The sequence below is a fragment of the Indicator indicator genome, chromosome 30 (genome assembly GCF_027791375.1).
Source record: "Indicator indicator isolate 239-I01 chromosome 30, UM_Iind_1.1, whole genome shotgun sequence".
NCBI lineage: Eukaryota > Metazoa > Chordata > Aves > Piciformes > Indicatoridae > Indicator > Indicator indicator.
In genome coordinates, this window is record NC_072039.1 from 6,350,921 (window position 1) to 6,906,799 (window position 555,879).

A 555,879-nucleotide genomic window follows, 5' to 3' on the forward strand; every position below is an offset into this window, starting at 1 on the left:
GACCTGGCTGTATGATAACATCCATGCTAGACTGGAACATAAACCTGAAGAGATGCTATTAGAAAAGTACAAGCAGATGAAATCCCTTAGTCAGTGTGGAGCCAGCCCATGTTCAGCCATACATTCACTGGATAGAAGATGCAGGATTCAGGACTGTGCTGGGATCTGCCACATGGCCAGCTTTAGGGCAGCACATGGCTTCCTGCTCACACTATGCTTTCTGCCTTTCAGACTTACGTCCTGTCATGGCAGAGGTTCAGAATCTTTGGGCTTCTCATGCTAGGAGTGCCTTCGATGAAAGCTGCCTCAACCTGCCACAGTTTGTACAGCTCATGGAGACATTTGTTGGTGAAAACATTTCTCTGCCTACTTTGAAGAGGCTTATTGCATTTATCAGAGAAGAATACAAACAGACAGAAGAGGAAAAAACAGAACAACTAGAAAAAGTAAGTATTGCTAAGTTTTGCTGATCCCATGTCCAAACAAAAAACAAGCAGATGCCTGCAGACACTGACAAAGTCAACTCTTAATCTCCTGCTGGCAGCACTATTCACTTGCAGCCTTGCATTCTCTGTTTCAAGAGACCTTTTACCCTGTTGTTTTCATATGGATCCTCCCTCCTTAGCCTGTAGCTCTAGAAGTGATGACAGACTCATCCTGTAAGAGGTTGTCTGTTCCAGAGCCAGACTCAGGGAGACAGCATGTTGATAGTTAATTGTGAAAGAGTTCAAAACATTCCATTCTGCTTATTCACCTTTATAATAGCCAAAACCTGATCTATGACCTACTGCACTGGCATGCACATATCAGGTTGTGGATGTTTTGAGGAGGATTTTTGAACAAGTGTTCTTGGATTTGCTGTGTGCATTGCTGCATGTCAATATGCACATGCTTCTTTGTGTTTTAAGTCACAAGATGCTCACGCCATGTGTTGAAAAAGTGTATTCCCCTTCAGCAAAACCCTTGTGCACAGCATCAGGGTGTCCCTTACCACTTCAGAGTACAAATATACTTTGTGGTGGGTCTGTAGCCTCTCTAGCTGCATTTTCCTCAGACCTCTTTTTAGTTTCCCTCTGTGCTGCTGACCTAATTTGGATGAGATATTGGATCTGACGGCTCCACTGTCCTCACACTGAACACAACTCCCACTGCCAGTGTTCTGGCCTTTGAGAGAATTCCACTCCAGCCATCTATCACTGCACGCTGTGCAAGGCCTGGCTTTTAAGGACAAATTGTAGCTGCTTTTGCTTGGAGCCCACACACTTCAGGGCAGCACCCACAAAACAATAATGTATGGAAATACAAACTGTCACATCTTTGTTACTAACAAGGTCATGGTTAGCTCTTGCTGAGAAGACATTTGCATTCTGGGAAACTTGCACTTACCTGAGCTGATCTCACCTCATATCCAGCACAGGCTTTATTTGTTCACTAGGCAATAACCCTCTGCAGTACTGATTCTGCCTAGCAAAACTCAACTGCTGGCTGTGTTTAGTGTTTCGAGCTATCTCCCAGGTTTAATGATTTATGTCCAGGTCTGAGGTGTGTATGTACAGATTTGGCCTGAGCCACAGCAAGTCCTGTACCTTCCATATTTGTGTAGACACTGAGTGTCAGTGTCCAGGAGTTATCAGTGACCAGCTCTTCCTCTGTTGTAGGTTCACCGCATCTCTCACTTGGCCCAACGGCAACTGCTTCTGGAGGCACTTTTTGAGAAGTGGGACAACAATGCATCTGGGTTTCTGGACCTAGAAGAGGTGGATGCTGTCCTAAACACATTCAAGGAAGGGACGGAAAAAGAGGCTTTGAGGAAGGGTAAGGAAACAGCCCTGCTCTGAGAGAACAATGTCAACAACAGTGCTAATGAAGTTGTTGGCAAGCACCAGTCATCTTTTGTTTTTGCAAGCAATCATAAGCATACATGGTATGAGGTATAAAATGGAAAGGAACAGTTACCCAGACCTAGTTGCTAATGCATAGCTTCATCCCCTCCTCATGTGACAGACTCCTTTGCAACTGTTTCCCAGTCAGAGAGATAGCCCAATGCTTTTATGACACTGTGATGTGTAGAAAAGTAACTTCAGATGCAATATGCAGTGTAGACTTGTGATATGGCAGTGAGAAACACACATAAAGCTTGAGGACATGTTTGCACTTTTAGTCTCAACTGTCTGGGTCATCCAGCTATTTTTAATAGATATATTTTACTGTGCTGCCTCCAGGAACACAACTCATGTGAGGGAACATCACCTTTCCTTATGGGTCTCAAAGAGCATTTAGTAACCCACACTGTTTCACACCTCTCATGAATTAGATTGCATCTTTGAGCCTCACTTCTTTGTTGGTTCATTTCTCTGAACTTAGCAAATTTGATCCTTGACAGAGTAGATTTGGGTCAGACAGAAGTGCTGCAGGTTCACCTGGACCTGTCTGGCAGCCTCATACATATTATTAACATGTGGGCATTGGGTGCTCTGAAATACTGTATTAGTAATTAAGAACATGCTGCATGTGTGCTGGGGTGGAGAGTACTGATTTATTCATCTCCATGCATATCTTCATGTTGAGTGTTCTGCTACATGTACTGAAAATGGCTTGTTTTGGCCACAGTCAAAGCCACTTTATTCTTTAGCACGAGGAAGCTGAAGGTAGTAGCTACTCAAAACATGTCAGAACACTACAGAAATATGGAAGGACATAGTCTCTTCATGAAGGGCTCATAAACTAAAAGACAAATAAATAGAAAGATAGCACAGCAAAATCAATGCCACCTACAAGCAACATAAAACTATTTCTAGCAGCTTCAGCCTCAGGTCTCTCAAAGATATCGTGGTGTGAGCAGGCTTGGGGGAAGGGTTCACAAGCATTGCACTCCTCCTTGGTGAAAACACAGAGTGAAAAGTGGGTAGAATTACTTGATTTTCCTTGTAAGTGAAAAGTGTAACATTACAGATAGAATGGGGAAAAGAATTCATTACTGTGGCTCAGTAATGAAGGCATTCATCATGCCATGTTCACCTTCATGTGTATTTCTTCTTCTTTCTTCAAAGAGAGGAAAAAATAGAGGCGAAAGTCCATTTTTATATCACCAAAATATTCTCCATCTTACTTCTGTCAGAAAAACAGAAATTAAATTGAAAAAATACTGAGTGTTCTTTGGAAGATGGGCAGGATAAGACAGCATTAACAGTCAGTTCTGCCACGGCTGGGGCCACTTTGTATTTGCTGCTTCTACAGCCAAAATCAGTGATAAAAGGCCCCCTGAGTTCTGTGGAGAAGGGAGCAGGCTCTCAGCTTCCATAAACACCCCGTGTCTTGGGTGCACTGGGCAGCTCCTGCCTATTCCTGTCATCATTAATCGAAGTATTTTCTATTGCACTGTTCCTTATAGCCCACTGTATGTATTGATCACAAAATTCTCCCTGCTTAACAGCAAAGTCACACTTCTCCCTGTGCATCTCTGCTTGCTTAGTTTGCTATTCAGAAGCAACTTGACAAATTACTTTCTTACCTTTTCTTCTTCGAGTCCAACAGATTTGAAATCAGGCTGCAGAAAAAATGATGAAAGTATTAGTTATGGCAGAGAGACACTGCTGGGAGCATGATCAGGCAAGCCCAGGCTGGGCACAGCACCCAGTGAATCCCGGTTTTCCCAAGCCAGGAAGCTGCTGCGACTTCGAAAGGCTGTGCAAGAGCACCCCCGTGAGCCCAGAGCTGGGGGTGGGGGAGAGCAGCGGCAGTCGGGCTTGGAAGAAACCGACGGGGTAAATTTACATTTTCATGCACAGCCTGTTAGGATTACAAGGCTGAGATAAGTGCTGTTTCTCTGGGCAAGAAAAGCAGGACGTTTTTGTCAAACAGACTGTCCCTGTCTTATTTTCTGTTTCTTCTACTAGCAAAGAACCAGCTTTGCACCCGTTACCCACAGCTCAGCAGAGTGGGGAAGCTATCCCCAAAGACATTCCAGGCTTTCCTTGAGTTAGTTGCTTCTGAGTTCACTGGTGATGAAGATGAAGCTATTGATGACTTGGTAGAATTTCTGACCACAAGTGTGGAACGAAGTGACATGGAGAGCTTGCAGAGCTTAGAGAGGAGGAAATGGCTGTACAATATCCAGCAGGCAGCTGAGACCAGTGGAGCAAGCATGGAACCAGTTTACAAAGCAGTGTTCAAGGCCCTTTCCCAGGTATGCATCCTAGGGAGCACAGGGGTCGTTTATGTAGGGACTGTGGCACTGACTTCAGCCCCTGGTGTTCTGAGTGGAGGAAGCTGAGACTGCTTTCCTTGGGCTTTTCTGCACTTTGCTGACATTCAGGAGAGCCCAGGATTATGCACAGAGAGAATCCCAGCCCAGAGCCACAATTCCAGAATTATCATCCCTGCTCTGCCAGTAAGAAAGCATCTCAGGATACTTAAGTCTCGCTTTTTGAAGAGCTGATTCAGATCAAATTTGGAAAGCCACAGTTCTAGTTTTAGAGATTCTCTAAGGAAACACATCAGACTCAGTTTGGAACAAGGATGGTTAATTTGCAGTGGAGATATAATTCAATTTTCAGCTTGGAGCTGCAGCTTCAGATGTTTGTCCTCACCATTAAAGCTTTCCTCAAAGCAAACCTCTCATAGTAGCTAAAGTGTTAATACAACATTTAAGTTTATAAATGCAGCACCTCTGGCAGTGGTTTATTTTTTTTTCAAGGAAATCTCTTGTTTAAGAAATCCATAGGAGTTTTGCTTAGGCACAGCTTATACTTAAGGATTTTTTTTTTAATTTTTTATGAACTGCTCTCCATTAGCAGCAGGAAAAAAAAGAAATCCATTTCCCTTGCCAATCAAAATATAAAGTGTTTTTGCCTGTAACAGGGTGTACTGGTCAGACGTGACCACAGCACATGTGTGCAGTTGGTGCATGACATACAAAATCAGTGACCCAGAACAGCATCTCAGCAAAAACTGAGACAAGTGCTAAGTATATGAAATAAGTGTAATGGCCAGTGGCTAATGTACATCATGTAATGAGAAACATTTGGTTGCTAGGATGCAGAAGCCCATGGGGATAAGAAGAAGATCAGTTCATATATTGCCCTTTTGGAAGAGAACCAGCTCTCACCAGAGCGGGGACAGATTCTCCTACACTATGTGGCATGTACAGCAGATGATGCTCCATATGTTCTAAACCAGATACTGTACAAAGACATGAAAGGAGTAAGGTATGAAAAACTGCAAATAACTCTTTGTTTTTCTTAAAAATATTGGACTATAGGGGTACCAGGCAGTGTTTGGGGTGCACAGGAAACAGGCCGATAGGGTACTCCAGAGGGGAGTCTCCTCAGGGACAGCTGTGTAATGATTCATGATCATATACACATCCTTACATTCTGCATGGTCTACTTAGAACTGCTCTGCTTGGGATTTCTCTCCTTTCCTTGGGGAGATTAGCTCACAGTCTAATAAATCTCATCCTTTAGCAAATGACTATTACATTGGACCTACATTTTCCTCTTTAAAAATTAATTCCCTTACACAAGTTTACCTCCGTGAGATATCTTTTGAGGACAATGCCTTCCCTTCCCTAGTGCTTACACTATAAACAGCTTTCATGCTTTTTGACTTCTCCAAAAGCTTGTCTCTTTCTTTAAATACTGCTTTTTTAACCTATTAAATGTAACTGCTGCTTGTTTCTGTATTCCTCTGCATTGCATTCATTAGCTGATGTTTTTAACATGCCCTAAGGATGAAAAGTGCCATATTTATTACCACTGTCTCTGGGATGCAAGTGGTAAATGTGGTATTTCTGAGTGTGGTCTTTCTTCTCTGATGCCAAAAAGCAGAGAGATCCAAGCTGCAGTAGTTGCTGCTTTGCTAAAGCTTTTCTGCTACTCTTAACAAGCCTCCTAATAAGTTTAATTTGCAGCTTTGCAGCTGTTGAAGAAGGAAAGCCAATCCATGTTCCAAGTGTTCAGCTCCACGGAAATATCCACTTCTGGAACTATGACCGCCCTGTGGAGGAGAGAAAAGGTTCATTCCTGGTGCTGCCACTGCAAGATGCTCATTGGAGAGCCTTTGGCATTCTAGGAATTGACACTCTTTGGGACCAGCATGAGAAATCTGTCTTCATGTCCCATGAGATCAGTTTTTATCAGGTGGGCACCATCAGAAAGCACTTTGTTAGATCACTATGTAAGGGCTATGTGAACTTCTCATGTTTGTTCTGGGTAAATGTAAGATGTACAACCAAGAAAAGAACTGTAGGCTCCTTTTTACTGTGTATGGTCAAAGTGGTGTGAGCAGAACACCTTATCAGCATCTTACTGATTAGCATCTTATCTGTAACTGATTATCAGATACCACTTCAACAATAATTAAGCTTCTCCTGCCAAGTTAATTCCCCTTTTGTGCAAAGCCCCTAAATAATAGCTTTTCTTTCCTGCAGATTTGAAGATCTGAAGCTCGTATTTGCATTTGTTTCCATAAAGTGCCATGAAACCTTACTTTTTACCTGCTAGAATAATTCTAAGCCACAGCAGCCTGGATTTCCTCGGGATGCTCTTTAGAATCAGCCTCCCTGTGGAGGCCTCATCTGAGCAGCAGGGAGCGCAGCAAGCCAGCATTGCCAGTCACTTTGGCTACGCTGCTGAAAACCAGCTTTGTCTAGTTTTGGACTTGGCTGTGACCTAGCTGCTCTGGAGCTCTAGAGCATTATTTGATAAGAGACATTTTGCAGTCACTTTTCATCCTTACAAGTTCTGATTAAAGTAACCTGCTACAACCATTTTGCTTCATTTTGCTGTCTTTCCCCCTGCCAAATTGTATAGAATTTTCTGGCTCATTTGGAGGCTTCTGCTTTCACAGGGAGTTTCTCATGCATTCAGCAAAGCCTACCTCCACATCTGCACACTGGAAAACGTTCTACAAATGGCTCTTACTGCTCTGGAATGGTTGTATCCCAGGGCACCCAGCATCCATACTGTTACTATGTACTTGGTGGAGCCTGGCAAAGACAAGGTATGCAGATTAAAGGTCTGTAATAGTCAGAAGCTGAAAGGCTGCTTTAGTAAGGACTTGTCATTTCTAGGTACCTATGATTTCCCTGTGGTTTTGTTATAAAAAACAAAGACTGCCTGAAATTCTTGCATCTGCCTGTACAACAAAAGGGCTACAAAGGTAGAGAGGGAAGTTTCCTTCTGTGAAGAAAGCCACCTTTCTTTCTTTTCATCCTCCCATGTAAAACAATTCATGAACACTGCTAGTATGGCTCCTTCTCCATAGGAAAAAGGAATATCCTCCTACTTCAATGCTCACAGCTGTGTAACAACCAATAAAGCAAAACCCCACAGCCAGACAGCCATCTAGCCATCTATAGATAAGCCAATATTGCAAGTCCCAGCTAAAGCTTTGCTGTCTGGGACAGAAGCTCTCCTCTGGAGATTCTGTGCATGTCAAAACTGTGGCTATTTAACAGGAAAAAATGTCTTAGCTAATGTATTAGCTCTTCATGCTGAACAATGTCAGCAGCCAAGATGTAAATCCAAGTCAAGAAGTGTCTGTTTCCCAGTTAGCCCCCTCCCTGCAGGTCATGTCCCAGTTGTTCAGCAGGCATTTGGGCTCTGGGAAGCTTGTCACTTCACATACAAATGAGTTAAGAAGATGAAAAGGGTATGCAATATTTAGGACTGATCCTGTGTCATCACAAAGTCTGTATGACATCTGCTGTAGCCATAATTCAGCTGCTTCCTCTGATAAGCATGGTTTATGTTGGCAGCTTTCTGTTGTCATTCCAGGCTCTGCACTGTTCCCTTGTTAGTTGCTTGATAGCCAGGTCATTTGCTCCCCTCTGTGCTTTTCATGTGTCAAGGCACAGTGACACAAACGTGACACAAGAAAGAGGACTGGGAAAAAGAAGGAAAACCTCTGCTTGGCCTGTGGGTGTTCCTCAGTGGGAGTCTGGGGGTGGATTAAATAATCTGGCTGAGGGAGGCCCAGGGCACATTCTTAATGCATCTTGAGCAATACATTCTGGAACAAACCCAAGCATTGTTGGGAGATGCCTTTAAACCATCACATTGCACTTGAACATACATAGGAGTTTCCTTTAAGAGATAAACAATTTCCTCCCTCTCCAAGCTTCAAAATGGTTGCTCCTTTCTTGGAAGTAAACTTCCCTTTTCTCTCTAACAGACTTGGGACTACACTCTGCGCAAGATGGTCACTACACATAATACAGGAAAAAAAGAAATTCATAGCAGTCCTGCTCTTCTCAGAAAAGAGAACCTCTTAAGGTAGGCTGCAGCACCTATAATAGAACTATTCACCTCTGGTCCTAGGCACCAGCCCGCATCAGGCTGATCCATGTTACATAAAGCCCATGATAAAGCAGCCCTGCAGGGATATCTGGCTGTAGCGCTCTCGCCTTCAAGGCTTCTGGTGCATATGCAGGTGACACTGAAACAAGAAGAGGTGAGGAGTATTTCCTCTTTAGAGTTTTGGCCTGCAAAAACTTAACGCTAACCAGCTGAGCTGCCAAGCAAGGTCTACATCTGCTGTGAAAGGTTTTCAGGATTGGAACCTACGCTGAATCATTTTGCTCTGTAGAATAATCTGGTTTTGCCTGGCCATATTAGTCTTATTTTCTTCAACTGTCCATTTCCATCCACTGCCAAGATCCTCACAGACTTGTCTTTTAAGCACATCAACCTTATTGTCAGAGTTGGTTGAACAGCCATTTGATTTTTCAGCAGATGCTTTCACTTTTTATAAAGCTCTGTAGAACCAGTGTTGACACTGTTACAAACAGGGAGCTGGTTTAAAGCAAGGTGTGTTAAATTCTTGTGATTTTCAGCAATTGCTTGGCTAAGCAATATTGTGTTCCACAGTGCTGTTGTATCCTGTCTGTCTATGGCTTAAGCTGTGCACATTTCAGTTCAAGGAAGCCAACAATGCTTTTGTAATATAGTATCTTTGTTTTAACAAGAGATGAATGTCATCTTACTAAAATATGTTAAATAAATAACCAGAAGATACCAGAATGATAAAGTCTGGTGCACTTTCCTCTCATTTCAGAAATTACCTATTTAAGTGCACAGACAGTTCAGAGGTCACTTGCACTCCTCTCTGTGGTGAACACCACATTGCAGTACCTCTCCGTGACCTGTCAGGACAAGCTCTTGGCATATTTGATATCAGCATTGGACAACACCAGAAATTACCACCTCATGAACAAAAAGACCTGCAGAAAATGCTAAAGATGGCCCAAGCTTCCTGCTGGGAGTTACTGAAGATGTCTACAGAGGAAACAGAACCAGCCTATGTACTGGGTACTGTTGCATACAGAGCCAAGATAATTTTTTTTAAGGATGAAATTTGTAATCTCCGTGAAACCACATCTAAAGTGTCATTCCTATAAGTATGGAAAGACAAATACAAACCTTTGGTACATGTAAACCATGCCTGAGGAAGCTTAAGTGCTTAGCAGAGTTCAGTTAAACAGAATGTATGGATTTTGACTGTGGTTCATGAGGTATTTTGTACCCAAGTCCCACTGAAATCAAAGGCTTGAAGTAAGGTGCTTTGTTGCCTTCAGGGATCTAGCAGGTCCTCCTCAAAACTGCCCCAAATAAGGTCAAAAGAATTTTAATGCCACAGTCACAGAATTACCTGTGTGCCTGAACCATTCATGGCCTGAGGACCTTGCCCCTGAGGCAAGTTTTGTCTCCTTCTCAAGCACCTACCCAGTTTGCAAAGTGTCAGGGGATACTAGGGCTGTATGGAAATCAATTGGTCAAGGAGACAAAGACTTATACAGAGGGCAGAGACTTTCAATCAGTGACATAAGTCTTGACTAGAAGATATTTCTGAGCAACTTTTTGAAAGATTTGCTTTTGATTCCAGAGGCAGAAGGCTTGGCACATTTGAAGAATGCAGGGATTCTGTTCCACCGCTTCATGCTGCAGGACCTGCGTGAATGCATCCGGAAACTGCATGCTGAGAGCTTTGCTGAGATAAAGAGCCATGCAGAACCACCAGCTCTGGTACATAACATAGTCAAAGCTGTGCTGTTGTTTTTCCATCCAGACTGGAAGGACTCAGAGGAGACTGAGAACTGGAGTCAGTGTAAACTGGTGAGACTTCAAAACGTTGAGGCTCTTTTCTGTTCTTCCTGCCCCATGACAAAACAATAGAATTTGCCAAGGCTGCATTATCAGTGAAATAATCTATTCCCTACAAATTTCCTATATGCTTGACCTAGCCATCTTTAATCCTGTAACCCTTCTTCAGTTTTTCACCATCATCCCACTCTTTTTGTTCTTTGCACTGCAGAAACTTGATGACAATTTGATTCAGGAGATTTATAGCTTTGATCCAACTGCTGCATCTGTGCACATTCAAGTTGAGCTGCTGCTGAACTGCATCACTGGTAAATATCATCAACTAATTGTGAGAATATGAGACATGGCTCAGCAATGGAGCAGTGTCAATGGCTACCCTTAGCTTGAGTGCTTTTAAGGCCCTTACTTCAGAAATTAACTTTGATTTCACAACCGATTAAACAACAGATAAAGGGTCCTAAATATCTGCAGTCTTTTTTGGTCAATAAAAGTCAGGCTGCCAACTTTAAATCAAAATTCACTGCCTTAAGGAAAGGGAAGCTGATCAGCTTTGAAACCTACCAGAACAAGTGATCTCATTGTAAACCTCCAGATAAACATATTAGGAATGATGGTTCTTTTGGCAAGTAATACATAAAGACATATTAAGAATGATGATTCTTTTGGCAAGCAAATCTACTTCAGACCTTCATGCCCTGCCTGAGGGACTGACCCAGATCCAAACAGCAACATGATTGTGGGAGGACAGTGTCAGTTCTCCTTTGTAAACACCATCTGCCAGGTACTTAATACACTCACTGGCCATATACAGGAGCTGCTTTTCAGTCTGTCTTTCTCTCCTTTAATGAATGTGAGCTATTTTGGTCCCAGAGCAGTCAAGAATCTATTATTATTTGCAGTATCTCTGCACAAAAAATGACTGCTGTTGAGATCTCTCCCCTGATGGTCTAATGCAAGCCTGAGTGCCCTGTGAAAAATCAAATGTGGATAAGACTTATTAATTTAGCCGGGGATATTTATCAACACTTCCCTGCCTACTGATGAACAGTGAACACTTGATGCAGTCTGAGCTCCATTTCATGTGTTCTCACATGTATTAAACTAATTCACTGGGAAAATGAAAGAGGCCTAGAGCATCCAGTTTTACTCCAGCTAGGGACACAGATGTAACTAGAAAGAATATCGCTTTGGCAAACTGCTGCTGAGTTATGGAAGGTTGGGTTTCCAGGATGGAATCTATTCTGAGAGCAGTGTCAGATGAGGTGTAATTCAGAATTGTTGGAATTCCTTTAAGGTGAATGTCTATATACTCCATATACATGTGCTCTAATATAGAACAATTTAAAACTGTATCAACAGAGCAACCTTTAATGGCATGATTCTGTGGTGAGCTTTAATAAAACTTATGAAAAGAGCTTTGCAGGATAATTACTCAAGTCTGGGTTTTGGAGGTTTTTTTTCATTACATTTTAAATTATCAAATATTTAGCATTAAAACATAGCAGAACATTTTGTACAGTGGGGAGCTACCACAACACAACATAAATCCTCATGAAAAGCCAGCATTCCTGTGCTTGACCAGTCACAGTCACAACAGAGCTGTGTCCGCCTCCAAACATCACCATTTTCCAGGGTGGAATTACTTGGACTGGGGGAGAGCTCTATTGCTAGGATGATCTGTTCAGTCTTGCAGCCATTCTGACATGGCTTTTGGAGCTAACCTCCCTGCTTTATTTCAGGTGTACCTATAGCAGCAGTGCAGCAGCATAGCTCCGTTCCAGCCCAGCACCTGTACCACTGGCTACACACCTGCCTGTCGCTAGTGCAGATCACAAGGAGCCTTCGCAGTAAAAACCCCTTTCCTTAACCCCTTTTGACATCCAGTTCTAGCGTGCTTCCAATTAAATCTCTTAATTCCTCATCTAACCTCAGTGATTTTGGCATTTGACGTATTTTATTGACTTAATTGGTTTTGGTAGGGTTTTTTAGGCATAGCCACTAATTATTTGTTATTATAGTAGGCCATCTGCTAGGGATTATTGAGAAAAAGCAATACAGACATTAAAAGGAAACAATTTACTGGTATAGCTACTAAAGTCTCGATTAAACGTTTTTGGATGTGGGGGTTTTTTAATTAATTCTGAAGGGAAAAAAGAGAGACACAGGGACAAGTTTATGACTAACAAGCTACAAGGCTCATGATACAGCAAAAATTTTCAAGATTCAGTCTCCTTAAATTACTTTTTAGGAATAATTTTAAGTAAAGGTTGTTAATCAGCATTTTGTCAAGTTCTTCTGGACGTGTCGCACTTCTTCTGAAACGCCTTACACTTTCAATTTAGCAAAACCCCCTTTTCTTATTGGGATAAAGCTTGAGATTGTGGCCGACGGCACTGTCGGCAGCAAGATTTCATCTTTGCAATAATGCTTCTTCTGGCGGTCACTTTTTTTAAATAAAATGTTGGGAAATTAAAATCCTCTCTCTTGCTTTAATCGGCACCAAACGTCGTTTCTAGGCAGGTGATGCCGAATGAGGGCAGGAGGGCTTTTCAGCACCCCTGGGGCAGCAGCGGCCACTGGTAGGCACCTCACGGGCCTTTCGCTATCCCACGCAGGACCTCCTGAGGAACTGCCAACGCCTTCGGTTCGCCTCGGCCTCGTCCGTTTTGGCTAGTCCCGGCCCGGCTTGTCTCGGCCTTTTTCGGCTCGTCCCGGCCCTACTCCACTCCACACAGGCGACGCGGGACGCCCTCAACAAGCCCTTCCCTTATCGGCACTTTCGCCACTCGCCAAAACGAGTTAAAAAACTCGTCCCCCACCTTCGGTCCTCTCCGCTCGCTGACCGTTTCCCTTCTAGAGCGGGATCGTGGTGCGGTGCGTCAGGAGCCTACGAAGCGACTGTCTCGGCCGTGAGGAATCTGCGATCACGGAACGTCAGGTGACCTCTACTTGACGACGGCAGCGGCCGGGACAACATGGCGACGTTGAGCAAGCAGTGAGTGACGGGCGAGCCGGGGCTGCGGGGCCCTGCTGCGCCACCGCCGGGCTCCTGGGGGCTGGGATGCTACCGAACTCTGCTCCGCGGGGCAGCAACTTGGGGGAGGCCTTGGGGCCGCACTGAGGGCAGGCGCGGCTCTTGCCTCAGGCCGCGGCCGTCTCTGACAGAACCCCCGGCGCGGGCCGTAGGAGTGGGGCTCCCCCGGCCCGGCTGGCCTATGTCTGCCCTGCAGCCCGGTAGTGTTGGCCTAAATTTAAAACTATGTTTATTAAAAAAAAAAAAAAAGGGAAAGGTATCGAAGGCTACTGCGGTGTGGCAAGGGGGGTAGTTTTTACTCTTAGGAGCTGAATCCCCTCAGAATTCCCCCACAAACAGCAGTTCAGCTGCCGCCTCCTACCCCCCGAGCGCCGGCCTTACGTGGCCGAGCTGCGGCGGTGGTTTGTAGCTGTCGGCTTCTCGCAGTCGGGTCAGGGGGAGGGGCTGGGAGGCGGGCTCACAGCCCCTCGCTCGTCACAGTGGTGATGTCCTTACGCACCGCGGAGCCCTGCGCTCAGCGCTGTGCGCTCTGGCGAGCTGTCTGCTTAGTGATGGGCTGAGAGAAAGGCAGGTGGGCGAGAAATTCCTGATGTAGGGATTGCGCAGTACCGAAAGCATAGGAAGTGCTTCTGAGCAGAGTCTGGCCGTGTCAGCAGAAAAGTTCCCTGTGTAGTTAGTTGATGTTCATATGACATAAGCTGACTGTAAATCTTTTGCCAATAGCTCTGTCTGTGGGTTGGTGGTTTATATTGCCATGCAAAATAGGTGAACTTCTTGCTCCCCCGGCAAAAGTGTTCCTTCCTTGAGCACTGTTTTGTCCTGCATATTTTGTCTCTATTAACATCCATCTTGGAGAACAGTCACTTTGTCAATGTTATATGACCAAGTGCAGTTCACATTGGTTTTACTCTCAGACTGGCCAGTTTTGTGCCGATATTTAAGGAGGTTGAGGGGAGACCTTCTCGCTCTCTACAGCCCCGAGAAAGAGAGTTGGAGCCAGGTGGGGGCATTGGTCTCTTCTCCCAGGTGATAGGGCAAGAGGAAATGGCATCAAATTGCACCAATGGAAATTTAGGTTGGACATTAGGAAAAATTTCTTCACTGAAAGGGTTGTCCAGCACTAGAAGAAGCTGCCCAGGGTAGTGGTGAAGTCACCATCCCTGGAGATATTTAAAAGACAAGTAGACATGGTTAACAACAGACTTGGGAGTGTTAGGTTAATGGTTGGACTTAATGATCTTAATGGTCTTTTTCAGGCTAAACGATACCATGAAATAAGGAGTGGCTAGTATAGACTTAAGACTAAATCTCTGCAGGTTAAACAGTAGCAATTTCTTAGTTCTCCAAGGGAGCACTTGGAGAACTATGGACAAGAGAGATTTGTGACCTAATTTAGGAAGCTTATTGCATCCCAGAACCTTTGCATGGATAAAGACAGCAATAGCCATGGGAGGAGCTGACAGGCATGTGGCAAAGCTTGAGTGCACTGCTGCAGATGCTGCTCAGAGCTATATTGACTGATATCAACTATTATGTTGATGGTGATCTTTTGTTTTTGAGGTTGAAAATGGTAGCTTTTCTGTTTGGAACATGCTGTGTCTTTTGTTCTGAGTAATGTTAAAAGTAATTTTTTTTTTCCCTAGATATGGGCTCATTATGCCCAAAAAGTTGCCACAGAAAAATCTCGTCTCAGAGAAACTCTCAGTGTTTGCAGATGACTCTGATGAAGAGGTCAGTTCACCATTTTTCTACCGAAATTTTACCCATATTTTGTAATTTATTTATTTCCAACCTTTAATGCTTGCAGCATCTTATGGCAGTGTCAGTAAGGTAAGTGTCATTCTGCATTTGGGTGTGAAATACGATCTGTGTTTTCTTCAGTGCAAGTTACATGGCAGTGATGAGTGGAGTGTTAAGTAACTTTCCACTCTCCCAGAAGTTCATCACTTGTGGCAGCCTGTTTGCAAGAGTTAACAGTATCCAGCTTGGAAAGAAATTTGTTGGCTACTGCTGCTAAATGTGTCTGCAAATAGACCAGTAGTAATCAGCACTTGTTTCTCAGATACCAACTTTAAAGTATAGTTGGTAAGCATGTTTTATTCTTTAGCTCATTCTACTCAAATTTGCTATAACTGATTTCCGATGTTCAGACTGACTGTCAACAAAAGCAAAGCTGTACAACCCTAAAGTTCTGCAACACAAACCCCAGAAGGTAAGTAACAAGAATTGCCTGTTGTTCTGGAAGTACTCCCAACACTTGTGGTGCTAAATTGAACAATGCACAGTTTTTCTGTGGTCACAGAGTTGATACACTGTGATGTGCAAGTCAATACTCTCCTTTCTTCTTGTTATTTTATTATTTTTTAAAGTATTTACCTTCCAAACCTTCTCTTCTCCCTGCCCCAGTAGAGGGTGCTGTACACTATACAAATCACACTGCTATCCAGTGTCAGGTCTGCCCTGAGTATGGTGAGCATCCAAGAACTGGTGTGGTATAAGGTTGGTGTGGCTCCCTTATAGAAACTCAACTTCTAAAGGAGAAATTTGGAAGGATTTAAAGCCAGGAGCCTCGCAGTTTACAGATAAAAAATCAGAATTTCAGGGTTGTGGAGATGAATTCTTCATGTGGATGTTGCTTTCTGGACATAATGTTACAATGCAGGGGGGGTTTAGTGATCTGGAATTACTTGTGATAATGACATGATGTGCATGTTTAATTTTTTTCCACAAATCCCAGAAAAGAATATTTTCGTATGCCCACAGTTTAGTATATTAACATTGAAGGACTTGAAATTTAGAAACAGAACATGTGTCAGAAAAATCTTCTTCCTGCTCTAGAGCTTCATTCAGTGCTCTTTTGTGTGGTTGAAAAAAACAATGCTACTAAAGCATCAAATAATCTTAGTCATTTTCTCACTCCTTTTATCCAAACATTATTTTTTAAATGTTTTTTAATGAAGTCACAGTTGTTACTTGGATGTCACAGACTGACTGGCATTCCTGTGTGCCTGGCTTCATTACAGAATCCAGAATGCTGCTGCTGAAGGTGTCTGAGCTCCCTTAGGAGTGCCTAAGAAGGCTGAGGGCTTCCCTAGTGATACCCTGTCATGAAAATGCCTTAGGGAAGCTTTTAGGGCTTAAAAGAAGTAGAAGGAAGATGTCTTAAATCCCATCCCTTTCCTCACTTAGCTGCTCTCCACAGTGCTCTCAGGAGGTACTTCTCTCCTCTTGAGCTTATAGCTGGGACTGTGGCTCTAGGGAGTGGCTTTCTTTGCATACAGCTAATGGAGATGGCAGTGGATCCACTGTCCTCAATGTCAGGAGCACTTTCTCTGGCAGTTTGGGATTTTGTGTCTTTCTCTGTGTTAAGAAACTAACTCCATGTTTTCCACATCCCAAGAGTGAGCTGGATTTAATCCGTGTCATTGAGTAGTGTGTGTAGGATTGGAAACCTTCCTGAGCATGGGGCTATCTTGCATTTTTTTGACTTCTCCATTTTCTCTTAATGTCTAAATATTAAAGCAAAATAAAAAATGCCAATAATTCTCATAATAATAGTGTATGATGCTGTCTACTAACTTACAGCTTAACAGATCAAGTACCCTCCCTTTCAGAAAGGTTGACAGATTGACTGCCAGTCTGCAGTAGAGACTTAGAAGTTGTCATGTTCTTCACTATGGTACATACCCAGCAAAAAGTAATAATCTCATAACTGCCTTTATCAAAGAAGATAATTTTTTTAAAAAACAAAATTACTTTATTAGTTCAGTAATAATTTCAGAGCTTTTCAAGATAAGGAGCAGCATTTGGGAGGGGTTTCATTTCCTGTCTGCTACCTTATCAGTCAGAACTACATCTCAAATGTCTGGAGATTATGTATTTTTAACTGAACTCTAATAAAGTTTGTGCTGGGTAATCTGCACACCTGACTTGGTCTGTGATTACACATTAGATACCAAACTTCTGCTCTTTTTTTTTTTTTTAGATGTTACTATGCACATTTCAGTAAGATTTTGCCTATACCCTTGCTGGGAGGGTTTGAAAGGTTTGGGTTTTTTTCCGTGGCTAAGTACACTAATGGATGTTAGATGCTGATGAGGATCATCCTTGAGTTAGTTCACAAGAAACAGAACATCTGGGATGGAAATCTTCTTGAAATACAGTGTTAATGGGGAAAGAGTAAACCAGGTGATTATAGTTCCTTCTGGCCAATACAGTTCTTAATTATTTGCCTTTATAATGAGTTGTTGCTGTATTTAAAACTGGGGGGAAGGTTGTTACTGCTAAGAAAGCCTGTTACAGAGACTGGATGTTGCAGCAACAAACTGTTAGAAATAAGGTTAGAAATAAGGTTAGAAATAAGTTTCCATTCTGGATTAGTGTTATTTGTGATATAGTAATTTTCTCCAAAAATATTATTCTTTTATTCATGTATTGCATTTTCAGAGGTGACCTGGTGGTGGTATTCACAGGGCACTGTTCCATGTTTTATTTTCTCTTTGAAATTTAGTTGAAAATATCTCTATAGTACAGCAGATACAAATTCTGTTTCTTGATTGTATCAGAATTACCCAACATGCATTCCTGTACCTTATCTGCCTTTCATAAACTCATTTATTGCTACAAGATGTAAAGTGTAGCTGAAAAAATGAATGTAGAGAGACCACATTAGGAATTAAATTCAGAAAACTCTGCCTAGTTGTAGACTCAGATTTTGGGTTTGCTTTCACCTTCCCACCCCCTTTGCAACTTTGCGAAGGATACTAGAAAAAGGATTGGTGAAGTGTTGAGTATGGATGGTGACCAGAGTTTATCCAACAGTTTTCACACAAAATAAGACTGAATTGGCTAAAGGAGCTCTTAGAAAAGAGGAGAAGGAAGTGGAGAGGAGTAGTTCCAGAGGATGCTTGTAAAATCAAGAATTAATTCAGAGAAAGTGTAATGATGTTGCCAAATGACACTGCCATTTCTCATAATGTGAACAGTAGGGTATGTTATGGGATTACCAAATAACTGGTTTAATCTAAGCAAAAGGAAGCTGAGTTTTTTTTTCTCCACTCCAACAATGTATAATTAAGTTGTGGAACTCATTGCCACAGGATGTTGTCACATGGTCAAAAATATAAATGGATTCAGAAGTGGATTAGTCAAATTAAAGGATGCTCTTGGTGTCAAACAATGGTCCAGATGCATCCTCCAGTTCAGGAAGTCCCTAACCTCCAGGTTTCTGGAAGCTGTAAGGGACTGCCAAGGAAAGCTAATTCTGCAGAAGACTTGTTCCTTTACAGGATAGGGTTAAAACATTTTCTCCTTCCAGAAAATATTAAACTACAAGCTGTGTGCTTCAGAAGAGTAGGTTGACTGGAGGGAAAGAGAAGGTGTGAGACAGATGGAGTTTCTAGGGCCTTTAATAACTGGGCAGTTGATAAACCAATACAAGGGAACAGGAAGTTCTCATCTGTCAGAGCTCACAGCACAACAGGAAATTGTCCGCCATAAACCATTAGGGGGAAGTATTTGTTTTTTGTAAAGCTACTGCCACTCTAGACAAACAAATCACAGGTGGACTTGTTGCCAGTGATATGGACAGTGATCAGGATCATCTATTACAGTTGTGTTTGTGTAATCTGTGTTGATCAACACCTTCATTTCATGTAGGCAGACAAGGCGAACACTCTAGGCAATGTTTCAGGTATTTCGGTGGAATAAAGCTTGTTCTGTGAATATACCTGCAGAATCTGTTTTGTTTTCTGCTGAGCCCATGCCTTCTGGCAATAGTGCAGGGCAGATTCTTCAGGTACCTTTCTATAAAACCAGTGTAAGAGTGGCTGGTTGTGATGGTTTGAAACTGTCTTTTTAATTTTTCCTTGCAAAGTTCAGAACAGAGAAAGTGAAAGAGTGTAAATAAGTCACTACTGGGTGTAAGAAAGCAAAATACTGATTGTTCTAAGCACTTCCATTGGATAGATAGAAATGTTTAAGAACTATTACCCAAAACAAAGTAGGCACTCTGCACATTCTGCGTTCGGCAGTGGGGGCAGTTGCTGGGCTGTCTGGCTGCTGTTTCTTCTTCTTCTCTTCTGGCTGAAGATAACACACTGACCTTGGCAGCTAAGTTAACAACTTTCTGCTTAACTAACTCTGCTTCTCTGTCCAGGGGAGTCTGGGGGGGAAGCTCCTGGGAGAGGGAGGCCCCTTTGGGGAGGGTCCCCTTTGGGGGGAAGCAAAGGGAGCTTGGTTGTGCTTTTCTGTTGTTTATATATATATTGGTAAATGTTGTGAATTTTGTATATTTGTACGTATTCATTGCATTTCATCATAGATTGTAGATTCTGCTTTGTAAATACAGCTTTCATTTGCTTCCAGACTGGGCTAGCCTGGTTATTGTTGGTGGGGGGGGAATTTCAGCTCACACTGACACACTGGTAGAGGAATCCTTCAGTGATGACCCTTAATATGGCAAGCAGAGAACTGTCATCCTCCGCAGCCACCAGGGGAAAGTCTAGGTCTGATGTGTGTTACCGTGTCAATTTAAAATACTTGCTTATATTAAAGAATTTTTTAGAAGAAACCATTGGATGTAAAAATCAAGTACAGTATTTTAAATAATTGTCAACATCAGCTCCTCAATCCTGAAAGCCAGAGGTAAATGCAAGATGAATGAAGCCAGGATTCTTGGAGGTTGTTTTAAACTGAATATTCTACTGTCTATTTCCCCTGGTTAACCAGCTACATAAATAAATAAGAGACTAAATCCAAGTCTAGTCCAAATAATCATCAAGCTGCAGAATCCAGGTTGTAGTTCCAGATACCACAGTGGGCTCTGTGTGTTGCCAATGCCTGCCAAGCTCGGATCCTGAAGCATGGTCTGCTTCCTTACCTCCTTATCTGCAGCTGGGGAAGAGAGCGAGCTGCTTTCTAGTGCTGGTTTTTGTATTCCATGGACATGCACATCACACTTCCTCTCTAGTGCTGTAGTTTAACCACAAATTTTAAGATTTTGAAAGCAGAGATTAATTTTATCTAGGTATGCATGTAGCAGTTAGAGCACCAAAAAGAGCTGCAATGTGTAACCTCTCAAGTTCCCACCTTCACTTGTCTGGAGTAGGTGCATCAGAAAAATCTTGAATATTCTGTGAATTGAATAATCTGTGTATCAAGAAAAATCTTGAATATTCTGTGAATTGAATAATCTGCTCTGATTACAGTATTAGGAGAGTAAGTCCCAGAATATTTGTGAGGGATGAGCAAAGGTTCCAGTGTCTAGAGTTGACTGGGTGACACATTTGGTCCTTCTCTAAATATTGATGCTGTTGTCTTAGTACCTTTTCTAGATGAGTGTAGAGTCACCTTGGCACTCCTCTCAGATACTACCTCTTTTTGTTACTTACAGTTTGCACAGCAGAAAAAGCTCCCTTAGAAGTGATCGCTGCGTGTGCTCCTTAGTCAGTCCCATGACAAGTCCGTATGACTTGTGAACTCACCAACAGCCTTAGCCATCCTTGGGGGAGTCACAGGGGACCCAAAGATATTGCATCCCCATGGTCATCATGGCAATGGGCAGCTGAGGAAGGGCACAGCCCTAGATGAGAATTTGTGGGTTTAATCTTCCTCAGCGTTGACTGACACAGCACAGGGCTGGCTTTTGCTCATACGCAACATTGCTCACCTGCTGAATCAAGCAGGCAGAGTGACTGAGGAGATGACAGGGGGAATAAAGAAGCAGAGGGCACAGTCAGGTGTAATGAAACTCCTTTAATTCAGCTGCTCAGGGCACAACTTGTTCCCTGTTTCTGAAATTAACCAGTGAAAAAATATTTGGACTGTTTACAGTCTGTCATGTAGAAAATTATGGAAAAGCACTTTGCATGCTTCCTTGTTGGCACATCTGTTAAAATTTTAATAGCATAAGAAAGAGGGGTCACAACACATTATTATTTTAAACATCAAATGAATTCAAAAGCCTTGTTCAGGGGATCTGTTTGAGTTTACATGGTGCTAATTCTGTTTGATTTCAGAAAATCCTAGTCCCTGCTGCCAAGCTCCCTTTCCATTTTTTAATTTTATTAAGAGCTGGTTACAGATCTCTTTTGCCTTTTTTTAAAATGTGATATAGAGCACATTGCAGCATTTGGGAAGCTGCCAAAACGCAGGAAGATTTTTTTCCTTACTATTTCTGCTTTTTAAGATCAAGAGATATTTAATTATATAAACAAGGATACGAGTCCTGTTACTTAGAGTGAATCTGTTTAATAAACAGCATTATGTGTTGGTTGAGAAAAGGTAGTTAAGACAATTTAGTTCAACACTAATTGTGTGACCTGTACTATTCTGTGGTCCTGCTCTGGCAGGGGGGGTTGGGCTCGATGGTCCCTTCCAACCCCTAACATCCTGTGATCCTGTAATTCACAGACAAAACTAAATCAAATGCAAAGCTTTTTTGTTTGTTTGTTTTTTAAAGCCAGTATGATTAGAAAGCATGTTTCCAGTAGTTGTTGTGTTCTTCCTTAGGGAAGATTAGCACCGCTCTTCTCTAGCCTATGCATCTTGAGAAATTAAATATTAACGTTTGAAGTACGTGCTGTTCAAATCAGTATTCTTACTTCTAAAAATAGGGAACTAATGATAGAGATCAAACCTGGAACAAGTGACAAATCCTTTTGGAGATTTGGATTTTGCTATGAATGCATTTGTTTTTTCTTTTTTTTCATGGGATTTTCAGTAAGAATGTCTCTCTGTGTGACTGCTGCATCTCTGATGGCATTTATGTGCTGTAAGAAGCACCTGCCTGTGTCCCTGGCTATTAGAAACAGCCACTGAAAACAGGTATCCTTGAATAAAGTAGTCTCAAACATGTAATTCCAAATAACATGAAGATGTCTTTGATATATAAATTGCTAGGAGGGTATAATTCCAATTTCTGTTGATTTGGGTGTTTGTTTTCTGTTTTCGTTTTTCCTTCCCTATTTTTAAATGGCAAAACCTGAAGGACTTGTAGTGTTTGGGAGTGAGCAGGTGCATTACAAGCATCCTTCTCTTAGGAATTTGTTTTAGTACTGGCCTTAGCTGTCCTTTGCTAGATGTTCTGTCTGCTGATGTACTACTTTCTTGCACCAACAGATTGACCCTTGCTGTCCTGGAGACCAGGCTGGCTGAGGCCTTGAGCAATCTGTTCTAGTGGAGGGTGTCCCTGCCCACAGCAGGAGAGTTGGAGCTAAATGATCTTTAAGGTCCCTCCCAACCCAAATCATTCTATGAATGTATGAACCTTTCTACCAGGTTTTTGGAGGAAGGCACTGCAGCTAAACAGTTTTCTCAGACCTTCTATGTCTCTGAGCATTTCTTGGACAGAGATTACTTCTTGAGTAAAACAGCATGAAATTTTATGCAGCTTTTTGAGGCACATGTGTCATTGAAGCAGTGTTCTTAAACTCATCTCTGTTTTCATTAAAAATAGTTAAATATGTTGAGATGCTGCAACATTGCTTGTGGAAAAGGCTGGTTCATTGCATGCTTGTGAATAAACTCAGGTTTTCTTGCTTACAGAAAAATACTCTTGAAGTGAGAGACTGACTGATGTGACTTACAGTTGTTTGCTAGAATGGTAGAAAAAGAATATGACCTGTGTCAAGGTAATTAATTTTATTTCTGCAATGTTTCCTTCTTACAGCCTTCTGTTGGTGAAAGTCTTCAGAGAGAAGCATTGAGAAAACAAGCAATGAAACAGGTAAGATGTGGTGGCAGATGAAGAAATTATTGCAGCTATTCCCTTTTATTAAATTATTGGAGAAACTTGTTTGTGCATCTCCAGAGTTAGAGTTGCCCTTAAAAAAATGAATGTTTTCACAGTTCTTAGTTCCACCTAGAAAAATAGAATTGTGTGCTGAGTTATATTGGTATCTATTTGGAGCTGTAGGGATAAACTACAGATGCAAACAGTCAAATTTACTGAAATGTTGTTTACTGTTTATTTAAAAAATTAATTAATTACATTGTTTGATGAAACAGTTGCTCATTAAACCATTTCCAGTATGGCTTTTGACTGTGGTGCTTTGCTTCCTATAGTTCCTGTAACTGCAGATACTAATGATGATTTGATTATTCATCTTGTCAGTCTTGGTTAATGGTTCAAGAACATTGTAGATGAGCCTGATTTAATGTACACTCAGTGTTCTAATGGATGGGTTTATATTGTATGTCTGTGTCAATTACAATATAGGAATAAACCACTGGAAAACGGTTAAAATTTCCTGTTTAATTTTTTTGTCTCTTCACCCTTTTTTTCTTTTAGACTAAATTAGAGATTCAGAAGGCTTTGGAGGAAGATGCCACAGTGTATGAATATGACAGCATTTATGATGAAATGCAGCAGAAGAAGAAAGAAAGTAATGCCAGAGTGCTCTCTGGAGGGGATGACACAAAGGTGGGTACCTGGAAATGCATACTGTCTGTCTAATATCTGTATGTCTGGAATAACTGTGACTGATTAACTTTTAAGCTTTGCCAAATGCATTTTCTCATGGGACATCATGTTCCAATCCTGTTACATAAGGTAGTAATTTGCAAGAATTATGGCACAACTGCTGGTTCATCAGAGACTTCAGTCCTGATCCAGTGGTATTCTGGAGGGTGGCAGACTACAAGTTTCCCACCCAGTTTATGATGTACATGTGCATTTCTGAAGAGAAAGTTACAATGGGACGGTAGGATTAGAGGCTATGGGCCCTGCAGCAACATGACTTGTGATAACAATGACTTTGGTTACTAAGCCAGCGAGCATAAATTGTGCCTCCTCACTCACTACTCTGCTTACTGGAGGACTGTCAGAAGACTAATTAACTTTCCTTGGTGAAATGTGAGCCAATTTCCACAGCCCAGTGCCTTGTTTCAAAGCATTGCTGTGTTACTCTGACAAGTGATGTTTTCATTGTTACTTACTCTGTTCATTTGAAGGTGCTTGTCAGGTGAGGTGGGTATAAAAGGAAGCTTCCCACTCTTTACAGCAGTAGAAAGGCAAGACTATTGCAAAGCAGAAGACAGAGGGGTGAGAAATCAAAAAACTTTTGATTTCATTCAGAACAAAAATCATCCTAGTGAAAGGTGAGCTGAATGTTTTGATTGACTACAACAACCTCCTTTGTTTCTGGGAAGCACACCATGTTAGTCACCTGAAGGGGGGTGACACTTCACTTCAGGCAGCTGTCAAACACTGAGAGTAGCTTAGAATAGCTTCTGCCATTTTCTTCTATTGCCTGCTTTCTTCACATCTCCATCAATCTCAGTTTGTGTTTTTTCTGTTCTCTGCCACCTCAGTTACCTCTCAGCATGATACCTTTTTTCTCTCCTATTTTAGCCCAGATACATCCACAATATCATCAAAGCAGCTGAGATTAGAAAGAAGGAGCAAGAAAGGAGAATGGAAAGAAAAATTCAGAAAGAGCGAGAAATGGAAGGAGGAGAGTTTGCTCATAAAGAGTCTTTTGTGACTTCAGCCTATAAGAAGAAACTGCAAGAAAGGGCTGAGGAGGAGGAGAGAGAGAGAAGAGAAGCAGCTCTTGAAGGTGAGATTCAGACTGAAGTAATTCCCCTTCAAAAATTCATGTGCAAGTGTGGCCTTCTACATGGCTTACAACATTGGCAACTGGTCTCTCTGTGGGGCTTGTGATAGAGCAAACCAAAAAGGGCCAGACAGCAGATACTGAATCAGATCCTGTTTTGTTGGTTACTTTCCTTTGTTCACGTTGCTAAAGGAACAGAAGCAGCTCCTCTGTTTGTGTGTCAGTACAATTTGGGTTGCTACTTTAAATTTTTGAGGAGGGATCAGTCATTGAAAGAAGACTTCAAAGCCTGGTGTGCAATGATACTTGCACTCCTTACTCCAGACATTCTGTACAGTGTCTTTGGGAACAGGGATAAAGAAGAGGGTATAGGATCATAAATTAAATCAGGTTGCAATGGACCTCTGAAAGTCATCTCTTCCAGCCTCTTGCTCAAAGTGTGATCTGCTGTGAAGTCAAATAAGGTTGCTCTTGATTTTTTTCCACTCTGAGCTTCAAAACCTCTAGGATGGAGATGGCAGTCTTGGTGGCACTTACCTGTTGTGAGTTGTGTCTAAGGAGTACAATGAATCCAACCTTTCATTTTTTCAGCATACATGGATGTGACCAAACAGAGGGATCTCAGTGGATTTTACAGACATCTTTTAAACCAGACAGTAGGAGAAGAAGAGATGCCTAAATGCAGCTTCCGTGAAGCCAGGTAGGATGTGATTCCAGATCATTTAGCATACAAACCACCTTCTGGCAGTTTGAGATTCCAGGTTCACTGAAACACCATAAAAATTGGAGAGTACTGAAACAGTGGTAGAGTAATTGCTTTATACAGCTGATTAACTGACAGAAACAGGAGAGGGATGTATTTTGAAAAGTATCAAGAGGTGTTATTCTACTTCTTTTACGTTGGTTTGCATAATATTTGGCAATCTGCATGAAGCTGGTATTTTGAATCATGAAGGTAAAATAATGAGCGCAGAGAGAAGTCATAGGAGGAGGTTTCATAAAAGAATGTTTCTCTAGTTTTGTGCTTACTCCACATTTTACAGCTTCATAAAAAAATAATTATTGAGAATCGATGCTGTGGTAAAAGGACATTAATCAAATATACAGGAAATCCATTGGGAATGTTTTAAAATCTTAATATATGCACATTCCAAAGCAAAGTAATGAGATGAGGCTGAATTATTTATGTGGCTGAGGTGATGAAATTCTGCCTTGTGGATAAATATGGTGAAGGTGGTATGTTTCCTGGAAGCTGAGCCACGGGTAGATTTGCTTCCTTGGACTTTACAGCAGAATCTTAATTCACAGAATCATAGAATGGTTTGAGTTAGAAGGGACCTCCAAGGGTCATCTAGTCCAGACCCACTGCAGTGAGCAGGGACATCCTTCATTAGATCAAATTGCGCAGAGCCCTGTTGACCCTGACCTTGACTATCTCCAAGGATGGGGCTTCAACCACCTCCCTGGGCAACCTGTTCCAGTGTTCCACCACCCTCCTGATAAAGAACTTGTTCATAAGGTCCAATGTAAACCTCCTCTTCTTCAATTTCAAACCATTGCTCCTTGTCTTATCACTGCAGGCCTTTGCAAAAAGTCCCTCTCCAGCCTTCTTATAGGCCCCCTTCAGGTACTGGAAGGCTGCTAATAGGTTTCCCTGGAGCCTCTTCTTCTCCAGGCTGAACAACTCCAGCTCCCTCAGCTTGTCCTTGTAGCAGAGGTGTTCCTGCCTCCTGATCATTTTCATGGCCCTCTTCTGGACCCACTCCATGAGGTCCATGTCCTTGTGTTGAGGGCACCAGAACTGGATGCAGTACTCCAGTTGAGGTCTCCCCACAGCAGATCAAGTTGCTTAAGTCCTGACCAAACCCCAAGTTTGCAGTAAAGTCTGAGATTTCAGGCTGTGTAATGTTTTGTCTTTTTTTAACAAAAAAAATGTAGGATAAAGGAAGAAAAACCTGACAATAGTGATGAATCCAACCAAAGGAACAAAGGTCCATATGAAAAACAAAAACTGAAGCCTACTGCTAAGAAGGAGAATAATCCAGATGCTGATACCGACCTAGGAACTGATAGTAGTGATGATGATAAGAGACAGAAAACTAATAAGGCAAATCTGAAAAAGAAGAAAAGGCGAGCAAGCTCTGTGAGCAGTGAAGAGGAGGGTAAACGTCACAAGAACCAGAGGCATTCCAGATCTCCAAGCTCGTCCAGTGTGGAGGAAGAGCTGCACACAAAAGCTCAAACAAACCATCATGCAAAGAGAGGAGAGAGCAGGCCAAGCAGAAGGGGAAATGATGAACAGTACAGGGACAAAGACTATGAGAGAAGCAGGACCCACGAAAAGGATCACCAAAGGGAAAGGGAAGAGCGACACAGACATGGGGATCACAGTAACAAAGATAGCTACAGAAGGAGGGAAGAGCAAGATGACAAACAAAGGGGGAAGGAAAGAAAAGAGAGGGAGGGACATGGCAGAGAATATAAGAAGGCAAAGGAGAGAGAAGAGAAGGGCTCAGAAAAGGAACGAGAGAAAGAAAGAACAAGAAATGGTAAAGATAGATATGACAGAGAGAAGGAGAGAGGAGAGAAGTACAGAGAAAAGGAAGATCATGTGAAGGAGAGGAGGGAGAAATATGGTAGTGATGAAAAGAAATACAGAGAGAGGAGGGAAAGTACTCCTGCCTCTTCAGAGAAAGATGGAGAGACTGATCTGGAAAAAGAGAGAAAGGGGAGAGAGAGAGAAGTGGATGAGAAGGGAAGATCCAGCTCTGGAAGTTCGTCTGCACAAAAACGTAATGCTGGAGAAGAAGGGGAGAAAGAGGAGAAGGAGCAGGCACAGAAACCTGAGAGCAGGAGCAAATTTGCCAAACGGAGCAATGAGGAGACCGTCATGTCAGCGAGGGACCGCTACCTGCAAAGGCAGATGGCACGGGTCAGTGCCAAGCCTTACATTGAGAAGGAGGAGGATTAATGTCCCTGTGGTGGACAAAACCACTTGACATATTGACCAGGAGGAAAAGCCACTGCTGCATGGACTCCTGTACAGAAGGATAGGTGTATCCCAGTTATTTATTCTTGGCTTTCATTTAAGAAACTGTGTGTACCAGAATAGAACAACTTTGGAAATGGATTCATGGATCACCTGATACACACCCTTTGTTTAAACAGTTGAAATATTAAATTTGGCTCTTTCTGTCTACCCTGACCTTCGGTGCCCTAGCCTTGGTACTTCAGATTTTCAGGCAGACCTAAGAGTGTTAAACAGTATCAGGTGAGAATTCCTTCCCCTGCCAGTCCCTCCTCCTTTACCAGCTGGAACAGTCATCCCTGCTGAAGCACAGGTGTTTCAGGAGTTCCTGTTGCCCAGTGATGCTCTCAAAAACAAGAGAGAGACCTGTGAAAGTGGGGGGAAAAAAAGGCAAAAAACCCAACCTGAAGAATAACCTAGGAGATCTCTGTATGTAGAATGGCATTTTCTAACCTAAGTGCATATTGCCATGAATTTTTTATTTATGTGTGGGTTTTGGGGACTTGATGTACAGAAACAAATAAAGTGTAAGATACAGACTGGATCTAATGTGTGGATCTTTTTTAATGCTTACGGTATTTTACTGCATCTTTTTTTGTGTGTGAAATAAGGTATATGGTCTTTGTTTTTTTTTTCCTTCATGTATTAGCCTGCTTCTGCTGGAGGTAATATTTTAGATTAGCCAATCTGCTTAAAGGTTCATAATCAGAAGTGAAGTTATCTCCAAACTATAACTTGGTGAGCAGGATAGCTGACAGTGGCTGTAGGTTTTAGAATACACTCAGCATTTTTCACAATGGCTTCTTTGTTTTGTAGTATCTATCCTTCAGTAGGTGAAAACTACTATAAAAAAAAGCTTGTGGAATTGGTGTTGCTCTAATATTTTGTTCAGACTTAGTAATGAGACAGAATGTTTAGAAAGACTTGAAATGGAGTGAGTTTTATATGTAAACTAGTCAAGTAGCTAAGCACTTAATTCCAAGTGTGGATCAGTTGGTTTGTGCTGCTCTGTCTAAACAAATGTAATGTGCACTGCTTCTGCTGGGGGAATAGAATGAAAGAGGATTTAGCAGTGGGATGAAGTTCGAACACTGAAGGAAATCCTCTGCTTTTTGTCAGCAGGGTCTTGTTGATATTGTAACCCAGATACTCTGCTTTTTCTTGGAACTGAGCTTTATTTTTGTTCTTCCCAATAAGAGAAAGGCACAAGAGATGTCTACAGATGGATTATGAATATTAAATTTATTACAATAACAGTTTACAGTACAAGGCACATACTGATGACTTACAATCAGCTTGCAACACTTGTAACTAAAGAGCTGCATAAATTAATACAGGTGCATGATGTACAACTTGGAGGGAATATGTTCTGTACAGCTAAAACTCTGCTTAGAAGGCAAACATAGTCCTGATTCACCAGTTTCCTAATTTCCTTTTCACTGTGCAGAATGGAGGGCAGGATATGCTCGTGTGATAGAGAGGTTGAAGGTGAGATGAAGAGAGGGAATTTTTCTTTACCTCAAACCACTTCTAATTGCAGTGCAGCCTATTTGGTATCAATAGAGATAGTTTTTGTAGAAAACCAATGTTCGATGTGTGGTTACTATTGAGCTACCTGATAAATATTGGTTACTCTAAATGTTTTCTGATGGATATGTAAAAGGAAGGAAAAAAGTAATTAGTTACCAAAATAAATCATTTTCTCAACATTTCAATCACCCAGCTAAAGATACTAAAGATAATGAGAAAAATTCAAACCTGTGTGCCATGTAACAAAGACCCACTGAGGACTAACCTGCCTTGCAACTTAAGCTTTTATAGAATGAGAACATGGATATATTTTATCTTTATATTATTCAGGAAAAGGAAAGCCTTTTAATGCATTTCTGGAGGTCTTCCTTGCCCCCTGTTCCCCTAAAGTCCTCAGACTGGAAGTGAAAAGAGCTAAGGTCCTAATACCACAAATGATCTTCTGGCCTATCTCCTGTGACTTTGCGTAGCTACATTCCTTCTTATATCTTCAAATATGTTTACAAACTTCATCCTCTGTCAAGTATACCTACTCTGAGTCCCAAGTTCTCATTTTGCAGCTGAGAAATTGAAGCTGAGAGACCTTGTCCTATTTTACTTTGACTGTTGCGGAGCTTCTATCAATGTCAGGGCTTCTCAGCTGACTTCTCACGAACTAGCAAAACACTTCTTGGGAAGTTACTCAGCTTCCCATGCTCAAACCACTCAGAGAAGCAATGCCTTTGTCCATTAGTGTCTCAAAAAAAATACAAATGAAAGATGCATCTTCTGCCATTTCAAATGCTGTGATGAAAGATGAACATCAGTGGTGTTGCACACTAAATAGCAGTGATTCCTGCAATTCTTACCCTGAAAATTATTCCAGTAGAAGTAATGGTCCCAGTTTGTTTGCAGAGGCTGAAAGAGAAACTTTTGGGTTGATGTGGATAAAGTTTGTCTTTAACTCAACCATTTCTGTCCCCTCCTTTTGCCCTTCCTAATAAAAGGCAGCAGACTGACTGTTAAGAGGCTTTCACAAGTGAGTATATGGTAAATGACCAAAAAGTTGTTAAGTTTTGGGTTGTTTGGGGCGGTCAGAGTTGGGGTTTTTGGTTTTGTTGTTTTGGTTTTTGCCTTTGAATAGGCCTAGCATGAAACTATCAAATCTGGCAAGAAATTCCATTTGTAAGTTGTATCTATTTAAAGTACTCATCCCTTTAGGAGGGAAAATACCTAGCATTAGTTGAGCACCAGTCTGAAGAATGGAGAAGCTGGGTGGGGTTTCTCCCACACTTGATACTGGATCCATATGAGCATCTCCTTCACCTTACATTGATGGTTCATACCTATTTTTTCAATTAATGAATTTCCTTAAAAATCAGTAATTTTCAGATTGGTAACTTAACTAAATGGCTTTCCAGCATTAAAAGTATTCCCAGCCTGTTCCTCTTTTCCTCACAGTGAAGTGGAATTAGTTTTCAAATATACTCAAGGGCTAAGCTACAAAACTACTTCTTAGGAGTAACTGCCCAGTAAAACAGATTTATTGTGCGTTTTTCTGGTGGCAATGAAAGAACAGATTCCCTTTTAAAAAGCAGCTTAGCAGTCTGTTGTCTGTAGTTCCACAACAGTCCTTTTCCCTTTCTGTTATGTCCCCGTTGGAAAATGGGCTTGAGACCTAAAGTGAAGTGAGGTCAGGTCAGTAGCTACATCTAAGAGCTTAACTAGCTACAACCTTTCTCCAGGAGGTGTCTGCTCACCTTAGGGAGAAAAACCCTGGTGGAAGTGACGAAAATGTTTTCCAAAGGCAAACACCATCCCTGCTTCTGGTACCACCATCTGATACCACAAGTTCTTTGTACCTGTGTAAACTCTTCCAGCAGGTTTCTTCATGCCTGCTGCTCTGAATGAACATAACCTTGTTAATGTTAGCAGTACATTACCTAAGTAGACCATGAGATACAAAAGAGACTTTTATCCTCTATTTTATTTTAGTTTTCTTATCGTCTGTTGGGGTTTTCTTATTTTTTGCATAAGTGATGCCTGCTTAGGTTTATCTGAACTTGTGTCCTCCAACTGACTTGGCAGCTGCAGTCAGTCTGAGGGGCAGTTACACTAGGAGAGCAGGTGTATGCATATAATATAAAGAGGTTAGCATGTGCATGGAGGTTAATTTGCATATCATGTAATATAAATAGTTCTGATGAGAATCCTGCTGAACACTATTCCTTTAAAAAAAAAATTCTCATCTTCTTCAAGGTGAAAAACAAACGCATTCACTTCAGAATACAAGCTAATAAAGCTTCAAAGCAGGTTTGTGGTAGTTTGTTATCTATACCTTTTCCAGCCAGCCAAAAGGATTATTCCTAAACTTAGTTCTGTGCTAGGAAAGGATAGAAAAAAACACAGGGTCCAGCAAATTTTAGGTGTGAAATTATTTACAAACAAATCAAACCAAACAAAACCCAACCAGCCAGTCAACCAAAAAATCCCACAAAAACCCAAACCCAACCAAACAAAAAATCAAAGCAGAGAAGCAGATCTTTAAAATTCCACTTTCTGGCCTCTTGGTCTGTAGTTTCTTTGGATGCTTTAGGTCTGTCAGGACAATGATTTTGTGACTATCTGGTTATGAAAACAGTACAGTAAGTGCCAGCAACTTGGGTACTTGCCAAGTAAGCCATGATGAGGTTTTGTGGTGTGGGTGGGTCTAAAGAAAAGTGAAGCCTACAACATTACAAAAACTGCTTTGGTAGTATTTGTTGGGCAAGAAACAACTAATAGAAACCTTTACCATCTACAAAATGCAGGAAGTGAAGAGGAGGAGGATGCTACCAAATGTGTGTGCTAATGTCTGAAGAGCTGTGTATAGTGCTGCTCAGGATGGATTCCTCTTCCTCTGTCTACTCCTCTACAAACCTAGGGAATTGACTGTTTGTATTTCTAGTGTATAAAACCCTTTATGGCTATCAGAAATACTCTTGGGGTTTTTCCATGTACTTGAAGCAGTTAGAACCTTAGAAGCAAATACGACATGGCCCAGTACGAACAATCACATTGAGGGAGATACAGGAGCACTGCCACAGGGCACCCTACAGCCAGCCTCACCCAGCCCTGCTTGTCCTACACGCATGGCCCTGTGCCTACACGTAGGGTAGTGCTGTTCTCATGCACACAGACATCCTCATGGTTCCAGAAGGATTTAGCTCTTGGTCAGTCCAGTCTGCTTAGAAGTGCACAGCAGATTTCATTGAGTTGCTTGGATAAGCGTACTGGAGGCACTGTGTTTCCAAATGTCTGTTGTCAGTGACGCAGCCTCCACAGAAAACTCCTGTTTGTTGTCTGCACTGGAAATGTAATTCTGTGGAGAGGGGAGAGGGTGGGGAAAGGTGCTTGTTATGCTCCCCCCTCCTTCCCCCAGAAACCAGGTTAGCTTATACTGCATTCATGCGGATGTCTCCAAAAGGAATTTCTGTAGCTGTTTCTGGAGTAATGCTCTTCAGGATACGCTGTTGGAAAGAAATCAGTATTAGAAATCGATTAATTTTAGAAGTAGTACATAACCATTTGGAAAGAGATTTATAACAAAAATGTGACCTCAGTTTGAGTTACACCCCTTGAACTAATACACAGGAGTGTTTCAGGCCTCTGTTACCATAGAATCATAGAATTGTTTTGGTTGGAAAAGACCTGTAAGATCAAGTCCAACCACTGACCTAACACCACTATGGCAGTTAAACCATCTTGCCAAGTGCCATGTCCACACATTTTTGAACACCTCCAGGGATGGTGACTCCACCATCTCCTTGGACAGCCTGTTCCAATGCCTGACCATTCCTTCTGTGAAGAAATTTTTCCCAACATCCAACCTAAACCTAGCACAATTTCAGGCTGTTTCCTCTCATCCCATCACCTGATACCAGAGAGACATGCTGATATTTCAGCATTATGAAGATTTAAGATGGTACAGAAGTACACAGCATTGTGACTTATAATTTGAATCAAAATTTGCCAGACGTCATATTAATGCTTTAGGACTTTGCAGTTTACTTGGATGCCCTGAGCCAGCTGAGTATATTCTTTCTGAGCTGGTATTTATGTGAACTTAGAAGAAATCCCAAGAATATCGTCACAAGCTGCCACAGATTTATGGCAGGGAAATCTTATTAAGTGTGGGAGAGCAAAAGAAACTTCTTCTTACAGATATCCCCAGGGGAATCAATCTTTCACTGCCTTATTCACATGGTACTGTGTCTTGTGTGGTTTCTAGGAAAAGCCTGCAGTTCACCAGAGCTTAAAAATAGTTCCTTGATTTAATATTTTATATGACTATGTCAGCAATAAGAGCTGGAGAGATTTGTGAATCACTCAGAATGGGTAGAAGACAGTTAGGTATCAGTTGGCTGGGAAGAGACTGGGAAGATGCTCAACTCCTTGAGCATCAGACCTTAGAAAAATATACACATTTCTAGGAATCACCTCCTTCCTAACAGTCAGATAGAAGCAACAGAGCCTTGTGGATACCTCCTTAAGTGTTCCTGGAGTGGTGATCAGCCGATAAACCATGTAGATGGGAATGCAGATGATAGAAGAGGTTCCTATGCAATAACCTACTACTGTGGTCCAGTAGGGATAGCTGTAATCAAAAAGCCGTAGCTCAGGAGGGTTGGAGAGGAAGCTGCAAGTGACAAACTGAAAGAGAAGATAGCAGAGTATGAATACACACGTGCCTTGATGACTCATACTTACTTGAGGGAAATTTGTGCCCCTGCACAGTGTTCAGCTAAAAAACAAATGAGTAGGACTAAAGAAAGATTAAAGATAGGTCAATGCTGGAAAAATCCTAAGTGACAATTAATATGGATTTTAAATACCCAAATCATTAAAAAAACCCCAACTAACAAACCCCAAACCATTCAACCAACAAAGCCCAAATCAAACAACAAGATCCAATCCAACCAACCAACAAATCCCAAACCAAACAACCAATAAACCCTGAACCAACCAACCAACAAACCCCAAACCAATGAAAGAACAAACCCCAAACCACTTTTGGATATCCAGACTTTTCAGGAAGTTTAAAAGAGCTCAGGAGCTTTAGAGTACAGCCCAACCAGTAAATGAAAAGAACTGGGTAAAAAGTCTCCCATGGGCTGCTTATTCCACATGGTGATGTTTCTGACTTAAGGAGCATTAGAGAGAAAATTCAGGAGCACACTTGTATATTTCAAGGATAAAAAGTTGTTAGATGGACAAAATCAGATTGATTGGTACCAGTGTGCAGAGTTTCATCCAGTTACACTTGTATTGAATCTCATAACTGGATTGCAGCTAAATCATCCCTTCAAGAAAGGCATCATCTTCATTTTAAGTCACCCAAAATGGGAAGTGGACAGTTTCCTTTAGCTACTTGTCCCATATTTAATCATGATCAGTGTCAGTTCTGCTTTGTCTGCATTTAACTTGCAGCCTCTGTGGTGTGTTTTGTGCTGTTCTTTATTGCTCTTTCAAATACTGTTAAAATACTTACCTGTGGTAATCACATCAGCTTTTAGCTTTCTCTGTGCTAAGCTGTACAGATTCTATTTCCTTTCCCCACTGTTATTTGCTATTTTCTGTGATATTTTTCCATAGCATTTCAGTTCTTTGGTAGCTTTTACAAACATTAACGCTAGTTTGGCCGTGATACTCTGGCAGTAGTTTGATTCATGCTGTTAGATCATTTTCCTGTGCGTATCTTTTTTGACTGAAAAATCCCTTGGGAAACAACAAATACTTCTGGTTGCGTGTTACAGGAATAATATCTGTGATTGCCCTCTGAAGGATCTCTGACTCCATTTTTTTCCAGAGTATCACCAGGAGATCAAGCTTTCCATGCAGAAATAATATACTACCTTCTGGGCTTTCCTCAGCTGAGTTTCCACAGACAACACAAATAGTTCTGCTCAGTAACCACCTCACTAGAGCTGTATTCCCTCTCTCTTTAGGTTCACAAAGAGAACAGCAGTATAAAAATTATTTGTATTGTCACATTTTTATTTATAGCCTTTTATTCTTTTTTTTTTTTTTTACTAGGGATAATAAAATGAAAATCTGTTACTTTTGCACTGATCATTACAAGTGTTTTGATTTCACCCCATAGGTGTTAAATCTGCATTCTGTGCTTCACAAACTCAATCTTCATCTGCTCTGCTCATGCTGAGGCTACTAACAGGAGCTAATTTTGGATCAGAAAATGAAGACTTATGTTAAAGTGTTATCAATAATACTGCCAAGGCAAACACCAGGACAGTATTTACAGTTCTGAATTACAGATTTATAAAGGTTGCAATTAACTGCTGTGTATTTGAAGTGGAATACTCTAAAGCTGTCTGTCAGCAGCTGCTCTGACAGCATATTTACTTATCTTGGTTTTCCTCCACAGACTCTGTGTTTCATCAACAGCATCTTCTATTGCTTCATTTTGCTGAAGTAAATACAAAGCAACAAAATAAAGTAGCTTTGTTCAGCAGAGGGAAGGAAAGGAGTTACTCAGAACCCAGCCTTACTTAGCCTGCTCATGTACAAAAATCCTTAAAAGAGTGATTTAGGTAACAAGACCTTGCATCATTGAATTGGATTTTTGGTTTACCAAAAATTGTTACTAATTAAGCTTCTGGAAGTCCAAGTAGCTGCATTGTTCAGTTGTGCTTTTTTGTGTGTGTGCTGGAAAGAAAAATCTAGAAATGCAAACTCACCAGAAGGAAGATGGGACTGATTGCTACCCAGCAAACTCGCCAGTACCAGCCTGGGGTAAAGCCCAGCATCTCCTTCACATCGTTGCAAAACTGGGTGATGCCTGTGGAGACAAGTGGGAGGAGACTGGTGACAGCAGATAAAAGGTTTTCATAGATTCATAGAATAGTTTGGGTTGGAAAGGACCTTAAAGATCATCTAGTTCCAGTCCCCTGCCATGAGCAGGGACACCTTCCACTAGACCAGGTTGCTCAAAGCCTCATCCGACTTGGTCTTGAACACCTACAAGGAGTTGGCATCCATGACCTCTCTGAGCAACCTGTTCCACTGTTTTGTCACTCTCTCTGTAAAGAATTTCATCCTAATCTCCAGTCTAAATCTGCCCTCCTCAAGCTTCTATCCATTCCCTCTTGTCCTATCACTACAAGCTCTTGTAAAAGTGCCTTCCTGGCTTTCTTGTAGCCCCCTTCATGTACTGGAAGGCTGCTCTAATGCCCCCAACTAAGAATCATCATGAAAGACTGTTCCAGGACTGTTGTTCCTGTAACTCTTAACCATATTATTCTGAATTCTAGCTCTTGCTAATTCAAGATGTCACTGTGCTTGTGGCAGGGAGCAATTACTGACAATTCTCACAGATTTGGTAATCAGATTTGTAAAAAGGGTTGGTGAACTTTTTGTGAAGACATCAGTAATCTTGTCTGCAGAAAGAGAGGAAATCCTACACTGCAGAAGCTCAGCCTGGGCTAGCATTGTTTGTCACTGTGGCAGTGGACCTACCGTAGAACCAGGCCACAGCCACCGCTTCCAGAAACACGACGGTTAGGACTGCCGGACCCGTGGCGTACTCTTCAAACAGCTTCACCACGTATGCACCTCCCTAGAAATGACATTCATAGATTCATTAAATGGTTTGGGTTGGAAAAGACCATCTAGATCTAATCCACTCTGCCATGGGCAAGGGACACCTTCCACTAGACCAGATTGCTCAACACCTCATCCAACCTGGCCTTGAAGCTCCAGGGAGGGAGCATCTGCAACCTCCCTGGGCAACCTGTTCCAGTGTCTCACTACCCTCACTGTAAAGAATTTCTTCCTAATCTTCAGTCTAAACCTGCTCTCCTCAACTTCAATCCATTGCCTCTCATTCTATGACTACAAGCCCTTGTAAAAAGTCCCTCCCCAGCTTTCCTGTAGGCCCCTTTCAGGTACTGGAGATCATCGTATCAGTGAACCAAAGTTCTCCTGATGGAAATCCTGTGGTACTGCTGTTCATTGTTGCCTTTGTCTGGAGCAGAGCACACACAGATGGGCAATTTAGACACTTCTGTTGCTCCGTGACTGTTCCTGCCACAAATCCTTCAGTGTGCTGCTGATCAGCTCTCTCCCTGTGGACACCAGTGGGGCTGCCATGCAGAAAAGCTAACACTGAACCTGCTGGCAGGTCTTAACTGGATTTTAATGTCAAAAGAATTTTGGTGGGGGGTTGATGGAATGGCTTTTTGCATAACTTTTGTGGTGGCATCTTCTTACTTCAACCTGAGTCATAGTTACTGAACAGGAAATAAACAAGGTGTGACCTTGCTCTCTTTCTATTTGGGATCTAGAGTCATGGAGGAGGAGAGCATTGTGTCTTGGAGAGGACCTGTGTCTCCTTTTACAGCAAATGCTTTGAATGAGAAGGAAGTTGCACATAAGTGAGGAAATGAAGTGAAAAGTCAAAGGAAAGCCATGTGTTATTCTTTCCTTGTCTCTTTTGATCATTATACTCATTATTCCAAGTGTTGCTTGCTATGAAAATGAAAACCCACAAGCCCCACAAAATCTTTTTGGTGGGACTGCTCCTGATTTCTGGCCTGATTTGATGAGGAAGATCCAGGAAATTAATTGCTTGAAATTTCTGGGGAACAGCAACAGTCAATCACAGCATTTTCTAGCAGATTTTTTTTTTTTTAATTAATTCAGAGTACATTTCAAATATTATAAAAACTAAATGCGTGATTCTTAAGAATTTAAGCATGGAGCTTTTGAGAACCAGAAGGAAACCACATACAATATGTGGAAGGTTGTTTGCACACTGATGCAGCAGCTGGAGCAGTGGCTGTGTCATTTTTGAGGTGTAGCACATTTGAGTGTTGCTGGATTGCAATGGGATCCTTTCACAACATATTTCCTAGTGAGAGATTCTGTTCACGTCTGCTCCAAATATAGATTTCTAATGCATAAAGACATCAGGCTGAGGATTTAATCTGATTTCTTGACGCTCTCTTCAGAAGAGGCTACCCTCTCCAAGATGTCATTTGCAGGAAACTGTCATTAGGGAAGGCTGAGGTGTGGGTAAAATACTTACAAATGTCAAAGTTGCTAACGACCCCAAAAAGCAAACGATGATCAGACCAAGGACAAACAATTCCCTGCGTTTGCTCCAGACATGTGGGAATTCATCCAGTACTCCAGTAATCACTCCCTCTAGTCCTGCAAACTGAAAAGCATGGAAAAATCAGTAGAAAATAGAGGACAGCTTTAGGTCCTTTAAAGTATGTTTCAGTGCCTAAAGGAGCTTTAAAGCCTCGAACCACTGATGCTTTATTTTGCCTGGGGAGTTGGTGTTACTGTTGTTTACAGTCTTTGGAACTTTTAAACTCTTTTAAGGTGGAGATTTGGGCTTCCCGTATCTGAAGGAAGCCCCTCTCACCCTGAGGAAGTGCTGCATTACAAGCAATGGGATGCCAGGAAGTGGTAGGTGGCTCAGTAGAACCAAAATTGTGAAATCAGATGAGTTTAGCTTTCCTGGAAGGAGCTGGTTCTTAATCTGTAGAAGCAGGGTCACATGGCAAGTTTTTAGAACATCACCCTTTTTGCAGTGCTGTTGAGGAGGTCACCTCCAGTTCCCACCTTTTAAAATCCAATTAGTGTGAGGAAAAAAATATCCAGATTTTAATAATTGCTTTGTAAGTTTAGAAGTACAAGAGAGGAGGAGCCTGGAAGGCTTCATTCAACCAGAAATTTATGAATCAAATGTTTTTGGTTGAATTTCCAACTCTGTTACCAATTGTCACAGTATGACACTGATCAATTATTTACTTTTATTTAGGTCTTTTTAGGGCAAAACTAGAATCATAGTTGCTGTCTTCCAGAAGGCACATGGAGATGCCAATCCTGCTTTAAACCCTTTAGTGACAGTGCAGTATCTGTAATTGTGTTTCCACTGATGTGTGCAGGGGTGAGGTCATACACCACGTATCTGAGAGGGCCACTGTCTCCCATACTGTCTACTCACCGTGCTGTCTAATCCCAGCGTGAGTAACATCAGGAAAAAGATGATGGCAAAGAAAGTGGAAGCAGGCATGTTTGCAATGGCCTCAGCATAAGTAATGAAGAGAAGGCTGGGTCCTGATACCAGAACAGAGAATTGGGGATAACTGTTAGGGCAGTACTGCTGTGAGGAGGTTTCCATGCACCATGCTGTCTTCCAGAGGGAAGCTTCTCCCCCCAGGCTGTTTGTCTGTGAAGCTGCATGCAGTGTGGCTTCTAGGTACTGTCTGTATGGAATAATTCTTTAGCTGTACTGTATAACAGTGCCCTTATCATAAAGCAAGTCAAGACCCTGGCTTATAAACTACATGGCTTGCACAGTTTGGGCTGTTCTCAACCCAGAAGCTAACCAACCAATGTATTCTGTCTTAGAAGCAGTTTGAGAGCTGTGTACAAAAAGGAAAGCCTACCAGTGTCTTTGGCAACCTCGGAGACATCTTCATTCCTCATCTCAGCCATGTATCCCAGCACAGTGAAAATGACAAATCCAGACACAAAACTAGTCATGCAGTTCACAGTACTGGTGACCAGAGCATCTCTGCAACAGAAGACTTAACTCATATCAGGGAATAAGCATCTGCTACAAAGGGAAGTTTCCTGCCAGATGGGGGTGAGTTAATGATCTGGATGGATTCTAGAAAAACTAGGGGAATGCAGTTAAAAAAGCAACCACAAAACACAGCAAAAAAAAAAAAAAACCCAAGCAGTGGATTTGCAAGAAAGAAACAAAACCAAACCATGACTCCGTGACTACTTTTATCTTCAGAGGGATGCTGTAACAATAGTCTGACACTGGATTGAATGCTGGATGTACAGTGGTGTTTTTAAAAAGGGGGATTACTATGGAAATATTAAAGAATTGAGAATTTATTTGACAAGTTATAAATAGTTTGTTTTTTTTTTTTAAGGTAACAAGGAAACAACTATAAATTGCCTTTCAGCTCAAGACTCTGAAGTCATTGCCTAATTGACTCTTTAGGTGAAATCATTGTATGTGATTGTTTGGCAGGGGTTTAGTCTGGTTTGTTGTGGCAGCTTTCTACATCTTAGACTCCTTGCTGTAACTGGTAGAAATGATCTCCTTTTAGGGTGAGCACACAGTGGAGAAATGTTTTAGGTTGCAGATTCTTTCAATAAGGGCTTTTGTTTGATTTGTTTGTACCTGGGTCTGACAATTCGGTGCCTTTCACCAGCACTGTGTTTCTTTTTTTGTAAACACCCACAGGCAGATTTTATTAACTCAATTTTACTTATAGAATAAGGAAGAACTCACTGGTAGCAGTTGTTACGGAATTTGTTGTAGCTGGCATAAGCCAGTAAGACCCCAAAACCTGGTCCAAGAGAGAAAAAAATCTGAGCTGCTGCAGCCACCCAAACCTGAAAAATATTGAAGATGAAGAAAAAATGACATGAAACAGATTGAATGAGTTTGGCACCTTCAGAATATCCCTTAGGCCTACAAAACATGTTCCAGTGTCTGCCTACACCCTAGTTCTGCTGCAACAAATATTTTCTTAGGAAAGCTTGTTGAAATACAAATATTTATTGTAGATCTGTGAGAGTTGTAAACATCCAGGATAATGTTAGTGCCTGTGCAGTGCTTATTGTATCTCTATACACTGTTGGAAGTTTCACTTGTGACAGTATCTTAAGGTAAATTCACAATGAGCTGCCTGTAATCAGTTTAACACAGTTTTTGCAATATATAGAGAACTTTCTGTCCATGGTTTTGCAATGGTTTTGGCTTATCTTCCTCCAGACTCTGCACTGTGGAATAGCCCTGTGTCTGGATGTGTCCCCTCCAGGCTAAGCAGCAGGCGATCACTCTCCAGATTTTTCCTAGATTTACAGAAATACATTTGGCAGTGTGGATGCAGGTCTAGTCCTTAGCACTCAATTCAGCTTTGACAGATGCAAGTGTGATGATCTCATCATGAAAAGCCTGCTGTACTTGAAAAGTGACCACAGCCTTAATGAGTTGTGTTCCTAAGTGCAATACCAGTTCTCATTCTGAAGGGGAAAGTCCTCACTCATTTTTCCTCCTTTGACTGAAACACGGAGTTCATTACAACTCATTTCTAATATTCTCTTCCATCATGTGAAGCCATCCTGCATCATCCACAGACAGAGCTCTGCCATCGTCCAGCACACAGATCACAATCTGCTGTCCTCACTTCAGGTACACCCTATGCAATGTCAGTGCCCTTTATTGCTTTTGCAGAAGATGTGGTCCCTTATTGGAGATGCTGCTTTATCAGAGGCTGGTGTCTTTTCATTTCCTCTTCATTCAGACCTCTCTATATCAGCTGGGCAGCAGCAGACTTGCAAACATTAGAATTTTTTATCTTGGTATTTGTAGTATTTATTGCTTTGGGGTTCTTCCATCACCTTCCTCATCAGACACTTTCATAGGTAGTGAAGCAAGTGCAGCCTTGAGCCTGCTGGACTACTTATCATCCACAGAGCTCAGAGCTGAACAGACATTGGAATGCCTGAGCTTTGCTGGTTAGCTCAGTCTTGTCCTCATTCCTCCTTCCTTTTCAAATCAAGGTGGTGTGTGCAGGCCTGACTGATTTATTCCTTCTCCATATGCACTTACATGCATTACTGAGCCATGTTTGAGTTGGTGGCTACAGAGAATCTCCTTGGGCTTCTCTGCCAATGCTTGTCACAGGACAAAGATCTGAAGTTTCAACTCTGGTGACCTGCACTATTTAAACTCAGGCAACTGTGGACACCTGGCCTGTAACAAGCCTGTAACAATCTCATCACAGCCAATAAAACTGCAGCTGCACCAGTTGTTAGGGCTTAGTAAATTTAGTTTGCTCAGTGTGCCTGTCAAAGGTAAAAGGTTTTGTTGCAGTGCAGCAGCAACCAGAGCTTCTTGCTCAATGTCAGGCTGGTCACTATTTCACTAGTGAAAGCTTCTTTGGCCACTTGTTTTCTTTCTAATCACATCACTAATTCTGTGCAAGCACTGCATGGGAACCCTGCTATTAATTCAAGCTAAACTGATAGTGAACTCTAAGAAAATTCCTCATAGTTCTGGAAAGAACAGCATGGCTGTTTAAACAAGAGCATAGAGTCAGGCTTTCAAGTCCATGCTAAGACATCAGATTAATCATGCTCTCTGCTGAAAATTGATGTTGAAGTATACACATGCTGAGAGGCTAAATGCAAATCTCTACCCTTTTCAAATGTTTTTTTTTTACCTCAGTGGCCAGGAGTTTCTGCCAGTCAGGTTTCAGGTAGTAGAGGACACCCCTCCAAGCTCCAGGCAAAGTTGCACCTCTCACTAGGAGGATAAGTAGTATGATGTAAGGGAATGTGGCAGTCACCCATACCACCTGTGAGGGAAAACAGGGTAGAAAGTTAACAGCTGATACTGAGTTATTCTCATTATAATTCTTAGCATTTCTAATATCTTCCTGGGAGCGTCTCAGAAGATCTGGAGACAGGCAGCTTGCACACTTTCTCTTGGCAGGGTTGTTCTTGTCCAGAGAACAGTGGCATAGCTGACTGCATTGGAGATCAGTAGCAGCCACTCTGCAGTAAGTGCTCCCCAAAGACACCAGCCTGTAATCCCTGTCATGAGGACCATCAAAGATAATTCTGTATAAGTTAATTGGTTCATTTAGAACTGATCCTAGACTATAGTGTACCAAGTTGATTTGCCTTGCTTTTTTTCATTCACCTTGCCAGATGTTTTGACCCCTTTCCAGATGCTGAAGTATACAATGGTGAAGATTAACAAGAGGCAGAGAGTCAGTTGCCAGCTAATTCCCCCCAGGTCATCCAGCCCGTTGGACCTGTGCACTTGTAGCACTTGGCGGCTGAAAGAGGAAAGCAGAACACAGTGCAGATATACTTTTAACAACTGCTGATGCTAAGCATGCTTTGAACAGTCCCACACTGTGGTCTGAGCAGTACAAACAGTCCTGAGGCTTTCCCTTATAGGCACAGGCTGAGAGGGTTGGGGTTGTTCAGCCTGGAGAAGAGAAGGCTCTAGGGAGACCAAATAGCAGCATTCCAGTACCTGAAGGGCCTACAGGAGAGCTGGGGAGGGACTTTTTACAAGGGCTTGTAGTAATAGGATGAGGAGCAAAGGAGTGAAGCTTGAGGAGGGCAGATTTAGACTGGAGATTATAAAGAAATTCTTTACAGTGAGGGTAGTTAGACACTGCAACTGGTTGCCCAGGGAGGTTGTAGATGCTCCCTCCCTGGCGGTGTTCAGCACTAGGCTGGATGAGGCCTTGAGCAACCTGTTCTAGTGGAAGGTGTCTCTGCCCATGACAGAGGGGTTGGAACTGGATGATCTTGAAAGTCCCTTCCAACCCAAACCATTCAGAGTCATGACATTTTGGATTTATGTGTTGTTTTTTTTTTTAATAAATGTTTGATATGAATGTTACACCACCGATGATAAACGATGGCAGCTCACAGTGGTTGGGAACCTCTGATGCAAGCCACCATGTACCCTGCCACACACCCTAAGCTGACTTACACCTACAAGTATTCAGTTATTGAACCACTCAGGAAAGGGCACCAGGACTGCACAGCCCAGCTCCCCCTCCAAAGCCAAGGTTGCTCCGTGTTGCACCGTTCTGTCTGCTTTTACTGTCCTCACTTACATGCACTTACGTATAAAATTCTTCTGCAGGAGAGATGGAGTGCAGGGACCAGCTGACATTGTCCTTGCTGAAGTAGTTAGTGCAGTTGCCTGTGTTCCAAGAGTTTGTGCAGCTAGTCCATGGCAGCTCCGCCGTGAAGGAGGATACGAGGTAGTAAAAGGCCCAAGCCATAATGGTGTTGTAGTAGGAAGCTACATAAAGATCTATTATACAGATGGCAAAGCCAATTCCTAGTAAGGCAGGAAATAGTTGCATTAAGTGAGCGTAAGTTTTAGGCCAATTAAAAAAAAAAAAAAAAAGAGGAAGGAATTGATTATCACATCAACCACAGTTAGCCTAAGGCAGCTCTGCAAGAGGTCTGTGTACCCCCTCAGGTGTTTACAACACTGGAATTTCTTACAGCTTTAGAAACACTCAGGCTGAGATTCCAACAAAGCATCTTTCATCAAGACAGAGCATGCTTATAAAGGTTTTTTTAAATATGTATATATATCTGTTCTTAATTTCCTGAAATTTGGAAGTCAGTCAATAAAAAAGACAAGACCAGAGCTCCAACCCTGGGAGCAAGACTGAAGGAGCACAGAGAAACAGCAAATTTTACTCTAGAAAACTCTGTGGTAGGGTAGCAACTGGCAGCCCAAGCTGAGGATGAGCAATCATTTCTTTGTAATAGAAAGAGCAGCTCTTTATTCTTTCCTGGGTTTAATTTTACCTTGGATTCAGGAATGTTGCACTTTATTAATTACATATTTTGCTTCTTTTTTTTTTTTTTAATATATATATTTTTGGAGCTTGGCTCAGAGAAAGTGGTCTGGCCTCTCTCTAATCAATTTGGGAGTTGCATGGCATGCATGTGTATGAGTGTACACACACACCTCTGCAGGTGCACATGGTTTTGTGAAAGCTTTCTTTGTGCAGAACAAGCCTGACTTTGTTTGAAGAGATTTTCTTTTTTTTTTTTTTTTCAGAAATTTCACCTTTATAGAAAAAAAAATGCTCCAGTTATTCAGAAAGTTCCTAGTAGTTCTCCATCTCCCCTCTTTACCTTTGAATATAGGACATATTTTCCTCCAAATTGAAATACAGCCATTCCTGTGGTACTGTCCTAGTGCTAGCTCCATATAGAAGAGAGGAATCCCTCCAAAGATGGCCATAATTGTGTAAGGAATGAGGAATGCTCCTGCAAGAGAGAAAGCAGACGGTTGTAACACTTCACAGGGCTTCTAACAGCAGCACTCATAAACAACAGTTCCTTTTGTACCACAGGCAGAAGCATATCCCCTCCCAGGCCCATGTGCCACACTGAATTACCATGGGGTTGTTCCTAAGTAACTACTTAGCAGTGTGACTAAGAAGCAGCACTCAGGCCAAACTTGTCACATATCTGTACAGGTATGCCTAGGATTCACCCAGGCTGTACTGGCTCCAGCTGTGAGATGGGCTGCAGAGAAAAGAATTTCTTCAGTAAAATGCCTTCGTTACATCAGGGAGACAAAAGTCCTTCCCTACCTGAGAGGAGGATGGAGTGAGGCTGGTGGTGGTCTCTTCTCCCAAGTCATTAGCAGTAGGATGAGAGAAAATGGGTTTAAGTTGTACCAGGGGAAGTTTAGACTGGATGCTAGGGAAAATTTCTTTACTGGAAGAGTGGTCAGGCATTGGAAGAGGCTGCCCAGGGAGGTAATGGAGTTGCCAGCCCTGGAGGTATTTGAGAATTGTGTAAATGTGGCACTTCAGGATATAGTGTAATGGTCGTGGTAGTTGGGTTACAGTTGGACTTGATGATCTTAAAGGTCTTTTCTAACCTTAATGATTCCATGTTTCTAACATCTCTTTGAAATGATTACTATTTTGGCTGGTAAGTCAGTGAGTCTAGGACCCAGCATTCCTGATGAGTTCATAGAATCATGGAATGGTTTAGGCTGGAAAGAACCTTAGAGATCATCTAGTTCCAAATCCCTTGCTGTGAACAGGGACACCTTCCACTAGGCCAGGTTGCTCAAGGCCTCATCCAACCTGTCCTTGAACACATGTTGGTCTCTACATGTTGGCTCATCTGATTTTTAAATACTCCTTGGGACACAGATTGAGTTTTTTTCTCTTGGGAGATAGTTCTGCACTGAACTGGAGTTCAGCTATTAGTTGTACTACTATTTTACATCTTGCTAAATAGGTTTTTTTTTTTTTCCATTTTAATGTGTCTACTTATCCTATCCCAGTATTTAGGGTTTCCAGTCTACTTGGAAAGTCATTTTCCCTTGGTTCTTATGATATTGAAATAAGGCACTAAGTCACATTTCTAAGCAAGGAATTTCACCACTGGGGGACAGAAATAGTCACTGACCTCCTCCATTTTGATAGCAGATATAAGGAAATCTCCAGACATTTCCCAGATCCACTGCATAGCCAATGACAGAGAGCAGAAAGTCAATTTTTTTGCTCCAGGTCTCTCTGTCTTCTAGCTCCATCAGCTGCTGCTGGCCTTCTGCTCCACAGGTGGTGGAAGTGGTGGTTGTAGTGGTGGTTGTGGCTGCTGGGGCAGTGCACTGGGCATCTTCCACCTCTCCCATTCCATTGCAGGGAACAGAGCTCTGCCCCCCTGAATAACCATTTGAGATCTGAGCTGCCTCCCCTTTATCTCCCTGGCTGGGATGGACTTTATTGCCATCCTCCACTAGCCGCAGGGCAGACTTAGGGTTCCTGGCCAGAAGTCTGTTCTCTTTACAGTCTTCTTCATTACAGTCTGAGACATCTCTCTTGGAAGTCAGTGGCTCAGTCTCATTGCTAGTTGCCTTTTTTTCCATTTTTTTGCCAAAATGTGTTCTGATCACTTGCAGATGGACAGCAGCACAGACTTCCCTTCTGGCTTGTCTTCCCACACTCTTATTCCCAGTGTATTCCCAACACTTTTAGAATTCTTCTTCCACATTTGAAGCCATCAGAGTGAAGGTACAAACACCATCTAAAAAATGACAAATAGTTAAAAAACCCGTTACAGGGCTTACTGATGCTGGTAACTTTAAGTTACACCTGGCAGATTCTGTGATTAAAATACTTTGGGAAGTAATTAACCAATTAACCATCTCAGCGTGCAGTGTGAACCATTTAGCAGATGATCCGTTTGGAATTGGGTTTAGGGAAAGGAAAAGGAAAGGGAAAAGGAAAAGGAGAAGGAAAAAGGAAAAGGAGAAGAAAAAAGGAAAAGGAAAGTAAGGAATCATCTTCTACAGCAGAAGTCAGTGCACCTGGATGACCTCTCAGGGAGATTTACTGGGCTATGCATTGTTGGACAACTCACAGTCAGAGTCCTGCTGGACCTTCTGGTCCCATGTTCTCCCCCTGAATACTGGTTTTACACTCACGGAGGTTGTGGAGCTCCCACTTTGCAAAAATGAGGACAGAGTTTAGTGAGGCTGGTGATTTCTTAAGTTCATTCTGTGATTTCTACTGGCAATTTCTAGATTCACCCAGTATGAAGGTAAAAGAATGAATTTAAGCACGTATGGGATAACAGTGGATATACAAATTACATTTCATGATCACCTTTCTTCAGAAATCCCACAGTAGCTGCTGTGGTTGCCTGCAGGCCTAGAAAGCTTGAAAAAAAAAGAGTTTAGAAAACTATTTAAATCTCAGTGGTTTTGCATCAACTGACTTTTGAGGCTCAGTCAACACCACCAACAAGAAAAAAAAAAACAACAAACAGATCAGGAAACTCCAATTTGATTGTTTTGAGTAATAATCAACATAGAATCATAGAATTACTTAGGCTGGAAAATACCTTTACCATGGGTTTAAAGGACAAAGATTGTCCCCAGTTTCATTTACCTCCTTGGGGAAATAAAGGCACCTTTCATTCTGTTTGCATCTGCTAGTGCTGTGGTTTCAGTTGGTGGCCACTGCTCCAGTGCTGCTGTCCTCTGCCAACAAAAACACAGGCAATGGGGAATCCCTGGCTTTACCTGCCCTCCCTGTATGTGCTAGAGCTGTAATCCAGGGAAAAGAAACCATCCCCAAATAAAAAGAAACTATAAAACACTTAACTTTTCCTTCAGAACAAAAAGAACAGAAAAAGAACTCAGATTCAGTGGCACAGGGTTTATTTGCAGCCCATTTGTTCAGGTAATGTCAATGCTCAGCTGCTTTTACTCAAGAAAATCTCCAAAGAGGAGCTGATTCTCTGTGCTGTAAATTCCCTGGGGCCATAACCTTGCTTTATTAGCTAGAAAAATGTTACACAATCTACATGATGCTACCACAGATGATATTACTATAATTACCTCGAATTTTTTTTCCTTTCCAAAGCGTTTTACCACAGTAAACATCCCTGTCACATCCTAGCAGAAGAACAAAGCATTATTTCACCTTTAACTGGTGGGAAAAACTAAAACAGAGAGGGGATGTTATTAGCTCATTGCTAGGAACTGCTCATTGATAGAAATTGCTCATTGCCAGAAATTGCTCGTTGCCAGAACTATTAAAACCCAAGGTTTATTTTTCCCCCCAGCTTTCAGCCTTGTGCAAAGACAGTTTGTTAAATCCTCCCCTAAACATTTATGTTAAGTCCTTTCCTAAGCATTTGTCAGCACATGCAGAAAGAGAAGGAAAGTTATCAAGCTGCAGAGCAAACAGGAGGATGTTCTGGAGATAAAAGTCACTGAAAGGTGTTGTTTATAACTTTCAGAAATCTCTAGTTCTTGAGGCTTACATTCTGGCTTTTCCCAGGCAATGTCTTTTTCATCATATAGCAAGCAATGCATCAGTAATGCTGAATTCTTACAAGAGCAGTACTTTGCTACCAGTAGTTAATCATCCACAAAGACTGCAACATCTTCAGAGTTCCAGAGAAAAAGGCTATGATAAAGAACAGCAGTTTCTGCTTTACCTGCAGGACTATAAAACCTGAATGTCTTTGGAGTCCGAAACCTTCCAAATGTCCCAAAAGAGTTTATGTAGGTGGAAACAGCCCTGCCAGCAGTGCTGGCAACACAAAGATCCTAGGAAAGGCCACAGCCAATCCTCCCTTTGCATTGAGTATGTTAAATATAAGGTAGCAATATAGAAAAGTAACCTGAGCCCTTCTGGACTTTACACCTCTTACTCACACATGGGAAAGCAGTAAAGGATGTTGATTTAGCTGCATTATCTCATGAGAATGATTTTTCCATGTCTGAGACAAGCTCTCACTCTAGCTTCGTTTCTGCACATGGAGGCTTCTTGGCACTTTCTTTACTGAGAGGAGGTTGTTGAATGCTTGGTTGATTTCCTGGGTCTGTAATGATCAGGGTAGTTGTTTTACCTAGATCTAAGCTGCTCCTGGTCTTCTGCAGACCACAGGAAAGAAGTATCACATTATTTGAAATGTTTTTTGTAGAATTATCAGTAGTCTGAGCCTTGGATCTGGAAAATGGTGTGTGAACTTTCAGGGGCTTCAGCTGGAATTTGAACTATTCCTCTCTGAAAGAGAATTACAGCTTGTCAGCTTCCCTGGGAAATCTCTGGTGTGAGGGACTCTCCAGCTAGCAGTGGTGTTAACAGTGGCATAGTTGGCACATGAAAACAGAACAGTTACAGAACGCTATAGAAAACTGTGGGAGAATGTACCTTCCCCCCTTCTTCCAACAGTTCAACAACAAAAAATATCTGAAGGACTTGTAACTGCTACAAAGAGTCTAAACAGCTGCAGAACTAGAGCTCTGGGCGTTGAGAAGTATGCTTGGAGCACTGGGGAAGTATCCAGGGGACAATTACACTAGTGAAGGGTTTTGCTCACCTCAGGCTCCACTTCACCTCTGTGCACTGATCTCTCAGTAGCTGCAGGTGCTAGAATGGTGATAGTGATAGAGAATGATGTAAAGAATGGCAGTTCAATAGCTATTTTCAATTGGAGGTGTTGCAAAGGTTGCTTTTCCGTAAATACACATCAGCTTCTTATCACCAACATAATCAGCTACAGAAGAAAAAGGGGGGAAAAAAGAAAGAGAACTGCTTTCATTCAGTTTTGGTCTCTGCTTCAGAGATGTGACTTGGCTCCTTGAGAGTCTGTAAGCATCTGTGCCTTATTCATAGATTCACAGAACGGTTTGGGTTGAAAGGGATCTTAAAGAGCATCTAGTTCCAACCTCCCTGCCATGGGCAGGGACACCCTCCTCTAGACCTGGTTGCTCAAGGCCTCATCCATGTGCTGGTCTTTCAGCTCAGCTGTGGAAATTGGATGGCAATACTTTAGAAGTTAAAGAAATACTTTTATTAAAGTAAAAATTGTTATGTGCAAGGAAAAAAAAAACTTAGCACACAAAACAGGGAGTTTTCAGCTACCCACAAAAGGAATTTAAAATGCCTTCCTCTCTTTGGTGTATACCTGAACAGAGATTACCCTAGAGGGCAGTTTTCATCCTGGTAGTTCTTGTGCTGTCCAGGAGCACAGGAAAGGTGCCACGCTGCCAGCCCTGTAAATGGCATGTAAATGGCACTCCTTAGGCAAAGAGTGGCAAAAGAGGAGCAAGCCCCAGCTCTGCTCCAGAGAAGTGCCCTGTAACAGCAGTGTGTCCTCCACAGTTATTCCCTGCTTTGCTTGTTTGCAGAAAACACCAGGATGGATAATTGAAGGCATGTTGTTTCCACAAGCTTGGCTGAAGCAGTTCACATCAGCCAAATATTAATTAAATTGTCATTTTTTGGTTACTTCCACACAGAGCTAAACCTGAACCAGCGCTGCAGAGGTAAAAGCCCTTTATGTCCCTTGATGCAGAAAAGCAACCCCTTTGTCTCTATCACAGCCCTCAAGGAGCATCCCTGTCCTGGGGTCTGGTTCCTTCTCCCTTGTTTATTTCTTGAGGCACGCAGTGACCTCTCGTGGCACTGTGGGAATCCCTTTCCTGTCATGCTCTGCCATGGAGCAACGCAAATCTTTCCAGCACTTTGAAACAAAATTATTTTCCTGATCTCTGTATTATTTTAAAGGAGAAAATTGACTTTTAATGTATGTAGGAGATTAAAACAATTTGGTCGAGGTGCAGCAAATTCCAGATGCTTCAAGGGAAGCAAATCTTAGTGCCTGGAGTCACCTGGAGAAGACTTTATCTGAGGTGGGGCAGCACTGACTTCCTGAATTCCTCAGCACAGGGCTGGTTCAGCCTCACTGTGCACGACTACAGAAGTCATTACTCATCTCCAAGTGATCAAACACATTTGAACTTGCACAGTTGCAGAAAGTGCATATTTTGCATGTATTTCACTTCATACAAATTATGTTATTTTTTTTTCTTGTGCTAATTTCATAACCCAGTGCTTGCTGAATACCAGCCACTCACTGGGCTACAGCTGCACCCCTGGAGCAAAACTCACATTACCACTGTCACACTGCTCCCCCAGCTGCCTTACTCCTGCCCATTTACATGCCAGCACTTGCAAGGAAATCTTGAACTCTAAGCCAAAAGGTAAGCTTACAGTGTTGGCAAGTAGAATCAAGCATGAAGATTCTGTTAACTTGACCCGAATCTCACTTTTGTCATGAAGGGTTGAAGACTGTTTAAGTTATGCAGCTGCTTCACTGTGTGTTGCACCTTGCAATAAGGATGGAGCTCACCCTGGCAGTTGCATGTAAATGGCAAATTACTTCTAACTAGAGAATCAAGCAAGAAGTTTGTATGACCAGATAGAAATCACATATCCCACACAGAAAAGGCTGTGGTGTTGTCTGAAGGTTCTGTTCTTGCCTCAGAGTCACAACATCAACCATGACCCTCTGACAGACACATACCTGCGTGTTCCCAGGTACTGGACTGGCAAATACAGCAGTAAACATTTCTGCTTTTCACTCCTAACTCCTCACACAGTCATAGTCTGTCTTTTTGCACAGGAGAGCAGGTATGTGACCTGGATGACAGCAAGAACCTCATGAAGATTAGGTTGTGGAGCCTTCTTCTCTAGAGATTTTCAAAACCCACCTGGACACATTCCTGTGTGACCTGCCCTAAGTGGTCCTGACTGCAGGGTACTTGGACTTGATGGTCTCCAAAAGTCCCTTCCAGCCCCTAGCATTCTATGATTCTGTGATTCTGTTATTCCTCTTGACCACTACTACTAGAAAAGGCAAGCTGAGAGCAACAGGCATTTGCTCCTGTACCTTCATAGGTGTGGAGATGACAGAAAACCTTCTGACATAAGCCCAGGACAACATGAGCTGGATTTTGCCCAAAGGGCAGTCTTTGGGCTATTGCTGTATGTGTGAGGTGAAGGAGTACAGAGCTTTGTGATTTTTCCTCTGATTCTGCACAGGCCAGGAGTGACCCTTTAATCAAAGTTCTTATGGGGTAGCTCAGATGCTGCCATACTGTGAGGAGCTACTAGAAAATGAAACTTCCAGACAACTGCAAGTAGACTGCACAAGATTACGAGAGGTTGTAGCTGCTGTTTGTCATACACAAGTCAAGAAATCCATGCCTTTTGCTTTTGACTGTGCTCACACATAGTGAATATAATGAGAAAAAAAAAAAAAAGAGTACCTAGAATATCCTCTTCTGTTAGCTGGAGCACCTCTCCTTATGGTGACAGGCTGAGAGAGTTGGGTCTACTCAATCTGGAGAGGCAAAGGCTTGGCTGAGACCTTATTGTGGCCTTCCAGTATCTGAAGGGGGCTTACAAGAAAGCTGGAGGGACTTTTTAGGCTGTCAGGTAGTGATAGGACTGGGGGCAATGGAACAAAACTAGAAGTGGGTAGATTGGATGTTAGGAAGAAGTTCTTCACCATGAGGGTGGTGAGACACTGGAACTGAATGCCCAGAGAGATGGTAGAAGCCTCATCCCTGGAGGTTTTTATGGCCAGGCTGGATGTGGCTCTGGGCAACCTGATCTAGTGTGAGGTGTCCCTTTCCCATGGTAGGGAGGCTGGAACTAGATGGTCCTTGAGGTCCCTTCCAACCCTGACAATTCTATGATTCTTTTATTTTTGTTTTAGCTGAACTTCTCTAGTCTAATTTAAGAGAATTAAAATTGACTTTTGATAAAGAGTGATCAAAACCTACTGAAATGAATAGGTCCAGTGAATTATTTTCATACACAGCAGGTCTGATCCCAGTGACAGTGATTTTAAATGCAACTGGACTGGGTGCTTCTGCACATTGCTGTCATATGTGAGTATTCTGTAAGAAATTTGCAGTATGTAGATGAAAAAATGGATCCTGTAGATGAATATTTGCATTTTTCCAAGGGCTCCCTGGCATTCTTACTAAAACAAAGTAGAACTGTACTCAACAAGTAGTCCCACTGAGACAATGGCCCTCCTGGGAGAATAAAAGGCTACTTAATAGAGAATGGCTTAAGGAGTGAGCTCTCTCCAGTTAACTCCTGTATTCCCAGATAAAGCTAAATATAGGTTAGATGTGAAAACAGTGCTTCTGAAAGTAATAGGGAAGAAATATAAACCTGTTCTGTGAGTTTTATGTCATAATCTTGTCCATGTTTCGGTCTGAAATTAAAAAGTCAGCAGGCAAGAGAGATTTTACCCTTAAAAAGTGGTTTAGAAGACAAACACTGAGTTGTAGTGGGAATGCTGCCCAACCCATGACAGTCATTTTAAGAACAGGGAGGGGGGAAGGAAATGCATTTTGTCTCCAGAGTGTTCATAAGTAGTGCAAGGAAACAGATAAGGTTAGAAGGAATGATACATTTTTGTAGTCTTCCTCACATTCTTTATATAAACTTGAGGGGAGAGTCATTACACAGCAAACATCTCCAAATAAACAGAGCTCTGCTCCTTAAGGTGCCTCTGCACAGGCAAATGGGCAGGCACGGGTGGGGTTTGGAGTAAAAGACCTGTTGGCAGTCAAAGACTGGCTCCCCATCCGTGCCAGCATGCATGGACTTGTGTGTGTCTGTCATGTTTTTACCTAAAGAAAGCAAAGAAATGGTCAACATCATTTCCAGATGATGTTTCTTTGAAGGAGACTTGTTAATAGCTGTCTCCAAATTGCAGCCTCTTTATTCAGGCTCCAAGTTCTACTTAAGTTCTTTATTGAAACACTTATCCCATAGATGGACTTCATTAGGTTGTGTAAATTCTCTAAGGTACAGATGGCCAGATCACCAGAGCTGCCAACATACAGTTTTGGAAGAGGATTAAACCATCAGTGTCAGAAAAGAGCAGGCTCCAGAGGGAACATTTCTTTCGGCTCTGTACACTGTTCTTAAGGAAAACCCAAGGTTTAGATTTCCGTGGAGGACAGCAAAAAAGAGCTTAAATGCACTGCCCATTTCCAGGGGTGGGAGTAATTTAGGGGGGTTATTAAATTCTGCTTTGGGGGTAGTTTTTCTTAACCTGCATAACCATTTGAAATTCATCACACTGTTCAACTGGAAAATGGCCCCACAGCAGTCTTTTTCTATATGCCAAGTTTACAAAGCACTCTCCAAGAAAATGATGGTAAATTCACTTCTCAAAAGCACCAGAAGATGAAGGCTAAGCATAGGAGACCTTCCCTGGTAAAAAGCCTGGCAGCTAACAACCACACTTAAAAAATTCCACAACCTTTCCAAGAACCCAAATCCATTGGGTGCAGGATCCTCTTCTCCCCAGGCTTTCTTAACACATCCAAACACATTTTCCATGACTTATTATATTCAGTTTCTTGCCCTCAATTCTCACTTAAGCTTCCACAGTACACAGCAAACTAACCCAGCAAGCCAGCTGGGTTTCAGCTTTAAACATGATTGACTTTAGCTGTAACATACAACATACTCATTTATTACCTATAATAAATCTGACCCTTTGAGTCAGATAATTTACTGTGCTGGAACAGTTCACCTCTTAAAATACAACTTAATATGGTTAATAAAGCTGACTTTACCCTTTTAGAATAAATAATAGTTTGCACTGATTTTAATTTGTATTTCCTTCAGATTCTGCCTTTATTTTTCCTTATGGTTTAATGCTTTCTCTTTTTTGGAGGGGGTAAATTTCCAATAAATTTTACCTCATAATGCAATTATGTGGACTGCCAAAAGTCTAATTTCAGATTGTCACAACATGTTCTGCTACAGGCATTTGATTCCCAACACTTGTAATTGCTGGACAAGTGCCTGAACAAGTCAGAGGAGAGAGTGGAACATCAGAAAAACAAGAAAAAAACGTTAAAAGTTTACAAAATCAAATCAAACTTTCAGCAAAAATCAATGCATCTTTCCCCCCCCCCGCCTCCCCCAAAGCTCTGGTAGCTGTCCATTTTCCCAGTGGTTTAGAAATTACTGCAAGAGCTTAAAAGTTAATTTAAAATGCAATAAAACATATGATATATACTTTAGGCTGGCATTAGTGGTTCAGATTTTATAACTGAAGTTGAAGAAGGCAACAAAGAGTGAAAGCTAAGAAAGCTCCAGTGTCTGCTGGCTTCAGCAGGTAGGCTCTGCAGACAGCTGTCTAGGAGCCTGCCTAAATTTCACCAAGGACTTTAGACAGCAGCCTGTGAAAAACAAGATTATAAAGTACCTGTCCTTCGGGTGGCTTTGAAGAGCTTTCCTTGGAGTTATCCAAGCTGGAGAAACCTTCACCCACATTTACTTCAGAGTCTCGGGAACTCAGCCTGTGGGCAACTCAGCATCTTGGAGAGGTTTTTGTACACCAGTCCCCCTCACATGGTCTGATTTCCAGATAACCTGCTGCCAAAGAGCTCTTTAAGAATTTTTTGCGTCACTTTAGTCAAATAAACTTTATGTTTCACCAGGGCTGCAGCTCAGTTTTCCTCCTAGAGGTGGGTGGCTACATTTGTCTGTTCTGATCAGTTCAAAAGCACAGGATCCAATGGAGGCAGAGTGAGAAGGATCCCAGCTTTCTACTAAGGGACAGTTTTGCTAGCCATTATTAGAGCTATAAATAACAGGGTGATGGTGATGATGATGATGGAGACAACAGATGGGACAAGTTATGAGGGAGTCAGTAAATTACAAGTTTGCAGGGGGATCTGGAGAAAGATAGGAAGGACTGGGATACTGTCATAGTAAAAGGGCTTGGAAAGAATAATTTCTCTGGCTTTATATTTCCATTACTTTTAAAAAGAACCAAAGTTTCATTTTGCTTTGAAGTATTAAGCACAGATTCTTTTAGCATTTTGCTGCTTCAGTAAGCTCAACGAGTAAAATCTTCTTACTACTGCTCAAAATATCTCTCACTCAACCTCTGACATGTTTTTTTTTCTTCAGCTTTTTTCATCTAGAATTTTTTCATTCCCAGACTTTACAATTTGTTTATGAAAAGTCATAAATCACAAGTCACCAAAACAGTGCCAAAGTTTAGGTGGTGGATTTGGGGAAAAAAAAGAGAAGTGGAAAACCAGAGTGGGGACAAATCTGAATAGGTAATTGTTAAAGCAGCAGCAGGTTTGCTGTAAGTGGCTGCCAGCTTTCAGAGACTCGTTCCAAACAATTGAAAAGAAAACAAAGTCTGTAAACTCAAAAACACAGAGACATAATTAGCCCTTTCCTTTTTTTGTCTCCTGGTCCCTTCAGCAGTCAGCCAGCAGCGTGCTGTTTGCACCATCTCAAGGGGGGCTCAGGTATTGCAGTTGCAATGAAGAAAAAGATTTTTTGCTTTCCCATTAATTCTTGCAGGCAACATATTTAAAATCTTTTCTCACAGTGAGCCTGTTGCCTTCAGTTGTGTTGGAGATTCAGTTCTCTTTTTGTGAAGATAGCAACAGCTAACTCAGCCTCTCTCTGCCGTGCAGAGGAGGGCAATGAAGCTGGGGAAGAGCCTGCAGAATAAATCTGATGAAGAGTGACTGAAGTAGCTCCGGCTGTTCAGTTTGAAAAAGAGGAGGCTGAGGGGAGACCTCATTGCTCCCTACAACCACCTGAAAAGACATCGTAGAGAGGTTGGTGCTGGTCTCTTCTCACAGGTAATTAGTGACAGAACAAGAGGGAATGGCCTCAAGCTGCGACTGGCTAGGTTTAGACTGGACACTAGGAAACATTTTTTTTCATGGAAAGAATGGCCAGGCATTGGAAGAGGCTGCCCAGGGAGGTGGTTGAGTCACCAACCCTGGATGTGTTTAAAGGTCATTTGGATGTGGTGCTTGGGGATATGGTTTAGAGGTGACCCTTACAGAGGAGAGGTAACGGTTGGGCTTGGTGATCCTGAGGGTCTTTTCTAAAGTGAATGTTTCTGGGATTCTCTGCTGGATTCCCCTCCTGTACTCTTTGTTCCAAAATAAATAGTTTTGGTTTTGTTAATTTCTGCTTAGCTGTGGACAGGGAGAAAAAAAAAACAAAACCCACAAGTTGGTGGCCTTCCCAGTGTCGTCCTATTGCTAAGGGTTTGCAAAGGCAGACACTATCCTGCCTCACTCACCAAGCCTCTACAAAGGCTGAAGTGAAATGTTATCAGGCATGAGTATCCATCAAGGATGAGCCCTGTGCTCTGGACAGCAGGCTGCTTCTTTCTTGGGAGAACTTTGTGTCTTCCCTCTCATGCACATCTCCAGCTCACCACTGCTGGGAGACCGGAAAAGATTTTCCAACTCCCTTTTCCTACCCTCTTACAAGAAATCAGTTCTCTCAGTTTTGGGTCCCTTAGCTCTTTTACATGGGGTTTATTTTAAAGTTGTAGAGGCATCATGAGTTTGTCTGAGGTTTTTCTCCCTCTTAGTCTCTGCTTAGAGTAGGTTCTTTGAACAAGTTCTGAAACACTGCTGCACACCATTCACCTTGGGCAACAGGGTTAAACTGCTTTCATCTGCTCCCCTCAGTGGAACCCAGTGTCAGTAATTAGTTATTTTTGTAGGGCATACAAAGCTGCAATTTGAAAACCATCCCATCAAGAAACACAAAACTACCTTTCATGACTTATCCTTGGCCTTTTTCTCCAGTTGATTTTGTTATTTTTTAAATTAATGTCTTCTGCAGAACCATTCAGCTTTTTTTTTTTTCTTCTCATTTCTTGCCAAACAGTCTGGAGCCTTTAGGGCATGATATAAATAACAGACTTGAGATTTCAGGCAGACCTCTCAACTTTGTGACACTTATTTACCCCAGATGTGAAAACTTTTCAGGTCCTGTACTGAGTCAGTTCCAGAGTTTCATGAAATCTGTGCAGTGTTGGACAAAATGCTGATCATTCAGGGAAGGGATGAAAAAAATAAGATGAAGAAAATGGACTCAAGCAGAAGGACTTAGGGGTGTCAGTTGTTGAAAAACTCATGAGTTGGCAATGGTTGCTTGCAGTCCAGAAGGCAGCCACATGCTGGGCTGTACCCAAAGCAGTGAGAGCACCAGGATGGGTGAGGTGATTCTGCCCCAGAATGTGTGTCCAGTTCTGGTGCCCCCAGCACAAGAGCAATAACAAACTACTGGCCCCCCCAGAGGAGGGCCATGAAGATGATTAGAGGGCTGGAGCACAGGTTGAGAGAGCTGGGGCTGTTCAGCCTGGAGAAAAGGCAGCTCTGGAGAGACCTTAGAGCAGCCTTCCAGTGCCTGAAGGGGGCTACAAGAAAGCCCAGAAGGGACTTTTTACAGGGACTTGCAGTGATGGGATGAGAGGGAATGAATTGAAGCTTGAGGAGGGCAGATTTAGACTGGAGATTAGGAAGAAATTCTTCAGTGAGGGTGGTGACACACTGGAACAGGTTGCCAAGAGACATTGTGGATGCTTCCTCCCTGTAAATGTTCAAGGCCAGGTTAGATGAGGCTTTGAGCTCCCTGGTCTAGTGGAAGGTGTCCCTGCCCATGGCAGGGGAGTTGGAATTAGATGATCTTCAAGGTCCCTTCCAACCCAAACCATTCTATGAATCTATGTAACTTATGCAAACATCAGATGTAACAGTGCCACAGCTCTGCAAGACAAAACAGCTGCAGCTTCCAGTTACCAGCACAAAAATGGGAAGCATCAGTCAAATCACCTGGTCAGAGTAGGACCAGCTCTGCTAAGAAGAGATTAATAATAATTCTGCAAGCACATCTCTGATTCACTGTCAGTAAGAGGATAGGAGCAATCTTCCAAACAACACAAACCAAACAAATCCCAAAATATTTGTTCCCAGCTTTTGTTTGGTTAGGAACCAAACTACATTTAGAAGCTATTAAGATTGGCTTTGGGATAAAAGAGATCCTGATTGTCCTCCCCTGCTATTTTCTAAGTTGACTGTGCTGGAATATACACATGTGGGATTAGATGTGCTTTGGAGAGGTTTTGCTCTTTCCACTACAACTGTTTGGAGCATTTGGATGGGGGAAAAAAAAAATCTAATTCTGAGAAGATACAAACCACCACTGCACATAACCTCCTGCCTCTTCCATTTTTTCCTTAGCAGGAGTTATTATTTTCTGACTTCTGATTGAATCTGGGATAGTTGACTTTTGTAACATTATCTGTCAATATTTTACACCTCTCAGAGGAACTGTCCTTGAATTACCATATGAAAACAATGTGGTTTTGCTGGCAAACTGGGAAAGGAAACTATCTGCTGCTTGGCTGGTTCCTCAACCATCCAAAGGTCTTCATAAGGATTTACAAAGGACAAAACTAAAGGAACCAGCAGCACAAGTCAGTGTGAACTGGTTTGTTTTTTTTATTCTAGCCTAAGATCTTTGTTATCAGTTGAATGTTAATTTTGTCACCTGGCTTTACTCTTCACAAGGCAGAGAGCTTTCTTTGCTGGGAGGCTAAACCTGTAGCGAGCTGAGCTCCTTCCCACATTATTCCCATTTTGTCAGTTGGAAAGAGTTGAATTTTCTATAATCCCTGAACCATTTCCTGCAAACTGACAGGAGTCAAGTAGCTCATTCTTCATTTACATGCTCCTGCACTGCCCTGCCAGAAAGGTGCTGGGCCAAGCCTGCTGATCCATTCTGTCATCTCTGGGCTGTACGTTGCCATGCACCCAAGAAACAGATCCTTCTGGATCCAGCCATGCCTCATGCTGCTCAGGACACAGAACTTCCATAGGGAGCATATGGCCTCCCAGTCATCTGCTCAAGGGGCTGTTTGTAAGCCCCCAGCTGAAGGCTGCTGATCACATCAGTGTTTTTTCCTTCAGGACAAAAGGGCAGAGTGACCCAGGGAACATTGCATCAACAGGACAAGAGCTGTTAATAGGAAATCATTTTGTGTGTCCTGATTTTATTCACATTTCAGGCTGCCGTTTCAAACCAAACCCACTTGCCTGGGTAACAAGGATGGCTGCTTGGCAAGAGCACAGAACTGGTTTTCATAGCTTATTTCCACACAGAACAGAGAATATCCTACCTGATACCATGGCCAGCCTTGAATCACAGAGTTTCATTAGTATGAACCTTAGAACACTTTAACTTCCCTTAGAGTCCTCAAAGGAGCAGCAGTACAGCTCTCACTTTGACATATGTACTTCTCTTTCCCCACTCCTCCTTACAAAAAACTTTATAAAACTGCTGGGCATAAAATCCAAACCTGTTTCTGTCAGATTGGCTTAATTCCCTAGAACCTGTTTTAACCATGTGAATTTTCTGTGTTGCTTTGAAGGAAAGGAAAAAAAAACCTCACACCACCCATACTATTGTATAAACTGTACAGGGAAATATCTGGGCAAGAGCTGCAGAGATAAGCTCATGCTGGACAATACTTTAAATACTCAAATTAACAAAAACTGGCTGGGAAACCAGTTTTAATTTGTCAAACTCAATCCTCATCAGTGCTGCCACAGGCAACAAATGTTAGTTAAACTCCAGAGAAAAAGTTAACTCTCTTTGGCTGCTATTCCCATCTCATAGAGAGCATGGAGAAAAATAGAAGAGCTGCTGCAATGTCAGAAGCAGAAAGATTTTGAACGACTGAAATACTGACCTTTTGGAAGAAAAAAAAGCCCCCAAAACAACACATTAGTCATAATCCAAATATTGTGCAGAATACAGCTTCCCATGAGGCTTGGCTTTGTTTCAGAGCCACCAGGGTTCAGCACCAAGTACAAGACTGTTTAGTTGCCTTGATGCAAGTTAACAGCTTGAGGTAGGGACAGTGCATGATAGACAAAATCAAAAGGGACCTCAAAAGATCACCTGGGCCATCCCTTTGCCAAAAGGAAGGATCACCTCTAACAATGCCATTTCTGACCTCCTCTTCTGGAAGCTCTTCTTGAAGATCTCTAACAATGGAGGCACTGCACATCTTCAGGCAATCTAATCCAGTTCTTCACTAGAAAATGTCTTCTGGTCTCACTACATCTTGCTGCAGTTAGAGACCAGGACTTTTCAGTCAATTTACTGTGAGCAATGGAAACAAAACTCCCTTTAAAACACCCATTTATGAGTTCAAAGAAAGTGAAGCCTCCCCCCTTCCAATCAAGCTAGACTATGCTCTTTGTTCAGAGAGGGGAGCATCTTTGACTACTGAGAACATCAAGCCACACATTTTCATGCTATGCTCGTATTATGGCTCACTCAATTCATAGGTCCCAAATTATCTTCCCATTTCTTGAGTTATACGAGGCTCATTTAAAACAAAAAAAACCCAAAACAGTCAAAAAACCCCAAACCTAAAAACCCCAAACCCACCAAAACCCCAAAAAACCCCAACCCAAAAAACCAGCTCTATACCAGTCACTTTAGAAAGTGTTTATTCAAAAGCTTCATAGCACCATCTTGTTGGTTTTTTTTTTAAAACACCCAAATAAAATGCAGCAATTAAAATGTTGGGATTTTTTTTTTGAGCATGACACTAACTCCACCTGTGAGGATATTTATGGTTGTTCTTGCTAATAAAACTGAAAAATAGCGCTCCTGTGCACAGAGGCACAGCACTGGGCCTAGAAATGGGCTCTCCAGTCCTAGCTTAATGGAAGAATAAACCCAAGTCACACTGGAAAGCCTCAAGAAAATGGTTTTGGAAATGTTTTTTTTTTTTTCCTCCCTGCAGTTCTGCTGGAAGAGAAAATTTTTCTAGAAGTCATTTTTTTAGCTGTTTCAATTCTTATATTCCCTACTTCAGCAAAACTAAAAATGTAAAGAGATAAAATATTTGAGGGGGTTCTTTTATGGTACCAGTCAGACCATGGGACAGTTGAATTCTAAGTATCTTCATGTATTTGTTCTAATCAATCACTTAGCTGTTAATTCTAAAGGACCTTTTATGGCCATCTTTTTCTAGGGAAAACACAAGGTCAAAATAATTCCAAAACTAAGTTACTAAGCTGATTTGCATTAAAATGGAAGGTAAAATCAAACTGTCGTGGACAGCACTTGTAAGACTTTTTCGTGGTGAGTTTTCACACCCCCCTGACCCCGCCTCGGTTCCCTTTTTAGTTTTGCAGAGCCAGATTTCTTCAGGCAGGTCAGTGCAGCGCTATTTCCCAAAGATCCTTAGCTTACATTTCAAGAATTTGGACCATGCTGAGTGCTTGGTCACAATTATCATTTGGCTATGGCTTCCAACCACTGGAATTCTCTATTGCATCTACTTCTGGTTGACCGTTAAGAGGCAAAAATTCTGGAGTTCACTTGGCTAAAGCCCCCATAGGGTCCCAAGCTGGCAAAACAATTGGTTCCTGCTGCATCACTGCCAAGATGTCATCTGGTACATGCTTCTTGTCCACCACCACTTCATACACGTACTCAGAAAACCAGTCATCAGTCATGATCAGGTAACCTGGAGATGGAAACAGTTGGTTACAACACAGAACCATTACCAACCCAGTGAAGCAGCCACAGATATAAATTTCACCTATGAATGATGCATCACTACCAAGACATAGCCAAAATTCACATAGCTCAAAGCAATTAGTATCTAGGCTAACTGGGTGTCCTTCACAGGCACTGAAAGACCAAACTAGAAGCCTGCTAGGAAAAATGAGACCTAAAATACTATTTATAGTTCCTCTGTTAAAATAGGCATTGAGAGTACTCAAGTGAATTAATGTCTTATAAAAAAAAGGCATTTAAGGCAGAATGTAAAATTCTGAGTCTCTGACTTCAGAAGTTTTCAGGATTTTGTTAAGAAAGAAAATTCTCCAAGTGAACATCCAAACCATCACTGGCTTGAGAAAACTTTGCTGCTCTGGTTGTTGCAGTAAGGAGGCCAAATGTAAAATCTAAATCACACTTTAGCTCAACTAAACCATAATATTCCTCCCTGAGAATTTCAGTGAACAGCCTCTGAACTGAGGAAGGGGGTGGGGGGGAAGTCACATTTACAGTATCACAGATACTAGCAGTGAGCTACCAATGGGAAGAAGCTATCCAAGGTGAACTGACAGTGAGAGTGGCTGAGAGAAAGCAAGCATTTAGAAGACAGATGAGAAGGCTTTGTGCAATAAAGTTCCTCATGTCCTTATACAGTATCACAGCACAATCAAATGAAACAAGAAAATGGCCAAAGAATATGGACAATAAATGCATCTATCTACACCATCTTGTTTCTAAAGCAAGAGATCAGATAATTCCCATAAATTAAAAACCCTATCAATTGTAATCCGAGCTAGAAACCATTTTGGAAACACTGCCAGAGGGAGCTGCCTTGATTATTCTCTCTTCAGGATATGAGTTCTTGGGACACACAAAAACCTCTCACTCCCAAGAGCCAACAAGTAATTGCACCCTGAGAGGATAATGAACTCTGCTTCTGACATCCTGTATCTCAAAGCTTGACAGTGCTGATTAGGATCACAGTGTCTGAACAAGAAGGAAACGTCAAGCAGAACTTCAGGACATGCAAATAAACAAGGTGGCTCTTTGAGAAGGCCTCTGCCTGGTGTCACAATGAAAGCCATTATCAATTCCTTCATTAAAAGGAGACACATACTTTATACTCAGCAATATATACAGCCAAGAGCCTGCCTGAGGCAACCCTGAGCTCTGCATTGCATCCAGGCAGAAGTGGAAAAGAAACAAAACTTGATGGGTTTTCTGAGCAGGGTTTTACCTCAGGTCATTATTGATTGCTTCTACTCAAACCATTTGTATGCTAAGGCCAGAAGATGGAGAACAACCTAGAACAGCATCATCTTGTAAGAGAACACAGCACCTGAAGGTGTACAGATGAGGCTGGTCCACATTTATCTAACCTACCCAAAGGAAAACCTGAATATGCAGCACTTCAGAGCTGACAAGCTGCTGGCCAGAGAGGTCAACAGAGAATGAATGGCTTCCAAGTTACTCCATAATTTAGGATTTGGGCACCTGAGAATAAAGCCCAAGGGGTCTTGTACAAGCCACACTTCACTTAAGCTGCAACTCCTCCACAGGGAGAATAAATAACAAAGCTTTTCTGTCACAGTGTATTTATGGGATGATTTATACACAGCAGACAATGTCCACAGTTAAAGCCTTAAAATGCCTTCATGCACAAAACCCTGTATGTGACAGCCAGAAAAAGAGATTAGAAGTCAAAAGGAAGATGACTTCTAGCTGGGCATGCATCTCAAAAAAGTTCTTTTCATGCCAAAAGAAGCAGATGGACCCCTCAGATGGATGTGATAATGTGACTTAGTGTTCCCCTCTAGGGATGCACCGGGTTCAAACTCGGGTAACAACAAACTGTCTGCAGAACAAAGGAGGAAGCAGAGCAAGTGAACTTGCCTTTGTGGCTGACAAAGTGCCAGCAAAACACAGAAAGGAAATATTTGACTTGGAAGTGGCTTTTTTACCTCAAAAAACAAGCAATGTTTGTCAGCAGCTGAGGAAAACCAGATGGGATTCCAAGAAACCCTGTTAGAACAGCTATGAAATTACTAAATCCTTAGGAGAGGCAAGGCTAGGCTCTTCCCTGGGCTTCCCTGGGACAAGTGCTGCCACAAGAATTCAGTTCTGCCCACTCCACAGGGTGCGAGTGTGTAACTAACTCCATCCCATCACATCCAAACCAGGAGTCAGAGTCTTTCCAGTCCTGCACCAAGTCTGGGGAAACAGTTGTCTGGCAAGCAGGAGAGACCCCATGTCAAAACCCACCTCTACTTCCCACCACCAAGCTATCTGGCTTTTTTAATGTCTCAAGGTTAGTCTCTGGTGTTTTGTTGCAGGCTGTACCCTTCACCATCCTGTACAAGAAATAATGGAGTTGGAGCTTACTTGTATCCCCTACACCCAACTGGGCCTCAGCTGGGATGTGCCAAGTTTAACATCACTCTTGGCTGCCTCTTTACTGATGTGGATTCTGGTCCTCTGCACTGGACTTATCCAAGCACAGCTTCCCCATTCCTTAACAAGGCAGATAAGATAAAGAAGACTGCCAGCAAGAGAGCTAAGAGACTGCAAATCCTCACCCTCCTACACCAGCTAGTATTGCACACTGAAGAGTAAAAAGGCAGGGCAGGAGGATGGGGATGAAACCCTGTCATTACCTCTTCTGTTTGAGAGTGAGCTCTAAAGGCAATGTCCCACTGCCTTCAGCTCAACAGTGGGTGGCTTGGTCATAGCTAAGAAAGTCATTAAGGGATTCACCTCCCTGAGGCCTGAGAATAGGGTCAAGCTTCCTTCTGATGGGATTTTCTGCCAAGACATTTTTTCCAGGCAACTCCCTAACCAAAACAGTGAGCAAAACTTTCCAGAGACCCTGGTCTCCACCATTACAAACCAGATAAATGACAGTGACTCACCCAGAGAAGTTCACATGGATGGCATGCACACAGCACATGCCTACAAGGTATGGGCAGGGCTTATGCAAGTCACTCTAGGGTCCTACTCTAAGCAACCACCAGCTCCCCTGCAATAGCTCTAGAACTCATTGGTGAAAAGTGAATCCACAGTTGGAAAAGAGATGTCTAAAGAGAATAAGCTGCAAACCAAGCAGCAAGTTAGACCTACAAACCTGGGTTAATTTAGTGTCATTTCCACCCTGAAGCTTGAGGCACTACACTTTTCATTTCTAGTTGCTGTAGGCTTTGGATTACATGCTCAGCTCTCCACACATCAATCACAGCCCCTGCAGCTGTCAGAGCATTCACTGATGCTCCAAGCTCATTAACACCAGCACAGAACTGCAACTGTTCAGTCACAGCTCAGCAGGTACAGCTGCTACAAGCAGTGTCAGCTTTCAGTGCACTGCACTGTGCTCTGGGAGTGACAGCCAATCTCTCAGCCTTTCTCCAGTTCTATTAAATAACAACTCTGAGCCTTGGCCAAGGAGCATGGATGGCTGGGACAGTCAAAGCTGCTGACAGACACCTATTAGCTTCAGAATGTTTGGAGTAGCAACCAAAGTCCATGCTGAGTGTTGCAAAGCAAGCAGAGTAAGGGACTTCCTTCCTGGAAGCATTCCTCCAACTCTAGTAGCATACAACATCAGAGACCAAGTATCTGGAGTGTCTCAAAACAAAGTGTTCTGACACTAAAAGCACAGCCAGCCAGGCTTTTGTCCATTTTATAGTCCATTATTCATAAGGGTACTTAAAGTAATTATTAGTTTGTATTTGGAGACAAGTTTTGATGTTACTTTTAGTACTGACTTGGCTTCTTGACTTGACCCAACATTCCAAATTACATTTTACTACTGTCACATTTATGAGCCTGGAAGGCAGATCATCCACAGCTTCAGTGTTCTGTCAAGACTAAAGATTTTTATTGGAATACTTTGCTGTAAGTGTGTGCAGCTAACTCAGAACAGACAACTGAGAGACCGAGGCACCAGAACATAAATTGAGACACTGCTCCAAGGATATTCCATGGTTTGGTTAGCTGCTCATGTAGGAGATACCAAAAGCTTTTATAAGTAAGACCACATCCTAAAACTATTTCCAGAAATAGTCCGTTCCCAAAAGACAACCCAGCCATCCTGGGAAACTTCTGTCACAAACACAACATTTGGGATTAATGTGCAACAGAAGAATGTGGTCAGCAGTTGACTACTGGGCTGTGCCCTGGGACATGCTGAAGCCTGGCTTGGCACACTCATGAGCAAGCTGATGCCACAGCTGAGCCCACGTCCGGCCTGATGACAAAAACCATGGAGTTTCCCCTCCACTCCCCTCAGGAAAAGCTGACTGGTTGTAGGCCTTGGCAGAGCAAAGTGAAAATAATCTCACACCAGCAGCCCCATTGAGCCAGGGTAGTGGAGGCAGAGCTGCACCCCCAGACCAGACACGGCTCAGCTGTGGCTCACCCTCTGCCTCTGTCCACACTGCCTGCCCATGTGCCATGGCAGGCTGGCACATCCACTCTGCTACAGCCCTGCAGTGCTCACAATCCTTATGAAAGGAACAATAAATAGTGCAAGGCTGAGAGTCATCAACAGGAAAGCAAGTTCATGCAGAAAGCCTGGCATGAGTGGAACTGCACATTAGCTGTGGATTTTGTTGCTGGTGCTTCTCAAGCCAGAGAGGAATGCTGCAAGGATGTCACAGGTTTTCAGCCTGGCTTCAAAGACAACCAGAATTATTTCTTCTATTTTTTAATTTAGAGACAGGTACTGGAGCTACAACAGTTTACATGTAGCTGTTCACAGCTGGAACCAGCCATATCCTCTTCTCCTTATCTACAAAACCAGTGAGTAAAGGCTTGCAGTGGTTGACAAGCAGTGCTTTAAAGGAAAATAAACCACCTATGTTTCACACATGACTTGGGAAGTAGTATCAGCCAGAGGCCCCAAAGATGAGGCAGCTGTAGTGTACAGTCACTTTTCTCTGTTGCCAAAGAACTTTAGCACATTTTAAGCTTTTGCAGGGAAGTCTTTATTTCTCCTTTCATACTAGGAGAAAGCATTTCTGTCCAGAGCAACTCTTGAAAGTGATGCTACCTTGCTTGACACTGAAGCATTCCTTATCTTTCTCCCTTTATTAAAAGATCAGTTTACATGTCCCACTGGAATTCTTGGCATCTCAGAAGTGCTGCCATATTTCCAGATCAATACTGCCAGATACTTCAGAGTTTTGCCTCTACATTTGAACTTGGAACCACCACATCAAGTTTATCCAGTGGCATTTCCTGCTTCTCCACTCAATGCTTACATGCAATTTACTTGGATGTAAATCACATTGAAGTGAAGAATGTTTGCCTTCCAGGAACACAGTGCCACAACTCAGTGACCCACATGCTGCTTGCAGCCTTGTTCCATGCATGTCCTGGTAAAGGACAGCACATCCCCTTCCACCTCCTTACACTAACCCCAGCTGTGTTCCCATGACTATAAATCACTTTACCTTTATTACCACGGTCTTCACCCCAGGAGTTTTCCACTCTCCATTTTTCAAATGCATCTTTTTGCCCATCCTGTGACAAAACAAGCTGATGGTTATTCACTAGTAAAGGACCATTCCAGTTTATAGCACAACCCTTAATCCAGCACCAGCAAACCACAGAGCTCCACTCCCAAAAGCCTACAGGAAATGCTGAGTTTCAGACACTGGTTTCTTACTAACAGTTGGAGAAATGCAATGTTCTCAAATACCTTCCTTGCCTAAAATATGAGGAAATGTGTTTGAGAAGAGAGCCTTTAATATAAATTTAAGTTTTCTGGTGAAAATAAAAGTAAATCTGAGTTTGGACTTAACTGACTGGCAGAATTCAAGCAGCCTTCCCTGTCACCTATCAGTGACTTCATACTCAGAAGCAAGCAGTGTTCTGACTTGCACTGCCTGGAGTCTGCTCAAATCTACCAAGTATATAAAAGCACTGAAAACAGCTTCAGAGGCTGTGCCATAAAAGGAACTGTTGATTCTTTCAAACAGCCTTTCATGAGGAAACAGCAGGTCCCTTGAGGAACCAAAGTTATTCTTAAACTACTAAAATTGTTTTTCTTAATACAAAACCCAAAACCACAAACTGGAAAACACCCCACAGATCCCATGTTAATATCCAGTGGAATATTGCTGCATTGCTCCTATTCTGCCTTAAAAATAGGCCAGTCCCTAAACTGTGGCAAAGGAGGCAATTCTTGATGCTGTCAGCACCTGGGATAAGCACATTTATGTACATTAAGTTTTAAATCAAAAGTTGCTACATTTTACAACTCAGTTTATCAAAGCTCCTCTAGATTGAGTTAAGGTTTCATGTAAGACATGTTCCAACAAAGGAGAAACAACTTAGTCCATTTGGAATGTGGAAAAGCCTCTAAATGCAGAACTTGTTGCAGGATAATCTCTTTCAAGCTGTCTCTTGATTTTAGAGATCCCACCCATCAGATACTGACCTTTCACAGATCCTTCTCTTAATGAACTCTGCTCACATTTGATCAGTTCATGCAACTATACATTCAGGCAGGCAAAAGTGAGTTTGAAAATAAGGACCATAGACTGCAGCTGTCACTGAAGTGCAACCAGTGACTGGGCACAATCAACACAAACATACAGACTTCAGTCCTGACTAGACAAGGAAGTTCTGAACACTAAAACCCCATAATTTTTAGTGCCTAACTGAAAAACAATGAACAATTTCAAGGATGTGTTCATGCAACCTGATACACAAGAGAGCTCAGCATGCAGAACACAATAGGAAAGATTCTGTTGAGCTGTAAAAAAGTAACTCCAAAACTTTCTTATGACTAAGCAGTCCCAGCTCAAGTCCTCAAGCTTCAGAGCTCAAGCAAACTCAGTTATGTGCAAGCTGTTATTTTGCAAGCCAAGGTCACTTTGGACAGGAAGAGATCACTTCAAAGAGACTTTAAATAATGACTCCTCCTGGAAATAAATGGGAAACATCAACATTACAGATAACCCAGAGCTGTAAATTTTCACATGGTTCTTTTTAACTTCAGATGTGCTTTGTTATACTGCCAGGAGCAGATTCAGTTGTGGATCTACCTCAGCCTACTGTCTGCCACAGAGCTAATTTGGACACCAGTTTCCTAATTATGAGTAGGTCAGAGGGGTCACATGCCAGTGAGTTGCAGGAGGTTAAGGCTGTTGCAAAGTGCCTCCTATTGGCATTTTAACAGAAAGAGCTCCATGCTGTAAACCAACTGGACTAACCCAGGGAATTGGACAGGGTAGGAAGCACTGACAAGAGACTTCTTGCTCAGCAAGATACATCAGAAACTGCATTTAAACATGACTGTAGGTTTTCTGGTACCTTAAAAGTAGAGGCTCGCTTCCTTCTCCCTTTCTCCAATAAAGGTTTGTGGGCAGAAGGAAAGAAGTCCTTGACTAAAAGTTCTTGTAGAATTTTAGAAGCCTAAAATTCTTCCTTCCTTGTTAAATATTTATAGTTCTGAAGACTCAGACACAGAGGGAGAACAGACAACCTACAACAGACAACTTCATGTGCCAGGGTGTTATGGCACATGCTGAGCTCTACCAGAGCAGCTTACACACTGTGCATGAGCCCAGAACACACAAGCAAGCTGCCAGAATATTCAAACCCATCTGTGCAAGTATGAGAACTGGAGAAGAGACTCTACCTTCTCAGTGACAGCTGTCAGGACCATGGCATGGGTCATCAGCGAGTCTCCGAAGATTAATCGCTCTGCTTTGTTCATGTTCTTGACAGAGACACCAAACACCAGCTCATGATTAAATCTATTAAAGACACAGCAGCAACATTAAAAACGATGGATGGAGAATTCTTAGAGTGCCTCAGGGGGTCAGACTGCACTGTCCCAGGAGCCACTGCCCAGGCATACAAGTTCAACTATTTTTAGTGTCAAAAAAATTGGAAAAATGGAGCACAGGGGTTGGACCAAATGACCTTTGGAGGTCCTTCCAACCCAAACCATTCTATGATTCATTCCCTGATAAAAATTAATCCCTTTAGGAGTTGCTCTCAGCAGATGCTAGACAGTTCTAATGAATAACAACATTTAACCACTACTTGAATTGCATCTTTAAAGGATTCAGATTTTAGCTAATAAGCAGAAGCAAATTTCTGTTGCTGTTTGCATTACTTTTGGGGTTTGCAATCCAAAGTATGTACAAATTAGTTTCTTACACAGCCAAAGGCCTGTTTATGTCCTAGCCAAGTATCCCACATGGTTTTCTGTTTTCATCTTCTACTTACATATTCAGGTCATTGATTCCCAGCTTGCCATAGAAGTGCTTTGCAACATCACAGCCAAACCACACAGCCTGCAAACAGAAGGCAGAGTCATGTCTAGGCCATATCCCAGCGAGTTTCCCATTACAAGAGCTGCACCACACCAAACATGAAGGCAAACCAACCAACCTCGCCATCCTTAATAGATGTTGCAGCTAATCTCTTCAAGACATCCACAGGCTGGTTGTTGTAGAGTGTTTTCCTCCCTCCTGCCATGTTGCCCAGGTACTCCACTGTGTACAGCCTGTTGTATGGGTTCTGAGGCCGAGGATCATTCACTAGACAGATCTGACAGAAAACCAGGATGTCATAAATCAAGATGCAACTCCTAGGTGGATTTCAGAGAACTGCTTTTGTCCCAGCTGCCTGTTCCAAGCAAGTCACTCAGCTGAAATACCAGGTTTAAGGTTTTGCTTGGGTTTTGGTTTATAAAGTTCACCCCACAGCAGCTCTGGATATTATTCCTGCTCTCTGATGGCTCTCTTAGGGCATTTTACACCTGATTGGATCATTACACACTTTAACACTGCAGAATCTTCATGGAAGTGCAATATGAGCACAGCAACTGAAGGGGAGAGCACAGACAGAAAATGGGGAGAACAAACACAGGGCTACCTGTGACCCATGGGAGCAGTACTCATCCCACACAGTGCAGCTGCACTTGCAGCAGTGACTGGGCAGCAAAAAAGTCCTAGGAAGCAGCTGTCTTTCACACCTTGTCCTCCATGTTGAAGTAAGGCTTCACGTGCTCCTTGTAGAACTGGACCGGTGTCACAGGGCCATACTTGTGGTAGTTCTTGTCCTTATCCCGGAACTCCCAGCAGAAGGTCTCTGGAGGGTTGCCCAGGCAAGTACTCACTACTCTGAATACCTGCCCCAAGAAGCAAACAGCAGTGAACTTGCTGAAACATGCAGACCTACCTCTCCTACCACTGCAATGACACTGATGAATGGATTTCTCCACGTAAGAACCAACTGGTGAAATGGGATCTTAAAGGCCATCTTGAGAACATCAATAAAAGCACACAAAGGAATTATTTGCATCCAGCTCTGGAAATCTAGGTGTTTCAACAGTTTTGGGCTCCCCAGTTCAAGAGAGACAAGAGATCTGCTGGAAAGAGTTCAACAGAGAGCTACAAGGCCATGCTTTGAGGTCCCTTCCAACCTCTAACATTCTGTGATTCTGAATACAGCTGCCAAAAGCAAAAGCCAACACACTGTCCTGCCTCCCTCCAACATTTCATGAGTAATGCTGAAGCTCCTCCAACAAGAGACTTTCCCAGTGCAAGAGCAGCTTTATCAAACTGATTTTAGAAAGGCTTAAGCATTCACCATCACCTGTTCCACCAGGTAGTTTGCCCCATGCAGAGGCAAACTGGACCTTCTAACATGCATACAACAAAGCATCTAATCCCAATGTTCCCCTCTCCAAATCCCTTTTGTCCTGTAATGTTCATCTGAAATTTAAAGATGGGCCTTTGCTTCTTTTCCAGATTCTAGAGTATATCTTCTTCTCTTTTAATATATTTGACAATGTCTCAGCTCAGGGTTGAGCTGGCAGGTTATGTAATTTAAGATCCCTGCCTGCTGACTGTGACATCCTTTACATCTGGCAGCCTTCTACTGATTTTCAGCACAAAAAAAAGTTTGAGCAGATTTCAAGCCATCAGCCTCCCTGTAAGCCAGAATGTGAAACTGCACTTAATCATGACTGTACCTTCTCACAGGGCTTATCATAGGATGTGCTAACTCATAGCCTAAATAGATGACTGTCTTCAGAGATATTTAGCAGGGTCTGCCACAGGTACTCTGGGGATTCAATCACATTTAAACATTTAAAGTTTGAATCTGTTTTACTTCAGCTGACAGTGAAGCTGAAGCTTTGAGTATGAGAAGTCTTTTCCTTGCAAGGAACAGGTTACTAAGGGGAAGTCAAATCTCAGCTGCACCTTCTTCACTAGGACTCAACACCCCTGTGGTTTGTGCCAGCTTTTCTTAGCTGTCAGTCTTCACACTTTCCTCTCACTGACTTTTCACAGCAGAGAGACAGAAAACCTTTCCCAAAGCTGACTTACACCTGGAGCCAGTTTAGCTGATCTGTATGGATCCTAAGGCTCCATAAAAACTCACTTTGTGCTGACAATAAAAGGAGTGCAACATTCATGCTAAGTAACACTATTCGTGCTCAAAATACAAATAAAGGTGTTCTTGCTCCAAGCAATTTCAGAAAACAAGTGAAGAGTTTAATTATGGAGCTGAAGGGTGTGGGCTGGAGCTCTTACTGGAGGAACTCATACATTTATTTCTCAGCAAATATGTTAAAGAGCAAACAGAAATCCCTAAGCTACTATAAATATTTAATTTTGTGCAAACTGCACAAAAGGTAACATTTGCTGTGGATACACCCACATTACCTCAGATATCCCCAAGTGGTGAGAGATGAGGCCATGAAAATGAAATAAGCACAAAAGCCTAAAAGGAGAGCAGTGAGCAAGTGGGCTCCAGCCAGAGGAAAGAACATGGAGACAGAAGTCTCAAGTTAACAGAGGCAGTGGACCTTGGGAATGGCCTCCCTTAATTGTTTTGCCACCACACCCACCACAGGCCATCTTTTAGTATCTCACAAGCTTCCTCTATCAATAAATAAGCAGACATTGAATCTGAAAGGTGACTTACACAGCAACAACTAGAACCAAGATAAGGCAAAGAAATAGTGACTGGTGCTAAAACCCAAAGGGAATGAGGAGGGGTGCTGCTGATAAGGAAGAGTCTACAAAGGAGTACAGTAAAGGCAGAAAAATTCAATCACATGCACTGCACTGATTCCAACTTCTGACCTGCTGTGCACTGGTTTGATAAGAAGAATGTTTATACAGTTCTGGAGTGAATATTTAATCTTGTGCTGCAGTACATCTGCCCCATTTTTGGCTAAAGCACTGCCTCCCAGCGTGACAGAACCAAGATTCCTTATGCAAATCAAACTGCACCACAGAAACCCAAATTCTGCTTTGCCATGTACAGAAAGAGAGGCAAGGCTACATATGACCACATGGAATGAGGGGTCTCAAGCTTTTAAACCTGGTGGGCTTAATGTACACAGGACAGGTGCAACAATGGTGTTTATGGAAAGGAAATCCACTTAAGCTGCAAACAGTCATTACCACTGCAAGAGGAAACACTTAGCTCCAGAAAACTAAGCACAACCCTTTTACTGCCAGCACTTAATCAGCCTTAATGTTGGTCCCAGGATCTTTTATCAGGGGGCAAGAGGCTCTAAACAAACGAAGAGACATTTTGCAGTGAACTGTGTGTCATTGCCCTACAAATGACCATCTCTAGGAAGCTTTTGATGTCTGCTGTAAAATCCTCCAAGGGTTTTTGGGTGCACACACACTGTTTGTAAACTGCATTAATTAACTTTTGAACTAAGTTGCTGATTAGCAATATACTGGGGTAGGCTCAGAAAACAGAATTACTGCTGATCTTAAAGCAAACACTTCCTAAGAGTTTGTTTCAGTAACATAACCCAAGCAACACAACCCATTTTCTTCTTTAACCTTAAAATTAGATAAAGAGAAGCTACAGGATTTAAACATGAAGCTCAAAGATGAATTTCCAATAACCAAACCAATACATGAACCAATACCTGCATGTCAGTGCAACTGCCTGAAGCTTTACAGGAATTCCCCAATGTAGGCTCTGCCTAACACTGATCTTTGTTGGATGGCAGAAAAACTACCACAGAAACAAATCCTTTTGGCTTCTGGAGTCATCTAGTGACAGCCACTAAAAATCATTGGGTCGCTTTGCTTTTTATGTTTGAAAAAAAAAAATGAATCATTTAGGTTGGGAAAGACCTTTAAGATGAAGTCCAACCATTAATCCAGCCCTGAGGTCACCATTAAACCATGCCCCTCAGAACCACAGCTACATAAATTCACATATTTTTTTTTCTTTTTAATCCATGTATTTAAATTAAAACAGCCTGAACTTTAAAGAGTCCTTTTGGCTACTTAAGAATCAAGTATGAGGACCGCTGAATGAGAAAGATGGGTTCAGCTCACATGGTGTTCATCATGCAGAGCTCCCTTTTGTTGTTCTTTTCTGCTCTCTCGTGGGCAGTTCCTGCAACACCACTTTGTGCTGCAAGGTTTTGCACTCAAAGCTACCAGAAAAGCAATTTTTAACCTGCCTTTTTCCTGCCATGTGGCAAAGGCTGACAGACCACTACTTTGATACCTCTCAAGATACAAAATGCTGCTCTCCTACAGAAAGGGGCAGATGTCTGTAAAAGTCATAGTTCTGGAATCTATAAATTCAAGATGCATACCTGCAGGTATTAGAAGAACTCAGGAGATAAACATCAGGCCCCACTTCAAAAAATTCCCTTGAATATCTTCAAGCACAAAACATCCCTAATTAGGCAAATAACAGGCACTTGTTTTGGCTGATCCAATAGCTATAGAAAGAAATCTTATCTATTCCAGCCTTGTGTTCCAAGAAGATTCATGTCAGAGAAGTACATTTACCTCTTCTATCATTGTGTCCATTGCAGCACAGATTTCTCCTTTCATTGTTCCACTTTCCACCATGTTTCTTAGCCGCAAACAGTATTCTCTCATCTGTTTAAAGAGAAAGCAGGCTTAGTATAGGTTTTGTTCTAAGGGTGTGAAAGGTTTCAGGATTTCCTATCTGCTTGTTTCAAGCATCTATTTTACCCTTCATTGTGTGTTTTCAAAATTAAAAGAAAAGCCCTTTCAGAAGGCTTTGTTCTTAATTCTTAGACTTTGGACACGAGGAAAAATTTTGTCACAGCAAGAGTGGTCAGGCATTGGAATGTGCTGCCCAGGGAGGTGGTTAGTCACCAACCCTGGATGTGTTTAAAGGTCGTTTGGATGTGATGCTTGGGGAGATGGTTTAAAGGTAAACCTCATAGAGGTAGGGTTATGGGATGTGATGCTTGGGGAGATGGTTTAAGGCTAAACCTCATAGAGGTAGGGTATGGGACTGGGTGGTCCCGAGGGTCTTTTCCAACCTGAACATTTCTGTGTGATTCTCTTGTTAAAGACAATAATCAAGATAATGGAATGATTTAAAAGTAAACAATCCCCCCAAACCCCAGAAATTCACTAGCAGTTGCAACTCAATTACTATTTTCCAACCATTGATCTGAAGCTTACAGCCATGAGCTTTTTTGGGTCTCATGGTTTCCATAATTGATGCTGCAACATCCACACACATCACCACCACCCCTGTGACTCAGAGAACAGCCTGTCTTCATTCTGTAACATTTATTTTGCAATTCTAATGCATAATTGATCTCCTGGTTGATAAAAAGACTGGAGCATTTCCCCACTGCATGCAGAACTGCAGTAAGAGCAGCATGTGCTTCCCATTACTGTCACCATCCATAAGGCCTGGAGCAGTGAGTGGGGCTCCCTCAAGACCAGCTGGTTTGCAGTGTTCAAGACTAGAATAACATTCACACCATTTGTTATGCCTAAGCTCATCTCAGCTCCTGTTTTGCATTTTTTATGCGGATTTCAGCAGGCAATTTTCCCTGAATATGCAGCACATGAAGCAGAAAAAAACATAATCAAAGCCCACCGTAAAAAAAGCTTTAATTGCCTTTCTATTTAGCTACCTACAGTAGCATCTCCCCAGATCAATTCATTGCTGAAACTCAGGGAGCAAGCTTGCACCTTCCTTCAGACAAAGCTGCACAATTCTATACTGGAAGATGTTTAAGACTCAATGGTTTGAAAATTAGAAAATGTTTGGGTTTTTTTCATCTTTTCCACAAATTTGGCAGTCATCTGTAGAACTCTTGGCATAATGGTAGATGAAATGGTAGAATGACATCTAGATGACAGCCAGCTAGATGCCAAGTGCCTGTTTTGCAGAAGTACTTCATCAGCCACACATCAAGAATTCACTTTTTTGAAATCTGAGGCTTAGGAACAATTGCTGCTGAAACCATCTAGGGTACTATCAAGCTACTGAAGCCTGGCAGTGGCCATCTTCCATAAACACACCTTCATGGTCCATGCCTCAAGATTAACATCAGGCTTTGCTGAGACTTTAGGCTGCCTTTTGAATAAAAGTTGCTGAGATGCACTTAATACTTTAGTCAATAAAGAGATTAAGGTGGCTAGGAACACTTGGAGCAGGTTAATTTCCATCCTCTTCCCTTAATTACATCACCTCAATCAATTTTACCTTATGATTCAAGATCTCATTCATCCTTCTGGTAGCCTCTGTGGTATGAGACTCTGGGAAGTATTTCTTGGGGACAACACCATACTTCTCTAGAAGAGTAGTAAAACTCTGGGTTAATAATTGTCTTTTCCACACAGCAGATACTTCTGCTTAAAAGCCTAAAAGTAAAATATAACTGGAGTTTGTGCAGAGATTATAAGGGAAAGTCTTTTCTTTAAAACTTGCAGGTGTTCAAAGTCTACATTTTAATTTGTGACTGAATCTTGACCTCTGATCTGCATCCCACAGGCAGTCCCAACGAGTGGGATCCCTGAACTGCTCAGAATCTTTTAATTCAACACATAAAAGTTCTAAACCAATTAGTGCTAAGAAGTCCTTTCCCCCCTTAAAAAAAAAAATTACTTGAAAATTTAGCTCCTGAAATATCTTTTAAACCAGGACTCTTCTGACTTATTCCATGTATTTGATCTGAGGTGATGTGAGCAACTTCCCAGTTTCCTTTCCTCCTCAACATTTATAAACAACAGTAGCAGCTCAATTGCTTCCTACATTGCAGCACCAAAGATCACACCCTACAAGGCTGTGGATGTAACAGCAGCATCCAAAGTCATCTCTGCCCTGATTAAATATTTATAACAATTAGATGGGTAAAAAAAATCTAACCTCCAGGCTTCATAGAAACAAATCCCTTTTGTGATTCTAAACTTCTGTGATTGGCTTGTTGATTCACAAAGGTGTCACATTGTTTCACAATACAAACAGAAGCAAATTCTAGTGTAATTCAGACGTGGAGGAGCTCTCCTTAATCAGAGTAAGCAAGATCCCACTGAAGCTGGACATTTGCAGGACCAGCATTGCCACATTCCACATCACTTCCCTCTCACTGCTCTTTATACTATCTTTCTTCAGGCTGCAACTCTTAAGTAGCTCTGCTTCTGCCCTGTAGACACACCCTGGCCTAGCTACACTTGCTTCCTTACCATGTGCCCTAAAATAAATGCATACAGGGATATAAATAAACTGTGGGGAGTTGTTGACTGAGGTAAACCTCCTTACTAAATGGGAAGTCTGGAATACCTAATTGCTTCTGTTGATCTTCTGAGCTTCTATCATCAGCAGCAATATGCAAATATGTAGATCCCAGACAAGATTTAAGCCAGTATTTATAAATTGGCATAAAAAAGGGTTTTGGTTAAAAAAAAAGTAGTGGCATTCCCCATAGCAAGCTCCCAGGTCTCAAATTCAATTTCTTCTTTTGTTTCATTTCTCATCTCTTAACCCAACAGGCAATTTCAGGAGGCTCCTAGCAAGCAATTCTCTTACCAATAATGTTAACCAACATATCCCACTGTCCACCATCGTTTGTGGGGTTGGAGAGCAGGAACTGGACCAGCCTGCCTTCCACAGGCTCCTTTTTCTGAGCTGTTTCCACAAAGGCATTTAAGAAGTAATAACAACGTTCAACCTGGAATGGACAGGCAGGAAACAGAGGTTTTAAGTGTGACATTGTGCATTCATTCATTCTTGAGTGTTCAGTTCTTCAGAAGTCCTAAGTGGATGAAGAGGCCTTCTGCTCATCCACTGAAGTCCTCATTTCCCCTCTAGCATTCCAGGACTTACCCTATAAACATATTTCTGTCACAAACCACATATTTGGGAGCGAGTTAGCACAGTGCTTAAGGGTAGGGGAACAGGAAATGTGCAACAGAAGTTATGCAATGAACCCTGGCCCAAACTAGCACTAGAGTTGCTCTATTTCCCTTAGTGGAAAACAGCAAGCAGCAGCTCACTGATCAGTCACAAGCAGGACTGAAAGCTCAAGAGAAAGTGACAGTCAAGTTCCTCTGGGCCTCCTACAAGTGATGATTGAGGTATGCACAACACCTGAAAGAAGGCTTTTTTACTACTCCAAAACAGTAACATCTTCACAACCTTTACCACCTGAAAGTTCCACTTTTCTTGATTCTTATTTAAAATATGCATCTAAAGAACTTTCAGTTTCTTCTCATGGATGTTTTCCACCTGGGTTGCTAAGGTGACCCTGCCTAAAAGAAATTCTGTCCCAATACTAATAACTAATTGCATAAGCTGTCCCAAAACAACCTGTACCACTGTACCTTATCCCAGAAGAAGAGATAGGACTGGCTGAATTCAAACTCTTCAATGTTGTATTTCTTCATGAAAGGAAGACGCATTGCATTGAGACAGGAGAAGATCCAACATCTCCCTGAGAGATCAAAGTGCCAAGAATGAAACTGGAATGTCTGCACTCAAGAGCTGTGCAACATTTAGCTTTTCTTATTTAAATACAAGACTGATGACACAGTTCTGCCTCAAGCCTTTGGCCCGCTGTGCTGGCTGGGATAGTAAAGCACCAAAAAGCTGCTAAGGAGTTTACAAATCTTTTACTGCAAATGCAGGTGTCTCAACTGCTTTTATCTCAGAGTGCACAGCAGGGAGAGCAGGCAAGTACTGCAAGTCCACAGGCTTGTTATTAAATCAAGAGGATGCTGCAGGCATTCAATTTTGCTGCAAAGCCCAGCAGAAGGAGTTCAGAGGCAGGAGTGCAGGCAGCATTACATCATGCCCTCCCCAAATGCAAGAGCCACCGAGGAAGCGCAGTCCTCCATACCGACCCGCACCATTGGCTGGCAGCCAGAAAGCCCCTTACCGGAGTTCTTCTGGTTGGTGACGGGCTTGCCCTCGGCGGGCACGGCATGCTGGAATACCTGCACCGTGTCCTGCACGACCTGCCGCTGCAGGCACACCTCCAGCGGGTCGTTGCACGTCGCCACGTTCTGGGCCAGCAGGAACTGCGGCTCGGCCCGCAGGCGCCGGGTGAAGGCGACGGCCTTCTCCATGCTCAGCCCTAGGGGACAACGGGCACCGTCACCACCGGCCCTACAGCACCCCCCTCCGGTAATCCCCTCCCTCAGCACCCGGTACCGCGATAACCGCCCCCCCCCCCCCCCCCATTCTCGGCCCACTGCGCAGGTAACAGGGTATGTCTTCCCCCTCCCCTCCGGCAATCCCGTAGCCCCTCAGCCCATTATTGCGGTAATCGCCCCACACACACACACACTTCACAGACAGCCCCCACTAGTACCGGCTAGGGCCCGCCCTTCACCATGGGCATTCATGGTAGCGGCTGTGCGAGCTCCCGGCACGGAAACCGCTGCTCAACAGCCTGGCCCCCCACAGGTCGCGCGCCCAGGCGGAAGCGGCTCTTATAGCCCCGGCACCGGAAGCAGGAAGCGGGGCCGCGCGTACCGGTCCGGGGCTGGGGGGGGGAAGAGCACGGCGCGGGGGCGGGAGGTGGACGGCGCCCCACGAGGGACAAGCTTGCGGCGGTTGCGCTGCTGCGCGGGGGCTCCGACCCCTCATACAGCCAGTTCCAGAATGTTCGGTGGCGGCGCCTGAGGTGGCATGTGGTGGCCCCCAGTGGCTCCGAGATGCTGGCGGTGCTGGCGGCTGCGTGTGGCTCAGGTCCAGTTCTGCGGCTCTGAGCAGCCATGACTTAGAGCAGCTCTGGGGAGAAAGACTTGGGGATGAAAGCTGCGGATGAGCTGGCACCGTGCGCTCACGGCCCAACCCCAGCCGTGTCCTGGGCTGATCCCCAGCAGCGTGGGCAGCAGCTGGACAGGGGATTCTGCCCCTCTGCTCCTCCCTGCTGAGACTGCACCTGCAGTGCTGGACCTGCTGGAGTGGGGCCAGAGGAGGCCACAACAATGATGGGAAGGCTGGAAACCCTCTGCTGTGAGGACAGGCTGAGAGAGTTGGGGTTGTTCAGCCTAGAGGAGGCTTCAAGGAGACCTTGTGTGTCTTTCAGTACTTCGAGGGGCTGGCAAGAAAGATGGGAAAATATTTTTAGCAGGGCCTGTTGTGACAGGACAAAGGGTGATGGTCTTAGTTTAGAGAGGAGATTCAGACTTGATGTCAGGGAGACATTTTTTATGCTGAGGGTGATGAAACACTGGCCCAAGTTGCCCTGAGAGATGGTAGATGCCCCATCCCTGGGAAACACTCCAGGTCAGGTTGTCCAGGGCTCTTAGCAGCCTGCTCTAGTAGAAGATGGCCCTGCTGACTGCAGGGGGTTGGACTACGTGGCTGTTAAAGGCTCCTTCCCACCCAAACCGATCTATGACTCCATGATTCATGCTCCCTCAGAGCTGCTCCAGCCCTGGGCAAAGGAGGCTCCACTGGAGGCTCCCCATCCCACTGCTTGCAGTGTCACCCCCTCTCTGCACCTAACAGGAGGGTTTGAAATGGGCCTTGGCAGCAGGCAGTGTCAAGGCTGGGTGCCTGGGAGCATGAGCTGGCAGTGGCAGTGAATGGTGATGGCTCGTCCTGAGCACTGACAAATGCTGGCCAAGGAGACACTGTGGGTGGTGCTGCAGAGGCTTCCTGTTGAGTAACAGCCCTGCTCCTTCAAGAACAGTATTTGTCCATCACAGACTCAAATTGATTTACAGCACATTGTGTTTATTGATGGTATTACTAACATACCATTCTAAAACATGATGAGGCCTTAAAAGCTTGCCAGGACCTTGAGAAAAATGCTTGAGTGGCGTATTTGTTGGGAGGAGGGATGGAGAGAGGTCTTCCTGCCATCATGGTGCTGGAGCATTCATGTTGCCCTGAGGTCTGTTCTTAGCTAAGGGAGATGGGAGGTGCAATGGTAGTGCAAAGTGCCAGGCAGCTTTGACTCTGGCTAGCAGAAGCTGAGAAGTCTACAGGATTACTGGGAAAGGTCAGCAAGTTGGGTGGCTACCACCCCTAACACCCTGTGGAATGGCGCTGTAGAACAAGGCCAAGAAAGCAGCTGCCAGCTCCACACCACACTTAATTTGCAGTCATCAACATTACAATCTGTGGCAACCCAGTATGGATTCCTCTGTGGATCAGTCCAGTGCCCACATGTCTGACTGCACGTGCATGCCTTGTAGGCATAAGTGTAGAGGGTGAGATCTGGCAACAGCCCAGGCAGCTCCCCCCCAGCCCAGGAGTGCTCTAAGCAGTAAGTCAGACTGAACAGACACGAAGAACCATTTGTATTTTGAAAAGACTGCATCAACTTGACCCAAAATTCTTGTTTCAGTGCTTTATCTCAGCATCTCACTCAAGGGCTTAGTTTAGAAACAATGTTTTCTGACTGTGCACAGGAACCTTGTGGTCTTTACCTGCAGCAAAATGGAAAGAAATGAAAAATCACCTAGTAGATTAAATAAAATGTGATTTGAATTCACCTAGGCTGCATTCAGCCCCAGAAAGCTTTCAGCAGGCTGGGGATACACCCTTGGTTTGTTCCCTGATGCCTCCATGCAGGCATAGCCAGGACCCTGGGATAGCCAGGGCCAGGGCAGGGGTCAAGCTCTACTCCCATGGACACCTCTCCATGGTGGGGCCAAGGTGCAGCCTCATGACAGCCAGAATCAGAGCTTGGTAACTCAGTCTGGTGGGGTTGGGCATGCTAAGTACTGTTTTGTTTCCCATTTCTGCCAAGGCTTAAAGACAGAGGTTAGTTTGGAAGCTGCATGAATAAGCAAATTACTTACAGAGCTGTTTCACTTGACCTTTTGAAGCACTGAAAATGAAGAAAAAAAAAATCTTACTATCTTTGGTATTCCCTAGCCATAGGGGTATTTTTTTTTTTTTTACATCTCTTGCAAGTGGGTAATGCCTTCACCTTAGAATATCTAATATTTGATGTATTTAGTGTAATTCTAAAGCAAGAGGTAGTTTGTAGAAGTTCTGTAACGGAGGCAAGCAACATTGCAAAGTAGGTAGAAAAGGTAAAGATAGCCCAGAGCACTGCAGCAAAAAGCTTTCCATACCTTAAAAATTTTATCTCTTCGAGCCACAACTGCAAAGAGTATTGTGAGTGTAACCACCACAGCAGCAGCAATAACAGCCTCCGTGGGAAAAGCAGGCCTTTTGTCTGTTCAGAGAGAGGAGATTGAGGGTGTGAGAGATGAGTACAGTCATATAAAAGAGAATGTTTCACAGGACTGTGGAAGGACATATTTCTTTTCCCCATGGCTTGTCACTGCTGATTTAACTGTGCTCTCTCTGCTGTCTGCAGGCTGCCTCTGTGTGTTAGTCCCCTGGAGAGAAGGGAGCCAAGCCTGTATTTTAGTGAACTGGAGGAAGAATTGAAACGTTGGTCCCTGAAGGCGATCCCCAAGGCAACTCTTATGCATGGAAATAAGGGAGCATCACTGACACAGGTAACATTGCTTTCGCCTCTGTTCTAAGAGTGCAGAAATGAGAGGGGTCTGGGCAGTGGATGGCAAATGGGTGCCCAATGGGTACAGCATCACCTGTCTGAGACCTGAGTGTCCAACCCCAGCAAGGCTTCTGCCTCCCTGTTGTGCATAGAGCTGCAGTCTATTCTGGAGGACAACTTCTCCTGCCTTAAGCAGCTCTTTTGGCACTAGACAGAGTACTATAGTTGGAGTAAGAGGCTTCAGGTGAGAACTAAGGTGCTTTAAACCACACTTCAATGTGCCCTGCCAGTGTGGGAAGTGAGGCAGGGAGATGAGTGAGGCCACATTTGCCAAATGCATTTGAATAACAGATAGAGCAGGAAAGGCTCTTCCTGGTGCTGTGGTCCTAGGCACAGGTGCAAGGAGAGCTCTGTGCTGTTATTGTGCCCTCAGAAGTTAAGGTGGGTAGCATACCACACTCCACGTACACTTCCTAATACAAATGGGTTGCTATCATTGTAGAAGAGAATGGAGAGCTATTTGTAAAGCTTATCATTTGGCAGCAGCTTTGTTACCTTCCACTATCAGGTGGAAATCCTTTCTCCTGTTTCCCATAGAAGATTCCACCATACAGGTGTAGGTCCCATTGTCAGACTTCTGTACGTTCTGGATAGTGAGCTCAGTGACCTCGCTGGTCTGGTACAGCTGGTACCGATCCTGCTGCAGGATCAGGGTGGTGTTGTCCTTATACCAAGCTCCTTGGACTTGAGGGTTGGCTTTGGTATTGCAGCTCATGGTAACATCTTTGTTTTCTTCAATTTGGAAGGACTCTTCTCCACCCAGATGGGGAGCAACTGTTCACAGCAATGCAGTTCAAGAGGTCATTAGTAATGCTGCTCACTCTTTAACACAACTCAGCCCTTGTTCAGTGGTGTAACTCATCCCAGTTGTGCAGCCTTTCCTGATCCCCAGGAATTAGCAGGGCAATCAGTGGCAGTCACTCCCATAACTCCTCTGCCCTGACTTGTATCCTTGGCACGGAATCTAGGTGGAGGCAAGGACATATCCACAACATCTTCTTATTAAGGACCCACCCACTCCTATAAAAGAGGCATGAGATGAGGCCATAAGCACCACTGCAAAGGGAGTGTCTTATCACGTGAGCTATCTCCTCCTAAACACATTTTTTTCTTGCTGAAGACAGTGGAAACGGGTGCAAAACACCCTGCCTTCAACTAATGCCCAGACACTGAAGTGCTCAGCCCATGAGTTCATCCCACCCCAGCCACTCTGCACTGATATCCACCACTGCAACTCACAGAGGACATTCAGGACCACCGACACCTGGACAGACTTGTCCCGTGCCAGCCTGCACGAGAAGGTGACTCCGTTGTCGGACTCAGTGACTGGGGATATGCAGATGTTGCTGATGTTCACTTTATTCCCGTCTCTGAGATCCACCTGCCCATCTCCTCGGTACCAGAGCAGCTCCTCAGCCTGGCTGCTGTTCTGTACTAGACAGGAGAGGGAGACAGCAGGGGCAAGAAATGTAGACAGGGCAAAGTCGGCAGCGTGGTTATTTACAGACAGTTCCAAACCTGCAAAAGAAGGAGAACAAAGGCCCTAAGCATCCCAAGTTGTAGCCTTCCCACAAAAACTTCCCTGCTAGCTCCTCAAGGTTCTTGGCCTTGGAGGACAAACTGAGAGTTCCAGGCTCCAGTCTGAGAGTTATTTTCAGGTGGGACTTCAGTTTTTGAGGCAAAAGGTTGTTTCCATCACAATGCTTCCTTCAGTTATTTAAAATAAAAGTCAGGCTTGCAACAGACTGCAAGAATGGCAAAGCTTGCCCAAGGAAAAAGGTCTGAAACCCAGCAGTGACCATGTAACACACGGAGCAAAAGATCATCCTCATCCTGCCAGTCTTGCTCACCCTCTTGCTGCCAGTCACCACTGCAGCATACCTGTGCCCTCTGGTTTTGTGCCCACTGTTTGATACCCTGTTTTTGGCTGGAACTGAATGTGCTTGAGAATATCAATTAGTTAATTAGCTCCACAGCGGTATCCCGGCCAGTCTGAGTCTGGCTGCTGCTGCTGGAGTTGCACTTTGTGTAACACTCAAACTTCAGGTCAAAGTAAACAACCAACCAGTATGAGAAATAAACATTTGTAATGGGTGGAAGCTCTCGCTCCTGTGGCCTGTGTCATAGATTCATGAACTAAAAGTACAGCTCAGAATATAAAGGCAATGAAGTCCTGTGAATATAAACAAGTCCAAAGCTCCCTGTCTCTTCCCTGCTCTTCCCAGGTGGCCAAAGCTATCACACTTTTCATTGCTTAGAGCAGGTTTGAAAATGGTGACCTTGTCATCCCTGTGCAGCTGCTGCAGTAACGCTGGAAAATGCTGAAACTTCCCCATCCCTCTGCTCTACTACTCTTAAACTCAGAGACCAGTCTGCAGACAATCCTCTGGGGATGATCTCCCAAAGATCTGAAAGCTGGGATGCTGGTGTGGCACAATCACCCAGGGCACTGCCCAACCCTGGACAGTTTCACATCAGCAGGATGGGGCTTGGACAAAGCCACAATGGATTTTTTCCATTGCTTACCTGTGGCTACACCTGCCAAAAAGCAAACAGCAAGGACAGGCACTTGGTAGGGGACTGCAAGGCTGCTTCTCTGCACCATCTCGGAGGAGACCAGCTGGTGTCTGTTGGGAAGAGGGTCACAGCGTCGCTGCCTCTGCTTGGGGCTTGCAGGGGGTTAATTGCTTGCCCTGGCAGACAGGGCCAGGGTCACTAGGGAATAAACTGAGGTGATTCGTGTCAGGGACTTTTCCACTTCAGAGCAGAGCCAAAGGGATTTTACATTTCTAATCTCTGCTGCATGAGTTCTTTGTCCCCAGTCACCTGTCTGTCAGGGGAACCTGTCTCGGGGTTGTAGGGCACAGGACTTACCTTGGGAAGAGTCTCTGGAGAGGCTGCTTCTGCTAAGAAATGCACAGCTCTTTGCCTTCTTTATTTATAAGGTCTGAATTTTAATATTTTATGGTAGCTTAGTAAGAAGTGAGTCCATAAAACGGGTTCAAGGCCTCGTTCAATTCCTGTATTTCTGAGCTCCCAGAACACTGAAGAAAAGTATTTGCTGGGCTCTGCTGGCTCTTTTATGAGACTTGCTGAGGCAATGAGTAACTAATGGGAGTTCCTGCATCAGCTATCAAGACCTGCAGCCAAAAGAACACTTTTACCTCTCAGCTTTCTGGGTGTTTATGATACTGTCTCAAGCTGTAAGAAGTTTATTCTAGGTTGTCCCAGAGGAGCAGTAGTCCCTTCCTGCTAAAATCTCTTCACTATGTTCTCCTTTGACTGGAAAATGAGAAAATGCCCTGATTCAGACTTTGAACTTCTTGTTGGCACTGGAGAGAGCAAAGACTGTCCTGCTCACTGGTGTGTACCCCCAGGGTGCTCCTGTGGTTAGCTCAGCTCTGGGCACTCTGTGAGGCAGAGGGAGTGTCCCCCCAGTGCTGGGACAGCTGAGGGCATGGGCTGTGTGTCTGCAGGGGGCACAGCTGGATTTGCCTCTTTATACTTTAGCAGGATGATGCTGAACGTGGTTCAAATGATGGGCTCCTGGCAGCCTCCAGATTGTGTTCTCACTGCTGTCAGTGTCCCTGCAGGCACAGGACATGTCACTAATCAGGACTTGGCTCAGCAGAGCCATAAAGTGCATTTAATGAGCAGGAGGAGCCTGGGACACGTCCTCGGTGTTTCTCTGCCTGTATACACAGTGGCCCAGCTCAGCAATGCAGAGGTGGGCAGTGAGGGCTGGCTCCTGAGAGACCACAGGAGCTGCAGCACTGTTTATTTGTAGGGCTGATGTAAATGTGGATCACCTCTGAGTGTTTCTTAGTATGAAATGAACATGAACACAGAAAGTGTTCATTGCTTTACCCTTAAAATAACAGGAAGGCACTTCCCCTTAAAAAGACCAGCAGTGTACAAAAGTCCCTTGAAGAGACAGTGCTCAGCCTGTCTTCTAGAAAACGTCTAGTTTAGAAATTACTGCCCAGCCTTCAACTCACTTTTTACCTTCACACTCAATTTAAGAAACTTTAAGAAATAAATTTAGCTTCTTCCACCATTTTTGGAAGTTCTATGTCCTGTCCTTGTCCATTTGACTTATTTGTTGGCTTATGATCCAGCACAAACTGGTCCAGTACAGACTTCAATCAAAATGGTCTTCTTAAGAGTAAAGTGATCTTTGTGGTTTGGTGTTAAGCTGAGTTGAAACAGAGACAGAGGCAAAGGAATGGGCTTGGAGAAGGCTTTTGAGCTCCTGCCAAGATGTGACCCAAAGGCAGGAGAGTGTGGTGAGTTCTGTGCTCCTTCTGGTCACCGTGTTGCAATGATAGTTCAGGAGAGTAAGGAGGTGTTTAGAATAAATGAGGATGTAAAGAATGAAAGTATGGAGTTCAGGGGCAGTTTTCTAGAAATGAGAGTAAGGGAAGAGACTGTTAGACCACAGGTGGTCTGTGGTGGGCTTGTCGTGATGCAAGACACAACATCAAGTGGGACCTGGGAAAGATTCTGTCCCAGATTTGTGTCAGGCCTGTGTGATGGGCAGCAAGGTGAGCTAAGGTTCATCAGTTTGATGTGGTTTAAATGAGGGCAAGGGCAGTGTCCTGTTTTGCAATGGGCTTTGACATCTGCTGAAGGAAGAGAGACTAGAAAAGCAAGGTGCTACTTGGCCAGAGGCACTGGAAGGTGGCATTTTTAAACCAGTAAGAATTGCTTTCGCAATGGCTTTTTACACTTTTCTTTTTATACAGACTGTAATTATCTTGTGGGTGTCTAATTACTGAGGTCTAGAGTTCTGTGGGTTGTGTTATCTGCCTTTCCATTACGTTTAGGAGGGACGTAAACCTCATGTTCCAGAATGTAAAGTGCCACTCGTGACTCAGACTGGGATGAATCTCTTCCATGAGGCAGATGCTCCATAACTCTCCATGGCAAAGGATCCAGCCCTCTGGTCTCTGGTGTGAGGTGCTTAGATCAGGCACTGTCAAGGCTGGATTGGACAGACCATGGGATAGAGCCTCCACATTGGTTCCAGCCTGTCATCCTTATGGCAACACTGGACCCACAAACCCAGAATGAGAATGTTGTTAAATATGGCTCTGAGCAACCCCAAAGGGAATTAATTAATAAACACCAGTCTAGTCCAGGGTGTAATTCAAGCCTTAGAAACCTGAGAAGAACAGATTAAGAACATGATAGAGATTGAGCAGAAGTTCCTTTTCCATTGGGTCTTTTAACCTCTGACTCCAAACTTCACAGCTGTTTGGGTTCCACTTGGTTGTCCTCAGTGCCAGCAGGGTTAGGGGGCACAACTCATCATCCCCTGCATTTCCACTGGCAGAGGACAACTCAGTTTATATTTAGCACAGTTGTGAGGGCTGAAGGCTGCTCTTGGGAGTCCAGGGCATGGCAGAGTCTGCACAGATGTGTGGAAGCTGGGGAGTGTATCTGTGGGTAGGTTTGTCAGGCAAACAACGCCTGTATCATGGCCTTAACCCTGCTCCAGAAAACACCTTTCTGCAACAGTGCCTGAGGCTCTGCTCAAAGGCTGCTCCTCTCTTCCTACTCAGTGTGGTTCCCCCCACTCCTAATCCCTCTTTAATATGCACTGTTACATATTTTGCAACGCTTCCATTGTTGGAGAATGATTGTAACACCCAAACCCACTGCCTCCGCTTGCCAGATATCTGGGCTGGAAAGCCAGGCTGGCAGGGAATGCTGCCTGAACTTACTCAGCACTCCTGTTGACTCCCACAAAACCTGTTTTTCCCAAGGAGAAAGATTATAGAAATGTGGTGTGCCCTGATTTCTCAGACTCCCAGCCTATACCACACATATTTTCCACTGCTGAGAGGAACATATCTCAAGGATTTCTTTCATAATTTTGTTAATGATTCTGTTTTCTGATGATCCTTCTATAAACAGTCACCTACGATGCCGCTGAGTAAGAGATCTTGATTCTTGGGAAGGGGTAACAATAGTGCACTAAATCAGTGAATACCTTGCAATTGTAAAATCAATTGCCCAGAGGCCACGAAACATTCAAATTAAAACGAGGAATTAATGAAGGAACGGATCCTGAGATGAATAAAGCAAAAGAGAAGCCCTCAGGATGGTGAAGGTCCAGCACAAGCGTTGGACACGGATGCCATCTACTGGATACCCACCCAGCAGCTAGCAGCCAAGTCACCTCCTGGAAGCCCTGCAAGCAGGATCATCACCACTGCAGAAGCTCAGAGGCAGTAAACACTGCAGAAAGCTAAAGCAGCAGCCAGGTCTCCTTTGGGCTCAGAGGAGAAGGAGGATGCATTTTAGAGCTGGTAATTCCCCTCATGTTGTTCATCTGCACTGCAGGAAGTCCCCTGTGCTCCAAGTGATGCAACAAGAACCATATCCTGGGCTAACTAACTTGATGTACTCTTATTTCTCTTTTCGAAGTGTAGGTAAATTAGGCTTAAAGAACCTCGTTTTTCACTTCAGACAATTGCTTCCGGATCTTTTAAACTCTCCCTTTTTCAAGCAAGTGCAAGAAACAGAACCATGTTCCAGGAGGGCAAGTCTAACCTTTCATCAAGATGACTGAGAGATTTGCCAAGGTTTCCTGTGCAGTGAAGAAAGCAGCCAGGGACTGCAGAAACTCTCAGGACTGTGTATGAAAGCTTCACCAAATTGCTGCAGTGGGCACAGCTGTTACCAGCAGCCAGCACTGGCCCCCCTCTTTTCTAGACACTCTGGGTTACATCCAGCACTGGTGGGTGCCTACAGTCAGCAATCTTCACTTAAAAGACTAAGGATGGTCCTCTGGTGTGTCTGTTCTTATCCTGCTCTGAGAAATATGGTCCCAAATAACAGGGATTGTGAAAGGAACCTGGCATTAAATTAGCAATACAGGTCCCCTGCAGGAGGTAAAAGTGACTTATCTGTATTAAATTCCACTTAAACGTTGGCTCTTGTTGTTTTCCATCTGGGGAGTCCTGGTTAGTAGCTTTCAGCCTCCACACCTAGCAGTGCTGAGGGAAGTTAATGCCATTAACCTTTGCTTTGCACAAGCCACTCAGGAAACTCCATTTTTCTACATGCTCCAACCAGTTTGCAAGGCTGTTTCCTGCCTCAGCCACAGGGTAAGACTATCATAGCACAGATATCTGCCAGGTTCCCATCACTTGTTATTTTTTCCTGGACATAAAATATGTCCCTGCTGATGGGCTGGACTTCAAGGGAGTTTGTTGCTATGGGAAAAGAAAATTACTGAGGAAGACACTAAGCTGAGTCCCTGTTTCTTGCCTGATTTAGGTGCTCACTGATGGCCAGAACAGGACATTCCCTAACAGCATTCCCAGATCTCCTCTTTCAAGCCTGTATTCTGCTGTTGCTGCTCTGCAGCCTGGACCTCAGATATTTTTGTCTACCTAGGAACTTTCATCACCAGTGGGATTTCTTGGAAGTGCTCTGCTGGAAAGTCAAGTGCTGATTTGATCTTGTGAAGTGCTGCCAAACAATATTAGCAGTTTTAACTTCCCTGCTGTGGTGTGATCCCTCTTTCCTTCTGTGAGGAATCTGCAAGGACTGAGCTGCTCTCTCTTTCCAGTTCATGGGGAACCATTTGCTGCCAGTCTTCAGGAGGAAGCTTCACTCCTCTGTGGCTAGAACCACCACAGAAAGTTTTGTAAGGCAAAAGCCACAGCCCCTGAGCAATCACCTTATCTAGTGCCAGGGCTGCAGCTCTCACCAAGCACAAGTGCAGGGTAGAGCTGAGGAAGAGGAGACTTGTAGGTTAATCCCTAATGTACAGCCTTGCTAACCCAGGGATCTGGAAGGCAGAGCTCCTTTAGGTTGGTCCAAGGAAATGAGAAGGCTTTGTTGTTACTGGCTGCTGAACAAATGAGTGGATGACTCATCAGTCTTCTGCCTCATGCTGCTTTTATAATTGGGTTGCTGAGATTCCAGACAACTGGGCTTTTATCAGCTGAAAAGGGAAATGAGCTCAATTACTCTGTGTAAATCCAGAGCAATTTATTTGTAGACTGAGGACTTAAAGCTATGTAAGGGTGATCACTTCTGAAACAGCCAAATTCCCTCTTGACATTTCTTCTCCCTTTTGCTTTACGAACATTTTGATGACCAAGGTCTCTCAGCTTTCCCAGTTTAATTAGATCTGAAGCATCTTTTTGATGGATAATCCCTGCTCCCTGCTTGTCCCTCTCCTGGTGACTGCATGGTGCAGATGAGCCCCGAGAAAGAAGCCAATTTACTCTCCTTTTCCTCAGGGCCCTTTTGATGCCATACCACACTCGGCTTACACAAAAGTTTTCATCATCTGATCTCTCATGCAAAGGATCCTGGAATGCAGTGCGATGAAAGAGTTACACCACTGAGGGTTCCCCTGAAAATCACTTTTAAGTGCTAGACGTGGATCTCGTGTCTCCAACAGGAAATGCCAGAGCTGGGTAGCAGATGTGGACTCCTGTAAAGTTAAACAGGAATCGACAGGACCTGCTGTCAGAGATGGCCACTTCTAATGTTTTACGGACTGTGAAACACTTCTTGCAGAGTAAGCTCTTCTGCTTGTTATTCCTTGTCATCTTGCCTGCCTCCAAAAAGGAATTAGCAAAGATCTGAAGGAGGATACCTCCAAATGCTATCAATCTATCTTCTCATTACTTCTAAAGTAGCTTGTTACCCAGCAGCATGCAGTATGGAACACCAAGGTGTGTTAAATGTCTTTGATACCCCAGAGGTCTGATCCAAAGTCGTATCACAGTCAGGGCAGGCCACATGCACTTCCTCCAGGAAGCCAGGCAGCAGGAGCAGCACTTTGCTCCCGGTGAAATGCAGCCTGACCATGTGCCAGGGGAAGAAGCCACCTGGCTCCTTCCACAGCCAGCCAGGGTTGTGCTTTGTGGAGAGAATCCCGACAGTGCCCGTACCTCAGAGCGGTGCCACAAAAGCCTGTCGTGACACCCCTGTGAGGTACAGGTTGCATTGCCATGTGCTGGTATTTATGCTCCTTTACACAGTAACTCGATTTTGGGTCATTATCCAGAGCCGCTGGCCCGGTGAGCACTGTGATCAGGGCGGTCCCCTGCCCAGCTCCTGCGGGTGCTTTTGGGATACACCGAGCACAGAAAGCCGATGGCCGCTTTCTCCTGAGGGAGAAATAAAATCACCTCTTCGGGTATCGCCGCTCCCTCACGCTCTCTGCTTAGCCTTCCCCGCGCCCCTAAGGCCGCGAGAAGCGGGACCGCAGCAGGGACACGGACCGCGGCCCGAGCCGAGGCCGAACTGTGGCGGGGGCAGCGCGGCCCACGATGACGGCGCGTCCTGCAGGGGGCGCCACAGTGCTCCCCAGCACCCTACCCCCGCCGTGACGCAGCGCTCTCCGCCGTCTCTTATTGGTCCCTCACCGCCTCTCTCTGGCGGCTCCTCCCCCCAGGTCGCCGCTCATTGGTGGGCGGCGGTAGGAGTGCACGCCTGTGTGGCGGGGCGAGCGGTGCCACCGCCTACTGGTCCCGCTGCCCGGTGGAGTGGTGGGGTTGGGTGTCCGGTGAGGCTATGGCGAGCGTGGAGAGGGGGCTTGGCCAGGGGCTGCTGCTGCTCTTCTGTGCGCTATTGCTGGGCTCGGCCCGCAAGGTCCACATCAAGAAGGCGGAGGCGGCGGCGCCCGGCGAGACGCTGCGATACCTGCACTCGGCCGAGCTGGGCCAGGCGCTGCAGGCGCTGGCGGACGCGGCCCCCGCGGGCCTGGCGCGGCTATTCAGCATCGGCAGTTCGGTGGAGGGGCGGCCGCTGTGGGTGCTGCGTCTGACGGCGGGGCTGGAGCCGGAGCGCCCCGACGAGGAGCCCGGCGGCTCGCCGCTGCCCGGCCGGCCGCAGGTGAAGCTGGTAGGGAACATGCACGGGGACGAGCCTCTGGCGCGGCCGCTGCTGCTCCGCCTGGCCCAGGAGCTGGTGCGGGGCTGGGCGAACGGTGAGGAGCGCATCGGGCGCCTGCTCAACACCACCGACATCTACCTGCTGCCCAGCCTTAACCCCGACGGCTTCGAGCGCGCCCGCGAAGGCGACTGCGGCGGCGGTGCGGAGGGCGGCAGGGAGAACAGCCGTGGCCGCGACCTCAACCGCAGCTTCCCCGACCAGTTCGGGGTCGCCGAGCCCAACCTAGAGCCCGTGCCCGAGGTGCAGGCCCTCATCGCCTGGATGCGCCGCAACAGGTGAGTGCGGCCCGGCGGGTCCGACCATCCCGCCGGGTTCCCCTCTGCACTGCCACCCTGTGCTCTTAGCACCCAGCTGCGAGCAAAGGGAGGTCCCCGGCTCTGCTCCCTGCAGACCTGAACCAAATTTCAAGCCTTTGCTGTTGCTTCCTTGCAGGGCTTGTGGAGGCGGGAAAGGGTATTTCCAACCAATTTCTGCCCAGCCTGCCTCTTGTCCTGGGTTGGCCTTTTACCGCACATGGGAGCAATCCTGCACCTAGCAATTGGTGTAACCCTCCTGTGCCAGAGCAGTTTGATGGCCACAGTTTGCTGTGCATCTGACAGCCCATGCCCTGACCCACGTGGTCACCTGTGTGCCTCCTTTCAGCAGGAGCCCACAGCTGGAAACTTCTCATCCACTTTGTTTTGAGCTTGTCTGTGGGTCTGGGCTCTTGGGGCCAATAATGCTTTCACCATGAGCTGTGGGATGCTTCAGATATTTGGAGTCAAGTGTATGGCTGGTCTGTGTACAAACATGTTAATGGATCGTTGTGTTGAACAGGGCTGCCCCCCGTCTTTGTGGAAAATTCCCTTGATTTAGCAATAACATTCCGTGCAGCAACATTTCCGAATACAGGCTCTGCTCCTGTGATCTCTTCCCCTCTGTCCTCCTGTTGACACATGTGGGACCAAGCCCTAAGCACCCACGCTGAGGTGTTGAGGAGGAAACGAATGGTGGGAAGTTGCTGCGCCCAGAGTGGGGCAGCCCAGGAGGGGAAGATGGCACTTCTGAAACGCAGCTCTGGTTTGGGGCCTGGGGCTGCCCTTGAAAATACAGCAGCCAGGCTGAGCGCTGTCTCTTCATCTGCTTCGCGTTCTTCAGAGAGAGATGGAAAGTCCAAACCATGAGGGTCAGCATGACCAGCTGTTTTGAAGTTGTGCAGAAGAAGCCAGAATGCAGAGTCTGATCCCCTACAAGCCATGCCCTGAAACAAGCTGTGGTCCGCTTCCCAAAATGGAGACAGGGAGTGAGACAGAGAAGGGATGGCTGACAGACACTAGAGCTGTTGGTTGGATCCAACCAACACAATCTCCAGCATTGTATGTTTGCTCAGGTTTAGGGAACACCATTTGACTGGACAAACTGTCTATTAAAACTTGGTGGATGGTGAAGCCCATGGGGGAACTGCACCAGTAATAGCTTGTCCTGAGGATCCTTTTAGGACAGTTCTGGTGCAGCTGTTTGCACTAAAATCCCTGCAGACTTGGTGCAACTCAAAATTAGTTTCTAAGGAGCTCATGTGTGTTCCTTAATACCATTCTGAAAATACCTTGGACTTTTTATTGGTTGTTTTTCCAGTGTTTGAGATGGGATTTGCATGGAAGCCAGGGTGAAAGGGGAAGAATGTGATGCTTTGTGCATCCCTCTGCCTGGCAGCACCAGTTAATGCTGGTACAATTGTTAGTCTAAGGTAACCACTGATAGAGAAATCAGTAGGCAAACAGAGCTATTTGATTAAAAAAAAATAAAAAGAGATTGAGGGTGTAATGCAATTCGTGTGTGCTGTGTATAAAGCAAGGCAAAGGCACTTGTGACATTACCTCTGCTCAGAAACTGAATCCCATTTGTCTGAAAGAGAAGGAGAGTTCTTCCCCTCAGTGCTGTACTTGGTGGAAAGAGGAAGAGCAGAGGCAAATTACCTTTAGGGTTCATCAAAATGGCTATGCTGCCTGTGGTGAAATTAAAGTGTGATATAGGGCATGTCACTGTCTGTCTTCTGATTTGGGACATTAACAGCTCTGTCACACATCCAGGTTTTATTTGTGCAGGTCAGTTCTGTCGTACATACCAGGCATTGCTCAGAGCTTGACAAAGAGTCCTGTATATTGCTTCATGAGCAGGGCACTGCTTGTCTGTCACACGGTTTGAGAGCTTAGCCTTAGGCTGCAGCAGGAAACTTGTTTCATCTCTAGTAATGCCAGATATCAGTTTAGGGAGTGAGTAAACCAGTCCTTGAGAGTTGGTTTATTGCAAATGTCTGCTGACTTCTCCAACACGCTCCCACTCGGATGCTGCTCAGCCCTTCTGACGGTCCTGCTTGCTGTGTTGGAGGCTGCAGTTAACACGAGGGGACAGTCTCTCTTTTTGGCTGAAAGTAGCTGACTTGGTGGTGGGCAGATGTATATTTGTTGAAGTAGCCTTGGTGCAGTCGCAGCTCCATAGATGTTCTCCCTGCACATGGCTGGTGGGCATGGTCTGATCACTTCCTTTTCCAAAGTGTCACTACTGCTGGGCAGTTTGTGCAGTGAGCAGGTTTTGCCTCACTGATCCCAAGCAGAGGCTCCCAAGAACATGGCTTGGGTGGGAAGGCAGCAGAATAACTGGTTGGGTGGCTGTAGCCAGCTTCTTGTTGAAATTGTTCTACTGTGACTTTTCTTTCTTTTCCTTCCCAACTCCAGGTTTCTGCTCTCTGGCAATCTTCATGGTGGCTCAGTGGTTGCAAGCTACCCCTATGATGACTCTCCCACGCATAAGCCCTCAGGAATCTACAGTAAATCAGCTGATGATGAAGTGTTCAAATATTTGGCCAAAGCTTATGCCTCAAATCACCCCATAATGAGAACTGGCAAACCCAATTGCCCTGGTGAGGAGGGAGAGACTTTCCAAGATGGTATCACAAATGGTGCCCATTGGTATGATGTAGAAGGTAAGAGATGTAGAGTTGGTGAATCTCTCTTAACTGCTGGTTCACCTAACAGTGTCTTACAGAAATAGTTTCTTGCTCCCACTGAGAACTGCTGCCACTGGCAGTGGTGATTATCACAGAGGGAAGGATGGTGGTGAAGCTGTATTTTTAGCTTTGAATGTGTTTTAGCAGCCTGAAATGAAGGGAGGTGGCATCGTGGGCACACCAGTAAGTGCTTGATGACTCACAGCTTGGGAGTAGGGAAGAGATTACAGAAACTGGAGAATTCTTCCTGATCTTCTTAGATGCTGGAGAGTTATCCTGCATGTGGGAGGCTTCATTTGCCAAATGAACTCTCATTAGGTCTCTAGTTGGTTACTACATTTTGGTACAGAAAGAGGGAACTATTGCTTAAGGTATTAAACCACTGCCAGTATTCTGAGTATTATAACCTCTAAACTTGTAATTTTGTAAATGATTCCAGCATAGCCTGCTGTGAGACTGCAAAGAGTAAATGTGTGGTCTGAGCTAACGTAACTGCTCTTGCTGGAAATGGAGTAGGCAGCTTTTCTAGGAGCTGCTCTGCTGCTAGAGCTGTGCAGACTGTGACAACCAGTACAGCTTGTTCTCATCCACCAGCATGGCAGGGTCTAGAAAGGATCTGAAGTTCAGTCTGCTGGGGCTTCTAGGAAAGCTGATTCCTCCATTGGGCATTGAGGTGATCTGAATATAAGCAACTTACCTCCTGGTGCCTCCACACTGCTTGTGTAAAGGTGTCTGGCCCGGCTCAGCCAGGCAGTGGGCTGCTCTGTGTGTCTTGGGTTTGATGAAAATGGGATTTAAACAACAGCTTGTGATAAGATGCTCTTGTGGAAAGGCTCTGTGGGCTGGTGGAAAGAGAAATCTTGGACATGTGATTAGAAGTTGCTCCATTGCCTCACCAGTGGATGTTGGACAGCCATGGCCTTGGCAGACAGTGCAGAAACCTCTGTGGTGAGGACACACAGAGAACCTCTCATAAGTGATCTGAAGAAGTTGTGTTGGTGTTCTGTGCCCAGGCTGCCCTGCTTCCCCTGGTGGTAGGGCTGAGGGATGATGGCAGGAGTACTGAGCAAGTAGGTGTTTATCCTTCAGAGCTTACAGCTTGACAAATCCCAATAAGACAGCATCTTTCCAGAACACAGGCTTTGGAACTGACTCCTGTGTTAGCCCTGCACCCACCTTGCCTGGGAGGGAGGGAGGGGGATTTATAACTGAGTCTGAACATAACACCTGTATGGTGGAAGAGGAAGTTTTGATTTCAGTGGTGGCTGAATCACTCCCCAGGATTTCACTGCTCAAATAAGATGTTGTGTTCAAATAAGATGCAGTTTTATCTTTTCTTGAGCGGCTGTCTCCTCCTTCCCCCCCCACCCTGTTGAACACACCAGCTCTGATGTTTGCTGGCTCAAGGTTCACTCTGCTGCCGTGGAAAGTCCAGGAGGAGGAAGGTTTATGTAATCTGGTGAATTTGTGTATGAGGGAACAGGATATCCTGGATGATCTGTGCTGCCTTGTTCTGGTGGCAGTTGTTATCACATACATCTCAGTTGGGTGGTTTGTTAGCTGCAGCTCTGAGGTGTTCTGCCTTCACAATGAAGTGAGATGGGTGTGCTCTGAAGGGAGGGGGCTTCCAGAGCTTTGGGTCTGTGTTCCCCTGCTCCCAGTAAACAGCAGTTTTGGCTGCAGCATTAACTTTTTCATCCTTCTGACAGGAGGTGATACATGTGGCTAGTGGCTGTGACACTGGGGCACCAGCCTTTGCTTGCAGAGCAGAGGTTTCACCTACTTTCTTTTCACAAGAAGTGGCAAGGTGTGAACTCTTGGCTCTGTACTGCCATTGCTGTGGGTTATATTCTGGCTTCCAGCCTCGGGGGAAATAAACCCTTTTGCTGTGACAAGCCACAATCTGAGGCTCTGCACTGTAGGTGGTTCAGGGGCAGAGATTACAGGGAGTGACAGTGGCTCTCAGGATGGAGCACTGCTGAGGCTGGCAGAACTGTGTGATTTCTCTCCAGAGTGGTAATTTCCATTTTATTACTATTAAAGCTGAATATGTGGAGGCAGTCTTGGAGCAGTTTGCAGCCTGAGGAGTTCCCATAAAGTGTAACCCAGAGGAGCTGAGATCCAGGGAAGCACACAGGTGAACTAACAGATACCACAGAGGCCAGTACACGTGTATTTTGGTGGTGTGTGAAGTTACTGTGTCCCTTCAGGGCTTTGGGTGTTAACATTTGTTTTTAGTAGTAGATGAAGAGCAGGCAAAGGGGAGGCAATCGTACACCATGTGTGACAGAAGCAACAAAACCATGGTGGCTGCATTGAGTCATCTGACTCGTTCAGCTCTGTGCCAAGGACTGCTGAGGCTCATACTGGGACCAGAAGGGCTTTCCCAGTGATTGCAGAATTTAAATGTGTGGTAAAATGGGGCTGGGGAAATCCCAGCACCCTGTGGGAGCTCCTTGGGCTGAGCTCTAGAGATAACCAGAGCATGTGGTTCTGTGAACCGTGCAGGGTATGCTCCTGTGGCCTGCAGATCAGGTTGTGCCAGCAGAGATTGAGGGCTCCAGGTGAGCTAAAGCCAGAGAAAACAAAGAAATGAGAACATAATGTCTCAACAGGTGGAAATTTTCCTGCCACATTTTATCATGTGAAATCGACATGCTGGAAAGCCAGCTGCTCCAGGTTTCATTGTCCCACAGTTAACTGGTTTATGCTGGTGCCAGACCCCATTAACTTTTATTTGCATTTGCAAACAGTCTGTTAAGTTTGTCAAACCAAGGTGGCAACTACAAACCATTGGAGTAATTGTTAAGGTTAAGTGTGCAGAGGAAGATGGCTCTCTGCCAGACAGCTGAATTGGGCTTCTGCATTCCAGCTGCTATAGATAAGCAGGATTGTGACTGGGATGCTTTTTGGAGGCTCCTACTCTTCTTTCCTTTTTAATAAACTGGGGGGTTTTAACTCCTGAGTGGCTGGTTCAGATCATGAAAATACATTCAAGTCTGAGCTGGTTTATGGTCCAGGAGTTGCTTGGAAAGTGATTAAGAAACTTCTTAAGTCTTATCTGTGGGAAGGATATGCCTGCCCTTAGCCCAGTTCAGAAACCAAATTCAGTGTAACATTCAGAAGGGTATTGTGTGGGCAGCCTTGGAAGGTCTCATTATTTGCAGTCTCTTCCTAAAGTTATTTTCCTTGCTAGTTTGACTCTCTGATGTGGAAATGCCAGCAGTTAGTGGCATCAAACCCACAGCATTTAAAATGAGTGTTGATAACAGTGGGTGCTTGTGACAGTGCTGTGGTGGCCTCAGTTTCCTGGGCATGGCAGAAGGCACAGTGTGAGCTCTGGTGGAAGCTTTCAGCCATGTCTTTCTGGGATGTGCACAATGAGCTGCCCTTATGTGTTTAAGAGTTCTCAAAATTCTGTCCTTGAATCTTGAGGAAAGTACTGCCTCGGTGGTTTGAGGGTCTGGTGACTCTTTTCACATCTAACATGAACTGCTGGGTGGTACTGTGGTGGTGCAGCTCTTAGGAAGACTCTGCCCTCTTCTTTGAGAGGGTTCCAGGAAGGCAGCAGGGCTGTGCAGCACTGGACTTCTGGATTTGGAGGCTCAAACTTCAACCCACTCTGGGTTTTAATGATTGCAGGTTAATAGATCCAAACACTCCTCCACCTGTTTGGTGCTGCTGCTCACCTGGACTCATGCTAGGAGGCAATCAGGTCTGTCCCCAGAGTAAGCAACTTGTGCCAAGGATTTAATCACGTCTTTGGCTTGCTTTGTGCCATCTGCTCTCTGTAGAGCAGACACCACCATTTTCCTGCTTTAACTTAGCTGCAGGTCTCTTATCTCCTGCTGTCTGCTGTGATGAAAGCTGGAATTGGAGAGGTTTCTGCATAGTGCAGTTTGAAAATAGAGTCCTTCCTGGTTGGCCTGGAAGGCTTTTCCCGGCATGTGGTATATTTATGGTATCTGAATCCCCGGGCTTGACTCTAGGGAACTGCATTCTCCTGTTGCCTGCCTGGTTTGGGCTTGGCAAGGGGCAGAGATGTGGTTGTCAGTGTGAACTTTGCAGCACTTGTGCTGTGAGAGGTCTGGGGTCCTTGCCTAAAGTGTGGTCCTGATGCTCAAAGAGTAGGACAGAGCAGGAGATAGGTTTGTTCTGAGCAGGGACTAACTTGGCATGGTTGTAGGCTGCTCACTTTTGCTTTGCTTTCCTCACTGGTAAAATCGATCTGAAGCTTCACTGGGAGGTTGAAACTTTGGGCAGTGTGGGCTGAAAGACACCTGTGATTAAAAAAATGCTGGAATAAATCCAGCAAGTTGTCCCAGCTCTTACCCAAACAGATCAGTAGAGTAGAAGCCCTGTGGGACAGCTGTGGGTGTGCTTTTTCTCCTCTGCTCCTTGAATGTCATGCTGTGTACAGGTCTCTCTTTACACCTCCAGCTCTTCTGCATAGCCAGGAAGGGCTGAGCAGATGGTATATGGAAAAATACATAATTCCATATGCTGTAAAAATAACTGTCCTGCTCTGCAGCAGGGCTGTGTGAAGGGCGAATATGTGCAGCAGACCACAATCCAAATTCTCAAGCATGCAGTGAACTATTTTCTCAGGGAGTTTTACCAAAAATTGATGTAGCAAGCTCTAATTTAGTCTGTTGCTGCTCTATTATGAGTGAGCATCTGTCCTAAATTTCTTTGAGTGGCAGGTGAAGCACTAAATACGCTTCCTAATGGCTCTGTTTTACGTATGGATGTTTTCAAATGCATTAGTGCCCTGCTCTAAAAGATGGCTATAGGCTGGCAAAGTGTTTCAGTCTGCCTGGCATTTCCTGGCAAGAGCAGCCTGCTGTGGGTTACTTTTCTGAGTCTAGTAACAGGAGCTGCATAAAACTGAGTGTGTATCAGATTCACAGGCCTTGTTCCTCCAACCTCCTGAGTGGAGTTTGAGAGTTTTAAAGTCCTCAGACACTTTTTGGCCCCTTGTGCTGGACAGAAAAGTCTCTTTCCTGTTTTGATCTCAGCCCATGCACAAGCTGCAATGCTTTTTCTGGCAGCAAGAGACACTTGCTTTGTTAAAAAAAGAAGAGCTTTGTGTGCCCTTAGCAGGCCCCCAGAGGAACTGAGAGGAACTGGGATGTCTTTGATGTGGTACCATCCCACATATCTTCCCAGGGTTCAGTTCTTCTAAATCCTGCTGTCTGCTGCCAGTCCATCTCTGCTTCTCCCCAGTGCAGTGGGGCTGTTGAATTCAAAGCAGTGCTCCTTGGCTTTTGGAGACCATGTGTGCTCACACCCACCATGTTTATTCTGAGCCTCCTGTGCTTGGTGAAGTGCTGCTGGTAGCTTTTCCTAGGCATGCATTGACAAAGCCTCTGCAAATGCCAGGTAGTGCATTTGCATCGTGGTATTGATCTGTTCTGGTGGTTAGTTGGCAGCACCCTGGAGGGTGCTTTGCTTCTGAGTGATGAGGAAACTGCTCAGACAAAGCAGGTGAGGTTTACTGGCACAGCACTGACGTGGCACTTGGGTGGGCAAAGCAAAGGATGGGAGTATCAAGTGTGCATATCTGACAGACTTGTGTGCTGGGGTCCTGCAGGCTGGTGTCATGATGTGCCACAAGCTGTCTTATGCTTTCACAGAAGCACAGAATGCTGGGGGTTGGAAGTGACCTTTGGAGATCATCTAGTCCAAGTCCCCTGCTAAAGCAGGGTCTCCCAGAGCAGATTGCCCAGGATCATGTCCAGGCAAGTTTCAAATCCTTCCAGAGAAGCAGACTGCATAACCTCTCTGGGCTACCTGTTCCAGTGCTCCATCACCCTACGTCATCCTCCTGAAGTTTGCATCTGCCTCCTGCAAGCCAGATACAGAGCTGTTCCATGACAGATGGGCTTCTGAGAGCCACTTTGACTCAACTCATCCAGAAGATACCCATTGCCTGGGCCCCTGTGTCCAGCTGATACTGATGGGAGTCATTCAGTCGGTGTATGGAGGTCTTTGGGCTAAGTGGTCATAGGTGCTGCTGTGCAGGTTGGGATGGAGCCATCTAGGAAGTGATGGCAAGGCCATGGCACACCAGTCTGTCTGGATTGTAACTGAAGAAGGTTGTGTAAGCCAGAAGATACCATCAGGGTGCATAAAAGTTACTGTAGTGTGTTTTCCATACTGACACAACTGCCTGTTCTGGTGGTGGGAATGATCCTTTCATGTGGCCATGACATCTGGCTGCGGTCATGTGGTGGGACTCAGAAATCTGTTTCACAGGCTGGTGGTGTTCTCAGAATGCCCTTTCTTTTGCTATTGAAGATTGCTGTGAATGTTTAGAGGGCTGAATATTTGCAGTCTTCAGTAGCATGCTGAAGTCTGAGCTCCAGATTGTGAGTGTTGATACCTGAGGACCTCAAGTCCTGCTGGTACACGATTCATTCTTTGAGAAATGGGTTTGCTTGCTGAGGGTTGAAGGTAAACTTGAGCAGATGGGGTCAGGACACTTGCTGGAACAAGGTGACCTTTCTGATTTGTAGCAGTGCCTGTAGTTTCTCTGAAAGGTAGGAATAGCAGGATGAGCTTAATGCTGGGAAACCGCTCTGTGCAATCCTGTTTTCTGGTGCTCACAGAGGTTTGGCTGGTTTAACACTAAGCTAGCAAGCTGTCCCTGGGTACTGCAACACCCTTAAATTGGATTGAGACTGCAGCCTTAAAGAGAAAATGTGGGAGGAGGCTGGTGCTTGGCTGCAGGGCTCAGGTACAGGTTTCCCAGTTGGAGTTCCTCAGGTGGCCAAGCCTGTGTCCGGTTCTCCTCTTGCAGGACCTGGTTGCTGGAGGGTCACAGTAGTTCTCAGCAGTGAGGCATACATCACTGCCCTCCCAGATCAAGAGGAGAGTTTCCTGAATGTGACTTGCTGCAGTTCATTGCGTGCTGTCACCATATCAGACCTTGGCAGACTTTCTGTTCTGGCTGCTCTATAAAGATCAAGTAATGGAGGCCTTCAGATAAGGAGTTGGAGGTAAAGAGCAGCTGAGGAAGTAGAAAAGGGGAAGAATTGCTCCCATGTCATCCAGAGTTTGCTAAGATCTTTTTGAGAGAACAGCAGTGTGATCTTTGATTTCACTATACAGATTTGAGCTGCTGCCTCCCAGTCTGGTGTGTTCTGTTCTATCAGGCCTGAAGCTCATTCTGAGTGGAGTAACTTCTCTTGCAGGGAAACCTCCAAAGGTGACTTGAAGCAGATAGTGGAGGACTCAGCTGCAGTGATGTTCAAGCTCTGGTGTGTCTGTCCTGGCACACTGGATCTGTAGTGTCTGGAAGATGTCTTCACAGTAAAATGAACCTGTGTGCATTTCCAAGTGCTGTGCTCAGCTGCCAGAGCAGCAGGACCAAGGGGCTGTCATCTTTGAAGTGTCTGTGGCTGGTTTTAATGGCACAGTGTGCTGGTTACTGGGAGAAACAGAAATCAGTCTTCCCAGCACAGACTCTCACAATGATCTGATCTGACTTTTTTTTCCTCCTTAAATCGTTCACTCCAGAGCTAGGCATGGTGGTGAGATGGTGTGGGGAGCTGAAAAACAGGGAAAGCTGTGTCCTGGGGAGAGATGTCTGTATGTTGCTCTTAAGACATGTGTCTGCCTCGTTTCCTCAGGTGGGATGCAAGATTACAACTATGTGTGGGCCAACTGCTTTGAGATCACATTGGAGCTGTCCTGCTGCAAATACCCTCCGACCTCTGAGCTTCAGCAGGAGTGGGAGAACAACAGAGACTCTCTCCTTGCTTTCATTGAGAAGGTAGTGTGGGCTGGAACAGGACATGGGGGTGGCAGCTGTGAAACCTCCATGTCTGTAGTGGGCTGAGAGCTCCAGGTTCAGTTGCTCTTGTGGCTTTGTTTGCTGCATGTGGTGACACAACAGCTGCAGTTGCTGTGCAGAGGTCTGTGGCTACAAAGCTGACCTGTATCTCTGTGGTTGCACCACAGTTCCCACATCCTTCACGACAGCAGAGCTCTGCTCACAGGGGCCTCATGGGGTTTGGTGTTAAGCAGAGGGACCAATCAGTGCAGATCTGAGTAATGCAGAGTATGGGCTTGGTGCCATCAGTCTCCAGTGATGCTGAAAAGCACCAACACTGCTGAGAATCCTCTGCCAGGGTGTCTCCAGATGCTCATGTATGAGTTGAGTAGGGCACAGTTTACACTGGGAAGGGAAGCAGCTGCATTTTGCCCCTCAGTATGACTCATGTCCCTGCCATGTTTATATTGTGTGCCCTTGTTGATGAAATGGAGGATTTGTTGGAGAGGATCAGTTCTGAGGTCTTGCTGCCTTCCCAAGGCATGCTGGAATTCCTGTCAGAGAATCATAAAAATGTTTCGGTTGGAAGAGACCTTTGAGGTCATCTAGTCCAGCCCTTGACCTAAGAGCACCATGGCTGTCAAACCATGTCCCCAGGTGTCATGTCCACACGTTTCTTGAACATCTCCAGGGATGGTGACTCCACAACTTCCCTGGGCAGCCTGTTCCAATGCCTGACCACTCTTTCAGTAAGGAAACTTTTCCTAATAAAAAAACCTAAACCTCCCCTGCACAATTTTAGTCCATTACCTCTCATTCTGTCACCTGATACTAGAGAGAAGAGACCAACCCCCACCTCACTGCAACCTCCATTTGGGTAGCTGTAGATTTCTCACCATCTGGCTGAGCACTGCCTGAATCGTGGGCCCTTGGGTGTCTTTGCCTGGCATCTGCCCTGCTCTGCTGCATTTGAGGAGGGGCAGAGAGGTATTGCTGGCTGAGGACATGGTTTCACTGCTGTTGCCTGTCTTCAGTCAGGCTCTTGCATTGTTTTCCTCAGGTCCACATGGGTGTGAAAGGCTTTGTGAGGGATGCAGTCAGTGAAGCTGGCCTGGAGAACGCCACCATTGTTGTTGCTGGGATCGCTCATAACATCACAGCAGGGAAGTTTGGTGATTACCACCGGCTGCTCGTGCCTGGGACCTACAATGTGACTGCACTTGTGACAGGGTAAGGTCTCTGTGGCAGCCTCTGTCCACACTGCCAACTTGTGTTCCTTCGCTTCATTTCTTCCCCCAAAGCGTCTGGTGGTGTATGTAAGGGATCTGGCTGGAAGCTGCAGCAGGAAATGGCTCCAGCATAGAGCTGCAGCTGTGTTTGTTCACCCTGTGCCCCACTCCAGTGTTGGATGCACAGCGTTCCTGTCACCTTTGACTGCTTGGGTCAATGTGCATCTTCTTGGGCAGAGGGAGAAACCAGAGTGGGGTTGCTTCAGTAAGAGTTTGTGTTGTCTCAAGTCTAGGTGTGAACAGGCACCTGGGATAGCCCTGGGAGATGCCTGAGGCTTCTTCCCCAGCCAGTCTGTAAGCAAGATCCTCTGCCCCTGTGACACAGCAAGGGGCAGCAGTGTGGTTGGGTGCAGTGGCAGTGGGACAAGTCCTGTCAGCTTGTTCCCTAGTGAATCTTCGAGGTCGTTATTAGCATCCCAGTGTGTTTGGGCTGGGAACAGTAGGCTGGAGTGGTGGACAGGCTGCAGGTGGTTTTGGCCTCTGTTCTGCAGTCTCCTTGCTGAAGCCAGCTGTGCTTTTTTTTTTTTATTTCATTTTACAGCTATGCACCAGTGACCAAAGAGAACATTGAGGTGAAGGAGGGAGATGCAACAGAAGTGAATTTCTCCTTGCAGCCAACAGTAACGCCACCGGCTCGTAACGTCACGCAGGTCCCGACACCAGCTCCTGTCTCTGCCATCACCTCGACCCCTGTGCAGGAAGAAGTTCCCAGCCCAACCTCTCTCCATCAACCCATCCAGCCTGTGGACTTCCGCCACCACCATTTCTCAGACATGGAGATCTTTCTGCGGCGCTACGCCAACGAGTACCCCAACATCACCCGGCTCTACTCTGTGGGCAAGTCAGTGGAGCTGAGGGAGCTCTATGTGATGGAGATCTCGGACAATCCCGGTGTCCATGAAGCAGGTAACCTGGGAGGTCCTTTGTAGCAAGACACTAGTGACAGGCCGTTTGCTCTGGGAGATGGTGGGCACAGGGAAAAGGAGTATAGAGCTGGCACCTGTCTGAAGAGAGACCAAACTGCACCTTGCAGCGTCCTTTTTAAAAAGACACAGTGCAGTGCGTGGCACTGGTGTGAGTTAAAGTGTTGCTGGGGACATCTACACTGGTTTTGGAGCTCTGGGGACAGAGGGACCAAGGGACTTCCCTGAAACAGTGTTTGTTCTTTTTGAGTGTCATGGGAGCAGTAGGGTCAATTTTAGGTGTAAATGCCCTACAGCCCTGCAGAAGGGCCTGAGAGAGCAATGATCTGGGTGGTGACATGTCTGTAAGCTTTAGTGGTGGTTATATTCTCTTTGGCCATGTGCTTGCAGGTGAGCCAGAGTTCAAGTACATTGGTAACATGCATGGGAATGAGGTTGTGGGTCGAGAACTTCTCCTGAACCTCATCGAGTACCTCTGCAAGAACTTTGGCACAGATCCTGAGGTCACTGACCTGGTTCAGAACACACGGATTCACATCATGCCTTCTATGAACCCTGATGGCTATGAGAAGTCCCAGGAAGGTATTGCTGTCTGTGTTGAAACATCTGTGGGTTTTATAGCTCTGAGAACAAGCCTTGAGGCTCATGGTACCTCCCTGAGAAATCTGGAAGTCTTCCTGGAGCAGAAGTGCTTCTTGCACAGGGAGGCTGGGAGGGGACTGAATGTGTGCTCTGGGATGAGCAGATGGACCATGCATGGCAGGATGTGGGTGGCTGACTGATGCTTGAAGCTCTTGGAGATAGCTTTATGCTTCAGCAGTGCTACATGCTGCCCCTATTTGGGTCCCCTTATGGTTTGTGGCTATCCTAAGGCTTATTTTAAATCAAGACATTCCTTTGACACAGCTCATGCTTGCTGTGCTTTGTTCCGTGCTCTTAGTCACATGTGATGGGAGAGCCAGGCTGTCTGCAGAGCCTTGTCCAAGGATAATACAGACTTTTTATCATGATGTTGAAATTGGCAGAAACATCCTTCAGGGAAGTCCTTAAAACTGCGTGGCTCTTGCAGATTGGCAGAGCAGAGTCTGTCCAGAATGGTTTTTCTGGAAGCAGAGCTCTGCCTGGGTTTATCAAAGAACTTGTCCAGCTGGTTTGAGAAGGTGAGCTCTGAGGTTTCTGTGGCTTTGGCATCTGGGTGCTGGGATTATTGGTGGTTTGCTGCCTTTCTGCTGGCTGTGGCTTGCCCATGCAAACAGCCACTGGAAAAGGGCCCTTGGACACCTCTGTGCACCCAGCAGGCCTGTCCTGCAGGAGAGCATGGGGATCCCCCCACTCTGGGGTGCAGGAAGCCAGTGCTGTTGTGCTCTCTGCTGGTTTTCATTAATTGATAGCTGTGAGCTCTGTAGTAAGAGGATGAAGACCCTGCCTGGCAGTGGGGACTTGCACAGGTGGCAAGCTTGAGCACATGTTTAACTTTCAGGAGACAGAGGAGGCACCGTTGGCAGAAACAACAGCAACAACTACGACCTGAACCGGAACTTCCCAGATCAGTTCTTCCAAGTGGCAGACCCTCCACAGCCAGAAACTCTGGCTGTCATGACCTGGCTGAAGACTTACCCATTTGTGCTCTCAGCAAACCTGCATGGAGGTATGGCAGCCAAACAGAGCTCCTTCCTTGGCACTGGGAGTCAAGGGGTGAGAGTTTGCAGAGGGATATCTCTGTGGTGCTCTGAGCATGACCTGAGGAGTCTCTCTCAAAGAGCTCTTTGCCCTTGGCAGTGCTTTAGCATGGCAGGAGAGAAGGCAGCCAGCTTCCTGCATCAGGGATGAGGCCATTTCCAAAGAGCCTACACACAGAAAAAGGAGTAAACCAAACCTTTTGTTTGTGCTGCTGGAAGACAGATCAGAAGCTGGAAACAAAGGGGGAAAACCACATTCCCAACCACATTTGTAGGGAGTTGAAGGGGCTGTGGGGAGGATCCCAACCACTTCTCTGAAGGGAGGATGTGTAGTAGTGAGCTCATTGCCTGTTGGGAGATGGGGATGAGCTCCTGCTCAGCTGCTGGGAACATGATAGAGTGCTGTGGCTGGTGGAGGCTTTGTAGCATTTATAAAATGAAGGGAGCCAGATCTGATCCTGAGGGTTCCCTGCTTTGCACTGCATGACAGAACTGTGAAATTTGCTGTAATTTAATTATCTGCTTGGACTGATCTAAATTAAGTCTCTGCATTACAGCTTATTCCCTAGACAGTTTGTCTGCTGGCTGGTAGCTGTGGTAACTTGCAGGTGGGAGCTTGCTTCGTTTTGTAGTGCAGAAGCAGTGTGTGTGGGTATGAGGGGGCTGGCAGCTCTCCAGCAGCAGTGGTGTCTAGGGTTCCCCAGTGCTATTAGTGCAGCTTGCTTAGGGAAAGCTTCAGTAAGCCGAAGATGTTAAACTGAGTGCTTGCAGTAAATTCCAGGAGGCTGGAAAATCACAGCAGCTGGGCCACAGGCACCATGCATGTGCTAGGAAATTCCTTCCCTTGCTTTCTCTCTTCTGTGAAAGTGATTATAATGAGGTGGTGCTCATCCCTCCTGCAGGGAGGAGCCAAACCTTTGATATGTGGTGGCTTGGATTCACCTTCCCAGCTGGGTGTGGTCTTATCTCTTCCTGTGCCTTGTGTTGGCTCTTCTAGCCACTGGGTTTGACACTTTGTTTAATGCCAGCCTTGAGAAACAGGAGACCTGGCACCCTGGAGAAAAAGCAAAACTTCCTGTTAGGCTGAGGGCTCACTTGGGAAGTGTGCAAGTGCAAGTCAAAGCTTGTTTCCCCTGCAGGTTCTCTGGTGGTTAATTACCCCTTTGATGATGATGAACAAGGAATAGCCATATACAGTAAATCCCCAGATGATGCTGTGTTTCAGCAGCTGGCACTTTCCTACTCCAAGGTAAAGCTCCAACAGGGAAACAGGCACATCCTGCTGGGCTCACTCATGTTGCTGTCAGGAACCTCCTGAGCAGCTGATAGAGGAGGACACAGGTACTGTGGGTGTAGGTGCCTGGTGTTGCAGGCATAATAGAAGGATCCTGTGGGAGGCTCTTGTTCCATGGGTGGATGTCCAGCATGTTTTTTGTGGTGCAGGCACTGGAGGAGGAGTGCTCTGGGTGGGCATGGGGGCCAGTGCACTGCAGGGTGGTAGGAATTGCTGTAACCAGGCCGGGAGGAGGACAGGGATGTGTGTGAGCTGCGTGTTGGGTGCAGTCTGTTTGTGCTGCAGCCATACAAACACGTGTCAACATGCACCCCTGTCTTTGGTAACCCCAAGTGTGTGACTCATGTTAGAAGAGAAGTGCCAGTGCCTGTTGAGTGCAAGCTCAGTTTCACATGTTGCATCCTGTTTTTTTTTTTTTTCAGGAGAACACCAAGATGTACCAGGGAAGCCCCTGTAAGGATATGTACCCCACTGAGTACTTCCCACATGGCATCACTAATGGTGCTCAGTGGTACAATGTTCCAGGTAAGGTCAGCCCTAAGGCTTTTACACTCCTTAACTTCAAGTTCATGTGTGAGCACCTTCAAGAATTTAGTCTCATCAGTCACAAACTCAGCATTGGTCAAGCCCAGATTGCTGGGGCCTCAGGTGTCTTTTATGACTCTTCAATAATGTACCCAGATAAAAGTTATTCCAGGGGGAAGGAATTTATAGTGTCGTTTTTCTGGCTGTTAGCAAAATGGTTTCATAACATTTTACAGCTCTATATGAGCATGCAAGGCATTTACAAGAAGGGTGATTATTTGTCTGCTATTTTGTCATCCCTTTGAAGCTCGAATCTTGTCCTTTGTAAAAGCCTTGGCTATAAAATGTGTGCTGTGGTTTGTCCTTCAGCTTTCTCTCTGTCCTGGTTTGAGCTAGAATGCATTCCACCATCTGCTAGGGTTTGGTTTTGAGGTGGGGGGGAGTATTTTGAACTGTGGTACAACTGCCTTCAGGAGACCTTATCAAAGCTCTTTTTACATTCCTATTGTAGGTGGGATGCAAGACTGGAATTACTTAAATACAAACTGTTTTGAGGTGACCATTGAGTTGGGCTGTGTGAAATATCCAAAAGCTGAGGAGCTGCCAAAGTACTGGGAGCAGAACCGCCGCTCTCTCCTCCAGTTCATGAAGCAGGTGAGACTCTTGGAGCCAAGCAATTCCATGAGCTGCCTCTGGGATTTGCACTAAAGGTGCCAGCAGGAGCAGGCTAATCTGTGGGCTGAAGCAAGCGCTGCTTCTTGACTAGACTTGGGTACCTGCTCCACAGAAATCATTCCCATCCAAAACAGGTCTCAATTCCTCTCCCCTTCTTCTCAGCATACCAGAAATCTGTATGGAAACAGCAGCCAGGTGTGGGATTGTTATTTACCATACCTTGGTTCTCTCTAGGCTGGAGTGGCCTTTTTATGCTGTTCCCACCTGAGTCCATGTCTGGTGGTGGTGTTGTGCACCTGGGGCATGCAAACAAAGGTGTGGAGCAAAGAGTGCTGTGGTGGCACCCTGAGCCAAACAATTGCTCATTGTACTCATCAGGTGATCTTTGTCCACGCCAGCTATTGTGTCTAACCTGAACCTTTTTTGGAACATGTTGCTCCTCTGGGACTTCTGAACCTCTTGGGCTGGGGGCTGGTGGGATTTGGGTGTCGTTGCTCTCACAGCTATGGGGTGGGGTGGGAGCAGAGTGAGGACTGGCACTCAGCAGGGCTGTGGCTCTGTGTGCAGGTTCACCGTGGTGTCTGGGGGTTTGTGCTGGATGCTACAGACAAAAGGGGCATTCTCAACACCACCATCAGCGTTGCTGACATTGACCACCCAGTGACCACCTCCAAGGATGGAGACTACTGGCGCCTCTTGGTCCCGGGGAAGTACAAAATCACAGCATCTGCCCGAGGGTGAGCAAAGCCATGGCACAGGGAGCAAACAGCTGCATGAGTGACTCCCCAGACAGGATTAGTCCCTCTGTGTTTCTTTTGCCCTCTGGCCTCTGCAGAGATAGCAGTGTGATGCTACCTTGATGTCAAAGACTGCTCACTTGGCGCTGGTGTACAGTCCAAATCTTCCCTTAGTCTGGAGGTGGTGTGAGGAAGGAGCTGATAACTGAGTGTCTCTAGGGGAAATTCTCTTGCAAGCAGCTACTCACAGAAATTACTTCGCTTCAACCGCTGCCAAAACCTCTGTGTTACAGCAGCTTTACTTGTCCTGCCAATCTGTCACATAACCCTGCAACACCTCAGCAAAAAGCAGCTCAGTGCCATGCTGGACCATGAGCTGCCCACTGTCCTCTTACCATTCCCTTGTCCCTTCGAAATGTTCTTGCTCTTCATTTTTATGCTTCTGACATTTGGCTGGGGAGCAGTAGCAGTCCCATGTGAGTGTCTAGTCATAGAAGGAGATGGCTTGTTGTGGTGAGACCTTGAACCCCTGATGTTTCCTTATGCCTTAATTTCTCCTGGATAGGTATGATCCAGTCACTAAGATGGTGGAAGTTGGCAGCAAAGGTGGGGTACAGGTGAACTTCACTCTTAAGCGGACAGACATCAAAGTGGAGGAGGGCAAGGTGCCAGTCGTGAACACTCCAGACACCAGCGACCCCAACGAGAAGGAGTTTAAGACCCTGATCAAAGATCTCTCTGTGGAGAATGGCCTGGAGCGCCTCCTGCTGGCCTCCTCGGGGAACGTCTCTCCCTATCGATACCACCCTTACAAGGACCTCTCCGAGTTCCTCCGAGGCCTCTACCTGAACTACCCACACATCACAAACCTCACCAGGTGAAAACTCGAAGCAGCAGTGCCCAGCTCCTCCCTGCGCTGCAGCAGCCTGTGACATAGTGAAATGGCAAGCTGTGGATGTAGCGCAGAGGAGGGCAGCTTGTCCCTCCAGTGCCCTCATCCCTCCCCTGCCCTGTGATCCCTGAGTTTGGGGGAGATCTATGTGTAAGGGTGAGGTGGCAGAGCACTGGCTGTAGACACTCATGGATGCATCCATGAGCTTTTTTCAGAGGCATCGTTTTGCTGACTTAAACCCACAGTGCTGTCGGTTCCCCAGAGGTGCTTGGGACTGGCCAAATTCCTGAGTTTCTGCAAATATCTCTCCTCCATGTTCTCTATTTCCTTCCTTTTCCAAATCCCTTCTAAGACCCATTCCACTAAAACGTCCCAGGTGAAATCTGACTGACAGATCTCAGATGGCCTTTTTTTATTGTTTGCCTTCAGAATTTAATCCACTAGTGTGCCCTGTTTGACTTAGCCTGCCCTGAGCCACATGCTCTGCCTTCCTGCAGGGGACCAGCTGCTGCAGTCCTCTGCTTGTTTTTATGACCTGTAGTGCTTCCTTTCTGTCAGCTTCAGAAAGCAGAAATCTTTGTCCCAGGACTTCGGTTGCTTGTTGTCACCAGGCACAGTATGCTCATGTGCTGTCCTCACTGGTGCCAAAGCAGCTTTTCTCATCTGTAGCCTCTATTGTCCTTCCAATTGCATCAGCCCTGATTGTGTTCCCTGTTTTGCTTGCATTGGGTTTGCTAGCTTAATGTCATGGCTGAAGCAACAGCCTCTGCATTAGTGGGAACAAGCCTGCTTTTGTCCTCTGCTTCAGGTACTTTATAAATTAGTTTGATGTCCAGATGTATCCTGCTCTGAAGGAAATGAAAAAAACCACAGCAAACACCACTGGGAGCACAGAGGCATGTAGCAGTTGCAGATTTATCCTGATGTCACAGGCTATATGGAGATACATAGAGCATTGGGTGTCCTGTGTGTCTGTACCTGGATACATCCTTTCACAGATGCTTGTGTTCAAACTTGATGCTGATAGTGAATTCTGCAACCCTTCTCCCACGTGGTTGTGGTTTTGTGTGTTGCTGGTCTTTGCAGCCTCCTCATGGAGGCTAGCAGCTGCTCTTTTCCACACTGGGATTTCTCCATAGGCTGGGGGTAGGGCTGTGTTGCTGACCTGACGTGCTGGCTTCTGCTCTCTTGGCAGTTTGGGGCAGAGTGTTGAGTTTCGTCAGATCTGGTCCCTGGAAATCTCCAACAAGCCCAACCAGTCCGAGCCTGAGGAGCCAAAGATTCGCTTTGTCGCTGGTATTCATGGAAACGCTCCTGTTGGCACAGAGCTGCTCCTGGCACTTGCAGAATTTCTTTGCATGAACTACAAGAAGAATGCTGCTGTCACAAAGGTGAGGAGCCCGATGCAAGGCATCATCTTGGAGCCCTCCAGCTACATTCTGAGTAGAGAGCACTCACTGGGAGAGACTTTCCTTAACACAGGCTTGTGGCTTGCAGCGACCCTGTGCATAACTGGGAGGTGTTATGAGATCCATGGGGTGGGTGGGAATCTCTAAGTACAGTTCCTAGGATGAGATGCAGGCAACTGAGATGTATGGAGAATGAAGCCCACCAGTTGCACTTCATGTACTGTTTCTGCTCCTCTTCCTCAGCTGATTGACCGAACACGGATTGTGATTGTGCCTTCCCTGAACCCAGACGGACGTGAGGTCGCCCAGGAGCGAGGCTGCACGTCGAAGATAGGCCAGAACAATGCTCATGGCAAAGACCTGGACACAGACTTCACAAGTACAGCAACCTAGAGCAAAGCAGTGTGTAGTGTCCATGCAGCAATGCAGGCTGCTGCAGAAGTCTCCTGCTGGCTGCTCTTGGGCTGGGTGTAGTTGTTTAGGTCACAGGGGTCTGCCTGTCAAGAGAGCAGCATTCCTGCTCTGGAGCTTGGGCAGCACGGCTGCTGGGAAGCTTCCAAAGCTGGCTCCCTCTTACAGCTGGTAATTTGTAGCCTCTTATTTGCAAGGAAAAGACAAAGCAGAGGTCTTGAGGAATAATCCGGAGGTCAGACAATACCTACTGTATTTTTCCTGTTGATTTCTTTCAACCCCCAGTTCTGAAACATGCCCTCTGTTCAGGCTCCCCAGAGACCAATCTCCTTTTTTTAATGCTTTTTCTGGTTTCCATGAAACTTGCTTGCTGTATCCATAGCACTGTGTCAGTGCATGCCCACCCTTCCTGGGGACAGTGTTCTCTCTAGCCAGGTTTGGCTGAGATCATCGCAAATGCTTTCTTAAGAAAACATTAATTCCGTGGCACTGAGGACAGCAAACACCCAGGAAATGCCCCTGCATCACAAAAGCAAATAGCTTGGGGAAATAGTGAGGTCATATTTGTTTAGCTTTGCAGATGAATTCCTCCCATGGGCAGTGTGGACTAGGTGCTTTACTTAATCTGTTGGGTGTATCTGCTGAGATCTGACAAATAACCAAATGCAGCAGACAGGTTCAGACATAAACAAAGAGGTATTTCTGCTGGCTGCTCAAACAGCAGAGGAAACTCTTCTGAATTCCCTTTTCTCTTTGTTCTTCTGATTTACAGGCAATTTCTCCAGGTACTCAGGGACACGAGAGCCAGAGACCAAAGCCATCATGGACAACTTGATACTGAAGCATGATTTCAGCCTCTCAGTTGCGCTGGATGGAGGATCTCTGCTTGTCACTTACCCTTATGATAAGCCAGTGCAGACAGGTATGACTGCCTCCTCCAGGGCCTCACATGCTGCTAGCCTTGGGCTCTTCCTGCAGAAGTTCATGTGACTGTGTCCTGTGAGAGCTTTTTGTGCTGGTGGTGTTCTGCAGCCTTCTTTTGTGTTCAGCCCTTTGTACGTGGAGTTTACAGAGTGTTTAGTAAAGCTGTAAAGCCTTACAGGATTCAGCTAGGCATCAGAACTCTTAACTCTTCCTACAACAGTATTTAAGCATTTCCTCTGCCAAAGCCAATCTAAAGTCTGCTTTTGCTCCTACCCCTCAGTGCTGGAGGAAATCTGGAATGCCCCTCTAGCAATGTGTCCCTGTTTCATACAGGGGTTCAAATGGGAATCTTCCCCTCCAGTGACTAAGATTTGTGCTCTCAAAGTCTCACTTTCCTCTTCATAGTGGAGAACAAAGAAACACTGAAGCATTTGGCATCTCTGTATGCGAACAACCACCCACTGATGCACTTGGGCCAGCCAGGCTGTCCAAATAAGTCAGGTGAGTTTGGTTAAATCCTTTAGCCTCACTGTCAGCTGATGCTAGACTCTGCTAGGAGCAGACCTGCCTGACAGCTGTGTTCTTGCTTTCACAGATGAGACTATTCCTGGTGGTGTGATCCGTGGCTCCGAATGGCACAGTCACGTGGGAAGTATGAAGGTATTTCACCACAGCATGAGGTTTTCCATCTCTGCTAAACAAGCATTCAAAAGCATATTTGTTCTGATGGTCTGGGCAAAAATTACCCCACCTTCAGCTACACCTTGGAAAGCTTTTTAAATACCACCTCTTCTCTTGTGACTGTGGGTTTGGGTTTTGCAGGATTTCAGCGTTACCTTTGGTCACTGTCCCGAGATCACCGTTTACACCGGCTGCTGTTACTTCCCCAGTGCAGGACAGCTGCTCAGCCTGTGGACAGACCACAGGAAATCTCTCCTCAGCATGCTCGTGGAGGTGAGCCACAGCCTGTGGGAGGAAATTCTGACATGCAGTGAAGGTAGCAGGCAGGGGGAGAGGAGGAGAACAGCATGGAAAGGCTTTGTGGTTTGGTTGGTGCTGTGTAATTACAGACAGATAATTTAAACTGTATGAAGGGCAGATTTGAAAGGCAGCAAGTGACCAGGAAATGTGTTGACACAAGAGTTTGATTATGGGGGTCAGGAATGGAGAATGAGCTCTATTTTGAGAGGAAGATTAGATCTTTTCTTTAGTTATAAATGTGATGGATGCTTGGATCTGAACACGAAGTGTTTGAAATGCTTTATTTCAGGTTCATAAGGGAGTCCATGGGTTTGTCCAAGACAAGAGTGGCAAGCCAATTTCTAAAGCTGTCATTGTTGTTAATGAAGGCTTGAAGGTCTGTACTAAAGAAGGTGGCTATTTCCATGTGCTCCTGGCTCCAGGTCTGCATAGCATCGATGTGAAGGCCAACGGGCACCAGACAAAGCACATCAAGGTACACACTGGAGATGTTCCCTCCACTCCCAGTCATATAAAGGCATCTCTGTTTGGGCTCTGCTGAATCAGCTCTGTTTAGATCCTGCATGTGTGCCCAAGGTAGCTCTTTTCTGCCTTGATGCAATGGATGGAGATTTTCCCATCACAGCTGGGTTGTCTTCAGCAGTAGCTTTGCTTTCCACTGCACTTATCTTTGGCATCTGCCCAATGCTGCCCTGGTCAGCAGATGTGGAAGCTCTGAGATGGTCTGAGCTCTTGTGTCTTTCTGCAGGTCTTTGTTCGTCCTGATGCTCCCAGCTCTGTGCTCATTGTGTTTGACACAGAAAACAGGATCTTTGGTCTGCCAAGGGAGCTGGTTGTAACTGTTGCAGGTAAAGTGATGCTTTTGATCAAAGCTCTGAGCTTTGCTTTCTGTGCCTAGTTCATGCTGACTATGACCCTCCTCCTCACTGAAATGGAAAAGCCATGTCCTGCTTTCCCTTCTGAACACATTTGCCTTTGCAAACTGGTCTAAAACCCCTTGGATTTGGTGGTCCTGGTCTAGCAAATGAGAGGGAGGAAGCGGAGAGTATTGCAGGGGTCTGAAGTGTCCAGAATGGAATTTGAGATGCCTGGAAAGGGGAGAGCCTGTTTGTGTGTAGAGCTTTAAGCTAGGAGATCTTGCTCTTCCACACAGCTTGAGTGCTGTAAGTTTATTTTTGGGGTGTTTTTTTTGTTGTTGTTTATATAGTTTAAAGCCAGTGGTTTACAGAGATGCTCAGTGATGTGTGATCCCTGATGGTGATCATAGAGCAGTCCTGCTCTGGGAGCAGCTTTCTTGCATGCTATGTTTCATGTGGCCTAAGAGGAAGGAGCAGGGTCACAGCGCAGTGAGGAAACTGGTTCGACTGTAGAAGGGATGACAGATGGTGGCAAGCCTATGAACCTCTGGGGTGAATGTGGCATTGACTTAAATGTCTTCTCTCTGGCAGCTGCAAGTATGTCTGCTGTGGTCCTCACAGCCTGTATCATCTGGTGTGTCTGCTCAATCAAGTCCAACAGACACAAGGATGGCTTCCACCGCCTCCGGCAGCACCACGACGATTACGAGGATGAAATCCGCATGATGGCCACTGGCTCCAAGAAGTCCCTCCTGAGTCATGAATTCCAGGATGAAACAGACACTGAAGAAGAAACACTGTACTCCAGCAAACACTGACAACCCCCTCTGGGCAGGAGAGGAGGTTCCCATGGACCAGACCGGGTGGCGAGGGCGATCCCTGTGGTTCAGTTCTGAAACATTAGCTTGCAGGATGCGTCCTCCAGAGGTGTGGGTGGCAGCTCACAACTTCCCTCTGTTTGCTCTCTTCCTATGGAGGTGCAAATCAGTGGAGGTTGGAGGCTAAGGATGTGGCTTGTTACCTTTTTGAGTTAAGATCTGGAGGTTCACATGATACTGTTGGAAAGCCAACTTAACAGGGTGGCCACATTGCACTTCCCCAGCATCTCAACACCAGTGAACAGATGGTGGGGAAGTGCCCTAAGACTCGCATGGAGTTGTAGATGCCACACTCCAAAGCAGTTTCTCTACCTGTTTTGATTTTGTTTCCCCTTCTTGGGGGAAGCCAGGTCCTTCACTTGACTCCATGTTCTGCAGAACAGCCCTTGGAAAAAGACCAAAAAGTCGGAAAAAAAAAAAAAAAAAAGTCCTTGGTTCTCAGTTGCTCCCTTGGAGCTTTTCCCCACTCTGAGGTGCTGTGGCCTGCTATGATCTGCTGTGATTGTAGAACACCTCTGTGCTGCTGGTTCTGGGCAGTGACTTGGCATCCTGAAAGGTGGGGCAGATGACATCCATTCTTGATGTGAGCCTGAGAAGAGAGCAATTGTTGGGGCTTTAGTGAACTCTGACAAAGTTCAGCTGCTTGCCAGCTCTGCAGTACTGCTGTTCCTGACTTCTGGGGAAGAATGAACCTTTATCCCCATCACCCCTGGTTGCTTTTCATTTGTGTAGTAGACTTGGCCTTTGGGGTCTCATGTTAGTGTTACAGCAGCACAGTGTCTGTAAGAGCAACTGAAGGTTGTTCTGAGTAAATGGACAGACTGATTGGGGTGGGTACTGTAGAAAAGCAGGTGGTTACAGACTCCACCAGACCAGTTTTGCTCAAGTCCTCCACTACTCAGGAGGAAATGGTGAAATCTGACTGCTGCTTTGTTTTTTGAGCATTATTGGAGAACCCATGGCCCAACTTACCTCTTGGATTTTGAAGAAAAGCTGCACCATTTGCCGTTGTCCATTTAGAGAGCAGAGCACTTTGGAAACAACTTCACATCAAGCTCTGGTGGGTGTAGGCATCAAATTGGCCTCCTGGCTTGGCTCTTTTCTACTACAGCATCCCTGAAGTATGTAACAAGAGTTCCACCTGCTTGTGTCTCCAGCTGTGTTTGCTGCTGTGGAGCATGAGGGAGGGCTGAAGGGGAAGGGAAAAGCAGCCAAATTCTGGTTTGTAGCACTTGGCAGGGAGTTGGAAAGGGGAGCCACAACATTCATCCCCAAGACACAAGGGATTTGTGGGCAATAGAAGGGAAGAATGGCTGAAGTGTTTGATTTACAAAGCCTTTATGCATCTCTGATGTTTCTAGGTGGAAGATTTGGGTTAGAATAGGCACTTATTTCCTTGCTGCTCATTTTCTTTTTTAATTCTTTCACCACTGACCTGAGCTCTGGTGTGCAGGAGCCTGGTGCAGCGGTGTCTTAGGCATCTAAGTTTGCCCTGAGCTGATCTATTCTCCATCAGCCTGGGGAGGTCCACTAGTGAAACCTGCATATGGTGTCTGTGGGGAGGATATTTGCACCCAAATGTATGATGGGGTCTGTTCTGCAGGGCTCTAACCTGGTCTGCTTTGAGGAAGCAGCACAGTGGCTTTCCTGTTGAAGGCTCTTTGTGCCATGTCTGCAGGGGAAGGAGGTGACGTGGGCTTCTCTGTGTGGTAGATGCCCTTCCAGAACCACATGCTGTGGCTGTGTTGCTGTGCTCATCATCTCAGCTGATTTTGTGCAGCTATTTCTAGGGACAAAGATAACCCTTAGACACCAGTGTACCTTCTTGCTGTTCCACAGGGAATTGTAGTGCAAGAAATGTGATCAGATCTGGCTGGGGAGGTGTGCTGGGAGCAGGGAGATGAGGCTGAGCATTCCCCATGCTCCTGTCCTGCATCGCTGTGGTGTGGAATTGCTGCTTTTGTTGCCTCTGTTGCGCAGGAGCCATGACCATCTCTGTGCCTGCTCCCAGCTCATCGAGCAAGCAGGAAATGGGATTTGGTTTTCCATGTGCAGTAGGCTGCAGCACACCAACGTGCAATAGCATGAACTCTGCCTCATCTCCTGGTTCTTCCTGCTTCTGAGAGCTTTAATGAGACACAGCTGGGGTTTTATACTGAAGTGGAGTTTGCAAATGGCTCTTAGGACTCAGTTTGGGCTTTGTTTGCTGTGGAAGCAAGTAACGGACTGAGCTGGCCTTGCTTTGTCCCACTAGCAATAAAGCTGTGTTAGGAATTGACCTTTCCCTCTGAGAGTGCATTTTGCAGTTAGCCTGGAGGAGCTGCATATTTTTAAGGTGAGTGGATGTGAGACATTTTGCAAACGTGTGAAACTTTTCTACACTGCAGGACCAGGTGTGGTGTCCGGCTCCTTGCTCAGCCGCAGTCAGCGCTGGGGCTGTTTGTTGCCAGCGTGGCCAAGGCAGGAGCCTCACCCTCTGTCTGTCCGTCCAATCGCGGGACCGGGAGCCGCTCCCCGCGGCTTCTCGTCCCTGGCGTCTGTCGGTCCGTGCACTGTGCCTTCAAATGTACGTTTTTAAAAGGGACTTGAATCGCCTTTTCCTGGAAGTGGGGTGGCGTGAGGTGAGGTCGGGCTCTGCCCTTAGCCGAGCCCCCAGGTGTTTTTTTTTATCTGTATACTGAGATCAAATAATCTGTATAAAACTATTTTGATGTCCACCTGGATTGTGTTGTTCTTCCTCCAAGGGGCTGTGAGGGTTCGGGGCTGGGTAGAGGATGCTGGAGGGGCGACGGGGAGCGGAAGCGGGCGGCGGTGAGCGCGGTGCAGAGGGAGAGCGGGGGCCAGGCTCCTCCGGCTCGCTGGGGGGCGCTGTCGCGAAGTGCTGTCCGTCCCAGCGGGCGCCGCGCCTCCAGGACGACGCTCTGGCCTGCGCCTCTCGGCGGCGCGGTAGCGCCGGGCCGCGGCTGACGTTGGACAACAAAGATGGCGGCAGGGAGCAGCAACTACTGGGAAGGCGAGTGGGGCCTGAGGGCGGCGGGGACGGGGCGGCTGCGCGCTTCGGGGATTTCCGGGGGTACAGACCGGTCCAGGCAGGGCGGAACCGCCGCCAGGTCCCTTCTGTCCGCTTCTGGGAGGCCGGCACCGCCCGCACCCGGAAGGCTGTCACAGACCCTCAGCCATGAGGCGTCGGTGCCAGGCAGAGCCCCGCGGCGGGGAGGCCCCGGGGCCCGCGGTGAAGAGAGGCGGCACCTCGCGCCGGACCCTCGCGGTCGTGTGGGATAGGGCCTGTGGGAGTTTAGCCGTGCTCCCTGCTTTCAGCATGAGGTGCCTCCCCTTCTGCGAGGGCCCCCGTTGTCGGTCGCCCCTTCGCTGTGGGGTTCCCTTCTCTGAAGCTCCGAGGAGTAGTGAAAATGCAGCCCCCAAAGGGTCTCTGTGTGGGTTTGTGACTTCCCTCCCGCCCTGGGCCTCCATGTGCAGATCTCAGGAAGCAGGCGCGGCAGCTGGAGAACGAGCTGGACCTGAAACTGGTCTCCTTCAGCAAACTCTGCACCAGCTACAGCGGCACCCGAGACGGAAGGCGCGACAGGTATAGGTACTAGCCCGTTTCTTTACGTTTATAATTTGCTAAGTACTTAGTCCCACCTGTGGCTTTTATAGTTAGCTTCTGAAGCAGCTCGTTTCAGCAGCTTGTGGCACTGTGAGCTGGTGTGGGTCGTGATGCAAGATTGAACGATACTGACAGGTGAGTCAGGAAGGTGTGTGGGCTGCAGCAGGAAGGTCGTGAGAGCATATATCAGACTCCAGGTTGGAGCTGTAAGGTTAGTGTGTGAACTGGGGGTAGAGCTTTTTCATGCCCACCACATCGGCTTATTTTCAGCATTTTCTTGCATTAAACTAGCAGCAGGTTTCCAGGCAGTTCATTATTAGGGGAGTTCAGCCTTACGCCTCCCAGGTGGGCTGTTGTGGTATTTGTGATCCCTGTTTAAATATTAGGAACTGGAGGCACTGAGCAGCCGTGACTGGTTCAAGGTTGTGCAGGGGACCAGCCAAGTCTTCAGAAGGGGTAGCTCTTTCTTTCTGGCTTTCTCCTAAGATGAGAAGTAACAGGAGCAGAGAAAGTTATGTATATGTTCCCATGAACAAGATAAAAACCATACATGTGAATAGATACTCATAAGTAGTTTCTGTTTGCTTTAGGCAAATTCGTATTTGACTGAAGAATTAATACGATAAAACTTTTCAAGCCTTTCTAGATTATGGACCAGAGTTGGGGTGTTCCCTGCACTTCCACAGCACTGATTAGCAAGCTTCTCTGTCCCTGTGCACAACCTTTGAGAACTGCCATTCTTTGCTTATTGAGTCCCAACACTGTGTATCACTTGTGAGTGTGACTGATGCATGTGCTGATGTTTTTACGTATTTGATGTGATTATTGAACGAATTTTGAACCTTTCCACAAAACTTTGGTTCTGGAAACCTGAGAAAGCCTTAAGAGTGATGCTATTACTTGTGAAGCAGAGTCCTAGTTTTGATTTTTAGCTCTGTGCTGCTACTTGCCAGGTGATCTTGTTGATTTAGTATTTCTGGTGTCCTATGCAAATCTACTTTTACTCCAATTCTGGTAGCTTACCAAAGCAAAGACTAACCTCTGAAAGATTTTAGTGGTCGTGCTTCTGCTGGTTGGCACAGTAAATGTCATGCTACTGTTCTGTTATTCAGATGTGGCTTCTCATTGTGGTTTTAGTTTATCTTAAAGAGTGCAAGGAATGTGGATGGTGTGAAACTCTGAAGTTGTGTGGCTTGTATTTCTCTGTGGAGCACTGTTTGCTTAATAAATTAGTGGGTTGTCTTAACACTGGACTGTTAAGGTGTAATTATGTAGCTGGTGTAACATGCTAATAGTGCAGTGCTCCTTTCAGTAAATAAATAAATTGAGTTTAAAATTAGGGGGAGAATGGCACTGGCTTCAGAGCTGAGCTGCTAGCAGGCTACTGTGTGGTGTCAGGCATTTCTTCCAAGGAGATGCATTTTCCCCAGGTGACATTTGTTAAGTTTAGATAAAAGTTATGATAAGAAAATGGTAGTTTTTCTGAGCTTAATTCATCTCTCAAGGAAACCTGGGTAGTGGAGCTTGCCAGTGCTTGACAGTAGTGTTTTCTTATTTCTTGCAATCATGAAAAGATGATAGACTTCTCAGTAACTGTTCTGCCTCTTTTTTCCTTAGCTCTGACACAACTCCTCTCTTAAATGGATCAAGTCAGGACAGAATGTTTGAGACCATGGCTGTGGAGATTGAACAGCTTCTGGGAAAGGTAATTCAAGTTATTGTGGTCTCCCTTCAGCACCTAGGAAATAACTGCAATGCTGGTTTCTGTGATGGGTGGTAGGGAGCATCAGTGTGGATTGTTTCAGAAGGCATGTGTCTGTTGTTAGAGCTAGCTTCTACAACTTATGCACTGCAGCTTTCTCCCAAGAATGAGCCATTTCATGGGTTTGGGTTGGTTTTTTTTTTTCTTTTTCTTTCTCTAGCTTACAGGAATAAATGACAAAATGGCAGAGTATACAAACAGTGCAGGAGTCCCCTCCCTGAATGCTGCTCTGATGCACACGTTACAGCGTCACAGAGACATACTGCAGGTAACAAACTCTCCTCCTTCTTGCTTTGTTTGGAATAATAATTAGCAGGACTGATATCACAGCATGTCTGAATGTCTCACCAGAACCATAGAGTCTTAAAGAATCATAGGAGTATTTTCCAATCAAAACAATTGGAAAATCCTCAAGTCCAACCATCAACCTAAGACCTCCATGGCCATAAAACTATGTCCCCATGTCTACTCATTTTTTGAACATCTCCAGGGACAGAGACTCCACCACCTCTCTGGGCATCCTGTTCCAATGCCTGACCACTCTTTCAGGAAATAATTTTTTCCTACTATCCAGTCTAAACCTCCCCTGGTCCAATTTCAGGCCATTCCCTCTTGTTCTGTCACCTGATACTAGTGAGAAGAGACCAACCCCCACCTCACTCCAACATTTTGAAAGATGATTAGATCTTAACTTGAGTGTATTGTTTGTTAAACCGATCTCCTGTTTCTCATTTTGGAGTGGCTGTTTCATTGCAGGATTATACACATGAATTCCACAAAACCAAAGCCAACTTCATGGCAATACGAGAAAGAGAGAATCTGTTGGGATCAGTACGGAAAGACATCGAGTAAGTGGTGATGTGTGTTACAGCAGTGGCACTGTCCTTAGAGGGAGGAGAAGGCAGCTCTCCTCTAGCAGAATCCTTGGCACTGCTTATCCCTCTGGGCTGCAAACAGAGCAAATAAAGTTACTTAATGACTTTGATAAAAGTTGTGGTAAGATTTGGTTTGGGTGAAAAATAATTCAGTTAAATGACGACTTTATTATTATTATTGAAGTCATGATAAGATTCTATTTTGGGTTTGTTGGTTTTTTTTTTTTTTCAACTGAGAAGGAATTCCTGGGTTTAAAGTGACACTTTTGAAGCAGTGCCAAGTCACATTAAGAATGTCTGGAATTTTTCTGTTTGGTCACTTCAGAGTACCAAAGCATGATAGCTATGTAAATCAGTTTATTTCATCTCATGAAAACCTGCTGGAAAAGTATTTTTCAACTCTTTATCTTTTTACATTTTAGATCATATAAAAGTGGGTCTGGAGTGAATAACAGAAGAACAGAACTTTTCCTGAAGGAGCACGAACACCTTCGAAAGTAGGTGTCACTTGTTTCTTGCTTCTCTTGGAGATGTCTGACTGCTCTGGGGGACAAATCTGTCTTAATTTCAAGTATGGGTCAGAGCTTTGTCCTGTAGAGAGTGTCCACACTGGATGCCTTGCACTGTGTGTTCTCTGATGGTGCTGCTGCTTCTGTAACTGGGATGACATTTGTGGCTCATGCTGACTGTGCAGTGTATGCAGTAGGTAGTGGTCATGGTAGGTGTCAGTGATTCTGGCTTCAGGATCTTGTCAGCACTAAGTGACGTTTGTGTGTTGTCTTCACTGAGGTGTCACAAGTCACTTGTGACTCAGAGTTCATGCATGTTGTCCTCTCATCTGACGAAAGTAGAGGCTTTGTAGGATACTAACTGGGGTGAGGGTTAGAAAATGAAACAAAGTCTGAGTGATTCAGGTGTTTCTACTTTTAGTTTTAGTCAGACTGAGAGGAACCTTTTTTTTTCCCTTTTGTCTCTGCTGCATGTGTACAAAAGGAAGGGGAAGAGGCTAATTCCAAAATTACCTGTGCACTTTTGATTACAGCTAATTGGCAAATATTTTTTTGTCTAGATAACCAACAAATTCATAGTCTCACAGAATGATTTGAGTTGGAAGGGGCTTTAAAGATCATCTAATTTCATCCCCACTGTCATGGGCAGGGATGCTGCGTACTGGACCAGGTTGCTCAAGGCCCCATCCAATTTGGCTTTGAACATTTCCAGGGGTGGAGCCTCCACAATGTCTCTGGGCAACCTGTTCCAGTGCCTCACTACCCTCGTGGGGAAGAGCTTGTTCATAGAAGGAAGAAAATAGCATTTCCTTTTGATTCTTGTTGCTGGAAGGACATTAAAATATGGGTAGCTGCTTTGTGTGTTCCCATTCAGAGAAAGCAGCACACTCTGGAGGAAGAGGCTGGAAGGTTCATGGTTTCTAGGTAGTAAGGAGGTAGCAGTGATCTGCAGTGTCTGTGTTCCAGGCTGTAGTCATGCTAGGTGCCTCTCTTACACGAGAGGGCAGGCTTTCACTGAAAACAAATTAATAAATAAACAATTATCTGTGGCTTTCTCAAATGTGCTTTCTTAAAGATAACTTCAACTTCTGGCCAGAACTGCACAAAAAAGCTTTTACAGAGAAACAAACCCAGATTTTTTTCATTGTGGCTCACCACCACTTCATCCTCAATTTTCTTTAATACCTTTAAAACTTAGAAATGAATTGATCTAAAGCTTAAATTAGACTATTGTCAGGTTGATTTTTGTTAAATGTGTATGATGAGGAAATAAACAACTTGAATCTTAGTATTTTGGAGGTGGATATTACCTGAAAGATTGTACTTTGAAGATTCAATGTCAGTTAATCTGAGCAAACCTGATTGTTCAAGGTGTTGGGGTTGAAGTGTTTTGGTTTGCTTTATTTTTTTTTTTTTTTGATTGGGAAGGTTAATACTCACAGTAAATACTTACAGACATTTGGCATTTTGTTAAAGCTACAAATAAAAAACTGCTGGAGTTGTAAAATCTGTTTCTAAGAAGCTGATATTCCTCCAAGTGCATTGTTTTGAAAAGATTGGAACAGTGAAGAGAGGAAAACTTAAAACACTTTGGGAACATGATCTGTCAGGTGCCTGCAGAATTTGAGCTTAGCATTCATTGAGACATCATAGAATTGTAGAATGGCTCAATTTGGAAGGGACCTCAGCCTCCCCACCATGGGCAGGGACACCTCTCAACTAGACTTGGCTGCTCAAGGCCATATCCAGCCTGGGAGGAGGCATCCACAGCCTCCTTGGGCAGCCTGTTCCAGAGTCTCACCACCCTTGTACTGAAGAACTTCTTCCTAAGATCCAGTCTAATGCTACTCTCCATCAGCTTCAAGCCATTCCCCCCTTGTCCTGTTGCTAGACACCCTTATGAAAAGTCCCTCTGCAGCCTTCCTGTAGGATCCCTTAAGGTACTGGAAGTCTTCTTTTCTATAGGCTTAAGCCCCCATTAAAAGCTGAAGTTTAGATTGGAAAGCAGTAGGTTTAGACTGGTTAGAGCAGATGTTTTCTAAGGTCCCTTCCAACCTAAGCTATTCTGTGATCTGTTTAGTGTTAAACATACCAAACTCTAGCATGCTTTTAGGATCAAAACACATGAAAAATGGAATTAATTGAGATACATTCAGAAATAGTTAAACCATCTTCTAGGTGGTTATTTGGGAATGTCAAGACTAAAAAGAAAAAAAAACCAACAACCCCACAAACTAAAACAAATGAAAAAAAAAACCCATGACAATAAGGAAAAGGCAACCAGAAATAAGTGTGATTTGGGGATCTTTAGGAAGCAGGGCCAGAACTAATTATGGAATACTACTGCAGGGTGGAGATAACTCTAAGGTGTATGAAGAAATCTGGCATAGAAGCAGAAGACAACCTTGGCGAGGAATCAGAGCTTGCAAGATGTTCAAACTTTTTAATTGAGTAGCAGTAAGCTCAGAAATAGGTACTGGCAGAGGAAATTATTAGTGAGTTTCAACAGAGATAGCAGTTAATGAGCCATTAATGCCAAAAAAGCTGTAAAAGCTCACAAAAAGTCCCCAGAAATCTCCAGGAGCTGGCAGGTTACACCAAAACATGCTCCTAGGAGAAAGTAACAAGCCTTCATCCTTGCAGTGCAGGAGATGGTGGTGCTAGGCTGAGTGATAGGACTGATTGATGCATTGTCACAAAACCACAACAGTGAAAATTCAGATTTATTTTGAATGGTGGTGTGAAACATATGAAAAGAGCTTGAAAAAGGGAGATGTGGAACCTAAACCTTTGCGAGTGTGTTAGTGGATGCTGCAGAGTAGCAAATAATGCCACAGGAGCAGTGTATTTGGATCAAATGTTGGAGTGTTCACATGGTCTTGACCCTGCTTTATTTAATAATATTAAGTCCTATAACCTATTATCTATTTATTCCATCCTCTGGTAATGGAGGGTGTGTGAGCTCTTCTCCACTGCAGAGTACCAGACTTGTCTGTGAGCCTTTTTCTTTATGTGCTGCCATGTGAGGCAGGATGAACAGAAACTTGAGTTTACTCTTGGCAGCCTTTTCCATGACTGCTCTTTAAAAGTGTGCTGGCAGCCTGAGGCAGTATTGTTTGTGGTAGGATCTCACTTGGGAGGAAGAGGAGGAGAGCCAGAAAGCTTTTCTCCAAGAGGGACTTTGGAGAGAAGCTGAACCTCTGCTTTTTGCCTAAATCAGCCTTATTTTTCTGTCACGTTTTGAACATCATCTCTTCTGGAGGAAGAAGGAAGGTGAATCTGTCTGCAGTTTACTTTTGTAGGTAAACATAAAAAAGGAGGGGAAATAAATAAAATCTATGAGTACAAGATTTTAATGAATTACAGGATCTACCATCTATGAAGTAGCAAGGCAATTCCAACAGCTGAAGCACTGTGCAAGCCCTTGCAGTACACTGCTGTCCATGAAGCTGTGGGGATCATGCATCCATTTGGGTTTGCTTTCCCTGGGTGGGGCTGGCTGCTGTGTCAGTGCTGCTGGCACAGGGATGTTGTGCACTTCCACACTGGGATTATAGTGCTGCTGGGACAGACCTTGAGCTGGGAGAGTGCAGGGCACTCTGCTGCATTCTGCTGCAGGAGGGTTAGAGAAGGCTAATTGCTGCATTTCAGGGTCTGTTTCCTATAGGAAGGCTGAGGATGGGTTGTTTAGAAGGGCTTGTAGCCATGGGATGAGGGGCAATGGTTTGAAACTGGAGCAGGGCAGATTTAGGTTAGACATCAGGAGGAAATTCTTTAGTATGAGGGTGGTAAAATACTGGAACAGATTCCCCAGGGATGTGGTTGAGGCCCCATTCCTGGAGACATTCAAGGCTCTGGGCAGCCAGGGCTCGTTGGAGACTGCAGGGGGGGTGGACAAGATGACCTTTGAGGGTCATTTCCAACCTGATGTGATTTGTCAATCTGTGATTCTTCTCTCTTCAACTGAAAATTTTGCTGCTGGATCAATTAATTTATAAACCAGCTGGTTTTAGCTTTGTTGAGAAGGGAGATTTATCTAGAAATGTTACTGATCAGAGGTGGGAGGCAATTTTGGGATAGTTTTACCTACCACTGGAGAGAAAAATAATAATGGCTAAATTTCTTAATAAAAAATTTAACACCTGTTAATTAAAATGAGGCTGCATGATGACCTCAGATCTTTTGCATGGGGGATGCTTAAGGAAATAGCAAATCCAGAGGGATCATGTTTGTAGTTGATTTTTGCCCACTTGTTTTCTCTGATCCATGCCATCCACTAAAGATGTTTCAGCTTTGCTGTTTGTATGCTTCTGTTCAGGGAAATTAACGAGTCATCCTTTTTGTCTAATCCTGGTTTCCATCTAAAGGAAGCAATTTTGATGAATAGATCTAGCTTAGCATTTTAAAATCTGCTTTAAAAGTGCTGCCTCAGAGGAAAGAGTCCTGTCAGCTGGGAAGTTCTGCAGTTATTGATGAGTTATATTCTAAGTTGGCAGAGAAAGGACTAATGTGTTTGATTCAGTTTGCAACAGTGTTTGTGTGAGTGAAAATTATCCCTTCTGTCACTGCATGTGACTGAGGTATCAGGGGATACTGATGAGTTGTGTGAAAATTGATGAGGGCTTCCAAGGTTTAGATAGGAATTGCAGGTTTTATTACCTATGATTAATTCCTTGTAAAACTAGATGAAAAGTAGATCATTGGTGATCACCAGCGTGTGCTGTAGGGCATTTGTTCTGTCACTGTAAGGCTGCTGTATGACTGTTACTTAGCTCCAGTGCTCAAAAATCAGGCATTTGCCTTTTCTAAAAGAAGTGGCTGGTGGTGAAGCAGGTGCCTGTGCTGGTGCAGGTGTCATTAGCTGTGGTTTTGTATCCAGGTGACTTTTAGTAGCCTTCCAGTATTTGAAAGGGGCTGCAGATGAGCTGGAGAGGGATTTTTACCAAGGCTTGTGTGATAGAAAATGGGTAATAGCTTCAAACTGGAAGGAGCTTGGTTTAGATTAGACATTAGGAAGAAATCCCTCATCCTAAGGGTGGAAAACAGTGGAATAGGTTTTCCCAGAGAAGTGAAGGCTGCAGCTATGGAAGTGTTCAAAGCCTTGATCAGCCTTGTGTAGTACAAGGTTTCCATGCCCATGGCAGGGCTGTTGGAACTAGATGATCTTTAAGGTCCCTTCCAATCCAACCCATTCTGTGTTTCTATAATGACTGCATGTTCTGGTAAACGTTGCTGTGTAGGCTGTGAGTCTACCCAGCAGAAAAATGTTGAGCTTAGATGGAGTATCAGTTTTAAGTGATGCAGGCAGAGGAGATGAACCTGCTCAGTGTTCAGACTGGCTAAGGCCACAAAGCACCCCAGTGTGTTTTAAAATGTTTAGCACCTGGAACAGAGAGGACAGGGGTGCTAGAGCAGGTGGGTGAAAAAATTTGAAGGAGAAAATGAGAGAGCAAACAAATCAGAGGGATGTGGTCTGCCTGTGGAAAAGAGGAAAAAGGGAAGTGAGCAAAAGAAATAACTGGAATCTGCAGCACTTGTGTAATGGTGCCATTAGTAATACATACCTGATCTGGGGAGATGATTAGGATGAAGTAATCCCCATGTGGTGCTTCATATCTGTGAAGTGCTCTGGAGCACTAAATATTTGTATTACTATTGCATTTCATTATTCAGCAGAACTATTTCAAATTGCCTCTTGTCGTTTGGGCAGGAACGGCCACGTTCCGTAGAGAACAATCACCAGGAAACTGCTTTCAAACGTCATGATACAGCTCAGATCTTAACAGAGGGAGTGATTCTTTGGCTGTTGTTTTTCCTCCAAGTATTGATATTGCTTGCAAATTGTCACTTCAGTACTGATTTGCACAGAGTAGTCAGCTTAATGAGGTGCAGAGACACCTTGCAGGGGTTTGGTCACAGGTGTGTTGATCTTTTGGGAAAACCTGCCTACAGTTTTCTACTGGAATTTCATTTCCTTACCTTTGGTTATCCCTACTCTCTGTCTGCATACCCTGATTTCCATCCACTGTTCTGGTGCTGCTGCGGTTCCTGTGGATTGCAGGAGACCTTCAGGACTGGATTAAAACCAGAGAACTGCTGTAGTCTCCCCTTCCACCCCCTCCCTCACCTCCAATTGCAGGAGGAGGACACACAGATGCCTGGGCAGTAACTGCTCTGGCTGACACATGGGTTCAGCACAGCATCTCCTTCATCTTCTCTTGGAAAGAAGGAGACTGAAGGAAAACCAGCTAATTAAAAACAGCTAATTCACCAGTTTCTTCTTCCTTCCCAAGGTGTTTGGGGAAGCAGCAGGGAGGGAGGAGTGTGATGAGCCTTTTCCCTGGGTGCCTGCTGGCTGCGTGCTCTGCAGCCTCAGAACTGCTGAGCTCTGCTTTAGTTAAGTCCAGTAAGGACTGTTTTGGTTGGTTGTTTGTTTGTTGTTTTTTAATTGCACAACTTGCCTCTAAATTAAACTTTTTTTTTTTTCATGCCAAAGCAGAAGGTGGAGTTCTTGCTCTGTTCTCAATTTGGATACAGATTTTAACTGAAGCAGCACTTGACAGTGAATAATTTGCTTTATAGCAGTTAGGAAAACCCAAACCAGATGAGCTATGAGAGGCCAATGTGTGCTGTCCATGGCCTTGGGTTGGACTGTTTGCCAAGAAGCACTAGATGGGGTGGCATTTGCAGACCTGCTGTGCAGTACTAATGGAAGGCTGTGGTGCTTTGTCTCTTGAACTGGGAGATACAGTGCAAGGAGAGGCTGAGGAATCTGGGTAAAGACGTTTCTTTGCTGGCCATTAATTGCAGGAGCTCCAGCAATGGTGTGACATTGCTCTCCCAAATGCTTTTGACTTGTTTTATTCATTTCTGGAGTAAGGAAGTTTGACAAACTCTTGCATTACAAGTGCCTGTGCTGTGTTGTCTGCTGTAACTGCCTTCCTGACTGACTTGCCATTGAATATCCATGACATGGGCATTTTGGACAGGCCTGCATGCTCTGAGCAGCAGCACAAACAAAATAGTTTCCAAGCAAGGGATTTGAACAAAGAAGGATTTTTGGTATTGCAAAAGCTTACTTAAAGCTGCACAACAGCTTGTACTGTAATCCGTTTCAAAATAGGATTCTATTTTCTGTTTCTGTTCTATCTCCTGTTGCTGCAGAGCTTTCTTGATCACAGTTATACATCAGTGATTCCTTCTTTTAGCCTTATCTCTGCATGGCATTGAATGGTTTTATCTCCAAGCCTGCTGGCAGAACCTCTGTCTCTTGAAGATTGGTGGCAGAACGACACAAAGGTCACTTGATAAGTAGCTGGATTGGCTTCCCTGTAACAGTCCCAGACTGAATCTGGGACTTGGAAATATAATATACTTAGCTGCAACACCAGACTGAGCACAGCTTACTTCTTTCCTTATTTTCATAGTAAATACTGCTCAGTGAAGGAGACAGTTCATGCCTTCTGGAATAAAAGAAACTTCACTTCTTATTTTCTGACTGTAATTGTATGAGTGTATGAGCGAGTTATTGAAGTAGTTTAATGAGAATTTGGGGAGGTTCAAAGCTTGCAGGCAATGAAGGAGGATGCTCTCATGGGTATTGTTACTATTTATAAATAACTTAATAAAAGAATGCAAAAATCAGCCAAGCACTTCAAGATTTAAAAGAGGTTTTCCCTCTGAAAATAGCTTCAGCTTCATTAGAATAAAGTCAGCTATTGCTTTTCATCTTCCTGTGCTGTATTTAGGACTTAAACCCCCAAACCTACTCCAAAACACTAAACCAAAGATAATGTTCATCTCACAAAGTTTATTGCAATGTTTCCTTCCAGTTGGATTGCATTAAAAAGTATTGTAATCAATGATGACTGTTGTGGTATTGTAATGCCTCAATATGTCTAAAGTGAATGATGTTTGAAGAAAGATGGGGCAGGGAGGGACACACCAAACAAAAACCAACAAACCCACCCAACACATGCACAAAATGCAGCTTGGGGGCTTCCTTTGTACCTTCCAGTATAAAATCAAATTATCCAGGTGACAAAGGCTGCAGCCACACAGGCATTGGCATTAAGAACCTCAAACTCTTTGTTTGCTTCTTGTTGGTATAACATGGAAAGGTTTGTGCATGAACTTCCCTGGGCTCTTGAGAAGGAGCCTGCAGAAGCTATCTGAGGTCTTTGTCAGTGTCTGCAGAAACTGAAGGACAAATCTTCACAACACTCTGAAAGATTAGCTGATATGTCATGGACAAAGGGTGCTTGAGGCTAGAGCTTGGCTCTGGGCTTTACCTTAGAAACTCCACTGTGCCCTTCGTTTGGGGAGAGTAGGAGACATAAAACCGTATTTCAAACTTCAGAGCTCTGTCTGCTTCTGAAGTTTCTTGTTCATTTCAGAAATAAACAAGTCAGTGATGCATGTTTTATTTGTTTTTAGCTTTCAACACTGTTTCTTAACTAGGGCAGCTTCCCCGCCCTGCCCCTCCAAGGTCTGTATTGAAATTAGGACTTTGACTGGTGCTGAAATCTTTCTTACATGGGTTGGTTCTGAAAAGAACCAACAGAATCAACAATTGTGGAGTTTTACAGAATTTCTTTTGTGGAATCTGAGAATCATTTAATGTTCTAATGTGGCATGTCATTTTTTTTTCTGTCACTGTGTCTGTGTACTTCACTATTCTTTGAGTGCTTGCTTGTTATTTGCTATTCAAACCTCCAGTGGAAACCTCCAGAGTTGTTGAATTTAGTTTGATGGATAGTGATTATCTCTGTTTTTCTCCAATACAGAGTGTACCTCTGGAAAGTTCTCACATTACTGAATAAATGTCATTCTTGAGTTTATTTAATGGAAAGCTCTGCACTAATGCATCAGAATGAGGTTCTCCTCATTCTTGGCTGCTGAGTGGTCACACAGATATCTCTTCTGAGTGCTGCTTTACCAAGGTTTTCAGTCAGGAAAAGAGGAGGCTGAGGGGAGCCCTTATGGCTCCCTACAGCTACCTGAAAGGTTGGGGTGAGGAGGGAGCCAGCCTCTTCTCCTTGGTGGCAGGCAACAGGGCTACAAGAAATGAATGCAAGCTGCATCAGGGGAGATTTAGGCTGAAAGAGTTATCAAACATTGGAGTGGTCTTCCCAGTACAGTAGGGGAGTCGCTGTCCCTGGAGGTGTTTAAATGGTGTGTGATACTTAGGGACACTTAGTGGTGACTTTGCAGTGCTGGGCTGAAGGTTGGACTGGATGGTGTTGAAGGTCTCTTCCAAGCAGAGATGTTCTGTGGCTCTGTGGGTTTGATGAAAAGCATCAACTCCCATCTGCTGAGGATACATGCTTCCTATCAAACCCATGTCAGGAAGCAGAACTAGATCCAAATTTCTACTAAAGAATGCCATTTTGCTTAGAACCTTTCAGGGACTGTAGTTTTGTTGTCAAGTGAGGGATGCAGAGTGCTTTCCTCTCACTTGAGAGATTTGTTTATATGGAGTATAGTCGCACTTCTGGAAGGAATGAGTCTTGTTCTGTCTCAGGTTAGAAAGAGGAAGCCTAAGAAGGCAGTGAAATCGGGTCAGAAGAAAAATGTTGAGATCTTCCCCTGTTAATGAATTGCATCCTGAATTTGGATTGTAGGTAGTTTAAAGGTAGTGTGCACTTTAAATTTTGAACCACAGATGATCATTGTGTTGTGTAGTTAACTGTGCAGTTTGAAGAATCGTTTTCTGAACCTTAATGAACAGGCAGGTAGATAGTTGTGACATGAAGTACTTCAGCCAAGTCCTGGCTGGAAGCCAGATAGCTTTCTACATCTACCAACCCAACCCTCAAAACCACAGCAGGTGAAAATGCTGTTAGGAAGCAGAATAAATTTCTATTGATGTGTATTTGAAGAGTTTCATACTAAATTAAAATTGGGTTGTCATCTGAGGAATAACTCTCACTTCATTTCTATGTTAGCATCTCTGGAAATTAAACAAATATTAATTACAGTTGTTGATATGATGGGGCTCTCCTGCAAGACATTTCCCCCTTGGCTTCTCTTTTCTTGGTTACTTGGGATTGCATGAGAAGTAGAACAATTTCTTTTTTTAGCTCTGTCTAGCTGCAGTCAAACCCCACTGAGCTAGAAAAGTGGCACAATCTTTTGTTACAGATTATAAACAGTTTGTGTTTCTCGTGAGCTGTGCATCTGCCTTGTCTGGGTGCCCAACTGATCAGTAATGACACGTTGTCTTGAGAGAGCTCGTTTTTCATCAGACCAGTATTGGACATCAAAGGCTGCCTGGCCTGAGACTTTGAGGGGTTTTCCCTTTGGTGGAAGGGTATAATCCAAACTGTGTGTTTTAAACCAGAGGAAATAACAAACCCAGCAGTCCCCCCGAATGCCGGTTGTGCATGCCGCATGTAAGACTGAGGAAATGCCGATGCAGTCCATTAGCAGGTTACTGGAATCGTTCTGACACTTGTGGTTACTGATAATGACTTACAGTAAGGCCTGCCCTTAGTTCATTTAACTTTGTTCCTATGGGTAATATGGAGCAATTATATGGGAGGGTCAATCTATCCAGGAACTCTTCCCACCATGAATAGAGAGCATCTAGAATCCTCTTTATGGGGCTGGCGGTGCCATCTTGGCACTGAGTTTGTGCTTACTAATAGGCAACCAGCTGCTGCACTTCATTTAGAAGGTAGGAGCTGTTTTCTTTTTCAGTTTTTAACTTCATTCTTTGGGTAAACTCCATACTGAGCAGGCTCCTATTTCCTTGTAGATTTGCTTTAAAGGAAGAAGCAGGGCTGGTTGCTCCCCCCTCTTGGGGCTCTCATACATCAGGCACTCTCCCCAGTAGTCTTCCTATCTGCCAAAGAGCTTTCTTGGCTCTTAACTCCTCTTTTTGCATAAACATTTCTTTGTTGACAAGTCTAAGACAAGTCCATGGAGTTCAGTGGAGGTGCAGACTGTAATTTTGGAAGTCCAGGAGAAACAACCTGTTGATGTTCTCAAACCTCTGAAGGTGGATCCCTGTATTCAGGGATCTCCCCACAAAGGGCGAGCATCCCTTGGTATTTGCTTGCATTAAATTGTTCTTTAAACTGAGTTAGAGCAACTAATCTTTTCAGTGGTTGTGGTGCACATGTGGACATGTTTGCAGATGTTAGACAGCTGCAAAGAAAGTAATTGTGTTAGATTATCTTAAAACCCAATTGCTGGAATTGATAAGCTGTCAAAGTATCTACTTAGCTTTAGTATTTACAAAGGTCAGTGATGTAGCTGGGAGTCCAGTTGTCAGTGAATTTGTGTCATAGCATTGGAGGCTGGAGGGAGCAGATTTCACCAGTTAATTTTCCTGGAAAACCTTTGGCAGATTCCTCCCTGCAGCAAGAAGCCTGCCTTTAGCATGGCTTTTTTTTTTTTTTTCTTTTTTTTTTTCTTTTCTCATATACAAGGTACATGTCAACCATCTGGAAAGAAATTCATCACTAAATACTGTTGGTTAACTCCTGCCTACAGCAATGGTTTATGTTCCAGGGCCTTTCATTCTAGATTTAACAAATTGCTTGCATTGATTAAAAGCCAGGTGATGTTGTACTGCTGTGCCTTTGTTTTTCTTTTCCAATTTTGCAACTATTGCTCATTCTTACTGGAAATGATTACTGAGTGTCAGACTCCTCACTACAATTAGCTGCAGAAATAAGCTTACTTAACCAGTTTAGAATTTGTAGGTGTGATGTTGTTAATAACACAATGTTCCCTTGGAGCATATCTATACATTGACTTGATGCTCCTGTTTGTGCTGTTTGATTGTGGTGGGTTTTTTTTTTTTTTTTTTTTTTTTTCTGCAGCAGAGGTGTGAAAACATTGCATCTCCTTAGCAGCCAGATTGATGCTTTAATTAACATGGGAGGGGAACCCACAGAAGACAGCACTTTGTGTTGTTGGACCTTTCTCTGCTTTCAGAATGGCTTCTATGGGAAAATTCTTGATCCCTAAAGTGTGCTTTTCACCTTACATCTCTGGGTTTGGACAGCCAGCTCTTCTCATGCTGGAAATGTAAACTGTCTCCTTTGTAGCCAAATAGATTTCTTTTCCTCCCTGTGCAGTTGTATGCTGTCCATTCAGAGCAGGTGCTGCTTCTGCTTTTTGATTTAAAACACAGCAGCAGCTTTTCTAGTGTCCTGTATTATACATTTCCTCTCTTTGGGTGTCTTACACCCTGGGTATGTTTGTCTTGGCAAGTTCTTGTGTTGGGTCTCAGTCCATGAGTAGGCTTCTACACCAATTGTTGTCTTCGTTAGCAGCTGTATGAGGCTGTCCAGAGCATCTAAGCAGCTCCAGTGGAATCCGCTCTTTCTTTGACACTACATTGAATCAAGTTTGAGACAAAGGCTTATAAAATCTGGAATATCTTGTTTGTTATCACTGTGTATTGTGCTTTACATTCTTCTGATTAAGTTTTTAAAGAGCTTGATGATCCTAGGTTTTTAGACGATGAAGTACAATGATGACAAGCAGAAAAAATGAGTTGGAGCTGGGTTTTTTTGGTCTGTGTTCAGTTTTTCTTTCACTTAGGAAATGATTATTATGGAAATTACTGAATCATAGAAATATGATTTGCTTCATCAGAACCTGTATTAGAGTATCAAGCATGTTTTGCATTATTTGCATCCCTGGAAGCTCCAGGTTGCCTGGTGATCCAGGATTGCGAAAATGGAAAAGATTATTGCAGGCAGTTGGAAAGAGCTGAGAATAGTGATTGATACTGCACTGAGAAAAAGGAGGGGAAAAAAAAGTGCTATTACTGTAATTCTTTATGAAAGGAAGAAAGTAGTTATCAAGTGCTATCTTAGTCTATTCTACAGGATTTCCCCCTAATCCTCTAAAATTATTCTTTGTGATATATTGCCCTTAATTTCACCTAAAGGTGAAATGAGTTGTGTGCAACGAATCTTCCTGCCGTGTCTTGTTCCTCTGACGAGTGCTTGTGCTGGGTTTCAAGCTAGTAAGACAGCAGCAAAATCTATGGAGATGGGAGAAGCCCAGTCCTCACCTAAAGCAGTCACCTCTTTACTGAATTTTAACTACTGGCATAGAGATGTTTCTAAAAAAACAAAGAGCATAAAAGGCTGTCTTTTAGTTGTAAAAGCTTGATGTGACCACAGAACCACAGAGTGTTAGGGGTTGGAAGGGACCTCGAAAGATCGTCCAGTCCAACCCTGCTGCCAGAGTAGGTCACACAGGAACTCATTCAGGTCTCCACTGAAGGAGACTCCACAAACTCTCTGGACAGCCTGCTCCAGGGCTCTGTCACCCTCACAATGAAAATGTTTTTCCTTTCATTCCCTTTGGCACCTCCCTCTGTTCCAAGCATTGCCCCTTGTCCCATCATTGGACATCTCTGAGCAGAGCCTGGCTCTGTCCTCCTGGCACTGCCCTTCACATCTTTATAAAGAGGTCACCCCTCAGTCTCCAAGCTGAAGAGACCCAGCTCCCTCAGCCTTTCCTCATAAGGGAGATGTTCCACCCCCTTAATAATTTTTGTGGCTCTGCGCTGGACTCTTTCAAGCAGCTCCCTGAGGTCCTTCTTGAATTCAGGGGCCCAGAACTGGACACAATATTCCAGATACAGGGCAGAGGGGGAGAGTAATTTATCTCAACCTACTAACCACACCCCTTCTAATACACCCCAGGAAATGATGGGCAGATTTCTTTGCTGTCCTAGAAGCATATTTCACTATTGTTTCCCACCCCCTCCCCCCTTCAGATTAATTTACCTGTCTGCATACTTAAATGACAAACTGCACAGTCTTTTCTGAAGACAGCAGTTGCACATTGGCCTGATGAGTTCATATGCATGACTGCTGCTGCTGGATTTCTGCCATTTCTTGCAGTAGGTGATTGCCTCAGCATCTTTCTGTGTTTCTTTGGTATAGTATTTTTAAGTAGCTTTGTCAAAGTGCCATCTGTCTTGACAGGTGAAAATACACAGCTACTGAAACAGATGGCAGAGCAGATTAATACTGCCCAGCACCATCATTTGCTTGCTTTGGGTGTTCATGGGGTAATGTCCACTGGGTTCCTTGTCTTTGCTTGGAAAGCAGAAGAACAAAGTCAAGAAATTTTTAATTTTTTTTTTTTTAAGAGCCTCTTCTTGTGCTGTTTGAATGTGAAGTTAAGCAAAATTGCCTCTTTTTGGTATTCCTGAGAGAGTGTTGTTCAGCCTGGAGGAGGCTCTGGGAAGACCTTATAGCAGCCTTCCAGCACCTGAAGGGGGCTACAGGAGAGCTGGGGAAGGACAATTTGTAAGGGCTTGTGGTGATAGGACAAGGGGCAAAGGTTTGGAACTAAAGCAGGGTAGATTCAAGTTGGACATGAGCAAGAAGCTCATTACTAACAGGCTGCCCAGAGAAGCTGTAGGTGCATCATCCTTGGAAGTGTTTCAGATCAGGCTGGCTGAGGTTTTGAACAACCTAGTCTTACAGGAGGTCTCCCTGCCCGTGGCAGGGGGTTGGCACTAGGTGATCTTTAAGGTCTCTGCCAACTCATTCTATGATTCTATACTTTCTATCTATCCAACAGTTGCAGTGAGTGTTACTCATAATGATGAGAGCAGCTTCTATTTGTGTAAACCAGGTTATTAATAGCCAGAAATCTGCAGACTTCCTTTGGGTCTCTGAGCCCTGTTGTACTTCATGTTCCTGATCTTCCTGAAATCTGACTGTTATTTTCTGTGGGAAACAAAGCGAATGTTGCACTCTGTATTTGCCAAGAGCTTGGAGAGACTCTCAGAGATTTCAGAGATAGGTGCATGCTACTGCCTTTAAAAAAGCTTCTGCTTAAACTCAACTTTTGCAGGCAGCACTAAAAAGAACTCTGGAGGGATTCTGATGTGCAGATTTGTACCATAAAATATTCCTGCTCACCCTCCCTTTGCCAAACTCTCACTGAATGTCGTTTCCATTTTCTGCTGAAGTTCGTTCACCTGCTGGAGGCTTCCAAGTAGAAGCATTTGGAATTCCTCCAAGCTGTCAAAAATGATGCTTTTTGGGGTGAGAAGAACATGCTGGAAGTTGTTTAGTAAATCAATATACTTGCCAGCTGTTTATTTAAGACTGTAAGAGTTAGTTCAGTCTGCCCCTATCCGTACATCAGTCATTCTGAAGAAAATCTGTGTGCATCTCATCCTTTTAAATAGTTGGGGTGACCTCCACATGAGTGGAGAAACATTGATCTGACCACTTCAGATGCCTGTTAAATGCCTTCTGTTGGCATTTACGTTTAATGACTGTGTTTGTTGGGACTGACAACTGTTTATTATTTGGTTTATAACTTCTGCCTGTCATCTTTTTACCAGTAGCTCTGTTTCCAGGTAGTTTTACAGCCAGTGTAGCCACCTTTATTTTTATATATGCATACATGCATTAAAAAAATGAAGCATTCCAATTGAATCTGAAGCTTTTAACTATTTTCTGTGGTTATGTCTCTGATTAAGTAATAAACCTGTTTAAGTACAGCTTTCCCTAGCATAAAAAAGCAGTTAGTGGCTCTGCTTCTGACTGGCAAGCCTAATTTTTATGTGCTCTGAAAACCTTGGAGGAATCCTAGTTCAGTTGAGGTGAATGTGTTCAACTTCCCTGTCGTCTTCAGTTCATCAACATGAAAATACTGGAACTTCATCACTTAAGTGGGCAAAGAAATGGTGATGCTGGGGATGGTTTTTCCAGGGTAGGGTTGTTTTTATTTTAATAGGACTGTTCTAGCAATGGAAGGTTTTGAAAGTGTAACTTACTTCCAGCTAGGCTCATGGTAAGTTTAAAAAAAAGTGGTGCATTCTTGTACACTCTGCTTGCTTTTCAGGCTGCTTTCTGATGGTTTTGCAGTTTATTGTTGTCATGCATTGCAGAACACGTGGCTGTTAGAGACTATCTGTGTGTGAAAGGCACAATCTCAGCTGAATTTTTTTATCTTTAAGAATCAGCCATTACAGAAAACTTGAGACTGCTTACATCATTTTCTGTAAATAACTGTGGTGGTTTACTTCTCTGTGCCAGTGGTAATAAATACCACACAATGAATGAAAGTGGGTTTCTTTGATTCAACTGATGGGAATTTTTGAAGTCTGGCTTTGTTTTGGGAGCAAAAAGAAGCGTTCCAGTTCCAGTGTTCTCAGTGTTTGCTGCCCCAGTTGAGTCCCTCTCAACTTGAAATCGGGCAAAATATTTTTAGTGCCCTGTGTGCTAGCTCCATATTTCAAGCCATGGACTAGACTGAAATAGCAACCTTCATGTTTTCACTCCTCTTCACAGACAAATAGGGACAATTCTGTTAGCATCTCCCCCCGAGCATCTTACACATGCACGCTGCACACCGTGCTCCTTGGCTGTGCCTCCAGCTGGAGGTGTGGGGGGATCTCCAGAATTCCTGTGGGGAGAAGAAAAGCTCCAAATCGGGCAGCACAGGCTGAGTCAGAGGCAGAACTGTGCTGTGCCAGAGGCTCTTGATGTCTTCCCTTCCTGAGGTGGCAAAACACTTGGCATGAGGAGGATGGCAGATGAAGATGGTCATACCCTTTCAGTGCCTTTTCATCCTTTTATTTTGGCAGCAATAAATTCTGCTTTAATACTGGCAGCAATATCCAGTACAACATGAAAGTTCTTTCTATCAGATTGATTGCCATCTTAAACTGCTAATTCACATTGTCTTCAGCTATTTTACAAGAGATTCTGTAGATCTGCAGGGTAAGCAGAGCAGCTGTAGGGATCCATCATTGTTCCTGCACTGTGGGAAGTATGGCTGTGGTCACCTCTTCTGTGTCATTGTTTGAGATATTCATAGAGTCATCAAATTGTTTGAGTTGGAAGCGACCTCAAGGATCATCTAGTTCCAACCCCCCTGCCATGGGCAGGGACACCTCACGCTACATCAGGTTGCTCAGAGCCACATCCAGCCTGGCCTTAAAAACCTCCAGGGATGAGGCTTTACCATCTCTCTGGGCAACCTGTTCCAGTGTCTCACCACCCTCACTCTAAATAATTTCTATCTAATTTTCAGTCTAAATCTGCCTTCCTCAAGCTTCAGTCCATTTGCTCTCATCCTATCACTACAAGCCCTTGTAAAAAGTCCTTCACCAGCTCTCCTGTAGCCCCTTTATAATACTAAAAGGCTGTTATGAGGTCTCCCTGCATCCTTCTTTTCTCCAGGCTGAACAACCCCAGCTCCCTCAGCCTCAGGAGAGGTGCTCCAGCCCTCTGATCATCTTTTTGGCCTCCTCTGGACCTGCTCCAGCAGTTTCATGTCCTTATGCTGGAGGCACGAGAGCTGGACGCAGTGCTCCAGGTGGGGTCTCACGAGAGCAGAGTAGAGGGGGATTGTTGTAACAAAGGACTTTTTTGTAGGACTTCCTGAGTGGCTGCAAACCAGTGATTAAAGCTGTCTGTAAGAAGTGGAGTGCAGAGAAAGGGAAATTGTTGAAGTCTTCTGTGGTTCTTGTCATCTTAATCTCACACATCCTTTTTTAATGGAGCTGTTCTCTCTGGTGCTGTGTTTGAGGCTGTCCTTTGCCCAGTGATGCTACACAGGAACTCCATCAATGTGTGGCAGCAAGGGGAAGGGGCAGGTGTTGCAAGGTCTTTCTCTTACAGATGGTCTCTTTTCTCTTTCCCATCAGCATCTCTTCACACCTGACTGGTATTGCTACAGATAGAATTTGCTTCCTTAAGCACCATAAACCATGAAGGAGCTCTGAAGAAGTGTTTTGAGATGTTAGTACCTGAAAGCAAGTCTCACCTTTTATTGTTAATTACATTTTTTGAAGAGGTGGGCAGTAATGGCCAGGATTAAAAAGCAATTAAATTAGGTGCTTCCTTCCCTGATGCTCCTTTCCAAACTGTCCTGAGCACTTGGTGCTCATCAGGCTTAGTTGACGTTAATTAGCCATGAACCACAGAGCTCATTCCCCTTTATCTCAAAGCTTTGTGTGTTCCCCTGAGCATCTGCTCTTGCATAGTTAGGAAATGCTGCTCCAGAGCACTGTGCACCTTCTCCAAAGACCCATTATAGATACCAGATCTGTGTAGTAGCAAAAAATGCCAGCATCCTGGAGTTAGACATCCTAAGGGCAAATTTGTGAAGGTTTGTATTATGGCAGTCATTGATTCAGTAATCTAAAACCATATTTAGTGCTTGTTACTTTTATTAAACTTCATTTTCTTCTGTTTTTCAGCTCAGATCGACTGATAGAAGAAACAATAAGGTAGGAGTAAACTTATTAATGTTCATTATTTTCTGTACAATCAGTATTTACATTAATCATGTCTAAAAATAGCAGGCATTTTACTTACACAGGAACAGTATTGTTACCCATGCAATGTTACAATGAAGTGGTGGTGGGTTTGGGGTTTTTCTATTCAATGTTAACATAATGGTGTGGCTTATTTTAGTCACCCTAGTTTAGAAAATGTGTGTTTCTGTTTAAAAGTGAACAGCCCTTAGAAAAACAAAGGGAATGATCGAGCAGAGTCAATCTCAGGTTGGGCTGTTGAGGGCTATTTCAGTAGTCAAGCTGTTTCTTCTCACAGTGACACTCTTCTCCAACATGATTTTCTGTAATCCCTGTATTCAGCACCCTGGTGTGCAGCTGATAGAGGTGAGGGCTTTTACCACAAGGCCTCAAGAGGTTGTTGCTGTTGTATAGTTATTTATCAGGGATCTCCTGGAGAGAGTCCAATGGAGAGCTACGAGGGTGGTGAAGGGACCTGAAGATCTCTTCTGTGAAGAAAGAGTGAGGGAACTGAGGCTGTTTAGTCTGGAGAAGAGAAGGCTGAGGGTGGATCTTATTAATGCCTATAAATATCTGAGGTGTGGGTGTCAAGAGGAAGGTGCCAGACTCTTTTCAGTGGTGCCCTATAATAGGACAAGGAACAACGGGTACAAGCTGGAACACAGGAGGTTCCACCTCAACATGAGGAGAAATTTCCTTCCTTTGAGGCTGCTGGAGACCTGGAGCAGGCTGCCCAGAGAGGTTGTGGAGTCTCCTTCTCTGGAGTCTTTCAAAACCTGCCTGGATGAGTTCCTGTGTGACCTGCCCTAGGTGATCCTGCTTTGGCACAGGGATTGGACCAGATGATCTCTAGAGGTCCCTTCCAATCCTTAACATTCTATAATTCTATGATTTTGGGGGGATTTTTACTTGCTTTGAATACTTGAGTGATATCTTCTGTAACTGATCTAGAGATTTTAGAACAATAGCATCATAAATTACCTTTTACCCAATTGCCCTTCCCAGTCTTCTACTGAACTCTGGGATTTTGCAAACAAATAATTCAGAGTACCCAGCTTAATGGGTTTAAATTTTAGATTATTGCTTTAAAACAAAACAAGGAAGAAAGCAAGCAAGATATGCTTTCAGATAATGCATGTACTGGCATAAGTGAGCAGAAAGAGTAATTAGGGGTTCAGCAAGACTCTGTGTCCATTAAGGGCTGGCTAGCTTAAGTACACACAGTAGGCTTAGTCTAATTAACATGGTGGAAGAATGTGTTAAACCACATCGATGTGCAGTGTGGAACCAGAAGTGGTCATTAGAATAATCTGAAAATGTGGATATCATTCTCATCACAGCTTCATAAAAGGCATTTGCCCAACTTAGCACAGTTCCTGTGAGCTTTTGTTTTACTTTGGCTTCTAGTCCTTTCCTGATTAATAATCCTCTTCTTTACTGCCATGCTTGCAGCACTATTTTCCCATCTCATAAAAACTCTGAACATTTGTTGTGTCTCTTACTTGCTGCCACTCTAGTAACCAGAGCATTAAACAGCATATGGTGATTTATTAACTTTAATATCCTGCAAAACGACTCCTGTTGTATCATTTGTGCTCTCCTGAGCCTCTTGGCTATGTGACATCTGAGAAGCTGAGAGTGTGTGTGAGCTAAGTGAACCTCTGTGTTGATTTCACCTGTGCAGGGGAATGTAGCTGTGGCAAGCTGGAGCTCAGGACAGGGCAGCTACCTGAATATTCACCCTGGTTCCTCCATCAGTTTTGAGCCTACTCAGGAGCTCCATGGTGCATCAGTAGGTCTCCATGGCTGGTTTAAAACTGCTGTGAGTCCCATGGCAGCCCCATGGTTGACTACTAATCAATTGTCTCTGAGGAGGGGATCTCATGAATGCTTATAAATAAGGGTGAGTGTCAGGAGGATGGAGTCAGATTCTTCTCAGTGGTGTCCAGTGACAGGACAAGGGACAGTGGACACAAACTGGAACACAGAAGGTTCCATGTAAACATAAGGGAAAAAAAACTCTTCACATTGAGGATGGAAGAGCACTAGAACCAGCTGCCCAGACAGGTTGTGAAACTGCCTCCTCTGGAGGCATTCAAAACCCACCTGGACATGTTCCTGTGTGATTTACTATAGTTGATTCTACTCTAGCAGGTGGGTTGGACTCAAGTGGTCTTCAGAGGTCCCTTCCAACCCCCACAATTCTGTGAGTCTGTGAAGTGACTGCTTCTCACACAGTAATCCCTGCTGCATGGCTTGGGTCAGAGTTCCTTGGTGCTGTTTACTGTTGAAAAATGGACTTTGAGAGGCTGGATTTCAGCTCTCCCAAGTTGCACCAAGTACTATTTGTAGTGAAGGAACTTTTTTATTGAAGTTGTTGCCAAAAATGCTCTAAATCTCTTTCCGTAGTAAAAGAGCCTATTTAGTAACTACATTGAGCAGGAAATGTAATTTCATTTATGTCATCTTAATTCAATTCCAGCTCTGTTGAAACCAGGGTGAATCTTTTGTTGACTCTCCTTTTTGTCATCCCCAGTAATTGCAAGTATTCAGGGATGATATTAATTGGTGGTAAACCCTGCTGCACATTAAGTGATTTTACCAGATGGAAATTTACCCAGCTTCTGATTTTAAATTGCTTTATCTGTTGTAAACCAAGTGAAAGGGGGAATTGTGCAGGGGGAGCTGCTTGAATGCAGATTCCTTGAGTGAAGAAAGATGTAATTAGCTTATTCTGGCTGCTGATACTGCTCTGGCTTCAAGGTTTACATCTGCTGTAGTTCATTACTCATTATTTGGGTGTAATTCAGGAAGCCGAGAAATCACTTCTAATTTTTTTAGGGGTGGTTATGGATTCTGACCACTGGTAAACATTTTTCTGTGCATGTAGAGGTTTTTGGTGACCAGCTGCCTACAACTGACCCCAGTGCCAGGGTCTCACAGGAGCTCTGCCTTCAGTTCTAGTGCCCCCAGCATAAAGATATCAAACTGCTGGTGTGGGTGCAGAGGAGGCCAGAAAGATGATCTGAGGGCTGGAGCATCTTCCCTGTGGGACAGGCTGAGAGTTGGGGCTGTTCAGCCTGGAGAAAAGAAGCTCCAGAGGGACCTTAGAGCAGCCTTCCAGTAGCTGAAAAGGGCCTAGAAGAAAGCTGGGAAGGGACTTCTAACAAGGGATTAGGATAACAAGTGATAGGATGAGAGGGAATGGATTGAAGCTTGATAAGGGCAGGATTAGACCGGAGATTAGGAAGAAATTTTTTACACTGAGGGTGGTGAGACACTGGAACAGGTTGTCCAGGGACGTCATGGATGGTCCTTCCTGGTTGGAAGAGGCCTTGAGCAACCTGGGCTTGTAGAAGGTGTCCTTACCCATGGGGGAGGGGGTTGGAACTAGATGGTCTTTAAGGTCCTCTCTAACCCAAACCATTCTATGCATCTATGACTGTGAAACCTTCACTCTGCCTTTCTGTACAGCACTGAAGAAGTGCAGAGCCTCAACTCCTGCTGCCTGAGGTTCCTCCCCAGGAGGAAGGTGAGAGAGGGTATCTGAGCCCCTAAGCTGTGGCGCTGCCGTACCTGAAGCCATGCATGGGGGCTCTCATTCCAGGTGTTTGCTTAGGACTAAACTTGTAATCAATTTTTAAATGAAATGACGTGACTTGGGTTCCTGCTGCAGCAGATTTCTTTGCAGAAACGAGTGGGATGTGCTACTTTGTACTGCAGTTCTTCTGGAACAGTGTTGGCTCCTCTTGGCCAGATTTAAACATAAGCAGAGATTTTTGTTTAATATGTTTGGTGTTCTCGGGTTTTCATTTTCAAACATTAGCACTTCTCCAAAATAGCAAGCCATTTGTTTCTTGTTTCCCAACAACTTAGACTTTTAGGTTGGCTCAGTTTGAATTATTTCTTTTTTATGGTTTTTCTTGTACAGTGTGAGAAGTTCTTAGGATTTTGTTGTAATGTTGTTCCTGAAGCCTGGTTCAGGCTGATTGTATATTAACAGACTGCTCCACTGAAGCCAGACCAAAACCTTAGGTTTCATTTGCAAAAAAAAAAAAAAAAAAAATCATCTGCTTATGTATTTGAGGTATTTATTTAGGTAATTAGGATGTAATAGAAGGGGGGAATTCACTTGCATTGAATCTTGTCTTGGCAGAATGTAAAGAAATGAGTCTTAGCTCTTTTCAGAAAATCCTTGCTGGAGTGCCTTGGCATAATCATTTCTGAGGAAATGCTCCTTTTGTTCTCATTCTAGGCTTCATTAAAAGAAACAGTAGGCTAAAGTAACCTGAAAGATTGTGTATGTATGCATATGTATACACACTCACATGTGTATTTATAGATGTGAATATGTATGTGTGTGTTAACACAAAGAATAAATGATGCAGGCAGAGTTTTGGTCAATTTAAACCTAGAGCTTGCATTTCTATGCAGAGTCACAGAGTCCATTCCCTTAATCATAGGTGTTGTCATGAATTCCAATAAGCAAGTATGATTCATGGAGTACAAAATGAAGCAGGAGTTCCAGGCATACATTAATTTTTTTTTTTTTTTTAACATGGCTTGTTCCTTTAGAGCTTTGTTTTAGTTCTCTCTCAGTGTTTTGACTGAGGGATGCAGCGAGGAGTTGGCTATTTGGTATGTTTCAGCTGCTAATCCTCTGTGTCCATATGGCTGCTGAGCACCCCACAGCTTCAGGTAAAAACACTTAGTCCCCAGGTCAAGCAGCATTAGGAAGTGTATCTCTGCAGCTTTAGACCTGGTTTGACTGATAGTGGCTGGGAGTGTTTTTTTTTTTTACTCTACTTTTTCACGCCCATGAAAACTGCAAACTATGTACAAGTATCAGTGCTTTTGTTTTGCAAGAGAAATGTGGGGGCTTGCACCCCCACAGCACTACTGAACATTCGAGTACAAACTTGAAATGTAAGTGAAGTTGTGAGGAAATGGGGCTGCAAGAGAAGGAATTTGAGCTGCTGCTGATTTGTGGAAGGGATGGATGGGCTGCTTGATGCGTGTGGCCTTGTTGGCATCTCCAGTGTTGGGCTGTGTCCCTCAACCCCTAGGTTAGCAGGGACAGTGCTCTGCTTGCTGCTGACTCTTCTCAGGGGGTTCATTTGTGAGTCCCTGGCTCTGTGACTTGGGTTTATGTGCTGGGGTTTAGTAAACAACTTATTTTGTGCCTGTGGTGCTGTGAGCAGGACCTGCTCTTTCAGCACTGACCTTGTGCTCCGCTTCTGGCCAGCGTTTGACCTGCCCCTGATTTAAAAGCAGGTGAGTTTGGGCTGCTTTTGCCCATGGTATGGCTGGGGTTGGAGCTGAGGAGGAGGGAGAGGTGGGAGCTGCAGAAGGGCAGACTTTGTGACAGCACTGGGCTAGACTGGCTTAAAGTGTTTTTCTGGGAAACCCACTTAGCTCAAGAACTTGCCACTGCCCAAGGGAGGGTGCTTAACCCCTCCTCACTGATGGGGTTGTTCAGCCTGGAGAGCAGAAGGCTGTGGGGAGACCTTATAGCAGCCTTCCAGTAGGTGTAGGGGGCTACAGGAGAGCTGGGGAGGGACTTTTTACAAGGGCTTGTAGTGACAGGGTGGGGGGCAATGGCTTTGAGCTGGAAGATGGGAGATTTTACACTGGAGATTAGGAATTCCTTACAGTGAGGGTGGTGAGACACTAGAACAGGTTGCCCAGGGAGGCTGTGGATGTCCCCTCCATGGAGGTATTCAAGGCCAGGCTAGATGAGCAACTTGATCTAGTGGAAGGTGTCCCTGCCCATGGCAGGGGGGTTGGAACTAGATCAGTATCAGCAGATGATCTTGAAGGTCCCTTCCCACCCAAACCATTCTATGAATCTCTTTGTGGCTGTGCCTTTGGGCTTACCTAGATGAGATTTGTCCAGCAGTACAGCAGTCTTCAACGCTGTGCTTCAGCACTGCTCTCATGTTAAATACAGAGAGCAGAATACCATCTGGTTTCAGAAACTTGGTTCACACCCAACTGGTAGTTCAAGCCAGTGCTGCACTGAGAATAGTCCATGCTAGTTTCCAAATGAAACAAGAAATCAAGGTCAGCTTGATTCCAGTAAGAAGCAGTCAATCTTTTATTGTAAATGTTGTCTTGAAGTTTCAAAACATAAGGAAAAGGTATTCCTGACCTGGAGAGCTTGTGGCATGGAATAACTAAACAGGGCCAATAGAACATGATTATTTTTAATGAAATGCCTTTGCCAGTGAAGAAATGGCAACAGTAAGTCAATGAGCATATGTTAGGGATGGGAATGAAACCAAAACTGTCTAATGCAGGATATGAGGATGCTGCAGTGCTTTAGACTGTACAAGACCAAGCAGTGGACCAGTCCCCAGGAGCTGTGTGTTTTCTGGTAGTGCTTAAATTTAAGTCTCATTTAGAGACATCAAGGCTTAGGTAAACCAGTTTGTGTTTTGAGGAATCAAATTACAAAGAACAGTGATTTTTTTTTTTTTTACTTGAATTTTGACTTGTTAATGCTAGAATCATAGAATTGTCAGGGTTGGAAGGGACCTCAAGGATCATCCAGTTCCAACCCCGCCATGGGCAGGGACACCTCACACTAGATCAGACTGCTCAGAGCCTTATGCAGCCTGGCCTCAAAAACCTCCAGCAGTGAGGCTCCTACCACCTTCTTGGGTAACCTGTTCCAGTGTCTCACCACCCTCATGGTGAAGAGCTTCCTAACATCCAATCTGAATCTACCCACTTCTAGTTTTGCTCCATTCCCCCTAGTGCTATTCCTATCTGACATCCTAAAAAAATCCCTCACCAGGGATGGTAGCTGCAATCCAGTTAAACTCTTGTTCTTGGATATTGCATTTGTTCTTGGATAATACATTTTATTACTGGACCATATAATATTTTCAGTGGTAATCCATTTAATTTATTCTTCAGAGCTCTTCACTCAAACCTAGTTCATTGAGCTACCATTTTTTTTTCAAAACACTGGATAAAAGAATTGCAGAAGGTTCCAATCTTGTAATATCTAAACTTAAACAGCTCCATCCTGTCTTTTTATATGAAATGGGAAGTTTCAGTCCTCAGCTGTTAAAGCAGGAACCTTGTGTTCCATGGTAATCTGTAATAATTATTTCCAAAGGCCTTTTGGAGGTGTCTCAGGAGCACTTTATACCCTGGCAGTCAGCTTGTATTTTCACTTCTGTAAATTAATGGATGCCTTAATGAGTCATTGGTTGCATCTTATGAAAACATGTGGCTTAATTCAGGAGTGCTTTGAGAAATGCTGTATTAAAACTTCATCTGGAGAAGCATCAAGTCAGTGTGGGGGTGTCAGGTAAGAAGCTGTAGGTTACTGAGCAAGCTTTCCTCTCTACAGCTGGGAAAACTTCTCTTTTTTTCTTCAACTTGGTAATTCAAATTTCCTGAGTGCTCTTCGCAGTAGCAAATGTAATGTTATTGTGAGTTTGGTGCTTTTGCTTCAGAAACACAAACACCTGTGTGCTGAATATCACCTATTAAATGCTCTGTCTTCTCATGTGTGAGACAATTTGGTGTCTGTACTGTTATCATTTTGCAGCTCCTTTTTCAGCCTGTGATGGTAACTGCTTTCTCTGTATTGATAGCTGCTTATCCTCAGTTCAGCATTCCTGTTAACACCTTCTCTTAGCTGCTTTTCTTTCTCTACTCATGCACTGTTGGGTAGGCAATGATTTGATTCTTCCTTCCTCCTCCAACCTCATTTTCACCTTCATTTCTTCTAATTTTAGCCTTTAAAGCTTTATGTGAAGTGCAGTGTCCAGTTTATATTGCAGGACTTGAGAACAGTGTTGGGCTTGCCCTGTGTGTTCTGGTGGTCTGTATCTACCTCCCTTAGAAGTCATGCTCACAATAGCTGTTAGCTCTGTCTACAGACACTGAGTGTGAGCAAGCATAACATGCTTTGGAAAATGCAAATGTCTCTGTTGGGCAAAAGAAGCATTTTGCATTTCCCTGTTGGTTCTCCTCTGAAATCACAGCTTTATAGTTCCTTTTATCTCATGTTCATATCTGTTGTACTGTGGTGTTCCACTTAACTTTTATCCTTCCAGAATGCTTTCCCTCACAAACTTGTCCAAGGACTTACTTTAATCATTGTTATTCATGTAGATACAGTCAACAGCAATATAGGTGACAATTTCTGAGTTATCAGCCAGCTGTGTTGTATTTCTGGCTGTCTTTGTTTATTTTTAAATGCCTGCCAGCCCAGGAGAAGCAGTATTTGTCATTCTGTTCCTTCTTAAGCACCGTATCTCCAGAGCCTAAACTTTTATGTTCTCTTTGTCTGGATGTAAATGGGTCTGTGCAGTTTGTCTTGACAAAGTTACTGCATTTGAAGTAGCTACATGAAATACTACCTGGGGCTGCAAGTAGTAACCTACCCTTTCATTTTCCATCCCATAACTCTTTGGCTTATGAGCTGAAGAGAAACTTAAGGTAGAGACACATTTTTGTCAGCTAAGTGGTTCTTTAAAGCCTTCATTTGAATGTCTTTTTAACAGCATTGCTGTTTTTTTCCAGCTTCCAGAATGGATTAAATGAGGAATTCTGGTTCATACTGACGTGTACTGAGTTGTTGTATTTGGGGGAGGTACATACAGCTAGACCCTGTATTGGTAAAGACACAGAGTATGAGGACTTAGATACCCATGGAGGATGTTATTAATTAGGACCAAGGCCAAAAAAATGTATTTTATCTGTGCTGTGATGGAAGCATCATTTGATCCATCAGAGACCAGCTCCCTCAATTCCACCTTATGAAGACAGTCAGGTTGGGCTTGCTGGGAAGAGGCATGAATGCAGAGGAAACTGCATCTGATGGAGTCAGGGGACAGTATTAATCATGAGCCAAAGCAAGCAGATCCCAGCACTTCACTGCATGTAACTGTCTTCAAAGACCTGGTGACTGTATGTCCCAGCTTGGTTGTCCAGAAACCTGGGTGAAGCTCTGTGAGCTGTGTTGGGTGTCAGACTGCATTTGGGTCTTCTCAACCAGTACATTCACTTTGGAAATTGATTTTTAGTAGTGAGCCAGCTCTTATTTGCTTAATACCTCATCATATCCCAATGACAGACAAGACATTTCATGCACTCTCTAGAGTGAGAGTAAGTATGGGGCTTCTGTGATTGAATAAACTGAAGTCAGAGGGGTACCTTTAGATTTGCCTATAATGTAGAACCATTTTTTGTCTGGGTTGGGGTAGATAATGCCCAAACCCTGCCTGTTTCAAGCAGTGTTTTCGATTGCTGATGGCTTATAACAAAAGAGGAACCATTTAAGTGTAAAGGGGCTTAATGGGGAAAAAAAAGTGGTTTCATTCATGTTGCTTCACCTCATTCATTGTTCTCTGAAACAGCATTCCCTGCTTGCTTCCCTCTTGTTTTAGCTGCAGATTATTCTTAGCACCAACAACTTGATCTCTTTTTTTCTTTCTCCAGCATCGCCATGGCAACTAAAGAAAATATGACTTCACAGAGAGGGATGTTGAAGTCAATACAAAGCAAGATGAATACCTTGGCTAGTATCCTTTCCTAAAAATTTGTGCTGCCAGTGCAGAAGAGGAGGTACAGTGCAATTTTTCACTCTGTCATTTGGGGATCAAAATGCTTTCTGCTGTCAATACTCCGTAACCTCTGTGGTACTGCCAGTAGTGACAAACAGACCATTTTTAACCAGTCTCACTTGATAATCTGACTGAAGAAGCTCAGTGTGGTGAGTAAGTTCTACTCAAATTTGAATACTGCATATCATTTATTGTAGCTTGATTTTTTTTTCCAGGTAGAGATCTGCAATGACATGCCAGATTTTTTTTTTAAACTCATTTTACTTCTTGCTGCTTGCTTTCAAGAGTACCCAGAGCTGAAGCTTGGCATCCATTGCTACTTGCTATGGTTTGCAGTTAAGAGTATCAGTGACCTGAGTATCTTTGTCCATCTCAGCCTTGCAGATGTGAAGATTTTGGGTGGTTGGTTTCTCTTCATACTCTGTACTCATGGCTAAAGCAAGTGCCAGGTTGTCAAGTCATGCATGTTTGTAGTTTCCCCTCTTTCTCCTTCCTTTCTGCCTTGAGGGCCCAAAGAATAACATCAACATCGTTTGATTAGGCAGATTACATCCTGAAGAGATGTATCTTGGTAACCCATAAATTTCATTACAGTTCTTAGCAACTGGCAAGAACAACAAAGCAATTTTCAATAAGCTTTAACCTTAAAAGATTCTTGGTTCCAAAGACATGAAGCTCTGAAACTTCTTATCTTGTTGGCAGTTGTATTTTGTCCATTGAAAGGTAGATTTCAAGATAGATTTACGTTTTTATGAGCAATCATAAAGGAGCTCTTCCTTCTGTGCCCTCCTTGGACACTGCATTGCCATGCAACGTGCACGATTTTCCCAGTCCAGTGCCTTTGGTTGTTCCGTTCACCAGGAACAGAATTCCATGAAATAAACTCCACAGATGTTTTATATAACTGCCCCATTTATTATTTTCATTCTCATTTAAACACAATTATTTAAAGTAACTAAGCCTCACATACTGGAGATTAAAACTACATCAAAGGCTGGTAATTGAGGTGATCAGGTGGGGAATTCTCTGTGGCTGTGAACTCTGAGCTGTTCTGTTCTCTCTTTTCCCTGGCTGGCTGTCATTAGTGGAGTGCAGCTGTAATCCTGCTAACTATCCAGCAGGCCTTTTTTACTGCATCTGCTTTCTCCACCTTGGGAGTAGTTCTGCATTTCTTGCAGTATTGGGATTTCCACATACAGACCTTGGGGCTTATTAATGAACTTTTTTTGCTGATATGGCCTTGACTCAGACTCCTTCAAGATCGGTTTCCAGCGGTGAACAGCCTGATTCAAAGGATCAACTTACGGAAACGACGAGATTCCCTCATCCTGGGTGCTGTTATTGGCATCTGTACCATCTTACTGCTGCTGTATGCTTTTCATTGATGGCTGTTCCCCCATGGACTCTGCTAAACTCATCATCACCATCCCTCCCTCCCCAGCCAAGGAAAAGTGGGTAGGGGAAGAAAGAGACTTCAGGCAGCCTGCTCCTCACGGCTGGGAATGTCAGCATGATCTCTAGAGGTTATGATGGTAGCTTGTGATGCTGGGCTTGGGGTGAAGCTGCAGTGTTTCTCCTTCCCTGCTATACATCTTCCTTTGGTTAACTTCTTGCAGGATTTGTTTGTTTTAATTCCCTTTCTCACTGTAAGGTAAGTAAACATGGGACACTTACTGGAACCTGGAGCACAGTTTTCTGTGCTCAGCGGTGCTGGGGAGATCTGTTGTGGGCTGGTAAGCGGGGAAAAGATTGTTCTGCTTGCCTTGGGTGGAAACTCTGCAGGAAGCCAGTTTCCCCTGTAGGCCAAGCACAATGCTGAACACTTCTGCCCTGTGAGAAGAATATTGCAGCTTTAAACCATCAGGTTGCTTTACTTCTTCAATATATGTTCTGCAATTCTTTTGAACTCCTGGTTGAGATATTAGTTATTTCTGCATCATTTGTGCTGTGAAAACTGTGCTTCACACCAATTCCTCCAAGTGAAAACAACATTGTTCAGTTCACTGTTTGCACAGAGTATGAATAAACTACCCTCTGAGGAAGATCTGTAAGATTTCTTGTGGCTTTAAAGGGACTCACAAGTCCCTCTTTGTCAAAAGGGAGCAGAGTGTCCTAGCAGCTGTTTACGATAGCGTCTGACAAGTGACCAAACAACGAGTTCACCTGAAAGTGGTCTTTTGGGTGTAAATACTTTTGGTTTTGGCTGGCATCATAAAGGTCTTTATAAAGACATGCTAAGCAGTTTGAAAAGTCTATATTGTAATTTAGATAAAGTTATTCTAATAGCATTAATATTTTTACACTGTAAGTAGGAGATAATCTAAGTTTGTCGATTGGAAATGAGAACTGTGACGGTTATACCTGAGGCAAATGTATCTGCATGGACATAACTCCTCATAGCAGAGAGTTGAATGTATGAATAGTGCAACAAGTATTATTTACCATGATCTGAGGGGGGCAAGAAAGAAATTTTGTCCAGATGTGCAACATGAATTCTGTTGTGTTTGTGTCTATACAAAGCAAAGGTCAGGAATGGCTTTAGTTTGCAGGTTCACAAATTGCAGATTTTTCTCCTCTTTGAACAGTTCTCCTCCTTCAGTCATATCATACCCCCATCAATTCCAGCTGAGGCACTGAAATGTCTTTGAAGAACTTGATCAACTCTCTTTCCACAATCAGTTTACAGTGCCCCTAACAGATTTCCTGTATGTCATTACCCACAACTGCCACACAGTCTCCAGGTTCTCTTCTGGAGCAAAATCTAGCAGGATGGATGCTTCTTTTTTTTTTTTTTTTTTTTTTTAATAGTGTCTGTGAAGTAGCTGTCAGAGGGAGTAGAGACTTGTGCCTGTGTAGTGTGCAAACCCACACTGTCACACCCAAACTCTGTGTATGGATTTGAAGGCTTATCTGCAGACTAATAACTTTGTGCTAAAGAGTTGTCAAAGGCTTCTAATCAGTCATTTCCTCACTGGGATTAGAAAGTGTTTGGGATTACTACCTGTAAAACTGGGGGCTTGTGCTTTAAATAAAAGGTGATTATTTGATTGATTTGGGAATGTTCCTGGTTTGAAATGAAGAGTTTCATTAAAAGGATTTATGGAAAACCTTGATGGATAAAGGAAGTTTATTAATGAATCTGTGTGTTGGGAGATCAAACCTCTTCTCAATGTTTTTTTTCTTTGCTTCCATTCACCACCCCCAGAGACCTTGATCAGCAGTTGTGCTTCTGTTTAGGATTTGTAGGGTTTGGTTGCTATATAGTCAGCAATATGAAATCAGTACCATAAATACACTTCTTTAATCTTATAAACAGTCTTTTTACTGGACTTAATTGATTATTTGGTGCACATATTTAATCTTATTGTGTGAAAAAGCTGCTATGGATGTAGATTATAATAAATATGTAAACATAATTGATTTTTTTTTTTTCATGTTATGAAAACGTTCCAGGGAACTGATCTCTTTTAGTATAAAATAACAGAAATACCCTGAATTATCTCTTGACAAAGCTTTACTGGAAATGGTTTCAATGCTGGCAACCCTTCCATGGTTTTTCATTGTCTTGGTTAGAGACAGAGTTTTGTGTTGTAAAATGCATTTAATTAACCTTGTAGCCTTTCCTTTCATCATCTTGTCACCCTCTGACAGTGTGAGCAGGCTCTGTTGCTCTCTGAAGTGCTGTACTTGTGTGGAGCTGAGGAAAGCTTTGCTAGTCCTCCTGAAGATCTCTAATGACATGGACCTCTAGCTAGAGCAGTGGGCTGTAAAATGAAACCCCTGGACTCTCTAGTGTTTAATCTCAAATCCCCAAATCTGGGGGATTTGTGTGTCTCCTGTTGCTAAATACGCTCTCCACATTGCAGATCTGATGTGGTTTCTCTTGCTCCAAGGGGAAACAAAAATGTGGTTAAAGAATTCTCGTTCCTGCAATTCCTGGCAAAGTTGCAATTTTGTAACTCTAGCAAACAGAATTGTTCTAGCAAAATTGTTATGATTGCTAAGCCATTGGCATGAAATGGGGAAATCCATAATATTTCTACAGCACACTGACCCCCCACCCCACCCCAACACAGGCACTTTGTGCTGGACACAGCAGCCCCTTCAGCAGGCATTAGAGCATCAGGGAGCCTGTTGGTAACTTTGGATGCCATGCTTCACGCAATTGCAATATTTTTACCCTTGCTCTTTAGACTATATTTTGACCTGTTTGTCAGATCTTCAAGTGCTGGTTGCTAGAGCAGAGGAATGGCATTTGGGCAGCACCCAGCACCCTGTGTGACATTTCAGTGGCTGTAGCCCAGACCACAGCCCTGACCCATCCCCAGCCTTTTACAGGAGCAGACTGAGCAAGGGTGGAGGCAGGGCTTTGCCATCCCCTATGGCTCTGGGACCAAGCAGCAAGGTGCTTCAGGTAATCCTGAGAGTTTACCCTCCCTGGGAAGGCAGAACAGTTTTTCCAAACCAATATTGATTTCAGGAGCTGTGTGGTCTAAATTCCTGCTGGATTGGTTGCACTGAGTAATCAGCTAGAGTTTTTCACAAGTAGTTGTAGAAGTCCTCTCTCTGAGTAACTTTAAGATTGCTGTGAGAAGAAAGAGTCAATTCCTCACTGGGTGTTGAAAATAGAAGGGGCAAAACTGGATTTTGAGGTGGTGGATAGCTTCTCCTACAGGGCTGCATCTGCTGAGGAGCTGTGCTTCTGAAGCTCCCACAAAACAGCTGCACAGGGAGCAAAGGCTGGGCCACCACTTCTGATTGTCTGACTCATTTAGCCAGGACTATTTTGACTCTGTACAAGTAGCAGCTTGCTCCTCAAGACCACTCAATGCTTAACCTTTTCCTAATTTTTTGCCTCAAAGCTTTAATTTGAAACAGGAAGGAAAGATAACAGCTCTGTCCCTTCTGAAGGAGAAAATAATTTCTAAACTCCTCAGATCAGCATCAGCTTATGAAATCCTTCAGAGCAATCATTGGTCCTGTTGGACAATGTGCAGTCCAGGAGACTACAATAGACACAGTGAGACAAAACTGAGCCATATTCTAGGTGACATCTACAAGTCCTCTTAGTGCTCTGTATCTCTCCTGTCAACTCAGTATTTGAAATCAGTGGTGATGCTTTGGGTTGTGAATGTGTAAGCTGCTCTTGGTCTGTCTGCTACTGAGTGAGGGAAGCAGTTTAAATAAACCCTCAAGACAAAAATCCAACCTCCTTTCTCACAAAATATCCCAATCCAGACTCTTGGCCATGAGTTTCTGGTTGCACTTTCTGAATTATTAATTATTTTTCTTTTGCTTTTCATATAGCTTCTGGAAACTTATTGTACTGTAATTATTTTTTGTTCTCACCTATTGTGCATTCTCTGTATGTATTTAAAAAAAAAAAAGCTTTGATATGTAATTTAATAATAAATTAGAATTCTAAGTGAGGTGCTTGGTTCTTTCCCCATGACAATCTCTGCCTGCTGAAAATTCAGGGAAGATGCAGAGAAGATTGATCTCTCCAGTTTGGGGTTGTCACTGAACATACACATGAGTGTGTTCTCCAGTTTTGCCCCCAGTATCAAGCATGCTGGAGCATCTCCTGACCCAGAATGCTCTGTTGGGTGAGATGTGTTCCTCCTGCCTGCATTTGCAGACCTGGACTCCCTGTCTGCCTTTCTGTTTCAAGCACCTGCATTGGAAGGGTCTGATTGAAGTCATGCCCTTTTTTTCTTGCTGCTTTTGGACAGATGGAACAAAGATGGTTTCTTTAGAGGTAAGCTTTAAATGTTTTCTGTGTATCCATAACATTTAATTCCCAAATACACCCTAAAGCTGATGTTGATTTGAAGAGCCTTCTCAGCACAAGGTGCCTCCCCCTTTTTTATTACAGCTCTCAGTAGTTGGTAGCATTTTTTACCCCCTCCTTTTTACAGTCACCCAAAATAAGCTGATCAAACCCCAAAAATAAGCTGATACTTTGAACATGGTAACAGCAATTGTTGAAAATCTCTCTGGAGTTCTGTCCCATCCTAGGCCACCTCCATCCTCAGGTATTGAGGCAGCACCACCCCTGCAGGACCCATCTGTGTTTGGTGGTTTTGTAGTCAGTGCTGAATCTTTCACTGCCACTCAGGTTTATTGTCTGAAACAAGACAGTGTGGCTGGCAGTGTGATACCTGCCTGTTTGCACAAGGCTGAGAGTGAAGAGGGATGGCTCTGTTCACTTCAGAGCATCACCTGTGATGCTGCTTGAAGGTAGAGATGGATTTCTGTATCCTTAATGTGCCTACTAAATATTCAGGAATGACCATATGCTTTCTCAGGGGAAAGCACCCACTGTGTGCTTCGAGTTACAGAAGGAACTTCAAAACCTGTTTGGGAAAATGGAGAGGCAATTCCGGCTGCAGCCAGTGGGAAGTGCAGTTAGTTTTTCCAGTTTGCAGCACTGGTAGTAAGTGGTGCATAAAATTCCATCTTCACTTGGATTAGAAAATAAATTATTAACGGAGCTGAATCCTTTTTTTCCCCCAACTGCCTGTACAGTCAATAATTTATAGTGGCACAAGCCTCGGATGTATATTTTTAACCATCCCCCTCCTAGAGTGCTGCTGTTCTATTGCGAACTGCTGCCCTTCCCGGCGGGCACGGGGGGTGGTCCTGCATTATGGATGAGTCCTGCTCTGCTCCTCCAGTCCTGGTGCCATTCCATGAGCAGATCTCCCACTGAAAGGGAGCTCAGTGCCCCGTTAGAAATTCATACAGAGGCAGGAGTGCCTTTGTTTTCTGCGTTTCACTGAGCATGGGGGATTGCCGCTGTGTGCACTTGATTTCCTGCCATGTTTTAATAGCAGATCTGGAGGTGTGCTGTAGGTATTTACCTGCTCCTTCCTTCATCCATACTGGGGGTGTGCTGTAGGTATTTACCTGCTCCTTCCTTCATCCATACTGGAGGTGTGCTGTAGGTATTTACCTGCTCCTTCCTTCATCCAAACTGGGGGTATGCTGTAGGTATTTACCTGCTCCTTCCTTCATCCATACTGGAGGTGTGCTGTAGGTATTTACCTGCTCCTTCCTTCATCCACACTGGGGGTGTGCTGTAGGTATTTACCTGCTCCTTCCTTCATCCACACTGGAGGTGTGCTGTAGGTATTTACCTGCTCCTTCCTTCATCCATACTGGGGGTGTGCTGTAGGTATTTACCTGCTCCTTCCTTCATCCATACTCGAGGTATGCTGTAGGTATTTACCTGCTCCTTCCTTCATCCACACTGGAGGTGTGCTGTAGGTATTTACCTGCTCCTTCCTTCATCCACACTGGGGGTGTGCTGTAGGTATTTACCTGCTCCTTCCTTCGTCCAAACTGGGGGTGTGCTGTAGGTATTTACCTGCTCCTTCCTTCATCCAAACTGGGGGTATGCTGTAGGTATTTACCTGCTCCTTCCTTCATCCACACTGGAGGTGTGCTGTAGGTATTTACCTGCTCCTTCCTTCATCCAAACTGGGGGTATGCTGTAGGTATTTACCTGCTCCTTCCTTCATCCATACTCGAGGTATGCTGTAGGTATTTACCTGCTCCTTTCTTCATCCATACTCGAGGTATACTGTAGGTATTTACCTGCTCCTTCCTTCATCCACACTGGGAGTATGCTGTAGATATTTACCTGCTCCTTCATCCAAACCAGAGGGCTTTGGGTACACAAGCTGTGTTGCCACTGCCTGAGCCCCAGTGTCTGGGCTGTGCTCATTAAACACTTGCAGCCTGCTGTTTCCTTCATCTTCCCCCTTCTTTGCAAGCTGTTTGAGCCCATTGCTGCCGTGTGTGCCTCTGCTGCTCAGCCCTCACTTCATTTTTCCCTCTCTCTGCAGCCCTCCTTGCTCTTTGTTCTTAATGGGACCCTGAGGCTTTGCTAACCCAGTTTCGATGGCACTGCTAGTAAAGCAGGAGAAGCCTGGCTGTAATCAAAGTCCCTCTGCCTTTGAGACAGCATTTGCAGTGTTCTCATTGTGGATTATTTTCTGGCTGCCTTGCCTTTGATGCCCTATGAACCCTTTGCTGGTCATCATTCTGAGAGGTCTCCTACAGTTGTGTCCCTTTAGGTCTTGCATCTTGTGTGGCTTTGTTTTCCTGCCAGCCACATTCTCCTCCTTTCCTTACTGGCAGTTTGGCTTCAATAAGACATTTCAAACACAGGGATTTATTTTTGGTCTCCTCATTTTCATTTCTTTTAAAAATATCTATCCATACTTTGAAGTCCAGAAAGGCTGTCCCAGGGTGACTTGAAGCTTATCGATCAAAGCCATACCTAGAGCTGAAGTTTGACTGATAACTGTTCTGGAGCAGGAGCACAGTGTGCTCTTCCACAAATACTGTAAACAGGTTGGCTTCAGCCCCTTCAGATGTTGTTTTCTTTCTTTCCTTATCTTCCTTGCCCACACCTATTGGTCTGATGCAAGGTTCTTGGAAGTGGAGACAATATTCTTCATCACTTGCCTTTCTGAAGGTGTGCTGAAAAGAATTAGAAGCTCCTCACTGCAGGTTGCAATTGCTTGCTGCTCCCCTTGAGCTGCCAGCTTGGGAGTGGAAACTTTCTTCAGATGTTTGCTGCTACTTGTGCCTGGATGTGTCATCTGCCTCAGATCCCTCTGACTTCAGATCTGTGCTGACCTGGCTTCTTTCAGGGTGAAATGCTGCTGAAACACCAGATTTTTAAAGGAACCTTTTCTCAAGGCTCTGCAGGATGCTGAGGAATGTTGCAGGTGTAAAAAGAAATGGGGAGTAGCTGTGAAAGTGCTGATCAGCTCTGCCTGTGAGGTCTGGCCATCAACACAGTAACAACCATTCCTTACATTACAAAGGAACTGGACTGTGCAAGGACCACTGGAGGCTGGTGAGTACCTGTGTCATGGTGCTGAAGGCCTGGGAGATCCCCTGAGTGTCCTTCACTTTCCAGTTTATGAGGGAGGCTGAACCACCCCCGGGGCATCTTCAGTCTCCTTTTGATGCAAGAGCAACACCCAAGAGGCCAAGTGCAGAAGGGGCTCTCCGTGGATACTTCCCTGCTGTGCTATAAATGGAGTTCCCTCTGGGTCAGGCATGTATCACCAGTGCTAAATTTACTTTAAAATATTACTGAGGTGGGGAGGTTTGTGAGTCAGGTCTATAAAAGCATGCACTGCTTATGTAAAGAAATAGAGCTTAGGAAGAGGCAGGAGGGCTCAGCCTGCAGAGAGCCCATTCCTGATGGATGTGCCCTCTGGAAATAAATAGGGATTTGCATTCAGGGAGCAACCACACCTCCATGTTAGGTCTGTAGCTTACAGCAGGCCAGAGGGATGTGCAGGCCAGCTCTGCCTGTGCTTCCAAGCAGTGCAGGAAATGTAATGAATTCTTAAGCCTACACTCTGGCTACAGATGAAGTGGGGCTTAAAGAAAACCACAACAAATATTTGGGGGATGAATAAGTTCATCTGTTCCTGCAACGATTTCAGGGGTGCTTCAGCTTGAGTTGTGCCATGGTGCCCCTGGGAAGGGAAAGGAGAGATGGGAGGGATGCTGCTGTGTGGGGATTTGGGGATTCAGAACGTTCTGTTTGCTCAGGTATGTGCATCTCATTGGCATTTGAAAATCCAAGGCTTTTGAAGGCAGCTGAGTCTTTGCTAGCAGAGCTTCACTGGGAGCTTCGCTGGGTCAGACAGGCAGATGTTGGCTGTCCTGCACCACCACCACCAGCCTCCTCAGGCTTGACCACAGACACAGCTACATCCCAGGGGAATGAACTTCTCCTGTGCTTCCTGAGGAGGAGATGCTGCTTTGCTCAGCAGCTGAGTCCCTTCTGCAGGCTAATGCCCTTTGGAGGAGTTGTGCTTGGCCTGGCCATGGTCTGGGAGCTTTTGTCAAGAGAGGCTGAGCCAAGCCATTGCCTGGGCAGGGGGGGAAGAGCCTGTTCCATGCACAGCTAACTCATTCTGGGGGTTTCTACCTGCTGTGTGCTCTGCAGTCAAAAATCAGAGTAAAAACTGAGCATCACTTTAGAGCTTTAAAGATCCCAGGTCTTATCAGCATCCCTTTAATTTGATTATGGTTTGCTGTGTACCTGGGCCAGCTCTTTTAAACCAGTAATGAATTACAGAGCAGTGGGTGAGGTGCTGGGTTGTTTGTCTGCCCAAGTGGAATTGATGAAAGGATCCATTTGCATCGATCCTCGCTGGAAAGGAGTATAAAATACAGGGTTTATGGAATTGGACCTGGGGCCAAGGAATTGGAAGCAAATGCTTTAGAATCTGTGGAGCAAATGCTTTAGAATCTGCAGCCTATAATTAAACATTTCCAAGAGGCAGCAAGATCCAGGGAGCTCAGCAGAAGGAGACATTTCACTGGGAAGACTTCCCAAAGTCTTTGCTTTGGTTCCTGCTGTGTGTGCTATTAAAGCAAACAACTTTGGAAGCTGTGGAAGCGTTGGCAGCTCCTGAGAGAGGACAGCAGCCAACCTTACAGCTAAGGGGAAAACAATGAGGGCCATCAGTCCTCTTTTATTTTTTTTTTTTTTTGTCTTAGCACATAAAGTGGCAGCTTAGCTTAGGGTGAAATCCCCTTTGCTCTGAAGTGTTTTAGAGGTTGCAGGGTGGGAGTTTCCTGGAGATCAGGTCTTGTGAGGGAATGGTGAGACACTGGAATAGGTTGGCCAGGGAGCTCATGGATGCCCCCTCCCTGGAGGTGTTCAAGACCAGGTTGGATGAGGCCTTGAGTGACCTGGTCTGGTGTGAGGTGTCCCTGCCAGTGGCAGCAGGGTTGGAACTGGATGATCTTGAAGGTTCCTTCCAACCTAAACCATTCTATGAATCTATGATTTAGTCTGGAGAAGAGGAGGCTGAGGGGAAACTTCATTGCTCTTATTTACAACACCCTGAAAGAAGGTTGTAGGGAGGTGGGTGTTGATCTCTTGTCCTTTATACAAGTGATAGAAAGAGAGGAAGTGGCCTCAAGTTGTACCATGGCAGGTTTAGGTTGGGCATTAGGAAAAATCTCTTTGCTGAAAGAGTGGTCAGGCACTGGAAGAGGCTGCCCAGGGAGGTGGTGGAGTCACCATCCCTGGAGGTGTTTGAAAAACATGCAGACATGGCACTTTGGGACATGGTTTAGTAGGCAGGGTGGTGGTGGGTTGACAGTTGGACTCGAGCTTAAAGGTCTTTTCCAACTGAGGCAATTCTATGACCTTCTAAAGGATCCAGCAGTACCCACCATAAAGGAAAGGTGCTCACTGAGAGCAGTGCCCTGACCTGCTGGTGCAGTTCACACTTGCCAGACTCTCCTCTTTTCAACTGTATCAGTCCTAACCACTGGTGCTTCTGATGTAAAAAATCCTTGTCTGGTAAAAAAAAAAAAACCAAAACACAACAACAAGACAAAAGAATTTGAGATGTGATAGAAAGATCTGCCTTGTGCCATGGAGGATGAGCTGGACTCCTGATTAACTGTCTGGCTGAGTGGATGTGGCACCTGTGGTGTCGTTGCCCTGGCTGTTTGCAGGGGAGCGGTGCCAGCTGTGAACTGGAGGCAAGGTGCAGAGCTGTGCTGTGAGAAAGTCTTCATCAGTAAAGGGAAGGCTGGTTCTGGGTAGGCAAAAAGGGAGGTGGAGACTTCTGGCACCTTCACAAAGTCAAATTCAGCTTTCCTCTGCTCTTTTATGGCAGCCTACAAAGGCTGTGCCTGGTGAAGTTCAGGTTTCCAAGCAGACATCCACCACACTCCCTGCTTTTATTTTTAATCTTACAGCTAAGAACTTGTCCTGTGAGCAGAGAGGACTTTGGGGTGCAATCTGTTCTTATCTGGACAGTGTTGAGCTACCAGCCCCTTGCAGCTCTGCAGACCAGAGTGAGCTGTGCCAGAGCCAGGTGTGTTTGTGTGCTGCTCAGCACGAGGTCTCACTGCTGCAGCTCTCAGCTATCCTGGTGCAGCCATGCTGCCTGTGTGCCTGTGGTGGCTGCAGCAGCCCAAGGCTCCTGCTCCATCCCCTCACAGATGACTCCCCAAGAGGCTGTGCCTGGCTTTGAGGGTGCCCAAGGAAACCTCTAGCTGCACTCCTCTTTCTTCCACAGCAGCCAGCGTTAGAGATGAAAGAAAAAATGGAGACCTTTTCCCTGTGCTTCTGCTGCACAGCTGAGGTCTGGAGCAAAGTCATGGAAACCAGCTGAAGAACTGGGGACCACCTTTCTGTCCTTTGCCTGAACCCCAAAGCTGATGCAAATTCATTAGTGAAGACAAACATTAAGAGGTGAGTGGAGAGCCTATGGTCTTTGGGAGAAAACACAGGCAACATGGAAATGGGATGTAAATCTCTTGCTGTTCCTTGGCCAATCTATTATGGATGAGCCCATCAGAGCAGTGTATTAATAAAACAAGAGGCTAAAGCACTTGGCACTCCCATCTCTTTAGCAAGACATCAGAGGAGAGCCTGGCAGCTTCAGCTTTTGAAGTCTGCAGCTTGCTTCTGCCCAGCCACCTTGGTGACATGGTCAGAATGCTCCAAGGGAGATGTCTCCATGGTGCAGGGGTTTGGAAGTGAGTAAAATCCTCCTCCTCCTCCTTCTCCAGGGTAAACCTGTTTGCTCTGTCCTGCTCAGCCTTGTTGCCTGCTGAATTCTGTGAGGAATGAACAAAGCAGGCCAAAGGTGACTTAAAGCAACTTCAGACATCACTTTCTGAGATGCAGACTGCATCTGTTCCTCAAAAGCTCTCACCACTAGGACCACTCTGGCCTGGTCTTTTGTCATGCATGGGTACCACTAGCCACAGCCACAAGTTCCTTCACTTTGCTGAATAGTGGGAAGTAAGTTACACTGAATTTTCTAAACATTTGTGTTTTGCTTCCCCACCAGGACAAACCAAGGTGTCTCTTTGGACCTTCACATAGGTTGCTGAGAGCCCATGTGCAGGCAGCAATGTTGGGCAAGCAAAGGCAGCAAGGGGCTGCTGCTGCTGGTTAGCAGGGACCTGCTGCAAAGCCTTAGTGTGACAAGGGAGCTGCTGCAGGGCAGTGTGAGCTTGGCCCTGCACAGCTGTGAGCAAGTGTTCATGGCTGGTGGTTCTTGGAGCCAGAGGTCTGAGTGTGCTCACCCTAGCGTGTGACAGGGAGCACCAGGAACACTGACTGCAGTCGTGTGACAGGAGGGGGTGTTCAGGAGCTGGAACCAGCAGGTCTGGTTGGATTTGCAGATTTCAGAGCAGTGGGGAAAGGAGACACCAAAGGAACCTGGCTCGTCTGTTAAAAACGCCCTGGTGAGCTGTGGGGCCAGCCAGGGGCTGGGTGAGAAAAGGCTTGGGGGTAGGGGAGGGCTGAGCTCGCTGCTGCGTGCTGGAGGCTGCAGAGCAGCTCACTCTCACTGGCAGCTGTTTGGGCAGTGATGAACCTGAACCACAGGAAAGCTCGGGGCCAGAGCCAATGCTGAGAGGAGCTCTGGCTTACAGGGGCTGGGCTCTGTGCTGTGGGCAGCAGCAGATCTAGGAGAACTAATTAATTACTGTTCCTTTGCTCGTTTTCTGAGGATAACAGATGGGTTTTTCATGAGCTCACAAACATTTAATCTTCATCCTTCTCTGCCTCTGAGTACCTGGAGGGGTTCCTACTTTTTTATTTTCACTCAAAAAAACAAACAAACAAACAAACAAACCAACCTACAGCTTTCATCTTTAAGGCAGGAAGAGAGGTAAGTGCCATGAGAGTGTCTGTGAAAACAATAGAAGAGCTTTGCTGCATCCTATCAGAGGCTGAGAGGTTTGGGGCTGGTCTGGAACAGTTTGTTCACCTTCTTGCCTCACCAGCATGGGGAAAACCATTCCTTCAACATGACCACAGCAAGGCAACCAGCTCAGCTTGTTTCATTGCTGCTGAGCTACCATCCTGTGGGCTCTGTTGAGGGAGCAGAGCTCTGGACCTCCCAGCTTCTGCAGCTGGTGCTCCTTGGTGTCTCTGGCTGTTCCAGTGGGAAGCAGCCTGCCTCTGCCTTGGAGGGAAGCTCATCAGCAGGACATGCTCTGGGCAGGGCCATTAAGTCCATTTGCTGCTGAATCATGCTGTGGGCTGCCAGCATTGCAGAGAATGTACATCTACCTTTCTCCATCATAGCCATGGACAAGAGCGGAATTGCTGTGTCTGATCCCAGCTCTGGGGCCATCAAGCCTCATTTTTGATCCCTGGTGGGAGAAGGAAGGAGTCATCCTCAGGAAGCTGTGGGACTGGGTTGCTTCCAGTAAGTCCTACCCTGAGCTGAAGTCTGGGCAGCTGGAGTGGCTACAGGGAGCTGTGTAAGACAACTAATCCATCTCAGAGTTGGCAGATCTCCTCTCCTGGCTGAGCTGGGTTGGAGGCTCTGTTGCTGTTCATTCCCAGAGGATGCCAGAGACATGCAGCCAGAGGAGGGTGTAGGTATTCAGCTGAATGAAGTTGTTGTGGAACTAATCTTCAACACAGACCAGTAGCCTGAGGTGACTGCTGTGTCCTTACACAGAACAAGCTCTGGTTGTGTCCTGAGGCACAGGTTACACACAGTCAACAGCCTTCTAGTGTGACTGGATGGAAAAACTCCTGGGAAAGGACTGAGCCCATGTTCCTGCTAAGGGCTGAACTTTCAAGCCTTGGCTAAAGAAACCTTAAGAAGCACTTGTTAGCTGGGAGCAGCCTGTTTGGGCGTTTTGAGCAGAGACCAAATATTGCTATTCACTCATGAGATCTATGGTTTGGATCAATAATTCTGCTTTATGAGCAGATCTGGAAGTTGTTCTCTTGTCCTTGGTTGTGCACCATAATACTGAGCTGCAGCAGTAGTTCCCAGTGGCTGCTTTCCATCCCATCCTTGTGCAAGCAAAGAGAATTCCTCCTCCTTCCCTGGCCAGGCTGGCTGGAGACCTCCCACAGGAGCTGTGCTTCCTGAGGAGCTCGGTGCCACTTGTCTGTGCAGCACAAGGCTGATCTCTCTGGGTCTTTCTCTGCTCTGACTTTTGGTGTTTCCCTCTGCCTTTCGCTCATGATTGACTGTCCAGTTTGGGGCCCCCCACTACAAGAAGGACATTGAGTTGCTGGAGCACATCCAGAGAAAGGGCAGCAAAGCTGGTGAAGGGTCTGGAGAACAAGTCCTGTGAGGAGCAGCTGAGGGAACTGGGATTGTTTACTCTGGAGGAAAGGAAGGTGAGGAGAGACCTTCTCACTACAACACCCTGAAAGGAGGTTGGAGCCAGGTAGGTGTTGGTCTCTTCTCTTCAGGTAACAAATAATAGAAGGAAAGGAAATGGCCTCAGGTTGCACCAGGGGAGGTTTAGGTTGGATATTAGGAAAAATTTCCTTAATGAAAGAGTGGTCAGGCATTGGAAGAAGCTGCCCAGGGAAGTGGTGGAGTCACCATCCATGGAGGTGTTCAAAAAACATGCAGACATGGCACTCTGGGACATGGCTTAATGGCCATGGTGGTGGTAGGTCAATGATTGGACCTGATGATCTTAAAAGGTCTTTTCCAACTGAAATGATTCTATGCTTTGCAACCCACTGCACCCAAAATACTGATCTAGTTGCTCTTGGAGTGTGAAGCAATAGCTAAAGGAATAGCTTGGGTATTGCTATGTTTTTTCTCACTTAAACAGAAGAAACAAATTCAGCTTTGACCATGCATGTTACATTTTAATTTTTTTGTTTCTCATGCCAAGAAATACAAAGAAAGTATATAAGTTATACCATATCATCCTGCAGAAAAAGAAACACTGATCAGCAAAGAGAAGCTCCCAGCTGCAGTTCCTGGTGTGTCCATGCTGTGTGTGTGAAACAGAGCTCCTCCAGCTGGGCTTCAGAGCAGGAGGAGCTGATGCGTGGTCGGTCGGCAGAGGGGCAGACCCTGGGTCTGGGATCACGGCCTGGGCACCATCTGACAAGGACACCTGCTCCAGAGTGGTGTCAGGCTTGCCTTGGTGAATCCTGCACTCATTCCCTTTCTGATGTTTCTTATCCTGGATGGGTATTTATAGGTTTGAATTTTGCTACCTACTGGTGTCAGAAAATGCTTTACAAATTTTCCCACTGCTCTCCCCCCCCCCCACCCCTCTGGCTTGTGCCCAAGCAGGGGAGTTTTTTCAGTCCAAACCTGACTGTCTTTGCCAAAATGAAAGGATGTACATTGAAAGAAATTCGACCTTAAATCTCAAATTCTTTCAGCTTGACAGCGTAGCTTTGGCTGTGGTTCTGTGAGGAGTAACAAAGTGACAGGACAAGGTTGGGGGTGTCAGGGAAAAAAAAAAGAAAGAAATCAGTCATGGGGCCAGCCCAGTGGGTGCATTTCTGCAGCCTCTCCCTGGACTCAGACCAATTGGAAATGGGGTTCTGTTTTTACAGAAAAGGCAGGATCTGCTCCCCTTGTCTACATGGAGAAGTCTCTGTTTGGAAGGTCTGCAGTGGGACATGCTGGAGTCTGCAGCCAGCCTGGGTCAGACCCTTGGAGCAGCAAAGTCCCTAGCCCTCAATAACCCCTTTCAGCAAAGCCCACCAATGACATCTCATTGCCAACAAGACAAAGGAACCAAAGGAAGCACAGAGGATGGGATGGAGGAGCCTGTGAGACCTCCTGCGTGTGAGGGGGAAGCACATTAACCTGGCAAAGATGGGGAGAGAGGGGTAAGCTGGAATGGAGTGAAATACAGACCAGAAAGAAGCAAACCCCTGGCTAACACAAGAAGCTTGGAACCTGATCCTTTTGTCACTTTCTTTGTGCTCAAATCCCTTTGGTCTCCTCTGCAGGCACAGCCAGCATGTTCCTGTGACCAGGTGACCCATGCCAGCCCTTTTTTGATCATTGCTTGTCAAGCCTACCAGAAGCTGGTGCAAACCCCAGCTTGCTCACCCACTCGGCAGCAGCAGAGATCTCGTTCAGCTCAAGCCTTCAATCTAACACTGCTGGACCCAGCAAGGCCTCTTCTGTGCCACCCCTCACAGCCCAGCTCTCCCCCAAACCCTTTGGAGAGAAGCCCAGGGACAGCAGTGCCAGAGAGGTGCCATCAGCCACACATTCTGCTCAGAGGCTCTTCCCCAGCAGTACAAACCAAGTATTTATATCCCACCAGGACCTCACACTTGTCGAGCGTAACTCCTACTTCGCCTTACATTTAGAGACGTTTCCCACCTTCTCCATCTCTTCAGCAAGCTCTCCTCCTACCAGCTCAACTGTGCTGTCAGGTAAGGCTGGAATGCCACCACTTGGATCTCTCACCTCTCCCCTGTTGCCTGCTTCACTAAGGGGCAGAAGTTGGCCAGCTCCTGAGGACTTGGTGACTGTTAGAGTTACAAACACAGAGAACAGGACTCTGATGTGTGTTTAGAGGAGGGTGCAAGCAGGTGGCAAAGAGCTGTGAAACGAGTGCTAGGGCTTGTTTGTGGGGATGGAGAGAGAAAAGCTTTTCATGACATAGTTGTTGGGATCTCTCTCCTGTGTGCTAAAAATAAAGTTATGAAGAGGAGCAGCTTGTGGTTGGGTGGGAGGGAAAAGGATGCTTGAGCTTAGGTGACCACTAAATCAGCAAAGAATCAGCAGGGGTGATGACCAAAGATGTAGACCAAAGAAGGAACTGGTGGCCTCAGAATGAAGTTTTGCCATGATTCACCTCCTTATTATAGAGCAACATGGGAGGTGTGTGTCAAGGGTTAGGGGCTCAGCAACTTCTTCCTTCCTGAATGAGCACAAAATGAATGAGCACCTGAAAGAGCCCAGTAGGCAGCTGAGCTGGGACAGAAGCCTGTGACATGGGATCTAGTGGCAACACCTTTGCAAAATATCAGGCTGCAAAATGATGGAGAAGTTGGGGGAAAGCAGAGAGAAGAGACATTTCAGATAACCCTGGGGAAGTTCCTTCTCTAGCACAGAAGATCCAAGTTAAAAGGAGAGAAGATATTTTGTAAGGAGTAACTGCAGAGGCTTTCCCCTGGATTTAAGTGCAGGGTAAGGACCAAAAAGCTTCAGCCAGAGTGCAGAGCAGTGCAATTGTGCCTAATCAGGTACAATCAAGTTGAAAATTAAATGAATTTAAGTGTCTTAGTTTTTCTTCTTTATTATATTTAACAGCAAGATGAGAAGCAGTTGCCTCAGCAGCCTCATGATACAGGCTAAGACAGGAGGCACAAACCACATTTGGGTGCATGCACAAATCATCATTGTGGAGGTTTGGGGGAAAGCTTCTGCCTTCTCCTGCATGCAAATGAATTCTGGTTCCTCTGCTGCTCTGTGCTTCACCAGCTTGGAACTTCTCCTGGTGAGGACCATTGCAGCTGCTTCACAAAGGACCCTGTGCCTGCAGGTATCCCAGCCTGTTTTGAAGTGTGTTTACTGAGATCCCTTGGGAAAAATCAGGTTCAAAGGAAATCTGTATCCATAGATGGTTCTGTTAAGGGGGAGACAGGTACATGGGTTTGGAGCTGTAGAGTGAGAGTGACTGAGCAGCTTTGCCATCCATGCAGTCAGAGCAGCACAACACTGACCCACCTCATGAGGGGTGGCAAGATTCAATCCTTTAAGTGTGGTGCAGCACTTTGGATGCAAAGCTTTAGAGAACGACAAAAGGAGCATTTAAATTCTTACTTAATAAATACTTGGCACTCTTGAGAGCTATAACTCACTGCAGCAGTTTTCCCTGAATGTCAGCTCTTCCTGCCCAAGGAGGAGCTTGCTCAGCTCTTACCATAAGCTGAATTTCAGCAGCTCCAAGAGCTCAAAGGGCAGAAGATGCTTGGACAGGCAGCATTGCCCTTATGTATCTCAGAAAACATAATGCATGTTTCCCAGCAAGCAGCTTTTGCATTCAAGTGTTAAAGAAGGAAAAGTTTGGGGGATTTGATGGGATTTCATCAGCCACAAGATTCAGAGTTTGTATCTCCAAGGGAGATTCAAGGAAACCTCCAAAGGAAGGTTTCTGAGGAGCTCAGGAAGAACGTATCTGGTGCCATGGCTGCAGGTGGGAGCTCACACCCAGCAGTGCTCAGTGGCCTCTCTTTGCTGAAGCTCACAACAAATGAATTGCAAAAGAAAGGTCACAAATTTGGTCCCATTTTGAAAGCCAATAGTTAGTAATGAAGAGCTGGCAAGGGGGAGGATGGGAATGGAGCCCAAGAAAGTGCTGTAGTGATGTGCTATTGCTGTGAGTCCCTAGAATCCCTTTTAATATAGAGGAAAATGTTAATAGCATGTCTAGGGAATGTGGCTTTCCTACCCCTTGGATTCAAATAATGTCTAGCAAAAGAAAAGACTTCAAAGAGGAGCAATCAACAGGCAACAGGAGGATCTTCCCAGCAGTGCCCATGCTTAGCTCCTGCAGAGTGACTACAGCATGGATTTTTAGTGCACCCCTGCCCCATGTGCCCACACTCATACTCCAGACAAGCCAGTGCCAAGCAGCAGTGAAGTGCCTTGTGGGGTGCAGTAGATTCTCCATGTAGACAAGCCCTCAGAAGTGTTACCTTTGGTCTAAGGTTTGGGTTGTCTTTCTTTTTTTTTTTTTTTCCAGGAGGTTGGTGGTAGGGAGCAGAAGTGCCCTGATACCCCTCACTGCTCAGTGCAGTCCTTATTTCCAGGTCCCGGGCTGGCAGCTGGAGACCACAGAGGGGCTGGGGAGTGCAGCTCTTGGCCAGGTACTGCTGCCCACAAAGTTTTGCTAAAAGAGAGAGGCTCAGCTCATACAGAGCCAGTGGATATGGCCAGAGGCCATCTACAAAGCCTGGATAAAACGACAGGCAATGGAGCTTTGCATAGTCTGGGGGAGCCAGCTAGAGGACCAACCCCAGTAACAACCCGCGGCAAGGACGGAGGGAGGGGGAAGAGGAGGGGCCAGGGCTGGATGGAGACTGGAGGAAGGGTCAGATCCCATGGGAAATGGCCGAGGAACCTCGCGGTGTGGAAGACGTAGCAGGGTACGATAGGTAGATCAGGAGGAGCAAAGTCTGTTTTCTTCTTATGTTAAATACAAACCATTAAAAAATAATACTGCTCGTGGGGGTTCCTGGAGATTTTCCGAGTTGCAGAAGAGCATGGGAGGGGGTGCAGGGGCAGGAGCAGGGATCTGAAATTCCTCCATGCCTCTGAAAAATCTCCTGGAAAGCCCTAAGCTGAAGCCCAATAGGGTTGGGGAGATGAGCGGTGACAGTGGTGGGGGACTGGATCACACCAAAGCTTTTGTGTGATGGACGTGATGTGACATAAAGGTGTGAGCAGAACAGGCTCTCTATGCCTCGGTACTGCTGCTACAGGTTAACCAGGCTCTTTTCTCAGCTCCACAAGTATTGACCTCACTTTGGGTGCACAGAGAGAGAGAGAAAAAGATGTGTGGGGTGCACAGAGAAAACCTTTCTTTTCTTTCCGTTAAAAAACCCCACCGTGGGGTCGGGGTGAGGAGGAGCCTGGTGTTCTCATGCAGCAACATCCTGCTCTGCCAGCTCTGAGATCTGCCCTAAGGGATAAAAGAGGAGCTCGTAGGAACAGACATGGAGAACATTCCCAAAGGCATGCAAATGGTCATTGTCTCTTTTTTTTTTCTTTTTTTTTTTTTTCTTTTTTTTTCATCAAAAATACAAAAGCACCCACCACATCCTCCAGCTTTTGCAGCTGCCTTGCGCTTGGGGCAGAGCCGCGGTCCTGCTGCAGCTCTGCTCTCCCTCCTCCTCCTCCACGGAACAGCTTTCAGCTCCTGATGGCAGTTTGAGCTTTGTGTTTGTTGTTGTTTGCGGTTTGTTTGTTTGGGGTTTTGTTGTTGCTGTTGTTGCAGTAGTAGAGACGGAGAATTCGACGATTTAAAAACCAACAACCCCCCCCGAAAATTCGGTGACTCATGCCACGATTCTTAGGAGGACTCCTCAAAATGTCTCATTCTTGCCTTAATTTTTTTAATATTTTTCCCCCTTTTAAAATATGCTTCGTTCTTGAAACTCTCTCCTCTTGTACCTTAGTTGTCTCCCCACTCCGTGAGTTTTGCTGGAGGGGAATGAGGTAGTGGATTTCCCCTTTCTCCTCTCCGCTGGGCATCCGATGCTCATTCCCATTCCTTCTGGTGATGTTGGTTTATTTTTTATCCCATCACTTGTAACAAGCTCATTTCCAAGAGGTGGTGAAGTAGAAGCATGCGGTTCCTCCCGACGGTGGCTCCAGAGCAGGCTGTCTAGGGCTGCCCACCTACGCTGTGACGACTTTTTGTTGCAAGGCTGAAAGTAAAAACCCCCAAAAGGAAAGTTGTCTTCCTCCTCTTCGAGGTATTCTCATGCTAAAACGGCTTCTAGGACGCTGTGAAAAAGAGAGAGAGTCTTAGGGCACCTTCCAGCGGGCGCAGGTATTTCCCTTATGCTCTGGGTTGGAGCTCTGCTGGTTTCTGAGGCTCTCCTCACGCTGGGTTTGGCAGATGGATTTCTGTTTGGGAGGTTCCCCAAACATTTTGGGATTGCGTTTCTGGCTTGGTTGAGTTACATTCTGAAACCCTTATGCTTTTAACAACCCCCTATGCTCTTCTAAACCCACCACAGCCTTTATCAGTGCAAGACCTTTCACCCTGTGAGAGACCAAGCACCCAGGAGGTGCTTGTGTGGTCACCAGTCCTCACAAAGGAGGACTTCCCATTCTGGCCATTTGATTAAGATGTGTTTGTACTGCAAGGAGCCTGTTCTTCAAGGTGTTTTTCATGCATGTGTGCAGCTGGTGATGGTCAAACCAGCCTGGACTGCCGAAATGCTTAGTGCCCTACCACTGTGGTTGGGGGTGGAAATGGAGCACCACCTGCCCAAAGACAGTGGTGGTGGATGGTAGGCAGGTGTATCCTATGAACTGGGCTGGAGGCAGGAGCTACATGAGGTTCCTGCCCTAGCTGGTCTGGAGAAAAGAGAAAGAGGTGTTACCTCTCAGGCTGAGTGAGATGTAGAGCACGATGATGATGGTCCCCAGGACAATGGAGACGATGCTGAGCAGCCTGGCCATGCGGCCGAGTCGCCGGGCTCCGTCTACGTCTCCTTGCTGCCCACTGTTCCTGGACTAGGGGAAACACAGAAAGAGGCTCTTGAGAACAGCCATGGCTTGGGGATGACCCACTGGCTGTAGTCCCCAAAATGTGAGCTGCTAGATCTGCCAGCCCGGAGTGTCTCAGGGTGCCACACACATCCCCTCCATGAGCCCATGGCTTTGTGTTCCTGCTAAACCAATGTGCCTGGAGCAGCCCACCTGGGATGCTGTTCTGCTTGCCCTGGGTAGGAGCTGGACTGGCTCAAGTCTGTCTTTTGTTGGAGTAAATAGGAAATAGTTCCAGTCAGCAGCAGCCCCTCTTGGACTTCTGCATGGAAGCTGCTGAGATTCTTGACTTCATTCCCCAGAGCAGCTCCCTTTGGTGGGGACTGTGCCGGGGGACTACATCTTCCAGGGTACCACTGCCCTTCTGCAGCCTAAGGACCGGAAAAGGGTCCTGCCCCCATGGTGTATGGAGAAGTGATCTATATTGTGAGGAAACAATCATTGACCAACTGAAAAGAAAAAAACCAAACCCAGACAAGGACATCCCCAGAGCACCATGTGGCCTCTTTGCTGGCCATTGGATGTGTGTGTGAGAGGAACAGGCTTTGGCAAAGCAGGCAGTAGCTGCTGGCTTTCAGCTGGTGATGGGATGTGCTTTGGTGCCTCTGCATTACCCTGGATTTCTGCATCAGTGTGGATGGGTTGTGTTCACCACCTCTGTTTTAAAATGCAGTCCTCCTACAGTGAATTCCTGCTTTTGTGTGTGCTGTAGGCAGGGGAGGGATAGTCCATAGAGCTTCTCTCTTCTGCTTCGAGTTTCATTCTGATTTCCCCTGCTGCTCTATTGATTGCTTCAGGCACCTCAGTGAGAGCTTTCCCCTGCTCTGTAAGCAAAAGAAAGAGCTCCTGGCTGTGGCAGGGCTGAGGAACAGGATGGGGGAAAGCACAAGTAGGTGCCTGGAAATTATTGTGTGTGCTCTCATTAAGGGATGAAGAGAGAGCCCCAAAAGCTGGAGCTAGAACAGGACTCGCCTGGCACTGATGTTGGTGGGCACTGGTGTCTGAACACGAGGCTCTCAGTGGGATAGATTGCAGCAGTCCTTGTCTTTGGGAACAAGTGGCAACTCAAGGTAGATGGAGAACACAAATTGGAGGTTCCCTCTGAGGCTTTGCTTTTCACTGCTCAGTCAGGGCTGGCCACTTATAGGCTTGGCACAGATACAGACCCTGGGGGAATCTTCAGTTGGGTTAGTGAAGCTTAGTGAATGATAGAATCACAGAACTGTTTGGGTTGGAAGAGACCTTTAAGATCTTTAACTGCTAGGTCACCACTAAACCACATCCCTCAGCACTATATCTACACAGCTTTTCAAGCCCTCCACGGGTGGTGGCTCCACCACTTCCCTGAGCAGTCTGTTCCAGGGCTTGACAATCCTTTTGGGGAAGAAATTCTTCCTCATGTCCAACCTAAACCTTCTCTGGCTCTTCCCCAGGGTGTACCCACCAGTGCTGCTGGGGCCACAGCAGCAAGGGGCTGGATGGTTTGAGCACGATTCAAGCTCACACTCAAAGGAGAAAGACATAAGTTTGGATGAGCATGGGCTGACCAAGACCTTGTGTGGTACCTGATGGGGCAATGAGGGTGATTCTGTGGCCCGACTCCTTTGAGCTTCAGAGCCAGCTCTCTTACTGCCCTGTGCTCAGTGCTGCAGCTGACTTACCAGGCAGAAGAAGCCTTCACCTATGCCAACCCCACATAGCAACCTGAAGACCAAGCAGAGTTCCTCAGCAGAAGTCACAGATGCTGCATCATAAACTTTCAGACTAAGTGATTGAATAAGGAATGATCTTGTTTCTCGCTCTTGGTTCCCAAGTGAAAAATGCTGAAAGTAAGAATTCCAGGGGAGGGAGAAGCATTACTGTGGAGAGTAGAGCCCAAAGTGCTCCTCAGCCTGCTGGAGCCAGCATGCTGGGCTTCCTGCACTTGGCTGAGGGAGTACCTAGCACTTAGCAGAAGGGCAGCTGCAGTACCCCGGTGAGGTTATTATGGGGAAATTACTCACGGTGCGTCAGCACTCACTGCCTGCATGCTGGAGAGGCTGCAGCCCCTCCATAAGCAGAACAGGAGCTCCCTGCTCTGGAAGAGGCAGGCAGTCTGTGACCAGCATGGCTCTCGGGTCCAAAAAGCCTTCCTGGATTCATGCAGTGCCCTTCTGCCTCCCATGAAACCCATCAGGAAGGAGTTGGGAGGGAAGGAAATTGGATAAGGGCTGTAGTGTCCATCGGTAACGTTTTCACCTGGTTGGGAATACTTGGGGTGAGGTGAAAGGGAAGCAGGGCAGGCTGGGGGGAAGAGAGAGCCTGGCACACAAGTCTGTCACCTTGATCCAGTGGAGGAGTTGGGCAAAATTCCCCTTGTCCTCAATAAGGACAGGGTTTTGTAGATACTTTAACTGCCTTAGAATCATAGAATTATTTGGGTTGGAAAAGGCCTTTCAGATCATCAAGTCCAACCATCAAACCAGCACTGCCAAGTCACCACTAAACTGTGCTCCTCAGAACCAGATGTACATGGCTTTTAGAAAACCCCAGGGATGGAGACTCTACCATTGCCCTGGCTAGCCTGTTCCAGGGCTTGACAGCCTTGTGGGGGAAGAAACTGTTCCTAATGTCCCACCTAAACCTCCTTTTGCACAGCCTGAGTCCATTTCCTCTTGCCCTGTCACTCTGAAGCAGTCACTCTTTCCTTAGAGATGCTTTTAAGAACGTAACATTTTTATGTGGGTTAAAGTCTCCTCCCCTGCCCCATCCATCTCCAGCCATGCTGCCTCAGCTGAGCCAGGGAGGGAGATGTGGGGCAGGCTGTGGGACCAGCAGCTCCCCACAGCCCCATCCCATGTGTAGGCTCCTCCCTTTGGAGTGTGGCTTCTAAAACTGGGGACACCCTGAGTTAAAACCACAAATATGCCAGTTACAAAGAGGTAAGGGTGGGAGTGTATGAAAGCAGCCTCACTTTCCTTTCAAAAAAGCCCTCAGAAATAACCGCTGCACTGTGAAGGGTCCTCTGCTAAGTGTTTGAAAGAAATAAAGCAGAAACTGAAGAGTCATGAGGTCTCACACAGCTCCAGCACCAACCATGAGACACCACTGAGAACTCAAATGACCAAATACTTGATGTTCCTGCCCCATTTCCCATTCATCCTGCTTTAAAACCACTGCAGCACTGTAACCAAAATGTCCCCAGCTCAGGCTGTGCATTGGCAGCTGCTCCATAGTGCTCAGGGAGGTAAAATGCAGCTTTGAAGGTTTCCATGGACTCCTCCTGGTTTGTGTCACCACGTAAATCATAGAATAGAGTCATAAATAACACAGCAGAGCCTCAACCAGACGGTTGCTTCCACCACATCTCTGCAAACATCCTGCTCTGCTCACATGCCACCCTGTGGAACATTCCCTGACACCAAGAGAGCTCAAGACCTTGTTCCTTCTGGGCTCCACAGCACATCTGACAGACCATACCTAAAAGCAACGGGATGCAGCCAAGAGCCTATTTTCATTACAGAACAGGAGGTGACAAGATGAAGCCTCATGGGCTGGTGGCAAGAGATGGGGAGGATGCAGCAGCCCAGAGATCGACAGGATCCCTGCCCTGCTCACTGCCACCTTCCACCATTTGAGAGTTTTATTTTAGGCTCCAATTTTGGTACCAAGTGTAGGGGTTTTTTTGGTTTTGGGTTTTTTTTTGGTTGGGTTTTTTTTTTTTTTTTTTGGTGGGGTGTGGATTAGGTTGCCATGAAATATGCAGCTTGAGCTGTCTTCTAGAGGAAAAAATATATAGGCTAACAAAGTTGATGTGTTTATCAGTAGAGCTTCTGGAAGTGCTTATTGCTCATTTCTCCCAAACAACTATGGCAAATCCATCAGCATTGGCATATTGGCATGGGGTGTTTAGCAAGCATTTGTTACTGTGCATATATTATTCATTGGTGTGGAACAGTTTGATTGCAGCTCTCTAGTATCACTAATCCTGTGTTTTGCTTTCCACATTAAAAACATTAACATCTTGTTTATTAATCGAGGCCTGCCGAGGCAGAACGTCTCCGAAAGGCTTGAGGGCTACGGGGGAGTGAGTCACTGTCACTGTGCCAAGGGACTCCGTGGGACAGAGGAGGAGCAGAAAATCAGAAAGATCCTAGAAGTGGGGCTGGAAGGGTGGGAGCTGCCACAGCACCCATGGTGAGTCAGAGAGTTCTTCTCTCTTTTAAACTGTTATCTGTTCCTGTTCAGAAGGTTGTGGGGTTTTTTTCACCCCAAAGTTGTCCTGCTGCAAATGAAGGCAATTACTTTTCCTGTGCTAGTCCTAGGGAGGGAGAAGATGAATTGTTACCTCCTCTTCCTCACAGTCTTCCCTGATTTATGAACTGCCTTTAGATGCACTCTGCTGCCTTCCACCAGCTACTCGGAATCAATCACTAATCCTCCACGCATGGGTTTGGTTGAAGAATTCTGAGAGAGGTATAACTCAGCATCAGGCTTAGACAGATGACTGTGCCATGTGAAATGAGGAAGGAGAGTCTGACTTCCCCCACACCTTTTGGGAATGACAGTACTTATTTTGGACACTGAGTGCTGTGCAGAATTGCCCCTGGAATTGCTATGTGTTGGTTCTGGCTGGATTTACCTTTCTTTTTCACTTCATTTTGTTTGTTTGGAGTTTTGTGTGCTGGTGAGCGATGTCTCTGCTCCTTCTCCTGATGTGACTGCACTTTGCTAGGAAGGGGAAGGGATTTGATAACAGCAATACAGTGTGTGTGGTACTTGGCTCAGCCTGCACTCCTCTGAGATGGATTCTACAGGGCTGTGCTGCCCTTGTGACTGTCACTCTCCAGCTCAGGGAGAGACCTGAACTCTTTAGTGCAGCCAAGTCTTCACTTGGTAAAGAAAAATCTATGCAAGGGGCAGTGGAGGAGCCTCCAGGTAACTCAGTTCCGTGAGACCAGCATTACCAGGAACAGGCTTGGATCTACAGCAGATTTTTTTCCTCTATCTCTAGCCATAGGCCCTGCTGGGATCTGGGAACAGCTTTTGAAAAATGATTTATGATACACTAAACCCAAATGCACTCATTTGCTTTCCTCTCTGGTTGCTGCTTATTAGCCAGAAAAAAGCTTTCCTGTGCAAAATGCATTGAGTTAGGGAAGAAAAATAAAATTGCAGAGCTAAAGGAATGTCAGCACATTGTGGAAAAGCCCTCTCTCGGGGCCCCCCATCCCCAGACACCCGGAATCATGACAGCCTGATTCCTGCTCAGATTTGTGCATGATCAGGCACTCCTGGGTCTTATTCTGTGGGGAGACCTAAGCCTGTGGGAGCCTTGGGGGCCACTGGGAACTAAATTCCTCCCTGGTATAAGCGGGTGAAACATCAGCTGATGCCCCAAGAGCTGTTTCTGCTGGCAAAAGGACACAGCCAGATGTTTCCTTGCTCCCCAACATCAGCATGGAACAAGGATCACTCCTTGTCCTGCTCCTCTGGTGCTGTGTGGGGGTCTCTGGCTGGCAGGTGGTGGTGGGAGGGTGGTGATGAGACAGGCATGGCCATTACTAGAATGGGCAGTAATAAATTGAGTGTCCCATGGGAGAGAGAGAACAAAGATGATTGTGAAGGGGCCAGAGAACACGCACTGACTACTAATGTGCTGTGTGTGCTAGAAACCTGGCCCTGGAGAACAAGCTCAGCCCAGTGTGTCTTCTGCCTTGGTGGCCTCAGAAGGCTGGGGTTGAGCATCCTTTTCCTGCTGGGGGTGGGCATCCTCTTCTCCAGCTCTGGGTGGTCTCTGTTCAGTGCTGTCAAAGGCCTTGGAAGCAGAGGGCAGCCAGTTGTCCTGCCTGCCTTTGGGTTTACCACAGCAGATACACCCTGGTGTATCTGGTGCCTAGCAGCATTAGCTGACTCCTGCTCTGTTTTCACCGTTTACTCTTCTACTCCATGGGGTTTATGTGGCCCAAGGCACATCCCCACTGTGCTGGAGGCTCTAAAGCTTGCAAGGGAGAGTGTGAGAATCTATTTTGCATGAAGGCTAATGTGGCTGGAAAATCCCCGTGAGAGCCCTTGTTTATTACCATGGATATGCAATACCCAGCTGCTTTCCCTCCCTTTGCAGTGCAAAGCCAAACAAGGCTGGCTGGCTTCCCTGTGTGCTGCCTAAACAGGCTCTGCCACACAACTGTACTACGCAGATGACAGCTGGCACTGCCAGAAATGATGATTCCTCCTCAAAATGGAAATTGGTCTCTCCAGAGGGCTTTTTTTGTGGCAAGTGCCAGCATCTGCCTTCAAGTTGTCAGTGGTTTTTGGGGAAGTGCTGGCTGCTGGTGTCCCTTGGTGTATTTCTGTGTGGTAACCTGGTAACTGGGCTGATTTTAAAAGAAAAGATGTGTTGCAAATCCAGGGAAGAAAAGATACCCCACGGGCTGTATAGCAATGGAGTGTCCTGATAAAGGGGTGGCCATGCTTGCCAGGCTGTGCTGCTCCAGCCACCTGTACCTGAGCTGGGTGGGAGGCTGCTGGCTGATTTTGGGGTGTTTCTGAGCTAGGGGGGATGTTTAATAGAAAAAATTGCTTCTCCGGGGTAACCGAGCTGCAGGTGCTCGGTTTGCAGGCTCCCTTCGAAGCAGCCGAGGACAGGAACCAGGCTGCAGCCAGGGTCTCCCCAGTGCTGCAGGGCTGTTGGGAGGGGCCGAGGAAGAAAGAGCCCTTGTCCTTGCCTTGCCTCGCCTTGCAGCTCCTTCCCAGGGAAGCCCAGAGACTGCCTGCGGACCGTCGGCAGGGACGGAGATTCCCGGAGCCATCGGGCTTCCCGGAGCCCTTGCCCTGGGTACGCCCGATCCCATCCTCAAATCCCGGCTCACCCATCTCCATCCCACCAAAGCCCGTCAGATGTTCCTGGCCCCTAGTGCCTCTCCCTGCCACCCTCCTTCCTTCTCCGGACCCCAGCTGAAGCTTCCTGTGGGAGCCGAGCAGCTGCACAGCCCGGCTGAGGTCCCCGCGCTGCCGGCTGAGCTGGGCGGGCTCCTCCCGTCCCGGTCCCCGGTCCCCGCTCCCTGCCCCGATCCCCGCCACGGACTCCTGTCCCCGCCACCGCCTCCGGTCCCCGCCGGTGCAGTACCGCGGACAGCTCCGCGGCAGCCGTCGAGGGCGGCGTTGTTAAAGCGGGCGGGTCCCGCACTCACCATAATGGAGAAGACAAGGGCCACGATGTTGATGGGCCAGACGGGGCAGAAGCAGGAGAAGATGGCGAGCACCAGGTAGTCCCGGGGGCGGCCCTGATCCGGTGCCACCGTGCTGGTGGCCGTGGAGGAGGCTCTGCCAAGGCTGAGCCGGGATGGCGAGAGCGGGGCCACTTCCAGGTGCCCGACCGACACCGACTTGTAGGCGAGCCCGTGCCCGTTGCGCTCCGCCTCGCCGGGCAAAGCGGCCGTGAAGGATTTGGAACCGCGGAGGCCCTTCTCCTCCCGACCGTCGGTCGCCGACAGTAGCTTCTCGGTCTCCTGGAAACGGGTGGGTAACGCCGTGCCCGAGCCCGAGCCCGGGCCCGGGCCCCCGGGCGCGGAGCCGCTGCTAGCCATGGCCCGGCGGAGCGGGCACCGAGCTGGCCCCGCCGCCGCCGCTCTGCGCTCGGGGCCCGCTGCCCCGCGGGAGGCCGTGCCGGAGGAGGGGCCAGCCCGGTTCGGCCCCCGGGGCAGGATCGCGGCCGCGGATCCGCCCCCGGGATGTCCCCGTCCCCACGTCGTCCGCTCCCCTCTCCCGGGCTGCGCTCAGTCTCCGCCCGACCCGGTGCCCCCCGGGGATGCGGGAGAGTAGAACGTTGGGAAAGCCGGGATGTCCCTTGTCGCCTGCAGCCTGGCCCCGCCCCACCGGCTCCCTCGCTCTTCCCGGGGACTCCCACCGGCTACACTCCGCTGCAGCGGTACGTGAGAGCCCAGCCCCGAATGGGCTCAGCCGGTGTCAGCGGGGCGCGGCTGCTAATACCAGTTTCAGAGCTGCGGGGACGTGCCGTGGGCAGCTCGGTGCTGGCACACACAGCCCTGCCGTGTCTGCATCCCTCCTGGCTGAAAGCTTGTCCCCAGACAGGTGGGGAGATATGTGACACGAACCAGCCCCACAAACCCCTTCACCACTGCAGAGAGAAGCTGGAGCTGCCCAGGGTGGGGGTGATGGTGTTGGCAGTGTGGAGTTGCCCAGTGGTATCCCTGGCTCCAGAGGCTCTGTGAAAGCATCCTCCGAGGGCACAGGGTAGGAAGAGGCCCTGGACACACTGTGAGTAGGTGAACCTGGAGACACAGCAACTGGGAACAGGGAGACGAGGTCAGTGACCTGCAAAGGAGAAAGGGTGGGTGGTGCAGGGGTTGTGTCCTATAAACCAAGGAGCAGCATCTTTGGGAGTGGAGGGTGCTGTGAGGGGCAGGAGAGAAGGTAAAAAAATACCCAGAGCCTGCATGCCTGGCAAAGATGGATGTTTCCCACCCATTCTGTATTATGCTTCAATTCTAAATTTGTCAGGGATTTCCCTGGCAGTGAGTGCCATCTATGGGGCATGCCCAGTTCCTTCTGCCTCTCTGAGAAGTGCCCAGAGAGCCTGCCAGCAGCTGGGACCTGCTTCCCAGCCCTTTCCAGAGCCTGCCAAGCTGCTTCCCTGCCCACCTACCTCACTGGGACTTTTCTCATCCTGCATCATCCAGACAGAATTGGGAACTGTGAGCAGCAGGATGACCCTGCTTTGGAGGGTCTCATAGGATTATGCATCACCCCCTGCTCCTGGTTCTCTGGCCATCTGCTTCCATCTGTCTTGCTCTGACTGACCACCAAAGCTGAGGGTAAAACCTAGAGATGTAAATTTGGCTGGTTTGTGTCTGGGTGAGGGCTGGATTTCACTTAAACCTTCTTTGAATGCTGGTTTTGCTGGGCTTTCCCCTTGGGATGGGTGTTGATGGGACAAAGCAGGGGCACATGCCGCTTCAGGGAGAGGCAGAACAGGGAAAGCCACTCAGAGCAGGGATGCTGTGGGGAGAAGCAGGATTTGTTCACTGGACTTTGCTGCAGGCCTTCTCCTGGCAGGGGGAACATCTGCTGGAGATTAAAGCCAAGACTCCTCATACCATCAGTGCTTCAAAGAGACTCCTTTGCTGAGCAGAGAGCTCTCTCTCCTGGCTGCTGACAGGTTTTCTCTGCTCCTTGCTCAGCTCCCTTTTCCCACTCGGGGATTAAGGGAGGAGGAAGAGAGCCTGGGGAGGGTATAGCACACCAGAGCAGAGGGCTTAAATGGTTGTTCCAGCATGTTCCCTGATGGCAGGGAAAGAGCCTGCCTATGGTGTGCTGTGCTAGGGCTCAGCTGGGGACACTGGTGTGGGAGTTAGAATCACAGAATCTTAGAACAGTTGAGGCTGAAAGGGACCTTAAAGATCATCTAGTTTGAACCTCACTGCTGTGAGCAGGGACATCTTTCACTAGACCCAGTTGCTCAAGGCCTTGTCCAGCCTGGCTTTGAACACTTACAGCAAGGGGGCATCCACAACCTCCCTGGGCAACCTGTTCCACTGTCTCACCACCCTCACCATAAAGAATTTCCTCCTAACAGACAGTTTAAATCTACCCTCTTCCAGCATGAGTCTATCAAGCTAAAAATAATTCATCCTTATGCTACCCATCCAGGTCTACTTGAGTCACTTTAGCCTTAGACCAGTCCATCTGCTACTTGTTTTGATGTTCCTGAGTGGTTTGACTTGTTGAAGGACTGGAGGAGCTCTGCAGGAGCTCAGCACCCTGGGAATCACACAGTGTGATTTACCCTGTCCCCAAATCTGCTGCCTGTGGCATGTGTGGCTGTAAACCCCTAATTCCTGTAGCAGTTCCAGTTTGCTGAGCCCAGGGAACACTCCCAGCTGGCCTGAGCTCTCTAAGCCATCAGCAATGGGGGCCAAAGGGGCCTTTAATAAAATTCCCTCACTTCCTCCCCACAGCTGGGATCAGCCAGGAGCACACTGTCAGCCTGTCCCACCAGAGCCACTTTGCTGCCATCAGGAGGAACCCACAGAGGAACGGGTGGGTTTTAAAGAGCTGACATCTGTCTGCCCTCCCAGCCTGGCCTCGCAAATCTGCCAGGCACGAACGTCCACACCAATGAGCTTAGTGCCCACAGTCCCAGGGCACCAACCTTGCCCTGCTTCTGCTCCCCTCCTGCACCAGCAGGAGCCGGAGTGACCAGCCAGCCAGGAGCTTTAGCGTGATCCCCACAGCCCATCTGTCCACCCCCACGCATATTAACAGCCAGTGCCCTGGTGGCAAGGTTTTTAACTCGTGTTTTCTCACAGAGCAAGCAAGACAATAAATAACAGTGGCAGCCGGCGGCAGCGAGACCTCGCAGCAGGAAACACAGAGCTGGCGCTTCCAGAGGACTTCTCATCCTCCCCAGTTTTCCGGCAGAGACGGAAACCTGCAGCCAGGCAGCACAGGGGGTCCCGTGTGGCAGGATGTGGGCTCCTGGCTCCTGCCAGCACTGCAGCTGAGCTCGGCATCCCGCAGCACTTCTCTCTCACACCAAGGTCCCTTCCCGCTCCCACCGTTTGTCCCACGGACGTGTTACCTTCCCGGCACTGTGCGGCCATCCCAGCCCTGCAGCTCAGTGAATGGGGAGGCACTGCTGCTGTCCCCAGCTCTGGCAATAGCTCAGCTGCCAGGGGACCGCCCCAGCCAGGGGGTCTTGCAGGCTGCCTGTGTATCTCTGCTGGCAGGCGCCTCGGAGCCCGGGGTGCTGGGTCGCGCTGGAGCAATAGGCAGGGCTGGGCACGGAGCCATCCTCCTTCGGGCTGCCGTAGCGATGGAGCTGCCTCTCGGGAGCAAACCCGGCGTGGAGAGGGGAAGGGGAGCAGCGCTGCAAGCTGGCAGCGCCTGCAGGACCAGGCTCCCAGGGGAGCTGGGGGTGGTTGGCCTTCATCCCCAGCTCCTGCGCAGGGACCCCGGGCCGGCCGCGGCACTCGGAGTGGGCACAGGGCCAGCAGCGGTGCAGGGACAGGGACAGAGCCGAGATCCTGTTGATGGCTCGCCGCAGGGTAGCGATTTTAGAAAGCCTTTTGCCACCGAGGTCGTGTTTGAGGGCCAGGCGCAGGGCATTGAAGGCTTGGTTGTAGTCCAGGATCCTCTTGCGCTCTCTGACGTTGGCTGCCATCCTCCTGGCCTTGGAGCGCACCGGCCTGCTCCTCTTCCTCACCTTCATCCCTTCTGCATCCCCCAGGCAGCTGACTGCTTCCCTGCCCTGGGGGATCCACAGACCCTGCCCATAGCACAGCTGGGGTGCAACCCCTGCTTCCAGCTCCTCTTCTGAGCTGCTGTGCTCTGTTGTGGTGCCTTTTCCCATGGCTGCTGGTGAGGGGGAGCAGGAGAGGTGCCGCTGTGGTTCTGCCTCCTGTGAGATGTGGGAGACACTCCTCCAGGGGCACGCAGCTGCCTGTAAAAACCCACCTTGGGCTCATCACGTGGCTCCCTCCCCACTCTCCTCACCTGCCTGCAGGTGTATTGCCTCGTAGAGAGGCACCAGGTGAGTCCAGCCTGGCCTCTGTCCACAGGGATGCTACTGAGCATGGTGCTGGGCTGCAATGTGGGGTGCTGGGGTGCCCGTGGTGCTTGTGGTGGGATGCTCACAGCCCTCAGTGGGGAAGCCCTTCTGCCAGGTACATGTTGCAGTGGTTACTTCAGACTCTGCTAAGAGTTTAGTCACTGCAGGAGTTGTCCATGCTGCTCTGCCCTCTCTTCTGCTGGGCAGGCTGGTGTCTCAGCCTGGGCCAGGTCATCCCCGGGGTTTATATGGTACCACGGGGCACCACCACTCTGGCATGGAGGCTTGGGCTCTGCTCCCCCATGCTTGCTGGTGCTGCAGCATTTCTGTCATTTCCCAGCTAGGGGAAGCTGAGGCAAAGGGTGGTGAGGTCACTGAGGAGAGCAATGAGCCTTCTGCCTGGGTGCAGAGGAAGACAAAAATAATCCAGGAGCGGGGCTGGAGCACTGAGCCGCCTTCAAGACAGTATCTTAGGGCTGCTCCACACAGCTGCACCCCAGAGAGCTGGGAGCATCCATGGGCATGGAGCTAAGGTGGGTGCCTGGGCAGGAGCAGCCCCAGGAGACAGCAGAGGAATGTGTGGGGCTTGGCACGCCTCTGCCCTGCGGAGCAGGAAGCAGGAATGCGGCAGAGGGAATTAGGGCAGGTGATAAAAGAGCTAAAGTGCTACCTGCCTGCAGAGCCTTCCTGTCCCTTCCCAGCAGTGGGGAGCCCTGAGGGCAGAGCTGTCTGGACTGGTGCTGCTGGGCCTGCCCAGCACTTACTCTGGGGAAGATGCTGAAAGCAGCTCCTTGTTTCTTGCATCCTCAAGCCAGTGGGACCAAGGGACTTGCCAGGTGTGGTGGGTCCAGAGGCCATGGGGGGACCAAGCTGCTGTGCTCTGAGCAGTGCAGGACCACCACGTGTGTTTGGCCATCATGTCATTAGTGAGCAGTTGCTAAGTGCCTTTCTGTGTGAACAGTAATGTCTTGAAAAATGGCTTGAGGAGTGAGTCTGACAAATTGTTGGGGTGACTGGTGCAAAAGCAGAGCCCCAGGAGAACTTGCCCCCACCCTGATCCATTCCTTCCTATCTGATTGTCCCAGCTCGTGTTCAATCAATAGGCACCATTGGTGGGGGGCTATTTGTCTATTGCCCTTCTCCTCTCTTGGTTCTTTGAAGTCAGAGCTAATTTAGGTGCCTCTGCTCCAGCAACCCAATAAATCAGGAACTGGGGCCTCAGGGATGGGGGAGGACCAGGCAGCAGGACTTCAAAGGGAGGTGAAGCTCACAAATATTCTTTGAGCACTCACCTGTGTTCACTGTGGCCCCTCTTGTTCTCCCCAGCAGCCTTCTGGCTGCCCAGTCTTGCTCTGCCCAGGAGCAGATGCTCCCTCTGACCACTGACTCAGCAAGCTCAGCTCCAGGAGGAAAGGGCTTGAGAGGTGCAGGATGTGCATGCTGGGCCCTCTGAGAGACAGCCTGCCCAAAACCCAGCTAAGCAGGACAGATCCCTGCCACAGGGATGCTCTGCTACTGTAGGAGGTGAGGAGGTGTGGTTGAGAGGTGGCTGAGATGGGCACAAAGCCAGTCCCTGCTGGGGAGATGCTGGTCAGAGACAGGGCTGCCCCATCCTGCCCACAATGACCCTGGGGAGCTGGCTGGGGAGCACTGCTGGGGGTTCCCAGCATCTCAGCTCTGGACAGGGATGCAGCCCCAGCTCTGGGAAGCAGGCAAGGCCAGGCTGTAAATCAAGAGCCATCGGATGCCACCTGCCACCTGTAATTAGTGCATCCTGCTGAGCCTTCCCCACCTTGTCCTGGATATTTCCTACCCAGGTGCCCATTACAGGGTGGGAGGCCAGGAGAAACGCCCCCACCCAGGCCCTGCTCCCTCAGCCCTACTGATTTATCACCACTCACTGGAGAGATTTATGGGCTGAGACCTGGAGCCAGAGAAGTGTTGCAGGGCTCTGCTGTCCTCCTGACAGCTGATGAGGGAGCTGTAATTATCTGTTGCCATGCATAAATCAGGGCACCCACAGCACAATCCCCCCACCTCCCCAGCCCCCACAAAGGGCTCTGACCCTCAGGGACACCCCACCCCTCCAACACGTGTCAGACTGCACTGGGGCATTGCTGAGCACTGGGCATCTGCCCATCCTTGGCAGCATTGTCACAGCTCTCAAAGGTCCCATAGCCTGAAGGTGAGTTCTGGGATGTCTTCACCCCTAATGCTGCCACCCTGCCCAGCCAGAGGCTGGGTCTGCAGCAGCCCTCTGAGAAGATGCTCCAGCACCCAGTGGCCCCAGTGAGGGTCACAAGGAAGTGGAGAACACCACTCTGTCCCCTCTGGGCACTGGCTTGGGGTGAGGATGGCACCTGGGAGGGATGGAAGGATCTGTCCTTCAATGCCTTCCATGATAAACTCATGGGGCTCCCCACAGGAGGGTAGACTGGTCCCAGGGTCCCCCAGGGCTCATGCAGCCCAGCTTTTGGCAGCCAGTGTCCCATGGGAGCATGTCCTCTCCTGAGATCCCCCTGGCCAAGCCTTCTGGTCCCTCTGGCTGCTGCAGCTCTGCTCTTAATCCTCTCAGTTGAGGATCAGTTCTCTCGACCTGCAAGCCAGGACACCTTTATCTACCTTTGCTTTTGGCCAGCTTGGTGCTCACCAGGACCTTCTCTGCCAAGATGCTTTCCAGCCTGTGCTGGTGCCTGGGCTTGTTCTCTCCTCAGGGGCAGGACTTTGCACTTGTTGAACTTCGTGGGGTTCCTCTTAGCTCATTTCTCCAAGCCACCAGGTCCCCAGACACCAGCACACCCACTGGGGCACCTGCCACCCCTACCCTCCAGTCCTGTGGCTGCCAGCAGTGCCCAGTGGGGTTGGGCAGTGAGGAGGTCACACCCCCACCTGCAAGGCAGATGGATGAACCACAGCACCAGAGACAGAGAAAAAAAAATATTTCATTTTTTAACATTTCAGGTGAAAGGTTGCCCCAGGGGGTTCCCAGCCTCAGGCATCCCCACCATGGCAGCTGTCCTCTGAGGAATTGGGGCCACAGTCTGGCCCCCTGCAGCCCCAGCTAGACCTGCACCATCATCCTGGTAGGGAGGAAGGCAGGGTACCCCCGTGGGAGGTCCTACTGCAGGGCTCCCTGCCACCCTCCACTGCCTCTTGTCTCTGAGCCAGTGGCACCTGCAGCAGCTCATAGAGCTGCTCAGTCACTGCCTGGGTGGCCTGGAGGGAGCGGTCAAGCTCCAGGACAAGCTCCCTCATGGTTATGGCTGTGGCTAGGGAGCTGCTGGCAGGTGACTCCGTATCCATTGGGCTCTTTGCCCTGCCCCTGCTCTTCCTGGAGACCTGCTCCTGTCTGATGCCTGGTGGCAGATCCAGTGGGAGGTCCTGGCCAAGGAGTGGCCTGGGGTCCTTCACCACCCCCTTGGAGGACCAAGGGGCTTCTGAGCAGGAGTGTGCTGCCACCTCCACCATAGCACCAGGCCAGGGCTCTGGGAAGAAGTACAGGAAGCCCGTGGAAACGGAGCTTCTCCTTGAGTGGGAAGAGACCAGCAAGCCCAGGGGATCCATGGAATCTAGTGGGGATGGGCTCTCCTTGCTTGACACCTCCATGCTTGCCCTGCAGAAAAGGAGAGGGAAGAGATCTCACTGCACTCCAGGCACCCATGGGCAACACCCTGTCCTGGGCTGGCAGGCAGGGCTGCCCAGGGTGGGCAGGGCATGGGCATGGTCTGAGGGTCTGCCCCACCACTCACGTCTCCAAGATCAGTGTGGGCTTTGCTCTTTCATCTGCCTGGGCAGCAGCTGCTGAGGAAGGAGAAGGAGTGAGCAGCTGGGTCCCCAGCACAGCCCCAGGTAGGGCTGCCAAGGGGTGTCAGCCCTTTTGCAGGGCACTCAGCATCAGGGCCACTCACTTCTCTGCTCTTCTGGGTGGGCTCTCACTCTGTTCCTCCAATGCTGCTTCTTCCACTCTGCCTGCAGGAACCCCAGCAGCTGAGTGAGAAGGGAGCCCACAGCTCCTCACACCTTGCCCCCTCGCATGCCACCCCACCCCACCCTGTGCCACCCCACCCCGTGGCACCCCACCCCACCCCGTGCCACCCTGCAGCTCAGTGCAGCGCTCACGTACCCAGCGCTGCTTGGCCTGCAGCATGGCAGAGGCCAGGCTGAGGCGCAGAGCATGCATGGGAAGCAGGATCAGTTGCCCCAGGCTGAGGTTGGGGTGATCCATGGCACCAAGTCCTTGTAGGGCTGCTTAAGACCAGCAGGGACCTTGGCCTGTCTTGTCTCCAACAACCCGAGCTGGAACAGTTGTAAGAGGGGAATTAGGAGAGAGAGAAACAGAGCCCTGCAGAGGTCCACTGCCCTATATGGCTGCGTGGCAGTTTTAGGCTGAACCTTTAAGATTTCCCACAGATCTTGAACAGAAAAAGTGGTAGAGTGTAAATAAATCACTACTGGGTGTAAAAGGGCTCTTAGCTGCCCTGGGTTTTGGCCAGGGGAGGTTCTTGTGCTGTTTACAAGCTGTCAATACCTGTGAATATTGCACATACTGTGTATTTGGTACGTATTCAGTGCATTTCTTTGTAGATTGTAGTTTTGTTTGTAAATGCAGATCCCTTTGCTTCCAGCTGAGCTGATCTGGCGAATTTAATTCGGGGGGTGGGGTGGGATTTTCAACCCACCACAGGCTGGAAAACATCAGCTTGAGCTGATGAGAGGTCAGACTTCAGTCCACTGTTACCCTCTCTGACTTCCTTGCCTGCCAAACAGCAGCTGGCTTCCATTCCCAGCTAATGTGCCTCCCAACCTCTCTGGGACACTCAATCATGCAGATGGAGACAGCTGCCACCCCAAAGGCAGTCCCAGCCCAACCAAGGCTATATAAGGCTGAGCACAAGGATTTACCCTGGTTGATTCCCCACCTATGGAGCAAGCAAGCAAGGCACCAACGCTGGAGCCAAGGGTGGTGAGAGCTCTCTGGTTTCTCCCTCTCTCCTTTGTCTCCATTTTTCTTTCCTGATCTGTTCTAAGGCAGTTGCTAAGGGAATAAGGCCTGTGCCAAAGTGCCCTTATCCCTTATCTGCAGCTCTTGATGACAGCTGTCAGAACCCCCCAGTGAACTGGTTTGTGTTGTTCCTCAGACTCATTGTGGTGACTCTAACCAGGGACAGCCCTTTTCAGGGGACTGCAGAGATTTACCTCCCCTGTTGCCCACTAAGTGGGATGAGATGAGGGCCTTGATGTCTCCTAGGATGTCTCAGCACCTCCTGGGTCCTCAACTCTGCTGGTATGGCTGTGGCTCAGTCAGCTGAGACACCACCAGACCGCAGTGCCCACCACCCACTGCCTGTTCCCATGGGGCACAGAACATCCCTCTGTGACATCTGACATCTACCCACACCCTTCCTCAACTGATGTGTGAGGCTCAGGAGGGGCTGGCACGTCCCCCTGGAAAACAGGAGTAGCAGCTCATGCATGATGGGGAAGCCTGGAGGTGCTTCAGAGGGGAGGGAGATGGAAGGGAAGGAGAAAAAGAAGAAGAATTGTAGCACTCAGCCCTCCAACCAACAGCAGCACCACTCAGAGCTCTTGAAATTAAAGAGGAAGCTCTCAATGCTGAGCCCTAGTCCTGCCCAAATCCACACCAGGCCCTGGATACTGGACCCCAGCCAGTAGCTGAAGACCCCCCAAGTCACTTGCTCCCCTGCATCAGGATGTGGGGAGAATCAGGAGGGGTGAATGTGTGAAATCATGGAAAGTCTTGGCTAGAGACAAAGACCAAGAGTTGTCTCAGCTGTTAGTGCCAGCTGCCGAGATGAACAATGCCCAGGCAGGACCTGCCTGATGGCTGCAATGGGCTGCACCATCCCCTTGGCCAGGTGAGGCAGAAGGACACCCTCCTAGGGGGTGAAAGTGAGGAACTTGGGGACACCAAGTAATGTGACTGGCAGAGACTGCAGGGGAGCTGTGTAGACCAAAACGAGGGACTGGGAAGCCCTTCTGCAGCCCCCACAACCCAGGGGCACCCATGTGCCTGGATATTCCCACTCCTTTCAAGAGGAGACTCAGGTGTTTTGGACCTGCCTAGGAACCCCACTGTCCCCTGGGGAACCAGGTGCCCAGGCTCTGCCTAGCAACCCTGCTGTTGCCTGGGCACCCAGGCATCTGGGTGCTGTGCTTTGGGACCATGGGGTGGTGGTGGTTGTCCCTGATGCTGGTGATGTCCCCCTGGCTATCTGGCAACCCAGGCATCCAGGCAGGGCCACCTGGCTTGTGGCAGTGGGTGGTCCTGGCATCCTGGCTGCCTGGGGTGCACCCCTGCCTGTTGTGCTTCAGCTCACCCCTTCAGTGGACAAACCTCTGCCATGGCATTACTGGGGCTCCTGCCAACCACTCCCTACATCGACAGTGCCTCGAGGCCATTGCTCATGCTGCTCTGCCACTTGCCTCTGTCACTGTGGGTGTGTCATGGGCACCAGGGACACCCAACCCAAACCAGGGACCCAGCCCAGGGTCCTGACTGGGGCCTCTATCTCACCAGAGACCTCCATCCCAATGGGGATCCCCAACCTGAACAGGATCTTGGAGCCATCTGGGGTTCCTCATTTCAATCAAAGTCCTCATACTGACACTGGCCAGGGTCCTGGGAAGTTGGAGACCCCTTTCCTAAACAGGGATCCCAGGCACCCATTCCAGATCTGCACCCTAGGGACTTCCAACCTTGCCAAGGTCTCCACATATGCCAAGGATCTCTGAGAACCCCAACCCTGCCTGAGACCCTGAGAATCACCCAGCCCTCAACAGGGGCACTCTACAAACTCCCTGGCCCTACCTAGAATGTCAGGAATTCCCAGGATCACCTGATCCTTACCACTATCTCTAAATGCTTATCAGGACTCCAGAAACCTCTGGAACCCCCCAGCCCTTACCAGACCCTCCCATCTCTGACCCTTCCACCCCAATATCTTACTGCTCTCATTGTTCCTGTACTGGTCTCAGGCTTGGAGCAGCACAAGACTCTTGAGGAGACCATGGCACTTGCCCTGAAATTTCTGGAGTACGCAGAGGGCTTGGGTGAGCAGGGGACATGGGACATGTGAGGGGGCAGGGCCCAAGGCATGGGGGATGGGACCTTGAGCTGGGGGTGTGGTGAAATACAGGACATGTCTGGGGGCTTCTTCAAAGTTCTCAGCTTCTGGGGGTGTCAAGGGAGTATTTGAGGACATATAGGGCTGCAGGATGGATATCTGGGGTCTAAGTGAGTTGTACAGGGGGTCTGGGGAGGGTTTATGGGGATTGAGGGGAGGGCATGTTATCTCATCTGGACATCTGGGACAACCCAGAGGGCCTCGAAGCATCCCTGCAGGACATCATCAGACACACCAAGAAGGTGGTGAGCATGATGGCAGAAGGTATGGGGCCAGTGGGACCCACCCAAGACTCCCTTCCCGGGAAATCCCTGGGACCCCTACTCCTCCCTGAGTCCCCTGTCCTCGGTATCCCCATCCTGGTGAAGCCCCCAGGGGCCCCATTTGAAGGGCTGGACAAAGGCTAAGCCTTGCCAGCTCATCACAGGTATGTGGATCCCCAGTGCCCCCCAGTCTAATGCTGCTTCCTCCCCACCAGTTCCAGCCTGCATCCCACCCTGCGGTGAGTGCCCATCCCTGTGTCTTGCCACCCCCTGTCCCTTACTACTTCTCCCATGCCCCTGGGACCACCAAGTCTCTCCTTCCCAGGGTACCAACCAGCTGCCAGCGTCTTCAAGTGTGCCACCTGCCGCTTCGAGCACTGCCCATTTCCCCTGGACTGCCCAGGTATGGGGCTGTGGAAGACCCAAACATCCAGGCTGGGCAAAGCACCACCCTGGAGCTGGGTGCCTCTGGGACTCTGGGGACAACCCTCAGTTTCTCAGGTGGACATGGGTGCTGGGCCCAGCACGGGGGCACGAGACTCATGCCCGTGGTGGGCACAGGAGCAGGTGTGGTCACACAGGAGCAGGATGATTTCTGTAGGGACAGGAGCAGGTGTAACTCACAGGCATGTCCATGCTCCCAGTGCAGGACAAGTGGGTCCAGGAGGATGAAGCCATCACACTGCTCTGCAACGTGCCCTTCACCACCCCCACGGACACGGCCGTCACGTGGATGTTCGCCAAGGATGTGAGTGGCACAGGCACGGGCAGGGGTGTACGTTGGCACTGCTGAAGGGGTGTGGGCATGGGCAGCCAGGCCTGCAGGCACACAGTGGTGTGCTGGGTGTGAGGGCTCCCAGGTGTTGAACATGTCCAGAGAAGGGCAATGAGGCTGGGGAGAGGTCTGGAGCACAGCCCTATGGGGAGGTTGAGGGAGCTGGGGGTGTTTAGCCTGGAGAAGAGGAGGCTCAGGGGAGACCTCATTGCTGTCTACAACTACCTGAAAGGAGGTTGTAGCCAGGAAGGGGTTGGTCTCTTCTCCCAGGCAACCAGATGCAGAACAAGAGGACACAGTCTCAAGCTGTGCAGGGGGAAGTTTAGGCTCGAGGTGAGGAGAAAGTTCTTCACAGAGAGAGTGGTTGGCCATTGGAATGTGCTGCCCAGGGAGGTGGTGAAATCACCATCCCTGGAGGTGTTCAAGAAAAGCTTGGATGTGGCACTTGAAGCCATGGTTTAGTTGTCAGGAGGTGTTAGGTATTAGGTAATAGGTTGGACTTGATGACCTCTGAGGTCTTTTCCAGCCTGGTTGATTCTGTGATTCTGTATTGCCTAGGCAGTAGCTCTGTGTGCTGTGAGCAGCACGTGTGCAAGCACGGTGCCAGTGCTCTCCCATGGCAAGCAGGAGTCATAGAGTGGCTTGAGATGGGAGAGACCTTAAAGATCATCCAGTTCCAACCCCCAGGGCAGGGACACCTCCCACTGGATCAGGTTGCTCAAAGCCTCATCCAGCCTGGTCTTAAACACCTCCAGGGATGAGGTGTCCATGACTTCTCTGGGCAGCCTGTTCCAGGGTCTCACCACCCTCATGGTAAAGAACTTCTTGCTAATGTCCAATCTAAATCTGCTCTGCTCTGGTTTCAAACCAGGAGGCAGAGCACTGGTGTGCAGTCACATGCACCTCTGTGTGTGTGAAAGGGACCAATAAAGATGGAGATGGACTTTTCAGCAGGCTCTGTTGTGACAGGACAAGGGGAGATGGTTTGAAACTTAAGGAGAGAAGGAAGAAAATTTTCACTGTGAGGGTAATGAGACACTGGCCCAGGTTGGCCAGAGAGGTGGTAGCTGCCCCAGCTCTGGAACCATTCCAGGTCATGTTGCATGAGGCTCTGAGCAACTTGCTGTAGTTGCAGATGTCCCTGCTGGCTTCAGGGGGGTTGGACTGGGTGGCATTTAAAGGTGCTTCCAAGCCAGAGCACTCTGTGATTCTGTGAAGTGACTTTCATGTGTGCTCTGCCTGTGCCTCCCTCCGTGTGTGCAGCAGGAGCAGGCGTGGGGTGTGCACAGGCACGAGCAAGGGGAACAAGAAGCAGGAAGGGGACGTGGTGAGTGTGTGCAGGGCATGGGTAGCTCTGCATGCACACAGTGTCAGGACCTGGTGCACCTGCTGCTGATGTGCTCTCCCCTGCCCCAGCTGCGCACCCAGGACCTGGTGCGGTTTGAGGAGCTGCAGGGGAGTGTGTCAGGACCTTTCAGCCTGACCATCCAGGAGCCTGTCCCAGGAACCGTTGCCTGCTGCCTGGGGCCTGTCTCTCAGCCCTTGGTCCGCAAGTACTTCTACATCAACGGTGAGCCCTGACACCTGGCTGCCCTGGGGACAGAGCAGTGTAGGGTGGGAAGGGGCCAGACGCTGGGGTCCCTAAGAGGGAGGATGAATGGGGGTGCCAGGACACCCGGGTCTGTGGTGGACAGGTGGGGTGGAGCAGATGTTCCCTGATACTTGGTTCCTTTGGAGGCAGTGGGGCATGTGGGATGAAGCAGGGACCACAGAGGCCTGGATGACCCTAGGTACCTGTGTGCCCACAGTGTCAGAGAGAGGTGTGTTGGAGGAGAAGTTACTCCAGGCTCGGTTCAGATCTGTGCTGCACTGGTCCCACCATGAGGCCCCTGTGCACCACATGGCACTGCTGAGGCTGGGGCTGGCATTTGGCTCCGTTGTGCTCCTGATGCTGCTGGTGGTGGTGTGAGTACTCCTGACCTGATAAACCTTCCCCTCAAAGTCTTCATGCTTCTGGGGCTCCCTGCAGACCAGTATGGGCCTCCCAACCCACCCATCCAGACCCTTAGTCCCTTGGGATTTCCTACAAATATGAGGGAGCCTGGGTGTGTAAAAGGTGGGGTATAGATTGCTGGAACTCCTATTGTCCTCTGACTCATTCTAGACCTTCTCTCTTGCACCCAGGACCACTCGAGGTTGCCTTGCTTCCCCTAGATTCCCTGTGACCCTGCCATGTTCCCCCACTTGCCCCCAGTTGCCCCTCAGGCTACTGAGACCCAACAGTTGTTCCCATGACTCCCCAGCTGCCCCTTGGACTCCACAGATGCCTCATGATCCCCACCCCAGCTGGGGATGCAGGGTGTCCTCCCCCCTCCCCATCTTTCTTTGTTTGTCCTTCTGCCTCCCAGGGCCATCTGGCAATGCTGGAGGCTCCGAGGTGGCAGTAACACCCAGACATCCCACAGACCTGGACAACATGATCCTTCAGAGTGTTCCAAATGCCTGGATTCACCCTAGGGGAGCTTGACACGTGGACCCATCCCTGAGGACCAACATTTCTGCAATTGCTTTTCTTCCATTGGCACATGCAAGTGGGAAGCTGTCTGAAGACAGAGGCACAGAATTCTGAGCAGCTGGGTTATGTGGAGACAGAGATCAGGGGGAGCCTGGGCTTGCAAGCAGAAATCAGTGGGCTTGCATAGAGCAAACTGGGCAGAGCATCAGAAGTCCAAAATGTATTTCTGAGATGCCTGTCCCTGCATTTCAACAGCTGGCACTAAGAGGAGGTCAGACTGATAGCCATAGGAGAGCTGTCTCTTGATAACTGCTGTAGCAAAGCCACCATTGCTTGGCATGGCCACTACAAACACCAAGCTGCTGTCTGCTCTGATTATTCTCCTAAAAGCATTTTATCACTTATTTACTTTTATACCACTTGATACCAGCTGCAATGTCTGGGCTGAAGTCCCAGACTGTGCTGCTCCAGCCCACTGAGGCTGAGCCTGATGCCAAGGACCGTGTCTGGTACCTCAGCAGAGCCACCATGTGCTCATCCTGATGCCAAGGACCGTGTCGGTACCTCAGCAGAGCCACATGGTCATTCTGATCAGGACCGTGGTACCTCAGCAGAGCCACCATGTGCTCATTCTGATGCCAAGGACCGTGTTGGTACCTCAGCAGAGCCACCATGTGCTCATTCTGATGCCAAGGACCGTGTCTGGTACCTCAGCAGAGCCACCATGTGCTCATTCTGATGCCAAGGACCGTGTTGGTTCCTCAGCAGAGCCACCATGTGCTCATCCTGATGCCAAGGGCCGTGTCTGGTACCTCAGCAGAGCCACCATGTGCTCATTCTGATGCCAAGGACCGTGTCGGTACCTCAGCAGAGCCACCATGTGCTCATCCTGATGCCAAGGACCGTGTCGGTACCTCAGCAGAGCCACCATGTGCTCATTCTGATGTCAAGGACCGTGTCGGTACCTCAGCAGAGCCACCATGTGCTCATCCTGAAGGATGCAGCTCACACTCCTCGCCCAAGCAGCAGCAGTCATTTCCCCTCAGGAGCACACCACGCGTTTGTGATCCCTGCTTGTTTCTCCTGCTGCTGACAAGAGAGCTTTGGGATGGAAATCACCCTCCTTTCACTCACAGGTTTCCCCACAGCTGCATGGCTTGTGAAGCACAGGGAAGGGGATGAAGCTTTTCCCATCCTGAATGCTGGTGACAGGAGTGTATGCAAGTGGCAAAGAAGGGTGACAGAAAGATGCAGCCCCTGGCCATGAATCCTCCCTTCCTCTCAGACCTCTTAAGCTCTTTTTCTGTCTCTGCCCCAGGCCCTGGTGGGTGCTGGAGCACAACACAATCATAGAATTGTTTTGGGTGGAGCAGACCTTTAAGATGTACAGCAGCAGCTCAGACAACCTTGCCGGAGCTCTAGCACAGAGTCCACCAGCTGCAGAGCACAAGTTCTTCTCTGTTCCTGTCCTCACATCTCCTCTGTTCCTTTCAGTGTCTGCTTAGTGCTGACTTCTGCCCTTGCTCCACACTCACATCCCTCTTTACCACTGCCAAGATCCCACCTGTCCCTTCCTGTAGGCTCCACCACCAGTTCCCTTTCAGTTCCTCTGTGCTCCCCAAATTCTCCTCCATGCACTCTGAGCCCTCCACTCTCTGTTTTAAATGCTCAGAACCCTGTCCCTGCCCTCCATCCATCCAGTTCTGCTCCCTTCCTGGGCAGACACCTGCTTTCCTCTGTAGCCATCCAGCCTGCATGACCAGCTTCCCAAAGCCAGTGCCCCAGAGACCACAGCTGCCTCAGCTGGCCAACAGAAACCCTTTAGCCAGTGACTTTCAGCAGTTCTGCATCCTTGCAGATCAGGACTGTGGCCCACTGAGGAATAAAGACCTCTCCTGATGGAGACCACCTCCACCACAACCCTCTGCCTGGTGCCATGCAATCCAGCAAACACCAGCTGCTCCAAAGCCTGTCCCACACCAGCCAGTCTCTCTGGAAATCTCAGTGCTGCTCTGACTTCCCCACCAAGAGCTGGGCTGGGCCTGTCAAAAGCACATGAAATAAGAACCAATTGACCTGGCATCACCCAGCTCCAGGCTCAGATGGTGGGAGGTGGGGACATGCCCAGTGTTTGCTCTCACACTGATTGGTGACTGGCATTCAAGTGTTTATTTACTGAGCTGCACTCTCCAGAGCTCCCAAATATGCTGCTCCTAGGGGAAATTCCATCCGAGGAGCTAAGCACTCACAGGAGACCATGCCAAGGACTCTTGCTGGCTCTTTGCAGCTCAGGAAGCTGTGCACCTAAAACCACAGGCACCTTCTTGTCTGCTTGAGTTTTCTGAGGGCACAAAGGGAACCTAACCTGATTTCCTCCTCCAGTAAAAGGGAAGCTGGGAGTGGCAGCAGGATCCACTCAGCCCGCCCACTGCAGAGGGCACTACAAATGCCTCTGTGGGACCTGCTGCTCCACAGCTTTGTGCTCCAGAGGACGTGGACGTCATGGGTGAGTACAGGGCTGGGAAGTGGGGTGCTCCTTGCTGGCACAGGTGAGAGTAGGTCTTTGTGCACTGGTCTTTGCTCACCTCTGGGGGTGCAGTGGCATGGGTGCCCTCTGAGGCTATGCTCACCCACACCCATAGCAGCAGCTTGTGTCCTGCATTCTGGCTCACCCCAGGCAGTGTCCTGCTTTGGGGCCAGGAGCACAACCTGGCTCGGTAGATTGTTGGGTGCTTTGCTCCAACATCTCATGCATGACTTTTCTGGAGCTGGTCAAGAGGAAAAGGCAAGGTTGTCTACCCCTTGGGCAAGAGTTGAGGCCTTTTGGCAAGCTTTCCAGCTTGCATGGGCCAGTCTGATGCTGCCCAGCATTCTTGGTGCACTCCTCCATCTCCCATGGTTGTGTTATGTTGTGCAATGCTGGAGCCAGAGGATTCCCCACCTCTCTCTGGAGGGAGGCTCACATTTCATCTTTTCTCCATCTTTTCCCTTTCTAGCAGTCCAGCACCTTCTACTCCTTGCTTGTGTGCAGTTCTTGGCTGCCCCAGGCCACTCCATGCATACACAAACCCTAAACATCTTCAAGAAATCTTCCTCCAACACCTCAGCGAGTGCTCTGCAGAAAACCAGTAGGTAGCATCCCATGGGTACCCCAATGCTCTCCCCAGCCCCTTTCACTTGATTGGTCTGGGTCAGCCCTGGCTGTGAACAGCCCCAGCCCTGGGCCAGTGGAGGCTTGGTAAAAATGATGCTTGGGAGAGGGTGAGTTGTGATGCCTCGGATCCAAAACAACCTCCAGGATGTATTCAGGCAGGTGGGTTGGGGAGACCTTTGCTCAGCTGGAGAGAAGCTCTGTCCATGTGGCAGCAGAACCTTAACTGCAGTGGCATTTCCTGCAGCAAGCAAGCTGAAGGCATGGGGAGACCACACCTGCCAGCACAGGGGGGATCTGCTGTGGGGTGCTCATGTACAGGCAGCTCTGGGTGGGGAAGAGCCCTGCACCCTCCCTAGCCCTGGCCCTGCTCCAGCATGGAGGATGGTTGGTGTGAGGAGGTGTACCCTTGCAGGGTGTGTGTGTGTGTGTGCACTGTGCAGACTGGCAAGGGTGTGCTTGAAGGGCTCATTTTCCTCCTGTTCCCTCAGCCACAGGTGCTCTTCACCTTCCTCCCCAGCCTGACCCTGTTCTAGTGGCACAGCTCCTTTCTCAGGAGCCCATTAGTGTCTGTATCAGTCTCCTGTCTCATACCAACATAGCCCAGTAGGTCTGGGGCCTTTCACTGGGGCTGCCTCCTGTTAGATGTCCCATGTAGAAGAGGAATGAGGGCTGAGGCCAACCCCTTCCCCAGGAGCTCCAGCCCAGACGTTCCTCTATCCTGCCACAGGGTGAAATGTGGTCTTGTCCTTTGCACAGTGTCTTGTTAATCACACTCTCTCCTGGCCCAGGTTGGCCCAAGGACTGCAGTGAGGTCCCACCTGGCAGCCCCAGTGGTGTCTATGTCATCCAGCCCACAGAGTTCCACCCCATCATGGTGTACTGTGACATGAGCATGGCAGGTGGGGGCTGGACAGTCATCCAGAGGAACCATCAGAGCACAGAGATCACCTGGGCTGAGTCCTGGAGCACCTACAAGCACGGCTTTGGGAACCTGCACACTGAGTACTGGCTGGGCACTGAGTACATCCATCAGATCTCCAAGCAGAAGGTCTACCAGGTCAGGTTTGTCATCTGGGATGCCACAAACAGTATCAGTTTCGCAGACTACAACCTCTTCAGCTTGGATGATGAATCCCAGGGCTACCGGCTGAGGCTGGGAGCGTATTCAGGCACAGCAGGGGATGCCATGGACTCAGACAATCCCAGGAAAGTGCACAACAGCATGAAGTTCTCCACAAAGGATCGGGATCAGGACACCTACAGAGGGAACTGTGCCTCCCGCTACAGGGGTGGGTGGTGGTACTCTGCGTGTTACTCTGCACTGCTGAATGTCAAGGGAGGCTTGACGTGGGGCAGCCTCTGCAAAGGGAACTGCAAAGCTTCTGCCATCCTCATCAAACCAGCTTCACACCATTAGTGCTCTTTCCCCCTCCTGTCTGCTCCTGGCACGTGACCAGACCAGTGCCCTGCTGCAGTCTGCTCTCTGGTTGGAGGTGAACAGCCCGGTTCCTGCAGCTCTTTTCTTTTCCTCCTCTCTTGAGGAGTAGCAAAGGTCCCTGCTTTGACTCTGGCCTTTCACCTGTGGTGGGTTTTTAGGGATCATTATTGGAAGAAGTTATAAATGCTGCAGATTCCAAGCATGTTCCTTCTGGGGAAGTAGCTGTGCTCAGAATGCGAAACCCCTCCTGATCCAGCAAGGTCTTGTTCTCCTTTTGCTTTGTGGGTATAGATGACCTCAGAACTAAAATAGTGTTCATCACTAACTAACCTAAGCTAAGCCTTGAGCACAACCTAACCCTGTACACACCAAGTCCTTGCTGCAGCCTGGGTTCATCCTGCAGAATAAAATTGCTTTCAGAACCTGCAGAGATGTGCAAATGTCCTTCATTTGTTTGGGAATTGCTGCCAGTGTCTTGTCAGGTTGAGGCAAGAAATTGAGCTGCTGTGCCAGAAGAAGAAAAGACTTTCAGAGGGGGGAAAATTACAAGAGGAGGAATTAAAAGCAGAACTTTCACTTAAAGAGGAGAGTTGGGTTCCAAGGTAGGGAATCTTTCAAAAAGGGAACAGAGTACCTCATGGCCAAGAGCAAGCACTGTGGGTAGAAGGGAAGCATCAGCCCTGGATGGAGCTGACCAGAAGCAGCAGGCCAGGTCAGCACCATCCTGCCAGGTTAACTGTGGGAATGTTGGTCCAGACCTTGAGAAGTAACTGGAAGAGTGGACAAGGAAATCAGGGACAACAGCACTGTGCGGTGAGGATATCTAGGGTGGGGGTAAGAGCTGAGGCAGCCTGGCATAGAATCATAGAATTGTTTCTGTTGGAAAAGATCTTTAAGATCATGGACTACAACCACTCCCTAACTCTGCCAAGGCTGGGGCTAAACCACATCCCTCAGCACCACATCTCTGCCTCTTCTAAACACCTCCAGGGATGGGGAATTCAACCACCTCCCTGGGGAGCCTGTTCCAGTGCTTGAGAGCACTTTTGGTGAAGAAGTTTCTTCTAATATCCAGCCTGAATCTCCCCTGGTGCAACTTGAGACCATTTCCTCTGGGATCCAACCTAACTGGCAACATTTCCAGGGATGGGGCATCCACCAGCTCTGCGGACAGCCACACCAGCCATAAGGGAGGTGAGCTCTGCATGTGCCAGGGGGGTCTAGCATCCCTTAGGCGGGTATGTCTCCTTGCCCAGAAAAGGACCTGCATAATTCACCTATTTTGCCCCAGGTTCACCACCTCCAGAGTGATGCCCACCCCCTGTGTGCAGTGTGGCTGTGGCAGGCAGACACAAGGCAGCAAAGTTTGGCTCCAGGGTTTATTGCAGCTGATTTCTCCTACCGTGGGTAGCAGAGCTGTGGGGTGTGCAGGGCTGGGGAGGGAGCAGGGCCTGGGCAAAGCAGGGACACACGGATTGCACAGGGAGGGGAGCTTGCACTGCCTCCCCCTCCCCAGCACGGGAGTAGGTGCACCCACCCCAAACCAGTGCCTGTGTCCCATGCCAGCCAGCACTGCAGCACTGGGCAAAGCTGCTCCACGTGCCCAGGGCTCTGAGCGAGCGCTCCTGAGCCCCAGAACTGGTGACAGTGCAGGAGCTGAGGGCAGCACAGGACGTGCAGTGGGACTGGCACAGGGCTGTTGGCAGGCACGGGAGCAGGGCACTGAGCTGGGGGCGGTGGCACTCCCACAGGCTGCCGGGGGGCTGGGCGCTGCGGCAGGGTCAGCACACGTCTGTGGGTTTGACCAGGATGAGGGAGGAGGAGCAGTCGCCGTTGTCACAGAAGCCTGGCCACAGGATGTGGTTCTTGGCATTGAGCAGGACGTTCTGGCACCTGTCGTACCACCACCCCCCGTAGTAGTTGGCGCAGTTGCCACTGTACTGGTCCTGGTCCTTGTCGGTGGTGCTGAACTTCATGTTGTCGTGTATGCCTCCCTTCTTGGGGTGGTAGCCGGTCAGGTAGTCATCCCCATCCCCGGAAAAGCGGCCCAGCCTCAGCGGGTACCCAGTGGCCTCGCTCTCCACCCTGAAGATGTCATACTCGGCGTAGTGAGTGACGTTGGCTTTGTTCCTCACCACGAAGCGAACCTTGTAGGTGCCCTGCTGGGTCAGCAGGTGCAGGTACTCGGTGCCCAGCCAGTGATCGCCCTGCACGTTCCCGAAGCCGTACTTGTAGGTGGTCCAGGATTGCTTCCAGGTCAGCTCAGTGTCATAAGAGTTTCTCTGGACCACAGTCCAGCCCTTGCCTTCGGTGTCCATGTCGCACCACACCACGCGGGGAGGGGATCCTGCTGGCTGGATGACGTAGACCCCGCTGGGGCTGTTCTTGCGGAGACGACTGCAGTCTGCAGGGAACCCTGAGGCTGCAGCAGTGGCAAACACAGGTTGGGGTGGGAGAGAGAAAGACCATGTCAGACTGTCAGGGCAGCTGCCCCAGGAGAGTGAGGACTCAGGGCACAAAAGGGCTGGGCTTATCTGTGATCTATTCCACAGCAAAGTGTGGATCTTCCCCTGGCTCATCCACAGGTCTCTAAGACAGAGGCCCTGCTAAAAGCCCTAGATCTATTTCTCACGACTTGCTGTTTAATTTTACAGCCTTCTAATGCCTTTGCCTCTAAGAAAAGAGGGGAGAAAGTTCTTCCAGATGACAGTGATCTCCTCCAAGGCTATCTAGCCCTCAGACAAGGGCCTTGATATGCTGAGCTGCAGCTCTTGCAAGGATCAGAAGTGTCCAGTGTTCCACTGGATCAGAATATGAATGAAAATGTTTATTTTCCCTGGGGCTCATGGCACTGCAAAAGAAGGTTTCATAGGGATCTCAGCATGATCTGATGTGACTTAAACTAATTTGTTGCCTAATTTGCTTTTGTGGGTTTGTGCCTGATGAGGGACATTTTGCTGTGGGTAAATTCTGCTTCTCTTGCAGGGAGTACAACTCTCTCTTGTAACTCTCCTAATCCAACAACAGCTAAAAAAAAATAATTATGGGGGGGACATCTCCTAGAACTGCAGAGCAATCCTGGCAAGTTACAGTGTTTGGGTAGAAACCTCCTGGTTTCAGCATGGAGCCACCAAGGGGGTGAGGACAGCTTGACAGGTCACCCTATGAGCCATGGCTCATGGGGTTGTGGGTATGAGGAGTTCTTGTGTTGTGTGTCAGCCCAGATGCATGCTGGCCCTCCTAGCACTTAGCAGACCTGAGACTCTGAGCTAGGGAGATGTTTCCCTGCCCTGCATCTTGGTGCCCACCCATTCCATACTCACCACTCCGAGGGCTGGCAGTGGGTGGTGCTGGGCCAGCGCTTGCGCAAAGGAGAAGCATTGCCACCACTGTGGATAGGAGAACGAGGTCCCCACGAAGAAAACTTGTTCCAGCCTGGAGCCCTGGGGAGGAAAGGCCTCATTACCATCAGGATCCTGGGCAGACCCCTGGACTAGGGAAGCCAGAGCCATGGAGCGCAGGCAGGAGCCGGGGGCACCCAGGGTGGTGGGAGCTGCAGCTTTGGTGTAGGCTCTGCACATGCAGGGGTGAAAGAAGGTGAGAAATGGCTTTGTCACCTTCCTTGTCACCTTCCTGGTCACCTCTTTCCCTGCACCAGACAGAAACCTGCAGCTCTGTTCTCAAGAGTATTTAAGAGAGGACAATAACATGTCTGGATCTGGGAGGAGCGGTTTGCCAGGGAGGAGAGTTCACAAGAAACAGTTATTTTTGGAGTAACCATACATAAACTGCTCCAGCCCAATGACAGCTAGTGGGAAACCAGACCCGAAGGATAGGTCCTACTGCACGGATACCAGCTCCCAAGCAGACAGAAGGAAGTCTCCTGAGCTCACACAGGGGCACAAGCCCAAGCCCTCTGTGCTGGCCACCAACACACCCCTACACCCTGCGCTAGCTCAGTGACTGGAGGAGATCCCACCCTGCCTGGGATAGAGCCCCTGTGCAAACACATGCCACATGCATTGGTCAGGAAGGGAAAGGACCTTGAAATCAGGGTCCCCACATTAACCTCCCTTGACAGGACATGGAACACAAGGCATAGGTAGCCCAGGGAAAGCATAGGCTGGCATCAAGCATGTGTGTTGTTTGGTGGTTTGGTCTTGCATCCCTTCTGCTACCAGGATGTCTGGCAGCATGCATCATCCAGGTAAGAGGGCTGCTGTCCTGACCATCATCTCCTGCCTTTGTATACTCACCCCAGTCAGGTCTTGTTTGAGCCCAGCACCACACAAGAATGAAGTGTGCTGCTGGGAAGATAACTCACCCATCACAGCAGCACGGCTGAGCGGAGAGCAGGAACCCAGTAGTGCACCCTCCCATGCTGAGCTTTCCTTTCCACGGTGACTTTATAGGCACTGCACACACCCACTCGTGTTCACACTTGTTACTTGTAGAGGCAGAAGGAGGCACTTGCAGATTGTGACTCGAGCAGATTTCAGATCCCATGAGAGCACAACTAAAGGGGAAGGAGGGAGGGAGGGCTGCCCTTCCAGCCAGAGAAGTACCAAATAATCCCCTCCACGATGAGGGATTTCAATTATTGACTCTCCCAGCTACACAAACACTACAGTGATTTGCCCTGTGGAAAGCTGTGATCAAACTGAAGTGGAGGGAGGCAGCTTTTTAAGGGTATACATACAGAAACTAGCAAAGGAGGAGAGATTAGATTTCCCATGTGCCCAGTTCCAAAGGTGACCTTGGAAAGATGAGGACAGGTCCTCAAGAGACCTGCCCCCTTGCTAACCCTCCACTGGCAGGTTTCAGGATCAATGAGTTCAGTCATTGAGCTGAAGCCAGGGTCCAGCAGCCAGAAGTCACTGTATACAGTGTCCCCTGGCACCCCAATCTGCATGCTCTGAGTAGAGGGCAAGGGCTCCAGGTAACAAACAGTTGGCTGTGGGTCCCTTTATCACTCTCCTTCTGTTCAGATGAGACCCTGTAGACCCCCCAGACAGCCTCAGAAATGTCAGCCAGGGCTTGCTTCCTCTGCGGCAGCAAAACTCTCAGGACACGTTGTTTGGGACGGCCAGAGGGTGCTCCAGACAGCTCCAACACTTTGCCCACACAGTTTAAATAGCACAAAGTTGTGGTCTTTCTACTTTCTTCTCCTGAAATGGTTTCAGTAGCCTCCTGACTGTCTCAAATGTTCCAGTGGATAGTGTCTTCAAAGTTATCAAACACAGGTTTTCTGAATCACACTGACATCAGGTCTCCTTTAAGAAGACAGCTGCAAGATGACTTCTGAGCTTATACAGGTTGGAAGCAAAGTTAAAGATGACAACCAGTGCTTGCATTCCAGACAGGCAAAGCAGAGAGCACCATGCAAGACTCGAGGGAAAAGAAGAAAGACATGAGCAAGCTCTATGGGAACAACAAAGGCTGGCTGTTCACCCTGGGCAAGCAAGGATGTACCCCAAGGAGAAAACGCCCTTGCTGGTGGGCTTCATGCTGCTGGGTCTGAGCACTGTAGGCAGAGCTGAGTGTTTGCAACAGCTCCAGGCAAGGCAAGCAGTCAACTGGGTCAAATGGACTGGTTTGGAACAGGCTGCCCAGGGAAATGTTTGAGCCACCATCTCTGAAGGTGTTTAAAAGGCACATAGATGTGATGCTTACTGGGGGATGTGGCAGTGCTGCTCTAATGGTTGGACTCAATGGTCTTAAATGTCTCTTCCAACCTAAATGGTTTTCAGGTTCTAAGATCCTGCACAAAAGGACATGGTGGTACATGCTACAACATGGACCTGAGCAGTCTATCCAGGAAAGAAGCTATCTACTGTGTATGTCTAAGATCCATGCAGAAAAAAAAAGCTAGAGAGGGAACTGGAGACCACTACACATACAGGTGAGGACTGAAGGCCCAGGGCTAAGCTGAAACAGGTCTCATGGGCTCAGGTGGGACTGGTCACGTCCTGATGCTCTCAGGGCCATGACAGTAGCAGTTAATGCTGAAAGAACAAATCACACAGACCTGGCTGGCTATACACAGGAGCCTCCATGACCAGAGCAGGCAGCCACACTGCAAGTCAACAGCCTGTGACAAAAGCCTACCTTCTGGCCACCTTGTGCTGGCCAGGAGCGCAGGAGTCCTTTGAACTCAGAATGCTGCAGATATTAATCCCTAGGCGTTTTCTGTAAGAAATCCACAGTACAAGCACTCCTGGTAGTAGAGAGGGGCTTGAAGTGAGACCATTTTACATCATTGTCACGTCACAGTTCCCCAAACTCCCTTGTGACTGCTACAAGGACCACGGCACCAGGGGAGACCACAGCGCACATTGTGCAAGAGCAGCATGGTGGTGGCACCTCAGGAGGCAGCTGGAGTGGCACTTTCTGAAGTTCAGCGCCCAGTTTGCCAGGAACACTGGAGTACCTCTTCCCTGAAGGGTCTAATGGGGTCCCCAGTGGCTGTTGGGCTCGATGACTGCTCTGGGAAGAGAGATTTGTGCCTGATGTTTGATTTCCACCCAGGAGGTGAAATGTCACCTGGGTATTTACTTTGGGAAACGTACAGAGGTGCCCAGAGGATGCCATTCCCTGGGGAAGCCCTGCCAGGGCAGGGGGGTCAGCATTGGCTTAATGGCCCCCAGTTGTTTGCTTTGCCTCTGAAGAAAGCTCTTCAGCCCTGTGAGACACAGCCCCGATTATCCAAGGACACATCACTTGAGGGTGAAGAGCAAACACGCCACAAAACACCAGCCCTGGTGCCAACCAGCGGACAAGTGTGGTGGTTTGGGTCTCGTGCCTCCACCCCCTCACCTGCTGAGCCCTATAACTTTCAGGCTGGACACTCCTCTAGCCAGGTCAAAACTGCTCAGCTTCCCGCTCCGCAGGGTCCCTGCAGAGAAGACATGGGTGAGTGTGGGATGGGATGGGATGGGAGGGGACAGAACCATGCTGTGTGCTCAGTGGGCACCCCAGCACTTTGTCTTCTGCAAGGCTGCCTTCTCCCCACAGCACAGCCATCCCAGCACCAAGTCCATCACAGCATGGTCTGTGCGAGGAACTGGAGCAGGAGTCTGCATGTTCTGCTCTTGCCAGGCTGTGTCAGGGTAGCCCTGGGGTGCCAGACAGCCCATCTTACATCTTGACCAAACAGTCTGTGGGTTTTTCAGTTGCCCAAGATACCCTAGAACAGAAAATGGGTTTTTTTTGAGACGTTCTTGCTTAAGGAGCAATGTTGAACAGGTATCTGGAGGTTTGATGCTTGAAAGCACACTGCTGCCCCCAGAACACGCAGGAGGAGAGGCTGATCCTCTTCCCTGCACCTCCTTCCTCCTCAGACCTTTCACAACCACTCCTGGGGGGGATGAGCCAGCAGTAGAGGGAGTGTTGCTTCTCTGGTGGCTTGGAGATGCCTTTAAACATCTCTAAATAATAGTGTATGAAGACAGTAAATGCTATGTAGGAATTAAGAAGCTGTTTAGCTGGACTGAAGTGTGTTTAAAAGACCTTTGCTGTCAAAGCGTAACCAGCACAGATGTCTGGGGCAGCTCTAAGCATTCCCAGAAAGGGTTACTTGTCTCCAGGGTGGCTGCAATAGCTCACAGTGGTTCCATGCTGGCATCATTGATCATTTTCTATCTCAGGGAATGGTGTCAAACCCAGGTATCCCAGGGCAGGGCAAAAGGTTTGGCTCTGCTCCTTTTCAGCAGTTGGAGAGATCACATTGGTAGTGCCAGGGTGAGCTACATCTATTGTATCAAGGGCAGATTTCCCCATGGGTAGGTGTCTCCACCATGCCCCACTTTCTAGAAACTATGATTAACTTTCTGCTCTTTTTTAGCTTTAATATTGCAAAAAATGTGCTGGTTTCATGCAGAACAGAGAAATACACACAGCCCTGCCTGGGGCTTGTTGCCAGGCAGGCTTCTGGGTTCTTAGTACCCACAAACCTGAACTGGAGGAAGGTGTGGTCCTAGCTTATGTCAGTGTGTCACAGGAGAGTGATGGGAGCTGGGAGGAAAGGGGATTCCTCCCTCCGTGCTCACCCTGCTTGTTCTCTCCAGCCCAGAGACTTGTTTTCTGCAGAGGTTTGTGATGACAGTCACTTGGGTTTGGAGAAGGCTTTCACACTTTTTCTGCCTCAAACCCCACCACTAGCAGGTGCCACCACGAATGACACCTGCCCAGCTAAAGAGTCTTATGGCTCCAAGAGGGAGCTCTACATATAACTAGTTTTATTTCCCTATTTAACTCTGCAAGTAAAGAAGTCACATGAGATTCATGGCTCTCTAACTAAAGAGTTACATCTTTTTCTTTACCCAATCTTTTCCAATTTCAGCTGCTCAGCGCCTTTGTCTCCTGCTTTTTACCTGCCTGCTGACCCTGGCAGCATCTTTTCCTGACATTTACATTACAAACTTGCACCTCCTTAATGGCACAACGGATGAAATCATGAATGCTCCCCCAGAGACCACTCAGCCTGGTAAGGTTACCTACAAATAGGAATATCACCTGGAGGAGATCATGTTCTCCCAGCAGGCATCTGACTTGTGTACTCTCAGCACTCACTCCCATCTCCTCTGTTCTTGTTAACTCAGATGATGGTGATGAACACGTTCGACGGGCCAGAGATGTTGCCCCACGCCACCCAGCAGCCCATGGTAAGTCTCTGCTCAAAGACTACACCTGCTCATAAAGTTTCACCACTGCTGGGCTCATGAAGAGCCCTCAGCCACCTTTGCCCATGTCCTGCGTGTGCACTGGCTCCTCCCAAGACAAAATGTTGATTTTTCTAGTAGAGGTGCCACAGCTCATAACCTTGAGGGGACTCTATTACCAGCCATGGCCTGGACTCAGTAGCTGAGGATCTTTAGCATGGAGGATTTTCCACCTAAAGATCCAAACTGGAAAGTGATGATTCATTCATGGCCTTTAGGAAGTAGTGATTGGTTAATTTCCTATTTTCACTGAATAGCTGATAGGAAGAATGGGTAAGGCAGGGACTGACTATGTTACTGAATGGACTGAGTCAACATTAGCCCACAGGACCACAAGATAGGTCCTGTCTGGGTAGGAATAACCAGTAGCAGAGGTACTGTGAGAGGAGCAAATCCCTTCCCAGAAGTGTGTAGGTGCATTCAGCTGTTTGTTGTACCAGGTGCTGACACTCTGGAGCATGTGAAGGCCATAATTAAATCAAATAAGTCAGGAAGTCTCTGAAGAGCAACTTTGGTAAGCCCAGAGAAAAGCGATGGATTTTCCCCATTGAGATCTCAAGGGCTGATTTAATTATTAGCAATGTGGATGTCTTGATCATGTTGTCTCCAGGGGTTCTGAGATTACTACAAAGCTCTAAAGCCTCACAAAGCTCTAAAGCCTCCATTCTGTAAGCAAATAGCTTTAATGACTTAGATTTGCATTTGTCTGTGTGGTGACATATCACCTGCATGCTACAGGCAAACCCCCACAGCGCTGCAATCCCAAACCCAACCTGGGTGCATTGGTTGCTGGGTGAAGGCAATGTGTGGCTTGGTCTCACCAGGCCAAGACATTTTGGCAGTGTGTCCCTCTCAGTCTGAATCTTGTCTTGGGAAGATATGAAGCCCAACTCTTACACTGATCAAGATTTTGATTTACTCCTGTGAACACACAGTGGGAATACAGCCCAAGAAGGAATGTGCAAAAGGACACAGGCACAAAAGAAAGACCAGGTGCTTGTTGTGGCTTGTTGGGTGGGATTTAACAGCCATCTCTGTTTCCAGCCCCAGGTTGGCCCAAGGACTGCAGCGAGATGCCTGCTGGCAGCCGCAGCGGTGTCTACATCATCCAGCCAAAAGGGCTCCACCACCTCGTGGTGTACTGTGAAATGAATGTGACCAGTGGGGGCTGGACAGTCATCCAGAGGAACCAGAAGGACTCACCACTCACCTGGGCTGAGTCCTGGAGCACCTACAAATTCGGCTTTGGGAGCGTGCGCAGCGAGTACTGGCTGGGCACTGAGTACATCCATCAGATTGCCAAGCAGAAGGTCTACCAGGTCAGGTTTGTCCTCCAGGACTCCACAGACAACATCAATTTCGCAGACTACAACCTCTTCAGCGTGGAGGATGAGAACCATGGCTACCGGCTGAGGCTGGGCTCCTACTCAGGGACAGCAGGGGATGCCATGACCTCAGACAATCCCAACACTATGCATGACAACATGAAGTTCTCCACAAAGGATCGGGATCAGGACAATTACAGTAAGAACTGTGCCTACAGCTACGAGGGTGGGTGGTGGTACTCCTCATGTTACGCTGTAAGGCTGAATTTTAAGGGTGGCATGACATGGGGCAACCTGTGCAAAGGGAACTGCAAATCCTCCCTTATCCTCATCAAACCAGCTTCTTATTGTTAGTGCTTCTTCTTCCCTCCTGTCCACACTGGACACTCTGCAAAGGCTCTGCATGGCCAAAGAGCTTGAGCCTTTCTGGAGCAGAGAGAGGAGCCCAAGGGCAAGTAGGGTTTTAGTGAAATGCCACTTTCCAGTTCCCCTCTCTGAGTGCAGGCTCCCCCTCTTTTCCCCTGTGCTTGCCAATGATTCCTTGTTGTTATGTTCATAATCAAGAATAAAAAAATCACTTGTGAAATTTGTGGATTCCATGTGCACTCTCCCAGGGAAAGGGCCACTCAGGCCTGGAGGGACATTCCATCAGACTTTCTCAGTGGCCTCCAGAACTCACAGCAAGCAAAGAAGCAGCTGTGGCGCAGCACAGGACCTGTGCATGGAGGTGCAGGACGCACAGAGCAGGGTGCAGGATGTACAGAGTGGGTTGCAATGCAGATGCACACAGCAGCACAGACGAGGCACACAGCAGCAAGCAGGATGCAGTGCTGGATGCACACTGTGGGCTGCAACGCAAATTGCGCTTAGTGAGATATATTGCAGGAGGCACCCACAGAGTGGGGCGCAGGGTAGGTGCAGCGAGGCTCAGTGCGGGATGAAGAGAGCCGGGAGCAGGATACCACCCAGCGGGGTGCGGCGCATGATGCACACCCGTGGTGGGATGCAGGACGCAGAGAGCGGGTGCGGCGCAGGCTGTACACGGGTGAAAGCTGCACAGCCTGGGGTTCATTGCCACTTTCCCCCTGCTCCGCAGCGGTGCAGACCCACAGCGCCTTGCTTTCGGCTGCGGCTCCTTTAAGACCGGCGGTGGCAGCGAGCGCGCGGCAGGGGCGGGCACGGGGCGCGCGCCGCTCCCGGTCGGCGGCGGCGGCGCGGGAGGGGTCTCGACCCATCCCCGCCCGTGCCCCAGCCCATGTCCCGGCCCCCGCCGCCGCCGCCGCCCGGTTCCCCGCGGCGCTTCGGGGCGCTCAGCACCGCGCAGCTCCGCACCTTGCTGCAGGACGAGTCGCGGCTGCAGCGCGCTGCCCGCCTCACCAGGAAGGTACGGCTGGGGCGGGGGTGAACCGGGGGTGGTGCTGAGGGTCCGTGTCCCGCAGCTGGCAAAACCGAAGCGAACCGAGCCGTGCAGCGCTCGCCCTTTCCAGCTGCGCAGGATGGAGCCGCCCGCAGCCAGGATGGGCTTCAGCTGCCGGTCCCTGCGCGTCGGTCTCGCCTCGGTACCTGCAATCCCGCCCGCCGAGCGCGGGGGGCGTCTGGAGGTGAAGCAAAACCCACCGGGTGGGGTGAGGCGGCCGCGGGCAAGCGTCGGCTTAGGGCGTCCTGGCTGGCGGCTGCCCCGGGGCTTCTCGGGCTTTGTACGGCCATCACCTGCCAGGCAGCCTCGGGCCACCAAAACCCAAAGCAGGGCCACAGCCGCCGCCCCCGCTGGCCCGGAACTGGGAGAGATTGGGAGGCTCCGGCCCGGCTCTGTGCCGTCCCCGCCTGGCTTGGTTCCCCGTAGCTGCAGGAACGGGGTCAGGTTATTTCAATCGTTCTCAGCCCGATTCGAGCATCCTCCCTTGGGGCTCGCCAAGCACGGCCCGGCACCAGGCTCCCCTCTGCCTGGATGCAGATGCCTGTGCAGGGAGAAGAGGTGCAGGTGTCTCTCTGACATCCTGGTGAGCTAAGGAGGCCTCTTCTCTGCAAAGGGGGCTGGAGGGGTAGCTGTGAGGTTTGCCCTCTTCAGGGTAAGGTGTCTTGTGCTGTGGGCACAGCCATTGCATCTCCTCCTCCAGGAAACGCTCCCTTTGGAGGCAGAGCAGAGGCATGGAGAGGTTTGGCCCTGGATGGAGATGGACCCTCTCCCAGAAGGCTGCCAGCTCTGACTGGTTCTGCCCACTCCTCCCAGTGCTGACACATCCCACCCCTATTCCCATCCTCCCAGTTTCAGAGTCTGCAGCTGGAGCGGGATATGTGTTTGGCTTCAAACTGCACCCTGGCCAGGGTGAACCTGTCCCTGCGCCCGCGGCTGGAGGATGGGAAGGCTTCCCTGGCCATCAAGTACCAGGAGCTGCGAGAGATACGAGAGGCCTGTTGGGACAAGCAGCAGCGCCTGGGTGAGTGGCATGCAGCCGATGGGACAAGGCAGAGCCCTGTGTGGCTAGAATAATTCATGTTAATGTGAGGGCCTGAGTGGGCTTAGCATCCTTGAACCTGCCCCAGGGAAAGGTCCCAGTCTTGATCAGGAGCAGTGGGAGGTGATAGTCTGCAATACAGCCAGCCCTCAGCTGGCTTTGATGATCTGATGGGATGCCGGCCTTGGTGTACAGGTGGCTCTAGGGATGTGTTTCAGTTTGAGGAGGGGGGAAGCTGATGCTTTGGGATGGGAAAGATGGCAGCCCCAGCAGGTTTGTTGGCAACCACATCCCCTCCCAACAGAGACACACCTGGAGAAGTGGAGCCCACAGAGTGCCCTGGACCAGATCCAAGCCAAGCTCGATGCTTCTGAGGCAGAGTCAGAGGTGAGTCAGACCAGACCCCTGTGCTGCTGCTCTGTCTTTGCCTGGGTCCTGGACTTCTCTCCGTGCCATGTGTCAAGCTCTGGAGAAGAGTTCAGGGGATCCTTGGACATCTGGGCTGCTGCGGTCCCGTGTCTCTCTTGGCTTGATGCTGTCCCACTGCCCATCCCACAGGCACAGATAAATCAGTTCCTGGCCCAGGACCTGCCCCTTGATTCCTTTCTGGAGGCCTTCTGCCAGAGCCGCACGCGCTCCCACATCTGCCGGACACAGCTGGAGAAACTGCAGGAGCTGCTGCAGAAGGACCAGGTGGGCAGGGACTCTGCAGGCCCCTCAGGGCACTCAGGTGCCCAGGCTAGCCCAGCACCAGCCCGTCTCGCCCCACTGCGGAATGCAGTAGCCCCCAAAGCCTTCGATCTCTCCTATGGCTTTGTGCCTGCCTTTCTCATCCCTTCGGAGGCCGTTGTGCCCTTTGCTGTGCCAGCTGTGCCTCCCAAACACCATCTCCCAGCCCTGGAACAGCAGCCAGCATCTCCCAGCTCTGAAATGCCCAGCCCAGGCTCACCCCTGTGCCACACCGGCCACGCTGCCCCCCTCAGCCCCCAGCTCGTCCGCAGGCAGCAGCGGCCGCAGCACCAGAAGCAGGAGGCTCCACACCGGTAGCAGGACAGGGACAGGGATGTCCCATCTGCTCCCTGGGGCTGTGCAGGAACCCCCTGTATAGGGAGCATGTGGGGTGGGTGTGTGGTGAAGGCACAGCTCCAAGGGGCTGTAGTGTCTGTGGGGCAGGCACGGGGGTGGGTACTTACAGGGGGGTTGAGGTGTGTGGTCAGGGGTGGGATAGGGTGGGGGCTGTGGCTGGACAGTGAGTCTCCTGCACTTGGGGAGCTGCCTAGGGGGAGGAATCTGCATTCACAGCAAGGGGAATAGTGACAGGAGGGGCAGGGGGTGGTTTGTAGGGTTGTCGGTGGGCTCAGTTGGGTGGGAGATAGCAGGGGAGAGCCCAGGAGCACTGAGTGCCATGTGCTTTCTAAATAAAGGCTCTTCCATGCTTGGTGTTACCCCTTGGCTCTGGTTGTGAACACAGGGATGGGATAGGCAAGGAAGTGGTTGTAGGGGGACAGTTGCCAGACTTGGAGACGACTGGCAGTCAAGGAGGGTCCTCCTGTCTGTTGGCACCTGCACTTGGTTCAGCCCAGTGAGTGTGCCTTGTACCCCCTGAGATTATCTCCTGGCAGTTTGGCCCTGTACATGGTGAAGACTTCTGGTCAGAAGAGATACCTTGTCAAGCCTTCACCTCTCCATGAAGGGTTAGACCCCACAGCCACCCCAACAGCTTGTCTCCTTGGCCTGTGTGAAGCCCTGCAGTGGATTTGGTAACCACTCCTCATCCACCCTCTTGCACTAGCCCTGACTTGAACCACCACTGGAGAAGGCAACAAGAGGCCTGATCTCACCCTGGGTTTTATCCCAGACTGCTCTGTTGCTTTCCCTAATTTCAGGCAATGGATGGTGAGACAAGGCTGCAGGGGGGTGGCCCTGGTTCCTCCACTTATCCTCCAGGAGGCTGGCAGGGAGCCAGCCCTGCCAGCTCTGTGTCCTCCCTGTTCCATCTAGACCTGGCTTTTTGGAAGCCAGTCTGGATAAGCAGCAGCCCCCAGCCCAAAGGACACTGGGGAGGGGAGGTGTGTCCCCACACAGGCAGCTTCCAGGAGACCTTTTGAACCAAAACCTGGAGCTGGGGCCAGGGTGGTGCCAGGGTGCCCCAGCTGGGCCCCACAGTGTGACAGGCACTACACAGGCAGCAGAGCTGTTAGAGGAAACTCTTGTTAACAATTAACTCAATTAACAGAAGAGTCACTGGAGGGGATGTTGTTGAAGGGAGGGGGAGCTGCTTTCCACATTCACAGGTGCTGCCAACCATGTAACTCTGCTGGGGGAGTGGGTAGGGCCACTGAGGGCCCAGCAGCAGCAGGACTGGGGTGCAGAGTTCTGCCCACCGATCCCAGGTCAGGAGAAGGTTGAGGCTGTCCCGAGTGCAGTTGTGCTGCAGGCAACCCCCCAGGGCTGCATTCACTTGGTTAAAGTTCTCCATCAGGGAAACAACTAGGGAAAGACAAGAATGTGATGACAGTATTGCCACAAGACAAAGGGACAGAACCTGGTGTGCTGGGAGCTGGCAGTGCATCTGGGCATTTGGACAAGCTCCAGCCACTCTGTGCCCATGCTCCTGAAGCCCTTCCTGGAGCAGAGGGGCATTCACGCCTGACCAGGGCAAAGGTGGCACTGGGGAAAGATACGCTTTGTACCACCCCAAAAGTGGCAGACTGCATGCCCGAGAGCATCCCTCCATCCTCTGCATGCCAAGCTTCTTTCCCCCCTCTGCCTGCAGCATGTGAGCAGAGAGCACAGAGGGTGGCACCAGTGCACAGCAATCCCCTTGTCGCAGGCAGCACTGAAAGGGTCTCCAGAAGGCAGGGGTGAGGTCCATGGTGGCCCAGGGAGGCTGTTACCCACTCCCCAGTGACTGCAGGCAGCATGCCCACCCTTCCAGGTATGGCCTCAGGGAAACAAGAACACCCTTCCCACTCTCTTCCTCCACCTGCTGTGGTCACTGTGAAACGCCAGCCTGTCCCCTACCCTCCATTTTCCAAGGAGCATTTACCACCCAAGCCCACCAAAGAAAGATGTGGCATTTCATCACCAGTTTATGGTTGGATATCTTTAATGTTCAAGATACATCATGGAGACCTGAGGAAGAAAAGGAAGAACCAGCATTATGAACTGCCCAACCCTCCCACTGCAAGGCACATGCATTAACCCAGTTTGGGTGCCTGGCTCCCCACCTCAAGTTTCAGACAAGCACCAGTCAGAGCAGGACTCAGCCCAGCTGGCTTACTGGAGCAGCTCTTTCCCTGTCCCAGTGTTACAGGGCAGTAATGCACATCAGCTAGCCTAATCTTCCTGCTCCACACTGCACCCCACCATAGCCTTTCTCTGCCAGGAAGCTGGCTCAGGGCTGGGTATGCAGCCAGCCCCACAGAGATTTAAGATCAATCCAGAGGACATCTTGTGTTTGGCAGGGCTGCCTCAAAAACCTGCAAGCCATAACACCATGGACTAGACAGGTGTTCCCTAGTACCCACTGCTTCCCATGGACATTCCTAGCTTTTCCAGCCTGGAAGAGAACACCTCCTGCCAAATTCTTCCAGAGAAGCTGACAAGACTTTCAAGTGACTTGGTTGCATGGATATGCACCAGCATGTGACACCGAGCCACAACTCGGGAGGCTTCCTGCTCTTCACATGCTGACATTTCAGCACTATAATCCCACAGAGATGGACTCATAACCAGAGAGGATCCTGGAAAGCTTTCTCTGCCCGTGGGCTGTTTGCTCCAGACACAGAGAAGCCTTGAGTCTGCAGCTGGAAGTGCTACAAAAAAGGCAGAAAGCTCTCCCATACTGCAGCACCCTACACCAGCAGATACCGCACTGCCAGCCACACTTCTGCCTCAGGCTCAGCCCTGGAGAGCACAGGACATTTAACATTCTTGTGGTGGGAGAAAACATAACCAGAGGTCACTGCAGTGAGAGGTGACGCCTTGGCTCCTGTGCAGACTACTGCCAGCCAGGCCCAGAAAATCCAGTGCAAAGTAAAGCAGATGAAGTCTTTGGCATGCTTGGAGTTCAATACCATGAAGCTTCACTCACTCCATGTAGTACCAGCAGAGCACAGGTGATACCTTCACCCAAGACAGAAGTTCTGAGAGACGATCCCTAGTTCTTAAAAACTCTTCAGTACCTAAATAGGCAAATACTCTTATGTGCAAATGACACTCAGCTGTAAAACACAAGTAATGCCACTCAGAAGTGTGCCACATCCAGCCACCACAGTCTGTGTGGGATGATCTTGTGCAAAGATCCTGGCAAGCCCTAGCCAGGACAAGCTGCTCTCAACACAGAAGTGCTTTGGGCAGCACCTCCAGGCAATGTCACACGCTGACAAGACATGAGCCACTACAGGGGGCCAGCTTTCATTCTTCCAGGCTGCTGGAAGGGCAGTGATGCAGTTTGGAGCCAAACATTCCCAAAATTCCCCAAAGATGGACTAGTAAGTGTGAGAGCACAGAGGTGGCGGGTGTTGGGATTGACAGAAAGCCACAGAGAGCCATAGCTCAGCACCGAGGTAGAGCACCCCCCATGAACACACAGAGCACACAAACACCACTGACAGCTGTTTAATCTCTGCTGTGGCTTAGAACAGGCATGTGGCTCCCACCAAGGTCAGACAGCAGTGCCAACGGAAGGGGCATGTCAGAGTCCAGAGAGTCCATGAACCGAATTTACCTGCCAGGCGCTGCGCCTGCAGCTCGTGTTGGCAGAGGGGGTACACTGCAGCCTGAGACCCCACACCACATCTGCAAGGTCACACTGGCAGCAAAGGCACGTCGAAGCCTGTGGAGTAGAGCCCACATGTGGTATCCAGTGGTCACACACTGTCTGCAGGTCACACCAGCAGAGGTCACATCACAGCTACGGAACTGTGTCCGCCAGTTGCACTTCATGTTTGAAGATCAGGCAAGCAGAGGGTCACAGGCCACGGAGCTGAGCCCACACAGAGAGCTGGCTGGTTGTGTGCTGTCTCTGAAGGTCACACTGAGACATATCTCGGCCCAAGACGCAGAGCCTAACACATGAAGCCCACTGGTCACGTACCGTGTCTGAAGGTCACACCGGCAGAGAGGAAATGCCACAGCCTGCCGAGCAGACCCTGCACATGGTGCCTGCCAGCTGTGTGGGTGCCCACTGGTGACACTCCATCCCATCGCAGCAGGGCAGCAAGGTGGGCGCGCCAGGGACAGCATAGCCCCGCTGTCACTTTAAGCCGTAGAGAACGGCAAAAGCCAGGAAAAAGACGGCTCCGATCGAGGCATCTATGAGCAGCCGGAAGCGTCCCTGGGTCGCGGCCTCCTCCCGGCGGAGGCGCAGCTGCTCCCGCCGCGCCCGCAGCACTTGCTCCCGCTCCAGCTGCTCCTCGTAGTGCGCCCGGTAGAACGCGTCGAAGTTGAAGGGCGGCGGGACGGGCCCACGGGGAGCCGCGGGAGGCGCTCGCGGGCGCGACGCCGGCGAGCTGGCGGCGGCAGGCCGGTCCGAGGGCTTGGGGGCGTCACGCAGGTCCTCGTCGCTGAGGAGGCCGCGGTCGTACTTTCGGCGCAGCACGGCGCTGCCCAGCACCCGGTAAGCCTCGCTAATGGCGCTGAAACGGGCGGCGGCGGCGGCGCTGCCGGCGTTGCGGTCGGGGTGGTACCGGAACGACTGCTCGTAGTACGCCGTCTTGATCTGCGCCGCCGTCGCCGTAGAAGGGACGCCCAGCACCTCGTACAGGTCTCGGCGCGCCCGCGAAGCTCCGCCGCCGGCTGTCTGCCCACCGCGGGACGGCGTAAAAGAAAGGCCGGGGCGCGGAGCCCACGGGGCGGCGGGCAGGAGGCGCTGGAGGCGGCCGAGCGCTGCCGGCTCCATGGCACCGCCTCAGCGCGCGGCCGCCGCCATCCCGTTGCGCGCCTGGCTCGGGGAGCGGCGCTGCGCGCTGACGTCACGCGGCGGCATGGCGGGCAGCGCGCGGCGGCCCGAGCACCGCGGCCCCCCCGAGCTGGTGAGCGGCGGGGCGGCAGGGAGCGGGGAGAGCCGGGCCGCCCCCGCCTGTCCCGCGCCTCACCGCTTTCGTCTCTCACTGTCTCGTTGCAGTTCTACGATGAGGCCGAGGCCCGGAAGTACACGCAGAAGTACGGCGGGGGTATTGCGGCGGGACGGGGAGGGGACTTGCCGTGACGCGGTGGCGGGGGTCGAGAGGCTGTCTCGTCATGGGGGGACAGCGAGTGAGCTCGCCGGGGATGGATGTGGGGCAGCTGGGGGGGGGGGGTTGTCCTGCTAGAAGGCCTGAGGAGGGCTGGCCCCGCCATGTGGCCGTGGCGGCGGCGGCCGTGGTGGGGGGCCTGGCGTAAGGCTGAGGAGGGGGTGAAACACGACCGTGAGGCGGTAGCAGGGGTTGCCGCCTGCCGCCCGTGCTCCCCTGGCCTTGCCTTGCAGCTCCCGGGTGGTGGAGATCCAGTCGCAGATGTCGGAGCGAGCTGTGGAGCTGCTGGGATTGCCTGGGGACCGGCCGTGCCTCCTCCTGGATGTGGGGTGAGTGAGGTCCTGCCCCGCTTCGTGGCACAGGGGGAGGCTGAGGATCCCGGGTCTCTTTAGCTTGGAAAAGGGGAGACTGAGAGGGGATCTTACCTATGCCTATAAATACCTAAAGGGTGGGGGACAAGAGGATGGGGCTGGGCTCTTTTCAGTGGTGCCCAGTGATAGGGCAAGGGGCAGCAGGCACAAATTGCAACCCAGAAGGTCTCACTTAAATAGAAGGAAAAAACTTCTTTGCTGTAAGCTTGCCAGAGCATTGGAGCCCACTGCCCAGAAAAGTTATGGAGTCTTCTCTGGAGACTTTCAAAACCCATCTGGACATGTTCCTGTGCAGCCTGATCTAGGTGAACCTGCTTTAGTATGGGGGTTAGACTACAGTATCTTCAGAGGTCATTTCTAACCCTCACTATTCCATAACTCAGTGGCTGTGGCCCTGGGCTGGGTGGGTCCTGGGGAGCAGGGCACATCCAGGCCCCATGGCATTGGTATCTCTCTGTTGTGGGCTGAAGGATGGGCTGCTGTAGTGTTGTGACCAGCTCCATGATCCCTGTGATTTCCTCTCTTAAGCTGTGGCTCTGGGCTGAGTGGGGATTACATCTCTGAAGAGGGTCACTACTGGATTGGCATGGACATCAGCTCAGCCATGCTGGGTGAGCAGGCCCTCCTCCTCTACCACCCTCACCTCATAGGTGGTCCCCAAAGGTGTGAGCTGGTTGCCTGAGCTGTGCTCTATTTTGTGCAGATGTGGCTGTGGAAAGGGAGGTGGAAGGAGACCTTCTCCTTGCAGATGTGGGTCATGGAATTCCCTTCAGGCCTGGCACCTTTGATGGCTGTATCAGGTGAGTTTGTGCACATAAGCAGTGTCTCTTGGTGCTCCACATAACTTCCTGGTCTGTACAGCACACATGGTCTGTGTATGGTGTGTAACAGATGAGCACAACTGTCCTCACCAGTGTGGCAGTTTGGGCTGGGTGCCCCCTGCCACTGCCGCATGAGATACACCTCTGGTGTCCTGGGTGCTCACCCAATAGGGGTGGACACAGGAAACGGCGTATTTCTACCCATAAATCCTGCGCCCTATAAAGCCATCTGCAGAGTCATTCTCTTCCTCTTTCTTCCCTCTCTGCTCCCATGGGAGATGTCCTCTCTTATCGGGTAATGCCAGGGGAGTATCTCAGGCCTTTTAGGCCTGACTAGGCCTAATGCCAGGAGGAGAATGGAGTGGGGGGGCAGTCTCAGACCTGGCCAGCCTGAGACTTGCCTAGCAGTGGGAGGGGGAGGAAAGAGCCCTGGGGGTTTGGGTAGACCCTCAGGTGGAAGGAGGGAAGGATTGGGAAGCCTCTGGGTACTATGTAAGGGACTCTGTATGCTTTAGGATGTTCTTTGCCACTATGCTGTGTAGTTTTTTTCTGTAGTTTCACCAATAGCTTTTCCATTTAAACTTTTCCATCACTCTCCAATCCGTTTGCGTGTGTCATTCTTTTGTCCCTTTCGGGGCAAGAGATGTTCTGGCTGGCCTCAAACCAGGACAGATGCACAACCAGTCACTCCCTTTGCTCTTGACTGCAACTTGACTCCAGTTCTCTGAGTTTCTGGATGGCAGAAACTTCTGACATCTGCTTCCGAAGTGGTGCTTGTCACTCATGTGTGCTGGTGAGCTAGGAAGTTTATTGAAGTAAATAAAATTGAAGGAGTGTTGAGACCTACTCCAAGGAGGAAAAAAGAAATTATGTATGTACTGTTGGTCAGCTGCAAGGTTGGATGAAAGGTTTGGTGGTTGGTTTTGGGGTGAAGAGTTAAGTGATGGGAAGAGAAACACTTTCCTGCTTAGAGAATGCTTCAGAGATGAGCAGGAGCTGTGTGTTGCTGATCATAGAATTGTTTTGGTTGGAAAATACCTCTAAGGTCATTGAGTCCAACCATCAGCCTAACCCCACCGTGGCTATTACACCACGATCAGAATGCTCTGTTTGGGTTTACTCATTGGCAAGGCCATGCAAGGGCTACAGCTAGACACAAGTTACTTTAGCACCTGGCCTAAAGGGCAGGCTTGGTGATTCTTCTGTGCTTGAGTAACTGCTGTGCCTTGTTGGGTTTTGGCATAGTGAGTCTGCAGAGGAAGGCTTCTACATGGAGAAAATTAAATCATTTCCCTGAAGCCTAGCGTGTGCTTAGTGCTGGAAGCAAGCTCAGAGGGAGCTTACAGGCTCTGTGAAAGAATCAATGGCTCAGTGTCCCAAGAGTCTTGTTTCCTTCCTCAGTATTTCTGCAGTGCAGTGGCTTTGTAACGCTGACAAGAAATCACACAGCCCACCAAAGCGCCTCTATCGATTCTTCTCAACTCTTTATAGTGCCTTGGTAAGTGTCATGCCTCTTCATGATTTTACATCCTCTCTGGTGCATTTGGCAGGGTATTTTCAGTCAGGTATGTTAAAGGATGCTCTGGTCAGGTATGTAAAGGATGCTCTGATATGGAGGCCTGGCAGGAGCACTCATTTCTCTGTTTCTTTGCCTGCCCATGCGGTGTCTGATGCCTGCTGTTACCCCTTGTGCCTTGTTGTGCTGTAGAGAAGCTGGCTCTGCCACCCCTGGGAGAGTTCTCAGGGAGGTTTTGGGGAGGTGGGCACTAGTGTCTGGGCATGGAATGACTGGAGGAGTTGCCTGCACTGGGACAGGTTTGTGACTGACTTATTCCCTGCAGGCCCGAGGGTCCCGAGCCGTCCTGCAGCTGTACCCCGAGAACTCAGAACAGGTACAGGACAGCAGTCAGTGGGGAAGAGGCACAGGCTGTGTCCTCTGCTGAATGGGGCTCCTCCATCATGTTTCACATTGGGTCTGTGTCTCTGCCCCTCTTGCCATCTGTCAAGCTCTTCAAGAACCCCCAAAAGTCTGTAAGGAGAATGCCCTGTGCAACCTGTTGTTTCACAGGTTGTCTTGGGCTGAGCCTTAAAGAAATTGGCAGGACAGCATCTGAATCTCCCATCCTGGATTTTCCCCTGCCTATGTGATTTGAAGACTGGCCTGTAGCAATCAGCACTGCACTGCAACTCCCCAGGGCTGGAAAATCCAGCTCAGTATCCCTTTCCTGGAGAGTCTGCTGCACCAATTGACCCAGGGTGGACTGAGAAGCAGGAAGAAACAAATAAAGGCAGGGAACTGGTGTCCAAATGGTGTCCTGATGCAGAACAAGGACCTTGGTGCCTAATTCAATGAGTTGGCATGACTCATCTTTGACATACACACTTAGCTGTGGTCTTTTGGGCATTGCTGGTGGGTGACCACTAAATAACTTCTGCACATGCTTTGTTTTGCAGCTGGAGCTCATCACAGCCCAAGCCATGAGAGCTGGCTTTACTGGGGGAATGGTGGTAGATTACCCCAACAGTGCCAAAGCCAAGAAGTGAGTCCTGTGTGTCTGTGTGTGTGTTTGGGGTGAGGCCTGGGTTTAGCAAAGATTTTTTTTTTTTTCTGCACAAGTTGTTCTCTCTCCCCTGACAGAGTTCTGGACAGCATAGGTCTGACTTTGTTATAAACTCAGTTTGCTTGGGGACTGGGAATGGCAAGCCGAATCACAGCTTCATGCTCCTTATTCCATTTGTTTCAGGTTCTTTCTTTGTCTCTTTGTTGGGACATCTGGCACGTTACCAAAGGTGAGGAGCTCTGCAAGGCCCCAGGGTTGCCTTCCTGGTTGCTGGGTGGTGTGGGAGAGCTGTGAGTGAGAGCAGGAGCCAGGCAGCAACTTTAGTGCAGGTCTGACTTCATGTAGACATTTGCTGTCTCACCAACCTTTGCTCTCCCTGAGATCTGGTTTCTTTGCCACAATTTCTGGAAGACCAGTTTGTTCCTGCTCTAGTCCTTCCTCTTGCAGAGCCCTGGCTTCCCCTTAATTTAGATGCCATAACTGTTGGCTCTGTCTGCTCCAGAGGAGAACCAGACTTCCCAATTTTGCTTTTCAGGGCCTTGGTACTGAGAGTGCTGCTGAAGAGATGCACCAGGCAAAGTTCACCAATGAGAGGTATCATGTGGGGGGGGTGTGAAGCTGCAAGTTCTTCAGGAGCAAGGAGTGTGGGCAGTGCATGGGCTGGGGTTTGCTGACTGAGGATCACAGCACTGCTGTGTGACAAGTGACTGAAAGGAGGGGACTGCAACGACCCTTGGCAGCCCACATGGGTCCTTTGATGGGCCCCAGGCACAAGGAACAGAATGGATTAGTTTGAGAGCTTGGCTGTGGTGTCATGAGGCTGTTGTTGCTGCTTAACTCCAGAGCTGCAGCTGAGAACTGAGGTGCATTTTCTGTCTGGCACTTGGCTTTCCAGCTCAGTGCTGGGGGGCCAGTGGTGATGGGAGGAGGCATATTGGCAGTGCTGGCGATACTAGAGATGGCTGATTCTCTGTGGGCAGGCAGACTGCTGTGCCTCAAGCCTAGTGTTCCCTTTCTTTGCTTAGCTGTGGCCTGGGGGGGTTTCTCCTACTGGCCAGGTCTCCACCCATGGCAGTGGTGCAGGAAGGAGCCCCTCTTGCAGCCAGTGGAAGAGACAGAAATCAAAAAAAAACAGAGGAAAGTCGTCATGGCTGCCTGGAGCTTGTGGCTGCCATGTTTTCCTGCCTCTTACACTGCTGTTCTCTGCTCATGTAGGCCAGGAGATACCTGGACTTGGAGGGCAAGAGCAGAACTGTGACTTTGGTGGAAAGCCAGAGGCTTTGTCTGCTTCATTTGAAGTGCAGCAGACAAGGGGAAGGTGGTTGTGCTTGAGCTCATATTGCCTGCTGCACCCATGGCTCAGAGCTGGGGCTGGGGGCAGCCTCCTCCTGCAGTGCATCTAGAGCTGGACTGTTTGTCCGCCTGCCCCAGTGCTGGCTGAGCCTCTTTCATCCCGGGCATGGTTGGAGGGGTACCTGCTGATTTTACAAGGCAGTGTGCTGGCCAGTTCTGGGTTGCTTCCTTGAGGGCAGAAGACTGCCCCTCACCCCAGCCCCCTTCCAGCTGCTGTCTGCTTTCTCCACAGGACGCGGTTCAGAAACGCCAAGGGCAAGTCTGTGAAGAAGAGCAGAGACTGGATCCTGGAGAAGAAGGAGCGCAGGCGGAGACAGGGCAGGTGAGTTCAGCTGGTCCTGCCTCTGCTGGTCTGGCCTGCAGCCATGAGTCCTTTTGCCTTGCCCTGCCCTGTGCTCAGCTGCTCTCTGCTGTTCTTGGCAGGGAGGTGCGAGCAGACACCAAATACACAGGCCGGAAGCGCCGCCCTCGCTTCTGACGTGCTCTGGACACTGCTGCCCTGGAAGGTGGTGTGTTGGTCCTTCCAGTAAGCCTCCTGTGGATGGCACAGATGGACACCCCAGGCCTAGGACTGGCCACTGTGGCTCTGGAAGGTGTAAACTGGCTCAGCTGCTGCCCAACAACAAAGCTTCCAGCCCCGTTCTCCTGCCACAGGTAGAGTGGCAGCCAGTGCGCTGGCCACTTGGTGTCTGCAATGCCATTGCTTATTTTCCTGTGACTGCTGTGAGCCACCTGGAGCTCCAGGTGAGCCAGACCATTATGTTCAACCTCCTCACTAAACAGTCAACGAGGCAGAAGCATTGCTGTGTCCTGCCCTCAGCACAGTGGAGTACAGAGGTAGGAATGTAGCACCTAGTTCCCTGCCAGCTTCCCCTCTGCCTGCAGGCAGGAGGCAGACAGCACAAAGGTGTGTGGCCCATGAGGGCACATCTTCCTCCTGGCAGAAGTGTTTCCTTTGGTGGTTGCCCCTGTGGGTGCTTCACATCAGGCCCCCTCTGTATATGCTCACATGGTGCTGGTAGTGTCTATACCCCAGCCCTGCTTCCCCAGCACTTCCTCCCTTCCCCTGAAAGAGTGAGGTGCCAGCTACAGCTTTACAGTTACAAATGTTTATTCTACATAAAAATTCCACAAAATGGGAAGCTGTTTTGCACCCAAAGCTTTGGGAGAAGAAAGGGAGGCTAGCAGGGAGGGGAGGAGAAAAAAGGTGGAGGAGAAAAGTGGCAACATACATTGTCATCCAGCCCAGTGAGACAGAGCAAGCCAGGGTCAAGATCCACATAGAAAACAAGGACACTTAGCTCACAGTACAGCAACAGTAACAACTCCACGGGGGGCGGGAGGGGCTGGGAAAGCCTTCAAGTACATTAATTACAAAAGAAACAATCCCCAGTTCGAGTGCAAGCTGTGCGTGCCCCACACTGCTCGTGGAATACTGCATCGCCAGGCTCCCGGCGCTGGGAGGGCAGGTGGCACTTGGAACAGAGGTGGTGGAACCCAAAGGACAAAGCGGTCTGAGGGTGGCAGGGGACGGGGGAGAACTGGGGATTGGGGGGAGAGCGGGGGGAAGGGAAGGGCTGGAAAGAAAAAAGTGAAGTGTTCTTCCCAAAGCACAACCACACGTTTGGTGAGTTGGTCTGTACATGCAACGACAGATAGGTACAAAGGAACTGCAGGGGCTTCCCATAGTGCAGGGGGAATTATTGCACCAAAACACCCTCCCCTCGCTGCGAGGACAGTGTGAGCCTGCCTGTGGGGCAGCAGTGGCAGCCTGCTCCTCGGCCTCCCTCGTGTCACAGCCTGGCACCACCACTGCCTGGGGCACCTCCGGCAGAGTGCCACTGGCAGACTGTGGCCCCATCTGGCTCCTGCTGCTGGGGGGCTGCTGGCGCTGGTGGTGCCAACAAAGAAGGAGCAAGCACCAGAATCCCACCAGTGCTGTTCTGGGCCTTGTGCCTTGACAGGGGTGGGCCACAGCCCTGATGGTATGTGAGCTTGTGCCACAAAAAAAACCAACAACAACAGAAAAGACACCTTGTGCTAGCAGTGGGCATGGCTGCAGGGTGGGAGCCTGAGAGGAGCCTTTGCTGCCTGCCTGCCCAGGAGCAGCCCTGTCAGCAGTGTTATTGCTTCCCAGAGGAGGGGGCCTGGTCCTCTTGCTGGCTCCGGAGAGCAGAGCACAGCCTGTGTGGCAGGGAGCTGCACAGGGGCAGGAGCAGTAGACACTTGCACCATCACCTCCAGCTCCTCTTCCTGTTGCCAAAGACCGTGTCCATGTCTGCCTCCCGCCCTGGATGGGGTGCTCCAGTGCCAGTCTGCTCTTGCTTGCAGGGCTCCTGATGCCCCAAGCCGTTTGCACAGACAGGCTGCAGCACTGTGCCTCACATCAATCATGGGACTGTGAAACAAAGGGGCTCCAGTCAGACGTTCCCATGGCCACACCTGCTGGGGTCTTGGGACCAGCCTGGAAATACCTCCCAAGGGTAGCCAAATGCAGCCGGGAGTTGCATTTTGGGACCTTGGGTAACAGTGGCAGGGAAAGATCCATGTCCGGGTTGCTGCTGGGCAGGGCTGCACCTGGGGAAGGCAGGACCATGTCTTCACTGCAGCCCTGCTGCCTTTCACCCCCTGCCCACCACACACTGGGCCAGCACTTGTGTGAGAGCACCCAGCCCGGGTGGATCAGCCCACCTCCAGGTGGTGGGAGCAGGGAGGTGACATGCTGCCTGCAGCTGGAGTACTCGCTGCCATCAGGGCCCTCTTTATGCTACCAGCCTCTGGGCTCATCCCAGTCTGTGCCTGGGAGCTTGGCCCCAGGTGCCCACCCTGCTCTGGGCTGTTCTGTGGTGCTTTGGCATGTGCATGGGCCAGCTGGAGCCTTGGAGTCTCCAGAGGAATGTGAGGACAGAGTGTTGCCCCTACCAGCCTGGGGAAACAGGACCCTTCCAAGCTTCTAGCAGGTTCAGGCCACCCCATAGTGGTTGTATCCAAACAGTGGGTGTGACGGAGGGCACCTAGGTGCCCCCACAGCATGCAACCGAGTGCAAGTGCCTCACCAGACAGCCCAAGGGATGAACAGGCAGAAGGGCAGTGTGCAAGGAGGAGGTGGCAGGGGGAGGCAGATGCCAAGAGGTGGCAGAAAGCTGGAGGGAACAGTCAGGCAGTGCCCTCCTCAGGAGCTGGCAGGATAAAGGAAGAAGGCTGCTGGTCCTAGCTTGCAGGGGTGGATGCAATAAGGACTGCTCCCGGGACCACGAGAAAGCCCAACTGCCTCCAGCCCCCAGCTGTGGGTGCCTACCTGGAGAAGTGAGGCTGGAAGCAGCCCTGCCCCCAGGCAAGTGCTGCTGGGGGACTGCAGGCATCAGAGCCAGCTTCCAGCTCCACTGGCCAGTAGGAGGCAAGGCCACCCTGTGCTAGACTGAGAACAGAATGGTTAGGCTTTGGTGCAGGGCAAGCAGCCAGTGAAACAAGCTGGCCTTAAAGTACCTCTGCCCTCCTCCCCTGCCAGGCCAGCATCAGGGTACAGCACATCCCCACACAACTGTGATGACCCCAAGTAGTAGCTCTTCATCCCACACAGCTCCGTCAGGCACCCACTGCCAGCAGCGACACATCCAGCCCCTGGCACCCACACCAGGGCAAGGGCTTGCCCAGGGAGGGGGCAGCCCTACCATTGGCAGAGCAGCAGGGACAGAGCCCTGTGCAAGGAGGGAGGCAGGCAGGCAGGGCCTGGCAGAGAGCACCCCTGGGGAAGCAGCCCAAGGAAAGGTGTTTGCAAGCACAGATGCGGCTGGACAGACATGAGAGCTCTGGCTAGAGGCGATGGGGCAGCTGGGGGAGCTTGGCTGGGTGCTGTACTCCCAAGGACCCCTAACAGCCCTTCATCGGTCCCTCCTCAACCTCAGCCGTCACTAACCCAGCACAGGAGGAGCAGGCAGCACCCAAGAGCACCTGAGTCCCAACCTGGCCCCATCCAGCCACCCATGCCGGAGCAGTGATGAGAGCTTGGGTTCCCCTCCTCGGGTCCCCCTCGGGCCCATCACCGTCCCCCCCCTGCACCCTGCCTGCGCCCCGGGGCCGGCGCTCCCTCCACACAGACGCACCGCACCGCACACACAGCGTCACAAACAACCATGCATTAGAAACTGAAATGCTGCTGGGAGGCTCCGGGGCTGGGCGGCCGGCGCTGGCCTGGCTGCGGCCCCGCGGCACGCGCGGCTCCGTCCATCGCACGCCAACAGTCCCGTGGGGTGAGTCTAGCCGAAGATCCCGCCGAAGGTGGAGGCAATGACGATGCCCAGGATCACGCAGCAGATGATGATCATGATCTTCTTCTGCTCGGGAGGCACAGCAGCGTGGCAGGCAGAGAGGGGAGAGGGTAGCGTGAGTGGGTGAGGCCGGGCTGGCCCCGAGAGCTGGGGGCTGTGACCTGCCCTGTTCCTGTCTGCCCATGGTGGGCTCTTGAGCAGCACTGCGGGGGGCACAAAGGGGTTCTTGGCAGACCTGGGGCAGGGATGGGCGACCCTGGTCTAGCTTCAGCCCCAGGCTGGCTCTGCTGAGCTGGTGGTGCACAAGTCCCTGGGCTGATAAAGGACCAGATGGGGGGACTGGGACAGGCAGCTGGCACTGTGCTCAGCATCGGTGCTGGACCATGCCTCTGTTGTGCTCTGTTTTGCCAAGAGGGGTGGCTCTCACACAGGATCCGCCCTGCCCCTTTTCCTGCCTCCAAGCACTGCCCCATAGCCCATCCTCAGCACTCACACCGCCTACGCCAGGGAGCTCTGCCTCAGCTGGTGCCAGCAGCAGGACCTGCGTTGCACCCAGTGGCATGGGGTAAAGCAGTGCCCAGGCACCTGTCAGGCTGGGCCATGCTGCCTGCTCCTCTAAGCAGGCAGTGGGGTGGGTGGGGGTGCCAGGCCTGCCCCTGTGTGGGAGGTGTCAGCAGCATGTGCAGGGGATGACAGGCCCCAGGCAGGGCTGGGACTCACCCGTCTGGCTTTGCTCTGGTACTTCACTGCCTTTTTGGTGTCCGACACTGCCCGCTCCACGTAGTCCACCGAGTGCTCCACGTTGTACTCGATGCGGTCGATCATCTCGCCCTGCAGAGTGGGGACAGAGCCCACGCGCCCGTGCGTGGACCTAAGCTCCTTCCTGCTCTGCTGCTCCCCAGCACCGTGTGGATGTCACCCTGCCTGGCAGCCCTGCAGGGCACAGACAAGGACTGTGAGTTGTCTGTGGGCAGTGGGTGCCCCCCGAGGTGCCCTGGGATGGGGGCTCCAGACCACAGGTTCTGTCACAGAGGGCTCTGCAGATCCCAGCAGGGAGGCAAGCAAAGGGTCAAGGCAGATCCCCAGCCCAGTCCTGGCCTGATGACTGCCCTGCCTGGTATCTCAGGTGACACCAAAGCCACGAAGGGCTGACACCATGCTGCATGCTGCTGAAACTGGAGGCAGGACAGGGAAGAAAGGACAGCACCAGCAGAGCCAGGTGGGACGCTCACAAAGCCATGCACATGCAGGAAGGGCTGCTCTGATCCACACAAGCACCTGCTGAGAGCAGAGAGCCCGGGAGTGAGGCTGGAGAGCCTTCTGCCCTGCTCTGTTCCCCCAGCTGTAGGGGTGGGATGGGGATGGAGACCCCCCTGCAGACATGTGGATGTTGCCCCCTGACTGGGGTGAGCTTCTCCAGTCTGTCCACCTCCTATATCCCCATCCTGACTGCACAGTGATGCAGACAGGTCCTGCAGCAGCTGGAGAAAGATGTGATGTAAATTGGAATTGAAGGTATCCCTCTGTCTGCCTTCTATCAGAAGAGAAGATCTGAAAGGACTGAGCCCAGGTCCCTCATTATCTGCAGACCTGAAAGAAACCTTCCTCTTGTCTTTTCTGCTCCTGGATTTTGGACCAACAGTTGGCAGGGGTGGGTGGGCTTGAAAGCCCAGTGCCCTCATGGCACAGAGGGAATTTGGGCTGCAGAGGCAGGGGTTACAGCCAGCAGCTCTGCTGCAGCTCCTTTCTCAGACTACTGCAGAGCATGAGGAGGATGAGCCCTGCAAGCCCAGGGGCACTCTGGTGTTAATCCCTCCAAAGCAGCCAGCTCCCTTCTGCTCCCTGCCTTGCCTAAAGCTGCTGCTTCTCCTTCCCACCTATGCCATGCTGGTGCCAGCAGCTTGAAGCCTCCCACCCTGCACAGAGTGCTGGCATGATCTAGCCCTTAGAGCAGGGCAGGGACCTGCAAATCTCCCATGTCTGTCCCCCAAAACCAAACACCAACACGGCCGTGTCACAGCCACCCTCGCACGACTGCTAGGGGCAGGCCCAAAGCACCATGCAAGAGCTGCAGACATGCAGGGTGCAGCCATGCAGAGCAGAGCATGCAGCACTGTCAGGGCTTTACCTGCCACTGATGTCTCCTCCGGCCATGGCAGCATGGCAGGCAAGAAGGAGGGTGAGCAAAGACACCAGAGCGTGTGCCCAGCTGAGGGGCACGGCCAAGGGTGGCCTGGCAGGGCCACTGAGGCTGGGGGCACCCTGAGCTCACCTGGAGCTCAGTGCTCCAAGGGAGATGAGGAAATCTCTGCTTGTGTGGCAGTCACCCACTGCCCTCCTCCAGAGCCCCTTCTCCAGAGCCCATCACCAAACCTCCCATCCCAGGCGTGCAGCAGCCCTCAGCTCTGGGGTGCAGAGCAGGTGGCTCCGGCCCCAGGGAGCCCAGCTCAACTCCAGTGGGAGCCACATCAGTCCCAGATGCAGTTTTTCCCCTCAGCACCCACCCAGGCAGGGCACTGCCAGCAGCCCCATCACCCTGCAATGTCCCCAGGGGAGCTGGCCACCAGGCCATGGTGTCTCCCTACCTGGCTCTCCACCAGCATGGCCATGTCCATGAACATGTCATGCAGCTCCCGGATGCTGTTCTCCAGTTTGATGATCTCACTGTGCCGTGTCTCGATCTCATTCAGTGCTTGCTTGGTGATGTTTGAATCCATAATGATCTGCAGGAAGACAGGGGCCACTGAGCATACCAAGAGAGCCCCAGAGCCCCTCCAGCCACCCCCACCCAGGCAGTTGGCAGCAAACCTCCAACCCCACCGTCTGGCCAGGACACAGCCCCTGCTCAGGCAGCATCCTCAGGCCAGCCTGAGCACCCAGCTCCCAGCTCCTGCATGGGCTGTGCTCATCATTCCCGTGGCTGCATGCCCACCAGCCAGTCCCTCTAGGACAAGGGGTTGGCTCAGCTTTAGCCTGTGCTGATGCTTACCCCAGAGGAGAAGATGGCTGGGTTGCCACTCTCCAGCATGTCCTCCAGCTCCTCACTGGTGGTGGTCCTGCCAGCTGCAAGAGACACAACACAGGTCAGCTATGAGCCCTCTGTCCACTGCCTCTGTGGCATCTCCCAAGAGTGCCCTCAGTAGTTTGAGGGACTGATAAGCCATAGCCTGGCTCTGGGCCAGCCCTGCACCCCTCTTTTTATGGGTGTCAAGCTGCCAGCTTGGCCAAGGCCACCCAGGCCCATCTGTCCACCATATCCTGGTTGCCCCATTCCCCTGCTGCAGAGCATGGGGCTGGTAAAAGCTGCAGCAAGGCGAAGGATGAGAGCAAAGACATTGCATGGATTAACAACCAGCCAGCCAGCACAGGCTCAGCCAAAGGCCATAGCTGGTCAGGAGGAGCTCGCTTTAATGCTGAGCCAAAGCTTGAGGCCCAGAAGCTGCATCTCGCCCACGCCGTCCAGCACAGCTCTTGCCAAAGCCAAATACCCAACCTGCAGGACCCCAGAGGGCTTCCCAGGGAGTCCACTGCCTTTTGGCCAGGTTTCCTGCTTTGAAAGGCTGTCATTAGCTCCTCAACAGCAATCAAATCAGATGAAAATGTGCTAGACGTTGATCTGTTGCCCACATCACCACAGAGCTATTGCACAGCCACAAGTGGGAATGAAAGAATGGAGTCCACTGCATGGACCTCAAAGAGAGAAGAGCCTGGTGAAAAACCTCTGCCCTGAAACCTGGCAACACTCTGGAAAATTGTGAGAGCTGGACCTCTGCCTCCCCAGAGAGCTCCAGAGCACATCTGGCTCTTACTTGGCATCCCTAGAAATCAAAGTTTCCTGGGGAGAAGAAGCTCTGCCAATGAGTAAAACAGCAACAGCATCACTGGGAGCTGCAGCACAGAGGGAGAAGCAAACTCAGCCCTGAGCTGGCAAGGAGAGCACAGTGAGAGGCAATGCACAGGTCATGGTGCAGCAGGGCTACCAGAAGCAGAAACACGAAGCCAGCAAGGAGAATTTCCACAGTCCTTGGCTCTGGGATGCCCACCTGGATGGAGTAACCATCCCCATGGACCAGGGGATGGGGCAGGAGCAGCTCCATCAGGGCATGCATGAACCTGGGGAAGCTCTGAGGGAAGCTTCCAGTGTCACAGCTCACACTCATCACCCAGCTGATGCCAGTTTGCCCAGTTCTGCATGCCAGACACTCTATAAATAGAGAAGACTTCAGGCACCTGGGGGCTGGAGCAGTCAAACTCACCACGGCTGAGCTCATTGTCAAGGCTCTGCCACACTCCCGTGGCTGCAGCACCCATTCCCCCTGCAGCAGGGCTGCACCAGCACCCACACAGCAACAGCCAGGGCTCAGGCTGGAACCACCAAGGACAGACACCTTCCCAAGGCTGGGATCTGCTGTCAGGATCTGCCTGTCAAGCTCTCACTAGGTACAAATCCATTCAGCTCATGGAGGGGTGGATTCTGCTCCCCATCCACCCATGAGTGTAGAGGCAACAAGTATGAGACTCAACCCCCTTGGCCATTCCACACCTCAGACAGGTCTAGCACTGCCTGCAGTGGTGTTGGGATGAGCAGATTTCAGCCTGCCCACCATGTTACAAACTGCCACCCACTACCCTGGCCCTCAGCAGCCCTTCTGCCCAGCTGGAGGAGGCTGCAGGAGCCAGCTTCCAGCACTGTGCAGGCATTAGGGCTACAAAGATTCTGACAGGACTGGAGCATCTCTCTTACAAGGACCTGGGGCTGTTGAGCCTGGAGAAGAGAAAACTAAGAGGAGATCTCAATGCTCATCACTGTCTAAAGGTGCAGCTCAAGAGGATGGGGCCAGACTCTTTCCAGTGCTGCCCAGTGACAGGACAAGGTGCAGCAGGCACAAATTGGAATCCAGGAGGTTCCACCTGAACACAAGGAGAAAATTCTTTGCTGTGAGGGTGCTGGAGCCCTGAACCAGTCTGCCCAGAGAGGTTGTGGAGTCTCCTTCTCTGAGAGGAGATTCCAAACTCACAGTCCTGCACAACCTGCTCTGGGTGAGCAGAGGAGGTTTGGACTAGGTGATCTCCAGCAGCCCCTTTCAACCCATGCTGGGATTCTGGGATTTTCACTCAAAGAGGCATTTTTAGCTCAGATAAATCCTGTGAAAGGGTCACAGGGATCCTCAATAAGCACATTTCAGCAGTGGGGGCTCCAGGACCACCTAGGGCTGCCTGGAGGAGCCACCAGGGTTGGAGCATTCCCCACTCTTGTGGATAGCTTGGGATGCAATCACAGGTTGCCTTCCTGCACACCAGTTAACCTGCAGTCACACAGTGGGGTGGGGGCTGATGAATGCCTGCAGTGCCTTTGGAGCTGGCAGATGCTTTATTTTTGGCTTCTTGGTCTCACACATAACAAAACTGTTCATAAAAACAAGCAGCGTCTGTGCAGCACCTCCACGGCTTCAAAGCTGCACACCCACCACAGGAAGCTCCTCTCCAAGCTTCAAATCCACTTTCTCTGGGAGTGAAACCTAATTAGATTGAAGATGCCACATCTCATAATGGACAAAACAGAGGGGAAAAAAGTGAGGGAGCAACACCTCCCACCACAGACAGCATCGAGGCTCAGCACTGGGGAGCACAGCTCCCAGCAGCTGCTGTGGAGATATCCCTGGGAGGAGGCATGGTCCAGCCAGAGGACAGCCACAGAGCATCTGTCCTGCCATCACCAACCCCAGGAGGTGCACATCCTGTGATCCCTTCATGGCATGTGGGTTTGGGAGCAGAGTGAGTAAGGGAGGGTGAGGGCAGCAATTGAGGCTGGGGCTGAAGCAGTGGGAGAGCAAAGGATATCCACTGCATCATGCCCAGCATGGATGGGCAGGGGTGACCACAAGGGTCACTGAGGTGCACACAGCTCTGGTGCACACAGACACAGTGGTGCCCACACAAGGAGAAGGGGCAGATCCTGAGGGCTGTGGGGAGTCCCAGAGGGTAGCTGTGGCCTGGGGCAGTGACTTTACATCACCATTTCTCCTGTGGCTGTCCTAATTCCAGAGCAAGAAGCAGATGTGATTAGGATGGAGAAGCTCAGTGGGTGCTGGGGAGTGTCCCCAGAGCAGCTGAGAAGTCTCTGCTCTCAAAACCTGAGTGATTTACTGCCTTGCTGTCAGAGCTCCCGGCGCTTTCTATCTTTGGATTCATCATCTCAAAACAAGAGCTGTGGATTTCACAGAGCTTTGTGCAGTCACCACATCCCAGCTGGGCTCCATTCAAAACAGTCTCTGCAAGAGCCTCCAGAGCAGCAGGGACTGAAGGTGGCCAGGAAAAGCAGAGCCCTCTGCCCAGGAAGCACTCCTGATGAAGCCTCCATTAGCTTGTTGCTTTTGATGAGCCTTTTTGCCAGAAGACATTTTCCACTGTCCTGACAGGGAACCAGCTTTTGCAAAGCACTGAGCACAGGACTGCGTACCCTCCCCCAGCACAGACCCCATCCTGCATCTGCTCCACACCTCCACCCTGAAGGAAAAGCAGGTCCCTCACCATCACTAGCTGGGACACCTCCCCTGCACCCAACTACTGCACCACTGTGAGTCCTGGGCAGCCTCTTCCTCACCCCCCATCAGTGCTCTGTCAGGCACTGGCAGCCCAGCAGGAAGTACAGAGCAAAGAGAAGGACAATTTCATTTATCTCCATAATTTAAGCAGAGTGGCAGAGTCTTTCCAAAATCCAGGAGCAGAAAAGACAAGAGGAAGGTTTCTTTCAGGTCTGCAGATAATGAGGGACCTGGGCTCAGTCCTTTCAGATCTTCTCTTCTGATAGAAGGCAGACAGAGGGATACCTTCAATTCCAATTTACATCACAACCCAGCCCTGTGGCTGGGTATCACCTGGAGAATGACACTGGCTGACAAATGAGTCAGCTGGAGCAGTGACACACTCCTCATCCTGCCTTACATCAAACGCTGAGCTCTTGCTGAGCCTCATGTCAGTCACCCTCTCCATTCAGCCACTGTGAAACACTTCTATTATTATTACACATCATAAAAACTAAAAACCAAGGCTTGCACGGCCAGGACTCCTTCCAGCCCTGCACAGAAACCCCACTGACAACCAGATTACCCAGCATCTGCCAGCTCATGGACATTCCCACAGGTGACCATCAAGGACACCATCCTTGACTTCCTTCCCTTATTATTCAGACTGAGTTGTGATAGGGAAGACAAACACTCATTTGTTTGTGAGATTAAAAAGCCCTGGACTGGGATCCAGACTCTTGGAGCACAACAGCCCCTGGCAACTCTCTGAGAAGGAGACTCTTTGCAAAAATCTCTTTTCATCTCCACAGGCCCTCACTTCTCCCTGGCTTGCTTATCCCCCTAATTATGGTGGTGCTATGGTTCTTCTTTGCTGGGAGGTGACCATGTTCCTCTAAAAACTAACCAGGTGTCACCAACTGCCCAGAAGAATCACTAGGAGAGCAGGGTTGGGGGGACAGGCAGGATCAGACTTCTCCCAGGCAATGCATTCTGGTAACAGCCTCAGAAGTGTCACCTGGAACCCACCTTTGGCCAGAAGACACCACTGCTGCAGTGGGTCTGGGGAGGTGCCTGGAGCAGCCTCTGAGGCTCATGCTCCTCCCAAGGCAAGGGAAACTGCTGTGAGCAGTGAGTAGCCCTATCTGAAGAGCTCTCTGCTCTGATTTTATATTTAGTTCAGCTGACCCATGAGGAAAAGCAGCCAGAGGAAAGGCAAGGAAGACACAGGAGTCGGGAGTTCCCAGTAGCTTCCTGGAATTCAACATTAGCTGCAAACAAGGTAGAAATTTCTCTCCCTCTGCTCTCTGCACTCACTATGCAGCATCTAAGAACATCTGAGGGGAGTTTCTGAGCTTTGCTGTGCAGTTTGACACTGGAACACAAGGTACCACCAGATGTCTGCCTTCTCTGGCAGCTTCTCCTGGCTGCTCCCACCAGTGTGTGTGAACCCCTGGGCTGAGGGAGCTGGGGTTGTTCAGCCTGGAGAAGAGGAGGCTGAGTGGAGACTGCCTTGCTCTCTACAACTCCCTGAAAGGAGGTTGCAGGGAGGTGAAGGCCAACCTCTTCTCCAGGTAGCAAGTGACAGGACCAGAGGAAATGGCCTCAAGTTGTGGCAGGGGAGGTTAGGAAAATTTTCTTCCCTGAAAGGGTCATCAGGCACTGGAACAGGCTGCCCAGAGCAGTGGTGGAGTCACCATCCCTGCAGGTGTTTTAGAAGGTATTTGGATGAGGGACATGGTCTGAGAGTGGAGTACAGGGAGGAGTCAGGTTACGGCTGGACTCAATCACCTTAAGGTCTTTTCCAGCCAGACAGCTCTGTGATTTTTCACAGCTCTGCTCCAGTGAGAACCAGTGCAGGATGTGTCCCCACCCAGCTGTGTTTCCCCTGCAGGTTCACTCACTGATCTCCAGCTGCCTCTGGATCCTGCCCTTGCAGCGCTCCCGGTAGTCGGTCTGCGTGGCGTTGTACTCCGACATCACCTCCACGAACTTGCGCGACAGCGTCGAGTGCTGCGGGGGAGAGGCAGAGACAGGCTGAGGGTCCTGTGGGAGGCAGACACCTGCCACCCCCCCTCCCATCCTGGAATCACCACATTGGTTTGGTTGGAAGGGATCTTTAAGATCCTCCAGTCCAACCCTTAACTCAGCACCGCTGCAGTGATGTTGCCCTGGAGCCTTTCCTTCTCCAGGCTGCACAATCCCAACTCTTCTCTCAGTCTTTCCCCATAGAGGTCCTCAGACCATTTTGGTGGCCTCCTCTGGATCTGCCAGTGCAATGCAGCATCTCTGCAGGGTCAGGTGCCCCTGGAGCATCTCTTAAGGTCTTTAGGCAAGGGGGGAGCAGTGCAATGCAGCATCTCTGCAGGGTCAGATGGCCCTGGAGCATCTCTTAAGGTCTTTAGGCAAGGGGGGAGCAGTGCAATGCAGCATCTCTGCAGGGTCAGGTGCCCCTAGAGCATCTCTTAAGGTCTTTAGGCAAGGGGGGAGCAGTGCAATGCAGCATCTCTGCAGGGTCAGGTGCCCCTGGAGCATCTCTTAAGGTCTTTAGGCAAGGAGGGAGCAGTGCAATGCAGCATCTCTGCAGGGTCAGATGCCCCTGGTGCACACTGCAGCTCAGATGTTCCTCTACCAGGTGCTGGAACACCCAAAGCAGCCCCAGCCACACCTCTACCTCCAGGAGACAGCACTGGAGACATCTTGAAGAAATACTTGTGTTTGCTTTGCAGCTATTCCAAGCAAGCAGCAGCTCAGTATTTATGGCAGAGCCTCAGCTCAGCTTCCTCCTCTGCTAGCAAAGCTCATACAGAAGCCTGCCCCAGGCAGCTCCAGCAGGCAGCCTCTGCTCAAGGGATGCCTGACCCAAAGCAAAGTCAAAACAGCTCCTGAGCATCGTGGCTTGAAACCCAGCAAAGAGGTCATGTGCCACCCAAGCAGCTCTTCTCCTGCCTTTTCAAAACTGTTTTCCTAAAATCCAGTTCATTCTCATTCATCTGGAAAGCACCAACATATGTTGATCTAGTGTGAAGTGTCCCTGCCCATGGCAGGGGGGTTGAAACTGGATGATCTTTGAGGTCCCTTCCAACCCCTGACAATTCTGTGATCTGCAGCCTAATGTGGCCTGGGTGTTGAGTTGCAACCCTTTGTGCTCCTCAGTGCACCACACCATATCTCTGAGACTTAGGAAGTTATTTAACTTGCTGTTTGTTTTGCCAGATTGTTATTTTATGTTCCCACAGGCATCCCACATGTCTACAAAACGCACTGGGGTTTTGAGGGAGTGCTGAGTTTCCTGCAAAATGGGCTGGGGAAAAAAAAAAAAACAAACCCAACAGTTTTAAATGGCTTTCTGTCATTAAATGAAGCTACCTGAATGTTCCAAGTCAATACAAAGCATATCAAAACGTACCTTGCATTTGAAAAACACCTTAAAAGGAAATATTAACTGAAGCTAGGAAATGGGCTTGTTCCACCCAGGGCCAGCAACTCTTCACTCCCCAAATGTGGAGGAAGCAGCCCAGTTTTGGAACTACCAAGCTGGATTTCCAAAGAGCTGATACAGCTCTGAGCACCCACGGGGGCTTTGAAACCTCCCCCAGGCATACACTGAAATCCAGGAGGTCTTATTGCTGGCTACAATGACCCCAAGAAGCTGGAGCCAGACACTTCTTGGAGGTGCACTGGGGAAAATGGGCATAGGGATTTGTACTTTAATATTAAAGACAAAAAAAAAATCATCATAAAGATGGCCAGGTGCTGGACTGGGACCTAGAGGACCCACGGAATGATGCTTGTGGCATCTCCATCCACCTGGAAACTAAGAACAAGGCCAGGAGCAACCAGATGAGGCTGGCACTGCTCTGTGGCAGGGGCTGGAATCCCCCAAACTCCCTCCTCACCATGTGCTGTCATCCCTCAAGAAGGAATAAGCCTGGGTGCCAGATTTCTAGCTGGGCTCTTTCTTGTCCTTGGATGGCCAGGAGGCCAAGGGGACATCGTCACATACAGCCCATGCCAGCTCCAACAGCTCCACTGCAAGACAGTGACCTTGCTGAGGATCTGACCCATGGCACCAAAAAATCCTAGTCACAGTACCAGAGCCTATCAGAGGTTGGAAGGGACCTCCAGAGATCATCAGGTCCAAACCCCCTGCCAAAGCAGGATCACTTAGGGTAGCCTGCACAGGAACCCATCCAGGTGGGTTTGGAAAGTCTCCAGAGGAGACTCCACAACCTCTCTGGTCACCACAGCCAACACCAGGGACAGCAGAGGGACTTGCTGCTCTCCTCTTGCACCATCCTTCACCCCAGCAATTCTCTTTCTGCTTGCTCTAGAGATGAGTATTTCTCTTGCCCCAGTGTGGCAGAGGACTGACTTCCCACTGCCTCAGGCTCAGCCCCACACCCACTGGTGCAGGGCTGGAGGCCAGCAGGCTGGGAGGTGGCTCTGCAGAGGTGATCCATTACTGTCACTGCTGTATTGATTAGGCACTGGCTGCGGCAGGGCAGGGCAGGCTGAGCCCAGGCTTCCCAGACTGGAAAGCTGATAAACTACAGACACCCAAACTCCTCCAGCCTCACTGCAGAGGGCTCAGAGAAAGGAGGATTTTTATGAGCTGTCTTTTTGTCTGTTACCTCCCTGCAAGAGCAGCAGATCCATGCCTGGACCCCCACCCCTGGGTGCTGAAGAGCAACGCTGGCAGCTCCCATTGCCTTCATCATTCCAGTGGTTTGCTAAAGCACAAAGCCTTGCTTCTCTGCTCTGCTTCCCCCAAGTGTGATCATCTCCCACTGAGACCCCTCAAAACAGCCTGACACAATGGTTTGCAGGAGAGAAGTGACTCTTTCATCTCTACATGAGCCAGAAGCTTTGGACTCCAGGTAGCTGTAGAGAGAGCAGCACTAAAGTCAGACCCCATGGCAGGGTGCAGCAGCACCCAGGAGTTTGCCATAGCTTGGGCACACAACTAAGAGTGGGTGGTCTGATCCTGCCATCAGGACCTCATCACCCTTCTACAGCAGTGCCAGGTTCACCATCCTCAGCATGGGTCTGCTGGAGCATCACCTTGGTGCCCCCAAAGGCAGCAGGACCCAAGCACACATGGAAGGGACACAGCCCACACTTGAGAAGGGACAACACCAGAGAGCCAACATCAAGCAGACACAATAGCTCCCTAGAAAGACCCTGGAGGGAGCTGCTCCATCAGGGGTGACAGACAGATGACAGGGAGAAGCTCTTCTCAAACAGTGCATGCAGTCAAGCTTCTGCCTCTCCTCCTAGTAGATGGAAGATCTGAAGCTGTACAAAAATCATCATTCTTTCCACAAGAAATATCCCACATTTTCAGCCCATTGCTGAGTAGCAGAGCCAAGTTATGCCATCTCCACATGAAACACTTGTTTGCTCTCTACACTTTGTGTGGAGAACAGTCCTCTCCTGCCCAGTGCCATTTCCTCAAGATAAAGTAGCTCAGCTCTTTGAGCTCAGGCCACAGCTGATGATGGATGGACTCATAAAAAAAAAAAAGCCATGGTCAGAAGATGCCAACCAGCACAAATTCACTCTTGGATCCACTTTTCACCACAACCTGGAGCTCAGGATGCATTTGTGACTGCAGTGCCAGGTGCCCCTCCCATGCGTGGTGCAAGCAGAGCATGGCAGCTCCAGTCAGCACAAAGCCTTGCACACATGCTGGGGTCAAGGTGACACTGTGACTGTGTCTGGTCCAGGCACCAACAGAAGCCACCAGAGCCACAGCCTGGGTCTCCCCTGCCTCCATCCCAACATACTCTGCAATCCTGCAATGTCTGAGACAATCACACGGCTCTGACTTCAGAAAGGGAGCACAAGCAGCTCCTCTTTTCACAAAGCACACAGCACTGAGGAATTCAAGCCCTGGTTTCCAGAGCAGCTGGAGGCCATGGGTAACCTTCTCTTACGAGACCTCAGCTCATCAGCAGTCAAATGCCTCTCAGTTATAATCTGAGACCTGTGAAGATTCTGCAGACTGAGGCACTTGGTGCCCAGTCGTTGGCCTTGCCATGACCTCACTGACTGCACTCTCTGTTGGTGCTCTCAAGAGACTTCCCACTAGCACCCACTGTGGACATCAGAGAGATGCCTGTGACCTGTTCTCCATTTCCCACTGCCTCAGGCCAGAACTTGAGCAGTGCCCAGCAGGAACATCTGCAGCAATCAGAGCTTCCCACTGCAATCAGCTGCTCCTGAGAGAGAAAAGCCTCTCTACAAGACACTCCAACACTTCTTTCATCAATTATTTCTAAGCTGTTTCTTGACTTTGGGGCAGTATGAGGGGAGTTACTCAGAACTGTAAGATAATTCAGGCTGGAAAGATCTTCAAGAGGTCAAGCAACCCAACCAACTGCCAGGGTCACTACTCTCAAGTTTCTGGTGTGTGCTGTCGGACCCCAGGACAAGCCCCATGCCTTTCAACCCCCTCTCTTCTAGAGCCAGCATGCTGCACCCCACTTTGGCTGCAGACAGGAGCACAAGCAGCATGAGTGCTCATCACAGCTGAGCATAATGCAGCCTTGGGACCACCTGAATGGAGGTGTACCCCATTTCTATGGCTACCACTGGATAACCCTGCTAAGAAACCCATCAAAAGGAGGTGCTGTTACTGGTGGCTGCATGGGAATGAGAGGAAGGCTTGTGTCAGCCCTTCAAAAGTCTGTTGTTTCCTGGATTGGGAAGCCAGACTGATGCCCAGTGGAGGGGCAACCCCAGCCCCAACAGGGAAGAACACTGCCAGCAGGCTGCAGGTCTGCACAGCACTCTCTAAAAGCCCACCCATCCTCTCTAAGGTGATAGGAAATTTTAGGTGAGTCATCTAGCTGCATCAGCAGGCTCTGCTCCCATTGTGAGCTGCTCAAGCATCCTTTCAGGCACTGCAGAAGCACATAGAGGCTTCAGGTTTGTGAAGACAGAGGTTCCCACACCTGGCTCTCCTCCCAGAGCTGCTGCTTCACAGGGTACTTTTGCCCCAGTCAAAATCACCTCTAGTGAGAGGCCAACATGGATGAGTAGCAACCACCTCCCTGTTTGCCCACCCAGACCCCCAGACTCGCACACAAGGATGAAGCTGATGCTCACTGTGCTCCCTCCAGGGCTCCCTCTGCACCTTCTGATGTCACACATACCCCAGGCTGCCTTTTCCATGCATCCACTCGGGAATGTGCTGCACTCCTTTGCCCAGTGTTTGCAGACCAGGACTTACTGCTCTAAAGCCAAGCAGAGCCCTCCTCTCCCATCACCTCCCAGGATCCCTCCAGCTGCCCTCCCCAGGACACTCACCTGAGTTTTCCTTATCCGCAGGTCAGCAGAGGACCTGTTGAGCCCTTCCTCTTGTTCAATACTCTGCTCAATACCTGGTTGGGGTAGAAGGACACTGATTATTTCATGCTGTTCAGAGAAGGAAAAGGGATTGTTTGGCAAAGGGACTGCAAAAGACTGAAGCCCACGAATTGAGGAGCATCTGGCACTGAGCAATGCCCAGCTCCTGACTCCAGCTCACAAACTGCTGCTGGACTGGCAGCAAAGCCTCATTTCATTGCTGCCAAGCACTCAGTGCCTGGCCACCAGCCGAGTCTTGGTGCTCTTGAGGGCACACCCAGGCTGGTGGTCAAGGACTGCAATGCAAAACTGTCATGCTCAGGTCTGATCTCCACTTTCTGGTACCCAAAGAAAATGGAGTGCTGCTCTCCCCCTGCCAGGCCAGGCAGGAGGAGGAAGCCCAGAGCTAAAATGTCTCTGCAAAATACCAAAGCTCAAGACTTCTCCAGGGACCCTAAAAATAGTCAGTCAGCCAGCTGCCCAGCCTTGCTCAGGGAGGACCCACCAGGCTGGAGAGGAGTTTGCTGAAGCCTACTCTGCAGCAGAGATCTGCCCTTTGAATTACTCCCAGGAGTGAGATGAATTCCTCACTTGCCCCAAGACCATAAATCCAGCAAGGAGAAGCACTGCCCTGCTCAGCATCCCACTGTGGTTTAAGGCATGGGGCTGCAGGGCAGGAGGTGTGGCACAGAGCAAGGCAGTGCAGAACTGCTCCTCAAGGCCAGCTCAGGACATGCTAACTCAAAAACTTAAATGCAGAGATCTTAAAAGCCTGGAAGAAAGCTCCCATCAGCAGGCTGGCAGAGATATACGTCATTGTGTAGACCACCAGTTGTGAGCACACATCCCTTGAGTTTGGCTGAAGACCCCATTCCCAATGCAGATATCCCTCCAGCTTTCTAAGCCTGGCTGTCTCCAGCACTTTCCACACTGGAGCAGGTCAGGGCAGCAGGTTGCTCCTACAGCAGGGGCTTCCCATTCCAAGGAGCTACCCGGTGGCTTCCCATCACTGTCCAGTGCAGCAGGGCAGGGTGCAGGACACCAGCAGCATGGTGAGCATCCATGGTTCTGCTGTGTGCTGGTTAGCAAGGCTGGCCCCACAGTACCACCCTGCAGAGAGCAGCAGCACTGAAAGGAAGACCATGAGCCTGGGGAACCCTTCATGGTGCTGGCAGGGGATGGCCAACAGCACTGCACACTCCAAGAAAGTGCTGGAGAACATCAGCACAAGTTCTGCCCTCCCTCCTATTGTCTCCTGGAGCAGATGTCTGCATCTAAAACTTCTCTGAAAGGTCCCATCCCACACAGCCAGATGGCCACAACGCTTCTCCTGTGAGCACAGTGGCTGCTGCCTGCCCAGCAGATGTCACCAGCAACTGGGCTTCCTCCAAACTTGTCACAAACCAGTCCCTGTTCCCAGGGAACACTATTGGCAAACATTGTGCATTTATGATAATTAATAAAATCACATTTCCCCAAGAAGCTGCTAATTAGAATTAGCCACTGCATGAGCAATGCCTGTCCTGACAAAGTCAGCTCCTCGTCAGCAGATGGTGTTTTTATCAGGCCTGACTGTTTCCTCTCTCTGATCATCCTGGCCACAAGGAGATCTGGGACAAAGCACAAGGACTAATCAGCTGTTGCTCCAGGTAAATATGATAGCAGTGAGTCTTTTCTGGAAGAAGGAAACAGAAATTGGAGCCTGTCCTGCAATCCTCCAGCTTCTCAAAGCTCCTTCAAAAGGTAGAACAAAACACCTAGGGAAAAGGTTTTATGTTGTGCACAGGTTTTAAAACCTGTCCTCACCTGGACACCAGGGATCCCAGTAAGGCTGGTGGGGGGCGCTCTGGGAAGGGATCCCTTGGTCTATGAAACAGAGAAGCTCTCCTTCCTGGGTCTAGCTGAGATCAGGAGGGCAGCAAGGGGACAATGGAGGTTCAGCTCTCCTTCTGGCAGACCTGGGACATGGCCACACCAGTGGTGACAAACCTAACAAACAACTCCAGATGGATCTAAGTCCTCCACACCTGCAGGGCTCCCACAAAACCCTGGAACTAGGGAGAATGTTGCTGCTGTGGGGGAAGCACCAGCTCCTCTCCCACTCTTCAGACACGGCCCTAGGTCCTCTGCAACCAAATCCTACACTGATGTCCAAGACCACTGCAAGCAAATCTGAGCTGCACCAGCCTGACCTGCCTCCTGCCTCCTGCCTCCAGATACTGCTGTACTGACCAACGACCAACCCTCCCAGCCCCCTGGGGTTCAGCCTTGGATCCTGGGCTCACCCAAGCCATGGTGGGCTGCAGCCACATTGTCAGTCCCTGCTTGTCAAAGAGATTGATTGACCCTTCCACCGATGGAGCCTAACAGCCATGTTAGCAGTGCTTTGTCTTTGCACTGCCCAAGGTGGAGGCACACCAAGGCAAGAGGGCATGCTGATGGGATAACCTTCCCTGAGCCCAACAGCCCCTTTCTTCTCTACCACCTGCTCCAGAGAGCAGGAGCCAGGGCAGCACTGCTCCCTGCCCCACAGCAGCACCGCAGGCAAGTACTCACTCTTTAGCTTGGAGCGCACTTTGTTCGCTGTCTTCTTTATGTCAGACATCAGCTCCTCCAGCTCCTCCTTTGTTTCTGGGCAGAAAGAAAAAAAGCAAATATGGGTGCATTGGAGACACTGCTAAAAACTGCTGCTCAGACCCATAGTACGTGGAAACCAGAGCTGTGAGCACTCCCAGCTCCAGACTGGGGGCACTTCCACTCCAAGCCTTCCATTGGATTCTCCTCGCAGTCCTGAGATTGGAAAGAATCCTGCTGCTGGCTGGGCAAGCAGGGAGCTGGGGAGCTGTTCTGTGGGACTCCCTACTCTGCCCCATACCCAGCACTCTGCAGAGAGTGGAAGGGACACACAATCCACAGTGCTGGCTCCTGAAGCAGAGAGACACCAACGACCTTCTGCTCACCAAGGGCTGATCCCCCGTTGCTGCCACACCAGCCAGACCTCCCCAGGGTGTTACAAAAGGTCAGTCTGGCAACCCCTGACTGATAGACAGTGTGTGTGGTCACTCCCCAGACTGACTTTGCTGCTTTTGGCAGAAAAGTAGGGGCTGAAGTGGCCAGAAACCTCCTTAGAAACCTCCCTAGTGCCACAGCCCACATCTCAGGAATTGCTCTGAGCAGCCCAGCAGTGGAGGGAAGGGGTAAAGCAGTTCTTGTGTTTCAATAGGCAGAGGTCCAGGGGCTGCATATAAGGCCAAGTACAGGTAAGTCCCGTCCTCCCTGTCCCCACAGGCACCCCATGCAACCTGTGCACAGCTCCCACTGGAAGAAGAGCCCTGTAAGCATGGAGGCAGGATCCCTGGAAGCATGCAAGGTCAGGCTGGACAGGGCTTTGAGCAACCTGATCTAGTGGGAGATGTCCCTGCTTAACACAGGGCAGTTGGACTGGATGATCTTTAACGTCCTTTCCAACCCAAACCACTCACTGAGCATCTACTCTCAGCCAGGTTCCTCTCCCACAAACCAGAGTGTCCTTGAAGGAGGCAAGACATGGAGGTGTGACCTTTGCCACCCTGTGCTTCAGAAGGTGCTGGACCAACCCTTCTGGGCACAGCACGCATGCCCAGCACTCAGATACTCAACCATACTCTGCCAGTGCAGCAGCCCTTCATGCTGGGGAGCTGTAAAAAGGCAATACCAAACACCCTGTGCTCAGCCATGGCTTTGTGGCAGCCCAGCTGGCTTGCCAGGGATGTCACCGTGCCCCAGTCACGGAACCACCCAAGCCCAAAGCTCAGCGGTGATGCCAGCACGCTGCAGTATCTGCAGATCCAGATAGTAAAGCAAGTACAAACCACCTGCCATTCAAATGTGATTTCTGGGAAATGCTGCCACACTAATGCTCCCTTCTTGGTTTTGATGAGATCAGGACTTAATTGAATAAAACTTTGTTGAATAGACTCTCGGCACATTGACTGAGTCATCCCCATGGCCGTGGGAGCTCCGGTGCCGTACGCTCCCAGCTGCCAGTCACAGGCATAATTAGCAAATCATGATGATGGGAATGTGCTGGGGGAAGGTCACATCCTATCGACAGCTGAACACATTCCTGACTCAGAGCTAAGAGCTCCAGCACTGCTGGGAGAAGGAGGAAACCAACAGGGCTGTGATATCTTCACTCCAGGCTCCCGAGGGAGCCAGCACCGCGGTGTCACTGGGGATGTACAATGAGCTATCTGCTAGGGAAAACAAGGAAAGGGAGGGGATGGTTTCAGTCTGAGTTCTCATTTAAGTGACTAATTACTTCTCTTTTCCCCATTCTTGAAAGCACTTGTATTATGGAACCAAGGAATCATTGAACTGTTTCAGTTGGAAAAGACCTTTAAGGTGATTGAGTCCAACCATTCACTAACTCTACCAAGGCTGGTGCTAAACCATGGCCCTCAGCACCACATCTCTGCCTCTTTTCAACACCACCAGGGACGGGCATTCAACTACCTCCATGAGCAGCCCCATTCCAGTCTCTGAGAACCCTTTTAGTGAAGAAATTTCTTCTTCAAAGAAACAAAGCAGCCTGGGCTGAGTAATTCCCTGCACCCAGACAGGCTGGGGTCAGCTGAAGGGGAAGCAATCACCCAGGAGTGTGAGGGACAACAGGCTGCCACCAGCACAGGGACAGGCCAAGAGCTGGGCTTGTTCACCTGGAATAGGGAAAGCAAAGGGGGTTCCTACTGCTGCCTATAACTACCCAGCCAGAGGGTGGAGAGAAGCTGGAGCCAGAGCTCCTGCTGGTCCTTGAAAGTGACCTTCAGCTTCTTGCCAGTCCTTAGAGGTGACCTTCAGCTCCTTGCTGAAGCTTTGAGGTGCACAGGGACAGGACAAGTGGTGATGGACCAAGGTGGGACACACAAATGCAAATTAAGTACTAGGAAAAAAAAAATTGCCATTGTGAAGGTGGTCAAACACCAGACCAGAGAGGCTGTGGAATGTCCATCCTTAAGGATATTCAGCATGTGGCTGGGTGAAGGTCTGAATAGGACCTGCTGGAGGTATAATAGACCAGGGAACACCCAGGTCCCCTCCTATCCACATCCACCTTCGATTCTATGAAACAGCTTCACCTAACTCCCTGCTAAACACCTTCCCTTCTTCCTCTCAGTTCAGGCTGAGGCTTGGGCTGCAGTGATGCAGCCACAGCAAGCAGTGAGCATGAGCTGAGCATCCCCCAGAGCTGGACACTCAGGCAGGGGACAGGACTGCACGGATGGATGGAGGGAGAGACACAGGCAGCTGGGCTGCCTTCCCTTCAAATATTTCCAACTGAGCAGCAGGCAGAAAACACTCCTTCTGGCTGGCTTTGAGTCACAGGACACACGAGGATTACTTGGCGACCTGGCAGGCACAGGCTTCCCAGACAATTATTTTCACATCCAGGGCGTCTGTTTAAGTGACTCACTCAGATCTATTTAACCATTCACGTTCAGCAACAGGAAGCTGAACAACCACAACACCTCTGCTGCTGCAGCCAGAGTCACCCCAGCGAGCAGAGCAGTGTGAAAGGGTAAGATGTGACGTTGAAGAGGCTCCCCACACCCCACAGCCATGCTGGGATTGTCTGCTCTGCTCCTCCTGGCACTAAGCACACCAGGGAAGCTGGGTTGCTCCCATGGCCACCAGCTCCAGAGGGTTGTGTCCTCAGTCCCTGCAAAGGGAAAGGAGGCTTTGGTCTGGGGTTCAGCCTTATGTCATAGAATCATAGAATCTTCTCAGTTGGAAGAGACCTTTAAGATCATCAAGTCCAATCATTAACCCAGCACTGCCAGGTCACCACTAAACCATGTCCCTCAGCACCACATCTACACAGCTTTGCAATCCCTCCAGGGATGGGGACTCCACCACTGCCCTGGGCAGCCTGTGCTAGGACTTGACAGGAAGACATTTTTCCTAATGTCCAACCTAAACCTCCCCTGGGGCAACTTGAGGCTGGCTTCATCTTGTCACTTGTTACTTGGGAGAAGAGATCGACCCCCACCTGGCTCCAACCTCCTTTCAGAGAGTTGTAGAGAGCAAGTCTCCCCTCAATCTCCTCTTCTCCAAGCAGAACAACCCCAGGACCCTCAGCTGCTCCTCACCAGCCCTGTTCTCCAGACCTTTCACCACCCTTGCTGCCATTCTCTGGACCTGCTTCAGCACCTCAATGTTTTTCTTGCAGTGGAGGACCCAAAACTGAACCCATTATTTGAGCTGCAGCCTCACCAGCACTGCCCTGGTCCTGCTGGCCACACCACTTCTGTTTCTCATCCCCCAGAATCTCTGAGACCCACTGTGACCTGATATGGAGGGGACCCAGGCATTACAGGGAGGCAAAGGTGCAGGCAGTAGTAGGAGCTCTTTCTCCTCCCTCTGCCAACACCAAATTGGGCAAACACCCAGCCCAGGCTGGTAACACCACCCAGTTCCAGCACAACCTCAGCTGCTTAAGAAAGAGGAAAAAACAATTCCCTGTGTTCCCCTTCCTTGCAGCTTCCCAAAAGCATCCCCCAATGGGAAAGGGAACAAACACAAGGAACTGACACCCAGAGCTGTCACATAGGATGGCTCCTCAAGGTAGAGGGGGGGACTCCTGCCTGCAGCCAAACACTCAGCACCACGTTCACCATCATCAGTAAAGGAGGAGGAGGGAAAAAGCCTCCAAAGAGCCAGCAGCAAGCAGGAGGGCAGCAGCAGGCAGGCAGGCACCAGCCCTCCATCCTTCACAGCTAACTGCAGGCAACTGCCACCACGGCTGAACACCACTGTGACGGTGACTTTGCACACATGAGATGGTTCTCAGCCACCCAAGTTCCCTCCCTCACTGCTGGGATTAACAAACTTTACCTCTTTGTGACCTGCAGTTCTTCCCTGCCAACGACCAACCAACCTAATCACGAAAATTACAATTCCAAACTCCTCCCTAGCTGTGGCCCCTGACAAAGCTGAGCAGAAGGATTCCCTTGGCAAAGATTTAGCTTTTTCAGTGAAAAATTCAAGCAGGTCCTGACCATGGTTCCTTCGAGGAAACTTGGAAAAAGAAATCTTTCTTGCTTTAAAACTTTGTCTCTGTCTCTCAGAGTTTTCCCCACTGATGTGCCTGTTTGCCTTGGCTCTTATATTTATGAAATGCAGGGTTGCTTTTTCAAGGTGAATGCAAAGAGGGAGCCCAGACCTGGCAGCCCCATGAGCTGTCTGGTATCTGGGACCAAACCAGAAGAATCTTTCCTAGGGATCTATGGAGTTTGAAACATTTGCCATAGCATTTTGCAGATTTAAAAGTAAATAAAAATGAAACCTGTTTCAAAAGCCACCAGGGAGGAGAACAGCTGAGAAGGCTGCTCCAGCCCCAAGCTGGGAACCACTGGCAGTCAGCCTCAGCACCATACCCAGCAAAATCATGGTGCCTCCAACTCCTACCCAGGGCCACACCAAGTCTCATCTTGAATATCTCCAGGGATGGGACCTCAACCACATCCCTGGGCAACCTGTTCCAGTATTTCACCACTCTCATTGTGCAGAACTTCCTCCTGATGTCCAACCTCAATCTCCCCTGCTCCGGTATCAAACCACTGCCCCTCATCCTATAGCTACAAGCCCTTCTCAACAGTCCTTGCCCAATGTCATCCACCTGGACTTCTGCAGGGCCTTTGACAGGTTTTCCCACAACCTCCCTGCTCTTATTTGGAGAGTTTGATGGGTGGACTATGCAGATGGATGGGGAATTGGCTGGATGGCTGTGCCAAAAGAGTTGCAATCAGTGGCTCTGTAACAAGTGGTGTCCCTCAAGGGACAGTACTACACTGGGACCAATACTTGTTAATATCTTCATCACTAACACAGACAGTGGGATTGACTTGCAGCCTCAGCCTATTTTCAGAGGACACCAAGCTGAGTGGTGCAGTCGATACAGCAGAGGGAAGGGAAGGATCTGAACAGGGTTAGAGTTTCCTTCCCAGTGCCCTGTCCTGCCCACGGTTCTCCTCTGAGCTTCTCAATGTCCTTCCCATCAGCCCCAAGGTGGTACTGAATGCCATCACAAGCTGTCCCTTTGCTGCACACTCCCATCCTGCCTGGAGCCACACACAAACCCCTGGGATGCTCCAGGATGGATTCAGGGTGCACTGGGACAGCAGTGCCGGGGCTCAGGGGGAGCACAGCAAGCCCAGCCCTCCCCACAGGCACTCAACATGCACAGGGACCAAGTAAAGCCACTCAGATCTATTTTTACCACACCAAACCACACTCATTGTCTTCCCCTCCTTTTATTGTCTCGATCGAATCCCACCTCAAGGGCTCCACTCGTTTTGCCCAGAAGCAAGGTCGCATTCATCAGTCAGTAATTATCCAGCTCATTCCCTTTCTCTCTCTGTGCTACCTCCCAAGCTCCTGATGCCCATGAGGGATCTGGAGACTTATTGGAAATCAACACTAACAGCAGAGGCACCATCTCACACCATCTTACTCAGCTCTTGGAAAACTTCCCAGTCAATACCCTCAGGTAGACTGGGATCCAGCAGAGGCTATTTTTGATAGCAAATGTTTAGCAACAACCTGAGTTAGTGTTGGAAGGCAGGAATTTAATCATCCTAAGACACATCACGTGTCCTCTCAAACACACCAAAAAAAAAAAAAAGTATTTCTCACAAGTTCCTCTCCTTTCTGTGTTATTCTCCCATTTTCCATTATTTAATGCACCAAACCAGCTGAGAGCTTCCTGCCCTTCTTTAAGCACATCCCAGAAGATTCTCCTTGTCCTTCAGGTTGGTGCTTGCTGGGTTTTCCACACCCCTCCAACACTCCTCTAGTGCTGTGCCACTAGAGGATGGGAAAATATCCTCCTCTTCCCAGTCACACATTGGGAAACCTGAGTGTGAATCTTCAAGCAAAACTCCAAAAGTAGGAGTTGGAGAAAAGAGGTAAGGAACACAAGGATGCATTAAGAACATGGTCTCAGCAAAGCTTGACCTTGACCTGCTGGCCATGCTGCTGGTGATGCAACCCAGGAAATGCTTGGCTTTCTGTGCTGCAGTCACCCACCAACATCCCTCAGTCCTCCTTCACAGGGCTGCTCTCCATCTGTCCATCCACCCATCCATCCATCCCCTAGACTGTGCTGGTACTCAGGATTGCCCTGACCCAGGTGCAGGACCTTGCACTTTTCCTGGTTGAACTTGATGAGTCTCATGCCTTGATAGCTTTATTCCTAGCACTCTGGCTGTACACTAAAGCACCTTCACCCATTGTTCTCTTTCTACCCTCACCTCCTTTGGGAGGTTGGCTCTAATCCACCCTCAGGGAAGTGTTCATCAAGTGATGAGTGTGGTGACCTGACCATGCTCACCACCACCCCAGCTCACACTACTTTCTCCCCATCCCAGGAAGAGTGCTGGTTTCTCTGATCTTTTTCTAGAAGGGAGTCACTGAATGTGACCCCAGCTGAATCAGACTGAGCTAAAAAACACTAAACCACAAACATAAAAATTTAAAACAAAAATAGTTTTAGGATGTCTCCAAACCCCAGAGCCCAGCACAGGAAGCTCTGGAGGGCCACCAACCATCCCAGGCTATGTTAGATGCTCCTCTGCAGGACTGCACTATCACACATGCCACAAGCCTGCATCAGGATCTACATCAGACATCTCCCCTGGCCTGTCTGGTGGACCAGTCCATTCGGCTAAGGGCAAGAACAGCTCTGCTGGAAGCAAAAGGGAAGGTCCCACAGGTCTGCCAACAAAGCCCAACCTTCTGCATGACCCAGCATGGGCACTTATTTGACCCAGGGCACACCATGGCTCCTCCCCAAAGCAGATGTACCTTGAATATCCTATTTCAGCTGTCCAGGATGAGAGAGTGAGTCCAAGCTACAGAGTCTGCACCAGCAAGGGGCCTTGGTCACTGAGCAGATCAAAGGGTGGTGGAGAAGCAGGGCCTGAATGAGGGACTGGGTCCACAGGAGGAGGGGAGTCCTTCACCCCACGCACAAGGTGATGCAGATCACATACGGTGCTCCCATTTGGACAAAGAGGAGCAGGGCTTTGTGCTGAGAGGCAGGCAGCCAGGGAATTGTGGAAAGGTTATTTTTAGAGTGGCACATTTCCATGACAAAGAGCAAGTATTACCTCAAGCTGGAAAGAAAACCTTTTCTAGCACTGGTGGATAAAAATGACCCAAAGAAGTCCTAACACCCAGGGCTTCAGCTGTGACAGAACACTCTTCAAGATGCTGCTATTCAGTACCCAAAGCAGCAGGTGAGAAATAAAGCCCCAGAAAGCACCCACAGAGAGTTCAGACACCTCTGCTGCCCCACCCAGCACTTTTTTTTTTTCTCTTTTAAAAAATGGCCTGATTGATGTTTTTATCAGGAGGCTTTAGCAGCAGCCTAGGTCACGAAGTGTCACTATAGAGGCAGCAGGAAAGGGATGGGAAATGTCAAAAAGGGGAAAAAAATCCACCTCATAGGACTGGGCACTTGTTCAGGTATCTTTCTTGTAGAGGCTCACAGAATGGTTTGAGTTAGAAGGGACCATCAAAGACCATCCAGTCCAACTCCCCTGACATGGGCGGGGACAGCTCCCACTAGGTCAAGGTAGCTCAGAGCCACATCCAACCTGACCTTGAACACCCCCAGGGATGGGACATCCACAGCTCCTCTGGGCAACCTGGGCCAGTGTCTCACCACTCTCATCACAGAACATTTCCTCCTTCTGTTCAACCTAAACATTTTTGCTAGGCCATTATCAGGGATGGTGCTGGCACTGGCTCCAGAGCCCTCAGTCCCCTGCTGAAGGCTCCCCAAGACAAAGCCAGCTCTCCCCCTTTTCAGGAACTGCCTTCATTCACTGAGGCTGGCATCACCCAGACCCTCAGGGCCGTTGTTGGGGTGAGCAGGTAACCACAGTGGCAAGCCAAAGTTTGGTGCATCCATCCTCTCCTGCACTAACATCTCCAAAGATAAAATCAAGCCAGCTCCATGCCTTCAAGCAAGCCACATGCTGGGGCTGAGACCTCTTTCCACCATCCCCATCACAAGCCTGCCTTGCTGCCAAGCTCTTTGGTTTCTTAATTTACATAAATTGGAAGCAAACTGTTTCTAATCAAGAACTTCCCCCCGACCTGGTTCAGGAGCAAGAGATCACCCCCGCTGCTGGCTGGAGACCACCCTCGGCACACAGGGGGAGATCGGCAGCCTCTGACCAGCCCTTCCTGTCCCCATCACTCAGCATCTCGCCATCCTCCAGCCCCTGTGACCCTCGAGGTGCTGCTGCCCGAGCTGGTAGAAGCCCGGGAGAGGCGGGCAGCACCGGGCAGCCCCGGGAGGTGCGAGCCGCGGCAGGCAGTGCCGACGTGCTCCCCGGCACGCTCGCTCCAGCCTCCCACTCCCCCCCGGCACGGCGTCAGCCACCGGCGTCACCGACGTGTCACCAGCCGCCTTTTGCACAGCGCTCATTAAGGGAGAGGAGGGAAGAGGGAATCCCAAAAGCAAGAGGACCACCGTGACCAGCAAACCTTGCTGGCTCCCTGCTTCACCTCCCCAAACGTCCTGCCTTGTCCTTGCTCAGCGGCCCTGAGGGAAGGGCAGGTTGCCTTTGACTGCTCAAAATGAAAATGGAGAAACTGGGAAGGGGGGAGGGGAGAGTAGGGAAGAAAAATACAGCTTGTCCTTGATGAGAAAGATAAAACAGCACAGCTTGAACAAACAGAAAATAACAAAGACCCTCCAAAATCACTGCAGAGCAGTGCAGGGATGTGCTCAGGCAGCACACAAAGGAAAGGGAAAACAGGATGGATGGATGCAGGTCTGGGATTGAACAGAGCAGCTGCCAAGGACTTATTCACCCTTCTCAGCCCTTGCATAGGAAATATTTTTGTGCACTGTCTCATGGTGGTCACAATCATCCAGAGTTAGTTTGTTGGAAAAGATCCGTAGGATCATCAAGTCCAACTGGTAATGCAGCACAATCAGGTTACCACTAAAACGCATCTCTCAGCACCACATCTATGTGGCTTTTCAAGCCCTCCAGGGATAGTGACTCCATCACTGTCCTGGGCAGCCTGTTCTGAGGCTTTTCCTCCCCACACTTCCTCCTTGGCTCCATCTCACCCACTCCCTCCTGGCCCCATATCTCAAGCAGCCTCCTCCAAAGCTGCCCTCCTCCCACTACATCAGCCTAGTCTTGCTCCTGCTCTCTGTCTCCCATAATTATGGCTTTCCCAGGCTGCTCCCTCTCCACATGCTGGAATTCACCCTCCCCTGCCACTTCAGTCTCCAGATTCCTTTCTCTGCCAGGATTTGCCTTCCCCACTGGCAGCACTGCTCACCCGAACCTCATTACCCAGCTCTGCCTGAAGCATCTGCTGCTGGCAGCTGGCTGCCCAACCACTGTTCCCTGTCTCTCCTCCTTTGCAGGCTGAAATAATCTCTTCACAATTTCACTGCTGTGCAAGTGAAGCCCCTGCTGCATCTCCCTGCTGCCCCATGGCAGGGCAACCCCACACAGCTGGCAGCAAAGTCTTCATCTCCTTTACGAGGAAAGGCTGAGGGAGCTGGGTCTCTAATTTGGAGAAGAGGGCACTGAGGGGTGACAACATTTTCCACCAAGACTGCAAAGCTCAACTCTACCTCTCAGTGAACAACAGACGATGCCCAAGAACCTCCAGCTGTGGCAGATGTGAAAAAAGCACTGCTACTGAGCACATTTCAGTGGGGTGGATCTAACACAGCTCAGGAGCAACATCAGGTTCAGGATAGGAGAAGGTTTTAATCAAAGCAAAATGTGCAAGGCAGGAGAAGCAGCAAGGAGAGCGTGTCTTTGTTTCCCTGCATGGCCAAGCGGGGACCAGGGAGTATATCACAGCCACACCATCAGCCTGGACTCAGGGACCAGGTGATTAAAGATTGGGAGTCAGATTGGGGGGAAAAATGATGAATGAGTGTCATGCAGGATCACTCCTGGGTGGAGTTCAGCTCAGTATTTTCATTAAGAGCTTGCAGGCTGGAGGAACATCCACTCAGCAGCTCGCAGAGGCAGCACAGGAGAGCTGTGCTTGCTTCACCTATCTGATTTAGAGACACACTTGATCAACGACAAAACCAGGCTAAAAATTCAATTACAGACATACTGAAAAAGGACAAATCTCAGCTGGTTCCCATGGAGAACAATAATCTAATGGCCCAGTGCAAGTCCAGGCCCTTGTATCTGCTCATACACTGGGAGGAGGTTAGACGAGAACCAGCAAAGAAAGCAGCAGCCAGTGGCTGGATGATTTGTGGCAGGGAACAAAGACTTTTTTTTTTTTCCTTGGGAAACAGCAAATGTGAGCAGGACTTGGGTAGAAAACTGCATCCCTGAGGTCAATGTAGCACCATGCTGAGGATGGGCAGTGCAGACACAGAAGGGGGCTGTGATCCCACTTCTGAACACAACATTGACCCTGCATCCCACCAGCACTTCCACTTTTCCCTGACAAGGGGGTAGCAGGAAAAATCAAGTGTAACAGAAGTCAGAAAGCAGGAATTCACCCAAAGGAGATCTGGAGATGCTGCCTGATCACTGCATGGGGGTGCTGGCCCATGGAAAAGCTGCCCTCTCCTTCCACCCAGCAGTCTGAATGCTACTTAATCTCAGCTAAAGATCTAGTTAATCCAATTTTCTGCAAGTAGCTGATGTCCACTAATGTTTGGCTGCCTGTTTCTTGCAGTCTGTGGAGAGTTAATCCCCTGTGTAGTTCCCTCCCAAGGGAGGGACCAGCTTGCAAAGGGAACTTCCTCATCTGGAGACTAGCTGAAGCAGATGGGAGAAGACTCAACAGAGCGGGAAGGTGGCATTAACAGTAGAAGTTGTTCAAGAATGACAGAAAACGCCTTCCAGAAGGAGATTCCAGAGCCCAGGAGAAGACCATCTTTGTCACAATCTGCTTCCACCTTACAAGGAGGAAATGCTGAAAACTGAAGAGCTGGCTAGTCTTCACCCTGTCCTTATACCAAGACTTCAATCTTCTGGATCATCTCCTTTGTCAAAGTCAAGTTACCAAGTTCAGTAGGGGGTGAACCAGAACAAATACCACAGCTCAAAGCATAGGGGTGCCCTGGCAGCACCACAGTTCTGCCTGACCCCACACTAACTGGTTAGAAAGTCCAGCCAACCCCCCAGCCAAGGGTGACTAAACAAACCAGCTGCCTTTTTCTCTGCATGGTGTCATGTCCAGCAACACGTGATGTTCTACATTTCCTTCCCCAGACAGCTGCACACCACAGGAATATGGAATAACTAGGAATATGCAGCAAGAAGGACGCAACATCCAGCAAGGAATATGCAGCAAGAAGGACGCAACATCCAGCAAGGAATATGCAGCAAGAAGGACGCAACATCCAGCAAGGAATATGCAGCAAGAAGGACGCAACATCCAGCAAGGAATATGCAGCAAGAAGGACGCAACATCCAGCAAGGAATATGCAGCAAGAAGGACGCAACATCCAGCTAGGAATATGCAGCAAGAAGGACGCAACATCCAGCTAGGAATATGCAGCAAGAAGGACGCAACATCCAGCTAGGAATATGCAGCAAGAAGGACGCAACATCCAGCTAGGAATATGCAGCAAGAAGGACGCAACATCCAGCTAGGAATATGCAGCAAGAAGGACGCAACATCCAGCTAGGAATATGCAGCAAGAAGGACGCAACATCCAGCTAGGAATATGCAGCAAGAAGGACGCAACATCCAGCAAGGAATATGCAGCAAGAAGGACGCAACATCCAGCAAGGAATATGCAGCAAGAAGGACGCAACATCCAGCTAGGAATATGCAGCAAGAAGGACGCAACATCCAGCTAGGAATATGCAGCAAGAAGGACGCAACATCCAGCAAGGAATATGCAGCAAGAAGGACGCAACATCCAGCAAGGAATATGCAGCAAGAAGGACGCAACATCCAGCAAGGAATATGCAGCAAGAAGGACGCAACATCCAGCAAGGAATATGCAGCAAGAAGGACGCAACATCCAGCAAGGAATATGCAGCAAGAAGGACGCAACATCCAGCAAGGAATATGCAGCAAGAAGGACGCAACATCCAGCTAGGAATATGCAGCAAGAAGGACGCAACATCCAGCTAGGAATATGCAGCAAGAAGGACGCAACATCCAGCTAGGAATATGCAGCAAGAAGGACGCAACATCCAGCTAGGAATATGCAGCAAGAAGGACGCAACATCCAGCTAGGAATATGCAGCAAGAAGGACGCAACATCCAGCTAGGAATATGCAGCAAGAAGGACGCAACATCCAGCTAGGAATATGCAGCAAGAAGGATGCAACATCCAGCTAGGAATATGCAGCAAGAAGGATGCAACATCCAGCTAGGAATATGCAGCAAGAAGGATGCAACATCCAGCTAGGAATATGCAGCAAGAAGGATGCAACATCCAGCTAGGAATATGCAGCAAGAAGGATGCAACCTCCAGCTAGGAATATGCAGCAAGAAGGACGCAACATCCAATGGCTCTGATGCTGTGAATCTCTGTAATGCTTCCTGACAAAAAAATTCCAGCAGTTTCACACTGAAAACACCACCCAGAGCAGTGATGGGAAAGGTTGGCACTGCCTTGCAGCACAGACACTGGCACTGAGAGCAGTTTCCCATCTGGCACACCCAGGCTCTCAGCTGGGACAAGCCCATTTCCTCTTACCATTAATTATTCCACGTTAGGAGCCTGTGAAGTTTTAATAGCTCATTGCAAAGCTCTTCCCAGTTCTTTCAGCATCTCCCTCCTGCCAAGGCAAGGTGAGACCTCCTGTCCCCACACTGCAGAAGGTGCCATTCAGCAGATGAAGCCTCCAGCCCCCCCAGGATGGGTGCACCCTGACAGCATGGAGTGCCAGGGGCCAGGACCCTTCCCTGCTGCCAACACCTCCCTCGAACAGACACAAGTGCAAGCCTGGGCAGCACAAGAGGGGAGGACACAGCTTGCAAGCAGTGGCCCTTCCTCTGCCAGCAAGAGTGGACAGCTTTGCAGCAGGTTTTGCCTAGCACATCCCCAGTGCTTGCTCCTTGCTACACTGATGATGTTTTAACAAGCCCTCAGCAGGTGCTACAGCCCCGCACGGCAGCGGAGGGCACCGGCCCCGACTGCGCACGCAGCAGTGGTTTGTCAGCACCATGGCCACACAGCAAGGAGCTCTGCCTGCTCACTCCTGACACTGCAATAGCTCCTGCCTGAGCTATTTTTGCCTACCTACCACGCTGAGGGCAGGACTCCTAACCAGGCAGTGAAAGGAAGGGGGAGGTGAGGGGAAATGCAGGAGATGAAGCCCCCACAGGGATGCTCCTGGCAGCAGTGGATGGCACAGGTGAGCAGTGCTGTTGGCAGGCTCATCCTGTGGCCCACCTGCAGCAATGCTTGTCCTTGGCTGCTCAAGATGAGGACAGATTCACTTCCAGCCTGCTCTCCATAGAGCTGACCTGAAGGAGTTCATGGAAGGACCCTATGTGTGGAAACCAACCCTATCAACTCTGTTCCTACCACCCCAGCAGCAGCAGCACCCTGCACATCCCAGTCAGGGCTGGCACAGGGTGAGGCTGTGCTGGAGCAGGAGCAGCTCAGCAGAAAGCCAAGGAACCCATACAGCATTTACCTTTGGAAGCTCAGGTTCAAGAACACATCCCACCACCGGGAACTGAGCCTGAGGGCAACAGCTCAGGGTTGGCAGCCAGCCCCAGACTGGTGTGCTCTACTCTTTCTGGCCATGTTTTTGCCTGTATGCAAAGCAGGATTGGTTTTACTTTACCTTCTTTCAGTGATGTTAATTATGACCCCCCCAATACAAGCCACAAAGGAGGACCCAGGACCCACCAAGCCAGAATTGCTCCCTAAAACCTCAGGTCACACTTCAGACAACCTTGGGCAGTTGAGAAGTTCATTGCCTTTGTGTAACTTAATCTGGTCTGTTACTGAATTCAGAGTTTGGAAACAGGAAGAATTTAGTGCCTGAATACCAACCCTGACAGCCAAGCTTCATGGTTCTCTTGTTAGGAACAGATCAAGGTGGGCTCATCCCTCAGCACCAGAGCTCCCCACTGCCAGGAGTGCTGAAGCAGCTGTCTGCAAGAAGACACCACTGAGGGCTCACAAAAGCCTGTTACCATCATGAGAACCTGGATTTTTCACACAACCAATTACTTCAATCACAAAATTAGGGATTTCTTTCCATTCTTTCTGTTGCTCATTACTAGTGAGCTGATGGGAGGCCATTCCCAGCTGTTCCATCCACATCAGTCATGACCTTCCCACCAGTGCTGTGTTCAGACAAGGGCAGAGGCTGGTCCCCATGGGAAGCCTTTCTGCAGCAAAGTTAAGTTCCTTCACTTCAAGCTGCTGAAAAAAAAAAAGCAGCTCAGAGCTTCTCTAGTGACAGAGCAGGAGCTCCCCAGGGTTCAGATGCTATGAGCAACACCCTGCTCAGAGCTGGTACAGAGATGGGCCCACCATGGAAATGAAGCTCTGATGGCATATGCTGAGGACTCCTTTTAGCACTTTTTCCACATAAAACTGAACAACAGCTCCATTTGACATGGCACCACCACGGCAGAAGTGGAACTGCTAAGCAGGATCTTCTTAAAACTCAAGAGGAAAATAAGGTGGGTGATGTTCTGCTTGCATTCTCCAAATCACTTTCCCACCAGGCTGCTTCCCTGTAGCACCATCAGCTATTATAAGCCCTTGCAGTACTCTCAAGGCACAGAATTATCTTCCAGATTGGGAGCTCCAGATTCCTTTTGGTCATGGTGAGATGTATAATCCACACATGGTGCCATTACCCAATCTAAGCACCAACTCTGCAAGAGCCCAGATGGATGCCAAGAATAAGGCACTTCTTATAGCTGTAGCATTTTTAAGATGCCTTGCACAGAAGTGTCCTAATTCCTGCCTTGGGTCGAAGACACACGAGTCACTTGGCTGCCTTCTTCTGAGCCTGCACCACCTGCAGAGAAAACCCCAACTTCTCTCTCTCACACCCCCCCCAACCTGCTCGGCTAAAAAGGCATTCTGAAGGCATGTTTTCTTTCTTTTTTTTTTTTTTTTTTCTCTCTTCACAATTCAAACCCTCTAAGCTCTCAATGAAAAAAAAACCTGCCTGCACACATCATTCCCAACCGCTTCACAGGATGCTCCTCAGCTCAGGGTCCCACACACACATGGTGTCATCTTCTGCCATCACCACAGGTTGATGCTTTTACAGCTGTGGCCTTGCGCACAGGAGGTCCTTGCCCCCAAAAATCTGTGAAACAAGAAGAGGTATGAATTGTCTTTCATGAAAAACAGTAGGTGGGGGTACAAGAAGTGATGCGGAGACTCCAGTGCTCCTCCCAAGCTGAGGTACAAGAAGGAAGATGTTCTCCACCACACAGAGCAATTGCTGCCTGCATTAGGAGAGCAGATCAAGTGCCTGTCTCTCTCTGCTGTGCCCCCTATAGAAAGAAGCTGCCTTTCAAGTCTCCACACTACCACCTCTGCTCAAAAGCTTCTCACTATGCTAAAAGGAACAAGAAAGGAAAGGACTGCTGGAGGTCGCACTGGCTACAGTTTCTCACCAGTGGCTTTGGCCGACTAAGAGAACTTTGTAACTTCAGTCTGGGTTCTTCAATGGAAAAGCTTCAAAGAGAAGACCTGGCTGGCTGGGAGCAGCAGTACCTTGCAGTTGGGAAGAGCAAGGCAGCAGCATCACATGTTGTTCCAACAAGCCAAAGGCTAAGCCAGCATAGAAGAAACCGTCCAGCAAGCCTGGCCCTGCTCTGCTTTTGACCCAGAAACTTTTTAGGAGAAACTTGTGGTTTTCTATCCACTGTTTAATTGCAGCAAGCACAGAAACAAACTGTGCTGCATTCTCATCTTTGCCTCTTTGCTCCAGAGAAATGCTAATGCACACTCAGCTGCCCCAACTGTTCTCAGAGCTTCAGAGATTCCTCAAGGGGTTGACTCCTTCTTGACCCCAGGTGCTCTTTATGTGAGGTTGAGGTCGAAGTCTTTCTTCTGCTGAGCCTTTTTATAATTCATTTTTTTAAAGATGGCACTTAATTGAACAGATTAAAGACCAATAATTGAAGTAGAACTTAAGACCTGAAGATAACAACAGTGAACTTGAGACCCTTCAACACAACTTATCCAGATGTAACAGCCCCACTGTTTACTACAATCTTTCAAATATTAATGCAACTCTGAACCTTTCCATGTTGCAGTAAAAAGCCAAATGATGTCCAAAGCACCAAGCACAGGCATGGAACAAGTGATGGCTCCATATCATGGTACTACAGAAAGGCTGGAACTGACAGAGACTCAAGCCTGCACATCAGGATTTGATGATTTTCCATCAAAACTTTCCCCAGGAGCTGTTCCCTTTGTGGCTGTGTTAAACAGAGGAAGAAGCTTCAACACTTGGACCCCCCACTTTTGACTAGCTCTAAGAGGGAAAGGCTTCCACAGCAGGCTCAGACTGAGGTCAAGGAGGTGACAGCTATGAGAATGCCAAGAAAGAAGCCTTTGGGGTCTGGGAAATGGCACACATACCCTTGCATGCAGGCACACACACTCTGGAGATGGTTTCTATCAAAAGAGACTAAAACAAAACCAAGGGTTTTTAAAGGAACATTTCTGATCTGACCTGTCTCAGATGAATGTCAGTAAATGGTCAGGGTGGGTCCTCCACATGTGGACAGTGGCCCATTTTGCCAAGCATGCCAACAACCCCCTAAAAACTCTGCTGGGTGTGATCCACCATGGGACAACCTTCTAGCTCCCTGAGTCACCAGCATGCTGGGTGGCAGGGATGAGAAACAGGACAACAGCCAGGTCTGGGCAGCAGCTGCCAGAGGAAATTCTCAGGTCAATGCATCTCCTCATGGCCTCCAGCTCTAACTGGAGGACACAAGGGAAAACAGAAGGGCTCTAAGGACAACTGGGTACATAAAAAGCCTTCCACAAGCAGGCTCCATCTATGCACACCTGAACTAGGGAACATCCATGTTTTAGCACAGGGATGATTGGACTGGATAGACTTAAGAGATTTTTTCCAACCTTAATGATTCTATGACAGAACACTGGGGCTTTTCTCTAAGGCAGAGTGAATCTGGAATGGGGATCCCTTGCTGTAAAGAAAAAGTGGAGTAGCACTAGTTAATGAAAAACTGCAATTCTCCTGCACTCCTCCTTGCAGCTTTCACCTTGTCCTGGATAAAAGTCTCCTCACCCTTACTGACATAACCTGGTTAGACTTGGTACCCAGGGTACTGGACAATCCCCACCTCAGCCGACACTAACCAGAGCGTGAGAGCTCAGAAGAGAAGAGCAGAGATGCTTCTCCTCCCAGGTGAAGCCCTTTCCACCACAAAGTGCAAAGTCTCAGCACTGTTTCACCTCTGTGGTGCACAACTTCTCTTCTTGCTGATGGCCAAGTTGTACAACCATCAGCATTGCAGACGCAGTGCCCCCACTTCCACAGCCTGCCTCTGGGCATTTCCACAGGGACACCAGGAAAGTCTTCATCTCCTCTGTTCCTCAGTGTTGTGCTTCTAAACAGGACAGGAGCTGCACTTACCTTCCCATGTAGAGTTATTTTAGCTTTACAGGTCAAAACGGTGCTACCTAAGTGCCACTCCCAGCCATGACAACCTCTGGCAGTTATCTGAGCAATGAATGATGGATCACTCTTCTTGTTAGAAATGCACAAAGAAGTGGTTTGCAAAGGGCTGGAGGCAAGTAATAAATCATATCTGCACGAGACAGTCTTCAGCTGTGTGCACATCAGTATTTACAGATCAGAAACTACGTTCTGGCCCGTTGGATTCTACACCAGTTGATTAATTATTTACCTCAAAGCTAATTAATCATCCATTAACTCTTCATGAGCTCTTCTACCAGTAGGGTAGACTCATGAAGTGACTCAATAACTGCTTCTAAGATCTAGAGCTTCATATGATTAAGACAAAAAAAAAAAATCTTTCATGGGAGAGCTCCAGGCCAGAAATCATTGGAGGCCACATCCCAGCTGCATTTTATCTTCTTTCTCTGACAATTATTTGGCCTTGGCTGATCCTCCATTATCTGCTGCTTGGTGCTCACAACAGAGAGTGTCTCCAGACAGCATTTCTTTTTTACTTGCAACCAAAGCAGCTCTTTTATTTACATTTTTGCTAATAATCTGATCACTTGATTAGGAAAATAGAATTCTGCTCCACCTCTGTGGGGTCTGCAAACTCATTAACGGTGCTAGATTGCAAGAAGCTTAAACCTATTAAGGAGACTCTGCCAACATTAAAAGCAAGCTCAAGATTGATGCTGCCTGTCCTCAGAAAACATTTTTCTTCTCCACCAGATCCACAGAAACTGAGGGAAAATTGGTGGGCAGGTCTCCAGGGCCACGGGAGGAGAAACAGAATGGCTTGAGTTGGAACAGACCTTAAAGACCATTCAGCTCCAACACCCCTGCCATGGGCAGGGACACCTCCCACTGGATCAGGTTGCTCAAAGCCTCATCCAGCCTGGTCTTAAACACTACCAGGGATGAGGCATCCACAACTTCCCTGGGCAGCTTGTTCCAGCGTGTCACCTCCCTCACAGTAAAGAGCTTCTTCCTAACATCCAATCTAAATTGACCCTGCTCTAGTTTGAAAACATTGGCCCTTGTCCTATCTTCCTGTGGTGGAGGAAGCACAGGGAGGACAATGGAAAGCCTGGCTTTCAAGAGGTCATTGAGAACAACTCACTGGAAAAATAAAGCACTTCCAGGAAAGAGTTACTCATCCCTGTGGCCACCAGAAGCAATGTGGGATACCAAGCTCTGATGCCCACCGGCAGAGAAGAGCCAAGAGGGAAGGTTCTGCCAGCTGAGACCTTGACCAAAGCCTTCATCAACAAGGGAAAATAAAACTGAATAAAACCCTCCAAAAAAAGAAAACCCTCCCAGACTGAAAGCCTAGGCAGAAGAAAGGGCCATGCAAGGTCTCTCTTATCTCTGACTTGCCAGGGATGACCAGGCAGCCACTGACCATTGCTGTCACTAGGACAGTGCAGACATTGCTGTCAGGGTGACAGATTAACAACCAATTTCCTTGTCCCTATCAACCAGCATCACATATTCAGGCTGCCAAGTCTGGAAGATCAACCCAAAGCCCATTTCTAATCTCCAAGTCACAAGCCAGGATTTATGGTAACTCCTCCCCAGCCCACGTGTCCTCATGTCACCGTCTCCAGAGGAGACCAGTCTGACCATGGCACACCACTGTCAACAGGAAAGGAACTGGAGCATGCTAACAGCACGACAAGTCCCTGAAAGGAGAGACCAGCCATCTACTGATTGCACCAATTGCATCTCTGAGCCAGCAGAAAGTCTCAGGTGTGAGAAAAATTATCCAGCAGCTCCACATCCTATGAAACCATCACCAACCACAGGCCAAGACATCATCATAGGGGACAGCCTCAGCAGGCTGGGTGCACCCAATGAGCAAGGGAGCGTCCAGGGTATAGACACGACTGGGGTGCAGGCTCACATCTCCATCCCAGCCTGCAGAGCAGCTGCAGTGCACAGCAGTGAGCAACCCCTGGTTGCAGGCAGGAGATCCAAGCCCTGAGGGTTAAGCAGCAAAGCTGCAGAGCTGGGACAGCAGAAACATCACTGGGGCTGGTGTTTGCAGGAGATGTTTTGAGGTAGGGCAGCAATGCAGAACTGAGGTGTGCATGGCCCCTGCAGCCCCCGGAGTGTGCAGGGATAGAGGACACACAACCCAGCCTGCAGGTTTGTGCCAGGACGTTCTCTGCAGAGGTTGATTTTTGGTTAAATCTTTGGCTGGACAGCTGGGAGGCACTCTGCTGTCCTGGCAGTGGGTGGTGGGAAGGGCTCCTCTCCTGTGTTGTTTCACTGTGGATGTTTCACCTCGCTGCTTACTGGAAGCTGGCTGAATCCATTCTGCCAGACTGTGGGCAGGGTTTGTGGCCCTGGCACCATCCCTCTCCTCCCAGCACAGGGAGAGTCACCAGGGAGCTGTCCAACAGTGCTCTGGAAAACCACAAGGCCCTGATGGCTGTGGCACATCTTGCAGCCACCACTGAGAGCAAACACGAGCTTGGCCATGACCTTGGAGGTTCAGACCAGGAGTGAGACGCTGACGTAGGCAAGACAGCTTCCAGCACAACTGCTGAATCACAGCTGAAGGGAGCTGTGCAGAAGCAGAGCTGTCCCTAGAGGGAAAGGCAGGGGAAACTTGGAGAAACTGGGATTGGAAAGGTATGGGTTTGATGGATGGATAAGGAATTGGCTGGATGGCTGTGTCCAAAGAGTTGCAGTCAATGGCTCAATGTGCAAGTGGAAACCTGCAAATAAATGGTGGAACCAAAACTATTCCATATCTTCATCAAGGACACAGGCAGGGGGATCGAGTGCAGCCTCAGCAGGTTTGCAGGTGGCACCAAGCTGAGTGGTGCAGTTGTTAACACTGGAGGCAAGGGTGGCATCCAGAGGGACCTGGACAGGCTGGAGCAGTCGGTCCATGAGAACCTCATGAAGCTGAACCAGGCTAAGGGCAAGGTCCTATACCTGAGTCAGGGCAGTCCCCAATACCAGCACAGACATGGAGATGGATGGAGGGGTCTCAGTCTCACTAGGACCCTGACAAGTGGAAATGAAAGCAAACATCAAGTCCTAAGCAAGTTTTTGGCCAGCTCCTGGCCACAAACAATGCCCAGCTTGGGAAATCTGAGGTCATAGTTGTACCTAACAATGTTCCATGGATGTCCAGGCTGGGCAACTGGCAGCAGGGTCAGTGAATGCATGTCCATACACATGCCATGGGAGAGCTGGTGGATGGCCATGGGAACACTGACAGACACTCGTGCAGACATCTGCACAGGCAGGAGCAGGGCTGAAGAGCAGCAGCCTGCAAAGGCATGAAGAAGAGCCTGGATCTACCTGTGGGTGCTCCAACGTCCTCGTCAAACATCAGGCCACCTCTGCTGATGGAGATGACCCTCGGGGGCTGGGCAGGCAGCTGGCTCTGTGCAGACAGCAAGGCTCTGCCTGTGCGGGCAAGAGCTGGCAGCTGGCAGAGCAGCCACCGCTCCGAATCGGCAGCTCCCAGGCACTTGCCAGGAGGCAGATCCCCACCACGCAGCTCTCCGCAGGGCTCCCAATTAACGGCAAATGGGCAGCAAACCCCCATGTGGCGATTAATCATCTTCCGGGGTTGCAGGGAAATCGCCATTCCCAGCTCTCCGTCCCCCGCCCCGCAGCTGCCGAGGAATCTAGACGCCAACGCGGGATGCGCATCCCCGGTCCTGGCAGCGCCGAGGAGGGGCCGGGCAGGGAGCAGCCCCCCGGGAGCCGGAGGAGTGCGGCAGGAAGAGACCCGAGAGCTCGGGGGCTGGCACGACGTGTCGGGAGAGTGGGCAGGAGCTGCATGCTGAGGGTGGGCGGAGTGGCGAGGCAATAAAAGAGAGGGATTGAGGGAGGGAGGCTCAGGGGGGAAATAGGAGATCTTCTCGGTGTGAATATTTTCTCCCAAAACAAGCCCTAAAAAGATTTAGAAGGATGCTCCAACCCCTGATTGCTGCAGCAATTCAATCAAATATACAGCAGCAAGGTGTTAACTACCTCTTAAAAAAGGAACAGGATTAGGTTCCAAACCTTCCCCTAAGAATAACTTTTCTTGCCTTACCACACTGTAACTACAGAGTTGGAAGGGACCTCTGAAGATCATCTAGTCCAATCCCCTGGCTAAAGCAGGGTCACCCACACCCACCAGGATGACAATGTCCAGGTGGGTTTGGAATCTCTCCAGAGGAGACTCCACAACCTCTCTGGGCAGCCTGCTCCGGGGCTCCAGCACCCTCAAAGTGAAGAAGCTGTAGAGCTCAATAACAGTTGGACTCAATGACCTTAAAGATCTTTTCCAACCAAAATGATTCTCAATACTAAGAGGTTTTTTTCCTTAATATTAGGCCACATTTCTGCACACTTTCTGAGCACTGGGTGAAATACTGGTTTGGGTCTCCATGCCAAGAGCAAAGATTGTCTCTGTTTCCAATATTCTCCTTCATTTCCCATTTTTCAAGCACAGTGCCCCTCTGGGTGCAAATCCATGTGCTGAACAGCTGTGCTGCCATGTGATGGGTGACTTCACAGGACTAGCAAGGAATAATAGGAACATTTTGGTTGGAAGAGAGCTTTAAGATCATCAAGTCCAACCATTAACTCAGCACTGCCAGGTCACCACTAAACCATGTCTGTCAGCACCACATCTACATGGTTTTTCAGTCCCTCCAGGGATGAGGACATCACCACTGTCCTGGGCAGCCTTTTCCAGGGTTTGATAACCCTTTCAAGGAAGACACTTTTCCTAATGTCCAACCTAAACCTCCCCTTCACAACCTGAGGCTGTTTCCTCCCTCTTGTCCTTGTTACCTGGGAGAAGAAACAACCCCCCACCTGGCTACAGCCCCCTTTCAGGTAATTGTAGAGAGCAAGAAGGTTTCTCCTGAGCCTCCTTTCCTCCAGGGTGAACAACACCCTACTTTGAGTGATCCTGCTTTAGCAGGGGGGTTGGACTAGAAGATCTCCAGAGGTCCCTTCCATCCCCCATGATTCTATGATTGTATCCCCCCTCCTCCTCTGCCTTCCTGCACTGCTCTGCCAGCTCCAGGCTGACCCCTGCTCTCACCCTGCCTAGAAAGCACAAAGCCTTCCCCATGCTGCAGCAGAGCTGACATAATCCCAGGGAAGCTCAGGAACAGGATTTTCAGCTTGTTGGTCTCAACCCTCCTAAAGCCATTTCTGCAAAGCACAGATCATCCCCGGCCTCAGCACCGAGACAAAGGAGACTTCGCAGGAGGGAGCCCAGATCCTGCCGCCAATGAAGGCTGCTGGCTTTGGATGGGGGCTGCTGGAGAGCATCCTGCTCTGCCCTGGGGGTTCTGACCCACACAGGCAGCACCCCAGGATGTGGCAGCCCCGAGGTGAGGACTTGGTGCTGTGCACTGAGCCATGCTGCCGGGCGCCATGGCCGCTGGTACAGCAGGGACGTGGCTCTGGAGAGCGTGGGTGCTGCAGCAGACACGTGCATGCAGGCGTGCAGGGCAGAGTCTGCCTGCTCAGCGTGCAGATGCCAGCCTGCAACCCCCTGATCCTGCTGTTTCCTTCTGCCTGTGCTTCTCAAAGCAGCCCCCCTCCCCCCATCCTGCTCTTTCATCCGCTGGCCTTCAAGTCCCCCTACCTGCCACCCCCCACCCCCAACACCAAGCCTGGGAGCTAAAAGCATTAAAAATCAGAGGGATTTTCATAGAACCACAGAGTGCTTTAGGTTGGAGTGGACCTTTAAAGGTCATCTAGTCCAACCTCCTGCCATGGACAGGGATGTTTGTCAACTAGAGCAGATTGCTCAGAGCCCCAGACAACCTGGCCTTGAATATTTGCAGGGATGGGGCATTTACCACCTCTCTGGGCAACCTGGGCCAGTGTCTCACCACTCTCGTTGTGAAAAAACTTCTCTCTAGTCTGAATCTCTCTCTCTCAATTTGAAACCAACACCCTTAGTCCTGGCACAGCAAGCCCTGTCCCCATCTTTCTGATCAGCCCCTTTGAGTACTGACAGTCCACAAGGTCTCCCTGGAGCCTTCCCTTCTCCAGGCTGAACACCATCACCTCTCTAACCTGGCCTCACAGCAGAGGGCTTCCAGCCCTCCCATCATTGCTGTGGCCTCCTCTGACCCTGCCCCAGCAGGTCCACATCTCTCCCGTGCTGAGGGCTCCATAGAGGAGTCCATGGCATGTTCTGGCCATGTGGAGCACGGAAGGGGATTAGGAGGGCATCTTGGCTGCTGCAAGCAGACAACAGACACTCAACCACAGGCCAGCCAGAAGCAAGCAACACCCAGGAGCAGTGCCACTGCAATGCATGTCCCCATGCCACCCAGCACCCTGCTCACTAGGGCCAGTGTGAACCCCAGCTTGCTGCCCACTGCAGCAGGGCACTGGCTCCTCTTCTCCCCTCAGCATCCAGGACCCAGACGGTGCCAACTGCCACAAATCCAGCAAGGAGAGCCAGAGGAGAACCCATGGCTGCATGCCTCAGGCAGCAGCCCTGAACCCACTGCCTGAGGGAAGAGCCCCAACATGGGGCCCCAACTTGCTAGGCAAGAAGGGCTCAACTCTTCCAGCCAGCACAGCAAGGAGCACAGCTGCCACATTCTCTCTCACTTTTGTTCCCTTCCCCTCTTCCTCCCTTTTTTGAGCCTCCCTGGTTGGAACTCAGGCTGCAAGAGAGAGCAGGCAGGATCACCAGCACAGCACAGCTCAGCCCAGCCACACTTGGCCCCCAGACATGACTCAAGCAATCACAGCATCACCTGGTTGAAAAAGACCTTAAGATCATCAAGTCCAACCTAACATCTCCCTGTGCACAATTGTCAGACCATGTCCCTCATCCAAATGTCTTTTAAACACCCCCACCCCTTCCCTGGGCAGCCTGTTCCAGTGCCTGATGACCTTTTTGGGGAAGAAATTTTTCCTCATACCCAATCTAAACCCCGCCTGGTGCAACTTGAGGCCATTTCCTCTGGTCCTATCACTTGCTGCCTGGGAGAAGAGACCAATCCCCAACCTTGCTACAGCCTCCTTTCAAGCAGTTGTAGAGAGCAATGAGGTCTCCCCTCAGCCTCCTCTCCTCCAGGCTGGTCAACCCCAACTCCCTCAGCCAATCCTCACAGGACTTATATTCCAGACCAGCCCTGTGTCCCCTCACCCCCAGGGCTCTGCTCACCTCCTGCCAGTCGCTCTGTCCCAAACCACCCAGGACATGACAAGAACATGGGCTGTGGGACTGTCCCAGGGCTATGCTGCAGGACACAAAGCCAAGCAGCCCCAGGAGCTATCCTGTGCTACACCAGGAGCACAGGATAGCTCCAGCAGCAAGGTTGGGCTTCTGCTCCAAAAGTCACCTCCTCATTGCTCATCATGCAACGGGCTCTGAGGTGCAAGGGAGTGCAGAATCCAAAGGGGATAACATTTTTCAGCTAAAGCTACACCTTGTGGCAGCAGTGACACTTCTTCCAGGAGTGCCACTAACTCTTTGGTCTAAATTAAGCCTGAAATAATCACAGAGCAGCTGGGTTTATTTTTTTTTTTTTTATGTTGCCATGAATCAGACCACAGTTAATTGGTGTTTACTCCATGTTGGCTCAGTGGCATGGCTCACCCAGCACTGCTGGGGATGACAAGCAGACAGTGGGTGCTGCTGATGACCACGGAGCTTGGGCATGCAAAGGGAATCCTACCTGGCCCAACACATGGCACATCAAGGGCACACAAAATAAAAAGCCACAAAGGCATAAGGGAAAGAGGACAAAAAGGATCAGGGAGGTGATTGTGATCCTGTGCTCAGCACTAGTGAGGCCACACCTTTAGTAGTGGATTCAGTTTTGGACCTCTCACTCTAAGGAGGACATTGAGGTGCTGGAGCAGGTCAAGAGAAGGGAAACAAAGCTGGGGAAGGGTCTGGAGAACAGGGCTGGTGAGAAGCAGCTGAGGGGACGGGGGGTGTTCAGTCTTGAGAAAAGGAGGCTGAGGGGAGACCTCATTGCTGTCTACAGCTCTCTGAAAGGAGGTTGTAGGGAGGTGGGGGCCAGCTTCTTCTCCCAGGTAACACTTGATAGGATGAGAGGAAATGGCCTCAAGTTGCACCACAGGTGGTTTAGGTTGCTCAGTCCCCATACAGCTCTCTTCACAACCCAACATACAGTCGAGCTTCTGGCTTACATGCAGAGAGGTCACCACAACCTGCTATAACCCTCACTCTGCCCAACTCCTTCATACGCTCATTGCCTCAGGGTGCCCAGATACAGCACCCACCAGCTGGGCACAGGAAACCCTGGCCCAGCCCACATAGATGGACCCCAACTTCCACAGCAGCAAAACAAGGCAAGAGAAGGGCAACTCAGTCTGAAAAGCTCAAGAAATGCTGACCAACAGTCCAGGTCCCCCCAAAATCCTCAGGGTAGCCCAGCCCTTCAAAACCAGAGCTGGGATGAGTGATGGGGAAGGTAGGGAAGCCCTTGCAAAGAGACCAAGCTGCTGCACAGAGCTGACAGGATGAAGCCAGAAGGGCAAAGAGCTTTTTAAGCTAAATATATTTGTTCTTGGGATGACGCTGGTATGCAAATTGATCATAAATAGACTCTGGCTGGAAATGAGAAGATTGCTCCTGACCACTGGAGGTTAAGTCCTAGAGTGTCCCTTCAACAAGAATTACTGGGAGAAGAAACAAAAGCTCCTCCAGAGAGAGGTGGAGAAATGCATGAAAGGGCAATGAAAAGCATCTCTCTGTGACACAGACAGGACACAGCCTCCTGAGGCAGGCCTTGAGCCCAGCATGGCATTGCCATAATGACCATGGGCATCGTAAGCACAGGTTTGCTCAGGAGGCTCAAGCCATCCAAGCTGCTGGAGCCACTTTGCAGGAGCTTCTGGACCTTGCTGGTTGGCAGAGGAACCCCCATCCCTGCACCAAGCACCCCTAGTTTCTCCATGTCACCCCAGGTTTGCTATGCCAGGCAGCACCAACAGAGCTGTGGGGCTGTCTACTGCTCTTCAAGGAAACTTCCTCTCTGCCCTGGTGGGACCAGGCACCAAGGCAAATGTACCCCCAAAAAAACACTACACAGTGTGTAAAGCAATGTGGAAAGCAAAGTGGAAAGCAATGCCCAAGCTGGGCAGATCCAGCTAGAGCCACCTGCAGCCTCCCTTCCTCCCAGCACCACCCAAGCAGCACCAACACCTCCTGAGCAAAGGAGGCTTGCAGCTGCGACACCTCAAAAGTTGCCACATCAAAAGCACCTGGTGAGTAGCAAAGTTAGGCTTACTCGAGAGCACCAAGCCTGCTCAGAGATGCCTGGTTGGTGCCTAGGCACCAAGACAACTCCAAATTGCCTTTTTGGCAGCAGCCAGTGCTGCCTCAGTGCATTAGACAGAGGTGAGCAGCAATGATTTGTCTCCCTGACCGCGTGGCTCATCTCTCTGCCAAGAGATGGTCTGCTAGGAATTACAGAGCCTGCTCTCCAAATAATTCACATCTCCTCCAGCAGACAGAAAGCCTGGACAAAGTCACCTGGGACCTGTTCCCTGGTGCCCAAAGCCACCACCTTGAGACTGCACAGCTTAAATTACGAAACTGGAGGTCAAGTGTACACACAACTGAACCTCCCCTTCCGTGCTGGGGCAGAGCCATAACAGAACCTACTTCCAGGTCTGAAATATTTATGGTGTTTTCCAAAGCCTGCAGAGATGGACTGAGGTGACAGGCTGAAAGACAGGACTTCAGACATGAAGATTTATGCTCCTGGAGGCAATTCATTGAGGGAACAGCATCCATTACATAACACAGTGACGAGGAGCCGCGGAGCGTGGCCACGGGGAGGGATGCGATGCACGGAGAAGACAAATGGCAGAGAAGTCCTTCCCAGCTCCTCCAAAAAGAAAGAAAATCATCATTTCATCTCTCTCTGGCTGGTGACTTGCCTCTCAAAGCCACCTTCTCTGGGAAACTGCCCAGACTGAGGGTTGAGGATGAACAGCCTGCTCCAAGCACCAGCAGCGACAATGGATGCAGTGGCTCAGCAGGAAGGATTTTAGGAGCAGGGCTACCAGGAGCTGTGGTCAAGTGTAGGAGGAAGCAACAAACCAGAAGCAGCAGCAGTGACCCCAACCCAAGGAGAAATACAGCCCCTCAGCTGCTCCAAGCCCACCCAAGCCCCACCACGATGCTGCCCATCCCCTGCAATCCCTGCAGTGTGGAGCTGCAGGGCTTGGACACTCTCCTCACCCCCAGGCAACTGGGCAGGAAGGAACAGGCAGGCAGGGGACTGCCACCTCGCCTGGCACGATGGCAGAGCCAGCCAGCTGCCCACCCACCGGGCACCAAAATAAGCCCAGGCAGCAGCAGCAACACAGATCTGGGAACAGTCTGTGCAGCCAGAGGAATCAGCAGGAAGTGAGGGGAGGAGAGAGCCCTGCTGTGCCACATGGATCCAGCACGGCCACCCCACGCCAGGCAAAGCCAGGTACACACAGACACCTGGACTCACCTGCCTCTGCAGCAGCAAAGCACATGCAGGGTCCTGCACCAAGGGCTTGCATCCACCTAAGCACACTGCAGGTTCCAGAAGGATTGTACCTATGGAGTCCTCCTCTGTCAAAAGGCCATCCAAAGCACAGGACTGAACTCCAGCCAGCGTTAGCACAGAGGTTAGTCCCAGCTTTGGTTGAACTCCTGCTGAGCTTTGTGCACCTCACCAGGGGTTGAAGGAGCAGACAGAGATGGAGTGATGCTGCCCTCGGTCTGGCTGAGTTGGAAAATGGAAAAGCTACCAGAGACACCATCAGTGTCCACAAGGACACATAGGTGGCCTTGTAAGGTGCTGCCTTGTGGGAATGTGGCTCAGCTCTTGGGATAAGCCATGGTTGGACTAGATACTCTTTAAAGGAGGACCCTTCCACATCAAACCATTCTATGAGTCTGCAAGCCTATCTACCACTGAGCATCTGAGGAGCCCCACCACACCTCTTGGACACACCACAGTATTACAGAACACTCATTTCTAAGCAAGCTGTTGGTCCTTCTTTTGCTGCCCAAGCAGTTCTGGTCACGAAAACCTCAATTTTCTACAACACCAAGGCAAGGTAAAGCTGTAAAACAAAACCAGAAGCACTCCCAGTGCCCTGGGATGCTTCTGGAAGTCACATCAATGTCACCATGTCTTGCTCACTACAGATCTCAGACTTTTAAATAGATTTTTATGCTTTCAGGCCATGAGTGCCCTTTGCAGCCCAAGCTGTGGCTCAGCCCCAAGCAGCCCGGTGCATGCTGCAGGAGCCCAGGAGCCAGAAGCAAAGCAAGGACAGCTCTTCCCTGAAAACACCCAAACAGAAGCACTGCAAAAATCTTACAGTGCAAGCAGAGACCAAAAGTGCCTGGAGGATGATTGAGCAGCAGTCTGAGACACGTGAGTTCCCCTGAGAAAATCCCTCAGATCCAGGCTTGCCCAAGTAAATTCTAGCTGAGGAGCAGCTGCCAGGAGAGGAGAGCCTGAGACACTTTAGGAAAGGCCAAGTTCTTCCAAGCAATTAGCAATACCTATTGATTTGATGGAGATGGATACAAGAAAATGTCTGTACAGACAACCTCCTGGGACCTCTGGAAACAGTTCTCAGTGGGATACAACATGAAATTGCACAGGGCAAACAAATAGAAGTAGATGGAAGGAGGGTAGATGACCAGACAGAGACCTGGTCTCAGCTTTCCAGCCCCTAATCACACCTTTGGCACCAGGGCCACGGCAGCCTGAGGGCACAAGCAGTGTTCAGCAGTGGCCCATGAGAACACCACCTTTCCCAACAGCAAGGGCTGCCAGCAGCTCAGGGCCAGCCCACGTGGTCAGCCCTGCAGCAACCATCAGCTGTGTGAGCACCAGCACCACGAAGGAGGTGAGTGAAGGAGAGCCCCCATGGGCTCACGGCCAGGACACAGGCTTGGGGCAGCACAGCTCAGCACCTCAGTCCCCCCTGATCCCCACAAAGAGGGGTTTGCAGACAGCAAAGCTGGAAAGCCTCTGCTGAGCCCACCAGACCCAAGTGCTCTGCCAGTGCCAGCTCTTCCAGGATAGATGCACTGCTCACACCTGGGAATGGGGGAACTCATCACCCACAGCTCTAACTCTGCCTGATCCTACAGACTTCCAAAGGTTGCCACCACTTGGGTGCTGGCAATCCTTAGCTTCTGTTCCCAGCAACAAACCCCTTCTCAGGAATTCAAGACTGGGGAAGAGACAGCAATACATCAGTAAGGTCTGGAAGGAACAGACACTTTGGCCATCAACAAAATGTTCCTCAGAACAGAGAGGACAGGGTCACAAGTGCACACCGTGAGCTCCAAGAAGAGCTGTACCAGTGCTGGGCCAAGCAGGCAATGCTCAGCCTGCTCAGCAAGTGCTGCCTCATCCATGCACTCTCCCCAACAACCAACCAGCACAAACCCACACATTTGCTCTTTTCAGCCTCCACTTCCAGGTGAGTTCCTTCAGGAACTTTCCTGCAGCAGCCTCTCATCACCTCTGAAGGTCAGAAAGCCATCAGCCATGCCTCCACCTCCTTCACATGCAGGTCTTAGCCCTCCCTCACCCCAGCTTCGGCAGCTTGTGGCTTTCCAGCCATAGCCACTGGCAGACAAGAGGACTTCTGCCTGACCTCTTCCACCCCACAAGTGGCCCAGCCCAGTGCAGCCATGTGCAAGGAGATGAGGGCTGACTTACTCTCATCAGGGTTGGGTGAAGCCAGAATGGCACTGTGCTTCCTCTTCACTTCCTCCACGTTCTCTGAAATTTTGTCGATGAACCCTCGAATTTCTTCCACCTGTGGAGATGGACAAGACATCTCCTGTGAGAGACCTGGACTTTTGGAAAGGGAAGAGATTATTCAACCCTATCCCAAAGCAACTATGGCATGTCTGAACCACAGCAAATGACCTCCTGGACAAATATTTTCAAGCTGAATCCTCAAACTGTAGGACTGCCATGAAACCAGACCTTCCACATCACAGCAGCCAGGTTTGAGGTCACAGCAGTGTAGCAGAGACTCTGTGTTCTGTATCCTTTGATACCAAAAAAAAAAAAAAATTTGCTTTTATTTAAATTAGTATCAGGTTTATGGATTCCCAGAGTCTGCACCTCCAGCATGGAGAACATTGCTGAGGTTGCACAAGCCAGGCTCGGCCTCAGCTCAGTTCCCAATGGCTCTTTGCTCCACAGACTGAGAAGTCCAGTTTGACACTCACCCCACAGACCAAGGAGGCCACATTTGCCACCAAATCCATGCTGGCATCTTCCCACACTTCTCTACTACAGGGAGACACACCAACACTGCCAAAAGGGGGAACCTCCTCTTGTGCCCCTTGCCTGTTGTGCTGCCCACCCTGAGGAGAAGCTCAGTCTTCTCCCTTTGACTCACACCACCACTTTGCTCATCCTCTTCCATCTGCACATCAGATTAGTTCATTCCCCACTCCACTGCCTGCACAGATACATTTTAACACCCCCTACACACATGCCATGCTAAGGGTGTGCTAAAAATCTGTATGCAGATCTTAACAGCCACCCACATGCCAGAAGACAACCTCTTGTTTGGTAACGAGAGGCACGAAATTAAATCAACCCCATGCAGAAACTGCTACTCTGCAGAGGTGCTTTTAGGAGAGGTTTGAGAGCTGGGCTGCTTTAGCAGCAGGCTGGAGGCAGGTAGGCTGTGAGGCTCCCACTGACTGGTCATCTGGCCCAGCTGCTCCACTGGTTTCTGGAGGAGGAGGTAGTGCAGGAAGGCATCCATAGGGTCCAGTAAGCCCAGGACAAACCTGCATGAAGCCTGGTTCCTGCCAGCCAGCACTCTGAGCCTAACCCCTGAGGATGCCAAGCATCAGCTGAGCAGCATCAGCCAGGGCAGGACCCCATGCCCATCCTGACCACTGCAGTGGAGCTTGTGCCACAGCCCCACAGACTGCTCCAGCACTAACAGAAAGTGCTGAACTGGATTTAAAGCTGCACTGGAGAAACAAACCTCTCACCTGCTCAAAGAATTCATCCATGAAGCGGTCCCGGTCCACACTGACGGTGACTTCATCATCATCATCACTGTCCTTTGCCTGCAATGACATAGAGAGAGGCATCAACAAGGGCTTCCTGCAAAGTTTGTGGCTCCTCAGGAGGCATCTTCCCCCTTCTCCTTTGCTCACTTGCTCCTAGGAGCTGGTGCAAACACCAGGCAGAGCATGGGACAGCCTGGACACCACTACATCACAGCACTAGGGACGCCAGGGGAGCAGAGGACAGCCAGCTCCAGCAACAAAGGCACAATGCAAACCACCACCACAGCTGGTTGCCACACAGTGTGGCTTCCCATGGCAAGCACAGAACAAGACTGATGGCACCTATGCCTTTCCAGAGAGCTGGAGGGGAGAACTTCGTGAGCTATCCTCAGCCACGCGCGAGCGCAACAGCAGCGATGGGAAACACCAGGAATGCTGTGATGGGAAAACGCCTGGGATGCTGCCAGAGGAAAACACAAAAGGTGCTGTGGAGCGTAGGAAAGGTGGGAGAGAATTAAAAAGACAAAACAAAACAAACAACAAAACACAACAGAACCAGTAAAAGTACAAGAGGGAAATGAGGGGTTGTCCTTGTCTGCAGAAGCATGTGTGTCATTGTCACCAGAGATGAAAACACCTCCTGTCCCAGCAAGGCAGAGGATGCAAGCCCACAGGAGAAAGACAAATTACAGCCCTCTGTGTAAGGAGACATTTAAAAGATTATTATCCACAGCAGATACATGACGGAGGGAAATGGAAAATTAATGGGGTGGAAAAGTTTCACCTTCTCACTCCATCTTCACTAGAGAGAAGGAGCCAGTGGGATGGAGAAGATTTAAGAGAGAGAACTGTCTCTGCCCATCTCATAGCTGTCCCACACATCACCCCACAGCCTCCTTGCCCCTTGCAGAGAGCTGGCCAACATGGTCTCCAGAGAGACGTCTCTTACCTTGAAATAAGTCAGATGCAAAACCTATCCTTCCCCATAAAACTGTCTTTTCAACCTAGGGTGACTGATTGGAGCAGAGTCAACCAGAGGACACCTCAGCTTTCAGCCTTACCACTGCCTGTGGCAACCTTTGCTTCCATAACCGTTTGAGGAAATGCTCCTCCACAGAGCTCGAGGTTGGAGAACCACCACGAATCAAGGGGAAATATCACCCTGACAAGGAAAAGCAGCCACGTTGCTGCCCTCACCCCACCATGCAGTGGGCACAAAGAAGAAACATTTCCTGAAGCTGGGAATTCAGAATTTGCCTATTTTGGCCACAGCTGGAACCCCACACCGGAGCTCAGCAGGCAGGAACTGTCTGCATGGCAAGGCTGGTGCATGGCAGGAGACACCTGCCCAGGAGTGGAGCAGTGAATTCAGATTTTGATGGAGCTGGGCAAGATCAACCTGAGGATGAGCACCTAGAGCTTTCTCTTGCTCTGACTTGGATCTCCTGTCTGCATTGACAAAAATACACCATTGTGCTGGGAGCACAAACTGGGAGTACAGACTGGGAGTGGGGTCAGGAGCTCACTGCCTGCACAGGCACACATGGACCTCTCTGGATGAGCTTCAAGAAGATGGGACCAGACTCTTTCCACTGGTGCCCAGCGACAGGACAAGGGGCAAACAAGCCAGGAAGTTCCATGTGAACATGAGGAGAAACTTCTTTCTTGTGAGGGTGCTGGAGCCCTGAAGCAGGTGGCCCAGAGATGTTGTGGAGAGATTTCAAATCCACCTGGACGTTGTGATCTTGAGCAACCTGCCTTAGAAAGAGGATTGGACTAGATGATCTCCAGAGGTCCCTTTCAACCCCCACCACACTGAGATTCTGTGACTTGCACAGAGTTCTGCACATTCCCTGTGGAAGACAACAGCCTTTGCACCAGGCAGGACTCCCCTTCTTCCCTGAAGCTTTTTGCTTTCAAAATTTGGCAGCCTGCTCACACACCAGGTCCACATCAGCCTCTCTGCCCTTAGGACCAGAAGTAAGGAAGAATTTTTTTATGCTGAGGGTGGTGAGACACTGGCCCAGGTTGCCCAGAGAGGTGGTAGATGCCTCATCTCTGGAAATATTCCAGGTCAGGCTGGATGGGGCCCAGGGCAACCTGAGAGAGTGTCCCTCCCTATGGCAGGAAGGTTGGACTGGATGGTCTTTGAGGGTTCCTTCCAACCCAAACCACACTGTGATCCATCCCCCTCCTAGAGCAAACAAAATGGAAACCACCAGTGAGCCCCTGCAGCCCTGCACAGGAAAATGCACTTCTGCCACACTTGCCCTAAGCCTTGCCCTTGTTGTGGCAGGATCTTTGCAGGAATTTTCAGCCCCTTTCAGAAGCTGGCAAGGAAACCATTCCCCAGCATTTATTGTAATGCTGGCTTTTACCATGAGCACACAGGCCAGAAAGAACTGGCAGCAGAGGAAAGGCAGCAGGTCAGCATGCCACCAGCAAAGATGTCCACCTCCTGGTCACCTCTTGCCCATCCCTTCCACATCCAAACCAGTTCTGGCTCATTGCATGCAAGATGCCACATTGCTGCTTGGTCCCATCCCTGCTGCTCACTGGACCCTGCCATTTGTTAAATCCAGAAATCCCAGAGGAAGGCAAGCCACCTCCCAGGGAGAGGGGGTCTGCCAGGCAGCCTTGCTGGAGACACTTCTGTTTTCAAGGCAGCTGCCCCCTGGGCAGGGCAGTGCTTATTTAGGGCAGGCACCGAGCGTGGCATGAGCGGCACAAAAGCCCAGCCGGGAACCCTGCGAGGAGGAAATGACAAGGCTGGAGCCTGCTGTTCAGGAGGGCACATGCCACCCTGGGCTGGAGAAGGGCACCATCTGTCCAAGCCACGTCACTGGAAATACCCTCAGTGCCACACCGCCTCCGACGCCCGCAGTCAGGCTGACCGCCTGGGCCCGCTGCCCCCCACGCCCCCGCACCATGGAGGCAGCAGTGGCAGGAGCTGCAGGGCTAACCAGGCCTTGATGCCACCAGGCAGGCACAGTTTCCTGGGATGCAGGGCACTGAAAGATCTCCTGCTCCCACTGCCTCACAATCACAGAACTGCCTGCATTGGAAGAGACCTCTGAGACCCTCGAGTCGAGTCCCTCACCAAACCATATCCTTAAGCTCTATGTCTGCATGACTCTTAAATGCCTCCAGGGATGGGGACTCCACCACCTCCCTGGGCAAGCTGTTCCAAAGCCTGATAACCTTTTCAATGAAGATATTCTTCCTAATATCCAACCTAAACTTTCCTTGGCACAACTTGAGGTCATTTCCTCTTGTCCCATCTTTTGTTACTTCATCCCACTGCATCCCAGGGCTTAGCCTCAGCACAATGCTGGCATTTGAAGCCACTTTTACCCCCCCGCCCCCCAAGCTTGAAGTGTCTTCCCATACACTGCTGCCACAACAGAAATGAAACCAAAATACCTTTCCTTAGGAAACCTAAAGTGTCCAACAGCATCTTGGTTTCATGCAGCTGTGAGCATCCCAGGTTGTCAAGGTCACATGGAAAGCTCTGCCATAGGTCAAAGCTACCTGCTGGTGCTGCTCAACACCAGCAGCAAACAATTCAGAGCCTTCAAAAGTCTGGGCTTGCTTGCCAGCAACAGGCAAGGAGCATGCACTCCTAATGCCATGCAGCATGCCAGCACACCATCCTCATGGTGCTCCTCGGCTGCCAAAATACTCATCCATGCATCCCTGCATCCACCCAGCACATCTGATGAGTTTCAACTTCAGGCAGCAAAGGCTGCCCCAGGATTCCTTAGAGGGAGAGAGGAAGCAGAGCCAGAGCAAAGTGCTGCAACTCTAAGTGCTTAAGTGCCTAGAACCAGTGAGGAGCAGGTGAGGAGCCCAAGTTTCAACACAAGCAGCCAGCAAGCAGCTCCACTGCCCTGCAGTGGTGGGGGTCACTGGTATGACCCACTGGATGTGTACAGGTACTGCATGGCAGTCCCTGGCACAGGGAGCAGGTGTCCCACCAGCATGTCCAGAGCAGAAGATGCTTGATCAACCTCCCTGAACACCTGCTCCTGCCTTGGGCACTTTCAGGCAGCACCAGGGACTCCGGGTCTCCAGGCTTCCAGTACTCACACAGAGGGCAGGTGAAGACAACCCTTCTTTGGCAGTGTTTTTCATTCCTCCAGCCTGCCAGAGACCAAGCAGTGGGCAGCACAGCAGGCAGCGTGCTGGCAGCAGGGATGGCTACGGGAGCTGCTGCCTCCCCAGTGCCTCCAGTACTGCTGAGTGCAGGGCATGGAATGGGGAGTGCAGGTCAGCCAGGGCAACTGCAGCACCTTGAGGTCCTCACAGGGTTAAGCACAGCCCTCCACAAAGGCCAAAATCCCAAGAGGAGGCAGAGCTGAGCTGCAAGACTCCCCAGTGAAGCAGAGCAACGGATGGGAAGGCAGCGCAGAGCGTCAGAGCATCCCAGCTCTGTCGGCTTTGCAACAAGCACACTGCTAATAAATTCATTATGGAGCAGATGACATCCCTCTGGTTCAGACCAGCCCCCTTCCCTTCACAGGCGTTTGCTGGAAGACAGCAGAGGAGCACAAACCAAGGGAAAAGCCTGGAAGCTCCGAAAGCAAGAGGCAGGCCGAGCTGCGGCAGGGCGTAGCGAGCTCGCTGTGAGCTCAGCAGTGGCTCCACACAGGCTGCAGCTCCTGCCCTCTTCTGTTAGCGTTGCAGATGAATTTGACCGTGTCCAGATGCATCTGAGGAGCCACTACAGGCAGCAGAGCCAGAGCAGAGGAGCGATGGACTCGCCTGCCACTGGGCACCTCTGTATCCCAGGGGCTGCTCCCGGGACTTATCCTGCTTCCAGTGGCACAGGAGCCAACGCTTTCCTAGGAAAACCCTGGACATACAAACAGGCAGTGAGCCCCAGCCCCTCCTCCAGGCCCCACCAGAGATAAGGCAAGCTTCACATAAAGCACAACGAAAGGAAAAAGCCACAACAGCTGCTACCCCCCTTTTAAGGACCATTAAGTTAAGCATAAAGAAAAAAAGCCTCATGCCTAGGAGCTGCAGGATGCTGTTTGCCAGCTTCGCTTCCAGGCTGAATCTCTTGGCTTTTCTTTTTTTGTTTTTAATTTACTGGACACCTCCGCACTGCTGCTGCCCAGCTTGAGGAATTTCAGCCATCTGGGCTTGACTTTCTCAGCAAAATGAACTGTCCTTGCTGTAGCAAACCCACAGCCCCCCACGGGACGCATAACACAAGGCTGCACAGCGGGGAGATGCTCTCTGAGCAGTAGTAGGTCGTGGCCAGGTGCATGCAGCACATGGGGGTCTGACACCAGCTGCCTCGTTCGCCCTGGCCAAGCCCAGGGTGTTGCTGTCAGCACTGGAGAGCTCCTGCAGCAGCTTGCTCCCCGTGGCTCCAGCGTGCAGCTGCGCATGTGGCTGAGAAGGACGAGGTCAGAATATCTCAGCAGTGAGCTCCACCAACATCTCAGCCATCTTAAACGGCCCACAGGACATGTATCCAAGCATACTGGTGCCCAGATCCCTGCAGGCACCTCAGCCCAGCTCTGTGATGCTTGGCAGCAGAAGAGCAGCTTGCTGTGGCTCTGCTTCTGAAGCCTCACGTGTGCACAAGGGAGGTCCGAAGCACCCACAGGTCTCCTACCCACCCAACTACTACCACCTTCATCCTGGGAGGCTGGGTTGGTCCTTCACACCTTAGGGTTTGCTTTAGCATTTTGCAGCAGCCAAATGAAGTCTTTCCTCAGCAGCCCAGAGGCAGAAGTCCTGCTCTGAAGGGTTTTCAAGTAGGTGGTGTGAACACTGAGGATAAAGACAGATGGAGGCTCTGCTCCCAGGAGAGGGCCCTGGGGAGCTGAACCATCCAAGAATGTGGCTCCAATTACCTACAGCCTCAGTTTGGGCATTTTTTGCAGACTGTATCCATGGCACAGCTATGCAGCACAACAGACTGGGGGCTGTATCTCACACAAGCCACAACTCAGCTACGTCCAGTTCCAATATTCACCAAAACCAGCCTGCAAGGTCCCACTGACAACTTCCTGATGAGCACAAGTTCAAGGCACAAGTGACTTCAGCCTTCAGCAACATCTGCATGACTCAGGAGGTGTTTCCAATTTCAAACACTAGCAATGCAAGGGAGAAGAAGATTTCCAGGAGTTTTGTCCTTAGGTGTTGGCTTTCCTGACTGCAGAATCACGTTATCAGCCTTTGGCATGAAGCCAAACCTTTTAATGAGAGCCCTGGTCAACTCTTCAGCTCAGTTTTAGAAGCAAGTACGTAAAAGTCCACTTAAATATTAAGAACAAATGTCAGAGGGGACAGAGGTGCCACCTGTCCTGCAGAGGGCAAGGAGCTGAGCTCACCAATCTCCCTCTGCAGCTCTCAAACATGGACTATGATCTGCTGGAAAGGCATGGACACTTTACAGCTAATACTTTACACTCATTGCTAAAGAACAATTTAGGTGAAAAACAGCAGACAGACTTAACTCATGTGAAATTAATTTCTTAACATCCTTCTGATGGCAGCACCATCCTTGTTAGGGCTTCTGTGCAGACCAGAGCTTCACACCACCAGCAGAAGCACACAGCCACGGCACTCAGCTCTCCTCTCTACCCTTCACCAGGGTCAGCACTCAGGAAGGTTTCTGCCAGGATCACCACCAAGCTTTGGTGACTACCAAGGTGCTCTATGATTGACACCAAGGCCCTGGTGATGCCACCAGTGACCATGAGGTCTATACCAAGAAGGTGCTAGCAAAAAAAACCAAACAAAACCAAAAAAACTCCCCCCCCCCAAAAAAAAAAAAAAAACCAACAACAAAACCAACCAACCAACAAACAACCAAACCAAAGAAGGAATGTCTTGGGTAGAAAGAGACACAGGCAGCACCACAGCTCCCACAGCCTGTGTCACCAGGAAAGGATCAACATGTGAAAACCAGGAGACAATCCATGGAATGGTTGTCCTTCAAATCAGAGTACAGTGCCTAGTGGCACGCATGAAATGTTGGTTTGGAAGGGACTGTCAGAGATCCTCCAGTCCAACCCCTCTGCCATGGGCATGGACATGTTCCACCAGACCAGGTCATGAATGATGGAACATGGGAATGGTATTTCTTTGGTGCTCTTGTCTAGACCATATAAAGGAATCATTATTGTCTGGGTGAGATACTGTCCCTCCCAAATGCCTTCTGGAAAACCAAAATGAACAAACCCCGAGTCTGACAGGGCCTAAGGAAGATCTGAAAGGAAGAATTAATGGCAGATAAAAAGGAAGACTTAATACTAGAAAATCCACAGCAGACATCACAGCAAAAGTGTTGCCTGATGGGACGTGGCCATGGCTGGCAGTGAGCTTCCAAAACTCACAGGACGTGAGCAGAAGACTTTATTTTCAATCATTTCTTTGTTAGTTCCTACAAAAAAAAAAAAAAAAAAAGGCAACTGAGGTCTGTAAGTATCCATTAAAAACTGAAATACCACAGAAAGCTCAGTCCCATCTTGCAGCAGATTTTGACTCTATGCAGCCCAGGTTTGTTCCACTCGCCTGGCAGTGAACACCAAGGTGCAGGTGGACCCCAGAGGAACAGGCAGCAGGGAGAAGGAAACTTCTCCACTGGAAGGAGAACATGGGTCTGAGAACAGATGAACACAAACAATTTTGGGCAGGAGATTCAGGATTTTACAATCCAGTCAGGACCTGATCTAGCTGAAGGTGTCCCTGCTACAGGGAGTTTGGTTTGGATGACCTGTGGAAGGTCTTTTCCAACTCACCCCACTCTGTGTGCCCACACCACAGCCTGTTCTGGGGTCACAGCCATCAGTCTGCTCCCCGGTTTGGGGGACAAGGCAGAGCCCCATACTTCAGACATGAGCCCTGCTGCTACCCACTGAAGGCAGTGGCACGGCCAGCCTGTGACACACCACCCCTGCCCTCTCCCCACACCTTCCAGCTCAGCAAAACCTTCTGCTCGTGCTTCCAGAGTTGTCTCCATTTATACTCCTCCTAAGCAAAGACGGTGCCCTTGGCTTCGTGCCTGGACTGGTCCTGACACAGCATTGCTCTGTTCCCATTTCCCACACTGTCCTTCTTCACTCACATGCATCTTCTCCAATGATAACCCAGCAGACTCCATGCTCCAAGGACATTTAGCTGTCCCCTGCCACAGGTCACCCTCCAGCCACCTGGAGCCAGGATGTTACTGTACACTTTGTCTTCCTGGGTCTTCCACGTGGGCTTGGTCTCTCCTTGTTTTTTTACTAATATACCTAATTTTCTGGAAGCAGCAATTTATCACAGTACTTAGCTTAATGAGCCTTACTGTACATGTCCTGCCTGTAGTGATAATTTTGCATATTTCCTGAGAAATCTTGTTAAGTGAGGGGGGTGGGGGGAAGGTCCGGAGCAAAACAAACATTTGTACAGCTTCCGAGCAGCTCGCACCAAGACACTGGCAATTAAAACAACAGGAACCAGGCTGAACCCCTTGGGCTGCAGCCCCTTTAGATGTCCAACATGCAGCAAACACACATGGCTTGTGAGCACACACCCCCTGTGCTCTTCGGTGCCCACAGTGTGGCACCAGATTTCAGGAGGCAAAGAGTACTTCTGCAGTCAGGTGGACTTCAGTGGGACCACTATGGTCCCATTGCATCAGACCCTGAGCTCCCCAGCAGACACCAAGGGACCCTGGGGCTCAGCACCACCCTCTGAGGTTGGTGCAGATGGGCACTGAGCTCATCTGTCCTCTAAATCGTCATCTGTTGTCCTGTTCCCTCACAGGATACAGACCCCTGCTGCCAACCCCAGCCTCCTTCTAGGGTGAGGACATGAAGCTAACCACCCAGAGCTGACCTAGAGGCTGGGTTTTGCACACTGCTGTGTTTAAGCACATCAAAGCTCCTTTCAATGCTAAGTTTTCTTTGGCTTGCTCTCCTTGGGTGTGCGCCCATCACTAATGGCATCCCTGCAGCACTGGGACACCCAGGACCACACAACTGCTAGGGAGCAGACCAGCTCAGATGGAGGGCATGCAAGGCAGGTGGTGTGTGTTCACCCTACATCACCTCTGTTATCTTACACCAAGCTTGGCTGACAGGCCTGGCAGACCCCAGGGAGCAAGAACTCACCCCTGTCACATCCTGTCCCACTTGGCAGGACCACAATGGAGCAAGTGAGGGACTTTTTTAAGGTGTCAGGTAATGCTAGGACTAGGGGGAATGGAATAAAAATAGAAATGGCTAGATTCAGATTGGATGTTAGAAAGACATTCTTCACCATGAGGGTGGTGAGACACTGGAACAGGTTGCCCAAGGAGGTGGTGGTAGCCTCATCCCTGGAGGTTTTTAAGGCCAGGCTGGATATGGCTCTAAGCAACCTGATCTCGAGTGAGGTGTCCCTGCCCATGGCAGGGGGGCTGGAACTAAACGACCCTTGATGTCCCTTCCAACTCTAATAATTCTAAGTGAAGCAGCCTCCCTGCCTCGGAGAAGCACCCTGACAACAGAGAGATGGTCAGAGCAGGCACGGTCCGCGGGCAGTCATGGTGCCCAGCATCTCCCAGCAGCTTTGCTCCTTCCAGCCCCCAGGACATCAGCTTCCCAGCATCGCAGCCCACCCTGCCGAGCGCAGCCGGAGCCAGCGGCCGCGGACACACAATACGGAGCCGCCGGCTGCCGCTCGCCATGTGACAGCCCCAGCTCCCCGACGGCCGAGGCAAGAACAGGACCTGAATTATTTACGTGACCCTTTTGGGTGAACGGAAGAGCCCCAAAGCACGCTGGGCGACCACGAGGGTTAAAGAAGGAGAGGGAGACAGCTTTTAAATAAGCAAACCTCTCTCTCTCTCTGGGGCCAGTAGGGACATTTGCATCAGGGGGGTGGATCTGGAAAAGCCCTGCCGGCCAGATGGAGATCAACGAGACCCAACTCCTGCTGCAAAGCCAAGCAGCTTGGCTTGACTTCACATTTGTGCCCCCAGGAGAGAAATCAGCAGCGGGAGCAGCACGGGATTGGTAACGAGAGGGGCTGGATAAGGTCTGGCTGCATGTCCTGGGGGCTGCGCTGCAGATCTCAGTTGCCGCAGGAGGGAAGAGGGTGGATCCACGGAGCCGGACCCGGAGCCAACCTCACTTCCTCTCTCCTTTATTTTTAACGCACATCTTCCCGCAACTCCCACGGGCAGGAGGCAGCACTCGAAACAGGGCCCAGGCAGGCAGGAAGGAGAGAGGGGTTTCAGCCAGCTGGAGAGGACAACAGCACAAACACACAACCACCACTGGATAAAGCACCTGAAACAGCTGCCAGGGAGGAGCGATGGGTGCAGGAGAAAAGAGCCCCACAAAATCTTTCCGACTACTTCTGCAAACTGGGGAGATGCCAAAGCAGGTCTGGTTTTGCACCCGTGTCTCTCCTGCTGGCATGGGTTACTCAAAACCAAGCTATGAGGAGAGCCAAAAACTAGACATGAAATCAAGAGCAACTCTTCAAGCCACGGAGGAATTTTTCTCAGTTAAGTAACACTCCAACACAAAGGTCATCAGAAAAGTGGCCAACATTTTGTACACTTGCTTTGTTGCAAGCAACCATCCTATCAACACCACCGTGGCTATCCAGTCTTAAGACAGATGATTTGTCCTACCATGCAAGGTCTGTGTTGGCAGGAAAAAAGAAACCTCCAGGTCCGAACCATCCTTCTGCTGCCACCACTCCAGAGAAGGTCCTTCTGACACTGGGGGAGCTTCTGCCAGCACTGAAACATGCCAGGCCTGGACACTGTCCTGCAAGTGCAGTGGCCTTGCCAAACCTTTCCCCACAGCAGCCAAGCTCACCATTTGGGCAGAGTCTACTCTAGCATCTCAAGGAACACCTCCATCATGTAATCACAAGATAAACCATCAGGCAACCACTGCCTGGTAGGGAATGGGGAGAGGATCTGTCAACAGAAAAATGGTCTTTCCCAGTCTAATTAGAGCCCAGCGACTGCTACAGTCACCAGAGATCAATAACTATTGGAAGTTCTGCTAATTGGCTGTATGAAATGTTGACAGCAGAGACTCATCCTCCTGAAATCATTCTGTCACTTTTCTTAATAGCCAATAACATCAAGCTCGTGGAGTTCCTCCAGTGACACCAACCCTAATCCAAACTACTCATATCCACTGACTCCTCATGCTGCCTCTCCAGCCCACATCCCCTTTTAACACCCCCTCCTGGCCCAGACAGGCATCTGACAGCACTCTGGAGCACCTTGGCATCATCTCATTGCTCTAGCAATGAGGAGCAAGCACAGGGAATTGAGTCTTCCTGGAAAGAAGGCACTCTGGGACCAGGGACTGCCAAATGCTCCCTCCACAGCCTGCTCAACAACTTCATCGACACAGGCAGTGGGACCAAATGCAGCCTCAGCAGGTTTGCAGATGACACTGAGCTGAGTGGTGCAGTCTATAACACTGGAGGGAAGGGGTAGCATCCAGAGGAACCTGGACAGGCTGGAGGAGTGGGTCTCTGAAATTCTGCCAGACCAAGTGCAAAGTCCTGCCCCTGGAGTGGAACAATCCCCAGTACCAGCACAGACTGGTACCAGCAGAGAGAGAGATAGAAGGGGAGAGGGAATAAGGGATGGATGAATAGAGAGCACTCTCCAGAGAAGAACTGGGGGATACTGGTGATGGAAAATAAGACATGAACCAGCAACGTCCACTTGCAGCCTGACAAGCCAAGCACCTCGTGGGCTGAATCACCAGCACGTGGCCAGCAAGTCAAGGAGAGTATGCTCCTTGTCTGCACCACTCTCCTCAAACCCCCATGGAGAACTGTTCAGCTCCAGGGTTCCCAGCACAAGACAGACCTGGCAGAGCGGGTCCAGAGAAAGCCACCAAAAGGGTACAAAGGCTGGGACACCTCTGTGACAGAGAAAGGCTGAGAGAGTTTGAATCGTGCAGGCTGGAGAAAAGAAAGCTCTGAGGAGATCTTACTGCAGCTACTCAATACTTGAAGAGAGCTTACAGGAAAGAGGGAGAGACTGTTGAGCAGGGCCTGCAGTGACAGGACAAGGGACAGCAGTTTGAAATTGAATGAGGGTGGAGTTAGGTTGGAAATAAAGAAGAAATGTACCATGAGGGCGGTGAGACACTGGCAGAGGTTGCCCAGAGAAGCTCTGGGTGTTCCATCTCTGGAAGGTTGAACACTTTGAGCAACTTGGTCTAGCAGAACGTGTCCCTGTCTGCTGCAGTGGGGGTTGGAATGGATCATCTTTGAAAGTCCCTTCCAGCCCAAACCACTCTGTGATCCTATGACACTTGCACATCTTTCTCACCTCCTCCCTCTCAGTCTCAAAGCATCATTCATAATTATTTTGCCATTTGGATCCGTCTCACACCCTGGAAATCCTGACAGCTCACCCAAACTGAGCTGTCACCTCCCAGGCAGGACAGAGCAGCACAAGGCTCTCACAGTCCTGCACCACCTCAAACCAGCCCTGCAGCACCCTGGGTTGTGGTGCCCTACTGAGCCAGGACAGCAGAGTCCTTGTGAGTTGATTTGAGCAGAGCTTCAGGCTCTTCCTCTACCCAGAGCAGCTGCTGGTTCTTCATAATGCAGCACCCTCAGCACCAGTACTCCTCAAGCTTTTGAGGACACAACACAACTAGAGCCTAAATAAAGACATTTTAGGTGCCTGGAGCACAGGAGAAGCAGATTAGAATCTGTCCCAAAAAAGCAAAATAATTTTGGGGTAATTTTTGTCCCATCCCTGCTCTGTCACCAGCACTGCAGAGGTACAACTGCAGCAGTAGTGGCTGCTTTGGGGAATTTAGGAGAAGGGGATTAGCTCCAGCTCCACTCCAGATGGGCAGGAAACACCACCCATGGCCAGAGCTGTGGCACCTACTGACAAGCAGGAGGGAGGAAAGCTCTGTTGGTCTCATTCTGACCATCTTTCATGACCAGTCCTTGGCTGCTTTTATTCTGCATTCCACAGAGGACATTTTTTAGCTGTAAGCTAAATTTCCTATCCCTGGTTCAGAGCAGGCCTGGGGGCACCACCATCCCCAGGGCACTAGATATAAGCTCGAGTGTTTGAAAAACAACCAAGGACCAAGGTTCAGTAAAGACCCAGGATTAGCATCTTGAATTTCAAATATCACTTTAAAAATCCCATGAAGGCATGAAGCTCCTGTACTGCACAGCAGTGCAAGCCCTGCATCCCCTCCTTGGCTCCATTAATGCCAGCTTTTATTTATCTATTTATTTTAATTCTCGCTCTTTTTTTTTTTTTTCAGCATCCCCTGGCAGAATTTAAACACTGTATTAAATCAGGAAGAAACTGGCCCAGGCTATTAATGAGGCTATCTGAAAAACCAAGCCCAAACCTTCCCTATACTCCATCCACTGCAGCATCTCACTCCTCTCAGGCGACCACCACCACCACCATCAAGGCTGTAAATCTACATTTCCCACGTGGCTCTGCCCTGCCATGGGCACCCATTCAACTCCAGGGCATCCGGATGCTCCAGACCAGACATCTAATCCCAGAATCCTCACTGGATGCAGTGAGGAGCCCAGGGTGGAGGGGGGAGGATGCAGCACCCTTCAGCGTGAGGCTGATGAATAAGGATCATCAGCACCAGCGAAGCAAAAACCACATTTTCTCTTTCTGAAGGCATATTTAAAGGAACAGAGAGAGATTAAAATACTCCACGGCATCACTTCTCAGCCAGCAGCGGCTGCCAAAAGGACATTCACAGGGCTGGTTTTTACTATTATTATTATTAAAAAGCCTCTTTTCCAATCTTATTCCACAGCCTGCGCTGTTGGTGGAGAAAGAGGCCCCTGTTTGGGTGCTTTCCAGGCGCTCAGGCAGAGAGAGGAGGGTGCAGTTGTTCTTTAAATAGCCCCTTCCTCCTCCAGCAGCGACAGCCACCCCCTCACCAGTGACAGCCACCCCCTCAGCCCCTTGCTGGCGTCACCCCAGCTCCGTCCTCCTGGCGTTTTCCAGACCAAGCCAAACTCCCTGCTGAAGCGATTCCGGTGGGGGGGGGGGGTTGTGTTTCTCTGCAGGGACCAGCCAGCTTGAGCACTCAGACTCATCCCTGTACTCCACATCTGGGTCACCTCCCTGTGATGGGGCACAGACGACACAGCCAGACCTTCACTCAGCCCCCCCTTCATGCACCCCAATTCAGCATCCAGGGACCTCGGCAGACCTAGTCGTGAAGTCATTTTTTAAAATAAACACAAAAAAGCAGCAAAGCAAGGGCTGGTGGGATGGCACCGGACTGCAGGCTGGATGCTGGAGCAGCACCCTGGGATCTCAGGCTCCCACCCTCCCGGGCTCCCTGCCTCCAGAGCCCAGCCCCACATCCTCCCCGTGTGAGCCACGGGGGTCCTGGCCGCAGCCCCTGGGGCCGGCGCTGGGGGGCACACAGACAGCAAAGGGGCACCGAAGCTACCGCCTGTGCTCCAGCAGCCAAACCCTGCCGTGACCCACAGGTGCCTCCCGGGGGCCTGTGGGTGCTCCCTCGGCGGGGCCACCGTGCCCGGGAGCTCCCCTAGGTCTGGCTGCAGCCGCGGACAGTGTCCTCATTCCGCCCGGCGGCCTCGGCAGCGCTCTCCGGTCACAGCACCGAAAGCCAAGCGGCCGTTTGCAGCGGGTCCCGGTGGCGGAGGGGCAGCGGGGGAACGGTATTGGGCAAAATTCGGGAACCGGTGCCCGCAGCGAGGCAGCACCCGAAGGGCTGCGCGGCCCCGGGCTCTTCCCAGGCCAGATGACATCAGCAGAGCCAAGAGGATGAAAAAGCAAAATGGGTGCAGAGCGGGGCAGGAGCCGGCACTGGGTGGACACCGGCAGTGCGCGGATGCCCACGGGCCATCCCCCGCCCGCAGCATCCCCGCCGGGCGCTGCCCGCCTTCCCTGCTCAGGGGGAAAAGATTTTTCCTTTATTTTTTTATCCCGGCTGGGCTCGCTGTCAGCCGGCTCGGCCCCTCGGGCAGATGGAGAAGACAGGGGGTCCCCCGGAGGCAGCACCCGCCCGCCCCAGAACCGCAGCCGCGGGGCACCGGGGGGGCAGGAGCGGCCCGCAGGGAACGGTGCGGAGAATGCAGCCCAGCGAGCCCCGCTCCCACCCGAACGCCGGCGAGGACCGGGGGTGGGGGGCTCAGCCCCAGCCCACCCCACCCTCCTCTCCCGCCCAGCCTTCCCCCGCCGCCGTTCTGGGGGCACGGCGGTCCCCAGCCCGATGAGGCGCCACCGGGTAATCGAGAACGGGCAGAGACGCTGTCCACCCCCCTTCGCCCCTGCCGCGGTCTGTGCCCCCCACTCACGGCGCGCAGCTCCCCGGTCCGGTCCTTCATCGTGCCCCGGCCGACGCCGCTGCCACCGCTGGGTCCGGCCGCCGCGCGGGGGAGGGACGGGCGCGGCACATGCGCGCAACCGGGCGGAGCGGAACGGACCGGGGCTGGCGGGGGAGGGGGAGTGGTGGCAGCGGGAACACACACCCTGAGGTTACGTTGTGGAGGTGACGGGGGACAGGAGGGGCCTTACACACTGGGTGGCAACCGGGAGGCGTGGGAAGCCCGAAGAAACGGGGGGCAAAGTCCGGGGAGACACCGGAAAAGGGGGCACGGGGGACGGGTGGAGGGGGCACAAACATGAGGTCTCCACGCCTAGGGATCACACTTAAGGGGGCCTCACACCTGATGTAATCACATTGGGAGGGTCACACGGTGAGAGCACGCCTGGGAATGACCGTTAGAGAGATCACACCTGGGGCTCGCTAGAGGCTGTCACCTGGTAGGGATCACACCTGCGGGACATTACATCAGGGTGCTCTCCGTAGGGCAGGGGCACACAGCAGGGCAGCCCTGGCTGAAGGGTCACACCTTGGGCTTTCCTGGGCAGTGGCCACTGGCTGCAGCTTTGGTGGCCCTGGATGTGTCCAGCATCCCTGGGGTGTCCAGTGCTGGAGTGTATCTGGTGTGGAGGCTTGGCTGTCCTGCCAGTGCTCCTGTGCCAGGGAAGAGCTCCAGAGCCACCAGAGCAGGGGGTGGCTCTACATAGGAACAGCTTTCAGTGTCCTAAACCAGCCAGATGGGAGTCAAACAAGAATGTCCCAGCAAAACTCTGCTCCTGTTCCCTGTGAAGTGTCCCACCACCAAAACTCATGTCTTGACAAACACCTCTTCCCCATGCCCCTCAAGCTCACACACTGGGCAAATAATCCCTGGAACAGGACCTATATCTCAAAGGGAAATGGCCTGAGCAAACCCTGCTCAGGTTGAAATGTTTCCACAGGAAAAATTAGGATGCCTGCATCAAACATCCATGGGACCCTGATTGATTTTAGAGAATGAAAATGGCAAGATGCCATTTGCCAAGCAAATGCTGTGGGATACAGAAAGAAGGAGCACCAGCCAGCTGGGAGGTGCTGTGTGCCGTGTCAGAGCTGATGCTCAGGGATTTCTTGGAAGCCCATTAGATACAGGCTTAGCCCTCAGCTCTCGATGTGCCAGGCAGGGACACCACTGCAGAAGAGCGTCGGGGTTGGGAGCACAGCAGAGCTTCCTTCATGGTGCTGCACTGCCTCCCCCACAGGTGAAGCTGGTGTTAGTGAGTTTGAGAGGTTCTTCCCTGCAGCAATCTTTTCTCCCTTAGCTGCCCTTGATTCCAGGATGGGGGTGGAGAGCCCTGACGCCTTCCATCTGCTCCATCACAACACGCTGGTGCTGGGGCTTGGTGCTGGGGGTGTGAAGGTCTCTCTGTGACATGGGAACAGCCCAGAGCTGTGGCGGGGAGCACGCCCGGGTTAGGAGATGATGCTCTCGAGTTGCGTCCTTCATCCTCCCTTAGTAGGTGGCTTGTCCTACTGAGCCCACGGTCCTCTGACTGCCGGTGGCCCCTCACTCCCCATGTCCCCACGCTGCCGGTGCTCTCCCTCCTTCGCCGCTGGCGGACCGGGGTCGCTCCAGGACCAGCGCTGGGCCATGGCGCCGCCTGGCGGCCACGGCAGGAACCTGCCCCCCACGCCCACCAGTACCCACTGAGCGGGTATGGAGTCTTCACAGCATCCCAGCGTAGCGGGGGCTGGAAGGGACCTCTGGAGATCATCTAGTCCAACCCCTCTGCTAAAGCAGGGTCACTCACAACAGGCTGCCCAGGATGGCAATGTCCATGTGGGTATGGAATCTATCCAGAGAAGGAAACTACAACCTCTCTGGGGAGCCTGCTCCAGGGCTCCAGCACCCTCAAAGTAAAGAAGTTTATCCTCAGGTTCAGATGAAACTTTCTGTCCTCCAGTTTGTGCCCATTGCCCCTTGTCTTGTCTCTGGGCACCACTGAAAAGAGTCTGGCCCCATCCCTCTTGTCCCTGCCCTTCAGTTCTTGCTGAGCACTGAGATCTCCTCTCAGGCTGCTCTTCTCCAGGCTAAACAGCCCCAGGTCTCTCAGCCTGGGGCTGAGGAAACGCTATGTGGATGCTGAAAGGATTGGAGCATCTCTCTGAGGAAATCCTCAGAATCTTCACAGCCTTTGCTGCACTCTCTCCAATTGCCCAGATCCATCATTTTCCTCACCTTTGCTTTCTTTCTTTAACATCCCATAATAAGTTCTACACAATCCCCTGCATCCCAAATGTCCCATGTCCCCAGAAATACACACCAAGGTGGTGCCTTCACACCAGGGCCCTGGGGCTGAGGCTCTGCCAAGAGGAGCCCAGTCAGGGTGTCCCTTCCTCCAAGTCCCCAGTCTGGGTTCCTGCCTGCCCTTTTGCCTCTGTGCTCCTCTGGGCTTATGCAGATGGGACTCACCAGAGTTTGTGGCTCCTGGGAGGGACCTGGCTGGATGTTGTTTGGGCTCCCCCTCCCACCAGTGTCCCCTTGTGCTCCTCTGCAGGTGGGCAGATGAGCTTTACTGCACACCCCACCAGTGGTGAGAGTTCCTGTCACCAGGAACAGAGCTTAATTTACTCAAGTGACAAGAGCACTGTGCACTTCCAAAAGAGACCTCACCCCCTCTGCCATCACCCCCGTGAGCACTGCCCACAGCCCAAGCTGGAAGCCCATCCTCTCCTTGTTCTGTTGTCTTCTCTCCTGTTTCCTCCTCCTCCTGGGGAGGCTGGGCAGGCACATCAAAGAGTCATCTCTCCTGCCACCATCTCCCTGAAGAGCAATGCTAATTCAGTCCCCAAGCCCACGACTGCACACACAAGCCAACCCCCTCTCCTTCCCCCTCATCTTGGAGGAGCCACAGCAGTGGGTGCAAACTGGCCAAAATCACTTCTGATGCCAGCACCTCAGTGCTTGAGCCTCAGCACCTTCTGCAGCTACCACGACCCTTGGGATCCCTATGGACAGCTCTTGGCACTCCACACACTGGCATGCCCCTGCCACGTGCTGCTGGTGGTTTCTCACAACCCCCAGAGCCTGATGCCCCCAGGAGCAACCTCCTGCCCTCCCCAGGCAGCTCTGCTCACCTTCTCCACACAGATATGGGCCCAGATCACTCTGAGACAGGACCTTCAGTATGCTAGTGCCTGCTGGCTTCTGATCACAGCTGGAACCATCTAGGTCAAGGGGAAAGGACCATCTTTCCTCCTAGAGGATTTGAAGGTCTTGCCCCCATCACATACTCAGATCAGCTCAAAACTCAGCTTTTCACACACTAAGAAGTGGAACAGGCATTAGGGTTTGTCCTTGAGCCACCACCATCTAGGTGACTTTCAAGAGCACTGATATGAAGGGATGATTGTGGACACCTCATGCAGGAGTGCAGGAGCAGGGTCTCACTGCACAGAGAGCTGGAGAAGGCTCAGACCATTCTTCATTCATGCTGCAAGCAACCAGGACTGCAAAAAAACCCCAGAAACCAGAGACAAGCTTCCCTTTACCAGCACCTGAGCCTGCAGCACTTGATGTGTTTAGGAGCTTCCAGGTGAGGCAGGCAGCTGAACAACTCCTGAAAATGCAGCACAGGAACCCGAGGAGCCACACACCTGCCTCTTACACGTGAAGAATGACAAAGGTTCTTTGGAGCAGAGGGGGCAGGAGGGTGGCTGGAGAGGTCTGTGGCTGATCTGAGATTGATCCTTCTGTTCCTGAGGACTTGCCTCCATTGGGAGGGAACTGGACTGCAGCTGCTAAAGGAAGGAAGAGCTCAGACACACCCAGCAAGGAGGTGCAGAATGAATCCTCATCAGAAATGCAGAGAGAAGCAAGCCCTTGGCCCTGAGTGAGATTGACAGCGTGGACATGACCGAAATCCAGAGCTCAGCCAGGCTCCACGTGACACAGGGATGGGGGTGCAAGACCTGCAGCTTGGTTGCTGCTCAGAAATCACCTGAAGCTGTGCACGCATTTTGCAGCCACTGCTGCCACTTCAGGGATGTTATTGGCTTTGGAGGCATGGGACAGAGATCCTGCAGCAGCTGCCAGCAGTAATGTGTCGAGGAATAGACTGGAAAGCTGCTCAGGGAGGGCAAAGACCAGAGCTGCTGAGTGCAGCAGTGCTGAGGGAGCCAGGGAGTCTTACTCGGTGCCAAGAGCACAGTCTTGTGGTGTGGGAGAGGCAGGACCTCAGAGGAAAGGCAGGGAGCAGCTACTTAAAATCACAGTATCACAGTTATGGCAGAGGCTGGAAGGGACCTCCAGAGATCATCAGGTCCAGCCCCCCTGCCAGAGCAGGATCACTTCAGGTAGTCCACACAGGAATGCATCCAGGTGGGTCTTGAAAGTCTCCAGAGAAGGAGACTCCACAACCTCCCTGGGCAGCCTGTTCCACTCCACATCCCTGCACAGGGAGCCTCACCCCAGCACCCCACTGCCTTTGCATGCCCCTGCCAGCAGGGAGAGGGTGGGGAGGGCAGGAGTGGTGCAGGGAATGGCTCCTACAACCACAGTCACAAGTGGATGCAGCTGACAGGCTGCCAGAGGCGATTACTCCAAACGCCTGTCTCCATGCCAACAGTCATTAAAAAGTTTCTTTTGAGAAGCCAGCAGCAGCAGCAGTCTCCAGTGCCCTGGTGACAGGAGGATGCTTCACCATGGCTCTTCTGAGGACAGGACTCCTGTCTCCACACTGCCTGTGGGGCAAGAGCACAGCTGAGCCCTGCAGGAGCAGGTGGCATCAGCAAACAAGGGAGATGATGTCAGGAGGGAAAGAAATCTCTGCTATCACTTGCAGAGGTTGAGGTAAGGCACGTAGAAACCCATCTGACTGCTGCAGAAAAAAAAAAGAGTTGGATCTCTCCCCAGGCTGCAGTTTTGGCCAACCCAGGTTGGTAGGTCATGCCACATCCACACCATCCAGCTGTTCTGCACATCTGGTACCATCTCAGGGTGTTTCTGCTCAGTCCGGAGTGCAGGGTGAGCCCCAGAAAGGTGAGGATGGCACAGGCTGGTGTCCTGCTATGACAGCTCAGCTCTGCTCTCTTGGGGTGAGGAGCTTCAGGGGTGCACGAGGGAGCAGAGCAGCTTGCATGCAGATAGCGAGGGGCAAGGGGCATTGCTGGGTGCAAGGAGAAAGCAGGGACAAAACTACATCCAGGATTTACCACACATCTGTTTGCATACAGGAGGCTGGTGAGTGACATGCAGACAAAGAAGAAAAAGTCAAAATGGGGCAAGAATGGGAAAGGATGGAGAAGGAGAGGTAAGCAGAAGGAAGAAATCCAGCCCTTGCAAACACAGCTGTGACAGAAAATGTTGGACACTGCAAGCAAAGCACTGAGAAGTAAGCTGGGCTTGGTGTTTCCAGCAGCAGCAGCAAAAGTGGCCATTCACTTGGGTCTCCAGCTTGCCTGGTCTCTCAGCCTCCCAATGCCATAAGAGAGCACCACAGAACTCACAAGGAGACTAGGAGCAGAGAAGAAGATATCATAGGCATTGGCAGTGTGGGCTGGGAACCCCCCAGAGAAACAATAAGCACCTGGCAGGAATCACACGCTCCCTCCTCCTCACGCCTCCAACAGCAGCCTGACAACAGGCTTTGCTCAGCTCCTGCACAAGCTGCCACCACCAATTGCTCTGTACAAGAAGCTTTGCTACAGTGAAAAAAAACAACACATCTGGAAGGGGTGATCTGTAGTCTCCATCTTCACCTAAAGAAGAGGTTGAACAAACACCTCTTGGGCTTTGGCTAAGTCAAGATGATATTACCTGAAGGAAAGCGGTGGACTAGATATCCAGGTTGACCTTTCTGGCTTTCTAAGGCCAGGTTAAACCATAGGAAAATCCACCTTTCCCACCTGTCCAAAAGGCTGATCCTTTCATTCTGGAAAGCTTGAAACAACCTGGAATGGCACAGCTCTGAGACAAGCTTCTCTTTCAGACATGGCAGAAATCCTGCCAACTGTTTTGAAAGTCAGATTATTATTTTTATAAGCACGAGAATCTGTGAATAAATTACAGAGATGGCTGATTCTATCAGTCCTTCCTGATTTTTCTTTTTTTTTTTTTTTTGGTGTGTTACTCTGGAAAAGGATCTTGACAGGTGAGAGGAAGGGAAGTACCTCCAGTCAACGTGGCACTAGGGTTCACTTCACAAACCTGCTTGAACCAAGGCAGTGAGAGAAATTCAATCAAAGCAAGGCAGTCATGGGAATGCAGGGAAAGGGCACATGGACACTTCTTTTTTGACTGAGTCAACGAAGTGTGATTTAGCTGGGGTCAGCTGGGCTCTGCCTGGCATTGAAATATTGACATTAGCTTTGGAGAACACAGCCTGCATCTTGAGAAGAGGATAAGCATAATAGAAAAGGCAGCTGAGGGGGAAAGGGAAAGCAGCAGCCCACTCCTGCACTTTGCTGCCAGGAGAGGGCCTGCAGGGAGCTTTCCTCTTTTAGCCAGCCCAAGTGGCTGAAATGAAGATCTGTTGAGCCAACAAGCAGCCTCTGGCTATTAAACAACTGTTTAACAATCAGAGTCACAGAATGTTAGAGGTTGGAAAGGACTTTGAAAGATCATCGAGACCAATCCCCCTGCCAGAGCAGGATCACCCAGGGCAGGTCACACACAGGAGCACATCCAGGCAGGTTTGGAATGTCTCCAGAGAAGGAGGCTCCACAACCTTTCTGGGCAGCCTGTTCCAGGGCTCTGTCACCCTCACAAGGTAAAAATGTTTCCTTATGTTCACGTGGAACCTTCTGTGCTCCAGCTTGCACCCATTGCCCCTTGTCCTATCATGGGACATCACTGAGAGGAGCCTGGCTTCATCCTGCCAACACTGCCCTTCACTTCTTTATGAACATGAGTGAGGTCACCCCTCAGGCTCCTCTCCTCCAAGCTAGAGAGACCCAGCAATGACCCCACGGTGCAGATGAAATGCTCCTCTCCCTCCCCATGCACCAACAAGGCAAATCTCCACAGGACACATGCCTTCTGCAGTTCCTTCTCCCCCAGAGCTGGCACCTCTGCTTCACATGCATCCCAACCTCCTTCCAAGGCACACCTTGTGGGTGCACAACCTCAGCTCATCAGCAGCACAGAAGTCTTGCCTCCCAGGCCAGAATGTCTCCAGGAGAAGGACAATATGTCCCTAATTCATTACAAGCACTGGGATGAGAGCAAGCCAAAGAGGTGTTTGAGCTTTGCAGAGAAGGTTCAAGCTGAAGTTATCACTACCCAGATCTTCCTCAGCGGAGAGCAAAACCCATTCCTGGGGTCTGGCATCTTTGGTGGAAAGCTGTTCCCCACTCCTGAATGACTCACTTCCAGGTTTTCTCTTTCTGTTAGATTTACACTGGAATTTCTAATGGCTGCTGATTACCATCAGACAAGCCCTGCCAACTGCCCACAGCCTTTTTTCCACCAAGCCAACATTTCTGCAATTACCCTTTGTTTGCATAGTTTATTTAATGAGATGCCCTGAAGGCCACTGGGGACTTTCAGCTGGCTCCTGCCCCCACACAGACCTGATCCCTGGTGAGGCTGCAGGATTCAGCCTCAGACAGATGCCTGTTCAGTTGGAAGTTCATCTGGCACTCAAACCATCACAGCTCCAGTCTGCCCTGAAGGAGGAAGCAGACAAAGCTCAAGAGGACTCAGCTACTTTGCTGCAGCTGATGTAGCAAGAGCTGGGGGGCTGCTGGCCATGCAGAGACCTTCAAGTCTGCTAGACCCACCCTGGTCCCAGCAAGAGTCCAACAGCACTGCCTAGGCTGTGCCTGCTGCTGGCTCCTCCAGCCTCTCTCCATCTTCAGTTCCCAGCAGCTCCCAGCCAGGCCCTCCCATCCCATGTCCTTGTGCACCCACAACCATCCCTTCCTCTCCCTTCTCCTTTTGGGTTGCAGTCACCCCTCCCATGCAAAGGGACAATTTTGTACAGAGGAACTCCTCACAGCTCCAAGGAGATCACTGTCCCCCCTTTCTCTCTGTCCCCATGGGCCAGCTCCTTTTCCATCAGTGCATACCTGGGGGATGCAGGACTCCAGTTCCAGCTGCCCAGGCTCCTTGCAAGCTCAGAGCACAAGGCCTGCACCACGACAGCTTTGATGAAAAGATCAGTGGCATTTCCATACATGGGTATGGAAATTTGCTGGTTTCATCTCCAAAAGGGCATATTCAAAGAACATTTGCTGAAGGCTTTCTCTGAGACATCTTCTACCATCACCATTTTGCTCTGCCAGGCCAAGGAGGCTGCAAGTAGAGAGATGAAAAACTGCTAACAGTGTCCTACTCTGGGAGAATTGCTGCTTGGGTTGTATTAATTTAGATTTTTTTTTTTATTTTAATGCTCTCAAGTTTCTCTAAAACTTTACTCTACTCTTGAGTTTTTAACTAGTAAAACCTTATGTAAACCTTATGTAAGCCTTACTGCAGCTGTGTGTAACCTTAACACTCAATACACCAGGACTCTGCCATCTAAATATGCTGAGCCACGAGCATGAGTCAGGAACCTGATCTTCTCATCCACTCTCTAAAGAGGATCTGCTTTTGGCATCACCTCAATCAAAAAGGTGTTTTGTTACTTTATTGATAAAAAGAATATTCTCTTAACCTTGTAACTCAACCCTGAAAAGGGTTTCAGAGACCTGCACTTCAACTAGCAGCAATAAGCACCAACAGAAAGAGCCAGAAGGAAATGAAGCATTGCTTAGCTAGCCCACAATGAACATGCAAGGGCCATGATCTATGATAGCCAGAAAGAGTGCTACACACTCACTGAATGCTTCTCATCCTGGGCACTGAGGGGGTCAGACTCTGTGAAACGTGCCTGGATCGTGACAGAGCACAATAACAACCCCCCCCCTCAATTCTGCTCCTCCAGAACTGGGGATGTGCCTTCAGCCATCACATCAAAAGCCCAAGTGGAGCCCTGACTCATGCAGAAGTCACACCACCGAGCTCCAGGCCAAGGACACTGCTCTGCAGAACGGGCTGTGCTATCTAATGTGTGCTGGCAGCCTCTTCCATCAAAAGGGAGGGGAAGGTGAGCACAAATCCTTTTATAATTGAACTGCCAAATACATTCAAACTGCCAGACACACCTAGGAATGACAACAAAGGTCACAGAGGAACAAACTCAAGGGTTTGGGTTTCTCAGTGAAGGCTGGGACAAGATAAAAATGCCATAAAGGGAGCGAAGAAGACAATGGAGCAGCAGGGAAGAGTCTCATGTTCCCTGCAAAGGGAGAATGTGCAGAGCAAAAGGAAGGTAAATTCCTGTTTCATTCTGTCTGTGAATTCTCCCTTTACTGACACACTCAGACCTGCATTATCTCAACCTGAGATTTTTCTCCCTATAGCTTGTGCTGGGAGCAGAGGAAATGGAAACAAATCAACACAGAACTAGGAGTCTGCAGGCAGCCTTGCTCCTCTGAACCTGAGGCAGGAATAAAAACAGGCAAAAAAAAATCTTGAGAAAAGGAGGAGAAACTGGGTTCCTCAGGAAGCAATGCAGTGCACTGCAATCAGAGCAGCAACAATGAACCACAGCTCAAATGAACAGCTTGAACAGTTCAAAGTTCAGCTGCTGTGCAAATGTTATCATCTGCTCTGCTTGCCTGCAAACCACCCAGCCCCAGCCCTGGGGGCTCTGCTGTGATTAAGGGGAATGTGTGTTTTCAGTTGTAGTCTTCAAAAAAAGAATCCTCCTGCTCATCACTGCAGAGCCAGAGATGTTATGGGCACATACAAAGAAATACAGAATGTGACCCTTTTTGTCCAGTTCCCAGTCTAATGCCATTCCTTTGCTTTGCCTTCACAGGTACAAAGGGCAGGGAGCTCTCTCTCTCTAGGAATGAATCAATCTTAAGGCACAGGTGAGCAGATTCATTTCAATATTTATTGACCTATAGCTACCAATGTTGATGATCATCAGCACTTCTCAAGAAGTTGCCTACTCATTTAATTAAATTTCAACCAGCATTCATGCCTTGACCTTCAACACGACCCTCTTCTTTAAGAAGAAAACTAAATTTACTAAGTCCTGTAGACTTGAAATGTTTCTAATCCTTTACTATTCAGCTCCTGAAAAGGTGTTAAAGGGTTCACAGGTCCCATGTCAGTATTTGAGTCTGCTCAGCAGAAATGTGAACAATTGCCTGTATTGTTAGGGCCTGGTAACAAAATGCCTTGGAAAAATGGGGCTCCTTCCACAGGCACCCATGGAAATGCAAAGATTCCAGGTCTGGAAGTGCTACAGACTCCTTCCTCCTTCCTGAGAAAACGACAAGGAAGGGCTTCATAATCTTCCAGGCACCACCACTGTGACTCCTGCTGAGCTTGGGTGGGAAAGAAGATGCCAAGTGATTCCAGGCAGTGGAGGTGGTTGATCATGGCTCCTGGGACTGGTGCACAGTGGAGGCAGAGGTGCTGATGAGGTCTTAAGGAAGGCTCTTGCATGCCTCCTGCATCCGGCGCCGTGCCCTCTGGAAGGCCTCTACAACACAGCAGGTGACAGCAAGGCAGAATGCATCAGCCAGCCTCAGGGAAGGGGAGGGATGAGTCTGCCCAGTGAGCATCACCTCTCCTGGAGCACGGGGGGCTCACTTTCTATTCCTAAGTTCCACCATTGCTCTGTGCATAGAGCCAGAGCCTGTGCATCAGCACCACAAACTCTGCTCAGTGCCAGGCAAGACCGGGCAGCCTAGTCTAGGCTTTGCCCTCGCAGAGTGGTTACAGAATCACAGAATGCTTTAGGTTGGGATGGACCTTTAAAGGTCATCTAGTCCAACCCCCCTGCAGTAAGCAGGGACATCTTCAACTAGAGCAGGTTGCTCAGACCCCTGTCCAGCCTGACCTTGAATGTTTCCAGAGACAGAGCATCTACCACCTCTCCAGGCAAGCTGGGACAGAGTTTCTCAATGTAAAAAAAGAGTCTTCTTTGTAACTAAATCTCTCTTTCCATTTAAAAACATCAGCCCTTGTCCTGCCATAACAGGCCTTGCTAGAGGTCTGTCCCCATCTTTCTTACAGGCTTCTTTAAGTACTGAAAAGCTGCTCTAAGGTCTCCCCAGAGCCTTTACTTCTCCAGGCTGAACAACCCCAGCTGTCTCAGCCTGTCCTCACAGCAGAGGGGTTCCAGTCCTCAAGATTGTTATCCCTCCCCCCATCTGCTGACAGCTGATGCCTCCTGAATTTCCAGCTCACATCAGAACATTTAATCTCAGCCATGAGAGCTCATGGCAGGACAACTATCTCCACAGCAATGGATTCTCCTGAATCCCCCTGCCCACTGTAAAAAAAGGGGAGCAAAAGTGAGCAAAAGAACACCACTGAAAGCCTTACCCAAAACATTGTAGACAGAGCTCTGCTGGCTGAAGCCTCCAAGCCGGTCCAGTACACTCTGCATGCGCTGCCTCAGGGCACTGGTTTCCAGAAAGGCTCTGCAGAGAAGGACAGCAGGAGGTCAGGGTTGCCAAACACAGCACAGAAGGTGGAGCTTGTACTCACCTTGTACTCACTTGGACTGCTGCAGGCAGTACAGGCGGAAGGTGACGCTCCCTGTCGTCTCCGTGCGGAACCCAAGGCGGCTCAGACGCTTCCCCTGCACAGGCAGCACCAGTCAGAAACTCAGAGCAAGCACAGCCTGCAGCCTGCTGCTGGTCCTGCTCACACAGCACAGCTCAGAGCAAGCACAGCCTGCAGCCTGCTGCTGGTCCTGCTCACACAGCACAGCTCAGAGCAAGCACAGCCTGCAGCCTGCTGCTGGTCCTGCTCACACAGCACAGCTCAGAGCAAGCACAGCCTGCAGCCTGCTGCTGGTCCTGCTCACAGCACAGCTCAGAGCAAGCACAGCCTGCAGCCTGCTGCTGGTCCTGCTCAGACAGCACAGCTCAGAGCAAGCACAGCCTGCAGCCTGCTGCTGGTCCTGCTCACACAGCACAGCTCAGAGCAAGCACAGCCTGCAGCCTGCTGCTGGTCCTGCTCACACAGCACAGCTCAGAGCAAGCACAGCCTGCAGCCTGCTGCTGGTCCTGCTCACACAGCACAGCTCAGAGCAAGCACAGCCTGCAGCCTGCTGCTGGTCCTGCTCACACAGCACAGCTCAGAGCAAGCACAGCCTGCAGCCTGCTGCTGGTCCTGCTCACACAGCACAGCTCAGAGCAAGCACAGCCTGCAGCCTGCTGCTGGTCCTGCTCACACAGCACAGCTCAGAGCAAGCACAGCCTGCAGCCTGCTGCTGGTCCTGCTCACACAGCACAGCTCAGAGCAAGCACAGCCTGCAGCCTGCTGCTGGTCCTGCTCACACAGCACAGCTCAGAGCAAGCACAGCCTGCAGCCTGCTGCTGGTCCTGCTCACACAGCACAGCTCAGAGCAAGCACAGCCTGCAGCCTGCTGCTGGTCCTGCTCAACAGCACAGCTCAGAGCAAGCACAGCCTGCAGCCTGCTGCTGGTCCTGCTCAGACAGCACAGCTCAGAGCAAGCACAGCCTGCAGCCTGCTGCTGGTCCTGCTCACACAGCACAGCTCAGAGCAAGCACAGCCTGCAGCCTGCTGCTGGTCCTGCTCACACAGCACAGCTCAGAGCAAGCACAGCCTGCAGCCTGCTGCTGGTCCTGCACAGACAGCACAGCTCAGAGCAACCACAGCCTGCAACCTGCTGTTGATCCTGAGGAGATTGAGCATGCCCCACACCAGGAGCCTGCACTCTGGTGGGCACAGCCTCACCCTTCCCTGCTGCATGCAGGAAGTGAGGTCAGAAAGAAGGGGTGGCAGCTCCAGGCTGTGCTGAAGGCAGGCACACTCACAAGCTGATCATGCAGTGCTGCAGGAAGGTTTCAACAACTGCATCAGGGTTTGTTCCCAGACAAGGCAGCTTCTAAGATCAAGGTGCTCATGACATCAGCAAGCACCTCTGCAGCTTTCTTAAGAATGTGGCAGTCCTGCCTGCCTCACACCCATCAGCTCCAGGAGAGAGATTGTTCCAGGCACACCACAGCCACAATTCCTTACCAAGACCCAGGGAGAAGTCTGCAGTTGGTGACAACTGCTGACCTAATGGACAAGTTCTTGACAGGGCCAGCACAGGCAGGGGTAAGGCAAGGCTTTGGTCTGTGTCCACCCAGTTCTCTAGGCTGCACACACCTCAGAAAGCTAAGAGCTCTGCCTCAGTGTTTGCCCACTCCTCTGTTCATGGTCACAAGTCTCACAGAGGACAAATTTCTTTAGTCAGAGGGACAGGACCATCAGCTCATCCTTGTTCAAATCTGGTCCAGGCTGTCCAGACATCTGAAGCCAAAAGCATAATCTACCTTTTCTCAGCAAGAGCAATGCCCTGCAACTGAGCCCACCTTGAAGGTCGAGGGTATCCTGACGTAGGTTAGGTCCTCCAGCTCAGGAGATCCACCAATGAAAAACCTTCTGAGCTCAGCCACGGTTCCCAGCTCCACAGGGCGCCAGGTAGAGATGGTGAGCACATGGACACCTGGACCCAGGACAACAGGACAGCTTAGCAGCTATGACCAACCACAGAGAACAGCATGGTAGATGGATACTTGCTGTCCCAGACCATCGTAGGCTGGAAATGCAACCACTGTATGGTATCTCCATGAGATTTTTTCCCAAGGAGTCAGACTCACAGAGCTGTGGCCAGCACTGGAGGCACCCATGAGGAGCATCTCCTTACTACACATGGGTGTCAGAATAGCTGTGACCCTCAGATTCCATGTGGGACAGAGAAGGCTACTGCTGTTGTAACGATGCTGGGTATGGAGCATCAGCCCAGGGCTTCATCACACAAGATGTTGTGATGGAACCACCAAAGGAGCAAGGACAGCAGCAGATGATGCATCTCAACAAGGCAGAACAGGCAAGATGTCTCATAGAATGGTTTAGGTTGGAAGGGACCTTAGAGATCATCTACTCCAACCTCCTCACCATGGGCAGGGACACCTCTCAACTAGACTTGGCTGCTCAAAGCCGCATCCAGCCTGGCCTTGAACATCCTCAGGGCATCCACAACCTCCCTGGGCAACCCATTCCAGACTCTCACCACCTTCATACTGAAGAACTTCCTAAGATCCAGTCTAACCCTACTCTCCCTCAGCTTCAAACCATTCCCCCTTGTCCTATTTCTAGACACCCTCATGAAAAGTCCCTCTGCAGCCTTCCTGCAGGATGCCTTCAGGTATTGGAAGGCAGCTGTAAGGTCCCCCCAGAGTATTCTCTTCTCTGAACAACCCCAGCTCCCTCAAATCCTACCCTGATGCCCCTTCAGCAGGCAAAGGCAAAGCCTTCCCAGGCCCAGCTGAACCCATCCCCAACTTACCTGCCCAAGTTATGTTTTACCTGGAGATGCTGGCAGCACCAGAGAACCATATCCTTCAACACGGTACCTCTGCCAGGAATCCAGGGACAGGACCTCAAAGTAGAGCACAGGCCATGTAGGGAGACTGTCTGCAAGGAAGGGGAGCAGATCACAGCTTTGTCAGACTATCACAGAGGGGAAAGAAAAGAAAAAACAAACACCTAAATGCCCAACTCCACCAGCAGGAAGGGCTTTCTGTATTTCTCCTACAATGGCTGACCTAGATGGATGGATGATTGTTTTCCCCTGTATAGCTGAACCTTCAGATTTGAGGATGAAAATAGAATTATTGGCAAGATGTTAAAAAGTTGGAGAAATTGTTTTGAGAGCAAGTCCAAACTGGTTCCTTAGATATATCTGAGCAGACAAGACAACCTTTTGGGAATCTAAGGGGTGGGTGTCAGGAGGATGGCACCAGAGTCTTCTCAGTGGTCCCCACTGACAGGACAAGAGGTAACAGGCATAAACTTGACCACAGGAAGACCATCTAAACATGAGAAGGAACTTCTTTAGAGGGTGGCAAAGCACTGGAACAGGCTGCCCAGAAAGGTGGCAGAGTCTCCTTCTCTCCAGGCTTTCAAGGCCCACCTGGACATGTTCCTGTGTGACCTGCTGTAGGTGATCCTGCTCTGGCAGGGGGGTTGGACTCAATGATCTGCAGAGGTCACTTCCAACCCTGCCACTGTGATTCTGTGAACGATCTGATGCCAAACAGGGGAACCTTTTATCCTCCACATTTCCCTGCTATTATTGAGGGATTATTAACTTGGATTCTCCTACAGACCTCCAAGAATTTATTTTTCTCCCCACAGTGAAACAATCTCTTCATGTTTATTCCAGGTTGAAAATTCATCAGTGTTGGTTGAATACTCAAATCCACTGCATACACTGGATCCAAGTGGCCAGGCATGACACAAAGCTGCCCCTAGCAATTGCAATCCAAAGAGCAGTGGGGTTGGTGAGGAAGCAGCAGTAGCATAGTGAAGCAGCAGGAACAGGCAGCAGAGAAACCCAGCTTAAAATAGAGCTGGAAATTTCAAAGTGACATAAACTACACAAAGATTATACAGGTCACTGAGTGTGTCTACAAATGTCAGGCTCAGAGTTGCAGCTGAGTTTAAAAAAAAAAAAAAAAAAGCTGCCTCATTCTTCTGCTGCAGCATCCCAGGGCTTGATGCAGTACACAGAGCACACAGGAATGGCAACACAGAGCAGCAAGGCAGACATGTGGGGACAGACAAGCTAAGATCCAAGGAGTTTTGCAACTGGATAAAGCTGCCCAGAGCCTGGAAGCAGGGCAACATCCATGCAGATTGGATCCACACTGCATTTCTGGGCAGGGCAATGTGTGTGTCCAGAGGTTGTGTGGTGATGGGTGAACATTCCCTGAAGGAGCACCATTTCCCTTTGTTTAAATGTGCCCTTTCTTCAGTGAGGAGAGAGCAACATGCCAGGCATCACGATACCTACACAGTGATCAGCAGATTTCAGAGTAACAAACATACCTTCTGATTCATCTCCTTGGGTGAAAAACATCTCCAAAGTGAAGAGGTAGCAGAAATATGCCACATTCTCCTAGGAAAGGAACAAGAGAGAGATCAGATTCCTGGCCAAGAGACTTCATCACTGGCATTGCAGGAGGCACAGAGAGCAGGGAGAAAAGAATTAACGGTGGAAAAGATGTAATGATGCCCAAACAAGATCAATCACATCCCACTAACAAACCCCTGAGTGCATGATGGACTTGCACACACTCCCAAGTGCCATGTTGATGGAACAGGCTGCTAAAAATAATGAACAAGGGGAAAATGTAACACATCTCAAATGACAATTCAGCCAGCTGCTTAACTACTACAGCAGCACAGTCTTTACAGGACCCAAGCACAGTATCTCAGCAATGGTTTTACTGAAATGTTGCCTGAGAATTGTTTTTGTAATATGCAAACCAGCTCACACTAAAGACAGTTAGAAGTTGGTAAAATTAAGATTTTCTGAGAGGAGCTGGAGACAGCAATGGAGCCAGCTTCCCAAAGAGGAGGAGGGGTTGATCTTGACAAACCAGTTCAGAGCCTGCTTGCATTCATGTGCTGGGCAGGCCAGAACAATGCTTGGGTTAACTGAGCGTTTGAGAACACAAAAATCAAAGCTCCAAAGGCAACTGATCAGCCAGAAGGAAGAAAAAAAGTGAGGTTCCAGAAACTGCTCTGAAGCAGTTCTGTTTGGTCTAGTTTTATCTGCATACAGCAGCACCCTGAAAAATGGCAAAGTAAAACTAGAATGAGGAGAATCCCAAAGGAGCTCTCAAGTCAGGACTTTCACTGAATCTATCTGTAGCTTGTTACACATGTTCCACTTCAGAGAATGCCTCTTCAAACTGCTCTGCAAGTCTGAACATATCCTTACCCAGCCCACAGCCTTGGTGGCACAGGTCTGTGTCACTCCTGAGAGCTGCTGGAATGCAGGGCTTGACCACTCTAGGAGGAATACATGAGGACAGTGGTGAATGTTTTGGGTGAGAGAGATGACTCACAAACCAGAGCAGCTCAAAGGAGACACCAGTCCCAGATGACTGGGATGGCAGATAACATCACCCACACTGAATTTCCCTAGGGCTGTCCCACACAGTCTTGTTCCAGGCAATGGCTGCTCCCCAGAGCACCCTGAACTGTCAATGAAAAGCACCAACTCCACCTTCAGAGAAAAGCAGAACTGTGTCTAAATGTACTGAAGAGCAAAAGTGGTACCTCTTTGGACAAACATTAGGCTACAACCAGAGAGGAAAGGCAGAACCACTGCTTTGGGGGACTGAAACGCGCGGCAGGATGTGCAGGTTAGTGCTGGGAACCTTCTTAATTAGTCAAAATGTAGTATGTTAATGAGAATATGATGGTGAGCACTGCAATCAGACAAGGTCACTGCTGAGATGGACAAGAGTAGGCTATTCTCTGCAGTATAAGTAATGAGCTCTGGGTGGACTGCTGGGCACCACCACCACTGGTTGAGAAGCCAGTGGACCTCTCTGTCTCGCTCTCATTTGGAAGAGACAAGAGGGGAAGATGCTACTTTCTCCCAGACATGAGTTTAGTTCAAGCAATTAAGTTCTGCAATTTTAGCTCTGAAGATCTCTGACTAGATCCCAGCCCCAATATTAAACTTTACTGACTTTCAGCAGAGCTGATCTGATGGACCAGCCAAAGCCTCCTTCATTCCTTCACCTGCTGTGACATGGCTGGAAACATGAATACTTACTGTCAGGCAGCTCCACGAAGAAATGAACATAGAGGTTGTCATACTCATAGCCTTGAGCTGAAACTGAGAAGAAAGAGAGGATGAACTTCTACTGCTTACTTCCACACAAACTCCTCCAGGCTCACTGAGGACTGTTGAGAGAGCCAGCATCAATAACCTTAGCAACAATCCTTTACTTCTGGAAGCTGGGAAAAGCCTGGGTCTTCAAAGTAACACAAGATGACCCTCAGTGAAGATTCCTTCTGTAGTCTAGCCCTGTCTCCACACCACTAATAAGATTAGGGAGATCACACATTTAATTGCTTTCTTGGCTTTAATCTCTCTTAACTTCCCAGTCTGTTCTTTTTTTTCCAGATCTGTAGGTCTTCCTACAACAGCTGCAGATCTGCAGCCTCCAACCTTTAAGTGCCACTCAAGGAGTTAATCCACAAAAACAGGGGAAGCAAGAAGGATTCTAGGGAGAGAATCACCTACTCTGGCCTAGCCTGTGATGCAGGAATCCTTGGACCCTTCTTAGCCTCAGCCATCCCAGCAGACCCAGACTTGCCCCTGCAGTTACTGTTTATAACCAGGACTCACCAATTTCTCCATTCACTAAGAGCCGCAGTGTGCCAGGCAGAGTCTGTAAGAATGAGCAGGTAATGAGGTAAAGAGCTCAATGGTCACTGCTGGAACATCCCTACAGGCTCTCAAGCAGGTTTGTACATCAATGATTCACTCTGCTGGCCAGGCAGGAGTCACAACTTCCCATATCACCTCCCAGAAGTGAACAGTCCCCTCTGGAGAGAGGCTCTCTAAAGAGACCGAATTCCTAGACTGCAGGAGTTTATTATCCTGTCAACCAGTTCCTTCCAGGCTTCAAGAGCAATATGAAATCGTTGTGTTACAATTAAAATGACAGTAAGAAGTGACTTGCAGAAATCACAGTCCTGTTTCTCCTGCAGTGTTCCTGCACTTGCCCAAGGTGGGGGGAGGACAGAGAAGCACAGAATGAGCTGAGACACTCCACTGAGGTACAAGAAAGTGCAACAACTCTCACACTGCCAAACAAAAGACTGCAGTCTGGGTAACTCAGTAAGAAAGGAAACTGCACCTGAGTTTGGGGGTAGGAGGGGCTATTTATGACACATAGATGTGTTTGACATTCAGTAAGTTACAGCAATCACTATCACAAAAGACATAAACCCTCTTCTCCAAGTTCTACAGACAAAGGCCTTCAGACTATGTGTACAGTCTCACAGACTCCAGCTTTCAGCATGTCTGCTGCTGGTCTGATGCAGGACAGACCTCTGCAGGCCCCATACCCATTGCCACCTACCCCTTTTGACCCAATTTTCTGTGGAAGCCACCACAAGGTCAAAGCTGCCAAGGCACCCCCAGAACGAAATGGTCTTTGGAGACAAACAGCAGCCTTGCTAAGTAGGTCAACAGTCTCCAAAGGCAGGAGGGCTCCAGGTCCCTGTTGAGTGCTGCTGGAACTCACCATTTCAAACTCTGTGCCTACAAGACCACTGAGGTACTTCTTGTGCCGACTGTAGAGCTGAAAACAGAACAAGGGGATTAGAAAAAGAGGTATAATGTTCTTTTCTCTCATTGCAATGTAATTGCAGCTGTAATGGATATAACTTAAACTGCTGGCAGGCTCAGCACACAGGGGTTTGAATTGGTATAGCAGAGACAGAGAATATAAGAATCTAAGATGTGTAAGTGCTAAGGCTGCATGGAGCTTCAGAGAAGACCTCATCAAAGGCCATCTAAGGGAAAAAGCAGCTCTGCAGAATCAGAGCTTAAATGTTGTGGTGAAAAAGAGACAGGCATAAATTATTCCAATGAAATCAACAGGTGGGAGATCAGTGTAGTGAAATCACGATTTCCTTATTGACCACAAAAACACTACGGAAAAAACACAAATGAAAAGCTAAAACATTCAGTAACTTTATCAACTGCCACAGCCAAAAAAGGCAATTCAGAAAGTTCAAGATGTAAAATGAGATCCAAATATCCTGAGACCTTACGGGTACCAAGAAAACATTCCATAGTTATACAGGCACTAAGGAAAGGGTCTGCCCACTGCTCAAAAGGGAAGGAAAAATCACTGTCAAGTGACACTAGAAAGGCACAAATTTAGGTGGTTTCTTGCATCAGTTCTCACTACATAGAACACTGGAGTCAGAGGCTCAGAAAAAGCCTCTGCCTAGAGTCAGGAATGGTCAGGGAGTGCTGGAGTTCTCAAATTGCTGGGCATGATGACACTCAATGCCAGTGACATTCATTCTGACAACTTTAGGTGTGTACAGTACTAACAATCCCATCTAGAGGAGGGGCTGAGCTCCCTCTGTCACATCACAGCTGGTTCATATGGTCAGTGGTGGTCCTTACATCTCTCAACATCCGCTGCTCGCGCTCCGCCTCCTCCGGCCGCATTTGCACAGACACATTCTCTATGGTGTATTTCCACACCTCTCGCTTCTCTCCATCCACCTCAATCCTGCAGAGTTCCAAAACACATGGAAAAGATCCCCTGGTAATGCAGAGAATAGGCACAAGCAGCAGCAGCACCCACTGTGCCATCCTGACACTGCAGTCCCCCCCTACCAGCCCTGTCCTTGCTTAATGGCTCCAAAAGGGAGACTTGTGTCCAGATAGGCAAAACCTGTGTCTCAAAGCCCCACACATCACACATACAACAACACCAAGCACAAATACACTATGCTCTTGTCTTAGAAATCTCTGGAATAAAACTCAAAAGTATCCCCCAGTTTCAGTGCTGATCTGCTGCCTGCAAGGTGGTGACCAACCAACCACTCCAGCCCTCTGTACCAGTGCCACTGTACCTGTCCCACTCACCGGTAGGGTCCTTTGGTGCCAGTAAAGTCAGGCTTCACTATGATCACCCCATTGCTGTCCACCTTGATGGTACAAAGAACACGTTCATACTCCCTCTGACCAAGCCTAATGGAAGACACCAAGAAACAGCCTAAATACAGAACACAGACAGCCTCTTGCTCTGGCACAGCACAGCTGGTAAAGGCACATGGGGGTACAGAAGGGAACAGACACACCCACACTTTCCTACAATAGTTTAAGAAGTCTTGGAGGGACACACTCAGTCACCTGCCAGCTGAGGGAAGGGACAGAAACAGCAGCCCACGTTACTGAGCTCTTGGAATTGTCTCCCCTTAACTAATGAAAGAAACAAGAGTTTTGAGTAAGGAGAGGAGATGGGTTTCCTGCTGGGAAACTAAGAGCACTTCAGGATTTTACTTACTTCCCGTAAGGTCCCAAGTCCCCCATGATGTACATGGTCTGGACAGGAGTGTTAATTACATGATTGTTCTTTATAAACTCTTCTGAGGGTTCCCAGGTGATGATTTTTGACTTCAGAGAACTGGTTTCTCTGCCAACAACAGAACAGTACAAGTCACAGCTGAACCTCAGCAGCCCATGAGGTCCCCACAGCCTAGACTCAAACTGCAAGGTTCCAAGAGTGACAGAACTCAAGACACTGACTTACACAAACCAGAATGTCCTGCAGCTGGGGCACCAGCAGCAGAAAAGATGTGTTAGCAAGCTCTGAGACCAAATCTGCACTCACATTGGCTTACGGTCTTGTCTTCTCCTCCTCACATTGGCCATCCTCTCTGCCAGGTATGATGGCACCTCGTGATCTGAGTCAGTTAACTTCTGGCAATGCTGGAAGAGAGAAACAGACAGCAACTAGATTAACTATACCAGGACATGCTCCTCAAACACAGCTCCACTCCTGGAGAAGAGAACAGGTATATATGAAGCCCCCACACAAGGACAAACTGCTAAAAGACTGTAGGCTACCTACAAAGCAATGCTGCAAAGCCAAGTCCCTCCAAGCCTTTTGAAACAGGGAGATCTCATCCCAGCTCTGGGGTGCTGCGGGAAGCTGCTTTGCAAGAAGTTTCATGTTCTCCTGCACACAGGATATCTGGCTTGCTTATGCATGGTCAAGAACTGACAAACATTCCCTCTGCAGAAGGCCTGGTGGTTCTGACAGACACTGCTGTACAGATGGTGTGTGACACAGAGCTGGTACCTCCTCCAGGTTGGTGAATCGGTCATGATCGGTGTAGGTGAAGATGCGACAGTTCTTCCGACCTCCTGCCTTCTCCAGTTTCAGGATGTCCTCATGGTACTGCCGGTCCAGGGGAGTCTGGCAGGCTGATGCATTTTGGTACAGATCTACCTCAAACTGAAGGGAAAGCACAAAAGCTGCCTTTCACCACTGCTATCAGACCCACAAACACTTTCAGCTGACGATTCCAAAGCCACAAGAGACAGATGAGATCCTTTGGAAACCCTGATCCTGGCTCAATATGAGTGACCAGGTGGCCAAGGCGGCCAAGAGCATCCTGGCCTGGATCAGGAATAGCACGGCCAGGAGAACTAGAGAAGTGATCATCCCCCTGTACTGCTCACACCTTGAATACCAGGTTCAGTTTTGGGGCCCTCAGTAGGACTTGAAGGTGCTGGAGTGTATTCAAAGAAGTGCAAGGAAGCTGGTAAAGGGTCAGGAGAACAACTCTTGTGAGGAGCAGCTGAGGGAACTGAGGTTGTTTAGCCTGGAGAAAATGAGGTTCAGTGGAGACCTTCTTGCTCTCTACAACTACCTGAAAGGATGCTGCAGTAATGTCAGGTTGGTCTCCTCTTCCTATTAACAAATGATAGGGCAAGAGGAAACAGCTTCAAGTTGCACCAGGTGAGGTTTAGTTTGGACATTAGGAAAAAATGTCTTCCCCAAAAGGGTTGTTAAGCCCTAACAGGCTGCCCAGGGAAGTTGTGGAGTCCCCATCCCTGGAGGGGTTTAAAAGCCGTGGAGACGTGGTGGAGAGGCACATGGTTTAGCGGTGACCTGGCAGTGCTGGGTTTACTGTTGGACTTAAAGGCCTCCTCCAACCAAAATGATTCTGTGATGCTCGGTAAACAACCCAACTCCAGCGTAGTTCCAACACTGCTCAGGCATGTGGCAGCCAACAGCTGCCACCAACGCCCAGCTGGAGCAGCTGGGGGACAGCAGCTCACCCCAAACACGATACTCCACAGGGCGGCACAACGAGGAGAATCTCCCCCAAGCCCTGGCCCATCCCCGCTCCTCTCACACCCACCTGGCTGAAAAGCTTCTCCTGCCACCCCACCTCGGCCTCCTCTTCCACCTCGCCCGAGGGCCGCCGGGCCCGCTCGGTCAGCCCCAGGAGCTCGGAGCGGCGCGGGCCGGCGAGCAGCAGCGGGGCCTGAGGCAGGAGGGGTCCCGCTGACGTGACGCGCTGGATGCGGACCCTAGGGGCAAAGAAGGAAGGAGGGAAAGAGAGGGAGCGTCACGGCGGGCCTGCGGGAGCCGGGGCGGGCGGGCCGGGGGCGGCGCTCACCGGAGGCGCAGGTTGCGCACGGGGTCGCGGGAGCGATAAACGGCAGCGCTCGCACCCGAGCTCCAGCGCGACTCCGCCATAGCCCAGCCGCCGCCCGCCTCACCATGGAGACGAGCACGGCGCCCCCCGCCGGCCGGAGGGAGTCCGCCGCCCGAACCCGCTCCGCCCCCGGGAGCTTGCCGGTCACCACGGGGCCTCGTTGGGCCTGGGATGGCTTTTCGCCTCCGGTCCCCACTGCGGGAGCACCGGCTGGGCGCGACACGGTGGCTTCCTCAGCACGCAGTCCCCCAGCCTCCACCTGAGGGGGGATGTCTCTCGCATCCTTCCGTGTGAGGGTGTGAAGGCCTCGGGGGAGTGTCTGCCTGCCCCCTGTGTGAGAGGGGCTCCCTCACGTCCTTCCACGTGGAGCCCCCCCCGAGCAAAGTCTCCCCATCCAAACAGCCCCATGGTGATAATGAGGGGAAGGACCTTACCCTGGTGCTCCAAACACCACAATTCCCCCAGTACTGTGGTGCCCAACACCAGGGGCCTGGGCCAAAACCTGTGAGAAGCCAGCTGTGAACCTGCTTCTTTCTCCACCCTTATTCCCAAGCCCTTTCCTCATCTTAATCAACATTTGACAACAGGGGAAGGACATCCTCATGGAGACCACCACCACCACCATGCTCACACGGGGGCCTTGCTCCTGAGTGGGATGAGTTTGTTCCTTCACAGGCAGGGCAGGCTGGCAGCCTCTGTCCTCCCTGCACTGTATCTCAAATGGCCATTTTGCTGTCCGTTTCCTGGTGCCACAGGTTCTGCTGCATTGCTGACCCTTCCTGAAGAGCCTTGTGGAAACATTCGGGTGATCCATATAAACCATAATCCATAGAAATCTTGGCTGGAAGAGGTTTCTTTGGGATCCCGTATTCTTCCTTCTTGTGCAACATCTTGGCTTCTCTGGTCCCCTCCCTGGAACCTGCCACACGATGGACTCCATCCCTCCCAACAACCTGGTTGCCCCCCTGTGATCCTCTCTGAGGTCACTGCCCATGATGTTGGTGTGCCCAACAGCTCTGCAACCACCTCAACCTCTGAAGGGTCCCCTTGCATGGAGTGCTCCCTTCCTTACCCCTCCTGGGATGCTGGACTGGGAATTGCTTCCCCACTGCTACTCTGGGAATGTTTTGGTCCAGACCAGTTTAAATATTACAGGAGGATGAAGTCACTTTTAAGTGGCATCACTGCTGCAGTGAGGTGTTATGTGCCATGTTCAACTGGCAGAATAACAACCTGAAGTGTAAAAGCTGGTAGGATTTGGATCTTCCTCCATCTCAGACCATTAGCTGTGGGGGAAATTCCTTGGTGGTTCTTGCAGGTGTTGCAAGGCTCTTGCATTTTCAGATCTGGAACACTGGCTGACACAAACACCAGAGAATCCCAAACCAGGACAAGCCATTTATTGCAGGAAAACAGAAAGCTGAAACAATTGCACAAGAATCACAGTGAGATATATTTTTAACCTGAGAAAATCGGACATTATCATGTCATTATTCCTTCAGCTTCAAAAAAAAAAAAAATCTAATATCAGAGTAAGCAATAACAGGAACTATGTTACCAGACAAACATTGGCAAAGCTCTGGCAGCAAGCAGTTGGCATCTGAGACAGAAAGATATAATTATGGGGTAGAATCTCAACAGCATTTTGCAAAATCAGAGTTTGAGGAGCCATACTGCTTATGTCAAATTTGACACGACAGTATGAATCGGGCTGTCAGCATACAAGCCATATTGCAACTGCTTTTTGACTTCCAATCGTCCCAGTTAGAATGAAGAAATCTTGGTGACCCACCCTAGTATCTAAACAGCTTGAGAGGATGCAAATGTGAGCAGCTATCAGGAGCACAAGAGGGGAGCATCAAATGAGGAACCTCAACAGGCTGGAGAAACGGGCTGCCAAGAATGTCATGAAATGTAACAAGGAAAATTGCAAAATCCTGCCCCTGAGGAGGAACAACCCCAGGCATCAGTGTATGCTGGAGGCTGACTGACTGGGAAGCAGCTCTGCAAAGAAGGCTGCTGAGGATCCTGGTGGACACCAAGTTGAATTTGAGCTAGCAAAGTGCCCTTGCAGCAAAAAAGACTACTGATATCCTGGGCTGTTGCCAGCAAATTGAAGTAGGTGATCCTTCTCCTCTATTCAGTACTGGTAAGGCCACAACTGGAACACTGTCTTGCTCTGGGCTCCCCAGTACAAGACAGACGTGGACATACTGGAGAGAGTAAAACTGAGGGCCATGAAGATGATGAAGGGATTGGAGCATCTCTCCTGTGAGGAAAGTCTGAGAGAGCTGGTATGGCTCAGCCTGGAGAAGAGGAAGCTCAGGAGGATCTCATCAGTGTGTATCAATATCCTAAGAGAAGATGCCAAGAGGACAGATCCAGGCTGTCCAGTGGTCCCCTGTGACAGGACCAGAGGCCACAGGCATAAATGCAAACACAGGAAGTTCCTTCAGAGCATTAGGAAGAAGCTTTTTGCTGTGGGAGTGACTGAGCATTGGCATAGGATGCCCACAGCAGTTGTGGAGATACTCAAAAGCCACCTGACCATGACACTGGGCAGCCTAGGTATCCCTGCTTGATCAGGGGGTTAGAGGAGATGATGTCCAGAAGTCCCTTCCCACCTCAACCGTTCTGTGATCCTGCACTGTCTCTTCCAGGAAGCACATTTCTGCTTCCCTTCATGCCAGCACTAGCACTTGCACAACTGTGTGACAAGGTGGAGCTCACCAAAGCTAAAGACTTAAAATAAAACCTCACCCCTGGGCTTCCACTTAAAATAAAACCTCACCCCTGAGGTTCCCAACTCACTCCACTGTTGCACACCCAAGGTTGCTTCTGAGAGGTTTGGGACTGTCCTGCTGGGGACAGAACTGCCCTCCATAGGCAGAAACCTGCATTTAGGATCATTCAATGTGACCACAACACCACAGCCCCATTCCCAGCAGAGATGAAGACAGTCACCACCACTCTCAAAAGCAAGCTGTGGCTCTGTCTTTTTAGATAAGGAAAGAGATGATTTGGCTGAAAACTGACAAAAATCTCCCCACCTTTGAAAAAAAGCAGAGTGTAGATATTTGCACCAGCAGGGATGTAAATAAGGATGGTCCCTGCTGTGTCTCCTACCAGTGGTCCCACACTGGGAGTGCTGAACCAGCTCAGAATATGGGAGTACAAATCTCCAACTGTTTGCAATTGTTGACTTCTTTCTGCAAATGCCATTTTTAGCAGTTTGTTCTCTCCAGGTGGCAATATCCCTTAATTAAAATCATTTTTATGACATCCTACATGCCTACACATGATGAACTACATATATAGGAGATCTCTGAAGTTGCATTTTTAAATGACTTCATATTTTTTTTGCAGAAAGGCCATTAAAAAAAATCAAAACAAAACATTTTTAAGGCTGCTTTGTAATATCACTAATTGAAAGATGAATGAAGCCTTCCAGCATCCCTAGCCCTGGGTAAGAGCAAACTACCGCTCTCTTAAGAATGCAAAATCTTTGTGATATAGCACATGGAGTTTGGTGTTGGCTCTGGATGCCAGGCAGAGCAAAAGATTGTGAGAGATCTCCTCTTCTGCAGGGACAGGGTGGATGCCAAACACAATCCTCCTCTCTAGGCCCGAGAAGCGTCGGATGCTGTCGATAACAACGACATCATCTAAAACACTCCTTGCTTCACCAAGGACCAACCTCACCCTGCTCTTCCTCTTTTGTCTGTCTGCCTCACATCGTTCCTCCAGCATCTTCCTGAACTCCTTGGCTGCCTCATGAGTACTGCACAAGACTGCAATATCTTTCATGGCATAGCCTTGCTGGATGTAGCTGCGGCATGTCCTGCTCACATATTTTGACATTTCAGTTGTGTCCATATTTTTGCATGTTATGTAGTACCCTGGCAGGGAATGGGCACATTCAGCCTCTTCAAACAACTTTTCCAGCACCCCATAGGGCATTAGCTTCTCGTTCTTACGTTCTTGGAGGATTTTCTTCATCTGCTCAGACATGACATTGTATATTTGCCTGGCATTCCGAACAATTTTGGTCAACCATTCCTGAGGATACAGCTCTGAAAAGCTAAGACCATAACCAGATGTGTGAGTGGTCTGGAAGAAGTCCATGAAGACCCAGAGAATGCCTTTATCCGTGACCAGCTCTCGGGCTTTTTTGTACCACTCTTTTTCAGGACGGAAATTCTGAGCTTCGTCCACCACGATGTGTTTCACTCCTGAGATGTGCTGCGTTTGGAAGGTAAAACGTGTCACAGACTGGCAGATCTCATTTCTGAAACAAAAAAAAAAAAATCCAGCAAAACAAACAAACAAAAAATCCATATGGTTAATAAAAAGATGTGGCTAGACAAACCCCAAACGATTGCCTCCATTTCTCAGTGGGGTCTAGCCTGGAGGGCTTCTGCTGCATCCTGCCCCAAAATGCAAAACTTCCTATCTCACCTGCAGGATGCTGTAGCGTTTTCCCAGTTGGAATGTTTAATCCCAAGTGATTGCCCGTGCACAGGCTTGTTGGACAGCTCCCACCAACTGGCTTTGGATCTACCCTTAGAGGACACTTGAGCCCATCCCTCCTACATGGGGACCCTATGGGCTGATCCTCTGCCCTGCTCTCCCTGGCCCAGGGAAGGCAGCAGGGTGCCCAAGTGGGGTCAGTTCCCTTTTTTCCCCAGGGTAAGGGGGGACTGGTAGCACATCTTCCTGCTGGGGGCAGGACCTGCTGCTTGGGCATTGTCCTGCAACCAGCAAAAGAGCATAGCAAAACAGCTATGCTGCTGTTCCCTGATGCAAGGTGCCTTGTCCACCATGGTGGGCTGCTGACCTCTCCATGCTGACACAAGTGGCAACGCAGCAGGAACAGGACTGGGGAACTACTCTGCCTGAAATCCTCCACCAAAAGGACATCAGCTTCTGTTGTCCTTGTCCAGATGGCACAGGTCCAAGGTTCAGTTCCTAGCACAGCTGCACAAGAGCTTGCAGCAAGCAAATGCAGGCAGTGTTGGGGCAACAATGGAGAAAGGCAGGTGGGTAGTTCTGCTGTCAACAGCCACAATAGGCTGTTAAAGTAAGGCCATTGTCTCTTGAAGGTCTAACACAATCTAGCAGTGACTGAAGGTGGGATTCTCACTGCACCCAGTGAAAGCTGGATTTGGGGCAGAGCTCAGCTCAACAGTACTTTCAATATTAACAACTTCCTTGAGATTATTATTGTGTGTCTCTGACAGCCAAGGCTATCTATCTGGCACACAGAAGTGAAATCAGCAGGGTTTGTGCTGTATGTAGAGGATGAAATGAAAGAAGGAAGAGGAAACACATTTTACTGCTTACCTCACAAATTCCTTCAAAGGAGTGTTTTCACAGATGTAGAGAATCTCCGTTGACTGACAATGAAAAATGTTTCTTATTCTCTCAATGATCTTCAAAGCCACGATTGTTTTCCCTGTTCCAGGAAGACCAAAGACAAACAGGTTCTTGGTTTTGTTCAGGTTCTTGGAGACCAGCTCATACTGTTTGAGAGTGAGAAGGTTGAAAATCTCACAGCCAAAATGGTCACTTAAGTAGGACTTAAAGCGCAGCACAGCAATCACAAGTGCACACAGGAAGGCAGGGATGTCCCTGGAGGTGAGGATGTAATCCTCTGGGTACAAGACGGTGTCATCATGCAGGTTTTGCTGGTTTTCTTGCTGGGGAACATCATCAGCTTCTTCAACTTCCATCTGATCTTCTGTGTCATACAGGTGCAGTACTTGGGGAATCACACACAATTTTATAGCACATCCCCCATCATTGACTAGTTTCTGCTTTAGTGCACGAGCAGTGTCTCTTGAGTATTCCCATGCAGCAGGAGAGACATCCCTGACCACAGTATACAATACTGGATATGCATTTTCAGCTACTAAGAGAGCATCACACACAATATCCTGGGTTTTCTGCAATCCAATCTCAACAGCCCAACTCCTTGAAAATATCAGTATCCCCTTGTCAGGGGGATAGATTTGATTTTTCATTAAATCCTGTAATCCAGGATACTCTGAGAACAGCTCGGTGCAGATGGTTTCTGGCTTCCATTTGATTTCATTAGAACCCACTAGGAAAAAAGAAAAAAAAAAAAGAAATAAAAAACTGGAAAAACAAAATACAGCCAGTAATTAACACGCCAATTACTGGAGGAATATATTACCCTAGGAGGTCACCAAGGTAAATTATTTAGCATAAAGAATTCAGCATTCCCATGATCCCTGGTGGCAAACTTATAAGGATTTTCTTTTTTTCAAATATAGGAATAGAAGAGTTACAAACTCCATGCTTCAGGTTTGCTTGACTTGTAAGTGGAATAAGAAAAAAATCTCTTTGGAGAGATCTGCTTCCTTTCTATCTCCCTTTTCATCATGCAGGTATTCCTCTGGCAGATAGATTGCTCCACAGTGAGAGACCAGTGGTTGAACCAGATGCAGCAGCTTGCTTGCAGCATCTCCTACATTCCTGGCTGGTGAAGCACAATGGATATAGGAAGGGAAAAGGCAGCTAGGAGGATCATCAGTCTCTTGATTCCTATTATTCCTATGAATATGATTCCTATGAAATAGAGGGGAATACGTGAAGACTCCTTTCGTCACAACACTGAACTTGGTGCTCCTCTAAAAGAGCAAGTTACAGTCATTAAAAAAATACAACAAACAACTAATTGACACAAATAATCTCTTAAATGTAGAAGTGAAAATCACAGCTGCACACATTCATGACACACAGGCCAATCTCATATGCAGCCATACATCATGACTGTGCCACAGCCTTCTGTGTGAAAACCACATTCACATCAAGAAACAGCAACTGCATGTTCTGTACTAAAACACTTTAACCCATTGGTAAATCAAAGCATGAGAGTAATCCTGAAGACAGAGGTGAAAAGGTTAGCAAAATTATAAAAATAATTGGAAAAAATACCAATTAATATCTACACCCATAGGTCTGAAATTGGAAAAAAAAAAAAAAGACAATTCACAGACTTTAATGAGAAAGCCTCTTTGCTGCTAATTGGAGTGGTTCTGATACTGCACAGGGGCCTGGAATTTAGTGTTTCTCTCATATGTCTCAGAGTTTGACCTAAAGCCACAGGCTTGCTCTGCCCAAACATTATAGGATTTACATTGCCCTTGGCTACTTCTATTCCCTGCTCCTTCAGGACTTGGTATGTGGGAGTATCTGTTGCTCAGCAACCTGCTTTTATAGCTGAAGTGTTTCTGAAATAATCAGACTCTTCACCTAGAAAACAAAACCAAGACAAGGTTCTCCACCCCTGCATGGAAAGGCTGAGCTTTGCTTTGCCTTGTGTGTGCCAGCCTGAAGTTCCCCCGTGGCAGTGAGCAGGGTGGCACAACTAACTTCCTGGGTGAGGTAAATGTTTAAGTCAATTAGATCCCCCTCACCCCAATGCCTGGTGGTGATTAGCCCTACAGACCAGCAATGTTGTACTCCTGGTACCAAGCAGTGAGGAGTGCACTGAGTTTGAAAGGCCTTGGGTCTGAGGCTTGTGTTGATGGCTTTGTTTGACTTCTTGTGGACCTGCTTGGAGCTTTGTTTTCACTTGGTTAGCCTGTGAGAGATTTTTTCCTAATAACCAGGTGGCTGTGGATAACAACCATCAATGTATGCAGTCAGTAGCAACAAGCAGTGGGATGAGATCTTTCTGCCTATAACATGATGATGCTGGGTGCAGAAAGAGAGGGCTGGTAGGCCAGCAAAGATCTTGAGATGTGGGGTACAGGAAATCCCAAGGCCAGCAGTAGCTCTCAAATGGTCAGATAAAGAAATGCAGCCCCAGAGCTGAACAGAACAGGTTAAGGGACAACTAACTTCTTTGAAACAAGTTGCGTTTATTGGACTCCATTGGACTTCTTGAGCATAACAAGGGACAGGCAGTGCTCAAACCCCTGGGACACCAGCTATATTCTCAGCAACTGTGTGCATGAGGGAGTATACTTAGTGGCAAAAATGAGGGAAGAGATGGAAACCCCTGAAAAATCAGGAAAATTAACATTTGTAAACATCTGTATCTTTGAGAGACCTTAAACAGTTGTTTGCCTATAGTTTTGTATTTATATCACATTGTCTTCCTAGAAGTTCTGTCAAATACAACCTTACATTCAAAAAACCATCCAGAATAAATGGCTTACCTGGGTACAGGCATTTTTGGAGCTCAGACACACATGGGAGACCAGCTTTTGAATAAACTGGCCTGATAAGAGGAGGACCATTTGCCAAGCTGAGCTCATTCTTGAATTTATCAGTCAGATCTGAAAGATCTGGGGAAGAAAGATTGGGGGAAGAAAAAAAAATGTTGTTACACCCATCAAAATCCTTCTATATGAACTTTTAAAATCCAGGGATGGGGCATCTACTACCTCTCTGGGCAACCTGGGCCAGTGTTTTACCACTCTCAGTGTAAAAAATATCTTTCTTATATCTACTCTGAATCTCCCTCTTTTAATTCAAAACCATCACCCCTTGTCCTGTCGCATATGCAGGGCACAGGCTTCAAAGTGGAAGGATTTCACAAGGAAATGGGACAATATGCCTTACAACAAGCAAGGCCTTGCACCCCTGCTCCTTCAAAAGAGCCTTTAACAACCATGGAACTACACCAGGTGTGCAAAGTGATGCTTTGGTAGGCCTCCAAAATGTGCTTGAGCTGTGGAAAGGGGGTGGTTAGCAACCTGCTGCAGACTGAGCTTTGCTCACTGAGCTGCAGACTTTAAATGACTTTTCTCAACCACAAGCTGATGTCTGAAGAGGCAAGTGACCAACTTTTAGTAGCTACCCTTGTACCCTTGACTTCATTACAGAAGTTGTTAGGACTTGATAAAGGTAAAGGACAAGAAAGGTTGCAGGTCAGTTTGAAACCATCATTACAGCTAAAATGATTATTTTGTACTTCAGTGTTGGCATGCAACTTGTGCCAACATGCTGGATCAGTTACACCCATCAGGGCATGGAGATTAGTCCTTGCTGGTGCATCAAACACTGGGGATCAGCACCTCTAAGGACCATTTCTTTTTCCAATAACCCCTTTTTAGGCACCTAAAGGGGCCACATTTTCACCAGGACACCCCTCCCTCTTCAGGATCTTAACAGGTAAATCCAACTTTAGAAGTTTTCTGCAATTCTCAGTAATGGAAGGCCCTGGGCAATTTAGAATTTTTCCACTTCATTTAGGGGCATATGGGATCCCTAGGAAGGCTCATTCCAGTTGGGAGTGCTTCAAAAAGTCCTGCTGAACCAGTTCAGAGAGTAATGCCTCACAGAACGGTTTGCTGTTGGAGTCTAGCTCCCATGCCATCAGCCCTGATGCCTGTGGCTCTTCAAGCTTGGGTGAGCTCACAGAACAAAAGAAACTGTGTCTTTCTTCCTGAAAGTGTACAAACCATGGCAGAAATGAAGTTGGCAGTAATGTAAAAGCAGATTCTACCTGGGTCTGCATCTGTCATGAGCTCCATCCATCTGCTGATCCTCAGTTCTTTGATCTCATCACCTGCCACCATCCAGGACTTAGGTTTACCACCGAAAACAGCACAGCAAAAGGGCTCAACTCGCACAGCACACACGTAGCCCTTCAAGCTCCCTGCCTTCTCATAAACACTCAGGATGTGAGTCTCAAACTGCACACCAGCCTGAGAGCCACAAATGTGATGGATGAGCATCGAGGCCATGGCACCAGCCACTGTGTTTTCTAAAGCTGCTTTCCCTACTTCACGATGGCATCCAACAACACGCTTATCATCATCCACTCCAAAAATTAAATAACCACCCTGAGTGTTTGCAAAGGCAGAGACGTATTTTGGGAGGGTTTCTGCCATGTATTTGAAGATGTTCTTTGTAGCAAAGTTCTTAAATTCAATATGTGTCGTCTCTGTGAAATCCAGGACCTCCCCATCCATCAGTCTGTCTCTCTTTAAAAACCTGAGAACAGCATCTTGGATGTTGTGCTCCTCAATGCTCAGAGCGGTATCCCTTGCCTCCCTATCAAAATTCAGACAAGCTTTCTTAGTACTTGACCCATTCTCATCTCTGTCCTTGTTACATCTTTTCTTCCTCAAAAATTTAGCAGCCTGACCTGAAGACATAAGGAAAACTGAAGTATTAGACCGAGAGAATAAACTAGTATTCAGGCTACAGATACGTGCCTTTCTGGTTTCAATTTCCTGCTCCAGACCTCCACAGCTCCATGTTTTAACAAAAAGCAGCAAGTGATTCTGCAGCTGCATCCACGTGAAGTATTCACTGATCTCAGTTGAGTCCACAAGCAACCTAAGTCTATCCTCTATGTCCTCACCAATGCCGTGCTTCTCAAAGCTGTAATCGCCTTCAATCTCCATCCTCACTATTCCTCCTCCTGAATTCAGCAATGCACAAACTGCTATAGAAAGCTCCTTTTTAAGTTCTTCCCGACTGACAGAGGTCTTCTTTTTGGATCTCACGCCTATTTTCCCAATATCTACCACCACATCAGGATAGTTCGTTTTCAAATTAACCAGCAGCTTCCCTTCGTGGCTGGCCATCCTGAACCTGGAATGACAAAATATTAACAGCCACTTATTGATTATACGTGACAGTGTGAGCAAGGAATCCATATGTCTCTGGCTTAGGATCACACACTAAGATTTCATCACCATCAAATAGTTTTGGGTTAGAAGGCACCTTTAAAGCTCATCTAGTCCAATCCTCTTGCAGAATCACAAAATGGTTGGAAGGGACCTTAAAGATCATCTGGTTCCAATTCCCATGCCATGGAGGGCTGAAACTTCCACTAGATTGGGTTGCTCAAGACCCCATCCAGCTTGGCATTGAACACTTCTAGAGAGGGTGAATCCACAACCTCCCTGGGCAACCTGTTCCAGTGTCTCACCACCCTCAAGGTGAAGAACTTCCTCCTAATCTTCAGTCTAAATCTACCCTCTTCCACCTTAAAGCCATCCCCCCTTATTCTATCACTACAAGTCCTTGTAAACTCAAGCCCTTGACCATTTTCACCTAGATTAGGTTGCTCAGAGCCCTGTACAACTTGATCTGGAATGTTTCCAAGGATGAGGCATCTACCACCTTTTTGGGCAACCTGGGCTGGTGTCTCACCACCCTCAGCGTCAAAAATCTCTTGGAGCCTCCCTGCAGTTGCTCACGATACGATTTGTGAGGCTCTTTGGCGTGCTTGACTCTAGCAGTCAGCCTGAAGCCACGCACAAATAAGCCCCCAGCTGCCTGGAACCTTTCATCGGAGCCGTTCCCACCAGTACCTCCCCAGGGACACCGGACTGGGCTGCGCAGCACGGCGCCACCGACAGCGCGACCGGACCGGGGGATGGCCGTCTCGGCTAGATGGCGGCGGGGCTGCCACGGGGCATCTCGGGTGGCTCATGCCGCTGCCGCCGGCTCGGCTCAGGGTCCCTCTCCATATCCCCCTGTGGTGTACCGGGGGACGAGCCCAGCCCGGGTCCTACCTTCCGAAGGGCTTAGCCAGGTACCGAGGTGGCTCCGGGACAGAGCGAAATCCGCTGCCCGGTGTGGCGCCGCTCTTCCCACTGCTCCCGCCCGAAGTTCCCGCCGGCAGCCCGCCCCCGCCCCGCCCCGCCCACACCGCTCTCTGTTATTTCAAATAGTTTAATTTTAAAAATATTCTATTCAGTGCTAAAATAACTTTCCACTTCCACGCGCGGCCGCGCCTTCGGCTTCGCCAGGCTCGATCACAGACTCGGCGGGACATGCAGTGGCGGCGGGGGTAGGGAAACCGGGGGCGGTGGGGGGCTGCGGGCCGGGGGCTGGCGGCGGGAGCATGGGGCTAGGGGCAGCGGGAAGAGCCCCGGGGCAAAGAGGCTTCCTTGGGTGGGGGCGCAGAGAGGGGAGCCGGCGCCCTGCCGCATCCATCCCCGTGCCGGGACGGGGGGTACCTAGGCCAGGGCAGGGGTCCCCCGGGCACAGGAGAGCGGCTCCCGCTGCTCTGCCGGTTCTTGGGGAACTGGGGCTGGGATCTGCCCGGCAGGGGCTTTGCCAGCACCCAGTGGCAGAGCAGGGGCAGGTCGGTAGGTGCCCTCCATGGGGGAGGGGCACTCCCGTCTTTCCCAACACTAATGGCTTAAACTAGCAGCTTATTGCACAGCGTCCCAGCGGATCCCATCCCTGCCAGGGCAGGGCAGGACTTGGCCTCCCCTTCCACCACCCCTGGGCATCCCACCTAAGCTCGCAAGGGAGCAGACAGATCCCTTTCTGCAGGTGGAAAGTGACTCTCCAATCCCCACCACTGTGGTGAGAGTGAGGAGCCAGGAGGAGGCAAACAGCATCTGCCTGGGTGGCCACAGAGAGTGGGGAGCCCCGTGGAGAACTCCCCCTGCACACGCATACCCACCGGAGACCCCCACGCTATGGGACAGGTCAGCAGGGAGAGAGGGAGCCAATAAATAGAGGCAAATTTGCAGGTACTGGTGGTAAGCCCCATCACCCAGGGGGCTGGGGCTGGCAGGAAGCTCCTGCCCCTCCAGAGAAGGACTGGGCAGGGCAGGGCAGGCTGGATGGCAAATGGCAGGAGTGCCTATCCCTGGGGAAGGAGCAGGCTGGAGGGAAGCACCCCGACCCCCAAGGGAGGGTGGGTGGCTCTGCGAGGGGCTGGCGAAGGCGCTCTCCCCGGGGACAACCGGCAGGCTAGCTCTCCGAGGCCGTGTGGCACACAGAGTTCTGATCGACACAAAATCTCTTCAGAGGCGGTGCACCGGAGTCCTCCTCCTCTTCAGTTACCTGCAAGAGACAGAGGACAAGGTCACATGCAGTGACAGGAGCTCAGTGGGCCCACCAAGCCGCACTGACAAGCCACAAGGCTGTGTTACGCTGTGGGGACACCTCTGACTTTCATCTGTGAGAAGGGCAACAGGAGTGAGAATCCACTTCAACCCTGAAGTCAATTAGAATCCTTGTTTTACTCCACCTCCACAACCCTTCTTCACACTTGAACACCTGAAACGAACCAGGGGGACAGCTCAGGAAGCCAGGAGGTTTAGGGAGCTCCTGGAGGGCACTTTGGGACTGTGGAGCGAGTATCTGTCCAGATGTCTCTGTTGCAAGGAGCAGCAACGATGGTGAAAGGGCCAAACTGGGTCTGTGTGCCTTTAGAGGTAGTTTCAATCCCTGCTTCCCTTACCTGAGTCTCAAGGGGGACTGGCTCTTCCTTTGTGAGAGTGGGAGGCTCATCTGCAACTTCCGAGGAAGGCAGGGAGGGCTCTGGGGAGAATAGAAGGATTAAAGAAAGTAACGACCCAGGAGCACAGCAGCTTAGTGCTGAGCCAGGAGAAGAGAGTTCCGGTAGAAGGTTAAGAGCCTCTGTTGCCCTGTCCACTTCCAGCAGTGCCTCAGCCATCCACCATACAAGCAATAGCTCCAGCAGGGCCTTCCCCAAGCTCGGCCACCCATCTTCTCCCTTCCCAGCCCAGCACCCACCTTCCAGCGTCTCCTGCCCCAGTGTGGGTGGCTGCGAGTCATCCGTGCGGAAGTCAGACGTGTGGGCAGGACTCATGGACTCGCTCTGCTGGGGACTGGGGCTAGAGTTGGGACTGCTGTCCACCTTGAGCTGGTAGACATCAGACAGGGAGCTCTGGTTGCTGTTCTCATCTGCAGAAACAGCACCTAGTGAAGAAGAGCACCTTGACCCAGAGGCACAGGCAACCAGGGGTGGCAGTGCAAGCCAGGGTCTTAGGAAGAAGGAAGCAACACAGTCAGGAGGCAGTTAAGAGTAACAGAGGATTTACTGTTACCCATCACCAAAGGGCTGCTGGGCACAGGACTCCTCATGGGGACACAGCTGGCATCAGAGACACAACTAGCCCACGGGAGAGGGGGTGCTTCTGCCCAGGGAATGAGTCTGAGCAGACAGAGAGTGGCCTGGAGCTAGTCAGAAAGAACAAGCAGAAGACACAGGCACAATACAAAGCACTGTGCTGCCAAGTCTCGTGTCTGCAGCTTGTGAGAACCCAAGGCATTCAAGGGCAAGAGACCTCCTGCCTGTGTATCAGGGTTTTTTACCTTTTCTGCTTTCAAGATAGCAACCTGACACCAGGAGCAATGCTCAGCACCTGCTGTTGGACAGGGAGGCAATACAGGCACACAGCTTTTCCAGGTCCCAAACTGCAGACCTGCCATGCTAAGCTTCTCACATTGGCTAGACCTGCCAACACATTCCTTGGCCACACTGAGAGCCAAAGGGAGAAGCTGGGTACAGGCATATGCTCTGCTCCAGCAGCAGGTCCATGCACCACCTGAGCCTTGCTTGGCTCCACCACAGAGCTGAGCTCATGGCTGACTGCAGTGCTCCAGGATCAAGAGCAAGGTCAAGAAGAACCTCTGCCCTTTCATCCTAAGGTCCATGCAAATCTGGAAGCAGGAGAATTAGCTGCAGACAGCTACTGGCCTCACCCCTCCTCCTCCAGTTTCCCAAGAAGCTTCCCACAGGAAAATCTCAGAAGCAAATGATTACAATTCTTGATGGCAGCTAAAATGAATAGTTTCGGCCAGTGCAGAACCAGACCAGCACAAGCCTGCGCTGACGACACACACTGCTCTTCCCAATTTATGTAGCATACGTAAGCCAGCAATTCTAGCTTCTGTAAGGCCTCAGAGTCTTTCCCTAGCTTGAGGGGGAGGTCAGACAGACTCACCTTGGAACTCCAGGAGGAGAGAGGAATTGGCAGAGGTGTCAGCTGGGAAGCCATTGGGTTCTCGGGCAGCGCTGCTACTCGATTTGGATTTCTCTTTCTTCAGAGGGGAAACAAAAACATAAACACAAGGTTAGAGGAGCTCACAGTGGCAAGAGGATGCACGAACTGCTCTCCTCTCTCTCAGCAGCCCACAAGGATGCACTGGTGCAGATGTTTTCTTGTTGGGGCACTTTTGTAACTGAAAGGCAAAAATTCATCTGTGAACTGTTCAGAATCAGGACTAAAAGGTGGTGTTGACACCTATCTAGGAGGACCACCAAATAAAAATCTGGGGATTAAGCCAAAGAGGGCTGCAGGCAGTGAGTGTGTGAGGTCAGGTGCAGAGGAGAAAACCAGCAAGAATCCACCAGCAAGGCTGGATTATGGCAGGGTAACCGTAGAAAGAGATCCATAGGAGTTGTTACCATACAAGCTCAAGCCTGCAAACCTGCACCGAACCCGCCGGAGAGATTAGGGAAAGCGGCGGCTACCAGAGCTGCCCAGAGAACGCACCGGGGAGCCCCTAGCCTCTTCCAAATGCTGCTCAGCAGGGGCTGGAAGCGGCAGCTCCCGGCTCAGCTCCGGCCCCTCGCCGGTACCCACCTCCTTGCTGTCCGCCACCGGCACCCACTTGAATATCCGCAGGGAAGTGTCGCCCACCGTCACCCACTTCTTCTCCCTGTGTGGACACAGCTGTTAATGCGCCAGACCACCTAGACCCTGTCCCCACTGAAAGCCCCTGGACTAACCGTGGCGATAAACCCCGTCCACCCGCCACACCTCTATTGGTCAAGGGCAACGCCAATCCAAACAATGCCACTCCCGTAGCTCGCATCCCCATGCCCCATTGTGATTGGTCTTGCCGCCCGCCGATCACCAGCACTTCCGGTTCCCCTTGCATACCCCAGCAAATGAAGCAAGCTAATTGGCTGCTGCTTCGCTATCCCCGCCCGCTAGCTCAGGTAGCACATTGATTGGATAATCGCCACCGGAGCACCTCCACCGGCAGCCGTGTGGTGCGGTGATTGGCTACACCCCGTGCAGGCCCCACCCCCTCCCCCCCGCCGCCCCGCCTCTCACCATCTGCGGACGCGCTCGATGGCCGCCATCACTTTTTTGATGTCATCCTTAGCGCGGCTGCGGGTCTCGGCGCGTACCGAGCGGCCCGACATGGCGCCCGCAGCCCCGGCAACCCCGGCTCCGCAGCACCCGCCGCCTCTCTCCGCGCATGCGCGCGCCCCGCCCCGCCCACGCCCTACGATCTGCGTCACCACGCTCTCCACGCCCAGAGGGAAAAAAAAAAAAAAAAAAAGTAGGTAGCGAATAGTGCGCATGTGCAGGCCAAGCCGCCCACCTATGGGAAAGGGGGCGGGGCGATGCTGCTCCCGCCATCTTGCGTTTGGGCATACCCCGCCCAGCGCTACGAACGACCCGAGGGGATTCTAGTCCCGGTTACGGCGGCCGGAGCGCCTCGCCGGCTGCTTTACCGGCAGTAGAGGCTCCTGAGTCGAGTCCGTGGAGGCTGGGCATCACCTCGTGCTGCCGACCCTGCTGGAAGGAATCTTGCCTGCACACAAGCAGAAGCGTTAAAGCTCTGCTCGTCCCCAAGCAGCAGGAACCCCACCTTTTAGCCTCAAAATTTTGCTTGAACACCTCTTCTGCAAGAGAAACTAAACCCCCAAAACCTCCTTTTCTGCAGCTATCAAACCTCACTGGTACTGTCTGAGCTCTCACTCTCATGGGATATCTATAAGTGGGTGAAATCAAAGCCTTACAAGGTAGTGCCACCCTGGGGACCCATTGATCGTCCCCCACCTTCCCCAGGCAGCTGAGTGGCCCAGCTCCCTCCTGCTGCAGTCAGAAAGCACACGAGGAAGGTCCTGAGCACACAGTTTGCATGCTCCTTTATTAAAAGTTGTTCAGAGTTATTAAAAAAATCAGTCCCCACAGACAGAACACAAATGCCTGTGACCATAGAGACAGGACATGCCACCACATTGGGACAGTTAGTGCTTCTTGCCATAGATCGTGGCCAGCGCTTTGCGGGCACTGGAGATCTGCTGCTCCAGTCTCTCCCGGGTGGCTTTGTTGCCAGTTTTTTTCAGCATGGTCTCCATCTCCTCCACCACAGCCCGGTGACCAGCCGTGTTGTGCAGCACACGGATGGCCCGGTCCCCAGCTGACACCAGGTAGCGGCTGCTGGTGTCAAAAGCCAAGTCTGTGATGCACTGCCCATGCACGCCAGTGAAGCGTTCCTCCTCCTCTCCTCTCCTGGTGTTGTACACCACAATGTCTGTGCCACTGGAGATGGCGACCACGTGAGCGTCGGGGGACAGGGCGATGCGACAAGGCTCTGTCACCTCGCACCTCCCTGTCAGGAGCAGGTACGGATCCTGTTGCTTCTTGTATTCCACGTCTGTGTCCCAGAACTTCCATGTCCCATCCTTGGAAACAGTCGCCATCCTGCAGCCCGGAGACAGAGCACAGGTGAGCACAAGGAAATTGGGAAGCACCTCTTCCCCTGCCATGCCTCTGAACCAGGAATGCTTTGTGGACAGAGAGCTCTTTTGGGAAGCATGAGTCTGTTACACACAGTCTTTAACTCTTCAGAGCATAACAGTGGTCACTCCTAGGAGGAAAGCAGCTGGGGGAGCTAGGACTATTTAGCTTGGAGACACAGAGACCAAGGGAGACCTTACTCTCAACCTGAAAGGCAGCTGTGGCAAGGTCTCTTCTCCCAGCCAAGTGAAAGGACAAGAGGAAATGGCCTCAAGCTGCACCAGGGGAGGTTCAGGTTGGACATGAGAAGAAACTTCTTCACTGAAAGGGTTCTCTAACACTGCAATAGCATCCCCAGGTTGAATCCCCATCCGTGGAGGTGTTGAAAAGAGGCAGAGATGCGGTGCTGAGGCACATGGTTTAGAACCAGACTTACTAGAGAATGGTTGGACCTGATGACCTTTAAGATGTTTTCCAGCCAAAACAATTCTGTGATTCTATTATGTGATTCTTTGAAATCCATGGGGAATACACAAGTGGCAGGAACCAGTCAGGGTTTGGCCAACCAGGGCTCCCTTGGAGAGCACTCAGGGCAGCATTGCCCAGCACTGCACAGGGCTGCATTCCCCCTGCACAGGCTGTGGTGTGCACTGGAAGGGTTGAGCTCCTGTGTCCCAAAAACACCACTTCAGGAGGCAGATGGCACACACTTACCTCCTGGAGTCATTAGAGAAGGAGAAGGAGTATATGCCAGCAGTGTGGCCTTTCAGCTCAAAAGCCCTGGCCACCTCCCGGAAGTCTCCATTCTTGCCAAAACACACCTCCCACACCTTCACATCAGGGGTAAAGCCACAAGATGCCACGAACCTGGGGGAATGAACAAGCAGAGACACAGGGTATCTGTTACAGAGCACCTGCTTCAGGCCATAGCACCAGCCTTAGAGGTCTCTCCTTTGGTCTCTGCTCAGTTCTCTCCCTCTCCTGCATAAGGCAGGGCTGTGTGAAGGGAGACTCCTATCTTCGTATCTTTGCTTTGGTCAGCTGAAAATGTTTTCCTATTCACTGAAACCAGGGGAAGGCTAAGGAAAGCCACCAGGGACCAGAACAACTTGATAATGAGAAACTCCTAATAAAAAGTAAATGCTTTTGATCCTCAAATTCAGTGGGCTTGGAGCATGGCTAATCTTCCTGCAGCAACATGTTAGAGACAGAGCAGAGAACAAGCTTTTCCTGATAAACAGATCTCCCAGTAATTAAGGTTTTAATTTTATAATTAACCTTTAAATGGTTACCAACAAATCAGAAATGCTGTTTGCTTTTATATGCTGTTGGTGTTGTCCCACCCCTGCTAACTGAGGCCATTACTGTTCTCAGCTCTTCAAGACATGGTTAACAGCAACAGCAACCCACTGAGAGCCGTAGCCTATGCAGGCAACAGTCAGCACTCCTGGAGGGGCTGCTCTCAGGGGACATAATTCCTTTTTGAAACATGAAGCCCTCTGAAACTTGCATTAAAATATCAGCAGACTGCTGATGATGTGAACTGATGATGCTCTGGGAAGAAACAAAGCTCATGTTCAGTCCTGCAGCCTCCCACCCTGCAGCAGGAACAGCCTGGAATACCTCCTGCCCCTCACCTCCCACAGGGTGACACCATGGCATAGGCATTGTTCATCTGGTTAGTGTTAATGCTGGCCAGGACCTCACCCTTCGGGCTCCATATCAGGATGGTAGTGTCACTGGAAGCTGTCATGATAAACTTTCCTGAGGGAAAAAAGGCAAAGATCAGCAGAGCTCCCTGCCACAGGCTTATCAAAAGCCTAGAACAGTCCCTAAGCAGGACAACCTCCATCTGGACAGCCAAGAAAACCAAAACCAGCACCAAAGTTCAATGGCTGTCAGTTTCCCAGGACAGGGCATACCTGTAGCTTTCAAGTCCCAGAAAGCAGGCAGGTAGCTGACTACAAGACACACACTTCCATGCTTAGTGGTTGTGTCAGCATTCTGGACTTCTCCTTGTTTCCACTTGAAATGCTTTCTCCATTTCCATCTCAGCCTGGACAGGCAGTTACCGGTTCACCTTTCAGCTACTTGTTGCAACTCTGGGTTTTCACTTTCACAGCTGAACAAAGGTCTCAGTAACATCTCTGCTCTCCTATTGCAGAGGTGAACTCAATCTACCTACTTCCAGCTGCCCACTGTCACATACCTGAAGTATTAATCCACCAAACCCTCACCACTAACACACATTCCCAACCCCAGCCTCTGTTCTGGAAGATACCAGGAGTCCAATACAGTCCATATGAACTCACAAGAAATACTTTTGACTGGTTGAAGAGACTGATGGGCCAGAGAGCTGCAATCCTCTCAATATTGAGATCAAAATTCTTTGAAACAGCACCCTGAAAATGCAAATCAAGAGACTGTGCACATCATGGAGCTAGTTCTGTGCTTACAGGAATATAACCTGTCTGAAAACGACAACCTTCAGTTCAGTCAGCAGTAACCAAAATCTAAGAAGCAACAACTAAGAGACTACAGAGAATCAAGTACCAGTGCTTGAGAATGCCAAAACCTCCAACACTTTTCACCCAGCAGCTCTTGCTTTACAAGGAGACTAAAGCTGATCTCAAGCCTCATTAAGTGAGCAGCAGATTTCCATACCTGTCTCTGCAATCCCAATGTTAACGACAGGAGCCTTGTGCTTCTTTGGGAAGTCCCCAGAAGATGCAGTGAAGGTGAAGCTGCCATCATCCTTTTTAGTCATTTTATAGACACGAATAGTCTCTTCATTGGCCAGCCAAACAATGAATGCCCTGTGGAAAGAGACTGAACAGTTAAGAAAGAGGCTACCTGAGCTCAGCTGAGCTACAACAGGTAAGGGAACAGGTCCTTCAGTGGCACCTGGGGAAAGGGATACACTGGCAGATAAAACGCCGTGTGCTTTATGAGGGCATCGAGTTCTCTCCCTGTATTAGCTCAACTGCAGCACTGAATGGAAGAGAAATTATTACTCCCCATCTGGAAATGAGATCCCTTCCTCTCTCTAAAAGAGGCCACTTCACCAAAATGCCAAGGCATAGCTTTCCACCAACCTTCCCAGCCAGCAAAAGCTCTCTCCCCAGCCCAGCAGAGGAGCTTAACCCAGCTGCAGAGTCCCCTGCATGGGTGCAGCAAGCTGGGCAGTGGCATATTTGCCCTGAGATCTACGTTATAGTGCCAGCTGCTTTCATAGGCCACAAGTCAGTGGTACTACGACTGTGAGGGATGTCCTCTCCACGATCCAGAGGACACACCACTGATCCCACCCAAGGCTTGGGCTCTGTAAGCAGCAGCTCTGTTCACAGGACATCCTACTGCCAACACTCCCCAAGCGGTCCCTGGGCCGAGGATGAGGTGCAGGGAGGCCTGGCCGTACCGAGAGTCGGGGCTGAGGCGGACAAGCTCGGCGTGGTCCAGCCCCACGTTGGCGCGCAGGCAGCGGTGCTCACGGGCCGTGAAGTCCCGGGTGCTCCACAGCCGGACCGTGCGGTCGTCGGCGCACGACGCCAGGTACTTGCCGTTGCTGCTGAAGTCCAGGCAGGAGACAGAGCCGCTGTGACCCTACGGAGAGAGCGCGATCACAGCGGGGAAGAAGAGGATGGGGGAGAAGGAGACGTGGTGCGGCAGGAGGCGCCGGTCCCGGCGGGGAACCGAGGCACACCCGGTACCTTTAGGGCGGCGACCAGCAGCCGGTGCGTGAAGTTGTGCTGCTGCGGTTTGTCCCTCCGGGTCCGTGCCGGCTGCTTCGCCTTCCTGTGCTCCTCCGGCCTGGCAACAGCGTGGCCGTTCGCCTTGGAACCTGCGGGGAGCGGACGGTCGGGTCAGCTCGGCTCATCGCTACCGGGCCTGGCCAGCCCAGCTCCCGCCCCACGCCGTATCCCCGGTACCCACCGTCCGGCGGAACGGCAGGCAGCCCTCGGGAGGTGGCGCGGCGCAGCACGGCCGCCAGCAGCAGCAAGAGGAGGATGAGGAGAAGAGCGAGAGCACCCGGCAGCACCAATCCGCCGGGCGCCGCCGCCTCCATCTTCCCGCCGCCGCCACCTCAGCGGGGCGGCACCGACCGACAGACCCACCCCCGGCCCGCCCCGCCCCGCCCGGCGGGGCCCAGCGCGCCGGCTCCACGCTGCTCCGCCGACAGCTCCGCGCAGGGCGGCCCCTGGCGGCTGGGGGTGGCACTGACTGCCCCGCTCCCGGGCGTGCCCGCGCCCTGCTGTCGCCCTGCGCCCTCACCCTGTCTGCTTTTTCGTTCACCCTGCCCTGTCCCTGTCCGCCCCTGCCCTCAGTCCTCAGCTTATTCCTGCCTCTACTCTTATCCTGCCATGCCCCTGCCCACCCCTGCCCTCATTCTGCTAGCCCCTTGTGCCGTAGCCCTCCTCACCGTGCCCACCCCTGCCCGTGCTTCTATCCAGTCCTGCCTCCCCCGGCCCTGACCCAGAGCAGACCTGGGGCAGCAAGAACCACACTGGGACCTGTAGGCAGAGCGAGTCCTTTATCAAGCAGCATGGTCAGGCCCCACCGTCCAGCAGCTTCCCCCTGCCCAGGTCTCTGGGCAGGCAGGCAGGGTGCCAGGCTGTACCAGCCACACTGGGGTCTGGCAGGGCCTGGTATGCAGGACCAGGGCTCCTGTCTCTTCGCAGGCAGGGACTGCCTGAAACAGTGTACATTGGAGAAGGATCTCCATGTCCTCAGGTTTTGCCTTGCTCAAGCAGATTGGCCACGGTGACCCCACTGAGGGCTCCTTGCTGGCACTGGAAGGCACTCATCTGGCAGCATCGAGGGTCTTGGCAAGGTTGGGCAAGCCGCTCTAGGAGCACCTAAGAGAAGCTGCCACCACGGCCACTCCCTGCCACTGCTTGTGTGGCTTGCTCAGGGATGCAGGTTGGGTCACTCAGGATGGAGGTGGAAATGCTCAGCTGCCGGAGGGAGCTCAGGACAGCTGTGGAAAAACGTGAGACATGTCAGCTGCACCTGCATGCCTTGGGGTCTGGAAGGGGGCTGGGTTAACCCATCCCAGGGGAGATGGCACTTTCCCTCCCTGCTCCAGCTCCTGGCACAGCAAAACAGCTTCTTGCCACAGTTTCCAGCAGAAAGGGCAATGGGAAACCCACCCTGTGGGGCTTTGGGGAGGGCTGAGCCCTGCCCAGCTAGGACATGGGCTCTTTGGTTAGGGCAGCATAAGCCAGCTCAGCTGGAGCACTGGTGTGAAAGGAACATGGAAAAGCACCAAGCATGCAACTCCTGAATGTCCCACGGCTGCTTCCCCCCCCATGCAGCAGAAGCACGGTGCAGCACCAGCCATATGGCCCCCCAGGACACCCTTATCCTTTGCCCCTTTGATTCATCAGTCTGTGCCAGCAGGACAGCCCTGCCTCTTCACAGTGCCAAGGACAGGCATAGGGCCACCTACTTGGCCGAAGTGCTGGGAGGGAGCAGTGCTGGTCCAGCCAGGCAAGAGATGTCTGGGTGAGGCTCTCCATGCTGGCTGTGGAGACCATGCCATTGAAAGACTCAAAGAGGGGCCGGATGATGATGCTGAACTGATGGGAGCAGAGAAGTTAAGGACCATCCTTGCCAAGACCGTGGTTCCCTCCTGTCAGATGTGGGCAGCATCCTTCTCCAGGCCACAGGACAAAGCTCCCTGCCCAGCCATGGATTAGATTTGCTGGGTGCCTTCCTCCCTGCAGATCATATTGGGCATAAGCCCATACTGGTGGGGTTATGGGGATCTGAGCAACACCCAGGGCAGGGAGTGTGAGAGCTGTGTAATCTCTGTCATGACTGGGGCTGCCAGAAGTAGTGGATTACATAGGATAACTCTTCCAGAGCAGATCAAAGAGACAGCTAGTGCAGTGTCCTCTAAAGTGCCCAAGCAGGGCATGACACCAGTGTTCCCAGTGTGCTCTCCCAGTGCTCCCAGCCTGCAGGTACCACACAGCTGGGGACTGGTGATTTTGTGTATGTAGTAATCTACATCAGGTATTTCCACCACAAGCATGTTCTCCATGTTGGTTTCAGTACACTCAGTGTTCTGTGGAAAGAGCTCCACAGCACTCCTCAACCCTGCCTCGGGAATCACCTCTGCTTTGCCTGGACTGGAAGCATTGGGTCAGGTATTGGAAGTGAGTTTAATCCCTGCTCATGCAGAAGCAGGTCCAGCCCTTTAATCACTTATTTCATGACCCTTGGTCCCCTCCATCCTTTCTATCATGTGGAGCCCAGACTTGTGTCCCATCTAGGGCTCCAGGGTGTTCCATGCAACCACCAAAACCAAGCCACTATATGCCCATATTTTTGTCTAGACCTTTCCGAATCCTTAGTTGATGGCTGCTGTGTCTCAGAGCGCTGTCACCAGGAGCTCTTCCCTGTATGAGCTCAGCTCTGCCAGCAACTTTCCTTCTCCCCAAGGACTGAGCAGTTACTCCTAACTCCATTTGCTCCCTTCTATCAGAAGCTTTCTCCTAACCACATCACCTCAGTGTGTTTCTACCACATGCCCTTGGCTGGGAAACCTCTCCCTGTGGTCCCCAGAGCCTCTCAGGCTGCAGGGACTTCACAGACATGGGAGCTGTAGAGGAAGCAGAGGACATAGAGTTCAGAGGAGAGGTGAGAGCAAGCAGCAGGCACTGGCCCCAAAGGATACGATCCAGAACTTCCAGTTCTGCAGCGTGGAGGAGCGGACGTAGTCGTCGAACATGCTGCGCATCTGGTCGAAGCGCTGGCGTGTGATGGGCACCCCCGTGGCAGGCAGCTGCTCCTGGAACAGGCTGCGGGGCACAAGCAGTGCTGTGGGTCTGCTGAACCCTCAACATGGCTTCAGGAGGCTGGGAGCCATAGGGGTGACCCCATGGGGAGAGGTTCTGACAGGACCTCAGCTCTTAGCAGGGGTGGGTAGGCAGTTTTCCCCTTTCCAGAGCAGCTGTTGGCCATGGCCTCATGTTATGATCTCACACAGTGCTGCCTTTCGGGCATCATCCCTCACACAAGAAGGGTTTGAGGGAGGACAGAGGCAAATGCAGGTCCCAGGAGGTGGTCAGGAGCCCTGCTGTATCCCTGCCTCCCCAGCGCTGCTGCTTGCCCTGCCTGGCTACTCCGGTGCAGGCAGTGGGTTCCTCCTGCCTCCCCCAGCTGTGCCTCCCTTACTTGATGGAGCTGTTGAGCTCCTCGATCTGCTCCCGCAGCCGCTGTGCCTCCTCCTGCAGAGCTGCCCGCTCCTGCTGCAGCTTGCAGATGTACTCTGCTGTCTTCTGCAAGGTGGTGGCCTTGCTGACCTACAGGGCCACAGGGTGAGACAGTGAAGGGAGCCCTTGGGTGGGCAGGGCGGCAGGCACCCTGCACTTCATGCAGCAGGGCTGGCAGTGCAAGGTGCCACGTTTGCTGCTGCTGAGCCTTGGCAGCTTCTGCCACAGGCTGCAGAGCCCAGCCCAGCCTGGTACAGCTGCACCCTGCTGGTCTCCATGTGCCTGGTGTGTACTCGCAGCCTTCTGCCCCTGGACTGGGGCACAGGTCAGGAGCCTCAGGTGACACATCTTGTCCCTGCATGCCCAGGGCTGGCCGGTGGTGCAGCCCTGGGCACTCACCTTGATGCTGGGCTGGGCACTCAGCGTGCTCACCAGGCTGTGCAGCGTGTCGAAGCCCAGCTTGATGTTGAAGCGCCGCTTCTGCTCGGCGGAGATGTGCGTGATGCGGCGGCTCTCCGTCTGCGGGCAAGGGCTGTCAGCTGCCTCCTGGCACCAGGGACAGCCCCTGGGCCACCAGGCCCATTGAGCACAGGCCTGTCCGAAGCTCAGAGCAAGGAGGGGTGAAGTCTGGGGGGCTACAGGAAAGAGGTGGTGCACCAACAGCCAGGACAGCTCTTGCTCCTGCCATACCTTGCTGGAATCAGGCCGGCCCCGACGGGGTATGGGGTGGCGTGGGGTGATGCCAGTGCCCAGCCTGGCAGTTGGTCCTGGGGAAGCCTGGCTGGGCTTGGGCCAGTCGCTGCCTGCCAAAGGAAAGGTGGTGATCTGGGGAGGGGGGCAGCAGCAGCCCCTCATGATGGGCTGACACCAGGGTCCCATGCTGGGATGGGCAGAGAGGAGCAGCCCCCAGTTCTACCCCAGCTCCAGAGCAGCCACCTTGCTCTGCTGATGAAGCTGCTCTGATCCAGCATCCAAACATGTCTCATTGCTTTGTCTTATCCCAAAATGCCACTCAGAACTGCTCGGAAACAGGAATGTCAGGGATGTGACATTTTAAATTCCCAGCATTTCAGGAGGTAGAAATTGCCAGGAGGGAATCCCGAGGGCAGTGAGGCTGCAATCTGCAGCACCAAAATGAAACTGGGAAGGACATCAGAACCTGGTTTCCAGCCACCGCTCTGGTTTCTGTGGGTGAAAGCAGGGTGCTTCCTGCTCAGAAACCAAGCTCTGGGTTTTCAAAACCACAGTCTGACATTTTGTCCTTTTTTTTTTTTTTTTTTTTGGTCTTTTCCTGTTTCTGCTTTTCTCCCTGTGGATGGAGGCAGGTGAAGGCACTTTGCCCTCTCCTGTGGAAAGGAATCATCTGTGCTCAGAAATGTCACTAGCTGGCATTGAAGCTGAAATGAAACATTCCCACAATGTTTGGGGCAAGTTTAGTGCCCTGTGGAGCTTCTTGGGGTGCCTCAGACTCACCACAAGTCGACGTTGGGGACAGCCGCTCCACCTTGGGGACTAGCAGTGAGCCTGGCTGGGTGCCTGCCAGCGGCACTGGTGCTGGCACTGCCTGGGAAGGAATGGAGCCAGGAGCCAGTCCTGGGCTCAGTTGGGCCATTCTGGAGAGGAAGGTGGCAGGGACTTCAGGGACAGTGCTCTGCTGCTGGAAGAAGGCAGAGAGAAATGGGAGGTTGGGAGGCCAGTGTCTCGCACATGTTTGGTCAGTTAGTGCCCAGGCATTGGCAGTCAAACTTCTTCAAGGGGACTGGGAAGGGGCCTGTGAAGCTCCATCCCACCATCTGCAGAGGCAGCCCCAGCCCCATCGGCCCAGGGCAGCATTGCTAGGTCCTGCAAGTGAGGCGTTTCCCACCTCTGTGCTGTTTCTTTTATGGTAAAACCATGCAGGTGACTCCTGCCTCCCCAGCCACATGCCCCCTGCTTCCCCTCCTGCCTGTCCAGCACCACACAGCAGAGGGTGACCCCACAGAGTCTCACCTCCCAACCTGCTCCATCTCTACCCCTGCCCCAGCAATCAGGAAAGGGCAATTTCTGACCTGAGTAGGGGTACAATTCCCAGCCTGATGCACAGGTGATTGCTTACCGGGGAGACAGGGGAGGAGGGCATGAGTCCTGCACCCATCAGGGGTGGAGCATCCAGGGCTGGGTCCTCCTTGGCTACAAGAGGGCAGGGAGCAGAAGGACACTGCTGTGTGAGGATGTCTGGGCTCTGGTGACCTTTCCTGCCCCACAGGACAGCCAGCCCCCAGGACTGGTGTTGCTGTGGCCCCTTCCCTGCCTGCCTACCCAAGAGAAAGATGAAGCAGGTCTGTGCAGCAGGGATGCCCTTGGGACCCTTGGTGCAGGCAGGGATCCTCAGCCTCTCCCCAGCCAAGCACAGTGCTGGGGACACAACCTGGGGCATGGGACCTGTCCCATCACACACAGGGGCAGGAAGCTGGGCAAGTTACCTGTAACTCCTCAGCCCATCCATGCCAACAGGGCCATGATGACCAGGCTGGGGACACAGAGACTTATCAGCGGTGCCCATGCCCAAGCCCTGGTGCCAACCTGGCCCCTCCTGAGGCTGCTGATGCCAGGGGGCCCTCTCTGGTCATAGCTTCACCCCTGGTTTTGGCACTGCCATGCCATGGGGACAGCTGCATGACCTGCTTGGCATCCCCAGTGAATAGAAAGTGGGGTCCCCCTCCAATCCTCCCCCATAGCATCCTCCCTGCCCTCAGCTCACCTCAGTGTCCCCCCCACAGCCCCCGGCCCCATTACCTGCAGTCAGCAGCTGGCTCAGGCAAGTGTTGGGCACAGCCAAGTGGGGTGATGCTGGGGGTCCCCTCTTCACCTTGGTGCCACCAGGCTTCACCTTTGGCCTCCCGCCCCCACCTTGGGGCAGCCCCTTTGGGGGGGCAAACCTGGGGTCGCCCAGCAGGGCAGGGGGAGGGAGCTGGGGAGCAATCAGGCTGGGATACCCTGGGGGCACCATGCCTGCAGTGTAGCCCAATCCTGGAGGGGCATGGGGGGCAAAGGAGGGTGCTGAGAGGGGGGAGGCAGAGTGGGTAAGGAGCGAGGGGCCAGGTGAGCTGGGAAAGGAGAACTTGGAACGGGGAGCCGAGGCAGGGGAGAAGAGGGGGTCTGGGCCCAGGAGTGGTGCCCCAGGGGATGGGCTGGGGGGGGCATAGTGGGGTCCTGGTGACTCCAAGTCAAGGCACTTGCTGGGGAGGCCATATTGCAGTGCAGGCTTGTGTTGGAGCTGGGGGCTGAGGCTGCTGGGGGCTGTGGCAGGGGGCTCAGGGGGCAGGGGGGCTGGGGGAAGCTCGGGGCTCAGGAAGGCATCGTGGAGGCTGAGCTGGGAGGCACTGCTGGGCTGTGGGAGACACGAGAGGGTCAGGAGGGGTGGCTGGGGCACTGGCAGCTGTGGACCACAGGCCAGGACCCTGCTCACCTGGAGGAGGTTGCTGGATGGAACTGGGGCCTCAGGGCTTGTGGGCAGCTCGCGGGCACTCATCAGTGCCCCACCACTGCTGAACAGGGGATCAGCCATGGGCACAAAGCAAGGTGGCTCCTGGTAGCCTGATTGTGTCTGTGATGCTGGTGTCCGATAGGTGGTGAAGATATCTGCAGGGTCAAGTGAAGAGAGAGTGACAGGCATGAGGAGACCTGTCCATACCCTGTTAATGGCCCTGCCATCAAGGCACTGGTCCCACCTTCACCTTGTGGGGCTGGGACAGCCCCCAGCTCTGCCAGCAGCTTTGGCACTGGGGTTGTGAAATGCTGGAGTATGGAAGAGGCAGCTCACGCACCCAGGCCCAGCCTTGCCACATGCATGGGGACAGGAAAAGCCATCCAGGATGCCACCCAGGGGTGGAGACCCTGTCCCCAACACTTAGCTGGGCACTGTGTGCTCCAGTGCCAGGGCTACTCCCAGGGGCTCCATGGCTGTGCCACCCCTCCTGAACCTGCCTTGGGCTGGGGCAGGGACTGTGACACCCAGACTGCAGGGCAGCCATAGCAGGAGGGCAGGGAGGATCAGGTCACAGCGTCCCCAAGTCGTGGGGCACAGTCCTTTGGAGTGGTGCTGAGTGCCTGCCTCCCTGCCCTGGCACTGCCATGCGTGCAGCCTGTGGCTAACCACATCCCATGGCCGTCCCCAGGCCGAGCCCCGTGACCCTGCCATGACTCCTCTCCCTTCCTCTCTCCCCCTCCCATAACCCTGCTCCTTCCTCAGGCCCAGACACCGTGGCACGAAGGGAAAGGGCTGGATGGGAGCTTTGGGCAGCTGCCTCCTGCTGAAACCTGCTGCCTCCTGCTGAAACCTGCTGCCTGGGCACATCAGCCCCACACAAGCCTCCAGCTAGTGTTTGGTGCTGCTGCCTGTGCCAGTGCTGGCTTGGGCATCACCATGGCAGAGTTTTCTCTGGAAAGGATGACTGTGGGGCTGCTATGTGCCTCCTTGTAGGATGGAGCAGGAGTGCTGGCTAAGTTTGCAGGCAGCTGCCCGACAGCCCCTGGCACAGGCTTTGTGCCTGAGCAGCCGCTCCAGGACACAGGCACTCAAATCCTCTCTGGGGAATACCCAGGCACACTCTCAACCCCTTGGCTGGCACAAGCAATGCTGCCACCAAGCCCTGTGTTGCTGCCTACCTGGTGTGTGCAGCCATGCCCTGAGCACTAGGGCTGCTAGGACTGTGCTCTCCCTTCGGGCCATGGCACAGACTCCAACATGTGGGTTGCCCTGTCTGGAACCCACAAAGACCTGAGACCCTTTTGAACCTACACCAAAGCTGTAAATTTGCCAGCTGAGTGGGATGCCATGGGGCTGAGCATGGTGATGGTTCTGGCAGTGCCATGTGCTGCCAGCCAAGGATAACACTAATGTGAGTCGGGGCAGTGCCACCTCTGAGCTGCCACACTCAGCCCTCACACTGCCTCTTCCGCCTACCAAGGGCATGGTGAACCCACAGGAAAGTGGCAGAGCCACCCCTGCCTCTCCATGGGCTGCCATCGATGTGGCCAGGCAGGGTCTCAGCCTCCCCAGGGCACAGCACCCAGCTCCATGCTGTCCCCAGCCCTCCTCTCTGCCCACAGCAGGCTGTGCCCTGCACTCCGTGGGTATTTATAGGCATTTCTAGTGCCCAGCTCTGCAGATTCAATTCCTCTTGTGCCTCACACTGTGCTGCAGGGATGGAGGGTGGCTGGCAGACCCTCAGAGCCCTGTCCTCCACCGTCTGCCCCTTCCCCACCCCACAGCTCCTGCCCACACTCTTCTCCACCACTGCATCACTCTGACCCGCTCCCAGACAGCACAGCATGGCCATGGCACCTTGCTCCTCAAGGGAGAAGAGCCCATGTGCATGGCACACCACACCTTTGACATCACATCCAAGCCTGAGGCTGATCTCCAATGGGATCAGAGCCACAGAGCCCATTGCCAACCAAGGACCCTCCAGCACCGACCCCGGGCTCTGGGAGAGCCCTGCAGTGCAATGGGCCAATGCCACCCTGTGGGTTGGCCAGCCTAGCTCCCAGCACCCCGGTGCCCAGCATGGGTCCTACCTGGAGCGTGGTGCCAGCAGGGCATGGGGCCGGGCTGCTCCCTTGCCTCTGCCATCTCCATCCAGCCTGCGCCGTGCTCCGGCACCCGCCGCAGACACGAGCTGCTTCCTCATTTGGGGATTGATGTGCACACACTGAGTGACAGGCACTGAGCTCTGCCACAGCCACCAGGCATGGTGACAGCCCTGTGACCCTGCAGGAACTCTGTGCCAACCCTGTGCCAACCCTGCACCGGCTGTCGCGGTGCCGATCCCGCACGCTTGCACCAGGGTGCTCTGCACCACCCCTGAGCCATGGAAAGCCATCACACAGCCTGCCAGAAAAGTGACCCTGGGGACAGGATTGGGTTGGCTGGCACTTGCAGCTCTGCCACCCAGCACCCAGCATTCACCCACCATCTCCTCTCCCATGACCCCATGGTGCCACTCCTGTCCCCAGCTGGCATTGAGACCACCCCCAGCTCCAGCAGTCCCCCCGTGTGGAGCTGCTGGGCATGGGCAGAAGAGGAAGGGGTGCAGTGGGTTTCCTGAGATGGGAGAAGGGCAGAGAAGGGTAACAAAGCTGGTGAGGGGTCTGGAGCACAGCCCTAGGAGGACAGGCTGAGGGAGCTGGGGGTGTTTAGCCTGGAGAAGAGGAGGCTCAGGGGAGACCTCATTGCTGTCTACAACTACCTGAAGGGAGGTTGTAGCCAGGTGGGGGTTGGTCTCTTCTCCCAGTGTGGTAGTCATTTGCTTCCATCCTGAGCTGGTCTGGCAAATTTAATGCTGGGGGGAATTTTCAACCCACCACACCCAGGCAACCAGTGGCAGGAGGACACAGTCTCAAGCTGCACCAGGGGAGGTTCAGGCTGGGTGTTAGGAAGAAATTCTTCGCAGAAAGAGAGATTGGCCATGGGAATGTGCTGCCCAGGGAGGTGGTGGAGTCACCATTCCTGGAAGTGTTTAAAATAAGACTGGATGAGGAACTTAGGTTTAGTTGATTAGGTGGTGTGGAGTGATAGGGTAGACTTGATGGTCTCAAAGGTCTTTTCCAACCTGGTTGATTCTGTGATTCTGTAATGGCTTGCAGCAAGACTGATCCCACTCCCAGGCAGCTCCCTGGAGCAAAATGCAGAGGGAAAAAAAAGGACATCTGGGCTGCCCATAGAATTCTTGGAATTGTGTTGGTTGGAAAAGGCCTTTAAGGTTGTCAGGTCCAACCATTCTCTACCTCTGCCACGTTTAAACCACGACCCTCAGCACCACATCTCTGCCTCTTTGAAACACCTCCTGGGATTCAACCACCTCCCTGCGAAGCCTGTTCCAGTCTTTGAGAACCCTTCCAGAAAAGAAGATATTTCTAATATCCAAATACATTGGATCAGATGGGCATTGCATGTCCCTGGTCATCTCCTGCTGAGCATGAGGCTGTGGCGTGCTGCTGGCACAAAGGGCAGCTGGCAGCTCACAAAAAGAGCTGCTGGGGCTGCTCTTGTGACACCATTGTGACAAAGTGCTACTCAAAAGGGCTTGGTGCAGCTTTCCAGCAGTGTGCAGGACCTCTTGGGGAAAGGACACTTGTCAAGTGTCAGTTGGACCCATTTGGTCCTGTCCCACCTCCCAGAGACTGATGCCCATGTGAGGCACCTGAGGAAAGGAGGCAAAGAGCCAGCAGTGGGGTCAGACTTTTCCAGCAGGGTTTATCCTGATGAGACCTCTGGAGGGAATGAGCTGAGGAAGGCTTGGAAGAGCCTTCCCACACCATCCATGCCCAGGGCATCCCACTGCCTGGCACATCAGACTGCCCCAGCCTGCTCCCCGCCAGCATCTGGTCTTGCATCACCCTGCAGCCATGTGGTGCAAGCAGCCTGGTTTCCTCCTGCTGAAGGAAGTGCAGGCTGGTTTTGGAGCTTGCAGGGTGCCCACAGAGGGGTCCTAGAGGTGCTGGTGCTGCCCGAGGCCACCAGCTACCTGGGAGGGCTGCCAACCCACACCAGCTCCTGCCCTGCAAAGTGTGCCCAGGGCAGCAGCATGTTTGAGGGCAGAGCTGGTCCCAGGTGCAGCATGCACCCCAAGTGCCTTGCCCTGGTGGGTGAGGACACTGCACCACACAGCTGGGACCAGGACATGTCCCAGATGACTCCGTGGTGCTCACAGACACTCCTGGCTCAGAGCCTGCTGGCAGCCCCATGGGAGGAGGCTGCTGTTGCCCATTTCCCAGTGCTCCTCTTGGCAGCCCCCTTACCCCAGCTGGACACCAGTGCCAAGTTTGTCTCTGGGCTAGCCTGGCAGGGACAAGCCTCTGTCCTGCAGCACCCTGGACCACGTTTTTTTCCATGCCAGAGGATGTCTTGTGCTCTCTGGCTGCCTCAGGAGCTCCTGCTGCTGCCTGACCAGCCCTCTGACCCCCTCATTTTGGGCTGCCACGGGGTGCAGGCTGTGCTGGGCCATGTAGGATGTGATGCCACATCTGAGCTGGCTCTTACCTGAGATCTCCATATCATCCAGGCTGGGCTGCAGGGGTGCCAAGTCTGGCTGGATCATGTCAGCATTCCCAACATACACTGGAAGAGGGCAGAGCAGGAACATCAGAGCCCAGTCACTGCACCCCCAAGACCCCACTTCAGAGCTCCTCCCACCACTGCCCTCCCACCTGCCTGGCTGCAACCCCTCCATGACACCCCAGCATCACCCTGCATCGCTGCACCCTGTCCTGCAGCCATGCATGAGCTGGGGGATGGGTGCCCACCCTGTGGAGATCCAGGGCCATCCTATTCCATCTCCCACCACCCAGCCCACCAGCACCTCTGGGACCTCTTCCAGTGTCCAAGAACTCCAGGAAAAGGTTGATCCTTGGTCCAGGACCTGCCTGGTGCTTACCCAGGGCTGGCAGCCCTGCCCTGGAGTCTGGTGCAAGGTTCTTCACACAGCTACTGCAGCAAAGCCCATCCCACCTGGGACAGCCCTGGCTGGTCCCTAGGGAGACCCCAGAGGAGGTGTCCTGGTTTTGACTGGAATGAAGTTGATTTCCTTCCTAGTAGCTGGTGCAGGACTGTGTTTTGGATTTAGGGTGAGAATAGTGTTGGTCACACACTGATGGTTTAGTCGTGGCTGAGCAGTGTTTATGCTCAGTCAAGGACTTTCCAGCTTCTCACACTGTCCTGCCAGAAGAGGCTGGAAGGGCAGAAGAAGCTGGTAAGGGACACCACAAGGACAGCTGATCCAAACAAACCAAAGGAGTATTCCACACCACATGGTGTCATGCCCAGTATATAAACTGGGGGCAGCTGGCCAGGGGACACCATGGCTGGGCATCTGTCAGCAGATGGGGAGCAACTGTGCATCACTTGTTTTGTACATTCCATCATCTCTGTTGTTGTTGTTTTTATTGCCATCATTATTATTATTTCCCCCTCTCTTTTCTGTCCCATTAAGCTGTCTTTATCTCAGCCCAGGAGTTGTTGTTGCTTGGTTTTAATTCTCTCCCCCATCCCACTGCAGGGAGGCTGAGTGAGTGGCTGTGTGTTTAATTGCTGCTTGGAGTCAAACCACACTAGGAGGAGATGTTCCTGCCCTGCTCACATAGAGGGAGAGCTGGAAGGAGAGCTCCATTTGGAGGGGGCAGGAGGGATGCCAGCCCATCCTGTCTGCCCAAAGGACACAGGCAGCAGCCATCAGGAGGTAAGCCAAGATACAGCAAGGTGCTGTGGTGTGTGCTACCTGCCTGGACTTCCTTCTCCACATCCTGCTAGAGCATGGTCTGGGGCACCTACCATCCTCAGGGAGTGCCTGGTGGGCACTGGGTGTCTGTGTCATGGTGAAGAGGGTGTCAGAGATGTCTGAGAGGAAGCTGTCCAAGTCAAAGTGCTGCCTGCTCCCCGGCTCCTCTTCCTCATCCCCAAGCAGCATGGGCACCACGTTGCAGAAGAGCTGGTTGCACCATTGCTCCATTGGCCTCCAGCCATCCTCATCCTGCAGGAGATGGAGCCAAGGAACCAGGTGGGCACCTCTTATAGATAGGGTCCATGCCTGGCTCCCCAGCTGCCGTCAGCTCTCACCCCAGAGTTTCTCACCTGGCACATTTGGTGCTTTCAGAAGGGTGAATCCAGCATCCCAAGCGCCTGGCATCCCACCCCATTGAGCTCATCACACCCTGGGTCTTTCATATGCCCTCCTCCCAAGCTGCCCAGTGCAGGGGTCCACATTGTACCTTCCTTTTCTCCCCTCCTCACCCTTCCCTAGCAGACTCACCCTCTTTGGACTGGAGATGTCTCCCTCCCGGGTGGACCTTCGGAGCTGGAAGGAGAAGACAGCCTGTGTCACCCTCTAGCCAGGATGGGCATGGTGCAGGGCAGAGCCAGGGGCAGGGCAGAGGGGGACAGCACTCAGGAGAGAGGTGACTGGAGGGCTTAGGCATGGTTGCCATGAGTTCACCTCTGTCTTTACGGGGCCTGGGCTGAGCAGTCACAGTTGTGGTGGGACCAGCAGCGGGTGGCAGTGTGAGGCTGCCAGCACGCTGCCTGCCAGTGGCACCCCAGGCTTTTACCAGTCTTGAATGAGTGGCTGGTCATGTAGTGGCTGGTCAAGGTCATGGTGCCAGCCTGCCTGAGAGTGTGCACCTGGAGTGATGTGTATCCACTTGGCCTGCCTGGCAAGGGTGAGATGTGACCAGCAAATCTCAGCCCAGCCAGGGTGCTGTGGGTGAGCCATGGCCCTGCCTGACCCAGCCCAACACCTGTGCTGTGGCTGCTCTGCCAAATCACACCCTGGGTCACACACCAGGCAGGGCACAGTCAGCCCAGGGCAGGCTGCCAGAGCATGCTGCAGCATCATGGGCAGCTGGGGATGGGGTCTCCACTGAGCTCCCCTCACTGGCATCCCCCTCCCATGCTGGTAAGAGCCTGGAGCCTGCCATGTTCTGCACCTGGTCAGCCACGGCTCTACACTGGGCACTCTGATGTCCCATCCCGCCGCTGGCACCGCTGTGGGGCAGGGGGCAGCATGGGCAGAGCCTCTCACCCGCTTCTTGTAGTAGATCCTCCACTTGTGGTACTCCCTCATCACCACCTCGATGCGGCGTTTCCAGTAGTCGCCCTCCAGCACAACAGCCTGGGGAGGCAGGAGAGGGGGTCACAGCTGAGCCCCCAGCCCCATCCCCCCTCCAGCCAGGCCTGGTCTCCTTGTGCCACATCAGAAACACTTTTCCCAGCACACCTGTGGAACACAAGGAGCTCTGCCCTCTGCGTGCTCCCAGCTCCCACCTCTGCCACCCAGCCCTGCTCCCGGTCCGGAGGCTGTGCCCTACCTCTGGTTTTCGGTGCTCATCAGCCTCCGAGCCCTCCAGGGGGGTGATGAAGCCACACACAGGGCTCTTCCTCCGCTCCACATCTGCACAGGGAATACCACAGCTGGCTTCAGCCACGGCTCCCTCCCTGGGCAGGATGCCTGCACTGCCACCCGGCACTGCCCTGCTGCCAGCCCTGTGCCAGCCAGCACTGCCCAGCAGTGGGCAGCCAGAGGGGCTCTGGCCCTGTACTCACACTGGATGTACCAGGCCCTCCAGATAGCGTTGTTGAGACGGATTTTATCCCGGCAAAGCAGTCGCAGCCCCTTGAAATTCTTCCACTTAGGAGACACCAGCTTCCCACTAAAATTCCAAGCAAAGGACTGTCTCCATTTAGCCTACACCCAGCATAAACCAGCAGCTGCTCTGTCACCCAGTGACACCCCCCTGCTCCCCACAAGCACAGAAGGGACTGGGACAGGAGAGGAGACCCTGGGGTTGAAATGAGAACAGATTCAATGCAAGAGCCAAACTAATCCCAGTGCCAATACATAGAGTTCCACTGGGCCCAGGGAATATGGGCTCCTCACAATAAATGGGAAAGCAGTCCTGGGGGGCAGGATGGTGAGCAAGCCCCTCCAGGGGTGGAGAGAAGCAGAAGGAGAAGGAAGAGAAGGAGCAGGAGCCTCCATCCTCAGCAGACTTCCCCTTTTATACTGAGAGTGACTGAGCAGGGATGTGCCTGGGAGCACCCACAGGGGTGGGTGGAGATGTTGTCCCTAGGGAGACCCAGCCTGATCCATGGTCCAGGGGCTGGGGGAGGACCTGTGTCCCTGTGATTCCAGCTGGCAGAGTTAAGGACTTGGCTGCACAGTGGCCACTCTGCTATCACCAGGAGTTTGAACTTTCCCCAGCAGCACAAGGCAAACAGCTTGGTGCTGTCAAGCAGGGGAACCAATGGAAGGGATGCATTTCCCAGGCACATGGCCAGATCCTGCCAGTCAAGGCCACCAGCCACACTCCTCTGTGGTGCCACTCACTCTGACAGTCAGCTTAAAGGAGCAGCCCGAGCCCACAGGCCACAGCTGGGCACCTCTGCCACACACGAGGCTGGTAGGGCTGTGGCCATGGAGCTGTTGTGGGAGCTGGAGGCAGCAAGCAGATGCCTTTGGGCTTTGCCACTAACCACCTTTTTTCCCCATTTATGATCCTTCAAGTTTTGGGGCTTATCAGCCTGACCTTTGCTCCCTGGTTTGCCTTCAAAGTGGCCCTACCCTTCCCTGAAATTATCTCCCCTGGGAGATGGATGCAAACCCCATGCTGAGCTGTGAGAAAGGTTTGGGATCCCCCAAACAGGCTGGGGGCCTCACTGCCCCATGCTGCCAGAGGAATGGGGACACAGGTAGGGGGTCATGGTGGGATGGAGTGAGGAGGGAGCAGGGCTCAGCCTGGGACCAAGCTCAATGTGGGGCAGCACTGACTCTGTTTTGTCCAGCAGCACCTTGTTTGCTGCATGATTCATTCAGACCCTCCAGATGTCAAGGTGCTGCCCCTGCCTTCATGGCAAAGTGAGTATTTGGCTCTCCATCAACCAGCAAGAGGAGGTGGAAGGAATGATCTGCTGAGATGTAGGGTTGCACAAAGAGAAATGTGTGGCAGCAGGAGGGGAACAGCTAAGCTGAGGAGCTGCTCAGCCATCCCAAGTGCAGCAGGAGCAGGATTTGCTGTGGGGCCATCAGACTTCCCTTCCTTCCCAGGCTGCTGGGACTCAGGTTGGTCCTGGGCTGGCTGGAGGAGGACAGCTTTTCTCTCACAAAATTTTGCTGCCAAAATCAAGTCTTTTACTGAATTATTATGTTTTAAAAATCCAGAGTCTGGCAAAGAAAGTTAAAAATCAAACCACAGCGTTCCTGAAAAGGATTCCCAAGCAAAAAAATTGTCCGTGTTCAATGCCACCCTCAAACTCCTCCTGTCTGAATGAGCTCTTTTGTGTGTTGCACAGGTGAAAAGGCTGCTCATGGTGCTGCTGCCTTGGAGGGAGGGAAGCTCACCCCCAGCAGGCATGGGTGCATCTGGGTTCACTTGAGGGCAGGGTTGTGACAAAGGTGTTGTTAAACTGTGCTGGGGATTAGATAGGGAGCTGCTTGGTGTATTTGCTCTCAGATAGGAGTGCCTCTGCCCTTCCAGTTCTGCCCCTCCATGCAAAGTGAGCATGGAGTGCCCCAGATGAGAAGGGAAGTCATTTAAATCCTCTTGGAAATAGTTGTCTGGGAAGCTGGATAAGTGTGGGCCAAGCTGGGTGCAGTGGTGCTCAGTCTCTTCTCCCAGGTAACAAGTGACAGGACAAGAGGGAACAGCCTCGAGTTGAACCAGAGGAGGGTTAGGTTGGACATTAGGAACAATTTCTTCCCCAAAAAGCTTGTCAAGGAAGCACCTGAAGAGAGAAGTTACTGCAGCAAGAGAGCATTTGTCTCCCAGCAAGAGGGGGAGGTAGAGTCCAGCCCATGGCGGGACAACAGCAGGTTCTGACTGCCAGGAACATCTGTGAAGTGCTGTGCAGGAATGCTGGAGATGGATTACAGGAACCCAAAAGACTCTTCAGCTCCAGCCTGAACAATGGTGCTGTTTAGAGAGAGGTTTGTGCACTGCCTTTGAAATGCTGTGAGCCTGGGCAGCAAAGAGGGCTGGCTGCAAGTCACAGCTCAAGAAGCAGGGCAGGAGAAGTGATAGTTCCCCTCTATTCAGCACTGCTTTGTCCAAGTCTGGATATTGTGTCCAGATTGGTCCTTAAAAGAAAAGAGGGAGGTTCAGGAAGGTATTGAGACGGTTGGGAACTAATGTACATCACAGAAGAGGAGGGTGAGTGATGGGTTTGTTCATCCTGAAGAAGAGAATCACAGAATCATTTAAGTTGGAAAGGATCTTTAAGATCACTGTGGCCAACTGATAACCCAGCACAGCCAAGCCCACCTCTAAATTCATGTTCCTCAGCACTGCATCTACTCATCTTTTAAATACCTCCAGGCTTGGTGACTCTGAGAAGGTGAAGAGAGGACCTACATACTGCTTGCAGCCACCTGAAGGAGGCTGTGGAGGACATGGAGTCAGACACTTCTCAGACATGCACCAAGAAAGGACAAGAGGCAAAGGAGAGAAGCTGGAACAAGGGGAACTCCACCTAGAGGCATGGACCCCCCTCTTCCCTGGTGCAGCCCTGGGAGAGGTTGGACAGGTGGTGGCCTCACCATCTTTGGTATCCACCAGAGTAATGGCTGCAAGCAACCTGATCTGGCTGTGGAGTTAGCCCTGCCCTGCCCTGCCCAGGGGTTGGACTATGAACTCCAGAGGTGCCTCCTGTTAAGCAATAGCAGTCATTTGGCTCAAAGAAGTAAGTTTTAAATAGAACAACTTGCTCAGAGTCACTGATCCCACATTGGGCCACAGAGGCTGCAGCGTAATGTGGTGGATCTGCTGCAAGGCTGAGCAGCTGTTTGCTGAAGCCTTAGGCCACCAGTTCTGAACTTTCACCAAGTTAAGCAAAAGAGGCCTCCAGAGCTAGCAGAAACCAGAAGATAAGGAGGACACCAACCATCAGCAGAAGCTGCAGCCTCACAAGATGAGAACAGTTAACAGCCTGCCTGGAGACAGAGAAGGAATCCAGAAAGACAGAAGATCCCAGACTAGAAATCACCACTGGTGAAGAGCTCAGGACAGGTGGGTGCAGAGTCTGTAAGGCTGTAAGTGCCCAAGGGTTTCTTTGTTTGGGGTCACCTAGCTCCAGCTGGTTCCCACTCCTGTATGACTCTATTAAATGATGTTTTTTATAGAATCTGGTGTCTGACACTCTGCTGTGGGACATTTAGAGTCCAAGCTGCAGGGATAAACCCATCCAAATGAACGTGTGAAGTGGGAGCCAGTGAGTCAGCTGAGGTGCCCCTTGGTTCACTGGAACAACTCTCTGTGAAAGAAGAACTTTGGTCCTAGCAGTAAAGTCTTGAGTGGTGAGAAAGTGACTCCCTAAGTCTGAACCAGACTCCTGGCCAGCACAATTTACCTGAATGCTCCCAACTGATCCCTTCCTGTGGCTTCTGCTTTGTTAGGGAGTTAGTCTATGGCATAACTGTGGATGACTCCTGAAGACAGGAAGACACTTGGCTGGCCACTCCAGCTTGGGCTGTGCTGTACCAACAGCCCTTCTGAAGAAGCTGGCTGGGAGGGAAGGTGTGAGATGGCAGATGATGCAGAGAAGTATCAAATTAGGTAAGACTAAAAGTAGAGGTGTGCCATGCATCTTTAAAGCCCATTTTCCACCTTTGATATGTTTCTCTGACCACTGCTTACAAGGCTGTCAAAAATGTGTTAGCAAAGGTGCCATGGGTTTCCAAAGGGGAGAGGAAATGCCCAAAGAGAAGCTAGCCAGCAGAGTGGTCAGCTCTAGAGCCAGAGTCCAGGCCCACTTGTGCAGAGGCATATCCAGCACTGCATTGCAGGTCCAGGTTCACCTGATCCTGCTCAGTGCTTGTCATCTTGTTTTCAGGGTGCTGGCAAGCTGCAGAGCATGACAGCTGAGAAGTGGAAGGGGAGCATCTCTGAAGATGGAAGGAGGGTAGAACTAAGTATGAAGTTTAGAGAACATCCACTGTCAATGACTCCCTAGTGGGGTGCAAGACAGACTAAGAATTGCTCCATGGGTGCTGAGCAAGACCTAGCCTTGCACCAAGGCAGTCAGAAGACATTCAGGGTGGCCATCAGTGGTGGCACTAATGCTTTGTAGCTGATATGGATCCTCCTCACTGAGAGATACTGTCCAAGTGCAGTTACAGCTTGCCATGGTGCTGGGCTTGGGGCTGGTGTGTGCGTGGTGCAGAAGGAAAACAAGGTCCTGAAAGTGTCAAAGGGCTAGAGACATCTGGAGTGATGGAGTCTGCAGTGCCATGGCCAGCCATGGGTGGCCTACAGCTGCTGTGGTCCACTCTGCCTGCATTTGCACCCTGTCCCTCTCCCCTCTGCCTGGGAGCTCAGAGGCACATCAAGCCTGTAGTACATCTCAGCAGTCAAGAGCTTGAGCACCTGGGGTGGAACAGTGTCTGCTCATCCAAACCAAGCAGGAATGATCAGAGTACAGCAAGTATGGGGGCTGGAAGAGCAAAAGACAGCAAGGCCAACAGCGTCCCAGTGTCATGCTTGAGAGAACTCAAAAGCCTCAGGCCTTGCCGGAAGAGGTGAGGTGTCTCCAAGAACGTGGACCAAGGCACTAAGAGACATGATGCAGGCTCTCTTGTCACCCAAAAGCTGTGGGATGAGCAAGTCCCAAGCATCCTGGTCTTAAGAGATTTGTGAGATTTCTGTGGTTGGGGAAACAATACAGTCACTCATCTGCCTTTGCAGGAGAGAAGGAAGGAAGCTTTCAGGACAGGCTGGACAAACCCTCATGCAGCCATCCAGCAGCAAATGCTGCTGCATGTCCTGGAGTAACCTTGGGACAAGTGGACAGAGTCAAGGACAGAAAGCTCTTGGCTAGATTGCCAACTGAGTGTTGGCTGCCCACAGGGTTATTGCTGCTCCACAGAGTGTGCAGGACCTGGTTGTGAGGGTGCTACACCTGCACACAGTGACTCCATATCTCATGGGAAGCTGGAGGAGGGTTAAGCTGTACATAAAGAGAGGAGGAACTTCTCACCTAGCTCCATGGTCAACAGCCCAGCATCAGCTCGCTCTTCCTGCATCCTCCAGGATGGCAATATTTGAACACAGAATCATAGAATCATTTTGGTTGGCAAAGACCTCTAAGGTCATCAAGTCCAACGGTTATCTAACTCTAACAAATCTGGTCTAAACCACGTCCCTCAGCACCACAGCTCTGTGTCTTTCAAACCCCTCCAGGGGTGGGGATTCAACCACCTTCCTGAGGAGCCTGTTGCAGTGTTTGAGAACCCTTTCTGTGAAGGAGTTTCTTCTAATATCCAAAATGTTGCACATCACAAGTTTTGTCGGGGGTGGAGGGAGGGGTGGGCAGTAGGGCTCAGCCAGCCTCATGCCTGCAAAGAGCTGGCGGGAGGTCTGTGAGGTGCAGGCCAGTGAGAGGGCGCCCGGGACTCACCTGTACTCCAGGCTCATGCACTCGAAGAGCCGGGTGAGGGTCGGGTCGATGCTCCGGGGATCAGCCGCTTTGGGCTCGGCGCGGTGGTGGCGCCGGCGGGGCAGAGAGTCGCTGTGCGGGGAGGACACCATGAAGTGCCCGCTGTGGATGACCTGGGAACGATTCTGCGCCCCGGCACCAACTCCTGTGCCACCCACAGCTGCATCCTCGGAGTCAGAGTCAGAGTCGGAGACAGGGCATGGCCCCACTGAAGGCTCTGGGAAGTGCCCCGGGAGCCCCACCTGAGCTCCTGCCATCACCCAGCACCTGCTGGGGAGCCCTTGTTAGACTGTCCCAGCGCTGTAGTCCACGTTCTGCTTGTGCTGGAGCCCTACAAGCGCTGCGTTGACACCAAGCACATGGCACTGTTCTCCCAAACACGCGACGGGACGGGACGGGACACCACACCCCCTCCTCCTCCTCGGTGCTGCTCGCCTCACCCCAGACCAAGCTCCAAAGAGCTTTCCGTTTGCCCTATTTATAGCAGTGCTGCCCGATCCCTCCCCCGGTGCACCGTCAGCCAGGACTCGGCACCCTGCCAGCGACGGCTCAGCTCTGTGCCACCATCCTCTCGCAACATGCCCCTTGGCCCTGGCTTTTATTTCCCCCAGCAAAGGTGGGGAGGAGCGGCTGCGGGTCCCTTGTGCCCCCCTGTCCGGTGGCCGTGGGCTCGCTGGCAGTCGGCTCTGTTTACCTGGGGCTAATGGCTGCTCCCAGCGCTGGCAGCGAGAGGAGCAGGCGGTGTTTACCCAGTGCCTCTGCCCTCGTGTATCTCCCCGCACTTCCCAGGGAACAAATACAGATTAAGGGACGTAAACAGGCGAAATGATAGCAACGGGCACCCAGCTCAGCACAAGGCACAGCAGGTCACTGAGCCGTGCGCCCGGGGGAGGAACGGCCGGAGCCCAGCAGCAGCGCAGGGGGGATGCAAACACTCAAGGCAAGAGTCACAGAGAATCACTGAATCACCTGCCTGGAAAAGACCTGAAGATCATCAGGCCTAACCCAGCACCTCCCTGCACCCAGCTGTCCCTAAACAACTCATCCTGATGTCTTTTAAACATCTCCAGGGATGGTGACTCAACCACTCCCCTGAGCAGCCTGTTCCAGTGCCTGACGACCCTTTCAGGAAAGAAATTTTTCCTGATATCCAGTCTAAACCTCACCCAGTGCAACTTAAGGCCACTTAATCACTTGTTGCCTGGGAGAAGAGGCCAGCCTTTATCAGGCTCCAACTTCCCTTCGGGTAGTTGTAGGGAGCCAGAAGGTCTCCCTTCAGCCTCCTCTTCTCCAGGCTGAACAGCCCCAGCTCCCTCAGCTGCTCCTCATAGTGGTGTTCCAGACCCTTCACCAGGCTTGCTGATCTTTTCTTGAAGTGTTCCAGCACCTCAATGTCTCTCTTGTAATATGGGGGGCCCAAACCTAACCACAGCCCTCGAGATGTGACCTCACCAGTGCCCAGTACAGGGGTGAGATCACTTCCTTGGTCCTGCTGGCCACACTATTGCTGATATAAGCCAGGATGCTCTTGGCCTTCTTGGCCACCTGAGCACAGTGCTGGCCCATGTTCAGTTGGCTGTCAACCAGTACCTCCAGATCCCTCTCTGCCAACCAACTTTCAAGCCACTCTTCCGCAAGGCTGTAGCGCTGTATGGGGCTGTTGTGACCAAAGGGAGGACAACGATGAGCTCAGGTGCAGTGGGATTTCCACACCTTGTAGCCATGTGGTCCTTAAAATGGACTAACTTCACCCCTGAGGTGTCCTGAGAGATGCAAGCAGGCAGGGCTTGGTGTTCTTCCTCTGCTCCATGCCAGCTTATCTTTGATAAATCATAGAATGGCCTGGGTGGGAAGGGACCTTTAAATGTCATCTTGTCCAACTCCTCTCCAGTGAGCAGGGACACCTTTGACTAGATCAGGTTGCTCAGAACCCTGTCCAACCTGACCTGCAATGTTTCTGGGAATCCCTGAGGCATCTACCAGCTCTCTGGGCAACCTGTGCCAGTGTCTCACAGCACTAATACTGAGAGTTCTTGCTAGGGCTTAGTACCTGCCAAAGCAGCCAGACCTGTATCACAAGCATCTCCTCACTGACCAGAGCTGCAGAGGAACAAAGTGGATATAATTTCAGGATTAAACCACTTTCTGGCAACTTCTTTCCCAGCTCCACAGCCTGGCACAAGCACACATGCCTGGAGATCACCCAGGCACAACTTCTAGGGGCCTGTGATGAAAACCTGGAATAAGCAGTGGCAGAAAGCTGATATAGATGGCTGCAGGCATCCGAACCTTCATCCAGCTTGCAAATGGAGTAGGGCACTCTCTGTATCACACAGGTGAGTCCTGTTGGGTGCTCCAGGGCAGTGAGCAGCCAGCCAAGGGAAGAAGAACATGCACAAGTAGATGGTTTGCTACACCAGTTGGTGCACACCTCACTTGGGGACCATTTCTTTAGCTTTCACCCAGATTTGTTATACTCTGTAGCTCCCTTCCCTCCCAGCACCCCTTCTCCTCCTACCATGACTCATTGCAACCACATCAGCCTGTTCCAAGCTGCCTGTCAAGGTGCTGAAGAGAGAAGTCCTTTTAAAAGTACTGTCTGCAGACCTTTTAAAGCAATAATGAGCACATGTGTGTCCTGGGAAATGAAGAATTAGGCAAGACACAAGAGGAAAAGATAACAGAGATATGCCAGCTTCCTGGGATCACCCCTCTGTGCAGGGCTATGCTGTGCAAAAGGGACTTTCCATGGTTTTGCCCAGGATCATTTGATCATTTGCCATCTGTTCACTGACTGCAGGCAGACTTCAGTCCTCTGGGACAACTCATGTCTGAGGGAAGCAGAGAAATACATCAGTGAGGCTTTTAGGGACATCATAGTTCCCTCATCCTTGGTCTTGTGCTTCAGAGGAGGGAAATATCATGGGTGAAATGCACCCAGACTGGGGAAGGAGGTGCTGGTTCCCATGGAGGAACATTCCCCAGTGAGGAGTGGACCAGAGCAGGTGTCCCCACACAGGAACAGGCAGGCTGCAGCACTGTAACTGGCTGTTTGGACCTAAAATATGCAATAGAAGGCACAGCCATAGGGATGCAACAGTCTCAGAGTGAGGCAAGGGAGCTGTGGTTCTGAGTGCACCACAAGATGGATGTCTCAGAGGTGTCCCAAAACATGCAACTGCCACGTGGGAGGTTAGAGGTCAGAGTTCCCAGAGCAATTCTCCAAAATGATCCCAACACCATACATAGGCAGGGAGAAATAGCATCTGTCTGGGAGGAGAATGGTGCTGGGACAAAGAGGTTGGATTTGTTAATACCTGAGGAAACTGTGAGTTGTTGGGACCAGCACAGGAGTCTGCATTTGACCCAGACAGAGCTTGGGACACTGGAAGGTGCAGTCCCAACAGGGATGGATGGTGATGGGCTGGGCTGAAACCTGAAGGGTATTGCACAGATGCAGAGAAACACACAGCTCCCAGCTTAGTCCCTCAAGATGGAGACCCTTTGAAGTCCTAAAAAAAAAATGCAAATGTGAAGTCCTAAAAGAAATGAAAATTTAAAGTCCTAAAAAAAAAAAAAGCAAATATAAAGTCCTAAAAAAACAACCAACCAACCAACCCCCCCCCAGGATTGAAACTATTGCCATTGCTACCTTGAATAAGATAGAAGGGAAACATATTGTGGAAGTTTTATTATCAACCAAGCAGCAAAGCTGGTGGCCTGGATATGTCATGTTCAGGGAGACCAGAGAAGCTGTATGGGTAGGAAGAGTGGGCAGCATCCGCAGAGAGGTTGTTAAAAGGAGGTTGTTAAAAGGAGCAGTCAAAAGGCTAAAATGTAGGGAGGGCATTTATGGACACAGTGGTGAAGGTCTGGAATAAATATCGATCACAGGAAATTCCATCTCAACAGGGAGAAAAAAAAGTTTTATTGTGAGGGTGACAGAGCCCTGGTGCAGGCTGCCCAGAGAGGTTGTGGAGCCTCCTTCTCTGGAGATCTCCAAAACCTGCCTGGATGTATTCCTGTGTGATCTGGGTGGTCCTGCTTAGCAGGGGGGTTGGACTTGACTTCTGGAGGTTCCTTCCAACCCCTAACACTCTTCTATGATTCTCTATGATATAATCAACCTAACCACAGCCAGACACTGAGAAGGTCAGAAGAGGCATCAGGAATACTAAACAGAGGAGAGGAGACTTTTGGATGCCATTCAGAAGATGGAAATCACCTTCAAGAAATGGAGGAAATAGAAAGGGTTATGAATTTCAGCAAGCAACAAGGTTTGGTGATGGAGGAAATAGCTCAGAACAGGCACACCTGAGGGTGGCTGGAGAAAGCTGCAGGAGGATGTTAGGCTGCAGAGTGAGTGGGAACACAGAGCTGCTGCCTCTCTGCTGCCTTCCACCACAGCAGTGCTGCACAGCATCAGGTCCTGGAGGAGAGGCCATGAGCAGAAGGTCACTGTAATCACACAACTCCAAATCTATTTTAAGGCAAGAGAGATGGCCAACCCTGCCCCCCCCCCCCATTTCTAAATGCAAGCAGAAGTTCCCAAGTTTGACAGCTGAGAACATTTTATTGAAGTTATTATCTCCTACACTGAGCACAGAGCTCCTTCTGAGCTGGCAGCTGCCTCCTCTTGCCTGTCATGCACCTCATGACTCACTTGCAAAGGGGGCTTGAGCAGGAGGTGGTAGGAGGCAGGCAGAGAAATACCTCTTGAAAAGGCAGACACAGGGACCCAGCAAAGCCACAGTGTACCAAAATCCCCCCCACAAGCATAATGAGATCAGAAAAGATTTGTTTTCACTCATTTCTCTTTGCTAGCCTATGGTTCTCTGCTTCTGTGAAGGTGGCAGCTCTCATCTCACTGAGCCAAAGACTCTCCAGAGCTCAAGCTGTTGGAGGAGGTTTTAGCACATTAATACCACAGTGGCTGGAAGCTGAAATGGATGGCAGCTGCCACAGAGATGACCCAAGGGCTGGAGCATCTCTGCTATGAGGGCAGGCTGAGGGAGTTGGGCTTGATCAGCTTAGAGAAGAGAAGACTCTGGGGGCACCTTACAGCTGCCTTCCAACACCTGAAGGGATGCTACAGGAAGGCTGCAGAGGGACTTTTCATGAGGCTGTCTAGAGACAGGACAAGGAGGAATGGTTTGAAGCTGAGGGAGAGCTGGGTTAGACTGGATCTTAGGAAGTTCTTCAGTATGAGGGTGGTGAGACTCTGGAATAGGCTGCCCAGGGAGGTTGTGGATGCCTCCTCCCTGTGGGTGTTCAAGGCCAGGTTGGATGAAGCCTTGAGCAATCAAGTCTAGTTGAGAGGTGTCCCTGCCCATGGTGGGGAGGTTGGAGTAGATGATCTCTGAGGTCCCTTCCAACCTAAGCCATTCTATGATTCTGTGTGCTCCTTCCCTCAGAGAAGGGAACATATTGATCCTTTCAGGAAATGCTTCTTTGCTGTGGTGGGTCAATGGTCTAATGATGGATTCAAAGGCTTGGTCCTGGCAGAGACAATAGATCCTGCTTGAAGACCTCTGCATTTTCTGTGCAAAGGCAGAAATCTGCAGCAGTGTTTCAAGTTTTGTTTAGAGCAGAATCACAGCCTGGGTTGGGTTGGAAGGGACCTTTAAAGGTCATCTAATCCGACCCCCTGCAGTGAACAGGGACACCTGCAACTAGATCAGGTTCCTCAGAGACCTTCCAGCCTCACCTGGGATGTTTCCAGGGATGAGGCATCTACCACCTCATGTGGTGCTTTTGCCCTGCAATCCCAAATGCCTGTCCCATAGGAAAGTTGAGCTTCAGGGATGGAAACCTTGTAACACATTAACCACTTCAAAGATTTCAAATAGACTTTCACAGTTGAGGCAGTTTGATGTTATTTTGGTGTTGGTTTGGTGTTTTGTTTGGTTTTTTTAATACATATTTATTTGAATATTTATCAACTATTAAGCCAGAAATATAGAAAGTACAGAGTGGGGATTTCACTGTGCACATTAATACCTCAAGCAAGATCTTCAGCAAGTGGAAATCAGGTAGTTTGCCTGAAATTAAGGATGTAAATTAACTTACAGAGCCATACAGGTTCACTGGCTTGGGTGTTTCACATTTTGTATGAAGCACACCACAGTCCTGGAAACTCCAGGTTTTGCAAGAGACTGCTCTGGTTATTAACACAATTAAAATGATCTGACTCTGAGCAAAAGGATAAAGGCACAGTTGAGGAGTGGAGGGAATCTACAGGAGGGAGAAGAAGAGGAAACTGTCTTGTTTTCTTCAGGAGCTAGGATAGGACCAACCTCAACAAAGACTCCCTAGCCCACTAGGTTTGGCCATGCTGTGTTTTAGCTTTTCCCATCTCCTTGCAGAGCCAGAACTAGACTCAGGTTGGACAGAAAATGCCACTAGCAGTAGGGAGCTGGTTTGATGAGGATGGCAGAAGCTTTGCAGTTCCCATTGCAGAGGCTGCCCCATGCTATGGCCCCCTTGACATTCAGCCGTGCAGAGTAGCACCCTGAGTACCACCACCCACCCCCATAGCTGGAGGCACAGTTCCCGTTGTAAGTGTCCTGATCCCGATCTTTAGCAGAGAACTTCATGTTGTCATGCACTGAGGAAGTACTGTTAGAGCTCATGGCATCCCCTGCTGTCCCTGAGTAGACTCCCAGCCTCAGCCGGTAGCCCTGGGACTCCTCTTCCACATAGAAGAGGCTGTAGTCTGCAAACTTGGTGGTGTTTGTGGCATCCCAGATGACAAACCTGACCTGGTAGACCTTCTGCTTGGAGATCTGATGGATGTACTCAGTGCCCAGCCAGTACTCAGCGAGCACATTCCCAAAGCCATACTTGTAGGTGCTCCAGGACTCAGCCCAGGTGATCTCTGTGCTGTTGTTGTTCCTCTGGATGACTGTCCAGCCCCCACCTGCCATGCTCATGTCACAGTACACCACGATGGGCTGCAGTCCTGTGGGCTGGATCACGTAGACACCACTGGGGCTGGCCGACACGGATCTCACTGCAGTCCTTGGGCAAGTCTGAGGCAGGAGAGAACATGGAGGAGCAACAAGCAAAGCAGCCCCTGAGCCTGCTTGTCTGGCCCTGTGGGAGGGATTTTGCTGGGGGGCTACAACGTCTACTGCTGCACAACATCTAGGGCTGAACAACATCTAGAGATGTACAAAATATCTACTGCTGCACTACATCTGCTGCTGCACAACATCTAGGGCTGAACAACATCTACAATGGGCAAAACATCTACTGCTGCACAACATCTAGGGCTGCACAACATCTAGAGATGTACAAAATATCTACTGCTGCACTACATCTGCTGCACAACATCTAGGGCTGAACAACATCTGGAGACGTGCAAAACATCTACTGCTGCACAACATCTGGACATGTACAAAACATCTACTGCTGCACAACATCCACTGCTGCACTACATCTGGACATGTACAAAACATCTACTGCTGCACAACATCCACTGCTGCACAACATCTGGACATGTACAAAACATCTACTGCTGCACAACATCCACTGCTGCACTACATTTGGACATGTACAAAACATCTACTGCTGCCCAACATCCACTGCTGCACTACATCTGGACATGTACAAAACATCTACTGCTGCCCAACATCCACTGCTGCACTACATCTGGACATGTACAAAACATCTACTGCTGCACAACATCCACTGCTGCACTACATCTGGACATGTACAAAACATCTACTGCTGCACAACATCCACTGCTGCACAACATCTGGACATGTACAAAACATCTACTGCTGCCCAACATCCACTGCTGCACTACATCTGGACATGTACAAAACATCTACTGCTGCCCAACATCCACTGCTGCACTACATCTGGACATGTACAAAACATCTACTGCTGCACAACATCCACTGCTGCACAACATCTGGACATGTACAAAACATCTACTGCTGCCCAACATCCACTGCTGCACTACATCTGGACATGTACAAAACATCTACTGCTGCCCAACATCCACTGCTGCACTACATTTGGACATGTACAAAACATCTACTGCTGCCCAACATCCACTGCTGCACTACATCTGGACATGTACAAAACATCTACTGCTGCACAACATCCACTGCTGCACTACATTTGGACATGTACAAAACATCTACTGCTGCACAACATCCACTGCTGCACAACATCTGGACATGTACAAAACATCTACTGCTGCACAACATCCACTGCTGCACTACATTTGGACATGTACAAAACATCTACTGCTGCACAACATCTACTGCTGCCCAACATCTATTGCTGCACTACATTTGGACATGTACAAAACATCTACTGCTGCACAACATCTACTGCTGCCCAACATCCACTGCTGCACTACATCTGGACATGTACAAAACATCTACTGCTGCCCAACATCCACTGCTGCACTACATCTGGACATGTACAAAACATCTACTGCTGCCCAACATCCACTGCTGCACTACATCTGGACATGTACAAAACATCTACTGCTGCACAACATCCACTGCTGCACTACACCTAGGGCTATTTCTTACTGTAAGTGTAGGCAATGCAGTGATGGAGGGAATATGCAGATATGCTCTGGCAGGGGGGTTGGACTGGATAATCTCGAGAGGTCCCATCCAACCCCTAACCTTCAGTGACTCTGTGATGTGTTATGGAGGAGCACATCAAGTCCTGCCCCCAGGAGCTTAGCCAGGTTATTCCCAGGTTTGTTGGCTCTCCCTATTCCCTGTGGGGGGTGTGGGGGGGCACTTACTGCGCTGCTGAGGTTCATCAACTCTGCTCTTCGTGTTCTCTCCAGGTTTATCTGCATTGGGAAAAAAGAGAAAGAGTGAGGTGAGCAGCTCTGTGCCCAGCACTGAGGTCACTTCAGCCTCTACAGGCACTGAGGTTTTTGTAGGGCACTTCAGCAATGCCACTGGACTCATTTTGCTTCCTATGTGGTAGCTTTGGGCTGTAAACTCTTTAAAGGGATGAGGGAGGTCATTGGGTGGCTGCCTGCCCTTTGGTCCACTCAGCACTATGGCTTTATGTGGTGGCATGGAGTGGACTGCATATCCAAATGGTGATGGGTACAGGGATGCTTGTAGAGAGGAGGATGGAGAAGGAAATGGAGTGTGTGTGGTTTCAGACCAAGATTGAATGTTGATGTTGCTGCAAACCTGCATTGCCTTTCAGAGGTGGCTGGAGGGATTCATGTGCTCACTCAGCTCATAAAGAGCTTCAGAAACACTCAGGGAGAAAAGGAGCTCACAGTATGTAAGGCAGCAGTGCTCTCCTTAAAGAGCAGTCCCAGCATCCATCTTCATGAGATGTGTTCTCCAAGAGCCTCCAGTGTGTGAACTCTGTCAGTGGTGTGACCTCTGAGTTCCCTCTGCCCTGTAGCCATGTGCAAGCTTCAGAAAGCCCCTTGGCTGGTCACTTGTACACAATTTCTCTGAAGTTTCAGGGCTACAGACAAACTATGGACAGCAGGAGGAGAGGTCCTCCACCTCCACCTTCGAGTGTCTCCAGCTCCCTAGAAGAAGCTACCACATACAGTCTAACAACAGAGGAGGTTGAACTACCAAATCTTGTGGTGTCTGCTTAAGATCTGAAATTGCAGGAAGATTTGACCAGGTTCCTTTTATTTCTGAGTGTGCCTGCCCTTCCCCAAGACAGTTTTCCTCATCTCCATCTCTGTGCAGAGAAGAGAGAGCTCCCAGTGCTTGGATGAAGAGAGTTTAGGGATGTAAGAAAGAAAACACAGAGCAGGCTGGGGCTCACCTGAATACAGGTTAATGATATCTTCTGGCTTTGCCTTCAATGTTTCCAGGTTCTCAATGTTCAGAGCAAGAAGAGGGGCCAGCAGGGCCAGCATGGAGGCAAAGAGCAGAAGATTGGAGTGACAAGCAGCTGGAAAAAGAAGACACATGGTGAGTCTGGAAATGCAAACCCCCTGAGAGAAAACTGGCTGACTAAATTCAGCAGGAGTTAAAACCACCTTACAGAGTAGAGAAATCCACAACACTGATTATTTTTGCTTTGCTGAACAGCAGAACAAGAAGCATTCTGCAAAGGTATGCAGAGAAACAGGGGCTTTGACCACAACCTGCAGGTCTAAATTGGCAGCTTCCAAGAGTGGTGTCATCCTCTCTTTGGCTGTGGTCTGGGCTAAAGCAACAGGCTGGGGACCCCATAACTGGGATGTTAAGGGTGTCAGGAATGGAGAGAGAGTGAGGAGCAGGAGAGTCAGAGACATCTGCTGAGGTACAGCTGGAATAGGGTTGTCCCACCCTCCTGAGGCCAGAAACAATGGGGAAAGCAGAGCTGCAGTGTGGGGAGAGAAGCGCAGAGGCAGGCAGAGGAGGCAGGGATGCACAGGGACATCTCATCCCTTTCCATCCCATCCCATCCCATCCCATCCCATCCCATCCCATCCCATCCCATCCCATCCCATCCCATCCCATCCCATCCCATCCCATCCCACAGAATCAGAGAATTAACCAGGCTGGAAAAGACCTTCAAGTTCAACCATCCCACCACCCATCCCATCCCATCCCATCCCACACTCACCCATGTTGTCTCTGTGAGCACCCCGCAGAGTGGCAGGTCTGGCCTGGTGACAGGGTGTCCAACCCTGCTGTTATATAGGGCTCAGCAGGGGAGGTGGGGCCAGGTGACCCAAACTACCACACTCATCTTCCAGTTGTCATCAGGGCTGGAAGCTGATGGTTTGTTTGCCCTCATCCCTAAGGGCTCACACGCCAGCTGCTGTGCTCCCGTGATAAGAGGGCTCAAACAAACCTCAGCAAACAGCACTGATGTGCACTCAGAATTCCATCAAACTGACAAGTGCTCAGTGGTTATTACTTACAGGATTTGATGCCAAATCCTGTGGGGACATCCTGTGCCCTGGCCCATGCTGGAGATCTCTGTTAGACATCCTTCAGGGTCTGCCTACCCTGGCGTGGTGCCTCACCCAAGAGGGAGCTGTGGCAGGGTACTGCAGGAAGTGGTTGTCTCCCTTTACTTGGCACTAGTGAGGCTGCAGCTCAAATACTGGGTTCAGCTTTGGGCTCCTCTCTCCCAGAAGGATGTTGAGGTGCTGGAGTAGGTCCAAAGAGGGTCAACAAAGCTGATGAAGGATCAGAGAGAGAGAGAGCAGAACCTTCTGAGGAGTGGCTGAGGGAACTGAGGTCCGTCATCTTGGAGGAAAGGAGGCTGAGGGGAGATCTTCTGAAGGGAGGTTGAAGTGAGGTGGGAGTTGGTTTCTTCTTCCAAATAACAAGTGATGGGATAGGAAGAAATAGCCTCAAGTTGTGCCAGAGGAGGTTTAAGTTGGACACTAGGGAAAATTTATTCTCTGAAAGCCTGGAACAGGCTGCCCAAGGAAGTGGTGGAGTGCCCATCCCTGGAGGGACAGAAAAGCCATGTGGATGTGGTGCTGAGGGACAGGGTTTAGTGGTGACCTGGTGCCCATCCCTGGAGGGACTGAAAAGCCATGTGGATGTGGTGCTGAGGGACAGGGTTTAGTGGTGACCTGGCAGTGCCAGGTTAACAGTTGGACTGGATCTTAAAGGTCTCTTCCAACCAAAACGATTCTTCAATTCTATGGTTCTCTTTTTTGCCTTAGGAGTTGACTTCCCAACTTCAGTGACACTCTGACACTGCACCTTGGACACTGAGCAGCCCAGTCTGAAACCAGCTTGCCAAGGGCACAGGTTTGGGAGGGGATGCTAAGGAGGGCAGTGGCATAGCCTGGTGATGCTGCCTTGTAACTCAGTGACACGAGTCTAGGACCAGGGTGAGGTATCCATTGGTGGTTTGATGCCAGCAGTTGCTGAGCTGCTGGAGCATATCCCTGCAACAGCCCAGGGATGCTCCACACACTGCTGGGAACCCACACGGGCTCTGCTGCCACAAGGCTGGTGCTGACAAGGCTTGGTCCCGTGCTGCCTTCATCCCCAGGCGGCATTTCCACCTCTGCTGTCCTGCAGGAGACCAGCAGGTGGTGGTGAAGGTCCCAGAACAAGCCCAGCCTGCCACTGTGCCAGCACCTCGCTGTGCCTTGCCTGGCTCCTGCTCTGAGCTACTTCAACGACTCTGCTTTCAGCAGAGCAAGGAGGATGTTTTACACCAAGGGACTTATCTTCCCCTGCTCCACACTGGCCCCTTGTGAAACCACTGGCTCCAAAATCACACAGAAAAAGGGATTCTTGCCAGCTCCAGGCTGCAGTTCTCTCTGCCATGCTGTTGGATAGCAGTGGATATCTTAGACCTGATCCAAGAGGGCTCCTCAGCAGTTTCCTTTCAGTGAAGCACCTTTCTTTTCACAAGAGCTTCCCAAAGTCCCTCGATAGATAACCTGTGGCTGTAGCATTTTAATTTGATAGCTTTTTGGCAGCCAAATTTCCACAAGGTGACCAGGCTCTTCCTAACCCTTTGCCCCAGTGCCCCCGAGGTGCACAGGAGCAGGACTGGCTCCCCACACCCAAGCTGAGGTGCCAAGCTGTGGTGGACACTCCAGCCTGTCACTGCATGTGAGCACTGGGGTCTCCCTGCCTGCTGTCACCCTTCAGTGCCTCCTGCTACCCTCAATTGATAGCCATAACAGAAGTCCTTGCAGCAAGGACCCCATGGTGAGCCCTCCAAGGTGGTCTTTGGAGGATTGGTGAGGGGGCATGGGCAGCCTCAGGGCAGCAAGCCCAGCTGAGGCAGGCAGAAGTGGCACATGGAGCTGAATCATGGAGTGAGGGAGAAGAGGCAGAGGACTGAGCCTCCTGTGCAGATGGGGACAGACAACTGCCCCCTTGCTCCTCCCCTGCTCTCACTGCCCCACTGGGATCTGCAGCTGATGGAAGCATCACCTTCTAGAAGACAGAGTGTACTGCAGCCAGACGAAGACCCACTGCTAGTGGCACACAGGAGTACAAACTGCCCCAACAGGACACTCTCAATGTAGGTCCAGCCAGCAGGTGATGGGTGAGGACCTGCTGATGCTTCCCAAAGCACTGCCTGAAAAAAGGATTGAAACAAGAGGGGGACAAGATGGAGGCCCCAGCCTGGTCCTGAAGGTTTGCTGAAATACCCTGCAGGAATGTGTGAAGTGAGTTAAACCTTCCCTGTCAGATGTGGTCCCAAATGCTACAGCTGCTGCTTGACAAGCTGGCCACAAGTGTATTTAAGATGCCCTCCCAGAGAGCACCTAGCCTGGACCAGGCTGTCATGGCCATGCCTACCCCACATGCAGTGAGGAAGAACAGGAGGTCAGCAGAGCCTTCCCAAGCCTGTTTCTTCTCACCATACACAGGCCAAGGAAGGGAAGTGTAGGGGAAGGGGTAGGCATCCCCCCCCAGCCTGTTTTCACTCAGAGCTGTCACAAGCATCTAGGGGTCAGGGATGGCCCCTAGGAAAGGGACTGCCTTCATCCTGGAGCCTCTACTGATTACACAATCACAGAACCCCAGATTGTGAGGGGGTTGGAAGGGACCTCTGGAGATCATCTGGTCCAACCTCCCTGCTGAAGCAGGGCTTCCTAGAGCAGGTTGCACAGGAACACATTTGGGCAGGTTTTGAAAGTCTCCAGAGAAAGAGACTCCATGACCTCCCTGGACAGCAAAGAAGGTTTTCCTAAAGTTCAAGTGATCAAGGTCAAAAAAGTGCATCAGTGTTTGCAGCCCAGCTATGGGGCTGATTTCTTGGCAGCTCTCTGCAGGGAAGGAGGCCAGGACAGACCTTTGGCCATCACAGGTGACATGCTGGGTGCTGGTAACTGTTGACAAACCATTGCCCGAAAGTCCTGCCCTCTTTGATCTCCAAATTGTCCCAATCTCCCCTGTGCCCTTGGTGCTCACACTGCTTCCCTTCTGCCTGCCTTTCCCCTTTCCTTAACTCCTTTATTGCTCTGCAGCAGTTGGTAGATCTCCAGAAAGGCCAAACTGCTGGGCAGGTTCCCTGTACTGCAGGTGACAACCACACCACATCTGGAGCTTTGGACTATTTTTCCTTTCCTTGGGAAAACAACTCAGGACACTTGTGTGTACCCTTGAGCAAAGAGAGACGCCACCAGATGTGCAGACAATGATTAACTTGGGTCTGTGCAAACAGGGCAGCTGAGATCCTCACACAGAGGAGGTGTGGGTAGGGTAGGAAACCCAGCTGCAAAGGGGCAGAGGCCAGCATGGAGTTAAGGGCAGTGGGACTGACTGCTCAGGCTCCAGACATTTCCCCATCAGCATGACAGTGATGGGTGACCTCTCCTCTTCCTTTTCCACGGCACTTGGAGTTCTGGGGAATGCAAGTAGAAAAGCAAGGCTGCCCAGGGACCTCTGGAGGTATTTAAACACAGTGTAGATGTGGTGTTGAGGGACATGGTTTAGTGGTGACCTGGCAGTGCTGGGTTAAAGGTTGGACTTGATGATCTTAGAGCTCTCCTCCAACCCAAGCTTGATTCTCCAAGCTAAATGACAGCAGTGGGGGACCAGGAGCTGAGGACAATATCCAGCATCTGTCCCACCAAAGCTGCAGCTCCTACCATCCCAGCAGACCCCAGGGTTCTGCCTTCCTTGGTCTGAGCTCCTCAGGAGCCAGGGAGCTGTCCAGGGCTCCTGGCAGTGATGAGGACTTTCCTTCTCAGGGCTCCAGGCTGGGACAGCTTTGCTCCCTGGGAACACGGTGCTGCTGCTCATCATGGTGGGGACACTTCTGCTCTGCATGAGCCCAGTGTGTGCAGCCAGCTTCCAGACTGGTGAGTACAGGAGCTGGGGGGACAGCTGGCAAGCTGCCAGCTTTGGGTGCAGTCATACTGCCCATCACTGAGTGCAGCCAGGTAACAGGGTGCTGGGTGCAGGTCTCCCCATGCCTGCAGCCACAGAGGGACAGCAGGTCACTGCACTCAGACCTGAGCTGCAAAGCAGAGCGATCCTTGCCTCTCATCACCAGCACATAAGAGACCTTCCCAACACTGTTGGGTTCCACTGGCTGTGGAACACCCAGTGAGAGCCAGCATGAGCAGCACCAGCACAGCTGCCTTGCAATGCCCTGCCAGCACATCCTCCAGTACAGGGCCCTCAGGTCTTGTTTGATCTGCTGCAGGGTTGGTTCCCTGCAGACTGCAGTCACCTCCACATGAACAGCCCCAGCGGGGTCTACGTCATCCAGCCAGCAGGATCCCCTCCCCGCGTGGTGTGGTGCGACATGGACACCGAAGGCAAGGGCTGGACTGTGGTCCAGAGAAACTCTTATGACACTGAGCTGACCTGGAAGCAATCCTGGACCACCTACAAGTACGGCTTTGGGAACGTGCAGGGCGATCACTGGCTGGGCACCGAGTACCTGCACCTGCTGACCCAGCAGGGCACCTACAAGGTTCGCTTCGTGGTGAGGAACAAAGCCAACGTCACTCACTACGCCGAGTATGACATCTTCAGGGTGGAGAGCGAGGCCACTGGGTACCCGCTGAGGCTGGGCCGCTTTTCCGGGGATGGGGATGACTACCTGACCGGCTACCACCCCAAGAAGGGAGGCATACACGACAACATGAAGTTCAGCACCACCGACAAGGACCAGGACCAGTACAGTGGCAACTGCGCCAACTACTACGGGGGGTGGTGGTACGACAGGTGCCAGAACGTCCTGCTCAATGCCAAGAACCACATCCTGTGGCCAGGCTTCTGTGACAACGGCGACTGCTCCTCCTCCCTCATCCTGGTCAAACCCACAGACGTGTGCTGACCCTGCCGCAGCGCCCAGCCCCCCGGCAGCCTGTGGGAGTGCCACCGCCCCCAGCTCAGTGCCCTGCTCCCGTGCCTGCCAACAGCCCTGTGCCAGTCCCACTGCACGTCCTGTGCTGCCCTCAGCTCCTGCACTGTCACCGGTTCTGGGGCTCAGGAGCGCTCGCTCAGAGCCCTGGGCACGTGGAGCAGCTTTGCCCAGTGCTGCAGTGCTGGCTGGCATGGGACACAGGCACTGATTTGGGGTGGGTGCACCTACTCCCGTGCTGGGGAGGGGGAGGCAGTGCAAGCTCCCCTCCCTGTGCAATCCGTGTGTCCCTGCTTTGCCCAGGCCCTGCTCCCTCCCCAGCCCTGCACACCCCACAGCTCTGCTACCCACAGTAGGAGAAATCAGCTGCAATAAACCCTGGAGCCAAACTTTGCTGCCTTGTGTCTGCCTGCCACAGCCACACTGCACACACACATGGGAGCAGCAAAGGTCCTCAGGTGGTGAAGGATGTTGGGGGGCACTGTGTTCATGGTAGGGGTTCCATTTGCTGCACTTGGTGGCTGAGACTCATCCCCCTCTTGCTCCTCTCCATCTCCTTAGTAACAAGTGATGGGACAAGTGGAAATGGCCTCAGGTTGCACTGGGGGAGGATTGGGTTGGACATTAGAAGAAACTTCTTCACTGAAAGGGTTCTCAAAGACTGGAGGTGGCTAAAAGACACAGAGATGTGATACTGAGAGTCATGGTTTAGCACCAGCCTTGGTAGGTTTAGAGAATGGTTGGGCTCAATCTTTTCCAGCCAAAATGATTCTATGACTCTATGCCACGGCTGGGGGAGCTGCAGTGCCAGCACCATCCTTCAGCAAGGGCTGGGTAGGGTCAGGGTGCCCTTGAGGGACATCAAGTCCCCTGGAGGGGGGTTCATGATATGGGGGATCCACCCCTGAGGTGGTCCTGGAGGTCCCCCCAGCAGTCCAGGGCTGAGTGCTGGGGTGAGGGGTGATGTTTTGAGGTCCCAAGGGAGTGGGGGGTCCTGGGGTGAGCAGGCTCATGGGGCAGCCCTGTGGTGTTCTGCCTGGGCTCCCTGCAGCAAGAGGCCAGGTGCTGTGGGACTCCTGGGGTCAGCAGAGCATTGCATCATGGCCTGAGTGGGTGATGTTGGTTGGCTGGGACTTGCCAGGACCTGTCTGGCCACAGATGCCCCATGTCTGCATTTTGGACAGAGGCCAGAGAGTACATGGGGCTTAGGGAGCTGGACCTCTCTTCACACAACCCACCCTTTGGCCAGGGTGCAAGTGTGCTGTGCTGGGGCTGTGCTGAGATAGGCACACAGGGATGGGCACTAGTGGGAGCACAGTGTCATGCCCTGAGCAGGCACCCAGTCTGCCTAGCCTGTGGCCATGGCGGTGCCAGCGCACTCCTCTTGAGACTGGCAGAGCCATGCAAGGCACCTGGAGCTCCATGTCCTTCCCTGAAGCTTCTCCAGCATCCAAACCTTGCAGTTTCTTTAAGCAGGGCTGTGTTTTATTAAAATTAATTCCCCATTGGCTATTTTCCCTGCAATCCCACAGATTCTTTTGATAAGAAACCTGGCACTGCCATTGCCTGGCTGCTGTCTCCAACCTGAGCAGAACAAACATGCTAGAGGTAGTGGGTAGGTGTTTGCAGGCTGTAGATGCTGTTTCAGACCTAAGATTTTACATGAGGTTTTAGGGTTAGGGTGAACTGAGAGCCAGTGAGGGTTAGAACATTCTTCCAGGTGCAGGCACCAAGGCCACATCGTCAGCAGGTGGAGTTATTTCAGATTTAGTAGGGAATAAGGAATCTTCATCCTTCCTGGAGGATATCTGGGGGGGGTCACCATCCCTGGTGGTGTTCAAGAAACATGTAGACATGGCACTTTGGGACATGGTTTCATGGCCATGGTGGTGCTAGGCTGATGGTTGGGCTTAATGATCTTAAAGGTCTTTTCCAGCCAAAACAATTCTATGGTTCTATGATTCCTCCACTCCAGCTAATGAGAGGGTGACAGAACCCCTGAAGAGCAGAGAACTGATTCTTTACAGAGCTAAGGACATTTTTCTGTAATGCTCACCCAGGCATTATATTTTCAAAGCACATTTTATTCTCCATGGCAGGCATGTTTGAGAATTAGAGGGCTTGCAACACAGTGGTCTGATTCTAGAGCAATTCATACAAAAACAGATCAAAGGGGAAGAACCCAGTAAGGGAAGCAGAGGAGCTCTGCAAAAGAGGTGAAAGAAAAATCTCCTGGAAGCTCAGGATGTGCCCTGCCACCACCCAGTCTGCTTCCCCCCAGTAAAGAGAGGCCTGACAGGGCACTGGACTGGCATCATGCACGGAGCAGACAGGCAGTGACAAAGCTCTAGCAGTAGGTAATGGGTTTGATGAGGATGGCAGAAGCTTTGCAGTTCCCATTGCAGAGGCTGCCCCATGCTATGGTCCCCTTGACGTTCAGCCGTGCAGAGTAGCACCCTGAGTACCACCACCCACCCCCGTGGTTGGAGGCACAGTTCCCACTGTAAGTGTCCTGATCCCGATCTTTAGCAGAGAACTTCATGTTGTCATGTGTGGTGCTGGGAGGGCTTGAGGCCATGGCATCCCCTGCTGTCCCTGAGTAGACTCCCAGCCTCAGCCGGTAGCCCTGGGACTCCTCTTCCACACAGAAGAGGCTGTAGTCTGCAAACTTGGTGGTGTTTGTGGCATCCCAGATGACAAACCTGACCTGGTAGACCTTCTGCTTGGAGATCTGATGGATGTACTCAGTGCCCAGCCAGTACTCAGCGAGCACATTCCCAAAGCCATACTTGTAGGTGCTCCAGGACTCAGCCCAGGTGATCTCTGTGCTGTTGTTGTTCCTCTGGATGACTGTCCAGCCCCCACCTGCCATGCTCATGTCACAGTACACCACGATGGGCTGCAGTCCTGTGGGCTGGATCACGTAGACACCACTGGGGCTGGCAGCAGGGAGCTCACTGCAGTCCTTGGGCCAACCTGGGGCAGGAGAGAAGGTGATTTAACAGCACCCTACGCAACGAGACCGAGGCACAACCCAAAGTCCTCCTGTAGCCGGTTCTGCAAGACCAAGAAGCTACAGATCCTTGGATTGCCTGAGGAGCCCAGAGCCTGCAAAGCCCATCCTCACCGGAGCACACGACGCCTGCGTCCTCGCTGTGCCCACACTTGTGCACTCCCACAGCCTGCGCTGAGCACTGGGAGAGGAGCTTCTCCTCCCCGCTGCAGTTAACATCATCCAGCCAGATGGCCCCAGACCCAGGGCTGAAGTAAGCATTGCCATGGGCTGACACTGCCTCTCCACAGCCCAGCTGCCTGCACACCACCACAGCCTCTCGTATGTCCCAGCCGCTGTCACACACTGTCCCCCACTGCCCGCCCTACCAAACCTCCACCCCCCTGGAGCACTGCTGGGAGCCATTCACCAGCCGGAGCTGAAGCATGGGGAATAGCAGTGGGGAGGAGATTTGGGAGTGGAAGTGCTGACACCAAAGAAATCTGCAGCCCAGCTCAAGAAGCCCCCATGACAAGAAGGATCTGGAGGTGCTGGAACATGTCCAGAGAAGGGCCACGAGGATGAGCAGAGGGCTGGAGCTGCTCTGCTGTGAGGACAGACTGAGAGAGTTGGGGTTGTGCAGTCTGGAGAAGAGAAGGCTCCCAGGAGACCTTCTTGTGGCCTTCCAGTATCTGAAGGGAGCCTACAAGAAGGCTGGGGAGGGACTTTCTAGGGTGTCAGGTAACACTGGAACAGGTTGCCCAGGGAGGTGGTGGAAGCCTCATCCCTGGAGGGTTTTTAAGGCCAGGCTGGATGAGGCTCTGGCCAGCCTGATCTAGTGTGAGGTGTCCCTGCCCATGGCAGGGGGGTTGGAACTGGATGATCCTTGAGGTCCCTTCCAATCCTAACAATTCTATGATTCTATGAAGTGGAGTCCAGGCAGTAAGATATAAAGGCTTTTACAGCTCTTGTTTATTTTTCTGCCTGGGGAAGGAGCCTTTGTCTTTTAAGTCTCACATTCCAATATTTTTGGTGTATTGTGCCCCCAGAGACTGGGCATGGTTTTGCCATGTGTTCCCTCAGCCAACTAGACAGCAGCCATCCTCACCCACCACTGCAGGAGGTGTTTCATCCTCCTTGGACCAGGAGTACCCTGGTGAGGCAGGGAATGGTGCAGTCTGGTGAAGTACCCTTGGACAAGGGTACTTGTCTGGGTGAAATAACACAGAAGGAACATTCCACAGGACTGAAACCCCACAGAAGAAAATCTCTTTCCTTGTTCTTAGCCATGGGACAAGGGAAATAGCTGGGGATACTTGCAGCAGGAGAACCCTTCCTTCCGCCTATATCCTTCCCTCTGATTGTCCCTGCCATTCTCCTGCAGGGCAGGGGATGTGTGGGGAGGGAGAGCCTTGGCTTCAGGAGGGGATCAGAGCAAACCCTCTGGGCTTCTCCAGACCCACACATGAGCAGAAGGGCCAATGACTGCGAGGTGTGGTGTCTGCATCCACCAGACAGCTGAGGAAGGGCAGGTAACTCATGCTGGGGCATGCATCTCTTGAGGGGTGCTGGGGCTCTGCTGACAAGAGCAGGGGGAGCACTGGGCTGGAAGATGCCCTCCTCAGCAGCTTGCTCTGGAGGCTTCCTAACTGTGTCCTGCTGGCACAGATGGAGACCTCCCATGTACCTACCGACCACAGACGTGTTTGGAGCAAACTGGTTTGAAGATTGATTGAAGAGAGACAGACTTGGGATGCTCATGGTGAGATGTGGCAGGGCCAACACACAGGCAAGGAACAGGAGGGGAGCACACTGGGCAGCTGGGGGAGGAAGAGACAAGATGAGAGTCAATCAGAGTAAAATATGCAATAGGGAACCAACTGCAGCGAGGTGAAACAGCTGCAAGTCACCCCAAACCTGCAAGGATGGCACAGCAAGGATGTTGCTGGGTTCTAGTAATGTGAGACGTGCACAGTCGTTGTTCCTCCAGCCAGAAGGGCATAGTGACCAGGGCTGCAGGTCAGCCAGCAGGTCTGCACCCCTCCAGTATGACCCAGAGCTGGTGTGCTCCCTGCTCTCTGGCACAGGGCAACACACAAGTTGCCTCTTCCCACTCCAAACCCTTCCTGAGCTCTCCTCTGCCCTGACATTACTCAGGAAACTGCTGGGCTGGGCTGAAAGCAGACTCAGGGACTTCCATGTCCCTCACAAACCTTCTCCCTTGCCCAGGCAGAAACATCACAAACCTTAAGTCTACCTTGTGCCATCTCCTGCCTCTGTGGCAAGTTCTCCATCCATGGGAGAAAAGGGATGGCTCTGTCAGAGGGGAGGCTCTCAACACCCCCCTTCCCCTCCACCAGCACTGCTTCTGGGGTGCCACGAGCTGGGGAATCCACCCTGCCCTGCTCCCCCACACTCACCCATGCTGACTCTGTGGGGGACACCTGCAAGTCCAGGAACTTTCTGCAGGTATGGTTTGAGGCACAGGATTTATAGCTGTGCTGTGCCAGGGGAGGAGTGAGGCTGACACTGCTGCCACCAGCCCCATCCCATTCTTGTCCTGGGGTGTGGTAATGGGCTACTGGCAATATGGCTGTAACAACAGCTCCTGCCCAGGGCTGTTCACATGCTCTGATAAGAGCCCTTATCAGAACCTGGGCAAATACAGCCCACCAGCAGCAAAAGCATCTCTGCACCACCCATGTGGCAAGCAGGACTTTTCCTGGGTGTGCCACCAGGGAAGGTTTGGAGATATTTGCTGAGCTTCCTCAAAGAAGGGACCTCTGGAGATCATCTAGTCCACCCTCTCTGTTAAAGCAGAGTCAGCCAGAGCAGGTTGCACAGGAACATGTCCAGGAGGCTTTTGGAAGTCTGCAGAGAAGGAGACTCAACAACCTCTCTGGGCAGCCTGCTCCAGGGCTCCAGCACCCTCACAGGAAAGTTTTTGCTCAAGTTCAAGTGAAATCTCCTCTGTTCTAATTTGCACCCACTGCCCCTTGTCCTCTCACTGGCCACCAGTGAAAAGAACCCAGCCTCACTGCCACCTCCACAGGGCACAACCCTGATGATGCAGCCCTGCTCATCACACAGCTGAGCAGGATCCAGGGTCCCTCCTGCCAGATCCTCGCCAGGCAGAATACAGCAAAGCAGCACTGTGGAAGAGCCCAGGGATGTCACTGCTTGCTTCTGGAGCAGATAACCAGTGTGGATCAGTAGTGCTCATAGGCAGAAGGCAGAATGGTGACAACATTCAGCTTGTGAATGGTGAGACCCTGGCCCAGGTTGCCCAGAGAGGTGGTAGCTGCCCTAGTCCTGGATCTATTCCAGGTCAGGTTGGATGGGGTCTGAGTAACCTGCTCTAGTGGAAGATGTCCCTGCTGGCTGCAGGGGGGTGTGGGACTGGATGATCTTTAAAAGTCCTTTCCAATCCAAACCATTCTGTGATTCTATGCCCATTACATTGAGAGGGACAGGAGGGGATGTAATCCCATTCCCAACATTTCTGTTTCATGACAGTCAGCCAGAACTGCAGCCACTGGCGTGGCCACAAAGCCATCCAAATCTCACAAGAGTCCTCTCTGAGCAGTCAGGAGTTTCTATCTGTGACATGGGGTCCAAGCAGATGATGCTCTTTTAGAGCTCTGAACAGCCACCACAGAACCAGGGCCATCAAACACTGCCAGAATGGACCCACACTTGCACCTCCTGCACCTCCTGCACCTCCTGACCACAGAGCTCACCCTGGTGAGGCTGGAGAGACTTCATGGCAGTGTGGAGCTGCTCTAATGGTGATAAAATCCACCATCCTCCCAGCATTCTCAGCCTCCCCAGACCTCCTGGGCCACCGGTCAGGAGCCTGGACAACCTCAGGAAGCTCACAACAACCTGGAGATGCCTTCACATTGCCATGGGCTGCTGCATGCCATCATCAAGCTGTTCTGCATGGATTTATGGATATTTGCTTCTAAACTGATTTTTCTACTCTCCACTGCTTGAATTCTTCCTCATTGGCCTCTGGAGCAGCTGCAAGATGGGCAGTGCTTGTCTCCCAGCTGTGAGCAGAGTGCTGTTTTCCCAGAAGAAATCTCACAGCACATCCCAAGTAAAGCAAACTCTCCTGTCTCTGCTGTCCCATACCTGTGCACACAGAGAACATTGCACTGTGATAAATGGGACACTTTTAGTACCTATTCCCAGCATTCTAAACTGGGATTAAGTTTGTATAAAGCAAATATCAATATTGGGAAGGTCTAACATGTGGGTAAGGGCTGTGGCTGATGTTTACCTGGATCTTGCCTTTGGCACCACTTCCTTCTGCATACTCCTGGAAGAACCCTAATGGCTGCTCATGGCTTGGATGAGGGTTTTCCCCCTCTTAGCAGGGTAAAACACTGGTTGGATGGCTGGGCCCAGAGAGTGACTGGAGTTAAACCCAGCTGGTGACCAGTTACAAGCGATGTTCCCCAGGGCGCAGTACTGGGGCCAGTTCTCTTTAATGTCTTTATCAATGGTCTGGGCAAGAGGTTTGAGGGCACCCTCAGTAAGTTTACAGAAAACACCAAGTTGGGCAGGAGAGTTATCTTGTGGCAGGATGGCTGGCTGGGCCAAGGCCATTGCTATGAGCTTCAACAAGGCCAAGTGTGGGGTCCAGCACTTGAGTCACAACAACCCCACGCAAAGCTGTGGGCTTGGGGTACAGCAGAGCAAGCCTGTAACCACCACTTGCCCCAGGAAACTGCCTCCTCACCCCAAATCTGCATAGAGAGGGATTGGATCAAGTGAAAAGGATCTTCCTGACCTCTGTTAGTGACAATTGGTGCTCTGAAATGGGCTATGAATTAAAATCCACCACATATGAAACAAAGGTGGTTGGCAAAGCTGCACAAGGTCACTGTGGGGACACAGGTTCAAAGGGACAAAACACAAGGACATTTAAGTTGGTATTCCAAACCCAAGGATGGAAGAAATAGGATGCTACAGATGCCTTGACATCATCCTGGGGCCATCCTCTAGAGAGGCACTTCTAACACCCTTTTACTTTCAAGCCAGTGAATTTTCATATGCACTCATGGCATGTGCAGCCCAGCAGCAACGTGGGTGCCAGGCTTTATCAGCTCAGCAGAACATCATTTGCTTTACGGTGCTGCAAGACTTGATCGCAGCATCCTCTTCCCTCTGCCCAGAGGCAGGAAATGTTTCCAGGTCTAAGCTGCTTGTCTCATCAAACACCTTCCCAGGTTGAAGCATAGGTGGGTTTCTGTCTGGGATGGCCACCTACTGCAGTGTCCCTCAAAACAGCACCTGAATGTTGGCACTTTGCTGCCAGGGTCTGTTCAGAGGGAAGGCTGCCAACAGCCCCTCCTGCCTGAGCAAGACCACCAGCCCCAAAATATGCTCCAGGGTTGCAGGTACAGAGTAAAGGCAAAGACTTTTAGTGCCCTTAGAATCATAGAGTCAGTCAGGGCTGGAAGGGACCACAAGGATCATCTAGTTCCAACCCCACTGCCATGGGCAGGGACACCTCACACTAGATCAGGCTGGCTAGAGCCTCATCCAGCCTGGCCTCAACCACCTCCCTGGAAAACCCATTCCAGGCTCTCACCACTCTCATGGGGAAGAACTTCCTCACGTCCAGCCTGAATCTCCCCACTTCCACTTCAACAGCTTGAAGATGTTGGAAAGAACTAGAGCCCAGCTGGACTCTAATTCCAGGCTGGAGCCAGAAAAGGAGGGGTGACACTGGCACGCCTGGGGGATGCCTCACCACTAGCAGCAAAGAAAAAGGGCATCTGTAGCTGGCCCCATGGGACCTACACCCACTGCATGTGAGACAAGGCAGGAAGTTCTCCCTGCCACGCTGGCAGGAGGTCAGTGATGCTGGTGCTGTTTGGGGACATCCCCTGTGGGATCCATCCCCTGTGGGATCCATCCCCTGTGGGATCCATTCCCTATGTGATCCATCCCCTGTGGGATCCATCCCCTGTGGGATCCATTCCCTGTGGGATCCATCCCCTGTGGGATCCGTTGATCCATCCCCTGTGGGATCCATCCCCTGTGGGATCCATCCCTATGTGAGCCATCCCCTGTGGGATCCATCCCCTGTGGGATCCATCCCCTATGTGATCCATCCCCTGTGTGATCCATCCCCTGTGGGATCCATCCCCTGTGGGATCCATGATGGAGTCAGGGTTTTCCCACAGCTGGATCCTTTGTGAGTTCATCAGGTGCTGCTCAGCCCACCCCACCCCACCCCACCCCACCCCACCAGGATCCTGCCTGCCTGGCAGGGACACGGATGTCACCTCAGCACCAGCAGGGTGGCTGTCTCCATTGGAGGTGACTGATTGACTGCAGGCAGGCAGGGGAAACGTGACAGAAAAGTTTGGCACCGTCTCTCTGGGATACATCAAAGCAGCATCAGTCATCTAATAGGTTAAGTACCCTGAGCTGTGCTGCACAAAGAGGAGCACTAATGGGCTATCTCTTTATGCAGGAGACAGTTTGATGTATCTGGGCCACTGCTCACTAAATTCTCCCCGAAGTCCCCTCTTTGTGGCTCTTCTAGCTCCGGGATTTATCAGCTCTCTCCTTTTTTATCTGAAAGACATGAGGCCATGGGCTGCCTGCAGCTCCAAATGTGCAGCACCACGGGAAGCCATCTTACCCTCTGGGGAGAATTGGTGAGGACAGCACAGTGGAGACCTCAGCCACCCACCCAGGGGCTGTGTCCTACTCTCAGGTCCTGCTTTATTTACAGTGGCTCCTGCCTGCATGATGCCCAGGGAGCTGAGCTGAGCCGAGCCTGGCACTGTGAGGTCTGGTGGGCACTAGGGTGCAGGGCAAGCTCTGATTTTGGTTCCTGACAGCTACTTGGGGTGCAGAGGAGAAGTGCATCTCAGGCTTGTCCTGACTTTGGAGCACTTGGGGCAGAGTTGAGTCCTGCTAGTCCATGAATCCTCCCCCAACAAAAAGTCTTCCTTGCAGAGTCACAGGGCAGGAGAAAGGAGGAGAAGGATTGAAATGTGTTTCTGAAGGAACCCCACAGCAACTTCATCTGCCTGCACCTCAGAGATAACAGGCCAAGAGGCTATGGAAGGACCCAAATGTCCTCTAACTTGTGTAGCTGAGGCATGAACAAGGAATCCTCTGTTACTAAAGGTCCATCAAGGGACCCAAAGAAGGGCTTTGCAAACCAGCAGGTCAGACATACAGAATCGCAGAATTGTTTCAGCTGGGAAAGGCTCTGAGAGCATCAAGTCCAACCATTGACCTCACACCACCGTGGCCATCAAACCATGCCCCAAAGTGTCATGTCCCAGGGTGTGTTTGGAAGCTGCTGGCAATGCCACTGGTGCAGCAGCTCCCCAGGTGAGCCCCTGCTCTGCACTGCCTGTCCAGGAGTCAGACCAGAGGCAGGGGCAGCTCAGTTGACACCCACATGTCACCTCTCCCCCTGCTCACCAGCTCCTTGCTCCTCTGGGTCACCAGCTCCTCAAACTCCCTCTCCAATCAGCATGCACCAGACTTGTAAACCTGCTTTTGTCTCTGCAGAGGGAAAATCTGAGAACCTCCCCAGAGACACAGCTTTATCTTCCCCCTGTTTTCAAGTAATTTCCTCAGATAAATCCCTTTAGTTCCAGCAGGGTTTAACAGGAGTGGAAAGCTGCTTCAAATGAGTCCAGACACTTCTATTTCCTATCTGTACAACTTTCAACTTGAAAGCAGCTGTTTTTTTTTTTTTTTTTTTTTTTTTAAGGTGCCAGTGTTTCTTAAACAGCCTTTAGCCTAGGACAGGCATCAAAGGAAGTACTGACTGGTCAGAAGAGGAGGCTGCCTGTTCATCCTAAGTCTGCAAAAGAATCACTAGATAATAAATTAATTCCCCAGCTGCTGCAATATTTCATGCTGAGAGGGTTTTCTACAGCCTCCAGTCTAGAGGAGGTTGTTGGGTGTGTGTTTGTACATGGATTTATTTCCTAGCTCACACAGAGATGGCATCTGACAGCTATGATGTAAGGCCCTTCTCTTCTACATGCCCAAAGGAATATTTGAAAAGAAGATCTTAGCATTGCAGAAGTTGGAAGAACAACCAAGTTTTCCATCAAGAAGTAGAAAAGTGACCCAGAAACAACTGACAACTTCAGCACAGCGTTATATAAGCACAAACATTGGCAAAGTTGAAAGAATAAAGACTACAAAGCATCTACAAGAGAGGATTTCAACGGGGGGTGGTGTAGAATTGCTCATGTGATTTTAAAGAGCAAAGGGATGAGGAGGCTTCTTCTCCCAAAGGAGGCTGTGGCTTTGCAACATGACTTGCAACCATCATTTTTTTTTGGAGTGCTGAGCAGAACCTTGTGACAGTACTTTCCACTACAGAGTTCTGTTTCTACCCTAAAAGTAGTCACAAGAGATTTGCTTTCCTGCTTTGAAGGTCAGACATTTCTCTAGCTGATTTCCCATGCCAAGAAGCTCCACATTTGAGAAGATGCTCTTTTTGGCTGGCTCTCTCTGGGCCCAGCTCTCTTCAGATTTAGAAGCTCTGTTTGCAGTGTGTTTGTGATCTGAAGCCTCTTTGCAGGTGCTCTGTGAAGCACCACCTCACTAACACCAACACTGATGATTGTCTTTATAGGAGAACCATAAAGAGAAGAAGAATTTCAAAGCTGCAGCCCAGGACAGGAACCTTGGAGGTGAGGCACATCAGCTTGTGCCCCAGGAGGTGGCATTGACTGATGGATTTGTTGTTTGTCCTTTGTTGAGAGAGAACTGAGGTGGGTTCAATGATGGATTTCCTCAGTGGGCTCAACATTTTGCTTATCAAACAGATAATTTGCCATCATCTCAAGTGTAAAAGCAATTTTAGATGCCTGCTGATCTGTAACAGGAAAGACAAGTTTGCAGCAAACCAGAGGGCTGTAAATGGGGAGCAGGGGGAAAGATGGGCAGGGGTAAGGCAGTGATGATTGTTCCCACCATGCACTCCCTGCTCGCATGTGAAAGGCACCAGCCATAGCTCCACTTGGGAAGAGGCAACCAAAGGTCAGGCTCCATTACAGGGGGCTCAGTCCTCACAAGGATGCCTTCATCTGTGGTGAAAACCTTCAGAGCTGGAGGAGCTGAAGCCACATGGACCTTGCATCTCCAGGCCACTGTGGTGCTAAGTCCTTCACAGTGATGCTGTCCCATTGGTGAGGTTTGCATCATTACTAGCTACCCAGGAACACTAACTGCTGAGCACAGGTTGTCCTCATTGCTGGTGGCTCACCACCCCAGGTTTGGTAGCCCACAGAAGAGGGCAGACAGATTCCTGCAAGCATTGCCACCTTCTTCCTCAACCAAGCCAAACGCAGAGCCTGTGACTTGGGTTTCCTTGCAAGCCTCAAACTGCCCTTTGAGAAATACCTGGTGCTGCCTGGGGACTGGTGGCACACGTTGTCCAAAGGCAGGACTGCCATCTCCTGGGCAGCTGGGAAACTGGGTGTGCAGCAGCCCCAGAAAGCCATCCTGGAATAGCTCAGTGGCCATGTGGCTGAGAAGCTGCTGCAATGAACTATCCATGCAAAGAAAACCAACCTTTGGGTACTTCCAAAGCAGCTGCAGTACAAGGTCCAGGATCAACTACCAGCTCTGTGGGCAGTGTGTGTTTAACCCATGCACTAAGCGGAGCATGGCTCCCACCACTGAGTAATCCATTCCTGCTCTAATACAAAACTTAGCAGGTCATTGTCTACTGGGAACCCTTGGAGAGCCAAGTGGGCCTGCACAGATACCCTTGAGCACCTCACAGCACCTTTGATGCAGCTCGTGGCACTCTTTCCCAGCCTGAAAAACAAATGGTTGACACCAGACCTTCACCAGATGGCCCTGCACTGATGTCAGAGGGTTGCCTGTCTCAGAGCCCAGCTGTTTGCCAGGGAAGAAGATGCAGATGGCCTGCTGGACACAGCTAGCTCACCCTCCCATCCCTCCCTGTGGGTCCTGCCTCCCTTGGCCCCCTCCCCAGCCTCTAGGGCTACTCCCTGCCTGAGCAGTGGTCTCATGGCTGCTGTCACTCCCCAGGCCCATGTAGTGTCTGAGCCTGCTGTGCGATTGTGCTTGCTCACTTCTGCCTCTCAGCCAAGCACCTCCTCCCTAAAATATACTGCTCCCCAGCTCTGTACCTACCCCCTAAAATCCCAGACCCCTCCTTTTTTCATTACACCCCATTTTCCCCCTCTCCTCCCCACCTGAGCAGCAGGCATAAGCCACAGGGAATTTCAGCCTGAGCAGTGTAAGGTCTGACAAAATGCCACGTCCTGAAGCTCAGCTGCATGGGAAGCACCACACAATCCTCTTTCACTGGCTGTGAGCTGCTTGTGCTCTCAAAATAACTCCTGGAGCACCTTTACAAAGCAGAAGGATCCTCAACAAGCTGTTCCTAAAGTCACCACTAGATTTGTGGTATTAAATCTCCATTCTGGCAGCAGCAGTAAAGGAGACCAAGTGTGACCATAATAAAGCTTTTGATACTTCAGCAATAATTTGGTGGTCTTTGTAGGAGGGCAGAAATCAGGGGAAGATGCTTACTTAGAATAGAAAAACTATGGAGGCATTGGCAGAGCTCCCAGGGAATCGTTGAGGACAGCCAGGTGCTCCACAGCATCCCTGTTTTCTTGACACAGTGGGGAGCCAGTAGCCTGGTGGGTCCTGCCCACGCACCAGGCAGGATGGGCTCAGGTGGATCTGGCAGCACCATGGCAGGATACAGGAACTGCCTGAGAAACCTGCGTCAGGGAAGGGCATTTGCTGGGACAAAGCCAAGCAGAGGATGCATCATGGGAGCAGACAAGAAGAATCTCATTGCACAGACAGACTTGGAGGTGACTGGACTGAGACTAAGCCAAGCACAGCAGGACAATGATGTGGCTTTTCGTGTACGAAGGGCAAGGCCAAATTTAGTTCAAACATGAAAGCCCAAAGTGAGTTCAAATCGTGGTTAAAGATACCAAGTGTAGCAATGAAGTGGAGAGAGACTGTGTCCAGCAGCCTTAACCAGGCTGGCAGAGGAGCCAGTTAAATGCCCACTCTGTGCCTGCATTTCTCCTATTAAGTGACCCTGTGAAGACATTTCTTGCTCCACACCATGGCGCTCACAGAGGGAAACAACACCAGATGAGCTTTGTGCTCCTCAGCACCCACAGCTAGGTGAGGTCTGGCAGTCATCCATACACCTTGGCTCTCTCCAGCACCTTGGAAGATGCATCCAGGGTGCAGCTGATTTGTGTTACCAGGAGAGTACCTCCTCCTTTCTCTAAGCACACTGTTGGATCCATACATTGCACCACATGGGGGAAGAGGGATGCATTCACAGCTGCCATCTATTGGTGGGCACCCTTATTGTGTTAATTAACTTCATCCTTATGTCCCAGAGGTACCTCTGCCTCCTGCCTGTTAGAGGAGGATTTAAGATGCTGCAGAAACTCGAGGTGATTTCTGTATGCCAACAGACACTGTTCTGTTGTGGTAAAGGTGGTGTTCCAGGGATACTCAAAGCACAAACCTCCCTGTTTCCAAGACCTCAAACTGCCCCTTGAAGTCAAATGCTTTTGTTAGTCCACCAGCAGGAATGATGTGATCCTTCCAATAAAGCAATCTGGTAAATCCATGGTAATCATCTGGTAATGGCATCAGCAGTCTGGCAAACATTGGTTGTGAGATGCAGGCCCTCTCAGGTCTGCTACAGAAATGAGTGACACTGCTGGTTCTGATGCTCAGGAGCAGAGCTGGTTCCAGTTTGCACACCCACCCAAGCCAGCCTCCCCAGAGCAAACAGCACCTGGTGCAAGTAACACAAGTGCCTCATCTCCCTCTTCAGCCCCTGTCCTTCTGCTCCTTCCCTTTTCCTTGCAGACAGCAAATAGAAAAGGCCAAGGAGCAGAAGGGCAGGGGCTGAAGAGTGAGATGGACATGAAATGAACTTCAGAGCAGACCACAACCCCAAGGGCTGGAGACAGGCCAGAAACCTGAGCTGTGTTTTGGGATGGCTTTTAGATGTTCTAACTTAAACTGAAATAAATTCTATTCCCTCATAAGCTGCAACCACATTTTAGGACAGCTTCACAATTCAAGCATTATGCAATTTATACATAAAAGGGGTCACTGAGGACCACAAGTGACTGGAAAAAAGCCACGAAAATATCAAGATCAGCCAATGCTTTCTCCTGTTTCTCAGCAGAGATGTTTTCCACAGAGATGTGAAGACCTGTCAAATACAAAAGCTGTGTAGTTATATGTAAGAAGTGATCAAGTTTTGTGTTATGCATATTTGCAGGAACATAAAATGGAGAGTTTCTGATATCTTGGGTTACAACTAAGGCCTGGAGATGCTGCATGAGAAAAAGAAATGGGAAAGTTCAGTGAGGGAGCACCTGCAGCAGTTAAAAGCAGTAATGGATCTGATTAATCATCTTCTGCATTACACACAGGGAAGTCAGTGGTGAGTTACATACACTCCAGGGTCCTTTCCTAATAGCAAAAGGCCCTTGTGCTCCTGAGAACCAGGCTGTAAAGTGAGCACTACTGAAGAGATCTCCATCAAACTGAAACTGGTTTTAGCTCATTCAGTCCAAAGGGAGAATGCAAACTTTAATTAACTCAATAGCTGTCAAGAGCTCAGAGACCTGCAGATGAATGGTGCTGGTTGTTAAAACTGCAGAGCACAGAATCACAGAATCCATCAGGCTGGAAGGGACCTTCAAAGGTCATCTTGTCCAAACCCCCTGCAGTCAGCAGGGACATCTTTAACTACAACAGGCTGACCAAGGCCCCATCAAGTTTGACCTTGAATGTCTCCAGGGATGGGGCCTCGACCACACCTCTGGGCAACCCACTCCAGTATTTCACCCTTCATGGAGAATTTCCTCCTGATGTCCAACCTAAATCTCCCCTGCTCCAGTTTCAAACCATTGCACCTCACCCCGTAGGTCCTCCTTAGATATTGAAATGCAGTTCTAAAGTCTCCCCAGACCCTTCTCTTCTCCAGGCTGAGCAACTCCAACTCTCTCAGCCTGGTCAGTTAGGATAAATGGAAAAGAATGAGCTCTTTTTAGGTCTTGGGATTCACTTATTTTTCTCTCTGCTCAGCTTCAGCTTCTTTAAGCAACTGGCAGCACTATGAAGCACGTTCCTTGTCTCCAAGGAAATCTCAAGGACTGCCAGGCTTTTCTGCAGATCAGCTCCAAGGTCCAGAACACCTCACACCCTGCATAGAATCATGCTCAGACAGGCCACTTCTCAGCCCCTATTCTGTAATCCAGGAGTGAACCCAGCACCCATCTGAGGCAGAACGACAGCTGTGCAGAGGGAGGAGAGGTGGTGGAGGCAGCCACAGTGCAACAGCTCCAGCAGCAAGAAGGAAGCTAGCAGACAGGACGAGGTGGGGATGACAGCCATCAGCAAGGGCTGCAGCACTGTCTTGCTGCACTCAGCAGGAAGAACTCAGCAGAGACCCAGGTGGAGGGTGTTGAATTATTTTGGGGAATGTCAGTGTCTAACAGTGTCATCTCTGGATTTAAAGAGGATCACCTGGGAAGGGATATTCAGATTCTCTGACCATACCTAAATGCTGCAGCATTTGGCAACCACTGTTGAAGTTTCCTCCTGTCAGGCTGGCTCCTTGCTCCTCTGTACCACTCTCCACATCCATCCCAGCATGACCTCATTGCCTGTGTGCCTGGTGGCAAGAACAGGGCTCCAGAGCTGAGAGCAGCATGTGCTGTGTGATGGAAACACTGAATCCAACACTATTTGAGCTTCTATTTGGCTTTTGAACAGCTCCATCACATGAATGGCCCCCAGCCATGCCACCTTCCTACAAAGGCATTCACAGTCCCTTCCTCCTGCTATTTCCAGCCAAGGAACTTTCAGTTTAGATGTTTCTTTACTACATGAGTTTGTAATCTTCACTGTTTTGTTTCTTCTGAATGAAATTCCCTCTGTACCTCACCCTTCTCCTTTCAGTCTTTCCCAGCCTTGTACAGATAAACAGGATTCTGTTGTCTTCTAAAACCAATTCCTCATGAACCTTTGTCCATCCTGATTTCCCCATCCAATAAACTCCTGTTTGTCAAGGCCCTCACCCATCTCATCACTGCACACACCAAAAATCAGGTACCCTTTCAAAACCACCAGATGGACTTTCAGTGAAGCAGCACCACACTTCACCACATCTCCCATGCATTTTCTCTGTCCTTCCCATGTGCTAAGGATAAAAGAGTTTGGCTAGTCAGGTGGCCAAACATTAAGGCAGTGAGGCTGAGACTTTGTTAGCTGGAGGAGGTGGAAAGGTACCACACTGCAGGGCCTAGTAGAGCTCCAGCTGCTTATGAATTCCCAAGGAGCTGGGACATCTTCATGTGCTTCCACTGATGGCTGTCTGGATGGAAAAAAGAAACATTTCCTATTATTGCAACTTCTCTTCAGAGTCAGATGAAGACCCTGGGATAAGGCAGCAATTATGTGCTGACATTTTATACAGTTATGAATTTCCAGTGGAGATTCATATCAGAAAGTCTATACTCCAGGTTGTGCAAAGGCTTTACCTAACTTTTCAGGTAGGTTGAGAAGTTGGATTTATCCCACACAGGTCTCATTTGCCAAGGCTGCTGCTCTTCATGCTGAAGCAGCCACAGCAGGGCTACACAAAGCAGACTTCCTCAGTGCCATGAAGCAGCAGCAAGTCAGGAGCACTACAATACACTTAATACTGACATCTGCTTTCCTCAGCACTGAGCAAGGGGTTAGAGGAAGCACTTCTGGGCTTGTGTTTTTGATGTGACTGCTCTTGGCAGGCAGTGCTTGAGCTGCTGCCGCTCTGCCCTAGTAAACAATTACGATGCAAAACCCAAAACCAAATCAAAATCAAACAAAAACCCCCTCTACACAGAAACCTCCAATCTCTCAATCTTTTAATCTTTCCTTCTTTCAGAAGCAACACCCGCGGGGTGCCCGGCCTCCCACCTTATTGCACCCAGAGCCTGATGGCAGCTGGCGCAGCGCCTGCGGTGCCCCTCGGGAGCAGGCACACAGCCCACAGCCGTCCCCACGAACCACCCCCACCCCGCTCCCGAGGAGAAAGGCAATCTTCCCCAACAAGAAACCGTCGCCACCGGGCCGCGACGCGGAAAAAAGACGGTGCATGCCGGGGCCGCTCAGAGGAGCCTTGGCCGCCGCACAAACAGACTGACAGCACCGGCAGCACTGTCCCGGTAAGCCGCGGTCTCCCTCCTCACCCGCCCCAGGGCCCAGCAGGCCAGGGCCACCGCTTCGCTTCTCCGCGAAGGAACTTGACCTGCTAGGGCAAGCCCAGCACTAAGAGAACGCTCCAGGCCAGGTACCATCGACGGACCGACCGAAGCAAACCTTCGCTCCCTGAGAGAAGGCTACCGCCATTACAAAGCCCCCAGCATGCCCCGCGCGCCCCTGCCCCTTTAAGAGGCGGGAGGCGGGAGGCGGGCAGCACGAGCCGACCGCGGAGGACAAAGCCAGGCGCGCGGCCCCGCCGCGGTACCCGGATGGGCGGGTGGGCGGAGACGCGCTCCGATTGGCCGTCGCGGGGCAAGGGGGCGGGCGGATAACGGGGACACAAAATGGAGTCGCGCTCTCTGCCACTTACATAACGCGACCTCTCACCTCGCGCGCCGTCCAGGCCAGCTTGCAGCGCCGGCGGGCGGAGCGAGACAGCCAGATGGATGGGCGTCTCAACCAATCCAGAGCCGGCAGTGTCGGTAGCCCGCCAGTAATCTCTCTGAGCCGCGGTGATGGGGGCGGACCCTGCGGGGCGGGAGGCAGGTTGCGTTGCGCGCAGCGAAGCTCGGCCCGCCGCCCGCCTGGGAGGGGGAGGGGAATCTCCCGCCATTTTTCAATCGTCCCGCCCGGGTTCCGCCGTCGCCGGGGTCGTTGCGCGGATCTGCCGGCTACGGCCGGCCCCCCGCCTTGTCCCGCCATGGCGCCGTTGCTGGGCCGTAAGCCTTTCCCGCTGGCCAAGCCGCTGCCGCCGGGGGAGCCGGGGGAGCGGTTCGTCATCCCCCACACGCAGGAGGCCTTCCGCACTCGCGAGTATCCGCCCGGCCTGGGGGCGCGGGGGGACGGGGACGGGGCGGCGGGAAAGAAGGGAGGAAAGTGTGGTTCCTGAGGTGCTGCTGTCACCTGCCGCTGCGGCAGCCCCCGAACTGAGTGGGCCTGCTGCTGCTGGGCGCGGAACCGGCCTGCGCGGCGGCCCCGGCCCTCCCGGGGGGTGGCGGGACAGAACAAAGCGGCCGCGGGGCCGTTCGTCTTCTCCGGCGCCGGTTCCTCGCAGGAAGGACCCGGCCCATGAGGGGATCCTGGCCCTCCCCGCAGCTGGGTTCGGCTGGCGGGGGTTGTTCCTTGACAACTTTGTGGCCCCAGTTCCAAACGCGGTTCTAGGCAGATGGGAAGGGAGGTGGAGGGAAGTGGGGCCAGCAGCTCCGCGGGGCTCAAGGGCTCGGAGGCGGTGCGGTCGTAGAAAGAAACTAACGGGTCGAGGCTGCCGGGAACCGGGAGCTGGCTGCATGTTGAAGATGCCGGCAGATAGAGATTGAAGAATGCAATTAGTGCAGGAGCAGTTCTCGAGGGGGTTTGCAGCACTAATTTGGGGGGGTGTATCCCGTGGGTGAGCAGTGGAACTCAAATTAGAGACTCCCACGAGGAGGAGAAGAAAATAGTGACAGAAGCAGCTTGCCTGTGAAGAACCCAGGTTTTCAGTCTGCCTGTGAGTATCCTCTTCTGGGCTGCTTTTGCATGGAAAAACATTTATTTCTTTCAGTGATTCCCCGAGGGTCAGCGGGTGACAGTCCTTGAGCGTCAGGAAGTGGATGTGGGCAAGGCAGATAACTGTCAGATGATGTGCAGCCACGAAGGCAGAGTTACTGTTCAGGTCTCCAGTAGGGCTGGAGGGACAGGGCTAATGCTCTGTGACCTGCAAACTGCTCTTTGAGGGGTGGCTGGTTTGTTGTTTGTGCTGTAAGGGTGAAAATCTGAGGAATTGAGAACTGAAGGAAGGACTGGAAGTGAGAGGGAAATGCATGAATATAGCAACATACCTCAGAGATGTTGGCGGCGCAGAAGACAAAGAGACTCCAGAACTTAGACAGACCCCTCTATTGGAGAGTGTCTTGTTACTTCAGCATGAAGAACAGCCAGTGAAAACCTCTTGGAAGGATTAGGTAGCTTTTGAAGAACGTATCTGAGCGCAGATAAGCATTGATAATGCTTTCAGCCCAATAAAATGAGATTGGGTAGTGTCAGATACTTGCTTTTTAACAGTATTTTAAAGTAAAACACACAGTCTGTGACTCAAAACGCTCCTATTGTGCTGTGTGCAAACTGAAAGTAGCTCAGTCATCCATCTGTCCAAGTAGAGACCTGTTCCGTTTCTCTAGGAGGATTGATCCGTGATCAGAAAGATAGAGGGAGAGCTTAATTGCTACTTTTGTAAAAAGGTGTGATTTTTAAGGTTTGTCTATGTTGTAGAGACAGCACAGAGGAGTTATGTGGCTCTATATTAGAGCACAAATCTCTTGCTATGGCTGTGGTGGATCTATAAGTCGATGGGGGGGGGGCACATTTCTGCAGATGCTTGGTTTGTATTAACCTTAAGGGGAACAAAAGGGATAGTTTCTCTTCCTCAGAGAGGATGGCATTATCCTTGGGGGCAGAAGGACAGAGGAAACCAATGCAAGTATTGAGGTTCTAGAAAGATGCTCATCTTTTGGCAAAGTACTTCATGGGGTGCTGTTGGGAGGTGGACAGCCTAGCATGTTCTGGAACGTTCATCTGGGCAGATAGACGTCATGAAGCTAAAAAGAGAAACCAAGTAATGTTGGGTTTCTATCTTGCTTTGTTGACTGGGTAGAATATAAGCTAAGCAAAAAGTGGAACAGAAAATTGCAAATGAGTCGGTGAGTTGAAGGGAGATGTCACCTAAGGAAGACTTGGAAGGTTTTATGTTGGTCACTGCTGTTTATCCTAGGTAGTGCAGAGGAATGGCTTCTGTGGATGGAAACGGCCTGCAGAGGGGGTGTGTTGAGAGGTACTCAAAGACAGTGCTCAGTGTGGTTTACACCCAGGCCTGGCAGAGTATCTTCTGAGCTGTTCTTTTTCCACCCTGAAAAACTGTTGATCAACTCTTCCTCTAAAGAGTGTCCAGGTTCTCACACCACACAGCTGCCAGTGAGGTGTTTGAAAGATATGAAAAGTTCTTAAGACTCTTTGGTGGTGGTGTTTTTTTATTGTTAGGATTTGCAGCTGGAGATTGGCTTGAACCAAAATACGCAGCTTGGGCTATTTGTGTATGAGGAGAGATGTCTGCCCTGTGGGCATGTGTTGCAGAAGTGCCTGGCAGTAGTGGACAGATGGATAGGGCTGGTCATCAGAGCTCAGGTGTTTTATTTGGGTCTGCTATTTCTTTGTAGCTTTGTGTAGCTGCTGTTGTCTGCCAAATTCCTTGAAAACCCTTTAAGAGAGACCATGCTGTGTAGAGCCCATTGTGTCCCAGTGAAGCCTTGTGTGGGTGTGGGGCTGGGTGGATGGCTGGGTAGGCAGAGATAGGCTCATCCTTGCAGGAGCTCAGGAGGATCTGCTCTGAGATAACGTGAGGTGTCAGCAAATCCTTCACGTGTGGTGCAGTCTTGTCTAGATTGTCACCTCTGCACCTGGTCTGTGGTGCATACTGAGCTGTTGATGTCTACCAACACTGACTGTTCCCTGGTGAGCAGGGTCATCTCTTCCAGGTTAGCACGTGGGACTGCCGCAGTCTGCGCTCTGCTGCGGCTTGGAAGGCAGCTCTGCCAGCTCAAGAGAGAGGCTCAGTTCAGAGAGCTGCCCAGCCAGGACTCGCCAGAGGGGATTGTTCCAGCCAAAGCTCTCCTTCAGCCACCAGAGTGTGGTTTTGGGAAGCTGTGTTGCTTTCCTCCCCAGATAGAAGCTTGCTGTCTGTAGTTAGTATTTTTGTATGGTGAGCGGCACAGAGAACACGAGGAGCTGGGCTGCGCTTGGTGTGCGAGTTGGAGGCTGAATTCACATCTTCGTGTGTGGTATTAGCCAGTTAAATTCTACCTGAAAGACAGCAGCACCAAGGCACAAACAAGTCATGCTCTGAAGTTCTAGGAGAACCTCGCCACCTGCCCAGGGAGCAGTGTCTTATATGCATACTGGCCTTGCTGAAAGTTTGCCTTCTTAGCTGATACGAGTGGAAACAATTAAGATATTCTTTAGCTATTTTGGCATTGGTAGTGGCTTCTGAAAGGGCATCAGTAACTCTGGACGAAGTGAACCTGGTATCTCCTTGGTAGTCATCTTGTGCAGTGGTTTGCTTGTTTCCTTTTAAACATTTTTCTTTAAAAGGGTCTTTTGTATTTATTGTTTCCTGCCTTTCAATATTATGAATCTTCAGTGCAATACAAACTGATGTAAAAAGATGACTACTTGGAGTGTAGCTGTTAATTTAGCAAATGTTATTTGTGGCGGATGTTTACAAGTAGCTGGTGCCCAGGGTTGGGTTTTTTAATTATTATTTTTGTGTCGGGAATTTGTGGCAATGGCAGCTCCCAGTTGTGTAGACAGATGAGTTGGTGATGGCCCAGGAAGCCCTCACTTGTAGTCCTGAATCAGACCTGCTGAACAGCCTGAAATTTCTTGGGTTCGTTTCCAGTCTGAATGGAAAGGACAAGCAGTGTCTGTGTAGTGGAAAGGGTGAGCAATAGTGAACTTGACAAAAACATCCTCCTGCATTTTGGCTTTGTGCTGGCCCCAGGATTTCAAAGCAGAACCTGGCTTGGGAGCTTGTGGCTGAGCACAAAGGTGGGGTGGGCACAAGTCTCAAATGTTGATCAAGGAATGTGTCCAGGGGTCAGTCTCAAATGTTGATCAAGGAATGTGTCCAGGGGTCAGTGTTAGACAAACTGACTAACTGTAGGTGAAATTAAATGGCATTTGAGAGGCAGAGCTGAGCTGGAAAGGAAAATTGTTGTAAGTCAGATCAATTTGGGATTGATCTGAAAAATACAGATGCTGAGAGGGTGTGTACAAGGAGGGTGAAATTCTCATGGATCTTTCAGTCAATATGGGAAATGGTGTTAGAGAAAAAGACATCTTTCAGTTATTTTTCAACTGGAGAGCAACATATCTTTGCTCATATTGTGAGGAAGAAAGGAGTCTTCTCATGGGTCTAGAGAGAAGGAAGTTGACAAATGTGGGAGAGTAGTAGGCCACAAATTTATTTCCCAGCTGTACCTCAAATACTTGTTAGACTGCTGAAGGTTTACTAAAGCAACGTCCTGAACCTTTAAGAAGTATCTTTCCTTGTGTTATGGCAGCTGGGAGTCCTTCCTGTCTGGGTTTGTCCACAGACAGGCAGAAGGAAACACTAGGGGTGAGTGGAGGTAGGCTTGCTGAATGAAGATGAAGACAGTTCTTGTGTGTCTAGGCTCCTGTCTAGTGCCAGGATTTAATTTACTTTTAACTCTTGTGTGGGAAAGGCATAGGAAGCAGTAGTGGTTGCAATTTAGTCATTATTAAAGCGGTTAATTGCTGTAATACAAGGAGGACTTCTTGTTTCTTGAGGGTTTTTCTGGGTGGTTTGGTTTTGTTTATTTCCTTCTGGCTCTGTTGTGACTACAACAGTTTGTGAAAGTCCACTTCTGGTCTGGAGAGTGGTGCTGTGGAGATGAGTTCCTTTGCAAGCTGTGGTTACTCCTTGCTGCAGCCCCAGCACAGTAATGGCACTTCCTGCCCCTACTGTGAAGCACCTCTCATTTCTATGGCAGCTTTAAGTATCTTTGAAACCTCAGGGAGGGGTAAGCAATGGACTGAGGGATCAGAACTTAGTGGGGTGCTAACTCATCAGATCCCTGCTCTCCTGATGAAGAGCAGGAGACTCTACAAGCAGGGCAAGCTGGGGAGCTGCAGGAACCATGAAAGAGGGAACCAGGGTGGTTCAGCCTGAAGAAAAGAAGGTTGAGGGGAGACCTTCTCATTCTCTATAACTACCTGAAAGGAAGCTGGAGCCAGGTGGGAGTCAGTCTTTTGTCTCAAGTAATGAATCATAGGGTGAAAGGAAGTGTCCTCAAGTTGCACCAGGGGAGGTTTAAATTGAGCATTAGGAAAAATGCCTTCCCCAGAAGGGTTGTCAAGCCCTGTCACTGGCTGCTCAGGAACGTGATGAAGCCACCATCCCTGGAGGGTGTTAAAAAACATCCAGATATGGTGTAGAGGGACATGGGTTAGTGGTAGTGCTGGGTTAACAGTTGGACTTGATGATCTTAAAAGATCCCTTCCAACCAAATGATTCTATGATTATTTCTTTTAGGTTTTAAGACCAGGCAGAGGGAATGCTGTCAGCAGGGACAGCCTCCTCTGGAGGGGTTTCATTTCTTGGTTTATATTCTTCTGTATTGCCAGTTGCTTTAGCTGTAAGATACCTGTATGTAAACATCCACAGTGCAGCTTCTGTACCTTGTTGAGCTTTACCTTGGGGCTATGAAGGAAAGTCCAAGAAGATTGGCTTTGTTGGAGTTGTAATTCAGCTTCCTGATAGGAATTGTAATAAAAAAGAAGAGGAGGGGAAAAAAAAGCAGGTTAGCTACACTCAAATTTTCTTGAGAGACAAAGAATATGCAGGATAGGAGGAATGATTTGCTGTGGCTGGTGGCTCTGCCTTTGCAGGAGCATGGAGCAATCTGCTTGTTCCCACAGAGACTCATAATTAGCACTTGTGCTGCAGCAGGCTGAGCCACTGGAGCTGTTACAAGTGTGCTTTGTACTCTCTGCTTGCTTTTCTGCTGGAGAGCAGGCTGGAGGAGAAGGGCAAGATGCTTTTTTTGCCTCTCTTATAATTTCTCCACTTAAGTTACCATCAATAAACATATGGCAACTTCAGCAGGCTGCCACGGGGTAAATTGGTATGGATTTACACTGTGCTGGCTGCTCTGACAGTGGTGCCTTTACCTGTGCTGTCCACAGAAAGTAGGAAGCAGCTTATATTTGTTTGCCCTGACAGTTAATTACTGTTTAGGTGGGATGGGTAGAGCACAGCCACAGATGCTTACAACAAGAGTAGTAGCTAGTGCTGCAATTCATAAGGCTGTCTGCAGCATGGTGGCTTGTCTGTGCACCCATTAATCCTAATGGCCAGAATAACTTAACCTTGAGGCTGGTTGTGATTTGGGAAGCAGGTGATGTAGCTGGTGAGAAAGATCCTCACGTGCTAGTGCAGGAGAATGTTCTTATTGGAAACAAGTTGTGCCAGGGGAGATTTAGGTTGGACATGAGCACTGGCACAGGTTGCCCAGGGAGGTGGTGGAAGCCCCATCCCTGGAGGTTTTTAAAGCCAGGCTGGATGTGGCTCCAGCCAACCTGATTTAGTGTGAGGTGTCCCTGCCCATGGCAGGGGAATTGGAACTAGATGATGCTTGAGGTCCCTTCCAACCCTAACAACTCTATGATGAGGAACAGTTTCTTCCCTGGAACAGGCTGCCCAGGGTGGTGGTGGAGTCCCCATCCCTAGGGGGATTTAAAGGACTTCGTATGTGGTGCTGAGGGACCTGCAGTGCTGGGCTAATGGTTGCACTTGAGGACCTTAAAGATCTTTCCCTACCTAACCAATTCTATGGTTCTGTGAAGCCAAAGGAAGGGTGGCCTTTCTAGTGATTTCAGTTTCAAAGCCTTGGGGTTTTTTCCTTAAAAGACTAGGGGTACTGGATAGGTTGGTAACTTGCCTCTCGGGTGTAACACACTCTGAGGCGTTAGTGGTAGTAGTTCCCCAGTAGTTCTTGTGGGGCAGTTAGTGGCAGCCCATGCTGTGTCTCCTACATGTGTCTGTGATGCTGTTTGTGCTGTTTTCCAATGAATCCTACTGGAAAAGCTGAAGAGTAACTCAGCAATGCCACGAAAGGTTCAGCCACATGTATTCATGTGCTGAGCTGACTGATGTGGCACCTTCTGCAAGCCAGTGCCTGGCATTTCAGCTCCAACAACCCCCAGTGCATCCTGATGTGAAAACCTCCCATGCTTTAACGCAGCATCTCCACAGTAGACGCAGGGCCAAAGTGTCCTGTAGCCATCCTCAGCCTTTGTGCGCTCCACCAGTAAGGGCTGGATTGAATTTGGTTGTCCTGTGCTACTGTGATTGTGCTCTCCACTGCGTGAATGCTGTTTTCCTGAGCTGCTGCTCCTACAGAGAGTATGAAGCACGCTTGGAGCGGTACAGCGAGCGAATCTGGACGTGCAAAAGCACAGGAAGCAGCCAGCTGACGCACAAAGAGGCTTGGGAGGAGGAACAGGAAGTCGCTGAGCTGTAAGTACCAGTGGAGCAGTGGGTATGTGCCTATCTTTAGGGGCACAAGAGTGGGTTTGGGAAGGGGATGTGATTGCTGTTTTGAGGTAAAGTAGCTTTTTTCCTGGCTGTAGTTGATCTGGGGATTCTGGAGTTGAAAGCAAATGAAGTCCAAATGTGATGCCATCCGTAATGCAGTTGAGGAATGTACTGATTTAGGGCTGTATATTGGTATTGCTTGAGCCAGAGTAATTCAGTATATGATACTTGGCTTATTTTAAAGCCCCTTGAGTATTGGGGAATTTTTCAGAGGGAAGAAAACCCAAATCTTGAAGGAAGTGAAACTAAAATACAGTAAAAAGAGGCTGTTGAAGTGTTTTGCATCAGCCAGGTCTACAGCTGTCATGATTTTTTTTCTGGATCTGCATTGGAATCAGTTGTTATACTAAATAAAAATAATATTTTGGAGTGAGATTTTGGATATCTGCTCTACTTGAAACAATAAACAACAAAGGGAAAGCAGCAAGAGTCATTACTCTGTTCAGACCACTAGTGTCCCTCTAAGCTGCCATGTCCCTGACCTCCCCCTCTAGCACACAGCATGGTCCTGAATCCTTGGCTGAGATCCAGCATGGCTCTTACCATAGAAGTGAATTTTCCCCGAAGGTACAAGTCCTTGGCTCAACCCACATGGAGAACTTAACCTTGTAATTACCAAACTGCAGGAATTATGCCAAGCAAATATTTCTCTGTTCTGTGAACTGATGACTTGAATTTTAAACTAGGAAGATGGTCAGCAGTACCACCTGACAATCTGCTGCCTCTTTTGTGAAGCATTAACAGTTCTGATTCATTAGCAAAAAAAGTCAATGCAGCCTTATGTATGGAGAAATTCCCAATCATCTGAAGTTAATCATATCCTTAGAGGCCACAGATAAACCTATTTGCTAGTAGTCCTATTTTCAATGAGGGTTGGAGTACCAATGTCTTCAGTCTTTCCTCCCCAGTGTCCTTATTTGAAGGGAGGGTGCAGAGAAAGCTCCATAAAACTGAGTCAAAACCCAGTGCTGGATTGGTTTGCCACTTCTGAAAACATTAAGAAATGTAAATGAAATATAAATGGAAGATATCTCACTAACAAATTTAGCTGTAGTCTCTTGAAATAGGGGGGGTAGGTCTCCAAAGTGAAATTTTAGTCTTGTCTCTTTGAAACAGGATTAAAAGCTTCCCAGGCAGTTTGCTGGCTGCTTTAATACCAGACACTAGTCTGAATTTAAAAAAAAACTTTGATTTAGGCAGTTTGCTGAAGGGATAAACTTGTTCGTGGCAGTTGTAGAACAACAAATATAGCTGAGGGTTGCCAGCAATGGATCCCTGAGTCTGGGAAGCTAAAAGTGTTTTGGAAAAATGGAGTGGGTTTGTTCCTCCTTACAGTAACCTGAAACTGACTTGACTTTTTAGCCAGAAAGCTTTATGCAATATATTTCTTGGTACTCCTGTCAGCCAACTGACCTGATCTTTTAGAAAGGAAATCAGTCAAATTAATTTGTAACAGTCTTTTCTCTTCTCTGAATGAAAAAGCTTGAAAATGGTGAAACACACAAAATATTTTTCTCTGGAAAGATAATTTGATGGTGTAAGCCTACCTCTATCTTTACTGTGTTAAGCAGTCTGATGGGGAAGAAAGAAATGCTAAATGGTCACCATCATCCTGTTACTGTTGGAAGCAAAAATGTTTAAAGTAACAAGCCCCAGAGTAATGAGCTGGTCTTGATATCTATTGAACATCTCATGGAGAGGCTGTAATCTATAATAACCACCAAGGAAGGGTTCACCCTCAGTGCTGCTCTTCAGTGCACCACTTCATGGTGTTCCTTCTGGGAAGGACAAGTACAATTTGTATTGTCATGCCAATTAACACTTTGTGGGGGGTTAATGCTGGAGGGAGGGCAGCAAAAAGCCCTTGGATGTTTGCATGCTAATGTGGCATCTGCCTCCAACATTGTCCTGGCTTTTACTGTTCCCAGAATTTTGAAATGGGAGGCTATTTTGCATTTTGGCTTTTATTCCCTGAATAATGAAAACTTCTTATGTGCTTGCTCAGCTTGAAGGAGGAGTTCCCCATCTGGTATGAGAAACTGGTACTGGAAATAGTCCACCATAACACTGTATCTTTGGAAAAGTTGGTGGATGCTGCTTGGCTGGAGATCATGACCAAATTTGCAGTGGGAGAAGAGTGTGACTTTGAGGTAAGGATCTGTTTTTGATCTTATCCCACAGAGCTAATTTAGGATATCTAAAGGGAGAAGATGGGAAGAACATGTCAGGCATTTACATTATCAGGAAGATGGTGAGAATTTCTGTTCTGTAGAATCCCAGTGACACCTGCTTTTGAAAGCAAAGTGGTTCCATGAGCAGAAGCATGTGGATGACCTGTACTGATGGCAAGAAAAACATCACTGATCCAGGTGTATGTCTGGGGAAATGGAGATGTATTTGTTCTACTGCTTAAATATGTATTGGTCTGGATATATATACACACCATGAGGGTTGTGAGACATTGGAACAAGTTGCCCAGGGAGGTGGTAGAAGCCTCATCCCTGGAGGTTTTTAAGGCCAGGCTGGATGTGGCTTTGAGCAACCTGCTCTAGTGTGAGGTGTCCCTGCCCATGGCAGGAGGGTGGGAACTAGATGATCCTTGAGGTCCCTTCCAACCCTAACAATGCTATGATTCATTATAAATACATATTAAAAGAAAGTAAAAATTATAATCTGCTGTTGTCTTTTCACCTGGCGTGTTCCCAGAAGGAGTAGTAACTTTCAACTAATGTAGCTTGAGTCAGCTGTCTACACATAGAATCATAGAATGGTTTGGGTTGGAAAGGACCTCCAAAGGTCATCTACTCCAACCCCCTTTGCAGTAAGCAGAAGCATCCTCAACTAGATCAGGTTGCCCAGGGCCCTGTCAAGCCTCACCTTGAATATCTTCCAGGTAGGACCAGTAGAAGGAAATCTTTCTTATAATTGTTGCATGAGGGCTCTTGAGCTTCCCGCAAGAAGGATGCTAATTAAGTGTTTTGCCAGATTACTGTCTGTAGGATTTTATTTTTTTTGTTTTAGCTGGTTTTGTTTCCTTCCTTGTTGTAGAAGGAAATTCCTCATGTTTTATATCTCTTGCTCAGGTTCAGTTTTCATCACTGTTTCCATGCAGGTTGGTAAGGAGAAAATACTACCTGTGAAAGTTGTGAAAATACATCCCTTGGAGAAAGTTGATGAAGAGGCCTCGGAAAAGAAATCTGATGGAGCCTGTGATTCCCCATCCAGTGACAAGGAGAATTCCAGCCAGGCAGCCCAGGACAACCAGAAGGAAGCTATCCTGAAGGAAGATGACAACAGGAGGGAAAGTCTGAGTAAGTAGTGAGGCAGGGTGGCAGTGGGTAGCACCTGGAAGTGAGCATTTGAGTTTGTGGTTGTCTTGGGCCTGGGCTGTTGATGTTTGTGAGGCTTAAAGAATTAATGTCAAGAAAACCCTGCAGCTGTCATTGGTGGTGGTGCAGCTTTGGTGGCATCCATGCCATTGGCTTTCAACTGCTCTCACCTTGTCTAAAGCAGAAAATGTGCTCTCAGCCTAAGGTGTAATACTGCAAGCTATGCAAGAAACAATCTTTGAAAGTGTATAGCAAGTGTATTTTAAAAGAGGGAGGGGAACAGCAAAGATTCATGCAGAATCATGAAGTTCTGCTGTGTTTTTTATCTTCAGAACAAACATCTCTAGTTCTGCAGTCAGAGGGAAGCTCTACTTCTCTTTCATGTCCTAAGCTGACAAAAATAAATGTTTCTTAAATTTACTTTTCCAGTGTTCAAATGCTGAGACAAAATTCATACAGAAAAATGCTTTTTTTTTTTCTTCCTTCCTTCTAAGAGTTCAGAATAAATCATGCTTTGAAACCTTGTTCCCTTCTTTCATACCTGTTCCTCCTTGCTGCAGAACTAAACAGTGGATGTCCAAGGCTTTTCTTGACTCTGAGAAGGTGCTGCTGAAAGGGCAGGAAACCCTCCAAATTTAGTCTTTTGTCCTGTGTAACTTCGAAATGGAATGATAAGATTCTTTTAAAGGAAATTTCTAAAAGTGTTTTCAAACCAGCAAAACCCCAACCCCACAGCATAGCTCCAATCTGGATACCTTCATTTTAAAGGCACTTAAATATAACAAACTGCTTACGTTTGTAAACAGCCACCCCAGCATCTGGGGAAGGTGAATCTAACCTCCTCTACTATGGAGAAGCAGCAGCTCCACAAACGACTCAGCAATCTAATAGCAAAGACAGGAGTGGAAAAGGAAGTTCTACCAAGCTGAATAGTTGGAAAAAGTTGTGAGCTGTTTTGATTTCACTGCAGTGCTCTGTATAACCAGGAAGGGAAAAAAGTGTGGCAGAAACGATCTGGCCTTACACTGCTGTAAAACAGCAGTGCCTGGAGAGGGACTGACACATGCTTTTTTAGTTTTATTGAGTGGTAGTTCTCTCAAACTACCTCATAAAGGGCATGGGAAGTACTTTTTACTTTAAAAATGCTCAAATTTACAGCAGCATTTTTGGGCTTGGCTGTTGAGTGAAGTCTACTGTAATATTTTGTTCACTGATGTGCAGTGTTCTAACCAGCTGTGTTCAGCTGTGCTCTCACTGCCACTGCCAGCAGAGTACTTTGAGGCTGAAACTGGAAGCAAACTGCAGGACAGGGGATTTCTGTGCCTTTTCCAGTCTCTGATTCAGCTGATGACCTGCTTTGGTTTAGTTGCCTTTGTAAATTGGTTCTGTCCTTCCCTTTCTGTAAAAGGTAAACCTCAGCTTTGCTGGTACCTCTGATTTGAAAGACTCATAATCAGTAAAAGCAGTAAGCACTCATTCTTCTAACTGTTCTCCTTGATTTATTTTAAAAGATATTTGATTGCTAATACTTTGTTATTCAGAGTTAGAACAGAACATAAGTTCATAGTAAACTTGTTACTAAGTTTAAGTTCCAGAGTCCATTAAAATAGCTGCATAGCATTTGTTACGTTTACACAGGGTAGGTAGTTCAGGAGGAGTGAAGACTTGTTTCATTTAGTGGGTTCAGACACCTGCAGGAAGCTGTGTGCAGTGTCTGGAGGTAACCACCCACACAGACTTTGTCATTTTCTTTCTAATAATTTGCATTCTTGACCACTGGTAGGACAGGTTGAGGTCACAACACGAGAGAGAGCACTCCAAAGCAGTAGCAGGCTCTGCATTAGTGTGTGATGTAAGAGCTGTATCTTGCTGTGCACACACGAGGGGGCAGAGTTAACCTTAGCAGTTCGACTAACTCTGATGTCAAACCTACTGATTTTGTTGGAAGGGAAAAAGGGGCAGAGAAAGAGGAGTCTGCTGTGCTTCAGAAGCTAAAAGTAAAGCCTTATGCCAGCTTTATGAGCAGTCTGAAGGGGCTTTGTATTTTTAGTTGCTTAGTTGAACTCTGGAAGATCTGCAGAAGCGAGGGGAAAGGCTGCTGGATGGTGAGCTACTGAACGGAGGCTCTGCAGCTTGAGCTGCTCTTGGAAATAAAACTGCTTTGGAAAATCCAAACTAAGCAGTGAATAAGAGGAGACTACAGCACAGGAATGCTTTCTGAGGTTCCAGCAGTGTAGTGGATGTCAGTACAGTACAATGCAACAACAAATGAGCTAAAATAACCTCAGGAGGGAATATATAGTGATTTCTTCTTCCCCACCTCTGAGAATTGGTGGAATTCAGTGTATCATCCCTATTTCTAGAATCCAAACAGTGAGTCACAGGAGAGGTCAGGTACAGGCCTGTTGCAGAGGCAGCAGTACAACAGTCCTTCAAAGTCAGAGCCAGCATTAAGCAACATGTTATATTTCAAAATGCAGACTTGCTCTGTGTGTTGCAGAGATCCAACAAAGACGATACTCAGCCACTAAAAGACAGTGAGGCAGATCTCTGAAAGCAGATCTCTTACAGAGCTTGAAGTTTCTTGTGTGTGACTTCCATTGTGCTGTTGAGCAGAAAAACATAGTTCAGTGTTTGTTTGAACTTAACCAAGATTTCTTTAATACAAACATGGAACCAAAGCAAGCTTCTGTGTGTCACAGCCTGACTCACAGTGAGAGGATTAATCTCTTTCAAACACAGTGTCACTGGAGGGGGTGATTTTGAAGAAAAACTTCTATAATGAGTGATGCTTGGAGCAGAGGGTTCTGCCTTACTTTATCAGAAACGTGGCACTAATGAGGGAAGCAGCTGCACATTTGTGTGGTGTAGGGAGCCTGTAGCATCTGTGGTCTGTTCCCTAACCAAGGAGACTGGTTTTGAAAGGCAGACTGGGGCAGAACTTAGTTTGATACCCTGTAAGCTATGCTGCTGCTGAAGCTTTAGTACTGTAGGGCTTACAATATGACAATTACATTTAAAAGTCTGATTTAGGTCTAGTATCTACTTGTATTGTGTGTATACTTAGCAGATAATTATTCTCATCTCCCATGCTTGCTTCTGTGTTTCCTCTGAATTGTAGCCACAAACATTAAACCATTTGGGCATCACTTTCTTCACTAAGCTTGAATTTTGTCTTAAATGATTACCATCTGCAACCTGAATATAGAAATAAGAGACTTGCCACCAGCTGGGTAGAAGGCTTGATGCCTTTGTACTCTTTGTAACATTTCTCTTGAGGGGAAAAAGTACTGCTTGTGTAAGTGTGCTTAAAATCTCCAGCTAAACTGGTCCATACACATAGGGCTCATGACTGTAAACCACTCCAAAGTGAAATTATTTGAAAGTTACTTTGAATTAGAGTCAGGAATCCCTGCAGTAGACTTATTTCAAATATGGCATGGCAGAGGCAGCTGGGGCTCTCAGCAGGAGCTCCTGAAGCAGGTTACTGGTTGGGTTATAAAACCTATCATGCCCTTCATGAATTTGAATAATGTTTTCTCCCTTTGCATAGGTAGTTGCAACTTGTTCTCTGTAGAAAGATGTTTTTTAATATTGCAAGTGGTCCTTTATGCTCTTTGAACATTGGTGTTACCTCCTACTTCAGAGCTGTTTGGAGATTCCTTTCCCAGACCGCATCTTCAGGATATTTCTAAAACACTGTTTAGGCTTTTTTCCTGATACTCCAGTTTAACCAAACACAGTGTAGTTAGCAAGGGGTGGGATACGCAGAGCAGTAATAGTCTGGATTCTTTGATACTTGGGGTTTGTTTGTTTGTTTTGTTTTTTTTTTACTCTGACACTTAATGCCTTTCCTTGCTTTATCAGATGATCGAGCACGGAGGTCTCCTCGAAAGCTTCCCACTTCTTTGAAGAAAGAAGAAAGGAAGTGGGTTCCACCTAAATTCCTGCCACACAAGTATGATGTCAAGCTAAAAAATGAAGATAAGGTGAGTTGCCTCCTTGAATCCTTTCTAGTGTATCATGAATATGCAAGTTGAATTAAACAACTACTATCAGTGTGTCTGTACAGCACTTACTGGTGGAGTCACTGTGCTGGAGGCAGGATGGCTGTGAGGCTGACTAGCCTGGCTGTTTCTGTGTAAAATTGGGGGTTGTGTATGGAAACACCTGACAATTCCCTTCTGCCACCCACTGAGTCAGTGCTACAGCAGCTTTAGAGTGGTTGCTGTTAACTGGCTAATCTGTGGTCAGGCAGTTAATGAATCTTGGTCAGAGGTAGGTGCTTGTTAAATCATGAGCAGCAGTTGCTCCTCTTGTTCTGACTGAGCGTCTCTGAGAGTCGTGGGTAGCTGTGGTTTGGGAGGCTCTGGAGCTGCAGCCTTGCTGTGTGTTTTTTGTCATCTGCTTGCTAATTTGACAAGAAAGGCAGTGCTGACCTCAGTTGAATGAGTACCACTTGCAGAGTTACTCCTGTGGTCTCAGGGATAAAAAAAAAAATATCAAAAATAAGTATTAACATGTAAAAGCTTTTAAGTTAGTAGCAAGCATAAGCCAGAGAAAGGTCAGAGATAAAAGCAGGGGGCTTTGGCAAGAAAACTGCAACATAAACTAATGTTTGTTTTACTCTTTTGGCTAATTGGTTCTCCTACAATCTTTGTTGTCCCACCTCGGTTCTGCAAGTTCTGTTTGGTTTGAGACTTTGCAAGAGCAGAGAGTTTGCGCCCACGAGGCAGCACAATGGTCTTGGCTCCTTTTTAGCCATGTAGTACATAGTCACAGCGTGGTTAGAAGTTAAATGTTAACAGTCTGTCTGTTATCTCCAAGATCATCAGCAATGTACCAGCAGATAACTTAGTCCGTACAGAGCGTCCTCCCAACAAGGAGATCCTGAGGTACTTCATCCGGCACAACGCGCTGCGGGCCGGCACGTGCGAGAACGCCCCGTGGGTAGTGGAGGATGAGTTAGTGAAGAAATATTCTCTCCCCAGTAAATTTAGTGACTTCTTGCTTGACCCACATAAGGTAAGAGCTCCTGAAAGTAATTGCTTTACTTCCTCCTCCTTCAACAGAGACCTTGGTGGAGACCTTATTGTGTCAGTTGGGTTTGCTGCTCCCCAGCTCAGAGGGATGCAGAGCAGCAAGGCCCTGCTCTATTGAAGAGTGACCCTTTGTGAGGTGACACAGCATGAGTGTCTGAAATTGGTGATTTTTCTGCTTTAGAAATTGGAGGTGTAGCTGCCTGTTCTTGATCTTTTTTTTTTTTTTTCTTTTTTCCCCACTAGTTTGCATTAGTTGTTTCCAAGTAAAGAATGGATTTCTTGGTGTTAGACAAATGCAAGAGCTATAGTCCTTACCTTCTTACCCTGTTGGGCCCTTTTCATGGTTACAGCACAAGAACTGTGTGTGTTTGACTTCATGATGCTTGGTTCTTACAGTGGTGGATTGAGTGATGACAGATACCACAACTTTTGTACTGAATGTTCTAAGGTAGCAGGGAGGGTTTGGTTTTTAGCCCTGTGTAATAATCAGCCAAATACACTGTTCACCAGGTAGATGCCATACCATGAAATCTGCTGTTTTATAATCCATGAATTCTCCAGACAAACCCCCTCCCCACAACATTAAGTAGAAACAAAGTGGGTTTGTGTAATGTAACAGGAAACATTTCAAATTCTTTGCAGTGTATTATTGTGTACAGTTAAATGTGAACTTTCTGGGCTGAGCTGATGACCTCATAACCAACCGTGTCTACAGTGCAGAATATTAAAAGCCATTGCAGAAGCTTCTTACCCCCATAATGCACTGAGTACTCATTTCCTTGGAAAAATGCACTAAAAATAGACATAGGAAAATTAATTGACAGAAAAGGATGTAAATAACCTTTATTTATATTAACATAAAATCATCCTTTCATTAATTTTAGTACATGACTCTCAACCCTTCAACCAAGAGGAAGATCTCTCAATCACCTGACAGAAAGCCTTCTAAGAAATCCAAAGCTGATGGCTCATCTCTGGGCCAGCCACTGAGCCCTACTCTGTGGTGCCATGTGCATTTGGAGAAATCGATTATTGGCTCTCCACTGAAGGTGAAAAACTCCAAGAATTCTAAATGTCCTAAAGAGGAACTGGAAGAGGTGATGAAAATTGTGTCACCTGCTAAACTTGGTTCTAACTTTCACATTCCAAAGAGGAGCCGACTGGGGAAGGGCAGCAACAAGTCCTTGGACAAAAAGCAAAGGGGCAAAAGGGTTCTGAATGGACAGAAGTCATCAGGGAAATCAAAATCTCCTAGGAAAAGCTTGAAGACCCCTAAGATGAAAATGAAACAGATGACACTTTTGGACATGGCTAAAGGTGCCACAAAGGTGTCCAGGGCTCCCAGGAATTCTGGAGGCACCCCTAGGTCTTCCAGCAAACCCCAGAAGCTGCCTCCTGCAGCACTCCATCTCATTGCCTATTACAAAGAAAACAAAGACAGGGAGGACAAGAAGAGTGCTCTGTCCTGCATCATCTCCAAAACAGCCAGGCTGCTGTCCAACGAGGACCGTGCCCGGCTGCCCGAGGACTTGCGAGGCTTGGTGCAGAAGCGCTACGAGCTCCTGGAGCACAGGAAGAAATGGGCCACCATGACTGAGGAGCAGCGCAAGGAGTACATGAAGAAGAAGAGGGAGAAGCTGAAAGAGAAGCTGAAGGAGAGAGCAAAGGAGCGGAAGGAGAAGGAGATGAAGGAAAAACTGGAAAAACAGAAAAGATTTGAGGACCAAGATCTTAAAGGGAAGGCCTTGCCTGCTTTTAAGCTGGTCGATACTCCAGAAGGGCTTCCTAATACTCTCTTTGGGGACGTCGCCATGGTGGTGGAGTTCCTGAGCTGTTACTCAGGGCTGCTGATGCCAGATGCTCAATATCCCATTACAGCAGTTTCCCTGATGGAAGCACTTTGTGCAGAAAAAGGAGGCTTCCTTTATTTGAACCGAGTGCTGGTCATTCTCTTGCAGACCCTGCTGCAGGATGAAATTGCTGAGGATTATGCTGAGCTGGGGATGAAGCTTTCTGAAATACCACTTACCCTGCACTCAGCTTCTGAGTTGGTTCGTCTGTGCCTACGTAAGTCAGATGTGCAAGAAGAAAGTGAGGTCTCAGATAACGTAGATGAAAGCAAGGATTCAGCAGCTTTTGAGGATAATGAAGTGCAGGATGAGTTCTTGGAGAAACTGGAGACATCAGAGTTCTTTGAGTTGACTCCTGAAGAGAAGCTGCAGATACTTGGAGCCCTGTGCCACCGGATTCTCATGACCTATTCGGTGCAGGACCATGTGGAGGCCAAGCAGCAGACATCAGCTGAGCTGTGGAAGGAGCGCCTGGCTATCCTGAAGGAAGAAAATGACAAGAAGAGAGCAGAAAAACAGAAGAGGAAAGAAATGGTGGCCAAGAACAAGGAGAATGGGAAAGATGAGAACACGATGGGAAGAAACGAAAAGAAAAAAGAGATGATGAAATTAGAGCACAGAGTAGACATAGAAGCTGATGACATGATCAGTGCTGTGAAGAGCAGGCGTCTTCTTGCCATCCAAGCCAAGAAAGAGAGGGAGCAGCAAGAAATACAAATGAGAGGTAAGAAAAATAGCAGGAGAGTAAAGTGCTTCTGTGTTACTGAGTAAAGGCTATGGGAAGTAGGAGCTGCAAGAAGGCTGGGGGAGGACTGTTCAGAAGGGCTTCTAGTGATAGGATGAGGGGCAATGGTTTGGTACTGATACAGAGCAGATTTAGGTTGGACATAAGGAGGAAGTTCTTTACAATGAGAGTAATAAAATACTGGAAGAGTTTGCCCAGGGATGTGGTTGAGGCCCTGTCCCTGACAACGTTCAAGATCAGGCTTCATGTGGCCCTGGGCAGCCTGATCTAGTTGGAGGTGCCCCTGCTGCCTGCAAGGGGGTTGGAGAAGATGACCTTTGAGGTTCCTTTCCAACTCAATGCAATCTGTGAAAATGGGGAATCGGGTAATGGTGAAATTGACAGCCTGTTTTCAAAAGCATTCTGTGCTTTTAAGGGATTTCTTCACTAGAGAAATAAAATTCAGCTGCTGTGGTTCCTCTGTGGCAGCTCAAAATCTGGAAAGCTAAGAAAAAGCAGAAAGTGCTTCTAGATTTTTATCTGTGGGCATCTTTTATTCAGTACCTTTCTAAGTCTGTCTGGCCTGGGAATGCTGGAGATCAGAAAATCTGTTTTGGGGACCGAAAAGAAACAAAAAAATATTTGTCTATGTCCAGATACCTTCTGGCTTTTATGTTCAGAGGAGCTATTTCCTGACTAAAAGCACATTCCTACAGCTGCTGCTGGCCTTGCTGGCATGCACATTGTCAGGATGATGTAGCAGCATTTCTCCCCAATAGGACTTGGGCAATAAATCTCAGTTCAGTGTCTCACTTTAAAGAATGAGTTATGGAGCTGTATAAATATAAACTGTCCACTCAAGCCTCTATAAATCATGAGTTGCAATACCAAATTTTGTATGCCTTGGTGTAAGTGCTGCTTTTTGCTAAGGAGTATGGAATATGAAGAGAAAAATACTTTGGAGTTACACTTCAGGGATTTTTTTTTCTTTTTTTGGGGGGTTGTAAACGTGGGTACTGGGCAGATGGAAGTGGGCAGCACAGCTTATCTAGGTTGTTATTTCCCTTCTGAAATAGTTGAGGGACAAGCATCTCACATGGAACCTGGTTTGTGTGCCTTAGCTGCAATCCATGTGTATCTGTTTTAGGAGACCAAGAATAGGTAAATAGCATGGAATTACCCTGAGGCTCCTAAGGAGGTAGCCTGGATGCAGCTGAGCCTCTCATTGGAAGTAAATAGACCCTTCAGGTCTCATCTTAACAACTGTGAGTCTCAGCAGTATCAGTAAAAGGCTTGGGTGCTGTCCTCCTTCTCCAGACAAACAAAATGCCCAATGACCAGGTCCTGCATCCTGGTCAGGCCAATCCCAGGCACAAATCCAGGCTGGCTGCAGAGTGGATTGAGAGTAGCTCTGAAGAAAGAGACTTTGGGGGTTGTTGGTTGATGAGACTCTCACCATGAACCAGCGGTGCCCTCAGGCAGTCTAGAAGGCAAATCATGTCCTGGGCTGCATCGAGTGGAGTGTGGCCAGGGGGCCAAGAGAGGAGATTCTGCCCCTTTGCTCTTGTGAGACCCCCCCCTTGAATACAGTGTCCAGTTCTGGTGTCCCCATCATAAGAAGGACACAGAACTGCACCAGCATGCTCCCACCATCACCCAGCCTTCCTGTGGGCTTTTCTGCTTTCACACCAGTTGAATTTGCTGTTATTAATGTTAGAATCTCTGGGGGAAGTGAAAAAGTAGTTGCTGATCGAACAGCTCTTGTGCAGTGGTTTAATACTCATGTGTACATACATGTAAACCACAGCACAATAAGTGCTGTCAGCAATTACTCTTTTACATGTATATATGATGTATATCTGGCAGTCAGAGGGAATTTTTTTACCCCTTTGGTAAGATCTCTAACACTGGAAGCTCTGACCCTCTTTCAGGTTCAAACTATCAAGATTGTGGCCAATGCTCCAAGCTAATCTCAGCTCAAAAAGGAACCCAGTGTAAGAAAGCCGAACTGTATTTTTGTTCTTTTCTTGACTTCAAAAGAAGTCAGCACAGGGTTTTCTGTTGAGATAAGATGATTAATATCTGCATTTTCTTGATAGCAACAGTCAAGTCACTTCCATGTTACTGCAGCACTACTAATTGCTCTCTGCCGTATCACTCCATGAAGCCATACAGGCTGGTGGAGGAGAATGTAGAGCTAGAAGCTTATACAGCTGTCAAAGCCTGCTGGAGAAGAAAGCACCAACTGAGACTAGCTTGCCATCAGAACTGAAAATGAGGTGCAGGGAGGAACCCTTTAGTTTGGTGTCTTTGTTCTCATTTTGATGGAACAGGTTGGGCACATGAGTTTCTGTTCTTTCCTTGCCTCTTCTTTATTCTGGCACTTGTCAGTACCTGTTGCAGCTGATCCTTACAGCTGGATAGAGAAATACCTGTCTGATGAGTCTCCATGATACTCCATGTTGGAAGCATTGAAGAGTTTGTTGGCAGTGTGGATTGTTTTGGTTGGAATCTCAAATCTTGAGCCAGAAGGTGCTGAGGAGGAGGAGGAGGAGGGAGGTGTACCTTGTGCTGGCATTTGGTGATGGCACTAATTACTGTGGGACTTGTATCACCTCTGTCATCTTCTAGTGGAAGGTGAGAATGCTGCTTACTGTAGGATGAGTTTTCTGATGTGGTTTGAGGTTCAGATTTAGGTGACAGGAGGCATTTGACAGTGTGAGAGGAGCTGTTGCTCCTTGTTCTGACTTCAGTACTTTGACATAGAGGTCGTGAGGTTCAGGGAGGAGTTGATGTTCATGGACACATGAGTTGTGCAGCTGCTCTGCTGGCAGATGTGGATCAACAGGACAGGTTTGCTGTGCTGCAGTGGCTCTAAGTTGGTAGATTATTGTATGTTATTATGTAAAAACTGATCTATGGAGTTGGTGTGACACACTCAGGGGAGTGTTCTTCAGCATTTCATCCTCAGGCAGGATTGATTCCATTGATAGGACTTCAGAGACTGACCTGGTGTTTACTAATCAACTGTTAACCAGAACCATCTTGATACAGAAAGTGGATGCAAGAGGAGTAGGTTGTAGCCCTGGGAAAAGTCCTATCAAGAAGTTAGCTTTCTCCCTGGGACAGCAACCAGCACGTGGCCTCCACAGAGTTGCTTTTACCTGCCCCACTCCACCTCACCCCCTCCATGTGGTCTCATTCCATCTGCTTCCAAACCCTCCTTTGTGATGCAAAGATAAATCTTGATTTCTTCATTCTTTTCACTTTCTTTCCTCAAGCTTTGTCAGGGGACAGAAGAGTGTTGCCCACAGCCTTTGGTGCAAGTTGTGAAGGGGTGATGCTGCTGTTAGCCTGAGATCAGGCTCTGAAGAGCCAACATGACTGAGTTTGGTGTTTTTGCTCTTTTTTTGTTCAGGCGGTTCTGTACACCTGTTCTTCAGAGACAGGCAAAAGTGTAGAGAGACTCTTGAACTATCATGAGAAGCATAAATCCTGTTGACCTTAATGTTTTGACTCTTGGCAGAAGCTGCCTTTCTTCTTGCTCCTTACCTGGAAATGAGAAATGACATTTTTCTTGTGTAAGGCTCTTGACAAAGAGGCTGTGATGCCAGGATTGGGGCCACTTCATGTTTTAATTTCCCCTCTTTTTTTTTTTTTTTTTTTTTAATCACTCATGGATTCTGAGAGCTGCTGAAATTTCAGTCCTTCTGTCATGAGTAGGAAAGCTGAGGTTTCTATTTTAATGCTCTTCTACATCATAGCATATATGGGAAAGCAGTGAGGTGCTAGGAGATGTGATTTGGCTGCTGCTGTGAGACAGTTGTGCCTGGAAGAGGCTTCTGTTGTGCCAAATGTGTTCTGTTGGTAAGTAAGGTTGTGAGGAGCATGTTCCCCATGGCTGCAGTTGTGGAAATGCAGCTGTCCATCAGTCATGCTGACCTCTGTGCTGTCACAGCTGGACCATTCCCAGCACTTGAGCTGGCTAGAGCAGTGCTTGTCATATATTCTGCTGTAGTTTAAAGGTCTTTGACCCTCTTGTTTTGTGGGACTGCACAGCAATGGATGTCATTTTGATGATGAGAAAGAATGATGACTAATTTCTCCAGCCAATTTTTATCCAGACTTTCCTCTTTCTTGGCCCCAGTTCATCCTCATGCTTTTACTCCTTCATCACTCTTGAGTTTGTTCTAGAATGGTGAGTGGAAAGTAAACTGCAGGACGGGTGGCTGTGCTAAAAGCACGTCAACCAAAATCACTGATCAATTAATTTACCCCCATGGTGTGGTAAAACAGAGCATCAATGTCTGGATACAACAAAAGAAAGCTAATCCTTCTATGTGCCAATTCCAACAGTGAGGATGGAGAAAGAAGCAGAGGAAGAAAGAATCCGGAAGCATAAAGCTGCAGCTGAGAAAACCTTCCAGGATGGAATTGCCAAAGCCAAGCTGGTGATGCGCAGGACCCCAGTCGGCACCGACCGGAACCATAACAGGTGGGGAAGGAAACGACCCCGAGCTGCCAGCTCTCCCCTCTGAGAGGAGCTTTGTCAGATAGCAGCCCCCAAAAAATGATGTTTAGAGGACTCCCAGTGTATTGAAGTGTGGAGGAGACTAGGAGTAATGGCCTTCACTGGTAGAATTGGTTCAGTTGGAGAAGACCTCTAGGAGGATCGAGTCCAACCAGCAGCCCAACACTACCATGGCCCTCAAACCGTGTCCCACAGTGCCATGTCCTCACATTTCCTGAACACCTCCAGGAACTCCACCACCTCTCTGGGCAGCCTGTTCCAATGCCTGACCACACTTGCAATAGAGAAATTTTTCCTAATCTCCTGCCTGAACCTCACCTGGCACAATTTCAGGCCATTTCCTCTTGTTTGATCCCCTGATACCATGGAGAAGAGGCTGACCTCCACCTCACTCCAACCTCCTTTCAGGGAGTTGTAGAGAGCAATGAGGTCTTCCCTGAGCCTCCTTTTCTCCAAACTGAACAACCCCACTTCCCTCAGCTGCTCCCCAGACCTGTTCTCCAGACTCTTTACCAGTTTCATCACCCTTCTCTGGTGCTCCAGCACCTCAATGCTCTCCTTGGAGTGAGGAGCCCAAAACTGAACCCAGTATTCAAGGTGTGGCCTCACCAGTGCATGACCAGTTTTTTTGAGGCTGTCCTGTGGAGGTGAAGTTCCACTAGCCAGTAGAGATTCAAGTGCTTGCATCAGTGCTCAGAAACCTAGTTACCACCATCTTGTTTTGGTTTTTTTTCATATTTGTTGCCCAGGAATGCTCTTGGAGTGGATTCTAATAAAAGCTTTTCATGTTTCTCAGCTGTGCTAATACAAAGATATGTGGATTTTCATTGAGTCAAGCACTCAGGTGATCCTCTCTGCACAGATGAAGGCAGTTGGGTGTAACTGGCCAGAGGAGCAGACAAGTAGCTGTTAACCTCTCTGTTTCCTACAGGTACTGGCTGTTTTCAGATGAGGTTCCTGGCTTGTTCATTGAGAAAGGCTGGGTCCATGACAGTATAGACTACAGGTTCACCCTTTCCCATCAGAAAAAAGAAGATTTTAAAAAGGACCACAGCCCAGGAGGTATGATCAGCCTGCTTCTCCTGGGGTATTGCCTCTGCTGCTGTCTGACTATTAGAATGGATTCATCAATGTCAGGGAGAGCTGTCTAGTCTGTATGTTTTCTTGGGGATTCTCTGATTTAAGCCTTCTTTAAACTCTAGAAGCTTCTGCACAGGAGAGTCTGAATCTCCCTCCTGCTGCTGCATGTCTTGGGACTGCCTGCAATGTACCACATGAGGCCCACAGGATGCCATCACATTTCTTAAAAGCAGTGAGGTTGATGTCAATTGTGGACTGATCCCTCTGCTTTACTGTGAGCCTGCTGAGCTCCAGCGTGCCAAATTTCTTGGGCAAGTAGTTACGTGCTGCAGGGTGAGGGTGTCCATCACAGTGGTGCCAAGACTCCCAGACTCACCTGTGAAACAGCATCAAGCAGAACAGTCTTGTAGATACCTACAGGTTTGCTAATTGAGACCATTGTGGCAAACAGCCCTCCTGAACCTCTCCTCTCAGCCTGCTCTTCTCCTTGTACTGAATGTGCAGTGAGATGCAAGGAGTGGCTGAGATTCTTGGGCTTCCTCTATAATTTTGTCTGACTGACTGGAAGCCTGGATGGTGGAGTCTTGCAGGCAGAACTTGGATGTGCACAATACTCAGGCTGTAGTGAGGGAAACTTGTAAATTCTATGTGGAAATAGTTCTTGGTAGAGAAGAACATGACAGAATTTGCCTACAACTGCAAATCTGTCCTCATCATTTCTTGCCTTTTAAACATCATAGGCTGGCACTGAGTCCACCTAGAGCAGCACTGCATTTGAGAGGCTGTGTTGAGTTAAATCAGAGAGCCTGGTGGTATTCTGTCTCAGACAATGGGCAAATTAGACATCTGTGGAAGAATGGAACAGGGCAAACCCACAGTGAGATGGTTCCATCCAGCACGTAACTTTCCAGCCATCTGCATCTTGGTGCCTTGTTGAGCTGGAGGTGACAGCACCCAGTTCTTATGTGAGCTTCTTCAGATAGTGTACACCACCTTGCTTCCAGCTGCATTGTCTCAACTGCTGCCTGTGTATTTACCCAGTTAGTGAGCCAGGTTTCATCACATTCCTTTTGAAACTCAACAAGCAAAGATTTAAGTAAGCAAAGGTTTAAATTCATGTCAGGCTGCTACGATGCCCAGAAACACAAACACATCCTCGGTATAACTCCTTCAGTTCTAAAAGCACTTTTCCAGTATATAGCTAAAAAGTAAAATGAGTTTTCTGCAGTTTTAAGCAGTAGGAATGCTTTTCTTAATTGTGGTTTTGTGCTTGGTGATGCTGTAAGGTCCTTAAAAATCCCTTCCCTTGGGTATTTGTATAGATGCACGTACCGTGAGCTCTAGCATCTGGTGCTGGAGGAGTTTTCCCTGACAAATGTGTTGCTGGTCTAAGTGCTGATGATAAACCCTGACCTGGAGATGGGTCAGTGCTGGCAAATCAGCACTGCTCACTGAGGAGGGAGGTGGATGAGAACACAGCTGAGCTTGTGCTTTTCTTTTGCAGACAAGCGGAGGAGCGCAGCTGCCGATGGCCGAGCGAGCAAGCATCAGCGCTCTGTGCACACTGCAGACCTTCCTGCAGAGACCACTGTCCCCAAGCAGGGACAGAACTTATGGTAACACACACTTTTATGGCTGTCAAGGGCTCAAAGTGTAGAAGTCAGGGAAACCAGACAGATTTCCTCTGACAGACCATGCTCTGTACCTATTACAGCATGAGCGGTCTGTGCACACTGCAGACCTTCCAGCAGGGACAGAACTCGTGGTAATACACTTTTATAGCTGCCAAGTGCTCAGTGTAGAGGTCAAGGAAAGCAGACAGATTGCCTGTGATAGACCCTGCTCTATAGCTATTACTCTTTCAGTACTTAACAGTTGGATTAGTTGAGCAGCTCTCTGTAACTGATACTATTAGTAGTAGTGAATGGTTAATGGGGGAGCCAGTCCAAGGGCCAGTGGAACCATTATAATCAACCTAATCAATCAGACTTAAAGCCAGTATAAATCAAGCTGGTAAAATGCTCCCTTGCTGTACTGCCTTTTCAGTACTTCATATTCAGAGGAATCGTTGGTTTCAGAGAATTGCTGTGTGCTTTTTTTTTTTTCAGTATTAGTAAGCCTTACCTTAAAAAAAGGAGGAGGGGAGCAGTGACCTAGCTAACTGTATCTAGGTTTTCTTTCATGGTTCATCTAAGACCTGAATTGTGGCACATGGGGTCCTTGAACACTTGAAATGAAAGTCTTTCACTGAGGTCTTTGGAGAGAGGCCTTTATCTTGTGTGGTGTTGTACTACATGAGACATGCAGAGCTATCCCCCAGCTCCTTGTCAGTGTCTTCTTCCTAGGCTTCACAGCAGTGTGGTGGTGTCCATTTGCTCTCCTATAGCACCATGCCATGGAATTTATTTTTGTAGCTACTGATAATTATAGCTTAGCCAAGTTGTTCTTCCATGTTGACAGCCTGTTAGCCCTTTAGTGTTTCTCAGTGCCAAGCAGTAGCCACCAACCTGTGTCCTAAGTGAATCAAATCCAAACACTCTACCTCTGAGTGTGTTTGATTGGGACTTGCTCCAGTAATTGGCCCTGCCAATGTTTTTTATCTTAAAAGAAAATCTCCTGTGTTGACTGTTGCCCTCTGTGCTAAGGGGTGATCAGCAGTGTCCTCATGCCAGAAAATCCTGGCTACAGCTTCACCTACTAAACTGCCTGTGAAGGGCTTGGCATTTTTTTAGATAACTCTGAGAAGTAACTATCACAAAGTGCTTGTTCCTGCAGCTCCCCTACCAGCAGTGGCTTTTCCCCAGAGTTTTTCACAAAGTGGGGTTACTTGGTCTTTGATAAATGGCCCCAGTTGGGAGCTTAACTCCAAAGTAGATTTTCACTGCTGCAAGTCAGAGTGACTTTACTGAAGGTGTTCCTGCCTCCCCACCAGGAACTGTCTGGAATTTGTGGATGTCAATTCATCTGAAGCATCAGCACTGAGTGCTGCCTCTTTGTGTTGCTCTACCCCTTCTCTTTCATTGCTGGCAGGTCACAGGAGATAGCAGAGTGTCCTCTGCATGCCTTCAGTCTGTCCAATATTGCCCTGACAAATCTCCCCCTCCCTTCTCAGTCTAGTCCTTGCACATCTTGTCACATGGCCAAAATTCAAGTAATTAGGTTTTCCTAGGGAGTTAGTGCTACACAGGAGGTCACAGAGGGCAATATGATCCACAGGGAAGTCCTCTTTGCCTCTTCTAATACTTCATTTTCATTTACCAGGGATGGCAAGAAGTGTGCCAGTAGAAGGACAAATTCTCCAAGGAAAACAGTAGCCTAAGTGAATAGTGCATATTGCAGAAAACTGAAGACAGCATGGAGCCAGTAACAGAGAATCCCTGCAACTGCAATTGCAGTCTGAAGCTGGAAAAGCACAGTGCTTGATGTCACAGTGCTGAATTGCTCAGGCAGGCTGGCAGCTCTCAGTGACAGGTTGAGAGAGAGCAGAGTGTTGACAAAGATGGGAGTGCTTCATAGACACTCTAGTCCTACAGCCCAGGAGAAGCAGCTCTTTGAACTAGGGCCTTGTGCACTCTCAGAACTGAACTGGATTCTCTTACTAAGAGCTGCTGCTTTGTGACCATAATGTGCAGCATTCACCTTTTTTTTCAAAATAAAAGAGAGCAACAAAAATGAAGAAGCTTCCTAAAAAAAAAAGGAAGCAAAAGCTGGAAGTGGCAGCCCAAAGCTTACAGTGCTTTCAAAGAGATTGCCTTGAAGTTCTGTGTACTCAGTGGTTAAAGCAAGTGCTGCCTCTTACCTTTGGGGAAAAATAGGTTTGAGAGAACTTGGAAACAAAACAGCAGCAGCAGTGAAAAACATTCTCAGTGTGGTTCACATCAGGATAAGGAAGCCATTGCAAGAAGGCCTGGTTAAAAACCATGACTGAGTCTAAATGAAGGATTATTTCCAAGGATGATAAACTGAAATACAAAGGCTGAAACAATTTTTTTATTATTACTTTTTCTTTTAGTCCCCTTGGGGAACAGTCTTGCTTCACAAGATCTGTTGTTAAAGGGTCTGCCTTAGGGTAAGAGGGAAGCTCTTCTCATGAGTTGAGTAATTGGCTAAGGAGTATGAAACAAATTACAGAAATACTCTTCATTTGTATATTCAGAGTCATGCTAGGAGAGAATGGAGAAGTCTCCTGAAAGAAAGAGGATTTTCCTTTTGATAAAAAAGGGAGCAGGAAATTAAACTTAGCAAATGGCAGTTTTGAAATAGAGCTCATACAGCTCATGGGTGCAGCTCACTGCTACCAGCTGCTGTGGATCTTCAAATCTGTACTCATTCAAAGCACCAGCTGGACAAAGTGCTGAAAGAGGAGTTCCTGGAGGAGTATTAAGCACAAAGGTTCTTCTCCTGGCACACAAGGAAGTCCTCAAACCAGCAGATGCTAAAATCTGTGGGGACAGGTTGAAGAAGTGTCACTGCATGCCTGCTCTGCCCTTTAGCCACTCAGAAATAAGATCCTGAGCTGGGTGGGATTTATGGGTGGTTATTTTTTGGAGGCACCATGGTGTCTTTGATTTCTGTACTTTTTGGTACCTGTTAGGGAAAGGCTGCTAACAATCACAGCACTGGCTGATGGTTGGGTTTTTTTTTTGCTGAGAGTATCACATCTGTGTGCATTGTTCTGGCAAGCAGGTTGGTGGTGTCAGGATGTCAGGGTAAAGCAATGCAAATGGAAGAGCTGAGCCTGGTGCCTTCATGCCCTTAAAGTGAGCAGGGGACACAGTGGCAGCTTTTCAAAGAGGATGTCACCACTTCTAAGTTACCATTCTTCTGTGCTGTCTGCATGACTCTCTCCTGAGTGACAGGGCCACCTAAAGCCCTTTCTGCAGATAAGCAGTAAGCTCCCTCAGCTGAAAGACTTTTCTTTAAAGCTCTAGAATTGCAAAGAGCCTATTTGCTAAGTACCTATCTGACAGCTGTCACCATGGCCAGGTAAGCTTCCACACAAAAGGCAAGTGACAACCTAAGAGCTGTTATTTCAGGGGAGAGCCAGTAACTAGAACTTCCCTCTGAGGAAATCCATGTTCCTATTACTGTAGTTTTCTCTGTTACTATAGCTATTGATCTCTCCAATTTCAAGGACTCCCATGAGCATAGATGGTTATTGAGGAGCCTCCTCCTTGGCTGCTTTTTGCACATTGTCCTTGAACATCCTGTAAAGCCCTGAGACCACACTGAAGTCCTTGGGTGTCTGCAGCCCTAGCTGTTTGGATACAAGGACTTGGTCAGCTATAATTCATAATGTCAGCCTGTGGTGCATAGGAAGTTTCATTTCTTTGTGTTCTGCTTTAGCTCCTGCCATCAGTCTCTTTTTCCTAGTAGTACAGCCCACATGGGACTGAGAGTAGCCTCACAGTGCATCTTTGGCTTTACCCTTTTGCACTCCAGAGTGATGAGACTTTGAAAGGAACACCAAATTAACCCCATAAATGGTCATATTTCACAGTCCTGCCCCTTTTTCCCCTGAAGGATGGAAGCTGGTAGGGCATTGATAAAGTCCTGTGTATTCCATAGTCCTGCCAAGAGCTACAGAAACTATCTCATGGAAGTGGTTTCTGCTTTCAGTACTTTGTTCCCAGGCAGAAGAGGACCCAGTGTTCTGTCCTGAAAGTGCAGAGGCTGAATCATTGTTCTCCTTCACAATCATAAATGTTTGCTTACTTCTGTCTTCTCCAGACAGATGGACCAGTCCCATTTCTAACATTGTGTACCACTTCCACTGATGTTGATGCCTATTAAAAATCTGCCTGTTTAAAGCTTCTAGCCAGTGGACCCTGCAAAAGCCTTTTGTCCATACCATAGTGCTTTGTGAGCTGGGGACACACTGGTCCTTCCTTCAAGAACCACAGGTTACCCACAGCCTTGGAGTGTGTTAGTGTGCAGGAGACTTCTTGCTGATCCTGGTCAGGAAGCAGGTGAATTTTGGGAAGAGTGGCCTCTCTGCAGAGTAACTGCCCTTGTTCTTCATCTATTAGGAACACACCATGATATGGCGAGTCCCCTCAGCAGACAATTTGAGTTAACCATGAGTGGGTGCTGGCAGACTCCATTCTCACGCCTATATTCTACAGATGGAGTTCCCCTGTTTCCACCAACCCTCCAGAGCAGGTACTGATCCTGGCCTCCTAGATGTTGTCCTCTCCATTTCTTCGTTCCCCTAGTTTGCAGTCCAGGTTTTATACCTTTCTCTGTCCCTTGCAGCCTGTAGTCTGAGAACAGGTAGAAATATTCAGCCTGAGTGAACACTGAGAGCTCCTTTTAACTTTTTAACATTTGTCCCTTCTGGTTTGATTGCTGGCCAGTCTGCTGGCTTCTCCAGGCAGAAGTATAAGAGAATATAGGCTGTTATTTAGGGATGCAGGAAGCCCTTACCCCAGTCAGGATTTCCCCCTTTCAGGTCAGTTTGAAGACTTCCATCTGGACTTGACTCTCTCAAAGGTGTCCTTCCCATCACTGTTACTACACACATGTATTATTCTGTGTCAGGCCACGTGAAGGGCACCAGTTGCCTTCCCCTCCTTCTTATCAAGCTCCATAAGCTCATAGCCCTGTTGCCTCCTCCAATTAGTGCCAGCCCTGTCTTACCATGTCCATCCTCCTAGCCTCAGGCTTGCTGAGCCCTGGTTGGAGGTGCAGGTGGGAGAGAGTGCATGGAGCTAGGTTGAGAACCAGGAGCTGTGGCTGCACAGAGCAGCAGGGTGTGACCAGACTGACACAGGTACCTCTCTGGTATATTTATATTTCACACATTTGAGTTCAAGCTGATGCAGAACACTTCTCTTTCCCAAAAATTCCAGTTCTTGCTCTCAGGGTGAGTTGGGAAGACTCAAGGACCTGTTGCAGATGGTTTCTCTTCCCTGTCCCATTTCTTTTTCAGGAGGGTGGAAGTTGTGCCAGGGCTTAACCCTAGGTCTCTTAGAAGGATGGTATCTGCTTTCTGTGCTGGCCAAGTGCTGTCTTTCCTAAACCACAGAGCACTGAAGAATCCAAGCACCACGTGCTAACTCTTTCCAGTGCCCTTTCATTTGTATGGTAAGACAAAACTGCAGGGAATTCCCTCTTAGATTTGCAGCCATGAGGGAAAGCTGGAGAAAGCTCAGATGTGGTGGTCTTGGATGTTTTTCCAACTGGATTCTGTGGTGCATCCCCCGCAGTGGCTGATGTTGTTTCATCATGACTTAAGCAACCTTCTCAGCATGCCTGAGAAATAGTCCTCTGCTGAGTATCTGCAGGGGCAACTGTTTTGAATTTTGGTTTATGCCATTCCCATGTTGTGATACTGAAACGTGGCTGAGGGGGACCAATCCCAGCATTTGCCCCAAGGATAGCAAATATTCTGCAGGTATTTCTCTTTATTTAGCAGAAGTCCTGTAGTCTTAGAAAGGCTGGGCCTTGCAGTGGCCTGTCTGTAGCCCTGCCAGTGAACGGAGGAGTGCTGATCACTCACCAGAGGTGCAATATGTAAGGAAAAGACACAAGTTAGATGGTTACAGGTTTGTGTGAATGCCTTTAGGGATCCCATGACCAGCCTGCAATCTCTACTTTGAAGTGCCTGTGCTCAGCTCTAGATGGTGAAAGATACTTGGAGCTGCGTTGTGCTGTTTCTCCCAGGGAGGGTGGTAGTGGTGGCCAAAAGGTTTGATCTCAGTGTGCAGAGTGAGAATGCTCCACAGGGTTGGAGTAGACTAGAGCCAAGTGATTGGCAAGGAACTATTTTCTCTCTCCTTTTTAAACCGTCCTGTGTTTTATCACAGTCATTCATTCATTAACTGAATGCAGATTGTGAGGCTGTTCCCCTGATAGGAATTAGAACTGTGAAATACTTTCTTTTCAGATAGGATGTTTAGTAAGTATTTCTACTTTGTGGATACTCTCGTTCCAAGAGGAGCCAGAACAGATTCTTTCTCTAGTTATTTGGCTTATCTGAGCATGTGCCCAAGAAGGAAAATTAGATCTAGAGTCTTCTCAGTGGCTGCTAAGGATTGCAGAGGGGTCCTTTGCAGTTGTTTCTATAGGAGGTTGATTTTGCTATTCTCTTACTTCCTTCTTCTAAGGAGCAATCCTCTTGTAGAAGATAGATAATCAGTGTTATTTTCTGTCAGTGAGCTCTGAAGCTCTGACTGAATACCTACCACCCACCAGGTGAGGAGGCTCCATAGCATCCTGGAGGAGAGTTGGGGAAAAGAAGAGGAAAAGAGCAGAGTTTCAGGCTGTCTCAAAGCTACAACCCAGCATTTAAAATTCAATTGTACTTTGGGACTGCAGAGAGAATGTTTTGTGTGGAGAACTCTGTACTGGTTTTCCTCATCACATCAATCACCGTTGCTGTCCTGAAGGACTTGGTGAGCAGAAAGATTTGAAGCTAATCAATGTGGTTTCCACAGACTGCACTGAAGCTTTCAACCTAAAACAAGCTTCTTAGAAGGGAGGGCACAGGCTTCACAGTCACAAATACACAGGTGTGGTATAAGCCAGGACATAACCTTTTGGCCATGTAGGGACTTACTGGGTTAAAGTGGAAGGCTCTGCAGGAGGAGTGATGGAGTTACCCTGCTATGCAGTGCACAGCCTCTTCACCTCTCCTAGTGCATCAAGAATGACATTCAGAATTACTTCAACTGACTGCAGCTTAGTGGATCTAGTTCCCTGGGGTAGATGACTAAATCCAAATGCCAATGATTTAATAAACTTGGGGGGGGGGGTGGTGTCTATAAATCAGTTCTGTGTTTGTTTTGGGTTTATTTTTCTTTACCCTGGAATTGGCTACGTTTTGGGACCTTGAAATGGGGCCAGTCTGAACGAGATTGCTTATGGCAGCATTCTTGGCTGTGTTTCACCTTGCTCCATGGGGTTGGGGGATGAGTTGTTTGCCATCCCTGCCCACTAATACTTGTCAGCTGTTCAGCAGAAGGACCTGTCTTGCCACAGAGGGACATTAGCTGATGTTGGTGCTTGCTTGTTGTATCTTTCAGGTTTCTCTGTGACAGTCAGAAGGATTTGGATGAGCTGCTGGATTGCCTGCACCCACAAGGAGTGAGAGAGAGCCAGCTGAAGGAGCGGCTGGAGAAAAAGTGAGCCTGCTTTGTCTCTGCCTTTGTGTGCCTCCTCAAAGTCGTGTCCTTGTCACACCAGGCCTTTCCATCTCTGAGCAGCCTTCTGCACTGTGCTTTGGTCCTGCCCTGATGAAGGAGGGAGGATATTGTGGGTGTGAAACAGCTGCTTTGCTTGGGCAGTGAGTGGAGGGGGGCAATCTCTTTTTCAGTGGTGCACAAGAAACAACAGGTTCAAGCTTGAACATAAATTTACCTCAGCATGAGGAGAAACCTCTTTACAGTGAGGGTGACAGAGCACTGGAACAGGCTGCCCAGGGGGGTTGTGGAGTCTCCTTCTCTGGAGACTTTCCAAACCCACCTGGATGTATTTCTGTGCAGACTACCCTAAGTGATCCTGCTCTGGCAGGGGATTTGGACTGGATGATCTCTGGAGGTCCCTTCCAACCTCTAATGTACTGTGATACTGTAACGGCAAGTTCTTGATCAGTAATGCTCTAAAGTGTGAAGAGGATCTGTCTCAGTCTGAGCTGCTCCTTGCAACTGGAAACCAAAGCAGTGCTGTTCCCCTCAGAGCCACAGCTGCCACCTGCTTTCAAGCAGCTTTCACAGGATGTTCTGCACTGGTGGAGCATGCAGATGATTATGGGCACCATTGTCTACCCAGTGCCTGCACAGCTCACAGGGCAGTGGCCTGTGTGTACTCAAAGGCTGGTTTTGATTTTCCAGGTATCAGGACATCACTCACTCTATCCATTTGGCACGGAAACAGAACTTGGGCCTGAAATCCTGTGATGGCAACCAGGAACTGCTGAACTACCTCCGGAGTGATCTAATAGAGGTTGCAACTCGGCTGCAAAAGGGAGGCCTGGGTTATGTTGATGTGACACCAGAATATGAAGCAAGAGTGAGTGAACAGGCAAAGTAATACTGAGCATGACAAGCACAAGCTGATCCTTTCTGTAGGAGGTCTTGAGTCTCCTGTTCTCCTTAGACAAGAGGATCAGACAGGTTTTTTTTCATGTCTTCTCTTTCTAAACTATTTAAGGATTGCATAGCTGCTAGACTGAGGTCATTTTGGTGTAGGTGGGTCATAATGTTGGAGCTGGGTGTCCTGCACAGCTGTTAAATTGTCCCATTTCCTGCATCTGGTGGTGGACTTCTTGATGGGTTGTTAGCAGAACATGCTGTAGCTCATTCTCAGCTTCTATGTCCAAGCCAACATGTCTTATTGAGACAGCACATTTACATTTTTGCAGTTGCTTTGGTTTTTTCAGAAGTTCAGACCATTTTAGGCTTGGGGTAATGATTGTGGCCCAGTTCCAGGACCTAAAGGATGTTTATGGGTATGTCAGCACAAGGAAGTTACTGTGCAGTGAATGAAAGCATGAATTCTTGGTGCTCTAGCTCATTCAGCCTAACTCACATGAGCTTTACCAGTGCACTGAGTGTCTTTAGGACAGGATGAATCTGCCTGATGTGGGTAAAGTGCACACTCCTGTGACTAGTCTGTGCTCCTCCTCCTCTAAGATGATGTTGTCTGGCTTTGGAATGGTTAGAGCTTTGTTTAAGCTGCATCCTGAGCCACTGCAGAGACTTCCTTGTGTAGATAAGGCCACAAGTGTTAAGAGGAGGGGAAAAACCAAAGTTGCTTAAGGAGTGAAAGAATGGCTTTGTGCTTGGCCATCATGGATTTGGGGTTGGGGGGGGTTTGAGGTGGGTTTTTAAAGGCATGATGCTTTTTTCTCAGCAGTGCTATGCATGATCATCAGCTATGTATGAACTCCAGCAGAAGCAGCAATATGCTGAGTCTGTAGCCAAGTATAGTAGATAACAGCACTGTGTTAAGTATCACATGCATCCATTTGCAGGCCAGACCCACCTAAGGCAGCATGGGGAGTGACACCCAACTGTTCCCATGCTGATCTTATGCTCTCTCTGACAGGTGTACTCACTAGAGAGCTTGAAGGAGTTTGGAGAGTGTGTGATTGCACTCCAAGCTGGTGTGGTTAAGAAGTTTCTGCAAGGTTTCATGGCCCCCAAGCAGAAGAGAAGGAAACATCAAGGAGAGGACTACATTGCCAAGACTGAGGAGATAGATGAAGACAAGAAAATGGCAGAAGAAGCTAAGGTATTGCTCACTTGAGGGCTCTGCTTTGGTCTTGTGATAGAACTCTTTGAGCAGGGACAATGCATTTCATCAGGTACTAAATCCTGAGCAGCTTTGCCCCATTCCAAGTTTGGAGTGCAGTGGGTTTGTTGTTTATGAGGCCAGGTGTTCCCTGCTCATGTTAAAGAGCAATAGTATGGGGAAAATAAAAACCATCCTGAAGGAATTACAGTACAGATTTCAGTGGTGCCAGTCTCAGCATCATGCAGGTCCTCTTCTGGACCACTGGTTTGTGCCCATGTCTCTGGAACGTTTATTTATTTATTCCTGCAGTGCTTTCTTACCTGACTCAGAGTTTTCTAAGACTTGTGGTGGTTTGTTTAGTTTTTGTTTTGGGGTGGTTGTTTTGTTTTGGGGTGGTTGTTTTGTTTTGGGGTGGTTGTTTTGGGGTTTTTTTTTTGCCTCAATTTATCTGGAACAAGCTTCCTTTTTTTTTTTTTTTTTTTTCCCCAAAGCAGAGAAGCTTTATAAATGACCTTGAAAGAGCAGTCTGGATCTTAGATATAGTTACCCAGTCAAAAAAAAATGACTTTCAGGCTTTTAAAGACAAATCCCCTGCCCAAGCCAAGAATTATGAAGTCTTTTAGAGCCAGAACTGCCCTGAGAGTACATAGCAGGTAAAATAGAGCATAACTGTACTGGAAAACCACACTTAATGTACTTACAGACTGTAGGAGTGAAATTGCAGTCCTGTGGTATGGTTATGTGTCATTTTCCCTGTGAGAAACAAGGTATGGCTTAATAGGCACCCGTTTGCTGACACAATTGTCTGCTCTGAGGGTTCCTGCTGGCTCAGCTACACAGACAGATCATGCTGCTGAGAGGCACAAGGTTATGCAGACTTGGCTTATAGCAGTTCCTGAAAATCAGTCTTGGGTCTATGTGTTTATGCAAAGGTTCCCATTTCCAGTGGCAGTAGCACTCTGGACTATCCCAGAGTAGGACAGGGAATCTGTGACCTCTTTGCAGAGTGACATTGGAGTATAACTGCTTCAGCACTCTGAAGAAAGGGGTAGGTTAATCCCCCTGCTACTTGCTGTCAGCAGTGCTTGCAAGGGAAAAGCCTAGGGCAGGGTCAGTCTGCACCTGCAGACAATACCACAAAGAGCAGCTTCACAACTCAGCAGTTACTGTTTCAGCTGTTCAGAGGGATTTCTGTCATCTTGGGATACCAGATGAGAGCTTTCTAGCTGGAGGTTTGTCCATCTTTACCGAAGCAGGAGGTTTTGTCACTCTGAAGTTGAAATGGGACTGAGGCTTTGTCTTTTAGTAGTATTTTTGTGGCCTTTCTTTTGTTTTCCCTGCTAGATTGCTCCTCTCCAGTCAGGAGGGTATTGAAGTAACTTCTTTCAGTCTCCTGTTTTGCCCAGTTGGCAGTCTGAACTCCCTTGATAATGGCACTGCTAAAATGCCATAGTCTCATGATGCTTGGGAAGCAAGGCTAAAAAATCTGTTAAATTCCACAGGCTTGGGGAGAAAAGTCTTCAGCAAAACCTGCCAACATCTTTTGCAGATTTATCTTGGCCCAGCAGTTCCCCCAGTATGTTAACAGCAAAAGCCATGGAACTGTTAGTTGGAAAATCAATTACCCAGTATGTGAAGCACCTCAACAATGCCCTGCAAAGAAATAGCACAGAGCTGTGTAATCTGCCACAGCAGACTGTGCAGGTTTCCGTTTGTCTTGAATATCTCAGGCTCCATGTCCCACACTAGCAATGGCAGCAGGGATGTTGGCATTTTAGAGCAGTTTGTGTATTTTTCCAAGCATCTAATATATGCTGTGCTTCCTCGGATTCAGGCTGGGGAGAATGTGCAACTCTGCAAAAATCCTGGTTTTGTTTGGCTCCCGAACTGCTGTCAGTTGCAGAGTTGAGATTTTCCCATCTGACACTTCAATGTTTTGTTTTTTCATTCTCCTGGGGTAGAAGAACATTCACTTGAGTCCTATTATGTCCCTGTCATGTCTAGGCTGTCACCTCATTGTTGTAAAGCAAAGGATTAACGTTGGAGTGGAACATGCGGTGGCTCTGGATTACTTCTCTGTTCTGATGCATTTCCGATTTACCACAAACTTTGTTTCTAAACCTCCAGAGCTGAGTTGGAGCTTTCACATGTGGCCTGCTATGTGCAGACCCCAGCAGTTGCCTTGGTGCAAATCTCAGGTTTAATGCTTTTGTCCCCACTTGCAGCTAATTCTGGGATTTCAGATGCGCTGAGGTCATCTTGTCTCAGGAAAGCAGCTGGTTTCGTTTTTGGGGCTCCCAAGTGCTTTGCCTGTCAAACCCAATTGTAGCTGATGTCACCTTTTGCCAGCTGAACAGCTCAGAGAACCAGGAGGACCAACCAAGCCTGTGGCAGGTCTTGCTGACGGTCTCAGTGTCTCTGCAGTACCCACTGGAGGGCAGCACAGCCTGCTCCAATCTACCACGCTGCCAGCTGTCTCCTAACTTTCATCCCGGTTTTGGTGTTTTTTGGGTTTGTTTGTTTGTTTGTTTGTTTGTTTGGTTTGGTTTGTTTTTTAACAGGGCTAGATTTCTGCCTTTTATTTTCTTAGCCTGCTGATTATTTGGGTTAGACTTTCAGAGCAAGAATTTAGTGGAGTTCACGTAGGTTGTTTCAGCCTGGCCGTGAAATGCAAAAGAACTCTACTGTTAGGGACAAACTGCCTGCTCCAGTGAGGCTGGGGATGGATAAACCACAAACAGGACTGCTGAGGCTACATGGAAGGAAAGAAACACAGAGTCGAGCTTTGCTTATGAAGGGCCCCAGCTCTAAAGGATATAAAACCACCTTCAGGCTGCAGGGAGCTGCATCTGTCTGTGTGCTTGGTTGTAAGTTGTTTGGTCTGTCCGCAGGTCGCTTCAGCCACGGAGAAGTGGAAGACAGCAATCCGTGAGGCCCAGACCTTCTCCCGCATGCACGTGCTGCTCGGGATGCTGGATGCCTGCATCAAGTGGGATATGTCTGCAGAGAATGCCAGGTGCAAAGTGTGTCGCAAGAAAGGTAGGAATTCCTGCCCCACACTGTCACCTCTCCGTGCCCTGCTGAGCCAATGCACCCTCCTAGTCTGCCCCCTCTGGCTCTGCCCTGAGTGTTGGCCATCAGGATTTGCAGTCAGAAGAGTTGGTTTCACAGAAGCATTTGACCCTGGTGCCAATAAACTCTTCTTACAAAACCAGGGCATGGTCTTGCAGAACGTTGTGGAGCTGCTATCCCCTGGATATTTAGGGTACTTGGATACAAGCCATCCACAAATCCTTCTGGAAATACTTGTGCCACTGTCCATTCCCTGGTTTAGTTTTGAGTTGGAATGGTCTTTGGGTCTTTCAGCCTTGTCAGTCAATCTCATCTTTTACAGAAGGGAACGAGCAAGGAGAAGATGGGAAGGTTGTTGCCAAATGGGGGAGAGCAAGGTGGGATTTTTGAGGCTAACCTGGGAGTGGAACTGCTCAATGAGCTGGAAGCCTTACTAGCTGGGGAAGTAACCAAATCACAGAATGCTAGGGGTTGGAAGGGACCTCCAGGGATCATCAAGTCCAATAGGTGGCAAGGGACTGCCTTTTCTGCATGCACTATAGGGTGAAGGACTTCAGAGTCTTGCAGGTGGAGAGGGAAGTAGTAGAAAGGGTGTCACCAAAGCGTCAGCATTTATTCTGCCATAACCTCTCCTTTTGGATGGAAGCCTGGGAGAAAGAGCTTGGTAGAACATTCTGCCTCATCATGTGCTTGTTGTCTCACTTTCTATTTGCTGAGACACTAGTGGGAATGAGGGCAGGCAGACCTCTGAGGGAGTGCTGGGCCACTTTTGTTTACCAAGGCTATGCCATCCACCTTTTGAAAGAAATTAAGGGCTGAACTGGTGCAAAAGCCTCCTTCACTGTGGAGCCTCAGGGATATTCCAAACCAATTCAAAAACTGCTGTTGAGAGGGGATTCTAGGATGTGAGAAGGGGATCACCTGAGGCCAACAGATTAGTTTCACAGAATTTAAGAGCTGGGATGTTAGAGAATGAGATGTACTGGCAAGCTCTCTGCACTTGCTTTTTTTTTTTTTTTTTTTTTTTTCTTCTTCAGTAAATGAAATAGCTGGCTCAGGACTGTCTCCCTCTTTCCCTGCATCAGTGAGAAGCACAGAGAGACTAGTTCTGCTGCATACTGATTTTTCTCTGGGGGTTTGCTACCTTAAGTAGAAAGAAGATGCTGTGCAGGTTGACCAGACTGAGGCTAAAATAAAACTGGCTGTGTTTATAGCTTCTTGCTGTGTTTGCCTTGAGATTTAGCATGGGTGGAACCTATTTGGCAGGCTGCTACCTTTTCCTCACATGAAATCTTTGCAGGGCACTGGGCTTTGCATTGTTTTGCTTGTTTATTTTTAAACCTTGCTGGTTTCCACTGCAGTGGTGGAAGCGAGGAGGAAGGGTCCCTGCCGTCAGATGGTACTTTGCCATCTCTCTCTTGCTTTGTCCTGACCCCCAGCACTGCAGCAGCTTCTGCTTTAAGTTGAGCAAGGCTGTGGCAGTCGTTACAAGTAAGCTGCCCCTCTCCTAGGTGAGGATGACAAGCTGATCCTGTGTGATGAGTGTAACAAAGCCTTCCACCTCTTCTGCCTGCGGCCGGCGCTCTACGGGATACCGGAGGGTGAATGGCAGTGCCCTGCGTGCCAGCCTTCCACTGCCAGGCGCAGCTCACGAGGCAGGTGGGTGACCCTCCTCTCCTTTGCACCACCACTGGTGCACTGCTCCTGCCATGCCTTTCACAAGACAACCAAACCAGTCTGAAACCAAAGGTTGGAAATGGCCTGGTGAGCTTGGTGCCACTGGAACAACAGAAAAGGAGGGGTTTTGGGGCTGTTGCTTCAGCACTCCTGGGTTGTACTGACTCATGGCAGCTTCAGCAGTTTTAACCAAGTTAGCAATGAAAACACTCACAAAACATCAACCAAAATGAGATGCACTAAGGGCTGTTGTTTCCTCTGAGCTGGCTTGCTTTTTCACAGCAGTGTAGTTGGTAGCACTGCAGCTCCGTAGTCCCCTGGGCTAAGTTACTGTTGTGTTCTTGGCAGACCAGAGGTTACTTCAGGCTGCAGTTTAGCCACTGCTGTGCTACTTAAAATCAGCCCACAAAATGCCACTCTGATGTTTTTCTGGACCTGCTAAACCCTAACAAGGCAAGAGTTTTTAGGGCTACAGAGGGAACAGGATTTGAGGAGGAATTGTTCTGTGCAGGAGAAATCAGTAGCTGCCTGCTGACAGCGAGGGGTTGAAGAGCTTTTTGAACTACAGGCTGAAAGTTAAATGTGTGTGAGATGTATTTTTCTGTTTCCAATGTATGTCCTCTGCTGATTGGGACTCTGTGCTGCATCTACCTGCTTGTCAGTGAGGTGAGGCTATCAAATGGCATCTGAAGCATAAGCAGTCAACAGATCCTCCCTTCCAGAGCAGCAGCACAATGAGAGGTGTACCAGCTTGTAACGTGCAGGTGGTGTATGGCCTTAAAAGTATTACTTACTCCCTGGGCACCATTTAAGAGTTCGTAAGGCTTGTACAAAAGTGACAGGGCTTCAGTGCAGCTGTTCCTGCCTGAGATCATAGTTTCTTTGATGTGCCAGAGTCACCTGCAAGCTGCTTGGCTCCTGGATGGGAGCCATCAGGTGGGGGAACACCTGTCTTGTTATCTGCTTTCTGCTCTTGTCATCTTAGCTGAGGCAGGGGAAAAATGTCAGCCTGGGAGCACTTTCCCCCATTATTGTGGTAGCTTATTCTTATTCCTTTTACAGCTCAAGATCCTCTTTCTCCAGAGGATTGAGACTCCCACAGCAGCTTTGCCTTTGTCCCCTTTTGCCTATGCAAGCTGTTTTCCTTTTCCTGGTTTTGTAATGGTTTGAATGCTTTAACAGACACGTGCAGCAAGTTAGAACTGTCCTGAGCAAGGAGTCTTGTGGCTTCTGACATCAGGACATGAGAATCCAGATGCTCAGCTCATTAGTAAATACAAGCTTAGCTGTGACTAATACCAAATGAGGACTGTTTCCTATAGTGCACAAGCATGTGGTATGACATTAGAAAGAGATAATGGGAAAATATTCTAGCAGAAGCAAAAATCCCAAACCCTTTTGAAACTCCTCAGGCCAGGCCTGCAGACCTGGATCAGCAGCACATCGTCTCAGGGAGGAGTGAATTGCACAGCAATCAAAATCTTTAAATCTGTAATCACATGGTCAAGGTGCCTAGAACAGCAGAAAAAAAAAACCACAGATAGAGCTGTTGAGGATTTTTCAGCCCAGATGTTGAGACAATAGCCTGGGAAGTGCCCTTTTAGCTGTAGCTACCACTTGATACTGTCTGGAATACAGTAAACTGCTTCAGTCTGAGACAGGGTTTTTATTTCACACTGAGGTGGTCAGCATGTCTCTGCCTAGGAACTAACAGGAAAGAGGGCCCAGGGCCTCTGATGCCCAGGCTCTGGTACAACAAATGCCTTTACGTGCCTTACTCTAGGAGCTATGCAGAGGATTCTGCTGAGGATGAAGGTGAAGAAGGTGAGGAAGCTTCTGATGAACCAGATGCTGAAGAGGAAGAGGAGGAGGAAGAAGATTATGAAGTTGCTGGACTGAAATGTAAGGCTTTGACCATGCAGGAAAGTAACAAAAAACGTTAAGCCTCTGCCTTCAGTGTCCAAAGTCTTGATCCCGTTTGGGAGTTGTGCTTTTCCTCATACAGAACAGGTTCTTGCTCAGAAACTCTGGGAGATGATGTCACAGGGGAAGGCTGTGGTTGTGCTGTGCATTACATGGGCAGCTGGAGTGACCTCTTGTGTAGGGTCAGCACTAGCAGCAATTCAAATTGTGGTGAGCTCTCACTGGCTGCCCAGCCAGGCCCCTGGGGACATTGCTGAGGCCACGGGGAGTGCTGAGGGGCAGTGAGCAGAGCCTGCAGCAGGGCAGAGCGTGGCAACAGTGTTATCAGTTACTGGTGCTGGCAGTCTGCACCTCCAGGGTTTGTAGGTTAACTGAACCGCTGTTGATAAGTGCTTATGGAGCTTTAACCACGACCCCCCCTCCTTGCTTTTTCTGTTCCCACCAGCTCATAGCCTCTGAAGTGCAGGATTTCTAATGATTTGGCAAGGAGGTGTTTCCCAGCAGCAGGACTGGCACTTCCTCTGCCCATTCCTGTGGGAAGGCACAGCTCTCAAGGTGCACTGTGGCCTCAAGTGCCAGCACCCTTTGGTTGCATACAGAGACCACTCAGGATGCATTGCTGGCTTATTCCTGGGCAGCTGAGTGGAATAAAAGAACATTTTTTTGGATTCCTCAATGACTGCTTCTCCACTAAACCACTCTGCAGTTTGTGTGTCCGCTTTGTTTTTAAGGGAATTTGACTCTGTCTCACTTGGGCAACTCAATGCACTGAAGAGATCAGTCTTGGAATGGCACACTGCCAGCCTTTGCTTTCTGTCAAAATGCCCTTGACTGACATAAAATTAACTTCAAATTGTCTTAACCAGGGCAGATGGTGGAATCTGGAGCCCAAAGCCCAGAGGATTATCCCACGTTCTTTCAAGGGTTTCTGTCCAGGTCTCTCAGCCTCGATTCCCTGGCTTTATTCTGGTTTCAGGGATGTTCACTGATACCCTGGCTGTGTACACTGCTTGTTGTTCTGTGGTGTATCCATGTCCACACTTGGAGCCCGTTCAGCCTGTGTTGCACGGCCAAGTCAGGAGCTGAGCCAAGCTTTCCAAACAATAGCAAAAGAGGGTTCGAGTCACTAAAAATAAAAGCACTAAAATGCAACCCCCTGGTTTTAAAGAGCATTAACATGGAAAGGTCAGGGTGGAAAACTTTTTTTTTTTTTTTTTTTGTTTTAACAGAGAAGTCCCATTAATCCTGGTGGCGTTTATCCTGAGGGATAGACCCTAGAATGTTGGATTGTCAGACATCTAACACGTGCCACACGCTTGCCACACAAGCGGAGCGACAGCAGGCGGATGTCCCCCGGCCCCGCCGCGCGCCGGGGGGGCCCTGCAGCTTTGATTTATTGGGCAGGCCTGGATTAGATGAAGCGCTGCAGCACGCTTGGAGGGATGCAGCTTGCTCAGGCTCTTGTGGCCAGGTGGAAAGAGCATGGCCTGGGGAAAGAAAACCCAACCCGTTCTGCTGATACAGAGGGGGCCACGGGAGAAACTCAAGCCAGGGGGATGCGTCAGCACACTTGCGCCGCCATCAGCGGAGGGCTCTGACAGGCAGCCTGACCAAGCAGGCCGAGTGCCTTCCCTGGGGATCTACTGCAGCAGCCAGGGGCTTGGGGAATGAAATCCCATTGTTTCCCACTTGCAGCACGTGGAGCAGCTCCCGGCTGCAGTAACCTGACACTCCCCCTGCACACAGTTTGCATTTCAGGGCGGGGGGGGAGCGGTTAACAACTGGCTTATCCCACTGTGTGGGCCGCTTGGAAAAGCCCCCAGCCCCAGGCCAGTAAGGAGCACAGGAAACTGGGCAAACTGCAAGTTTTCTGTTCCTGGTGCTCTCAGAAGGGGTGTTGCAGTTGAGACACTGACCTTGCATTACTTCCTCTGCCCTTCCATCAAGTCCCAGTGTGTCAGGGTCTCAGCACATGGGTTCTGCAGGCTGAGGGGGATTGTGTTGCAGCCCTTAAGCAAGCTGTACCTGTGACTGAGGAGCTTGGAAGCTCCCAGTTCACCTTGGAGTTCGAGGGTCTGCCAGTGCTGTTGGCTAACCTGTGTGACCACCCTTTGACAGAAAGCTGTTGCCAGGCAGCAGTGGCCTCTCTTTGGACAGGAGGTGATTACCCTCCTGTCTCACTGGAGAGGGTATCAAGAGCTGACACAAGCATGTGCTGGGTGAGGACAGGCTGACGAGAAGCTGGGTCACAGAATCACGGAGTGGTGGGAGTTGGAAGGGGTCTCTGGGGATCATCTAGTCCAACCCCCTGCTAAAGCAGAGTCAGCCAGAGCAGGTTGCCCAGGATCACAATGTCCAAGAGGTATCTCTGCAGAGACTCCACAAAAACCTCTCTGGGCTGCCTGATTCAGTTCTCCCTCACAGGAAAGAATTTTTTCCTTATGATAATATAGAACCTGCTGGGTTGCAGTTTGTGCCTATTGCCACTTAGCCTGTCACTGAGCACTACTGAAGAGCCTGGCCCCATCCTCTTGACTCCCACCCTTTAGACATTGATAAGTCCTGAGAGGGGTGGTTGCAGTTGTCTGTGGGTTCACTGGGGGTTCACCAGCTCCCTTCTGCCTTGGGCAAAGGGCTGGTGATCTCTGCTTTCAGGTTAAACCATTCCTCTAAGCCTGTGGCTTCTGTGTTTCAGTGAGACCCAGGAAGGCAGCCCGGGGCAAGCAGAGCACAGCCATGTACTCCTCGAGGCAGGGAAGGCACCAAAGGAAGAAGCAATCACTGCACCCTGCCAGGGGACCCCGGCAGAGGGCTGCACCTGTCAACGGCGCAGACATTGATGAGCTGGTAAGAGGCAAATTGCTCCCTGGAGGCTGCTCACATCATGAGTTATAAACAAACAGGTGTCACACTTCCTCCCCTCCCCTTCCCAAAGCTATACCCTGGATCATGCTGTGAGACCCGGGCTGGGCTGGGGCAGGCTAACAAAGGAGCCATATCCTCAAGGACCTGCTGCAAAGGGAGCACAGCTATGCCAGGCATCTTTCCCCAGCAGCTTTCACACATTGTCCCCCTTGAGTAGCAGGCAGCCTGCAGCTTGTTAAAGGGTTTTAAATAGTACCCATATGTCTCTGCAGAGAGGTGGGGGCCTGAGGGGGTCCTGCACAGTCAGAGAATGCCAGCAATGTTGGACTCTTGCTCCCCAGCCTTGGCTGTTTTCTGACAGTTGTTGTCCGTATGGTCACTCCCCAACCTCCAGGACATAATTTGTCTGGTTTAGGTTTCACTTGACATTGAAAGAATAAAACAGAGCAATCGTGTGTGTGTGTGCGCGTGCATGCTAGGCAGGGTGGAGCTGCCCCGTGCTGTTAGTCCTGGGGAGGGACACAGCACAGGGGATGTGTGAGGATACTCTAGCCCCATGGGCCATGTCACAAGCCTTTGCTAGATCTGCCACTCACCAGGGCTGGTAGTGCTGGTGTATCCTGTCACTCTTTGTGAGCAGTCCAGATCATGGGCTTTGAGGTCACCACTGGTTATGCTGGGTGTGGATGGGCTGCCCAGTGTATCTACAGTGTCCTTTTAGCTCGTCTGTGCTACAGATAGGAGGATGATCAAACCAGCAGGCCCAGCATGGGCTGCAGCAGTCAGCTCAGAAGGATATTCAGGTGGGGAGAATCTTACTGGAACAACTGGGTCAGGGTCTCTGTCAAAATACAGCCTTGGGGAAGAGAGCTCTGCTAGGACTTGGGGAAGAGACTGAAGCTGGCTCAGGAATAGTGCCCTGCGTGGTGGAGCCTTCCCACCATCTGACATACCCTAAGCAGTGCTGCTTCACAAGGGCCAAGGGGATGTCCCTGTGCTGGTGGCTGACCTGCTGCAGTTCCCTGGGCAAGTAGCTGACCTTGTGTACAGGACAGCAGCGCTGGAGGCATCAGCTGCTCTCTGGTATTTAAACCGGCAGGGTCGGCTCTGCAATGCCAGTGCCGCAGCCTCTCTCCCTCTGCCTCCTGTGTGCTGCCTGCCAGGGACTCGGAGGAGGCAAGGAGGGGGAATTCACCCTCTCCATTTGCTGTCGTTTATTCTTTGGCTACTTGTTTTGACCATGCTGTCTTTGAACCTCTCTTGAAAAAGCTTGGTGCCCCCAGAGAAATGCCAGGCTGCTGGCGAGGTCTTCCAACTAGAGCTTCTGGATGGGGTTCCTCTTCTTGTGACTCAAGCTGCCACTGCATATCTTGGCTGCTGCCATCAAAAGTCCTGCAGCAGAGCAGTTTGCCTCTTGATTATTGTGGAAGATGGCTTCATCTGAAAGATGAACTTTGCTTCTGCAGAAACACTACTACATATCCCCAACCATTGAGACACCAGCTTGTAAGATGCAGGATTGACAAGAAAATCTCAGCTGAGACCCAGCCTGCAAACTGTTTGCTGCTCACTAAAGCCCATAGCAGTTGCCTCCTTTTAACAGCATCCTTTGTGTGGGCAGGTCCTCCAAACCAGGAAGATGACACGGCGCCAGAACCTCGAGTTGCAGAAGTGTGAGGAAATCCTCAGCAAGCTGATCAAGTACCGCTTTAGCTGGCCCTTCAGGTGAGGGCAGGTGGCCTCCTCCTCCTCCATGGGCACAGGGCTGTCTGCAGGCAGTGTGTAGGTGTGGGTCGGCCGTGCTGCAGTCCTGCCTGATCCACTCGCTGGCTGCAAGGGTTCCAAAAGCAAGTTAGGGGTGGGAAGAAAGGGAATGAGCCTGCTCCTGAAGAAATCGCCATGCTCTCACTCCTTGGCTGGACTGAAGCTGTGGTGCCCTCCCGAGGTGGTGTGACAGGGGGTGGCAGGCTGTGGGCCAAAGAGGGGAGGCTGGGATGGGTGCTTTCTGCAGGGCACTCTGTAGGTGATGTGATGCAGAGGTGACCATGGAACGGGCTGCCAAGGGAGGTGGGGGAGTCATCGTCCCTGAGAGTGTTTAAAATAAGACTGGATGAGGCACTTAGTGCTGTGGTTTAGTTGATTAAATGGTGTTGGGTGATAGGTTGGACTTGATGGTCTCAAAGGTCTTTTCCAACATGGGTGATTCTGTGATATCTGCCATGTTCCTGTGCCTGGACCAGCCCTTTGTGCAGAAGGACAAGCTGCTGCCCTTCATCTGTCCATCATCAGGCCGTGGCCACTGTGGGGCTGTCATGTCCGTAGCTCTGGGGGGGTGCTGCCTGGGCTGGCTCCAGCGCTGGGGGGGTGCAGGTCAGGGCTGCCACTCGAGCGTGGGGGGTGGGGGCGATCCCTGCTCCTCTGCAGCTCCCCGGGGCCAACGTTTCCCTCCTATCTTTGTGGCTCTTCGTTTGGCAGGGAGCCAGTGACCACGGAGGAAGCTGAAGATTACTTTGAGGTCATCAGCAGCCCTATGGACTTCCAGACTATGCAGAGCAAGTGCTCTTGTGGCGATTACCGCTCGGTGCAGGAGTTCCTCTCCGACATGAAGCAGGTGTTCTCCAACGCCGAGTGCTACAACCAGAACGGCAGTCACGTACTGTCCTGCCTGGAGAAGACAGAACAGTGTTTGATTGACATGGTGCACAAACATCTGCCTGGCCACACGTATGCACGCAGGAAACGCAAGAAGCTCTCTGCCAGGTGCCAGGAACTGGAGGAGCAAGAAGAGGACAGTGAGTCGGAGCCCCTTGAACATTCCCGAGGGCGGAAAAGGAAGAAATGAGGGATGGGGAGACTAAGGGAGAGAGACAGAGCTGGAGCAGGCCTTCTGGTGCTGCTGGGCAGCAGGATGGGTTGTCTGGAGGGAGCTGGGAAGCAACAGGCACTTCTCTATTAATCCAGCCTTCCCTTTGGCCCAGCCTCGTTTTCATTTTTCTGCAATTTCCTCAAGTATTTGGTCATCCACTGAGTGAGCAGAGATGACTTGACTGCTTCCTGCAAAATCGACAAAGCTCTTCACAAGTCTGTCCTGCTAGGAGGGGAAGGTGGGAGGGCAAAGGGAGGGCCTGGCCAAAGCCTGGCTGGGCAGAGGAGAGCATGAAGCCTACCCCAGCTCGGGCACTGTCGGATGAGCCATTTCCTCCCCTCTGTGAGCAGCCAGCACCAGAGCACGGCAGGACCTCAGCCATCCACAGCCTGTGATGTGAAACCAGCCTGGAGCTGGGGCAGGGAGGGATCAGATTGCTTCACCGAAAGGACTGGGTGCCATCAGGCCAATGGGCTGCTAGTTCTTGTATGTATATATTTATATGGTGTTAATTTTGAGCCCCCACTGGAGGGCTGCATAGGACGAGCAAGCACTTACATTTATGGAGTTGCAGCTTTCACCAGCATCCTAACACAACTGGCTTTGAGGTGCTCTTGCTTTGCCCCTCTCTCTTCTCGGGGAACGAGCTCCGGAGCTTCGTGCTCTCAAGAGGCTCCTTCTAAGCTCAGCTCTTCACTTGTACTCACTGGAGGCAGATGGCTTCCCTGCTCGCCTTGAACAGCACACAGTCACATAGCCCCTTGGATGAACCGAGTGCCAGAAGCATAGTGGAGAGCACGGTGTTTCTGCACGCCCCATGGGGAGGGAGTTGCAGGGCAAGGGGAGCAGCAGAAACTTCTGTGTAACTTTTTAAATTAATTTTCTAGCTGAAAGTGGCTGGTTTCTAGCTGTGATCTTGTACAAAGAACACCTGTAAGATACAGTTGTCTTGCTTGGGCACATGTACAGTTTATATGAAATCGTGTTTGCTTTATATTTCCCCCCCCCCTCCCCTCTCTCTTTACAACTGATTTTCCTACCAGTAGCTGGAGTCACACTGGGGGACTTGTTGGCAGGGGTCTCCCAGCCCCTCTCTGGGCACGCTCTCACCATGTTTTCTAGTGACACCTCCCCTAGCTCACCTCCCTCATGCTCTGCCAGCACACACCGGCCAACCAGCCCTGTCCTGCTGGGTCCTGCCAGCCAAGGTATGGACTTTTCCCTTAGAAAAGGAGGTGTCTTTACAGCACCTCTCCCTCTCCATTGTGCCAGGTTTTGATCATACAATCAGGGCTTGATTTTTTTTTTTTTTTTTTAATTATTATTCTAATAAGTCATCAATTTGGAACAAACCAGCCCACGGGATTGCTCTGTACTGCTTTTGTAACAGAGAAACAAAGGCAGCCATGGCAGCTCCTGTGATTGGAGAAGAAAAGAAATGATCAGTTTAAAATTGCAGCCTAGTTTGGTGGACTTTTTATGGGTTGTTTGTTTTGGGTTTGTATTGCTTTGTTTTTAACAGGTTATTCCTATTCAGTTCTGGACTGTCAATGGCTGCAGAGACTAATCAGGTTTCCAGCCACTTCCCCTCTCCCCAGCCTCAGCTCCCTGCCCCACAGAATAGCACTGACGTTTGTATTTCACACGTCCACCTCCCCCTCCAGAGGCTTTGTTTTGTCCTGTTCATAGAGAACATTTTCTGCAGGTCCCACACAGTAAAACCTTTGGAACTGTTCGTTTTTTGGTTGAGTTTTTTGGTTTTGTTTTTTTTTTTTTTTTAAGATAAATGTCATGTGGGGGGAGGGGGTTTCTGCTAAGGGCTGTACTTGTAATAAATTGGAAACTTCAAAATAAACATTATGTACTTGTGTTTGTAAAACCTGCTTCTTGTGGAGAGTCCTTTGCAGCTGCCCCGTGTTCATGTGGGGGTCTAGGGGGGTCTCCCCACTGCCATCCCCACAGCTCCCGTCAGATGTGGTACCACTGCCTTCTGGAGGGGAAATGGAGCTGCAGAGCGTGGTCAACAGTACAGCAAGTCTGGGTCAGGTCCTTTACAGCTCTAAAGAACCATCTTCTAGGCTCAGCTTTGGTTACCCCAGCCCCTGGGCTGTGCCTCAGCTCCCAGTATTGGGGCCAGGTTGGGCCATGCCCTCTGTGGCAGGGCTGCTGTCTCACACCACCGTTCTCCCTGAGCTTTGCTGGGCAGGAGCTGATGTGCTGGCTGGACACATGTGCTCTGAGCTGGCCTATGCATCATCCTCCCCAGAGCTGGGGGAGGGAGCTGTGCTCTTCCAGGCCCTGGACAGAGGGAGGTCACTGGGAGGAGGGAGCAGTCCTAGGGCTGACCACCTGTTTTGGTGCCTTATCTCCTATGGGCTGCTTGTGTGACACTTGCTCTTCTGCCACAGCATGCAGGGTGGCACTGGGGAGCTCTCCTGAAGGGACTGCAAGGTGAGGGGGAAGTTGGGATGTCTCTGCTCTTTCACCCTGGTGTTCCCTGGCACACTGGCCATCAGAACTGTTCCCCTTGTCTGGTTGATGTGTTTTGCAACCACAGCCTTGGTTGCTGCAGCCCAGAGATTGGAAAGGACCATTGTAGTTGTCTCTGCAGGCAGGATTCCCAGCCCACCCTCCTGCTCTCTTGCAGCCTGGCAGGGACATGCTGGGCTCTGCTGTGGTCTTCAAAGGCAGCATACAGGCTGGGGAGGTGCTGAACACCCCATCCTCTGTGGAAACATGCTTTGGTCAAAGTTCTGCCAGTGCCGCAATGCCAGGGGGTGATGGTTTCCTGGGTGTCTTCATCATCCTCCTTGCTCAGCAGCTGAGCTGGGAGTGTTTCAGCCAGGTCCAGCTCTGCTGGGCAGAGGAACTCCCCTGAAGGGTTTGAGGGCTGTCAGCAATGATGCTTTCCCCAGAGAAGCCTCAGCCCCTCTCCACAAGAGGTGGTTTGGCTTGCTAGGCATGCAACAGGACCTGAGTGAATCAGAATGTGACTCCAGCTGGGACCTTTCCAGGCCTCAGTGTAGAGACCTCACACCAGCATCTGCTCCAAGACCTTTTCAGAGCTTTGCTTTTTATAGCAGCCCCTGCACAGCATTGGTGTCCTGTGCAGGGCTATAAATAGCTGTCCCCACGCCTGGCAGACAAGCGCTGGTGGGCAGCCATGGTCCTGTTGGCACCATGGGCTGAGGGACAGGCACCAGCCTGGCTGCCCCCAGCATCTCACCAGGGCTGGCCTCTGACACAGCCTGCTGGGGCACCTGCATTTTCTGAAGCTCCAGAACAGCCTTGAGAGGAGGCCACAGGGTGCAGTGGGTAAGGAGCCATGAGCTTGGTCCCCCCCTTCATCCCTCAAGGCTCAGTCATTAATATGAAGCAGTCACCAGGATGGGTAACTTGGGGGTTTCAGCACATTCCCAGAGCACAGCCACTTGCCTTCTGCTACTCAAAACCTGGATTGGGGGTAGGGGGGAGTAATGTCCACAGCTCAGCAGGTGCTGGTGGGGCATGAGGCTCAACTTCATGTGCAGCTGGACCAGGACACCAGGACTGGGGGCGTCCTGAGCCCACTCTCATCCGGTGGCAGTCCTGGCTCAGCCTTCACAGCCAGCCCTCCTGCTGGCATTGGGGATGGGCAACCATGGCAGCGGTGGCCAGGCCCAGAGGGCTGCCCCCGTGGGATGAGGCAGCACTGAGCCCTGCTTGCCCCTTACAGAGGGACTTTGCAGCCTCACCAACCTTGCTGGAACCGGAGGTGTGGCTGCTTTTGGGACTGCTCCAAGCAGGACACAGAGGGGATGTAGGGATGGTTTGGGGCATACAGAGGAAGGCTGAGCCTCCCCACCACAGGGTTGGAAGTGGCAGTGACAAGAGGACAACTGATGTCCCTGGCACAGAGCCCTTCCAAGGGGTGGGCTCTGTGGAAGAGCTCTGTCTCCCCAGTAGGACCAGCCGTTCCCAGCACCTCGGGGCTGGCTGCCTCCTGTGGAGCCAGGCAGGCTGCAGGGCTGCGAGCTGCTGGTGGCTGAGTGCTGGCAGCCCCACCACTGCCCAACAGCTAGGGCCCAGCACCACCATTTACTAGGGTGAGCACTGGAGAGGCAGGCAGCTCCTTGGCAAGTGCCAGGCTGCTCAAGGGCAGGGTGCCCCCAAGAGCTGGGCAGGCTCACATCACAGCACCAATCCTGTGCCACGTGTCTGGGCATGCGAGCCAAAGGTGCGGAGAGCTGGCTCGGGACTCAGCGCCGTGGGGCTGCCTGGCTGCCGTGGGCCCAGTGCAAGGCTTGTACCCCTGGCACAGAGACACTGCTGTGTGCCCCCTCACTGGGCACCCCACACCCTGCGCTGTGCCTGCCTCCCTGGGCTGGACTTTGGAGCCTGTCCTGCAGCCAATATTGACTCTCCTGTCACAGGTCATGGCTCTTTTATCTTCCCAAACAAACCTTCCCGTGGCAGCCAGGGGAGCCCATGATGCTGTGACCCCCCAGCAACAGCGGCCAGGTGGAGTCCCTGCCCTGGCACCAATGTTATCACCAGCCATGGGGAGGGGCTGGGTGCGACTGACCTGCCTTGCAGCACCCCAAATCAGGCATGATCCCCACAGCATCCCCCCTCCCACCAGTGCCACACAGCAGTGGGGGCTCCTTCACACCTCCGCTGCTGTGCTGGCTCCCGTGGGGGGTGAAGGCTTCTCTCACATCAGTCACTCGACTTCTCCCAGCGCCCCAGCACCCTCAGGGGTGGTGGATGAAAGGCGTCGCAGCATCAATCACGCAGCACAAAGCCCCAGCACAGCACGGTGAGGGGTGAGGGGCCTGAACCCAGCCCCTGCTGCCACTTCTGGCTCAGGGTGGGAGGGGTCTTGCACCTCTCCTTTGGCTGCAGCCCTGACATGGAGCTCTGAGCTGCAAGGACTTCACAGGGCTGAAGGCCAAGGGCTGTTGGTATGAGCAGGCAGTGGGTATTGAAAGAAGAGTCCCTTGCTAGCTTGTTGGTCCCTGGGCAAGAGAGATGGGGGCCCTGAGATCCTCACTGGGGCCCAGCACTGCCCCAGCCTGCATGCTAGCTAACTAATTGGCTAATTAATGGATAATCTGACAATCACCATGGCTGTCTGTGTCCCTGCTGCAGCCCCCTGCCTGCCACAGGTCCCATGCTGCCTGTGTTCTTGCCCACAGCCCCTTGCCCACCATGGGGCCAGGGCAGAGCCCCCTCTCCTTCCTCACCCCAGCACTGCATATCACCAGGGGCAGCCAGCCCCACAGACCCTTTGCAGAGACAAGCTGCCCCCCTCCCAAGGTGTCTCAGGGCACTGGCCCCCAGCACAGCAGGGCCACCTTGCCCAGGAGGATGGTGGCACCCACCACAGCTGCCCACCTTGTGCCCCAGCCAGCCCACAGCAAAGACAGCCCCAGCTCCCCCCAGCAGCTCCAGCAACACCAGCTGAGGCTTGAATTTCCCTCCGGACAATGGGGAAGGCAAGCTGGGATTGTAACCGGAGCGGGGGGATAAATAAAGCTGCCCAGAAGTTTCCATTACCCACACCTCGGGCTTCTGCGTGGGACATCAAAGCTGAGCCTTCTCCACCACAAGGTTCTGAGCCCCCAGCCCATCACCCTGGCTCCCAGCCTGCCATGCCCTAGGTGCTGGAGCACTGAGCCCCCTCGCCTGGCACCGAGGCCCCAGCACTCAGTGGCACCAACCAAATCACCTACAGAGCACGGAGTGGAAAAGATGATTCGCTGGCATGACAGGACAGGAAAACCCTCCTCCTCTTCCTCCTCCTCCTCCTCCTTCTACTTCTCCTTCTCTTCCTCCTCCTCTTCCTCGGCCGGGAGGCAGCAGGCACCAGAAGTGGCCCCAGGGAAGCCACAGGGGGAGCCACAGGGAGCAGGGAGACCCCTGGTACCACACTCCTATCAGCTGCCACTCGTGGCATGAAAGTCCCCTGGGCCTGGCATGGATCCAACATAAGGACACCACAGTCCTGACCCACTGACCTGGGGGTCTCTTGCTGGGCTGCTCTCGACCCCCTCGAATCCCTCCAAACAGCACCAGGCTCGGTTGAAATAACACATCCAGGGTTTATTGTTTTTTCCATTCCTTGCAGCTAATGATTAAAAAAAAAAAAAATCTAAAATAAATTACAGAATTAAATAAACACAGACTGGATTATTCCCCTCCCTGCCCCCGTTCCCCCACTGCCCCCCAAAGAAAGCGTTAGAAGAGTCACTGGGTTTGGCAACAGCAACAACAACAAAACAACCTCTAGGAAAAAAGCAGCTACTTGTTAGGGGCGAGCGGTGCTGGGGTGGGGGTCCCGTGGGCCTCCCCACCCCCAAACCAGTGTGCGTCCCTACTCCCACCGCTGCTTGGCCTCTGCCCTGGCCCCTGGCAGCATCCCCTTGCCCCTTACCCATGAGGCCGGCTCCCCACGCTGCGCCGGCCCCGGGGAGGGGGCAGCCCCTGCCCTAGACGTGTGTGGGGTTGTCCAGGTATGGGTCCGTCTTGGTCATGTGCAGCATGACCGTGGGGGCTTTGTAGTGGCAGTGCACCCCGCCACAGCTCACCCCGCTGCAGGGCTTGCCCCTCGTCCTCACGCCCAGCTTTCTGTTGCAAAGGCTCTGCCAGGTCTGCAGCGTCTTGGAGCTCCACACCCACACCCCGCTGGTGATGCCCACCACCAGGGACATGAAAATCTTTAGCATAAAGACGGCCACGGTGGGCACCGAGGCGTCCAAGGAGCAGTTGGCGGCACGTCGGCCAGGGAGGTGCAGGCAGCCCTGCTCCAGGGCCCTGAGGTTCCAGTAATCCACGTTCAGCCGCTCATAGAAGTAGCAGATGATGACACAAGTGGCCGGGACGGTGTAGAGGATAGAGAAGACCCCGATTTTCACCATCAGCTTCTCCAGCTTCTCCGTGTTGGTGCCACCTGTCTTCATGATCTTCCGGATGTGGAAGAGGGCGACGAAGCCTGTGAGGATGAAGGAGGTGCCGACGACCAGGTAGCAGGAGAGGGGGATGAGGACAAAGCCGGTCAGGGCACTGACGTCCATGCTCCCCACATAGCACAGCCCTGTGAGCTCATCCCCCGCCACCTTCCGCATGGTGAGGATGACGATGGTCTTCATGGCCGGGATGCCCCAGGCGGCCATGTGGAAGTAGCTGCTGTGGGCCTCGATGGCCTCATGTCCCCACTTCTTCCCGGCGGCCAGGAACCAGGTGAGCGTGAGGACAACCCACCAGAGTGAGCTGGCCATGCCAAAGTAGTAGAGGATGAGGAAGACGATGGTGCAGCCTGTGCTCTCCAGCCCCTCCTGGATGATGTAGAGCTCACCGTTCTCCCGGTCACAGGCAATGTTCTCAGCCCCTGCCACTGAACGGATGATGAAGGCCACAGAGTAGACGTTGTAGCACATGGAGAGGAAGATGATGGGCCTCTCGGGGTACTGGAACCGGTGGGGGTCCAGCAGGAAGGTGAGGACGGTGAAGGCAGTGGAGACGAAGCAGAGGGTGGACCAGACGGCCATCCAGATGAAGGCAAAGTCCTTGTCCTCCCGGGACCAGTAGACATCCACCCCAGGGGAGCACCTGGGTGCGCAGGAGAGGCTCTTCTCCACGTACTGGAACTTCTCAGGGTTGTCGCAGGCCACCAGACCGTTCGGCCCCCGCCCCTCGACAGTGCCCGGTGGCCAGGGCCGGGGGGCCACGGGCAGCATGCCCTGCCCCTTGTGGGGCTCGGCGGCCGAGGCGTTCTCAGGAGCCTCCATGCAAAGGGCGTTGGGGTCGTTCTTGGTGGGCAGCTTGCCGCAGTCGAGGGACTCAGGCCAGCCGAAATTGAACTGCTCCATGATGGGGACGCACTTGTGGCGGGCCTGCTCGCACATGGGGCGGCAGGCAGGGATGCTGGCGCTCACCTGGTCGGTGCACATGGGCGCATAGAGCGAGCAGAGGAAGAAGCGCAGGTGGACGTGGCAGCCGTACTCCACCAGCGGGGCGAACTCGTGCAGCTTGAGGGCGGCTTCGCGCTGGCTCTCGTGGCCCAGCAGGTTGGGCATGCGGGTCAGGTTGTAGCCGATGCCCCGGCACATGGGGATGTCGACGGGCTGGCACCGAGCCGCCCGCCCCCGCGGCCCTTCCAGCCCCGCCAGCTCCAACCCTCGCCCGGCCGCCGCCAGCTGCCACAGCACCGACAGGGCCAGCCGCAGCCGCACCGCCGCCATCGCCCGGCCCTCCGGCCCCGGCCCCGCGGCTACAGCGCCGCCATCACCCGGCCCCGCCGCCCCCGCGCCCCCGGGACGGCCGCTCGCTGCTGCTGCTTCGGCTGCTGCTCCTTCGGCTGCTGCTGCTGCTGCGGCGGCCCCGGTGCCGTGCCGGGGCAGCTCCCCCCGCCCGCCGCCCCGGCCCCGGCCCCGAGCGCCATGCGGCGGCCCCGCCGAGCGCCCCGCGCCGCCGCCGCCCCGAGCCCGCCGAGCCCCGGCAGCGCCGCGCCGGCCGGGACGGCCCCGCCCCGACAGCGGGGACGCGCCCCCGGGGCGGGGACAGGGGCACACACGCCCTCGGCTCCCCTGAGGGGGAGGGGAGGTGGCGGGAGCCGTGCGCGGAACCGGCACCGGGACCTACAACCGGCACCGGGGCTTGCAGCGGGACGGGGATTGAGACCCAGAACCAGCACGAAGGCTGGAACTGGAAGCCAGAACCGGCACCATGGTTCACACCGGCACTGGTACTGGGACCCGGAACCGGCACTGTGGTCTGCACCAGTGCTGGTTCTGAGACCTGGAACTGGCACCGAAGCTGACACAGGGATGGGAACGGAGACCATAGCATGGGCTGGGAGAGCCATGTCCCTGCCCGGCACCCTCCGTCCCCGGGTGGCACCCAGGGCTGGTGGTAGAGTGCCCTGTGCCCACGGGCAGGGGACATCGATGCCACCCACCATGGGGATGTAGGAGACCAGTCCAGTTGGCAGGTGGTGACACAAGTTAGCGTGCCAGCCCCCCAAATCCAGTGTCCCACTCTCAGGGTGGCAGATCACTCATGCCAGAAGCAAGGGGAGGTTGAGGGTGCCCGGCTGGAGGAGCCAAAGGAGCTCAAGCCAATGTTAAAAACACACCGCGGGCATCAGCACTCCCGGGGACAGGCTCTGCTGCCCATGCCACCTCCACAAGATGCCACTAACTGTTCCCCGTGCCCAGGAGCTTCCAGTTCCACATTTGGCCCGGGAGCGCTGGCACTGCGCCATCCCCAGCGCCCATTTGCAACTGCGAGGGGGGACCAGCGGCTCAGCCATCCTGGGGACAATTCAGGCAGGTTCCCTGGGGAGACCTGGCAGGCAGCGCCGGCTGTGGGTGCGGGCACCGGCTGGCGCCGGGGGGTCCGGGCACCGCGCCGTTCCCAGGCATTGCGGCAGCCCTGCGATTTCTCCAATAACGACATAACAAGCTGTCAGCGCGGCTCCTAATCGCCCGCCGCGCACCGGCACCGGCCATACATTATCCCAACCTTCCCGGCCCGGCGCTATAAGGAAATTCCACGGGAGCCGCTTATCGGTGGCTGTAACGGTGCGGCAGATAAGCCGTCGCCATGGAATTTCCCTCTAGCATGGGCTGAGTGCTCGCCTGCTGCTGGGAAAAGAGATATCTGGGGTTATTTGGGGTGCTGGAGGGGGGTTTTGTCCCTTGGGCCACCAGCTCAGAGAGTGGAGGGGTTCCAGCAAGTGCAGTCCAATGTGCCCGGGTGACACGGAGCAGCTGCCGCCGGTGGCAGAGGGCTTGGTGGCCTGGATTAAGGCCATGCTCCTCATGTGCCCAAAGAAATGGCTGGGTTTGGGGTGTGTTGTGCTGCAGTGCAGGTCTGGGGGCAAGCTGTCACTAATGGATGAATAGAATCACAGACTGGTTTGGGTTGGAAGGGACATTTAAAAGTCATCTAGTCCACCCCCCTGCCGTGAGCAAGAACATCTTCAGCTCAAGAGCTGGCAACCACATCTGGAGGTGACATCCACAGGGTCCTAGCACCCTTCTCTGGGGTCCTTCATCTCATCCACACCCCCAGCCCCAGCATGAGTGTCTTGCATGGGGCAAGGGACTAAATGATGTCTCTGCCACTGCTCCAGGGCATGCTAAATCCCAGTCCTACTACTAAAGCCTCTCTTTAGTGAGATATTTACTGAAGGAAGCTTGGAACCATCACCTGGAAACTCAAACATCTCAGAGCCTTGCTCTGGCTGCCTAGTGAGGATCCTAGGTGGGCAGGACAGCAGGGCACTTGGGTAGGGGTTAGATGAGACCCCAGGGTGCCAGCCCCACCATCTCAGCTTGCCCTCATGGGCTGCCTGAGCTGTGAAGGGTTAGTGGGGGGGGGGGGGGGGGGGGGAAAACACAAATAAATGTCTTTTAATTTAATTTTGCTTTAATATGTAAAACTGTTGCTCTTGGCAGCAGGCACCGGAGCTCAGCCAAGAGCAACACGTGGATTTTCAGAGTCAAGGGGCTCCTTTTAACATAGAGGAGCAGCTGCCCCTCACCTTCACCCCACACCCTGGGGTGGCACCCTGAGGTGCTCCTTCTCTACCCCAACACCCTCCTTGGTTGCTCCATGGGATGCCCAAACCCTTCCCAAGCCTCAGGAACCTGCAGTGGGGAGAGCAAAGGATCCCCTAGAGCCCTTTATCCTTTCTGCTGTGGTGGCAGGGGGGTTGCCACCAGCATCCCAACCCTTGGCCAAGTCTTGCCCTGTCATTGCACCACTTCTGGGGAGTAACTTGCTCACCCCTGCCCCCACTCCTGGGGTACACCAGGACAGCCAGGGAGGGGACAGCATGGTGCTTGCTGCTGGAATGGGGACATCGTGGCCACGCACAGAAGCTGAGATCTCCAGCAGGTCTGGAAGCCTCGCAGTGAAAACAAGAACACCAGGTAGAGCAACACAGCAGATTTACAGCCTTGGAAGTGGCCCTGTGCTGCGAATCCAATATCAATAGCTGGAAGAAAGGGCTCACAGAGGCAGCACAGAAATCCTGCCCGGGAAGCGGCCAGGCCGGCGGAGCGGGGCCGTATCGCAGGAGCCCGGGAGCCTGTGGTTCCTGGCAGCAGCTTTGCCCCATTTCCTTTCTTCCCGTCAACAGCTCTCACAAACCTGTGCAAGAGCCTCAGCGAGGGGAGGGGGAAGGAGAGCAGGAAGGGCCACGGGTGGAAAAATCCCTCACTGCTGCCCCAGGGGAAGGAGGGGCTGCAGCAACGTTCCTCTTGCCCAGCCGAGGATGGGTCCTCCCTGGGACGCAGGATCTGGGAGATCCCACTGGGCACCAGTGATGGGGACAGCCCTGGTGGGAGCCAGGGAGGAGGGGGTGGAGATGGAGTTGGGGAGGAGAAGAAGAGGTAATGGAGTTGGGGATGGCAGGGGAGTGGAGCCAGGGAGGAGGTGGTGGAGCAGAAGAGGAGGTGATGGAGAAGAAGAAGACGAGCTGATGGAGCTGGGCAGAGAGTGATGAATCCAAAGAGAAGATGGAGATGGGGAGGGGCTATGGAGCTGGCTGAAGGGCAGTGGAGGTGAAGAGGGAGCAATAGGGCAGGAGACAGGGCAGTAGGACACAGGAAGGGGCCAAAAGGGCATGGGAGGGGGTGATGGAGCTGTGGAGGGGACAATGGGTGCTGCCTTGTCAAGCCTTGGCTGGGGCAGGCAGAACTTGCTGCAGGCTGGTGAGGGACCCCATGCCAGCTGAGCTGTCCTCTCCCATGCCCCTTCTCATCAGGCTCTGCCCATGGACCCTCGATGGTCCCAGCTTCACCCAGAGCCAGGTTCACAGGCAGGGACTGGAACAGGGAGGGAACCCCCCAAAATCAAGGACAGGCCACTGGCTATGCCCTGGGCTCCATGGCACTCCTGGCTCTCCCTGCCAGCCCAGAGGGAGGGTGGTGGCACAGCCCCACAGGGATCCGGGGGGGATAATTTTCCCTTCCTGAAGAATTTCACAGGAATAGCTGTGCAAAAGGCCAGCAGCTTTGATTTCAAAGGGATGCCAGTGCTGGGGCCGGATGGGCAGAGCAGGTGGAGGGGTCCATCCTGGAGCACCCCACGCTGGGCACTCTGTGAGGCTGCAGGCTGGCACCCACCTAGCCAGAGAGGCAGCTGCCCCCTGCCGCAGCCACCATCTCCCTGGGGGCACCAGCAGGAGTGATCCTCAAGCTCAAACCCTTCCTACCACCAGCAAGGGTCCTGTGTGACCATGCATGCCATGGGCAAGGCATGCTCTGTGCTCTGTGGCCTCCTGCCAGGCTCCCTGCTATGGGCAAGTGGCAGCAGGGTGGGAAGATGGGGATTTGGGGGGACAGCCCCCAAACAAATGGATGGAGGAACCTGGCATTGGTGGGAGGAGATGGGGGAACGTGGAGCACGGATCCTGCCCAGCCCCAGCCAGTGCCAGAGGAAGGGAAGAGTAAGTCCTTCCCTGACTCCACCATTAATTATACCACGATGGGGTGGGAATTTCCAGCCCAAATCACTGTACACCCAACTGCACCTCTTTTGGTGGCTTCATGGAGCTCTGCAGCATGTGCCACCGGCTGGGCAAACCACTCCTGGAAGGGCACCAGGGTCGTGGCAGTGCCAGTGGCATCGGGCAAGGCAGGGAGCACTGAGCACCTCAGCCCCAGGACCTCAAGGGTCCTGCTGGCCCCCAGCCAGGTGCTGACATCTCGTCACTTGCTGCTGAGACACTGGGGCCATGGCATGTGTCCTCTGAAGGACAGCACTGTTCCCTCTTTCTTTCATCCTGCTGCCATCTGTGCTCCCAGTGTCCTGGCTGGCATGGGCTGGCACACTCCCCAGCCATGCCAAAGGCTCTGCAGTGTCCCCAAGGAGCTGCAGATTCCCCACCTTGTCCTAGCTAGGTCAGGGAATGACCCAATCTCCCCATCCCAAGGAAGGAAAAAAAATCTTCCCAAATGCCCTGATGTCCCTCAGAGCAGTCAGGTGACATCCTTGCCCACCTGGCTGTCCCTGGCACAACCTGCCCACTCATGGGCAGCCCCTGCATCATCACCAAGGGGGCTGCAGAGACATTTCCTGCAGGAGCCAGGAGTTTTTAACCCACTTTTCCCAGGCATCTGGGGACACTCATCCCCTGGGGCCATCCCATGGTCACCTCTGGGACCTCCACTCGCCCAGTGGAGTCCTCTGGCCACCCCAGACCAGTAGCAGACAGCTAAGTGCCACCAGCAGTGCCAAGCAATGCCATGTGATGAGCTTCAGTGTCACCTCAGGGGCTTGGGTCTCCTGTGTGTGTTTGTGGTGACAACCATGGTGCAAGGACACTGTGGCCAGGGCTCAGGGTCACAGGATAAGCTGAATTCCCCCAAGATGCTGCAACCTGGTTACCACATCACCCTGCAGCCAGGGAGCCATGAGCACCCTGTGGCCACTGCAAGCTGGAAGGGACATGGAGAGACAATCCTGCTGCTGGCCAGTCCACCTCCCTGGCCATGGTCACAGGGTCCCCACAACAGCCTCATCAACACAGCATCAATGTGAAGAAGGCAGGAGACACCTGGTGCAGGCCAGGTCTCTACTGCCCCAGGAGCCCTGGGAGCCAGAGGGACCAGAACACAGGTGGGGATCACGTGCAGCCATGGGACCTAGGAATGGGGCAGGAGGGCAAAGGGGTCCCCCATGGGAGCCCTGGCTGGGAGCACAGTGGGGAGCAGAGGACACAGGGCTGTATCTTGGCTGGTGGGTGTGCCTGGTGATGCAGCTGGCAGCACCACAGCCTTTGGGGGGCTGGGACACATATCATGGCCATGGGGACTTCCTCTCCATACAAGGGGAAGCTAGACTGAGCCGTGATTTTCCCTCAGTCACCTCCCTTACAGACCCCTCCTGGGGGAGGACAGGACCTAGGTGAGCCTTGGCAGCAGGTGTTCACTGAACCCTACTGGTGGCAGCACCCTCAGCTTGCAGTGGCTGCCTGATGGAGGCGGGTGAAGGGCTGCAGCTCCCGGCTGCCTGGGAGGAGCAGGTCACAGAGCCACCAGAATCATGCCACGGGGCCACCTTCTGCCCTCCAGCTGACCTTCAGTGCCCACCCCTATTTCCTGGCAGCCCTAGGACGGGCAGAGGAGGCACCGAGGTGCTCCCAGATGCCATCCCAAGGCAACACAGGAGCTCTTTCATCCCCAGCCCCGCTCGTCCCCCTTCTTCCCCAGGACCCCGCACGCCGCAGCGCTGCCGGCCGCGGGTCCCGGCGCAGCCCAGACACACTCAGCCCTTTCTTCGGCTGGGCGCTGGCAGCGGCTCTGTGCCGCACAATGCCCCTCCTTGTTCGCCCCGGCCCGGGCCCGGCTTGCGGGGAATGGCAGGGAATCGCCTCCATTTCCTGCTGGAGTTTTATTACATTCCCGTATAAATAAATAAAACCGATCCCGAGCAGGAGGGGAGAACCGCGGAGCAGCCTGGAGCCAAGGCAGGACGTGGGCTGGGGCTGAGCCCTGCGACACCGGGGCTGGGAGCATCCCAGGAGGTCCTAAGAGGGGTCCTGGGATGTTCGTGCTCTCCAGGTCTACACCAAGTGCCTTGTGTCTCTTCAAGGAGAAGCCGAAATCCCACAAACTCAATCCATGAGGCCACTGAGCCTGCTGCAAGTGCCTGGCAAGGGGTTTACTGTGCTGGGCACCAACACCACTGCTTGGCTGGAAGAGAAACTTTCACCCAGACAGTGTGAGAAAGTGTGGAGCACTCCCAAGCTCTGCCACAGAATCACAGAATGATAGGGGTTGGAGGGGGCCTCTGGAGATCACTTAGTCCAGAGCAGGTTCACCTAAAGCAGGTTGCACAGGATGGCATCCAGGCAGGTTTGGAATGATTCCAGAGAAGAAGACCAAGACCATCACCATCACCACCACCCCACCCCTGGGCAGCCTGTTCCAGTGCTCTACCACCCTTAAGGCTGAACACTGAATTTTGACAGCTTTGGGCCAAAAGATTTTTCTGCTCTGCTCAAGATGAACCCAGAGCCCTTCTACCCCACCACTTCCCACTGCCTGAGGGCTTTTGACTTTCTTGATCAGTCACCTGCTCCTCCTCATGCCCAGCTGGTCAGACAGGCTCTTACACCCCTGAGTGATCAGCAAATGTCCCTCACCTGCCTGGCATCTGCCCACAGCCCCACACCCTACCCACAAACACTCCACTGGGAGCTCTGGATCTGATCCCCGTGGGACCCTTGGGGAAATTCGAGTTTAGGTGTGGAGAATCCAAAACAGTGAACCCCAGATGCCCCAAGTGTGCTCCAGACAAGTGGGGTGACCTCCTTCCAGCCCTCTTGAGCCAGCCAAAGACCACCTTGACCTCCACAGACCCATGGACCCTTTGGGGCAGCACTGGTGGGTGCAGGCAGGCAGAGAGCCCAGGGGTGTGCATCCCACCAGGGAAGGACTTGGCACCAGCATGACCTACTTCTGGCTCAAAAACACTCCCAAGCTGCAAACAGTTCTGAAAACACTCAAGAATGCAAAGTTTAACCCCAAAATTAGCAGTGCCACGGTGGGGAAGCCAGCTGCCTCCTTTTCTTCTCCAAAAAAATATTTTCATAAGAAGGGGCAGTGCAGCTTTAGGCCCATCATCATCATCATCATCATCATCATCATCATCATCATGGCTTCAAGAGCTCAAGATGGCAACTGGGAATGGAAACCCTCAGGTATGTCAAACAAAAATACTCTTTACTGTTCTCTCACTAAGCCTGTTCTCCTCTAGGGGAAAAAAACACAAAGCTCCCCTATTTATTTAGCAGAACTCAGCACTTTTGGGTTTTGCTGATGGGTTCTAAATATAGCTCCTGAGAAACAAATAATCTTTCAGGGGTTTCTGCTCCTTCCATCTCTCCAAACACCTTTCTTTAAAGGTCAGGCAACCAGGGTGAAGGATTTTGCCCCAGCCAGCAGCCTCTGCCATTGGGGCATGAGTCCTGAGGTGCTTTTGGATGTGTCACCAGCTCTGTGAGGTGGGTAACCCACCCCCTGGGCTCCTCCAGCAGTGCCGGGGGGGGCTGCAGGATGGTTCTGCTCTATCACAAATCCCCATCCCCAGCTGGTCCCTCTCCTGCCCCTGCAAACAGCACCAACCCTCTGGGCATGTGAAGGGTGAAGACTCACTCCTGTTACTGGGGAGGGCAACAGCTGGAGAGGGCACTATAGTCTACATGGTGCCAGACCATGGATCCCAGCTCCCTGGGTGCTGGTGGATCTCCCCAAGCTACAGTGAAATCCTGGTTTCTGGTAGACATAGGGAAAGCAGGAGAGCTGCTGCCCAGCTGGGACCATGGCTGCCCAGGAAGGGACAGTTGGAGATGGCTGCAGGAGCAGGACAAGAGAGAAAAGGGTAGAACAGAAGGGTTAAAGACATGGTGATCCCTCACACTGCTGAAACACTGTGGCCAGAGGAGTCCCTCTAAGAGTTTGCAGAGGATGAAAACAGTTGAGTCTCAGCCCCTGATGTGCCACCTCTGTGTTCCTGCTCTCTGCCTTGGTCCCAGGAGTTACCTTTTCCTCCCATCTCCATCCTTAATCCTTTTGTCCATTGTGGGGCAAAGAACCAAGAGCAGGGAGCTGGTGGTGGCAGGCAGAGGCTGCAGACCCCCATCAGCCATCCCTACTTCCAAACACCAGGACAGGAAAACAAGCACATGTCCAGGTACACAGCAGAGACTGGCCTGAGGGGAGGCCACATCCCATCACACCACCCTGCCAACAGCTGGCACAAGCCAGCTGCCCACTCTGATGGGTTCTAGCCACTCTGCACCCAGCTCATGCCTGGAAGTAAAGCCAAGTTTGCTGCAAACCCTCCAGGAGCAGCAATGAGGTGCCCCAGCAGGACCTTGGATGTCTGCATGGCAAGATGGATGGTCTCAGGTGGCAAAAGGGCTGCCACCCTGGCTTGTCCTCCCTGAGATGTCTGGTAGGGAGCTGCAGCACAGCAGCAAACCTGAGCCCAGCTCCATGCTCCCTGGCCTAGTGAGTTCTCCAGCACCCTCTGAGCATCCCCAGCCCCCAGGAGCCCCACAGGGCTGCCAGCTCACCCCATGTGAACTGGGAGGGCAGGGCAGTGCTCTGCCTGGGGTGCTGCCCTGCCTCCTACCAACCCCCCGGGAGGGGATGCTCCCCAGAGCCATGTGGACCGTGTCCACATCCCCCCAGCACCGCCTGGCAGAGCACAGACTCTGCCCTGGCAGCTGTGGGCTGTCCCCAGCACCCTGGCAAAGCCAACCCTTCCGCGCCGGCCCCGCTCGCCTCCTCCCACCCTCTCTCCCCTCCTGGCTGCCACATTTTCCACCCTCACTGCAAACTCTCCAGTGCAGGAAAATGTGAGGCCATGGAAAACTGAGCCCATCCCCAGCAGCTGAGCCACCTTCCTCCTCCTCCTCTGCCCCCTTCATCTCACAGACCACAAGTTGCCCAGCTCCCAGCATCTCTGCTTGCTCCTCCATGCCACAGCTCACCACCCCCTGGCAGGACTTCAAGCCCCCTGAGCTGCAGAGAGCTGGGTTTGGGGCTCACTGGGGGTCTGTGGAGCAGCCAGAGCTTTCAGTCCTAATTAAAGCAAACTTGGAGTCTCCTTTTGCCCATTTTCCTCCACAGCCTTCTCTGCTCCCTTCTTCGTACTCACTCTGGTCTGCCAGGCATAGTTCCCATCTGGCTTTACTCAATGGGATGCTGCTTACTGGAGGAGAGGCAGGGGAGACACTGGGGTACACTGGATGAGAGGTATGCATGGAAAGTGAGGGACAGACCCACAACACCCTGAAGAAGAGCTCAAGTCTGATTTGCCATCTCCCAAAGGCTGGAAAAAAAGCAGCCCAGGAACATCAGACAGCTCCAACTTCTCTGTCAGTGCCAGGTAGAGCAAGGGCAGCCTTGCTCTGTTAGGGGAACAGACCTCCAGCCATTCAGGGTGCCAGGCTGGGGCTGCCCCACAAACCATGGCACAGCTTACCAGCCAGGCTATGAGCTCCCCACTGCCCTAAGTGGGAGCACTGTTGTGTCCCCCCCAGCTAAGGCACTGGTCCTCAGCATCTGGTTGACCCAGAGCAGCATCTTGAGTGAGTTGAACTCCTACATGGCAGAGCCATAGCAGGAACTCAGGAAGGAGGAGAAGTGCCAAGGGTCCAGTGTGGTGCCAGCTGGATCCAGCTCCAGCAGCAATTCCATGGCTGTTCACCACAGCCTGACCTGAGCAAGCCATGGGGCAAAGTCCTGCTTCCTATCTACAGTGGGGAAAGCCACCACACTGGAGTGGGACGCAGAGGGCTGGTTGAGGGGTTGGGGATGCTCAGTGTCACACAAAGCAGAAGCCTCCCAGAGCATCTTTTATTGAGAGCTGCATCTTCCTGGAGCCACATCCTGGGCTGCATGGACAGATGCATGGCCAGCAGGTCAAGGGAGGTGCTTCTGCCCCTCTGCTCTGCTTTTGTGAAGCCCCACATGGAGCTCTTGGGGCCCCAACACAAGAAGGAGATGGAACTGTTAGAGAGGGTGCAGAAGATGATCAGAGGGCTGGAACACCTCTGCTACAAGGACAGGCTGAGAGAGTTGGATCTGTTCAGTCTGGAGAAGAGGAGGCTCCAGGGAGACCTTTTGGCAGATTTCCAGGACCTGGAGGGGGCTACAGGTGAGCTGGAGAGGGACTTTTTACAAGGACTTGTGCTGACAGGACCAGGGGCAGTGGTTTTAAACTAGAGCAGGGTAGATTTAGGTTGGAGGCACTGGAACAGGCTGCCCAGAGAAGTTGTGGACACCTCATTCCTGAAGGTGTTTAAGAGCAGGCTGGATGAGACTTTGAACACCCTGGGCTAGCGTGAGGTGTCCCTGCCCATGGCAGGTGGGTTGGAACTGGCTGATCTCTAAGGTCCCTTCCAGCTGAAGCCATTCCATGGCTGCACCTCCTCCACCCCCCGCGGCCGCTCCGGCCGGGCGCTGCCGGCACTCCCGGCGCTGGGAGAAAGGAATTTCTGTGTCAATCCCATTCACCACCGGGGCTCTCCCTTCCCCTCCAGCAGACAATCCCAGCCCTCAGCGCAGCGCCGCGGGAAGAGGCTGCTTAATGTATTTTTGGAAGAAGGGGAGGGGAAAGAAAAAAAAAAAAACAACCACCAACCCAACCAACACAAAACTCCCAACCCCCTCTCTGAAAAGAGCCTCTTTCAGCTAATAATGAAGTGAATATTATATTAAGAGTGAAAACATATTCAGGGCAACTTACAGAGGGAGACAGAAAACCTTTTCATAGCACCCTGGCCACAAACACAACTGCCAATTAAAGTGGCTTTGGTCCCTGCCCGGTGCCAACACAAACGAGGGGGCAGGGGAGTGCAGCACGCAGGAGCTGGAGAGTTCAGTGCCCAGCTGGGCTCTGCCATGGCTGGTGGCACCAAGGGGGTTCTGCTCTCTGGCTTTCAGAACCATCCATCAAAATCAAAAGGCATGAATGAGTGTCCTGCCTCCATCCCTGGGCTGTCCCTGAGAGGGGAAATGTGTGCCTGGAGGAGGCAAGGGGCTCCAGAACCATGGGGGATCCTCAGTCTCTGCCCACTGAGACTGGTTCTACCTCTCCTCTGGTCTGCCCCAGGCCAGAAGGGACATGGTGGGTGGCAGGAGCCCCTAAGCACCCAGCTCAAGGGACCAGCAGGATTGTTCCTGGTGGTGGAGGGTGCTGAGCTTGGCTGCCCCACACATCATGTGAAGGTTTAGAGGGGTGAAAGCTGCATCTCCCACCCCAGCACCCTGTGCCAGGGAGACACCTGTGACCAGCTCACAGGGCTGAGCTCAGACACAAGAGGAGCTGCCAAAACCTGGAGGATCTTCCAGCACCCCCATCAGTCTTGCCCCATCTTTAGCTCTGCCCTCCCACGTGTTTGGGCTGCCTGCCAGCAAGCTCAGCCTACCCCCACCTCTAGCAAAACACAGCCCACAGCATGATGAGGACATCAGCATCCATCAACGTCCTCCAGGGCTTCTGCATCAGCTGCCTCCACAGGGGGCAGTCACCACCAGGGGTCTTATTGCACTGTGCCTGTCCCTTAGGGGCTGACCAGCATGGAGCAGGAGGGCTGCAAGGAGCTGGCCACAAGTTGGGAGACCTGAAGGGGCTGTGGCTCACACCTCACATAATCTTTGGTAGCCCAAGGAGCTAAGTGGAAGGGCTGAGGGTCCACACCACCTCAGGCTGTGGTTAAACCCCCACACAGGGAAAGCAATCATCTGAGACCAGATAATATCTTAATGGAGCAAACGCTCAGCAGAGCTCAGGAGCTGCAAGCTGGCATTGGATAAACCCAAACTGGAAAGACAAGATCACTGCTGAGCTGCAACCAACCTTTGGAACAGCTTCTCCAGGGAGCACGCTGAAAGGTGTTTGACAAACTGTTTAAGGCAGGGGGGTGGAGGGGAGGAAGGAAGAGACCCCCAAATATTCCAGGAACAAACTTCTTAAAGGGTTGTGTTTTATGATTAACAAGCAGAAAGTGTGGTGCTCTGGAGAGGTTTTTGTCTGGTTTTGCTCAAGGGCATTAAAACAGAAAACAAGTCAAGGTCCAGATGCAGCCCTGATTTGGCCCTGAGGCTGAAAGTTTGTGTTTCTTCCTTTCATAAGTAAATAAATAAAGCAGGAAAGCAATTTTTGGCCATTATTTGGTAAAGAAAAATGGAAACATGCACTTCAGCCAAGCCTAGCTGAGCATGGGAAGCCTCTCAAGCAGTAGTAAACTGGCCCTCAACATGGAGACAGACTCTGGGTCAAATACAAGTTACCAGCTTGGGCTGGAAGACAGCTCAGGGAAAGGTGGTTGCTGTGCCTGAAGGAGGAACTGCTGGCAGCTGGTGCTGGGAGCAGACCTTCCAGAGCCTGGCACAGCTCCTCCCTGTGCCCCAGTGACCCACCAGGCTCACAACCATTCCTCCATTTCAGATTTAGCAGCCACGAAGCCTTCCAGAAGGAGTCCTACCCCTGCCGTTTGGAGAGCAGAGGGCGCTGCCTTCGCAAGGTCACCGCTGGCCAGGGAGGAGCCAAGTTTCCATCTGCAGATCCCCTGCTTGCTCCGCTCCAAAGGCTGCCAGGGAAATGCCAGCATGCCCCACCTCAGAGCCTGAGGAGGCTCCGTGGAAGGCACAGCTGTCTCCTGCTGGGAAACTCAGCCGCGTTGCTGTCTTTGGACCCACCTTAGCTCACGGAGCACAAAGTTCTGCCCTCCTGGCAGGGAAGGGGCAGCAGCTTCGGCTCAAAGGGCGGCAGGAACACTTTGTACAGGAAGAGGCCAAGCTCCAGAGCTGCAGCCCACGGGAAAGGCAGCCCCGAGCCACTCGCCTCTGGCAAAGCATTGCCAGGGCGGCATTGCCACCTAGTGTCCTCCCTCGGCAGGCACCCAGCCTGCTCCTGCCCAGCGGGGACACTTGCAGCGCCCTCCTGGCAGGGCTGCCTGGGACACCCTTGAAATCCAAGCCCAAGGAGCCAGGACAAGTGGCTGCATCCAGAGTATCATGTCCAGCTCTGGTGCCCTCAGTTCAAGAAGGGCCTCAGAGAAGCTTGAAAGAGTCCAGCACAGAGCTACCAAGATGCTGAAGGCAGTGGAACATCTCCCTCTGAGGAAAGGCTGAGGGAGCTGGGGCTCTTGAGCTTGGAGAAGAGGCTGAGGGGTGTCCTCATTCATGTTCATAAAGATGTGAAGGGCAGGGTGGGGTGGACAGAGCCAGGCTCCTGTCAGTGATGTCCAACGATAGGACACGAGGCAATGGGGGCAAGCTGGAGCACAGAAGGTTCCACATCAACACAAGGGAAAAACTTTATCCCTGTGAGGGTGATAGAACCCTGGAACAGGCTGCCCAGAGAGATTGTGGAGTCTCCTTCTCCAGAGACATTCAAAACTCACCTGGATGTACTCCTGTGTGACCTGTCCTCAGTGATCCTGCTCCGGCAGCAGGGTTGGACTGGATGAGCTTTCAAGATCCCTTCCAACCCCTAACATTCAGTGATTATGACAGCTGAGAGCCTAAGCTTCTGCTCTTTTAATTGGAGTGACTGGAGCTGCTGGTCCAGCTCAGTTCAGTTTCACTGACAACCTCCCAGCCAACACCAGCTGTTCAGGTGTGCTGCTGCTGCAGGATGCTGTTCCCCAGAACAAAGCACCACAGAGTATGATTAAGAGAATTAGTATCACACAACTCCATTTCTTCCTTTCAGGAAGGCTCTGAGAGTCTTCTGGAGAAAGAAAAAAAAAAAGCAGATGTGGGAAGAAAAAGAAATTAATTGCTGAACTGTTCTTAGGAAAGCAGATGACAAAGGAGGAAGTATAGGGTTTGGGTTAAGTCTCCTTCAAACTAAGCAGCACAGCAGGATTTGATCTCCTCTTGGTCTCCTCCTTTGCCCAAAAGGGTTAGGAGAAGACACTTACAAGTAAGAGACTGAGCTGGAAAGTGTAATCACAGAGCAGAATTTCTCTTCTAGCTCAAAACAGGACAAGCACAGAAGACCAGAACAAGCAGACAAGCAGCAGGGTCCAGAAGTGTGCTCACAAGGTGCTGCCAGCCCAAAGCATTCCTAACCCTTTTTTCTTTTTCCACCCTTCCTCCCTGGGACAGCCAAGCCAGAGGGCATTTTTATTTTAAGGCACTGTCAGAGCGTGGTGGTAAGGAATCCAACAGCCATAAAGATGCTGGCAGAACAAGAATGCTTCAGACATTTCTCTCCTGGCAAGGGGCCACCTTGGATCACACAGTGACCACAGGCAACCCTCCCTGCCCAGCAAGTCAACAACAAGGCTCTGAATCATGTTCAGAAGACATTATCCATCCTGGTCAAACATGGGCAGCACAAATACCAGCAAAACATCGTTTCATGTTACCAGGTTCCTCTTCCTTCTCCCTCCCTCCCTTGATGGCTTCTTGCTCATTTTGCATTTACCTGCCCCTGCCTCACTAAGCAGCACTGGATTTTGTGCTTATTAAAAACCTCAGCCATGCCATGTTCAGAGATATACAAAGAGTTGGGTTTGGCTTCAGGAAGGAGCCAAGCAACTGGGCTGAAGCTAGGAGGCAGCAAAATCTGCAAGGGAGCAGCTGGTGTTAAGTAATTTGAAATCTAGCATCAACATCCACAGGAACATTCAGCCAAAGCAAAGAGCATGACATGGAGCTAGCCACAGAGCAACAAAGCAGACCCCATTTCCAAATTCCAGCTCCTTACACTGGAAGAGAGACACATTAATCACTCTTGCACAATTAATTGGCACAAGTCCTGCCAGTGTTAGCTCTCAGCTTGGTTTATTTTCCTCAGAACAAAAAGTATCAAACAGTTTTGTAGAGAACACTCAGAGCAAACAATACAAACCTTCATGGCATCCTCCTCCTGGTCACAGATTTCCTGAAAGCAGCCCAAAACCTGCAAGAGGTAGGATGGCAGCAAAGTTTTTCTAGAAGGAATGTGAAGGGGAGGAGAACACCTTCCTCTCTGCTACAGCAGCATTTGGCTTCCTCCTGGAAACAGCAACAATGCAGCAAACAAAAGCAGCTGCAGGAAAAATCAGAACTTCCACAGGCCCTCCACAGCCTCAGAACAAAACCACTGCTCTTGTCCCTTCTCCCAAGCATAGATGTGATGCTGAGATCTCCATGTGCCCACAGGCAGGTCTTCTTCCTGTCCAGGACCCACTCTTTCCCTCAGCTGGCAAGGTCCTAGGAAAACAAAACACCACAGTCAGTGTTCCACAGGGTTCACCTGCACATTTGATTTATTTTTAGCACACATCTGCAGTGGCTCTGAAAGTAACACCCAGAGCTGTGCAGATTAGCACAAGAGGAACAGGAGCAGTGAAATCCCCACAACATTCATTTGACTTCTTCACACAGGGCTTGGACAAAAGTGAGCATTAAGTTACAGGAACTCAAAACTACCAAGACCACCTCATAGAAACCCTGAAGCCACCCTCCTTCCTGTATGGGGTCATCCTTGCTTCCCATCCTGTGTGCTTTTCCAACCCTGTCCTGGGAAAACCAGTGCCTGGATACTTGCTCTTTGCCCTTGGGAGCCAGTCCTGTGTCTCCTAGGTGGTTCACCCCTCTCCTCACCTGGCATTTCCATTGCTTCTCACCCTGTTCACTGGCTCCCATCTTCCCCAACCCTCTGTTGGGGGCATGGCCACACCACTAGTGGCACCAGCAAGAGATCCTCCTCAAGGCCTCCCAGCATTTTGTCCTCTGTTAGCTGCCCCTGCCCCACCATCCTCAATTGCAGCTGGGTCCTCACTGGTTGGAGCCCTGACACACACTGAGGTGGTGACAAGTTCTGCACCCTGCCAAGCCTCTTTCTCTCCTCAGCATCCCCACACCCCTTGACTCCCCCTCTTCAGGGTCACCAGTGCAGGGTCACTCAAAGGAACCCAGTACCTAGGTGCAGGGTCAGGTTTCTCTGGACCTAAACCAGAACTCTGCTAAGCTGTCATTTATTTCCCTCCCCCTGCTCTGCATTTCAAAAGGGAACCTCTTGGGTCACTGATCAGGACTTGGATTGCCTGCCTCCCCTTCTGCATGGCTACACTGACCTTGCTGCCAAAGGCTTGCCTGTTCCTTCAGTGCCTCTCCCAGCCATGCTCTCCCTCAGCCTCTCCACCCACAGCAGAACCAGCACCTTCTCCTCCATGGCCCTTACAAGCTGTTTGATTTGGTTTCCAAGTGCTGGCCTAACCCTGCAGGATCTGCAGTGGAGCTGTGGTGCACACAAGGATAATGTGGAGCTTCCAATTGTCCCCAGAGCCATCAAGCAGCTGGGATAAAGCACTCAGCACACACATTTGTGCTGCTTTCTGATGTGCCTCTTCATATATTTCAACGTCCTGCTGCTGCAAGTGACACCTCTGAGATAGCTCATGGAGGGATGCTGCTACAGAGGGGGCTTCCTTGATTTGTCAGAGTGCAGATGGCACTGAAACCCTGCTGAAAAGTCAGCCCTGCCCCTCCAACAGCAGAAGGAAACAAAACATTGTGAAGAAAAAAAAAAAAAAAAGTCAGACAAAACATTGTGAAGGAAAAAAAAAAAAAGAGTCAGACAAAACATTGTGAAGGAAAAAAAAAAAAGAGTCAGACAAAACATTGTGAAGGAAAAAAAAAAGAGTCAGACAAAACATTGTGAAGAAAAAAAAGAGTCAGACAAAACATTGTGAAGAAAAGAGTATGACAAACCCTTGCAAAGCTCTCCATCAGCTAAGCCATTATCTGACTCCTACAGAAGCTCTGAGGCTATGTTCAGAAGATGCTCTGCCTCCTCTCAGCTCAAGAATATCAGGAGTCCAGCCCAGTTTTTGATGCTCTTTCACAGCAGCTGCAGCCACTACAGCCTGCTCAGCTCACTCTGCTGCCATGCAGAGCTCTGCAAAGACAAATCAAATTCCTAGTAGCAGGATGGGGAATCCTGCTCCTTAGAGGCTATTGACTTACAGCCTGCTAACCAGAAGGCAAAAGCAGCTGTAATTGTGAGGAAAACAGAGCTTTACAGACTAAAGGAAGAGAAGATGAAGCATCACATGATGCTCCAAAATCCACACCTCATTCATTAGAGAGCCTTGAAAAGCACCACAGGATCACAGGATAATGAGGGCTGCAAGCAACATCAGCAGCTCTCTAGTCCAACCTCCTGCTTGGAGCAGGGTTAGCTCTGAGGGTGACTTGATTACTCATCTTCCTCCAGTGACCCTGAAGCAGCTGGGTTTTAGTCAGTCTGTATGCTCAGAGCCACACAAAACCCGTGACTCAACCTGCCACCCTGCCTGAAACACTCGGGGTCTGACTCAGGACAATGTGCCTCTTCTCAAGGGCTGCCCCCAGTTTAAGGCTTAGGATAATAAAAGGCACAAAAGGAGTCAGGCAGCTTTCAAGATCGCCAGAAACACGTGGGGAAAGACTTTTAGCCTGAAACAAACCAGGATTCAAGGTCAGAGTCAATGTCCTGGTTCACCCAGACCCACCAAATCCCACCTTCCAGTCTCATTTCAAGGCCACCTTCTATTGCCAAGCCTTCCCAAACTGGGGGTGAACAGCATCTCCCTTATGAGGCAGGCTGAGAGAGCTGAAGCTGTTCAGCTTGCAGAAAAGAAAGCTCCAGGGAGACCTCAGAGCAGCCTTCCAGCACCTAGAGGGGGCTACAAGAAAGCTGGGGAGGAGACTTTTTACAAGGGCTTGTTGTGATAGGACAAGAGGCAATGGATTGAAGCTTGAGGAAGGCAGACGTAGACTGGAGATTAGGAAGAAATTCTTTCCAGTGAGGATGGTGAGACACTGGAACAAGCTGCCCAAGGAGGCTGTGGATACCCCCTCCCTGAAGGTGTTCAAGGCCAGGTTGGATGAGGCCTCAAACAACCTGGGCCAGTGGAAGGTGTCCCTGCCCATGATGGAAGGGTTGGAACAGGATAATCTTCAAAGCCCCTTCCAACCCAACCCATCCCATTCTGTGACTGTATGAATTGTAAAGCAGGACACTCAGGCAGCCTCGGGCTGGCAGCACTTCCTGGTATCTCCCCCAACCAGGAGAACAGGGAGAAGAAGTTTCTAAAGAAGGAAAAGTACTGGAGGACAGTTCAGCTTCTCTCACCTCTTTGAAAATGAATCAGAGAGAGACATGCTCAAAACTTTCTGCTGTGAGCTAGAGAAATGATTTATCAACCAGGACAAGAAAGAGAGGTTTCTACACTTGGGAAAAAAAAAGAAAAATAATAATAAAAAAAAGTTAAATTCTGCTTGCTGTGCTGCTGGAGTGTTTTGAGGTTATTATAGAGAAAAGCATCTTTGCTCCTGCTAAAATGCAACTGATTTCTGCTCTGCTACTTGTCAGTCTAATATTATCCCCACACAGCACTTCCTTTTAGGTGTTCCCCACAGGCATACTTAAAAGATAATCACTTGATGTTTCCACTGGCTGCTGGTAGTGGTTTGGGGGTGTCTACAGCTACTGAGACTCCTTGTGCACCAAAAAAAAAAGAACACAAACCAACACCACCACCACAAAGGATCAAACTGAGTCCTCTGGTTTCCTGGCTGCCATTTGAAGTAATTGAGACTTTACATGCAACTAATTAAAAAAAAAATGTTAAAAAATATATATTCAAACTGAAACCCTAAAGCCATTTCAAGGAGTGTTTGATCAGTTCATCTCTTTCATTTCTACCTAATGGCTACACAATCAAAAGAGAAGTGGAGGGGAAGCAGAGGGCCCTGAAGACGCAGGGAGCTGGCTGCCGATCAAAGCCTTCGCTGCTCCCGCACGTAGAGCCACGCGCTCCAACCACTGCTCTGCTCCAATATTTGTTTCCTTCCCTTAACAGCAGGTTGGCAGCAGCTCAGCCACGAAAACCAGCAAGGCACAGGCTTGCTTTGAAGTTCAGACAGGAGTCTGTTGGTACCAGCTATTTTAACTCGAGCTGGGGCAGGAGCAGGGAGTCGATCGTCAATTTGCAGTAAGCAGCAGTGCCGGGTCGCAGGTCGTTCGTAATCACAGTCACCTTTACTCTGGCATTAAAGCCATAATTAACAGTTAATGTTTAGCTAAGGCTTGAAAATTGGTTTAAGCTGCTTTTGTGCTGCCTCTTCCTCAGCTTCCCCCTTCCCTGCAGGCCACCAAAGCCAGCAGATAAAAGTTTTCACTCAAGGATGAGGAAAGCGGAAAGCAAGAAGTGTGCCCAGCTCCTGCCAGTGGGGCACTCATCACTGCCCTGCTGGGAAGCAGCAGCTCCCAACAGCATTGCAGAGAGAACCCTCAGTGAGAAAAGCACTCCTCAAGAGAAGTAATCAAGTCATTAGCTTTGTGTAGGGCAGCCTGGAAGGCTGGCCTGGCTTTTACATCCCAGAGAAGTGTCTTTAAAGCATGGTCAGAGAAATGCAGCCCCCACGCACCTGCTGCGGGAGGCAGGAGGGCTTCAACACTTCTGCTCAAGTCCAACAGGATTCTCACTGACATGCAGAGCAAAGGAAGGGAAGTTCTGAGTTCACAGTCAGAAGGATACAGTCCATCCTCCACCATGGCTTTACTCCAGGAGATGTGATATGCACACGTCTGGAGCAGAGGTCAGCAAAGGAGCTAAAACCTTCTTGAACTTGCCCAAGAAGTGCTCTTCACTCAAACCCCAACAAGTAGTCCCAAAGGAACTGCCAAACTGCAATGACAGCCTGGAGAAAAACCACCACTCCTGAGAGGTGAACAAGCTCCTTCTGAAAAGCACCACATGCCCCCAGGAGAAGTTCCTGACAGGCTGAAGCTCCTGAGTGGCAAGAAGAAAGCCCAGCGACAGCCAGGGTGCTATCAGCTGGCTGATAACAAGACATGCTGGGCAATCCAGCCTGAGAGGAGAAGAAACAGCTACTTGCAATGCCAGGCTAGGGTGGTTTTATCTGGACAGCTACTAGAGGCTATCTCCATCCCAGGGAGCCTGTCTCTGAGCTCACCACATGCCTGCAGAAAATGACCTAATTAGGGCACCACTTACCTGCTCTCTATGGAAGTGATTCTGCTGCAGCCATGCCCTCATCTTTCTCCCCCCAACGTGCTGCTTGGGGATGTCCAGCTGTCAGTGCTTCAAGTGGACTCACTTTGGTGGCCAAGATGGCTGTGAAGCCTATTTTCAGAGTGTGGGAACATGCAGAGACTCAGAGGCTCCCCACCTCTGGAGGCTTGAGCAGGGTCTGACTGCCCCATCACAGGTGACCAATGTCCAAATTTACAATGAAGGTTCAAGGAGCAGAGCTGCTACTAATTGTTTATACAACCAAGTCCTATGAGCTTCCATTGCTATCTGAAGATCAGAGAATCATAGAAAAGATCAACTCTAAGACCACCAAGTCCAGCCATTGACCTAACACCACCATGGCCATGAAACCATGTCCCAAAGTGCTATAGTCACACAACCTCCAGGGCTGGTGGCTCCACCACCTCCCTGGGCAGCCTGTTCCAATGCCTGACTACTCCTTCAGAACAGAAATTTCTCCTCATCTCCAACCTAAGCCTCTCTTGGCACAATTTCAGGCCAGTTCCTCTCCTCCTATCACCTGATACTAGAGAAGAGACCAAGCCCCACCTCATTCCAGCCTCCTTTTAGGGAGCTGTATAGAGCAGTAAGGTCTCCCCTCAGCCTCCTCTTCTCCAAATTATACAACCCCAGTTCCCTCGGCTGCTCCTCCTAAGACTTGCTCTCTCCAGACCCTTCACCATCTTTGCTGCCCTTCTGATATCTTCAATTTCAGGCATTTTTTTCCCCCTCCCTGAAGATGTTTGGGTGGTTTGTTTTTTTTTTTTTGCAAGTCAGTTTGTCACAACCCTCAGCTCTGCAAAGGATCCAGAGCCAGTTCCAAGCGCTGCCTGCACGCTCGACAGACAGCTCAGTGGCAGGATCAACTCTCCAGAGGTCTTTAACAAGTCTCAACTCCTGAATGCTGATGACATGCACTCCGAGTCAGCCTGAATCTGAGGTGACTGCAGAAGGATCTGTCAAGCCTGCTCAGCTCTGTGATAGGACACCACTAGCTAAAGCAAAAAAAAAAAAAACAGAAATGCAGGAAGCAGAGCTTCCTCCCAAGCATTTCTAAACCCAACCCAACTTGTTCAGAGGGCAAGAGGTTTCACAAGAGGGGCAATTATGGCAAGGTGAAAGAAGGGATGAACTCTTCAACACACACTTCTGACTCAGAAAGGGCTTCAGCCAGAAAGTCTGGGCTGAACCTGATCCTTACAGCAGCTCCCAGTCCTTCAAGAGCTCAGATATCTTTCCTATCAATAATGCTCAGCATTCTGCCATATCAGCAGGCCCCTGACACAGCTGGGTGGGTGGAGGGAGAAGCACATGAAGGTCATGCCTGCCCCTACTGGAAACAACTGCAGTTCTGCAGCCCAACTCACAGCAGAGCCTGCAAAAAGCTTTTCTGAAAGCAGCATTTCTCAAACCTGAAGCCCTCCTGCCCCTGGGTGCTGACAGCCACAAACAGTCTCACCAAGTGCTGCTGCCACTGTCAGGCACAGAAAACAATGCCCTGGTGCTGTTCCAGCAGTGATGTAGCCCCCCCAGATCTCATCAGCTGCTCTGTGTCACTGCTGATGGCAAGGACACCCTATTATGGAGCTGCACTTGGTGAATGATGCTTGGCAGCTCCCTAGCAGAGGAGGATTTTCCCAAACCACAACGAACACTTTTGAAGGCACTTAGCACTTATTTTGTTAACCCAAGCTGGCTCTGCAGCACCACAGCTACTACAATGCCCACTCAGAGCATTTTAAACTCTCCCAAACTCTGTCAGTGTTTCAGAGACCAGAGCTCACCAATCTTCTGTGCTGGAATGTGTCCAGAGAAGGGCCACAAGGATGAGCAGAGGGCTGGAGCACCTCTCCCATGAGGACAGACTGAGAGTTGGGGCTGTTCAGTCTGGAGAGGAGAAGGCTCTCAAGAGATCTTGTGGCCTTCCAGTATCTGAAGGGGGCTACAAGAAAGCTGGGGAGGGACTTTTTAGGGTGTCAGGGAGTGATAGGACTGGGGGGAGTGGAGAAAACTAGAAGTTGGTAGATTCAGATTGGATGTTAGGAAGAAGTTCTTCCCCAGGAGGGTGGTGAGACACTGGCACAGGTTGCCCAGGGAGGTGGTGGAAGCCTCATCCCTGGAGGGTTTTGCAGCCAGGCTGGATGTGGCTGTGAGCAACCTGATCTGTGTGAGGTGTCCCTGCCCAAGGCAGGGGGATTGGAACTGGATGATCCTTGAGGTCCCTTCCAACCCTGACAATTCAATGATTCTATTACAGGTACCACGGCAGGCATGAACTGCACAACTCCTCTGAAAACAACTAAGAAAGATGCTAGAGAAGGAGAGACCTGGAGGGAAAACAGAAAAAACCCCAAACACACACCAACCCAACCCCCTTATTAAAGCTGTTCTCCTTCCTCTGCTTAGCAAGGAGAATGCTTAATTAAATCATCCTTCAAGCCTTCCCCCTCACTCACTCCAGCAATGCTCAGCAGAAAGCAGAGTTACCAATTTCACAGCACAGGACCTCTCAGTGGTACAACCATTTGCATATTCTGAAGAAGGGAAATTGCTGCTTCTCTGTTGTTCACCTTAAAGCAGTGGGTAGGGACAGCACCAGCAGGAGCTACATTTTTGATCTGCTCAGTAGTAAGGGAGAGCAGGAAAGGAAGGAGCAAGATGCTGTTTACCCCACATCTGGAGCCTTCCCAAGGCAGGAGGTTTGAGTGTGTTATGCACAGAACTTCTCAGTTTATTTGCAAGTCTCTTTTAGCTTCTTAGGTCAGTTTCACTGGCAGCTACTGCTGATCTGAAGCCCAATTACAGTCACTTCTACCTGGAGACACAGCACCAGCTCTGCAGCCAACTCTCACCAGTTAATGGCTTCAGAATTGCTAGACCCTGCTGTTGGGAGCAATCTCAAGTCTGACCTCTGAGTCCCAGTTTCCTGCCATAGCTTCATCACTGTTTGTTTTCACTGGAACACTTCCCTGTGTGCTCTCAACTACAGGGACCACTTCTCCTGTGCATTGAACTGACAGACTTCAGAAGCAAGCTTTCAACTTTGGCTCACCTATAAGAGAAAAAAAAAGACTCAGAGACTCATCTTTCTGGGATGAAACTATCACCAAGGACCCTGTCCTAGAATTCAGACCATTTCTAAGGAATTTGTTGCCACTCTTCATGATTAAAGTCTCTTATCATGAAGAACTACAGCAATACCATGATAAGAAAGTGCCTTTCATTTTTTACTTCCTGCTGGGCCTTTCAAACAAGAAAGAGCAAAAAAAAAAAAAAAAAAACCAACAAACCAACTCCAATAAGCCAGAGGTCCTCAGCCCATCCACCCTGCAATTTGGAAGACACAGAGGATGACTTTCAGCTGTGCTCACCCCAGACAGCCTGGTTCAACACATCTGCACCACACAAGGTACAAAGGCAGGCAAATAATCCCAACCCAAGCCACTGCATTTGCAAGGAACAGCAGCAGGATGGAGTTAATAAAGTTCCTGTGCTTCTACTTCTCCCTCAGATTTCCAAACTCCCCCAGGAAGCATCACCAGTGGCCTTGCATTTCACTAATGAGATTTATTCTGATCTGAAATTCCATTAAAACAGAAAGAAGTGTTCTGAGCAAGATGGTTTTTTGAGTGCAGTTGGAGGAAGTGGGATACAGGAGCAGAATGGAGAGACTGAAGTGTGTCTGGGTTTGGGTGTCATGGTGCAAACACAACACAGCCCAGGATCATTCAGTACAGAAAATGAAGTGTCTGTAACAGAGCAACCAGTGCAGGACTCACCAGAAGGCAGAGCAAACCCAGCTGGGAAGGAGCTCTAGAGCAGGGGATGGATGCAGCAGAGTTTTAGGAGGGAGAAAATGCCACAACCCCTGCAGCTCCAGGTCACTCAGCTGGCAAGATGGGCACCAGGTCAGGTCACCACTTCACAAGCACCTGCCAACTGGCACACAGGGAAGTCTCCACAACTGCTGTGATTCCACTGGATCATTAAACATGAGCAGTGCCCAGAGGCTATCTCCTCACTCAGTGCCTAAGACAAAGGATGAAGCAGGACTGCCAGACCAACCCAGCACAGCTTCTGCCCTCAACTCAACTTGTACAAAGTTGTCAGAAAGCACCAAAGGATGTTGTGCCTCAAGCCTGCCTGATTAGCAGTGCCTTTGCTAGAGAGCAGGAGCTGCAGCTGGAACTGCTTTGCTCCTCTCTGCATATGTAATGAAGATTTAAAGCAAGATGATGCAGCAGCAAACCAACCCCCAGCCAGCACCAGGCCCAGCCCTGCAAGAACCTCCTCCAGCAAGGGACTTCTCCTGCAATGAATTCACAGCAGACTCTTGTGTAGCTCTCAGTGATTTCTGTTTGTCTGGAAGATTTAGTTTATTTTTAACACTAACTAAGGTCAACTTCAAGGAAGGTTAGAAATCTTTTAGGTGACAGCTGCCATCAGCTGTGGAAGGTGGGAGAACTCCAGGAAAGCTCTGCACATGTGCATCATCAGCTGGAGTCAGGGGAGAAACTCTGGCAGCTGAACAGTTCAGCCCAAGCCTTAAGCTTGCCTTCAGCAGAGGTCTCTCTTTTCCCCTTTGCACTTCCCAGCCTCCACTAACTGAAGGCACTGCTTTACTTCCACCAAAAGCTCTGTGCCATCACACCAGCTGTGTGCAAACTGCCATCTTGCCAAGCTCCTTCCTGGGAAACAAGAGGCCACACAACCTTACCAGTGCAAGACCAGCCTGGTGACCCAGCAGATGACCACCATCAGTTCAGAGTTCCCCCCACAGATCAGAGCCAGCTGATGTACAGAGCAACACACAAAGCTCCACAGCTCAGGCACCACTGTGTACCACAATCAGACACAAGACCCAAGTCCTGCAGGTTTCCAAACTGCAAGTCTCTGAAATTCAGCAAGTGGAGGCTCAGAGCCTCCTTGCCAAGTCCAGAGCAAGGACAGAGCACCCTGGCAAGACACACTTGACAGTCTTAAATCCTTAAGTTCACAGCTGCTTGCCTGGGGGTAGGTACCTGCTAACAGACAGGATTAGTCTCATCCTGAACCCAGGGCAGGAAATTTGTGCTTCTAGCAGTTAGCAACGTGCCCAGCCCAGCCAGAGGGGTGAAGCCTACAGCAAGGAGACATGCCCAGCCAGAAGAGGGTTGTGCTGCTTTAGGAAGCAGCCATTCAACCAAACCTCTTCCTCAAACACTACCTGAGCTTCCTCACAAGCACAGACAAAAGAGCTAACCTTAAAACACCAGCCCTGCACCCTGCACCCACACTGCTGCTGAAGGAAAGGCTGCCAACACACATTTCCTACAAGCAGGAGCAGTGCTGCCTGTATTGCACCAGAGAGAAGAGCAGCAAACCCTGACAGCCCCAAGCAGGGGGCTGCTTTCTGACAGAAGGCTCCTGTCACTTTCTGCAACTCTTTCCCTAGGGTCTACCCCGAGGCAAGAGACCAGTGAAGATTTTTCACTCCCCCTAACAGTCCTCAGAAGGTTTTGACAAAAAAAAAAAAAAAAAAAAAAATAAATGAAAAAAAAAAAAGTGTGTTCAAAGAGCCTTTGTGCATTTATAAACCTGTCAATTTTGCTAGAAGATTTAAGGCTTTAAAGAGTCCAAAACATCTATTTGAAATTTTCTATACAAACAGGTTTTTTTAATATAATAAAAAAGTAAAAAAAAAAAAAAAAACAGAAATAAAATATTTAGATTTTTCTGAAGTGAGGCATTCCAACAGCTCCAGACAGGAGTGCTGGAGGGGAGGAGGAAATCCAATTCTTAAGTTTGACAGGAACAATTTTTTTTTTTTTTTTGTTTCTTTTAATTGGCAGAGAAACAAGACTACACAGCTATTTCCCCCCCTGGCTCTGACAAGGAATAGCTGAGAAAAGCAGCACAGGAAACAACAACCCCAAACTTACCCAAGTGCTGCTGCCACACTTGCAGGTTCCTGTCCCACACCACCTCCCCTCACAGGAAAGATTCCCCAAGCACAACAACCTTTCACCCCAAACCTCTGCCCCTTCCCTTCCACGTGCTCCCAGCACCTTACATTTTGCTTCCAGAACCTTCCCATGGAGCAGAGAAGCAGATTCCCCACCTGAAAACAGTTCAGAGGTTTTGGGAGACCTCAGCCTTTCACACAACTTGCTTACCTTCATTTCTGGTCAGTCAGATGATCTGAGAGAGGCAAACATTCGGCAGCACATTTTTTTCTTCTCTTCCATGTAGTCCTTGTAGCAGCTGCAAAGCAGAGGGGAGCTTGGCCTCACTGCCTGCCCAACCAGAACACACACTCTGGGTTTTCTAGATGAAATAGCCTAATGGAAGAGCAGCAAAGACACAGCTCCTCCAAAAATCCTCCTTTCTGCTATCTCAGGGAAGGAGAGCTGCAAAGATTGTGCCCTCATCCCCAGAGCGTGGGTCTCTGTTTCACTGGTGACTATCAGTCACATGGATGATTTGGTAGCCAGAGGCTTTCTACATTATTTTGCAAGCATGTGACAATGCAGAGGAGCCCTCACCTGCTTCCTGTGGCCTAGTTTTGTGTCTCCTCATTTGTGCTTCTCCTTATGTGAGCTCCTTCACCACCTAGCAGGAGGCGTCATACAAGGGCCCTACTCCAGGCTACCTACCATTGATGCAGACTCTGGACAGAGGGTGGGTAGGAGACAGCAGAAATGTGTGTGCAGACTAAGTGTTTGACAGGGCAGATGCTTCCTCCTCCATTCTCACTTCCCTGCCAGAGTCACATCAGACTTCATCAAACATCAAACTTCCCTGACTGCTCCATTTCAATCACTCTCTCCAAGTAACAAGATCCTCTGCACCCTGTGCTTCCACCTCACCAGCAAGGAGGTCTCACTGGTGAGGAATCCCAGAGCCAGAGGGTGACTCAGTTTGGGCACCATCCCAGGGATCAATAGCTGCCCATGTGGTCAGCTTTCCTGCATCTGCTACCATATAAGGCCAAAAGCAAAGGTTTTCCTTGCAGCACACCAGAATCAGCACAAGTGGGGCACAGGCTGATGCTCTCTTAGCCCCCACCCATCAGCACCCCCGTGAGCAGAAACTCCCAGTGTTTCATTCAGTGAAACCCCAGCACTGCTCTCTCCTGCTAAGCCTCAGACAGCTGCACAACTGTCCACCTAGAGTGTGGATGGCACACTCACACCTACCACAGCAGGAAATCCCCTCATTTGGGGGTGCAGGTTCTTGCCACGTATCAGAAGCACCCTGCTTTGTTCCAGCTTTGAGGCGATGCAGCCTTCCAACAGAACTGCCCAATCCAGCAGCAGAATGTGCACCAACAGGACCACTACAGGGTGGCACCAGACGTGTGTTCCACAAACTCCTCACCCCCTGGATTCTGCCTCCTGTTCTGCAGTGAGGAGAATGCTGCCAAGAACCTGGTTCAGCTGTTACACAAACACCTTCCTCACTTTTCCTTTCAGACAGCAAAAGGTAGCTGTTGACTAACACACAGGATTCCTTCTTGTAAAACATTCATCTGCTCAGCAGGCAAAGCCTCCAGGAACATGACTTTGGTTCACATTCCATTTTTGAGTCATATTCCATTCCTGCAGCATTTGCCAGGTGCCTCTTTGTTCAAGCAAGGCACTTTGGCCACGTCACAGGGTGCAGACTGTGCTGTGGTATAATTAACATCACTCCACAATGCTGTTTTCACCTCTTTTATACCAATCCCACTCTTGGTCATAATAGAAGCAAAAAAAAAAACAAAACAAAACACCAAAAAACCAAACCAAAACAAAAACCAAAACCACCACTAATTTTAACTGGCACTGAAGGAGAAAGTCCAAGACAGCAGTGGCTGAAGGTGTGCTGAGCTTACTGCCACCTCCAGAGGCAGAGCTGCCAAGCCTGCCCATTGCTTCCCCCAAGGCCTTCCTGCCCCCTGGCAGCACAGCCTCAACCTTATCAGCAAGGTTCCTCTTTTATCTGCCAACATATTTTGAACCAGTCTAAGGGAAGACACAAGGCTTTCAGAATGAGGACTTCTAGCACTGTACCAGGGGCCTTTGACACTACTCCCCTCCAGAGCCTCTAAGAGCAGCCAGCCAGATCTGTTGAGCAACTACCTGTGCTCACCTAGTAATTTGGTAGCTACAGCCTAGAGGCAGATCAGGATGAAGAACAGTGATTTACTTCAGTTTTCCAGACAAGGGCTTGGGGTCTCTCTGGAATGTGTCCAGAGAAGGGTCACAGGGATGAGCAGAGGGCTGGAGCACCTCTCCTGTGAGGACAGAGTTGGGGCTGTTCAGTTTGGAGAAGAGAAGGCTCCCAAGAGATCTTCTTGTGGCCTTCCAGTATCTGAAGGGGGCTACAAGAAAGCTGGGGAGGGACTTTTTAGGGTGTCAGGTAGGGATAGGATTGGGGGGAATGGAGAAAACTAGAGGAGGGTAGATTTAGATTAGACATTAGGAAGAAATTCTTCCCCATGAGGGTGGTGAGAGACTGGAACAGGTTGCCCAGGGAGGTGGTAGAAGCCTCAGCTCTGGGATTTTTTAAGGCCAGGCTGAATGTGGCTCTGGGCAACCTGATCTAGTGTGAGGTGTCCCTGCCCATGGCAGAGGGGTTGGAACTGGCTGATCCTTGAGGTCCCTTCCAACCCTAACAATTCTATGATTCTGTGACCACCTTCAAGTTCTTTGTACTTCAGAAGTAACAGAACAAGTCTGAAGACTTGGTGTTATCACAGACTGTTAAAGACAAGGACATCCATGTGCAGGGACAGCCCTCTACCAAAACCTTACCTGCTGAAGGCAGCCAGCCCATGGGACTGGCTGCTCCTGTCACACCAGCTCCTCTCATGAGAGATGGTACTGCTGCCTGGAAACCTTTTTGGAAATGCCTAGCAGCAACATGCTGAAGAGGAGGGTTTGTATTTGAGGGTTGCTTTGTGATCTCTGAGGCTGGGGACTGCATCACCTCCTGCATTTGAAGAGTGCCAGAAGTACAGCACACACTTTTGGGAAGCAGCTAGTGCTTCTGCCAGTTTCAAAGGGAAGAGGGCAGAGACTACCAGAGTTAGTCATGCTTTGGTGGGGCTAGGGCATGACTAAAGCTGGCAGGATTGTGCTGTGCTCAGCCTAGGGGGTGAAGGGAAAGTGAAGTTCAGGATTGCTCACTGGTTTCCTCCAAGACAGCAAAAAATTCACTTTTAACAAACATTTGTATTTGTAACACTGCACACTGAAGCACTTCCAGTGCAGAAGAGCTGCTGTCATTAACCAACACATCTTAAAGGCAGTACAAAAAATCCTATTTAATAATCCAGAACATTATCAGCTTGAACACCAGGGTATTGCATTTCATTTAGAGGCATTTCAGCTGCCCACCTCCCACCTTGGCCCAGGTACTCACAGGGAGTGTGACACACACATCCCCCTAGAGAAACAGCAGGTAAAGAGCAGGTGCTCTCAGCTTCTCACCCACCACCTGGAACCACTGTGTATGCAAGGTGCTGGAACTGGCTGTCTCCACACTAAGAAACCTTCTGTGTTTCCCAGGTCACTTAGCCAACCCCAGAGGTTGGCTTTTTTTGTTTGAAAAACCTTTTGATACTTTTGAGGGGGTGTTCCAGTCTAAACAGTCTGTCTTCCAGAGGGATAGAAAGGAGGTCTCTCACCTGGCCAGCTTTTTCAGCTCCTCATTAATCTCGTGGTTAAATGGCTCTCTGTGCTGAGCTCTGAGCAGGAAATCCCTGGCTTTTTCATACTGTGTCATGTAGAGACAGGCCTGCCATGGAAAGGAGACAGATGTGTTGCAAGATAAGTCTGGACTCACTGCCATTCTTCAGGACTCAAAGCAGAGGCAACCACAAACATCTGAGACAGATCCAGGTAGCTCAGGAATCCCCCATGAAAAGATCTGTGTGACAGATTTACAGAGAGCCAGATTTTTCCAAAAGGTCTGATGCACACAAACCACCTTGACTGTGGCAGTTTAAAAGGCCTGGCCCAGAATTTAGTGCTTCTCTTTAGTTCACTCAAGGTTCCCTCCACAGGCAGGGTACTCCTTGATGTGGTTACCAGAGGAATTTAGTTTTTTGCCCACCTGGCCACATCTGAACAGTGCTTTGGCATTTCTCTGGTCAATCTCCAAGGCTGCCTCTCCATATGCCAAAGCTCGGGCAGGACGTTCCAGTTTCAGGTAGGTGAGTGAGAGATTGAGGAGCACCAGCAGCTTGGAAGCGTTGATCTGACACTGCTCTGCCTCACTGGAGGAGCTGCGACCAAGGATGGACAAGACCTGAAGCACACAGGGGGGAAAAAAAGAAAAGATAAAAAGAAAAAGTAGTAGTGAACAATAAATTTGTTATGGCAAGCGAGAAATCCATCCCACCAGACAGCTCCTAAAAGTAATAGAAATCTAAATTAAATGTACTGCATGGCATTATCAGCATGATTAGTCAGCTCAGCCATGGGACTACAGGCTTAGGAATCTATCACGGAACTTAAGAGCAGCAGAACAAAATAAAAAAAAAAAAAAAAATCACACCTAGGACTCAGACTTTAAGGACAAAGATGTAAGACAAATCTTACAGGGAGGGAGAAAGGCAACTAAACCTGGTTTTGTTACAAGAATAACACCAAGAAAAAGCAACTTTGAAGGGAGGGATGAAAAATGGCACAAAATCTCACTCCCTCCAAAACAAAGGCAGATTCATTCCAGTTGGGGAGTAACTGAGCATGTCCCTGCCTGGAGAGGTTGTGGAGTGTCTCTCTTTGGAGGTGCTCAAAACCTGAACAGCCACACTCCTGTGCAACCTCCTGCTGTGGCTGACCTTCCTTCAGCAAGGGGCTGGACTAGACAACCTCCAGAGGTTCCTACCAACCTCAGCTATTCTGGGACTCTCAACTGGAAGGCTAAAAATGAAGTCAGAATGCCCAGTGTGCCAGTGATATTTATTTCCAGACCAAAGGGATTCTAGATTCCTTCCTGAAGCATTTATCAGGCCATGCTGGGCTCACACAGCCACCAAGATGTACCTTTTTTTTTTTTTTTCCCCTGTCTTGGCCAGGCTCCCCAGGGAGCAAGTCTGAAGGAAAAGAGTTCTGCCCATTTCTGCCAACCCTTCTCCTCCTTCATTCACCACTGCTGCACACACAAAAGCAGGTGTCTAAGAGCTGCTCTTAAATAACAAACTATGCCTGGAAAATACAATGAAGTCATTTGATCTCTAAATTGTACTTGTTATGGTGAGCTAGCACTTAATAACCACTGCTTTCACAGCTTTTCACAATGGAAAAGACTTGTTTGGTTTTGTTTTTCTTTTTTTTTTTTTTTCCCCTAGTGGCATACCCTTTTGTATCTGTCTCTGGCACACTCAAAGTTTCTCTTACGGTAGAGGAAGTTGCCCAGCTGCCTCTCTGCGTCTGCCACTTTCAACACCTTTTCTAGTGGAAACGTATCCTGCTGCTCCTGTGGAAAGAAATAGCTGAGTTTCAGCTCAAACCAAGCCAAACAAGCAGAGCTCAGACAGGACAGTCCCCTTCTATTCACAGAGCAGAAGGCAGGCTGTTGCCAAGGCCCCTGCAGGGTCCACCACTGCCTGGCAGTTCCCTTCGCCAGGCTGAGACACGTGCTGGGAACTCCTGGTGAAGAGTGCCCAGGAAGCTCACCAGGCACAAAGGGATTCCAGGGGAGGGAAGAAAGCAGGAATTTGTTCTTAAATCCTGCCCAACTCTCTCACCTGCTTAGCACAGCTAACACAAGTGCTATTGCTGGCACAAAAGATGAAGCTGCTTGAAAGGCTGAACTGTTAGAGCAGTGGAGCATCATCCAGGGTGGCTGCCTCAGGCCAGCTCTGGGACCAGCCTGACACCCATGAGACACCAACCAGCAAAACAAAAACCCTCAACAATAACAACAACAAAAAAAGATAAAAACTGAGGGAGAGGTTTCCTCCTGGGTTTGCAGCCAGCTCACAGAAAGATCAGCCAGACAGAAAGGGCCAGCAACTAGCAAGAAGGGGAGTAAGCTCTCTCACCATGAGTGTGGTTTGCTTGCAGGGCTGTCTGTGGAAAAATTGGGCTGTGCAGTGGCAGGAGGGAATGAGGAGGGCCTCCCCTAGCAGCTCTGCTGCCTGTGCCCCACTCAGTGACCCACAACCACAGCCCAAAGCCCTTTACATGAAAAGGGGGAATTAACAATAACACCGTAACTCACCAGGGAGGAAGGCCAACAGTGAAGGAGCACTTGGGAGAGTAGCCAAGAGCAGAGACAAAGGGTGGGGGTTGGTAGGGGGCACTTGGGCACTGCAAACTGAACAGAATCTTTACAGACAGCTCATTACTGTTCCTTCTGAGAATGCCTGGAAGCTGGTGCCCTCTAGTGAAACCGTGAGGTTACCGGGAAAGCTGAAAATAAAAGGTCCCGCACATGGGAGCAAACAAAGGCTGCAGGCAGCAGAGGAGGCAGGGTTCAAGGGCCTGTGTTTGCACCACGGCAGAGCCCAGCTCTGCAGAGCTGCACCTGCAGCTAAGCTAAACCTAGGTAATCCATGAGCAACTGGAAGGGAAGACAACAAAGGCTTAGCCTCCAGAATCAGGTTTCAAACCTTAAAAGCAACTCACAGGAGTCAACTCAAAGAAGGCGTCGGATTCAGCCGAGTTTATGAAGTCCTGCAGCTCCACTTCGAAGGTAACAGTGGCATCTGGGGGGATGACAGGGTGACAGCCCTGCTGCCCATAGGCATAACTGGGTTTGAAGATAAATCTTGCTGTCTCTCCCTTCCTCATCGTCAGCAGGCCAATCTCCAGGCCCCACAGTGTAATGTCTGTCACAAGAAGATGTGGAAGGTTGTGAGGATCACAAACAGGGAACCCACCTCAGGCACTAAAGCCTGAAAGGAGAAAGTTCCTTGGTAGCTCCTATCTCAGCAACTACAATGGCCCAGTTGCTCCCTGTGCACACAGTGTCTCCTCTCAGGGGATTTTAAAGCCACCACCACGAGCAGCAGGCAGCTGCCCCAAACAGTGAAGAGGGGCAGAGGGTGATCTGTGCCAGGCTGACCATCACCTGTGTGAAACAGGAGGCTTTTGGACTCTCTGCAAGTTTTAGAGGGTTCTAATAACCTAGGGATATTGAAGAGCATTTAAGTTGAAATGCCTTAATGGGCTGCTCTTTACTACCCTGAGTCCCAGGACAAACTTTTCAGCCCAAACCTTACCCTTTCCAAGTTTCATCAGCTCAGGAACCTTGAGGTTGCGGTTTGTGCAGAAAGGCTCAGCTGAGTCTTCCAAGTATCCAGAGTACTTCACTGTGCCCAAAGTGAGGAGTAGGGAGAAGAGAAAAGCAAGTTTGGTATCATATCCAGGGACAGCACTGTCAGGAGCACACTGGGAGTTGGTTTTGCAACGCTACCCTTTTATCTTTTTAACTTCTGTGGTAGAAGAGCAGAGGCAGCACAAATTATCTTGTTTTTTATACCAAAATCCCTGGTCACATCCAAGTAGCACTGACTGTGCTTTATCAGAAGAGAAAGCAGCTGCTTCACAATCTTGATCCCCATCTAATTAAGAGATGTGATTTTTGTGGGTTTTTAAGAATTAGAAATTCTAGCTAGAGAAAATAAAATGCCCCAGTTACCCACAGAAATACATAACAAAGTCTTTCCTGCCCAAAGCTAGAGGCCTGGGAAGAGAAACAAAGGGGAAAACGTACAGCCTCCAAGCTCTGTCACTGTCCTTAGCACATAGTGAGTGACTCCAGTTCTCACTCAGTTACCAAATGCATTGTAATGGGCTTCCCTTGACATGGCACCAGGCCCTTCCAGCTTCTCTGTACTGTGAGTGCAGGTGGGACCTGGAAATCCTGCTTTTCTCAAGGTCAGGATGCCCTTTCATTTAATCTGTCAGCCACAAGAAGTTAAACAGAGTATCCCAAGTGCTAAAATACTGATAAGGAGAGCAGTCTCTGAAACAGAAAGACATACTACCGTGTAACGTAAGCACTTTAAAGTTCTTTTGATCTCATGCTAATGTCAAAAGCACTCATATTTGCAGTATTAGAAGCTCAGGGGATCTTTTACAACAGGTTCTGTCCTCTTCATTTCCCCCATTCAATGCATGCTTCAGGCCCAGCCACACAGACTAAAACAAGGACCTTGCACCAAGACACAAAGGACACTGATGAGCACAAGATCCTGACTTTGGTCTATGTTTCCAAACTATGGCCTCACCCTTGCTGAATACAGAGGTACAATTTATAAAGAAAACTGCTCAGATGTCAGTGGAGCCTGCAACCTCATAAAAAGGGCAAAACATCACTGTAGAGTGTACCTAAACCCCTGGTGAGCCAGGCTGCAAGCTCATGCAGGACTCCTTGGAGAATGCCTGGCTGGCAACATGGAGCTGAGGTGTGAAAACGAGGCTGGGCTCTGCAGCAGGAAGGTGCCCAGCTGCTGCCACACAGCCCTCCACAGTCCATGGAAGGCAGAGAGGGACCTCAGCCTGAACAGCATTATGGCCCTGAAGCCCCAGCAATACCTTCTACAGAGGAGTCGGGGGGCACAAGCTGCCCGGTGCCAGAGCGCAGCACCTGCTTGCGCACCCCTCCATCACCGGTGAGGTCCTGCATGCCCCGGACCCGCACCGCGCCCATCGTCACGACCGGGGCCTCCTCCACCAGCGGCCGCCTTCCCCGAGGCCCAGCCGGGCCAGAAACCTCGTCCGCAGCTCCGCCGCCCGCCATGACTCGCCGCACCACATCTCTCCCGGCCCCGCGCCTCGCCATCTTAACCAATCACCGCCCACCACACGCTAGGCCCTCAACCAATCGCGCTCCGAGGAGCAACCTCAGCCAAATCCGCTGTTAAGGAGCCACGCGCGAGGAACGGCACGCCCCCGCGCAGCTCTCGGCCAATGGGTCGTGGGGGCGTGACGGAGTCCCGCAATGCACTCTGGGGGATGGAGGCCGCGGCGGGCAGCTGCCATCATCCTGCTCCCGGCTCATTCCACCGGGCGGCGGCGGGCAGTTGCCATCATCCTGACCCGGCACATCACACCGGGCCGCGGCGGGCAGCTGCCATCATCCTGCCCCCGGCACGTTCCACCGGGCGGCGGCGGGCAGCTGCCATCATCCTGCCCTCGGCACATCCCACCGGGCGGCGGCGGGCAGCTGCCATCATCCTGCCCCGGCACATCCCACCGGGCCGCGGCGGCGAAAAGCCTTTTTCAGGCACGGTTTCACTCGGCAACACCCCGCTGGATCTGCTCGCAGGCCAGGGTTACCTTCTTCCCCCACAGCCAGGGAGCAGCCCTAGGCTGGCTCCTCTGAGCTGAGCCTGTGAACTAGGGAGCCTCAGCTTTGATGCTCCTGTGGCTGCAGGAGAGGCCCCTTTAAGGCTGGAGTATCCCTACGGCCTCCCTCTCAAGCTCTCCTTGGGAAACGGGCTGAAGCCTTCAGGTTTATTGCCTTCCAAAGAACAAATGCCTTTAGTGTGAGGCTGAGATGGGAGCCCCAGCTTAATTCTTGAATCTATATCTCTTCTTTCCCCGCCCCACAGCTTCTGGAGGGTTGCCCCCAAAGCTGGAACCTCCTGGCTGAGAAACCTTCCTCATCCCCAGCTTCTGGGCAGTGCTTAGAGGGGAACTATTGAGGTGGCCATGTACCAAACATATCCATGAACCAAGGATAATCATAGGAGAAACCTCTGTACAGCTGGACAGAAACACAAATGCCTTGCCCCACACTGAAGGAATGATGCTCTGGGTTTCTTTCTGGTCTTTCACAAAAGAATGAAAGATTATCAACAAATAGCAACAAAAAAAATCTGTTTCAATTTTTTTAAAAAAGTGTTTTAGTTGGTAAGGTGTTTTGGTGAAAACAATTCTGTTGTCCTAAGCAGTGTGGATGAGTGAAACCCCAGTGGGACCCAGGCAGAGTGGCTGCTCAAGGAAGCAAACATCAGCAGCTCTTATCAGGCTCCAGCTCACACAGTCATATGATGTGTGTGCCCACACCTGCCTGGCAGGGTGGTGGACAGCCCTTCACAGGGGTGGGACACTGTCCTCGGAGCAGGAGAGGGGGACGAGAAGCTGCCTAGCGAGCAGTGATACCCCTGGTGGGGCTGAGGCTGCAGGGGAGGAGCAGACTCCTCATCCTGCCACGGGGCTGCTGGTCCCACTGCCTGCCTCCTCTGTCCCTCCAACTAGGTTAAAATCTTCAGCTTGACTGGGAGAAGCCAAGTGACATCCATTGAGCTTGGTGTGTTGGGACAAGCAGAGATCAAGCCAAGGCCAGGAGGAAGCTGTGCAGAGCACGTGAGTGGTGTGGGGAGTGGGAGGCTGTAATTTGGGTCTCTGGGAGGTGTTCCAGTGTGAGCAGATGAAGCTGGTTTCCCTGGGACGGGGTCCTACGGTGTCTGATGGGTCACAGGCTGTCATTTGAGTTTTCCTTGATTCACCAGGCTCCTACAGCTTTAGAACTACAGAGTTCTTAGCTGCTGGAGAAGCAAAAAGTGGGGTCAGCAGAACTTCCATCAGCAGGCAGACTTTGGCCTGTTTCAGAGACTGGTCTACAAAGTCCTTTAGGAGGCAGTCCTGAAGGGGCAGGGAATCCAGGAAGGCTGGACACTGTTCAAGAGATTGTTGTGGGGTTTTTTTCCACTTTGGGACATGGTTTAATGGCCATGGTGGTGCTGGGTTGACAGTTGGACTCAATGATCTTGGGGGTCTTTTCCAACTGAAACAATTCTATGATTCTACGATTCTAATGCATGGTAAAATTCTACTTTGGGTCACAGCCTGCCCTTTGAGTTTGCAGCTGTCTGCGCTGCTGACAGGGAGGGGAAGTGTCTCTCTGTTTCCCCTTCTCCCCATCTTCACTCATCTCTGCTTTGTCTTGCAACACGACTGATCCTCCCACCCCTGTTTCCCAGACCAGGCCTTTGCTGCTGGGTGGGGAAGGCGACAGGATGGCTCGAAGAGTGAGCATCAACGAGCTGGAGGACCAGCTCCTCTGTCCCATCTGCTTGGAGGTCTTCAAGGATCCCCTGATGCTGCAGTGTGGACATTCATACTGCAAGTCCTGCGTGGTCTCGCTCTCTGGAGAGCCGGAGGGGCAGTTCCTGTGCCCCGTGTGCCGCCAGACCGTGGACTGCAGCGCCTCGCCGCCCAACGTCACGCTGGCTCGCGTCATCGAGGCGCTGCAGAGCTGGGGGGAGGCAGAGCCCACCCCACAGGCCTGCCCAACGCACCACAACCCCCTGAGCCTCTTCTGCGAGGCTGACCGAGAGGTGATCTGTGGGCTGTGTGGCACCATCGGCAGCCACCGCCAGCACAAGATCAGCCCCATCTCCACCGCCTACTGCCGGATGAAGGTGGGCAGGCAGAGCTGGATGGGGCTGCTGGGCTGCGGCTTGGGGCACCTGCTGTGCTTGCTGGCCAAGTGTCCCCTCTGGACATGATTCCAGCCAGATGTGGGGCAGGGTTCCTGGGTTGGGAGGCAGCTGTTTCTCAGGTTAGGAGGACTCAGTTGTGGCGGCTGCACTGCGGTGGGGAGCTGGGAGTTGGGGAGTGTCGGCAGGGCTTTCAGGACTCTTTTCAAATATCATCAAAGAGTCTGGAGATAAGACTGAGGTGAGGTGCCACAGGAGAGCAGGGAGGCAGGGAAATGGGAGTCCCAGCCAGGCAGAGTAAACAGCTGGCGTCCCCTGCCCAGCATCACATGAAAGCCCCAGGAATGGAAAAGCACAGGGCCACCCGTCCCCTCCACTCCTGGCACCAGGGAGATAAGAGCAGGAGGCACCAGAAATGCCCCAGCCAGGCTCCCAGCAGTTGCACTGGGAGGGGGTCTACATTTAGCCCATATCCAGGGCTAAACCCAGTGACCCCTCCCCAGCCAAGAAGGAGGATCAGGAAAAAGAGAGGAAACCCTCACTGTGAAAATTTTCTTCCTTAGATCTAGCCTAAATCTCTCTTTTTTAGTTTAAAACCATCACTCCTTCTTCTGTTACAAGAGGCCCTGCTAAGAATGTCCCCATCTTTCTGATCAGCCCTTTTAAATACTGAAAGGCCACAGTAAGATCCCTCTGGATCCTTTTCTTCTCCAGACTGAACAACCCCAACTCTCTCAGCCTTTCTTCTTTTCCCCTCCAAAAGAAGAACAGGAGCAGAAGCCCTCATCCTCAGCTTTATACTGAGCATGATGCTCATGGTTTGGGATACACCTGTAGCCAGCTCAGGTCACTGCCCTGGCTGACTCCAAACTGCTAACAGCCTGCAGACCGTGGCTGGCTTCAGATTCTGTCCCAGTGAAACCAGGACAGAGGGTGCTGCTGGCCTGGGACTGGCTTTCAGCCACTTGCCACCCACTTGCCACACCACAGGGTGTGAAATACATGGGAGCAAAGAGATGGTACTTCTGGCAAGAGCAGCATCCAGATCAGGGCCATACTCCAAGCCCTCTCCTGCCTCTGGCAACCTCAAATCCTCTAGATCAAGAGAGTAAAGAGCAGCAGGATGTGGAAAGCCCCAGAAAGCTTAAAGAAAGCTTAGGAGAACCTCTTCTGAGGGCCCTGTGCTCCTTGGGCAGCTGGCAAGCTCTGCCTGTGATCAAGGAAGCTGCCACAGAGGTGCCTTCTACAGGGGTGGTGTCTTTTCAGGAGGAGCTGTCCGTGCTGCTGACTGATATCCACCAGTACAAGAGGAACCTGGATGAACACTTCAGTAAGCTCATCAACAACAAAAGCCGCATCGCAGTGAGTGCCATGAGCCAGGAGTCAGTGCCCCTGAGTCCTCTGTGTCCCACACAGCCCCTCCTCCTCCCTTTTCTGGGACAGCAGGCAGAGGTTATCTTCCACCCTGTTTCCTGAGGTTTGTGTTCTCCCGGGAACTCAGGGATTAAACATGGAGCTGTTTCTGGGAAGGGTGACGTAGCCCTGTCTGGTGGCACAGCCCTGTGCCCAGAAGGGGTGACGTAACGCTCAGCCAGTGTCCTGGTGACAGCAGCAGTCAGACCAAATGTCCTGGAAGGTGGGGAGATCCCAGATGAAAGGACCCCACTTGGAGCAGACTTCCCAGTCACAGCAACACTGCTGGTTTTACAGTATCACAGTATCTTAGAGTTTGGAAGAGCCCTCAAGAGATCATCGGGTCCAACCCCCCTGCCAGAGCAGGATCACTTAGGGTAGTCTGCACAGGAATGCATCCAGGTGGGTTTGGAAAGTCTCCAGAGAAGGAGACTCCACAACAAGTTTAAGCCTGGTTAGCTGCATGTCTCTTTCACACACAGCAGATGCCCATAAGGGACCTTCTGAGGCCAAAGCTTCCCAGTGGGGCTCCTCAGAGGGCTCAAACCAAATGGAAGTGGAGCTCCACTGTCTTAACCCAGAGCAAAGGTTGGTCCCTGGAAGCAGAGAGATCCAAGAGCTCTTTCAGGGTTGGGACACCAGGGAATCAAAATCTAGGGCAGCAGGGGTGTAAGGCAGCAGAGCCATGGTGGTGAGCTGCTAAGGACAGCAGGATGAAACCACACCTAGCCTGCTGCACAGAGCTGCTCTTTATTTGGAAAGCCAGTGGAGGGTGGCTTGGTTGGACATGCTGGCATTGGTGGTGGCACCTCTGAAATCAAAAAGTAGGTGAAGAAGATGGAGCAAGCACACAGCTGATTGATGTCTCCTGGCAGAACGAGGTGGATGTCTTCAAGTGGGTGATCCGGAAGGAGTTCCAGGAGCTGCACAGGTACATCGACGAGGAGAAGGCCACCTTCCTGGAGAGCATCGAGGGCAAGGCAGCCCAGCTCATCAGCTCCATTGAGGCACAGCTCAAGCAGACATCAGATGCCCTGCAGAGGCTTAAGGAGATGCAGAGCTCTCTGGAAGCACTCAGCAATGAAAGCCAGCTTGATTTCATCCGGGTGAGTGTGCTTGCTAGCAAGGGCAGTGACAGCTAGGCTCTCCAGCCCTCAGCCTGCTGCTCATAGATAGTCCTGAGCCCTGTCCTGGGCTCAGGACCCTCAGAACCCTCACCAAGGATAGCTGGGACACCAGAAGTGAGATGTAGGTGCCCTCTGTCCAGCCAGGGCTTCCCCTGATGGGAGAAACCTGTTGTCCATGAGAGACAATGCCTGTGGCTGCCCCAGGAGAGGCTGTCCACACATATATGGAGCTGTGAACTCAGAGAAGAGCTGCTGTTCTGTCAGTCTCCCACCACTGACTCTCTCTTTCTCTTGTGTTTTCCAGAAATACAGCTCCTTCCAGTTCAGGTGAGTGGTGGAACCCAGCAGCAAGCAGCATCACTGGGGATGGCCAGTGCCTGTGCACCAGGACTAGAGGTCCCAGGCCAGGGGGCATCTCAGCACTGCTGGGGAGCCTTGTGTGGACATTGCTGTCATGATGGATAGCCAGGGCCAGAGCCACGCACTCTAGAGGAGGGCAAGAGCAGCTGGTGAGACCCCAGTGGTTCTGTCATATGTGGCAGCTAGGTGAGGTCATGCCCTGTCCCTGTCACCTGTCACAAGTGCCAGTGTCTTTCCAGGTCAGAGCTCCCCAGCCTGCACCCTGCTGATGGCATCTTTAACCCTGTGTCCTTCAAGCCATGTTTCCACCAAGATGACATCAAGATGACTGTGTGGAAACGTCTGCACCGCCGTGTCCTGCCAGGTACTGCCCTGCCCTGCTGGCACCATGCCAGCTGTCCTGCCTCACTGGGGTGTGGGGCAGACTGCCCAGCCAGTGTCGTGCTGCCTTAGCTCTTCGCTTCTGCTCTCCTCAATCCCAGGAGAGCTTCTGAAGTAGTGCCTGGCAATGTCTGTGGTAGTTTCAGGCTTTAAAAATGTTTCACAAATCTTTAACAGAAAGTGGTATAATGTAAGTAAATCATTATTGGGTGTAAAAAGGGAAATAATGATAGTTCTGAACAATCCCATTGGAAGAGATAAAGGACTTAAACTAACTTGCAGAACAATCTTTCTCTCTTCTCGCTTCCTCGGGCTGTGAGATACTAAGTGGCTTCTGCTTGACCTTGGCTGCACTGCTTTGTTGTGACTGGTATTAACTTCTCTGTCTCTCCTTTCTCTTGTCCCTTTTGCGTACAGGGAGGTAGGGAAGGAGGCAGGGAAGGGAGAAGCTGTTGCAGCTCCTTGTCCTTGTGCTGTTTATTAATTGTAAATACTTGTATGTCTTCCTTACCATCTTCATCATGCTTGCTCTTTAGCAGCCTGCTCTGGCAAAACCCTTCAGCTGCTTAAAGCTTGTGCCAGTGCTCAGGGCTGTGCCTGGAGCCTGTGTGCTTTCCCTCTAGCTCCAGAGACGCTGAAACTGGACCCGGTGACAGCGCATCCCCTCCTGGAGCTCTTCAAGGGTGACACAGTGGTGCAGTGTGGCCTCTACCAGCGCCGGGACAGCAACCCCAAGCGTTTCAACTCCAGCAACTGCATCCTCACCTGCAAGAGCTTCTCCTGCGGCCAGCACTACTGGGAGGTGATCGTGGGCACCAGGAACCACTGGCGCCTGGGCGTCATCAAGGGCACGGTCAGCCGCAAAGGGAAGCTCAGCAAGTCTCCTGAGCACGGCGTGTGGCTCATTGGCCTGAAGGAAGGGAAGGTCTACGAGGCCTTCAGCACCCCCCGGGCCACCCTGCCACTGACCGCCCGGCCCCAGCGCATCGGCATCTACCTGCACTACGAGAAGGGAGAGCTGACCTTCTACAACGCCGACAGCCCCGACCAGCTCAGCCCCATCTACACCTTCCAGGCGGAGTTCCAGGGCCAGCTCTACCCCATTCTGGACCTGTGCTGGCCAGACCGAGAGCCCTACTCCCCTCCCATCATCCTGCCTGCACCCACTGGGAGCCGGCACCCCCGGGTGCTGTACAACCACTCTGCCCCAGAGGAACCCCCAAAGCCATAGCTTGGCCAGTGGCCAGGGAGATCTGTAGTTGGATCCTGGGGCCCTGCAGGAGAGAATCAGGCTGCAGTGCAGGGTTGTCCTCATGTGGAAGCTGTGGTACTGCAGCTGCAGCAGCACAGGAGGGTCCTTATTCAGGAAATGTCAGCCTTGACCTCTAAATCCCCATCTTGAGGCTGTCAGGCTGACCCAAAAGCTTAAAAACACAGCTGGCCTGCAAAGATCTCCCTATGGAAAGGAGCACCTGCCTGAAACGTGCGAGCCATGAGCCACTCTTGGTCTTTGCTGGCCATGTCTTTCTTCTCAATAAATAGCTTCTGTTAGGTGAGGTGGTTGCTGGCTAGCATAAGGACCATCTCTGAGGAACCAGCCATGGCTGGAGCTGAGCAGGAGCTGGGAGGGGAAAACAGGAGCCAAACCAGCAGCTGCAGAGAGCTGTTTGCTCCTGGTGGGAGGACACCAGCAGCAGCAGCAGCACATCCAGCTGCTCAGGGATGTGAGCTGGTGTAGAGAACCACTCATGCAGCTTGTCTGGGTGGGACACTGTGCCTGGGGGCTGTGGGTAGAGGCACTGTGAGGGGAGCAGCCGACTGACAGAGGCTAGGACACAAAATATACCAGTATCAGGGTAAAGATTTATTGCTGTGCATGAGGCATCCTTGCCAAATCAGGGAGTTCTTACACCCTTCAATCACAGAATGGTTTGGGATGGAAAGGACCTCTGAAGTTCATCCAGTCTAAGCCCCTGCAGTCAGTAGGGACATCTGCAGCTAGAAAAGATTGCTCAGAGCCCCTAACAACCTGACTTGGAAAGTCTGCAGGGAGGGGGCACCTGCCACCTCACTGGGCAACTTGGGCCAAGGTCTCACCACCCTCAGCACAAAAAACTTCTTCCTTAGATACTGTCTAAATCTGTCCAGGTACAAGATGATTGCACCGATCACTAGCACCCACATTGCCCATTACTAATCACAGCCAAGCTCTGCAAAGCAATGGTATTTCTGCAGCACTCCTGCTGCTCACCTTTTGATCTAGGGGTCCCTGGAGTTGGTCTTGCTGGACCTACTGATTTGTGACACCAGACGGTGCTGGGAGGGTTTCAAGGACCTGTCATGGGTGCTGGATGCCGGCGTTATCTCGGCTGACCCGGGGTATCCTCTATCCCTCATAGTGGCAGGGGGCATCCAGCTCTGAGCTTGCCAGAAGCAGTTTCCAGGGCCGGGCTGTCCTCTAGCTTATTTCCTTCAGCATGACCAGTGCCAACTCTCCAGTAGACACCCCTCCTCTCCCCACCGCAGCGCCGCCGGGCATGGTAGTGGCATGCATACGCCTCCACGCCTTAGACTGGCCGATGCAACGATTCCCACAGCAGGCTGCAGCCGCTGCCCTCACCTCTCGGGCTGCCGAGCACCCCCTGCACAGCCGCGCCCCGCAAGCCGCCCAGCTCACGCCCTGGCAGGGGGGGCGGTCACCGGGGCGGGTGTGACGCTACCAGTCGCTCCAGTTCCCCACCCCAGGAGCCCAGCCCAGCCTCCCGCCTCTGCCTGGCTCACGGCGGCCACCGGGAGGCTCCGCAAGGCCTCGCTTCCGCCGCTCGCCCCCTGACGGCCGGGAGGTCTCACTGCTGCAAGCGGCGGCGGCGCAGGAGCCGCGCGGGGACGGAAGCCGGGCGCAGACATGGCGCTGTACAGCGCGGCCGCCGCTGTCCTGGAGGGGCTGGAGCGCGGCGGTGGCGGCATCAAGAGCTTGGTGTACAACAGCCGCTTCCCGGTGAGGCGGGGGAGGGACTGTGCGGGGACCGGGGAAGGAAAAGGGGCGGCCCGAAGCGGGGAAGCCCGGGGAGCCGGGGGTGGGCAGGGGCCCTGTCCCCGGGCAGCCTCTGACCGCCCCACAGCATGTCCGGCAGCTGTACGCCCTGGTGTCCGAGACCCTCCGCTACTCACCCGTGCTGGAGAAGCTGCTCGCTGGCGCCGCGCTGCTGCAGGCCGAGAAGAAGCTGTCCCCGCAGCTGGCGAAGGTAAGAGGGGAGAGGGGGGTGGCCCCTCGGCGGAGGGGGTCGGGGCGGTAGGGCCGGGCCGGGCTCGGCTCGGCTCACCTCACCTCACCTCACCACGTCCCCGCAGGTGCTGGTGTACGACCTGCTCTTCGGCAAGGGCCTCAAGTGCGGGGGCCGTTGGAAGGCGCTGGCCCGGCGGCACCGGGCCCGGCTAGAGGCTGAGCTGGCCCGCATGAAGGTGCAGCAGAAGGTGAGCCGCAACGAGGACCTCCTGGCGCCGGCGCAGGCAGCGAGCCCCGGAGGTGAGTGGGGCTCAGGGGGTGGGGTGGTCAGCCTGTGCTGGTGGCAGGGATGGGTTGTGTCAGACCCGGCTGGCTCCCTCAGCTTCCCAGGTACCGCGCTACGTCCGAGTCAACACCCTGAAGACTTGTGTGGATGATGTGGTTGACTTCTTTAAGCGCCAGGGCTACTCCTACCTAGGCAAAGCAGGCAGGTGAGCGTTTCTCTCTGCCATCGTACCTTATCTGGGTTATTGGTGAACAGTAAGGGCTTAGGGCAAGGTCCTGTGGGCTGCAGCAAGGGTGTTGGTCTTGGTGCTTATGTCCCACTTGAGCCCTCTTGTTACTCCCCGCTTCTGCCTCTTCTGGGTGCTGCCTGCTGCTGAAGTGTAGAGGAGGGGTTGGCTGAAAGGGTTTCTCTGCCTGGGCTCTGGAGTGCTCTGGTGAGGGCATGGTGGAGCAGCACTGTGTGCTCATCCTCCCTGTGCCTTGTGAGCAGTGTGGAGGAGCTGAGAGCCCTCTCTGGGAAGAAATTCGTGTCAGATCTTCATCTGCCAGAGCTGCTGGTGTTTCCTGCACAGACGGACTTCCATGACAACTTTCTGTACACTTCAGGACACATAATTCTTCAGGACAAGGTAGGGGAGATGAGGAGCAGGAGGGTGGCAAGGGGTGGAGACTCAGCCTTTTCCTACGGTGCTGACGGCTGGGCTTGGGCTGGCTTTGCTGCAGCACTTGGAGTGTAAGCAGAAAATGTGAATGCAGCCCACAGCTGTGAGGTTCACCTGGGAACTGAGCTACAAAACATCCTGTAGGAGCCAGCACCAACAGCTGGGAGGGATGCAGGGCTTTGGGCCAGGCAGAGGCTTCCAGGGCTGAATTTGGCCCCATGTTGCTGTGACTGCCTGTGACCCTGCAGTGTCAGTTGTGCCCTAATGAGGGACCAGGGATGTTTGCTGCCCATGCCTCTCACAGGGCTGTCCCCTCTTGCAGGCCAGCTGCCTCCCTGCCTTCCTCCTTGACCCTGCTGCTGGCTCTCATGTCATCGATGCCTGTGCTGCTCCTGGGAACAAGACCAGCCACCTGGCTGCCATCATGAAGAACAAGGGGTGAGGGTGGGTTTGTGTGCTGGGGGAAGGGAGGGGGTGCAGGTGGCCCTCATCCCCCTGAGCCCACAAGGAGATAGTGGCAGGAAGAGCTGCAGCCTGCCCCCCTGCCTGCTAACTCAGGGGTGTGCTGGTGGCTCTGATAGTGCTGGGCCACTGGAAGGGCTGGGGGGGGTATGGGAAGTTGCATAGGGGTTGGTTTCCCAGCCCCTGACCCTGCTCTCTGCCCCACACTGGCCTTGCTCAGTGCTCCTGCCTGGAGGAGCAGTGCCCCAGCTCTGCCTCCCTACTAGGTGGATGGTGTTTGGGGCAGTCTGGTGCTGTCAGTGCAGTTCCTGGGGCTGGGCAGAATATTCATGCCTCTCTTGGGTGCTGGGCTCTGCCTTCAGCCAGATCTTTGCCTTTGATGTGGACACCAAGCGCCTGGCCACCATGAACACCATGCTGATGCGGGCTGGGGTCACTGGCTTCCAGCTGGCCCAGCAGGACTTCCTGACTGTGGATCCTGGAGACCCCAAATACAGCAAGGTGACCTATATCCTCCTCGATCCATCCTGCAGCGGCTCAGGTAAGGTTTCAGGCTCTGGTACCCCACCTGGAGCTGGGCTCTGGAGGCCTGGACCCTCGGGTGACAGCTGCTGTGCCCGCAGGGATGGTGAACCGAGGGCCCGTGCAGGAGGCTGCCCCAAGCGCTGAGCGGCTGCAGGCCCTGGCTGGCTTCCAGCGCAAGGCCCTGAGCCATGCCCTGAGCTTCCCTGCTCTCCAGCGCCTGGTCTACTCCACCTGCTCCCTGCACCGCCAGGAGAACGAGGACGTGGTGCAGGCTGTGCTGCAGGAGCAGGGTTCAGCCTTCAGGTACGCTGTGTGCTGTGGGGATGCAGTGCAGGGTGCTGTGGGGCTCAGCCTTGACCCTTTTTCCCACCTTCAGGCTGGTGGATCCCTTCCCTTCCTGGCCCTGCCGAGGACTTGCTGTCTTCCCTGGGGCTGAGAGCTGTCTCCGTGCCTCTCCTGCAGACACGCTCACCCAGGGCTTCTTTGTGGCTGTCCTGGAGCGGTGTGAGGAGGGAGCTGCAGACCACAGGTGAGAGGAGAGCTGGGGGGAGGCTGTGCCTGCCTCCAGCAGCTTCTGGGGCAGACAAGGGGCTGCCAGCCAGGGGAGGATGTTGCCTTCCTGGTGGGAAGAGGGAGGGGTCTGGCTGTGGTGAGTGCAGGAGGAGCAAGCAGGACCTGTGGTAGTGAGTAGGGCCTTGGGTGCGTGGCTCAGGCTGTTTGTTCCCTCTTGTCCACAGGTCGCTGCCTGCAGCAGCTGAGGAGAACCTACAGCAAGCAGAGGGAAGGGAGCCAGGAGCAGGTCCCAAGAAGCGGAGGAGGAAAAAGCAGCGAGTGAAGGAGTGAAAGAACAGTTTTAGGACTGCGTAATTCTGAGCTGGGGCTGCCAAGGAAGACTCCTCTGCTGTTACTGCTGCCTTAAGAGCAGCAGGGTCTTTGAACACAAGCTCAGCTCTGTGCCAGCTGCAGCCATGGTGGAATCTCGTAACCCTGCTCTCCTGGAACTGACTGCCAACCCCCAGCAGGTTTGTCCCAGGCTCAGGTCTGGCTTTGGGGGCAGTCTTGGGAAGCCTGCAGATAGCACCAGTGTACTACCCTATAGGCCTGGAGTGTTCCAGCTGCATCAAGGCTGTTACTTTACCATATTCCCCACAAAAAATCCTTACCCTGGCCTGATGCAGGGTTTCAGAAAAGCCTCTGACTGTAGGGGTGAAACAGATTAAAGTTTCTCTTTCTTCACTGTGTTTTCTAGCATCTTTCTGCAGGCTTGCCCTGAAATTGCTGCTGTGCATAGTAGAGGCCAAGTGGGGAGAAAAAAGGTACCTGCCTTTGACTGGGGGGGGGGTGTGTCAGGACCCAGAAGGCAGAGGCTGTTGGAAACCAGTGCTCTGTGCTGCACCAGCAAGGCCTGGCCCCTGCTCAGGCCCAGGAATCAAACACAAGCAAGGCAGAGGTGAACACGAGTCTTTTATTTTAAACCAGGGACAGAAGAAGCAAGGAAGAAAATTGCACATTCACACTAAAATCCTCATCAGCCACACCAGGAATGATCCAAGTTTTCAGGTGGAGTTAAAACCCAACCTCCCCTGGCCACACATGGCAGCCTGGGTACAAGGGCCTCTCCCAGCAGGGGCTGTGGTAGGGAAGGAACACAGCCTGGCTCCTGGAGCTGGGCACTTGGGTCCTTAGCAGGGCAGCTATGTTGGGGCCAGCCCCAACAGCCACAGCTCCTCAGGGTGCCCTCACCTTGTCCCTGGCTCCTGCCCTCTGCCTGCCATGGGGGTCTCAGTGGAGCTCCTGCTGCTGCCACCCCTGAGGGCTGGGGAGCAGCAAGCACTCTTCTGGCTCAGGACCCTGCCAGGGCTGTGGGAGGAATTGCCAGGGTCAGCCCTCATATGCAGTATTCCCTTTTCAGCTGCTTTCTCATCCTCTGAGGAGGTGTTTACCCAGGCTGGCTCTTCCTGCACAGCTCTGCCTTGCTCTTGCAGCACCCCCACAACCATGCTGGGCAGGAAAGCCTGGAAAACTCCCTGCCAGCACCAGCAGCAGGTGCCAGCACATCCTCCATCTCTATTCACTAAGGGGCTGTGTTCCCTCTGCCCTCTTTTCCACCTGCTGGGAGAGTCACCTTGTTCCTGGCAGACAACAAAACCCACTCGTCCTGCTCCTCACCTTCAAAGAATTAAAAAAAAAAAAAAAAACCCAAACGGTTTAGTCACATCCACATACATCACATTGTAAAATGAAGGAGATGATGGCAGAGGCCAAGAGGAGCACAGGCAGTGGCAGAGCCCACGGGACACAGCTGCCTTTCCCCAGCACAGCTTGGTCCTGTGGGCAGAGCCTGGGCACCATCTGGCTCCTCATCGGGCTGGGACGGGCACAGCTAGACACTACCGACAGCACTGCAGGGTTGGGCAACCTCACTGAACCAAGCTTGAAGGAATTCAAAGGCAATTTAGCTTAAATATAAAAATAAATTTTTATTTGGTTAAAAAACGTTTAAATATTTGCTTGTGAACTTTTTTCTTTTTTTTTTGTCTTTTTTTTTTCCTTTTTTTAATGTCTTTTTAATTTAGACTTCAGCAGACACACACACTCACACGGCTTGGGAGAGTAAAAAAACCTGGCAGCAAAAGCACTCCTGGAAGTGGTGGGGAGCCTGTGGACAGGGGTGCCCATCCCTCACCTAGGGCAGGGTGGGGGGCAGCTCTCGGGTGACCCCTGGCTCCGAAGGAGCTCCCAGGCAGGGGAAGGACACCAACTCCTGGCAGGATAGGAACAGGGGAAGCAGCACCATAGCTTCTAGGAGCTGGTAACACCCGAAGAGGTTGGGGATGAGCTAGAAATAAAAAATAATTTGGATTTGGGGAGGAGGGGGAACACCCAACTGCTCGGGACTCCTGTTAGTGGCTCCGGAGCACCCCAAGATGGGGAAGGGGAATGAGGAGAAGAGGGGAATGGAGGGGAAAGAGTGCCGGGGCTGGAGCCACTGTGCCTGGGGGTCCAGGCTCCATCACAACGCCCACCAGCTGCCTGCCTTTCATTCTCAACAAGGAAGGGACAACTCCCCCAGCGCGAGCAGCCACGCAGTGATGCTACTGTCAACACCCAATTAGCTGGGACGGGTCCCCCACAAAGGGACAGACGCCCCCCAAGAAAAAAAAAACTCCAAACAGCAAATCCGGCATAACCAACATGCCGCCACGCACACGGTTCAGCTCTTCCTCCAAACTCGATTCAGTGAGTGCGTTGGGAACGGGAGCACAGAGAAAGCAAAATGGAGAGGGGGAGGCTCTACACGAGCTGGGAGGGGGAGCCCGCAGCCTGGCGGGGAGCAGTGAGGGCCGGGGAGGCTGCTCGGTGGCTGGGAGAGGGGTGCAGGGACCCCCATCCCCACCCCTGCATCCAGCCGAGGCCCCAGACTATGGTGCGTCTTCGGCGGAGGTCTGATGGGAGATGAAAGTGACAGCAAAGGGGTCACCACCCAGCTGGGTCAGTCACCCACGCCACCGAGATGCCCACCCCAGGCTGGCACTAACCCCAGCTCGTGTTCTGCACGGACAGCAGCGAAGCAGAGCCCTCCAGAGGGAGTGCGTTCACCAGGCCACCGGATGAGAGAGTGGGGAAAGCTTCTGGGACCTGGTGAAGGCAGCAGCCCATAGCAGCCTGGAACAGCAGCTGGCAGGAGCACAGCGTGTCACCAGCAGGGCTCTCCCCAGGGACATGAGGCTCTGCTGGCTGCTGTGCCGTAGGGCAGCTGGAAGGGGGGCTGAGGAGGAGGGCACAGGAACAGCTAGAAGAAGCAAACGGGGGAAAATTTACAGGTTATGAAACATGGCAAAAGAAAAGTGAGGGAGGAAATGCTGCGGATATGTACAGAGGTTCATCCAGCCTTGGCTGTGGAACTGTTCAAGTAAGAAGAGTTTGGTTTATCCCATCCCACCCCGGTCACTGGTACCCAGCATGGTCTCTGGCAGGCATCAGTGAGGGGGGCCTGGCCCCATCACCACCGGTCCCACTGTGGGGACCACTCTAGAGTGGAGCCCCCTGCGGGCAGGGAGGGGCTCCTGGCACAGACTGGCGGCGGGGGCCCTGCAGCACCAGAGATCACTTTTTGCGGGTGTGCTGCCTCCGTGCCTGCAGCCGCTGGCGAGTGCCCATCTTGGAGCCTGACCCGATGGAAAACGTTGGGGTGGACGAACCTGCAAGCAGAAAGCTACAGCTTAGGTCTCTGCAGCCTCACTCAGAGCTGGCACAGGGAAGGAAATCCCTGCCCCAGGGGGAATGGAAGGTTTTGCATTCCCCGGAGCTCAGCGGGTACCACCCAAGTTGGCTCCCACAGCACAGCCTGACCTTTCTGTTGTCCCCAGCTAGAGGACAGCCCCCCGCTTCTGCTGCCCAAATCAGCTCCCCGAGGCCAAAGCACCAAGTCCTCCCTTACCAAAGGAAGTGCCGACTCCTCCGAAGCCCGAGGCAGGGGTGCTGGGTGTCCCGAAGGAAAGGCTGCTGCTCCCGCTGCCCACAGCTCCTGGGACAGGCGTGCTTTGCCCAAAAGTGGGCGTGGGAGTTGCTGGAAAGCAACAAGCCACCATGAGCTGTGGTTGGCAAAGGGGGAAGGGTCTGGCCCTCAGGAGCTGGCAGCACCCACAGGAGGCCCAGATCTCCTTCTGGGGCTGAAGCACCATAGTCCCCTGGGACCAGCCTCTTCACTTGAGAAGCCCTTTTAATACATGAAGTTGTGCTCCCATGGCAATCTCTGGGCTCTCCTGCCAGCAGGGCAGCACAGGGGGGATTTGCAGGCCAGGTGCTTGTGTCTTTCTAGACCAAGTGGCTGCTCAGCATGTGGCTTTCAGCTGCATAGGAGATGAGATTGGCCAGTGAGGATGCAAAGCAACGAAGAAAACCTCAAGAAGTGGGGAAAACTCGAGAGCAAGAAAGAAGCAGCTTCAATAGCTGACTGGCAGGGCTTCTACTTGCCAAGGAGCTCCAGATTGCTTTTAAGCACTGGCAAGACCTTGGCTTCTGCAGGGCACTTGGGTGCGCTCAGCACTTGTGTGGAGCCAGGGAGCTGGCACATTCCGAGGGGCCAAGGAGCACAATATAAGGATTCCCCTCCACCACCAAGGGCTGGAGACCTGGACAGCAAGTTGGGGAAGCACCTTCCCTTCGCACAGCAGGATGAGGGCCAGCTTCTCCAAGGCTGCTGAGCCTGGGGAACTCAGCAGAAAAGCTTCTGCCTCCATCTAGCCCTGCCCTTCACCCCCTGAGAAGCCCTGGCTGCCCCAACTCACCTCCGAACGCCGGCTTGTTGTTGGGCGTGCTGGGCACGGCGAAGGCGAAGGGCGTGCTCTGGTTCTGTGCCCCCAGCGTGCTCTGTGCCAGGGAAGAGCCAAAGGGCGTCGCCGCTGGGGAGGCCCCACTCTGCCCAGCCCCGAAGCTGAATGCCACGGCTGGAGAGGCACTGCCCAGGGCAGGTGTGCCGATCCCAAAGGCGCTGCCAGAGGGGCCTGGCTGGGCGGTTGCTCCAAAGGTGAAAGGAGAAGGGGTGGTGCCAAAGACCGCAGTGCCCGCGCTGCTGCTCGTGGTCTGGGTGGTGGAACCAAAGCTGGCGGTAGTGGAGGTGGCCGTCCCAAAGGAGAAGACTGACGTGGTGGTCCCAAACGCTGCCTGGGTGCTGCTGGTGCCGAAGGAGCCCTGAGTGCTGCTTGTGCCAAAGGCTGGCTGAGCACTGCCACCGAACGTCGGCTGAGTGATGGACTGGGCCGCTGGGGCTCCAAAACTGAACGGGGGGCCAAAGGTGACCGGGCCAGCAGCGGGTTTGCTGGCGGGAGGCTGGCTCTCAGCGGCACCGGTGCTGAAGGCAGGCTGAGTCGCTGCGCTGGGATACGGTGGCGGTGCCTTCGTGCTTGTGCTGAACGAGCTGCCAAAAGCTGAAATGGAGGAGCCAAACGTCAGCGTTGCTTGACCGGTGGTGGCCGGGGTAGAAGTAGTCAGTGTGGTGGCCCCAAATATGCTAAAGCCCACAGTGGTGGTAGGAGCTGTCGAATTTGAAGATGCCTGGCCAAAGGCAGGGCCTCCTGGGACACTGGTGGTGGCAGTGACTGTAGCTGCAGGTGGCTTTCCAAACTGGAACACTGGCGCTGGTGTGGCAAAGCTGCTTTCTGTTGTGGTAGCTGAGCTAGTCGGGCCTCCAAAGAGAAAGGGCTGCGACATGCTGGTGGATGTGGCAGCAGTGATGGTGGTGGGACCAGTGGAGGCAGGTGGGTTGAGTCCAAAACTGAAGACAGGTTTAATGGTGGCATCTGTGGAGGAGCTCTGCGTGGTGGAAGTTGTAGCTGCAGTGGTGAAGATGACGTTAGGAAGACCTGTGAATCCTGCCAGGGTAGTTGTGGAGGCTGCTGGCAGATCTGTGGCTGAGGCTGGCTGTGACATTGGTTTGAAGGCAAAAGGAGAGACCTTCACTGGAGATGAAGCTGTGGTGACACTGCCAAAGATAGGCTTGAACATGGGGGTGGATGTTGAGGAAGGGCCTGAGCTCACGGTGACTGTGGCAGAGACAACAGCCGTAGAGGGTGCAGCACTCTCACTCTTTGGCAAAGCACCAAAGATGGGTTTGAAGAGAGGGGTTGTGCTGGGCACTGCAGTGGCTGTGGTGGGCGCAGCAGTGGCTGTGGTGGGCGCAGCAGTGGCTGTGGTCGTTGCTGGCTGGCTGGCAGGAGGGGTGTTTGGCATCCCGAAAAGGATGCTCGGCTTCGGGAAAGCGGGAGGCTTGCTGGGGGTCTCGCCCAGCTCTGTGAATGCAGATGGTGCCAGGCTGCTGGGGGCCTGCAGCCCCAAGGCAGCAGGGGCAGCAGGGGCAGCTGTGCTCAACACAGGCACGGGCTTGATGTCAGCAGAGGTGGCAGGCAGAGAACCAGACTCCTGTGATACAGCAGGAGCAGGCGGCTGTGCAGCTGATGGAGGCAGCTGGGACACTACTGCAGTTCCAGTGGAGTCTGGGAAGGGGTAGAGAGCTTATTTAGGGACAGGAGGTCGTGGAAAGACAGACAGCCCTCTGCCACCCACCCACCCCACTGCTGTAAAGGCTCCTGCAGCAGTACCCACCTGTACAGACAGATCCAACCCTCCACACAGCACAGCTCTCAAGAGGGCCACAGGCTCAGTTGGCCCAAACTTGCCACCCCAAGACCTGCCTGCCAGCTCAGGTGCCAGCAGAGCCATTGAACAGAGAGTTTTGCCACCTGCCTCCCACAAAGGCAACACAGAGCTCCCACCATGCCCGCCTTGCTTTACCAACACTCCTCCTCACCTGCTGATGCGGGCACAGCCTGGCTGCTCTGCATCTTCTTCAGGCTGTCCAGGAAGGAGTCAGTGGTGGCTGGGGCAGGAGCTGTCAAGGCAGGCATGGGCCCTGGGGCGGTCACAGTGAACGCCAGCGGCCTGGACACAGGTGTAGAGTCTGCAGTGGTGCTGGGGATCACATCTGCTGGGAAGGAGCAAGAAATCAGGCCCTGCAACTTGCTGTAGGGGATTAGCTCTTAGAAGATCTTCCCTAGTGGGGAGGGAAACTGCACGAACATCCCACAGCTCCAGCCCTGAGTATCCTCACCCAGCTCCCACGTGTCTGCTAGCACACCCACACTGTCAGCACCCCTTGCTTATCACCTGGAAATCCCTTCAAAACAGTTGCAGAGGCCAGCAGAAGTGCCACTGCCCTGGGATCAGCACATCCCTAGTTTCCAGGTGACATCTCAAGCCAATCCCTACACTTCAGACCTCAGCCACCTCCTATCCTGCTGCTTGCTCACACTGGTGGCCCATCCAACCCAGGCACAGAGCTGGTACCTTCCTATGTTCACCCTGAGGACTCTGGGGCACCAGCTCTCCTGAGTCTGAAGGCACTAAAAGCACCTCCAGACCTGAGGACCAGGCAGAACAGGCCCCAGCAGCTTCCACAGCCTGCACTACACAAAAGCCTCCCTGCCCTGCCAGCTCTAGCCCCGAGTTTCTCTGCCTTGCCACCCGCTCCCTGTTCCCAGCCTGCCCTTACCAGCCTTATCCTCCAAGACTTTGTTGAACCACTGAAACGCTGCCTTCTTCTCCGCGTCCAGGTCCTCCGAGGTGATGGAGTAGCCCAGCTGAGGTGGAGGGGGCTGCCAAGAGAGAGCAGCAGCTTAGCTCCTTCTGAGGGAAGCAGGCAGAGCCTCTCTGAAGGTGTGGTGAAGGCTGGCCGTCGCAAGACCCGTGAAGCAGGTGGTTCTGCCACAGCACGCCAGCGCGGAGCTCCGATCCCCACTCATTGTGGCCCCCGGCTTGGCGCTGAGGGCTCGGCAGGCCTTCCCCAGGCCATTACCTGGTCCGGCAGCAGGCAGCACAATCACGCACAGCCCACCAGACACTGGGGCTGGGGATAGCGTCACTTCCCACTCGGCCAAGGACGGGGCCTCCTTCCTGAGGGCAGGCAGGTCAGTCTCCCCCCAGCCCTGCAGAAATTGCAGTGAGCACATTCTATCTCCAGAGGAGGGCAAAAGGGGCTGCGAGACAGCGACGTACCAGCGCCAGCTGGTCCCCCCGGCGCGACGACAGCAGCTGGATCTTCCGCTTGCGCTTCCCGCTGCTCCCCGAGGCTGGGCTCAGTGAGTTCCTCTTCTTCCGCACCGGCGTCTCCACCACTAAAGGAGCAGACAAGTCAGGACCAGCTCTAGGCAGAGGTGGTGTTTGACATGTACCGACAGGGCTGGCCCTCCTGACTCCTCTCAGGATGACCCGTCTCGGAAGGCAGAGCCAGGGGCGTGGCTCTGAAGTGAGGACAAGGCTGCAATGCCCTGGGAGAGCAGCTGGCTGCAGTGTATCCTTGGGTAGTCTGATACAAGGGCCTGCTGAGGCTCTGCAGGGCAGTGGTCCCTTCCCATCTCCACATAGTCCTTGTATGCTGCCTACCAAAACCACCAACCACACGAGACACACCTAGCCACAGGACCCTGTCACGTGTGTGAGACACCTAACTGTAGGACCCAGTCTGCGAAAATCACAAAGGATTTCCTCTTATCTGAGGAAGTGTTGGAATAATTGGAGTTTGATCAGGGTGCTACTTGTACCACAGCAGATCTTGTCACAGGCTTAATGCCCGGACTCATGGTGGCTTAGGGACTAGTGTTCCTCCTTGCAAGTCAGCCCCCAGGCAATGCTAGGGCACCCACACTGTCAGCACCCCTTGCTTATTGCCTGAAAATCCCTTCAGGGCAGCTGCAGTGGCCTGCAGAAGTGACCCTGCCTTGGGCCCTCTGCATTCCTAGTTTCCTGGTGACACCTCAAGCCTATCCCACCTGCAGACCTCAGACCCCTCCTGTCCTGTTGCTTGCATTGGTGACCCATCCAACTGGGGCACAGAGCTGGGGCCCACCTATGCTCACCTTTCTCTGTCTGCAGCTCCTTGTCTGATTTGACTGGTGTGGAAGTGTTGGAGCGATGTGACTCTTCCTCCCTGTGCAGATGGGAGAGAGAGTTAGGGTCAGCCCCCAGGGAGCTTCCTGTCCCCAGGGTGCAGGATGAGACCAGACATGGTAAGGACTTGCACGAGCATCCTTGGTCTGTTTGTTTGCCTCCACCAACCTACAGACTGGAATACAACAGCCTTGCCCTTGCTGCACCAGCCTGAAAACAGCTCCAGGCAGATGAACTGCTCCCTTCCCCAGACCCAGCTTGGTAGGGCCCGAGCCTCTGCACCTGCTGCAGGACAATGCAACACCTCAGGGCAGCACCTGGGGGTCCAAATGGGAGCTGCTGGCCCTCACAGGTCCCAGGTTTGGAGCCACCCTGTCACCAGGGTGGGTGGTTGTGTCAGTTTTAGTTCTGACATAAGTTCAGCTCCTTCTCTGAGGTGGGACAGAGGAGAAAAAGGGCCTGTGCTCTGAGGCAGATGCTAAAATACAGCCCTGCTGTAGGTGTCTTGAATTGATGGTGAGGAGAGAGCAAAAATCAGGGCCCAGCCCTTCCCAATGTTTCAGCAACCAGCAACCCAGGTCATGCTAATGCCACAAGGCAACGTCACCTCTGCAGCAACCTGAGCCCTTAAAATCTCTAACCCAGCCTGGGAGCAAGGCAAGGATGGTGCAACTCAGCACTGTGACTGAGATCAGGGTGTGACAAGATGGCAGAGACCCCAGCTGACACAAAAGGGTTTCCAGCACTAGTGGGTGACCCAGCAGTCAGGCCTCAGAGAAGGGCCAGCTCCAGTGGAAAGCGGGACTCAGGCACTGGGATGGCTGGGAAGGTGACTGCTGTCTCCCAGCTTGTGTCCATGAGCTCACTTGCTGGGTGAGCAGGCAGTTACCTGGGCTTCTTGCGGGGCCACTCAGGGGTCTGGGAGCGGGAGGAGGCTGGGCTGGACAGTGGGGACACACTCACATCACTTCTCTTCCGCAGCTGCAACGCAGAGAGAGACCAGCAGTAACTCTACTGTGGCAGGGAGCACAGCCTCCCATCCTCCTACTCACCTGCAGGTTAAACCCCATCTCCCAGGGCCATCATTAACCAGCCCAGAGCCTCTCCTGCTTTAGCACTGCTTAGCTCCCTCCACACTCTGGACTGCAAAGCCTGGCCACCCCAAACTGAACCCATGCTGGGAGCAAGCAGCCTCCAGGCTCGTTACAGCCTGGTTGAGAGGATGGGGAGGGAGGATGCTGATGGTCAGATGCTGGCTCTTGCCTTTCCACAGCACAGGCAAAGACTGCCTGGTTGTCTTAGATGCCCTCATGTGCATAGGGCTTTTCTGGCAGGAGCAGGAGACCTCCTTACCCAGAGCTCAGAGCAGACAGGCCCCACCTCAGAGACTTTTGACTTGCCCTAGCCAGAGGAAACCTTTCCCTGCCAATACATCCAGAAGGAAACCTTTCCTTACACAGGTCACAGAGCTCCATTAGCCATGGCTATAGCCCACCACCACACCTGCAAGCCTGGCCCAGGACATAAGCAATGTTTTATTACAGCTCAGCAGCTCTGACCTGGGTCAAAGTGGGAGTGTAGGGCTCCAATGCTGACTCCAGCTGAAAAGGTGGCAGCACAGCAAAGTGATTTTTTTTCACTCTTTCCCTTTCACCTGGATCTATCCACCCTAGCAGAACAGTTGAAGCTGAAGCCTCCTTCTTGCTTTGGTGTAAAACAAGCACTGCAGCAGACAGCTCAGCCTGGGGACTCCTCCAGCAGTGTGCACCAAAGGACAAGAGACATCACTGCCTGCTGCTGCTGGTCCTGCAGCCTGCCTGACCTTCAAAGAGATGAAACCACCCTGCTGAGCTCCACTGGTCCCCACAGTGCTCACTGCCAGGCTCCCACCAGCATTGCTCTCTCCACGAGCCCTCTCTTACTCAAACACCTGAGTTACAGAGGGTGATCCTACAGGAGGGCTGAGCCCCTCTGTGCTGGGCACTGGGTGTCCCCTACCTGTGCGAGGCCCTGGCTGGAGCTGTAGGAGCTGGCGATGGCGTTGCGGATGGAGCTGGGGATCCCACCAGTGTAGCTGTGGTTGAGGGAGCTCGTGGAAGAGGTGCATGACCTCTTGTTGGAGCAGTCATCTGGGTAGTGACAGACGAGGCTTCTCTTCAGAGAGCCAGGCCTAGAGGAGGAGGTTGAAGATGATTTTAGGAGCCACCTACCACGCTGTTCACAGATCCTTTAAATGCAGGGCAGGTGAAAGAGAGCAACCCCACTTCTTCTCATACTGCAGAGCTTGGAAATAAGCCACAGCAGTGACACAGCCCTTAGGGCCACCAGCCTGTGCTCAGGATGACAGGCCAAAGGCACAGCCACAGGCTCTCTTGCTCTGCCTCAAGGCTGGGCTCTGCAAGCAAAAGCCCACTGCCTTCTCCAGAGCACAGAGGATTTTAGACACCCACCACCCCCAGCTCACAGCAGCTGCTTTTGGCCCAACAGGCACTTACTTGGGTATGAGAGAGGTGGGGGCACCGTTGGCTACTAGTGGCTCAAATGCTGACTGTGCACTTCCACTGCTGTCATGGCGCCTGTGGGAGAGAGGGCAGAAGCCTGTGGTACTGTGGAGGCAGCAGAGACAGGGGCTGCCTGCCCAGCTTAGGGAGAGGAGGCCCTCCAGGTGGAGTCAACACTGAGAAAGCACAAACCTGGCTTTTTTCCTGCCACCCAGTAACTAGGGCAGAGTTTTTTCCCATCTGCATCCTGTTGCAGATTTTCTCTCCAGCTGGTCCTATTCTCACTGACTCTCACCCCAAATTACCTCCCCTTAAGTATCCGCAGCTCCACCAGCTGCCTGCTAGGCAGAGTAGTTTTGATTTTGCTCAAACTCATTAGCCTAAGCTAAAATATTTTAGAGATACTCAGGAGCTCATTTCTGGAATAGACCTAAGCTCTGAAACTTGTACCTCCAACCTCTTCCTGAACTGCAAGACAGGAACTGCATCCCCCTTCCCACAAGGTCTCAAGTCTGCAAATCTTCAAGCAAACACTTCTGTGAAGCAGGGCTGGAGGTGGACAATCAGCCTTGTCACTTAGCCCAAGTGCTTCCCTTGAGCTCTGAGCATGTTGACCCCACCACACAGGCCATCCTGTGCTCTCCAGCTGACACAGCCTCCTTTCTGCCCTCAAACGCCACAGGACTTTCTGCCTAGAAGTATTCTTCATGCTTGCCAGATACTAATGCTGGCAGAGCTAGACATTATGTTAGAAAAATACAATAAAGTGAAAGAAAAAAGAAGCCAATCCTGTTCCACTCCCTTGATCCTCGTGTCCCTGCACCCATCCTGTTGTTGTCCTGCTCAGGTCTTGTGGGATTCAGATTTGCTAAGCTGAAGCAAGGGTCCAAAGGTAAGAGGGAAATTCATTGAGGCAGAAGAGGACAACAAGCCCTGCTGCAGCAGCAAGGCAGCTGATTGCTCCCTTCAAACCAGTCCTCACCCTGCTGTGCTCTCAGGGCCACTCCAGCAGCATCCCCAGCACAGAACAATGTGCCCAGGCACTGCCCAAAGCCACTCCTGCAGTTTCTCAGTTCCCCTGCTCAAGCCCAGGCAGGCAGCCCCAGCATGAAGGGGGCATGAAGTGAATAGCCTCCATGGACAGCAGTGGAAGAACAAGAATGAGGAGGAGAGAGAAAAGCAAGGCAGTGCCTGGGCAGCTCAAAAGGCTCTGGCAGACCCTGGCACGCCTTGTCCTTCTCAAAGGAAGCAAAGACACCACAGTCTCATCTCTTGGTGCTGGAAACTGCTGACCTTGACTAACAAAAGCAGAAGATAGCCTCTCTTGCTTACTCCTGTGTTTTCATCCTTTTGCTAGCTCCAGTACACAAAGGAAGCAGGCAGATGTTTTAAAGCACAGTGCTTCCACCTGAGGCTGTAAGACTCGGGGATCCTGTCTCTCCTGGAAGCCTGGGGCTGACTGAAGGCCAGAGATGATAAGCTACAGCAGATACCAGTATTTCACATCAAGTTGCACTAGTTTGCAAAAGCCTGTGATGACAGGGGCTGCTTCTCTGCCAGGTTTTCCTGATCTACATCCCAGCCGCTTCCAACCCCAGCAACACAAGGGAACACACTTGACCCACGGGTTTGCCCAGACGAAGACCTACACCGCATCCTTTTGATCTCAAGGACAAAAAGAGCTCTTGGAGAACTTTCTGACACAGCCCTGAGGACTGGGTGATGGGGTATGCTTCCTCGCTGTGGTTCAATTCCCACAACACTTTTCTAACCTGACTCCTGCTCACACAAGGCCTGGTGTTCTCTGGAACACATCCCATTTGCCACCACTGAAGTGCTAGCCCCATTTATGACCTGCCCAACACACAGGCAGTGACTTGGACTGGTCTACTACCTTCTCTTGCTCTCCTGATTGTTTCCAAATGCCTGATCCTCCTCCTCCTCCTCCTCTCGTTCCACAGCCCTCTTCCTGCTCTCCTTGATGGCATTCAGCACAGTCTCTTTTGCACATGGGTCCAGGCTGCTGTTGGCTGGTGAGGCAATGGGTGACATCAGCTGCTCCAGACTAGGAGGCAAGGAAAAGAGAGGCTGTTAGGCAAGCTGAGGTCCCCAGTATGCTACCTCCTGGTGCCCCAGATGCCCCCGTGGGAGAGAAGAGAGTTATCCTGGGCTCTCCTGTGCAGCCTCTCCAGGAGGTTGGGATTGCACAACCTTCCCCACAACACAGCAGTGATCGGGATGGGGCTGGAGTGGTCAGTGCTGGAGCGGGAGCAGCATGGTGTCCCCAGGGGACTGCTCCAGGCAGCACAATGGGCTGAGGGCCAGGTAACCGATTTTCCCCAGGTCAGCCTGATCAAGCTGAGGTTCCTTCGGCACTGCCCACTCGTGAGGCGAGGCGAAGTGGACCCCGGTCCCTCCACTCCCATACTCACGCCGGGGAGCGGGCCATGCTGGCGGCCGGCCGGGCGATCCTCACGGTGACCGGACTGCGGATGGGGCCGGTCCTGCGAAGCCAGGCCGCGCTCCTAGGCGAGCAGCTCGTCTCCCAGCGGGCGGCGGGCAGGACAACCGGAACGGTGCTGAGGGCCTGCGGCAGCGGGTAACGACGGCGCGGGCCCTGCGGCGGGCAGCGCGGCGTGGCCGGCGAGGCCCTGCGGGGACAGAGGGGTCAGCGCCGCCGGGCTCCCTTCCCTTCCCGCCGCTCTCCCGCCCCCTATTTCACTTACCCGAGGCCGAAGCGGCGCGGAGGGGCCCTCACGGGCCGGCCTGAGGTAGCGGCCGGGTTCCCGTTGGCCGCGGTTTTCCCGAGTGGGCGCGGTGCGAGCGGGCCGGGCCGCATCGCGCACCAGGCCCCCGCCGCGCCCAGCGCCGCCGCGCCCAGCAGCGCTCCTCTTAGCAACAGCAGACAGGCCAGGGCCAGCGCTAGCGACAAGGCCGCTGCCGCCGCCATCGCCGCCGTGCTCCGCCGCCGCCCCCAGCGCGCCGCGCCCGGCCCGCCGCCCGCCATTGCCGCCGAGCCCAGCCGAGCCGAGCCGAGCCGAGCCGCCCGCCAGCCGCGGCCGCCCGGCATGCACTGCGCGGGGCGGGGCGGGGCCTGCCCCGTGGGGGGGCGGGGCTCACCCCGAGGGGCGGGGCCGTGCTCCCACCCGACCCCCGTGTCCCTGTGCCCCAGTCCTGAGCCACCGGTGACCCTATTCTGACCCCAGTGTCCTCCCGTCCCCATTCCCGTCCCACCCCTGTGTTGCAGTCCTGAGCTCTGGGTGACCTCATTCTGACCCCAGTGTCCTCCTGTCCCCATTCCCGTCCCAGCCCGTGTTGCAGTCCTGAGCTCTGGGTGACCCCATTCTGACCCCAGCGTCCTCCTGTCCCCATTCCCATCCCACCCCTGTGCCCCAGTCCTGAGCTCTTGGTGACCCCATTCTGACACCCGTGTCCTCCCGTCCCCATTCCCGTCCCACCACTGTGCCCCAGTCCTGAGCTCTGAGTGACCCCACCCTGACCCCAGCGTCCTCCTGTCCTCAACCCTGTCCTTCAGTCCTGAGACCTTGGGTGATCCCATCCTGACCACAGCGTCCTCCCATGTTCAGCCCTGTCCCCGAGTCCTGAGATCTGGGTGACCCCATCCTGGCTGACGTCCACTGTCCTGCCGTCCACATCCCTGTCCCAGACCTGGCCCTCTGTGTCCCCATCCTGACCCACATCCTCCCATCCCAGCCCCTGTGCCCCAATTCCAAGCCATAGGTAACCCCATCTTGACCCCCATGTCCTCCTGTCCCCATCCCTGTCCCCTCATCTTAATCCACTTATTCCCCATGCCATAGTCCTGCCAGGGTGACACTGAAGTCCCCCACCCTGCCCCAAGAAGGGACCAGGGTAGTAGCTTCCTAAAGTCAGCCCTGCTCCTCAGGTCCTGGTCCTCACCTATGGAAGGACAGAGATGATGTGCAGGTTGGTCCTGGAGACAGAGCCAGGAACATGACATCATTATCAAGACATCCCACAGGTCACCTCAACAGCATCTCCCCAAGTTGTTTTTTTCGGGGACACTGAGCACATCCATTAGGGCAGAAGCCCAGAACTTCCATGGTGACACAGGTTCCCTGCTGCCACCCACTCTAGAGCTGGTAGGGCTGGGGCTGAAGGCTTTATTGAAAAATCCAAAACACACAACGTAGTAATTATTATACAATGAAAAAACATAAATCAATCCAAGCTGCAGTGGAGGGGCACCCTGCCACCCCTGCCACCAGCACTGGGGACCGCACGAGGGACACTGTCCCCACCAGTGCCCAGCCAAGATACAAAAAGGAGAAGTAGTAGTTTCGGCTGAGGGTGGTGTGGCCATCCCCAAGCCCCTGCCAGCATCATGACCCCCTCACCACCCTCCAGTGCCACCCCAGCCTGGAGGCCTGAGGTAGTTAGGGGTGCCCCATGCAGGTGAGACCTCCCCTGAAAGATCAGGAATGGTTTTGGGGCTCCCTGTGTCCTACAGGATCAGGATGGTTGGTATTGCATCTGGAGTGGAGCCAGCGAGGGTCAGTGTATGGCTGTGGCAGGGTGTGGGTCCTGAGGTCCCCAAGGTCCCCCGGCAGGCTGGAGGCATGCAGCCAGGCATGTTGGCAGCAGAGCTGGCCGGGGGACATGGGGACACCAGGTCCCTGCATGGTGGGTGGACAGTTGCACTGTCCTGAGCATAGGGGTGGCAACCCCAAGGCCATGGTGATGGCAGGGGGATGCAGGCAGGTCCCACTGTTCTGAGTGCCAGCTGCTGGGAAAGCACATGGTAACAGCCCAGACTGGGCAATGCCACCACTTCCTACAAGAAGAAAGGCCAAATCCTGCATCCCCAAGCACCCTAAGGGGCTGGTCTGGCTGTCTCCTCCTGAGGAAGCAGCAGCAGCCTGAAGGCAGGGCGCTGGCAGCAATGGTGCCAGGCTGGGAAGGACACTCTGGCCCCGCAAAGGGCACCAGCAGGACCATGGGGGTGGCTGGAGGGGATGGGGACATCACCAAGCAGTCTGATGTCACCATCCCTGCCACAGTGAAACGAACTGGGGGGCGCAGAGCTGGCAGACACCCCCCTGCCCTCTGAGCCTCCCACTCCAAGGCACAAAGGTTCCCAGATGGTACCAGCCCCACAGCCACCCCTATCCCTTACAATGCCAGCATTGAGGCCCTGTGCGCCAAAGAGGGGGGTGAGGACACAGGGGTGGCACTAGCCCAGAGCTAGTGGGCACAGGGAGCTGCTTGCTCTGGCTTCAGGGTGCTCTGGATTTGAAGCACCCTGGCTGCCCCTCAAACCCTCTGTGCTGCTGCCCTAGAGCCACCTCCCACCCCCAGGAGCTGGTGGCTTGTGCGGTGGCACCAGGGTTGCCCAAACCCCCGCCCAGCACCTTGCAGAGGGTTTATTGCTGGCATGAACACAGTGATCTGTTGAGGCAGGGCAGCCCAGCTCTGAGTGGGGGTGTATGTGTGGCATTTTGGGGACCCAGAATGGTGGGGAAGGAGCTCACAGCAGCATCCTTCCCCCTGCCCTCCCCACTCTTCTCACCACCGGCTGCTCCCAGCAATGCTGCTGGTACTACTCCAGTCTCACCATCCAGGTTGTCCCATTGGAGCATTTCCCCCTACCCTGCAGTGGCCAAAGGCACTCGGTGCCCCCAGAAAAGGGCGGGGGCACACCTAGCACCAAGCCCAGCAGCACCCCAAAAGCTGGTTCCTGACCCCAGCAGCACCCCTGGGGGCCCTTGGCACCATAGCAGGCTCCTTCCCAGGGCGGGGATGTTTGTTCCGAGCCAGGGACTGGATTAAGGCTGGAGAAGCAGCGAGAGGCGAAAGAAGCCTGTGAGCACTCTCGCTCAGCCAGAGCCGGCTCAAAGAGTTCCAAAAATCTGTGCAAAAACAAAACTAAAGGGTTAAAGACCCCCCTAGAGACCCCTCCCCAACCCCAAGCAGCTCTAATAAATACAGGTGCGGTTTGTGGCTGGCGTCCTGCCGGCGAGGCCTCGCTCCTGGCCCCGGGGTGTCACTGCGCAGCTATCGGTGCTCTGGCGCTGGAGGCAGCTCTCGGCAGGGGGGGATGCGGAGGACATGTGCTTGGGGTGGCTTTTGCACCAGGTTATTGTAGGGCTTCCCAAAAGGCTGCACCCAGCTGGGTCCCACCCCGCTGCTGGGGTGTCCTCTGCGGGCTGCTTCTGCCATGGGCATTACTCCGCCGCTGGAGGGGAAAAGAGAGGGTAAAGGGGTGCGGAGCAATGTGGTGTCCCCAGAATCTCTCTGCCCCATCTCCCTGGGGTCCCATGGCTTCACAGGGTGGCAGAGCACTGTGAGTCCCACAGGCTCTTGCACAGGTCAGGGGCCCCGTTAGCTTTGCCCATGTGTGCCAACTGTCCTCAGGCTCTGCTTGTGCCAGCTGGAGTGAAACCTACTCCTGCTCACTGGCTAGACTGACTGCAGGCAGAGCTTCCCCATCCCACCCCAATGCTTCCCAGGGCAGCTTCCCAAGCAGAGCAGGGCTGGAACCCACTACTCACCATCCTCCTCCCAGCCCTCGGCCACTCCTGCCAGCTCGTAGTGCTTCTTGCGCAGCTCCCCCAGCTTCTGCCGCTCCTTCTGCAGCTGGTTTTCCAGCTCCAGCACCCGCACCTGGAGGGCATCATGCATGCCATGGCCACCCTTCACCCTGGCACAGCACCCGGGAGCTCCAGCTAGACAGAGCTGTGCTGGGCTGGGCACCCCCCTTTCACACCCATTGAATCCCCAGTATTGAGCCCAAAGACAACAGAAGTAGATCCTGTGAGTTCTCCCATGGCAAGCGGTCCTGGGGAGGGGGTCAAGCTCAGGTGGATGCTGCCTGTGTCAGCAGGTGAAGGCAGAGTGGCCATTTGGCATCCAGGGAAGGGTGCCCTATGCCAGGTGGAGGTGAATGCTGTGGGACAGCATAGTGGGCACACAGGGCAGAGGTTGCTGTGCCATGATGAGGATGGCACTGGGGAAGGCTCAAGGACCAACTCCATGTGGCAAACCCATCTGTTCCCTTCACACCTTTGGCTTCCCCCATGAGTTGGTGGAACCTGAGGTCAGACAGCCAGACAAGGTGTCCTGCACCCACCTCTCCCGTAGCCTGGCTAGCCTCTCACCAGCCCAAGCAAAGCACCAGTGGGTGTGTTTCTAAAACATGGGGGAACCTCCTACCTGTGAGTCCATCTCCTGACGCTTGATCTGGGTGAGAGTCATGCTGGAGAAGTCCATGCTGTCTGTGAAGAAAGACACCACCAGCCCACTTCAAGCTCTGCTCCCCAGCTCAGACCCCGCAGCAGCTCTGATGCCACCGACAGCGTCTGCCACCATGGGATGTGCAGACAGTAAGCAAAGGGGCAGCTGCAGGCAGAGACCACCTGGGACACGGCCAACCAAAGACATTGAGTGTGAGGAGCAGAGGCTTCAGGGCAAACCCAGGTTCAGCAACCCATATCCTTACCTTTCTCCTCCACCTGTGACTTCCCAGCCTTGGTGGAGGCCACCACACCAGCTGTGGCCTGGTTGACACCCCGAGAGGCTTGTTGGAGCTTGCAAAGGTTGGCGCTGTCTTTGTCTGCCTTCACCTGCCAGGGAAGCAAAAAGGGGCATGCTCACATCCTGCCAGCTGAGCAGATCACCCCCACGGTGTGGGGTGACCACATGGTGCCCCACGGTCACCACAAACCATGGCCAGGGAGCAGCCTCATTGCTGCCTGCTTGGGGATGGAGCACCTCCCAGAGCCAAGTGCAGGCAGCAGTGGTTGGAGCTGCTGGGCAATGCCGGTGCTGGCAGAGGAGCCTTCTAAAGGCACCAGGCTCCTACCTTGGAGGCTGCTACAAGCTGGGCAGTGCTGGCAGCAATCTCCCGGGAACAGACCATCAGCTCCTCGAACGTCCCCTTGCCCTGCACCACCAGGTCAGCAGCGTCACTGTGAGAGGGCAGAGAGAGGGGCTGGAGCATCCTCCTGCAACCCTCATCCCCTTCCTTTTGGGGACAGCAGGACCCTGCCCTCCTCCCTCCTCATGATGGTAGCACTTACACCATGACAGTGGCACCCCAGCCCACGGCCTTGGAAGCAGAGATGAGGCCCTCGGTCCAGCGGGAATTCTTGGCATAAAACTCCTTGGGGGATGCTGCGCCCTGCCGTGGGGAAAGGCACAGTCATGAGTTGGGGACAAGAGGGTGGCAGGGCCTGGGACCCCTAGGGGAACAGAGTAAGTCAGGGTTCCTTTAGGACGTGTATGGGAGTTGAGGAGAGACGCCCAATCTAAGGGCTCACAGGGTGCCCTACATGGGAAAGGAGATCAGGGACCTCCATGACACCCTGGGGACCACAGGCAGGGCGAGACCAGGGTTGGGGCAGGAGTTCCTGCCAGCTAGTGCTGGTTCCCCAGCATGCCAAGGCTTGGAGCAGCACATCCTCAGCAAGTATTTGGTGACCCTTGACCAGCCAAGTCCCTGCCACCCTGTGCCCTGCCCACATCCCTGCCCTGGCTCACCCGTCCGCTCTCCACAATCTCTCTCTGGAGGTCCTTGGAGGCTAGGACCAGGATGTGGATGGCCTGCATGAGGCCAGTGCAGGAGCCCAGGATCCTGCAAGACAAACCTCACTGAGCCCCTTTGGTGGGGAAGGGAGACCCCAGAGCCGTGGCACAACCACTCCGTCTGTGGCACTGGGCAACATCATGCCTGCCCAGCTCTCCCCAGTGTCCTGGGCAACCACTCACCTCTCATTCACTTCCAGTTTGACCCCAGTATCACCAGCCCGTGCCTTGCTCAGCATCTCCTGGTAGAGAGGGGAGAGGCCATGTTGAGCCCCACTCATGGTTCTGGCTTTGTACCAGTGGTCCCAGCAGGCACAGCACTCGTGGGTGCCTTGTGGCATGTGGTGACCCTCACCTCGATGCGGGCAGATGCTGTTTCGATAGCTGCTGCCGTTGCTGCCATCTCCTTGTCCACCAGGTCACCCAGCTCCTCCTGCTTGACGTCTAGCCCTCTGGGCCGCAGCTCCTGGGAATGGGATGGAAAGGATCATCCAGGTGTGGCACTGCCCCTCTAGCTGTGCCTGCCATGGCCTGACCCCATCCCGCCAGCACCCACCTCCCCGATGGCACTGATCCGGCCCAGGCAGGTTGTCACCGGGCTGCAGTCGGCACCTTCTGCTGTCCCTGGCTCTTGCAGGGCTCTGAGGTAGCTCACAGCCTCGCTGCCGCACTGCTTGCACATCTCCAGCAGACCTGCATGGGCAGGCAAGAGAGGTTGAGGGTACCACATGTGGGGACAGAGGCATCTGGTCCCTGCCCGACCCAGCATCCTGCCCACCTCAGCATCCTACTTGCCCCAGTGTCCTGCTTTCAGCAGCCTGCCCACCCCAGTCCCCTGCCTGACTCAGAATCCTGCCTACCTTGGCCCCTTCCCAGCCTGGCATCCTGTCTGCCCCAGCACCCTGCAAATTAAGTCCCCTGCCCAACTCAGCACCCTGCCCACTCCAACAGGTGGCACTCACGGTCGGCGGGCTCCATGGGGGCCACATGGGAGGTAGCACTGCCCTGCACGAGGGTGTCGCTGACGAGGTGGGCAAAGAGGGCCAGGCAGGGCAGCAACGAGCCCACAGCTGTGATGGGAGAGCAGGCACACACCTCAGCCCCAGCCCACAAGTGCCAGAACTGCCCCTTGCCCCAACCCCACGCCCAGGGCTGCTGGCTCTCACCTGCACGATTGGAAAGGTATTTGCCATGTGCCTCCCGCAGCCGCTCCACACACTCGGAAGCTGCCAGAGTCCTGGACAGGAGGCAATCTGCAGGCATACATGGGCAGGGCTCAAAATGTGGGCATGGCTGCTCTCCATCGCTGGCACAGCCCAGATGACAGCACAGAGCAGGGCTCTGCATGGCAGCAGAGGACTGGGTAATGCCAGGTGTGGCAAGCACCAGGGAACCCACCTGCCGAGCCAGTGCAGCCGATGTGAGCAGGATCCTCCAGGCGACTGAGGGCATCCTGCACCATCCGCTCTGCCTCTCGAGCGGTGCCCTGCAGCAAGGCAAACTGCTCCTCGGCCAGGCGCTGCTGCCGTGCCCGCTCCTCACTCTCCTGCTGAGCCAACATGGATGCCACAGTCCCCACTGTGCCAGCTGAGAATTGCCCCCATATCCCACCACTGCCTCCAGCTCTGCCAAACCCCTGCAGCTCAAAGGATGCCAAGATACCCCATGCCAGCAGTGCCCCTGGGGTACCTTGTCTCTCAGCTGGGTCTGCAATGTCTCCAGCTCCCTCTTGCTGCTCTCCTGCTCATGGCTGAGTGTGTCCTGCAGCTGCTGCAGCTCGGCTCTCAGGGCAGCCATCTCCTCTCCATGCCGCTCTGCTGCCCGACTCAGGCTGTCCCTCTCCTGCTCCAGGCCTGCGATCCGAGTGCTCTGCTCTGCTCCCACCTGGGTGGGCACAAAACAGTGGCTGTGACTGTGCCAAGGGCTAACTCCAGTCTGGGAACTTGTTCATGGTCCAGGCTCAGGCCACCCTGCCCATCCTTGCTTGGTGCATTGCAGCCTGTGCAGATCACAGCCCTGCATCACCCACCACCCATCAGCACCCTGGCAGCACTGACAGCCTTGCCTGGGGCTGGCTAAGGATCCCTGGGGAGTCTTTTAGTTTTTATCAGTGAAAATTCACTTTTATTATGACTCCTGACAGAGGAGCAGGTGAAGGGTGCTGGCTGCTGGCTCTGTCCCATCCTCAACCTGCTGCAGTGTGTCTGCCCACCCTAAGGATGGGCAGATGCATTTTCCTGCCAGCTTCTGCCTTCCACAAAGAGCCTGGAAAGCCCTTCTATCTTCCACAGCCATGAAACACCCTGTGGCATGGCAGCAAGCCCATACAAAGGCTTGTGATGGAATGGTACAGTCTCTGTCTGGGCTTTGCAGTGGGCAGAGCCATCAATGATCCCTGCTGCTGGAGGTGACTCTGCATGTGCCTGCACCCGGGAGTGCTAAACCCCCTGGTATGACTGCCAATCCCATCTAGATGCAGGAAGGAAGAGGACAGGGAGCTGGTTATCAGATTAAAGGTGGGTAACACCTCACCCAAGCACCATGGCGGCAGACAGACCTCCCCTTTGCCCGGGCTGCCCATCCCAGGGTGCTGGTGGGGTTGGTGGTGACCACCCTTGTTTTTTCACCTGTGTGCTGGACTCAAGGGTGCCCTGAAGGACCTGCAGCTCCTGCTTGCTGGCTGCCAGTTCACGTTTCAGTGTGTCCAGCACCTCTGCCTGCTCCTGAGACTGTGGGCAAAAAGAGAGGTTGCTGGCACTAGTGCCCCATGGAGGAGCCCACCGTCCATCCTTGGTGTCCCTTCCCCTCCCTACTTGCCTTCCTCTGTGCCTGCTCGCTCACACGCTGGAAGGAGTCCTCCAGCTCCTTCTTCTCCCGCTCCACATCCCCCTGAGCCTGCCTGGCCACTGTCACCTGCTTGGTGACCTCTGCATTCTGGAGAGGGCAGAGAGGGAGCTCAGCAACCCTGTCAGGGCCATGGGTGGGAAAGGGGATATCAGGGGGGCGTTCAGGGAGCCCACCTTCCGCAGCAGGTCCGCGTGGTTCTGCACCAGCTCGCTGTACTTCTCCTTCAGCTTGCTGTAGCGCTGCTCGTTGGCCTGTGCCCGCCCTGCCAGGCACGCAGAGGGACACTGAGGTGAGCAGCCAGGACTGCGCCCTCCCCCTGCCCGCACACCCTCACCCCGGCTCTCCCTACTCACTTTCGATCTCCGTCAGGCTCCTCTGTGCCTTCTCGGTGTCCTCCCGCTGCTTCTTCAGCTCCTCCAGCTCGGTGCGCAGGAACTCGCTCTCGTCCTGCGCCTGCTGCTTCAGGTGCCGCTGCTCGGCCAGCTCGGCCTCTAGCTCGCTGGCACGGCCCCGCAGCTGCACCGTGCCCCGTGCGCTCTGCGGGACGGCACCGCCGCTGTCGGGTGGCTGCCGGCACCTGCTGGCAGCCACCCGTTGGGCAGCATCCCTCAGAGCCCCAAATGCAGCAATGAGCATGCTCGGGAAGGATGTAACCTCCATCCCTATCCTCGCACACCTGAGGACTCTCCTATGGGCAGGGAGGGCTGTGCCAGGGATGAAGAAGCCATCGGGCACAGGGCAGGACAGACAGGGTCTCTACCTCACCCACCCATGGATACACCTACCACCCCACCAGCCCAAGTCCCAGCGTGAGATGCCAGTTCTCATCCTGCCCCTGGACTGCCACATGGGTGCTCACTGCATGACATCACCAGACAGTTGTCACCCACCTCAGCTTTGAAGCTCTCCAGCTCCTCCTTCAGGGCTGCAATTTCCCCATAAAGCTGCTCAATTAACCGGTCCCTGAGAAGGAGAGACACCAGCTGCCTCCTCAGTGCCACCAGCCATGCTGCTGCCATGGGGACAAATTCTGGGAGAGGAGGTGTCCCCTCTGCCACCACAGCTGCTGTGCCATGGCAGCCTGGCAGGCGGCTGCAGTGCCATGCCAGGGAGGGAGCTCCTGGTGCGACACCTCCAGGACTGCTCACTTGTCATCCTTGTTCATCCCATTCTGGCTGCTGAAGTTGAAGGGGTCGCTGCTGAAAGAGCTGCCAAAGATGTCGTCAAACTTATTGTCAAACAGGCTCTGTGGGGAGAGCAGCATGGACCTGGGGTGAACCCACCATCACCTGGCAGTCCTCATCCCCTCCATGTCCCTGGTAGCACCACCAAGCCAGCAGGGCTGCTGCCTGCTTCTGCTGCCTGGACATTAGGGCTGGATCCCTCCTGCTGCTCCCAGGGCCTTGAACGTGCTGAACACGGAGCATCCCTTGTCTGTCCCCAGAAGATCCCCCAAAGGCATGCCACCATACGCCCCTTCCCCTCCTAAAACACTCAGTGCCTGAGGATAACCCCTGGTGGAGAAGGGCATGAAAACCTAACACAAACACTCAAAGCTGAGGAGTGGTACTGGGAAACTGAACATCTCCAGCCAGCTAGCACTGGAGGGCACCAAACCACCAAAAGAAGCACTGCGAGATGAAGTCAGCCTGCCTCAGACCTAGCAGCACCCACTTGCAACACCCAGCACAGACATGGCTGCCTGCAGTCATGCTCCTCAGCACCCATATGTGACACCCAGCACCCACACAGCCCCCTGCAGTGATGTCCCCAAGCCTCCAAAGCCATCCCAGCTGTCTCAGCCTCCACTATAGCATGGTTTGGGAGAAACAGTCCCAGTTTTGGAGCTGTAGAGCACTCACCATCCTCTCCACAGCCCAGGGGGCAGGGGTAGTGCCAGGGTAGCTCACCTGTGAGGCTGTGTCCATCTCCACCAGGTCTGTGATGGGCTCACTGTCGGGTGAGGACGCCTCGGCAGGGATGACCACCACAGGGCTGATGTGCTCCGAGAGCGCCGAGGCACGCAGGAAATTGGGAGGGTTCTGGTGAGGGAGGGCAGCATGGCAGGGCTGGGAAGGACCAGCATTGCCACAGGGCTTTGGGCATGGTTGGCCAAAATTGTCTCCTGATGCTGAGATGGCTTTGCCTGGACCCATGGGAACGGAGCCAGGATGCAGAAGGATGGATCCCAGAATGGGCTGAGGGTTGCTGTGAGAGGGATCCCAGCTCTGTCCCACAGGATCCCATTCAGGGAGGGATTCAAGGATGAGCCTTATGCCCCACAAGCCCCACATTGCCACTGGCCCTGGGAAGCCAAGCAAGGTGGCAGGGGCCCTTTTTGGGCACTTTCCCAGTGCCACTGGCCCCACTGATGCTGCTGGCCATGGGAATAGTGAGCTTGGGGACCAGGGACCACAGGGTCTCACCTCTGGCAGCTGTGGGATCTGAATCAGCCGCTTGAAGTACTGCAGGTTGCTGGAGCGGTAGAAGAGGTCCTTCAGCCTGCAAGGGACAGGGAGTGGTTAGGGATAGCTCTTGTCCAACCCAGACACCCCATCCCGAAAGTGGGTAGCTCCAACCCCTCATCTGGCTTCAGAAGGGTGTCAGGGGGCCACCACACTGTGCCCAAGGGGATGGCCACGTGTGAGAAGCTTTTTGGTCTGCAAACACACATTGCTGACACATGTCCCATTTTCCACTCTGCTCACCCAACATCCAGTTTGGGCATCCCTGGGGTCTCCCCACTGACAACCCCCCACCACGCTCAGCTTCTCAACCTGTCCCCAGACTTTCATCTCAGCAAGTCAACTGCAAACTGCATTTAAAACTGCAATTAAAGGGCTTGAGGGCTTGAAACCCTCGGGTGTGCCGGCAGCAGCTCAACGCCTCATTAGAATTAATAACGCTGGGGTCTGGTAATTCAATAGTTGTGCATTAGCCAAGCGTCCTGCAGGAAGCTCTAGGGAAAGCAGAGGTCAACACAGGCTGGATTTTCAGAGCCCCAAGCAAGACTGACTCCTGCACTTCCCCTTCTCCATCACTCAGCTGCTGAGCCCTGGCACAGTGACTCAGGTGTCCCCCTGCGCTCCCTCTGCCCTGCGAGCACCCCTGGAGCATTGCTGGCACTGGGATGGGCACTCACTTTCTGAACTGCTCCAGGAAGCGATCCCGGTGGCCCTGCAGTGTGTCTGCTGGCAGACCTGGAAGAAGCAGCAATTAGGAACATCAGCAGGCACCTCCATGGCCAGGAAGGAGTATGGATCAGGGGACAGTCCATTGGCAAAGCCACGTGGGGATGGCCACCCTCCTCCTGGGGTCTGGATGCTCTGGGCTCAGCATCATGCTGCAGAAGGGGATCACATTCACTCCAGACAGCCCAAGGGCAGGGAAAGGCAGTGAGCTGGTGCTCAGGAAGCTGTCACCACAGGGCAAGGTCCTGGGGTACATGGAGTCTGCAGACAGTGCCTGGGAGTGCTCCTGGTGGGCACTGACTGTGGCCAAGAAGAGTTTAGCAGGGCAGGCTCCCAGGACAGCTCAGTCCCTCAGGGTTTGCATTTCCTTGTCCCCTGCCCTGGTAACTTCTTTCAACCCCCTACAGAGGCTGCGAAGGAGATGGGGGAAGCCAATGGCCCAGCCTGAGCAGAGTGCTGACCCCTGTGGCCCTCTCTGTATCCACTCCCTGCCTGAGACAGTGGTGCTGGGGACACTCACAGGAGTGGAGCTTGAAGAGCAGCTTGACAGTGTAGTCGTAGAGGTGGCTGCAGTCCAGGATCACCTGAATGAGAGGCGCCAGGCGGCACTGCCCCGCGGCTGTCACCGACACCGAGCGCGACATGTCCAGGGAGCTGAACACTGCAGGGAAGGGGCAACAGGATCGGTGTCTCACCACCCTCAGTGAACAGAGCTGCTTCCTTAGATGTAGTCTCTGGCAGGGCAGGGTGGGGTCTTACCCGTCTGGAAGAGGTTCAGCTCACACTCCAGGTAGTCAAACATCTCCACTGTCAGCTGAAAACTAGGAAAAAGGGATGGAGATGGTTGAAGAGCATCCCTGCCACCAGCCATGGGCCTCAACCTGTGCCAGATGTCACTTCAGAGGGAGGAGCAGGTGCTCTGGTGTGGATGCATCAATCTCACCCAGGGGTTCTGCCCACTGCCAGCACCTGTGGCAGGGTGGGAGGAAGGTGCAAGGTCCCATCCCCAGCTCGTGGTGCTGCCTATAAGGCTGGGTTACACTGTGCCACCCTGCCTGCAGCCACCCCCAGCCCTCACCTCCCACGCCTGCCCCATGCTCACAAATTGTTGACGTCGTTCTCCCCTGCCTCGTCAAGCTGCCGGTCGGACATCTGGAGATTGCCAGGGAAGCGAGGATTCTGTGTGGGAAAACAGGAGCTGGGAAAGGGTTTTCGAGGATCTCCTGCACCAGCCACAGTTCTGGGAGCACCAGAGTCGTGGATCTAGCTAGCAGCCTTGGTGCAAGAGACTGGGATGGCTCTTTGGATGTGGGAAGCGAGTGATGCAGAGGGGGAATGAGGGCTAAGATGAGGTCTGCTGAGCCTCAGTTGTCCACAGCAATCCTAGTCCATGGGGCCTGTATGGAGGCACCCATGGCCCAAAAGCCCAAAGGTCCCCAAAAGCCCTGCCCACTCCAGAGCCTCATGACCTCTTCCACCTCAGCCCATCTAGGATGCCTGGAAGAGACATGCATCCCAAAGCTGGGGGTCTTTCACTGCTTCTTGTAGCCCCTCAACTCCCAGCCCAGCCCCAAATGCCTCCAAGGAGCCCATATCCACCACAAAACCATCAAGCCCTGAGGCATGAGTCCTTGGGTCACTTTTAATCCAGGCTAAAGTTGGACCCTGGCAGCCTGGGACATGCTTCATGGTAGCTGCAGGAAAATCATGACAGATGAGAGGATCCTCGGGATGGCAGCTGTGCCAGGCCCTGTTCTGTATTGTAATTAGTCACCACTTTCACACCAGTGCCCCAGTATGTGGCCATGGGAACTGGGATAGGACAATGCTCACCTTGGTGTGAAACTCCATCTTGGTTCTCAGCAGTTTGAGGTAGATGCTGCAGAGCTGTCCGTAGCCCTCACTCAGGTGGCCCTAGGGACACCAGAAAACTGTTGAGACCTGGGGTAGGTGTGAAAAGACCTTCACCCCTTGCAGGATGACCAATTCCTCCCTTATCTCCCCCAAAACCCCAGCCAAACCCCTCCTCATTGACACAGAAGCTGCAGACTGTCTTGCAGCACATTTGCTGGAAGGCTTTGGTCAAGACCTTCTCATCACCTTCTCCACAGATTCCAGTGCTGCATTTAACTCCCAGAGCTGAACTTTACTGGGGTTTGCCATTAGAGAGGAAGAATGTGTTTGGTTTTGGTGGAAGGGGATGTTGAACTCAACCAGTAAACTCAGTCTGGGGAGGTCAGGACAGCCACAGGTCAGCCAGAGCCTGGCTCCTCCTGGGATAAGGATGAAGCCATCATCCAAGCTCACACCACCCCCAGCGTGGATGGCAAGGGACCTCTGGGGTGTCCCCACCACAGCTACTGGTGGGGTTGGCCACTTACCCACATCCTGCTCATGTCACTCAGCTCATTCTTGTATCTCAAGGAGTCTTTCAGGACCTGGAGGAATGACCATGATAATAAGCAGGAGCACAGGCAGCAGGCAGGGCAAGGTGTGCCATACTTAGAGCTGGCAGTTGGGGTGAGGAATGAGAGGTCTCAATGTGTTCCAACCCTGCAGCCTGCCAGTACTGCCAGCCTCAGGGTGCCTCAGTTTCCCCATCTGCACAGGAGGCAGGAGGATCCTTGCTGATTGCTTCTACACCAATGCTCTGCCTTAAGTGGTTTCCTCCTTCACTGGTGCTGCGGTCAGCACTGGGATTTGCAGCTCAAGGGGGGAGTGCCAGGCAGAGCAGTGCTAGCAAGGCTTTAGCAGAGTGAGCAGGGAAGGGTCTCTGTGCTTGTCCCCACCCAGGAGTGACCCACCCACCAGCATCTCCCACCACCCCTGTGCAGCCCTGCAAGGGAAAGGGTTTGGCCCTGGAGCAGCTGCCAAGCTGCGGCTGCAGCACTCACGTTGGAGTGGCCATCCCGGAGGAGCTTGTGGAAGACGTGGCAGAACTTCCAGCAGAGCACAGCGTTGCCTGACAGTGGCAGTCGGTTCACCACAGACCAGAAGGTCTGTGCCCCCTTCTCGTGGTGCGTGCCCAGGATGCATGGTGGTGGCCAGTCAAGGAAATGCTCCTGGTCCCTTTAGCAGTGATGGAGGGTGGCCACCCCGAAGCCGGCCGGCACCCGCAGAGCCAAGGGGAGCCAGGCCGCTGCAGGGGGCTGAGAAGCTGCCAAGCCCAGGCACATGCTGTCTCCAGGGGTGGCACAAGCCATCCCCTCTCCTCCAGCCCCACACCACCACTCTGGGGAGCACCATGGCACGCTCAGGGCTGGGGCTGTGCATCCACTGAACCTTCTCGGTTGCCCTGCCAGGATGCCGCGGATCTGGCTTTTAGTAGCAGATTGCTCACAAGCACCTCTGGGGATTAAACATCCTCACCCCAGGCAGAGAGCCTGCTGCAGGAATCTGCCCATCCAGCCTTCCCATGGGATGGCAGCACAGGGAGCACAGGGTTGGGCACCTACCCACAAAGGCAGGCTGCAGCAGCAGTAGCAGGGACCCTGTGCTTGCTGGAAACCTCCCAACCATCAGTGAGAGCCCCCCATCCCAGCCACCCTCAGCACCTCAGCAGCCAGCCTGCAGTGCTGGTCCCTCTTCCCCACGTGCCAACTTGCCACTGCCCCTTTTCCGGGCAGCCCCAGCCCCGCTCCCACGCTGGCTTGTCCCAGGGCCAGCTTTGGGAAGGATATTTCTGGCGTGCTTCTCCTTGACAGCCACTTCCTGCGCATTAATGGCCTTATTGATGCTGACAGTCTGCAAAAGAGAAGTGGTGGAGGGAAGGGGGGGATGAGATGGGAACAGTTCAGGCTCCTCTCTGGTCTCCCTCACCCGCTGAGACCCCCCGGCTCTGCCGGCACCTGTCGGTGGTTGGGTCCCATCCAGGTCCCCGGCCCCCTGCTCGTGCCAGCTGGATGCTGCCCGTTGCCGGATGCCTTTCTGGGATGTGGTTGGCATCCGCCAGGTTCAGCTGCTGCCAGGACTCATTTATTCAGCATAATAATGATGCAATTAAAGCAGGGATCACAAAGGACCCTCTCCTATCCTTGGGGTGGTGGGACGGGCAGAGGGAAGGCAAATCCCTCCCCTGCCCTTGGATCATGGGCAGCATCCAGCAGCTCCTACTCCACTTTTGGGGGGCAGGGGGCTGAGTGAAAAGAGCATTGTGAGGGACACAGGGAACCTGGCAGTGGAACATCAAGACCATGGCATGCTGCAGAGTGGAGTAGGTCCAGGGCTGCCTGTGCTGTCTGCCATCAAAGGACAGGGCCCCAGCCATACAATCATACAACTATTTATGTTGGAAAAGACCTTTAAGATCAAATTCAAGCATTAACCCAGCACTGCCAGGTCACTACTAAACCATATCCCTCAGCACCACATCTCCATGGATTTTCAATCCCTCCAGAGATGGCAACTTCACCACTTCCCTGGGCAGCCTGTTCCAGGGCTTGATGTCACTTTTGGGGAAGACGTTTTTCCTGATGTCCAACCTCAACCTCCCCTGAGGACATCTCCTCTTGTCCTATCACTTGTTTCTTGGGAGAAGAGACCAACCCCCTCCTTGCTTCCACCTCCTGTCAGGAAGTTGTAGAGAACAAGAAGGTCTCCCCTGAGCCTCCTTTTATCCAGACTAAACAACCCCAGTTGCCTCAGCTGCTCCTCACCAGACCCTTCACCAGCTTCATTGCCCTTTTCTGGACCCCCTCCAGCACCTCATGGTGTGGGATTAGAGGAGCAGGAGATAGATCCAATTGCTCACAGTGCAAGCAGCTTCCCTGGCTGGCACCTGCTGCCACCTCCCCACCCACTGCTGACAGTCACATCCAGACAGGGCACAACCAATCCCCAGCACCCGGAGCTCCCTGGACACTGATCCCACTGGGAGCCAGCACAACCCTCTCACAGCACTGGCAGCAGCACCCAGTGCTTGCCTGGCATCTGCTGCATGAGGATCCTGCTGCCCAGGCAAGTACCTGGCTGGCTCAGCACTGCCAGAAGTAGCTAATTACTGACAGAAAGCAATTAAAGCAGCAGGATTAATCCCAGCACCTTCCTTGCTGGAGCCCTTCTTGCTCACCCTGAGGTGGCCCTGCCTTCACCATGACTGACTGCAATGACTCTGTGGTGAGCAGGGCTGGGGGAATGCATGGGGACCCCGTGTATGGCTGGGCACAGCTCCAAACCCCCCAGCACCAAGCCTGACCCAACCCCCCAGAAGTCCTTTTGCCACCAAAGCATTGGGCAGTTGGAGCAGGAAGAACGTGCTGAAGGGCTGAGAGCCACAGCTGCCACTGCACCCTCATGCCAGGGCTGAGCATCTTAACTGAAACACTGGGGCTAGGTCCTCATATCCCAGTATGAACCAGTTCTGCTGCTGGTTCCAGCTGTGTTGGCTGCTCTTGAGCAGGGATGGTTCATGCACCCCCCACGGTGCCTGCAGACCCATCCCTGCAGTGCTGGCTTCACCAGGGACCATGGCAGGTCTCCAGCCATGCCAAGCTGCTCACCACTAGGTCCTTGCTCACTGGTGACCATGGAGGTCATGGTGGTAACCAGTAAGCACCATGGGGCTCATCAGTAAGATGCAGGAGGTTCATTTTGGGGTGTTATGGGACCTGGATCATGGGCTACAAGGCAGCAGCAGGCTGGACACAGACCAGAACCCACCTCTCAGCTTGGTTTTAAAAGGAGCTGATAATGGAGAAACCTAACTTCATCAGACATCCCTCCCAAAGGGCAAGATGGAGGAGAGCAGGCTCCCAGCACAGGAGGACCAAGGGTGGGAGCCACCTCTGCAGCTCTGCCTATCCCCATGGCCACTGTCCCTTGTCATTTATAAAATCCATACAATAAAACTCAGCATTAAAAAATGCCTCCCCCCCAAAAAAAAAAATTCCTCAGAAGGTGACTCTCTGCCAGTGGCAGCAGCTGGGAGGGTGATGCCCACATCCTGATGGCTATGGGTGACTCATGCCATGGATCTGGCTCCAGGTGCAGCTTGTCCATGTCCAAAATGCCAGTCTGCAGCCAGGAAGGAGCAGACAGGTGTTTGGCTGCCAGCCAAGCTCAAACCACATCATGGGGGCTGGCAGCTCTTGGCTCTGGGTGGTGACCTCCAGGACCCTCCACCCGCAAACCCCTCGCTCTGTGTGAAGCACAAGCAATACCCACATGGGCAGCAGAAAGGTTTTCCACAAGGAAAGGATGGATCCCAGGCTTCTGTCCTTGTGGGTACTGTGGGTACCTCCCCTACCAAGAGGGCAGGGCAGGGATCTCATACTGGGAGCTGCTTGGAGCAGCCACTGGAACTCCAGAGAAGCCCAAATTGCTGCTCCACTGGCCAGCAGTGCCTGCACAAGCAAACTGGAGAGGTGCAGGGCAGCAGTGAGGGACCAAGGCTACAAGTGTCACCTGCAAGGGACAAGCAGGGTCACTGAGGGTGACAGTAGCATGTGCTCCTGTCCATGAGTTTTTGGCTGTGATACTGGGTCAAGAAGGAGGCAAATTCGGGGCTGCCTTGAAAGAAAGTTCAGACTTCTTTGTCACATAGAGGGTCTTTCACCTTGACCTGCAGGTGCTGCTTCCCAACACCATCTGGTGCCTACTGCTGGTGGTATTTTAATTATAATTTAATTAGGAGCTTCTACACCACAAGGGCTGTTTCCAACCTGTCAGTGCTGCTGGCCCAGCTCCGGTTTCTTGCTGATGGGGGGGATGCCAGGTCCTGGTCTCTGTACACACAGGGACACCCAGTGAGCTCCTCTTCCATTGCTGCTCCCCCTTAGCAGTAGCAGCAGGGCAGGAGACCACAGCAGGCGTGGGGCTGCTGGGCTCTTCTCCAACCCCACACCCTCCCTGCTGCCGGGAGAGGAAGCCCTGCTGTTTCCTCTTGTGCAACCCAGGGAAGCCAGAGGAGAGGCCAGTGGGGCCCTGTTTGCACAACAAGAGCTGCAAGGGGGTGACACTGCCATGCCAGCCTCCCCTTGGCAGGGTCATGGGTCTGGGGTGTGGGGCAGACCTTAATGGACCAGCGCCCTGGGCAGGGCTGGGCCATGGGTGCTCTGCTGAGGCTCCACCAGTGCCTCAATCATAGAATGGTTTGAGTTGAAAGACAACTTGAAGGTCACCCAGTCCAACCCCGCTGCCATGGGCAGGGACATCTTCAACTAGATCAGATTGCTTAGAGCCCTTAACAACCTGACCTGGAATGGTTCCAGGCGCTGGGCATCTACCACCTTTCTGGGTGACCTTGGCCAGGGTCTCACTGCCCTAAGCATGAAAAATTTCTTCCTTGCCTGTAGTCTAAATCTCCCTCTTTTGGTTTGAACTCATCATCCCTTGTCCTGCTAAAATGTTCCCAGCTTTCTTATAGCCCCCCTTTAAGTACTAGAAGGTCACAATAAGGTCTCCTCAGAGCTTTCTCTTCTCCAGGCTGAACAACCCCAACTCTCTCACCCCTGTGCCACCAAGGGGAGAAGCCAAGTCAGGACACACAGACCAGGGACTACCCAACCTAATATCTCTGCCCCACAGCAGTAGGACCTGCCTGAGGAGCTTCTTCTCCCTCCCCAGCACTCAGAGGGTCCTGGAAAATCCCTGCAAGGTCTTTTCCTGTGGCTCCATATGCCACTGCAGCCTTGTCCCAAGGGAATTTCATGCCATTCCCATGGATTTCCAGGAATTCCACTGGCCAGGAGCGCTGCCAGAAATTGAGGTGAGCTGGACCACATCCTGTGGGACCCCCCTAACCCTTGACTTGGCCCAGCTCCCTCTGACAGGAAGATGCTACACCAGAGCCAAGCCACCAGCAGCTCCACACTGAGGAGACCCCCCCCCCACCTGGGGGTCATGTCAAGTGAAATACCTCTCTGGGTGTGCCACAGGGACAGAGGAGCCCAAAATTGCATGGAGGGACCCGGGATAGAGTGACAGCGGCTTCCTAAGCACTGAGAAACACTTCTCTCTTTTCTCATGCTCATCTGCACACCCTCACCCCCTGCCAGATCTCCCTGGTCTCCTCTGAACTGCACGTCCCCTGCTCCTGGGGAGAAGGCGAGCTCTGCTCAGAAGCTGCACGGTGCCTTCCCACTTCTCCTTTCATTTCCAAAAGGAAATGAGTGTTGATTAAAGAATCCAGAGCCACTGCAAATTATTTGGAGAAAGGGAGTAAGTCGCAGTGCAAATCCTCTTAGTAATGCTCCCTCATTTCTCCTTAATTCCTTTCTATAAATGGAGAGCTGGGATGGAGCATACCTCCGGAAAACTGCTCGCAACCAAGCCCTGCAGACGCTCCAGGGAGAGCGAGCGAGGAGGGAGACCTGACTATGGCAACCCTGGAAAGAAAAAACAGATCCAGGAGCTTAATTAAAACACAAATCCCAGCCTAGCAAAGCTTTCCTCTGGCCTCGGAGGTACGTGGGACATGGGGGTGAGGGCAAGTTTTTCGGAGGGCACACCGCTCTCTCGTGAAACATTGACTGCCAACAGCAGCTAAAAGCAAATCGCAGCCCTGCTGAGGCTCAGGGAAGGCTTTTCTCCAGCAAAACCCTGAAGCAAAGCTGGCTGGATAACACTGAGGGACTCCTGGGGAGAGCCAGGGTGGCCATGGTCCCCACTCTGCCTGGGGCCTTCAGCAGCAGCAGCAGCAGCAAGGAACAAGCCCAGCTTTGTGCCCAGCAACCAGAGGGAAGGCAGGCAGAAGCTGTGCTGGCGGCTGTGTGGGGCCAGGTGCTGTGTGCCTCATTTGCGCACGTAGGGATTCCATGGAGAAGAGAGGATGCTCAGCACAAACCACTCTTCCTTCCCAGTCCTAAATGCTCCCTTTGAATGGAGAGTGTGAGGAGACATCAAAACCACCTTCCCATCAATTAGTCCAGGCTATTTGGCTGCATCCGCTGCTGGATCCGTGCCTCCCTCCTGCCCTGCTAAGCACCAGAGCTGCTCCAGGGATGAAGCACCTGCAGCAGGGCTGTGTTAGCATCTCCCTGAAGGAGCTGATGCCCTTCTTGCCTCCTCCTCTCACCAGATGAGAAATAATCCCCCACAGGACCCAAGTCTCAGATTTCCCTACTCTTGGGTCCTAAAAACAACCACATTTCCCCAAAGCAACGTTGACCTCCAGTGTTACAGAACCTGAAACCTCACTGCACCTGCCAGGGTTTGCTCCCAGCAGTGGTGGCTCAAGATGATCTAGGAGATCCTAACTCTACCAGCTTGGATGCCAGCAGGAGAAGGAGGACCAAGGTATACCAGAGACAGCCTGGAATCCTGAGGGTAACCAGCATGAGGACCTTGGAGGGGTGTTTTGGGACACCTCACCCCACACCTTACCCTGCTACAGGAAACTCCAAACTGGAGTCACTGGAAAGATCACCATGGGTTACATGAGCAAGCTGGAAGCCAACAGTATCACCACAAGGCTTATCTTGGCAGAGACCTGCCCTGGCATCAACATCTCCAGATCTGCTTTGGAAAAGTTGAGAGGATGATGACTCCAGATCACTGTCATGCCTGGTCTACCCACCATCAGTGCTCGCTGGCACATGCTCAAGACCAATGTGAGCATTATGGAGGAGCTCTTCCACCATGGGTGATGCTTCCAGAGAAAAAAACACCTGGACCAGACCAGGAAGGGGTGATGTCTCCACCCCACAAGTAGACACAAGAGAGCAGCAGCTGCTGTCCAACTCCCACCAAGGCCTTTGCCTTGTGAGCTGTAGGACCATTACCATGGTAGAAAAATGAACTAAGTTGAAGGATACGCATTTTGAGTGTATCTAAACAGACCACCCCACCAGCTTCCAGCTTCTCTGGAGGGCAGCAAGGTGGCACCAAAGCAGAGGATGGGATCCAGAGGGTGACATTCCCATGAACTGCATGTGCAAGGACTTAACCTACTGCTCCTTCTGGCTTTTCCAGAGCCAGTTATGAGTTCAACATCATCACCAGAGCTGGGGCAGGATGAGACACACAATCTGATTGCTCCTCCACCTTCAAGACAAGCAAAGGTAAACAATGAAGGCATCACCAGCCAACTGGTGATGGGTCCCAAATGAGACATCTGATGCCAGGAGGGGAGAGCCAGGCTGGTGACCAGCAGCTGGAAGGGTTTGATTCCACCAACTCCAGAGACGAGAACTTGCTGTGTTGAACACATCACTGCTCACCAAGGAGGCACAAACACCCAAAGACTTGGACCACTGATTTTCTCCAGTGCCATCAACAATTTATGCAGATGAATGACTTGGACGTGTGGGTTTTAAATCCAGTTTAAGCAATACAGAATTTTTCTGATACACAGATAAACCTTTGGGGGAAAAAAAACCCAACCAAAACACCAGGACAGAGAGCAAACAGCTCTTGGGGACAATAGGTAGCAAAAAGCAAGGCTCCAGAAGAAGCCAAACCTCACCAATGACCATTGGGGAAGCTGACACTGTCAAACTCTCTGATTTTGTTGAAACCTCCAGCTTGAAGTAACAGAAGTCAATCAAGGCTCTGGGGAGCTCTTCGGTCACCTCCAGAATCACTAAGAGGCAGCACAAGCTCTGGCTTCTGCTGCTGGGCACTTCCAAACCATCAAAACAACCAGATCCCACCACAGGGAGCTGGATCCAGGAAAAGCCAGGAGGGTCCCCAGGACCCCTGCAACCTTCAGCAGCTGCTCCCCACAGAAAGCACTCGTTACTCTTCTTGCTTAATTACTGCTATGGGCTCTCCATCACTCACACTGCCTGGACAGCTCGACCACAGCCGGAGCCTTTCCCACGAGATTCCCCACGAGCCAGGCTTTTCATCCTGTGTAGTGTTTTTATGCCAAGATCATCTCTTCCAGCAGTGGGGATTTCTATCTGGGGAGGGAGGATGGCTGTGTTTTCCAGCATTGGTGGTTCAGGAAGGTTCTCCGCTGCCTTCAAATATTCCTAATACATTCCCAGTGGTCCTGAATGGAGTCTTCTGCTCCCCAGCAAATGCAGATATTTGGCCATTTTTTGGAACAGGAGGAAAGTGAAGAGTGTGGCTGGAGGATGCAGGGATACCTCATCTCTGGATGCATATCAGCTGCCATCCTAGGGCTGACCTGCCTCGGGAAGTTTCACCCTGGTGGGAGCACTTGGGGGTGCATATTGCCCTAGCAGGATGCTCCCAAATTCTGTGGAGCTGCGATGTCCTGGAGATGTGGAGACTGGCAGTGCCAAGGCAGCTTTGGTGGAAATCCTTCCATGCAACACCTCCCACGGAGCTGCAGAACAGGGAGTCCCTTACCCATTATCCCTCTGGGAGGTCTGGATCTTGCAATGGAACTGGGAACAGCCAGGACCATATGGCCAGGGCCATATGGGCTCCATGCTGCACTCAAGGGACCTTCTCCATCCCTAATCCAGCTCCGCTGGAGCACCGTGAAAAGCAAAATCCTTCTTCCCAGGTGAGCAGTGCAGGAGATGACCACAGCGCCCTGCAGAAGGGACCCTAACCCCCCCACTTTCTACCTCAAAATTGTTTCCATCCCTAACGCCCTAACGGGCAGAAACAACAGCACCGTGCGCGGGCACACGGCTACATGGGGACACCGGTGCTGGTGGCACCAGCTGAACCCAGCGATCGAAGCCCGGCGGGGGCACCGCGAGTTAACCGGGTGGGTGGGAGCAGCCCCGGTCACGGGCTGCGGCAGCACGGCGCGGGAGGGTGCTCAGCTCGAGCGGCTCGGACGAGCCCCCCGATAAGCGCAGGAGGGGGCGCCCGGTTCGGTCGCCGCCCGCCAGCCACCCCTGCCTCCCCCGGGGCACACGGCGCTGTCGCCGGGGGCACGGGGGGGGTGTGCTCCGCAACTTCCCCGGGAACAGTTAGCTGGATGCAATTCCTCACTCCGGGAATCAACCCACCTGCCGCGCCGAGGTGCCGAGCTGGGGGGGGGGGGGTGTCCCCATCCCCAGGGGGGGGCACTTACTTACCACCTTGCCCAGCTCCATGGCGGCGGAGCTGCCGCTGCTCGGGGCCCCGCGGGCGCTGGGTGAGGGCTCAGAGCGGAGCGGCGCTGCCCACGGCGGTGCCCATGGCGGCGGCCCCGCGGGGCGGCGGCGCTGGAAGGTTCTGCCGGGCGGCGGCGGAGCGAGAGCGGGAGGGGAGACGGGGAAGAGGACGGGAGGGGGAGGGTGGGGGGGTGCTGCGCGCACCCGCGCACGGGCGCGCTCCCGCGAGGGGCGGCACAACCAAGCTGGGGAGGGGGAGGAGGGTTGGGGGTTGAGGGGGCGGGAGGGGGGGGCGGCCGCGGCGTTCCGCTGGAATAACAAAGGAGCCCCGCGGGGGCGCGCATGGAGGAGGGGGGGTGGGGCGCGTCCCCGCCACCACTGAACCGGGAGCGCCCCGCCCGGGGGGAGGGCGGCTTCGGGGTAATGGCAAAGCGGGGGTGGAGGGGATGTCCAACCTCCCTCCCTGCCACACGGTGCAGTCTGCCTGGATCCCTGTCCCACCTGCATTCTGCTGTTCCTCTTTATGTCCTCCCCATCCCCGTCCTACCCCCTGCCTCCTCTTCTACACCGACCAGCTGCCCCCGTGCTCCATCCTCTGCTCATCCCTTGTCCCATCTGCATCCTTCTGCTCCTTCCCCTGCCCCACTCTCTGTTGCCCCCGGCCCATCCTCTGCCCCATCCCCCGCCTGATCCCCCACCCCATCTATGTGTCTTAGAGGGAGAAGTGACACCTGAGGGTCTGGCCAGTGATCTGCAGAGGGTTTTCCTAGCACTGGAGCCTACTGGTGCAATCTGGGTTCCAACGAAAGACATTAAACTGGTGCGGTAAACGAGGCCCCCCTCTTCCTGCAGCCCATCCATCCCCATTGCCAACATTCCAAGCAGGGATTGCCACCTTGCCATGGCACAGGCAAACACCCAGGCAGGACTATTTTATTTTATTCTTCCAGTTTAGCATATTCCAGTGGGAGGCACTAAAAAAAAAAAAAAAAAAACAACAAATAAATTCTTCTGGTTTTCTGTGATCTCCTAAAAGCAACCCCAAAGTCATGAGGAGGAGAAACATCACAGCTGCCCCTTGACTGAAGGAGGAGGAGAAGCTTCACAGCCCCAAGAGAAAAACACTCCTGTGGTGCTGGCCCTAGCTGAACGTGCTAATCCCCTGGGATTACTTTAGTCTAGTCATGGCTCAGCCACTTACTCCAGGATGGGGACTTGGCCACTCCTAATAAGATAACAAGATCCCACATCCCTGCAGGGACTGAGCACAGCTACCCCAGTACCCAGCTCCACACCAACCCACCCTGATCCATTAATCCCAGCCCTGTGAGTGGGAGGCAGCGTTGGGGGCCAAGCCCCAGGCTGGTTTTCCTTGTGTGGCTGTTACAGCCTCTGCCGCGATTCCTTGGGAAGGACAGACGGATGCAATGCTCAGCAGCGCTGAGCTCATCCTTTGTTGGCTGGACCAACGTGTTTGGCTGGACCAGATGGTTTCAAGCAGTAGCTAAATTCCTCTGGGAGCTGCTCCCATCATGAGCACCTGCCTCTAGTGTGGTACCTGCTCCTGTCATGGGTACCTGCCCCTACTGTGGATACCTGTCCCTATCACGCCAGGCATGACAGGACTCAATGGCCTCTATCATGAGAGGTGTGACAGCACATGTGTGTGCCAGGAATGGTCTCTGCTGCACCAGCCAGCGCAGCACCAACCCCAGTATCTGCAGGACACAGCACCCAGGCCCCAAAAGGGGACAAACCCAACACTGAGCCCTCCCCACGGTGAACCCCCTCAGTGAGTGATTCCCAGCTGCACTCTCAGCATGAAAAGTAGGACTCTGGGTCCTCACAGAGCAGCCCAGCCCTCAGCCTGGGGTTCCCCCCGGCTTAATGGGATGCTGGAATTAATCAATTCACCCTTATCTGGGTTTAGCATTGCTCTGAAACCAACGCCACAACCGCTGCTGCTTGTTGTCCCAACAAGTCCTGTGGATGCAGTCCATGCTTCCCAGAGCACACTCTCCAAAGGTACCAAGAATCCAGAGCCTCCAGAGGCCACACCCCTGCAATTAGCACTTGGCCATTATGTTTATGCCTCATTTGCATGAAGAGACCTTAAGACAGTTATGCAAAGAGCACACCTTGCAAGGCACAGCCAAAACCAAAGAGCAAAGCCCAATCCTCCCCAACACACACACAGGAGGGATGTCACCCTCCCTACAAATCCGCCTGCACGGGAAACAGATCTTGCAAAAAGAGTATGGTTAAATATCATGCAGGATCCATTCTTCAGCCATATTTGCTGGTGACACCCTGTAATACCATCAAAACCTGTGTGCAACTGTGTCAAGCTGCCCACCTCCTGCATACAGGCTTGGAGCTCCCAATGTCACTCCTCAATCCCACAACAAAGTCATCTCATCATTAACCTTTTTTTTTTTTTTTTTTTTAAATCAAGCTAGCATGCCACCTCACTCCTGAAACAAACATCTCCACTGGTGCTACAGCCAGTTCAGGAGAGAAGACTACTGTCATTATTGATGGTCTCTTAAGGATGCTGCAGTGCTGGGACATGCTGGATGCTGGTGACACAGTCATGGCCACTGCATGGTTCACTGTGACTGAACAACTCCAGCTGGCAAAACCTAGATTTTGGAAGCCACCAGAAAGCACTTAGAGAAAAAGGCTCCAAGCCACCTGGCTTCTCAGCAAGGGGCAGTCTTCAGCTAGAAGGCAAAAATACGAGCCAGGGCAGCTCTAGAAGGAAACCTGCAAATTAACTTGAAGGCAATTTCAGGAGGATCTCTGGAGCAAAGGAAACCCCAAATTCCCAATAGCAAGCAAAGCTGCACTCCTCACACTGAAAGCACCGAGCAGGGAGCAGGGATGGCAGTGTACATGAGCACACTGGGGCTCAGGAGGAACTGGTGTGACCTGTGACAGTTCACCGAGGTGGAAGGAATTTCCTTCTTGCTTTACTGAGCCACGGGGAGCTCCCTGCCGTGGGTCACTGCAATGCCATGGAGAAATGCTGGTGCCAGCACACGAGAGCTGCTCTTGCCCTGCATGGTGCTCCTGGGTCATTCCCAGGGGCTCCCTTAAAGATGCTCAGGCACTGGCCTGAGCTCTTTACAGCTGCAGGAGCATCAGCTCTGCTCCCAGTTCCCTTCAACTACTACAGGCACATGTATTCAGCTGACCTCACTCGCAGAGATCCACCGCAGGCTGTGCAAGGAGTGAACTTGCTCTAAATTTCTGTTGCACTACAGCAGGAGCAGGGAGGGGCATCTACAGAGTATCCCACTTGGGTGTGTAAACCCACAGGCTTCATCCCTGTCTCCAGCCCTCTCCAAGGCTGCATCCCATCCCAGCAGTTTGGGATGAACTTCATGAAGGACATGCCCTAGCAAGCCTCTCTGGAGTGGTTTCACTCCAGCTGGGATGAAGGGAATTACTTAGTGAATGCTGGGAATGTGCTGAAGGACCTGCTGAAGAACTGCAGGGTATCAAAGGTGCTGCCTCCACCAACCCCTCCATCTTGGGTGGTAGGAAGGGACCTTTCCCAGCAGGGGATAGGGAAGGCAAAGCAATGGCTCTGAAGACTAAGAGGGGATCTAATTAATGTTTACAAATATCTGAAGGGTGGGTGTCAAGAGGAAAGGGCCAGGCTCTTTCCAGTGGTGCCCTGTGACAGGCAGTGGACACAAACTGGAACCCAGGAGGTTCCACCTCAACATGATGAAAAATTTCTTTACTGTGAGGGTGCTGGAGCCCTGGAGCAGGCTGCTCAGGGAGGCTGTGGAGTCTCCTTCAAAAGCTGCCTGAATGTGTTCCTGTGTGACCTGCCCTAGGTGATGCTGCTGTGGCAGGGGGCTTGGACTCAATGCTCTCCAGAGGTCCCTTCCAACCACTCTATGATTCTATGATTCCCTGGAGAACTAGGGAGGAGGCAGCCCTTCACTTCACTGTGTCCCATGAGTGCCTTCATCACCCTCCTGGGTGATCTGGAGAGGCAGACAGCCCCCTCCTCTCCTCCTGGGCTGTATTTAGCCTCCTCCAGTGCTGCACTCTGAGACCCTTTACACCACACTGGGAACATCCTCCTGCAGCTCTCCTGTGAGCTGCCAGGCTGGTCCGTGTGGTCTGGACCACGATGATGAAGCAGGAAGAGACATTCAGCACCTTCCATGAACCTGCTGGAGGCTCTGTGAGCAGCTTTTAAACCATTTCAGCACTGACTCACGTTAAAACGAAGGGAATTTGGTCTAAAACATCTTGGCAAATGTGCCCTTTTGTCATTGCAGCCAGGTTGGTCAGGTGGTGCTCTAGAAGACATTGCCTTTCATTGGTTTTTACATCCCCTACTTCTGTTCGAGCAAATCTCTGCCCGAGCTGATGCTTGGGGCAGGATGGAGCAGAAAGCTCAGGCCCACTCTGCTCCATGAAGCATTTACATCTCTCCCCCAGAGGTCTCTTTGCCTGTTTCCCCCCACCCCTCCACTGTTCATTTTACCAGGTCTAAAAATACTCTGAAGCCTTTTAAACCCTCTTCCCCTGCAGCCGCCTCCCCCCTGGATGACTAATAATATCTCTTGCTCTCTTGATCTCTCTGTGTTTCCCAAGACTTCCCTGAGGGAAGGAACCCAACAGGAATCACGCTCTCAAACCACCCCTTGGAATCCCAGGCTCTTAAATTCATTTTCCTGGGGAATGGCATTTTTGTCCAGCTGCTCCATCGTAGGAGCAGTTTAAAGTCACCCCCCCACCCCCAGGCAGCTCTCTTAGCTCACAATAAACTAGTCCTAATCCATGGCTTAACTGTGCAAGATGCTGCTGGAACATCTTTCTGATCCAGGATCTCCAGGATCACAGAATCATAGAATTGTTTTGGTTGGAAAAGACCTCTAAGATCATTGAGTCCAACTGTCAACCTAACACCATCATGGTCATTCCTCCATGTCCCAAAGTGCCATGTCCACACATTTCCTGAATACCTCCAGGGATGGTGACTCCACCACCTCCCTGGGCAGCCTGTTTCAATGCCTGACCACTCTTGCAGCAAAGAAATTTTTCCTAATCTCCAACCTAACCCTCCCCTGGCACACTTTCAGGCCATTTCCTCTCATCCTGTCACCTGATACTAGAGAAGAGGCTGACCCCCACCTCACTGCAACCTCCTTTCAGGGAGCTGTAGAGAGCAATGAGGTCTCCCCTTAGCCTCCTCTCCTCTAGACTCAACAAACCCAATTCTCTCAGCCACTCCTCATAAGACTTGTTCTCCAGACCCTTCTTTAGACCCTTCACCAGCTTCTGTTACTCTTCTTTGTGCCTGGGGTTTTCAGTGCTGTAGGTATAGAGCAGAAGGGCAGGTTCATTGGGAAACCCACTGAGCACTTAGAAAACCATTTATTTTTGATTCTGCAGGTGCCAGCTCTCTTCAGCATCTCTCCAGATCTGGAGCACTTGCCTGGAGGATGTGCCTTGGAGGACTCATTAGGCTGGGTTTAGTTTCTGATCCATGGAGCTGGGTGAGCATTGCTGGCTGCATGAGGAGTTTTGCTTTTTAGGAGAAGGGAGCAAATGCTGTGCACTGAGATGTATTTGTAGTAGTGTGCTTTGGAGGAAAATCCCACCTCACCATCACCCTTTGTGGGAATGTTTGGTTTTTTTATCCTGCTGAGCTGGGAGGTTAGAGCAGTGTAACACAGAACAGCTTTCCCTAAGCCACTGAGCTGCTCCTTCTGAAACAGAGCTGAGACCTGCCCTGGGCAACCTCCCCAAAGGTATGTGGAACACTAGAACAGGTTGCCCAGGGAGGTGGTTGAGGCCCCATCCCTGGAGATATTCAAGGTGAGGCTCAACAGGGCTCTGAGCAACCTGACCTAGTTGAGGATGCTCCTGATTGCTGCAGGGGGGTTTGGCCTAGATGACCTTTGGAGGTCCCTTCCAACCCAAACCATTCCATGATTTTATGATTCTAAGATCCCAAGTAACACCACAGGTTACTTAGGACACAGGGAGAGAGCAGCCACAGTGGCAGAAGCTGAAGGGTGACTCAGACACCACAATATGGCCAACCCCCTCTGGGGCTGATCCCACAGCACTGCCATTTTCAGAAGGGATCCAGCCATGATCAACCTTCAGAAAACCCTTCAAAAACCACTGGGGATGTAAAAAAAATATCCCCCAAACTGTCACAGTCTTGGTGAACTGTCTGCTTTTCAGCACCAAATCTGCACTCACACAAGAGGGAGGTTTAAAGGGGGTTGCGTGCTCCAACACTTCTGGAAATCCCCCACCCCGGGCTAGCTAATGCCCAAATAAATACCTTTGTAAATCTTGATTTAGGAAAAATATCCGCTCCTGAGCACTGCTTAAAAAGCTCAAGGCCATTTTGAAATCCTTGTAATGCTGCAGTTTCCTGGGCATGTGAAAGTGAGAGGAAAAAGCAGATCAGTCTGAAGCGGGCATGAGTCCAGGGCTGGCGGCTGCACCGAAGGCTCACGCCGGCACGGAGCAGGCAGTGGGCAGCTGCTGAGGGGGTACTGAGCTCCCTCCAGCTCCTCACCACAGGCTGGCCCAGCATGGGCAGCTAGGGAGGAGTGCTGCCCTTCCACATCACCCCAAGCAGAAGATAAAGGAAGGGTTCCTGGGGTGCAGAGCCTGCAATGCCTGTGGGATGGATGGGAAAAGATGGCACCGCTGCCAGCCACAGGCCAGGGTAGAGGCAGGGAATCCAGCTCCATTATCCCTCCTGCCTTTACAGGAAGCACTTTGTTGTGCTGTCAATATAGAGATTTTCGTTCAAATACAAAAAAGAGAAGCCAGGGTTCATGCTGCTGGGGTCCACGCTGCCGTTATTGATCCGCTGCTATTTTTAGCTCCTCGTTCAATCCCTCACCGTTGGTGTCACAGTCACTGCACGAGCCCTGTGCAACATGGATCACACAGGGCTGGGCCAGGGTTAGCAGGAGCCCAGAGAGCAGCTCCACAAAGCCAATGAGATTAAAAATGCAAGAGGGAAAGAGAGAAACAGGAGAAGCAGCATCCTCCCCACTCGCTGCTTCACCCTTCTGCTGATGTTGTAAGGAGCCAGGAAGGTCCTCCCCATCCAACCCGGAGAAGAAGAAACTGTTCTGCAGATGGTGTGGAAGGCTAGGACACCCTGGCCCTGGCCACCAAGCTGAGTAGTGCAGTCAGTACCTGGGAGGGAAGGGATGGCATGCAGAGGGACCTGGACAGGCTTGGGGAGTGGGCCCATGTGAACCCCATGAAATTCAGCCAGACCAAGTGCAACATCCTGCACTTTGAGAATCATAGAATGGTTTGGTTTGGAAGGGACCTCCAAAGGTCATCCAGTCCAACCTCCTCTGCAGTCAGCAGGGGCATCCTCAACTAGATCAGGCTGCCCAGAGCCCTGTTGACCCTCACCTTGAGTATTTCCAGGGATGCCCTTGGGTCAGGATAACCCTCAGTACCAGCACAGACTGGGGGATGGATGAATGGATGGAGGGATGGATAGAAAGCAATCCCTCAGAGAAGGAATGAGGAATGCTGGTGTATGGAAAATGGGATATGATCTGCAAATGAGAAAGCCAAGCCCCCCCACCTTAGTTGTCTCCAAACCTCTGCCTTAGGTGATCTTCAAGTTGCCTCATCAAAGGAATAATTTTAACTATCTGCTTTTGTTTGCCCCCTGAATCTCATGAGGATCTATGGACCCAGTGGCAATGCCAGATGCTTGACACTTCAGCTCAATGCCTGGATAAGACCTGCACACCCACCACCCAGGACCTTCTCACACCTTCTCCTGAGCTTTACTTTCATGCAGATCCAAAGGATGGGGGAGAAAGGGGCTGCGCAGAAGCTCCTGGCACATTTGCAACGTGGACACACACCTTGGCACCTACAAACCCTGAATGCTACAGCTTCAGAACATCCACACCATGAGGAACAAACTCCTCTGAAATGAAACCACCTGATGCAATAGGTTGGGAAATACCACAGCAAACGTTTTCCCCATGGCCAGACCCCACCCTATGGGGCCAGACGCTCAGGGATCCCTGCCTGCAGCTAGAGGGATCTGGAGGGACGCAGAGGGCTGAGGACACTGAGCCTGCCTCTGGCTAACGGGCAGCAGCAGAAATATTTATAGGAAATAGGCAACATATTTCCAGCCCTGGGCGAGTTTCCAGCTCTGAGGATGTTCATGCTCAAGCACCACGTGGCTGCAGGGAGAGGTCGGAGCAGAGCGGGCGATGCCGGCTGGCAGCAACACCGCCTCCTCCTCTCAGAGCTCCAGGAGGTTTTCCACTTTCTGTGGTGCCACAGGTTGCTTCTCAGCTCTCTCACCCCCCACCCCCCACTCCTCCCATCCTACAGAATCACACAGAATCACCATGGTTGGAAATCACCTCTAAGATTGGCAAGTCCAGCCATCACCTAACTCTACCAGGGCCACTACTATGCCATAGCCTTCAGCACCATATCCAGAGGGCTTTGAAATACATCCAGGGATGGTGATTCAGCCACTTGCCTGGGCAGCCTGTGCTAGGCTTTGAGGACCCTTTTGACCCAGAATGTTTTCCTAAACCTCTCCTGACGTAGCCTGAGGCCATTTCCTCTTGTCCTATCAGCTGTGACTTGTGAGAAGAGACCAACACCTACCTCTCTACAACCTCCTCTCAAGTAGCTGCAGAGAGCGATAAGGTCTCACCTCAGCCTTCTCTTCTCCAGACTGAACAACCCTAGTTCCCTCCACTGCTCCCCACACCCTTCACCAGCTTTGTTGCCTTTCTCTGGACACACTCCAGCACCTCAATGTCTCTTTTACACTGTGGTGCCCAAAGCTGAACCCAGTACTCAAGGTATGACCTCAGCAGTGCTGAGTACAATCATCTCTCTAGTCCTGCTGGCCACACTCAGCACTGAGACCTTTGTTCACCTCCCCATCTCCTGGAGAACTTCTTCCATGCACTCACGTATCATGGGCTCCCAAGAGCTGCAGGTTTGCAGCCTGTGCTCTTGCAAATGGGCAGTGGGCTCCTCTCCCTCCCACCAGAACCAGCAGGATCTCTTCTCCAGGCTGAACAACCTCAACTCTCTCATCCTGTCCTCACAGCAAAGGTAGGACCTAACTCAAACGTGACCAAGGGCTGGTGGCACTGGAGCAGGCTGGAGTTCTGCATACAGATATCCCCTTGGCATCTGCCAGGAGTTCAGAAACAAGTTTCCAGCTTCATTAAACCACAGCTGCAGTTCCCACACCCCACTCACCATCAGCCCTCCCCAGTGCCCAGGTCACCACATGATGCTGCTGGATGTAACCAGAGCTCAAGGTGTCTGCTCCCCATGTAGAGGACTGGACAGAGGAGGAACAAGGGATGCTCTCTGATGGATGCAGAACTGGAAAATAAGCTACTCCCATTCTGGGAAGTTGTGTATAAGCTTTCCTTGTGCTCTTTGAAGAGTACCAGCAGGCCACACTCCCCATGTTCCACATCTCTCCTGTCTCTGGATGCTCCTCTCTGCAGGTGATGCTCCACACAAGGAGCTCCGTGGCTTGGCTGCAAGCATCTGGCAGGCTGCCTGCTCGCTGGGTGTGGAAGGTGCCTGGGGAGCAGGCAGAGCTGGAGCAGGGATCTCTGCTGGGACACAGGGTGGAGCCTGAGGTGGAAAAAACCCCAGTGCATAAAGGAAACTCTGTTCCATGTGTTATTGCTGCCTGCCTGCCGCTTCCCGACCGGAGAGTCGCCAGCATGATTCCCTGCTGGAGGCTGCAAAATCCTTTCCCGAGATCCAAATATTAATTTTTACTCATTTTCCTTGTTCAAAAACAAACACTGCGGGCTGCAGTTCCTGCCAGCATGCCCTTCAGCTTGCCCAGCCCAAGGAGAAAGGGTTGCACTGCCCTGCCCCTGCCTCTCTGCTGTGGCTGGGGATAGGGGGTTGTGGGGGTTAGTTTCTTCTCCAAAGTAACAAGTGGTAAGAGGAGATGGCCTTGAGTTGCACCAGAGGAGGACATCAGGAAAAATTTCTTCCCCAAATAGATTGTCAGGTCCTGGAACTGGCTGCCCAGGGAAGTGGTGGAGTTCTCACCCCTGGAGGAGTTTAAAAGCTGTGTGGATGTGGTGCTGAGGGATGTGGTTTAGAGGTGACCTGGCAGTGCTGGGTTAATGGTTGGAGTTGATGATTGTAAAGGTCTCTTCCAACCAAAGTGATTCTATGAGCCTATGAACCCAGCTCCAGGTGTGTCAAACACAGCTGTGCCTGCTGGCAGGACAGGGAAAGTGGATGAGAGGCACTCAGACTGGGAACAGAGATACAGCCCCATTGGGAGGCCCTCTGGCAGCAGGAGATGTCCCTGTACTGGGAGCTACTGGTGCTCCACAGCTCACCCAGGGACACAAGCTGGGCTCAGGGAAGCTGCACCCATCACCCCATTCCCTCCTTCCTCCAGCACCATGAGCAGGATGATGCATCCTGAAGAGCAAGATGGAGTTGGGGGTGCAGTGCTTGCCCCCATGGCCACAAAGGACAGAAGAGCCCTGGACAGAGCTCTGCCAGCCCACCACAGCCTCAGCCAAGTGCAGGTCAGGGAAGCAGGGCAGCTGAAGGGCTCTGCACCCTGCCAGTTCACTAGGGCAGAGGGCAGCCCTGTCTCCACCTTGGTTCAGGAAAGCAGAGGCTCTAATCTGAGAGGGAAATCTCTGCTCTCGAAGGCAAATCACAGCATCCGGAGCGTGCACGATGCTATCACTGCCAACCACTTCCTGCCTGTCCCATGCTGGCACAGGGGCACATGGGCCACCAAAACCATGAGGCATCGGCTCTGAGACACAAAATATGTGCTCATGGCATCAGCAGCTGAGCTGGAACTGAAGCACAAGCAGGCTGCTCTTCCCAACCCTTCAGTCACCCCCATCTGATACAGCCCTCACGTCAGCAAACCAGCCACATGCAGCAACTCCTGCCTGCTCTCCCAGAGGAGCTTTCCAAGTACTTCAAACTGAACAACCTACTACAGAGATGGATTTCATCCAGGTAAGTCCCATTCCCAGCAGGCATTGATGTCACTTCAGTGCATGTGGCTGAGGCAGCCCTACTGCCTGGAAGATGCTCACACACACATGGCCCCACAGAGACCAGCTTACAACTGGCAGCCAGGACCTGAAACAGTCCCCATATGATAAAAGCTCTTGGATGGGGAGATTGCAGCCACAGAATGCCCATAAATGGTATCCAAATATCAGGGGATTAGTGGAGAAGTCTAGAGGTGATGTAGGTTAATCGTTCCCCTTGCCAGTGGGAGAGAGAAGCAGACCCACTGGGATGCCCAAGGACATCTGTGCCAGCCCTCAGGCAGCAGTAGCAGGGCAGCTGTGCCCATGTCTCTCCCCTGGCTTTACACTGCAGCCAAAATCCCAGCTGGTTTAAATGGGTTGAAAACCACAGGTTTTGTCAAACTATCCATCCTCTGCTTTTTGCCCCCATTCATTCACAGCCATGCAGCAGATGCAGCTTCACTTCCCTCCCAGCGGGCTGGAACCATGGAACGTTTTGTCTGAGCTCCATGCTCACCACCCAGCAGCTCCAGCAAATACCTGATCATTTATCCACCCCCCCAGACATTATTAAGTCTGCAGCTTCAGCCAACACTGCTGGCAGACAGGGAACTCTTCTGCCAAACCAGCCACACCCAGGTGTGAAATCTGGGGGTTAGGAAAAACACAGGCAGGGGTGAGAGACCTCATTCCCTGGGAAAGCCATCTCATGGAGGCTCAACAGCTGATGAGAGGACACTGGGAATAAGGCAAGGGAGAAAGAAGACCCAGTCTGAGTGGAAAATTGCTGGACATGGTTCCCAGCTAGGCACTTGCAGCACTGGGACTCTTCAAACTTGGACATCTCAGCTGAAAAAACAGTGAAACTGGAATGCAGGAGCAGAGAGCAGCCCTATTTCTAGCTGCCACTCCTCCCTGTGTGCTCAGCCTCCCAGACGACTCCAAAGCTCAAGGCACTTCTTTCCATGCTATAAAAAGAGCTGGAGCAGGGCTGCAGTAGCCAGGAAGACAAACAAGAGGGGAGCATGTCCTCCTGGAGGGCCAAGAGCATCTCACCAGCAGAGGAGTGAAGCCAGGAGATGGTCTTGCTCAACCCAGCTCCTCACCTAATGTCACCTTTTGAGATGCCCACTAGGAGGAAGGGCTGTGGGGCACAGCAGGAACTCAAGCTGGATGCCACCCACTGTGGTACCGGCTGTGTTGTGTCCCAAGTCATCCCACACCTCTCCCATCCCGTGCAAAGAGGAATGGTGAAGGTCCAGCTTCAAGCCCTGTTGCATGTGACCCTCCAGCCCATCAGCCCAACATGAACCTGGGTCACTGGAGCAAGGAGATGCTCTGTGCTCATGGGCAGGCACAGGTGCTTCCAGGGACATGCGTGGCAGGGACCATGGTGAGCAGAGTTGTGTCCTGGGACTACAGAGAGAATGAACTGCACCAAAATGTAGCTCCCTTCTCCCCAGGCAAGCTGCTAAAAGAGTTAAAAAAGCCTTGCCTGACACCCATTCTACATGTCCCAGCAGGACAGCGTGGATCATGGAAGTTCCAGGCAAGAGGCTGGATTTTATAATCCAGGAAACTCAGTAATGCCTTCCTTTGTCCTCTCCAGACAAGTATTTACCTCCACAGAAGCAGTCAAACCTTGCTGACTCTGTGGGAACATTTCATTCCCGTCTGTGAAGTGCACACCACCTTTCTGGCTGGGAAAACACAAGGTCCCCACCAGGTCGTGGGCTGGGAATGGTTCCACCAGAGGAGATGACTTCTTCAATGACTTCATCGACTCGTTTAATGCAGAAGTCATCATCTCCTCTGGTGGAGCTAGAACACTGTGGGCACAGAAGTCAAAGTCTTTCACTGCCTCCATTTCAGCATTGCCTTAAAGACCTTGGAAAATCTTCACACACCACTGCTCAGTGACTTTGAGAGCAGTTCTGAGGGTCGCAGAGCTGGACTGGTGTCCCACAAGGAGAAACTACAGACAGCACGCATGGTGCATGCAGTAACTATGGCTCAGGAGGAAAGGGACAGCCACATACTGGCCAGCAGGGACAGCACCAGTGTGACCTGCTGGCAAGCCCACTGAGGTGCAGATCAGTGCTTGAATCACTGGATTGCAGAGACTGCATTTAGTCCACACTTGGAGGAACAGTGACCTTCACCAGTGGCAGGTCAGGGACCTTAGGGCCACATCTTGCTTGTGTAGAGGACACAAATTGCTCTTTGTAACTATACCCAGAGCCTTCCCATGTCCAGACACCCAATCCCAGGGGAGCACTGCTTGGTGGGAGCTGCTGTCTCAGGACATGCATCATTAGGTCAGCGAAGACTTCTGCTGAGGTCTCAGCACTCAACCCATCATCTGTTTTCTGGGTTCTCAGGAGGAGGAGGGCCAGTTTCTGGTTGTCCCTTGTGTCCTGGGACAAACCCTTTACCACCCTATTTGTGCTGACAAACCCCTGTATTCCTGTTCCCTTCCATGTGGACACAATAGAAACACAACTTTGCAGCCAGCATCTGCTAACTGCAATGAAAAGCGATGCTGCGGACTCTCCAGAGAGCACTGAGCTGCTCACATGCAATAAAAGAGACAAATGGTAACAATAAAGAGGGAACCTCCAGCCTGGCCCTGCTGAGAGAAGCCTCTTCTCCCACAGGGTCCCTTTGTTTGCTGCAGCTTGTCCCCTTTCTGCATGGTAAATGTTTGCTGGGGTCCTCCTCAGCAGCAGCGCCTCAGCCAAAGGGCTGTGCTGTCCAACACAGGGCACTTGGCAAAGTGGGGGACACAGTGGAAAGCTGAGTGGTGAACACCAGACCATGGAGACACACCTGAGGAACAGAAAGCCAGATGCCAACTGCCTCTGATGGAGCATCTGAGGCAGCAGCACCAAAAACTTGCCCAGGAAGGACACAGGCTGATGCTGTTCAATTAGGATTTACTGCAGTCACACCAAGCTGGCTACCAGTCAGGCTAGGTAAAAATAGCATGGAAAATTGGGAAAGTCTTGGAATAAAGTAAGCACAGCTTCAGCAGTCTGCTCTGCAAGCCTGCTTAGCAGAGTTTTGTTAGATTGCTCAACAGCCAAGAGACAAAGAATCTTCTCCCCCTCAAGTCTCAAAGGATGGCAGATCTGGGCAACTTGAGTCCACCTCCCAACCTGAGCTTCATGACAAAGCCACAAAACCAGCCTGGTAACCCCAGCATGAGCTGCAGGAAGCTCACTGAGCTCTGGTGCTACCTGGTTTCTCAGGAACACAGCTTTTGCAGCCACCATGCTGATGCTTTTTGTGTTGGAGGGAAGAGAGAATGCAATGGTGTCCGCTGGTCTGAGCACCAAAGGCAGGAGAAGAAGGGATCAGCAAGCCAGCCCCATGGAAGGGTACAGCCTCCAAGATACTGCTGATGGACGTAGCCAACCTCAAAGCCTGCAGTGGGGACTGGGACCACCTGGGAACATCTCTGTGTGAGACTGGAAGTGGTGTTGGAAGCCATGGACAGGGCCATATCCTACAGCAAGTCACAAGACCAAGCCCATCCTTATTGGGACAACACCAACCATGACCACCACCAACCTGCACCCATGCTCTCCATTGCCATGAGACTTCTGAAGCTGCTGAAATGTCTCACCAAAAGAAGGGACTGAAATTCTGTGGTTACAAGAGAGAGCTCTGTGTGCTCAGCTGAATGAGGGTGGGGTTAGGCTGTACATGGGGAAGGAATGTTGTGTCCTGAGGGTGCTGAGACACTGGTACACCTTGCTCAGGGAAACTGTGGATTCCTGCAATTGCTCAAGGCCAGGCTGGATGAGGCTTTGAGCAACCTGATCTAGTGGGAGATGCCCCTGCCCGCGGCAGGGGGGGTGGACTAGATGAACTTTGCAAGTCTTTTCCAACCAAACCCATCCTGTGAGTCCATGATCAAATATGAAACACCTCTATATGCCTTTGAGCAAGGAACTTCACCTTCTGCATGTGGACCAGGGATCACTCAGCTTCCACCACAATTAGCTGGGAAGAGCTAACAATGTACAATGAGCCCGGCCGTGGGCTGGGGCTTGCACATCCGGGCTCCAGTCCTGGCTGTGCTGCTGGCTTCTGCTGTCACCCGGGGAACAGCCTGTCCCCAGGAAGTTTTCTTACTTGGTGACTGTGCAAAATAAATCAGCCAAGCTGGAGGCAGAGATTAAGGTCAGGATTTGGCCCTCCCTCCAGCCCTTGTGCTCCTGTGTGACCCTCTGCTCGCTGGCCCTGTGTCCTGGCTGTCCCAGCATAGGTCATGCTTGGGGGACAGTGGGGAAGGACCACATCCCTTTAAAGGACAGTGGGGTTTGGAGCTGATTCTCTGTACCCTGTGCCACAAGGCTGCCCATGAAGCCTCCTCTCCTGCCTGCACTGGGATGTCCCTGGAGCAATCCACCCTCTCAGCACCACCTGCTATGTGCTGATTATGTGTTTTTAAACATAATTATCAATATTCTTCATCAAATATTCATCAGTGCTCTTCATTTGGGAGATGAGGCTCATGCCTCAGTGCTGGATGGTGCTAGAGCAGGCAATGCTCAGCCTGGCCCCATGCTGCACCCATGGGATGATACCCCGGGAGCTGCAATGGGCATCTCCTCCCCACTCTTGGTTTCAAAATCTTCAGCCAAAATTGTCCCTCCTGGAGCTTCAGACCCTTCATTGTGGTCTGTCCAGAGGTTTTTTTTCCCCTTGGCAGAACAAGGCTGGGACCAGTCACCCCCTCCTTGTGACAGGCACCCACATCCTCCCTGCCCTTCCCCACCATTTCCCCTGGACTCAAGGGGTCACTGTCGATGTTGGCAGATGAACCACACTCAGTCCAGAGTCCTCTGATGGGGAATTTGGTAAAAATAACCTTCCTGCCTGCCTGGCTGCTTCTCCCCAGCTTTGCAGGAGGATGGAATTCAATGGGCTGAATTTCAGAGGACAAGAGCCCTTGTGCTCCTAAGTGCAGGACACCCTTGGTGGTGAGGCCTCTTCTAACTGCAAGACCACCAAATTACAACCACCCTGGCTCACATCATTTATGCTGATCTGTATTGCAACAACCAGATTTCAAAGAGCCTCTTGAAACCACCAGGGCAGCAAGTGCTGAACGAGGTGCCAAGGGTTTTTGGGGCAGCAATCTGCCCCAGCATCCCAACCTTCCCATTCAGCCTCTGGAATGATCTGGGACAAGGCACCCCCCACCCCCTTTGTCACTTGGTGGTCCAAAAGGATCACATTCCCACCTGGAGCTGCCCCCTGGAGCCAGTAGCAGAACTTCCCCCCCCCCCCAACAATAAACAGGCACCAAACCTATTTATCCTCCTGAAGCTCAGCTGCTTCTGCAGCCCATCACCACATCAAATATTTCTGCATATACTAAAAAGAAAAAACCCAAATCCCAAACCCCCTTCATCCCAGATTGCAGTAAAGAGAAAAGCAGCTCCTAATCTAGCAAAAGACAAACTATTTTCTTTCCCCTGGGGATGGAAATAAGTTCCTAAGAGGGGACTTGCTGAAAAGAGATGAGATGACTCATTTCTTCACTGCTGAAGCTATGTTCAATCCCAAGCACCTCTAATTCCCATTAAAAGCCAGGAGACCTAAAGCACTGGGGGTTCACCCAGCACACAGCACAGGAGCTCATTTTCCTGGAGATGAAAGAGCCATGAATTAATCCTCTGTATCACCTACTCCCCCAGGATGGGCTCAGCTGCCTTCAGCCCTCGCTCCCCGCAGCCAGGAGCTATTTTTTTCCTGTTCTTGCTAGTGTCAATATGTTTCTTTAAATATCTTTTCAGAGAGGCTATATATATATAGCCCCACTCTGGTGCTTTGAAAGGAGCCTCATTTCCTGTGTAAGAACTGAAGTTCTTGGCAAAGCTGCCGGTGGCTGCAGCATCTGAACCACAAAAATTGTTTTCTTCAGTAGTAAAATGGTATTTCCTCTGCTGACTGTGAGTTGTCCCAAGCTGGGTCTGGTCTGAAACCAACACAGGGCTGCTGTGATGGGAGCTGTGGTGCCATATTCCCAGTCATGCCAAGGATGAGGGAAAAGGATTCACTACATTACTAGCACTGCTTGGGCTGCAATGGTACCCAAAGGTGGCACAGCCTATGGGCAGTAAGCTGCTCTCAACCTGCATTTGGCTGTGAGAAATGTTGCTTCCCACATCAAAAGGATTTACTAAACAATACTGGGGGAGGGGAAAGGGAAAAAAAAAAAAAGCAAACAAAAAAAAAACCCCAAACCCATTTGGTCTGACATCACATTGTGCCTGATAGGTTTTCTCCTTCTTCTGCACGGTCTCTACATGCCTGGTTTTTGAGAGGGCTCCTCCAGCAGCAGAGCAGGAAAGAAAACAGCTTTTCAGCTCCTGTGAAAGGGTGGCTCATGGATGCTTGGGACCTTAAAAACCTTTCTGAGAAGATCAGAAAGGCATCAGCTGCCTTCAGCATGCTGCATCTCCCCGCTGGGAAGCTGTGGTAGTTTTAGCCTGGAGCTGTAGGGTTTGACTCCACGTCAGGGACCTCGTACGACAGGAGCAGTGATGCAGACAGATCAGCAATTGCCTTCTGCTGCAAATATGTCTTTCCAGGGTAATTTCTGAGTCATAAATTACTTTTAGTGCTGGTACAGCAGGAAGACACAGTCCTAAGGACCCCGTGTGCACACATGCAAGAGAAGGTGGTGGCTACAGGCAACCCAAGTGGTCCATGTTTCTCTTTGCTGTTCAGGGACTTTCTCAGGAAAAGAAACCAACAACAAAACAGTCAAAGAAGATGAAGTGCAAGTTTTTTATATTATCTGGAGGAATTGTAACCAAGAAGGGTCTTCTCCCAACACACCACTACCAGGACAGATCACCCATAGGACTACCCAGAGTGGGCAAGCACACAGGGATCCTGGTGGGGGCACAAAAGCTTGGTACAAGGCAGCACCATGCCTCCTGGCACAAAGCCCCAACAGACATGAGCTCTGAGGGAGAAGCACAAACCTTCTGTCCCCCTGCACAACCCCAGGCAACATCTCCCCCAGTGCTGCATAGATGTCCTCATCACTGGGCCACAGCACCACCACTAGAACAGGCAGCCCACCCTCATGGCAAAACATGGCTGGGGCATCAGAGCAACACTCAGGATGAGGGTAAACATAGGAGAGTTGTGCTGTGGTCTTTGCAGTCTAGAAGGCAACATGCAGTGACAATATACTGCTTAGCCACAGGGGCAGGATGAGCACTGCAGCTCAGCACACATCCTGCTGGGACTCCAAGGACACTTCCTCTGTTTGTCCCCTCTCCACTGTTTGGTTCCAAAAGAGGGAAGGGGTTGGTGCAGGAGCAGCTGAGCAGAATCACGCTAGGTCAGGAAGGAGAGCTTCCCACACCTTCAGCTTTCCAGGCACTAGTAGGCATCACTTCCACCACTGTGGCCTTACTGCCATATCCCTGCTGGGAATGAAGAGAAATCCCCCACAAGAGTCTGAAACACCAGTGAAGAAGCAGCACAGCCTGACACTTCACTCCTGTGTGTATCCTTCATGCCCCCCAGAAATTCAGTGTCCTTCTGACTGTTTTCACCTGCAAGACCTTGGCTTACTCAACTCTTGTTGGTCTTTGCCAAACCAGCCAAGTGAGTCAGTGCAGAACAAGATTCGCTCCTTGGCACCATCATGACACAATGACCTCCACTGAAGGACCACTGCAGTGAGGAGGAGGGGAGGGACACCCAAGGAGGGAAGATCCCAATGCACCAACCTAAAAGAGGAGGTTGTCAGACCCTCCCTGCAGAGCTCTGACACCAGGCTTGCTCCTCAGGGGCTACAACCCTTGCTACAACCAGGGGAACTTGCAGGGAGTGTGAATGCCAGACCCAGGCATCAGGTCAAATCCATTTATCTCAACATAAGGCAGTACTTTCACTTCTGGTGCTTTTTCCTCCTCCCTTGATGACTTTTCGCCTGTCCAAAGATTTATTCTGCCGAGGTTGAGGCAATGAGCAGTGGTGAATCACAGCAAGTGAAACACCAGCAAAAGGAGACAATCGTTGCGACTCCTGTCCCCTCCATGGCAGTGATGCACCCTGCATGGCTCTGCACCTGCAGGACAGCAGAACTGCAGGATTTGGTGTCTCTGTTGCCCAGCTTCCCATGAAAACTATCAGCATGGATGGCAAAAGGCTTGTGTCCAAACTAGGCAGCCTTATCTCTCTGGTCCTCACTGAGCTGCTCTTGCCCAGCAGGCAGCAAGGGTGTGGGCAGCACAGTGGCAGGGACACTGTGCTACAGCAAGTCCTCAGGTTTCTCACATTTGCATCACCAGGAAAACTGAGACACAGCCATGGGAGAAGAAAAGAGGCCACCAGGAAATTTATTCCCATCTGTCCCCAAGCCAGCAGACAGATCTTGCCAGGGCACAACCACTGTGCAATGTCATGAGCACCATGAAAGCATCCCCCCACCAGAGTTTCCCATCACCATGCAAGTGCCCCTCTCCCAGACACACCACCACCATGCAGGCATCCCATCCAACCACCAGAAAATCCCACCACAAGACCTTCCCACCACTGGGATGTCCCACCACCACCAGAACTTTGTAGGGTGCTCTTGTTTTTCCAAACTGAGTCTCAGACCACATAAATTGGGTGATGCTGAACCCAAGCAGGTGTTACTCAGGCTCACCAAAGGCCCATGTGGTCACACTTTCTGAGCTCTTTGGGTTCTTGCAGCCCAGAATCATCTTCCTGGTAAGTGCAGCACTGCTGTTAAGAGACAGGCAAGTTTGGAGGTGAGGAGGGAATGAGTCTGAACACGCAGAAATGTGGGGAAAATCTTCATTTTAAAAGCCATTGAGCAGATGAAACTTTTCTTTGTTAAACTTTGTAAAGTCACTTTACAAAAAAAATAAACAAAACAAAACCAAACCCAAAACAACTCCTGCAACAAAACCCTAAACCCACAATTTCTTAAAAAAAAAAAAACAAAAAAAAAAAAACCCCCAACAAACTCAGAAAGAGGAAGTTTGACAAAAACTGGATGACCAATGTGTGGAAGATCTGAGGGGTGCCTGGCAAGTTCCCTAAACTGGAAAGAAAATGAGACTGATGCAAAAAAAAAAAAAAAAAAAAAAATGAGAGAGTGAAAAAAAAATTAAAAAGGAGTGAGAACATGGAGCTAAACACAGAAGAACAAAAAAGCCAGGCAGGGACTGAGCTCCTACAAACACATGCTGTGTCATTTGCCTGCAGGTTGGGCAAGGATCAAACTCAGCTAGCCTGGATGTGGCAGGCAGCACAAAGCTCACAGTGCTGGCTGCCACCTGGGCCACCCCTCCAGTTCTGCCCTTTCTGGGGAGCTGTAGCTCTCGGGGAGCACATTGGAGCTCCAGGGATCCCCTGGGGTCATCGGCTGATTCAAAGGAGAAGCCAGGCAATTGCTTGTGCAAACTAGTGCTGGTTCCACCTTCAGCACTATAAATAATTGATTGTGGAGGTAACTTGAGCAAGGAAAGTAAGGAGACTCCCTGTACATAATCTTGCATCCAACCTTAAACCCTAATGTTTCCCTTTCTGCATAAAAACCCTTCAGAGCTGATCCTTAGTCTTTATCTTCATCACCAAGCCACCACCCACATGCTCTTCCTACTCTGGTCTCACCCAGATCCTTGTTCCCCTTTTACACTGCTCTCAGAATACCTGATCCTCCTGGTCACCACCTCTGCCTTTATCCTGCCTGTTTCTCTTCCTCTCCCTCAGTGGGTCAGGACAGTATCACTTCACCTTTACTTTTCATTCCTGGACAAGGAACAGGCAAGAGCTGTGCCCAGCTCCTCCTGCTGCCATCCATCCATCTTCACTCTCACTGTGGCTTATTTTGGCTGCTTCCAAGCACGTCCCTTCCCCAGATCATCAGTTCCTTCCCTGCTGCTGCCTCCCAAACTTTGCCAGCACCTTCCACTCTGCACAGGACATGGGGCTGTCACATCAAACACAGGTGAAGAGCTGAAAGGCCCCATCCAGACATTCTGGATGCTGCTAAGGAGCAAACTATGTCTGTTTTTCAACCCATTGATGCTTCCTCCTAAGAGCCACCCACAGGGGCAGTACTCATCCCATGCCCTGCCCATGCCAGGTGTCCCCAGGTGGCACGGGAGGTCTCTGTGTGGTAGCACCCAATGTGGTGGCTCACCTCCTTTGCCACAGAGCTGTGCCATGTCCTCTGCACCCAACAGAGGTAGAGGCTGACATGTCCTGAGGGTGGCTCTGAGAAGAGGAAGCAAGATGGAAGCGCAGGGTGGAGACAGCACTGGCCTTGGCACAATGCCAGGCTCTGGCTGGGGTTGGAGGCCAAGATTTCCCTGTCCCTTGCCAGCAGCCCCAGCTGGCACGGCCATGGCAGGAGCGGAGAGGAGCAGAGCGGACCAGGCTCCCCAGGTGTGCTGCTCACCAGGCTTCTGCCTCACCGCCCCCGCAGAGGAAAGGCTCAGCCACAGCCTGGGACGCCCAGGCGAGCGGCATGAAGACCCCACGTGGACCCCACCCCTTTCCCGCCATGGCCACACACTGCACGAGGGTGGGGAGGAGCCAGACAAGCCGGCCCCACCTATCAGAAGCAGCCCTGCCCACTGAAGCCGATTCAGCTCACCTGAGCCAGCCACGCCCACCTCTCACAAGCCCCACCTACCACCACAGGCCCCGCCCACTCGTACCAACAGCAGCCAATCGGACACCTCGGCACACCCCTGCCCACCAGGGTTCACCTGGGCTGACCCGCCCCCTCGCCTAAGCCCCGCCAACCCGGACAGCCCCGGCCCCGTGGGCCAGCCCCACCCAAGGGCCCCAGCTCCTGGGGCCCCGCCTCCCCTGCCGCGCACGGCAGCACCTGCCGGGCCAGCTCCGCCCCGACGCCCCGCCCCGCACCTGGGCACGCTCGAAGCTCTCCCGCTCCGCCTCCAGACCGCCGCCGCCCGCCCGCCGGCTCAGCACTTTGGGCAGCGGGTTGGACACCTGCTTCATGGAGCTGCTGACGCGGTCCATGGTCCCGCGGCTCCCGCCACTGCTCCAGCCACGCCGCGCCCTCGCCACTGCTCCCCTCCGGCGCCGCTGCTCGCTGGACCCCGCGCCATTGGCCCGCCCTCCTGCCACTCACGCGTGGGCACCCCTCTCTGACCCCGCCTGTAATCCGTTAGCCCCGCCCCAGCCACGCCCCTACGCTCTCATTTGCTATTCCCACTGCCACTCGGGAAGGGCCCCCGCAGAGGCTGGGTCCTAGCCGGCGCAGGCGGCCACCTCACACGACAGCCGTCAAGCTCACTGGTCCGGCCGGACGCCAGTCAACGCCATCTCCCGCCCCTCCGCGAAAGTCCCGCTCTCTGCCCCGCCTTCAGGGCCCACCCCTCAGCACCGCCCATCTCAGCGCCGTGGCCACGCCCGTGCCTAATCATCCTCTGATGATTGGCCTCTGCGCTTGCCACTCACATTCCGTTGCCACTCCCCTCGCCTCGCCCGTGCGCGCCGTGGCGCCCCCTGGCGGGGATGGAGGACGGGGGGGCTGGGGTGGGGGCTCAGGACAGGTTACGAAGCCCCTCGAGCATGGGTCCCAGCTGGGAAGGGCTTTGTGGTGCGCGTTCTGCTGCGGGGCTAAGCGACCCTCTGGGGTCTCGGAGGACTCAGTGCCAAAGTGCTCTGAGCTGCAGCCGCAGCCGACCCGGGTGGGCAGGGCCGGGGGCGAGGGTCCCACAGGCTCGGGCGTGCGGCCTGAGCGGCTGCCGCTGCGCTGAGGCCCTGCGCCGGGCTCCCGGACTGGCCTGGCCCCGCAGTGGGATGCGGCATCAGCACTCCCCCGCAACTTGGCCCGGAATAGAAACAGGCCGCGGGGGAGCACGGAGGCCTTCGGCCCTGCCGGCTCGCAGGCCGGGGGGGTTACGGAGGGCCCTGGATGTGCGGATCTCCTGCTCATCGTCTCCCCAAGCCCCCTCTCTGTCTCAGGCTCAGGGCAGCCTCCCGGAGCACTGTGCGGAGGCTGGGCTGAGCTCCGCTCCCGGTATCCCGCTG

The 555,879-nt window shown here is 50.6% G+C and overlaps 29 protein-coding genes across 36 annotated transcripts; 12 read left to right on the top strand and 17 right to left on the bottom strand.

The window, feature by feature from the left end:
- Positions 1–13,068: 13,068 nt before the first annotated feature.
- On the top strand, positions 13,069–28,249 carry NSRP1 (nuclear speckle splicing regulatory protein 1). Its single transcript, XM_054394228.1, has 7 exons — positions 13,069–13,098; positions 14,781–14,868; positions 22,808–22,864; positions 23,429–23,560; positions 24,491–24,698; positions 25,287–25,395; positions 26,634–28,249. The coding sequence occupies exons 1-7, from the start codon at positions 13,079–13,081 to the stop codon at positions 27,664–27,666; spliced, it is 1,647 nt and encodes a 548-aa protein (XP_054250203.1). The 5' UTR covers positions 13,069–13,078; the 3' UTR covers positions 27,667–28,249.
- An 801-nt stretch (positions 28,250–29,050) lies between these two features.
- Positions 29,051–55,560, bottom strand: SLC6A4 (solute carrier family 6 member 4). Its single transcript, XM_054394117.1, has 14 exons — positions 55,396–55,560; positions 46,255–46,872; positions 44,959–45,093; positions 43,924–44,143; positions 42,977–43,115; positions 42,495–42,629; positions 40,556–40,659; positions 39,693–39,820; positions 39,248–39,360; positions 38,318–38,449; positions 36,748–36,847; positions 35,970–36,070; positions 33,757–33,924; positions 29,051–32,741 (listed from the first exon to the last, which is right to left on the bottom strand). The coding sequence occupies exons 2-14, from the start codon at positions 46,712–46,714 to the stop codon at positions 32,667–32,669; spliced, it is 2,010 nt and encodes a 669-aa protein (XP_054250092.1). The 5' UTR covers positions 46,715–46,872; positions 55,396–55,560; the 3' UTR covers positions 29,051–32,666.
- A 5,941-nt stretch (positions 55,561–61,501) lies between these two features.
- BLMH (bleomycin hydrolase) lies at positions 61,502–80,182 on the bottom strand. The gene is made up of 12 exons (XM_054394288.1): positions 80,170–80,182; positions 79,714–79,911; positions 79,160–79,269; positions 78,366–78,507; positions 77,043–77,131; positions 75,353–75,445; positions 71,539–71,694; positions 70,953–71,111; positions 70,788–70,855; positions 70,192–70,309; positions 67,997–68,066; positions 61,502–62,514 (listed from the first exon to the last, which is right to left on the bottom strand). Exons 1-12 carry the CDS (start codon positions 80,180–80,182, stop codon positions 62,363–62,365), a joined length of 1,368 nt encoding a protein of 455 aa, XP_054250263.1. The 3' UTR covers positions 61,502–62,362.
- Positions 80,183–82,593: 2,411 nt separating this feature from the next.
- Positions 82,594–85,933, bottom strand: TMIGD1 (transmembrane and immunoglobulin domain containing 1). Its single transcript, XM_054394437.1, has 5 exons — positions 85,855–85,933; positions 84,568–84,846; positions 83,824–84,102; positions 82,877–82,980; positions 82,594–82,626 (listed from the first exon to the last, which is right to left on the bottom strand). The coding sequence occupies exons 1-5, from the start codon at positions 85,931–85,933 to the stop codon at positions 82,594–82,596; spliced, it is 774 nt and encodes a 257-aa protein (XP_054250412.1).
- Positions 85,934–92,874: 6,941 nt separating this feature from the next.
- Positions 92,875–117,432, top strand: CPD (carboxypeptidase D). The gene is made up of 21 exons (XM_054394186.1): positions 92,875–93,530; positions 95,970–96,217; positions 103,876–104,018; positions 105,079–105,248; positions 105,849–106,213; positions 106,621–106,812; positions 107,711–107,878; positions 109,049–109,158; positions 109,626–109,728; positions 110,240–110,382; positions 110,971–111,140; positions 111,706–112,017; positions 113,228–113,423; positions 113,685–113,820; positions 114,625–114,774; positions 115,182–115,277; positions 115,372–115,436; positions 115,599–115,730; positions 116,047–116,232; positions 116,506–116,605; positions 117,206–117,432. Exons 1-21 carry the CDS (start codon positions 92,875–92,877, stop codon positions 117,430–117,432), a joined length of 4,068 nt encoding a protein of 1,355 aa, XP_054250161.1.
- Positions 117,433–120,474: 3,042 nt separating this feature from the next.
- GOSR1 (golgi SNAP receptor complex member 1) lies at positions 120,475–154,349 on the top strand. 3 transcript variants are annotated; one of them, XM_054394188.1, is made up of 10 exons: positions 120,475–120,509; positions 120,586–120,602; positions 120,970–121,078; positions 122,717–122,804; positions 123,022–123,129; positions 123,618–123,709; positions 124,159–124,233; positions 142,454–142,483; positions 151,973–152,055; positions 153,358–154,349. In XM_054394188.1, the coding sequence occupies exons 1-10, from the start codon at positions 120,475–120,477 to the stop codon at positions 153,480–153,482; spliced, it is 762 nt and encodes a 253-aa protein (XP_054250163.1). In that variant the 3' UTR covers positions 153,483–154,349. The 3 variants fall into 3 exon arrangements, with proteins under 3 accessions (XP_054250163.1, XP_054250162.1, XP_054250164.1); XM_054394187.1 differs by lacking the exon at positions 120,586–120,602 and having other exon boundaries at positions 120,475–120,505; positions 120,970–121,084; XM_054394189.1 differs by lacking the exon at positions 120,586–120,602 and having other exon boundaries at positions 120,475–120,505.
- Positions 154,350–173,367: 19,018 nt separating this feature from the next.
- Positions 173,368–181,714, bottom strand: TRARG1 (trafficking regulator of GLUT4 (SLC2A4) 1). The gene is made up of 3 exons (XM_054394558.1): positions 181,319–181,714; positions 173,981–174,113; positions 173,368–173,375 (listed from the first exon to the last, which is right to left on the bottom strand). The coding sequence occupies exons 1-3, from the start codon at positions 181,712–181,714 to the stop codon at positions 173,368–173,370; spliced, it is 537 nt and encodes a 178-aa protein (XP_054250533.1).
- A 3,050-nt stretch (positions 181,715–184,764) lies between these two features.
- On the bottom strand, positions 184,765–189,922 carry BHLHA9 (basic helix-loop-helix family member a9). Its single transcript, XM_054394559.1, has 5 exons — positions 189,821–189,922; positions 189,606–189,666; positions 189,447–189,498; positions 188,820–189,310; positions 184,765–185,504 (listed from the first exon to the last, which is right to left on the bottom strand). Exons 1-5 carry the CDS (start codon positions 189,920–189,922, stop codon positions 184,765–184,767), a joined length of 1,446 nt encoding a protein of 481 aa, XP_054250534.1.
- A 1,959-nt stretch (positions 189,923–191,881) lies between these two features.
- Positions 191,882–196,407, top strand: SPACA6 (sperm acrosome associated 6). The gene is made up of 7 exons (XM_054394561.1): positions 191,882–192,155; positions 192,694–192,768; positions 193,321–193,344; positions 193,431–193,508; positions 193,750–193,853; positions 195,297–195,450; positions 196,289–196,407. The coding sequence occupies exons 1-7, from the start codon at positions 191,882–191,884 to the stop codon at positions 196,405–196,407; spliced, it is 828 nt and encodes a 275-aa protein (XP_054250536.1).
- A 566-nt stretch (positions 196,408–196,973) lies between these two features.
- On the top strand, positions 196,974–200,966 carry LOC128977093 (fibrinogen-like protein A). The gene is made up of 6 exons (XM_054394562.1): positions 196,974–197,048; positions 197,161–197,356; positions 197,714–197,719; positions 198,884–198,944; positions 199,321–199,523; positions 200,338–200,966. Exons 1-6 carry the CDS (start codon positions 196,974–196,976, stop codon positions 200,964–200,966), a joined length of 1,170 nt encoding a protein of 389 aa, XP_054250537.1.
- A 1,802-nt stretch (positions 200,967–202,768) lies between these two features.
- On the bottom strand, positions 202,769–205,899 carry LOC128977094 (fibrinogen-like protein 1-like protein). The gene is made up of 3 exons (XM_054394563.1): positions 205,776–205,899; positions 204,311–204,430; positions 202,769–203,409 (listed from the first exon to the last, which is right to left on the bottom strand). Exons 1-3 carry the CDS (start codon positions 205,897–205,899, stop codon positions 202,769–202,771), a joined length of 885 nt encoding a protein of 294 aa, XP_054250538.1.
- Positions 205,900–206,367: 468 nt separating this feature from the next.
- On the top strand, positions 206,368–211,386 carry LOC128977095 (fibrinogen-like protein 1-like protein). The gene is made up of 4 exons (XM_054394564.1): positions 206,368–206,455; positions 209,329–209,472; positions 209,588–209,650; positions 210,752–211,386. Exons 1-4 carry the CDS (start codon positions 206,368–206,370, stop codon positions 211,384–211,386), a joined length of 930 nt encoding a protein of 309 aa, XP_054250539.1.
- Positions 211,387–212,284: 898 nt separating this feature from the next.
- Positions 212,285–214,535, top strand: VPS37D (VPS37D subunit of ESCRT-I). The gene is made up of 4 exons (XM_054394402.1): positions 212,285–212,416; positions 213,299–213,470; positions 213,793–213,875; positions 214,047–214,535. The coding sequence occupies exons 1-4, from the start codon at positions 212,288–212,290 to the stop codon at positions 214,533–214,535; spliced, it is 873 nt and encodes a 290-aa protein (XP_054250377.1). The 5' UTR covers positions 212,285–212,287.
- A 3,867-nt stretch (positions 214,536–218,402) lies between these two features.
- Positions 218,403–219,393, bottom strand: DNAJC30 (DnaJ heat shock protein family (Hsp40) member C30). Its single transcript, XM_054394401.1, has one exon. The coding sequence runs from the start codon at positions 219,391–219,393 to the stop codon at positions 218,749–218,751; it is 645 nt and encodes a 214-aa protein (XP_054250376.1). The 3' UTR covers positions 218,403–218,748.
- Positions 219,394–219,478: 85 nt separating this feature from the next.
- On the top strand, positions 219,479–225,620 carry BUD23 (BUD23 rRNA methyltransferase and ribosome maturation factor). Its single transcript, XM_054394397.1, has 12 exons — positions 219,479–219,526; positions 219,619–219,656; positions 219,961–220,056; positions 220,627–220,709; positions 220,802–220,898; positions 222,321–222,417; positions 222,761–222,811; positions 223,374–223,459; positions 223,664–223,709; positions 224,016–224,074; positions 225,066–225,155; positions 225,257–225,620. Exons 1-12 carry the CDS (start codon positions 219,479–219,481, stop codon positions 225,309–225,311), a joined length of 846 nt encoding a protein of 281 aa, XP_054250372.1. The 3' UTR covers positions 225,312–225,620.
- Positions 225,621–229,089: 3,469 nt separating this feature from the next.
- Positions 229,090–277,751, bottom strand: STX1A (syntaxin 1A). 2 transcript variants are annotated; one of them, XM_054394398.1, is made up of 9 exons: positions 277,650–277,751; positions 276,346–276,445; positions 245,535–245,609; positions 242,940–243,013; positions 237,530–237,638; positions 232,091–232,164; positions 231,687–231,824; positions 229,822–229,932; positions 229,090–229,167 (listed from the first exon to the last, which is right to left on the bottom strand). In XM_054394398.1, exons 1-9 carry the CDS (start codon positions 277,749–277,751, stop codon positions 229,090–229,092), a joined length of 861 nt encoding a protein of 286 aa, XP_054250373.1. The 2 variants fall into 2 exon arrangements, with proteins under 2 accessions (XP_054250373.1, XP_054250375.1); XM_054394400.1 differs by lacking the exon at positions 229,090–229,167 and having other exon boundaries at positions 229,845–229,887; positions 231,688–231,824; positions 277,650–277,670.
- Positions 277,752–303,475: 25,724 nt separating this feature from the next.
- On the bottom strand, positions 303,476–316,126 carry MKS1 (MKS transition zone complex subunit 1). Its single transcript, XM_054394223.1, has 17 exons — positions 316,047–316,126; positions 315,786–315,957; positions 314,717–314,872; positions 314,246–314,343; positions 313,919–314,047; positions 313,498–313,602; positions 313,030–313,138; positions 312,134–312,190; positions 311,230–311,272; positions 310,651–310,713; positions 309,805–309,875; positions 308,907–308,976; positions 307,383–307,490; positions 306,386–306,519; positions 304,556–304,638; positions 304,380–304,477; positions 303,476–303,531 (listed from the first exon to the last, which is right to left on the bottom strand). Exons 1-17 carry the CDS (start codon positions 316,124–316,126, stop codon positions 303,476–303,478), a joined length of 1,632 nt encoding a protein of 543 aa, XP_054250198.1.
- Positions 316,127–328,787: 12,661 nt separating this feature from the next.
- Positions 328,788–332,001, bottom strand: BCL7B (BAF chromatin remodeling complex subunit BCL7B). 3 transcript variants are annotated; one of them, XM_054394343.1, is made up of 6 exons: positions 331,910–332,001; positions 331,433–331,508; positions 330,791–330,887; positions 329,577–329,747; positions 329,281–329,360; positions 328,788–328,880 (listed from the first exon to the last, which is right to left on the bottom strand). In XM_054394343.1, the coding sequence occupies exons 1-6, from the start codon at positions 331,999–332,001 to the stop codon at positions 328,788–328,790; spliced, it is 609 nt and encodes a 202-aa protein (XP_054250318.1). The 3 variants fall into 3 exon arrangements, with proteins under 3 accessions (XP_054250318.1, XP_054250317.1, XP_054250319.1); XM_054394342.1 differs by having other exon boundaries at positions 329,577–329,762; XM_054394344.1 differs by lacking the exon at positions 329,577–329,747.
- Positions 332,002–332,835: 834 nt separating this feature from the next.
- Positions 332,836–337,394, bottom strand: TBL2 (transducin beta like 2). The gene is made up of 7 exons (XM_054394303.1): positions 337,262–337,394; positions 337,039–337,169; positions 336,747–336,931; positions 335,993–336,144; positions 334,966–335,092; positions 334,043–334,195; positions 332,836–333,292 (listed from the first exon to the last, which is right to left on the bottom strand). The coding sequence occupies exons 1-7, from the start codon at positions 337,392–337,394 to the stop codon at positions 332,836–332,838; spliced, it is 1,338 nt and encodes a 445-aa protein (XP_054250278.1).
- Positions 337,395–338,184: 790 nt separating this feature from the next.
- MLXIPL (MLX interacting protein like) lies at positions 338,185–357,765 on the bottom strand. The gene is made up of 17 exons (XM_054394565.1): positions 357,470–357,765; positions 351,626–351,732; positions 351,391–351,473; positions 351,105–351,194; positions 350,337–350,381; positions 349,859–350,057; positions 348,572–348,649; positions 343,997–344,211; positions 343,324–343,918; positions 342,644–342,717; positions 342,022–342,205; positions 341,239–341,351; positions 340,948–341,067; positions 340,511–340,638; positions 340,011–340,134; positions 338,778–338,907; positions 338,185–338,306 (listed from the first exon to the last, which is right to left on the bottom strand). The coding sequence occupies exons 1-17, from the start codon at positions 357,763–357,765 to the stop codon at positions 338,185–338,187; spliced, it is 2,703 nt and encodes a 900-aa protein (XP_054250540.1).
- A 6,144-nt stretch (positions 357,766–363,909) lies between these two features.
- On the bottom strand, positions 363,910–368,087 carry LOC128977097 (fibrinogen-like protein 1-like protein). Its single transcript, XM_054394566.1, is given in 5 exon segments — positions 363,910–364,509; positions 364,511–364,539; positions 366,285–366,335; positions 367,295–367,423; positions 368,084–368,087. Coding segments are annotated over 5 exon segments (813 nt in total).
- Positions 368,088–370,241: 2,154 nt separating this feature from the next.
- On the top strand, positions 370,242–373,243 carry LOC128977098 (fibrinogen-like protein 1-like protein). Its single transcript, XM_054394567.1, has 2 exons — positions 370,242–370,394; positions 372,605–373,243. The coding sequence occupies exons 1-2, from the start codon at positions 370,242–370,244 to the stop codon at positions 373,241–373,243; spliced, it is 792 nt and encodes a 263-aa protein (XP_054250542.1).
- A 19,004-nt stretch (positions 373,244–392,247) lies between these two features.
- On the top strand, positions 392,248–441,634 carry BAZ1B (bromodomain adjacent to zinc finger domain 1B). 3 transcript variants are annotated; one of them, XM_054394431.1, is made up of 19 exons: positions 392,248–392,360; positions 399,499–399,615; positions 401,699–401,843; positions 402,806–403,004; positions 406,890–407,011; positions 407,850–408,047; positions 408,949–410,638; positions 414,995–415,133; positions 416,101–416,231; positions 417,754–417,865; positions 425,276–425,374; positions 426,083–426,260; positions 427,299–427,484; positions 430,379–430,526; positions 432,071–432,218; positions 434,020–434,138; positions 436,855–437,006; positions 438,646–438,749; positions 439,500–441,634. In XM_054394431.1, the coding sequence occupies exons 1-19, from the start codon at positions 392,248–392,250 to the stop codon at positions 439,864–439,866; spliced, it is 4,467 nt and encodes a 1,488-aa protein (XP_054250406.1). In that variant the 3' UTR covers positions 439,867–441,634. The 3 variants fall into 3 exon arrangements, 2 of the variants coding, with proteins under 2 accessions (XP_054250406.1, XP_054250405.1); XR_008489395.1 differs by lacking the exon at positions 392,248–392,360 and having other exon boundaries at positions 399,133–399,615; positions 439,500–441,098; positions 441,225–441,236; XM_054394430.1 differs by lacking the exon at positions 392,248–392,360 and having other exon boundaries at positions 399,133–399,615.
- A 4,726-nt stretch (positions 441,635–446,360) lies between these two features.
- On the bottom strand, positions 446,361–448,112 carry FZD9 (frizzled class receptor 9). The gene has a single exon (XM_054394129.1). The coding sequence runs from the start codon at positions 448,110–448,112 to the stop codon at positions 446,361–446,363; it is 1,752 nt and encodes a 583-aa protein (XP_054250104.1).
- A 26,497-nt stretch (positions 448,113–474,609) lies between these two features.
- Positions 474,610–483,073, bottom strand: FKBP6 (FKBP prolyl isomerase family member 6 (inactive)). Its single transcript, XM_054394568.1, has 7 exons — positions 482,959–483,073; positions 481,641–481,730; positions 481,045–481,247; positions 479,771–479,890; positions 478,523–478,717; positions 478,095–478,204; positions 474,610–474,685 (listed from the first exon to the last, which is right to left on the bottom strand). Exons 1-7 carry the CDS (start codon positions 483,071–483,073, stop codon positions 474,610–474,612), a joined length of 909 nt encoding a protein of 302 aa, XP_054250543.1.
- A 2,314-nt stretch (positions 483,074–485,387) lies between these two features.
- Positions 485,388–490,322, top strand: TRIM50 (tripartite motif containing 50). Its single transcript, XM_054394508.1, has 6 exons — positions 485,388–485,792; positions 487,077–487,172; positions 488,099–488,329; positions 488,655–488,677; positions 488,950–489,074; positions 489,715–490,322. The coding sequence occupies exons 1-6, from the start codon at positions 485,388–485,390 to the stop codon at positions 490,320–490,322; spliced, it is 1,488 nt and encodes a 495-aa protein (XP_054250483.1).
- Positions 490,323–491,996: 1,674 nt separating this feature from the next.
- On the top strand, positions 491,997–495,410 carry NSUN5 (NOP2/Sun RNA methyltransferase 5). Its single transcript, XM_054394509.1, has 10 exons — positions 491,997–492,089; positions 492,214–492,336; positions 492,443–492,617; positions 492,700–492,808; positions 493,093–493,231; positions 493,587–493,702; positions 494,089–494,299; positions 494,376–494,554; positions 494,628–494,780; positions 494,989–495,410. Exons 1-10 carry the CDS (start codon positions 491,997–491,999, stop codon positions 495,092–495,094), a joined length of 1,404 nt encoding a protein of 467 aa, XP_054250484.1. The 3' UTR covers positions 495,095–495,410.
- A 2,948-nt stretch (positions 495,411–498,358) lies between these two features.
- Positions 498,359–509,266, bottom strand: POM121 (POM121 transmembrane nucleoporin). The gene is made up of 13 exons (XM_054394506.1): positions 508,923–509,266; positions 508,629–508,847; positions 508,091–508,261; positions 506,191–506,271; positions 505,694–505,865; positions 504,585–504,676; positions 503,665–503,735; positions 502,805–502,923; positions 502,302–502,404; positions 501,561–501,734; positions 499,543–501,246; positions 498,693–498,821; positions 498,359–498,453 (listed from the first exon to the last, which is right to left on the bottom strand). Exons 1-13 carry the CDS (start codon positions 509,264–509,266, stop codon positions 498,359–498,361), a joined length of 3,474 nt encoding a protein of 1,157 aa, XP_054250481.1.
- Positions 509,267–512,375: 3,109 nt separating this feature from the next.
- On the bottom strand, positions 512,376–554,862 carry HIP1 (huntingtin interacting protein 1). The gene is made up of 31 exons (XM_054394507.1): positions 554,746–554,862; positions 524,480–524,543; positions 523,694–523,836; positions 523,181–523,237; positions 522,633–522,713; positions 521,902–521,978; positions 521,559–521,620; positions 521,320–521,460; positions 520,751–520,808; positions 520,035–520,110; positions 519,519–519,650; positions 518,757–518,854; positions 518,499–518,571; positions 517,962–518,145; positions 517,782–517,870; positions 517,579–517,695; positions 517,389–517,490; positions 516,451–516,645; positions 516,160–516,307; positions 515,928–516,014; positions 515,724–515,831; positions 515,318–515,454; positions 515,117–515,227; positions 514,945–515,003; positions 514,717–514,810; positions 514,257–514,357; positions 514,040–514,145; positions 513,677–513,800; positions 513,391–513,452; positions 512,730–512,841; positions 512,376–512,413 (listed from the first exon to the last, which is right to left on the bottom strand). The coding sequence occupies exons 1-31, from the start codon at positions 554,860–554,862 to the stop codon at positions 512,403–512,405; spliced, it is 3,126 nt and encodes a 1,041-aa protein (XP_054250482.1). The 3' UTR covers positions 512,376–512,402.
- Between the last annotated feature and the right edge of the window lie 1,017 nt (positions 554,863–555,879).

Bases quoted from the DNA above. Each gene is read 5' to 3' on its own strand.
- NSRP1 (XM_054394228.1), top strand. From the start codon at position 13,079: ATGGCGACGTTGAGCAAGCA. The intron at 13,099-14,780 runs GTGAGTGACGGG...TTTTTTCCCTAG, and splicing joins ATGGCGACGTTGAGCAAGCA to ATATGGGCTCATTATGCCCA. The intron at 22,865-23,428 runs GTAAGATGTGGT...TTTTTCTTTTAG, and splicing joins GAAAACAAGCAATGAAACAG to ACTAAATTAGAGATTCAGAA.
- SLC6A4 (XM_054394117.1), bottom strand. From the start codon at position 46,714: ATGGAAAAAAAGGCAACTAGCAATGAGACTGAGCCACTGACTTCCAAG. The intron at 42,630-42,976 runs GTGAATGAAAAA...TTTCCCTCACAG, and splicing joins GGGTCAAAACATCTGGCAAG to GTGGTATGGGTGACTGCCAC. The intron at 39,821-40,555 runs GTGAGTTCTTCC...CTTCTGTTGCAG, and splicing joins TTCCGTAACAACTGCTACCA to AGATGCTCTGGTCACCAGTA.
- BLMH (XM_054394288.1), bottom strand. The intron at 78,508-79,159 runs GTACAGTGGTAC...TGTCCATTCCAG, and splicing joins ATCTCTTCTTCTGGGATAAG to GTTGAACGTTGTTATTACTT. The intron at 77,132-78,365 runs GTAAGAGAATTG...CTACTCTTCTAG, and splicing joins TATGTTGGTTAACATTATTG to AGAAGTATGGTGTTGTCCCC.
- TMIGD1 (XM_054394437.1), bottom strand. From the start codon at position 85,933: ATGGTGCAGAGAAGCAGCCTTGCAGTCCCCTACCAAGTGCCTGTCCTT. The intron at 84,103-84,567 runs GTGAGTTGCAGT...TGCTGTGAACAG, and splicing joins GGTGGTCCTGAATGTCCTCT to TTGCTCCCCATCTGGGTGGA. The intron at 82,981-83,823 runs GTAACAAAGCTG...CTCTCTGAACAG, and splicing joins TTTCCACCTGATAGTGGAAG to ACAAAAGGCCTGCTTTTCCC.
- CPD (XM_054394186.1), top strand. From the start codon at position 92,875: ATGGCGAGCGTGGAGAGGGGGCTTGGCCAGGGGCTGCTGCTGCTCTTC. The intron at 114,775-115,181 runs GTATGACTGCCT...TCCTCTTCATAG, and splicing joins TGATAAGCCAGTGCAGACAG to TGGAGAACAAAGAAACACTG. The intron at 116,233-116,505 runs GTACACACTGGA...GTCTTTCTGCAG, and splicing joins ACCAGACAAAGCACATCAAG to GTCTTTGTTCGTCCTGATGC.
- GOSR1 (XM_054394188.1), top strand. From the start codon at position 120,475: ATGGCGGCAGGGAGCAGCAACTACTGGGAAGGCGA. The intron at 121,079-122,716 runs GTATAGGTACTA...TTTTTTCCTTAG, and splicing joins CGAGACGGAAGGCGCGACAG to CTCTGACACAACTCCTCTCT. The intron at 122,805-123,021 runs GTAATTCAAGTT...TTCTTTCTCTAG, and splicing joins TTGAACAGCTTCTGGGAAAG to CTTACAGGAATAAATGACAA.
- TRARG1 (XM_054394558.1), bottom strand. From the start codon at position 181,714: ATGGCTAGCAGCGGCTCCGCGCCCGGGGGCCCGGGCCCGGGCTCGGGC. The intron at 174,114-181,318 runs GTGAGTGCGGGA...TGTTTCCCCTAG, and splicing joins CCCTTGTCTTCTCCATTATG to TCCAGGAACAGTGGGCAGCA.
- BHLHA9 (XM_054394559.1), bottom strand. From the start codon at position 189,922: ATGGATCACCCCAACCTCAGCCTGGGGCAACTGATCCTGCTTCCCATG. The intron at 189,311-189,446 runs GTGAGTGGTGGG...CCTTTTCTGCAG, and splicing joins CCCACACTGATCTTGGAGAC to GGCAAGCATGGAGGTGTCAA. The intron at 185,505-188,819 runs GTAGGACCTCCC...CCCCCTCACCAG, and splicing joins GGGTGGCAGGGAGCCCTGCA to CAGCCATGGGAAAAGGCACC.
- SPACA6 (XM_054394561.1), top strand. From the start codon at position 191,882: ATGGGGTGGTGGTGGTTGTCCCTGATGCTGGTGATGTCCCCCTGGCTA. The intron at 193,345-193,430 runs GTGAGTGCCCAT...TCTCCTTCCCAG, and splicing joins AGCCTGCATCCCACCCTGCG to GGTACCAACCAGCTGCCAGC. The intron at 195,451-196,288 runs GTGAGCCCTGAC...TCTGCCTCCCAG, and splicing joins CAAGTACTTCTACATCAACG to GGCCATCTGGCAATGCTGGA.
- LOC128977093 (XM_054394562.1), top strand. From the start codon at position 196,974: ATGGTCATTCTGATCAGGACCGTGGTACCTCAGCAGAGCCACCATGTG. The intron at 197,049-197,160 runs GTACCTCAGCAG...TTGGTTCCTCAG, and splicing joins TGATGCCAAGGACCGTGTTG to CAGAGCCACCATGTGCTCAT. The intron at 199,524-200,337 runs GTAGGTAGCATC...CTCCTGGCCCAG, and splicing joins GAGTGCTCTGCAGAAAACCA to GTTGGCCCAAGGACTGCAGT.
- LOC128977094 (XM_054394563.1), bottom strand. From the start codon at position 205,899: ATGCAGATTGGGGTGCCAGGGGACACTGTATACAGTGACTTCTGGCTG. The intron at 204,431-205,775 runs GTCTCTTGAGGA...TTTCCTCCCCAG, and splicing joins GAGGGTTAGCAAGGGGGCAG to GGCTCCAGGCTGGAACAAGT. The intron at 203,410-204,310 runs GTGAGTATGGAA...CCACTGCTGCAG, and splicing joins CACTGCCAGCCCTCGGAGTG to CCTCAGGGTTCCCTGCAGAC.
- LOC128977095 (XM_054394564.1), top strand. From the start codon at position 206,368: ATGCAAGACTCGAGGGAAAAGAAGAAAGACATGAGCAAGCTCTATGGG. The intron at 206,456-209,328 runs GTACCCCAAGGA...TTCCAATTTCAG, and splicing joins CACCCTGGGCAAGCAAGGAT to CTGCTCAGCGCCTTTGTCTC. The intron at 209,473-209,587 runs GTAAGGTTACCT...TTGTTAACTCAG, and splicing joins CCCAGAGACCACTCAGCCTG to ATGATGGTGATGAACACGTT.
- VPS37D (XM_054394402.1), top strand. From the start codon at position 212,288: ATGTCCCGGCCCCCGCCGCCGCCGCCGCCCGGTTCCCCGCGGCGCTTC. The intron at 213,471-213,792 runs GTGAGTGGCATG...CCCTCCCAACAG, and splicing joins GGACAAGCAGCAGCGCCTGG to AGACACACCTGGAGAAGTGG. The intron at 213,876-214,046 runs GTGAGTCAGACC...CCCATCCCACAG, and splicing joins CTTCTGAGGCAGAGTCAGAG to GCACAGATAAATCAGTTCCT.
- DNAJC30 (XM_054394401.1), bottom strand. From the start codon at position 219,393: ATGGAGCCGGCAGCGCTCGGCCGCCTCCAGCGCCTCCTGCCCGCCGCC.
- BUD23 (XM_054394397.1), top strand. From the start codon at position 219,479: ATGGCGGGCAGCGCGCGGCGGCCCGAGCACCGCGGCCCCCCCGAGCTG. The intron at 222,418-222,760 runs GTAAGTGTCATG...TATTCCCTGCAG, and splicing joins CAACTCTTTATAGTGCCTTG to GCCCGAGGGTCCCGAGCCGT. The intron at 225,156-225,256 runs GTGAGTTCAGCT...TGTTCTTGGCAG, and splicing joins CGCAGGCGGAGACAGGGCAG to GGAGGTGCGAGCAGACACCA.
- STX1A (XM_054394398.1), bottom strand. From the start codon at position 277,751: ATGCCTCTCTCTATGTCATTGCAGGCAAAGGACAGTGATGATGATGAT. The intron at 243,014-245,534 runs GTGAGTACTTGC...TACCCCAACCAG, and splicing joins AGTGCGCTCCAAGCTAAAGA to GTATTGAGCAGAGTATTGAA. The intron at 229,168-229,821 runs GTGAGTCCCAGC...CCTCCCGAGCAG, and splicing joins ACCAGAGCAAAGCCAGACGG to AAGAAGATCATGATCATCAT.
- MKS1 (XM_054394223.1), bottom strand. From the start codon at position 316,126: ATGGCGGAGTCGCGCTGGAGCTCGGGTGCGAGCGCTGCCGTTTATCGC. The intron at 314,344-314,716 runs GTACCAGCTCTG...TCTCTCTTCCAG, and splicing joins GATTCACCAACCTGGAGGAG to CATTGCCAGAAGTTAACTGA. The intron at 303,532-304,379 runs GTAAGGCTTTCA...GCTGTGTTGTAG, and splicing joins CTCTGTCTACAATGTTTTGG to AGGCCTTCCAGAGGGCACGG.
- BCL7B (XM_054394342.1), bottom strand. From the start codon at position 332,001: ATGTCGGGCCGCTCGGTACGCGCCGAGACCCGCAGCCGCGCTAAGGAT. The intron at 330,888-331,432 runs GTGGGTACCGGC...TCCCCTCTGAAG, and splicing joins CGGTGGCGGACAGCAAGGAG to AAAGAGAAATCCAAATCGAG. The intron at 328,881-329,280 runs GTAAGGGAAGCA...TGTCTCTTGCAG, and splicing joins CAGTCCCCCTTGAGACTCAG to GTAACTGAAGAGGAGGAGGA.
- TBL2 (XM_054394303.1), bottom strand. From the start codon at position 337,394: ATGGAGGCGGCGGCGCCCGGCGGATTGGTGCTGCCGGGTGCTCTCGCT. The intron at 336,932-337,038 runs GTACCGGGTGTG...CTCTCTCCGTAG, and splicing joins TGCTGGTCGCCGCCCTAAAG to GGTCACAGCGGCTCTGTCTC. The intron at 336,145-336,746 runs GTACGGCCAGGC...CTCTTTCCACAG, and splicing joins CGCCTCAGCCCCGACTCTCG to GGCATTCATTGTTTGGCTGG.
- MLXIPL (XM_054394565.1), bottom strand. From the start codon at position 357,765: ATGGCAGGAGCTCAGGTGGGGCTCCCGGGGCACTTCCCAGAGCCTTCA. The intron at 350,058-350,336 runs GTGAGTCTGCTA...CATCTCCTGCAG, and splicing joins ACATCTCCAGTCCAAAGAGG to GATGAGGATGGCTGGAGGCC. The intron at 342,206-342,643 runs GTAAGCAATCAC...GCCTTCTTCCAG, and splicing joins CCTCCTCCCCTGTCTCCCCG to CAGCAGAGCACTGTCCCTGA.
- LOC128977098 (XM_054394567.1), top strand. From the start codon at position 370,242: ATGGAGCTGAATCATGGAGTGAGGGAGAAGAGGCAGAGGACTGAGCCT. The intron at 370,395-372,604 runs GTACTGCAGCCA...GATCTGCTGCAG, and splicing joins CACCTTCTAGAAGACAGAGT to GGTTGGTTCCCTGCAGACTG.
- BAZ1B (XM_054394430.1), top strand. From the start codon at position 399,224: ATGTATTCATGTGCTGAGCTGACTGATGTGGCACCTTCTGCAAGCCAG. The intron at 403,005-406,889 runs GTAAGTAGTGAG...TTGCTTTATCAG, and splicing joins CAACAGGAGGGAAAGTCTGA to ATGATCGAGCACGGAGGTCT. The intron at 416,232-417,753 runs GTATGATCAGCC...TTTCTTTTGCAG, and splicing joins AAAGGACCACAGCCCAGGAG to ACAAGCGGAGGAGCGCAGCT.
- FZD9 (XM_054394129.1), bottom strand. From the start codon at position 448,112: ATGGCGGCGGTGCGGCTGCGGCTGGCCCTGTCGGTGCTGTGGCAGCTG.
- FKBP6 (XM_054394568.1), bottom strand. From the start codon at position 483,073: ATGGGCGCGGTGCGGGTCCGGGGCATGCAGGACCTCACCGGTGATGGA. The intron at 481,248-481,640 runs GTAAGGTTTGGG...TTCTTGTGACAG, and splicing joins GCTGATGAAACTTGGAAAGG to ACATTACACTGTGGGGCCTG. The intron at 478,205-478,522 runs GTGGGCAAAAAA...TTTCCATGGCAG, and splicing joins CACTGTTCAGATGTGGCCAG to GCCTGTCTCTACATGACACA.
- TRIM50 (XM_054394508.1), top strand. From the start codon at position 485,388: ATGGCTCGAAGAGTGAGCATCAACGAGCTGGAGGACCAGCTCCTCTGT. The intron at 487,173-488,098 runs GTGAGTGCCATG...GTCTCCTGGCAG, and splicing joins ACAACAAAAGCCGCATCGCA to AACGAGGTGGATGTCTTCAA. The intron at 488,678-488,949 runs GTGAGTGGTGGA...GTGTCTTTCCAG, and splicing joins TACAGCTCCTTCCAGTTCAG to GTCAGAGCTCCCCAGCCTGC.
- NSUN5 (XM_054394509.1), top strand. From the start codon at position 491,997: ATGGCGCTGTACAGCGCGGCCGCCGCTGTCCTGGAGGGGCTGGAGCGC. The intron at 492,090-492,213 runs GTGAGGCGGGGG...ACCGCCCCACAG, and splicing joins TGTACAACAGCCGCTTCCCG to CATGTCCGGCAGCTGTACGC. The intron at 492,618-492,699 runs GTGAGTGGGGCT...TGGCTCCCTCAG, and splicing joins GCAGGCAGCGAGCCCCGGAG to CTTCCCAGGTACCGCGCTAC.
- POM121 (XM_054394506.1), bottom strand. From the start codon at position 509,266: ATGCCGGGCGGCCGCGGCTGGCGGGCGGCTCGGCTCGGCTCGGCTCGG. The intron at 506,272-508,090 runs GTAGTAGACCAG...TCTCTCCCACAG, and splicing joins AATCAGGAGAGCAAGAGAAG to GCGCCATGACAGCAGTGGAA. The intron at 503,736-504,584 runs GTAACTGCCTGC...CCATCTGCACAG, and splicing joins TGGCCCCGCAAGAAGCCCAG to GGAGGAAGAGTCACATCGCT.
- HIP1 (XM_054394507.1), bottom strand. From the start codon at position 554,862: ATGGACCGCGTCAGCAGCTCCATGAAGCAGGTGTCCAACCCGCTGCCC. The intron at 520,809-521,319 runs GTGAGTGTCCCC...TGCTTCTTCCAG, and splicing joins GCTCTTCAAGCTCCACTCCT to GTCTGCCAGCAGACACACTG. The intron at 515,228-515,317 runs GTGGGTGCTGGC...TCCCATTCCCAG, and splicing joins GGATCAGTGCCATCGGGGAG to GAGCTGCGGCCCAGAGGGCT.